This window comes from Phyllostomus discolor, chromosome 1, assembly GCF_004126475.2.
Source record: "Phyllostomus discolor isolate MPI-MPIP mPhyDis1 chromosome 1, mPhyDis1.pri.v3, whole genome shotgun sequence".
NCBI classification, from domain to species: Eukaryota; Metazoa; Chordata; class Mammalia; order Chiroptera; family Phyllostomidae; genus Phyllostomus; species Phyllostomus discolor.
Window position 1 is genome coordinate 15,060,541 of NC_040903.2, and position 530,604 is coordinate 15,591,144.

The window sequence follows — 530,604 nt, forward strand, 5'->3', positions numbered from 1 at the left end:
CGCGCTGACGTGGGCGATGGCAGGTACGGCTAGGCCTGGAGTCGGCAGAGGGCTGGCAGCAGATCTGTCCCTGGGGGTGGGTCTGAGACTTGCTCCCAGAAGACCTAACTTAATATCTGTTCCAAAGTTTCTGTCAGTCACTTACGCCCTGTCCGAAATCCCTCCCTGCTTACACCGACAGGAAGGGGTGCTCCATCTGTAACTAGGAACTCCCTCACTGCAAGACCACAGAAGCTCACTCTGAAGATAACCCCAGGCCAGCTTCCTTCAGGGCCCACGTCCCAGGTGTCCACTGATGCCAACAGGGCAGCCCGCTCAGACACCACCCGCCACCTTCATGCTGCTGTCAGAGAGAAGGTGGTCAGCCTGGCGTCTGGCCTTCGGACTCTCCCAGTGAGAGTCGGACAGCAGTCCCTGGGTCCCTGAGCTTCGGCAGACTCTCACCCATCTCTCCAAAAGCCCTCCTCCCCTGGCTCAACGTGACAGGAATACACTGCTTCCCCAACCCGCAGGAAGTGGGCACAGAAATGCCCAGAACCCCCATGATACTCCCCATGGAATTCTTTTTCTCTTGACCTTCTCACCTCTTTCTTCTTCCATAACCCAGGCATATGGCTCTTGGGCAAAAGCTGGCAGATCAAGCTTGGTCTTTTCTCAGTGTGTTTGGCCTGGGGGTCTGGCCCCTTGCTCCGATGAGGCCGTACTGGGCAATCGTTACACTGTTCTCAGCTTTTGAGGCTTCTGAAAAACTCCAGGATAGAGAGAGTCCCTTTTTAACATCCTGTTAAAGATAAACAGGCATGACGAATTTAATTTTTCAAAATAAAACCATACCAAAATTAGCCTTTAGTTCAAAATTCCAAAGTTTCATCAAGTTCTCATTTAGCAGAATTACAATCCAACATCTCTGGGTTGTGCTATCAGCACTGAAAACGCACATCCACTCGTGTCAACAGGCTCCCACAGACTGATTCGTGCGGCCTCATCGACAGGCTGCGCTGAGCCGACCGGTTGTCGAACCAATAAAAGGGCAGGGCTGATGTCGGAAGACTGGCCCACCATTGCTGCCTGCATCTTGTCCTCGTTATACGGAATGCCAGGTAGGCTGTGAACAGCTGGACCAAGAACACCTTGCCTGATCCTAATCTGTGTGGAAGCCAAGTCTCACAGGGAGCGCTGGCCTGAGGGAAGTATACTATTACACTATTACACTATTTCTGTAATTTTTTCCAACCTGTGATTGCAGGACCCTTTATCTTCAAAGGAGACTATGTTATTAACCTCCTCTATCTTTAAAGCACCCCCAGCAGTTTCTGGGAGTCCTTTGGAGGTGTCTGGTATGACTGTTTTCTCAGCTCCCCGGGGTGTGCACCGTTTTTCTCTCCATAACTCTGGATTCCTAGAAGGAACCACAGCAGAAGCTTCTCGTGTTTGAGAAGGCACAGCAAACAGTGCAAAGACAGGATCGGGCCACATGGGGTTCCAGACAGCCACTGTGTTATTGACCTCCTGCTTTACCAATGCCACGACCCATGGTGACTGCTGCCTGTGAAGTCACACACTGCCAAAGCTGCCCAGAAAGCCCAGAATGGATGAAAGTGCCCTATTTTCTTCCAGGGAGAGGCCTCTGTTCCTCCTGGGTGGCACTCTGCAAATACGGCTCCCAGTGCTCATATGACGCGGGCTTCCAGGTCTCACAGAGACTCTGCATAGGCCGGTCTTAGGTAAGACTTACTAGTACCCCTGGGCCTGAACCTGAAAGGATTCTGCGACACAGGCCCTGGGACACAGGCTGCTCCATTCAGACTCTAAGACACCTGCTGTGGACCACATCTGGGCCTTGGGTTCTCTTCTGTCAAGATGAGTTTGGTCCCAGGAGGTGCCCAGAGAATGCACTGCAAACGTGCCTTTGCATTAGCCAGACCCAGGTACACCCTGGGATGACAATAGCTTTGATTTTAACTGACAACTCCGACTTCCCACACATCGAAAGCCACAACCATTTTCCAGAAAAAAAAAATACTACATTTTCAGAGAAAAAGTCAAACAGTTAAAAATTAACTACTGGATGTGCAACTCCGGCTAAATGCCAATTGAGGCGGAAGCGTTGATCTCTTGAAGTGGAGGGCTGCTCGCATTGCTCCAGAGAGCAAGGTACTGCCTTCCAAGTGGGGAGAGCCCTCCGTGGGGTTCCCCCAGCACTCCCGCCCATGTGGCCGCCCCACTCCCCGTCTTGCCAACTGTCTTCCATGACCACAAAACAGTGCACGCAGTTTCCTGCAGCCCCACCGCCTCCCTCTGGTGTTTCTAACCCTGGATACCTTACTAGACCGCCCCGTGGAACCCCAAATTCTGACAATCCTCCCCAGTATTATCTCTCTATACCTACCAACATTAGACTCCTCTATAGTACATGTCATGTAAAATATAATGTGAAATATTATAGCACATGTTGGCCAAGTTGGGAATAGAGAATTCAACTCAATAGTACACACGTATACTAATCAATCACCTGCTAGGAGACGAGTATTACATACGAGAAACGAGTCAGGCTGACTTCACATTATAAGAAGAGTAATGCTTGACATTGCTGTGAAGGAGTAAAGGAACAATCTAATGCACACAAAACACTCAGAAAAGTGGCTGGTACTATTAGCATTTATGATAATTATTAGGGAAGACAGATATGGAAATGACTGCAATAACCTCATACTATAAACTATTTAGCCAAGTACTAAAAGTACAAACAACAACTATATACAATTCTATAGCCTGATTTAAGCCAAAGCTATGTCCACAGCTAAGACTTAATATGCACTTATCCATTTGTGTTTACTCATCGTCTCATTGGGACAGACCCTGTGCCGGACCTGGAAGATGGAATGATACGTAGGACCCAGCCCTGCCGTTAAAACATCGACTGTGTAGTCAGTAGTTAGACAGGTCTGGAGAATTAGAGACACGGTTCCACCAGATGTTGATCTGTGTGAAGAACTAAGGAACCTCTTTTGAAAGAAGCTCATCCTTCAGCATTAATCACCCATCAGGTGCGGCATAGATTATTGGTCAATCCATGATTTGGCTCCTCTCCAGCCACCTGTGGCCAAGTGGGTGGGAATCATGTGGAAACATGGCTGCCACCTCCTCCCTAGAGCTGTAGGCAGGGCTGTCTTCTAAAAGAGTGGGTAGCCTGGGCCCACAGCTTGACATGGTTCAATGCCAGCAGGCAGGTGTGGAAGATCAGTCAAGGCTGTAGGGTAATGTGGCCAAGGTACAGGGGGCAAACAGAGTGGTCACTCACACTAGTTGGAATGCAAGAAAAGAGATGGAGCAACTGACTGCCCCACTTCTGTCACGCCAAGTCTCCTGATCTCTCTGTCCACTACTTTCCACTGCTGTTTAGTGAGTCGTGTACTGTGCTTTAAAGTAAGGCCAAAATAAGCTCACAACCTTACTCATTTCCCAAAATGTCCTCTCAAACTCCCAACCCCCTAGAAAAAGATATTCCTTTATCTGACTTCTATCCACAGCACTGCCATGGTCCCCCCATCACCCACTCTTGAAAACTTGACATTCTCTTTGACACTGCCCTTCTTCTTTCCCCCTTCATGAAGTCAGTTGCCAATGACTTTGGGAAGCAGTCCGGAGTAGTCAGCACAACCTTTGCAGTCTTCCAGCCCTGGGGACAAATTCTAGCTCTAGCACTCACTAACACGGGGTCTTTAACAGGTTACCACCCTGGTGAGTCTCGGTGTCCCGATATGTGAAATAAGACTAATAACACCTACCTTATAATATCACCACTGGGTTAAATACAACATTGTTAAGAAATTCTCTAGCTGCACATAGTGAACTCTCAATAACCACAAGCTGTTATTTGCTACCTTGGAGAGGCATTTCACATCTATTATCTCATCTCATTTTCTGACACACCCTAGTGGGGCAATAATAACCTCCTTGTCTTCCATTGTTTCTCTCTCCAACCTATTATATGCCCAGCTGTCAGAAGACGGTTCCTAAAAACAGCTCCAACCCTTTCCCTGCCCAGACTAGAAACCTTTCGTGACTCCTCCAGTGTCGGGCCAATAAGTGAAGTTCAGACTCTCTAGCATGGAATTTCAAGTGTCGGGTTTAGATCCCCTCCTTTCTTCCCCACCTCCCATGGAAGCCTCCAACCTACTCAAACTGATGAGTTACCAGTGACCCCCAAACTTTTGCTGGTGCTTTTCTTCGCCTCATTGCTTATTTTCTATCAAAATGCTATCCCTGCTCCAGTGCTCCGTTTTGTTTTCACTTCACCCACGAAGACTCTGAATCACCAGTTTTAAATCACTGTTCTCCCTGAGTTTCCACAGAACACTTCAGCACCTCACACAGGGTCTACTCTACTGTCTATACACTACAGTGGCATTATTGGTGTAACAGCCTTAACTCTTTTGGGATGAAAGCAGAGATGAAATAAATATATTCATGTACTGGAGATGGTGTGAAGCCTTAAAACAGCTGAGAGTTATGTAGATAGACCCTTCTCTTCATAGCTTATACACAAGATACCATGCTTCAGATAATAAGACCCAACCACCCTGGCTACAAATGATTGATTAAGGCCTTGTGCCTAAGCCATAGACATCTGTTTTATGGGCAGATGCTCCTAGGGAAGTTTAAATTTGAGCCACACAGACAGAGAGTAGTTGGAAGGGCCAGCACTTAAGAGAACCTAAGAAGCCACCAGAGTTGCCAGTAAGCAGACGTCATGGGGCAGAAGCCATGAGTGAGCAAGAAGCATGAGCTTGGGCAGAAAGTAGAGGCAGCCAGATGTCAGCGAGCAAAGTAGACACAGACTCAGTTAAGCAGAAGCAACAAAGGGAAAGCTGAATCACCTGAGGGAAGAACCACTAGAGCTGCTGCTGGGACCTGGAATGGCCTGATGTCCTGAGCAACCTTCCACTGGGCGGGCTCTTCAGCTGCTGTTGACCTTCTGTGCTTTCTTATTAGCTAAGCACCCCTATAGTAAACCCCCTTGGGGCAACAGAGTAAATATTTGTTCTCCATGGTCCAGGAGAGCCTCCTATAGTACATCCAGACATGAAATAGCTCTCTCTCTCTGCCCAGTTTCTTCTCAACTACAGATTTCGTCCTCTCTGCCTTGCCCCAGAGCACTTCAGTGAAATGCGTAAATGCTTACGGCCTTTCATGCTGTCCAAACAGTAGGTGTCTTAAAGTTTCTGCAACCTGTTTGCCTGCATCCTGACCTTGGTACCTTATTGCTTGATACCATCTTGTCTGAAGGTTATGGTTCATCTCTTTGTGTCCTAACTGGCATAGGTCAGCTTCTTAAACCAGGAGGTTACACAAGAGCATCATCTCAACTTTGTAGATGAGACAGCTGAGGCACAGACAGATTGAAGTGTGGCATGGGTGGTGGTTTAGAAGCAAAAATGTAATTTAGAATTCTTGAGATGTCCTAGCTATTATCTTCCCCTGGTCCCTATGTGATTAGACTGAGATGAATGAACATGAGTTAAAAAAAAAGAAGAAGAAGAAACCATCTACCATCTTCCAAAGTGGGTAGTAACTGAAGCAGTAATTTAACATAATGATTGACTTCCTCCTGGGAGCCCTTTCAAAACCTACAGAAAATGATAGCTTCTAAGCACTCACCTGAAGCATCAAGCACCGCAGTCACGAGCAAAGATTTAATCCAGCAATGCCATGGATGTGAGGCCAGTTGGTTGTTCTGCTATTTCACCTCCAAATTTTACTTCATCAGCGAATTTTCTCTTGCCAAATGCTCTTCTGTGGGTTGTCAAGAACTTGAGAGCCAAATTGTGGAGACAAGTTTGCACCCAAATAATTGAAAGCCAACTGGCAGGGAAGAATTAATTCTCAAAATAATTATGAGAGAGCAAGCTCATCATCCTCATTTTGAAGAAAAGTAAACTGAGTCTCAACCCCCGCCCTCTGCCACTAAATAAGTTGTCACGACCACCCAAGAAGCAGATCGGAGCCTCAAATCCACGTTGCTAACTGCTTATACCACCCTTTGTCTCCTACTGCAGGATTCTGCCTTTTTACACCCTGCTGTTTAGAGAAAGCTGGCTGTTGCCTACATTGCAGTTTTCAATCAGGCATTTAGACTCTGTAAACTATAGTCTTGGCTAAAATGAGGGAAAAAAAGGGTGAGAGGGGTGTGATTCACAGTTCACATAGACTTTGTGATGTGCTGAGCTTGGTATAGTAATTTCAACCATAATCAATTGGCATCCAAATCAGACAATATAGATGTACAGTAACCTTTAAATAAATGTAACATCACACATCCAGAAGCAAACAAAACTATACACAAGAACCTGAAGCTGACTGGAGTGAGCATCTATCGTCTTTCGTTCATTTGTGTTGTTATGCTTTAATCTCCTGTGCTCCTCCCCCGCTCCACCTTTTTCCTTTCTAGGTAATAAAACCACTCTTTCCTAAGAGAAATCCATTCCGTGATGACCTTGAGCCTCATCACCAAACTGATCAAATCACTCCCTTCTCCTAAATACAAGGGTAGGTTCAAGCATAAACTTTGACTCAAGCAGGCCATGCAGAATTGCCTATGAAACTTGATATGTGAACACATTTATGGATTATTAGCCAGAAGGATGCAAGCTCCAGCCTTCCAGCAACCATATTTTCAGGGCACAAAGAACCCATTTAAGGAACAGATTATTAGAGATGAGCAGAGCCAAGAGATGGAGAGAAAGAGCCAATAAATTATCCCCATTAAGTTGAATTTTGGCTACAAGCAATCAAAGTTATCCTACCAGATACAACACAAGATCCAGCATTTTTGTCAGAGTTGGCGAGTGGCTCAAATGTTTCTGGCAGGGAAGAGAGTGACAATAAAAATGCGGGTATTGTAGGTTTATATAGGGTGGAATCTAGAGTAAATTGACCCATTTCGTGCAGAGACTTGTTTTTGTTTTGGAGAAAGATTGAGTGATCAAATGAGAGAAACATAAGGAGACAGAAAAATGTCCTGAGGTAACCATCATTAATATTTTGGTATAAATATAAATTCATTGAATAGAGCAGGAGCTGGCCAACTTTTGCTGTAAAGATCCAGATAGTAAATATTTTTGGCTTTGTGTGCCATATGGTCTCTATTACAACCTGCCATTATATCCACAGACAATACACAAATGAATGGGTATAGCTGAGTTCCAGTTAAACTGTATTTACAAAAAAGGGTGGTGGGCCAGCTTTGGCCTGCAAGTCATAGTTGACTGACCCTTGGGATATAGGATCAGTTGATCTAGCAGAAGCTGAAAACTACAGGGACATACACAAACTAGAAATGCAGTTCCCTTTTCAGGAACAGTTTCAGGGGCATAAAGAGTAAAGGGCTGCTACGACAACTCCCCTGCGTCAGAGGCCCAGACTCCTTCTGCCTTGTTGCTCCACCACTCCTGGGATGTTGCCCTTGTGCGCATGAGCTGAGATGATTTTGCGGACACAGGGAAACTTTCCTCTTTTCCTCTTAGTTCTTCTGGCTGGCCAAGTAATTAAAATGATGCAAGGCAGTGTAACAGGAGAAAATCAAGTTCTAATATAGGAACACGGGGAATTTACATAAACACACAACTTCCAAAGAGAGTAAAACAAAATTAGTCATATATGTCGCTGTAGACTAAGGAGGGGGAAGTAGTGTCTAAAGCTTCAAAGGGAAGTAGAGCAATTTCTAAGATGAAAACAGTTACTGTTTAGTCAACAAATGTTCGCTGGGCTATTTCGAAACAGAGAAGACTTAGATCAAATGGGCCTGGCTGGGCTCCCCCTGTCTCTCCCACACTGGTTGGGACTGAGCCCCAGTTACCTACGATGATGCCTCCCTTCCTGAAGCAGGTGCTCTATCTTAAATTCCTTTTGGGCACTAAGAGGGGAGATCAAAGATTTCTCCTGAGTCTTTTGTTTCTTAAAAATAACCACTTTAAATAATCAATATCTCAAAGACGCATATTTTGGGGGGCAAACTCTGCTCCCCCTCAGTGTACTACCATGTCCACTCTCCAGCCAGCGGGAAGGGAGGGTGAGGGGAGGGAATGGGGGAAAAGAAAAGCTCTGCCCTCCCCTTTAAGGATGTCGGCCAGGAATGGCACACATCACTCTCACTCACATCCATTGGACAGGATTTAGTCATGTGACCTAGCTGCACAGGAGGCTGGAAAATGCAGGCTATATTCTGGGCAGTATGCGGCTAGCTAAAAATTAAGGTGTGTTTTTACTATAGAAAAAGGGGAAATGTATTAGGAAACAGCTAGCTGCCTTTGCCACAATTTTCCTCCTGTCTTTCACTTGAATACACATGTGCATGTGAGGACAGCCTTCTCATCCCCCAGCACCCGTCCCACAGGCTGGGAAGAAACCCTGGGAAAGAAGTGCTAGCATAGAGGCCTTCACGGTCAGATTGATAGAACAGGTTTTGTAATCTAACTCAGAATTTGAAGGTGGATAAATGTCCTTTAAGGAGAGTAAATTAAAGCTATATCATCAGGGGTGACATGACTCTCTTGTCTAAACATGAGGTTTTTCAGCAGGACTTACAGCAGTGAGAGATATGTAGATTTTGGGTTAGATGCTTGGAACAAAGTCAAGTGTCATTAGGAGTGGGAAACACTCCCAACCTTTCTAGCTTTCGACTGCAAGTCCAAGTTTCTCCACTATCAGGAGAAATGGAAGCCTAGGTTATGCCTTTGACTCACAGGCAGGTTCCAGGACAAGGAAATCTAGAAGACACAAAAGAGGATATGAGACTTGGTGAATTCTGAGAAAAGCACAGTATGTCCCGGAATGGGGTGGAGTGAGCACACCAGGACTTATTTAGGAGGAAAGAGTTCAGGAGGGAGAGAATAAAGAAAGAGAAAGGAGAGGGAGCATTAGGACAAGACAGAGCATCTGTGGGCAGGGGTGTCGGGGGGCAGGATCTGGAGCCCCATGTGCCACATCCTGAGGTCTGGGCAGTGCACACCCCTCACCCACTTTGGTGGGGAGGAGAAGGAGCCAGCCCAGAAGCACAGTTGATTTTCTACAGTCCCAACTCGGGAAAGTGTTAATATATCCTTGCAACCTCTGAGTAATAGGCTGCTTAAACTTCCCCTGGAAGACGGGTTTTCGTGTGATTGCTCTAGAAAAGGCAACGAAAATGGTATCGGGAACCAGGGGAAAACGGTCCCTATTTTTTAGTTACCAGCAGGCACTTTCTTGGTGGATCACAGGATGACTGAGGATTCCACTCATGACAACAACACAACGAATGCAACAGAGCAACAGAAGTCCATGTGCCCACACTCAGAGCATGGATGGAGGCACACCTGTCCTCTGTGGTGTGCCTGTCACAGATGGTATATGCACACAGCCTATATGTCCCAGTCCCACTTCTAGATTTTAAAGCACTTAAGAATTGCTGCTTTATGTGTCCATCTTTGCATTCCTGAGGGGCAAGCACTGACCTTTCTATATGTATTGATTCCTTGAGTGAAGGAGATCATTTAATCTGTAATTTCTTAAAAAAAAAAACATTTATGAAGTGCCTATTGAAGCACCAGGCACCAGTCATTTGGAAGACAAGATGAAAGTTCATAATTCCTGCCCTAAAAGCTTTTAGCCTAGGAGGCAAATAGACACTGAAGTGGACATACATTGTTGTTTGGCTTCCAGACCTGGACCCCAATGTCCTTTTGGTAAATCACTCCCTCTTTTGAGAAATCACCCATACTGTGTGTTTGGGATGGGCAGTGCTGTCTCACAGCACAGAAGCCACATAGGCTAGATGATCCTCCCCCTCTCCTTTCTCTACACCTGGTGCCAGGTAGGCCCAGCCGGTCAGGTGCTCTCCTGGGACTTGGGGTCTCAACAGTGTGTGAGAACCTTGGTATGACTGGAGGTTATAGCCATCATGTGGGTGGCAGATGCTCTTGTTCTTGCCCAGTTTTCAACAGTCTTTGATTTTGGGAACCCCTCATGTCATTCCAGCAAATTTGTTCCTTTTCCTTAAGATTTCCAGAGTCTGGCTGCGGCCAACAAACAAATCCCTTGATGAGGCAGAAATGCTATCCTTTCAAATACAAAGATGAGAAATCTGCCCTAACCATCTCAAATAAGTGGAGAATTTATTGCAGGAATGCAGTGAGCAATATGGGAAGTGTAGATGCATAAATTTATGGCCAGACATCATCACAGGAGAATCTTCATGTAGCTTGAGCTCAACAGATAGGTCTGGGTCTAATCAATCATCAAATACACAGCAAATACTGTAGGCTCAGATAAATACACAATAATAAACTAATAAGCAAAGTATTGTAGTTCATGATAACAACTATGAAAGAATGAGCCTTGGCTGGTGTAGCTCAATGGATTGAGTGCTGGCCAGAGAACAAAGGGTGGCTGGTTTGATTCCCAGTCAGGGCACATGCCTGGGTTGTGAGCCAGGTCCCCAGTTGGGGGCACGTAAGAAGCAACCACACATTGATGTTTCTCTTCCAGTCTTTCTCCTTCCCTTCCTCTTTCTCTAAAAATAAATAGAATTTTGGGGAAGGAAGGAAGGAAGGAAGGAAGGAAAGAAAGAAAGAAAGAAGGAAGGAAGGAAGGAAGGAAGGAAGGAAGGAAGGAAGGAAGGAAGGAAGGAAGGAAGGAAAGAAGGAAAGAAAGAAAGAAAGAAAGAAGGAAAGAGAGAGAGAAAGAAAGAATCTATTTACTGGAGACCCGAGGTGATTCTGGAACTCTCAGCTCAGGAGCCCCTCTTGACATGAATACTGTCTCCGATGTGTCTGCTTCTTTCAGTCCCACCATTGAGTGAACTCTGGACTCCCTTTAACACTCCTTACAGTTCCTGCTCACTCAGAGTTTCTGATGCCTCACAACTTGTGCTTTCACATCACAGCTCCTGCCCTGTCACGTGCTGGGTCCCCTGGGAAGCAGGTCCTGAGGTGGAGATCAGCAGGCTGGAGGTTTATCAGGGCATGCCACTGGGGGAAGGGAAAGAAGGTGATAGAACTGGGTGGACAGAGAAGTTGAGCTGCAGTGCAGCCTGGCCTTGCATGACCAACTTGTCCGCGTTAGCCTGGGACTTCCGAGGGTGTAGTCCTGAAAGGTCCCTGGAACTCACTCTATCCCAGGCAAACCAGGATGGTTGGTGACCCCTAGTACTGACAAAGGCCCTGGCCAAATACACAAGGTTACTTGGAAGCTATGATGGCATTTCAAATTTTTCCTGAGGTTGACCCTGCTTTGGGGTCAACCATATCCCAGGATATGAGCTTCCTGGGAATCAGAGGTAGGGGGCGGGGGCTGTCTTCAATAGAGACATTCCCAAAGAGAGCTGGCACCTGAGGGCTGTCATAGGCACACTCCCAGCAGAAGGGGACATAAATCCTTCATTCCTGGATGGGACCCAGACAGCACATCACAGCATCTACTACATCGGGTTCTCTGTAGGTCATACTTTCAGCTTGAGTTCCTACTGCTCATTGCCGAAGTCCTTCCCAGTTCAGATGCCTGGCCGTGAGAATCTGACCTGACCTGACCCACACCACAGGTCACTCACCACCTGGAGACTGGCTCCCTTGTTTGCTCGGCTACGGCTGGAAGCGTCATCGCAGGGTAGAAACACGCCCTTCAAGATTCATCCCTCTGACAGGGTCCGTGGGCAGAGCTGGAGTGAATCCTATCGGTGGGCATCCTAAATGGCTTGACCATATACCGATAAACATTGGTAACGCGCCTTACTAGAAGGATCACATAAGGTAACAATACGTTAGCCCTTGAACAGCGCGGGGGTCACAAGCACCAAACTCCGTGCAGTTGAAAATTTGCAAAGAACTTTTGACTCCTCAAAAACTTAACCAGAAGTCTTGCTGATAACATAAAGTTAACTAACACATATTTTTTGTTATATGTATCAATATGATATACTGTATTCTTACAATATGATAAGCTAGAGGAGAGAAAAATGTTATTAAGAAAACCCAAGTATAAGTGAACCCACACAGTTCACATCTACGTTGTTCAAGGGTCAACTGTGTAGAAGATGGAGTATTTTAGTATCTGGTGGATAAAATACATGTTTATACAGTTTGTGTACTGTGAAAAGCACAAGTCTGCCAAATAGAGCCCAGAAAGCTTCCCCAGAGACCTGAATTAGGACAAGAAGGATGAGCTGGGGGCAGGGGTTTGCGGGGCAGGTCAGCGGAGAGAGACACTCCAGGCAGAGAGAGCCAAGTGCGCACAGGCACAGAGGAGAGGAGGGAACTGGAGCGGCCCCGGAGGAGCTGGCCTTCCAGCCACCCCTGCACTCCCTGCCTCTCAACCAGGTGCCTGGGAGGCACTTTTGGCAGCTGCTCCGAGGGAAACCTGCCACCCATTGAATCATCTGGGGCACTCCCTGTTCCCACCTTTCGTGAGCTAGTGCCAGTGAGCTCTCTGGGCCAAGTCTTGCCCCACCCTGATCCTGTTTGACTGTGTGCTCTGCCAGGATCCCCGCCAGGGGCCAGGGGCAGCATGGCCTGGGGCCCCTGCTGTTCTTCAGTCAACAGCAGCAGCCAGGTCAGTGCAAATGCTGATCCCTCCTCACAGTGTGGGGCTCCCGCTGATGTCAGTGAGGCCTTGGTGTTGGGGGGGGGGGGGGGGGGGCAGGGTAGGCAACAGGTGGGTTTAGCTGCCAATTTGGCTGCTGTTTCTATTTCAGCACTAAGAATGGAAGGATTCCCAGGAGACGTGTGGAAGCTCCATCTACAGTTTCCAGAGGCGCTCGAGTTTGCTGACTTTTAAAGCATCACACAACACAACCATGAAGAAGACGTCGCCATCCAGCAAGTTGGCAAGATATTAGCGAACAGTGATCAAGCATTATTATGTGCCAGACAGTAGTTTGTAGGAATTAGTTCATATAGTTCTCATAAAGACCCTGTAATATCGATACGATCATTACCATATTTCCTACGAGGAAATTGAAGCGCAAAGGGGGTGACGGAGCTGCGCCCGAAATCACACATCGCCAAATTGGTTTGCACCCAGGCGTCCCGTCCTCCTCCATCCCTACAGAGCCTGTGCGGCGATGACTTAACGGGCGCCTTCTGAGGTGATGCCTGAAAAATGAGCTTCCATTTATTGACCCTGAATTCTTTCTATTCCTCTACATATCAGTCCAATGAGGGAGCCAGGGAGTCATTGCTACCTCATCTTATAGACAAGGAAATGGAGGCTCAGGGAAAAGAGAGTGAATTAATAACCAGCGAGTGGCTGGAATAGGGACCTCAAACATGTGCTCTGCTTCCCAGTCCAGACTGGGGTGCGGCATTTCAAAGGGGCCTCCGAACATCTGTATTCCACAGTATGCGATGAAAAGAAGAGTAAACTCTGTTTGGCATACTCACAACTGTAAACCTACTTTTGCCCCACCCTACGTATTCCCCCACTGTTCTTGAATAAAATCTTGGACCTCACTGTCACCTTGAAAGCAGAAAAGAAACCCACTATAGGCAAGTCCATCCTATTTTTTAATCCAATTGCAATAATGACACCTACGGTTGCATATTCATCTTCATTGCTTACCATCATATTCTGAACTTTTCCTGGGCCATTAAAGATTCCTCCAAAACTGGGGGGGAACCCACAAAAATATGAAATGAATACATGGACCCTAAAAGTGCCTGAGAGTGACCACACATCGGTTTTGTGCTTGTATGTAACACAGTAGATATTTCCTAAGGCATAAACATTAAATAAAGTGAGAGTACTGTTGACACGGAAAGAAGTCCGAGCTGGAAGTCAGGACTCGGGGTTAGAGTCTCTGCTCCATGGTGGACGCCAGTGACCTTGACCAGGGCACTTACATTTTGGGACCTCATATTTCTCTTCCGAAAACCAAGAGGTTGGGTTTTAGTGAACTTCCTGTCCCTTCCAACACTTAGAGACGTGATAACGACGTTGGATTGAATATAACCAGGTTACCTAGCAACACTCCAGTCAGCGGAGCTGTGGGGGCCCCAGCAGCTGCGCGGAGCCGGCCGGTCTGCTCACCGACAGGTGCTCCCTACCTGGCCTCAGTGTGGTCACCTCGCATGGAGGGTTTCTACAGGCATCACACGAAGTTTTTAAAAATATGTGAGGCAGAGGAATCATGAAAAAGAATCAAAGCAAATCTAAACTTACACCCAACAGGTACATTAGGCCCCACATGGCTCACCTCAACAGACAGAGTACGCAGGTTGTGCGCTTGCTGCCCGTCCTTCTCACTAGGGGACGGTTAAATCTTCCAACTTCGAGTCCCCGGAGGTAAACTCTCCCTGTTGGTCCGTTTTTGCGCCATCCTCCCAGATGGACTACCAACTTGTCCCCTTCTGTTGGTAGGAACAGCTCTAGACATTCTAGAAACATGTGTGTTAGATCTGTTCCTCAGGTTTCCCTGCCTGGATTCAGTCCTTGTTTTTCAAGTTTAAGGTCTCTGTTGAAACAGCAGGAGCAGTAAGTCCTGTCGCTGTTCCTGTTCTTTTCCTCACCACCTTTGTCCTTGGGTTTTCCCACTCGTGTATCCCATTACACCCCCTGCAGTAGACAAGTGTTTCTGAAACTTAAATAATGTTTTACTCCCTTTACCAGAAGAAAAAAAATCCTTGCGGCTTTCCCACCACCATCACTCTGCTACGATTGACTTGAATTATTTTTCTTTTTATATCACCTGAATATGTGCAAGTATAAAGATAGGGTTTAAACATCCCTCAGGTTTACCACTCTCATATGTGTATATAGGACCAGAACAACCTCACAGGCGCAGTACACACAACACTACACAATATTGGTGTGCTGTCATAGGCAAGCCTGCCTTAAATCGCTGGTGTTACATGTCTGCACAGAGTGGGACTGGTACGGGCTGCCTCGGCGTGGGCTTCTAGAGTTGAGTGTGCCCGTGCCACCGTGTGTCACACGGGGACTCAACCCTCCCATCCTTTCTGCCAGCCCAACCACCGTCCAGTCTTCATTTGTTCGCCACACCAACTCACTTTTGCTTATGTGATAAACACATCATGTACATATTTTAAAGTAAAAGTTGTATATACTTTAGGTATACAGCATGATGGTTTGATATCATATCCGCAGTGAAATGATTACTACAGGCGAGCTAATTAACAAATTTTCCTTTCACCAAGCTACCACATTTCCAGTACTCAATACAGTATTATTAACCATAGTCATCATGCTGTAGGTTAGGTATCTAGACTTATTCATCCTACATAAGTCTAACTTTGTGCTCCGTGACCAAAGTTGCCCCATTTCCCACACCCTCCCACCCTTGGTAACCCTCATTCTATTTTCTGCTTCTGGGTTTCTGACTTTTAAAGTTTCCACCTGTAAGTGAGATCATGCAGGGTTTTTTTTTTCCCTTTCTGTGTGTGGCTTATTTCACTTGGTATTATGTCTCCCAGGTTCATCCACGTTGTTGCAAATGGCAGGATCTCATTTCTAAAGCCAAGTAATTTTCTATTGCATGTGTTACATCATAATATCCTCAATCATTAGTGGACACTTAGGTTGTTTCTTCATCTTGGCTATTGTGGACAATGCTGCAATAAACATGGGAACACAGATTCTCCTTGAGGTACTAATTTTACTTCCTTTGGGTATGTACTGAGAGGATCAATTGCTGGGTCATCTGGTGGTTTTTTGAGAAAATGTTGTACTGTTTTCAATAATGGCCGAACCAGTTTACAATCCCAACAGTGTACCAGGGCTACCTTTTCTTCACATCCTTGCCAACACTTGGTATATTTTAGGTTTTTTATAATAACCATCCCAACAGGTGTGAAGTGAAATCTCGTTATGGTTCTGTTTTGCATTTCCCTAATTATATTGAGTACCTTGTCATATACCCATTTGCCATTTTTATCTCTTTTGGAGGGAAAAAAATGTCTATTCCAGTGCTTTGCCCATTTTTTAATCAGGTTGGGTTTTTGTTGTTTTTGCTAATGAGTTGTATGAGTTTCTTATATATTTTAGATATATATTTTAGAATCCCTTATCAGATATGGTTTTCAAATATCCCCTCCCAATTTGTAAGCTACCCGTGCACTTTGTTGACGGTTTCCGTTGCTGTGCAGAAGTGTTTTAGTTTGATGTAGTCCCACTTATCTTTGCTTTTGTGGTCTGGGCCTTTGGTGTCATGTCCAAAAAAGTCTTCATGAAGGGCAGTGTTAAGGGGCTTTTTTTCTGTTTTATTCTAGAAGTTTTGTGGGTTTCAGTTTAGTCTTTATTCATTTTGAAATGATTTTTGTGCATGGTAGAAGATAAAGATTTAGTTTCATTCTTCTGCACTTAGATATCCAGTTTTCCCCTCACCGCTCACTGAATAGACCATCCTTTCTCCACTACACAGTCTTGGCACCCTTCTCAAAAATTAGTTGACCACATGGGCTTGGGCTTATTTCTGGGCTCTCTATTCTGTTCATTGGTCCCTATGTCCATTTTTAACCCAGTGCCATACTACACTATTTACATGTTAAAGCTTTCTCTTCTTTTCTCATTAGTCTGTGATCATTTAGGTTGAGTGCCATTGTGAGGAAAAGCACAGATACAAGCAGTGAAAGGTTGTGGCACTGCGGGGTTACGAGGTTTTAAGGCGAGTGTTTTTCAAACTGGAAGAACAAGCTAATAATGGCCATGAAATAAATGTAGTGAGTTGTGGCAAGCCCCCCCCCCCCGTCACTTTTTTAAAAAGTGATAAAGAAAATATCAAAGAGCACCACATGATGTCAAAGTAAGTACTGTGTACAGAAAACTGTTTCTCTCTCACACACACACAGACACAGGCCACCATCCACGGGGATGCTGGCGTGACCGCTAGAGCAGGGTCGTGCAAGCCCCCTGGAGTAGGTGGAATAATAGCTCCCAACAATATCAGATCCTAATCCTCGGAGCCTGTAATGTCACTTCATGAAGAAAAGCATTCTTTGCAGAAGTGATTAGATTAAGGACCTTGAGACGGCTAGGTTACCCTGGATTACCTGTGCAGGCCACACTAGTGCAAACACAAACGTTCTTATAAAAGAAAGGCCAAGGGCGGTTTGCCGCGGACAGAGGCACAGCTGTGTTTACACCTTGGTTTTGACCCCAGTGAAACTGATTTCAGACTTCTGGCACCCAGACTGTGAGAGAATAAATTTCTGATATTTTAAACCACCCGTTTGTGGTCATTTGTTACAGCCGTCGCAGGAAATGATACACTCTCCTCTCCTCTCACCTCTGATGGCTGTTACATCCTGGGGTGGTTGGGGGCGGCCCTTGGAAGACATCTCAAGACAGAGAGATGCAGGGTGGTGAAACTTAGAAGGCTCAGAGTTATTTACCAACCAGCTTGAATTATGTCCACATTTTCACGACTCGTGCAGCTGTCCTGGCCTCGACAGGCTTCCCATCAGCACTGTGATGTGAGCATAAATACCAGTGTATGGAAACCAGGTCACCATACACAGTGGGTTCCTTCTGTGAGTGGATGCCACAGAGAAGGGAAGGGTAGGATAGGGTAGGGTAGGGGAGGGGAGGGGAGGGGAGGGGAGGAAAAGAAAGGAAAGGAAAGGAAAGGAAAGGAAAGGAAAGGAAAGGAAAGGAAAGGAAAGGAAAGGAAAGGAAAGGAAAGGAAAGGAAAGGAAAGGAAAGGAAAGGAAAGGAAAGGAAAGGAAAGGAAAGGAAAGGAAAGAAAAGGAAAGGAAAGGAAGGAAAGGAAAGGAAAAGAAAAAATAGAAGGCCACAAATGCAGATGACCCAGAATATGCTTGTACTGACTAACTTCTATTTATTTTGGGGGGGTTTGCATCAATACAAAAACACAACATTAAATATCCTCATAGGAAATCTGTGGACTCCCGAGATTCACTGGCAAAGCTCAAGAACCCTTGGACCCCACTTTGAGAAACTCAGTGGATGCACTTCCCCCTAGTAGGAGGCACGGAGGAATCTCTTTTATATCTCTTCTACCTTGAGTATAATTTGTGTGGGCTCATCACCCACAGACCATGCCCAGCTGCACTCCTTTCTGAAGCTGCTTTTGGCCCCTGCTCCTCAACGAGGCGCTTTCACATGGGCCACCTGCCCAGCAGGGCAGGTCTCGGGCTTCTGGTGGACCAGCCCTGGGCAGTGCAGACTGGAGCCACGCTGACCACCTGTCCTCACCCTGTCCTCCGGCCTCTCTTGGCCTCAGGGCCTCACAATCTTTTTGTTCCTGGGAGCCCCGGGCTCTTTCCTGTCTATACTTTCAGAGGACTGACTTATCCTGATGGTTTTAGAAGCAAAGAGTTTCAGCAAAATGCTGTTTTAAACACAAAACAAAACAAAAAGCCTTTTTCTTAGGTATAAGAAACGTCTCTTTCTTGGGCCTGATTTCTGCTTCTCCTAGATTCTCCAACTGTTGTCGCCCATCCCTAGTTCTGATGCAAGGGGTGGGACTCTTACTTAACAACCAAAAACTGTGCATAATTATACCCCCAAACACCCTGATCTCAACTGAAGGCCTGTTTCTGCCCTTCTGAGTGTATGTGCTGTGTCCTGCCCCATTCTGGGCTGATTTCACTGTTATCACTGGTCGTTCTGCCTTCCTTTGCTGCAGAAAAGCTCTGAGCAACCAATGCCTGGAGCTCCAAGTCCTGTGGCACCCAAACCTCCCAACACTTTCCCCTCTCAGGTTACAGCCAAGCTCAGTTCCACCTTAGGGACACCAGAGGTGCTTGCCTGGGCTAAAGAGCTTTCTCTGCATGACCCAGGTGTCCTTTTCACCTGGCCAAGCCATTTCTTGACACATACATCAACCAGCCCTGCAGGTCACCCACATCAACAGAGCTGCAGAGCCCTTTACTTTCTGTGTTCACGTACATCTGACCCTCTGACCCTCTCACCACATCCGAGGGCACTGGTTATGTTCGCATCATCTCACCTTACAAGTGAAAAAACTGGGGCTCAGAGTTCAAGAGACCTGTTACCCACCATCTAGTAAGTGGTATTGCTGGCTTAGGATGCCCATATTCTGGCTCCGGGTCTGGTCCAGTTTCCATTCCACCTCGTTGCCTTATTATCTTAGTATAGTAATGCTAAAACGAGGAAAAGGAAAAGGGGAATTCTCTACCCTATTCCTCCAACAGGGGCTGTCAGCCTGGACTTACACAGACTCTTCCCCACCCTAAAGTTGAATGAGTTTATACATTAGCTTTATGTATAGTAGCTATACATTATAAGCAGTAGCATAGGTGAAAACCCTGGTGTAGTTTGAGGATGCCCAGGGAAGGCCCTCTCCTCACCCTAAAACCTGACTAAGTGTCTGAAATCAAAACCCGACTATTAGAGTCCATTTATTTTCAGTCTCAATGTCATGGGACAGCAGAGCTTTAGAATCAGACACATCAGAATTCAGATGTGTGGAGAAAGGTTGAAGGCATTCTCTAGGGTCTCTATAAGGGCATTAATCCAATTCATGAGGGCTCCAGCCTCGTGAACTAGTCACCTCCCAAGACCCCACCTCCAAAACTCTCATATTGGAATTAGCTTTCAACATAGGAATTTGGGGAGGTGGACACAAATGTGCGGTCTATAGCAGTCCTCTTCAGCAGAAACCTAGGAGACTCTGCTGGGTACTTAAGAAGGAGGAGCTGAGTTCAGCTGCAAGGAACTCAGCACAGTGAAGGCAAATGGCATTCTGATCTTCGCAGCTCATGCACAAAGGTTGCATCAACCTCTGGTGGAGAAGCACCTTGGCCAAGCTATGGGACCTGAGAAGGTTAGCTGGGACTCAAACCAATTATTTGGAAAATAAGGAAGAGATAAACATTCAACCAGAACAGAAGAAACAAGAATTCAAAAAAATGAGGAGAGGCTTAGGAACCTCTGGAACATCTCCAGATGTGCCAGAATCCAAAGCATAAAGATGCCAGAAGGAGAAGAGGAAGAGCAAGAAATTGAAAACTTACCTGAAAAAATAGTGAAAGAAAACTTCCTTAATTTGGTGAAGGAAATAGACATACAAGTACAGGAAGCACAAAGAGTTCCAAACAAGTTGGACCCAATGAAGACCACACTGAGACACATCATAATTAAAATGCCAATGGTTAATGATAAAGAGAGAATGTTAAAAGCATCAAGAGAAAAACAGAGAGTTACCTACAAAGGAGTTTCCATGAGACTATCAGTGCATTTCTCAAGAGAAACTTTGCAGGTAAGAAGGGACTGGCAAGAAATATTCAAAATGATGAAAAGCAAGGATCTACGACCTAGATTACACTATCCAGCAAAGCTATCATTTAGAATGGAAGGGCAGATGAGGTGCTTACCAGACGAGGTAAAGATAAAGAAGTTCATCACCACCAAGCCATTATTACAGGAAATGTTAAAAGTATTTATTTAAGAAAAAGAAGAAAATCGAAACCATGAACATTAAAAAGGCAACACCTATCAACAACTGAATATATATATATATATATATATATATATATCTCCAACAAACTAGCTAAGCAAACAACCAGAACAGGAACAGAATCATAGATATGGAGATCATTTGGAGGGTTATCAGCAGGGAGGCAGAAGGGGGAGAATGGGGAAATGGTGCAGAGAGAGAGAAGCATATTTTGTAGGAACAAAGTGGACATGGGGAAGTTAAGAATAGCCTAGGAAATGGATAAGCCAAAGAACTTACATGCACAACCCACAGACATGAACTAAAGGGGAGAATTGCTGGAGGGAAGTGGGGTGCCGGGGGAAAAGGGTAAAGATTAGGATAATTGTAATAGCATAATCAATAAAATTTTAAAAAGTAAGAAACATCATCAACATCATCATCATTATTAGTAGCTTTCTTTTTTACAATGCATCTTTTGCCAGGCACTACTCTAAGCACCTTTCACATGTTAATCTATCCACTGAGCACTTAGCATGTCTAACTTATTTGCCCTGTCCCAATGACTAAAGGGTCTTGGATTAGCATCCTCTCATTTTATAGGTGAGAAAGCTCAAACTCAGAAACCTAAAGTCATTTGCTCAAGTTCACTCAGCCAGTCAGTGGTGGACATCAAACTTAAATCTCTGTATCATTAAACATCATCATGAATCACTTCTTGAACTAGACAAACTGCTGGGGGGAAAAAAAAAAAAAAAAAAAAACCCAAGCCTGTCTGTCCAGCAGAAGGCTGACAGAAGGGAGATAAGAGAAGTGGGAGGGAGATCCATCCCCTGCCTTCAATGGCCTCACCGTTAGGTTACCAAGCCAGGGGTTCCCCACAAGAGCGGTTGGAGAAGCAGGTGGGAGGGAAGAGAGTGTCTGAGGGACTGGGGAGGCCAGAGGCCAGAGAAGGCACAGGCTTTGGGATTCCCCTGACGGTCTCTCTCTTTTCACAAGGCCCTGGATCTTTTCCCATGCTAGCTTTACCTTCTGCAGCAGAAGGAAACTGGGGCAGATTTTGTCCCTGTGACATTAGTGCATGTCTCCTGACACCTTGTGATGATTCATCCTAAGTATTGGCTTGACTGGGCTACAGGATGATAGATGGCTGGTAAAACATTATGCCACGGGACGTCTGTGAAGGTGTTTCTGAAAAAAATTAGCACGTGAATCTGAATCAGAGAGAACAATTTCATCAGTTGGGGTTGAGCATCATCCTATCCATAAGGGTCCAAATAGGACAAAAAAAGTAGAGGAAGAGCAAATACTGCCTCTCTTCTGGAGCACATACGCACCGTCTCCTGTCCTTGGACTTTGGAGCTCCTGGTTCTTGGGCTTTTGAACTCAGACCAGGACTTGTACCATTGGCCCCCAATTCTCAGGCCTTCAGAGACAGATTGAATTGTACCTCTGGCTTTTCCTGCTTCTCCAGCCTGCAGATGGCTTCTTGGACTCCATAACCATGTTGAGCCAATTCCTAAAATCAATCAATCAATCAATCAATCTCCTATTGGTCTGTTCCTCAGGAGAGCCCTGATTCCTAATACACACCCTCCCCATTTTAGGCCCTCTATTTGTCCTACCCCTTCCATCTAGTGACTTGTATCTGAACTAACGTGTGGTAGAGCCTGAACCCTTCTTTGCTCCAAGCAGATCCATCTCCAAGAATGCAGCTGTTGACACTGTTCAGTGAATTCACCCCATTCTGCCAGCTGCTAGCTTCCCATTGGAGAGAAAGAGCATGGGTTCAGGTTCAGGTTCAGGTCCTTCCAGGTATGGCTGGTGCCCTTGAGAAAGTCTCTGTACCTCTTCAAGACTCCTCGCTTTATCTGTGAAACAGAAAATCATGGATGCCCATTGCAGTTGACATACAGATTCTCCTGAGGACCTAATAAAGGATAAGAGGAAGAAGGGCTTCAGGGCTTTGGAAATTGTGTGCCCCATTTCATTGTCAGGCATAACTGTCACCACCTGGGTGCATCAGCATGGCCCATGGACCATCCAAGTATGATGAACATTGACCTGTTGTCTTCCTAGCATCCAGTCCCCTTCCTCCTCCCAATAGCAGCCTGACTTTCCTTTGGGGTATTCAGTCCATGCATGTTGAGTAAGATTGACCCTACCTCTCCTCCAGGGATGGGCTCAACTAGCTTAAGTCAATAAGAATAAACCCTCTGACTGGACACAATGATTGGTTTAAGGAAAAGCATGTAACTCAGTCTGAGCCAGTGAGAGGGTCATAGTCCTTGAACACGTGAAGGAGCTACCAGAAGGCATGGTATCTTCCCTCAGCAAGTGTGGGTCTGACGCGTCATAGCTATTTGCCAGCCTGAAGCAAGAGTCAGAAACTGTCGGGACCACCGTGCGAAACCTAAGGGTGAAGCACACACTGTGGGAGGTAGAAGGAGAGAAATAGGGCAGCTCTGGAACCTTGGGTCGTTGCTGGAGCAAACCTTAACTGATGCCATTCCAACCATCAGATTTTTGCTTATAAGTAAATAAATGGCTTCCACTATTTAAGTTTGAGTTGGGTTTTCTGTTATTTACCACACAGCACTGTGCTCCATCAGTCTCCTTGATGCTCCTCTATTTCCATGTCCAATGCTAGAAGGACTCTCACAGATAAAAATAAAATAAAATAAAATAAAATAAAATAAAATAAAATAAAGAGGAGGGAAGAAAAGCAGAGAGAATTTGAAAGCCAAGTTCACAGATAGGACTTCTTGGTAGCTTCCCTGGAAAGAGGTCCAACAGGAGACACTTGGAGCTGTTGGCCAGAGTCAGTTCCAGGGTTCCTTGGACATGTCAGTGCTGCATCCTCTCCCTTCTCCCACAGATAATCAAGAGTTGGCCCAGAGGCCTAATCCCCACCAAACACAGCCAAGTAAATATCACTGCTCTGGAATCCTGAGTCTTTCCAGGGGAACAAACCATCGTGTTCCGGGTAAGTTCCAGGGCTGGGGACAGAGACCACCTCGTGTTAGGGAGCCGTGTGGAGCACCACGAGCCATTTCACAGACCTAGAGGGGCAGCCCGTAGACAGTCCTGCCTGCTCCTGTCCCTCTAGGCCCCAATCTGACCCCAAAGGACGAGATGAGATGAAGCCCAAGTCCAGCAACCTGAGAGCAGCAGTAGGAATACACAGCACAGCCTGTGCTGGCAGCAGGATTTGAGACAAAGAGTGAGGCTGAGTGGTTCCTTGAAGTGCCAGGCAAGAAGCTGGAGGTGACCAGGACCTCCTGAGATTGTTCTGAACCCAAGATGGGGGAGGGAGGTGGGCCTGAGGGATGACAGAGTAAGAATCAATAAGCCAGGCTGTCCCAAGGGCTAGGCAAGCTCAGGGTTAACTCGGGCTACTGCCAGCACCTGCGGTTCCAAGAGAAGGGCACACATCACAGCAGCAGGGAGTCACTGAGGCTGCCGCTCCCCAAGGGGCCTGTCCACACCGGGTCGACCACCAACCCCAAGTCTCCGGCTCCAGTGCACACCAGTGATGTGCCTTCAAAGAATGTCTTGGAGATTCAGCTTCTCATCTGGAAAATGGGAATAATAATTCCTCCCTTACAAGGTTGTTTTGATGAATAAGTGCATGCTAAGCACTTAGGAGAGTGCCCGACCCACAGCTAAATTCAACGCAAGGCAGTTTTGGGTTACTGAGGAGACCGGGGGCTGGAATTCAGTGGGGAGGCTGGCATGGGCAAGGCTCTGTGAGCAAAGCGGGAGCCCACTGCTTGCCCCTCTCTGACCCTTCAACACCAAGCCTCTCCTGGCTGGAGACACAGGATGGGATGCAGTGAGGCAGGTCCCCCCGGACTGGGCGGAGGTCTCCCTGCAGCTGTGGAGGAGGCCACCTCTGACATCCAGGTAGGCAGGTCTTACTGGGTAGCGCTCATTAGGCTGCAGCCACAGAGCCTCGGGGCAGGGCGGGCGCAGAGACAAAAGCGCCCGGGGAGTAGTGGGGTAGCAGATAGTCAGCCTAGTGGGCACCAGTGTGCGGCCCCCCGTTTTCTGTTCCTCTCAGCGCCGTGGGCCGATCAACGAGCCTGAAAGAAAGCTGCAGGAGTGACCATCTTTGTCTCGACTTGAGTGGTTCAGAATTTCCTTAACCAGTTCCCTTGAATTTTCACTCATATTTCTGTATTTCATTTTAAAAAGTTAAGCACAACAATCTTTTAAAAATAGTGACTCTGTGGACCTGACCTGTGTGACTCATCGGGTTGGGCGTCACCCCGTAAAGCGAAAGGTCACTGGTTTGATTTCCCATCAAGGCACAGGCCTGCATCGCAGGTTCAGTCCCCAGCCTGGGTGTGTATGAGTGGCAACCGATTGGTGTCCCTCTCTCACATCCACGCTGCCTATGAACGAACCACTCCGCGCCTCCGCTCCCTGGTAGGGGACGTGAGAGCAGTGCGGCTGGATGCCCAGAACCAGTCGGCCGCACTCGGAGCCCCGCACCGCCACGCTCCCAGTTTGGGAGGTGTGTGACCTTGGATGTGTTCTCCAGCCTCTCTGTGCCTTCGGTTCCCATCTTTCACCAAAGTGGAAACAAGGGTAACTTAAATGAGCTAATATGGATAAAAGCACTTAACCCTGCGGGGGTTGCAGTCGAGAAAATTACAGCGTGGGTCGCTGGGTTTATCTCCCTCAGATCAGCCGCAACGTCTGCAGCGTGCTTGGTGAAGACCACACGAGTGTTTGCTGGTGTTGCCCTGGCCCAGCCCCAGCCCCGGCTGCTGCAGCTCTCCCCAGGCTCCTGAGTTCCCCGTGCAGACGCAAGAGCCTTAATTGCTCAGTTACACACCAGACTGTGGCACAAAGCACACATTTACTGAAGGCTTAATGTAGCCATTAGGATTCTTTTGGTTACAAGTAACAGTAAATCTGCCCCAAATGACATCACAACAATGAGATTTTATGAGTGCGCATAACTGGAGAGTACATGGCTTGGTTCGGATGCTCGCAGGATGAGGTCAGGCTCTGGGGCCACTCTCTCAGCCTGGCTCTATACTGCCCGTGTTAACTCCTTTCTCCAGCGGGCTTTCCTGCTCATGGCCGCAAAACGGCTGCCAATGGCCGCCAACGGCCCCGTCCTCCCTGGCTACCAACGTAATGAGAACAGAGGGGAAGACCAGTTCCCCATGGTCTCAAATGAAAGCCCTCATTCAACGCTCATCGGCTCTGCTTGGCGGGACTCGGCTGTGCAATAGTCACCCACGTTTCTCGAATAGTGAGGTCTGGGGTGTCACGTGTTGCCCCTGGAGCCAGAAATAAAGTCCAACGGGGCAGCGGATGTTCAAATGCAAATTGAGGTGCTATTCTGCTCCACAAAAAAAGTGTTTGCAATATTTGAGGATGGCAGAAAAGGTCATAATGCCGGGGCAGACAGCCCTGCCTTCTTTTTCCTTAAAGTCTCTAAGCAGTTTTTCTCCTCGTTCCACTCCAAAAATGGGCGCCGGGGCAGTTACAGCGTGACGGCGGGGCATCCACGTGTCGAGTAAGACTCCTGGCTCTGCCACCGGCTGCCTGGGTGACCCAGGGTAACTGACTTTCTGCCTTGGGCCCCCATCTTCTTGTCGGTAAAATGAGACCCAGAATCCCACCTACCTCAAGGGGTTGCTGGGAGGATCAGATAAAAAGATCAGGCCTAGAAGCGTGAGCCTGGCCCCCAGCAGATACTCCATTTGCTCTCAGAACCGTAGTGAACCAGGGAATGTTCCTTCCCCAACTCTGGTCTGTCTCACTCCGCCCTGGGCTCCGGGCCAAAAGCCTTCAGAAGAGAGAAGGTGAGGCAGACCAGGGGCAAGCAGGGCAGAAGGGGCAGCAGGGGCAAGCAGGGCACTCGGTGACTGACTGACCCCATCCTGAGAGTGGGGGAAGGGCCCAGAAGGCCAGGTGGCGACACAGGCCTGAGGACAGGAACTGGGCAAGGCCGAGTTCCTAAGAAGCGCTCTCCACCACCGCGTTCATGCGAAAACCACAGCATCTCTTTTTGCCTTCGTCGTCCTCTCTCCTGAGGAAAACACCACCCAAATAAGGCCCAGAGCTGCGCCAGAGTTTGCATGCCGAGTGTTTATACAGATTAGAACATCTCTGTTGACTTGCAGCTTAAGCCTCCCAGGCTTTGCAGTTCATCAAAGTTTAATGTTCTGTTTCATGTTGTTCCTTGCCATCGTTAAGTGGCTCTGTCAGCTCTTAGAAAGGAAACTTCCCCCTTCAGGGCACATTTCCCCTGCCCTGAGCTGGGGAGCCCCGTTGCTAAGGGCATCTGTTCTGTTTGCTTTTGGGAAGTACAGATGTGAATAGTCACCCAGTCGCAGCTTTTGTTCTGTTCCTCGGGCAGGGCAGCCGGGGCAGCAGGCTGATGCAACAGCTGCAGAACACTGGGGCTCCCCCAAGGGGGAGAAGGGAAGAGACAGCAGCCCCGGAGGATACGTGCCAGGCCTCCAGGAATTGGATCTGTTCTTAGGAATCTCACTTCACATCACTCCAACCAGCATGGAGGCTGATAGGATGCAACTCACTGGGCAGCTGTGAGGGGAAGGTCTCAGGAAGGTGTAGCTTCAGCCCGTTGCAGGCATACACTCTAGTCCGGGGTGGGAGGCTCTCGGCTGCAGAAGAGCTGGCGTTACCACGAAGGGAGCTAAATTGCCAAGTGCTCATTTGTGCCGCATCCCAACCAGAGGCCAGGACCAGGATCTCTGTTGGCAAGTACTCAGATCTTACCTGAGCTAAGTTAACTGTTCAGGTCAACAATACTGTTGGAGCCCCCAGTGGTTTTTCTGCACTGTGAAAGCAAGAGATGAAGAATCGGTGTTCCAGGAGTATTAGTGCAGTTGATAACTCCTCAAACCTTACAGCAAAACTCACTTCCTGCGTCCTAATAATGCCATAAAATAAGTAGAAGAAAGCATAGATGAAGATTAGTCCAAACATAATCCATCTTATCACCTGCTAAGGTTGCCACCATACCTCTCACCTGGGTCACGGCAGTGGCTTCCCAACGGGTGCCCTGCTCCCACTTGGACAGCCCGCCCATCTTTTACTTTATTCCTGGCACAGCAGCCCGGGTAAGCTCGTGAGCATGTAAGTTACACGTGCGCTCAGAGCCCTCCGGGGGCTTCCCATCTCACAAAGGGCGAAAGCCAAAGTCCTTCCATTGAATGACTTTCAGGGCCCCATGTGACTCGCGCCCCACGTGAGTGACGCCATCTTGGAAGTGGCTCTTACAGCCTCGGCTGAGCCACCACGTCCCACACCACGTGGAGCCAAGGTGAGCTCTTCCTCGCTGAGCCTGAAGAAACTGCCGACTCGTGAATGAACCAACCATTGCAATTTTTTGTAAGCTACTTAGTTTAACATGATTTGTTGCACAGCAATAGATAACCATTAAGATTTCAAATTTTTAAAAAATAGTTCACTTCTAAAAAGGTTCAAAAGCCACTACTGTAGAAAAATTGTTAATGGGAGAATAAACTTTTATTAGGCATTAAATTTCAAAAGGTTACAAAACAGTATGTATACAATTTTAAAAAACATTTTTTAGTTTAGAAGGCATCTATAAAGTTTTCCTGCAGTTTGAATTTTTCATAAATTTATTTTTGTGATAGGTAGAAACAAGTTGCAAAGTGCAACTCAAGATTTGACAAAATTGCCAATGATTTATTTGCTCTAGTTTCTTCATAGAGGGAAAGAGAGTGAGAGGAGGAGAAAAAAAATCTCTTGTTTATTTCTAACCACCTTACCTTTTCAAGTGTCCCTTGGGAAAGGGATAGCAACAGCTAACATGTAAAAAGAAATACAATAAATTCATTTTAGGCTGACTTACCAAAAGCTCAGAAAGCCCAGCTTCTGGTGACTTAGGAAATGTGGACAAGTTTTGGGTATTTTAAAATAAGTAATGTTGGGTTTGGTTGGTGGTGGTGGTCCCTACCTGCAGCGAAGGTGGTGGTGACTTTGACCTAGCCCCAAGTGAGACGCCTGCCCACTGCGTAGCCTGGGCGACCAGACTGAGGAAGCCTGGCCAGGGAGACGTTGCAATTGGTTCCCTGATTCCTTAACTCTTCTCACTGTTTCCTTGTCTAATGCATGCCACTGTCCCTTGCAAACAGGACAGGTCTAAGTCAACCCAACTGCACTGCGTTTCAGGCAACTCAAATGTCATTCTTTTTAATGGAGCCTCCTTAACACAGGCGTTCTTGGGACAAAATGAAGTGGTTTGTATTTTTCTGAGTTTCATTTCATCTTCTTGGTTTCAACGGTGTTTCACAGCCTCTCAAGACCAAAAGAAACTTAATGGGGTCACCTGTCATACAGCTGTACCCAAGCAAGTCTTGAGTGTCGTCACCGAAAAAAATGTTGAACTTTTAAACTCTGCTGGGGTGGGTGGAGCCTTCCCGTGGAATTTCATAGTCATTTGATGCTTAAAAACCCCATCGCCTCCACCAGAAGATTAAAATAGTGTCAGACAAATAGGTAGGAACAGTCTGAGCAGGGGCTGGGTGACTTTCAGATCAAGTGTCCACAGCCCCACCCAAAGCAAACACGAAACTCCCCTGAGAGGCCCTTCATCTCAGTTGCTGTCCCACAAACGCACGAGCCCTTGCTGAGGCCCAGTGCCAATGTCTCTGTTCTCTGTTTGTTATCCTAACATGTCAGTGTCCTCTTCCTACTTGTCCACCTAAGCTCTTTTGAGGCAGGGACAGTTTTTGTCATTTGGTTAAACAGAATGCTGATTTAGGGGCTTCTAGAGTGCTGGGTGGGGAAAAGTGGGACGAGTCTGAGTAGCTTAGAAGAGGTTCCTGTAAAAATGTCTTTTAACCACTTGACAAACAAATGAATCCATGAAGAAAAGGGTTATTGGATAAACAATGCCAGGATATTTGTTAGACATTTTGAGGGAGGAAAACTCAGAGGAACACACCAAGGCACATCATAATTACATTAGCCAAGATTAAAGATCAGGAGAGAATCTTAAAAGCAGCAAGAGAAGAGGAGACAGTTACCTACAAAGGAGCACCCATAAGACTGTCAGCTGATTTCTCAAAAGAAAGCTTGCAGGCAAGAAGGGGCTGGAAAGAAGTATTGGAAGTCATGAAAGGCAAAGATCTACATCCAATATTACTCTATCCAGCAAAGCTGTTGTTTAGAATGGAAGGACAGATAAAGTACTTCCCAGATAAGGTCAAGTTCAAGGTGCTCATCATCACCAAGCCCTTATTATATGAAGTGTTAAAGGGACTTATCTAAGGAAAAGAAGATAAAAAATGTGAACAATTAAATGACAACAAACTCACAGTTATTAACAACTACACCTAAAACAAAAACAAACAAACTAAGCAAACAACTAGAATGGGAACAGAATCACAGAAATGGAGATCACATGGAGGGTTATCAGTGGGAGAGTGGGAGGGAGACAGAATGGAGGGAAAGGTACAGAGAGTAAGAAGAATAAATGGTAGACAGAAGATAGACAGGGGGAGGTTAAGAACAGTATAGGAAATGTAGAAGCCAAAGAACTTATATGTATGACCCATGGACATGAACTAAAGGCAAGGAGTGTGGGTGGGAGGGGGTACGTAGGGTGGAGGGGAATAAAGGGGGGAAAATGGGACAACTGTAATAGCATAATCAATAAAATATATTTTTTAAAAACCCTCCATTTCAACCCTACACTCATACTGTGAATCAAAATAAATTCTAGAAAGATTTAAGAAGCAAATGACAGAAAAGTAAACCATTATTTTGAGCATATCATGCTAAGTGAAATAAGTCAGACAGAAAAAGTCAAGAACTATAGGATTTCACTTATATGTGGGCCGATAGCAATGAATAAACAAACAAGAAAAACAAAGAAACTCTCATAGAAACAGACAACGGTATGGTGGTTACCAGAGGGAAGAGGGGGGTCGGGCATAGGAAAGGGTAAAGGGGGTCAAATACATGATGACAAATGAAGATTTGACTTTGGGTGGTGGGCACACAATATATACATAGATGGTATGTCATAGAAATGTACACTTGAAACCTATAGAATTATTTTAACCAATGTCAATCCAATAATGTACATGAAAAACAAGTACATCATTAAATAGACATCTAGATCAATGGAACAGAGGAACAGAACTGAGGGTTCAGAAACAAATCCTTATATCTACTCTTACATTTATGGTCAATTGATTTTCAACCAAGGTGCCAATGCAATCCATGGGGAAAGGACAGCCTTGGCAACAGTGGTGTTGGGACAACTGGATAGTCACAGGCAACAAGATCAGCTTAGACCCTTACCTTACAGTATACATAAAATTTAACTCAAATTTGACCATAGGCTTAATTGTAAGAGCTAAAATAACAAAAACATTTAGAAGATAACATAGGAGGAAATCTTCAAGAGCTTGGGCTAAGCAAAGATTTTATAGATATGATGCCATAAATATGATCCATGAAAGAGCAAATTGATACATTGGACTTCATCAAACTTAAAAGCCTTTGTGCTTCACAAGACATCACTGAGTACACAAAAAAAGACAAACAACGGACCAGGAAAATGTATTGGCAAACACAACTGTTCTCACAGAGTTTATCTTCTTTAGAAGGCATAGGGGGTGTGCAATAAATAAATTAACGAATAAGAAAAATATCAAATAGCAGTTGGTGCTGTGCAGAAGAGAAAACCACTGAGATTTTAGCTGGCTACTGGCCACGTTGGACTGTGTAGTCAGGAAAGAGTTCTCTGGGAAGAGGTCATTTATACAGAGCAATTTGAGCTCTGAATAACAAATAAAAAGTCAGCCAAGGGAAGATCCAAAGGGAGCACCCACCAGGCAGAAGCCAGAGAATGTGCACAGTCCTTAAGAAGGGCACAAGCCTGGCAGGTTTGAAGGAGTGAACAGTGGTTGGTAGCATCGGGTCAAAGTGGACATGGAGGAGAGTGATACCAAAGGAGGCGGGAGCTGTAGGAGGATGCCCCTTCCCAGGGGGCTCTGCGAGCTAAGCTGAGGAGGTAGGCGGTCCTCACATGGGGTCGAACCAGATCACTGAGAGATCTCGCCTGAGCAGAGCGTGGACTCCAAACGGGTGTAGCACCCAGAGTTCCTCACTGCAAATAACAAAGCTGAGTCTGGCTGGTTTAGCAGAAATTTATTTAAATTTTATTTTCAAAGAATACTGAGCAGCTCATGGATTTTTTTTTTGAAGGCCCTGACAAATAAGATTCAGGGTCAAAGCTCCAAGAAAAAAAAAGGTTGCACAGACCCTCCTTTTTCAAGCTGCTTAACGCGGAACCAAAAATCTGTGAAGCATGCCAAACGACAGAGCCTGAGTCACCGCTTTGCTCCCCAGCTGTGAAAGAAGCAAGGCATTTGCATTTTCTAGGTTCTAACTTTAGGGAGTCAAACTTTCAAGGCTGGAATTTTCCCAAATAGAAGAAGGAAACTTTTTTTAAGTACTAGGAAGTCAGAAAACACCAAAAATGTCCATGAAATGGAATGAGAGGAAAACTCTGGATCCAAACTCGGAGACTGTTCCAGTATTTCAGGTGAAACACAATGGGGGACTTGATAGGCAGCTCATAATGTTATAGGATGGTGGTTCTCATAGTATGGCCTGGGACCAGCAGCATTTTCTGAGGACTTTGTTAGAAATGCAAATTTCGGCCCTGGCTGGCGTAGCTCAGTGGATTGAGCGCGGGCTGGGAACCAAAGTGTCCCAGGTTCGATTCCCAGCCAGGGTACATGCCTGGGTTGCAGGCCATAACCCCCAGCAACCACACATTGATGTTTCTCTCTCTCTGTCTCTCTATCTCCCTCCCTTCCCTCTCTAAAAATAAATAAATAAAATCTTTAAAAAAAAATAAATGCAAATTTCAGGCCCCACCCTGAACTTCCTGAATCTGAATCTCCAAGCAATTTGGTTTTAAGAAGTCAGCAGGTGATTCTGAGGCACACTGAAGTTTGAAGTTTGAGAACCACTGATGTACGTAGGGCATAGAGAGAGGAGGAACATTTAGCAGTAATCTGCAGAACTTCTTGATGGATTGGGTGTGAAATTTAAAGGAGAGAGTGGAACTGAGGCAAACCCTTAGATTTTCACTTGAGTGACTGGGAAGACCAGTCACTTTCACAGAGACGGAGAGACTGTGAGCCCGCCCCGCCTGAGGGAACGAAGACCGGGGAACCCGCTGTGCACTGTGGACATGCAGTTCGTGAGGCCTGCAGAAGGCAGAGTCGAGGAGGCAGCGGGCTAGGAGGCCAGACTATTTGGGGGAAGTCGGTGATGGAGAACTAGGCACGAAAAATCCAGATTGAGATAGAATTAGAGCAAATATTAGTGAGGTCACGAAGGAAGGATGACAATGAAAATGGGCTCTAAGACAGACTTTAAAAGACAAAGTCAAGTGTGAGGGGAAGATTCAGCCAAAGAGACTCAGAAGGGGAGGCCGTGGTGGACATGAGCGAGCATGGCGGACGTCGCTTACAGAATGGGTGTCAGAGGAAGCAAGGAAAGAGTGTTTTCGAGAAAACAGCATCATCTACTCTGTTAGATGCTGCTGAAAGGTCATGAAAGATAAGAGAGCGACTCCTGGATATGGCAACATGGAGTTTTGGGGAATCATATAGAAATTACTAGATGTTAAAAATGTATTAATATTATTACTGTTATCATTACTAATGCTACTACAATAATAATTATTATTATTCTTATAATAATTATTATAAGTTTGACTCATTTGATTAGTCGGCTTGGGCTGCCATACAAATGACCATTTATTGGGTGGTTTACAAGTGTGTTTTCTCACAGTCCCCAGGGCCGGGATTTGAACACAGGGTGCCAGCATGGTGAGTTCAGACGGGAGCTGTCCCTCTGGCTTGCAGAAGCTTAGCCACCTTCTCACTGTGTCTTCTCACGGCACAGAGAGCAAGTGAGGGCAAGCACTCTGGTGTCTCTTCTTTTTTTTTTTTTTTTTTCAAGAGATGGCAATTACATTCCATTATATTCCTGGTTTTTCAAAGTGATGAAAATCAAGGACCAACAACCAAGATTACCCAACCCAGCAAAGCTATCATTTAGAATCAGAGGACAAATCAAGTGCCTCCCAGACAAGAAAAAGCTAAAGGAGTGAGGGCCCTGGGCTGAGTGAACTAAATCAGACAAAGGAAGACAAATGCCCTATGATTTCACTTACATGTGGAATCTAAAAAACAAAATAAACAAAGAAGCAGAACAAAACAGACTCGTAGATACAGAGAACATTTTGATGGTTGCCAGATAGTGGGGGGACTGAAGGGATGGGTGAACAAGGCAAAGAGGTTAAGAATGACAAAATGGGTAGTCACTGAACAGCCACAGGCATGTAAAGCACAGCATAGGGAATACAGTCAACAATACTCCAAGAACTACATATGGTGTCAGGTGGGTGTGAGATTTATCTGGCGTCCCTTCTTAAAAGGGCACGAATCCCATCACGAGATTACCCCCTCCTTCTACATCTAATTACCTCCCAAAGGCCACATCTCCAAGTACCGACACATCGGGGGATTTGAGCGTCAGTGCCTGAATTCAGAGGGGAGACATGATTCCGTACATTCAGCTATGCGATATCAAGAAGATGCTTTGTCTCCACTCATGTGAGTGGGCAGTGCGTGAACCTGCAGCCTCCTGCAACACTGCTACGTTAGTGTTCCCCAGCCCTCTCCCCAGCCCCCATCCACTCCACCCCTCCTTTCGTTGGCCTCTCATCACCTCACACACAGACAGAGTCCACACCTGTCCACAGAACTCCAATGTTACCGCCCTTCCCCCGGTGCATCTTCCATACACCAGCCTGATTTCATGACAAGGCGACCCTGTCCATGCCACTCCTCTAGTCCAAACCCCATAGCTCAGCAGTGTTTCCCAAATGTGTCCAATTCTAAGAACCACTAGGGCGCTTATCAACTAGTCAGATCCCCCATGCAGCTCTGGGTTGAGTCTGGAGCCTCCATACTTTTGTCATCAGCCAAATGATGCTTGTCATCAGGGAGGTCTGGGAAGCGCTGCCGCAGATGATGGGGTTCAAGATCCCGAGCAGGGCACCAAAGGGCTTAATGGACTGATCCCATTCTTTCTCACCAGCTCCCTGGCACTCCACCTCCAGCTATGGGAAATGACTCATGGCTCCTGAGCCCCCATTTCCCCTTGTACATGCATCTCTGTCTGGAAGGGTGCCTTCTCTTCGCTTGGCCACCTGGCCAGTACCTCCTTATTCTTACCTCCCTGTTCCGAGTTGTCCCATGAAGGCGCCCGGCCTCCTCACTCTTTGTAACGCTCCTTTCACGCTTCTGCTGCACTCCCTGAGTCTCTGCTGCAGCCCGAATGTCAGAGTGTTACGTTTCTCATTTGCGCGTTTGTCCCCGGACCACACTGATAGGGCCTCCAGACAAGGGGATGGGTCTTTTCGTCTTTGCATCCCTGGCTCCTGGAACAGAACCAGGTGCAACTTGAGCACCCAATAGAACGGACTAAATAAACTAGTAAATTATCACAGGCAGGACAGAGAAATTGGATAAAATTGCATCTTCCTTAAGGACTACTATTAAACATTAACATGAAGATGGTCATCAAGGCCGCATGGGTGCACATGCGTGTGTGCGCACACACACACACACAGGTGTCCAAAGAGAAGAAGCATGCCCCCCCCCGCCCCCCGTGGAAGCTGAGGCACCTGCTGTTGTGGACGGTCATGGTTAACAATTAACCACAAGTTGGTCTGTGTTAACAGTCAAACAAACGAGAGACAGAGGAGACTGTCTGAAACAGTGAGAAAAGCAGCATTGTGTCTGGCAGGCAGGCTAGAGAATGTGGAGGCTTCTCTCCAAGACCCTCTTCGGATTCCAGATAGCTTCTCCGGATTGAAGACCTTAGGACAAACCACCTCCCAGAAGACGGAAGCAGAGCCCACAGGTCTGCTTCCACGGGGGAGCCGAGGGTGGCTGCTTCCTGGGGCCCGGCTGCTCCGAAGGACAGCAATGAGAAGGTTGCTGCAGCCCCGAGAGAAGACCCTTCCCCGATCTCGCCAGCCAGAGAAAGTCACTCCACGGCAGAAGAATGCAGAGTGGCAGATATGTTTCTCCCACCTGTGTCCCTCTGGGACTGGGATGGAGGCCCCCCTCTATGGAAATGGGGGGAGTGGGGCCCACATTTCCTGTACCACACCCCACCATAGAAATGCTTTTAGAAGGACTCATATTTGTAGAGTCAGGTTGAAGAAGGAAGTGAAAATGAGTTTTTCCAAAGTCAGAAGGGAAATGGAAAAGTTCACATCACGTGAATCTGTAGAGGGCTGAGAAGGATCTTGTATGAGCGTCTCCTACTCTGAAGTTCAAATACTCGCCAACTTCAAGGTTGTGACAATGTGGGCAAGTCACTTAACCCCTCTGAGACTCCCTTCATTCATCCCTCAGAGGATGGGGGCAGTTGACCTGTCACGCCCTGGCCAAAGGAGAAGATGGTAGAAGGGCTGGGTAGACTCACTCTTACCTATTGTCGTGGGTAATAGTAATAACGGAGGTCACACCCAAGAGATGGCTGATTGGGGAATCCACCCTGCTGCTCCCTCCCCCTTCTCCCTCACCAACACCCTTCCCCGCCAGGTGTGCCCGTCTCAGCAACCTCTTCCAGCAGCAGCTCTGTCCCAAGACCCCAAGAGGCAGAGTTTGTTTCCTGGCCCCTCAAATGCTATTGCAATTTAAGAACTTTTCCACACTTGCTCTGCTCTCAGTGCTATACCTCTGATGTTATCACCACCCCTGGTTATGAGGTTCCAGGGAATCACGTGTCCTAAAAATGAGTTTTGTATTATTGGATAGATTTCTGGATTCATTCTGGAGAAATCTTCCGTGGCACAAACAGACCTCCACTCCACCCCAGGGGATCTTCATAAAAACTGGAAGACGATGGTACATTCCTCAGCCACCTTCCCTAGCACTGCAGTTTCTGTCACGTGTTTCCCAGCCAGCAACAGTTTGACCTGGGGGCGCTTGACTCCATCAACAGGTGCATCCTACTCGGGGGAGCCACAGGCCCTACAGGGGAAGGAGCAACCAGGCCAAGACCCAAGACCGCACTGCAAGAGAGATGCGAAACCGAGGCCTCCAGCCCGATTCATTGAGACCATGCGCAGGCCCTGCAGCTGGCTTGGTCTGGACTCTGCAGATTTACTTAACAAGCGCTCACAGGGCCATTACCATTTGCCAGGCACTGTGTGAGGCACCTGACAGATGTTAACTCATTTCATCCTTATAACCTGTGAGAAGCAACTTAACCTCCCTGTCTCTTTCCCCTTCTGAAAAAAGAACTCTGAAAGTACGCACCCCGTAGGGACTGTCTCCTGAGTGAACACACTACAACCCGTAGAAGAGGCCGTGGTGTGGTATGAGCACAACGTGAACAAGCATTTGTGACCTAAATGACGGCGACAAGGACCATGATGGATACAGGAACGTGAAGGAGGGGCTCATGCCCCAGTCTCGGGGGGTGAGGCAAACACCCCTCGGAAGCCACCTACTCGGTGAAGAGCTGAACCACATCCACACCAGTGAATGAGCTTCTCACTCCGGTGCTCTGGTCAAATGGTCAATTGTGACACGCAGCCTCGGAGGAGGAGCGTGTACGGCCCCCTGCCCCGGAGACACCAAGATGCATTTGCTCGTCCTTATTTACAGATGGACTAACAATGAAAAACTCATGTTCCCCCTTCTGACCAACCCTGAGAACAATGCCAAAGATTTCCTGTAATGAAAGGAACTAAAAATACTTTTTGATGATGGAGGGAGTGGAAGTTGAGTGACGCTGACTGAGTGAAATGCGGAAATGATACCAAGTGGCACCCGAGCAGCAAAACAAGCAGCCCACCTGGCCTTTGATCTCTCAATCTTGCCCCAAGGCGCCCTACGTAATGTTTTGTTCCAGGAAGCCACGCTGCGTCTTTGTGTTTGCACGCTCCATCTAATTTTCTGGAGAAAAAATTTAGTCAGCCGTGACAATTGCTGAATTATAGCATAAGATGGGTGCCAGCAAAATGAACACCTAAATAACAAAACTCTCTCTTCGTTGCAACCCCACGAAGATCCTTAAGAACTGGGAATGTATTCTGTGCTTTTGGGACTCAACAACCACTTCCATATTTATTACCAAATTGCTGTTATCATCAGATATATTTTACACACTGTCATATCTGTGTTACATTTAAATGTTTCATTAACTTTAACCATTTTGTTAAACCACTGTGGAGTGGTTTGCATAGTTGGTAAAACTCGTCACATATTTGATTCCCTTTTACTCCGTCCCCACTCAGTGAGAGGTGGTCAGCATCCCCGCTGCCGCCACCCGCTTCTGCACATGAGGTCCCCGAGGCCCAGGGGTGGGAAGGAGCTTGCCTGAGATCACACTGCCGGCAGATGACAGCCTTTTGACAAGCCGCTCCTCGCTCCACCCCGCTCGTCCTCTGCAATTGCATTTCTCTCTCTGTTTGGGGTATCCTCGTCGTTATAAATCTGCTCTGTTTACCATGGCCCGTCTCCAAAAGAGGCCTCGGCCTGGCCAAGAGGAGTCGTTTCTATTTCTTTGCAAGTAAGTTTTTCCTCTTCTCCGGTCTGGAAAAGGTGGCTCGGCGGCCAACTCAGTAAGCAATTCAGTGATTTAGGAACAAATATGTGGTACAGCTGAGTCTCTCCAGATGTTGAGCTAAATAAGGCACAACTGGACTTTCTGGGCCTGACACCTCTTTAGGCCAAACTGGGAGGAGAAGGGGCCCCAAAGCACTTGAGAAAGTAATGATAATATGCTTCTCAAGAATGCCTACTATGCACCAGGCACTTTACAGAGAGCTGGGGCTCAGGGTAAATTGCTGGTAAATTATACAATTACATGATAAAAATCTTACAATTTTCTTCCCTTCAATTTCGCTCCGGGTAGGAGCATTTTCCACCCCTGTACTGTTGAACTTGGGAGTGGCTGTATGATTTGTGCTGGCCAGTGAAAAGTAGAGGTGACACATGTCTTCCAGCTCCTGGTTTGCCATCTCTCTTTTCCATCTGCCACACAGGCTGGCAATGTTCCAGACGGAGGCTGCCCTGGGCCCAGAGGCGGGTGGGGAAGTCAAGCCCCAGCGAATCCACAGGGGCCCTGAATGTCAGCAAGCACTATTTCTCCGCTGTGTGGTAAGTCACTGGCATTTTCAGACTGTTGTTATAGCAGCACAGTCTAGCCTCTCCTGACTGCTAACCATGTATGAGATCCCAAAGCCAGTATGTGCTTGAGCCAGAATAGTTCTTCTCCAGCATTTAATGAATACCTACTAAGTGCACTAACTCTGCTAAGTGCCTTCCATATATGACCTTAGTCCTCACAATGACCCCATCCCTTGTATGCATAGTGCTTATCCCAGTGTTTCAATCAAGAACAATTCAGTTCACACAGCTCTCAAGGAGCAGATCCAGCACTTGAACTGAGATTGCCCTTAACCCATATCCCAATCTCATCATAATCATTAATCCATGCTGTGTCCTTGTCCACTTATTGAGGACACAGAGCTTGAGAAATCAAAGAGGAGAGTGAATTTGCCAACTACTGTCAGACTGTCAGATGGCACTCAAGCACCATCTGTCAAGAGAATAATGTGAACTGCCCCAATTCGTGAACAATTACCTAACGAACACGCTGTGTGGACAAAGGAGGTGGAAGATTTGGAGCTTCCTGGACACTCCTCCATTCCTGCTTAACTCCTTCCTAGTTCAGAACTGCTCAGCTAGAGACCCAGAGTTCCCACACTGTCTATTATTAGAGGCCAAAGATACAAGCGCTGCCTCCCACTCCAAGGATGCAGTCAACAGCAGCATGGGGAACAGAAACAACAAAGACTTTGAAAGCAAACAGGTCTGAGTTCAAGTTCTGACTTTACCATTCAGGAATCCAAGACCTTAGGCAAGTTGCTTCCCTCTAGTATCTGTAAAATGGGATAAATAAGGTAAGGATGCCTACCTCACTGAACAACTGAGAAGAGAAGATAGGAACTTTTTGACAAGTGCGTTGGGCAGGGTGCAGCATATAATAGATCCCTGATGAATGGTAGTTCCTGTAGGAATTTAGCCCAAACACACTGTGTAGGGCCTTTGCTTTCCCACCCGCTCCTGCCCTTTCTCCTAATGTCCATGCTGAATCCAAAGGAGCCGCTGGTCGAGGATGGATGTGCTTTCTGATCTGATTTGCGCCTGAACATATATCTTTGCCCTGAGAATATGGTTTGGAAATAGAGACTGGGTGGCTTAAAAACTAGGCTGGCCTTAGAAACAGTAAGAGTTAACAACAACAACAACAAGCCACAGACCAGTCTTGAAAACTAATTATTTTTAGAAATATCATTTACAGGGGATAATGCAAACCAAGTTTCAAATACTCAACTCCCAGCAAACATGTGGATTACAGTCCTTTGGGAAGGAAAGGTAAAGACATATGCATGTATATATTTATACAAATCATTTCCTTATATGTATTTATTCCAGCCATTAACAAATGTATATTTTAACCATTTCCAGTTAACTCCTGCAGTTCTGAAAATGTTTTTAAGTGACTGGTAGAGCACCATTCCCATCTTCTTCTCAGTCCTTTGTAGGGGAACCAGTTTGTTTTAGGTCTGGCAAATGTGACTCAGCTCTGTATGGAAAACCTACAGAAGCGATGTGGTGGGCAGGAGCCAGGCCCTTAAACCAGGTTTTCCCGTGGGAATCAGGCCTAGAAAATTCACACAGACTGTTATGGCTTGCTCTTGCTAAAAGTCTGAGATAGTAGATGTGTATCTATAGTAGATGTGTATCAATAGTAGATGTCTATCTTCAAGGTAGTTTCCAAAGCCTGTGTAAATTTTCCCAAGGGCAGAGCTAATCAGCTCACCGCCTCTCCCTTCTGCATTTGCTATTCTCACTTCTTTGATTGTACCTAAAATGTAGACAACAATATTCTATGTAATAGATAATAAATCCTTCTTTGATGTAAAACCTGAGAAAAAGAATAAAAGCCTGTCCAGGCAAGGGCCGGCGCGCTCTCCTCTTGAGAGAGTGGCCGTGCCGTCCCCTTTCTCTCCACAGGACTGCCGTCTCCTGTGCACGTGTTCTCGTCTCCAGTCACAACAGGTGGACCCTGCTGGCCGGAGTCTGCCACAGTCCTTCAGCTCTCAAGCCAAAGCAGGGCACCCAAGAGTCAACCTCAGGCCCACGCCCTCCAGGTCACTGAGCCCCTTACCTTTTACCTAGCAGCCTCAGAGTAAGGAAGGCTTTCCGGACGTGGAACTCCTCCCCTAGTGGAAAGTTGAAGATCAGAGCTGGAAAACCTCTACGTTCTTCAAGGAACGTGCAGAGGAAAGAAATTCCACTTGCCCATCTGAACACCGAAATTTCCCCTCCATTCACAAAATTGACCAAGTTGAGAAGAATGCATGGCGTGTGTTTCTTTGCCTTGTTATCCATGTAATTAATGTGCCACCTGGAGAGAAACAAATATCACTAAGAAGCTGAGTGGACAGTGACCAAGCCCAAGGAGTCACACTGGCCTGGGTTCAAATTCTTTCTCTGATATAAACAACTTCTGCAAAGAGGGCAGGAAGTTTAACCTTGGACTGCAGGTCCTCAACCCAAAAATGGGAATAATAATTTCTATTTCACAGAGTATTACAATAATTAAAAATAGTGTACAAAGACACCTACTCAAGAAATGTAGGTACTCAAGAAATGACTCTTTTCATCATTAATGGAATCTAAAGTCAAATTGGCAATCTGGTATTACGAATATCTGCTGATCAAGGATTGCATTTCAAAAAGCAATCAGATTGAGTCTCAAGCATCAGGCTAAGGGTTTATTCAGTTCCTTTTATTATTCCTGCATTTCAGACCTACTCAGAAAAATATAGAGTTGTGATTTCGGGTTAAAGCTAAGTCTTCCTATAGATTATTTTATTATCGTAAGTAGCCTATTTATATTTCAAGAAAAAAATAAAAAGATTTTTAAAAAATTAATTATACTTCTTTAGGGAATATGTGGAAAATAAAGCCAATATAAGGTAGAGTAGATTTTTTTTAAATGGCCACAAATTTCTGCAACATCTGTATGCATTCTTCATTGTAATATGATTTTGCCCCTCCTTCCATCAGGAGACAGAGTTTATTTCTCAATCTCTTGACTCTAAGTTGGGCTGTGTGATTCACTTTGACCAATAGGTCGACAGCAAATGTGATAACAGACCGAGACACACTGGAGCCTGCCCTCTCCTGCTCCCCTGAGACCACCACGCAAAGAAGCTCAGGTTCGTCTACTAGAGGATGAGAAGTCACATGGAGTAGCAGCAGGATTTCTCAGGCGGTAACAAGCACCAACTTCTAGACACAAGATGAAACCATTTTGAACCATCCAACCTCACCTGAGCTACCAGATAGTTGCAGCCATAAGAATCACCCCAAGGGAAACCAAGAGATGAACCACCCAGCTGAGCCCAGCCCAAACTGCTGACCCACAGAATCATGAGCAAGTAAAATCGTTGATATCTTAAACCATTTTGGGGATGGTGTGTTATTCATAAAAGGTAACTTATGCACAAAGTCTTTAACAGACAGTTCTGTGGGTGGCTGCTCAGTTCCCAGTAAATTCCCATTCTGTAGGCATTATCCTCCAAGTCACGCATGTGGGCTCCCAGTAGCACTGCTCCCTGGACCACAGTTGCTTGGTCAAGGTGAACCCTGTCTGAGGCTGGACCAATCCTATTTCCCTTACATCATGACAGTGCTCTGAGTGGCTGGGCCAATAACTGTCATTGCTGAGGCCTCCAGGGCTGCCTGGAGTCTGCTGTTCTCAAAGCCTGGCTGTTCTACAGTTCCTTGGATCTGATGAACTCCCTTGGTATCTAAGATCAATTATAGTTCTCCTCAAGATAGCTAGAGTTGGTTCCTGTTGCTTGTACCCCCCAAAGTCTTAATAAATAAAAGTCCCCTTCAGCCTGGACCGGTATGGCTCAGTGGGTTGGGCACCATCCCACAAGCTAAAGGTCATCGGTTGGCTTCCCAGTCAGGGCACAGGCCTGGGTTGTGGGCTTGGTGTGCAGTCAGGATGTGTGCGAGAGGCAGCCGATCATTGTTTCTCTCCCTCTGTTTCTCCCTCCCTCTCCTATTCTCTAAAAATAAATAAATAAAGTCTTCTTTCTAAAAAAAAGTCCCCTTCAAAGCATTTGACCTTCCAGATGAGGAAAGGGTAGTTGGTGTGTGTGAAGGCTTCTTATGCACAGGCCACCAGGCTGGCATCCACAGAGGAAGAAAAAGTGAAGAGAAAGCACCCACCTTACCCTCGGGGAGTCTCCAGTGCAAGAGTCCTCCTGGCTCGATTTTCTGCCTGCCCTTTTCCCTGATTTGCAGACCTGGCTACTAAAGAGAGTTCTGTAAGGCTTTGACTTATTTCTAGTTAACTTGAATTTTAAGACCATGTGTCATCCTTGCCTCTGCTTGGAAAACCCACAAGCCAATATGATTCTTTATTACTTGCCTAAGGCCATTCAGATCCTTGAAAGATGAACTAAAAGCCGCTTCTCCTCCTGAGTAGCCTACAGTCCTGAAGGGATCTAATGCTTTTCCTTGTGATTCATCTAACCGATCTTGGCTTTTACTTTTACTAGGGAAGGGAGGGCTTAGAGGAGACCTGACAGTGAACTTCCTTAATAGAAGGATTGTGAGACTCGGACAGAAATTTCATGGAAAGGCAGAGAGAAACAGGAAGGAGGAAGGAGACACCTATGCCCAGCATTCATGTACCAGATCCAAACGACCCTGGGAAGTAGGCACCAGATTCTCACTCTACAAGTGAGGAACTGGAGGCCTGGAGAGGTGAAGAGGGATGCCCAAGGTCACAACTATCTTAACTGTGTTGTCACCCAAGCTCCTGCCTTTTCCATTATCTGCCTACGCTTCTGAGAAAAAAATAGTGGAAGCTGAGCTGGGGCTGTGGGTGGATCATGTCATGTTTTTAGCAGTCATTTTCAGCAATAACTCCACAGCCCTCTCCAGCCTCCACAGTGAGTCTATCCTAGTGCTTTCCAAAGAGCAAATTTATTTTAAGGCTCTCACCGTGATATCAATAAGTAGGTATCAACACATGTTCCACAAAAAGAGGGATTCCCTCAGAAAATAAGATATGAGCTAGTTTCTTTACTGCAGAACACCTTGGAGCCTTATTCTATTTAAGGGGCCTGCATGAATCTTCAAGGAAAACACAGTGTGATATCAGTTAGGGCATACCGTAGGCTGCCATAACAAAGTGACTCTAAAATTTGGTGGCCAAAAAAGAAATTAATTTCTCTTTCATGTATCAGTACAGAGATGAGTGGTCCAAGCTGGTCACGTGGTCCTTCCATTGATAACACACGGCTTCCTGGATGGCACTGGTGGTTACCACTCCTCCGGTGAGGGAAACCAACATATAGAGTCCTGGGCAGGAGGTTTTCTGTTTAAGGAGATGACATGAAAGGTACACCTGTCACTTGTGCTTATATCCCAGCAGCCTGAACTCAGCCACATGGACACAACCAGTTACACAGGAGGCTAAGCGATGTAATCTCTAGTTAGGCACCCAAGTGTCAGGCCAAAACTCAGAGGGTTCTATCACCACAATGCAGAACAGGGGAAAAACACCAAAGGAAAAGGAGTTTTAATCATCCCCAAATTTATTTACCCTCAGAGCTTTTTTTTATGCAATATATTTTCAGGACTAGTATTTCATTAAAGGCTGTATCAGTCAGGACAGCATAGTTGATGGTGCAATAACAAACAACCCCAAGACCCAGAGCCTTAAAGCAATGTAAGTTTAGTTCTCACTCATACTACATACCCAGAGTTGAGGGGAAATGGGAAGAGAGGGTCTGCTCTTCCCTCTGGGAAGGTGGTAGATGGAGAAGCCATTATCTAGAACAACGCCGATTTCCAGGGTGAAAGGGAAAAGAGTGTGGGTGAACCATGCACCACATGTAGTGACCAGGAAAGCTAAGTAGAGCTCCACAGCATTTCCCAGACTTCCTCACATGCACCCCCACAGACCAGGCCTCTGCTCACAGAACTGAGGCAGCTTCAACATCAACCTGGTTCCTCCACGGTGTTCCTGACTCTGTTGAGGAGAAAGGGGCCTCCTTTCATCTCCTTTGCCCTGATCTCCCACCACCATGTTGTACACATTATGGTACCAAACACAAGCTCCAGACGACTGTATAATTGGCAAAAATGTCTCCAGATCCTACTATCCCTATATCTACACTCACACTATCCAGAGGCAGAGTCTGTTTCTCCAGTCCTTGAATCTGAACTGGGTTTATGACTTGCTTGGACCTCTAGAATGGTCAGAAGTGACACTGTGCCGATTGTAAGTCTCCGGAGGCCTTGTACATCTCCCCTCTCTTTCCCACGGGAGGCTGCCGTTACTGCGTGGTCACTATATGATTACTGGGTGATCGAGTATGGGTTCATCTGCCGCAGGATGGTGAAGCCCATGGAGTAGAAATGAGCCGTCCCAGCTGAGGTCACCCCTGAGCAGCCAGCTGCAGCCAACCAGGCAGCTGACTGCCGGTCCACAGATGCGCTCAACTCAGTCAAGCCCAGACTGATGACCCACAGCTTAGAACAAAATGGTTATTGTTTAACACCACTAAGTTTTAGGTGCCATGGTACATGCAAAGACTAAGTGGCGTAGTTACTTTGAGCAGAAAGAAATATATTAAAAGGTTGTATCCTCTAAAAAGCCAGGGCACTGGGAGGCCTAGGGGCTCTGCCTAGAATGAGATCACAGAACCAGCCTGGCCCGGAACCACTGTATCTGCTGCTGTGGATACCAACACCATGCCCTCGGATGCTGGTGGCTGCCACTGGGACCTCTGTCCTCAGGAAACTGGATAGAGCTATTACTGCTGCCACCTGTCCCCAGAATTAGGTCACACACAGGCAAGATATTCTGCAAAATAAATAACAGACACAGAGGCAAGGGCATTGAGCCAATGAAGCAGGAGGCCTGCAGCCAGGGCCCAGGAAGCCCCCCATGCTGCCAGCTTTAACCCTTTAGTAGCTGAATGGGGGAGGTTTAGCGCAAGAATACTAAGGCAGGAGGCCAGGCACTTGGACAACACAACTTTACCAACCTTTACAGAGCATTTCAGCATTTTAACAACCAGTAATATAATGCCAGTGCCTACAGCTTTCCCCTAGGAGTTTAGTCCCTGAGAAGGAGACTAGAATTGCATGCTTGGCTTACATTGATCAAGAGCCATCCCCACCTTTGTGAACTAGGGTTACAGTCACTATTTCTGGGCACATGGTCACTCAGTGAATGAGCAAAAGAATAAAATCAGGACTCTGCCAGTAAGGAAGATGGTGAAGAAGAAAGAAGAATTAGCATGAACAATCAATAGTGTCTGCTATCTGTTTCCAGAATTAGGTCACATACCCTTCAATCGACTCCCCAGTGATAAGGGGGGGTGGGGGACACAGGACAGGGTACCTCAAGGCCCAAGTGGTTAATCATTAGTATACCCTGCACCAAGGGTCACAGAGCCCCAGGGTCACCACTGTTCTAGTCTACCCGCACCAGGTGTTTCCCAGGACATCTTGGTCACCCTGTGGCAGGGCCAATGAATCCCTAGTCGGCATGATGTAACTTAAGAGGAGCTAGAAAGAGCCAGAGAGACCGAGTGTGGCCCAAAATCACACTGCTAATTCATTCATCCCTTTACTTCAATTAGACACACATACGGTGTCAACTTCAGTTTTACTACTTTGTGACACTATTATTCTACAGGTGAAGATATAATCATAATACACATTAATAACAAGAATATCCACCTTTACCAAGCGTCTGTCATCTATCTAGCACAATTCTAGGTACTTCATGTGTACTAATCTAGTTAATCTCTACAGTCCTAAGAAAGACATACCACCATCATTCCCGTTTTACAGATGAACAAACTGAGCCACAAAAAAGTGAAGTAACTTGTCAAGGTCACACAGCTACTGAGTGACAGGACCAGGACATCCTGGGAAGTCAGGCTCCACTGCATGTGTCCTTGGTCATATACTCCCATCTAGTACCCATCGCAGGTGCACAGTCTGACTGCATTCCAGTCCAAGTCCACCTACTCCAAAGCCAGCAGGCCCGGCAGGCCCCTCACTCTAGAGGAAATACCCATTCAACTGATGTATGTCTCATTAAAGAAGGACAGATGGGGAGACTAAAAAGGCCACAGCTATGCTGCACCTGGGTTGAACCGCTGGTCCAGAGATGAACCTGGGGGTTATTGCACCATGGTGAGTGTGATGTTATGGGTTAGAAAGACCTGTGACCTCAGCTTTTGTAGCGACAAAACTGTGAATGTCGACCAAAGTGTGGCTGAGGTCCTGTCCGGGACTGGGAAATCCGGTTGGCCCAGCAATTTCCATTCAACAAAGCAAACTGAGGTCAGAAATATCAAGGCAGCCACGAAACATGAAAGAAAATCAATGAACCAAAAGCAGCTGTACCATCATTTCTCTCCTTTTTTCCTTTGGAAATTTGTTTCCAGGCTGCTCATGCATAAAAATCAGGCCCGAGATTTCAGGACAAGCCGAGGGAACACCAGAAATAAGAAAGGGTGTTTCTCATTTGCCTTTACAGATGTTCTCCACAATCAGAGCGTTTCTGACCCCTTCGCCCCACAATTTTTTTTTGTAAAAAAAGGGCTTGTGTCTGCATTTTTTCCCCTTAGAGGGAATGTTGACTTTCAAGTCCTCCTCATCTTGACACTTTCACTTCCTTTGTTGCAAGGTGAAGTAGCCGCCAGACCCAGCACAAGAGACTCTATAGCGCTTCACGACACTTGAACATCCAAGAAGAGCCCGTATCAGGAGTTTGTCTTCAAGATGATTGGACTGCTGTATCCAGCGTTGCTGAGGTGAGTGAGCCCACTTACACAGTCTCTGTGTCACAATGCCCATAACAAGATGGGCTGTTTAATTGATGATTTATGAGTAAGTAACCTGCTCTTTGCCTCTGCCACTTCGAGGTACAATGAGCTAACCATCTCCTGCGCCATGTCAGTGTCTGCCTGAGAGTGTTCTGGCCACACTGCCTCCTCTCTGCGAGGACCCGACTACTCAGCAGGAGGCTGAGGCAGATTTCCAAGGAGGAGGCTTCTAGTCCACTCTCGAGACGCTCTCCCTTTCTTAGGGCGAACAGCACTGCTTTTCCTTAGGAACTCTCACTTCTACTCGCTTTTCTCACTCCATACTTTCTTTGACTTACCCTTCCAGAGAAAGACAAGGAATTTTCTAGAGATGCCTTTGAAAGACAGGGCATCTCTATTCCCTTTAGATGTGTGGAATTTTCTAGAATCAAGGGTATCTCTATTCCCTTTAAATTCTAGATGTTTCCTTTTTCATACGCTCCTCCCAAGATGCATCTGCCCGTAGGTGATACTAATCGGGTTGGTTGTTTCCATGGAAGGAGGTTGCGTTTCTCAGCTGGGTTGTGAAGGTGATGCACCAGGCCCACAGTGGACCGTGCTGTCCTCAAAACTGTAATCTACTTGGGAGACAAAGTGGCATTCGTTCATTAATTCCTACATGCAGTGCACAATTATTGAGTGCCTACTGCATACTGGGTATTTGGGAAACCATACAAGTGGTTTCTAAGCTCTGAGCTCTGGCCCCCAGGGCAAGGGCTGGGGTATGGATCTGTGACAAAGGGTCACACATCCACATTTACCACAAGCATTGTCTGCGAATTTTCATTCTCTTGTTATTTGTGCTTTCATTCGACAAATATTTACGGAGTGTTGATAAAGCATGCCTGGTGGGAGAACGTGTCAGTCACGTCTGTGTATTTTCCCAAAGCATTCGGATGCAGTTGTGATTGACTAACTATGAGTCCATTTAAAAGCTTTACTGTTGGTAATATCCTTTTGTCGTGGGGCATTTTCTCAGTCAGTGGATGCCAGAAGTTCATTATCATCATGGAAGTGCACAAACAGATTAACATTAAAAAAATGTGCACTTCTACCAGACAATGTGGGGACTTCCCTAAGAAAAGGCTAATGCAGGGACCATCACAATAGCAGAAGGGGTGGGGTTTTGTAGGAGAGCAGCCAAGAAGTCGACAGGTGCAAAACCTCGTGCGGGAAAGCACCAACACTGTATTTAACCAACCCCAGCTATGGTATGCAAGTACTCTGAATGTAGCACCTAAATTCTTCCTCTTAAAATAAACTTAATGATGAATGAAATTATTTTATAATGATATATTATAAATAATAAATAAATCCAGAACATACAAATCTTAGCCCAACTGAACAATCCTGATTACTTAACTTCATTTCTATAGTTTAGGTTTTGCAAAAGCAATATATACTATAAATCTCTGTGTTGATGGTTCTTCCTACTTTTCCAAGTGCTTTCTCTATTCATCATTGGATCAAACATCACCAGAACTGTGAGGTGAGGACAGAACAGGGAATCACTATTCCCATTTCACAGATAAAGTTAGTGTGCTTAGGACTAGGGAGTGAGCCCTGGCTGGTGTGGCTCAGCTGGTTGGAGCGTAGTCCCAGAGAACAAAAGATCAAAGGTCCACTTTCTGGTCAGGGCATGTGCCTGGGTTGCGGGTTTGGTCCCCGGTGGGGGTGCATGCGAAAGGCAACCGATCAGTGTATCTTTCCCTCTCTCTCCCTCCCTTCCCCTCTTTCTAAAGTCAATAAGCATGTCCTTCAGTAAGGGTTAAAAATTATAATAATAATAAAATTAAAACTTTAAAAAAAGAATAGGCAATGAATTAGAGAGATACAAAATGGACAAGAGTTAACTAGGTAAAATGGCCAGGAAAATGGATTTTGAATAACCATAAAATGATCCTGGGACACACACCCTGGAATTTGGGAATAAGGAAGTAAGCTAGAATCCCATTCTACTATTGGCCGTCATTTGAGTTCTAACTAAGAATACCATGCTCACTTTTAAGAGGATCCAGAAAAAAAGCAACAAAAATATTTATGAAATACTGTGAAATAAAATTTTTAAAAAAGTCCATCAAGTAGAATAAAGCACAACAGGAAAATTTAAAGGCAACTGAGTGAGGTTCAAATTGGCCAGATAGGATTCAACCCATCGCTCTAATTTTTATTAACTGTACTTTCATGGAACAATAATTCACATGCTCTAAAAAATCCTAAAGATTAAACTATATTGTATTTTATTTTGGGTGACATGTATTTAAATGAAAGGCAGCACTGTCAAAAGAACAAGTTTAGGTTTGACTTTGCATTCAGCATACATTAGCCATCACACAACTACTTGATACTTAATCTCTCTGAACTTTGATTTGTTCCATTTCTAAACTGAGTGTGATGATACTTTCCCTGCACCACCGTTCCACCCATTTGAGACGTTGTATGCACTTAAGTGCCTGCTGAGGTACCCAGGACACAGCAGAAACTCAAACAAGGGGAGCTGATGTGTTGGCTGGTGGGGGGCAGGGGTTTCAGTTAATGGGTCCTCATGGCCTGACCACTAGACTTTGAGTGAAAAGACCTGGGTTTAGGTCCTGACTCTTCCGCTTATATAGTAACTGTGGGGTAAGATATTTGTTGAAGGTATTTAACTTTACTTATCCTGCATCTCTTCACGTATAAAATTGAGTCCAATTTCCCTTCCAGTTTCTAGTTTGAGGTTCAAATGAAACAGTGTATGTTCAATAGCTCTGAAATATGTAATCATATAAAACTAGAATATCATTGCTACTAAGTCTTTGAACACTCACCATCTAGGTAAAACAGACGTGCCACTGTGTGTGTATAAAAAAGTGTCACTGTGATAGGAACGCAGGGTAAAATTCTATTCATGTTTTTCAGAAGTCCTAATAACAATGACAACAAAAAATATCAAACTACAAGAAATTCTTAGTTACATAGGGGAGATTTCTCAGTTTTAAAGATGAGAAAACGTTTTAAAAGGCTGTCAAGGGTCATGATGGGCTGTCCCCACCCAGAGTAACATCGGCAGGGACAGACAGCCGTCCATCCCTCCAGAGCAGTTTATCAGAGCATCAGAGCCCGGAAGCTCCGGGGCAACCAGAAACAGTTTTGCCTACCCACCTTGTTTGCCGGGAGAGGAAACTGAGGCCCAGAGAAGTGAACTTACTGAACCACAAGGGTTCCACGGTGAGGAGCCTGAGCGACAAGCCCGCCACCTGCCTGTGCCTTGGCTTCTGCTCAGGGTTTTCCACGACTACACTGTTACTTCTGTTGAAATGCACACCCCACTGGCTTGAAAACCTCTGCATCTGGCAAGTGGGAAGGGCTGGAGAGCACATCCAAAGCTGTCTGCTAAACGAGGGGATCAATTGCCCGAGAGCGTTTCAGCACAAGGGCCGCAGGGCAGCGAGGGGCTGGAGAGCAACATCTTGAAGCTCCTCTCATCCTTATGCATTTATGATATCATCCAGGAAACATTTCAATAACATAGATGGAACTTAATGTCTTGCCAGGTGGTAGCCTGTGATATATACAGACGGCCCCTGACTCACAAAGAAAGACTACAGAGGGCCCATACACACAGACAGCTGCCGTGGTCCGCCCGGCCCCCACCCCCTTGCAGCTGCCATGGGCTGTGTGAAAAAATTAAAAAAGAAAGAAAGGGGCTAGAAAAAAACTTGGACCACTTGCAGATTTGGCACATTCAGAGGCAGAGGAAAGAGGGAAGCTATGGAAATAGGAATTGCTTAAGGGAATGGACTCTGAGGATAAATTTCAGCCCCAGGTGATCTGAAGCAGCGCCCTGAAAAAATCTCGTCCTGGAAACGACTGTCCTCTCCCATCCATGCTGCCAGAAATTTTTATCAATGTAGCATTTTGCTTCAAAGCCTTTTTTTTAGGGCAGGGAGTAAATAATGGGTAATTTACCATTAAAAATCTTCTAATAACAGTAATAAGAGTACCTGCCTCATGGGATTGTTGTGAAGATAAAGTGAATCAATAAATAAAAAGTCCTTAGAACTGTGCCCAACATGTGATATAACACTGATAGGTACACGATAAAACTATTAGTTCTCTTCGTAACTACTCATTCCCATTTCACAGATGAGAGAACTGAGGCTCACAGAAATTAATCTACCTAGGCCACATAACTTAGTGTTAGAACCAGGATTCAAATTGACCTCTGTCTCCAAACCTATAGTCTTAACTACTGTGCTATAAATAGTCATATGCTTGGCATTGGGGGGTCGGGGGGGAAAGGGAATAAAGGTGGAGGGACATTAGAGCAACCATTCACACACGAGTAAGAATTAATTCAATCAGACTTTTTTCCCTACTGAGAATCAACTGAGTTCAGCTGCACTTAGGAAATGAGAATTTTGACTAGGTAAGTAGGGCTGGTAGATTATTCAGGGTAAGAGCAGGGAAGGCCTGTGCAAGGGACCACTCCTGGATATTGAGTGGGGAGCTTGGAGACAATGATACCCATGGATGGAAGATGTAGGGAAAACAGGCAGTTTGGAGGGAGTCAAAGATGAACTCTGACCCATGTGAAATTTCATCTACATCTGACCCTACACCCACAGCTTCAAATAACTTAATGGTAGACTACAAGATAAGTTAAATAAACTTCTTCTGTGCTGGTTGGCAACATTACAATTCCACTTCCATTTGTGATACATTCTTTGGGGAAATGTGTGCTGAGTTCCAAACAAAGGGCTTATAATTTCATACAGCGAATGAATACTTTGTGCCTCCACGGACCGGGCACTGTGCTAGGTGCTGGGAATACCAAAGTAAATACATGGCGAAGTCCCTGCTGCTGAGCAGCCTGGAGCCCTGTGGGAGAGAGACGTGTAGGCAACTGAGAGACAATGTGCTGAGTGTAATAGGAGAGGTGTGTGCAAAGCGCCTTGGAGCACAGAGGAAGAGGATGGGGAAATTGCTTTTCAATCAGCTTTTGGAATCCAACCCCTGTGCAAGTTGGGAGCTGCGCGCGATGCCTTAGAAGTTACGGGAAGGACGTACTTAACGCTTAGTACTGAATGAACTCATTCTTCAACAGCACTGCTGTCTGCTTTTTTCCTGGCAAGTGGTGGTATCAGTACCTTTTTTTTTTTTTTCCTAAGAAGTTAAAGAGAGAGGTGATTGCATGGACTCTGAACTCAAGACTGTTCTGATTTGAATCTGACTTTCACTTGCTAGCGAGATGACCTTTTCTTGACTTCTCCCAGTCTCAGTTTCTTTATCTGTAAAGTGGGGGCAATGAAAATACCTTCTTTATAGAGTTCCTGGGAGGACAGGGGGCTCATGTGTGCAGAGTCCAGTGCCCAAAGTGGAGAAAACATCTCAGACCTGGCTGTAGATAGAAATCCCCGGCTTCCAACAACTCTGTGAGGTAGAGCTGTGTCTCTGGAAGATAGTGCTAGCAACACACAGATGAGCAGTGAACGATTTTAATAGCATGTCCTTGATGTTACATCTTCTCTTCCAAAATAGAAGTAACAAGCTGATGGTGATAACTTAAGTGGAGACTAAAACAGCGGAGGTGTCACTTTACATTATTTTTCTCTTCTTTTCCTTTCTTTTTTTTTTTTTTTGCGCCAGGCATGGCTTGAAATAGTTTTATTTTTCTTAATGTTAAATATATGTATGAAAAGAGATATTAAAGTGTTCTCTAATTTTAAAAAAGGGTGCGGCGGGGGGACATGGGGAAACACACAACAGATTGGGAAACGCAGCAAGCGATGTTTTGCCTTCGTGTTGTCTTCCCGCCGTAATGAAATTCAAAACTTTCCTCTGCGGCCGCGGGGAAAGGCACCATTTTCTAATGCCCAAAGTAAAGGGAAAGCGCAGCTGAATGGCAGGAAAAAAAATGCCTTCTGCATGCCCGCGCTTTCTTGGCCCCAGTTTCAGTCCTGCTGGAAAAAATTCCCTGATGCCGATGACAGCTGAGCTCCTCGCCTGGAATTCAGATGATCAGAAAAGGAAAATTATACCCTGAGCTTAGGTTCTGGGGGTGCCCGAGCAGCTTGTGAAATGCACAAAGGCCCGAGCGCGGGCCTGCCACCTGTCCACCTCCACCCCACGAGCTGGGTTGGGGGGGGGTGTCGTTGGAGAGGAGGCAGCGAAGAGGAGACATGAGGGGGGACAGGCCTGTGTCGGCGCATACCTCGGGTTTCCCCCCAGTTGCAGCGTGGTCTCTGGGGTGTCCGTCACCTTTACCCCTTGTTTGTAAAGGAAAAAAAAATCACCTCCAGGAAAGTCCCTCTAACACAATAGGTGGCCTTTGAAGCCCATGGAGGGGTGCAGCCTGTGGTCGGCACCCCCATCTGGGCTCCTTCCTGGGCCTGTGGTGTCACCCCCATTGAGAGGCTGACACAGAGCAGTGTGTTAAAGGCACAGGACCAGGGGCACTGTTTGCTAGGGTCCTGAAGGTGTCTGTGAAGCAGAGGTTCAGCTCCTACCAGCCTGCATGTCTTGGGCTCTCTTACTGCTCCTGTGGACATGTCCTCCCCCGAGCACCCTCACCTCCCTGCACAGTCGGGTCGCCCAGTCTTCCTTCCTCTGCCATGGAGCGGGGAAGCAACTAGTCATGTGTGGGACCCCCCCCCAACGCCGGGAGAGGAGGGTACAGCGGAAAGAGGACTCACCGAGCCATGGCCAGGGACTTTCAGGTAAAGCCCTTTATTTCTGCCTCAAGAGTAGGATTGTCAGGTACAAGGCCAGACACCCAGTTTCATTGGAATGGCAGATAAACAGTGACCGACATTTAGGTGTAAGTGTGTCCCATGGGATAGTTAGGACATACTTACACTTAAAAAATATTTTTGTTTGTCTGCTATTCCAATTTAACAAGACGGAGGGCACCTCTATTTTTATTTGCTAAATCCAACAACCTGAAATAACTACTCTGGAATAACTCCCTGAGGCTGGCATTATTATTCCTATTTTAAAGGTGGGGAGGGGAGGTTTCGAGAGATTAAGCAACTTGCCTGAAGCCACAGTGCTTGTAAATCAGAGCAGAGATAAGATTTTCAACCCAGACCCACTGATTTCAAGACCAGTGCCGGTTGTTCCCGGATACCATGAGGGAGATAGATCCCAGCCTTAAAGGGACAGGGTAAATGGGAAGCTAATGGAGGAAGCTAAGCATTCTAAAGAGTTTGGGGGAATTCTTAAATGCCTTGTTCAAAATGTAGATACTCACTCAATAGTTGCTGGATGTAATTGAATTATCACCGTGCTTGGGCACGAAAAAGCCTCTGCTCCTTTCTTATAAACATTCTTAAGACAAGTCATGTTCCTCACTCCCAGCTCAAGTCCCCCTTCAACACTACCCTTCAACACCCGGAGAGAACGTGTCACAACAGTGTGTACAGGCAGTGGTCGCGGTGGATGAGGTCACGGGACACCGCTCCAAGAGAAGCTTAGAGTCATGTTACATCCACTTAACACATGGAGGAAACCCGCAGGACTGAAGGAATTAGCTGGCCCGAGGAGTAAACCAGTCTTCTCTGGGCTGGCCACCATTCAAAGCTCAGTGTGAGTAGCCTTGTCACCTTGCTTGAACCAGGCGGCCTCACCAGAACTTGAAAATACGTATCTGCGTTTCGGTCAACAATGCCTTAGGGGAGCAGAGAAGGTGGGGGGAGGAAGAGGGAAGGGGTGCCCGCCACAACGCTTTCTTGCCCAAAGATGGGGTATAGTCTGTAGTAGTCAGTCCATGGATGCGAAGTGCCCTTCAGCCTGGCTGCCTTCTGCAGTTTGTGGAGCTCCGAGTCTGCACACGGCAACCCGGACGGAACGCGTGCGGCTCCTAGGTGCCCACACACCTCCGCGTGCCAGGAGAAATTGCTGCGGCTCTGGGCGTTGGGGAACATCTTAGGTCCCAGCCTTTTCCTCCAGATCCTTGCTGGAGAAGTCATGCGAGGATAGAGAGTAATGAGGGCTGAGGAAAATGGTAAAGAAAATGTGGACCCGAATCTGCCGCCACCAGGAAAGTTGGCTGCCTGACAGTCATTTTATTTTCTGACGATGAAAGCAATAAAAGCTCATGGTGGAAAAGTTTGAAAATGCTGAAAAGTATAAGGAAACAATAAAAACTACCCATAACCCCATGACGCAGAGATATAATCTCTCCTAAAATTGTGATGTTATTTCCTAAGGATTTCTGTCCGGAAAGATAATTGCCCTCCTACTTCGTATGTGACTTGGTATTCCACTTTTTTTTTTTTTTAACCTTACAAATCATCAACACTTCTCTCACACCATTAAAAACTCTCCGAAGAACCTCTAGGACTTTGATGAATCTTGAACGGGTGCATTGAAAATGGTCATCATTTATTTATTCTCCTCTTGCTAAACATTTAGAGAGTTTCCAATATTTTCCCTAATAGAAATAACAGCAATGACCATCTTCTTCACATACGTTTCTGTCAGGCCCTGGGCACCTGTTCCTTTATGTCTAGAATCGGATATAAAAGAGCATCCGATGTGACCCAGAGATACGTGTCCTTTGTCTCTGCTTCACCGTGCTCTGCAAGGAGCAGTATATCCTCCAGAGGCCCGCCGCAGGAAACTGGTTGGAGAATCACCAGGGTCAGTCATAGAACAAGGTCCCTTGTCAAATGAAGGGCGCTCCTGCTCGGCAAGAAGCCTGCCCCCCCCCGCCCCCTTAGACGCAGGCCCTGGTTTGCAGGGACAGAGCGGCAGAGATAAAACCCCAGAAACGGTTTTCAGAGAAACCAGCACACAATGTAATTCCGCCGGGAACACAACGATAAAAGTCCTCGGAACTATGCCGGTTGGTATTTTTACAGAACCATTGCTTGCTGATTTAGTTAATGATAATGTTGGGTTCCAAATTTCCTCTAAAAGGGAGTCTCAAGTGTTCTCAACTTGGACGGGGCTGGCTTAAAAATAAACAAATAAGTTATATAAGTCCAAATTTTGGAGGCTCGGGTTTTGGAAGCAAAGGCTCTGATGCAGGATTAAAGGGGCCGCCGCCCATCTCGTGGTCAGGCCTCACGTGCGGCCCTCAGGGTGGAGCCGCAGGGAGGGTTCCCGCTGTCCCTGAAATCCGGCCTCCAATTTAATCGCCAACGCCCACCAAGAATGCATGCACCCCATGGCGCCTAGAGCATACTCAAGAGGCTTAGGAGACAACTTCTCTTTGTTAAGAGAAACAAAAAAGCAAGCACATTTATACCTAATGCTCTACACAAAGTCAGGCCTCAGGCACCTGCTTAAGGAATCAATGAGCATTCCTGTGCTAGGGGTGGGGGCGTGCAGAGGGCACCACTGGAGTCCAAAGTAATTTCAGAAAGATACATTTGTTCAACCTAATTTTTTAAAAATGGACTTCACCAAACCGTTCCTCATGTATTTCTGAACCAGCTTTCAAAAAAGGTTCAAAATAAAAAATGCAATTTTAATGTTTTACACCCATTTTAAACGTCATAGGGCCCCTTGGCTACTTCAACAAAAATGCATTTACATTTGAGTTTTAATCTATAACTCGGAGTTAATAAACCTTTGTTGAGCCTCTGTAGTGTGGAACATGCTGGAGTAGATGAGTTTCCCAGATCTCATTTAATCCTCAGAACCACTCTGGTCTGGAACGTGGCTCAGGGCGGCCACGGCCACTGCCCGTTCTTCAGGGGGCGGGCCAAGGTGCAGGTTTGAACTCAGATTTTCTGGTATGATTCTCCTAGTCCATTCGGGCTGCTGTAACAAAATACTGTCACCTGGGTAGCTCACAAACAACAGCAGTGTATTTCCCATGGTTCTAGAGGCTGGAAGCCCAAGGTCAAGGCATCAGCAGATGTGGTATCTGGTGAGAGCCTGCTTCCTTCTCTTTTCACTGTTAACTTCACAGGGCAGAGGGGTGAGGGGGGGTTCTTGGGGTCTCTTTGACAAGGGCACTAATTCCATTCATGAGGGCTCCACCCTCGTGGCCTCATCAGCTCCTGAAGTCCCTGCCTCCTAAGATCATCACCTTGGGGGTTAGGATCAATTTAACATGACTTTTGGGGCATTACACTCAGACTGTAGCAATCATATTGTCTATTTTCTCTACAAAATCTATTTCTACTACAAAAATAGCCCAACATGAACCGTAACCATCACTGCTTAGGAACCCTGAAAACTCAGTGAAAAGCATGTTATTAATTATTGCTAAGATTTCCCTCCTGAATTCCCTGCCATTCCTAAACCCATCTGTCAGGTCCAGTGTCAGCACGAGGTCATATCCAAAGAGCCACAGTCCAAAGAGCCATTGGAGATTGTTTTTAAAAATATGTTGTTCCCTGATTTGCATCTTTGAAGACAAAAATTAAAGAGGGTGCAATGCATCGTTCCCCAGCAGCCCTTAGAACTCCAGATTCTCCCATACCCATGCAGCGGCGTCCGTCTTTCTCTCCACACCCCTAGGCCATAAAGCCTATCCTCTCTCCCCCTCTTCTCCTGCATATCCCAACCTTTTCTCATTTGATTTCTTTTTAACGGGCAGGAGAAGAGCCAGGGCCCAGGGTCACCCTGTTACCGTCTCCCTCATCGCATACAGACATGTCTCTCCAATGCCACCTACGGCACCCGACACGGCCGTAGCTCTTTTACACCAACGCTTGTCTTTCACTTCGGCTCTGTCTCCTGGTGCCTCCAACTATTCAGACAACTCAAAGGCAATTTCAGCTTTGGAAAGGGAAAAAATGAGGTTTTGGTAAGTTTTCCTAACAGACTGAAGGCTAGTTAGGGGCAGGGCGTGAACTGGCTGGTCCCTGCGTCCACCTTTCCAGGTCTCGTAGCCTATGATGCTGTGATCCCTACAACAGGCCAGAGTGGGGACTGGCTGACAGCTGTGAAGTGCTCTCGGTAATAGTAAAAACACTGAAATGTTCCAGATTTGTCCATATGTAATTTTAGCTTGCTAAAAAAACACGGTAATAGATATTAATCTGTAAACGCTGAACTCTTTTTGTATAGGTATGTTCTTTGGGGGAGGGTGGAAATTGGTTTTTCCGGGAGGGGATTGTATTTTTAAAGCAGTTTCCTTTTGCAAGGTGACACACTTCCTTTTTTCACCCTCAAAAGTTCTTGCAACCTTTTTTGACACCCTCTGCCTGTGTCCAATGGCAAACCCAATGGAAGTCTTTTAGAAAGCAGTGGCAAGAGATGGCAGAAAAATGGTTTCTCCCCTCAACTGTGCTGCCTGGGTAATTTGTTTTCCTCATTGCTGAAAAGGAAACCGTAAGAGCGTTTTGCCCACTCCAAACCTCTGGAACTGGAGTTATGAGGTTGTATGGAGGAGGCCAGGAAAAATATTTCTTGGGGTGGTTTGATGCTTTTGAGGCCTTTCACTAGAGACCTGCAATACTAATTACCCAGGCTTCCTATCTGAATAAGACATTTATATAATGATTCCTGGCTAGGGAAGCCAGTGTCAATAAACAGGCCACTCAGATTCAATTCTACTGCATCTCGAAACTAGATTCTTTGGATCCTCATGGGTAAATCCAGTCTCCCGGAGTCCAGGCCAGTGCTGGGTATAGAAAAAGGAGCGTGAAGCACGAGGCATGTTAGGGGGAAGGAGTCTGATGGTGGGCTACCTGGGCACAGAGACGAGAATCATTTCTTTCTGCTCCCTTAAAAAAAGAATGCCGATATATAAGAAGTCCTGCTTCCGTCATTTATTGGCTGTTTGACCTTTAAGCAAGTTACTTAATCTTTCTGTGCCTCAGTTTTCTCATCTGTAAAATGGGGGTGAAGACTATGTATATCACTGAGTTTTTTATGAGGCTTACATGAGTTCATAAGTGTAAAGCAATTATTAGAGCAGTGCCTGGTACAGAGTGACTGCAAATGCACAGGGGGAAAACAGTCATGTTTAATCAAATCAAGACATCTGAAGGGTGGCATTGGCTGCTGACTGTGCCCTGTGGGCCTGATGCATCCTTTCCTGCAGAGTGGGCCTGCGTGGGGCACACTGGTCAGGGCTGAGCAGCCCTGCAGATGCAAACCGGGAGGGTGGCAATGAGAAGCACTAGTCCAGGCCACTTGCTGTCACAGACCTGCTAATGTCCTCTGAGAACCTAGATCAGCAGACTTCAAAATCTGTCACTCTCATGCTCTCTAAAAATGAATTTTGAAAACTATACCTCGGCCCACGTTCTTAGTTTTCCTAAACTTGAATTTACCATTTCAAATTCAGATTCAATGATTGCAAAAGATTCCCTGTATGTTATAAAACTGGGCATTAAGACAGAACACCAGTTGGATCAGTATTGTAGACAAACTGCACGGCCCCCAGCAACACCCTAACGATTTGCCACCCACTGTCACCCATTTTAAAAATATGCAAGTGAGGATTTCTTTCACACCCAACTGTTTTTTCATCTAGCCACTAGTCTTCCACATTTAAGTATCACAAGTTATTAGCAGTACAAAATCCACCAGAACATTATCAATATATTTTAACTTTAGACATATGATTTTATTTAAAGTAATTTTTAACGTGTCTCAATGAGATGGGTGAGGATATTCTCCTGCAACTAGTTCATATGTTCAGGAACGACTATTACTATTAGAGAGTAACAGGGTTTATAATCATTTCTATTCCTGTACTTTTTCTTCATAGATGTGACCACTAGGAACTTTTATTCACATAACTATGTAGATGAGAAAGGAAGGAGTTTTCCCAAAATGCTGATATTTAATTCTTTGAACTTCTTCAGAATTGTATGCCCACAACACAATTTTTAAATGTCTATCACTTTGATTAGGTCTTCCTCCAATTTTGTTCAAAGTAAGTAACTGGAAATCATCTAACTTGAGAAAGTATTGCGTTGGTCAAAAAGTGCATATGTTTTTTCCATAAAATGAAAGACACGTGTTTCATTTTCACCAATAATTTTATTGATTGGATATTTTGAGTATAGTGGCTATCACCTACATGGTATAACATTGATTATTCTCAGTTAATGTCTCAATTTGATCACTACCAACTTCAACTGGTCTGCTGGGCTGTGGAGCATCGTCCAGCGAGAAACCTCCAGCACGAAACTTCACAAACCACTTTTGACACGTTCCATCAGTCACAGCTCCTTCTCCATACACTGCGTAAATCTTTTTTTGTATGTCAGTTGCATTTTTTACCTTTCTTGAGCTAATATGCAGAAAATGTCACTTATTTTCTTCCATCTTCAGTAGTAAAAGGGCTACACAAAAATTCACCAATTTTAATAAATTTTTTTAAATGTACTCTGATATGACAGCTGTCACAACACAATCTAATGAAATCGTTTCAAATGAAGTTACAGACAACTCAGTGCCATTAGAGCCATCTTATGGGAAAAAAACAAATGAACTTTTTGGCCAACCCAATATTTATGATTCAACCATTAATGTCTCATTCCACGAAGTAGACCAAAAAGGCCAAGAATTTTAAGTTACTTCCCTGTTACCCGTTCGCTCAGAGGTACTTTGTTAGATTTGTCTCCGTAAGAGTTGAGCAAACCAAAACATTTATTTTCATATATCTTTTAGAGTAAAACTCCTTTAATGCTCTTATCTTGTTACATGCCTTAAATAAAATTTTGTCAAAATCTTGGAGCTTCAGATTTGGCTCATGCAACTGATAAAAATGTTCCATCATATAATCTAATTGCCAAACCAATCAGCCCCAGTCAAATGCATTTCTCGTTATTAAAAGTTTGACTTTATTTTTCATCTAAAGTCAATACCTTAATACTCATTTTGAAGGATATTATAAAAACCATTGAGAAATAAATTATGAAAAATGTATCCTATAAAGTAGATTACTAGAAAGCAGTCAAGTTTCCATTGATGTAGATCTGGTATAATTAGTTATAAATCAGTGTAAAAACAGGATAATAATGCTGTTTCATATTACTTGATTTGCAGTAAAATGGCATACTACCTTGCTAAAATGACATTATTTATGGAGACAGAAATATGATAGAAGGTATGATATTCTTAAGCTGTATGAATGCGTGTATCTCACACTGATGTGTGGCTTTGGGAATAATTAAATAAAAATTATGTTTAAAAATCAGAGATAACTTCACAAACTTCTTTAGCCCTCATCCTCAAACATTTCTATCAAACAGGAAAGCAGATTGTGTCTGGATGCAACTAAAGGTGACCGGGCTAGCAGGCATCAAATAACTAAGTATTTACCCAGAAGAGGTAGAAAACATATGATTTTATAAAATCAGTGCTAAGTCCCCCATGAAATGGCACACACACTATTTGCAAAACACAACCTAAAATTTTTATTTGCAGGTGTTATCCAATGTATCATGAAAATCTTGGTGGCCCTAGAAAATATCCCAGTTACAGCTATTAAAAGTTAACATGATTAATTAGCCCGGACAACTCAGCTACTGTCAGGCCCTTTCCTTTCTAGATGATGACAAGTCCTAGGAATGAGGAATCAGACTTTTCTTACACACACAAATTCCCCCAACATACCCACAACACCCCCCCCACACACATATATACTACAGATGTTGCCAATAATAAATTCAACCACAGAAAAGAAAGGATTACAGGATACCCATCTATCAGATAATAACAGCCAGTATTTAACGAGCACTTGGGCCATGCCAGTCCCTGTTCAAAGTTACATGCATATACTAGCCCTTACTTGGTCCTTACAGCAATGCTGTGAGGCGGGTCAGATTAACGTGCCCATGACCAGATGAGGAAATGAATACTCAGAGGCCACGGGACTGGCAGTTGGTGGAGACAGTGTGCAAACCAGGGTACCTGGCCCCAGAGGGCGTCAGGTTTCACCATCACACACATCGTCGCACTGGCACGTGGGTCCATTTCTCATCACTTCCATTCCACAATATGCACTATGTTTCCATACTAACAACCATGGTGGTTGGCAGAACAACGCCCTGCACCCCAAAGATGCCCACGCCCTAATCTCCGGAACCTGTGAACACACAGCAGAGGGCCTCTGCAGATGCGATTCAGTATGGGTCTGGAGATGGAGAGAACACCCTGGGTTATTACCCAGGTGGGTGCAATGTCATCACAAGAGGACTCGTAAGGGAGGGGGGAGGCAGGAGAGCGAGAGCCAGGGAAGAAGATGGGATGGCAGAATCAGAGGTCGGAGTGACGTGACTGCTGGTGTTGACAATGAAGGGCCAGGAGCCAAGAAATGCAGGCAGCTGCTAGATGCTAGAAAAGGCAAGAAGAGAGATTCTGCCCTAGAGCACCCGGAAAGGAATACAGCCCTGCCGGCATTTCGATTTCAGCTACATAAGTATCCATGATGGACTCCTGACCTCTCAAACTGTAAAATAGTAAACCCATGTTGTTTTAAGCCACCAAGTTTGTGGCGAGTTATTACAGCTGCAACAGCAAACTAATACAATCATCAAAGCACTAATAAAAGGCATTGATCAGAGTAGGGGGTGAGCATTCACAAACCATGTTCTACAGGCTAATCACAGCAACATGCTTGCTGCCCATATAAAGTCAGGAAACATATGCGAGCAGCTAAGAAGCAACAAATAGATTCTTGCTTCCGTACTGAAAATGAAGGTGTCTCTTATCTCAGTTTTGGAATAAGTAAAATTTATCCACAGAGACTCTGTCTCGTTTTTACTTTTATAAAATTGACTTTGACGGTTTTTCTTATGAAATTTCCCTCTTCTGTGTTTTGGTGTCAATTTTTCACTTGAAGACATTTCAAAACATTCCCTTCTTGGACACTTTCTACTGGTGTGAGCCCTGCCCCTGCCACTTAACTTGCTCTAGAGAATTGGCATTAGTGTAATTGCTAGTATAATAAATCATGGAACGGCTGCCCCGTGTTCAAAGTATGCAGCTTCTCCGCTCTTACACAACTGCTGTTTCTGCTGTCAGATGGTCGTCCTGCAGCTCAAGCCCCACACAGCAGCCAGAGGGAGCTTTTTACCCCAGGAATCTGACACTGTCATTCCCGTCCTCAAACTCCTTCCCTGATCCGTGTTACATTCAGAATGAACAACAGACCACGAAGTCTGGTATTCAGAGTCCCCTGTGCTCTGCCCCCCGCCCCGCCCCTGCCTCCCGACCTCCCCGACCAAGCTGCTCGCTGTTCTGAGACGCGGCAGGGTCTCTCAGTGTGCCTGCACGTTTGCGTCCTTCACCTAGGGCAACAACAGCCACTCTCTTTTCCATTGGCCCAGTTCTGTCCCCCTCCTCCCTTGGCGCAATGGCAGGTCCAATTGTCCCAGCATCATCTGCCAAGATGCAGGTAACAGCACTTAATAGACACACAGATGTGGGTCCAGAACATCCATCCTGTTTACCTTTGCGCTGTGGTTTCCTGTGTCATCTATCTCTAATTTCCTGCCTGGATACAGACCTACCAACCTCTGTTTTCTGACTTTTTGACCTTGGCTTTTCCCACTGGACTATTGACACTGTGAAACTCATGTCCATGCACTTGGGATGAATAGCAGGCTCAGGTAGGAGATGCTCCCGGAGGTTCATTCTCAGCTCGTGACCACTCTTCCACTACAAATGCACACACACACACTGGGCACTAAGGAAGACAGATATAATAAGTGAAGCCTATTCAGTGCAAATAGCAAGGCAGGCATTGTGTTAAGTACTTTGTTGCTTTAGTTGAACAAAATCACCTGTAAAGCAAGTATTATTTAGTCCCCATTGACAGATAAGGAAACTAAATTCATTAAGACGAAACAACTCATCCAATGCCACACAGCCTTAGTGATGGCGCCACTAGGTCACGTGATGTCAGAAAGTTTGGTCAATCAATCATCTCCACTGCCTTTTTTTCTGATCCTTGTGGATCCCCACCCGCCACCACCACACTTCAAAGCGCTTCTCAAGCTACCAAAGTTATCTTTGCATTTATTTCCCTGGATTCTACTTGTGTGGACCTGTCTGTATCCCCAGGAGACATGAGCTTCTCAGGGTAAGGAACATATCTTTCAAACCTGAGCACACAAAAGAACCACAAAACAATGTCTTCCTAAATATGCAGCTACTACCACTGGTCCCAAAACACATCTATTGCCTAGGTTTGCACACCTTCCAAACTGCATTATGCAGGCACCTCCCAGGGAGCTAGGTATGAAACTTCAGTCTCCTACTGCCCCTCTGAGCTCAGGGTCCTGGTACAGTCATGAGTTTTCTTTCTGAACTGACTTTTAACTGTCCTATCAGGTCAGTATTGTCAGTTACCTCAAAATCTCTTGGGAAATAAATATGAGTTTTATTTATAAATCAATGCATGTGTATGTGACAGTTCAATAAAATCTGAAGAAAGCAAAGTTTTAAAGCTAAAATGATCCATGCGGGTCAGCTGCTTTACTTCTCCTTTTTTGCAGATGAAAGAACTAAGGTCTATTTCGAACTTGAAAACCAGTCCCTAGATGTTCTGTGTTTGGCCCACATAGTATTTTTTAAGTTGAGTCAATATTTTTAAATTGTGTGCTTATACCAGAAAGAGAGAAAGAGAGAGAGAGAGAGAGGAAGGCTCTACTGGTTCTGGTTCTGTTGAAATATTAAAATATTTGGCAGCCTCCAGATATATACACAAGAGAAAAAAATACACCTATCTACAGAAAATCTTATAGATGAATGGTCATAGCATCACTAGTCATAATAGCCCCGAAGTAGAAATAGTTCAATTGTCCATCAATTGATGGATAAATAAATTGTAACTGATCTATGAGGTCTTCCCAAAAAGTATCCAGCTAGGTACTATGTAGCATGAAAAATAGAGACATTTATTGAAGAGACAACAAACATTGTACATAGGACAATGACTCCTCAGTCCCCTTCAAAGTAGGCACCTCAGGACCTCACACAAGTCCTAATCGTCATCAGCTGCCCCATCAAATTTTCCTGAATCTCACTGATGGTCAGAAATCTCTTCCTTTTCAAAGGTGACTTTAATTTGGGGAGAAGCCAGGGGTCACAGGGCCCCAAATCTGAGCTGTAGGGCAACCAAGCCACCTGGGTGATTTGATATTTCACCAAAAACCATGCACAAGATATAATGCATTTGAGCAGGCATGTTGTTGTGATGAAGCTGCCAATCACCAGCTGCCCATCACCAGCTGCCCATAGCTACAGCCTTCTGAATCATTCAAACAGTTTCCATGGAGGAATTTTCAAGCTTAATGCAAAATTTGATGCAGATTTCTTGTTCTACTTGCTCGGTCATTTTGAATGCAACAGCCACATGGTACACATGGCTCCCTGAACAGCAGCTACCGCCCCAACTGACTAGTACAGTGAAGTCATCATCGCTCACACACGTGCATTCCAGTCCACTCTCCTTGGCTACCAGGTTACATCGATGTTGTGCAAACCATTCTCATTACATGAACAATGGTTGGACTTTTTCTGGACAGATCTTGGATACAATGGAGCATTATTCAGCAATAAAAAATGTAGTACGTGTTGCAACATGAATGAACCTTGAAAACATTGCACTAAGTGAAAAAGCAAGCCACTGAAGGCTCAATATTGTATGATTCCATTCATATGAAATGTCCAGAATGGGCAAATCCATAGACACGGGAAGCAGATGAGTAATTGGGTGGGGCTGAGGGAGATGGGAATGCGGAGTCACTGCTATTGGATGTGGGGTTTCTTTTTGGAGTGATGAAAATGTTCTAGAATGGATTGTGGCAATGGTTGCATGACCCCAAATATCCTAAAAAAAGACTGAATTGTTTAAAACATGTATATGTACATATATACATATATGTGTGATGCTGATACAGACATAAATATTGAGCAAGAGCGGCCCGCACGCCTGTGGAACTGCGGGAACTCTGGGCTGGCTCTCGGCAGCAGCTGCTCCCTCTAACTGAAGCGTGCTTCCTTCAGTTTTCCTCAGTCCGCTTCATGCCCCTTCCCCCAACTCCTAGTTTCGCCCACGTCACTCAACTCTATTTTCTGCCTGGCCTGGGTCTTTGCGTTTTCAGCTTTTGGTCAAGACCATCATGGAATCTCAAAGTTGGGAAAGACGGCACCCGCCTGACCTCCCCGCAAAGCGAGGCGACGGGAATCCTCATTCGTATCCCAGGGGTCCTCTCCTTGCATGCCATCCCCCCATCCCCTCTTTCAGTGAGGGGCACTGGCTACGCAGGGAGGCAAGCCATGATTACTGTTGCTGTCATCACTGCTAACAACACTAATGCAATAATTCAGAATTTGCAAAATGCTTTAAATGCTTTCCCTTGCCTCATCATCATAACAAACCTGTGAGCTACTTATTGTTACCCACATTTTACAGATAAGAGCACTGAGAAATTGGGTGACCTGTCCAAGGTGACACTCCATGAGACTGGCCCAATTGTTCTATTATCCTGGAGTAGAGCTGGGTGAGGTTGTGGGGAAACCAGAGGTTTGGTTGTGCTGGAAAACAGCACCTGGGAAAACAGTGTGACGTGGGTAGAAGAATCAGGAAAAGCTTCCCCGACTCTACCACTCATTGGCTGTCGCACACACAAGTGGTCAGCATCTCAGGCCTCCTTCCCATCATCTGTAAAATGGACACAAGAACACAGGCTGGACCCCTGCCACCCCTCCCCCAACCTGGTCTGGACCTGCTCTGCACCCAGCACAGCTAAGGAAGAATCACACTGTGCCTGGAAATTCAACTCATTTCATGAGCTGAATGCAATCGTGGGGCCTAGCAACCAGCTCAAGATGAGTCATCTGGCTCAAGAGATCATTGTCAGTGGTCCTAGCAGCACACACCACCGCCAATAGCCATTTCATTTGATCTCCACACCGATGCTCAAACCACAGATTTCCTGGGCCTGTAGCCTCCCAGGAAATGGGAGCCAAACAACAGATGATTCACATTTCCTCTGAAGCAGCAAGACAGAAACTGCCTGCCTCAGACACTGCCACCAGCCTTGCAGGGCCCTGGCCTGAGCTGCTCCTTCCACATCAGCTGGCGGGCATGATGTCCCTCGGCCCAGAGGCCGCCTGTCCCATCACCACTTTCTCTCCAAGGAGAGGGAGGGGAGAGAGAAAGGGAAAAGAGGGGAGAGGACAGGAGAGTTGAATAAGCGTTTATTAAGTGCCCATTACGAGTCCGGTTCCGACTCCATCAGCCACTTTGTAGATATTATCTCAGGTAATTTCTCTGTAATACTATAAAGCAGATATTAGATGCTATCTGCCATACTATATGTTTACGTTTTTCCTCACTCAGTGATAAGTTCCAGAAAGGCAAAGACTGATTCATTGCTCTATCTCCAGTTTCAAGAAGGAGGACATAATAACATATAATAATTATAGGTAACACTTATCTTCTACTATATGCTATTCTAAGTATTTTCATACATTAACTCAATCAAATAATAATAATAATAATAATAATAATAATAATACAGACATCCCCTGACTTACAATGATGGATCAACTTGTAATTTTTCAGCCTTACGATGGCACAAAAACAATGGGCATTCTGTAGAAACCGTGCTTTGAATGCTGATCTTTTCCTCAGCTAGCATATGCAGTGCCATGCTCTCCCATGATGCTGGGCACAGGCAACAAGGCGATCCTGCCCACCTGTAGGCTAAGCGTTCTGAGCGTGTGTAAGGTAGGCTGGGCTACGCTATGATGTTTGGTAGGTTAAGTGTACTATATGCATTTTTTACTTATAATATTTTCAATTTATGATATGGGTTTATTGGAATGTAACTCCCTTGTAACTCGAGGAGTTCTATAGTAATAATAATAATAATAATAATTAGCATTTATCTTGTGCCACACACCATTATAGTTTCATATATTAACTCAATTATTTTAACAACTCCATGATGTAAACACTTCTATCTCCACGTTCCAGATGATGCAACTGAGGCATACAGAAAACATTGGCTTGCCTAATTTCCCTGTAGCTAGAGAGCTGTGGAGTCAGGATTCAAATCCAGGACACCACTTTCATAAGTTATGGTGGAATATATATAACATAAAATTTTCCATTGTAACCATTTTAAACGTACAATTCTGTAGCATTAAGTATATTCACACTTCTGTGCAACCAGCACCACCATCTATCTCCAAAACTTTTTCAACTTCCCTAACTAAAATTCTGTATCCATTAAACACTAATTCCCCACTCCTATGAGATTCTTATTGAGGAGAGATGTGGCTAGGATTAGACCCTGGAGTGGGAAGTCAGCTATCTGGAATGATCTGGGGAGAACAATAAAGAATTCCTGCCCTTGAAATTGTCTCCTCTGTTAACAATCATGAATTCAAATCTTGTACGGTCAGGGAGTCATTCTTGTGGTTTTTAAAGATCTTGAGGTTTTCATGAGTCCAAGCAGAGGGTTAGGACATCAAGCTGCTGTCAACAAAGTATGCGGAGAGATGCAAGGACAGCTCAAAGGGAAGAGTGGAAGGCTGGTTCCCAGGAACCCGCTTCCTTCCTAGATTGTCTGCCACTGGGAGCAGCCTGCTTGCGTTCACTCGTCAGATACTGAGGAGCGACCACCCTGTTTTGGGGGCTGCTGAAGCCCTGGAGATAGGCTGAACAGTGCATGGAGACCTTGGAAGAGTAAATGGGGTGACCGTCCTTGCTGTGGGAGGAAAAGATCTCCAACTCTGAGAACACATAGGAGGAGTTCCCCAAAGGCTTCCCAGAAGAAGCAACATGTCAGCCAAGATCCGAAGTTTGAGTAGGGATTAGCTGGAGGGAAGAAGTGGGAGGAGGGCAGGAAGAGTGCACCAGGAAGAAGGAAACAGTATGAGGGTATGTGTAAGATACCTCAGTGAGAATCTGCACAGTGGTCTGTGGGGAGGGAGGCAGTGAGGCATGATGTGGGGAGAACAGAGAGAGAGAAGGCTCAAGTGGTGGGAGGGACCAGATCGGGCAGGACCTTGTAAACCCAATGAGGGACTACAGACTTTATCCTGGTGTAACCTGGAGCCACAGAAGGCTGGAAGGGAGTCTAATCAGATTTGCATGTTCAGAAAATGTGTAGGAAGAAAAGAAAGGAGAGCCAGAACTGGAAACGGGGAGACTGGGTAGGAATTGATCGTGTAGATCAGGCCACAGGTGAGGTTCTCTGGACCAGGAGTGGCCACTGCAGAGACGCAGAGGGGAGACAGGTTCAGGAGTGGTGACGGGCGCACCAGTGACAGGACTCTGTGGTTGCAGAGAGATGGGGAGAGGGAGGAGTGGCAAATGATTTCCGGTTTGGACAGCTGCATGGGTGGCAATTATAGTCACCCATTCCCTGAGATAAAGGACTCAGGGAGGAAAGCTGGTTTGGGTGGGAAGATAATCAGTTCCATATTGGACAAGTTCAACTGAGGGTCCTGTGAAACATCCAAGGGAAGATGCCAATGAGTATGGAGAGAATGAACCGGAAAATACTGCTGGTATGATTGTCTCCTCTTCTGTATGTGGGGGTTAGACAAGGTGATAAAAAGGTCGATAAGAGGAAAGGTAACTGGTAGATAACAGGCACCCACAAACACAAATACATATATATACACATATGTCAGATAGGAACACGGGACAGGTTCTCAGAGTGACAACTCTTCCGGGTCACTAGAGTTTGTAGGTTTAGAGTGAGCTTGCAGGGGAAGGGGAGGTGACAAGCAGAAAATCCCTGGAAATGAACTTCACAGTTCTGATCTGATGCTGTTTATAAATTTCTTGATCACAGATGCTTTATTTCTATGTCAGCAACCCTGGCACAAACTTGCAGCTTTAAAAAACCTGGCGAGTAGTTTTCTCTTGGGGGGGTGACGAAAAATGGTCTGGGATCAGATGGTGGTGGTGATTGCACAACGCTGTGAACACACTGAAAACCACTGAATGGCACACTTTTAAAGGGTAGGTTTTTATGGTATGTGAATTACATCTCAATGAAAATAATTCTTAATGAAAACACACTTCCAGTGGCGGAGGATGGTACCATCCACCCTCCAGCGGCTTTTCCAGGTCTAAGTCTGAGCGCTCTCACTTTCCCTTCTGCACTGCGAGGGCAGGGCCTGCAGACCTGGCCGTGGGTACGTTTGCTATTTAGGAACATAAACGTCGTAAAGAAAATAGGGTTTTGGATGAAGTTAGTGAAGCCCTTAGGGTATATTTTCACTTTCAAAGTCATGAACCAAAACTTTAAATGAAGAAAATACTGATAACATTTTACTTAGTTGTGTTTAGACGCTGTACTTAATGCTTACTGACTTTATTTAATCATCGTATCAACTCCTTGAGATAGGTAGTATTATTGTCCCATGGGGAAAGTGGGGTGTAGAAAGGTACACAGCTGGTGGCAGAGCCCAGCCCTAAACGCAAGCAATGGGACCTGGTGCCCACTCTACTATCACTCCTGCCATAGAATAGGTGACCAGAAATGATGTTATGTTCCTCAACCTCAGATCTTCGCTTGGACATTGTTTCATCTCAGAAGCCTCCTGGACCCCCTAAGTTTGATTAGATGCTCCTCCTCCATGACCCTCTAGTGCCTGTATTTCCCCTCTAACATCTTGAATCATGGTAGGTCATAATTGCCCATTCACTCACCTGTACCAATTGTAAGCACGTGAGGGCAGGGATCACATCCACCTCATTCTCCATTCTACCCTTAGGACTCGGTGTAGGGATTGCTCCCCAAAACAAAACTGCATGAATGAATGAATGAATGAATGAATGAATGAATTTCCATGAACCATACCTTACTCTCAAGAGATTTTTCAGGATCTTTCTACTCTGTAATTTCCAAAAACAGGTTTGGAAATTAATTTTGTTTTGTTGTAGATAAATGTGCATAATGTAAAGCTCCTCTCCCCCCCCGATGGATTCTTTTTCCAAACGTTTGTTGCTTTTCTAACTCTGTAACTCAGACTTGTTGACTGTGTTTTGCCTCTGGGGTCTACCCTCCTGGTTTTAATTGTGGTCCTAAACTTGCAGTGTAATTGAAATGTTGGCAATGGAAAAAGGATGGTGTAACTTTTACTTAACGATGACATAGCTGAGTAGATATTTCTTAATTCTCTCTGGTAATCAAAGCTAAAGAGCTTTAGCTCTGTTATGATAGCTTTGTGCCAAAAACATGTCAAGGAGCTCCCTTTAAAGATGCCTCTGTCCCCCTCCCCTAGAGGGCATCAATATGACTCCAAGAGCCAGATGGGCTTTGCCCTTATTTTCCACTATTACTCCCACAGCTTCATTGCAAAAGCCTTCACCAATCCCTTGCCTTTACTTCTGCCTCCCACTTCCACCCCCGACAGGCATCACCAACAATTCACACTCCGTGGAAACAAAGGTGCATTGAAGTGAATCTCAATGCAGCAGGTGTAGACTGTTCTGTGACACCCTGGAGTATTAAAAAGAAAGCTATGTTTATTTAATGTTCTAAACCAAATTAAATCTATAGCATGCCTTGCACTCAAAAGGATCTAGAGTTGTCAAACCCCAGAAGGCTCCCATGGTTTATTGTTGCTCCCTGCATTTGCACAAGAAACTCAGGGATTACACAGATCAGAAATTTGAGGAAGGTCCCTGGTCCTTTACCCATTGTTTCAATGATAACCATGAGCTATTGGTTGCAAAATCCCATGGTCATTTTCTCAGTCTTAATCTTACTCAAACTATCAGCAGCATTTGACACGGTTGATTTCTTCCTCTTAGAAAACTTTCTTTCCTTTACTCTGGCTTGTCTTTCTCCTTCTCAGTGATTTTACTGGTTCCTCCTCATATTCTCCTAAAAAATTGGGGTACCCTCAGCCTACGTCTTTAGACCTCTTTGCTCTTTGTCTAGATGAACTCATCTGGCTTCATGGCAACAAATACCTTTGATCTTCATTGATAATTTCCAAAATCATCTCCAGTTCCAAATTCTCCCTTCAACTCTAGACCGACCCCTACATCTGACTGTCTACTTGATACCTTTGCTTACCTGGCCATCTCAACAGACATCTCAAATTTAACATGTCAACACCCGATTTCCTCTCCCACCTTCCCAATTCAGCTCTATCCTCATTCCTTCCTATTTCCATACAGATAACTTCATTGAACTTTTTGCTCAAGCTAAACACCTTGGAACCATTCTCACCTCCTCCATATCTATCTACCTCTCTCTCTTTCTCCTGCTTTCAATCTCACATTCAATCCATCAGCCAATGTGATTGTCTCTTGCTTAGAAATACAATTTCTCACCTTCTACACTGCTACTACCCTAGTCCAAGTCACCAGCATATCTTTTTCTGGATTATTGGCATAAAGAGTATGCATGCTTCACTTCCATCATTATCCTGTAAATCTATTTTTCATACAGCAGCCTAAGTAATTTTTAAATCAAATATCAGATCATATCACTTCCATCCTTAAACTTTCCTATTATTGAGAAATAATTGGAAAGTAAGTAAATCCTCAATAAGTAAAATCCACAAACTTGACCATGATCTCCAAGTACTTACATGATTTGGTTCTGTCTGCCTGAACTACTCTTTACCAAATACTCACAGGGTTCATTCCCTCACCACATTATCTGTACTCAAATGCAACTTTCTCAGTGGATCCTTCCCTGACTCCTACCCCTACCCCATCTCTCTCTGTCCCCTTAATAGCTTTATTCTTCTTCATGGCCCTGAGCATGATTTCTCATAAATGTATTTATCTCTGTACTGTCTGTCTCCCTCCTCTAAAATGTAAGCTCAGTGAGAGATGGACTCTTGTCTGTTTGGTTCACTGCTCTATCCTCCAATCTGAAACAGGATTCTGGCTCAGACTGAATGCTCAGTTGGTTCAGTGAATGAATGACTGGCGACTTCTGCTGCCGCCTGTGGAACCCACTTGAAGGCAAGAGCTGCCAGCTGCCTCCCCCTCTCTGAGCATTGCCGGGTCCCCACACTCACTGCACTTCATTCTCAGCCCTCAAAGCTTCCCATACAGCCATCCTCATGTGCCTCAAGGTTTCAGCATTGACACAAGGCATAGTTCTCTGACACACAAATATTCTGCCCCTCCATACTGCCTCCCTGTTTTGCAGACTATAATAACTTCACCACCACCCCTCAAATGCACACAGAAACTGCTTACTTCTCTACTTCACTTCCATCATTATTTAAGGGAATGATTCTTAACAGACTAGATGTTGGAGGCCAACTTCGTGACTCCAAACCCTGGTCACTTAAACAGGTGTGTGGCTTGGGGCAACTTTGTTGACCTCTCTGTGTCTTAGTTTCCTTATCTACAAAATAGATAAGTGTCTCTTCCTTGTAGGTTTGTTGTAAGGGTTAAATTGGGTAATTTATGGTAAGTGCTTAGAATCAGGCTTAGCATAATGCATTCACTATTATTTCTGTGAAATGTTGGTCTCTTTCATAAGGGGGGGTGAGGTATGGAAGAAGAGATGGGTATTTTCGTCCCTTGGAATTCTACACCAGAAAAAGGGAGGAAGGAGGGAAGAGAGGGAGGCAAGGAGAGAGGAAGAGTGAGAGCTGGTGTTGCACAAGGAAGAAAGAGACAGATGCACGGAGTGTGTAATTTCTTGTTAGCCCCTCCCCCTGTTACCGGTAGAGTAAAGTTCACATCAAGGGAGCTCCTGACTGGAGAGAGATGGGCTGAACAGCCCCCAGCTGTGTCTCCTGTCACTTGAGGATGATTGTGGGGTTGCTGTGAGGCACGAATTCATTCCTTCATCAAATCCTCACTAAATGCTGATCATGTGCCAGGATGGTGAACACTAAATAACACAAAGTTAATACAACTAGCACAGCCTCAAACTGCAAGTCCATGTGTAATGAATGTACCTATTCTTGATCTAAAGTCATTTTAGCCTGGGAGCAGGTGAAAAGGAAGGGCACCTAAAATAATTAATATTAATTAAATTATTTCTTAAATCTGTGCACATTCTAACTTGCAAAGTTTTCTATACACAGTCCAACCTGGATGGCCTGCACCACCCCAGGTTGGCTAGCCAAGGGCCTCTGGGAGCCGGGGAAGGTAGCTGGACCAAGCAAGGGGCACCTGACACACACACACACACACACACACACACACACACAGGTGCCTTTGAGAGGGAGGGGTGCAGGTGCTAACAGGGCTCCACTTGAAACTGGGGGAAAAAATGGCACTCATGCTGCCTGTCATGTACCGAACCCAATAAGCAGAGACAGGGATTGAATCTTTATGGGCACTTTATTCAGATAGCTGGCCATCTGAGAAGATGGCAGGTTTAAAAACCCTAACAGACTGTCTTAAATTCCATTTTTAAATGGCCTTTGTATAAGAAGAACAAAGTGTAAGTAAGGGGTTTGGAATTCAGGGAAAAGTTAATTGGATTTTTAAAAAATCCACAGTATTTTCGCCCTGGGCGGTGGTCATCTCACCCTGGAGCACACTGGCTCAGATACCATCTTGCTGGCTTGCAGTCCCCCTGAGGCACAAGGGTGGAACTGCTTAAGGTTCCCTGGAGTCAGGGTGGATCATACCTTCAGTTCCTGGAACAAAGCTTTTACATACATTGATTACTAAGCTTATTAGCTATTACTTAAACTAAAATTTTTGAACTCTTATGTCCCCTATCACACTCAGCAGAGCTCGATGGGCATTCCTGCTCTGTGTTGCCTGCTGGCCCTAACACACAGGCGTGGCACACCTACTATCCAGGCTAAGTCAAGATATCCAGGACGCAAGGCCAGATGGGGAAGAGGCCAGCCCGGAACACACCCCAGGAGTGTAGAGTGGTTTCTACCCAGGAGTGTTTGGGAAAGCTGGGTCTGCCAACCAGTGGGAATCCACAGAGGGCTCCTCTGGCCAGGGCACACAAGGGGTTTGGAGAGGAGCTACGGGGAGACCCGAGGCTGGGTCAGGCCTGAGGCTGGGTCAGCCCCAAGGCTGTGTGCCTGCCAGGCCCTTTGGGACTCACCTCATCATGAAAAAGGCTTTGATTTCTTTTCTTCTAAGTCACAGACCAGCAATGCCTCTCCATCACAAGCTTCATTTACCACACACTTTGAGGGGTAGGTTGGGGTGCTGGGATGACACGCAGCAGGGATGATGAGATGGCGGAGGTTGGCCTTTCGGTAATTGCTGACCGCCTGTCTTCTCCTTCCTCACTGACAGTGGGAGATACCCTTTCTGTCTGGACATAGCAGTCCCCCTGATCCACGGTGCCACTTTCTGTGGTTTCAGGTACCAGTGGTCACCCGTTGTCAGGGGCAGTCTGAAAATATTAAGTGGAAAATTCCAGAAATAAGCACTTCAAAGGTTTTAAATTGCGCACAGATTTCTGATTAGCAGCAATAAAATCTCAAGACGTCTTGCTTTGTCCCGCCCAAGACGTCTGAGTTCTCCTCTCTTGTCAATCACCAAGGAGCTCTCTCCTTACCAGAGTGCGCTGCATCGTAGTGCTTGTGTTCAAGTCGCTTCTACTTACTAATGGCCCCAAAGCATGAGAGTAGTGATGCTTGCAACCCAGATAGGACAAAGATCAGCCGTAAAGTACTTCTTTACATGAAAAGGTGAAAGTTCTCAACTTAACCAGGAAAGAAAAAATCGATTGCTGAGGTTGCCAAGATCTATGGTAAGAACGAATTTTCTATCATGAAATTGTGAAGGAGAAAAAGAAAATCCATGCTACGTTTGCACCTTAAACTGCAACAGTGATGTCAGAGTGTGTGGTAAGTACTTAGTTAAGATGGAACAGGCATTACATTTACGGGTGGAATACACGAACAGAAAATATGCTTTGATAAACAGCAACACGTTGTTATAGAAAGATTTGAGCCTGTATTATGACTTCAGCATGGGATTCTTTTAAACCAGTGACACCAAGCCATTTCCTACATGTAAGAGACGGTTACAGACTCAGGAATAGGTGTGGACTGAGAAACATAGAAATTGCTGGAGAGGCTGCATCTGCCGATGAAGAGGCTGCAGCCCCCTTTCCTGCAGAGTTAAAGTTCGTTAGGATCTGGTACAATCTGAGGTTTCAGGCGTCCACTGGGGGTCTTGGAATGTATATCCTGAAGATACGGGGAGATTGCTGTAGATCAACGGAATGAGGATTTATTGCTGCTCACAGTCAGGAGAGGGAATTCTGGGCCTGACGCTGCCTCTCTCTTCCTGTGGGACCTCAGGCATGTTGTTTCACCTCACCGGGCCTCTGTTCCGTCTCTTTAAAATGACTAAATTGGGCAGCTGATCTTTAAGGACTCTTTCTAGCCTAAGAGGCAGTGATTTTATTTTATTATATTTTTTAATATGGAAGAAATAGAGGACACATTTCTTGCACTCAGGGAATACTGACTCTTACTTGAGGAATTCATCCTCATACCCATGAGAGAGGTGATGCCCTGTGAAGACAGGACATAAGGAAGAGTCTCTGGGTGCTCTGTCCAGCAAAGGCGGTATGAGTTCTGGAAATGACCCACGGGAGATAGCAGCCCGCCTGTTCCTTGGGGGCAGGTAGGTACCGCCCCACCCTCTGTGTAGTCATCCGATGTGTTTACAGGCATGGGCAGCTTGTTGGGAAGGGGACTACTGGTGGAGACACTGGCAGATGTGGCCTTGCAAAGAGTCAGCACAGGTGAGGTGAGAGGACCTGCATGTTAGTCCAAGTCGGAAGTGACACGGCCCTATGGCGGCGAGACCTACCAGGAAGGAAACCCAGCACGTTACTGGCTGTGAGATGCTCAGCCTCCCATGCTGCTCTTGTACAAATGGTTGTCAGGCTTCCGTAAACTAAAGCATGCAAAGTGCTTAGCACAGTGCAGGGTAGACAGTACGTGCTCAGTAACTGTAAGTAGTAGTCTTGCTGTGTTACTGTTAGTACGTGCCCTGGCTGGCACGTCCTTCCTGAGTTGGACTGGGAATAATCTGACCCCCTGCACTCACTTCACCCAAGACACAGATTAGAAAATTCTGTGAGAATCTGGCAAGTGCAGCGTTGGCCACTTTTCCAAAGGGACGTGCCAAGGTCCCGGCCTTGGCATCAGGGGCCAAGCAGTTAGGAGGAGATATCTCCAGTAGCAGTTACACGGGGAGGGACTTAGGGGAAGCGAGGGTGCCCACTGGCCACCAGGAGCACAGGGAGAGGTCAGCCAATAGGGCCTCGGAGGGGGCATGCAGGAGGGGCCACAGCTCTTGGCTCAGGCTTTCTCAGGCCGTGGCAGGTGTGCCCTTGTCTTTCTCAAGGAGAAGGGACACGGTGACAGCCTCAGCCCTGTGCCCTCTCTCCCAGGCCACTGTTAATGTAGAGGACATCACCCCATGCTCTTCACCGTGCAGACTGAGAAGGCCAGTGAGGCTGGGTTAGCAGCTATAGGCCTGGAGTCAGACTCAGGAGCGATGATGCGGGACTCATTCTCAGCTCTTCCGATCACTCCCATCTCGCAGTGGGCATCGCTCTAGTGGTTACACTGAAAGTGAAGATCCAGAACGAAGTCACAAAGGATGAGGATAAATAACCCAATTCAGTCTGCTGAGTTGAGTGAAGTTGAAATAATACATGCACATTTTCTTCATAAATGCATGCGTAAGTAAACATGTGGCATAGTCTTATGCCCAAAATAAATTGATAATGCGATACTCTAAAAAAAAAAACAGAAAGCTTCCCTACTCCCCTCCTTAAACACCCCAACTGCCACAGCTTCCCCGCCAAAATGGAAGGATTTAAGACGTTTTATTGTAGACAGCTCTATCATGGCTGCAATATGATTATTTTCTTTCAAAGCAATGGTTTTCACTTACCAACACTGATTTATTTTTATTTAGTTTGGTGTTTTTTTTCTCCCTCAGTGTGATGAGTCTCAGTGAAAAACCCAGCCGTGAGAGGGATCACGACCACCCTTGTGGAAGGAGAAGTTTTTTTCTTACTCGCTTTCTCCAAAAGGTCGAGGTTTCTTCCTCCATCCCTCCCAGGAGCTCACCGTGGCGGGCTGCTTTTCGAGAGTTTATGTGTAACTTCCTTTGCCGCTGAGGGCAGGCTCTAGGTTAACTTCTGGAAGTATCTTTGGAAACTAATTCTCAGGCAAAACTCCAAGGAAAAGAGGCACATGGTGAGGAACTGACATAATTTTTTAACACCACCACTAGCATATTTCTGCAGGCAACTGCAGCCAAAACGGGTGCCAAGACCAATATTGATCTAGTCCTTCATCCAATCAACAAATGCCATTGTTTATAAGATATAATTTTTCTTGGTTAAGGTTCAAAGTTAAACTCCAAGGATTTCCAAAACTATAAAAATGAGAGGCTTTCATAACCTCAAAAAAAAAATGCCTGGCCAGTTTTCCTCCTTCATGGATTTTCACAGTCACTATGAGAAACATAGCCAAGGAAACATTTTTTTGAGTCTTTTTTTCCCCCCTCTGAACGCTGGTAATTTTTTAAAGGAGGATTATCCATGTAAAAGTCCCTTAAATCTTTGCACCTCTCCTGCAAATCGTGGCATGTCAGTGGCACAGCGGGTAAGGTTTGCTGCTCTGTTTCAGGGCTGCCCACGTGCAGGATTCAAAAAGCCAATTCAGCTTTTTCCAGGTTCGGATTCAAGCATCGCTCTCCCTGCCCACCCCTCCTATGTAACGTGGAAATGACAGAGTCCTTTTCTAAGGCCTTTGGAGTGAGGCAAAGGGTTCTTTCTGGGTTCGTATCTGGTTCCCAAATGGAAAACCTTAGCAACTAAATGGCGAGCAGATGGTTGTTTGGAAACCAGTTCCTTGCGGTTCCTCTAGATCGAGATGAGCGCCCACTTCTGGGGGCCCGGGCCAGTGACGAGCAGGTCAGGGTCAGGATGTGGAACTGGGGCGAGATAATGAGATTTACCAGATCTCAAGTTAGGCAGCTTCTTTAAAAAAAAAAAAAGAAAAGAAAAGAAAAAATCTTGAAATGAACAGAGACCATACCTTCTCGTCTGCGCCCGCCTGTCGGCCAGAGGACCTGGCAGGGTGGCTCGTTCGCACATGGTGCTGAGTGTTGGCTGACCAATGGGCTGTCTGCCTCGTTTCGGGATGCCTACAGTACACTGATTCATTCCGATGGAGATGCCTCTCAGTCCGCTTTTCCAATGTGAAGGAGGTGTGAACCGAGGATAGTAGCAGCGCTTCTTGCCAGAAATGTGTATCCAGTACCTCTCACATACCAGGCTCCTGTCTAGACACTTGGGGCCCGGCCATGAATGAAACAGATAAGCAATATCTGCCCCGGGGAGCTGGTGCTCGGATGTGAAAGGAGCGGGGAGAATGCAAACAATGACCTAATCTCTTAGAGGAGATGCTTTGAGGACATTTATGTGATGTTCTCCCACAAAACGAAGGCAGAGGAAACAATCGCAAGGCACAGGAAGCCTCCCCGCTGTGCACTGGGAACACAGCAATGGAATTCTGGAAACCGCAGCAGCCCTCTGAACGCACGGAGCCATGGTGAGACCGAGAACCCAGGGGCTAATTCTGAGCACAGAAGTTCCGGGCCAGCCCTGACAGCTCGCATGTGTACAGGACTTTCCAGTTGGCCAAGAGCTTTCACAGGCACTCTCTCCTCCAGTCCTCGCACGAGCCCCACAGGGAAGCAGAGAGGATCGTTCCAGTCCCACAGCTGAGAAAACCCAGGTTTCCAGAGCGAGCGTGACTTGCACAAGGTCACGAAACCCACGTGGCAGGGCTGGGCGCGGGCTCTCGAACAATAACAGTAATAATGAATACGGTGCTTGCTACATGCTCAGCCCTGTTCAAAGTGCTTTGTATGAATGAACCCATCTCAGGCCAGTGAGACGGATGCGACTGTTTTCCTCCTCTTACAGAGGAGAGAGTTGAGACATGGAGAGCTGAATCACTTGCCTAAGGTCACATCACTAAAGAGTTGCAGAGCTTGGATGTGAACTCAGGTCATTCACACCAGAGCGGCCTCCTCAAATGGCTTCAGCTCTGGTGCCAAGGGCAGCGAACTCTTTCAAAAAGGGGCTGGTGCATTGCTCAAGTGGCCAGAAACAAGTGAATAGCCGCACAGCAGAGATGTCACCATCTATGACAAAGAACAATGGTGTCTCTGTGCTGATAGTATATTTCATGAGTGATAGTAACATTAAGTAAGAGGGAAAGAAACTCACAGGGTTTTTAAAAACTATCTGAAGATCCCTTTGCTGCAAACCAAACATCCCGCTAGGATGAAGCTGGTTTATCTGTGACTCTTTTAAAGGAACAGAGGATGAAGATTTGCACAATTTTCTTTAACCACCCTGTGTTCCCTGAACTCTGCTGCACTCAGTCTTTCCAAGACAATCTTACATGTAATTACACTGTGCTTCGTACTGTCCCATAATTATGGCGTGTGCGCCCAGCCTGTCTCCCCAAACGAGTTATAAGATCCTCAGTCTCCGGGATCCTGGGATCTCTCTCAGATGCCTTCATGGCCCTTCAGCCCTAACCTAGGTTCTCCATCAGTGTCTGTTGACTGCGTGAGTGATGGTCTCTACGACGAGTTCTAAGTTCCTTCTCCTGAAGCACCTGTGCTTATTCAATGTTGGTTGGCGGTAGGGTTGTGTTTTGCTTTGTATCATTGCAGTTAGAGTTGCAAATTCATATCTAAAGCCAGTGCTGACAAATGTTGCCCAACCAGCTGTGGCGGTGGTGGCGGGGAGCCTTGTTCTGTAGCGTTTCCTGTGGTGTAAATCCCCTCACCGTGGACTATTTCAAGCTACCAGCAGGACGTCAGCTGGCTTGCAAAATTCCTGAAAATTTAACAATCAGTTGTCTGAGGCTGGTACAGGTGGCTCCGAAACACTACAGTTTCTGCCCCTAAAATCCGATCTTTGCAGGATGTGGTGACTTTTGGCTCACAAAGATGTTCTAACCAAGAGACTGTATTTGGTTAGGGCATATGATGATTCGAAATACAAACCTTAGCAATGTGGCAGTTGCTCACCCAGTCATTCCATGGTCAAGTTGTAGAAAAGGTTTTGTATTTAAATTAATGGACATAAAAATGAAACAATGAAGCTACATTCTACCTTCTTTTCTGCTCCTTTCCTTCCTCTTTGCCTTCCTTCCTCCTGCCATCACCTCATCTCCTTTACTCTCATGCCATTTTTATTGCTAGTGGGAGGCTTTGCGCTTTCCTTGTAAGGATGTTGCTGGCATAAGAAAACGCTTTCTGGGCCAATGATCTTGCCCCCTTAAACACACGTGATAAACCACTGGAGAACTTACAACAGCCCTTCCCAGAAAGCCCTTCTTCTACTTCAGCTTTGTATGCAGGGTTCCTACAGCACCCTTAATGGGGTATGGATGGGGCCGAATCACTTTAAAAGGAAAGAGATCACCCTCAACGTGGTTCCCCCAGTTTCACGGGTTCTGCAGCTGAGAGTTGTCTCCTCTGCATGTACACAGATCCTAACTGTCCACCCCTCCCCCCTCCCCCATGAGGCCACCACCCTCTTGTCTTTATTAAACCTCTTGTTATCTGTGTGGGTCTGAGCTGAGGCACCTGTAGAACGCGGCTTCTCCACAGCTTGGCTAGTGGGGCCTGCCCGGGTGCAGAGAGCAGCAGAAGTGAATTGCATTGCTTCACAACCATTCCTATGGCATCAGAAACCATTGTGAGTATTTCTTTTTTAAAGAAGCTATCTGACACTAACAGGTTTTTAAAAGAAAGTAGTAAAAGTCATAAAGTAATAAAAGCTTTTATTTCAAATATTGATGAGACTCTTTATTCCATTGATTGTGGCAAATCCATTTTCTATTGGATTGAAATCACTGACTATTGATTATAGTCATTCTCAAACCCATTTTTTCATTAATTATACTAGTTCTCAAAGCTTGCATGTGCTCGCTCTCTCTCGCTCTCTCCCTTCCATACTTTCTTTCATCAGTAGCCAATGGAAAGCTTAGTCATGGGTACTTTCAACCCAAGAGCCTGCACGAAACCTTTCTCTGAATTGTTTGGACTTCTCCACCTGGTTTGTATTATTTGATTTTTTTTTTCTTTCCAAGTGGACTATAAGCTCCTAGTAGGCAAAGGCAAAGTATTTCACTTTCCCTGTGAAATGCTTCCCTAGGTCTCCTGTGCTTTGCAGGGCATGGATGTCTGGAATCCTATAATTTTCAGACCTAGAAGGGCGTTTTGCAAGATCTTCTAATGCGGACACTGGTACTTTGGTCTACAGAAGCAGCCTTGCTCGGGGTGTCTGAGTGATACAGAAAGTACCGCAGCAGGTGTGTGAGCACCAAGGCGTGTACCTATTGGCGTTTTACAGGAGAGAAATGTTCATCAGATTCTCAAAAAATGTGGACATCATTAAGCTTCTGGGGAGTTAGGATGCATTACAGAGAGAGGGACCAAGTCCCAGGAAAAATATTTATCCAACAAACGATCATTAATATATGCACTTGTGAAGGAATTGTTGACCACTGAGATATATTTCACATACTATTAGTCCCATACGTAGGCTGTGGAGTGTACAACCCAGCGGACTTTAGTGCATTCGCAAAGCTGTGCCACCGTCACCGCTGTCTGATGAGGACGACTGGCTGAGAGCCTTTGTGCCGAGCGCTGTCCTCAGTGCCGCGGATACAGCAGCGGGAACAAGGTGAATGACGGCTCTGTCCTCCAGAAACTCGCCGTCCACTGGGGCAGGCAATAAGTACAGAGCTCTGTTGTGGGTTGAACTATGTCGCCCCCAAATCATTGTTGAAGTCCTAGCCCCTGCCACCTCACAACAGGACCTCACTTGGGAACAGAGTTGTCGCAGGTGCCATTTGTTAAGATGCGGTCATTCCAGAGTGGGTGGGGTGGGGGAGAGGCACTTATTCAGCTTATAAAAAAGGGAAATTTGGAAACAGAATATACACACGGGGGTAAGACCATGTGAAGCTGAAGCCGAAGATCAGGGTGATGCAGCAGCAGCAAAGAAAACCAAAGCTTGCCTGCAAACCCCCAAGTGCTGGGGAGCAGGTTCTCCCTCACGTCCCTCGGATGGAACCAGTCCTGCTGGCACCCTGATCATGAACTTCCAGGCACCCAGCTTGTGGTACTTTGTTATGTCAGCTCTAGCAAACTCGTAACTTCATTTAGTTTGTAATCTGCCTACAAACGAAAGTAGAAGGGGGCCACAGCATAGACAGGAAAGGGGGGCTGTTTTTTATTTTGCACAGAGTGAGTGTTATCAGGGAAGGCTTCTCTGAGAAGTACGGTGAGGGATAATAAGGAGCCACCAACACGGACACATAAAAGAGCATTTTTGATAAAAGATACAGCAAATGCTAGTGCCCCGAGGCAGGAATGAGGTCAGACTGTTAGATGAGCAGAGGATGAAGGGGAGGATGAGGCCGTGGCCCTGTGGCCACATGTGAGTGGAACCAGATGAGAACAGAAAGGTAAGCAGGGCTAGATGCACCATGGCTTGGAAGGCGTGGTAACGGGTTTGGATTTCTTTTTCTAAATGCAGTGAAAAGCAATAGGAAGGTTTCAAATAGGGCACAGTCAAGATCATATTTCTATCTGAAAAGGGGATGCTGAGTGTCGGACGGAGACTGACTGTAAGAGAGCGAGAGAGGCAGCTGTGAGTCCGGCGGGGAGGCCACCATCAAGGTCCAGGAGCGAGGGGATGGTGAGTTGAACTGGAGGGGAAGCTTGGAGGTGGAGAGAGGCAGACCACCTGGAGATGTGTTGTAAAAAGAGTTAACAGGTCTTGCTGACCAGGGCGAGGGCAAGGAGGAAGATAAGGATGTCACTCAAGTCTTGGGCTTGCACAGCTGAGTGAATGTCGGTGCCATTTCCCAAGATGAAAAGGCTGGAAAAGGTACAGCTTCCAGGGGGGAAAGCAAGAGTCTACTCAACTCATATAAAGTCTGAAGGGACTCATAGATACCCAAATATATTTGCAAATTAACTGAAATGTGTTTTTATATACACACACACCTATTAAAAGTAAATTAAACTTAATTTTGCTGAAGGAACATTCCTGAGATTTCGCAACACCTCCTGGGTTGGAGGTGTTGGAGGACTGGGAAAGCCCGGTTGCAAACCACGCATTGCAGGGCCCCTCGGGGGAGGCTGTGGGAGGGGTCTCTGAAAATTGTTAACTTGTATCTACCCACTCCCACCCCACCCCCCCAACTAGAAATGGTGCCCGGTGAGGCCAGAGAGATTAGGCAGGGCTCAGAGCACTGTGGGATTGGTAAACTTCGGGAAAATGTTTGAGCTAAAAGGCATGGGGGGCCATGGAGATCATTACACCAGGAGAGAGCCACAGCCAGGTGAGCGTGCGGGAAAAATTAGACTTGTGTCTGGTGTGGGATGGACGCGAGCAGAAAACCTAGGGTAGACAATTCAGTGAAGCTGCTCCTTGGAAGTCTAGGCTAAACACGGCCATGGTTTGGACAAGAGGGATGGCGGAGACATTCCAGGGTAGAATGGATAGGTCACAACCAGCAAATGTTACTAGACTAACCAGAGATTTGATTAGTCATATTGAGAAAGGCAATATGTAAAAACCATGCCTTCCTTTGGCCTGGTAAAACCATTTAAAAAGGGGAGTCGACCTTTATAAATTATGTTGAAGGGCTTAAAGAGACATTTTTAGGAGGACAAATGGATGCTTAGAATGATTGGTGCTGAATTCACCCTGAAAATATCCCTTCCTTTTCCATTCAGCTGTGTGCTCTTGTGGCCTTGAAGAGCAACACTGGTGTAATTTGGAGGATTTAATAGCCTTTGCATGGAACATGTGGATGTGTGGTTGTTAGAAGTATTTTCGTTCTGGTATTTTTACGGCCTGAGCTATTTTAGCCAGCACTCCAGTGCCAAGAGGACCCAAGTAGACCCCAAAAGCCCAATTATCGTCTTGAGGAATCACAATGCCCAATGACTTGGAAGCCTGTGAGAAGCAGCTGTCCTGGCGTCCAGGGCCGTGCACCCTCCCTCCCCCCAGACCCGTAGAGTGGCCTCCTGCGTGAAGGTAGCACGTCCTCCCTTTCTTGGCAATGTCACCTGCGCTCAGTGTAAAACCAGAAGTGGATGGAAAATTTGCCCAGTTGGAAAAATCCAAGAAAAATGTGAACCAGCATTTGATATTCTCACCTAATTCCTTCCAGTATGACACAAAACTTCTAAATTCCCCCTCAAGATCCAGTCCACTCGGTGGCTGGGGCTGTCCTCGGAGTCAGACCTGGGTTTGGCCTGTCCCGGTCTCATGGGTCGGTCTGATCTGTCCCCATGGTTTTCCACGGAGACAGAGCCTGAGTCTCTGAGTCTTTGTAGCTCTTGCACTTACAGTCTCACAGGTGCTGGGTGCGTAGACATGCTCAGTAAACCCTCATGCAAGAGCAGATCTGTGTGGAAAGATTTGGGAAAGAGGGGAGGATGAAACAACAGGGCACTTCCGTCTTACTAAAAGGCAGGAAGATCATCTTAGTGGAAGCAATGTTGATTTACCACGGTCCCTGCCCAGGGAATCAGAAGATTCAAGGCCCACTTCGGGGTCTTTCTAGTTGTGTGACCTTGATCAAGCCCGGGGCCCCGTCTAGGCCTCAGTGGCATCTCCGCCCAAGCGGGGAGTTGGGCCGGGAGACCCCAGGCGTGGCCACAGCTCCCGCCCCAGTGTGGGCTGTGGCCTGTGCACACCAGGCTCTCGGCCGCTGAGAGGAAATAACTGCAGACAGATTTTCAGTGATGTAACCGAGACAGAACTGAGCAGCGGCTCTGATGACAGAAGTGAAAGTCCGTCTCAGAGCTGCACCGACCGAGGAAATTCCCCTCCAGGGACCCTATGGGGTTCCGAGGAGAGGAACGTGCAGCTTCGCTCGCCTCTTCTCCTCTTTCCCCTGGGGCCCTTCCTCTGAAAATCAGGACTATAAAAACCCTCCTACTGGGGTGTTCCTGTGGGCTGAAACAGGGCCAGGGCTCTGGGGCCTGGCCGACCCACTGGTGCCCAAATGGCCCTCTGACCACGCCTTTCCCGTCGCCCTTGCTGTCGTGGTTGCTGTCCGCACCAGGAGTGCGGTGTCCTGTGGCCTTCCGCCACAGCCCTTCTCCCTCCCCCGCTGGGGTCTCCATCCCGACCTCTGCACACAGCAGTCACTCGTGAAAAGCTTGTGGATTAGCCCCTGAAAATAGGCCAAGTCAGAGTGCCCAGAGCCTGGAAGAGTGGGATGGCACGGGGTGGGGAGGGCGCGGAGCCGCACGGAGTCGCGGGAAGCCATAGCTCTCAGGAGAAATGGGTGTCAGCACTGAGAATGCGATTACCCTGGCTCTACTCTCCAGCCCCTCTGCCCGAAAGCCAGCCACCTCCAGGGCTGAGGCAGAAGCCTGGTCTAGGTCTCCGCCCCCCCCTCAGGGCTATCTGACCCCAACCCCCAGCTCAAAAGGTAATCGATGTATTCATAGCCCACACTGCCCCAGAAACAGGGTTTCAAACTTTTTTCAAAGATGGAAGTGATATCATTAGATGAAGTCAATTTAAATGAAAAATGAGTCCAGGAAAATAAAGAATAGGATTATCTAAGGCAAAAATTCAGGTTTGGGGGCCAGGCTGAGGGAGGGCTGGCTTTTAAGAAGTGGACCCGGCAAGGTCTGCCCACTTAGGCTGCAAGCCCCGGGCACCCTAAGGAGGGAAGCGAGACATCCGGGGAAGAGGACACTTGCTTTCTTGGCTGCAGACACAGTGGCTATGAGACGAATCAGGGCAGAGCACTCAGAAAACATGGGTCGGTACAAAACCACGTGGTGAGTCGAGGAGAACATGGGGGCCCTACTTGTTGTCCCCGGGGAGTGAGACAGGTAAGCTCACAGGCCCCAGGGCAGGCAAATGAGGGCTGCAGTCCCGGTTCTCGAGCTGCCTGGCCTCTCCTGGCCTTTGCTCTTTACCTTCCCTAAACTTCAGCCCTTGCAGAGCCTCCAAAGTCCCCACAAATAAAAAAAATGACCGTGTACCTGACTGTCTAGCAGGTACCACTCTACACATCTGCATATATATATGAATCCCTTCAATGCCCTTGGCAACAGTGCGAGGCAGGTGCTGTTATCATCTGTATCCTGTAGGCAGGGAAGAGGAAGGGGTAGATAACCTATGAAGGTCACCCTGGCTGGTTTCTGATAGAGCCAGGCTTTAAATCCAGGCCCTCTGCTTCAAGGTGTACCCTCAGCCCCAGCTTCACACTGGTGACGTGCTCAGTGAGTGACGGTGACCACTCTGCATGCAGGCCTACAGAACATGCAGATGCATTGCAAAAGTATCTCATGGAATAGTTGGAGGGTAGACATTTACGTCTCACCTGCAAAGGTGTATGAGTGTGTTTTAAACTTGCATAGATTTGGCCTGGTTGCCCCTGCCAGGGCTGGACCACCCTCAGCAACGGTATTTGAGACCTAGGTTTCAAAGGCACTGACATACATCTTTACACTGCTACATGAACTTTCCTATTTTAATCCAACAAATATTTAGTGAGCTCTTACAACGGGCCAGGCACTGTCATAGGCATGCGGGATATAGCAGTGAGCAGGAGACACGAACCTCTTCCCTGACAGTTTATATGCTGGAAGGTTTAGATTATTTGTTGTTTCAAACCCTGGACTCTGGTTCCTGGATTTCTTACCTTTCACTGAGTCTCACATATTAAAGAATTTAGAACCCAAAGATTCAGACTGCACAACCGTTTCCTGAGCTCTGACAGACAGACAGACCTCCGTATGTCATTAGGACTCCGGGTGTCTTTGAGAGAGAGATTGCTGGTGTAAACATTCCCCCTCTTGGACATGCAGACATACAGGTGCAAAGAGTAAAGCGCTGGGCCCAGAGAGCCCTCTCAGTGCTGAGGGGCAGAGCTGGCGCTGAGCTCCCCGCGCCCAGGGCCCACTGCTGGCTTCACTGCACTGCCACAGTTGGATCACTGGGAGGAGACTCACGTGGGGCCCACACACGTATTTTGGCCCTTTTTCTAGAGCATCTCTTGATTGCATTATTCATTTGGAACTCAGAATGTATGCACTTTAATCTTCACTTTTTGCCAGAGAAGAGGAGAAAAAGAGCGGAATTGTTCTTAGGAATGTAGCAAGGATGGCGTCAGAGGACAGACTGGGGCCGGGAGAGACGCGGCACTGAGAAACCATCTTCAGTCCCCTGCCTCGGCCCAGTACTGGGGGCTGCTGTTCAAGTCGGAATCCAAACTCTACAATCCACCAACTCTCTGACCTTGGGGCAGTGACTCGATTTCTCTGTGCTGTAGTTTCCTCCTGTGAATAATAGTCCCCGCCTCAGAGAGCCGTCATGAGAATTAAATGAGACAACAGAGCTTTGAAGACTCTCCGCCATTCTCAATAGATGTTAATGGTTAGTGTTGGTTGGTTGCCTTGAATCGATCTCTACAGGTTCTGACTCAGAGAGCAGGCTTAGACACCAATTACCAGCATCCTGTGCCTTCTGCCCTAGTCTCCCATCCACACCAGTGGAAACAGAACATTCCTGGTGGCAGAACTCAAGTGACATCTGCTTCTCTTGAAGCACCATGTTAGCGTGTTGCAATTGCATAATACAGGCTTGCTAAATTTATGCCGAGCGGGGCGGTCCAGTGTTTCAGAGGCAGCCCCAAGAGTGGTGAAGCTAGACGTCTGGCTGCCTCTCAGTGGAACTCCAAGAGTTAAGGGAGTTCCTATTCCATCCAGTCGACCTCTGCTCATCCAGCCCTAAAGAGGACCCTAGAAATTAGAAGTCAAAGAATCTAATAAAGGGGAAGATGTGGTATACAAGAAACAGTGAGGAGTGAAATAACAGTGACACATTGAGTTAAATCTAAACAATTGATGACAATAGAATGGTAAGACTTCATATATTAAGTAAAGAGTTGTCCAGCCCTGGCTGGTGTAGCTCAGTACAATGAGCACTGGCCAGTGAACCAAATGATCACTGGTTTGATTCCCAGTCAGGGCACATGTCTGGGTTGCAGGCCAGGTCCTCAGTAGGAGGCACATGGGAGGCAATCACACACTGATGTTTCTCCCCTTATCTTTCTCCCTCCCTTCTCCTCTATAAAAAGAAATAAATAAAATGGTGGTTTTTTTAGTGAAAGGCAATGAAAAGACAAGGAGAAAACTTAGTCGCATATAAATAAGTGTAGGAAACCAGTCTAAAGACTACACACCGTCTGACTACAGCGGCATGGCATTCTGGGCAAGGCGAAAATAGAGACAGCAGAAAGCTCAGTGGTTGCCCAGGACAGAGAGGAGGGAGGAATGGTTAGGTGGAGCACAGAGGACTTTTATGACAGTGAGCCCAGTATTCTGCACGATACTGCAATAGTGGGTGATATGGGAGGAAGACTGGTACCAAGGCAGGTCTGCTGGGAAGGTCTGGAAATAGTTTCTTCAACAGTGTCCCAGGAAAGGAATTCAGGGACACTCTGAAAGGGAGATTTGAGTGATAGAAGCAGGAGTTATGAGAGCGCCCTTCAAAGGCTGCCACACTCACTGAGGCGCTTCCCTGGCGGGTCCAGCAGCAGAAGCTGGTGGACGTTGTCGACCTGACCCCAGGTGCACTATGCCCAGTGTCTTATCCACAACCAAGTGGTTCAGCTCTGTTTTGCCTCAAGAGAGGTCCAGCTTCCAGGGCTGCAGGCCTGCGCTTGGTCCCAGCAGGCCCAGGAGGATCAACAGGACCCAGAGCTGCATCACTCAGCCCCTGAGGTCATCCTTGGTCAAGTTACTGAACTTCTCTGTGCCTCATTCCACCTGCACTTCCGCCTCCAAGGCTTGATGGTGCGTGGGCTGCGATCAACACTCTGGTCTGCGTGACTGCTACAGAGAGACTGGGGGCTTCATTCAGTTTCTCTGTATTTTCTTGGGCTTGGCGGGGAGCAGGCTTTCTTTCAAACTGTCTAATCTCTTTCCTGGCTTTTCCCGGCTTGTGTCCTCATCTTATCAGATCATTTCCCCAGATTTTCCCAGGTTTTTCTCGTCCCCTTTCCGATGGCCACTTTGGCTTCTACAGGGCATGTACTTAGTGAAGAACTGCCCCTGCACTCTCTTCTTCCTCCCCTATTAATAGGGAGCATGCCAGCTGTTCCCTGGGGTGATTGGAAAGCCAGTCTTTCCTGCCCCGCCCCCGAAACATCAATCTGTTTGGTGGAGCAACATGGGCTATTATTCCCTGGACTGTCTGTGAAACTGTAGTTTCCTGACCTAATCGGGCTCAGCCAGGGTTCTCCCTTCTCTCTGCTAATACCTAACGAGGTGCCTGCACTAACAGATACGTGTCATTACACATTTGTCAAAACCCACAGAACACACAGCACCGAGAGTAAACCCTGTGTAAACCATGGACTTTAGTTACCAATGATGTATCATGTAGGTTCACGCCGTGTACCACACCATCACAGCGTGCTAGTAATAAGAGACACTGAGGGGATGCGGAGAGAACGTTGTCGTTTCTGCTCAGAAAGGTTGTAAAAAACAAAATCTATTCTTTTAAAAAAAAATCAAGGACCAACACTAGTAAAATAGAAAAAGGATATTTTCAACTGTCCTGCCACTACATGGAGGGAGGGGAATAAAAATTCTGGAGCCATCTGACAAACGTCAGGGGCAGAGGAACAATTAGAAGAGCTAACCAGCCAATGCCTGCAATTCTGAGAGCGGGAAACCAGGGCTCAGATTGGCCCTGTGACAGTTGTCAATCCAAGCGCGGTCACAAAGGAAACAATCTGACACTTTCTTGCATCTTATAGGCATAGAATTTGCAAAATTGCTTGAAAAGAGTGCCAACATGACTCTGTCTGTGGTTAACTCCATTTAGCTAGAATGTCAGAGGCACAGAGTAGTCTGGTTAATTTCATAGTCTATTTAAGTAAAGGTTGCCATGGATACCATACATAGTCGTCCAATTTTCTCCGAATTAGAATGCACGCAATAAAACTGGTTAACAGAAAACTAGGCCAAACATAATTTAAATTTATTCAATGATGAGTCCTTAGTGATGAGGAAGGCACTCCCAGATTCAGCAGAGCCTCAGTGTATCATTCCCAATGTCACTTCTCCTTGTTCAGAACTGCAGAGGCGTTGGGGGTGAGTGAGGTGGATAAATTCACTCTGACCACGAGGGACAGCCCTGGGCCCCCAGCTATCCACCGGTGTCTCAAAAAAGCAGAGTAGAGCATGTTTATACAGCAACATTAGAAGAATAATAAACTTTTTCATTTGAGTCATCAAATAGTTAGATCCTGTGTGATTGGCAGCCATGTAATTAGATTTGAATCCTTTCCTGTATCCCTTGCCACTACAAAGACCTGGGTAATCTCTTAGCTAACTGAGTTCAGGACCTCAGTGCTTTGGGCAGGGTGCTTGGCTGGCTGGGACCTGCTGTTAGTGAGCAGGGCCTGCTGTTGAGATCCAACCTCTGCCTGGTCCGGGCCGCAGTCAGTTGGCTGGTTACCCAACAGCTATGCACAATGGAAAAGGATGGTAATAATGGGGAGCTGTGCGGTATCATAAGAAAATGCAAATAATGAGCTTGGCATATAGGAGGCAATAATAAATGTTAGCAGTTGATCATTATTAAGATTCCCCTTACCATGGCTGGGGTGGCTCAGTTGGTTGGGAGTCGTCCTGCGAACCAAAAGTTCACGTTTGATTCCCGGTCAGGGCACATGCCTGAGCTACAGGTTGTCTCTGGTCAGGGCTAGTACAGAAGGCAACCAATTCGTGTTTCTCACATCAGTGTGAGGGGTCTCTATAAGTAAAGTTTATTTATTTATTTTTTTAAGATTCCTCTTATCCATGAGAAGGGCCCGAGATTGAACTCTATGACTAGGGATCTATGTGGTTGAATTAATGAATTAATCCCATCCCCACCCAGAGCAGAGTGGAGTTTGGCACAGTCTTGAGTTGCTGCTGTCTCAGAATATCCGAGGCAGCAGGCGCAGGATACATCGCCATATGTCCACCTGATTCCGAGAACGCTCTCCCGGAATCTGCCGCTGTGATGTGGAAATCCATAAACGCCGAGCAGCCTTCGTTTTAGTCACGGAGCATCTGGGTGCTGCTAATACATGTCAGATGTCAGCACGTTTGCTCCCCGTCTCCCTGCTGGCCTAGCCTTCCCCGGCTGGCTTTTACATTCTCATTCGCAAGCATCCCAAGAGAACGCGCCTCAGCATCTCTGGTTTCTCTGTTTCCTGAACTGCTACTGGTTTCCGGGCCTCACCGGCGGTCCTCGCCTGTGTCACTCCGCCCGTGATGAGCAGGCCTCTCGGGGACCTCGGGGCCTCCCCGCTCCTGCGGTCACTGAACACGCCACCACCCCCTCCCTCCTCTCAGCCATTCGCCTTTCATCTGGAAGGAGGGGTCTGGACATTGTCTTGCAGGTAGGCTTATGAAAGCTAATCTGCCACAGGGGTTTATTTGTTCAAGTTTATTTGCTTTTCAGAGGCAATCTGGTTGTAATTTCAGCAGCAGACTCTTGGTTCGGCTACTTTATCCATCACTCCTCATTTTGCCCTTTTCCCCAGTTGGGGCTGCCTCTTTCTCTTTGGGTGATTCCTCTTAAAACACACACACATGCATGCACACACACACATGCACACACTCCCACGCACACCACGTATGGGCACATGAGGAGTCTCTCCTGTGTGAGGAATCGAGTGAGCTGCAAATCCAGATTTCACTGCCACAAGGATGTGTCATTAATAGTGATGTTTTGTTCTGATAGCCATGATTTATAACGCTTTCAGTTCCCCTTCCAATTCGTATTTTGTTCCACATTTCGCAAGGTTCTTAATTTGAACCTTTATTTTCTGATGTGTATCTTGTTTTCAAGTCTCTACAATCCTCCTTTTTTTTTTGGAAAAGGTGGAGGAGAAGCAAACCAACACCCAAGAACGCAACATGTTATTAACAACACAATTCTAGGTGAGACTCAGATTTTAAAATGAAATTGGACAAAATGCAAGGAACTCTCCTAGGGAATAACTTTGAGCTGGCTGGGCATGGAGGCCATGAGTAATAGGTCTTTTCCCTCGTGCTCGGTCTCCAGTCTCCGTGAATAGCTCCACTGGGTGGATGCGGAACCTCCGTGCCCCCTTCATTCATACAGAACTTGGCCCCACAGGGCTCGGTACAGAAACGCTCTGTTACCTTGATGTTTTGAGTACTACATCTGAATGGTTCCTTGTGTTGGCCCTGACTTTTTTCCCCCATCTCCATTAACTCAGCTCCACAGGAGGAATCAGCACTTAATAAAGCAACCATTGGCTGAGGGTGCAAGTCACGGGAGCCTTAGAGTTCTCCTTGGCTTTGTTTTTCTAAAAAGTGACTGTAGCCAAGCAAATCAGCACATACCCATGGGCTTCCTTGGGAGAAATTAAAACGAGTTAGGCAGCAGGAGAGAGAATCAGGCAGGGAGCCTGAAAGAAAGTTAATAAACTCTGTGCCTCTCTTCTCTTTTGGGGGGAGGGGTGGGGTGGGGTAGGTTTTCCCTACTGTGGTAGAAAGTTCTGTGGGTGTTTGTGGCAGGCCTAATCCCTTCCTCGGTTGAGATGGGGCACAGCGCAGCTGAGTGAAATGAGAGAAATCTGTCATAAGTGGGTTGATGTGCTTTACTCTGTAGGGCTGAACCCTGGTGCAGTTAAGGAAAGGGTGAAGATTTCTAAAGCTGGCCTCCATTTTTGTGTCTTTCTCCTTCCGTTGGGCACCTGCTGGCCAGTGCTGCTCTTACCTTGGCTATTTGGAGAAACTGGCCCCGTCCCCAGTGTCCACTTTTTTCCAGCAGTTCTTGCTCCCTTAACTTTTCCATCCTACTTCACTGCATCAGAAGTCTCCCCTCACTGTGAGGCAGAATCAAGTATAACAAAGGGCACAGACTTAGGTGTAACTAGACCTGGGTTCAAATCCTGCCTCTGCCACTTACTAGCTGTGTGTCCTTGAGCAAGGAACCTCACCTCTCATCTGTAAAACATGGGTTAATAATGGTGCCAGTACTATATGGGCTTTATTCTAGGATAATAACAGCAAGGTAAAAACAGTAGGATAATAGTAAGAAAAAAATGAGATAATAAATGTAAAGCACCAAGCCGGGATTAGAACCCGGGTAGTCTGCTTGAGAAGACCACATGCTTGATGACTGTGCTGTACGTACCGTGGATTATAAATGAATCTTGAAAAGCCACCTTGACGCATGCTCATTGCAGCACCATTCACGGTAGCTGAAGGTGGAAACTACCTATTGACTGGTTTTTCGCCTTTCTCATCCCTATATTATTAGGTACCATAATTCAGGCAAACTTATGTTTTTGTTATAACTCCTACAAGTCTACCGATAACACTAACAATAGCAACATTGAACACTTTTGTGGCATCTAGCAAGTAAGTGGCAGAGCTGGAGTCTGAATCTGAAAGACTCAATCAAATAACCCCTTCTTCTAACCGCTAGCTACATGGTCCACACACAATTAGTCTGCTATACAAGTTCTCTTGTTTCATGAAATCCGCTTTATTCCTGATTCAACCAATGGTTTATTTTTATTTCCTTACAAATAAGTTCAGTTTTTGTTTTCTTCTTTTCTCTCTTCACATAGTCATTAGCTTTTCACACCTTTGTCCTAGCATCAAAATGGCCCACAAAAACATGAAAATGAGATCATAGCTTTTGCATTCTGGCTTCTAGTAATGAAGTATGATCAAATATCTTTACTGATATATTTTGACACCTTCAGTAAAGTGCTCTACTTGACTGTCATTTTTATCACCTCCTGCTGACATTGTGGCGAGAATAAAGCCCTCCCCTGACTCTCTCTCTGACAATATCCAACAAGGAAACATATAAGTGGGTTTTATATGCAACAGCAAAAGTGACAGATTCTGAGCATAAAAATGTGTAGGTAAAAATGGCCACTTCTACGATGTGACCTGTTTACAAAGTCCATTTATTGATCAAAGAAACAAAATCAATATTTTGACTCCATCCTATACCCCAAAGAGCCACAAAACCATTGGAGGGAAGCTGGAGCCTCACGGAATTGATAGCTTGATTATTTTAAATGGAACGGAACAACTGATTTAGCCAAGAAATTAACTTGAAACTGCTACCTTCATTTAACAGAGCACTTTTCTTTTTAATTGAGTTGACCAGCTAGTTGAGTCCAATTGTAAATCTAGGACATGGGGTCCAAAAGGAAATGTTGTGCTTGATAACAATTCTTTTTAAAGTCTCCGTTCTATCAATTCTGATTCTCTTCCCACCTGAATGGGTTTGGGAATTCCCAGACACAGTCACCTGAATCTGCTGAAGTAAGAAATGTATCTCCTCTCTGTAACAACAGCAACACTAATCACCATTAAGTGAGCGCTGACTTGGTGCATACTGTCCGTCACTGGAGAAACACTTTAGAGCGGAAGTTGGGTCCGTGGTCCTTGCAGCCTGTCCCACCACAACGTGCCTGCGAGCACACGGCCTGGATTTCTGTGGGCTTCTCTCCCTCATCTGTAAGCCATGACACCTGTGTTATAGGGCTGTTATTAGGATTAAGTACATGGAAACATGTAAAGGGTTTTAAACACTGCCTGGAGTCTAGCTAATATAAGTTGGCCATTTTCTTTATGTCCCTAAGTATCATCTAAGTTTTGTATTATTATCCCTGTATTACAGGGAAAGGAAGTGAAGTTCAGGATGGTGAAGACTTTGCCAAAGGTCTCACGTACAGAGTGAGCAGCTGCTTTTCCTTCTCCAGATGCTCAAGTAGTACTACACGCACTGTAGAAAGAATTAGGGCAATCCCTTTTACTCTATCTGACATCCTGAAATGATTAAGAGGCAGGAGAGCTGGTGTGTGACTGAACTTTCCTTTCCCGTATGGTAAGTAAAGCATTAATGAATACATTTGAGGACTGGCTGTGAGACCGTGTGGAGCTATGCACTGACATACTGCAAGAAAAAAAAAATGATGACCAAGGACCTCCCTGTTATCCTAATATTCGTTCTCAAAGGTGCTTACATGCCCATGGGTGTCAAAGCGGCAAGCTCTTCTGTTTCTCTTACAATGAATTTTTCTTCCCCATTTGGGCTGAATTCAGTTATTCTTTAGAGAATTATATGCCCTAACGCCCCAGCCCCTCCAGTTCATTGAGACGTTGCCTTGTCTCTGTTCTGTAGGTATGATGTGAACTCATCACTCAACCACGGACGGTCCTCTGACTTTGACATCCTGTTGCATTTCCCCCAACAGCATTATCCGCATTATCGTTGGGGTCATTATGATATTCACCATTGTTGTCATTCTTTTTCATTTTCAGTCTGCCTCTTCAAAACAAAATTCAGAGCAGATCAAATAAGCACAGCCCATACATCTGTATGAACAGCACCGCACCGAACAAAGCCGGGGTCTCAGTGATAGGAAAACTGAGAACCCTGTTCAACGGGAAACGGGAAAGTGTTTCTGTGAAGTGTAACTGTTTGCAAAAATCAAAGAGGAACGAGTTATTGGCTGAGAACGGTTCTGTCCTTGTGAATTCAAGACACCTTACTATTTAGGCGGCATAGAATATTAAGAATAACAGGATGTCTTTAGCTTAGGCAGGAAACCATTTTCAAAAAGTGTCAGAACTCATTTTACAGAAAGATTATAATTACAGAACAGTCGCGGTGGGTTCCGCGTTGAGGTTTGGAGGTGGATAAAGGCAGCTCGGAGACTATAGGGGCTTCCTGTTTTGAATTTTGGAGAAGCCAAGACTTTCGCAAATATTTTTAGATGCAATGTTTATGGAAGGCAAAAATACTAACCCAGAATGTTGGATAGTACAGCTAACTGTTGGTTTGTACATTTTAAGCAATTTAGACTATTGGACCGAGTACTGAACTACTGTAGATTTTCCCCTTCGTTTCTTGCCTAAAAAGGGCAATGGTGAGAAAATGACTTTAACCAAAATATTCAATAAGCATTTATTAAAATCCTGTGGTACAAATAACATTCTTCAGAAGGCACTTACATTAGACCCAAAGAAAGCAGATGAAATAGCCACTCCTGAGCATTTACTAGGCGACAGAAGAATAAAACTGCAAGTGTGAAAGGGCCGGAGAATAATCCCCCAGTAATATGTACGTTAGTGGTATGCTCTCCCCGGGATAACCACAGGGCTTGCTCCCTCCCCCCTTCAAGTGCTGCTCAGTTGCCACCTCTTCAGTAGAACGTTCCCGAGCATTCCGCGTGTAAATCGCACCTACCACCCCTCAAACCCTGTCTCTAGCCCCTGCCCTTTTTGGCTTGTCTCCATCACCTTCCAGCTTATTATATAATTGTATCATCGCTCCTACAGTGCACCCCCACCCCCCCATACACACACACCTCTAAATGCAACCTTCAAAAAAGCGGAGGAGTTTTGCATTTTGCTTGTTTCCAAACCCCTAGCCTGGCACATAGCAGGTGTTTAAATTTTTTTTCTTAATAAAGTGATATGGTATGTCAAACTACCTTTGGTAACGTTAATGAGGAAAAGCTTCTTGGGAGAAATGACGTGCACTTTTCAACCCCAGACAAGTTGGTTCGATCAAACGTAGTGATCACAGCGTACGTTTTTGCATCCTCGCCCAAACGCAACCTCCGTTTAGCTATGCGACCTAACCCAAGACATTTGACTTTGGTTTTTGTGGCTCTCTAAAGATATTTACATCTGGGGCTAAGGACTTTTGCCTCTAAATTAATTTTTAAAAACCAACTTTGTAGAGAATTACTGTGCTCCCTTTTTCAGTTCCTGGCTGGAACTGAAGCCAGAGTTATTCGAGGTGACACTTTACGTAACAGCCATCTCTGTGATGGAACTGTGGTATTTCGGGCCTTAGGTGAGTCTGGGAAGAAAAGTTCCTTCCCACTTGCAATGGCCGGGCCCCACCCCTGCCTTCTCCGGGTTCCCACGATGCCCTCTAGCTGTCCCAAAAACCCTCTGGGGCACCCGTCCAAGCCTGCCTGCTCCCGAAGCAACCCACACTCGAGAATTATGTCTTCCTGTCTTCTGCTCTCCTCCTGTCTCCTGCCAGTTAGGACTGGATCCCGATGAGCTAATTCCCTCTAGGGGGGGAATGACAGATTGCTGGCAGCGCTAACCTTCTGTGTTCCTCCCCACCCAAGCGCGACGGCCTGATGCTGAAGCAGGGATCCAGTGCCTAGAATCTGCTTGACCTTTTGATATATTAAATTGTTTCGGCCACAGCCAGGTAGCTGATATTACTCTCAGAGGAACTGAAGTTCATGAGAGGTAAAGAATGGAGTCCAGAACTTGCCATATTATCACATCCCCGCACTAAATAAATGAGCCTAGAAATAACTTTCTGGATTCTGAACCATACTTCTGGGGCAGCAGTTTGGGATGTAAGGAAGAGAATCCTTTGTGACTGCCTACCTCCACCACATAAACTCTGGCTGTGGCTTTGAATAATACCTTAACTTCTCTAATAGCTTCCATTGCTTTGATTGAAAAATGGGCAGTGAGGAGGGGCAGGGGTCTCAGTAGTATCTCAGAATTTCAAATCACTCCCGAACTTGGTTTGCTTAAAACAACAGTAGTTATCTCTGTGGGTCAGGAATTTGGGGGTTGCTTGGGGTCTCTCATGAGGTTGCAGTCAGGTGTCAGCAGGGGTCCGCAGTCATCTGAAAGTGTGACTGGGGCCGAGGGTCCCTCTGCCAATACCGCTGACACACGTGGCCAGCAAGTTGGCCCTTCTCCCTAGGGACCTCTCCAGTGTGGCTTGAGTGTGTTCACAAAACGGCAGCTGGCTTCACCCAGAGCAAGCAACCCAAGAGACCGGGATGCAAACCACAGTGGCTTTATGACAGCTCTTGGAAGTCACACACCATCACCACTGCTGTATTCTGTAGGCCACCCAGGGTGGCCCCTAATTCAGTGTGGGAAGGGACCACGGAGGGGCCACTATGGAGGCTTCTACAACAGTATCCGCACTGCAGGTTGTGGGGTGGACTGAGTGAAAAACCTGTGTTAAACCCGGTACGTACTAAACCCTGAATTAATCATAGCTCTTATTTCAAAGAGTCCAATACGCTAGGTGCCAGCCTATACTAAGGGTGGTGCTGACTCTAAAGTTGGCCCTGACTTTTCCTTTCTTGGGCTTCAGCAAGAAGCTACCTTGGGAAACACTTGAGCCCACATTAGAGTCTAGCAGCGGGGACCCCGCAAGCCACAGAGCTCAGGAGAGACAGCAGCAATGACCCACGGGAGGGAGCAGAGGACATCTGGGGGTCAGGGCCCTGAGGCCAACAGCCGCTCCCGCAGCCCAGGTAGCACCTGGGGCACTTTGTTATTTCCTCCTAGCCAGCAACAGCAACAACAAATATATCCCTATCGCGCTTCTTATCTGGCAGGTGCTACTACTTAAACGGTGTCGTGTTTTCCAAACCTGTGTTCCCGGAAACCCTGCTGCGCAAGAGTGTCAGTCGGTGGGTCTCAAAAAAAGGCTTTGTGGTCCAATACATTTGAAAGGCTGCCCATCGAATCCAGGAGACCCCCGGGACACCTCTGGTATGATGTTCAAGACCCTAGGACAGCCTATGGTTAGACAATATCAAAATGAGAAGGAAGAACAATCGTGTTTAGACTGGACCCAGCATTTTGCAAACTTGTTGGAGCACAACACTCGCTTCCTGCCCCCTCCCTCCTCCCCCCCAACCTGGAAGCATTGCCTACTTCCTAGAGGCATGATCATGGATAAGCCACTCAGACTTCTTGGAACCCTAGCCATCTCATCAGTACAATGTGGATAACACACACTTCACCGGGCTGTTGAGAAAACTAAATAGCAAAGGCGCCTCATTTGGTATTTGGGTCACCATAAGAGCTTGGTTTCAACAGTAAGAGTTTGACCCTTTGGGTTCCGCTCCCCGCTGCACCGGGAAGAGTTATTTGACCTTGACCAAGTTCTTTTAGCTCTCCTTAAGTGTTCTTGCCTGTGAAACAAGGAGAATACTTGCACCCATCTCATAACTTTAACATGGGGATACAATAAAAGGACACGTGTGAACTGTGGGCCGCATGCTGGGCACACACTATGAGAGACTTGGAGTTGTCAGGCGTCTTTGTGACTGCTGTGGCCAGAGGCCCCAAAGCTCGGAAGTGACACAGTCCACGAATGAACCCCAGCCCCCCTGCCTCACGGCACATGTGCTCTCCCCTCTGTGTGACGGACAATCCTCAAAAATGAGATGTGATCGTTTTCAGAATGACTCTGGGAGAGGATTGTGTCAGCAGTTGGAGAAAAGTGGGTGGCAACCATCCCGGAGAGCTTCCAGAAGTGGTGGGGTTGCAAGAAGATATTTAAAGACAAGGAGGCAGGTGGCGGGGCAGATGGGGCAGCAGGGTTTACGCACTCTGGACAGCCGGGACAACGGCCTGGAAGAGTGAGTGGCAGCGGCTGCAAGACGCCAGCTTTGTCAGAACAAAGCAGCAGGTGAGGGCCACACAGAGTCCACGCTCCAGGCACCCAGGGAGGGAGGAGGCAACAAAAAAAAAAAAAAAAAAAAAAAAAAACCCTTGGCAGGAAGACAGGGGTCCCATTTGCCTTTTTCAATCAATTAGCTCGCCAGCAATCGAGGGGCCTTGCAGCAAAGCCCCGCTTCCAAAGCCTGGTTTCCCTCCCTCCCTGCCACTTCCCTCCAGCAAAGGCTGCACCGATAATAATTTATCTTCTAAGATCTCCTCCTCCCTCCCGAAGCCACGAGTAGAGCAGTCACACAGAATTTGTTTTTATTATTGAGCTCCTATTTCTGCTTTTGCCATCACCGCAGATCAGTTTGGGTTTTGTCTCTCGGCCAAGTGCTTTTCATATTTTCCAGATCACTCAAAAGTCTGTATGTGCTGCCCAGAGCAGGTTTAAGGAACAATCAGAGATTTCTTTCTGAATAAGCAGTTATTTGTACTTTGTCTTGCTTTTCTTAGTTACTAAAGAAAAACAGACATAAAGAAAGCACTGGTAACACTTAGATTGGAGCAGCACAAATGTCAATGGTAGTGACTTTGCAAATAAATAGTTACATTGTCAGGAGCATAAGAGTCTCATTGAGGAAATCTGCGGCTGTGACTGCTCGCGGGGTTAACGCTTTCGGCACAATGTCATCAAGGAAAGACTGTACACTTTGCACCAAGTGGCCTCGGATTGGGCTGAAAGCAAATGCCGACCCAGGGTCCCAGGATGTTTCCAGACCAGTCTCAGCACACTGGGGAGGGCTGGGGGACAGGGAATGGGACAGAAACTGTGAGGAAACGGGAATGGTTCCTGAATTATTTCAGTAATTTGGTGAATCTAGTTACACTCTGTTTCATTCTCTGTTTTCATCATGGTTTTACTCAAAGTGGAGATATTTTTAATTATTTTTAAAATTTACTTTTAGAGAGAGGGGAAGGGAGGGAGAAAGAGAGCGAGAGAAGTATCCATGTGAGAGGGAAACATGGATCGGTTGCCTCTAGTACATGTCCCAAGTGGGGACCAAACCTGCAGCCTGGGCATGTGCCCTGACCACAGACTGGCTGGTGACCTTCTGCTTTGCAGGCCGACGCCCAACCAACTGAGCATACCGGTCAGGACCCAAGAGATTTTTTTAAATGAGGTGTAAAATGCAGTTTACCACTTTGCAATATTTTTCTTGTAGAAGGTGTTATTGTAAGGAAAATAGAATCTGTTTTAGCAGAAATTTAAGCGACTAATTACCTAAGACCCCACCACCCCTTTTCCTGGAGCCCTGGCAGATGGCGATGTGGGCCAAGCTTGTGTGCCCTGCCTCCCGGTCTGGGGCTGCCAGATTTAGCAAATCAAAACGCAGGCTACCCGATTAAATTCGGATGTCAGGTAAACTGCCAGTGATTTTTGTAAGTATGAACATTGTACAGGGCATACTAAAATGCCGTTTGTCCTGTATCTGATTTAGCCGGATAGCCTATATTTCCTTTGACCCCCACTGTTCCAAGTGACTACAGGTTTCTGTCTCCGCCCTCAATTCTGTCCTTCAGGGTGTGTGTCCATCTTCACACTTACGCAACGTCGTCCTGATTGCCGTGGCTTTGTAGTACGTTTTGAAATAGGAAAGTCTGGGTCCTTCCAACTCTGTGTTTCCTATCCACATTGTTTTGGCTGTTCTGGACCTCTTCTCTTTTCACATGAATTTTAGAACCGGCTTATCAATCTCTGCCAGAAAGCCAGCTGTGGTTTTGATAGAAATTGCTTTCGATCTGCAGACCGGTTTGGAGAGAATTGCCATCTTCACTGGACTGTCTCCGGTTCATGAACAAGGGATGTCTTTCCGTTTACTTCGGTCTGGGCTTATTCACTTTAACGGTGCCTTTTCGTCTTCAGTTTGTAAGCCTTGTACTCCTTTCGTTCATCTTATAACTATTTTATTGTTTTCGTGCAATCCTAAGTAACATTGTGTTATTAATTTCAGGTTCAGATTGCTTGTTGCTAGAAGATAGAAGTAAAATTGGTTTTGGTATATTGGTTGCTATAATATTTAGAAGTGTGAGTTTGAGAAAAAATGCTCTTCTCATGAGATATAATTCACATGCTAATTGCCTGCTACAGGACATGAACTTTTCTGGGGATTTCATTAGCATGGCTCTTCGGGAAAGCGCCACTGGCATTGGCTGAGGGACCACCAACACATAACCTGTTGGACCGTGGGCTCTAGTAACGCGTGGAAGTGGGGAGAAGAGAGATCCCCACAGACCAACGTGCTGTCCTTCAGTCTTGTAACTGCCAGTTTCCCTCCCTCGACTTCACATCCTGGGCGCAGTCATGGGGTCTGGTGCACAGCCAGCTCTCTGAAGCCGGTCGGGTGCCTGCTCTAAGGGTGCCGCCCGGCTGTCTGACTACATGGGGGGGGGAAGAAGCGGACTCTCAGAGAAGCGGAGCTCAGTGGGGTGTTCTCTTCCTGAGGGGCCTGGCATGGAAGACCAGTCTCTAGGGCTGTGATGGCATTGTCTACCGTCTCCGCGACATGCTATTTTCACTGCAGTCACTCTATACAACATTTTAAAAACATGAGTGTGTGGTGCAGCAAGTTGTCCTGTATTATTCTTATTCCAGATTCTCCTGACAATTTTTGCATTTTTATTTTTCATATCCTTTTTATTACTGGGTCGTTTAGTGGGATTTTGATGGAATTCAATAACATTTTTCTATTAATTTTGGAAAGGATTTTATTTTCATAATTTTTTTTCCTATGCCAAGATTTTGGTGTGTCTCTCCATTTATTCAAGACATGCTTTGTTTTCTTCAATAAAATTTTACTGTTTTATTCATATAAATTCTAACTTCCCTTGTTAAATTTGTTCGTGACACCATCTTTAAAAGATTTATTTTATAATTTTATATATACTTTATTATTAATATGAAGAGAAGGTACTGAATTTTTAAAAATATCTTCTGCTCCATCGCTATACCAATTCTCATATTGATTTATTATTTTGATTGAGTCATTTGGGGTTTCTAGACATGGAAGTGTAGTATATGAGTTCTGGCCAGAAGGTATTCAGCCATGTAACATGAAAAATAGAGACATTTATTGAAGACGATACAAGATTCAAGAAACATTGTACATAGGACAATGACACCTCAGTCCCCCTCAAAGTAGGCACCTTGGGACCTCACACAGTTCTCCCACTCACCATCAGCTGCCCCATTATATTTTCCTGAATCTCATCAATGGTATGAAATATCTTCCCTTTCAAAGATGATTTTAGTTTTGGGAAAAGCCGGAAGTCACAGGGCGCCAAATGTGGGCTGTAGTGAGCCTGAGTCACCTGGGCGATTTGATGTTTTGCCAAAAAACTCTGCACGAGATGTGATGCATGAGCAGGCACATTTTTTGTGATGAAGCTGACAATCACCGGTTGCTCGTAGCCATGGCCTTCTGAATCATCCGAATAGTTTCTATGGAGAAATGTCCAAGCTTAACGCAAACTTCGATACAGATTTGTTGTTCTACTCAGTCAGTTTGAATGTGACGGCCACACAGCACGCATGCTCACTCAATGGCGTCTACTGCCCCCACTGACTAGTGCAGTGAAGCTGTCACTGTTCACACATGCATATTCCAGTCCACCCTCCTGGGCTGTCAGGTTACAACGATGTCACGCAAACCGTTCTCATTATATTAACAGCAGCTGAAATTTTCCCAGACAGACCTCACATATAAACAAAAATAACTTTGCCATCTCTTTCTTAATATTTGAAATTTTCATTTGCTTTTCTAATCTTATTACACAGTTAGAGCCTCCCAAATAATGCTAAATAATAGCGGTGACATTTGCTTACCTGTTCTTAAAGTCAAGAGTATTTGCTCTTGGAAATTTTGTAGCCAGTACAAACTTTAATAGCAAACAGGAAAGCAAACTCTATCCCTGTGGGATAGCAACAATTATACTTTCGATATTTAATAGTGAATAATGCTCCGAGAAGAGGATAAGTCTGAGTCTCCACAGGACAGAAATAGGGACTTGAAGGAATTTTTTTCTTCTTTAAATTCTTTAAGAAATGATGGGAGAGAGGGCCCAGGAAGAATCTGATACATTCAAGATAGCAGATTAAAAGTTTAAATATTAGGAACAGCTGGGGAAAGCAAGCGAGCAGAGATCAGAAAGCAGGATTTTCCTGGGCAAAAGCCAAAAACACCAGCTGGGAGGTGGCCACTGTGTCAGAGCAGTTTTATGCAGAAGTCAAAGAGGGAATAGGAGCCTCTGCTAGGAAAGAACCTTGAAGATGAAGAGAAAGTCTTGACAAGCATCTTTGAGAACAGAGTGTTTCAAACTTCCAAACATGTCTGACCTTCCTGTTGGTGCGGTCGAGTTCTTTGTGTGGCGCAGTACCTTACATACAGTTGATCACTAAAAAAAATTTTTTTGTTGAATTAATAAACAAGGAGAAAAACAATAACATCTCAAAAGCCAAAGAAAAAGTGGCAAAATCTAATGCTGAAAAAGAAAAGACTTTTTAAAGTCATTTTAAAGTTAGGATTTTACTGAACGGTAGCATGCGTACAGAAATGACAATGAATTACAGAGTTCAATAAATTGCCACCCCCGTCTCACCACAGGCGACAACAAAAATCAGAATGCACTAGTTCCCTAGAAGTTCCCCTTGAGCCTCCTCCCAACCACGGCCCCCACGAGAGCCACACAAGCAACGAAGGTCGGTTTTAGCTCCTTTATCACTTTGTATAAATAAAATCAGACAGTGCAGACTTTTTTTTTGTACCTGACTTCTTTTGCTCCAACACTGTGTTTTTGAGATACCTCCATGTTGTTGCATGCAGCAATAATTTACTTATTCTCACAGCTGTATACTATTCTACTGTATGAATATATTATCATTTATATATTCATTCCATTGTTAATGGGCATTTATGATGCTTCCAGGTTGGAACTCATAGGAATGGTGCTTCTGTGAACATTTTAAGTACATCTTTGGATGGACATGGCTCAGTTTCTGTAGGATATACATCCAGGAGGGGAATTGCTGGGTCACAGGTATTTGTATTTTCAGCTTTAAGAAATACTATGAAAGGGTTTTCCTACTCTTTATAGCAATGTATGTTTCCACTAACAATATTTAGGAGTTCCAGTGGCTCTACAGCCTCCCCAACCCTGGGTTGTCTATTACATCTTGGACATTGTGGTGGTGGAAGTGTCACGGCATCACAGTGTGGTCTTGATTTGCATTTTCTTGATGACTATATGGTTACGTGAATATTTGTTGGCTGTAAAATTAAATCATGTTCACAGTAACATATCTAACAATGCTAAAGTATAAAAAGTAAAGCCCATGGTATCGTTTCCTAGGGCTGCCAAAACAAAGCGCCACAAACTCAGTAGTTTACAATAGAAATTGTAAACTAATTAAATTAAATAGAAATAGAAATAGAAATTAAATAGAAATTTATTTTCTCACAGTTCTGGAAGTCAGAAATCTGAAATCAGGTTGTTAGCAGAGCCATACTTCCACTGACGCCTGTGAGGGAATCCTTCGCTTCCTCGCCCTCGCTGCTGGTGGTCTGCCAGCGATCTCCGGCATTGCCTGTCTTGCAGAGGCATCATTCCGGTCCTCAGGGATCACGTGGGTTCTCCCTGGGCTTCTGTCTTCATGGGGCCGTCTTCACATAAGGACAAAAGTCGTGCTGGATTAGACGCTCTCTCTACTTTGCCTTCACCTTCACTACATCTGCAACTATTTGCAGATATGGTCATATTCAGAGCTTCTAGGGGTTAGAATTTCAACATGTCTTGCTGAGGGAACGCAATTCAGCTCATAACACATTCCTTCATTCTTCATTCTTAACAATTTGGCATGTATTTTAGAGAAACTTTTCTATGCGTTTCCAAACTCATGTGTATGAGATGTGTGTGTCAACATGCACACAAACATACATAATATATAACCACACCATACATGTTATTTGACATATTATTCTTTAAAACATTTTATTGTGATGAAATATACTTAACATCAAATTTATTATTTTAACTATTTTTAAATGTACCATTCAGTGGCATTAAGTACATTCACAATGTTGTGCGACCATCACCACTATCTATTTTAGGAACTTTTTCATCATTCCAAATAGAAACTCTGCCCATTAAACATTAACTCCTTATTCTCCCCTTCCCCAGCCCCTAATAATGTCTATTCTGTTTTCTGTTGCTATATATTTGACAGGTCTAGATGTCTCAAAAAAGTGAAATCACACAATACTTGTCCTCTTCTGTCTGGCTTATTTTACTTAGAGTAATGTTTTCAAGGTTCATCCATGTTGTAGTGTATGTCAGAACTTCATTCCTTTTTTTTTTAAGAAATAGTTTCATATATGTTTTTTAAAAAAGATTATTTATTTGTTTCTTTTTAGATGGGGGGGAAGGGAGGGAGAAAGAGGGAGAGAAACATCAATGTGTGGTTGCCTTTCACGCACCCCCTACTGGGGACCTGGCCCACAACCCAGGCATGTGCCCTGACTGTGAATCAACCAGTGACCCTGTGGCTCACAGGCCGGCACTCAATCAATCCATGAGCCACACCAGCCAGGACAGAACCTCATTCCTTTTTATGGCTGAATAGTATATCCTACATATTTATAGACAGCTTTTTTGTTTATCTATTCATCTGTGGATGGACGCTCGGGTTCTTTCCACGCTTTGGCTATTATGAATAATGCTGCTTTGAATATTGGTGTACAAGCATCTGCTGGAGTCCCTGCTTTCAATTCTGACATCTTGTTTTTGCCACTCGATAATTGTGGACATCTCTTGAAGTCAGTACAGATATTTACCTCATTCTTTCCTCCAATTACTTTGTACTCCATAGTGTGATGTGAGGATGATGCGGAATGAAAGTAAACATTCCCTTCCCCGGCCTTTTCCCCCTTGCATGGTGAAAATTAAGAGAACCTGAGACTGTATGATGTAAACACACATTTTCTTAAACTGCAGTTTGTGGAACACTAGGTATTCACAGGCATACTCTTCTAGGTTCACATATTTCCTTTATAAAATAAAATGTTGTGCCTTCTCTTTTGAGATAATCTAAGTACAGTTGTAAGCACTACTCGGATCATCTGAATCACTAGCTTCCAACCAACTCTTGCCGACCAGTGTCGGTACGCTCCTCTCCCGCTGTGTTTGATTGCGATGACTGCCGAGACAAGGAGTGACACAAACAACAGTGGCAATCCTGACAAGTTCACTGCAAATGCAGAACGAATGACTCCGTGTGCACTGCAGAAATGCAGGTGGCTGAGTAGTCTGAGCAGAGAAAGATGCTGGAAGAAAGGGGTCATCACGGTGCTGAGAAGCCAAATAAAAAAGAACCTGCGAAGGAGTAGTCTACACTGTTCTCGCAGTGAGCGGGGAAAGGCTGCAAGGATGCAGACCATGGAATTGCTATAGGTTTTGATAGTTTTGTTTGAATATAATTGTGAAATTTGCTTTGGCTTCTATCATTGCATATGTGAAGAACTGTAAGTACAAAGAATTTACAAGTAGTTTTCTATTTATATATTTTAGAGATGCATTCTTTGAAAGCTAGTTTAAATCAATGATAAATTTTTATTCCTTATCACAGAGCTCCAAACATTGCTCAAATCAGAAACACTAACCTAGTGGTTAACTCAATGCAGAATTTCCAGACCAGGGCCATTGCGATGGAAAATGGTCCACACAAACAGCCAAATACGCCTTTGGCTGGAGAACATCCATTTTTCAATGTGAATGTAAATTTATATAAATGTTTTTCCGCTCCAAAGCCAGAATAACTAATTCATGCAAATGGGCCTGTCAGATGGACTTGGCCTAGGATCCAGGCTAGTTTTTCTTCTTGACCTGGCTCTACCACATCTAAACCCCGACCGTCTCTTCTCTACTACACTGGAGATTGACCATGAAACTTGCATGTTTGCCATCAGCGTTGGTTATACTTAACATACTTGAAGCATCTGGGGAACATTAAGGGTGTTCGGCGACAGCCACTGACACGACAGGAGCACTGGAGCTGCAGGTCCGGGACATGTTCCATGAGCTTTAGGTCGTGCGTAAGCCTTTTCCATACTCGGGAAAATATTCCAAACTGGAGAATCCGATAGTACACATACACTCAAAGTAGTATTTACCAAAGCTATTATAGGATGCAAAAATACAAACAAAATGAAATAAAACTCTTAACATTAGGTTCTAATTAATTGAACTCTTGTCAACTATTCCTGGTTAGTTAAATTTTTTTAATTTTGTTTTAATTGTTGTTCAAATACAATTTTCTATCTTTTACTCCCAGCCCTCCCCACCTCCCTCCCATTTCCACCCGCCCCTAGTTTTTGTCCTTGTGTCCTTTATACTTGTTCCTGTAAACCCTTCCTCTTTTCCCCTGAAATTCCCTGGAAATTCCCTCCCCTCTCCCATCTGGACACTGTCAGCTTGTTCTCTATTTCAGTGTCTTTGGTTATATTTTGCTTGTTTCTTTGTTTTGTTGTTTAGGTTCCTGTTAAAGGTGAGATCATATGGTATTTGTCTTTCACTGCCTGGCTTATTTCGCTTAGCATAATGCTCTCCAGTTCCATCCATGCTGTTAAATTTTCTAAAGCAGATATTTCAGTACTGAATATTGCAAATATTTCTAAAGTGTGTCAGTCCACTTATATACAGTATATGTGGTAGATTTGCCTCAGCATTCCTAGTCGTGACTAAAGTTACCGAAACATGAATGTCTGCAGGTAGAGGTGCACAAGGTGTGTATGATATTGATCCACATCTATATTGACTTCAGCTTATAACCTGGAAGCTTATTTTTGTATTTTGTGAAAAATCCTGGCATCTGCTTTCTTTCTTGTAGATGATTTTTTAAAATTATTATTTCTAAAGTTGAAGTATAAGAAGGGTGGAGATTCTGGTCCCTCTGAGTTTATAAATAGTAATCATATTTAAATAGTTACATGGCCGAAAACCGCATCGGTGCAAAATGATGATAGTCGTGTTTAAAGTTTTGGAACTTTACTTCATCTGTAAGTCCCATCCCCGCTTTAGTGAGAAAACACTGAGGAACAAGACTGGGGGCCTGCCTCCCTGCGTTTCCCTGAGCACCGGAGTCCGTCCGCTTTCCCCCACCTCTGCTGTAGCCCGTCCGACCCGCACAAGCCTGACCTAGACAGGCCCGCCGGCATCCTAGCTGCTCTCCTTGCTTCCATTCTTGTCCCTTCCGATCCATTCTCCATACAGCGTGTCAGATGGGCCTTCCTTAACTGTAAATCAAATCATGCCACTGTCCGCAGAAGACTGTCCAATGGTTTCTATTGCACATAGCATAAAATCCAGTCCCTGACTGTAGTGCAGACCGCTCTACCTAATCTGACCCGTGCCTCCCTCTCCCACTCCGCTTACACCACCATGCATGCCCTTGACCTCTGTGCTGCAGCCTCACAGACATCCCCTCTTCAATCACCCCAAAGGCATTCTCTCTGTAGGGCCTTAGCGCTTGCCATGCCTCTGCCTACAACACTGTTCCACAGCCTTGGCCTGGCTGCCTCCTTCAGGTCAGGGCTTCTCTGACTCCTCAGGGAAGCCACCCCTCCACACTGGTGACGTTCCTTGGTGTCCAACAACAAGTTTGATTTTCTTTTAAGCACTCAGTACTCTGATATCCACCTTACCATTTGTTGGGTAATAGGCTTATGCTATAGCATCTCTCCCCCTAGGACATAAACTGCAGGAGTGTCTTATCATTCAATGTCTACTATTATACCTACAAAGAAGTCTTTCAATGGGGTTGCTTGAATGAATGAATGAATGAGTGAGTGAGTGAATGAATATACAACTTCAGTCATCACCTACATTTTATTCCTAAATTCACTACCATGTAATGAAGTAACCTCTGACAAACACTGAACTTCTTTAGGCCTCTAATTCCCCTATGAATAATTAGTAAACTGGACTAGATGTTTGTTAAGTGTTCTTTTATATCTCCATACTTCAAGTATTATTTCACCCTTTTCCTCTATTTCTCCTCTTCCTCCCCCCTCCTCCACTTCCTCCTCCTTCCTCTTTTCTCCTTCTCTACCTGCTTTCTCCCTCTTCCTCTCTCCCTCTCCCTCTCTCCCTCTCTCTCTCTCCCTCTCCCTCCTCTCTCTCCCTCTCTCTCTCCCTCTCTCTCTCTGTCAGCAGCACTTCCTTAAACTCACGAATAGTTCTAAACCAGCTGAAGATATTTTATGCATAAACACAGGCCTCTCAAGGCTGCACGATCTCTAGATACCGAATTGTCATCACAACCACATGTTGTAGTGTTTACTATCCCTTGCCCAGCCAACCCCATCAAAACCACACCCTTTACTGCCAAGCCACAGCCCCACCCTGCCTTTGGAAATAAAAATGGAATAGAAGGATCCGTGGCTTCTGGAAAAAAATGCTGTACAACGTTTAACCCGTATAATGTTTCTGAAGAAATCAGGGTGCAACTGAAAGGACTGATAACACCTTTATAACATTTGTTAGTATAATGAAGTCCATGAAGATAATAAGAGACAGTGATATGAAATTTTAGATGCCACCAAAGACAATTTCTAAATTATTTTTTCATCTCCATAACTAATTGCAATGACTGTTCTTGTATATGCTTAATTTTTAGCCATTTAGTTTGTAATAGGCCAGAAATATACATTAAAAATGATACAATGATGATTAGATAGCAATGCTACACAGTAGAACTTACACTATTCCTTATTTCAGATCCTGTAAAAAATGGTCTCAGGAAATGAAAAAAGGAAATTTCTTCCAGGTCTAGAAGAATTGAAGTAATATCAGCTACAAGGACAGACTTTGATTTTCTTGTAAATACTTACCTACAAACCAAGTTTTAAAACCACATGAAGACTGGAACTAGAAGAACATCATGGCCTTCACTAACAAATGAAGAAACTGAAATGCAGATGAAATGACGAGGCCAAGGGCATAGACCCCGTTAGTGCTGAAGGTAGAACTAAACTTCTGGTCTCCTGGACGGTAACTTTCTCATCACATCAAGCTGCCTTCCTGATCCCCTACAGTTACTTGCAACTTTCGATCATATATACCAACCTGGTAGATTAGATTGTAAAATGACCAGTCCATTAGCTGAGAAACTACTCGAGGAATTACAGTATTAGTTGTAATGTTGTTACAGTACAATACTTGCTAATATCGCTTCAGTTTATACCTCGGGGACTCTACTATGTATGTTACTCTTATTAGCTTGTTTAATCCCCAACAAGTCCTAGGGGGTAGGTAATAATGATCATTATCATTACTAACAATTACGTTACTATTGTCAGGCTCTTTTCTAAGCCTTTTATATCTAATAAGCTTTTTAATTCCCAAAATGGTCCTATAAAGTAGTATTATTACTCCTATTTTACAGGCAAAGAAACTGATTCATAGAGAGCTTGAGTCATGCTCAAGTCCAAACTCAAATGCATACCTTTAAACCAATGTACATGCTGCTTCTCTGTGCTATACCACGTACTTATTAGTTTCTACTTGGCATTGCCAAACTGTTAGGAGAAATAGTAAGTAGCCACTTGAGCTTCTGCTCCCTGCCTTTACTTATATGCTCAGTACTAACTGGCAGTAGAAACATTTAAAGATAGAGGAACCAAAAAGAAAAGGCCATCTGCAACCTGAATTACTTGGACAATCAGGATGTAATCATATCAGCAGCGTTTAAACTTCAACAGCTTGTAACTATGACCCATGGAAGTATGTTTTCTGCCCGTGGTGGCCTGATGTGAAAACAAAATCTATAACTTACTATGTGAGCTGGATTCTTTCTGCAAGAAGGAGGAGAAATATCTCATGTTCTGTCAGTTAATGGGGAAATTTGTTTTAGGAATACCGGGAGAGCCCTGGTTGGTGTAGCTCAGTGGATTGAGCACAGGCCTGCAAACCAAAAGGTTGCTGGTTCGATTCCCAGTCAGGGCACATGCCTGGGTTGTAGGCCAGGTCCCAGAAGGGGGCACACAAGAGGCAACCACACATGGACATTTCTCTCCCTCTCTTTCTCCCTCACTTCCCCTCACTCTAAAAATAAATAAATAACATCTTTAAAAAAAGAATACATGGAGAAGTGAGGAAACACAGAAAATGATCTCAGTGGCTGCACAGCCAGGTCTCATGGAGCATCATTCATTTTTCTTGCAGTACTAGCTCTAGTCATTCAACGGCAGCTCTAATTGTCCACTATAGTCATCACCCGGCTTCTCTGCTGATCTCCTGTCTCTCACCCTGCTCACTACTAATTGCCATTTCTCTGTTGTCTTCTCCTACCTCTCTCTCTCTCTCTCCTGCCTCTGCTCTGTGTCTCTCTTCTTCTGCCTCTATTTATCATCTTTTTTTTTTAAATTTCTGTAGGGCTCACATCCAACTCCATGAGAAAGAGAGGACCTGGTTGGGTGCATGGGTAAATTTACTGCTGCACTGAGTAGACGGTGCTGCCACTGGGCAGAGCCCTCACATAAGGCGTCTCAAAGTCTGTAGACGGTCGTCTCACCCAGCCCCCTAGGGAAGTGCCTCTGGGGCCATTAGTTGCTGCCGAGGTGGCAGAGTCATGTAGAACACAGCATGAATCTATATGTTTGGAAAGGAGCTTGGAGCACGGCAGTTACTTTGTGTGGCTTGTCTGTGACACATACAAATCTTTCACCTCCTAATAGTGCTAATCAGGACAAAAGCTCTTGGCTCAAAAAAAATTATTAAACTTAAGGGTAGAAACCAAAATAAATGAATAAATAAATAGTCCTTGCTAACTGTTCTCTCATTAGAGACTTTGGCTAGAGCTCTATTTTAGCTGTGGCATACTCAGAATTGGGCATCACAAACTTTTTTAAATTCTTTTTAAGATTTTATTTATTTTTTAGAGAGGGAAGGGAGGGAGAAAGAGAGAGTGAGAAACATCAATGTGTGGTTGCTGGGGGCCGTGGTTTTGTTGGCGCTATTGACTTACAGGCAGATGGAAATAACAGTGACCTTGCCCTTGCAGACCGTTCTGTGATTTTGAAGTGCTCCTCACTGAAATGTCACTGTCTGACTCCTTCATACTTCCCTGGGGCCCTGATTCTGCCCTCCTTTTCCCTGATGCCATCTTGGTTTCCTGAATCCACCTCAATCCCCATTTTCTCTGAGCTCACCACCTGCTCACCGCCTATGATGTTCGTGCGTGACACCTCTTGCTATCATTACTTTGGGGAAACTATACATTTTTACTTATTGCTGGTCAACTCCTCATGGACAGAGAAATTGACCAATGCCTTCTTCCCTAAACCACTTAAAACAGTATCTTGCATGAAAATATATGAAAATATATGTGAAAATATATGAAAATATATATGAAAATATAACAGAGGAAATGCATGAGAAAAAGCATGATGGTGTCCATTTTTTAGAGGAAGAAATTAAAACACACCATTTGGGAACTGAGGAAAATGTTGCATTGATGGTGGCCCTTAAGCAAGGTCCAGAAGCAAAGAGAGAAACTATTTCAAGGTGCCAGGACACTAGCAAAGAGTGAGATGAGCAGGAAAAGAGTGAGAAGGGGTCAGAAAGGAGGAGGGCTGAGATCATGGATAGGCAGAAAAGAGGAGGCGATTTTTTCTTAAGAGGGAGAAGGTAGGAAATAAAGGCCGAAGAAAAAGCCAAAACAGTATTTTTACAATCTCCTAAAGAATGTGCTTTATGTCGACCAGAAGAGCTAATTTGGGCTTTGGGAAGTAGAGGAGAAATGAGGAAGGCTCTATCCCTTGCTCAAAGGTACGAGAACTGAAAAAGTAAATAGAAGATAAAGGGGAAGAAGAAAGGGAAGTAGCTGGTCCTTTTTTGGTTATTAAAATTATTCCAAACACAATCAGTTTTTAACAACTTTGCAAAATCAAGGGGAAAAAAGAAAACCACAATGACAGGAACTGAAGAATCCAGCTTGTCCTTTTTTTTTGTTACAATGGAATATATTACTAGACTTTTGAAGTGACTTCCACCTTCTGCTTTGTTTTAATGATAATGTAGCCCCCAAAGAGCACGCTGAAATATCAGACGTTCTGTCAGGACCACAGATGTGACGAGGGAGGTGATGCTTTGAATCAAAATGTCTGTGCAGTTTGGATAACTGTAGGCAAAAACTTCTAATGCATGAGCTTAAATTTTTTTATCATCGTGTAAAAACTTTTCGACCATTTTAAACCAGAACTTTCCAATGACTGTCTAATTAACAACATCCTATGACCATCCTACATTGATTCCTATCATGCCAAATTACCAGAGGAAAAACATGGTTCTAATTTTATTTAAATTGGATTCAAAAGATAGATCTGTGCTATTGTTTTCCGTAGCTTATAGGATCCCTTTCTTATCCAGTCTCCTCTTACCGTTCTGACTGCTACTCTCAAGGGGGTTTGTGGTTTTGTCGGAAGACTCCTTCTAGACTCTTTCCCGTGTTAGTACTCCTTGGGAGTCCGTCCTTAACTCTGTTTTCTGACCTTACACTATCTCATTGGGTCATCTGTTCTATTTGTCTTACTTCAATAATTCTTCAGAGGCCGATCTGTCTACACTCTGTCTGCCTCCTAGTGCCTGCAGAGCTTTCGAACCATAGTTCCAACAGCCTGGGAATCTCTAGTGTGGTGCTCAGGCACCATGAACTTCATATGTCCAACATTGACCTTATCTTCCCCCCAAAACTTGTTCTTCTTCCTGTATGCTCTTGTGCCACTATTATCATCCATGACGTTTCCAGAAGCATAGTCCTGGATATTATCTTTAATTTCTCCTTCAGCTATACACCCGGTTATCTGGTCCCATGAGGTCCACCTGTTGTATATTCCTTGAATCATCTACATCTATCCATCTCAGTTAACTCCTTACTCATCCTCAGAGCTTAAGGAAATCTTCCTGACTGGCTTCCCCCATTATGTCAGATGCCCCAATTTTAATCCTTCAGTTTACTCTGTGCCTCTCTTTTACAAATATATTGGTTTATGATGCGCTAAGCTGATGTAACAAACGGGACCGAATATGTAATAATTCAACCCTTAGGAGCTATCCCCTGCTAACATAACACTCTGGACCACCGTCCAGGTTGTCAATGCTATGGTCTCCTCCCACTTGGGGGGCTGAGCTTCTCTTGGTTTCTTTCTCTGCCGTGCCCATCACTTCTGCTTGGATGTCATTGGACAGATGGTCCTGCCACATCCCATTCCCTGTAGTGCTCCCAGCACTTACCACATGACTTAGCACAAAGTCTACATCCTGGAAAGAGAGGATGCCACTGGCGACATCCGGCGAGAAAGCTTCAGTGGTAGAAACACCACAATCTCCAGGTAAAACTATGCTCAAGTTAGAAGTGCTCATTATCAAACATTTTCCAAATTTCTTTCCGTAATCCGAACCTCCTAATTGTCACTTTATTGCAAAAGTTCCAAAGAGATGCTTTACTCCTCTTCCATAATATTAACTTTTAAAACCCAGATAGCCTTAAACTGGCACTTCCTGATGATGAAAATAGTTGATAACTCTCTCTTTTGATTTCAAAGCAGAGCAAGAGAAGGGGTTACACAGAAGCCCAACATTTACTTCATGTGTTTTTACTGGGGCTCATGGAGCTTGATAGATCTCTAAATCCAAGCTGTAAAATATAAGGGGACCTGGTTTCCACCAAGTTATATTTGCTGGTGTGTGCTACATAGTTTTGGCGTCCGAAGTGGGTGGGGCTTGGAGAGGGGACAAAGCTTGTCCTGGGTCCAGCCTCCCAGAGTAAGTACAATTCAGCAGCCAGAATAGCAGACTCCCATTTGAAGAATGTGCCGTGGACACTGCCCAAGGATCGTTCCTGGGTTCCTCCGAGTGCACTGGACTGACTGAAACAGAGAAGCAGCTTGTATTCATATGTAAATGTCAGTGTTCCATCATCACCTGAGCAAGAACAATAGTTTTCCAAGTGCCAGAGGCAAAGGAATGAATTTAATTAGGCATTTTCATGACAGGAAACTTTACAATGTCAATAGCAGAGTAACAGCTACTTGCAACAGTCAGAATAAAAAGATCTTCCGACTTAACTTCTCTGCCCAATTACATTGGACATTCGTATAATAATAAATAATTTTTTAGGTGTAAGCTTCTAAACCAATGCTTCCTCCATTCCAAGAACCTGACTGAATCTGAATTTCTTAAAACTTAGTTGACTTAAGTTTATGCGGCTTTGATTTTTACTTGGAGGGAAGAAGTTACCATCCACACCGTGACTTAGCTTCCGTTTCCCTCTCTGCTTTATTTTCAGCCTCGTCAGAAAACCACCCTCTCTACTTGCCTCACTCCTTTATTTTTCTAAAAAAGTATCCTCTTTGGTATAAGGTCCTGGTCCAAAATAATCAGTATTGGAAGTTGAGCTGTTTTTGCTTCATTTCTGTGGCCTGAGTCATTCTCTCCAATACCAGGATGCCCTTAGGGAAGATACAGAGGAAATGATGTAATTCTCTTTGGTCTCTTCGACTCTTTGGGCTTTTTCTTTGGGCCTGCGCCTTAGTAAATCTGTTTTCTAATCAGCCAGCAAGGCTTGCTCTGAAATGCAGTGTAGGTCTTCTCCGCCCTGCTCTTCCCTGAAGGTACACAGGTGATTTTGCCAGAATTCCTGAGTAAATCTTCCCGGCGTCACTGTCAAACAGCTGGAAGCCAAAGGATTCTCAATTCCTACTTTACGAGTGGGAACCCCAAAAGTAGAAAGTGCCTTGTCCGAGGTCAAGCAGGACTGAGAGGAGAGGGAGCAGCATGGAGCGGGGCTGGAAATGCTGGCGGGAAGGTTTGTGGGAAATGTGTGTCTCCCAGTTTCTCCGCTCCTTCTCCACAGCAGTGCCCTTTCCAGGCAAAGAAGGACAGCCCAAGTCTAAATTTAGAAGATCGGTTTAGACCAGATATCATATATTAATTGATAAACGTGTGTTCAATCCCTGGACATTTGGATACCATATCATTTTATAATTATGACTTAGAGTCAACCCTGCTCCTTTTCTCTGATATTAGGCATCCTGGGCTGTTCTCTGAATGAATTGGCAACTTCGGGTGCCTTAGTTTGGGGGGGGCTGCAGGGGACCGGGCTGCTCAGACCAGGGTTTGTCAGTGTCCCCTACTTCAGCTTCAGCCAACAGGGAAAGCAGAGCAGTTGGCACTGTTCAAAGCATTGTCTCAAGGACGCTTTCCTCTGAGCCCCCCCCATCCCCCACTCCCGCTCGCTTTAGGGGGCCGAGGGGGCCCACAGTTACAGCCGTGTTAATGTGTGGCTCTCCCTGTTGAAATGATCTTTTTAGTCCGCCGGTCTCCTCAAACTGACATCAGCTTCTTCAAGAAAGGAGCTACATCTTAAATCATTTTAAAATCCCAGAACCTTCGGTTTTTTGAACTGAACTCAGGAAAAGGAGGACCGGGTAAGGAATCAGGGAGAAGTCGAAGGAGAAAAATGAAGGGGTTAGAGAGAGGAGGGGAATCCCCGAGGGAAGAAAAGAAGAGCCAGTTTCAATAGGCACCCCAACTTGCTTTCTGAGCATGAGTATTTACGTTTACGAAGGACCCAGGCCCTCCTCAGGGAGCAACATACTTAGTGAAGAGCTAAGGAAAGACTGAAGGGCAGTAGACAGACTCTGGCTCAGAGAGGAACTGGTGTTCCCCAGCATGCAACATTGCTGGTGTGGTGGGTAAACGGCCAGTTCCTGGCTCCCCCCTGGACTAGGCAGGACTCAGAGTCTTTGGAAATGGGAGCTCAGAGATTTTCCAACAAGCATCTCGGGTCCTAGAGTTTGGTCAGCACTGGGTGTAATCTTTCCTGAGTGCACTTCGTCCTCCTCCATCCGACCCAAGTCCAGTTGGTGCAGAACGTTTTCTACTGAAGCCCAGGCTTTCTAGGTGAAAGGCAGGTGTGTCGATTTGGAAAGACCTGTGAGACACCAACAGATAAGCTATGATGTCCTTTTATTCATTCAGCACGGGTCCGTGTTTCATGCCACACATGTGTGTGCATGCACACATGCATACATGCATGCACAGGCATGCACACGGGCGGGCACACACATGCACATGTGCTGGCTGTGGATCACAGGTCTCTGCAGGACCAGTGCCTTGGGTCACTTGCCTTGTCCCTCAGAATGCTGTCTGACCAGGGCAGCCCTCATCAAGACTGCGTATACAAATTCCAAAAAGGGGAGGGGAGCTGCATAGGGCAAAAACTCTTGGGAGAAAATTCCTCATATTCCTGACTTCTGTGTCTAGATCACACCAAGAGATATTTGCAGGGAACACAAAATGAAAGGTTACTTCTTTTTTTTCTAAGACTCGCTACAGATTTGGTGACAGATGAACTTGCATTTTGCCTTCCTTTTTTTCCCAAGTGATTCATTCTTGGTTCCCGAACACCTGCTTTACAATAGGACTTTCTCCTCTCTCTGTCCTCAGGGCATGCCAGGCGTGTTTGAAACCGTGAGGTAGGCCTAGTACTGGGGAAGGGGTGGGGGGGTGGAGGCGAGTCCTGTTTGATCTAGATAATGTATTCATTGTTTAAAGCCATAGGTTGCACAGAAAGCTGCGGTTAGGCTTGCGGTGTGAAACGGGGAACTCGTGCAGACTCTGAGAGCGAGCGTTTCCATGCCCGAGCTGAGCGTTCACGTTCCAGAGCCTGGGACCCCTGCTAATGCCCTTGGGCTTCCCTTCTGTGAAGGCAGCATTGAGTTCGGGATTCCCTCTGTCTCCAAGCTTTCCACAGCGACCCACCACGAAAAGGAAGGCTCAACCAGCAGAACTCTCTTGCAGTGAAAACTGGCCTGGGTTTCCCAAGTTTAGTCACATGGAGGGCTGCGTTTTGCTCTCTCCCACTTCCCTTCTGGGTTGCCTCAGTCTCTTTTTTTTTTCAGCTCCTAGTCAGTTAATTCACATTTCCTGATTTGGCAAACAGCCCCCTGGCCCCCACCTCCTTTTTCTTGGGTAAAACTTCCTGAGTTGACATGAAAGCAACTGTTACCTCACCCGAGAGCTTTAGGAGGAAAGTGGCATTTAAGTTTAATTACATAGAGCCCCCCAGTAGTTACCACTTTATAAAATTCAAGTGACTTTTTTTTTCCAAGCTCCCTGTTTTGCAGAGCCCACTGGCTGGTGACCTCCAGCAGGGCGAGCTGCCGCCCAGCGCCCAGCGTGGCTCCTGGCCTTGGCAGGCTGCGAGGGGGAAGGCCCTTCCAGCTCCAGCTGGCTGGAAAAAAGCGGGCAGCCGAGAGAGTGCAGATGTCCAAGACCATTCTGGAATCTCAGGGAAGGAGGGCGGGTACAGCAAGCCCAGCGACTGACCCTTTCTGTGGACCCTTTTTACCCAGCGATGTACACGCTCCTTCAGAAAAGCCTGGGGGAACTAGACCGGGGAGCTGTTCACACATCTACCCTCGTCAGCTCGCAGGGAGAAGTGGGGAAGTGGGCAGTAGTTTTCATCAGTGGCGACCACAGCCTCTCCTGGGGCCTCTTGCAGACGCTCTCAGAGCTTGTGTGGGGCTCCAACCACCTTTTCAAACTCTTCTTGAAAGCCACACGCAGGCCAGGCTCAGCCAGCTCCATGGACACCTCCCTGGGAATCAGTTTAGGACCGCGTTGTCTTCATATGGCAATGTCTCTGGCATCTCTGGTTTGCGGGGAGAGAGTTTACTGACCCACTCCCCTGCCACCTCTGGGTCTCTGTTGAGATGTTACTTCTCAGAGAGGACTTAACACGGATGTCGTTCCCACCCGATGAAGCCAATCCCACCCTCTTCTCTGCTTGGTTTTCCTCCATAACATTGTCGCCTCCTCACATGCTGTGCCGTGCATCACAATTCACCTCTTCGTTTTCTCTTATCTTCTGCCGCCTACCCCACCCCACAGGCTCCTCTGGCCTACAGTATAGAACATGTGTAGCTCAGGAATTTGGGCTCCTGTGTCCAGGGCTGCACACCTAACGCCTAGAACAGCTCCTGGTGCACACCAGGTGTACAGTAACTATTTGTTCAATAATGAAGGACCCTGAGAAATTTCTGAAAGTGAATATGGGGAGGACTGGAGGTGGCAGATTGGAAGGCATGGAGGAAGAGAACACTCAAGTGACAGGGAGCTGGCTCGTTTGCCGCTTAATGTTTACCATAAACTAGCGAATTCGTTGTTGATATTGCATAAATGAAGAAACAGAGGCATGGAAAGTTCACATGCTGACCCAAGGTCATATGCAAGGTCCCACAGAGAGAAAGCGGCAGACTCAGGGATGTCTGACCCTTTAGGTGTGTTCTTTCCACTGTGCTGTCATGGGTGCCCTGACTCCGGTTTGGGACACAGCCCGGAAACTTGGCTCCCTAGCCTGATTCAGTTAACACGCACAGACCCGGAATCAAATCCCTGCTCTGCTATTCACTGACTCGACCTTGGGGCCAGCCTCTGAATCCCTGGGGGTCCCTGTTTCCTTAGGAAGCAAATGAAAAGATATTGGTAGGACCTGGCAATCTATGATGCTACTTACTCCTCCCAACGGCTGGGTGGGGTAGGAAGGGAATAAGTATCAATAACTCCGGAAGAAGAAATTAAAACCCAGAAAGGCTACATGACTCACATGTGGTTAAGTAACATGTTAAGTCAGCGGTCCAGAGAAAAACCACCCGGGCAGGAGGTATTTTAACATATCACAATTGTCAACTCTTCTCCAAAACCACATAGTTTTTATGGCTCAAAAGAGATACTAAGATAGCATGCTAACTTTGAGCTGTTATAAATATAAAGTGTCTCCTTGTAACGTCTCTGATTTAAACCCTGTCTGAAAGGGGACTGAAACAAGGCGTTAGAAACTGTGGCGTGTGTGGATGAGCTCGGTGGGGCTAGGGCTGTGCCGGGCCAGGTTGGTGGGGCGAGGGTTAAGGCTACATGTTCTGGAGACACCGCATCCGTGAAATGCCACAGTCCACAGAAGTCTGTTCAAACACAATCTACAGAAAACCCGAAGTCGCCTTGGGCTCTAGGCTTGCACTTGCTTTGTTGTTACACATTGAAGCGCTGTCTCTTATGATTAGTTTTCTTTTTATTGGTTTGCCAGTTAAATGCTATATGTGAAACCCTTAGAGTCATTTAAATGGGAGAAATGACATCAGACCCACAGTGGTGGCTTTGAGTAATGTTTAATTGAGCACATACTGTGTTAAGGAAAATCTTTAAATAAGCAAACTTGAAGTTAGTTTTCATGTCCCTATATTTTCAGAGAAATGTTATTTTAGGGGGAAAAAAGAGAAAAACCCTTCTCTCTGTTGCCCTCGTAGCAATGGCAGTTAAATAATATCTTCCTTCTTCAGCCTATAAAATTGGTTTTGAAAATCTGTTTCCCTTTGGCTAGATAGTATTCTAACTTTGCTGGCACAGAATCCTCAGGCCACATAGTTTTCTATAAGTTAAAAAACCAAACGTTAAAATTGGGCTCTGATCCCTTTCTGTAAAACTAGCCCTCATGAGAAATCCAGCATTGATGGAATTCCTTAGTTTACGAGTTGGGAATCTCAGCTCCTCCTCCCGCACTACCAGACAGGAGCCTTCCTCCCGCCGTGGCTCTGCGACTCGGCTGCAAGCCTGAGGGCTGTGGAGTTTGGGTTCTCCGGCGCATGGCCCTTAAGGGCCGGCCTGCACGAGCCTAGGGCCCCAAGAAAGTTGGCAGCGCCATGGAAAACTTGATTTGTGTGCAGGGCGGTGTGAGGGGCACACAGACGTGCAGGGCTGGAGGGGGCTCTTCATCCCTTTGGCAGGATTTAAAACTGTCTAGGACAGCAGCGACGGGGGGAAAGATGCCAAATGTTAGCAGAAGGGAGAGACTTAGTCTGTACTTGTGAGCTCACATTTTTCCCTGAGAGAAGTGCCTTCCTGACCTCCTTTAGCCCCAAAAGCCCAGAGGAAGAGTTTTGCTAGCACGAGCCGTGTTTCAAATGTATTACTTTTCCCCATAGGTTTTCATCATGCTTTTAAAAATTGGGCTCGGTATCTTCACAAGTTATTTGTACATGATAGCTTCATGCTCTTTTTTTTTTTTAGTTGCTGGTTATTTCATCTATCTATCTATCTGCCTATATGTTGTTTTCCAAGCTACTGGCTCCTAGTTCGAATATTTTTTGAGTGCCTACTGTGTGCTAAGCACTGTATAAGATGCCGTGACTGGGAGGCGTTGACATTCTCATTAGGAGACCTTCAGTGATTCTGCCCCTCACGCTCTCTCTGCCACCGCCTTTGCTTTCTGGTTACTTTATCACAGGTTGTCCATGTTCCCCTTCAAGTTTCCATCTAAAGATAAGGCGCTGAGATGTAATTTTCAGAAAGGTACAATCATGACTCTTGTACAAACATAAAATAAACACACGCACTCAAGGCTTGAACTCATTAATTCCTCAGGGAACCAGAAAGATGTTCAAACCAGTTCAAAGGACAATGCAAAGCACCCATGTATATGTAGGCAATGTGGAATGCTGAAAGAATTTACTAATAAGTAGATATGACATTGCCCAGCACATAGTTGGTACTCAATACATGTTAGCTATTTGTTCATGTAAATGTCTGTCATACCCAGCAGTTCTTCATAAATGTCACTAAACTAAGTGTGATGGAACAGAAGGGTGGGTGGCCCCGGGGGGGCATGGGGATCCAAGCATGGAGGGGCCCCTTACAGAAGAAGACAGGCTTTGCATAGCAGGCTGTTCTGCAAATGATATTTGAAATGTTTACACCAATTCCTGTAGTTGCTTAGACTTGCTTTTAATTTAGGGTGATTCTAAGACCAGACTAGACAAGCGGTGATGAATTTTAGTAAAACCTCCCAAGAAGGTAGCAGGTTTTTGCATGCCGCACTTGAACTTCTCATTTTCTGGTAGCGAGAGGTGAAACGGTTTTTGTGAGTGAAGTTGAAATTGCCTTTAAGGATTAGAATCATAAAGCGATGTTGCTACTCGGATGGCAGCATCAAAAAGAAAAAGCACAGTGTGGTGGCCAGGAGAGTCCCGGGTCTTTCCTGGTCTAACCGCCAACAGTGACACTGGTCAGGGTCAGTTAATTCTCTGTGCCTCAGATATGCAAGTCAGCCATGCTTTTTCAGCGGTTCTATGGGGTGCTTCAGGAACTTTGCAAGCATTCGATTCAAATTTCACTTTTCCTTTACTGTTTTAAAATTGGTTATTAAAAGCAAGTGATTTGATTGATGCCAGACAAGGCCTTCATCAGAGGCCCCGCTCCAGGGGTCATCTTCTCTCCAGTTAGAAGAGAGCGCGGTGAGAGTGGCCCCCGCAGGCAGGGTGGCGTCTCCCTGGGGATCCTGCTCTGGATGAGCTGTCGCACACGGGTGTGGGTGGGCAGGGGTGCGATGAAGAACCCATGTCATGCGTTCGTGGTCCGAATATTTCCAAAACCCTGCCAACAGCTATTTCTCATTCATAATATAAATTAGGCAGCTGATAATTCACCCGTCTTTCTCATGTGAACCTTTCCAAAGGAGGGCAATGAAATAAATTAATTTTAAGGTGGACTGGAAAACCTGTCTTTTAAATAAAGCAAGTAGTTTGGGGCAATGAAACATTTCTGGACCTGGATACTGGTCATTGTCTCACAAACTTCTGAATGTGTTTAATGCCATTGAATTGCACACTTAATGATTAAAATGATAAATTATATCTTGTGCATATTTTACCACCATGGAAAAATTTAAGCAGACGTACACTCTGTTTAAAAAGAGTTATATATCAATTTTTATAAATTGGAGGTTTCCCATGTGCTATCCAGTTTCTATGTAGATTTTTAATAAAACATTTCCTCCCATCTTTATTTATTTGAAGAATATCTTATGATTGAAAGGTTACTTTTTAAGAAATTGTTACCATATGCAACTACATTTATATCCAAATCAGAATTTTCTTAATATTTACTTAGTAACCAAAACAAAATATAAAAACTCATTAGATGATGAAGCTGTCACTGTTTTTATTAGGTCCTCCTTCTAAATGTTTGTGTTAAGCAAAAACAGCCACTCAGAATGACATTATAATAAGGAGCTGTTTTAGTTTTAACATATAAAAACAATTTATGCTAAAAATGCCACTTTGTTATATTTTACGATACTGTTGAGAGTCTCACTGCTTAGGAAAAAAAGCCCGAAACCACTCTATTACATCAGCTTAAAATTCTCTCAGACTTGTTTATTATAATTTTAAAATATTTAGTGTTTGAAAAAGATTTATATTCTGTGGGTTGCTTTCACCAGCCAATGAAAAAATAATGTAAGAAAATGTACATTTATCTTCAGAATAAGCAAAGCAAAAAGATGGCGTTATTCGACACGCCGATCCCCTTCCTTCACCTGGTCCACGTGGAAGTAATCCACGACACGGGAGTTCTAATTTCTTGATGCCTGAGCAGAGTTACACTCATTGAACAGTTCTTGGCCTTGTAAAGCCATTTCTTAACCCTCTTTTGTTCTCACTTCATCCTCCTTTTCTATCCGAGTTGCACAGACAGTTTCTCTTTCAAAGACAGCGCTTCACCCTTCCCGGTCATCTAGGTCAGGAAGGACCTCCCGACACAAACGGTCACGCAGGGGCTGTGTGTGCGCATCTACCCGGGGAGCCGATCCCAGTTTTGAGAAGTTCTCGAGGGATTCTGCAACATGTAAATAATTGCCGTTATCCTTAATCCTCCCTTTGCTTTTGCCAATGTAAATTTTGCCTGTGAATCATCTAAGAGGGAGTTTCACTATGAACGGTAGGGTCAGGTCGCCAACAGAAAGAAATGAACATGTCCATATCTGGTGCGTGTATTTCTTCTGGGATAAACTGCTGATACAGCTTAGAATTCCCACGTCACTATGAGATGGCACTTACATGTTAACTTCTAGTTTAGTGTTAGATATGGGAACACAGGGAAAATCATCGGAGGAAAAGAAGAGTTTCCTCCGGTGCAAGAGAGTTTAATGATACATTTCATATTCAAATAAACATTTAAGAAATTTAAATGATGACATATCAAATGATCTTGATATATTTCATAATAGTTTAATATTATAATAGAAGGAAATATTTAGTTGAGACCAGGAAAATATTGCCCTTTTATTTTTCAAGCGTAGACTCTAATTTTTTTAAGGTTTTATTTATTTATTTAGAGAGAGGGGAAGGGAGGGATAAGAAGAGGGACAGAAATATAGATCCGAGAGAGAAACGCCCATCGAGAAATGCTTCTTGTACGTGCCCTGACCTGGACCAAACCTGCAACCCAGGCATGAGCCCTGATCAGGAATCGAACCAGCAGCCTTCCGCCTTGCTGGGTGACACCCGACCAGCTGAGCCACACGGGCTAGGGCAACTCCTATTTTTCAGTTAAAGATATCTTATAAGATTTTCTAAAGCAAAAAGGGTCAGAAGCTACCGATTTTCTCTTCTTTCCTACTGAGCACCTTTGAATAAGCTTTCAACTCGGTGATTGTTGTGGTTTGGAGTCCCGAAGGTTAAGTTAGAGGTAACAGGTCGTGGGCAGATCATTTAACCCCCAAGCCTCTGTTTTCTCATAATATTCAAATCAACCCACAGGTCCAAATCAACCCACAGGTCCAAATCCATATTTACAGGATTAAGTATGATCATGATTATTGAGAGCACCTCTTGAACTCAGGAGTTCTTTTTCATCTCATTTATTTTACCATTTTGTGTTACGTTACCTATAAAATCCAAAAGCGAGAAACAAGGGGTGAAGAGGACAAGGGCCACAAGACACAAGGCTACTCACCTCCTCCTCATTCGTCAGAACAAGCTCCATGTCGTTCCTGAACAGCTGTGTCGGCACGTTTTTAGAGGTGGTCTTCTGCTTACTAACCTCTTGTTATAATTAACACTCTTCAGCCCTGGACTTCATGCTTAGTGGAAATGAATTTTGGTTTTACCAACTAACAATTGTTTGGTTAGAAAACCGACATTACCAAGTTGAAAGTAGCTCAAAACACTTTATCTGGTCCGTATCAACTCTATTGTTCCCTCTTTTGTTTGGGATGAGGCAGCCAGTTGTGTGGTCTCCATCCCTAGAACCGGTTAAGCTTAAATGTTCCTTCAAACATTCATCTCAGAGTCCAGAGTCTGGAAAGGCATTCCTGCGTTTCTGCAGAGCATCCCCACACTCCCACCACCACCACCACAGTGGTACCCAGACTCCGGGGATCTGGAACTAATAGCATCTGCCCCCTCCTTTCAGTTTTCTATTGCTTCCTACAGAGTTATCCCTAGCATAGCCATTTAAACAATAAACATGTATTACCCCTCCCCCACTGCATGCCACCCATACCAAGTATAGGAACAGCTGTATCTACATCAGCACTGGTTAAATTAAAAAAAAAAAAAAAAAAAAAAACCCTCACAGTCATTTCACAGAGCCTGCTCCAAGATTCCTCTGCCTTGAAATTTTAGCAAATAAATATTACAGCCTGGTTCTGTCCACAGTTTGAAATGCAAGGGAAGGACCAGGGGTATGACTTGGTGCTGAAGACAAGCCCTGTTCCCATTTTTAACACAGATACAGTAGTGGCTCCAGGGGTCATGACTGCCACCAACCCCGAATCCCTCACCAAAACCTCTGTGTAAAAATGGCACGTTAGCAAGCGCAGATTCCAGATAAGTCCTCACTACCAACTTACAACCCGAGTGCTATCTTCCTAATCCTGTCTTGCATGGACATTCTCAGGCCAGCTCTGTCTGCATGCCAAGTATTATGTGCACCTGGAGTCTAGCACAGCATCTGGTGCTCACGAGTAGTTTGTTGAATACGTGGATAAAATTACCCACTAAAAGTGTGTAAAGGAGTTTCACCTACAATTCTTTAAAATAGTTTTTTTTTATTCTAGCTTATTAATTTCAAAGATGGGCTTTCGATATCACTCTGGCAGAGTGACTGTAGAACATACACTGTGGGCCCTCGGCCAAATATATTTTTCTATCCTGCATGTGATCTCACTGCCCTTCTGTATCCCATAAGTCATTGTTCAGACTTCCTTATAACATCCTGTCTCTACCAGATTGTGAGAACTTTAAGGGCTGGAATTTGGACTTAGCTAATCTTCTTGGATTCTGTACAGCATCTTACAAACGGCAGGTGTTCACATCAAGGTTTATTCACTGTGTGCAATTTTCTTATCTGAAGAACACCCCTTCTTTTGTAAAATGATATAAACTAAAAGCTATTGGTTGGCATGATTTCAGATGAAAAAAGAAAAGGAAAGATAGCATGGCAAGGTAGAAAGAAGGCATCGCCCTGGCCGGCGTGGCTCAGCTGGTTGGGCATCACCCTGCAAACCAAAAGGCAGCCAGTTTGAGATACAGGCCAACTGATGGATGTTTCTTTCACACCGTTCCCCTCTCTCTAGAATGAATAAAAGAAAAAAGTTTTAAGTTAAAAAAAATAAAGTGAGTATCAACTTTGAACCATCCTACTGTTAGATTGATGTTCCAAAAATAACAGAGCTTTTAGATAATTTTTTAAAATTGTGTTTATTTATTTTTAGAGAGAGGGGAAGGGAAGGAGAAAGAGAGGGAGAGAACTATCAATGTGTGGATGCCTCTCGTGTGCCCCGCACTGGGGACCTGGCCCACAACCCAGGTATGTGCCCTGACTGGGAATCAAACCTACAACTCTTTGGTTTGCTGCCCACACTCAATCCATTGAGCTACACCAGCCAGGGCACAGATCATTTAAAAAAGAAGAAATGAAAGATGACAACAAATAGAATACAGTCAGGGGAGGGTCTAGACCAAACTTTGTTATTCATTCAAGTTTCCTTGAGCATCTCATGCAACCTCTCTGCATCTCAGTCTTCCCACCCTTAACAGGAGGTAACTGCCACCATACCACTGAGGTGATTTTCAATGCAATGATCTAAGCTACTTGGCACCTCAATTTCTTTTAATTAGCACATCTGGAAAGAGTAAGTTTTGCTATTTGTCCTTAGCAGTGTTCTCCAAGAGGATGCATAGGTAACCATGGATATTTTACATGTTGTCTATGTAAACCATTACCTCCAAATTTAGGTGCTGTCAGCAAGAATATGCATTTATTCTCTTATAGAGTTTCTGCGGGTCAGGAATCCAGGAGTGGCTTTGCCAGGTAGTTCTGGCGTGGGTGTCTCAGAAGTTAGCAGTCAGGAAGTTGGCTGAGGGCATGGTCTTCTGAAAACTTGCTGGGGACAAAGAGTCTGCTTGCAGGAGGATGCACTCATGGGGACTATGTGCAAGACGCTCCAGTTGTTCATCACGTGGACCTCCTGTAGGGCTGCTCGGGTGGCCTCACAACATGGCAGGTGGCTTCACCGACAAGAGTGATCTAAGAGCGAGAGCAAGAAGCCACAATGCTTCTAGCGACCCAGTCTCACAAGTCACACACACTGTCACTGCTGCCACGTTCTATTTGCTAGAAACAAGTTACTAAATGCATCCCACACTCTAGGGAAGAGAAATTAGGCTCCATCTCATGAGTGTCAAAGAATTTGAGGACGTATTTGTGAATTCGTCACCTTATTGAAAAAGCCCCACAGACATCATGCGTTGTTTGAAACAGAACGGACCAGCACTGCAAGACGGAGTGTGGAAGTTACCGCAGCGAACATTGCCACAGTGACTCACCGTTTAGAAAGCATCTCCCCGTATTTTTGTATTTGGTTGCCACAACAACCCAGTGGGTCAACAGCACTAATGTCCCTCCTTAGAAATGAGGAAGTGAAGGCTAGGTGACTTTTGCAACATTATTCAGCAAGTGCAGCTGGGAATTCAGCCCAGATTTTCTGCCACAGAACACAAGATCTCTTCGCTGCACTAGGAACGGAAACATTGCAGAGAGGCCCCCGCACGGGCAAGTGGCAGCGGCAGGTCTGACTCTTCTTTACAGCCCACCAATGGTTCCCTGTATTTTATTCATTTAAAGTTCTGTTGTCAGCTCGTACACACTTCTACAATTGTTTTAGGCAGCTCAGAAATAACATATTTAGGAAGAAAGCAGGAGAAGTAAATACATGTAGGCAGCAGAGTCGATCCGATTTCAACACTTGGCAATAAATTTGGTTCCTATTTTTCTGGCAGCGAAGGTAAGAAGAGAAACTCGATAGGGCTGCAGGGGGTTCACTTCCTGACCGGAGGGAGCGCACACGCTATCATGGCCGGAAACGAAATTCAAGAAGGAATTTATCGCGTAGATCTCTGTCGCAGTAATACCACTTGACACCACTTGACACTGTGGTATCTTTATTCATGCTTGTGTGAAAGATATTCTCATACCAACCCTGTATGTAGGCAGAGGGCATGTCTTACCTTCAGCTTAGTGAATATATTTGAGCAAGAGGCTAAGGAAAATGTGGGCCAGGCGTATTGCTCTCTAATTTCTTTACCCAGTTAAGGATGCAACTTGGAGAATAGACATGAATGAATGGTTAATCTGTCTGCTGGACTCTCTTAAATGTCAGAGGTTGTCTGTGGGAGCCCTTGGAGGAGCTGCTAAATTTCTTTGTCTTCACATTGTGTAGCAGGCACCTATAGCACACATGTTCCAGATTGTTCATTAAATTAGGGGCCTTGGATATTTGCTATAAGGGAGTCACAAATGCTAACATAATGTGATAGAAAAATGTCAAATTTTAAGTTGGACCACAGGAACTCTAAAATTGCGGTCAAAATTGCAATGCAGTGATTCTGTGACTTTCAGGGTGAAATGCCAATATGCATTCTTGCTCCCATGGACAGCCAGCCCACTTTGGCCGGGCTGTGAGAAGCTATACTGTCAAAAGCCTTGGCCAATTTTTTTTTCCCCTGGAAGGAATTTCAAATCTATCCAAGCTACTGTGTCAGTGACTGATTGAAACCAAAGCTTTACACTGCATGATATAGGATCCTGGAACAGATAACTTTAGCCTGGAACAAAGTCAAGGCAGGTGCAAGCAGCTGTCCGGTGCTGCCATTACAGAGCTCAAGCCCGCCCAGCTCTGGTGGTGATGGGCCTCTTTCTGAGTCCTGTGGTTCTATCAGGATTCCCCTGCAGAGCTGAAAACTATAGCCTCCCTATGCTCACAAAAGTAGGTGACTCAGCGTACTTTTATTTAAGTATTACAGTACTCATTAATGTTTACATTTATTAACTGGAATCCTCCTTCCAGAACAGAATTGTAAATAAGATAAGTAAAAGTTAATGACCTTTTTTCTGCTTTAAATCAGTTTGTCTCCCTCCCAGGAAGTAGATAGATAATAAAGTAAATAATCTCTCATTTTGAAAAGGTAAGGTATTCTCCTTGCACAGTATTTATGTGCCCTGAGCAAATAGGCATTCCCTTACCGGTTTGTTACCTACATATACTTGTGTAACACCTGGTTGAAAAGCATGACAGAGAGACAAAGCTGATTTGCACATTCAAAGTAGAGAGAAATGAGTGCCAGTCTCTGTGCAGCAACCCAGAGTGGAAAAAGGAGGCAATTGGAGCAGAGACACTGCCAGTCGAGGGTTAACATCTGCACCAGTGGCGTCTGGTTGCCTTTCCAATTCAACAAGACATGGTTCAGTATAATTTTTTTTTACATCCAACATAGTTATAAATATTAATGTTCATGGTATATAGAAAACTTCAGAATTTGGAAAACTACTGAAAGACATTATTACAAAGCTGTCATGAGAGTAAAAGAATAGGCTTACAACTGTACAAACTTCAGTGCAAGTGAGGGAAATTAAGAAATCAAGTTGGACTGAGGGAAACCTCCTCTGGGGAACTGGGTGACGTGACTAAATATTTGCCAGGAAGAAAAGCTGGTGACGGCCCTTCTGAGCAGAGAAAATGAATGGCAAGGTGCGTCAGTATTCCTGCACTCAAGAATGAAAGACATCTGAATACAGCTGAGTGCAGACCTGGGGAGAGCAGTGAGCGAGCAGAAGCCACATCCTGTAGGGCTTTGTGGGCCAGTCAGAGGTCCTCCTACCGCTCAGCCCAGGCCCCCGCTCGGGCCCAGGTCAGCTCTCAGCATTCTCCCATCCTCCTCGACTGCGGGCCCCCAGAGCTTGCTAGCTTTCCCCTCTTCGAGAGCTGTCGCCACCCACCTTCTCTCCTGCATCTGGAAGGTGGTGCCCTCAAGCTGCCAGCTGCTGTGTTTCCTGTAAGACAGCATGCAGCCTTTTTGGTAAAGAATTCTCAAAATTAATTATCATGGCAAAAAATACATAATAGTCATGTAAAGGGAAAGCTTTCATCTAAGAGTAACACAATCTGATTTATATTTTTAAGAGATCACTCCGGGATATTCTGTGGAGAATAGACTGTCGGAGGTAGAGGTAGGGTAGAAGTAGGAAGAGGATGGGAAGGCTGGGTGGGTACCTAGAGAGAGCGGATGGTGCCCTGGACTAGGATTTAGAGGGGAGATGGTAAAAATTGTTAGCTGTGGAGAATAGAACCAACAGGGCTTGTCGATGGATTGGATAGGGTTGATGATGGAAAGAGGGATCTAGGATGGACCACTGTGACCCTGAGTGAGTGTTGCCCTGTTTGCCAGGCTTTGCCATCCGTACAAATGATCTCTTCTAGACACGTCCTCTGAATTGACTAGTTTTGGCCTTTGGGCTGAATCACTGTAAATAACTGAACACATTTAAGTAGGAAAATGACAGATAATTTTTCCCCTCTCCCGTTAGGCTTACATTTCCTGCATCAGAATGGCTGTGTTGTGTGATGACAAGAATAGCCGCTGTCCAGGAAGAAAGGGCGTGTGTGTGTGTGTGTGTGTGTGTGTGTGTGAAAAGGAGTGCTTCTCTCCCATTCACAGTATGAATCGCTTCATCTGGTTGGTAGTTGTCTTTTTAGAAAGCAGAAAGTTGGGCTTTGATGTGATGGTGTGCAGGCCCGGAACATTGGTGAGAGGGGAGAGGAAAATGCTGACGTCAACTATAATTGAAAAAAAAAATTTTAGAAAAAGATAAAATTGAAAAAACAAACAAACCAACAAGAATGTTGCTAGTGGTAGAAGAGGTAAAAGAATGCGCAGGGATCCCTAAGCACACTCCACCCTGCGTCACCCCGTTCTCTCTCCCAGAGAACTGGTCTGAGAAGAAAGCAAGGCTGCTGCAGGCCCCTCCCACCCCCGCTGGCCACACTGCCCCAGGGACCAGTCACCGAGCTGATGTGGGGCTTGAAAGAGAAGCGACGGCTGTGGATCTTCGGCCGCTGGTCCCTGCCTGTCCTATACTCATGTGATTTGAGGAAGCTTGAAGGGAAAGAAGGAGCCTCCTGAGGGACTCCCTCCCTCCGCAGCATCACTGAGCCCCTCTGTGATGCTGTGGACTTACCCCAGGGGGGAATGAAAGGAGTTGTACAACTACAGTAAATCCCTTCACTCCTGCAACATTCGTGTGATATCGGTCATTGAGAAAACAGATTCTCCCCATTTAGAACTGCGGTGATGGCTTCTGAATTAATGAGCCCAAATGAGCCATGAGTGTGCGATGGAGAGACAGTATTCTCTCTGCCTCCACGGAAGAGGTTCCCTTTGGATCTGTCTTAAGTGGCGTTGAGAGGGACTAATTTGACTCCTTGAATTAGCAGTTTCCGTAATTACCAGTAATAGTAGCACAGTTTCCCAATGCCGTCGCTTCTGTAGAATAGAAAAGTTGCTACTATTTAGCACAGCGACTCCCACTGTAATTACAAGGACACAAGGCCATCAGTCACATCCCCCTATCCACTCCACCTCTAACAATGCCGTCCTTTCCCCACAGCTCTGGGTGGCTGAGAGGAGACTTGAGCCTAAGACCCTGCTGTTGAATACAGCTGCTAAACCTAAAGCTGGGCACGGTGTCACTGTTTGGGGGCCATATTAATGAGGCTCGACACCAGTCAGGTGGCTTAGTGTAGAAAGGCGGTCCTCAGGGCATTTATTTACTCATTTCTTCTTCTTCACTGCATTTCAAAAAAGTTTTAACGAAGCGGCCATATATTACCTATGAACATCTCATTCTTTACCTTAGTGAATAATAAATGATTTTACTTTAACCAGCGACATTATTTCATACTGCATTTTTTCTAAGTACAATATTTCCCTTTGTGTCTAACATAAGGTTTGCATGTACAGTGAGCTACCTACCACGCCCTCTCTGAAGATCAATATCAACAATCAAAGAAAGAGCTTAGCGCAGAAGCCGTAATTCATTGTGCATTCTGTTAACAAGCAACATCCTTTTAAATAGCAATCGTGCTTTCAAGGTCCTGTTATTATTCAGGCAGGGACCCAAAGCGATAGCTTTTGGATCACTTTCTTGGCATACGTAGAAGCCCAAATGTAAGATGTGTTCTGTGGGCAACTGTCTGCTTATTTTCTTTCCTAGACAAGTGGTTAACCCGTGTTTCATATCCTGTGTTTATAGAATTCCAGAAAGGTTATGTCATAGAAATCACTGGTGTGCGTGCGTGCATGTGTGTGTGATTTATAGAGAGAATGTAAACTGAAACATTTTGAGGAGAAATCCTTCAGTTTAAGGTGACCGGAAATATCGATGGAGGAAGCTGGCCTTAGCTTACCTGTGTTGTCTGTTGTACTCACGGTTTTCTGTTTTATACGCAGTGGAGAGCAGAAGGGTCCATCCAAGTGGAATCAGGCAAAAGAGCCAGAGCATGCAACAACTAAAATCAGACACACTGGTTTATTGAGTCTACCATTAAGTCTTTCATTTTGTCCTAAAATCTAAAAGGGTTCTTTAATTAGCATCAGTTTTAAAACAATCAAAGAGAATGAGAGGGGAAAAAAAAAACCCTAGAATTTCTTAGAAGGAAAAAGTCCCAAGGGAGCTTTTTATATTTTAATGTTGCCTTTTTAAAAAGTTGCTATAACCGTGTTTATCCCCAGGAATTTAAATACTTTTCGGGTGGAGTGAGGGGGCTATTTAAGTACAAGGTTTGGTTTCTGATTTTAAAACCACAATTAGCACATTCACTAATAGTCTTCTTGATATCCACAATACAGCTTAATGTTTTCCTTCACCTAAACCACTCCCTGAATGCTATAGGCCATTTTGAAAACGTTCCCTAATTCCTGGAAAAGGCATGTTTTCTCTTATATTCTTCCAAACACTAATTCTTGGGGGGGAAAACATATACCTTTTCTATTCAATGTTTGCTATTGTAATCAAAGTAGGGCCTCTTTGAAAAAATGCAAATTATGTTTAACCCACAATTGAGTCGTACATCCTGTGGTCTTGGAATTTTTAAATTTCGTTCAAAACACACATTATAAACAAAGTCTCCCAAATGACCATCTAGAGAGGAATGTGGCAAAAATCCAGAAACTATTGTAATATTTGGAACTAGCATAAGTATAATAATCAGTGTGTTTTTTCAGGAGGGGATTTGAGTTGCAGTTTTACAAACCCTGTGGGATTCGCACGAGATGGACAAAGCTAAATTCCATATGAGTTGTGTGTCTCCAAAAGAAACCCAACCTTTATAGTGAATAAAGAGAAAGAAGAGGGATTAAAGCATCTTCTTAATAACTAATATTTGTTCAATATAACCGTAATTTGAAGAAACATTCTGGCTTAGCAATTCCTATAAAACTCGAGTTCAAAGCAGTATGCTTGACAAGACTGTTCTTTAACACGCCTGTTCTTTAACGCATGGGTTTGGTATTAACAGTGCAGAGTGATTCAGGGTAGGAGGGGGCTGTGGAGAGGCCAGCAACGGACAACACCAAAAATGACATCACCAAGTCAGGAAAGTCCACATTTTAGAGGCAGGAAGACCATTGTGGTTACTGAAATACAAAGAAATAGTCTGATAAAGCACTCTTAAGGAGAACTAACTCTGCAAAATGAATTTCAGTAGAATTAAGGCTACTTTAGAGGCATCTGAAGTCTATACACCCAAGAGCAAATGCAGGACAGAGAAAGCTGTCTTAGTATCTCGAAACATGCACGTTTCCCTTAAGCGCAAAAAAAAAGTGAAAGAGGAGAACTCCAAAAAGAAATGAGGCATGAAATAAATACTTTATACCTCAAAGAGAACAAATTTAGGGGTAGGACAGGGAGGGAGAGTCAACGAAGAAGCTGCCAACTGGTGGCATTTCAGAATGATTCTTCTGAGCAAAGTTTAATATTAGTAGATCTTAGGTGTTTCTCATGTTAAACCTCAGTTCATTTGAAGGGTCTGCTTAGTCCATCACTCTTCTAAACCTGGCTAGAAGAACATCCTTATCTAGAGGGTTCGCCCTAAATTTCACACTTATTTTTTAATACTGAGACATTATTAACACATTGTGTAGGTCTGCAGACACCGATGTTATCTAACTTTTTCTGCCCATAAATAATCGAATGTGAGTAGATGTTACCACCTCCGTGATGTTTCAGTTTCAGTTTTAATACACCATTCTGAGAATTTTTTTTTGAACGCATATAGCATTTTGGGCTGTTTTGCTCTTAATCATCATGAAAAATGCAACATTTCACTGAGTGGAACAAGGGAAAAAAGACTTTCTTCATATAAATTGTAGTAAATGTATAATAACACAAACAGGAATTGCATTATCCGAGCAAACAACAAGCAGCTTCTCAGAAAAGATAGTTAAGACTACTTTTAAAAGAATTTAGTATTCCCGTGACAAATAGATAATTACCCTCTGAAATTAGTTTCTTGACAATATGTGACTTCCAGGCAAAATGAAGTGGGAAGTTACAGATTTATTAACATGCTGAAAACATTCATGCCAAAACTTCTGATATACCCCCCACTCCCTTCACAGTCATTTTTGAAAAACTGAAACCTCTTAATGAAGAAGCAAGGTGCCTGAAGGAGTGGGCACGGCATGAAATTATAGGTTCACGGGTGGTGTAAGTAAAAGGCTCTGGACTTGGAGGCAAAAAGATGCCTGGCTTCAAATCTGGTTTGTTCATTTCTGACCTCAGTGTTGATAGGCAAACCACTTGACTTTGGGAGCCTCACCTCCATCACCTACGAAATAGGGTAGCCCTGCCCTGTGAGGCTCAGTTGGTTGAGCCTTGTCCATCAAAGCAAAAGGTCACTGGTTCGATTCCCAGTCAGGGCACATGCCTGGGTTGTGGGTTTGGTCCTCAGTTCGGGGTGCCTACAACCGGTAACTGATCACATTGATGTTCTTTCCCTTTCTTTCTCCCTCCCTTCCCCTATCTCTAAAAATAAATAAATAACATCGTAAAAAATGAAATAGGGATAAACACCCAACTCCCAATGCTGGGTGTGCATGAGGGTCTGGGGTGGGGGTTGGGGATTATACACATGAATAGCTGGTGTGTGGTTTTGCCCATTTATGTAATTGGTACTCAGAGTTTGAATGCTCATAGCTTTCCTTTCCCATGTGGACTTGACCAAAGGAAACGCAGAAATACCCAAGTCCATACTTTTGAAACACCTTGGTATCTCCGTTGCTGTTAGTCTAAGGAATGAATTTAAAATGGTCAACATTGTTATTCTCTCTAAAAACCTTTTTAAAGGAATTACACAATTAAAGTACTTGGAGCATCTTAAGTACAATGAAAGGAATTTACCGTCAAGAGGGCCGTGTATCTAAATAAAGTCAGCTTCCTTCACCCACCGGCATTTTTCACTCCTGTTACACTTTTACTCTCTTTGTTTCCATCCCTGAGCACAAGCCTCCTGAAGGCAGCGATCTTGTCTTACGGGCTCCAACCTGCCTCCTCAGTGCCTAGAACAGTGTCTGGCTCCTCAAGGGCGGTCCATAAATATTCCATTTCGAATCAGTGGATGACAGAGGAACAGATTCAGTAAGGTGAAAGTAGGAGAGGGTAAACTGAGGCATCAGGGCCCTGACTGGTGTAAGCATAGGGTGGTGCAGAGGCTATAAATGACCTGATAGCAAATTCAGGTGGTTATGCTGAGACAGACTCAGTTGATCCCATCTGGACTTCCAGACAGGGGCCTTCACTTGCTGATGGAATTTACCCTGCGGCCCTGCAGGTGGTATTTCAATTATGTACCCTAGGGGAAGATTAAGTCTGGAGAGGAAGAAATAGTCATTTGAGTTCTAAGGTACCTTCAGCTCCTTTGAGACAGAGCCTTACACTGATCAAACTTTAGACCAGAAAGGTACTTTGGGGTTTTCTTTTCAGTTTCTTCATCTTATCTTCCCACATTTGAAAATAAGGAAGATCTATTTCCAACCCCCATTACCAGCTCTCTAGAGTGCTGCCCTGATCCTTAGGTTCTCCAAGTAACATTTGCATACCCTTTATGTATTCCCCTTACAAATCCTGAGGTCTTTGTGTTTCTTAATTCCACCAATGGTAACGGAGGGGGAAGGTGACTCAGCAGGCCAGCACCAGCATGTCGTAGGGAAAGGTTAGAAGGGCCCTAGCATTCACTTTCCTCGCTATGCCTGTAACTTCCAGTATGAGCTGGGGAAAGCCACTTAACCCGGCCATCGCTTCCCCTGGCTGTTAAAAGGGGAGTAGGCGTGGGAGGGTCAGATAAGATCACGTATTTGAAGTCCCTCGGATTAAGTCGATACTCAGTAGTTCCACTATTCTTTTTTATATTAAAATAAGACCAGTTCACTTGGGGTGGGGAATGCAATACAATATACAGATGAATGATTATGGAGTCATACACCTGAAAAACCCATTCAATTTTATTTAACCAGTGTCACCCCAATACATCAATAAAATAGAAACAAAAAAAAAACAAACATTCTTAAGTTTAGCTAGAAGATGCAGTTTACTTACCTTGTTTTTTGGACTATAAGATGCACTCCCCCCCCCCCAAATTTGGGAAAAAAGGGGGAGGTTGCGCCTTCTAGTCTGAATGTAGCTTACATTTTCATTGGTGAAATATTATGTTATTTATGTTATTAAATATTCTACCACATTTTTTGCTTCAAATTTTTTCCTATTTTCCTCTAAAACCTAGGTGCGTCTTATGGTCCAAAAATATGGTACTTATGAATTAAAGATCCTTTATTCAGGCTCTTAAATTATGGCTTTTATGTAGTAAGGATGATTCGTATTTTCAGAGAAAAGTTTTCTTTTCAAATCAGACCTTTTAAAACAGAACGATTACCTTTTTATTTGACACCTTTCCTGTTTCTAACCTTATGAAGTCCAGAATAGTGTTTGACAAAAACCATTTGTCTTTTACATCTGTTCCACTCCCTTTTGCTTTGAGACTTCTTCATTTGACAATAAATTACCTTTAAAAAAAAAAACAGTTCACTCTGAAGTGTTAAGAAGGTTTATCCCTGTAAGAAATATAATCTCAAACTTACTATGAAGCTAGAGGGTAAATCAACTATGCCCTGACTTTTTATGGAGTTTAATATTTATTTACCCTCACTTAACCATTTACATCAGCCTATAACTAAGATAAAGTCTGTGATCACAGGAATTTTACAGCAGTTAATTGAATAAAGTTAAATTTATTTTTTTTCTGCTGTTTAGAAAAAAGCTGTATTGGGATATACTTTACATACTATACGATCCATCCATTTAATGTGTACATTCACTAGTTTTTAGTATGTTCACAGAGTTGCACATCACCACCACAGTCATTTTGGAACATGTTCATCCTTCTGAAGAGAAGTCCTGTACCCTTCACCAGCTGCAACACCCTCTAGTCCTCCCACACTCCCTAGGTAACCATTAATCTACTTTCTATAGGTTTGTCGATTCGGGACATTTCTTATAAATAGAATCATACAATTTGGGATCTTTTGTGACTCACTTCTTTCATTTAGCATATTTTAAACATTCATCTTGAAACATATTAGTATTTCATTTCTTTTTGTGGCCTAACATCCCATTGTATAGATATGCCACAGTTTATTTATCCATTCTTCAGTTGATGGATATTGGGGCTGTTTCTACTTTTTGGCTATTATGATTAATGCTGCCATGAATCTTCATGTACAAGTTTTTGTGCGGACACACGTTTTTAGTTCTCTTGGGTATATATTGAGGAGTGGGATTCCTGCATCATATGGTAACTCTTATCTTTAACCTTTTCAGGTTACATTCCAACCAGCAATGTATGAGTGCTTCAGTTTTCTACATCCTTGCCAACACTTGTCATTAGCTGTGTTTTTGATTACTGCCATCCAAGTGGGTGGTGAAATGACACCTCATTGTGGGTTTGCTTTACATTCTCACATGGCTAATGATGATGAATATTTTCCATGTGCTTATTGGCCATTTGCATATCTTCTTTGGAGAAACATCTATTAGATCCTTGCCCACTTTTAATTGAATTATGTGTCTTTCAATTATTCCATCTTAAGATTTCTTTATATATCTACATATTCTGGAGATTAGATCTTTATCAGATATATATTTGCAAAATACTCCTCCCATTCTATGGTATATTCTTTTCCTTCACTTTCTGAGAGTGTCCTTGATGGCACAAAGGTTTTAGTTTTGATGAGTCAAATTTATCTTGTTTTTTTCTTTTGTTGCGTGCAATTTTGGTGTAGATCTAAGGAATCATTGCTAGGCACGTTATGAGATTTACCCTGATGCTTCTTCTAAGAATTTTATAGTTTTAGTTTTTACATTTGGGTCTAATCCAGTTTAAGGGTCATTTTTTTTTTTTTTAGTCTTTTTTATTTTTTTTATATATGCTTGAAGTTCTGGCCCAACTTCATTCTTTTGCATGTGGATATCCGTTGTCCTAGCACCATTCCTTGAAGACTATTTTTTCCCCATTGAATCGTTTTGGGGCTCTTGTTGAAAATCAGTTGACCATAAAAGTGAGGGTTTATGTCTGGACTCTCAATTCTATTCCACTGATCTGTATGTCTACCGTATACCAGTACTGCATGGTCTTGATTACCACAGCTTTGTAGTAATTTATTAATCTTCCACCTTTGTTCTTTTCATGACTGTTTTGGCTATCCTGAATTCCTTGAATTTTTAGTGAATTTTAGGAAGTTGGTTAATTTCTACAAAGTGGGCAGTTGGAATTCTGATAGTGATTGATTATGTTGAATCTGTAGATCAATTTGAAGAATGTTGTGATCTTAATAACAGTATCTTTCAATTCATGAAAATGCAAAATCTCTCCGTTTATTCAGAGCTTTCAAAATTTCTTTCAAGACTGTTTTTTTTAATGTTATTTATTTATTTTTACACAGAGGGGAAGGGTGGGAGAAACAAAGAGAGAGAGAAACATCAATGCATGATTGCTTCTCCACATGCCCCCTTCTGGGGACCTGGCCTACAACCCAGGCATGTGTCCTGACTAGGAATCAGACTAGTGACTCTTTGGTTCACAGGCCGGCGCTCAGTCCACTGAGCCACACCTGCCAGGGCTCAAGACTGTTTTATAGTTTCCAGAGTATAAGAATTACACTTTTTGTGTGTTTAATTTATTTTCAAGTATTTTATTGTTTTTTTATTGTAATGGGATTGTTTTTCTTAATTTCATTTCTGAATTACCCATTGCAAACATATAGAAACACAGTTGCTTTTTGTATATTGACTTTGTATCATGCAGCCTTGCTGAATTTGGATCTCAGCTCTAATAATTTTTAGTAAAGTCCTTATAATTTTCTATTTGTAAGATCATTCTGTGCAAATAGAGATAGTTTTACCTTTTCTTTTCCAATCTAGATGTCTTTGTTTCATTTTGTTGCTAAATTGCCAGGTGAAAATCTCCAATATAGTGTGAAACAGAAGTGATATGAAAGGAAATTCTTGTATTTTTCCTGATGTTAGTTGGAAAACATCAGACTTTTACCTTTAAATGAAGCTGATACTGAATTTCATAAATACCCTTTAGCAGGCTGAGGGAGTTGCCTTCTATTCCTAGTTTGATGTTTGCCAGTATTTTGTTGAAGATTTTTGTGTCTGTACTAATGGGTCTGCAGTTTTCTTTTCTTGAGATGTCTTTGGTGAATTATTTTTTTAAAATAATAAACATGGCAAAAATCCACAACAGTATTAGGTCTTTTACTGTCTTGACCACCCATCCTTAGCCACTCACTGTTACTAGTTCATAAGATGTATGTGTGTATGTGTGTGTAGAGAGAGAGAGGGTGTTACCAGCTATTTAATTTTTTTTTTTGCATTTCTTAGCAATTTTTGTAAATAAGTATTAAAATTATAATTTGGTAGTCTGCATATTTGACACAAGATATTCTCTCTCAGGTTGTGATAATAAAATAATTAAATTTCTATAGGAAAAAATAAAGAACACAGTGGCAATCGTGAATTCTACTTCTAAAAGTGTAACTTGTGCAAGTCATACTCTCTGAGCCTCATCTGTAAAAACAGGGATAAAGTTATTTACCTGCAGCTTTGTCCCGAGGACTGATTGAATGTTTGTAGGAAGTCTTAGATTAGTGCAGTTAGTCATGTTATTGTCACTTTGCAAATTATATATATCACAGTATCCCTTTAAATAGAAAGCTGATCTGCTGTGTTGCATTGGCACACCACTTTTTGAAAACCCTCTATTGCACAAAACCAGATACTTTTGCTGTAATCTGTTTTCCGAAGTTATCTCTCAGTTCTTAAGTCCTTTGTTTTTGCCTAGATTTTGTGATTTGGTGACTATTTCAGACACTTGGAAAGTACCATGCAAATACAGATATAGCTGTGCTATTTAAAATAAAATACTTAGCGTTTGCTGGTGAAGGAAAATATGATGCTATGTAGGTAAAAGTATGTGATGAAAATCAGATTCAGATTCACATTCATAAGAACATTTCTGGAGAACTTTAGACTTGAAAAGTAGAAGCCAAATGCTTCTCCCAGATGACAGTTTATAACTCTCACTGAAGTCAAAAGTAATTCTGAGGGTAGTGTTTAAGCCAAGTGTTTGGAAAGCTGGGAGAGAAGAAAAGAAAAAAAAAAAAGAAGCATGCATAAATTTCCAAATTTTTCCAAAGTACTTAATGGGAGGTGACTTGTAGTTGAGATCTTGAGAAATATTTTTCCACTACTGGGATATTTATAACACCTTAATATAATTTATTTCACCTTCGACAGGATGCTAATCATGACAGAATCTAGTTAAATAATCATTGAAGTAAGAAAAAGTACAAATAGGAACTATACCAGTTATAATTCCTAACACAGAGTCTTGAAAGCTTCTCTAATGCTTTTCACAAATTAAATACATTATGATTGAGATGAAACTTTTCAGCCATATCTACTACATAAAACCAAGTCTGTCCTCAATATTTAATATAGCTTCATTAGAAATTATTTTTTTCCTGCAGTAATTTCACATTTTTACATTTCCCCATGTTGACATGACTTTAAAAATTAATTGAAAACTTTCTAATTACACTTTAAAAATTCATTAAAATAATAAATTTTGATGCACTGACATAATAGTGATAGTAAAAGTTTAAAATGCACAAGCCGATTATAATGTTCAAGGGGATTCTTGCTGGCTGCCTTTGACAGAGTGAAGTATTTTACAAGATGGGAATTGTTTATTCTCTCTCAGTATTTGTCAGTGCTTAAATGGAATGGTTCCACATTTTACCTTTTAGTCTATTTTGGCCGAGGGTGCTAGCCACAAACATCACCTACGATGCATGCTTATCATGACACTATCTGTGACACAGAATAATACAGATGCAGAGTGAAACATCTCTGGCCGGCTTTCTTTGAAAAACTGACAATTGGCCATTGGTGCCAAGGTTAATAGTAACCGGGCCTAACTGGGGCCAGACAAGAAAATGTGGGGATTTTTTTGTTCCATTGATTTACTATAAAACCATAGTCAAATTTTTACAAATAAATGTACCAAACAAAAATAAAGAATAAACTTATTCAAAGACAATTTAGTTCATTATTTACATAAATATCTTATTTGATCTGTGCAACAAATCTCTAAGGCAGGTAGTATTAGTCCATCAAATAGAAAAGGATACTGAACATTGTATGGATGGGAGAATTTCCTAAGTATTGAGTACTTACTATGTCCCCAGTTATTTCCTTTAATTTCTCGAGTAATTCTCAAAATGACACTAAGCAATAACTCTTACGTTCCCCATTTGCAGATGAGGAAAAATTAGGTAGCCCACAATTAGCCAGCTGCCTAGTGGGGAAGGCTGGACTCAATAGTCATTGAGTCCAATGCTCTTTCCTTCACACCCCAGCTGTTTCATGAACTATGGGTATGCAACATTGCCTCAATACAGAACCCCAAACCACTGTCATCCATGATACATGGCGAAGGGGAACATTTAGGAAATCAAAGTTTATTTGTAGTCTTTCATAAACAGATCACTGGAATTTTATGATTCATATGATGCTGTCATTTTTGTATAGTTAGTGTCAACTGGCTTTATTTTGTTCATGCCATACAAAGAACAAGATATATCAATCACACATGGTAACATTTTCTTCCAATTATACTAGCTATGAAAGCTTCTAACAAATTGTTAGATGTGCAGACATTATTCTTACAAAATGTGCATTTGATTCTATTCTTGTCCACATCACTAAATGGCTCATGCTTTTTCTTGCTACGCTTTTTAAATATATTTTACTTATTATGCTATTACAGTTCTCCCATTTTTTTCTCCCCCTTATTCTCCTCCACCCTGTACTACCCCCACCAGTATCGTACCCTCCCACTTGGTTTGTGTCCATGGGTCATACATATAAGTTCTTTGGCTTCTACATTTCCTATGCTGTTCTTAACCTCCCCCTGTCTATTTTGTATCTATACCATTTATGCTTCTTATTCCCTGTACCTTTTCCCCCATCCTCCCCTTCTCCCCTCCCCACTGATAACCCCCCATGTGATCTCTATTTCTGTGAATCTGTTCCTGTTCTAGTTGTTTGCTTAGTTTGTTTTTGTTTTAGGTTCAGTTGCTGATAGTTGTGAGTTTATTGTCATCTTACTGTTCATAGTTTTGATCTTCTTTTTCTTAGATAACTCCCTTTAACATTTCATATCATAAGGCCTTGGTGATGATGAACTCCTTGAACTTGACCTTATCTGGGAAGCACTTTATCTGCCCTTCCATTCTAAATGATAGCTTTGCTGGATAGAGTAATCTTGGATGTGGGTCTTGCCGTTCATGACTTCCAATACTACTTTCCAGCCCTTCTTGCCTGCAAGATTTCTTTTGAAAAATCAGCTGATTGTCTTATGGGAACTCCTTTGTAGGTAACTGTCTCCTTTCCTTCTGCTGCTTTTAAGATTCTCTCATCTTTAATCTTGGGTAATGTAATTATGATGTACATTGGTGTGTTCCTCCTTGGGCCCAACTTTTGGGACTCACTGGCTTCCTTGAAGTCTATTTCCTTTGCCAGATTGGGGAAGTTCTCTCGTTATTTCTTCAAATAAGTTTTCAATTTCTTGCTCTTCTTCTCCTTCTGGTACCCCTATAATTTGGATGTCAGAACACTTAAAGCTGTCCCAGAAGTTCCTAAACTGCTCATTTTTAAAATCTTGTTTCTTCATTCTGTTCTGGTTGAATGTCTATTTTTTCCTTCTGCTCTAAATCGGTGATTTGAGTCCCATTTTTCTCCCATCACTGTTAGTTCTTTGTATATTCTCCTTTATTTCACTTTTCATAGCCTTCACTTCTTCCTCTATCTTGTGACCATACTCAATCATTTCTGTGAGCATCCTGATTACCAGTGTTTTGAACTCTGTATCTGATAGGTTGGCTGCCTCTTCACCTCTTGGTTCTTTTTCAGGACCTCTGATCTGTTCTTTCATTTGTGATATATATTTATTACAATGAAATATATATTATTATATAATTATATATATATAAATATATGTATATATATTAATCTCAGTATGCTTGTTATGTAGTAAGGGGCAGAGCCTTAGGTATTCACCAGGACAGGACAACCTACCTCCATGTTTGTGATTCTGCATGTGGGGAGAGGTTAGAGAGGGAACAATGTTCCTTGCTCAGCTCTTGGCTGGCTTTCTGTCACTTCCCCCACTTCCCACAAGCAAATGGGGCCCTTCTTGTGCTCATTCCCAGGTGGGTGGGTTTGTGTACATTCTAGGACCCTGTGGGCCTCTCCAATGAACTCTCCTGTGTGGCTGGGAGTTTTTCCTGCCACCTCAACCTCCACCTTAACCTCCAGCCAGAAGTTGTGAGGCTTTATTTCACTGTGCTGGAACCCTGGGTTGAGTGGTATGTCTTGCTCTCCAGTTGTTTCCTCCAGTTTATCTGCATGCCTGTGGGACTGCCTAATCCACCAGCCACCACCTCGCCCACCCGGTCCTCCAGCTGCCACCTTGCCCCGCATCCTCTCCTACCAGTCTAGACGAATGTTTCTTCTTAAGCAAAGCTTAACTTGGGGGGGGGGGGGGAGAGAGAGAGAGAAAAAAGAAAGACAAAAAGAAGAATAAAGAAAATTCTCAGGGTCAAAGAATCCTGTGAAAATCAAACACCACTGGGAAAAAAACACGAACATTTGTTTTTATGTTTCAAGTTCTCCTGAAGCCCACTCCATGACCCATTTTCAGTATTCTCTTCATTTCTTGCAATCCTAGCATTAGAGCTTATTTTCCTTACAGAATTGCATAGTTTGATGAAATCCTTCTTGCCACTCTTTCAATCTTCTGTACATTTTATTAACCTTGATTAACACAGTAAAAAAACAATAGGGATACTCTTATTTTTAAAAAGGAGACATAAAGAGGAAGGAAAACCATTAGTTAATGAACGTCTGTGGCGTGAACAGCTCCTGGTTTCTAACGTTAGTGACAAGGTGGCTTTCTTAGGCTTGCAGCCACCTCAACATCTGGTCACATCTTCCCACCCTCAGAGGCCGTCACTGGCCATCTTCAACATGTTTCTCAACCTTTTTGAGCATGTGAACCTCTTAGAAATTAAATAACAATAATAATGATATTGACCTTTTTTGTAGGATATGACAAAGAAATGAACGAACACCAATCTGGATAAAATTATCACTATATTGGCCAGTTTAACATTGATTTTTGAAGTTTTAAAGGTATTTTGACAGGTTTGCAACAATTTTCATGAGATGAATGCAACGTATGGATTTATTAAATAATATAGTGGTAAAAACTAATATTACTATAACAATTAATTTACAGGTATCATTCTATGTGCTTTATACCAGCGTCCCCAACCTTTTTGGCACCAGGGACTGGTTTCGTGGAAGACAATTTCCCACGGACAGGGTGGGGAGGATGGTTTTGGGATGATTCCAATGCATTACATTTAAGCTCCCTTCCTCTGTGTGGCCCGGTTCCTAAAGGACTGGACTGCAACCAGTCCAAGCTCTGGAGGTTGGGGACCACTGCTTTGGACATAATAAGCATTTGAATCCTCACGACAGTCCTATGACTTAGGTGCTTTTCTCTCCATTTCACAGGTGAGAAAACTGAGGCACTCACTGACAGGTTAAATAAGTTATCTAAGTGTTATAGCCAGCAGCATGCGGTGTGGCACAGGAGCCCATCGTGTTCTCCATCATGAGGCTGCTTAGTAAAATTTCCAGTGCTTTAATGTGTCTCATTGATACGAGATGGCATAACTTAACCTTAGAATGACAGCAATGTTGAAATGTGTCACTGTGTTTAGACAACCACAGCCAAACGTGACCCCTTCCAGAATGTTTATCTCACCGCCATTAACTGCTTCATATGCCCATTGGATATACACTCAGTGGCTCACAAATTCATTCCTTTTAATATGTACATATTTCATTTGTTGTTTAACAAATAAACTATATACCATTACTCCCTTTAATGAAATTCCTGAAGAAATATTGCACCTAACTCCTACAACAAAGAATCCATGACCAGCCTGTTAGAAATAAATGCCTGTTCCTGGTTTCAGCCCAGATTTGCTCATTTAGTTTTAGAGAGTGGGACCCAGGTGATTCTCATGCCTGCCCCACCACCTCAAGGTCTTGAGAACCATGCTTAGGATGCCTACCCACCTTCCCCTGTCCCAGCTTCTATTGCACCAACCTCACACCTGGAGTTCCCCTGAACACAAGATGCTCTTTCACACCTCGGAGCCTGAACAAGCTGTTTCCTGTGCTTCTCACACTTCCTCCTCCTATTGCCTTTGGAATTCCCACTCCACTAAGAGTTCAAAAATCACCTCTGCAAAGTTTCCCTGGGCCCACCAGGCAACAGTTATGTGCTTCTTCCAGTGTGCCCCAGCGCCATTAAACTCAGTTCTCTATCCTGGAGTTGTACTGCGACTAGTCTGTGTACTCTGTTAGCCAGGAAGTCCCCTGAGGTCCCTGCATTATCCATACTCGTAAACCACCAAAGATTATGCCTGATGTAAACCACCACAAATCATGACTGAACTTGCTGTTTGAAAAGACAGTGAATTCAGTGTTACCAAATGCCTGGGGCAAAGAGCTGACGGTTCTACTTCTTAATTCTACTGAGATGGTATACCATGTTCATAACTCCTATTAGAAAATAGTTTTATAGCAAGTGGAAGAAAGGAAATAATTTTATTTGGTCAATTATTCCTTCTTGCACATTTATTCCTTTTCCTTCTTTTCTCCCCTTTTTATTTTTATATTTTGAATAGGCGGTACATGCACTTGGTACAAAATTCAAGGATCTGAGATAGCTGGCTGTGAGACAAGCCACCTCCTCACCTGCGTCCTCCAGCCTTTGAGTCCCTTAGAGCTAAGTGGTCATGTTACAGTTTTTATGTGTCCTTCCAGAGCCATTTTAGATACATGTAGGCAAATAAGTGTATATTTATCTATCAGTATTTTGTACATTGTTTTTTAAAGGTTGTAATCCTTCTACATATATACATAAAAAGCAGCCTTGGCTTATTAACAAATGCATACCTATTAAAATCTATAAATATATCATGTTAAAAAAATAAGATATCTCTTGATTGACAATTAGGTAACATATTTTCTCCCATCAATCATGCTGCAATATCAGTAATTTCACATCTGTGAGTACAGTTATAAAACAGGTTTCTAGAAATGGAACTGTAGGATTAACAGGTAGTGGTAAATTTAATCAAAATGGTTGTCATAAAGATTACAGCCATTTTCACTCCCACTAGCAACACATGAGAAGACCTGTTTTTTTAAAAAAATATCCTTCTGATAATGCTTTCTCTGCTGAGGTTCTAAAATGGAGAGTCTCAGAAAACCTTTGAGTAAGTCTAGGCTCATCTACTGGTCTAATCCAGGAATAAGAACTTTCTGGCAAAAAGTCAACACAGGGAGTTGCCCTATGGTCTCCTTTTTCCTCTGCAGGCAGGCTGGCACTGGGGGGATCACTGCTGGTCTAACTCCAACACTGGTTTGCATCCTAGAAGGCTTACTGAGCCCCCAGAATCATTTTCGTTCCACTCTAAAATGCAAGACATCCATTCATTCTACGGATGCTTACTGAGTGTCCATCGCACCACCAGGCATTGTTCTTGTGGCTGAGGCTTGAATAATGAAAAAATCAGAGAAAAGTCCCTGCACTTAAGATTGCATTATAATGGGAAGAGGCAGAGAGTAAACGCAACACACAAGCATGATACATAGTATATTAGCTTATGGTAAGTGCTGTAGGACAGATGAAGGAGGGAGTATGAGAAGTCACTTTTGTGAAGGGGGTCACAGAGGGCCTCACTGAGGTGACATTTAAGCAGAGACCTGAAAACGGTGGAGGAATGAGCCATAAGGCATCTGAGGGAAAGAGCAAAAGCAGGAGTGATTACGTTTTAGGAACAGCAAGGAAGGCTGCTGGTTAGGTAGAACTCAGTGAACAAGGGGAAGAGGAAGAAGAGGTGAATGATGAGGTCAGGGAGGCAGAGTGGGTGGGTGGCATGCAGGTGGCTGGTTTGTCGGAGTGGCAGGCCAGATTGTGTAGGTCCTCAAAGTGAAATGGAAAAACCAGCGAGAAGTTTTAGAGGGCTACTCTGAATGCTCTATTGAGAACAGACTGGAGGAAGGCAGGAATGAAAGGAGAACCAGTTAGGAGAATTCCTATAAACTGTGTGAGAAATGAGATGGATTAAACTGGGCTGGTAGGGACGGAGGTGTGGGACTGTTTGGATTGTGGGTATATTTTGAAAGTAGAGCCAGTGTGGATTTGTTACATTGGATGTTGGATGTGAGAGGAAAAGATGGCAAGAACGACTCCAAAGTCTTGCCTTAAGTAAGTGGAAAGATGGAGTTGCCATTTACGGGAATGCAAGAGGAACATGTTTTAGGGTAAAGATGAGTTGTGATTTAATTCGTGGTTCCTATGGTTTCTCATGGCTGGGGTTCTCAGATGGCCATCGTTCCAAAAGTAGATTAATGTCCTGTACTAAACCTGGGTTGAAATGCCTTTTTGGGATGGAGTCTCCAAGGAATGTGTGCCCTTGGGCATTGTTCTCCTCCTGAGCTATCTTGTTCCAAATCAGACCTGCACTGATATATTGCATTAAATGTCCTTATATCTTTTTTTTTTTGCTGTGTGAAATACTTAATTGAAGGAATAAATGCACACACAACTAACAACCTTGAAAAACAACTCAAAAAGTAGATTTCTTGTCCACTACACAACCAGCAGAATGGGACTCACTGTCCGCCAAAATTCAAAAGTGAACTAAATTCTACTTGTATGGGTCTATGATGTCACTAGGACACCAGTTCCCCGGCAATGATAGGCTAGGCTGGTACGCTAGGGCAACCTGAAATGTGTCTGATTAGAGAATGTAACCAGGAATTCATTGGACAAGTAAATAATCCAAACAGAAGGGACGCATTTTTAAAATAATTGTCAGCAAAGCTGCTGATGAAACAATACTTACAATGGAATGAATATTTCGTCAAACACAAAAGTGAAGGAAAGCAAATCCAGTATTTTAAGTCATTTAGTAAGAGAAAAAAATAGAAAAGGGCAAATGGCTATATAAGGATCATTTTAAAAGGCTAGGAAGAGATTAGTTGAGGTGAGGGGTGAGATTTAAAAAAACTGCCCATGAATGGAAGGCAGAATCTATACAAGGCAACAAAGCAAGAGTGCAGTGAGCAGCTTGCTTACCTGTCCTCCACCCGGCGACCCAATCATGAGGCCAGCGGGTAGAGTAGAAAGAAAATAACCAATTGCTAGAAGAGAGTAGCTAAGAGAATCCTAACTTGTTTCAAAGCAAGAAAGTGGCCAGACTAGGCGACTCCGGGCATGACTCAAACCCGACTCTGGGGCCGCCAGCTTCCGGAGGCGGAGGGGCGGGGAGGGGGCGGCGAGTAGTCTAACACATTTTAGGAAAGTACCAAGCTTGTGAAGGGCGACAGGAAACCTCCCCAAGGTAATTAGCCTGGGCTCCTCTGCCCCAGCATTTGACCTCTTACCATCAGCACCAGGAGGTGTTTTTCATCTCCAAACTTCTCCCCCTTCGTTTAGAGCCGTCCCCACCCCGACCCGGCAACGACCCACTTCCACAAAGTGTCAGGCGGCAAGAGTGTTGAAGACGTCGAGCCCCCTCCGGGCTTCCCCGCCCTGCGCTCCCCGCCACGCGCCCACCCGCTCCGCCTCCGCGGCGAGCTGCTCGTCTCCCACCCCGCTGGCGCTGACCGCCCGCCGTCCGGACACGCGCGGCACAAATAGTGCCCGTAGCTGTACTAGACAAACACCTGTCCCGCTTGCGCTCCGCGAGATTTGGGAGAAACCATAGACAACAGTGGGCGCGTTCTCGCGAGGTTTATAAATTTCCCACGGCCCGTGTTGTGTCTGAGTCGAGTAGTGGAAGGCGGTAGGAAGGGTTAGCGTGAGACTAGGCTGCCCGCATTGGGCACATGCGCAGTGCCGCGCCAATCCTGCTGCGCGTTCAGCAGGTTTCGGGCATCGGATTCCAGTTCTCCGGGTTTTGGGGGCTCCCTGCGGAGGCTGTGCTGATTCTGGGAATCTCTAGGGAATTGAAAAGGGCACGGGCTGCGGGGCGGGGGGTACGGGGGAGGGCGGGGACCGGGGGACGGGATAGTAGAAAAAGGGATGTTGCAGGTAGGGGGTAGGAGAAAAGGGTGTGTGCAGGTGGGGGCGGAGCTCACGCCCTGCTCCTTGTTGTTAAATGCCTAGTAGGGTCCAAGTTTGCTCCGGGGTTGGGGCGGGTTTTCAAGCTTAGGTTGCCTTAAGTACTTTCGGCGTCGTCCACTGTGCCGGGGCCACGGGAGAGCCTAGGCAGAGTCTCTCCCATAATACACAGGGGTCACACGGCTGGGGGCTGCGAGAGGTCCTAGGGAGGCTCTCGCAGCCGGCAACTCTCTGCCCAAGCGGGACCTTTGGTTGGAGCGCAGGACTGGGAGTGGTTGCTCTCTCAAATCCAACGCATTGTTCACCACCGAGTAAAATACGCGGCGCTCTGGAGGGTGTCTGCGAGGTGGACGTTAGGGATGCCTTTGCCAGAGGCCTTGCCTGACCTCGCTTCACACCCAAGGAGCAGAAAGCTAAGGCGACAGAGCTCAACTGCAAAAGTTTTCCATTTATAGAGTTCTGGAGGGTCGAACCATGTTGGACACTTGTCCTTCTCCCCTCTAGCACAGGCGGGGGGGTGCAAGAATAAAGATAGTTCCTGGTTTGTCGCTCGCCCGAACTCCAGGCATCTGTAGCTCCAGCACCCAAAGCTGATATTTGCATATAAGGAGGCGTCCAATGAATATTTGAATGAATGAAAAGGGCTGGGAACCAGAGTGAGCGGGAAGCCACTTGGAAAACACCCATTGAGGAGGTGTTTCTTCTAGGCCTGTGAGACGCGGGCAGATTTTCCCAGGACCTTCCCCTCGGCCCCGCCTCCTGACACCCCTCCATTCCCCGTCCCCATTGTAATCCCCTCCGGTTTTCCTCAGGTCTCCACGTACGTCCCTTAGGGCGCGACTCAAAACCCGGATAACCGGAGCACTCCCCATGGACACACGGAGGGCTCGCCCGCGGAGGAGCCGCGTGCGGCATGCTCCATCGCTTGGGTAGGTTTCAAGGGAAGGCAGTGGACCGGATCCCCTACTTCGCGGGCGGGCGCGAGGCGTCGGCTGTTCGCATCGGCTGCGAGGGGAAAGGAGCACGGGGGGCTGGTTTAGAATCAGGAGTGAGGAAAAAGGGAAGGGGCGGGGGAGAGGGACTAGGGAAGGCGTCGGGGAATCTCGCGGAGGGTTGGAGTTTTGGCGAGAGTTTGTGGAAGATGGCGCCTGTTGTGACAGGTAAGTCTGGGGGAATCGGAGCGCTGAGAACAGGGAAGTTGCGGGCGTCTCGCAGCCCGTGGCTGTCGGCACGTTCCGAGACCGCGGCGCGCTCGGCGTCTGGGGGCCGCGGGGGCGGTGACGCGTGCGCCGAGCGCGGCGGCGTGTGGCGGTGCGCTGCTCGCGCTGCGCCGCGGTGGCTGGGGCTCCGGCGCGTGAGGGCGGGCGGCGGCGGCGGCGGCGGCTGGGCGGGCGGTGCAGGCGTGAGTGTGGCAGGGCGCACGGGGCCCGCGGGTACGGTGCCCACCGCGCGCCTCCCGCCCCCCGCCCCTGGGCCCTGCCTCCCAGCCCCGCGTAGCTTTGTTCCTCCGGTGGTCGTCGCCTTCTCGCCCGGCCGGTGCCCCCGCCCCCGGGCGCTTTGTCTTCCCTGTTGCCCCCCGGCTACTCTCTACCCCCGGCCCTTTGTTTCACCGCCTTGGGCGCTTTGTCCGACCCGTGGCGCCCCGCATCCCTTCTCTATCACCTCCGCTCAGCTGTTCTTTCTCCCGTGCCCCTTTGTTGTTTCTCTCACTGTTTGGTACCCCGGTGACCTGCCACAGCTCAGACACCAGATTTGGCTTTCTTTTAATTTTTCTTCCATTATTTTTCTCATGTGTTACCCTCTCACCTTTCTGTTTGGTCCTTGATCACCCCCAGAGGCTTTGTCTGCCCCACTCAGTGGCTTTTTCGCTGGGCACCCCCCCCCCCATTCCCCTCCCATCATCAGTTGATTTATCCACTACCCACTGTGTTTGTCAACTGAACTGTCTCAGCCCAGGGGACTCCATCTGGTGCTTGTACGTGCGGTAGACTCCAGGGTTAGTTGCTTTTGTGGGTCTGAAAGATGCGTTAGGATACTTACTTTCCTCTGCGCTCCGCTCCGCACTCCTTTCTCTCGGGATTACGTGCAACCCCCCCCCCCCCCGCCCCCCCAACACACACACAAGGTTTCTCTCAGGATTACAGTGTCTCCAGTTTTCTTCGCCGTCTCTCTTTGGGCCTGTGGCTGTTTTGCTTGGAAACAGTAACCCTGGAAAAAGATCGGGTCTTTGGTTCTGGCCCCCCACCCCGGGTCCTTGGTTTCTGACGTCCTAGGCCAAGGGCAACTGTCCTAGCTTTGCTTTTGGCTTACCTGAGGGTATTGTAGGACGGTTAGAAGAGACGCAAGGCACTTATTTTTCTGTTGGTGTGTGAGAATCATTTCACATATCCACGTTGGTTATTCATTTGGTATGTGAATAGCAGTTAAGTCCACTTTGGTGTTAAAAACTTGTGAATATTGGGGTGGAGAATGTCAGCATTTTCTAGACTAGAGGTATGGAGTGCAGTTATTTTACGAGTAACTCCTGTTTCGTAAGGAAAAAAGAGGCATCCTTCTTTATAAATTGTTTTAGTTTTTCTTAATCATTAGATCGTTTACAATTAAGTGTTTTTGCTCTGTAGATTAATGACAACTCCTCCGCTCCATCTTTGGAGTTCAAATGAGGAAAACACTTGAAGACTGCAGTTTCTGATTGGTGAATACTGCTTCTAGAACCTTTGTAAAATTCGTTAATGAAATACATTGAAAGACATTTAAGTAATAGTTTTAAGGTAGTGGCACTTATAATGTTAAAGGAGGTTTAAATGTTCAGAGTGCTTATTGTTATGGTAGTATTAAAAGCTTGGAGTTGTGTGGGGGGTGTGGGTGGAGGGTGGTGTGGTGTATTTAAAGGACCTGAATATTCTGATGTTGGGAATAAGAGGTAATAATTAGATTTACCAGGATTTCCGCCCAACTAGTTGGTCACTACTTTTAGAAGACATGTCACCCATAAAATCATCTGGAGTGTCATTTCATTTATAAACTAAAGTTCCACATAAAGTGCTACTAGTAGAGGAGATACAGGATTTAGTGTGAGGAATGTTGGTGTAGTGGAAAGCATTTTATTTGAAGGCAGTGATTAGAATTAGTTGTGTGAATTTTAATCATGTTTTATAAGTGATACATGAGGCTTTTGTGAAAATTTGCAGTCTGGGTTCTATGAGTGGATTTTTACCGATATTCATTTGTCTCCCTTATGTGTTTTTAGTGTATAATCACTCTTTTGAAGGTAAAATCTTGAGCACACTGTTTCGCACTATAAGCAAATGTTAAGTATTGTAGTAATAGAAGGACTTGTGCATATAAGAATGATCACACCAATATCATAAAAGCAACTTTTACAAAATAAGTTGTGTTTTTTGTCTCCAGAATGTGTGTAAGACCTGTATGTCATGACCGAATAATACGGTGCTTTTACTAGATTATATCAAACAATCACATATTTAGAAACATGGCATGAGCTGTGGTTGGGAGACTTTCTGATTATTGATGATTAAATCTTTGAATTTATTGGTTATGCACATTGCAGATGTGTCTATAGAGAGTATATTTTCAGGAAAAAATATAAGGTTCACTTGCGGTATTTTCAAATGTATTCTAATATATGCTCCATGTGTTAAATTTTAAAAAGTTACCTCTTGTCCTATACTAACAGATTTCTATCAGTGTCTTTTAAGTGGCTAAGAAAAAAAATGGTTTGGGAGAAAAGCCACTCTTGCCAGCTGTAATTCATTAAGTCATTTTTGGCACTCTAGATAGATAAGGTATTAGGGGAAAATATGGTGTGTTTGAAAGTTCTTGCAAATTGTCTTAATGCTAGTATTTGGTCATTTTTTAAAAATAAAGTTTAAAACCCTGGGACCTGGCTTAATACATTATTTTGCATTTTGCTTTCTCCTAGTACTGAATTTCATTTTATTTCAACTAGGGGCAGTATTTTCTCATGGATTGACTAAAAGTTGTTATTTTTGGCGCCAGGCTTTGTGATTATTTCCAAGTTACTCTACTTCCCCTGGGCCAATTTCCCAACTGTGTAGTAAAATGGGAATTGAAACAACTTGCCACATCTGCACAGGATTGCTGTGCTTTAGGATTTGCAGAGAGCATCCTTTGGTGAAAAGTGTGGTTAAAGTCTAGGAATTGTTACTGAATTAAGCTGATGTGAAGTAGGTCATATTTTATAGGAAGTCAAATAGGAGGTTATGAACTAAGTTCTTGGCAAGTCACAGTGGTGATAGTGGGATGAAAAAAACCCCAAATATGTATTATAGTTTGGGTAATAAAACAGATAGTTTCCCCCCCTATAAGCTTGGGGGGGAGTAAAATAAATTACAGGGTATGGTGTGTGTGTGTGTGTATGTGTGTGTGTGTTGTGTAAGAGACTGAAGGTCTGTCAAACTCAAATGTAATAACATTGTAAAATTATGGGATGCTTTTCTTCTAGTGACTTGTTTTCTGCATGTGGCAATATTTTAAAAAATAGTAGCACAAAATGCTTTCATTAGACTCTAGGCTAAGTCTGTTAATAAAATGATTAACTTTAAATACTCCTTATATTTTGGATGCTTCGCCTTGTTCTCAGTATTTTTTAGCAACCAGGCTTGCGCCTTGGCTTAGGAGAGTATTTTGCGCACACACACACACACACACACACACACGACAAAACCTGTTGCATTTCTATTCCTGGTAGATGATATCACGTCCTATGTAGTTCTCCAAGTCAGGTTTCTGGGTTCCTCTCACACACTAACCCTTTACATTTAATCACTGAGAACAGATCATTTTTTTTTTCTTCTGAAAAATTGCTTGAATCTGTCTCCTTCATCCTCACTGCCACAGTTCATACTCATAATTTCTCACCTGGATTACTGTAGACACGGGCAGTTTCTGCTTCTAGACTCACCCCCTTTATCCACCTTCTACAGTCTTTCTAAAGAGCAAATCTGATCACTTCACTCCTGCATTACAAATCCTCTCAATGGCTCCCCCTAGCAGCCTTCATTAAGAGAGGCAGCAGAGTGGATAGTTTATGAGCTCACATTTACAATTTAATCTGAACTGGGTTCCAGTTCTGTCTGACACTTAAAACCTCTGTAACATTGGCTGGTGATCTAACCTCTCCTTGCCTCTTACATCAATTGCAAAATAATTCTTAGCTCTGAGGGTTGTTGTGAGGATTAAATTTTTGAGTACATAGCAAGTGCTCAAAAAAAAAAATGTTAGCATGGCATATAGGGTTCTCTATTTCATTTACCTTTCTCCAGATGTACTGTTTGCCTTTCTCTCCCTTCATATTTGGTGCTGCAGCCATATTTAAGAAGTTGGAGTTCCCTGCATGGAATTAACTGCACACAGTTAAACTCCCTGTGTGCGAAAAGTGCTGATGTTAGTTGGTTATTATGCAAGACTTGGGTCTGAGGTGGTTCTAACCCAATCCACCAGGCTAGGTTTAATGTCCCATCTGTGTGTTTTTAAAGGGCCCAGTATAATTCTGTTAGAAGTGTCATACTAAATTGTAATTTTCACGGGCAAAGGCTGTTAGTTACTTAGTGGCAGTTAACATTTTCTTCTAATTATTTGTGTATTCTTAGGCTCAAAAGAGTATTTAGTATATGGTAAAGATTCAGTAAAGGGTTTTTAAATGGGGCACTCAGAATACTTTGTAACCTTGCAGTATTATTCATATAGGCAGAATTTGATATGTACGGGGACTATACTGATTCTATAGGGAGTTTAATTGCTAATGTACCCAAAGGAATGGATGTTTCCAGCTATATATAGTCTTGTAGCCCCCGAGAACATTACAGTAACACTCTCAGGCAAAAGTTCCTTTTGGATTATTAGAAAATACTATATTGCTTGTATGAAACAGACAAGCTTAAATTTCACATTTTTTTTAAATGGTTGACTGTCAAGTCTTTCTCAGAAGTCTATTATTTTGCAGTGTTTCAAGTACTTCTTAGATGCGTAAGTTTAAGATATTATAGATAGCTTTTGGGGGGGATTCATGCCATTGAACCAAATAATAAGTTGATAATCTTAAGAGAGACTCAGGTGTTGTGGGCAGGTTACAGATAATTTCCCCAAGCTTCAAGTTCTACCTCTATAACGTATAGAGTGATAATTTTGTTGTGTTTATCTGCCAGGCACTTGTGACTATCAAGTAAGGTAAGCTGTTGATTAATATGTGAAATTATAATTGTCAAGTAAAACCATGTATAAGTTATTTGTAAATAGTAAAATTCTCTCTATGTTTTAGTTATAACAATTGGTTTCTCCTAGTAACCTTTCACAGGCAGGGTTTAAGATGGGCTTTTTATATGTAACCTGTGGTTTGTGGGCCATGTTTTAGGAAGGCAGCAGTGTATTTAGTGCAGAGGACCGCAACCCTTCAAATATGTGCCTTGGCGTTTTGAGCAGACATACTTGGTAAATTACTGCTTGACCACAGATGTTGTCATTGAGTCACCCCCAACTTTTTAGGGTCTGCCCCCTTACTGTTTACTTCTCTGCCTGAACAGCCGTAATACTGTAGGAATGTTGAATGCCCATCTCTCAGACACCCTGCCCACAGTTCTGGATGTCCCATAGGCCTGGCACACCCTCGTGGTGTCACGTAGGCCTCATTAGGCCTGCTTCTGCTCCAGGGAACTAAATGACGTCCTAATGAGGTGAAAAGGGCAATGTATTTCCTGAACATGCTACTGGGGAGGAGCAAGCGTCGACGGTACTATGGTTTGGCTTGTATAATTGGTACTACAGTAGTTATCTATATAAATATTTGTGTAGGTTTGTTATATTGAGACAATGCACAGCGGTAAGCATAACAGCTTTTCAGTCAGATTGGTAAAGTTCATGGCAGTCTTGGGAATATTCACAGTTTTAAGCTTACACAAAAAGAGGAGATAGAAACCACTGTTCCGTAGGTATCTTAGGTGGCAAAGTCTTGCAGTGAAAATGCTGCACCTGTTGGATCTGATATGAAATACAGGGTCCTGCAGAAGTATCACCATTAAGTGTGGTTGGTGGGATATGTGAATGTCTCGCAGGAGATGGTCAGCAATTTGAACATTTCACTTAAAATGTCATATTGTGTGCTTGAGTGTGATATTGTTATTACAGAATTACATGCTTATCATTTTGTAATAAAAGGTTTGGTATAGATAACCAGCTCATAAAAAGGGGCGTTATTAGTGCCGGACCCTATATACTAGAAAATCAAATTGACCCATTTAATTCCTCTCCCATGCTTCCTTTTAAATGCTCACTAGTTTTCATTTGGTTTTAGAGCTAATTTTTTTTTGTGCATTGTGCATCAGTTAGGTTATGAAACTGTAAATAGGAAATCTCATGAAAATTTTATACAACCAGGAAAATGGCTATCACTTTATAAAACCCTATTTTTTTTTTATTAGTGTGGTAAGGATTGTGTTAAATAACTACAATGTTGGTTGCCTTATAAAGTATAGAACCAATGTTATGGACTTTTAAGTATATTTTATTCATTATGCTATTATAGTCCCAATTTTTGTCTCCCCTTTATTCCCCTCCTCCTTGCACTGCCCCCCCCCATCCAGCATCCTCCCCCCACCCTTGGTTCATGTCCATGGGTTGCACATATAAGTTCTTCAGCTTCTGCATTTCCTATACTATTCTTAACCTCCCCCTGTCTATTTTGTGCCTACCTATTAGGCTTCTTATTCCCTGTACCTTTTCCCCCCCCCCGTTCTCCCCCTCCCCATTGATAATCATTCATGTGATCTCCTTTGTTGTGATTCTGTTCTAGTTGTTTGCTTAGTTTTTGTTTTCTAGGTTCAGTTGTTGTTGGTTATAAGTTTGTTGTCATTTTACTGTTCATAGTTTTTGATCCTCTATTTCTTAGATAAGTCCCTTCATCATTTCATATAATAAGGTCTTGGTGATTATGAACTCCTTGAATTTGACCTTATCTGGGAAGCACTTTATCTGCCCTTCCATTCTAAATGATAACTTTGCTGGATAGAGAGTAATCTTGGATGTAGGTCTTTGCCTTTCATGACTTGGAATACTTCTTTCCAGCTTCTTTTTGAAGCTGGAAAGAAGTCTCCTTTTCTCTTGCTGCTTTTAAATTTCTCTCATCTTTAATCTTGGGTAATGTAATTATGATGTACATTGGTATGTTCCTCCTTGGGCCCAACTACTTTGGGACTCACTGGGCTTTCTGGACTTCTTGGAAGTCAGTTTCCTTTTCCAGATTGGGTAAGTTTTCCTTCATTATTTGTTCAAGTAAGTTTTCAATATCTTTCTCTTCCTCTTCTCCTTCTGGCACCCCTATGATTCAGATGTTGGATCGCTTAAAGTTGCCTCAGAGGTTCCTAAGTCTCTCTTCATTTTTTTGTACTCTTGTTTCTTCATTCTGTTCTGGTTGGATACTTATTTCTTCCTTTTGTTCCAAATTGTTGATACAAGTCCCGGTTTCCTTCCCTTCAGTGTTGTTTCCCTGTGTGTTTTCCTTTATTTCACTTTGTGTAGCCTTCATTTCTTTCCTCATTTTGCAACCAAGCTCAACCAATTCTGTGAGCACCCTGATAACCAGTGTTTTAAACTCTGCGCTAGATAGGTTGTCTCTCTCTTTGTTGCTTAGTTCATTTTCTGGAGTTTTGATCTGTTCTTTCATTTGAGCCATTTTTCTTTGTCTAGGCACATCAGTCTAGATGAATGTTTCTTTAAGTCATTGGTTGTTGAACTTCCACACAATGATTTTTCTGGCAGTTCTGGTTGTTCTTTGTTTTTAGATTGGTTGTTACCCTTTTAGTTGTGCGAAGAAGCAAAACATTTCTGCCTCTGCCTCCATCTTGTTTTTAGAATCCTGATTTTTAAAATATTATAATTGACATAATTTGGAACTTGTCTTGCTCCAGATAGAACATACTAGTTTTAAACTGGTTTGCAGTGTCCCAGGTTCGATTCCCAGCCAGGGTACATTCCTGGGTTGCAGGCCATAACCCCTCAGCAACTGCACATTGATGTTTCTCTCTCTCTCCTTCTCCCTCTCCCTCCCTCCCTCCCTTCCCTCTCTAAAAATAAATAAATAAAATCTTTAAAAAAAAAAACTGGTTTGCATGTTTGAAACTAGTATTTGTTTGCTTTTTGGAAAACCACAGACACACTAAGATGTTGCTTTATTTTGCCAGCATAATTTTTAAGTGACTTTATATTGTGGAGCAGTTCTAGGTTTAGAGCAATTGAGGAGAAGGTACAGAGATTTCCCATGTACTCCCTCCCCCCACACATAAATAGTCTCAGCGTTCCCCGGCAGAGTGGTGCATTTGTTATAATTCATGAACGTACATTGACACATTATTATCTCCCAAGTCCATAGTTTATATTAGAGTTCACTGTTGGTGTACATTCTTTGGGTTTAGACAGATGTATAGTGTAGCTACAGATACGTCTGCAATGCAGAGTAGTTTCTTGCCGTAAACACCTCCTGTACTCTGCCTATCCATCTCCCCCTCCTCCCTAATTCCTGGCAACCACTGAACTTTGTATTGTCTCCATAGTTGCCACCGTACGTTTTCAAGTCATTTAACTTTTGGTTTGAGAACGTTTTTCACACAAAAATTCATATAGTTCTATACTACCCTCCTGATCCATATAGCAAATGAAGCAAGCAGAAACATTGAGCTTCCCAGACATGAAGGGTTACAGTATAGCCGTGCTTTAGCAGTCTCCTTTATAATTGTTTTTAGTAACATTATATTAAAGAAATAGTTGTTGAGTACTTACTAGGTATAAGGCACTTGTATGTACTGGTGTTATAAAGATGGCTAAGAAATGGCTTGGAGAATCTCATGATTTAGTGGAAAGTACACAGATAATTATAATGGGAGAGGTTATAAGTACTGTACCAGATGTGTAATGTTGGTGAGAATATAGGTATGAATGATTATCTCTTAATTGGAGGGAAGCTCTTAGAAAACATGAGAGTTGATAAGGAGAGGTAGGAAATAAAACTGGAAAAGTGGTTGGGGCCTCTTATAGAAAACCTTGAGTATTAAGCTAAAGATTTGAATATCAATCATTGATTTGGGGTGGGAGCAGGGAACTTACTGAGTGTTTTTGAAGAGGTGAGGCTGGATGTAAACAGTATAGTAAAATAAAATTGGAATTGATGGACACCATAGGACAGGGGTGTCAAACTCATTTTCACCGAGGGCCATGTCATCCTCGCAGTTGCCTTCAAAGGGCCGAGTGTAATTTTAGGACTGTTTTAGTGTAACTACTCCTTCCCAGTTAAGCGAGAGCTTGGCGCTGCCGCCATGTAGAAACAAGGTGCCGGCGGATAAAGCAAGGTGGAGGGCCGGATTCAGCCCAGGGGCCTTGTGTTTGTCCTGTGCCATAGGAGAAATATGATCACGGTCGGGTTTTGGTAGTCCCAGGAATGGAAAAACAAAGCAGTTAATTGTGAGGCATAGTGGCGTAGGGAGCTTTGGAATCAGTACACCATCTCTAAAATAGACACGTGGCTATGAGCGCCTCACTTACTCTAAGTCTTGCCCTTGTCTAAACAGTTGTAGAAAATACTAAATGGCAGTGATGTGAGGATTAAACGACATAGGGAAATAAAATGGCTAGCTCAGTTCTGGAAGTTTGCAGGTCCTTCACCTTCCCATTTCTGGAGTAGAATGTAAAGGATAATTTGGATTGAGGAAAAACAGCTGAACAATTGAAACCTTAGTGATGAAGTAATTAGAGATGGGAAAGTCTGAGTGAAGTGAACAGGCATGATATAAGACAACCACCTATCAGTGTTTTGTTTCTTTTAACTTTTAAATAAATGCTGAATACTTAGCATACTTCTATAACATTTAACATATTTCTGCAATTTATAGATCTATCTATATTATCTGTCTGTCTAATCTTTCAGTGAGCTCCAAAAAGACAGGATCAATATTTTACTTACCTTGCATGATTACAGAGCAACTGCTGTAGGCCAGAATGTTACCTGCTGTATGAATATGACTTGTATGGATTTAATAATGTACACCACTTGCCACTAGGTGGCATTTAGTTTAAGTGATAAATCTTACATTCAGCAAAGATTGGTTTTTCTGCATAGAACTCCTAGAGAAAGTCGCCCCTGGATTTTATTCAGTTTTCTGCCGTTTCTGGACTATACTTTTTGAAGTTAAACATGAAGCATACAGCAAAAAGAACTCAAAGTGTTAAAACATGGAAAAGCACAACGGCATTAGAATATGTCCTGTGGAAAGTAGCTGAAGGGAGGCTCAGTGAAATTCACAAGTGACTAAATTTTCCATCTCTAAATGTATTTAAAGTGAAGCTTGATGGATAAATTTTAAGCTATGGTTTTTCTTAAGACCGTGGATTGCTTTAATGGAGGAGACTGGGAATTTGTGTCTTACCAAATTTAATGAAGGATGGTGAAGTGTCCTCTGTAGGACTGCTGGGCTATGACGCTATGTTCTCTTATTTATATTCGGTATATTGTACCCTGCCTATTGTGGAGTAACGTAGCATAAAATGTAACTACATCCTTTGTGACAAATGTAGATGTTTTCAATCCATTGGATTCAGTAAGCTTCAGAGCTGGAAAAGACTTTTCTAATCATATGTTCTAAAGTAGCCACTCATTTAAACATAGGCATGGACAGATTAAATAATTTACAGTTAGCTAATGGCCGAGACACTTGAAATAACTGAGCTGGTACTAGTTCCTGGTTTAATTTTGGGGGGAGACTTATGCTGGTCTTTTAATCTTGCCTACTTACACCACTCAGTTACCTTTTATGATATATTTACTTTGCTTTGTTTTTAAAAAGTCTTTCCCCCACCTGTGTGTGGGGACTCAAAGGAAGACTACAAACCTCTTAGCCCCAAGCCTGGCTGGTGGAGTGCTGCTGCCAGTGCTGCTTATTAACCAGTCAGCTCTGAGCCTGCCTGTTCTTTCCTCTGCTGTTTCCCTTGTTCTTGATGCTGCTTGTGTTCTTTATCTTGTGTTCCTGACTGACCAAGGTGGCCTGTTGGAGAACACACTTGTTCTCACTGCATCCCTTCGCACCCACTCTGCTTTAGTTAGCCCTGTTCAAGAACTGCCTGGGTCCAATTATCCCTGGCTTCCTCCGATCTCTCTCGTGCCTCCCTGGGCAAGAGTTTTACCACCTGCACTAAATTCCAGCTGTCTTGAGTTTCTAAAGCATCTGAAATGGAACTACAGAAGAGACTGAGAAAAAAGAAGACTGTCACATAGGGAAGGAGGCCACAACTTGAAATTTTATACTGAAAGACGGGCTCATTTATGAACCTGATGATTTTCATGCTGTCATTTTTTTTAGTGTATATGTCAGTATTTCAAGACAGTATTACTCTCTTGACTATGGGATTCATTAAATCTGTCGTATCTGTCACCTCTGCTTATCCAAATGTCAAGGAAGTGAATTAAATCCATTTCAGCATTCAAAGATAGTAGCGATAGTTCTGGTAATTTACAGCTTATAACGAGTGTCATTATTTTATTAAATGGATAGTACTACTGAATTAGTGGGAGTTGCCGCTTCACTATTTTAATTTTTCTTTAAGCTATAGCTTTCAAAGTTTATTTCATAGTTATTGGTAAACCAGCCATTCTTCATCCTGGCCTTCCTCCGTGATATATACAGTGTGATGCGTACATTTTCCATACAGGATTTAGTGGCATGTCATTCACTTAACCTAGTTTTTTAGTTGAAAGCTGTAAGTTGGTAATTAAATATCTTTTAAATTATATTAGAATTTAAACTCATGCAGTTGCTTAGATGGGCAGTTGATTTGTTTTCTCATTTCATTTTTAGCTTATTTCTATATTTTAGGGAAGTGACTATTTTGTGGAAGTTTTTCTTAATGGTTAATTAATTTCACCTGGTTATTTTCCTGATCGGAAAAATGTTACAGAAACTCACAAGTTATTTAAATATATCTTGTAAAGCGAGCCACTGTAGTCTCCCACCAGAAAATTCACCACTGTTAACAATTGGGAATATATTCTTCAATTTTTTTTCTAATGGAAATGCTAACATTCTCTTTTATATTAGAAATATGAAAAATAATTTAGCAGACATGTATTAAGGGGATTGGGGAACTGACATTTGGTTGAGTATCTGCTGAATCCTCAATTATACAATGAGGGGGATGATAGCTTCATTTTATAGATAAGAAGTCTGGAATTTAATGCAAGTTCACACGGCTTTGTTTCTGCCTTTGCCATTTGCACTGCCCTGTACCTATTGATACAGCAAGCTTCCAAGCTTTCGACTAGGCGGCAAGACAGTCCCAGATAGAAGTCTAATACAAGGCTTTCAGGAAAAGGAGATTATATTCTTCTCTATTGGATTACTTTAAACATAAATCTGTGTTCTAGAAACGCTTTCAAAATTAGACTTGACTAATCGTTGAATTTAATAGGCTCTCTGAAGTAGAATCATTTATCTGAAAGAAATTTTACTATCTAATTTTTTAAATTTGTCAGGCATTCCTGCAGCGTTGTTCTATCAGTTAATCCTTCTTCGAGTGTATTTTCAGTTTTTTTCTATTATCTTCTTTTTTTGCCTGATAACCAGTTCTATGGTCTGGTCTGTAGGAATTGCTTAATGTCAATTTTCATTCTTAGGCTCGCTCTCATTCAACCCACTGCCATATCTTTTCCTTATCACTTGTCTCTTATTTGTATTCCCATTGTGTCACATGTTAAAATCTGGGTTTTGGGGTTTTGTTTTTTTATCTTCAAACCTCAATTCAGTCATCAGCCTGTTTCAATTTTCTGCATCCTTTGTTTTTGTTGACTTTGATGTTTTTATTCTTGTTGACCTTGCCTTTATTCTTGATTAGCGAGACACTATCTTTGTCACCTGAACATTCTGTCTTTTCTTTGCTACCTACTCTTCTTCCACTCTGAATTATGTGGTTTGTGATCTTTGTCTTTCTCTTACATATTTTCGACTTTATACTTGTATCGTCAGCTCAGCTGTTTAGATCCATATTTCTAAAGCTCTTACTGGTTGTTTTGTAGGTCCACAAAACTTGATTTTTCCAATGAAACTTGTTTTTTCCATCACCTAGGCCTGTTACGTCATCTTTTAAAGTAGGCTTGATATATATTATTAGTGCTATTGTCCATCTAGCTGCCACAGGAAAAAAAATAACCATTTTTCATTTCTTCCTACTCTTTTCTTATTTTATTGATGACCAAATCTTTCCCTTTCTGCTTCCAGATTTCTTGTCTCATATTCTGGGCTCTCCTCGCTCAGTGCCGTTGCTTTATCCTCAAGGCCTGCTTCATCTCATGGTTGGACTATTGTCACAGCCTCGTCAGCTTCTTCCCCCCCCCCCCCACCCCTCTCCATTGCTTCCTTCCTTAATTGATGTCTGTTGGTGGTTTGTGGGAGCTACTTGGTAACCTAATTTTGTTGTAAACAGTATATATAGATTTTGATTTTGCTGTCTAGTTGCTCCTTCTTTCATGTGGGATAGATTAAAAAACTATGCTGCTGATACAGTCATCCTCAATTCCCATCTGAGTTTTTAAAAAGTCATTAGTAAAATACATGTTAATTGTAAACAATATCAATAGAAAGTGAGTAAGGTAGTTTTCTCTGCACACTAATTCCCAGTCCCCAGAGACGAGCACTGTTTATTTACAGTGAGGTCAGTATCCTTCCAAACTCAAAATTAATTCTTTTGCGATGGCCATCTTTGTTTCTTATGCATTAAGAAAGTAAAAGTCATGGTTACTATTTTTATGAAAGATTCTTTAAAAATCTAAACTTGTTTTGGCTCACTCTAAAGGATAGAATCAACATCTTTAGTCTTGGCTATGGATAGTTCAAATGCTGCCTGCATTTTTTTTCCTTCTCATAACAAAAATAACAAAATAGATGAAGGAATGAAAATCTTAATCATATTGAACACAATATTTTAACATACAATCTTTGAAGCTTTTCTTTTTAAAAATGTTTATTATGCCCCAAAGTAACATGGATATGCTGTTTAAGAAGCTCAAAGAGTAAATGTAGAGCAGAAGAGCATAAGGAGTGGTTCGTTTTTGCTTCTGACTGGAGGTGGTCTTCCATACTTCCATAGGATGCATTTCCATGCATGTGATTTTTTTTGAAAAATTTTTAAATTTTTTAAAAATGTATTTTGATTATGCTATTACAGTTGTCCCATTTCCCCCCTTTATATCCTTCCACTCTGCACACCCCCTCCCATCTACATCCCCCCCCCTTTAGTTCATGCCCATGAGTCATACATGTAAGTTCTTTGGCTTCTCCATTTCCTATTCTTACCCTCCCCCTATTTTCTACCTACCATCTATGCTACTTATTCTCTGTGCCTTTCCTCCCTCTCTCCCCCTCCCTGTTGATAACCCTCCAGGTGATCTCCATTTCTATGGTTCTGTTCCTGTTCCAGTTGTTTGCTTAGCTTGCTTTTGTTTTTGTTTTAGGTGTGGTTGTTAATAACTGTGAGTCTGTTGTCATTTTACTATTCATATTTTTTTATCTTCTTTTTCTTAGATAAATCCCTTTAACATTTCATATAATAAGGTCTTGGTGATGAACTCCTTGAACTTGACCTTATCTGAGAAGCACTTTATCTGCCCTTCATTCTAAATGAAAGCTTTGCTGGATAGAGCAATCTTGGATGTAGGTCCTTGCCTTTCATGACTTGGAATACTTCTTTCCAGCCCCTTCTTGCCTGTAAGGTCTCTTTTGAGAAATCAGCTGACAGTCTTATGGGAACTCCTTTGTAGGTAATTATCTCCTTTTCTCTTGCTGTTTTTAAGATTCTCTCCTTATTTTTAATCTTGGGTAATGTAATTATGACGTGCCTCGGTGTGTTCACCCTTGGGTCCAACTTCTTTGGGACTCTCTGAGCTTCCTGGACTTCCTAGAAGTCTATTTCCTTTGCCAGATTGGGGAAGTTCTTCATTATTTGTTCAAATAAGTTTTCAATTTGTTGTACTTCCTCTTCTCTTTCTGTTATCCCTATAATTCAGATGTTGGAGCGTTTAAAGATGTCCTGGAGGTTCCTAAGCCTCTCCTCATTTTTTCTTTTTTTTTTTGAATTCTTGTTTCTTCTTTTCTGGTTGAATGTTTCTTTCTTCCTTCTGGTCCACACTGTTGATCTGAGTCCTGGTTTCCTTCCTGTCACTGTTGGTTCCCTGTACATTTTCCTTTATTTCACAAAGCATAGCCTTTATTTTTTCATCTAATTTGTGACCAAATTCAACCATTTCTGTGAGCATCCTGATTACCAGTGTTTTGAACTGTGCATCTGATAGAGTGGCTATCTCTTCGTCACTTAGTTGTATTTTTTCTGGAGCTTTGATCCGATCTTTCATTTGGGCATTTTTTTTTTTTGTCTCAGTGCACCTGTTACATCTATGGGACGGAGCCTTAGGTGTTCCTCAGGGTAGGGCAACCCACTTAGCTGTGTTGTGACACTGTAAGTGGGGAAGGGGTCTAAGAGGGAACAGTGCCACTTGTTCTGCCCTCTGCCAGATTTCAGTCACTTTCCCCACTTCCCACAAGCAAATTGCTGATTCCGTGTGGGTGGGCTTGTGTTCCTTCAAGGACCCTGTGGGTCTCTCCAGTGAACTCTCCTGTGAGGATGGGAGTTTCTCCTTCTGCTGCCTCAACCCCTACAGGTGTTTTCAATGAGTGGTTTGAGGCTTTATTTCCCTGAACTGGAGCTCTGGGCTGCACGGTCCGTCTCGCTCCCCAGTAGTTTTTCCCCGTGTATCTGTGCACGAATATGGGACCACCAACTCCACCAGTTGCTGCCTCAGGCTCCCTGTTCCACAATCCGCCTCCTTGTGCACCCAGGTCCGCTAGCTGCCACCTTGACATGAGTCCTCTCCGCCATGGCTGCCCAATTCCTCCCAATTCTGCCCCTCCTACCGATCTGGATGAATGTTTTCTTCTTTAACTCCTTGGTTGTCAGACTTACATACAGTTCAATTTTCTGTCAGTTCTGGTTGTTTTTTGTTTTTAAATTGTTGTTGTCCTTCTTTTGGTTGTGCGAAGAGGCATAGTGTGTCTACCTACACCTCCATCTTGGCTGGAAGTCCATATGTGATTTTTAAAAGATACTTTGTTCTTTAGTCTGTCCTTCACATAAACTGGATCATACCAATTATAAACAGCATACTGCTCTTTAACTACTTGGGAACAGTACTTCTGGGTAGTTGTGGGCAGCAGTAGGTGTGACTCTCCATTTTTTTTTTTTTAATTCTTACTCAAGGACATGTTTATTGATTTTATACAGAGGGAAAGGTGGAATGGGGAGAAGAGAGAGACAGACAGACACCTGCGACATTTTGGTGTAAGGGACGATTCTTCAGCCAACTGACCCACAGGACCAGGGCCCCACTGTTCTAAATGGCTGCTTGAGGAAGTAGATGTTCTCATTTTTTACATTACTTCCAGGAACACATCTGTACATGTGTGGAGATAACTAAAATCTGGATTCTTTTAAGTGGAACCACCTTTTTTTCATCTGTTTATTGGGCATTTGTATTTTTCTTGTGAACTGTGTATTTATAACTATCCATTTTCTGATGAAATGCCTTTTTCTCATGTGTAGGAACTTTTTATTTTCTAGATAACACCTTTTATCAATTTTATATTATTTTCTCTTTATTAATCATTCAGTTTTATTGTCTTAGGAGTTTAAAGTTTTTATGCAGTCAAATTTGTAGCTTTTCCTTTGGTGTATTTTACTTATCTTTCTCACCCTAAGATTATAAAAGCACTCTTGTATGTATTTTTATTGAATATGTTCTTTTACAATTAAAAAATAATTTATCCCTTACCCCTGATAGGAATTTTTCTTCCTGTGTATTATGTAATGTAGACTCTATTTTTCCAAATGTATAACCAAGTGTACAGCGTCTGTTCTCACACACCCAATTTTTTTTGTCTTCCCTTCTGTTGAGAATAGAGCTGTGGTTCTTAAAGTGAGGTCCTTGGACCAGCAGCAGTGGAATAATCTGGGCACTTGTTAGAAATGCAAATCATTTCACTCCACCCAACTTCCTGTATCAGAAGCTCTGGGGAGGCGGGGTGCACTCCAACAGTGTGTTTCACCAGGTGATTCTGATGCCTGCTGAAGTTTGCAAATCCGTGCATGCGAGAACGTTTTTGTAAGGGGAGGAACTCCCCTTCAAGGGCAAGCTCCTTACTTGCACGCTAGACCTCATCTCTTTGCTACTGTAAGATGTGGTACTAGCCAGCTAGCTTTCCCTCTCTGTGGTTTCAGTTTTTACCTTGGTACTGAAGCATTCTTGACAATATACAAACATGCTGTTACTTCTCTCTCTGGACTCCACACCCCTGTGTGCCCTGTTTCTCTTTTCTTTGCTATAAACTTCCTGTGAAGAGTTCTATCTCCAGTTACTCTCACTTCGTTCTCCCTAAAGCTGCTTCAGCCAGGTTTTTGTCCCTACCATCCCAACAAAACCAGCTCCCCTCCACACAGGCGAATATAGTGGCCATTTTTTTCAAATGTTATCTGACTTGACTTCATCAGCAGCATTTGAAATTTTGGACCACCCCCTTTTTATTCAAACATTTTGTTCCCTTGCCTTGTGGAATACCATCTCCTGGTTTTCCACCTCACTGGCACCTTTTCTTGGTTTCCTTTCTGGTGCTTTCACATTTTATCACATTTACCCTGCTTTTTAAAAATTATTTATTTATTTTAGGGAGAGAGAGGAAGGAGGGTAGAGAGAGAGACAGAGACGGATAGAGAAACACGAATCTGTTGTTTCTCCATGCGAGCATGCGAGCAGTCACCGGTGATTCCCACATGTGCCCCGACGGGGGATTGAACAGCAATGCTGGCGTATGGGGACAGCGCTCTAACCAGTGTAGCTGCCTGGCCAAGGCTGCCCTGATGTTTACTCCCACATTCTGTGCTCCTTCCCTGTTTTATTTTTCTCATTTGCATTTGTCAACTTTTAACAATATGTTTCATTTGCCTTTTTATTTTCTCTTTCTCCAACTAGAAACATAGTACATGGCGTGTAGTGGGTGCTCAGTCTTTGTTGAATGAATGAGTGAAGTGTTCTTAAACAACATCACTTTCTGAAAGCTCTGATTTTCTCACTGATTTGAAATCCTACTTTTACTACTATTTGTTATACTTGACAAAGTTTTATGAGCCCCCTGGTATTAATGCAGATTCAACTAATGTGTTTTAAATATAATCTGTTAACTGAACGTGGTGTTCAGTAGCCTTGAGGTGTGTTGCTGTATTTAGCATTTGCCATGTATGGTGAAGAAGGTAGTATTTTCTCTTTTATAGAACTTAACCAAGTTCACCTGCTAGTTGGTGGGAGCGTTGGAATTCACTCATGTCTCTGGATTCCCATTCAGTTGCCATGAACATCTTCTAGAGAGGGTGTAATGTAGTATGTAATATGCTGCTGGGCGTTCCTGCTCTTCCCCTCTCTACCCCCTAGTTTTGTGGTTAACTCTTAAGTCATCTATAGACACATGATTGGCTTTACTACTACCCAGAGTAGTACCTTCCTCAATCCAGGTAGAATCTGAGGCAGGAGAGTAGAGTTGAAAAGGAAATTGGTTTATGTGAGGTTTTTAAAAATTGACTTTAGTTTTAGAACAGTTTTGTTTGGGTTTTTGTCTCAGCATTTCATTACACAACTTTGTAAGAAACTTGTAGAAAGAACACAGGCTGGTGGTCATGATACAGATTTTATTCAGCACTGACTAATTTGGTGATATCTTTGCTTCACCTTTTTTCAGTGTAAATGATATATATCTCTTTGATCTAAACTTTAAGTTAAACATGATGGTATACTTGTCAGAGAGCTTAGAAAGTAATTCTCACACCATGTAAATGAAAGGTATTACTATTCAGAATGACTCGAGTCTCATGTTTCTATTCTTTCTATTATACTAGAGGACTTTTAATATTATTTTATGTAAAAGTGTTATATAAATGTCATTTTAAAGTTTTGACTGTCAAATTTTGTTTATCTAAGCAGCTGTAGATGTGGCTTAAAAACTGATGAGCATCTTCAATGATGAGCCTTTTGGAGCAGTGAAAGGCTGCTTACAAATGGTAACCACAGTTGCAAAGAATTCTGTGTTTGTTATTTGTGAATCCCTAAGTGTGAATGTGTTTTGAGGGGGGTGAGTTAGGATAGTACAAACTTGAGAAAGTTTCTATTCTCATAATCTTTGGAGCAGTGATTCTGCTACTGCTCTTTTTTGTGACCTTGAAGGAATTTGAAATACTTTGCTCTTTTGGTGATTCTTTTCTTAAACAATATTCAGGTTTATGCAGAGGTAAATTGCAATGTTAAGATGTTATGGACAAGGTTTCTGTCATCAGGTATTTTTTGCTCTCAGCAACTACTGTGTGTGATAGGACTTGTGGATGATGCCTGGCTTATGTCTCGTGTGTAGAGCTGCAAATGTTGGGTTGTTTGGAACTAAATATTTTATACTGGTATGATTAGCTCATATATATAAATAGTTTTAGGCATAGTGCCTGCACTCATTTTTATTTCAGAAGTAATATGGTTTCAATATGAGTTGAGTAGTTCCAAATTGTTAATTATAAATTATTAAAAGTTGCTTTACGCTGAGATAGTAAAGACCATGCCTGGAGATGAGCTACAAGAAATGAAGGAGCTGTGGTATGTTCAATTAAAAAAAAGCTAGGAGATAAATTTCTGATACTAGAAAATGTTTATCCCGCCTCCCCCCTGCTCCACCTCCCCCTTGGCCCCACCCATGAAAAGATTGGGAAATGGTAAGAAGAGAAATAGTTGAAATAAATGAGGATCTCTGAACAAAAATACCCACTCTTGTATATGTGCTATTATGGTCAGTATTTCTGAATGTCTTAGAGTATATGTATACGTATATGTTTGCAGATCTCTGAATTATTTTTATATTTAAATTATCCTAATAGATTCACTTTATTTTTGTAAAGGTAGTGCTTAACATGCTTCCTGATCATAAATTGTTGAGCATTGAAGATGTTCAAAAAGTACAGATTAAATATGCTGTTAAAATTGACTTTGTTGTTGTTAAATTGGTCCCATTCTTCCTAGTGGTTGAAAGAGTTTAAACTTTTACAGTCACATCCGTTCTTTTATTTTGTGGGACATGTTTTCAGGAGGATTCTTATGTACATTAAAAATAACATTTTTTGTGAATTTAGTGATTACCCATAGTCACTTTTAGATATAAAAACATTCCCAGTGAGTTACTTCTGATTCATAACCAAATTTTAGCAGAGCAGATGTAGACTACCAATGGAATAATTAGTCAAAAAATATTAAGGGGTTAGGGAGCCATTTGTATAACATTTAACTTTAATTTCTTGGCCAGTTGATATGAATAATTAAAGTTTTAAGGCTGTTAAAATTTCTTCTCTTGGGATTTCACAGTTGCTGCTGATAGCTGTAATCACTAGGGAAGTGGAAATATTACTTTCATCAAACAGATGGCTTTTCTAGCACTGGTTCCTAACAGTGTCTACTGAGGTTCATATTTATGTTGGATGATTTCCTGATCATACCGACGTGGTATACTTTTGAAAGATCACACCTGGTAGTAGACTATGATGTAGATATTAAAATGACCTAGTGAACTTAATTAAGACTTCCAAAAGTCGGAAGTGAAATATATAGTTCCTGTGCTCCTGGGGAAGGTAGTCTGTTCTTGTGAAAGGAATCACCTAGTAGTGGATACTAATGCCTGTGCTGTCATCTCAAGGATTCCTTAGCTACCAGTTTCACTTCTTGACTTGCATTGGCTCTGGTGTCACTGTGCTGTTTCATCCCTGCTTCAGTCAAATGGCCAGTGCTTTGAGGCACGGGCGGATGTTTGCTAGGGTTAAGGATAGGTTTCTGCTGTGTATGAGGAAGGTTTGCAGAGAATTCGATGTGGAGGGCCTTCAACAAAATCACACTTTTTTTCAGTCTGATGTGGAGATTTTCCTTTTCCTGTTGAAGATATAAAAACATGCACACACACATTGGGTACACATGTATACTTTACTCCTGAAATTTCAAAAACACAGCTAACTATTAAGATTCTGAAAACTTTGCATTTGTAGACTATATTCTATAGCAAGAAATATTTTTTTAAGTCATTTCTTAAGGACATCAGAAAGAAGCTCAGTGACATTCTGGAGATACGTGAAAACAGGTTGTGTTTTGGAAAGGTAACATGGGGCTCTGTTTCTTTAATACTATAACTGGTTGGAGCAAGTTTAAATATGAATTTAGCCATGGTGGATATCTTAGATAGACCTACTAAAAATTATCAGGAAGGAAAAAAATTCTGGTGTTGCACACGTGTTGGAGTGGGAACGCTGGTGCCATTTGTGGAGATGAGACATCACTGAGATAAATTGCATGGAGAGGAGAGCTCAGTTAGTGTTGCGGAGAGGTGTTTGGTTTTGAGCATGTGGAATTTGAGGCCTTTGTGAGAGGGCTAGGTGAAGAGACCCAGTGGCCAATTATGTATATTTATTATGTCTGTGGTTCCTGGGGCTCAGGAGAGAGGTCAAGGTTGGAAATACATGCTTGAAGACTGTTAGGTGGTAATTGAAACATCCGGAGTGGGCAAAATATCCTGAGGAGAGTTGGAGTTAAGCAGAGACAAGCTACTGGTGAGCATCAACATTTAAGGAATGTGTAGAGGTATAGAAACCAGTAAAACTAATAACAAAAGAGGTGGGACAAAAAACCCTGGACAGTGTAGTGTCACAAAAATGAAGAGACTAATTTTTAGAAGAAAGGAAACTGCTCAGTTGTGTCAGATGTCATGAAGAGGACAAAATGAGATAAATCCAAATGCGTAGAAGATTTAGGACTTCAGAGACCTTGGCAAGAACAATTTCGTTGAACTGGTGGGAGCTGTAATGGAGTTTGTCATGGGTTGAGGAAGTAAAGACAACTCTTTGCAGAGTAATTGCTCGGAACTCGGTGGGGGTGGAGCCACAGGTGCCATGATACTGCTTTTTATGGTGGAATAGGCTTGACTTGTTTAGATGCTGATTGGAAAGGAAAGAACATATCAAGAGATAGGGGAACGAAACTGAGATGGAAACTGCTATTCTCATGTATAAATGGAAAACCTGCATGAAAAGGGGCTTTGTTGGGGAGGGCGATACATATTCAATGATGCAGTGACTGTGAGGACATTCATGAATTTGATTTCACTGTTCAGAGTCTTTTCACAATGACTACCTTATTTTAATGAGAAAAAATACTCTGTATTGTTTTTCTCCTGGAGAGGGAATGTTTATGCTCTGACTTGTGCAAAACTTTTGCTTGGTGTCTAGTGATTAACTGAGGTGGTGAATTTAGTTAATTCCTGTGAAACCAAAGTTAGTTGCCTGTGTTTGGGGTCTTATCAGGGTACTGTAAGAGCTATGTGGCATTCACAGCAGTTTGTTTCACTTTTGTGCTGTATCATCGTCTCTTGACTTCTGGTTGCTGACCCATAGCACACCTACAGCATATGTGATTGTGTAGTAATAAATTATAATGAAGTGTTATACTTATACACATTGAACTATGTACAGAAATTTGAACTGGTAAAAAATACTTCAATACAAATGAGGTAAAGCTTTAAAGATACTGTTAATAGAATGGTAGAAACCTTTTTCACCTTCACAAGTTTTTTTTTTTTTCTAGTGAGACAAGTGTTTTTAGATATCACTATTATTTTTCAAATTGTGATAGTTACATAATACACTTCATTACTTTTTTAAAATCTTGGTTAATTAAGACTTTATGATGGAGTCATTCAAAGAGCTAGTTCTAAGTTCATTTTATCTCTATACAAATCAAGTGATTTTCATAGCTGAGAAGCCATTGTTTAAATTCCAGACTTACCTGAAATGTTTTTACAAAAATAACTGCTAGGTAGCAATTCCAGGAAGTTGCTTGTCTTCAAGGGGAAAGTAGTCAATTTTAGGACATTTCTGTATAAGAAAAATGAGTAACTTGTCAAGTTTCACAACCTTTCTAAGTGCTTTGTCAGGCAATAAAGAGCAAATGTTTGCACAGTACAAAAGATTTTTATGGTTACTCCTTATCTTATGAAGATATTTTATAAAACTAACTATCCATAACATCTTGTAGTAACTTATGTCATTCTGTGGTCATTTTCTTTGCTTGCTAATAACAGACGAAATGAATGAATTTGTGTGGTAGATCCTCAGTAAGCTTTCTGCAGAAATCTTGTTTTGTTTTGGTAAAAACAGGTAATGATCTCACTGATTTTACTTTTATTAAAGAAGTCAGCCCTGGCCAGCGTGGCTTAGTTGGTTGGGCGTCGTCCTGCCAACTGAAAGGTCACCAGTTCCATTCCCAGTCAGGGCACATCCTGGCATGTGGGCTTTGTGCTCTGCCGCTGTAGGGGCGCTTCAGAAGGCAGCTGGTCAGTGTTTCTCCTTCACATTGATGTTTCTTTTTCTCCCTCCCTTCCCCCCTCTAAAATAAAATAAAAATTAAAATGAATAATTAAATAAAAAGAAGTCTGAGAAGCTTTCTCCTGAAAATGCCCCCGTGTCTTATTCCGTGCCCTAGCCCTTGCACCCAGTGGAGTGCTTGTCGTGCGGCAGGCACTCAGCGAGCAGCACGCTGCAGAATTAATTTACGGTCGGCAGTGTTTTCCTGTAGGTGTTTTCTTAGAAGTTTTTGCATTTTGTTAACAAGCCAGCAAGTACTATAAACTGAGGCATACTAGAAAAACCATCTATACTACTTACTAACTATGGCAAATTTCCCACACTATGTAATGATTTTCAACAATATTTTCTGTAAAAATTTATACAATAACTTATTTATTGACAGAAAAATACACTTTGGTTTATGTCTGTGTTAGCTCCCAAGTCATAATTCGGCCCTTTCTACCAGGACAGGAAGAACAAGTCTTTCCTTGTGGTATGTGGCTTCTTAATCTTACACTATTTTATAAGAAACTGCTAAAGAGGCATCTACACACACATAAAATCAGTGAAATTTTTCAAAGTACTGGATTGAATACCATGACTTTATACCTTACACAAGAGAAGAAAGTCCATACAGAAATGTGGTATGTATTTTAGGTACTTAGTTTTTTAAAGTATCTTACTAATTGTGATTGCTTTCCACTGTCATTTGCCAACATTTCAAGGCAAAATTTACATGTGGGGAGAGGTTATTGTTGATAGTAGGTGTGAATCTGTATTTTAAAAAGTTATCTTGGTTATTTCTATCTTCTCTTTGTCTTGTTATAGTCATTTTTATTACTTAATCATTATTTTTATTTGGTAAAGAAGGAATACCAGGAAGAAGAGGTACCCCTCTGCCATTTATTTAAGATCTTCACCTGTTTTCTGAGTGCTCAGTCATTAAACTAGGCCACTGTGATCATGTGGAAACAGATCAGCCAGTGAGAGCACCATTGTCAGCCTCGCCACATTTTGGAATACCTGCTCTTCCCTCCAGTGGGAATTACCTGACGTGGACTGACTGAGACCTAGTGCCGTATTCTGATTCGTGAGCACCAGCTGTGTGCCAGGCACTAAAACATACAAGTGGACAAAACAGACACACACACCACACACACAATTCCCTGCAGTGTATAGAGATTACATTTTAGTGAAAGATATAAAACATATGAGTCAAATATTTTATTTGAGTTAAGGGCTTTAGAAGAAAAAGAAAGTTGGGTATAGGATAGGGAGTGTGAGGGAGAGGTTGCAAGAAGATAAAGTGCTCAGGAAGGTCTCCCTGACCTGGTGATGCTTGGGAAAAGGACCATAAGGATAAGATGAGAATGTGAGGCACGTATGCCTGTGGGGGAAGAATGTTCCAGCCGGAAGGAGCAGCAGATGTGAAGACCCCAAGGCAGAGTGTGCCTAGATTAGATATAGTGCATGAAGTGAAGATAGGAGTCACAGATAACTGACTCCCTGGGTTTGGCTGGAACAATGGTAATTACAGGGTTGTCCTCATTTGATATGGGAAACTGGTTTGGGGTGGGAGATTGGGAGGTTAGGATATGTGCAATGGAAAAATTTGAGGGTATTGATTCTGGAATTTGCATGGTGACAGATTAAAAAAAGTCAGGCAGGCTATTTCTTGGTAGGAAACACGATTTTGAGTCCTGGCTGGTGTAGCTCAGTGAATTAAGCATGGGCCTGTGAACCAAAGGGTCACTGGTTCAATTCCCAGTCTGGGCACATGCCTGGGATGCCGGCCAGTTCCCCAGCGGGTGGGGCGGGGAGGGGAGGGTAGGAGAGGCAGCCACACATTGATGTTTAGTTCCTTCTGTCTCTCCTTTCCTTTCCCTCTCTCTAAAAATAAATAAAATCTTAAAACAAGAAACATGATTTTGAGTATCTGTTTTGCTGTAAATTGATAATATTTAGGAGAGAAGACCTAATTTATTTGCCCAAGCCAAATGTAATTGTAAAGGAAGGGAACTATTCTGTAGTGAACAAATTATTTTATATTAATTTTAATATAAAATTAATATAATTTTTTATTTTAATTGTTGTTCAAGTAGTTTTCTGCCCTTTATCCCCATCCTAGTGCACCCCCCAGCCTCCCCACCTCCCTCCCATCTCCACCCCCCCCCCGCTTGTTATTGTCCATGTGTCCTTTATACTAATTCCTTATTTTATATTAATTTTAAATTATCTAAATAATGGCTTGAAAAATTTTGCTGTATTAAAATTGCATAACTGTTCTCCCAACCCTGTTGATTTTAACAATAAATATGATAGTACTGTACAGACGAGAATGTAATCTCTGACATAAAGAATGTAAATCCTGAGGCTAGTTAGATAGAAACAGAAATTGGGAGGCATAAAGGTCTATTGTTAAAACCTATGGGAAGAAGATAAATATTTTTTACCACTATAGTACTGTGATTTATAAGGATTATATATTTGAAGACATTTTCTCTGGTATATTTGATCTTCATCAGTTCCTGGCTCACAGCTCCTAAACCCCTTGGAATTTTGTGAGCCCAGAGCGATCCAGGTGTCTTTTCTTGTGTTAATGAAGCGACTTTTGGGAAGTGCCTGAGGATGAGGACTGGTTGCCAGTGGGGCCAGCCCTGTGATTGGAGGGTTGGAACTTTCAGTCCTACCCCTAACCTCCAGAGAGGGGAAAGGGGGGGGCTGTATGTTGAATCAGTGCCCAGTGACCAAAGATTTAATCAGTTCTTATGAAGCTTTCCTGAAAACCCAAATGACACAATTTGGAAAGCTTCTAGGTTGGTGAACGTGTGGAAGATATGGGGGAGTGGTATGCCTGGAGGGCATGGAAGCTCTCTTCCATTTGGTAATAAACCAGTAATCTAGTAAGTAAAATGTTCCCCTGAATTTGTGAACTGCTTTAGCAAATTAACTGAACCCAAGGAGGGGTCATGGGAACCTCTGTTCTATAGCTGGTTTGTGAAAAACACCTGGGCTTGCCACAGGCTTCTGAGCGGGGAGGGCAGTCTTGTAGGACGGAGCCCTTGATGCATAGGACCCGACTATCTCCGGTTAGATTGTGCAGAATGAATTGAAGTGTAGGATGCCTTACCAGTGTGCAGAGAATTGCTTGTTGGTGTGGGAAACACCCTTCCCACATTGAGATAGATACCAGAACCCATTTAACCAAGCATCACTTGAAAGAATTCTTCCAGGAATGCTTTATGTTATGAACAGTCTATCAAAATATCTGTTTATATGACCCGTTTCTATACAGATTATCTTTATATGAGCTTTCTGTTTTGATAGTGTGTTTAACCTATTGACTATAAAACATAATATTTGGAAATATATACATGCTGGATAGGAACCATTGCCTTAGTTTTTACAGTCGATTCTCAGTGGGGTCACTCTCCATAGTGTCAGCTTCTCTAGTAGTTAAGTTAAAAAGGGATGTATCCAAAGAGCTGCTTTGGTGTTTGTGTTTTTCTAATGGCTACTTTGTCTGGGATCACAATGAGTTGACATTACGTTGATCTTTGTTTAAAAGTCAATAAAAAACATTTAAACTGTTTTGAAATGAAAGTAGCATTAATCTCCACTTCTGCATTTTTGTCCTAATAGTCTTAGTTTAACACAAATTCATTATTTCTCTGTAGGATTGGAGTTTACCTCACATCTTTTAAAAACTACAAGCAAAACCAAACAAAAAACTATCATGGTGTTTTACTAAGTCCACGTGCACTGACAGTTCATAGGGATTGTTTTGTCTAATGCGTACAGGATCTTCTGCCATGATACCTACCATATATGTATCTTGTCAAACTTTGAGTTCTGCAAAACAGTGCTGTGAAAGTAATAAGGCTTATGAGGGAAAAAGGGTTGGGACAGACTACTAAAAAATCCATGGAACTTTTTATTGCTTTTACTTAGTATTCTGAGGGGGGAGGGCAGTCTCGTAGGACAGAGCTCTTAGTATTCTCAGTAAAAGCAATAAAAATTCTAATAAAAAGAAACAAAGGACTAGCATTTGTACTTTGTATTACCAGCAATCTTTGGAGTTTTAAACTTTAACCGGGGTCTAGCCTTCTTCTTGTAGTTAATAGGTCCTGGAAGGGCATTGCTTCTAAGAGAAAATTTTTATTAAAACCAGAACTCTAATCCAGTGTGTAGTCTTCTTCATTAATTCATTGTTTTTAATACAGGGGGATATTTATTTATTTATTTATTTTGCAGCTTCTTCATCTGCACAGGCAATTTTGTCAAATGTTAACCCACCTGAAAGAATAACAATTCCTGAAGCCACTAAATCAACTACTACTTACAAAAAGGGAAAGTTTCTTTGTAGATTTGCTTTTTTTTTTTCCTTAAATTATTCATCTGTTGCTATGGGTTTATCTTTAATTGTAAAAAAAAAAAAAGCTTGTTCCTAGCTGCCTCAAAACAGTATGCTAGGCCCTGACCAGTGTGGCTCGGTTGGTTGGGTGTCATCCCACAAACCTAAAGGTCATGGGTTCATTCAGTTGCTGGTCAGGGCCTATGCGTGGGTTTTCCAGTTCAGTCCCCAGGTAGGGTGTATAACAAGAGGCAACTGATATATGTTTCTCTCACATACCAATGTTTCTCTCCCTTTTTTGCTCCCTCCCTTCCCCTCTCTCTAAAAATAAATAAATAAAGCCTTTAAAAAAAATTTAAAAAAAGAACCTAGTATGCTAGGAAAAGCCATTCATGAAACAACGTGACTTACTCTGTTTTTGTTTCTAGTATCCTAAGAAGTAGTTCATAGAAAAGAAACATGCCTTGTAGCAGAACAGATTTATTTATTTATTTAAAAGGTTTTGTTTATTTATTTTTAGAGAGAGGGGAAGGGAGAGAGAAAGAGGGGAAGTGAAACATCAATGTGTGGTTGCCTCTTGCACACCCTTTGCTGGGGACATGACCTGCAACCCAGGTATGTGCCCTGACTGGGAATCAAACTGGCAATGCTTTGGTTTGCAGGCCCGTGCTCAATCCATTGAGCTACACCATCCGGGGTACAACAGATTTATTTTTTATTTGATCTGCTAAATATATAGGGTGAAGTCAGAAAGACTAGTCTTTGAATTCTGGCTCTGTCACTTATATGTCACTTCCTGCAAGTTACGTGACCTCTTTATGCTTCAGTTTGTGTGTCTAAAAAATAGAATATTAATTACTATACCTACTCATAGAGTTTGGTAGTAAATAAATGGGATAGCGCCAATCTTCTTTATACACTGAATTTACTAATAAATGTTAGTTCTTATTTGCAGTTGTCATAATTTGCAATACTCCTCAGAACATGACATAGTATATACTGCCACCAAGAAACATTGTCCAGCAAGTTTTACATTTAAAATAATTTTTACATTCTTATCAATTTTATTTAACATAAAATATTTACGAGAAGTCAGGATTTTGTTTTTGACATCATATATCAGTCACAAGGATCATATACAGAAAATGAGGTAAATGATAGTTGTATTTTTGTTATTTGGCAAAGATTTACATAGGAAACTGACCAAATAATCAGAATATGCAGAATTATGTGCTATAATTGTATTTAGACTCATGATGTAAAGGGGATGCAAAAAGTGTTTTCCTCCCTTAGATTACAAAAGAGATGAACTTTTTTTCTATTTAAATGCTATTAAAAGTCTTATACTTTTCTACTTATGCCTGTGACATATCTTGGTTTTTGAGGTTTATTCTCTCTTCCAACTCAAAGCTTTCATTTAACCAAATAGTTGAAATGGAAGTCTATTTAAAACTTCTTATTTATCCTTTTTACTGATTTGATACTGCCTGGTGACATTTTTTAAAAGATTTTCTTTCTTTTTAGAGAGAAGGGAAGGAGAAAGAGGGAGTGAAATAATCAATGTGTGGTTGCCTCCTGTGCACCCCCTACTGGGGACCTGGCTTGAAATTCAGGCATGTGCCCTGACTGGTAATCAAACCAACTACCCACTGAGCCACCCCAGCCAGGGCTGCCTGTTGACATTTTTATTGGAAAGTTAAACACATCCCATCTGTGAACTGTCTGGTATCATGCACTAAACCGTCACCAACAAATTCTATTCAGCAGTCCTTTCTTGAAAACCTGTTACAACCAAGGACCTTGAATGCCTCAAGTTTTTGTAAAAGATGAGTTAAGACAGGTTGGTCCTGGGTGGTTTGTGTTTTAGTGGGGATTGCAGCTAATGCTCATAATTAACTGTATGTAAGGAAGAACACAAAGCTCCCTTCTATAATGGAAATATTTCTCAAAAGAACGTTGAGGTACAGAAAAAGAAATAAAAGAAGTAATTAATGCAGACTGGGGGTTTCAGCAAATAATTCATGAAGGATTTCTTCTTCCTCTTCTTCCTCCTCTTCCTCCTACTGCTCCTTTTAAATTAGGCTAGAGAAAGATGAGTTTTGGCAATCTGCAGGCAGGAAATTTTGTCAGGAATACCCAAGTACTGACTCTGTCCTCTGCCCTGCCCAGTCAGGATGTGGTTCTTGTTGGAGACAGTCTTGAGTTTGTCGGTAGAAAGGTAAGCCTGAGTAGTGACCGAGTAAGAATGTGGCTTTCTCAGCTCTGCTCCAGTTAGACCTGAGGAATGTGGTACTGACAGCTGTGAGTGCCCTTCGTGAGCTTGGGCCCAGATAGGCAGCATGTGCTTCTGCTCTGTGTAACCACCTTGATTCTGTTCAGTCCTGGCTGAATAGAGTAGGAAGGAGGAGGTCAGGCTACATAGGTCAGGAGTGAGATTGTCTTGTCTTTCTTGTTTATCTGTAGGCTCTTCCTGTCTGTTTGTAACACATTAGAAATTTTACACAGTTAGTACAGGAATACATTTCTGCATCATCATTATGATAGTTTTAGAAAACTCCAGTTTGCCTTCCCTAGAGGTAACCACTGTTAAAAACTTGGGATAATTCTTTCAGACAATTTACCATGTATGGAAGTATACATAAAAGTACATAGCTTGGGTTTTCTTCAGGGCAGATGGGCTCGTATTATTGAATTCTTATATTACTCTGTTTACTTTCAAAATGTAATCCATTTTTTAAAGAAATTCTCACCTGAGGACATGCTTATTGATTGTAGAGAGGGGGAAGGGAGGGAGGAAGAGAGGGAGAGAAACATCGATGTGAGAAGCATCAGTTGGCTGCGTTTTTATATGCATCCCAACCCCAGGGATCAAACCTGTGACCTTTCCGTTTGTGGGAAGACAGACACCCCCACCAATTGATCCACACCCGCCAGGGCTAAAATTTAATAATCCTTGAATTCCTTTTCTTTTCTTTTCTTTTCTTTTCTTTTCTTTTCTTTTCTTTTCTTTCTTTTTTAAAATTATGCACGTAGGATTACCTCTGTCTTTAAATCTGTGTAGTATTCCATATCTATAATATACTTGTAACAGAACTTAGTTTCCATTTTGCATACAACTAAATATAATTCTCTTAGGAACAACGCTGTAGTAAATATCTTTGCGTACCTCATATGCAGGAGTATTTTTGTAGGACATATACTTAGAAATGGAATTGCTGGTTGCAAGGATATACACATTTATAGTTTTGATAGATGATGCCAAATGTTCTCCAAAGGTTATATTAACTTATACCCACATATATAGCAGCATGAAGTTAATGAAAGATTTCAGTAGGAAAAGCATGGAGGCAGGAGAGCCTAGTAGCCTGCTGCCATGAAAACCAAACTCATGAGGCAGATGCTGGAGCAAAAGGAAAGAGGTTTCATTAAGGTGCTGCACAACTTGGGAGAATGGTGGACTCTTGTCTCAAAGGCTGTCTCCTCTTTTCTGCCACGGAAAAGTCCCACTGTGTCCTCAGGAAGGCCAGGATGAAAGCCAGTGTCCAGAGTTCCTGCTCCATTTTAAAGTATGGTCCTTTGGACCCCACAGGCAGCTGTTAAGCCCTCATAGTCCCCATCCAGGTAGTTTAGCTTGTTCCCAGCTGCAGTTCATCTCAGGCAGCCACTTACAGGCCAGGCAGCTGCCACGGTCACATGGTCACAGGCTCCCCTGCTAGTGTATCACCAGTTGGGCAAGAGAGGTAGGGAGAGGGAGACAGACCCCCACCAGGAGTGCCTTTGTGAGTGAACCTGATGAAATAATTTAAGCAATACGGGTATCATAAAATAGGGACAACTGAGTTGCTATCAAGTAGGTGTTACCTGTTCATTGTGAAACTATCTCCAAAAGCTTGATAATTCCGTGGCAATAATTTTATAATTTAAGGTAAAATGAGAATATCTAGGGGAGAATAAGTGTATCAGGGTGGTTCCTTTCTCTTTTTATTCATTGCTCTCCAGAAAATACATGTTCACTTTCCAAATTCTCTGCAGTCCATTTCTATTAGCACAGTTGTATTTGTAGGCCTATAGCCTAAAACTGTAACTACTATTAATACATTTCTGCACAAGTCTATCTCAGGAAAATGTGTTATGTTTTTGAATTCATTAACATACAATTTTCCTTCATGTTCCTTTCCTATTAAGACATACACCCACACAAATTGCTACATATCAAGCTGTCATAAAGTTTTCATAACAGTTGGCATTGGAAAATTGGAAGCATGAAGAGAATACAAAATATAGATGGTAATAGAAAACAACAGAGCAAAAGAATTTCCTGCATACTCTTAAACTAGTTCTTTTTAGGATGGCTAAAGTTACAGAATAATTCCTTAGCTTAATTAATTTTTTCAACCTATTGTAAAAGATAAACTAATAAAAGGTAGTTGGTATTTAAATGAGATACTTAATTAGCATGTGGAAAGCACTTCATAAATGTAGTCTGTTAATTTTATTATTTCTAAGCTATGTGTTTGAGACTGAGGCATTTTGGTAGCTGGAGAGCATCAGATAATAGGTTACTCTTCTTAGCTGTAATTGCCTTTATTGTTTGAATATGGACTATCTCCCTTAAATTAGTCTCTAATTAGAAATTTTCCTAATATTCTTATCGCATTATTTTTTATTTAACACTCACGGGTGCATATGGCAGAGGATGTATAATTAAAAAGCTGATTATTAAATTACTTGTTTAATACATAATACTTACATCTCATTGGTTCTTTGAAAAATCTGGATGTGAGCAAAAACTAAACAGACTACATTTACTTGTCACATCTTCCTGCCCTTTGCAGAAAGTTCTGATAACCTGTAATAAATACTATTAGATTATTTAAGCGTATTCAACTTATTATGTCTAAGTCTAACTACAGAAATCCCCCTTTAAATCTCCTGAAGTCTTCCCCATCCTAATAAGAACGCCATGCTTCAGGTTGCTTAGGTTAGAAGCCTCTGAGTCAACACTGCAGATGGTATTAGTTTTGTCTTTAAAATATGCCCATCATTTCATCGCCTATGACACTTCCACTGCTTCCACCATGGTGTAAGACACTGTCATCTTGAACCTGCATAGTCACGGCAGCCTCCTGACTGATTTCTACTGCTGCTTCTCTGATGCCTTATCGTCTTTTTCCTCTTAGCTCTTGATCTGCCTCCACTCAAAATGTGGAGTAAAATGCTCATGTTTTATTTTGACTTTATAGTTGTGGCATTAGCAGTAACTGATTACCAAAATGTGCCTTCAGAGTCAATAAATGCTTATGCCTGCTCTGGCAGGCAGTGTGTTAGGGGTTTCCACAGCAAGCATTAGTTAAGCATTACTACTGCAGTTGTGCACTGGTGTTACCTACAGGTAAGGTGTGACTGCTCAGAAGTTACCTATCCAAGTAATTTTCTAACGCATAGCACCTGACTTCAACTTCAGAACTCAATTAGCACATTCTTTATCACTCAACTCGCTACCACATAATCTTTTAAGCCACCAAAATTTATATTTTATTTTAACAAAAAGAAACCTAAGCAATTAAGTGAAAGGAGAAAGAGAATGATAGGGAGAAACTCAGTTTACCCATAAACATTTTGATAAACATATACATAATAATTAAAAAGGAAGTGGAGGTAAGTTTGATTTGTGCTCTTTAGTATTTTTTCCCCTCATTCTAGAAAGGAAAGAAGTTTCTCTTGATTTGCGTGTTTGGAATAAATGCACAGTAGTGTTTATGAATGAACTGATTTACTTTATTACTTTTCCTTCCCTAACATTCTTTATTCAGCACTTTTGGACTGCTGCTCTTCCTCTTCTTCTCTGTCCCCATCCCCCTGTCTTTGGTCACCAAGCAGATACATTAATCCATTTGAAAGAGGATGGGTGGGGGGTTGTGTGTGGGTGTGCACTTATGCATGGGTGTATTTATGTTTAAATCATACCTGTCCATGCTGTGCCACTTAGAATTAGAACAAAAAATGCAGGCGTCTCCCAGTTGAACCTTGGGTGTTGGCCATTTTAAGAGCAGGCACTTTAATAGAAGTTTTTTCAATGTTACTGAAAATTAGGATATACGTTAGAAGCTCTTAAGAAAAGAGCTTCTCCAGTTAGGAGTTCCTCAAAGTGAAATTAGATTCCAGAGTTGCTTGGTTGTGAGTATCTTTTAGTTACTGGTTCTCATTGATATTGAGGTCAGTCTCTCAGCTGTAGGTGCTTGGCATTCCCTTACCCCCAGAGTTTCTTAGGGGAAGGAATTGCTATCCTTGATAGTAATAGTTTTACTATGAAGAGGGGAATTTGAGTAACTTATGATTCTTGGAAAGTTTCTTTGAAAGTTAATCAAAACCAGGTTTAGCTTTATATTTGAAATCCTTATTAGCATTGGCACAAACTAGTTTAGAGTTGGAATCCTAGAATGTCATTTTTATACTTTTGATAATTGCAATAGTTAATTTTCTGTCATTATATAACAAGACTGTTTCCAAGTCCTTGGTTGACAAAACTTGTTTAAAATTCAAGTGTCTGTAGTAGGACACATCCCCTAAATTATAATATCTAATTTAAAGGCTGCCTCATCAACTTAATGTCAGTGTTGTTTTCTCTTCAGAAATTTCTTACATACATACAGTAGGTCTGAGATTTGTGTAAAAACACCAACTTGGCTTAGCTTGTAGTATGTAGTAATACAGTGTAGGCGCTGAAAACATTAAAAGTGTTTGTTCTTCTACTCTTAGTCTCACCCGTTTATTTTTCTCCTTAATACTTTTTATATTTTTATTATTTAGATTATTCTTTTAAACATTATGTGATGTTCAATTCTACTTTACCCACTGCTCTTGAAGTAGCATGTGTAGAGGTCCAGAGATCTGAAACACTGTGCCGTATTCTGAGAAATGGACAAAGTCCAGTGTGCCAGAACACCTGTCGTGTCTGTATGGGTAGGAGGAAACTAGAAGCCGGATCAGGGAAGACCCTGTGAAAATACAGTTGCCCTTTGAAACCAAACCCAGAAACCTATATTCTTTTGTGCTTGTTCATTTTGTGTTCATCCCTTATCAAAACTTAATTTCTTCAGGAGTAAGTTCACCTGGGTATATTTTAAAAGCTGGAAAATTTCTGTATCACCTCACCTGTGAATCTGTTTGGGTATTAATGTTTGTAAAGTGAGTTATGCAGAAGAGTTATGCTGTTACAGATGAAGACATTTTTAATTATTTATTTTAAAGATTTTTATTTATTTATTTTTAGAGAAGAGATGAGAGAAAGAGAGGGAAACATCAATGTGTGGTTGCCTCTCATGTGCCCCCCGCACTGGGGACCTGGCCCACATCCCAGGCATGTGCCCTAGACTGGGAATCAAACCAGGGACCCTTTGGTTTGCAGGCTGGTGTGCAATCCACTGAGCCACACCAGCCAGGGCTGATGAAGATATTTTTAAATGACCAGTTAATTTGTTTTACTGTAGTAGCTTTGAACCCTTGAATATAATTCTGCAGTATTTTGTTTCAGAAATATAAAATGGTTTCTTTGATTCATCTAACATGTTTCGGTACATTGGTATAGTTCTGTTGATCCCTTCTTCAGTTAGTTTTGGAATGCAGTATGAGCACGTGGTTTCTCATTTAAATCTTGAAGTTGCTTAGGAGTTTCCTGTCTTCAATTTTAGGGATTGTTTTTTTTTAGTGCTTTTGCATATTACTCTTAGTTTAGCCATGTTTTAAAGCATTGTAGAGAGCTGTCCATCTACTTTTTAAATTTTTATTTTTGATTCTAGAGGGAAGGGAAGGGGTGGGGGAGAGGCAGAAACATTGATGTGAGAGAAAAACATCAGTTGGTTGTTCCCCATAAGTGCCCCAACCTGGACAAACCTGCAGCCCAGGCATGTGCTTGACCGTGAATTGAACTGGGGAACCTTTGGTTTATAGGACGATGCCCAACCAACTGAGCCACACTGGCTGGGGCTACTGTTTTTGGTCATTTTTATTACCGACAATCTGACTGAATGGCCTCACCTCCCTCATCTAATAAATGACTTCTCTTCCCACTAGGCTAAGACTGGTAGCAGTCCATGGGATAAGGCCAACCAAATTGGGAAATTTGGCAGTACTGTGAATTCCAAGTCAATTTTAAAAGATTTTCAAGTCCATAGCTTTATGAAAAGACTGGATTTCGTTTTTAGGAATCAAATGAAGTTTCTGATTTGAGTGATTAAATATAATTCTGATTCTTCTTATAGACTTTTGTAAATGTGTATATAGTCTGTTGCTAAACCAGAGCTAAAAGTTTGTTTATATGCAGTTTATATGGGTTTTGAGTAAGAAGTGTTATAAAATTAGATTATTGCTATATGTCCAGGTTGAAAATAAACTTAAGTGTTGGACTTTTTTTTTCCTGATTGCTTCTGGAGGGTAGGTTGGCATTAGCAACGTGAGTGTGAGTTTTAGAGTGGACATGTGAGATCAACAGTCTGGCCCATCATTTTCGGCCTCTGATGTGTGATGTTGAGCAGACCACTTAAATCTCTCCGTGTGGGCCTCAGTCTATCCACCTGTAAAAGGAGGAGGCTTATGAGTGGTAGGTCAGGACGAAATAAAATAGCATCAGGTGGTTACCATGGTACTTGGCATGTTGTCAACAAATGTTAGTTTAGCCCCAGTGCCACCCCTTTCCCCTAAGGGTGCTCTTCAACAATATTGTAGTAGAAAAGTGTTGTAATTCCAGCTAGAAGATCTAGATTGAAGTTCCAGTTTTTTCCCCTTACTGCATATGTTCTTGGGTCCAATCACTTAACCAGAGAACTTCAGTTTTCTCCTCTGTAAACTGGGCTTCTGAAAGTTAAATGAGGTAATGAGTATGTCATACTTAGACTTTCGTTCTCTATTATCTGACATGTTTATATCCCACCTGATTTCCCAGTGGTTAACATTCTTATTTGAAACTGCACTCCAAGAACATTAACCCGATGGTAGTGTGTAGGATGCATTTATTTGGGGGCACAGAGTATAGGAAATAATGTGAATGTCCTTCCAGGAAGTTGTGTACGTAATACAGAGCCATGAAGTGGTTTAGAGCTGTAGTGGGAACTCAGGGCATTGCACTAATGTGGTAAAATGATCAGTTTAAAAAGAGGCTGTGGCTGCAGTGATTTCATTGGACTAGGGCCCATGTTTCTGTTCGCTAGCTTCTCCCCACCTGCTCTCATAGAGTTCTTACCTATATGCAATCTGCCATTATCAGCTTTTGAAGGGTGACCCACATTTTGTAACCTGCATTCTCCACAACCTCCAATAGATCCAAATCTCTGGAATATGTAATTTTTCTGACAGTGAACTTTCAAACACAGAATAGCTTAACTTTCTCCTTAGCACATACTTTTTAGCTTCTAGCTGGGCTTTTGTCATCTTCTGTTTCCTGTCTAGTAATCTTTATATGAGCTGTTCCCAAACCCTGGGTGTGACAGAACTTCTCCGTGCTTTCTCTTTTCTTGAAAACCCTTTTTATAGTTTGCTTTTATTAAAAATTTCCTGATCAGCCATCCTAAAGTAGTTTTAATTGCTTTATGACACAAATATATGTGTATTATTGATAATTTAAATTAGTTTTATTTTTATATAGCTTGAATATTCTTTTAACTATAGAATGCCAAACTTGAAGCAAAAGTGAATGCTTAGGTTTAAAATGTGATACAAAAATTTCTTACTGCATCATTTTAAAAATAAAATGTTTTTAATGTTTTTATATAAGAAAGGTGGGTGGGGTGAGGAGGAAACTGCCAAGACAATTGCTGTGTAGAAGTAAAACTTGATAGTGAGCCACCTATCTGTTCATTCATATATTCATGCTCGGCATAGAGGTATACTTCAGAAATGGGAGCGCTAATTAATTTAACGACTTCCATGTAATTAAAATGATTCAGTGATATGAATGCCAGGAGGGTCATTGTTTGAAGGAACCCCTGATGTATCTATTAGCAAATTCCATTTTATACAGGTGTGCGGGTAATTGCCAGCTCCCATTCAACACAGAATAGAATAATTGGTTAATCAGAGCTGGACCTGGCGTCTACCTGTCCTTTAGGTTATTTTTCATTCCTTGAAAAGAAAACTGAAGAATGAGTTGGGTCAGAGATTTGTGGGGTTTGGTAGATCTCAACAAAGCAAAGGGCTGTCACTGACTGCTGAGCATTGTACTTCTCATTCATACAGGGTTCACATGTAATGAGTGTCACATGATAATGGCCGCAGTTAACACAGTGTACTAGTGGCTTAACATACCTACATTTAAGTCCTTATTTTTTGTTTTTGTTTTTAAGTCATTGAAATTATGAGACTGTCATTCAAATGGAAGCATTGTAGTTCTTCGGAACCATTATGATCTCAAAAGGAAAAGAGAATCATACAGATGCACTGGCTGAGGTGTTTTGAGGTGCATCGAAGTGTTCCGGGCTGTGACTTACCTTAACATGTTCTTGAAGTGCCATGGCATGGATTAAAAGGTATGCTTTAGAAATCTCCCAGTGGCCCAAAGGTCATGGATAGAATGAGCATTCGTGATTCTGTATTTAAACATATCATATTTTAAGATATTTTCGTATTTAGATTGCAAATGTGGTTATGGATTTATAGCACTAGTATTTGTGTTAGGAAAAAGCTATGTGTCATAAGATTGATTGAATATTTTTTTTGTTTTTGAAATATGGTTAGAGAAGACACTGGTATAGATATTTTCCCTAGATTTTAATAGTAATGAGCTATAAGTTCTTCAGCCAAATAATTTAGCGATTATTCCTGTGTGAGTCTGTAGTCATCTTTCTGGTTTAGGTCACAGACTCACTTCTCTGCAGTGCCGTCAAGTCGTGGTGGCCCGAATAGGGAATAGTTGGATAAATCCTTCAGTTAGGGCATTAATTTTACCAAACAGAATGGTCAGTTTTACTTGACCATTTGAAGTTTGTGATTGCTTTGTCTTTTACAAAAAGTTTTTCTAAATATATTTTATTGATTATGCTATTATAGTTGTCCCGTATTTTTCCTCCCCTTTATTCCTCTCTGCCCTGTGCCCCGCCTCCCACCAGCATTCCCCCACCTTAGTTCATGCCCATGGGTCATACATTTAAGTTCCTTTGCTTCTCCATTTCCCACACTGTTCTTCACCTCCACTTGTCGATTTGTACCTACCCTTTATGCTTCTTATTCCCTGTACCTTTTCCCTCATTCTCTGCCCTCCTTCCCACTCCAGCCGTCCATGTGATCTCCATTTCTATGATTCTGTTCCTGTTCTAGTTGTTTGCTTAGTTTGTTTTTGTGGGGGTTTTTTTCTTTTTAGGTTCAGTTGTTGATAGTTGATAAAGTGACAACAGTTTGTTGTCACTTTACTGTTCATATTTTTGATCTCTTTTTCTTAGACAGGTCCCTTTAACATTTCATATAATAAGGGCTTGGTGATGATGAACTCCTTGAACTTGACCTTATCTGGGAAGCACTTTATCTGCCCTTCCATTCTAAATGAGAGCTTTGCTGGATAGAGCAATCTTGGATGTAGGTCCTGCCTTTCATGACTTGGAATACTTCTTGCCAGCCCCTCCTTGCCTGCAAGATTTCTTTTGAGAAATCAACTGATAGTCTTTTGGGAACTGCTTTGTAGGTAACTGTCTCCTTTTCTCTTGCTTGTAAAATTCTCTCCTTATCTTTCATCTTGGGAAATGTAATTATGATGTGCCTTGGTGTGTTCCCCCTTGGGTCGAACTTTTTTGGGACTCTCTGAGCTTCCTGGACTTCCTAGAAGTCTATTTCCTTGGCCAGATTGGAGAAATTCTCCTTCATTTTTTCAAATAAATTTTCGATTTCTTGCTCTTCCTCTTCTCTTTCTGGCACCCCTATGATTAGGATGTTGGAATGTTTAAAGTTGTCCCAGAGATTCCTAAGCTTCTCCTCATTTTTTGAATTCTTAAATTTCTTCATTCTGTTCTGGTTGAATGTTTTTCTTCCTTCTGCTCCAAATCGTTGATTTGAGTCCCAGTTTCTTTCCCTTCATTGTTGGTTCCCTGTACATTTTCCTTTATTTCACTTTTCATAGCCTTCACTTCTTTTTGTATTTTGCAAACATACTCAACCATTTCTGTGAGCATCCTGATTACCAGTGTTTTGGACTCTACATCTGATAGGTTGGCTTTCTCTTCACTGTTGAGTTCTTTTTCTGGAGTCCTGACCTGTTTTTTTCATTTGGGCCATTTTTTTTGGTCTTTGCACTCCTGTTACATGTAAGGGGCAGAGCCTTAGGTATTCACCAGGGCGGGGTAACCCACGTTGCTGTGTTGCATGTGGGGGAGGGGTCCGAGAGGAAACAGTACTGCTGTTCAGCTGTCGACTTTCATTCCCTTCCCCCCGCTACCCACAAGCAAATTGGGTCCTTCCTGTGCTGATTCCTAGGTGGGTGGGCTTGTGTATGGTCTAGGACCCTGTGGGTCTCTCCAACGAACTGTCCTGTGAGGCTGGGAGTTTCTCCCACCACCTCAACCCCCACAGTTGTTTTCAGTCACAGGTTTGAGCCTTTATTTCCCCCGAGCTGGAACCCTGGGTTGTGTGGCTTGTCTCACCCACTAGTTGTTCCTCCTGGTTTGTCTGCATGCAAATGTGGAACCTCCTGGTCCTCCTTCGCTGCCCTGCCACCTCCCTACCCTGCCACCTCCCTGCATGCATCCTCTCCACCCACACCCCTCCATGAATGTTTAACTCCTTGTTGAACTTCCCTACAGTTCAATTTTCTGGCATTTCTGGTTGTTTTTGTTTTTAAAGTTGTCCTTTTGGTTGTGTGAGGAGGCACAGTGTATCTGCCCACACCTCTGTCTTGGATGGAAGCCTTTTACAAAGAATTTTTACTGAGAGGAAAATGAGTAATTCATTATTAATAGTGGGATTGTATGTATTGAGCTAATTAACATGTGTTTGTGGTATGTAGTCCTGCTGTTATTTGTGGTTGCTAGTAGTGGTAATTCCTGGCTTTGTATTACCCACTTTAACCATCAAAAATCTTTTAGTTTTTTATGTTAATAACATTTTATTTGAATAATGTAAGCAAAATCATTTCTTAATTATTTGAAACCTAGAAAACTTAATTTTGTATTGTGTGCTTGCTACTAAGTGATTTCTTAAGGTTGGTAGAAATGAATCAACCCAGGGAGAATGCTGAATTCATTGTTACATCAGGTTGAGAATTCTTTATCTTTTAGGTAATGAAGGAAAATATTTGGGGAAGATAGAGGTTTAATCATGAATAGATAGATTTAATAGAATACGCTGGTGCAGTCCAAAAGCTGTATCATTTAGGCTACGTTATATTAAGATCCTTTTTGACATGTCAGCAGTTAAATTGTTAATGGAATTTAGTTATTAAACCTAAGATAAAACTGCTTTATATTACATTGTAGTGTATAATGAGAAATCTAATTAAGTTTTCAAGGTAAAGTCAGTTGTGTATTAACCAAAGCAATCATCCATTTGAACAAGATATTTTAAGTCTGATAGCACACAGTAGTATCTGCTGTCTAAAAAGATCTTTCCTGATGTAATGTATGGTATTTGATACATTCTTTACAAAATGTATTTCTCTATAATATTTGCTAATTCAACTTTAAAAATCTCTTTTGGGGGTAGCACTTGATAATTTGCTTGTTTTAACTCCACAGAGGATTTTTTTTAAAGATTTTATTTATTTATTTTAGAGAGGAGAAGGGAGGGAAGAAGAGAGAGAGAGGAAGATGTGTGGTTGCCTCTTGCCCCCTACTGGGGATCTGGCCTGCAACCCAGGCATGCGCCCTAGACTGGGAATCAAAAGGATGACCCTTTGATTCTCAGGGCGGCACCCAGTCCACTGTAGCCGCAGCAGCTAGGGCTCTACAGAGTATTCTTGATGCACAGCTAGAGTTGGAAACTCCTGTCCTTTTAGAAGAGTTTATAAATTAGACTCTGGGGCCAGCTGACCTGTGTTTTACATCTAACACCTTTTTATTTTGACAGGCTGTAAGAATGACCTGGAAAAAATATAAATTTATGTATTAAAAATGTAACAAGTATATAATTATACATATGTATGTTGCATTTTATGTGCATATATGTATATAAATTATATGCACTTACGCAGAGTTGTGTATGTAGGGAGCTAGTGATTAACAGCAGTGATGATTATTAGCTGCCAGAACAAGAACCTCTTTTGGTGGGTAGAGCACTGTTACATTTTTTCATATCCCGAGTCTTAAACTTTCTCCTGTGGTCTTCCTAGAGTTAAATAAACAATCACTATTCAACTGATGTTTTCAGTTCTTTGGGCTTTTCCTCTTCAGTGAAAGATGACTGATTTGTGCATCTTCTAAAGCTGTGATTTTCAAATTGCAGGTTTCAGTCCCAAAGTGAAGAGGACTGACGCAGGACAAGGAGCATTCCTCTTTCACAGCAAATGACCCGACCTCTAGTATTAATTCTTGAGAAATAGAACCAACCAAAACATTGATGGATAGCCAGGAAAAAACATCAACCATTAGAATGACAAGCTAAAATTTATACTTAGCTTTGAGAATTTCTTAAACTTTGGAGCTACTACCATTTTAAAAGCTCAGAAGTTAATTTGTTAACCACATCATTATTAGCAGCTTACATATAATGGGTCTTACATTAGCATTTGATTATCGTTATCATAGTAAAAAAAAATTGCCTAGGTGAAATTGCTGGAGACCCGCACATGGTGTATGCAGGTTTTCCTATATTAAACTTTAAAATCGTGGGTTTCACTGAGCCAGAAACATTAGCCCAAAGCCTGGCCTTGGAGCATGGAACCTAAACTACCAGGGGGTGGGGGAAGAAGGAAGAAAGAGGTGGTCTGAAAGAATTTACTTGAGCTATAGGCAAAAGGTGGGAGAAGGTGAAGCAGGGCCGGCAGAGTCCGAATAAAGGAATTGCTGCTCCTGTGGAGTGGCTGGGAGGTAAGCAGTCCGGAAAACCCATGTGTAAACAACGTGGGGCTCATGGATTTAAATCACAGGTGGCAAACACAAGGCCTGCAGGCCCAATCCGGCCCTCCGCCTTGTTTTATTTGTTTTATCGGGCCGGCACCTTGCTTCTACCCAGCGGCAGTGCCGAGCTCTCCCTTAACTGTTAAGGAGTAGTTACACAGCCCTAAAATTACATTCGGCCTTTTGAAGGCAGCTATGAGGCTGATGTGGTCCCCCAATGAAAATGAGTTTGACACCCCTAAGTTAGATGATGCCTGGCTAAATAATCTGTGGAAATAGCCACCTGGAAATCAGTCCTAATTTCCAACAGGCAAAACAGGAATGTGAGAAGCCTTTTGTTACAGTTCTGTCGCTTTCTTTCACTCTCAGGCCACTGTAAATTAATTTAGAACAAGATTTTTTTCTTATCATTTTCCCCTCTTTCATTTAGATCTTTCAAAGAAAGCATCCCTATAGAATGTTTGCATAATTTGAATTATGGTCAAATGGCCCTTTTTATAGCAATTCAGGGCATGATAGTATTCAGGGCATGGTCCCACGTTGCTGTTGTGAAGGCTTATTATTCCAAGGGGTCGTGTTTCACGGAGGGAAATCTAAGGCTTACAGTGAGGTGATGAGAGAGGTTTTCGTGTTACTAGCCACTGATGGGGTTTCAATTTTTTTGAAGAGTAACTTGTTCTGGAAAGGTATAGGTGGCTAGTTCAGTCTGTTAAGCAAGCATGAATGTTAGTTGAGAGAAGCAACAAGTATTTTTAAAAAGGCAAGGTATTGAACCAACTTGTAATAGTTTCCTAAATACTGAGCTTATCCATGCTGGCAACCAACTAAAAGGTTACTTACTGTAAGCAGGTAGACATCTAAATAATATGTATTCTGTGGAAACAAAAGAGAAAAGTTAATGATTAATGTGAATTCTAAATGCAGTTCCTGGGTCTGTAAGGTTGTCAGTCAAGATTTCTAGATGTCAGGCACAAAGGTGCTGTTGCTGGGTGACGGCAGGCGGCGACAGCTGGGCTCCCCGGGTCTGCAGAGTGAGTGCCTCCGGTGGTGGCATCGCATGCTTAGGCCTACCTGGCATCGTGTCCTGAGACTGGTCAATCATGATCTGCTGGGGCGACTTCTCTGAAGTGTACATACCGTCACTGTCATCTGGCTGCATTTTAGTTACAAGCCAGAGGGTGTTAGAAAAATGGAAATTAGTTTGGAGGGTTATAGCCAAATATTTAAGAAAATTAAAAGAGTTCAGTCCAGTTTACAGTTGAAAAAAGAAAACTTTAAAGACAATTATCTGAACCATAAATACATATTTATGGATCTAACATGGGTATTAGATCCATAAATATGTATTATAGTTTCTAGTGAAAGAGTTTTTCTCTAAAACCATCATTTTTATCAAATATTACCAAATTAAGACTTGTTTATTGCATAAGCCTGGTTTCAATAATTTGACCTGATTGATTGTATAAATGTAACAAGAATAGCAATAGATCGTATAAGCTCTTGTAAAATTGCTCTAACATGACATTGTCGTCATAGCCTTGGTATTAAAGCCAGTTTTCACTTGTGTCCTATTACGAAGAGAACAGATTCTTATTGAATTTTTGTAAATAAACATATTGCCATGAAAATAATATTAAATTCTGGAGGGATCAGGTGAGGAGAAAAATATAAATGACAAAGGGATAATTTACCAAATTGCTCTAGATTATTAAGTAACAAGATTAGCAATGTGTCAAACAAAAAAGCATAAAATTAATTATCCTCAGTCATTTGGTCCCATAATTATCTTGAACATTTGCCAGTATTTCATGATTCCAGCTCTTTAGAGTGCTATAAATCTTCATCCAGTTTAAAATATGATCTAAAACTTTATTCTCTGAAAAACCTGTATTTTAGACTTAAGTCAGTCATCTCCATGGATCTTTCTGAAGATGAAACATACTTGCAAAAGCATCAGAGTAAAACAATGACTGCGAATGACAAAAAGAAAAACTTAAAATGATGTTATAGATCTGATTATATAATGCGGTTGACAAAGAAATTTGCTTTTCTCTAACATAACATGTTGAGATGATTAGAATTACAAATGATGAAAATACTGTGTATAAAATACAATATAATTCTTTATTTGACAAAGCTTCCCATATAATTTTAATATATCAAATAGACCTAATTAGTTTAAATTTTCTGTTTTATAAGGAGAGAACAAATCTTTGAGGCATTCCAGGGGCCCACTGAAATAAACCAAAGCCATTTCCAGGTTAAGAAGGTCTCCTTTTAAAACTTGAACCCTGGGAAGTTTGAAACAATATAAAATTATCCATTTACCCGAAGTGACAATAAAAGATAAAGAAAAATACAGGTTACCTATTGTTGTTAGTAAAACCTTAGTTCTTAGAATTGAGAGTTGTTTTCTTGAGTAAATCAAGTACCTGATTAAGACACTATAAAACACAACTATTTTTTTTTAAGATTTTATTTCTAGAGAGGGGGAGGGGAGGGCGAAAGGGGGAGAGAAAACATCAGTGTGTGGTTACATCTTGTACGCTCCCTCCCTGCACACTCCTTGTACTGGGGACCTGGTCTACAATCTAGGCATGTGCCCCAATTGGGAATAGAACTGGCAACACTTTGGTTGGCAGGCCGGCGTTCAATCCATTGAACCACACCAGCCAGGGCAAAACACAACTATTTTAATAAAACATAGCATCTGCTTTCTAGGTAGAAAACTTTTTCCTAATATTTGGAGCAAAGCAATTAATACAGGAAAAAAAACTTTTATTTTTTTAACATAGTGAAAAATAACAAAACTGGTTTTGCATTAGCTTACTTTTAATATTTAAATATGTTTAAATAAATTCTAATCTTATTCAGCTTTACCATATATAAAATTTCCCTTTTTTAAAAATTTTCTTTATAAATCTATAACTTTATCCAATTTAGGGTGTTTTTTCTTATTTATTCAGAAATAACCAGCTTAGGACAAATAACTCAAAATATATCCATCCATACCTTAGGCCAAGAAACAAGCTTCACAGATATTTTCTCCTGCCAATCTAAATTTAGAAGAGAGAACAAGATTCTGAGCAATTCTAACTTGCCATTCATTTTTAGTGGTAAAAGGTTAGGCCATTTAGACAAAAAATGTGTACAAATCAAGCTTGTTTATTTTTAAATCCTCCAGTGTTTGTGGGGAGTGGCAGGAGAAGGTTTGGAATTTTGATTCTTTTCATTTAAATTGCTTTCAACCAGTCAAGGCTAGGAAAGCTGTTTTTGAGTCGGTAGAGTGTTGCTTCATGCCATGACTACTCTTCCAAGCATGGAAAAGCCCATTCTCAGAGTTTCCAAAGCTAAGCTTAATAGCATTGGTTGGGGAAGGGGGGGAGACCAAACAGTAATAACATGCAGTGCCCACAAGATGTCACCATGAGCTCAGTTTTCTTGACTAAACTACAAAGACAGTTAAGGACATCCCCTCAAACCCACCTGTGTCCTTAACATTCGCGATACGGGCAGGGACCCCACTCCAAAGGGACGCTGAGGGAACAATCCCTCCACACATTTTGGGCGCCACTTACAGTCGCTTTCTGGAGGGAATACCCCTCCCAGTCGAACTATGGGTTTGTACAATCCTGGGTGTCAGAGGGGCAGAAAAATGGAGTACACCTGGGGTGCAATGAGCATCAAAGGGATGCTGTGGATGTCACACCGTGACTTGGAAGAACAAAGTTCCTTTCTGCGTCTTCAAAGCTTGGCCCCTCTTTTGGGTACCAAAATATTAAACTAAAAATCTTTAACTTCCATAGCTGATAGTCTTTTTGTAAGGAAGGTTTTGTTGAACCAAAAATGCTACCCAAAAGACCAGTCTTGAGGCTTGGAATTAAACCCCCAGCAGTGTGGCTAGGTAGAAAAGAATAGAATGTTCGCCATACCAGAGTTTTGCAGGGCTTCTTATACATCAAGTGGGGGGAGGGAGAAGAAGGAGATGGTCTGAAAGAATTTACATGAACTGTAGGCAGAGGGCTGGGGGAAGTTGAAGCAGGGCCTGTGGAAGAAGCTGGCTGCTTTTATAGATTGGCTGGAGGTAGCAATCCAGAAAGCCCATTTGTAAACAGGGGGGATTAGGGTTAGGTGGTGCCTGGCTGAGATAATCTTCTGAAATAGCCACCTGTAAATTAATCCAAAATTCCAACAGGCCAAAAGGGAATGTGAGAAGTACTTTGTTGTAATTCTTTCTTTTTGCACTTCAGCCACTGTAATTTGTTAGAACATCTCAGAATTTTTTCCTTATCACCCATCAGTTAGTTTTAGATTCAACAAAAGTACAAGAAGTAATATAAACTGCTAAGGGCTCCTTTTCAGGTGTATTGTTTGTAGCCCCATTTAGGACTTGACACCAGTTATTCATAGAATTTGTTAGAAGCTGGATTATCACTTTTTTGGAGTGTCAACATGCTTCACTAACAAACATCTCTACTGTTGAGCAGGTAATGAATGGTAACTTATGGCATTGTAGCATTTCAAGGCATTTTTCATAAGAGACTGTGACTGTAAGAAATGTTTAAACCTGCTTAGAATTTTTATGACTTTGAGCCAAATTGACAACAATTGCTGGGAAGCAAAATCTCAGTGGATTGAGAAAATGCTCAAGAGAACAGCAATTTTGCACCTTATTTTAAACATTACAATCAAAGGAGGCATAAAGGGTTCCATGACATCCATTGGTGATTAATTAGGGAGGCAGGACAAGGCAAAACTGGAAATCTCTGGGACTGGATAAAAAGTAAAACAGGTAGACAGACACACATATCTTTTACATTTGTTGGGTATAGGATAGTTTGCAGTTAACAATTCACACGATAACAGCCCTGGCCAGGTAACTCAGTTAGAGCGTCCTCCTGATTTTCCCAGGTTTCTGGGTCTGATCCCTGGTCTGGACACACACAAGACTCAACCAATGAATGCATAAATAAGTAGAACAACACATAGATCTACTTCTCCCTCTTCCCTCCCCCTGAAAATCAATAAAAAAAAAAAAAAACGTTAACAGGATAATAATAACAGTGAGGGGTTTTGTGGTCCCTGCTCTGGTGCTACCTCACATTCCAAATGTATGCTATGAAGATGCAAAAAAGACAACAGAGAGGCTCAGTTAAGGAGAAGACTGACCTTTGTCTGGGAAGGAAGGGGCCTAGGGCATGCCTATCCACCCCCACTGGTTTTTAGTAGTCTGACTGTTCTAATTTCAGACCATCCTGCATGATTCCTTCAGGTCTCTAAATTTGTACGGCCCACCATGCTGGCCTTCCTAAGCTTGTCAGGTTTGTTATGTGCTTTGTTTTTGTCCACAGATAATTTCATGGATGAAGAAATTAGTCATCATTGTAGCTCTTTGAGCTTAGTGAAATTGTTCCTTTTTCTCAATGTAACATTTGTAAAGTTAATACCAGCTGTGATTCCATGATAATTTTTGTTTTTGTCACTTATTAAATTTTTTAACAGATAACTTATTATGGTTCATTCTTTAGTGACTACGTACTGTGTACAGACTTCTATATGAAAACTTGATGTTAATATTGTATGTACCCAAGTTAAGTTTAATAAGAATAATACAAGGCTATAGCTTTGGCCATGTTTCTGTAGTGTGTGCTTATGCCACTGGATAAAAGTGTTGTCCAGCACACAAGTGATGGCCTAAAAGTGCACTGTTCAGCCCTGGCCCAGTGCTCAGTTGGTCAGTTGATCCTGGGAGGCAACACATTGATGTTTCTCTCATTCATGTTTTTCTCCCCACCCCCCTCTCCCCCCGCCCCCAAATCAATTAACGTATTCTTGGCTAAAGATTTAAAAAAAAAATTCACTGTGCATCTCCAATTTATTGTGCTAACAGGCTGGCCGCTCTTCATTACTGGGATACTTACAGTTTTGAAAGACTCTGTATTTGACTGTTCCCTAGACCTGTTAACAAAATCCGATTTTCTTGGTTTATCTAACCTCATGGCATTGTTTTATATTTTCTGGTTAGATTACTACAGTTTTTCATCCTTGGGAGTAAACAGTCTTGATTTGTTGAGGAATAGTTTGCAGAGTAAGAAATACTTTTTCTGAAATATAAAATATTTTCTTCACATAGTAGATGGTTCAATGGAAAAACATATTGGCATTAATTTATCAGTGAGTTAGGAATAATAATTATAAAAAACAAAGTCATTAGTTTGGAAAGGCACAGAAAATAAATGGCTTGAGGATCAGAGTATGGATTCCTTATATTTATATGTAGTTCTTATTATCTTCAACCTCAGCATGGTCAGTGTGTAGTCAGAAGTAGGGGGAAGTCCTCCTAGCTTGTGACATTCTGTGCTTCATGTCTTTAAGTTTGAAATGATGCCTACCTTTTAGAGATTAATGAGAATCAAGTAAGAGCACATATAAGGAGGTATATTCTGTTTGCTGCATTCTGCTTGTCTATTCTTTGTAAAAGAAAAAATTTGACTTCCTGGCTCAAAGTCTTTTTATTAAAAGAAAAGGTTTATTAGGCCACTGCTAGCAAAAAAGTCTTGAGGCTAAACCCCCAGTGGCATGGCTAGGTAGGAATGACAATGTGTCCCTCATCTGGAGTTTTGCAAGGCTTCTTTATACAATGACTAGGGAGAGAAAGATGTAAGCAGTCCTGAAAGACTTTACCTTTACATTAGTTAAACAAAGGGTACATGAATAGGAGAATCTGGGCTAGGGAACAGGCAAAGCCCAAGAGTAAAGAAAAACTCCTGGGGTTCTGGGGTCCTATGCCTGGGTATTTATTCTTGTTTAGATAATCTTTGATAATAGCCACCTGGAAGTTAATTTAGTAATTCCAACATACTCTAAGGAGTGTGAGCACTCTTGTTGGTTGTTCTCTGCAGTTGTTAACTGCTTAACCCTCTTTTCCTTTCATCCTCTGGCCTGCTGTAATTTAGTTCAGGACATCTCGGAATTTTTTCCTTGCCTTTTGGTACACAGGCACGTCCTGGAGATTTTGCTGGTGGAGGGTCTTGCCTTAAATTTGGCGGGGGCAGGGCCAGGAATTAGCATCTGTCAAGCGCATTAAAAAGATACACCTTTATATGAGGCCAGTTTAACAAGCTATGAATGTAAGTAGTAATGAGAACTTCATCTAACTTTGTGGAATCAGGGAGTAGAAATATAGGAGATCATTTGGGAATACAGTTGTTGGTGGCATTTGTCAATGAATTGTTACAGAAGGCAAGAATGAGGGAAATGTCAGTGATACTAACGATGTAGAAAAGAGACTACATGTAGTAAAGGAGCATGCACCATGCACGTGTAGAAATTGGTGAAATTGAAACATTAAGAAATAAGTTGCTACAAGGAAGCTTATCTTGAAAGAAAAGCTGTTTTCTAGTTGCAGAATTTGATGTAGGGCAGTTAACTCTGTGTAACACAACAGCTTGGCAGTTTGTATAATTTAAAATAGCACAGACAAATACCAAGTAAATACATAGTATGCATGACCCAAACTGAAAGTTAAGTCTACACCTACCAGTGTAGACTTTACCTTTGTGTTCCTCATGGCTACCCTCAAACTGCCATGGCTTTTGTTGCTGTACTGCTGTTTTACCACCATAAATTATTGGTGATCTGTACTTTTAATCACTTCATAGTGATTCTCAATTCAGAACCTTTCCTTTGCCTATGCTGAGCAGAGCCTCCTCAAATGATGATTGAAGTACTAGGCTTCCTGTAGTATACCACCCAAGGCAAAGCAGTTTGGTGTCACATTTTGCCCTGTCCACCCCTGTGCCCTGTGTTGTGCATTCCTCTTTCAGCATCCCAGGCCCTCCTGTGAGGCTAGCTGCTGGGACTGCTTTTCAGGTCCTAGGAGGTCCGCCTAGAGAGGCAGCAAGACAGGTTAGCGGCTCGGAAACACTTCGGCAAGCTTTGAATTGCGGTTAAGACCGCTTCAGATTGGTTTTGAGCTTTACTACAAATGTAGGTTTGATTATTATAATATGCCATGTGATAACAGAAAACTAAATTATAATTCAAAAGAAATGTTTTGGATATTAATACTCAAGCAGAAAGGCATTTGCTTATTCATGCGGTGGTGTTACTAGAAACATTTTAGAAAGCTCTTCTCCTTTCCAAATATATGAATTTTGATCATTTTACCATTTTTGCTTATTGAATATCCTCCCTTTTAACTCAGTGTCCTATCTTACATGTTTTAAAATGATCATTGTTATTTTTAATTTTTTCTCCCGTGGGGTCAGGCTTCTTTGAGACAGCCTAACTCCTTATGAACTTCAATCATAGCCTTTCCTTTATACATTAGACCTTATTTGGGCTATCCCCTTCGTAAATGTTCTGATCTATAGTGATTAGAAGGAAAATGAACGGCAGATGCCCTGCTAAATTCTAATACTTTAGAATACCAAGCTGTGTGTTAGAGGTTTGTCTGTTGTAGAGATCAGACAAACACAGTGTGGTACAGTTTGGGCTGGACCTGTCTCTGTGTAAGCTCCACCAATAGAAAAATGAAGATTGCAGAACTTCTTTGTCTCGGTCACCGACCAGCAGTGACCGCAGAACGCTGCAGATGGCTCGTCGAAACACGAGAAAAACATACACAGAGACAACCAGGTCCTGTGGGGAAATAGGGACTAAAAAGCCACTCTGTAGTGGAGAATGCCTAGGCCACCCTCCCTAGGGGAGAGCGCCCCGTCCCCCCGCCTGAGCAGGCTTTTTATTGGGTTCGTTTGCATAAGAATTCAGGTAAAGCTCATTACTCATTGCCAGGAAGTAAGGATCAAACAATAGGTAACAAGGAAGTCTGAGGCCCTATTTTGAGTCAGGGTCAAAGAGCTGTAAAACTTTGAGGAACAAACTTACTTCTTCCTTGGACCCTTATCATTCAACTGAGAGCATTCTAAACCAAGCAGGTTTCACAGGAATTTACATATTCTTTCTTAGGCCTGATCACCCGGGGAACCCGCCCTTTTCAGCACAGAGCGGCACCACCCTGTCATTGTTTCAGGCTTAGGTGGAGCAAGGGAAGTAAGGCAGCCAAAAGATAAGGAGATTTTCTCCCAGACGTTGAGGACTCAGGCTATGTCAAAGCCGAGAGGCAAGGGTCCTTCACCCCCTTTTGCTGTAGCCCCCAAAGTCCTTCCTTGGGGGCCCCCCACGTGATTGTGCCTGTCTTAGGTCGTTCCCCCCATGGGGAATCTTACCCATCATTGGCTAACCGACCAAGCATTGTGGGGCCAGGCAGGGTGAAGTAAAAGGGGAAGAAGTGGTGCTCCTGCCAGGGAGATAAGCTTCTGTCTCCTTGCTGACCTATGGTCCAAGGTCATTCCCTCAGCCTTAGCTTTGGCGGGGGTTACAGCTTCTGATACCAGGCAGGGAAGTTCCCGACACTTCTTTGTTAAACTGAAGATGTGTGTGTAGATTCCTGATCCTTCTCAACTTAGAAAACAAATGGACTTTGTGGTAGTACAAATACTCAAGTCGTGAGACTTTCGTAGTTCCCACTGCAATTGTAGCCTGTTTGTCCCCCTGGTTCAGGGAAAGTGCCAGAGTAGTTGGCAAAGTTAGGACATGCATATGTGTGGTCGCACTGGGGTCCGTATGCTTATGTGTATGCAGTAGCCAAAGTGTGGCTCTCCTGGTAGTTGCCTTTAGAGTTCCTGAATTTTATGTGCTTATAACTTTAGAAAACATTTTCTCACTTTTTAGTAATCAAAGAAAAATTTACCCGTTGCCCTTATAAAATTTAGTCAGTAGTGGAAGATGTTAGGAGGATAATGAAAGAAGGTTTCTTTTCAGGTTTACTCACATGAGCAAACTAAATTTATGCTGTAGCATAGAAATTTTTAGGATCAATTAGTGCATTTCATAATTCTGTCATAAAAGTTTAGTCTCTGAGCACCCTCTTCACATGCAATTAAATTCTATCTCAATGTAGAATATATGGGAAACAAGAACACTGTACTCTGGTTACACTTTGAAACAAATCCACCATTTTGTGAACTTGGGCAAGGTCGTTTCTAAGCTGATTTCTTCATCCATGTATTGAGAACAGCACCTGCCTTGTGAGAGTCGGATGTGTATGAAGCGAGATGCGTGCCCAGTGTGGAGCTGCCAGGGCCGTGTGTTTCTTATCTGCTGCCCTGAGTCCCCAGCATCTGGTGCCGTGTCCAACACACGACGGGCACTTAAATGTGCGTTAAGTGGTTAATGAGAGAAGAAGATTCCAAGAATCTAGGAAAACAGTTACACCATTTTCTCCTTCCTGTTCATCTCAGTTTAAGTGAGCTAGGCAAAGGAAGCTAGTTTTAACATTAACAACAGGAGCATTCTAATCCTCGTATATATTCAGTACTTTTCCATGACATTGCATAATTAATAATTTTTTAAAAATGTGTGCTCTTGTGATAGATGGTTTGCCAAACAGGACCATAGTCAATCCTAGTCTTGTGCTTACTAAGTAGCAGAGAAGATTGTTGGAACAGCTTCTCTGAAATCTGGGTGGAAAGGGAAGAAGACCAGTTTTGTCAGAACTTACATCCTCATTGACTTAATATCTAAATTTTCTTCATATGAAATATATACATCCTGTATTGGTGTAGCTGAGGACAAGAAATCATCACCTTGTAAAATGTTGGTGTTAAAATAGAATTTGAAGACATCAGAATAAAGTCCAGGAAAGAACATTTTTCAACCAGGAAAGAACTTTCCCAAAACCAGTCATTCACTCCAAAAACTTTAAAATACGTGTATAAGAAATATATTTCTAAATTAAAGTAGTATACCTACAGAAGAGCAGAACACACAACTCACAAATGTACAATAAAGTGAATTTTCACAAAGTGCGTATGCATGGGTGATCGCCACACAAATGAAGACCTAGAATATTACCAGCTCCCCAGAAGCCCTCCTTGTGGCCCCTCCCAGTCTCTGTGTGTCCCTGTCAAAACGGTAACTATTCTGTCAAACACCATACAGTTTTGTGCTTTGGGTTCTGACTTTTGTTTGCTAGTAATCATGCAGTAATAGTTTGCATGCGTAGAACAGTTTGTTCGCTTTCATTGCCAAATAGCGCTCTGTTGTATGGTTATTCCGTAATTTATCTGATCCTCGGACAGTGGTCATTGGGTTGTTTCTAGTTTTGAGTTTTTATGTCTGATGATGCTACAGCCATTCTTGTACATGTATTTCGGTACTTATTTGTACACATTTGGTGGCACTGCATTTTTACTACTTTTGAACTTGATCAGCAGTAATATGCTCAAGTTAATTTGGGGGTGGGTAAACTCTTATATGCCATTCTCTGTTTTTATTTGGAGCCACGTTATTCTAGACTTGCTGTGTGAAAATCCTTTTGATGTCTAGAGACTGTGATTGTATTTTGCTATTTACCTAAGCCAGACAATTAGTAAAGAATAAAATGTCTGTCAACTTATGTAATGCATTCTAGAGCAAAACAGGATTTTATTGCTGACTACCCATCATCACTAATAATTGTGTGAAGAGTATGTGTGTGTGTTGTTTTATATATGCATTTGGGAGGGGGTGGAACTGTAGGTCTTATTTTCTCTTCAAAGTTAATGCTACTGACCAGATAGATTTTTGTATGTGTACGTAGGCCTGACTGGGGGGTGTTGTGTATGTAACCAGCAGTCTATTCCTAATTGCTCACGTGGGGTTTTGTGTCATTAATAAATACAAGTGGTGCTTTTTTGAATACCTCTGTAGTTGTATTTTTGCACAGCCACAAATTGTCTACCTATAATAAATTTCCACAATTGAAATGGTTAGGAATTCAAAGCAGTGTACATCTTGACTTGTAATACACATTTCCACAATGTTTTCCCAAAAGATTGCACAAATTTAAACTCCCAACAGGCAGTTGTGCACCAGTACTGGGTATTATCATACTTTAAATCTATAGCAAGCGATTTTTAAATAATATTCATAAGAACATATAAGCTGTGCCAGGGAGTTGGTCACAGAGTCTCTTCTGTGTCACCTTCCACTAATGTTCTTTGATAGGTTTTTCAGCACCATGTTTCGTGGCAAGCAGGGTCATGCCAGCTCCTTGATCTGGAGCTTAGTGCTTTTCTCTGAGTGCGACCTTTTTATTCTTACATGATTTCAGTTCATAGGAAAATTGCAAGAATATTACAGAAGTTCACCCAGGTACCACATGTTAACCTTCTTTACTTTATTTGCTGTATTCCTCTCTAGATTTGCACACCACACAATATCCTAACCTGGCCCATTTTAACGTAAGAAGTAGACATTATAAACTTAACATTGAAGCTATTGTTTATAAAAATAAGGATATTGCCTTAATAACCTCTGTACAGTTATTAAAACCAGAAAATTAAAATTGATATAATTCCATTTTCTAATCTGTTAGTTTCATTCAGATTTTGTCAGTTGTCTAAATAATATTCTTTGTAGCAGAAGTAAATTCTGGATAGAATGTTGCATTCAGTTATCATGTATCTTCAGTATCTTTTAACCTGGGCCAGTCCCTTGGTGTTTTGTTTGCCTTTCATAACTTTGATGCTCTTAAATGTATAGTTCAGTTATTTTCTTAACTATTTCACAATTTAGATTTATGTTTCCTTATGTTTAGATTCAGGTTCTGCATTTTTAGAACAGTTATAACATATACTTTGCTCTTCTTGATCCATCGTATTAGGGGGCATTTGGTATCAGTTTGTCCCAATCAGTTTCTTGATACATGAAACTGGAGTAGTTTGCTCATAGTCTCTTTGCCACCTTTTGCGGAAGCCATCCATAGGTTTTAAGATGCATAATTTTCATATGAGATTTTCATATGTGATGTTAATGGACATCATTGTTCTCACAACTCAGTTGTGCCATCTGGGTAATGGGCCTGTGGCTATTGCAGATTTAATGGGGGGAAATCCAGGTATGGATTTTTGGAAAGGTACCCTTAACCTGGTAATGATATCAGATAGACCCAAAAAGCCAGATAGTGAAACTAGCTGGAGATGATGGTCTCAGTCATTTTGCATTTTTATATCTTTCCACTCTTCCCGATTCATTACACAAATGGCTGGTAGTCAGTTATAAAGTTAAGTTTGTTGTTGCTGTTTTTCATTGAAAACTAAAAGGTGGAATAAATGAACTTTAAAAACTAAGGACACAGTACTTTTTACATGTTCTACCAAGTACGGGAAAGAGAAAAGGGGGCATGTTTACCTGATGGGACCAGCTGCAAGCATGGCATTTCTTTGAAATCTACCCTGTATGCTATTTGTTCTGTTAATGAAACATGTGACATACATGTAACATGTCCAGGTGATGGTCCTGGAGAACACAGCTTTGGTCATCTTTGTTGGCAGTAGCCAAGGCCCATTGGTTACACCCGGAAGCCACATTGCTATTTAAAGTGGTTCTTACCGTAAGAGCAGGTTCAAAACTAGTAACTGAAGTACGGTGAAGGCCGACATGTTTTGCTCAAAGTTGTGTGACTTAATAGGCTGTTTTCTGACATGGATAGAGAATGAATAAGCTTTTCAAAGTACAGATAAACTACATATTTACTCTAAATACATTTCAATTAACCTCTTCAATCATATGCAATAGGCAGAATACTTCAGTCTTTTCTAAAATTTTTGCTTTTATAAATCATATAGATGAACATCTTGAACATAAATCATCATCCCATTTGTCCTAATAGCATGTAAGTTTCATTAGGGCATAGATTTGCAATCTCTTGTTCCCTGATGAAACCAAGTGCCTGTGCTCATGCCTGCCAGGTGAAATAATGAATCTGGAATCAGGGACAGAACGTTTTACAGCCCTTTCCAGTTGACTTCTTGTATTTTTTTTTTGTGAGCAAATTACTGAATCTTCCTAGTACCATTTGTTTTGCTTTTCATACTATGTTTTCACAGAATATAGTAATAATGTGTATCACCTGCTTGTTTCCCTCTACCAGTAGATTGATCAGGTATGGCTCCTTGAAGGCATAAATCAGGTTTCCTAATTTTTGCCCAATTAAGTGCTATTTGATTTCACTGTCTGAAGTCATCGTTCAAAAATCTAAGTGCTTTTGAATTGTATAACATTTACCTACCGTTTACAGCAGATTTTGTTTAAAGTTTGCCTTAATTATGAGTTTGGGTTGTTCATACTTTCTTTTTGACTTTTTTCCCCTGCAAATACTGCATCATTGTTTCTTGCCTTAATTTATTTTAATCTCATTTCTTCATTAAACAGCAAATTTTTAAAATGCGGAAAAATAGAGGAAATTACTTTTAGTTCTGCAATCCAAAGGCAGAAGAGTTTCCCACATGACTGGAGGTTGCTTCTCCAGCCAGCTCTGTTTTTAAAATACAAGTTCTATTATTGTTATGAGGTTTTATTTTGTTTTATAGCAGTACAATTACTAAATTGTTGTATATTTTTAAAAAAAGTTTTTTCTTGTCTCCTCCCCAACATTGATTTTTGACCTGGTTTTCTCGTGTGAAACATCTGTTAGCCAGAAAAGGTGTTAAGATGGTGAGGATTTGATAACATTTATTCTGTTTGTTTTCAATACGTTTGTGGTCATATACTTCCTTAACAGATGGGTAAATATAGAAGCAACTGTATCTGTTATGGGAGAAAACAATATTGTATCTCCATGGTGAGCAGAAAGGAAGTGTGTAATATAATGTAATGTTTACACAGGTTTTTAATTTGAAAATTCTAATGGATTGGAGGATATGTGGGAACCTGAATACTCTTTACAGGTAGGAAGTACTATGTTTAATGACTAAAGAAATTTTTTTTTAAATCTTCACACTTCCAGGATGTGAAAATAGGTTTATTTATGTAATTAACATTTCCCCCAGCTCTTCTTATTTTGAATAAAAGAATATTGTTATTTTAGAAGTGGAAGCTAGCGAAGTAAAATGAATTTGCTAGCTTCTTAAAATTATGCTTATGACAATAATATATTTTGGATAATATAAATTACCTTGAGCCATGGTATAATATGAACATTACTAAGTAATGATGGCATATAGATTTTTGTATTCCGTTTGCCCGCCCCAACCTGAGGGAAAAGTGTACAGAACAGAACAAGAAGGAATGGGCGTGGATATAATTAATGTTATGTAAGCTAACTGTTGCTTGTCACTTAAAAAAAACAGGCTAGAATCATAACTTTAAATACATAACAAAATTGATTATTACGCTTAATTAAAACATTTTATTATGCATAAAATGTCAGAAACCTATTCATGCAAATGAGATAGTAACTACTTCTAATATCAAAAAAAGATAAGTCAGATAGCAGTGAATCTTTGTTACAATTAGGAATTAACTCAGTATCTCATGAAATTAAAATTTCCCTAGGATGCGGAATACTTTAGTGTTTTGTTGTTGTTGTTTTTCTCTGTTAAATGCACCAACACTTATTATGAAAAGAATCTTAAAGGGTGGTCAAAATTTGGTTGGTACAACTTATTTCTGGTTTAGTTGTCAACACAGATCATGTCAGTGGACACTTTCACTGTTTTATTTTTTTAATCTTTTAAAAAAGATTTTTATTATTAAGAGAGAGGGGAAGGGAATGAGAAAGACAGGGAGAGGAACATCAGTGTGTGGTTGCCTCTCATGTGCCCCCAAGTGGGGACCTGGCCTGCAACCCAGGCATGTGTCCTGACTGGGAAATTGAATCAGCAGCCCTTTGGTTCGCAGGCTGCTGCTCAGTCCACAGAGCTATACCAGCCAGGGCTTTTGCCCGATTTTTTTAGGGAAAAGTAAGGGTGCGAGTTATATAGGGTAGTACTAATTCCATATCTATATAAATGTTTTTCATTTCTGTTATTTATGTTTATCTGTTAAAAGTGTAACTCTAGAAAGCAATAAAGATATCTGTATGCAAAATACCCTGGGATACAATAATCAATTTTGTTTCCAAATATAAATAAACCAAAAAATGAATTAAAAAATTGAAAGTGAAATATTTTTTCCCCTGAAAATTTGGGCCAAAAACATGGGTGCACATTATACATGGGAGTGCACTAGACACGACACAACACTGTAGTTACTGCAATACTATTGACTGTATTTCCTGTGTTGTACCTTACACCCCGTGAAATAGAAACTTGTTTTTAAAGAGATTTCAAATAAAGATAAATTTGTATCTGCCCATTTCATCATTCCCTTGCAAGAGAAACAGACAGAACTTAATCTTTACATTTTAATCAGTCTCTGAGTAATTGATAGCTGCTTTTATTTATCTGAAAAGTGAAATGTTTTATTGCACAATATAAATACTAAATTATGACTTTTCTTAAGTCTCATTTAAAGATGTATGTTCTTTTTACAGTAGATAATTCTTTTTTTTTAAGGTTTTATTTAATTTTTAGAGAGAGGGGAAAGGAGGGAGAAAGAGGGAAAAAAACTTCAATGTGTGAGAGAAGGGTCATTGGCTGCCTCTTGCATGCACACACTCCAACCAGGGACCAGCCTGCAACCCAGGCAGGGGCCCTGACTGAGAATCTAACCCAGTGACCCTTTGCCTTGTGGGAAGATGCCTGATGGCCAGCCATCTGAGGCCATGCCAGCCAGTCAGGACTGCAATATATAATTCTTGAAGTTTTTGTGTTAGTTATACATTAAATTAGTAGTGGAAAATGGATCTTGATAAATGCAGGATGCATATAGTACCTTGATATAACTTCACAGGTTTTAATATGTAGGCCTATGAACTTTATTAAGTAATTAGGATTGAGTTCAATTACCACTTTCAGAATTATGCATTGTGAACATACTAAATACTTGGATGAATTTTCTTGGGAAACCTATTTTTCTTCTTCCTCCATTCTAATAGATCCAGTAACCATTAGTTTTAGTTAGATAATAGGCATGTGATGGAATATGCATTAAAAAGAGGACTGGGATTTAAACTGTTGGCACACAACAGTTTTTAGAGATGCTTTATTATATACTGAAGAAGCAGTTTAATCTTATTAATGTTTAAAAGATTCCTAGCCTGAGGATGGTACCTCAATAGAATGGTGCATCATTTTGAAATGCTGTTCAAGCTCAGCAGGCAAACAATTGAGTTCTCTTGCTCACATTTCCTATGGGGGAAGGAGTAATGTTGTACACACACACACACACACACACACACACACTGTGTAATTGCTGACTTCATGTAATGGGTATTCCAAAGAAGACCATAGTTAACATTAAGTTGATAATCTCATTTTGAAAGCATTTCAGAGCAGTAGAAAAGAACATTTACATTTGAATATTGAGTGTAATAAACTAGTCAAGTAATAAACCTGTATTCGATCCCAGAGGTTGCTTGATGGTTGGAGTATTGTTGCAGAACAAACTGTGTGGAGAGATACCGTTACCAAATGGATCCCCCATCTTCCGGGGTCCCCCTGTACTAGGTTTGCCTTGCTTGCATCTCTTAGGAATTACAACTCTCAACGTCAGAGTTTGGTGAAAAGGAAAGGGACTATTTATTCAAAAGTTATACAGACTTAGAGTGATGACTTAATATCTTCGTTAAAATCCCAAAGTCCTTTAAAACACCACAAAGAAATACAGTCCTTCCTTCCCCTTTGCCCTGGCAGGCCAGTCTGGGGTACCATGTCTCAGGAAAAATAGAAGTCCGTGGCTCAGCTAGAAGCTCTCCCACAGTCCCCAGAACTATCAGCTGTGTTGTTGTGATCTCTAGTTCTTAATCCATAACCACGTGGTACCTTCTCATGGCCCACCAGTGAGAGTCCTTTCACCCCTTTTCCTTCCCACAACATCTGCATTCTTCCAAACTGCTGAGAGAGAGCTCTGCATGGTTGCTACATCTTGCTTTCCTGCTTCCTAAGTAAGCCCTGTGCTTAAGAGAGCCCCACAACTGCAGTTCCAACCCAAACCACATGTTCTGTGTGGCATGGCTGCCCAGCCTGGGTTTAAATCCCAGCGGGGATCTTCCTCTACATCCCCATTGGACTCCTCCCACAATCAGCTACACCTGCCAGCATTCCCATGTATTTCCAGCCTTTCTGGGCTGCCACAGTAAGTCCGTGCAGGTGTGGCCCCGAGGCATGGAGCAGACCTTTTCCAAGCTCTCATGCAGGCACTGCAACCAGGGGGAACTTCTTCCCAGGTAGGTCATGGGTCAAAGTCACTCCCATCTCCCTGGTTCAGAACATGGCCACAGTTACTTAACATATCTGTGAAACTAACCAGTTGTTATAGATATGTTAAATAACCAATTTTGCATATTAGGTATAAAGCTGGCCAACTGTTGACATACAAAATAACCAATAACCCTGCTCCATGTGTTCCACCCCCCCAGTTCAGACTTGTGGGGGTAACGATATCCTATATTTTATAATTCCTGGACACCCCGAGTTCTGGACCCCATTTCAAATTCTTTGTTTGAGGGTGAGGGCCCTGGCTGCACCACGTTACAGCATTAGTAGCTAGTACAAACGGTAGTGGCATCATTGAAAAGCTTTGTCTCATTTGTTACCTGTCTCTAAAATGCTCAGCATTTAATCCCATAGGTGGATTCTGGCCACACCCCACTTTGTTTTTCTTTATCAAGTTAATTCTACTCTTAAAATATATATGCAAAGCGTGTTGCTTTTTTAAAATCCTTGTTCAAGGATACATTATTGCCTTAGAGAGAGTGAAAGGGAGAGAAAAGGGGAGAGAGAGAAACATCGATAGGTTGCCTCCTGCACACGCCCTGACTAGGGATGGAACCCGCAACATAGGTATCAGACCTGACTGTGGATCAGCCTGCAGCCTTCTGGTGCTTGGGGCTACACTCCAGCCAGTGGAGCCACACAGGCCAGGGCAAAGAAGTGTTTTAAAGATGTCTTAAACTTCTTGGGTTTTGTAAAATATCCTACATCTAAGCTAGTGAGGCAGTTTTATTTTAATCATATGCTATAATGCTACATTTAATCAGTTTCAAAGGTTCAGAAAAGTATTTCCTATGAAAAAAAGATTCAGGAATAGATTTTTGCCTGTAATTCCATAACTGCAGTTCACGGGCTAGCGAACAGTTCAGTGTTTTAAAACCTGTTGTCTTAAGCTTTGATGATGTGACTACGAAAACATTGTGAGGCTTGTTTTTTGTTTGTTTGTTTTTTAATTTTAAAAACTGTGTATCCTGTAGGATAACATCAAAGAGAATAATAGTTAATTCTTAAAGAAATGAATTATTTGCTCATTTTTTGGTGCTACCTCAGTTAAAGTCACTTTTCAATATTTCAGGGTTAATGAAAACACCAGAATATTTAAAGTCACAGACACCTATTTTTATAAATTAGGGGTTCATAGACAATGTCATATAGCATTAAATTAGGGAACAAACTGAACTGCGTGGGGTTCTAAGACTTCTATCAAAGTTAGTAATTTTGTGGAACATCATAAATATAGAGGAATCTTAAGTGAAATTAGGCTCCAGAGCCTATAACTGTAATTATGAACAAGCTACTTACTTAACCTGTTTATTTTGTTAACACTATTTATTTTTTTCCAAGTGCTGTGCTTCAACCACCTCTTTCAAAAAGACCTTATTTCCTATTCAAAGGAAATCAGTTATCTTAAACTTATTTATCTTTGTTAACATCATACTTAATTCCTTTATTTACTTATTTTGGCTTAACCAGTTATAACTAAAAAAAAAAAAAAACCAGTAATACAGTTCACCTTTGAGTAGCATGGGGATTCGGGTGCCAACCTCCTGCATAGTCAAAAACCCAAGTATAAACTTCTGACTCCCCAAATCTTCACTAATACTTAATGTGGGCTGGACGACTTACCAATAACATAAATAACCGATTAACACGTATTTTGCATGTCATATATGTATGATATACTATAGTCTGAAACTAAAGTAAGCTAGAAAAAAGAAAATGTTATGGAGAAAATGGTAAAAGAGAAAATACATTTATGTCACGAACACCAACTGGCAGTGACCTTGGAATGCTGTGGATGGCTTGTCAACATGCAAGAAAAACATACACAGAGACAACCAGGTCCTGTGGGGAAATAGGGACGAAACGGCCATTTTCTCTAGGGGAGAGCACCCCATTCCCCTGCCCGAGCAGGCTTTTTATTCGGTTCGTTTGCATAAGAATTCAGATAAAGCTTATTACTCATTGCCAGGAAGTAAGGATCAAACAATAGGTAACAAGGAAGTCTGAGGCCCTATTTTGAGTCAGGGTCAAAGAGCTGTAAAACTTGAAGGAACAAACTTACTTCTTCCTTGGACCCTTATCATTCAACTGAGAGCATTCTAAACAAAGCAGGTTTCACAGGAATTTACATATTCTTTCTTAGGCCTGATCACCCGGGGAACCTGCCCTTTTCACCACAGGGCGGTACCACCCTGTCATTGTTTCAGGCTTAGGTGGAGCAAGGGAAGTAAGACAACCAAGAGATAAGGAGATTTTCTCTAAGATAATGGGACTCAGGCTATGTCAAAGCTGAGGGGCAAGGGTCCTTCACCCCCTTTTGCTGTAGCTCCCAAAGTCCTTCGTTGGGGGCCTCCCATGTGATCATGCCTGTCTTAGGTTGTTCCCCCCTTGGGGAATCTTACCTGTCATTGGCTAACCGACCAAGGACTGGGGGCCAGGCAGGGTGAAGTAAAAGGAGCAGAAGTGGTGCTCCTGCCAGAGAGATAAGCTTTTGTCTCCTTGCTGACTTACGGTCCAAGGTCACTCCCTCAGCCTTAGCCTTGGCAGGGGTTACAGCTTCTGATACCAGGCAGGGTGGTTCCCAACATATTTACAGTATTTATTGAAAAAACCTATTAAGTTCAAACTCATGTTGTTCAAGGGCCAGCTATAATTACTAACATTTATTGAGTACTTCCTGCATTCCAAATACTATTATATATGTTTTATATGTAATAATCAACATTTAATTCCTTCAGCAACCCCTGCGGTAGTGCAGTCACTGCCCTTTTGCAGAGGGAGAAGCTAAGGCCTAGAAAGGCAAATGACTTCAAGGTTATACAGCAAGTAAACACCAAGTCGTGGATTTGAACTCAGCCTGTGTTACTCTAGAGCACAGGTGGCAAACACAAGGCCCTCGGGCCACATCTGGCCCTCCATCTTGTTTTATTGGGCCTGGCACCTTGTTTCTACCTGGTGGCAGCGCCAAGCTCTTGCTTAACTGTTAAGGAGTAGTTACACTACACAGTCCTAAAATTACATTCGGCCCTTTGAAGGCAACTGCGAAGCTGATGTGGCCCTTAGTGAAAATGAGTTTGACACCCCTGCTCTAGAGCCTTTCTCTTAACCTCCATGCTGCATTCTAATTCCAGCCTAAATTGTCATTTCTTATCCTTGTTTATGCTTTTGTCTTTGCCCTTGGCCAACCAGTTGAAATGCTTCTGCGTTAGCCCACTTAGCTCATTTCTTTATGAAGGGGCGCATATCATAAGCTAGTTAGGTCATCAACATGTGGATTCAAATCTCAACTCTGCCTGCCATTTATTTACTTTGTGACATTGGAGAAATTGCCTTCTACAACTTTAAAATGGGCCAATATGATCAAAGGGGATACTGTACAAAAAATGTATACGTGATTGTTGGCATGTGATAAACACTTGTGAGCTCTATATCTTGGGCTGTGAGGGTTGTTCTGGGTGCTGTAGATTGTGTGAGATGTGAGTCTTTGGGTAGGGGTTTTTTCAGGGTATCTCTGGAAGGTACCCCAAGTCCTCATCTAATCAGTGTGCTACCTGCTCAGAGCCTACAGTGAGGCCGACTTAGAATGTGTTGTTTTTGTTCAGGAGCCATTTTTGTGTTTTGCTATTTCTGGGTGTAGAGGTTTGTTTATTAGAGGATTTCTCTTTACACTGGTCAGTGGGGTTGAAGTATACGTTACAAAGGAGATTTCATGGTTTCTAAAAAGCTTTTTATGGAATGTGTCATACAGCCTATTCAATTATTTTTCTTATTTTTTTCCAGAAAATTTGGTGAGCGGCCTCCACCTAAACGACTTACTAGGTAAGCATTCTGTTGGTCAGCCTTTCACCCAAACTTTTCATAAAAGTGTTAGGTCCTGTCGTTTTCGAAACTGTATTAGGTGCTCTTGAAAAGAAGTTATTAAGGTACTGGTATCTAGGTTATAAGCTTATTCCCATCCTTCTTAACCCACACTTCCCCTTCCGAACCCACCTCCCTCATGACAATAACATGATAAGAGGATATATTTCAAAGGGGAAATGAAACCTTTGAATAATTACTTTTGTGTAATATAGTTAGTATAACAAGGGCAATAATTTAAAAGTAGTTTCCTGTATCTGACTGCATTTAGCCAGTCAGTTTGGTGATAATAGGTGGGACTTGAAAGATATTTAATAAATGCTTTTAGAAAATAATTTTATAGAAAATACAAAATTTTTACACATTTTAATGAGTCTGTAAGTATACTGTTTTAATTATATAAATTAATTTTATAATACTTTAACTATAAATGTCAAATTTAAAAGTATTCATCTTGAAAATGATTTTAAAAATTTCTAACAGTCAGTGTTTGTAAAATAAAAAGGAAGATACCAGGTTCCACCGTTTCAGTTCTAGAGTTAATGCTAAGCCTGCGTTGTTAGTGTCTTTCAGGAAATTGTAGGCATATATAAACATATGCCTGTCTTTTTTTCTTTTTTTTAAGTCTGACATTATACTTGACCATTGCTCTCTACCACTTCTACCTCATTCTCTTCATTGTCTTCACATTGCTTTTGTTTAGTGTTCACATTAATGGCCATTTGGGTAATTGCTACAATATTGTTGTTATTAAAAAGCGATTGCACTCAAAGAATGACGGGGACATGCCAGAAAGATTCAAAGGGGGCCAGCTTGAGGAGGAGGCTTCCTTTTAGCTAAATCATGGGCACACTTAGATCATCAAAATAAATAATGATAGTAATGGATTAGAATCCATAAAGTAAAATAGCAGTTTAGAATTTTACACTGAGTTAAAAAGTGATGCAATGAATGAAGCAGAGGAAATAGCTTTTCCTTAGAGAAGAAATGTGCCTAATAAACGTAAAGGGAATGAAGGGACTAGGAAATCACACTTTGGTAATCATTACAATGCTAATCATTTCAGGCAAGAAAAAAATCATCAGTGAATGCTTAAACTATTGGTTTAAAAATCTGTTGGGACACAAGATATTTACATAGTATCTAAGCATGTCCTCACAAAGTATTTATTAGTTAAAAGTGAAAAATAGTAGCATGACAGTGAAGAAACTTGGCAAACCACCCTAATTAAATGATCTAAGTTAATACCACCAGTGATGGACAAATAAGTGTTATTTTCCTCCTGAGAGGGACACAATATTACTTTTGTGGTGTTCTTGCAAAAAATATGTAAGTGAAATGTAAACATAAGGAAACATCAGACAGAGATAAATGAGGGGCATTCTATAAAATAAATGGCATTTACTCTTCAAAATTTTCAAGATCGTGATAAGCAAAGACCGAGCGAGGAACACCAACAAGACCAACAAGACTCGACAATTACATTCAACTAAATCCTGGCCAAGGAAAAAAATTTTCTTTTGATCTAAAGCTGGAGTCAGCCAACATTTTCTGCAAAAAGCCAGTTAACAAACAGGATGTGCTTTTTGAGCCACACCAAGTTTGTTGTGACTTATCAACCCTTTTCTTATATCCCCAAATTAACTATAGAAAACATGTAAATGAATGGCATTTCTGTTCCAGTTCAACTTAATTTAGAAAAACTGGCGACCATCCTGATTTAGCCTGAGGGCAGTAGCTTCTCAACACTACTCCCCTTTCCCCCAATAAAGGACAGTAGTGGGACGATGGCAACACATTAATAACATCCTATAGATACAAATAGTGTGTCAATGGTAATTGCATTGTGATTAAAGTATTTTGGGTAAAGGGATTTTATGTCTACAGGTGCTCTTAAATGGTTTAAAAACATAGTATGCAAATATGGTAAAATGTTAATATTTGAGGATTCTGGGAAAAGGGAAACTCTTTGAACTACTTTTTCAACTTTTCTGTATGTCTGTAATTACTTCAATATATATATATTTTTAAATTCTTTTTAAAAAGTCATTATATAAATATTCCAGATGAAGTAGGCTGGGAAAATTAACTTGTCTCACAGGTTTATGTAAATATATTTTCAATTACTTATTTTTATACAAGATATCTTGAAGAAATGCTAAGTGGAATTGCTTAATTCTCTTATATAGGCAATTTAAAATTTATAAATATTTCTATTTCATTATCAGCTGCAGTAGGTTAGAGTGACTTATAATAAAATACATTTTAATGAATAAATCAGTTATTTCAGTGGATACCTCTGTAAAAATAGCAATCAATACAATGATAATAAACATAAGGAAAAATTCCTTTCCTTAAATATATACAATAATATAGTTAGGTCCCATCTACTTTATCATGATTTGTCATTTACCCTTTAAGCAATTATTCCTGTTTGGAAAATTTTAGTAGCTTTTAGGACTTCTGCTTCTGGCCAAGATGAACTAACAGGGACTGGAGTTACTACTCTCCAGCCTGAAAGAACTAAAAACCTGGACAAAATATGCAAAACAGCAGTTTTCAAGATGTGGGACAGCAGGCACAAAAGGACAGTGATCCTTGAGAGGCAGGAGACAAATGAGATGAGCCCTGCAATTGCTCCAGCTTAGTGCCTGGTGACAGTGCTAGGACGTGACCTAGGGAGGGGAAAGCCTAGTGAGCACCTAGAGTTGAGAAGATGGAGCTGGGGATCTAGGGAGGCCAAGGGGGCTAGAATTCCCAGGGCAGAGAACTGGAGGGGAAGGTGCTGTGCAGAGTTCCAGACGTCTGCAGAGGGTTCCCTCTATCCAGCTGAACACTGACCAGCACATGTGTGTGAGGAAGCTACCCATGTTTGGGGGGGGTGGGGGAGGAACCAGGCTAAAAAATTCCTAAAGCTCACTTAGTACTGCAGATTGTGCCTATTCCCGAAACATCTTACAACGCACAGTGCGTTGACTAGAGTGCACAGAGGGGTTTTCCTTCAGCAGTGGTGCAAAGTGAGGCTTAGACTAAATGTTGCTCTGGTCACCTAACAACTTCAAAGCAAGGTTGAAAGGATCAAACTCTTTCCAAGTAACTTAACTGTGTACCAGAAGAATGCACAAGAATCGAAAAATATTCAGCACTCAAAAAAGTAAAATTTATTGAGTCTTTTGTTTTACGAGAGAGAAACATCGATTTGTTGTTCCACTTATTTATACATTCATTGGTTGCTTCTTGTATTTGCCATGACCGGGGATTGAATCCACTATCTTGGCATATTGGGACAGTGCTCTAACCAACTGAAGCTACTCTGCCAGGGCTGTTTAGTCTTAGTATTTAATCAAAACATACCAGTCTTACAAAGAAGCAGGAAAATTTCCATAATGAGGAAGAAAAATTAGTCAAAACCCACCCACAAATGAAACAGATGATAGACAAAAACATTAAAACAGTTATATTTGTCTTCTATATGTTCAAGAGGCTTAGATCTGAAGTTCACAAAATTTTTCTTTAAAGGATCAGATGGTAAATGGTTTATTTTTCTGTGGCCCATATAGCCTCCGTTGTAACTCCTCAGTTCTGTTGTAGCACAGAAGGAGCCGTATAGGTGCTATGTAAACCAAAGGATGTATGTGTATACTGGAGTGCAACTTCATTTCTAAAACAGGCAGTGCGTCGGATTTGGCTTACAGGTTTCAGATGTACATCCCTGGACTAGAGGAGAGATCGGAAAAGCTAAATGGAGAACATGGAAGATTAAAAAAGGGAAGATCTAAAGTTTTAGAAAAGGAAACCACTGTACTACAGATGAAAAGATACACGTTATGGGATTAATTGCAGGTGTGTACTGCTGACCATGGGATTAGTCACCCTGAAGACAACCATAGAAACTATCCAAAATGGAAAGAAAGTCTGAAGAAAAAAGATCCTTAGTGAGTTGTGGTGTATGTTCAAGTGGACTATAATATATATGTAATTCAAGTCACGGGAAAGGAGAGGTTATGACTGAAAGAGTATGTGAAATAATGGCTGAAAGTTTTCTAAATTAAATAAACTCTAAAACCACAGTTTCAAGAAATTCAGTGAGCCCCAAATACAAACTATGGAAGCACATCATAATCCAGAAAATGTTAAAAGCAAAAAGATAAAAATTAAATTACATACAGAGGAACCAAAGATAGAGGTGATGGGATTTTTCACCTGAAACTTTGCTAGGTTGAAAGAAGACAGCGGAGCAAGAACTTTAAAGTGTCCAAAGGGAAAAAAGATAGTAACCTAGGATTCTATACCTAGAAGGAGCAAAATTAAGATCTTTTTAGACACCCCCCCCAAAAAAAAACCTGAATAAAAATTAACCACAAATAGACATGAGCTGCAAGAAACATTAAAGAACTCTTTTGAGTAGGAAAATCATACCAGATTTCTATCATACCAGATAGAAACTGGTAGAAACATACTATCTGGTATGATAGAAATCTGATTCTGAACAAATGACTATCAAAAATGAGAAAGATGGTATCATTGCAAATTGTACACACAGTTAAAAGATAACAAGCGTATATTATGAATAATTTTCTGCCAGTAAATTCAACTTTTGAAAAAATGTACAAATTCCTTGAAACCAGCAAACTACTAAAGTTTACTCAAAAAGAAACATAATCTGAATAGCCCTATAGCTTAAAAAGTTGAATTTGTAATTCTGTGTCTTCCCACAAAGAAAACTACAGGCTCAGGTGATTTCATTGTTAGCCTGTGTTCAAAGGTACTTTAGTTAGATAAAGGGTCTTTAACAAAGGGTTGTGGAACAAACAGCTAGCTCTCGGATGCTGCTACTTAAGTGCACACACACACACACAAAATAACTACGATCCATACCTAGAACCAAATACAAAAAGTAGCTCAAAATAGACCTAAATGTGAAACCTTAAATTATACAACTTTTAGGAAAAAACATAGGAGAAAATCTTTGTGACCTTGGCTTGGGCAAAAATGTCTTAGCTATAACACCAAAAGCACTATCAGTGGAAGGAAGAAATTGATTTTCTTAATATTAGGAGGAAAGCATTTGTATTCAGATTATTAAAGGAACTCTCAAAGTTAATAATAAGGAAGTAACTCATTTTTAAAATAAGTAGTAAAATGGTTTATTTCCACAATAAACTTTTAAAATAATAGAACACGAGTGATGGTGACCCAGCCCTTAACAGGCTGTGGTTATTCGGGAGGGAGAATAAAAACCATGAAGAGTATCAGAGCTTGGAAGGATTTGTCCGTAGCTGTGTGGCAGGCTGTGAAGCAGTTTGCCTGCACATCCACTTGCCTGCAGCTATGGGAGATCTTTCTTTTCATGCAGAGGGAGTGGAATGGGAATTTCTGCCACTCCCCTAGGAACGGGCCTGCACTGTTGACTGGCCTTGCTCACGCTCAAATGTAGAAAGCTAGTTTGGCGGCCTTCGTGTTTCATTAGTATTGTGAGGGACTTTGTTGACACTGTCTCTAGATTATCATTTTCAAAACTGGCACTTGGGGAAACAAACAGCCTCCTTGTGGGGGAAACATGGAGATCTTGGCTTGGTCTAACAGTTGGGAAAAGACTGCATACAGATAATTCCTTTCTGGAAGATTTAAGACTGCATAGTCCTGCAGTGAAAGAATTGGTTTCACTTTATTTGATCTAGTTTCTCTAAAGCCTCTTAGAGTGGGACACTCTCCACTGCAAATCGTAACTGTTGTTCAACTCAGTTTGAAAAGTGCTGTCTGGGATAGTATAGAAGACTTTTAACTGCCAGAATGTGGCACATAGGGCAGCTCCATGAGGATTTGGGGGTGTGGGGGGAGAAGGATGGGGCAGTGGTCTGTGTCTGAATGCCGCTTGGCCCCTTTTTGAAGCAGAAATGAGAAAAGTCTACCTGAACCTTCTGAACTCTCAACTGTTCCCAGGTCCAGTTTTTCAGGAAGAGTTTTTTGTTTGTTTGTTTTTTAAAAAACAACTAGTAAATGTCAATCATTTGATATACTTAATTGATGAAAAATTCAGGGTATCATTATTCATTCTATTTTGCAGCTTTTAAAAGCTTTTCATTTTTTTATTGCCTATGCAGGGGTCAGCAAAAGTTTTCTGTAAGGAGCCAAGCACTACATATTTTAGGCTTTGAGGTCCACATACTGTTCTCCAGTACAAAGATTTCTTTTCTTTTTTACAATGCTTTACAAACGGAAAAGGCATTCTTGGCTCCTAGGGAGTACAAAAAAGGGTTGCTGGCATGGTCTGCTGACCCTTGGCCTGTGGTAGTGTTTCTCAAAGTAAACTCTGCAGGTCTGAAATATTTGCAGGTGACGTGTGTGTAATTAGTATGGAAAGACTTGCTAAAACAAAAATGGGTTTCTTTACTAGAAGACAGTTTTATTTGGATTTCACAAGTGACAAAAATCCAGTTTGAGAAGTTTAGGGACTCAGCCTGTTGGTTCAGGTGACTGGGCCACTTTGTAGGCCACGGTCTCTTAGAGTGATTGTGGTTGGCTGCGGTTAGCTCCCAGCAGTGGTGAAATTGAAACACTGTTCTGTTTGCATGAAAAGCACGTGTGCTAGCCTTCCATGGGCTTCACTATTTAACTGTGTTCCTTTAGAGTGTACTCTTTTTTTATGGCTCCTTAAGTTGCAGAAATAAATTACGAACCTAATTGCCAGACAATGTAATTGTTTAATATTCTATTAAGAGAGCACATTTTTTTTTTCCTGTTGAATGAAGCTATTTGACAAATTACTGTTACAGGACAGCTATTATTAATGATTACCTTAAGGTTCTAGTTGCTTTTGGGGGGCTTTGTACTATAAATACGAAAGGAAAAGACAGGAAACTGGAGGCTGTTACCTTGCATTCATCATAAACACCTTGAGATTTGAAATAATTTGTCATGATCATAATTGTGGGCATTTATTTCCAGTACAGGCAGCTAGCACAGTAACCAGTGCCTGGGATATAACAGACTCTCAGTAAAGCTTTAATGGAAAGTTAGATAAATGTTTAGCTTACCTTATGAGCTTGCCAAATTCATGCCTTGCAAATCAGGTGAGATTCGTGATCACACCTCCAGGTTCTTTTCAGATTTGCTCCCAGACTTTAGTGGAAGTTCCCCATGCCCTTCCTAACAAAATAATAATAGGTAGAGACTGCTGACACTTGGTATTTGTTCATTATACCTTGGTATTTAAGGTATTGGGTTGACCAAGAAGTCTGTTACAGGGTTTTTTTCCTCCTCATAAAACAACACATTTTTCATTTTCACCCTTAACTTTGTTGATTTGGATATTTTGAGTACGCCAGCTGTCCCCCACTATTGGCTTCTAGTGAGCAGAGGCCAGGGGTGCTGCTAAACACCTTCTCATGTATAAGACAGCCCCACGGCAAAGAATTATTTGGCCAAAATGTCAATAGTACTGGGAAACTTTGCAAACTACTTTTGACATGTTTGATCAGTCACAGCACCTTCTCCATACACTGCACAAATCTTTTTTTTTTTTATGTTTCAGTTGATTTTCTACCTTTCTTGAAATACTGAAGCATACTATACCGAAAATGTTGCATATTTTCTTCCATCTTCAGTATTAAAATGACTATACAAAAATTCACCAATTTTGATGTGTTTTTTAAATGCGCACTGATATGACAGCTGTCACAATGCAGTCCAACAAAATTATCTTGAATTAAGCTAAATCCAACTAAGCACTACTAGAACCATCATGCAGAAAACGTAACAGACTTTTTGGCCAACCCAGTATTACTGTTTTTTTTAACAGGTGAGAAAACCCAGGCTTAGTAAATAACAAGAATTAAGATTCAGATCCCTGTCTGGAAGTACATCACAACTTTTCTTTTTTTAATTTATTTTATTGATTATGCTATTACAATTACCCCAGTTCTTCCCCTTCTCCCCCCTCCACCCAGCACCCCCCACTCTTCAGACAATCCCTACACCATTGTTTATGTCCACGGGTCATGCATAAATATACATTACTCCCTTTCTTATACTGTACTTTACATCCCCTTGGCTATTCCTTAACCACCTATTTGTACTTCTTAATCCCCTCACCTCTTTACCCATTCCTCCACCCATCTGGCAACCATGAAAACACTCTTTGTATCCATTGTTCTGTCTCTGTTCTTCTTGCCTTTTTTACAATCAGTTGTTGATAGATAGGTATTTATTGCCATTTTATTGTTCACAGTTCTGTTTAAGTCCTGTGCTAGGGGCTGGACATCTGTGCCAGGTTTGTCAAGACAATGGCCTTCTCCTGGCTTTTCTTTTGTGCTCTTATTCATCCTGAACTCTATTTAGTTACCAGACTGTGCAGCACTTCACCTCCTTGTCACTGTTACCCTTTCCAGCTGCACCTTTTGTCCAGTACTCGACAGGTTCGAGAGTATGCTCCCTCTGTTCCCTTTGCAGTCGTAGTGGGAACTGGCACCAGTATTTGTGGATTTCAACATTAGCTGGTCCTTTGATACTGACATTCATTTGTTTTACTTTCCATGGTCAGTTTCTTCATTCCTTAGAGGGCATTTCCAAATAGAAATAACTTGTAAGGCTTTCTGTTAGCTGGCATTTTGTTAGATGTCTTGCCATCAGTGACTGACCTCTGCAGCATCTCACCTTTTGATTGTTCCCCTCTTTCTTTCCAGATTGTCTCCTTCCAACACATCTAATAAATAGTCTCAGTTCTGCCCCTTACCAGGTATTCTCTATTCATTTTGTACACTTTGTTCTTGACTCTCCTGTCACTGCGTTTTCTTTCTGGGAGATTTCCCTCACTTCTGTGGCTTCATTTGCCAACTCTATACCAGTGAACCCCACTTTTGCAACCCAGCCTCCTCTCTCAAACTACAGATGGTTACTTTCAACGACATACAGAATACTTCCAGCATGGACATTTATCAGACAAAACCTATTAATACATTTCCACTTCTCCCAGAACAAAAGATACAAAGAGTTAAGTCTTCTCCATCTTACTCTGTCATCTTCTGTTGCCTCTTTCTTAGTGTAGTAGCCTTTTTTTCAGATTTGTCTTATCTTTCTGCTAATCCTTTCTCTGTTCCACCAGAATTAACTTACTAAAAAGGAAAATTGATTGTTTTAAAAGCCTCAAGATCTCTTAGTGCTTTTTGTGTATAATGAAAATCCAAGTTTCATGCTTTATGACCCAATGATTCCACTTCTGAGAATTTATCTGAAGAAACCTGAACCACTAATTCAAAAGAGTACATGCATCCCTATGTTCATTGCAGCATTATTACAATAATCAAGATTTGGAAGCAGCCCAAGTGCCTGTCAATAGATGAGTGAATTAAAAAAGCTGTGTTACATTTATACAATGAAATACCCAGCCATAAAAAGAAGGAACTCTTATCTTTTGCCACAGCATGGATGAACCTGGAGAACATTATGCTAAGTGAAATAAGCCAGTCAGAGAAAGACAAATACCATCTATTTCACTTATGTGGAATCTAATGAACAAAATAAACTAACAAGCAAAGTAGAAACAGAATCATAGCTGTCAGAGGGGAAAAGGGTTATGGACTGGGTGAAAAGGGTGAAAGGATTAGGAGGAGAAAAACCCTCATAGACAACAGACAACATTATGGAAATGGGGGTGGGATGAGGCAGGAGAGGGCAAATGGTGATAGAAAGAGACCTGACTTGGGGTGTGAACATACAGTACAATGTACATATGATGTGTTGTAAAATCGTATACCTTAAACCTCTATAATTTTATTAACCAATGCAACCCCAGTAAATTCAGTAAAATAAAATAAGATCCAAGTTCCACTCATGGTGTTTTTCTATAATGGAGTAAAGAAAATTAAATGATCTTTTCTCAAAGAGATGGATTTTTTTTTACTTTTTAAGTTTTTCTCTAGGTGTCTTAAAAATGTTATTAACTATCACCATTTTGATTCTCATCTATCAGAATGATATTTGAATTAGCTTAAACTTTCATACTCAGTATTAAAGTTTACAAATGTCAGATTTTCACGGGATGTGATAGGCCTTTCGCAGTTTGATTCTACCCGACTTGTCCGCTTCATTCACCGACATGGTTTACTTTGGAAGCTTAAGAGAATCTGAGCTTCTGATTCCTAACTGCCACTTATTAATTGCAAGATATTGGGCAAGACATTCAAAATGGTACTAATAATACTACCTTTTTGGATTTTGAGGATTAAATGAAATAATGCATTTAAAGTGCATAGTTCAGTGCCTGGCACATAGTACTGAAGAAATGTCAGCTACTGTTTTGCTGTTTTGGCTGCCTTACTCCTCAGCTTGATTATCTCGCTCTACCCGAACGTGCGGGGCCACCCTGGATGCCTTATTTGTTGTGCCTGCCCCTTTTACTTCAGAATTCACCCCTTCTGTGAGGTTTTTCCTAGCATGGAGCCCTTTATCGACCCTCCCCACCTTTCCACAGGCACCCCTAATTGGTGCTCTTGTCCGTACCTCTGCTTGGGTCATGTATGTTATTACAATCTGTTTTCCGAGGTGTTGTCTTTTTTTTTTTCTTTTTACATTGTACTTTTTATTTTTAAATTTATTTTTTATTGTTTATGCTGTTACAGTTGTCCTGTTTTTCCCCTTTCACCTCCCATCACCCAGCCTCAAGAAACGTTGCCCCCCCCACTTCCATAATCAGCCCCCTCACTCTTATCCGTGTCCATGGGTCCTTCGTGTGTGTTCTTTGACTAATCCTTCACCAATACGTCAGTCTCCCCTCCTCCCTCCCTTCTTACAGCTGCCAGTCTGTTCCAGGATTCTATGCCCCTGGTCCTGTTTTGTTCATTAGATGATTCTTATAAGTTGAGAACATACAGTGTTTGTCTTTCACTGACTAGCCTGTTTCACTTAGCCAGTTCCATCTATGCTGTTGCAAAAGGTAGGACAGAATTCCTTTTCTTTCTGCTTCGTAGTATTTATTCTACTATGTAAATTTACCAGTTTTTTTATCCACTCATTTTTTGATGGGCACTCGGGCTGTTTCCAACCTTGGCTATTGTAAATAACACTGCCGTGAACGTGGGGAAGTACCAATTCTGTCTGATTGGTGTTTGGGGATTCTTCGGGTATATTCCCAGCAGTGGAATTGCTGGGTCAAAAGGCAGTTCCATTTTTAGTTCTTTTGTTACCAGTCAGCAAGTGAGGTCCCACTAGCTACCCACCACCCTCTAGACAAAATTCCAGAGGCAAAGGTTTGGTGAGAAGGGAGTCTTTATTCAAAGGCTTCACAGTTTTGGAATAAGAACTCCCCACATGCATTAGTTACTTAAGCCTATCCATTAATGCTAGAGTCTTTAAAACCTGACTACTATCATTCCCCCTGTTAGTTTTAATTACCTTATTTCTATAGGGTTATTTACAAACCAAAACAACGTAAGATACAAAAGCTATGTGGTTTTGGAAGAATGGCAGGCTTCTGCCTCATAGCTCATCCAGTCTAGAACATCCAAGGAATAACCCTGCCACCCTCAGCCAGGCCAGCCCCATCCTCGGCTGTGCCCAGCCAGAATCCCTTCCCATCCAAAATACCGTCCGTTGGGAAACGCAGGGAACTGCAGCAGGATCATCGAGGTGTCCTCCAGGAAAAGGAGAGCCCCAGAGCCAGGCCGTCTGGGAGCCCGAGAGCCCTTTATTTCATATATTCCAACCCATAATTCCATGTGGTCTGGAAGCATTCCGTCTCCCAGCCAGTCCCACCCTAGACCATTACCGTGGCCACCTCCTACTTCTCCCCAGTGATCTGATCATATGTCTCTGCATCACTTTGAGGAAATTCCAGACAGTTTTCCACAGTGACTGCACCAGTCTGCTTTCCCACCAACTGTGCACTAGGGTTCCCTCTTCTCCACGTCCTCAGAAGTACTTGTTTGTTGATTTATTAATGATGGCCAGTTTGGCAGATGTCCAAGCTGTTGTCTTACCTGAACTTTTTAACCCCTTTTAAAGGGCTAGGGATTAATTCTCAATGTATTGGATCCCAATGTTACCTACCCTTCCTTGCGGCTAATGGGTTTTCAGTTGGTAAACATAAATGCTGTCTTCTAGATTATCTCATTTAATCCCCTCAACCACTTTGTGTTAGGTCAGCATTATCTTCAGTTGTTATCAGATAAGAAACTGAGGGTGGATTTGAGGTTAAATGAGGTTCATTTTCCCCAGTGTACTTAGTTTCTCCAAATGCCACAAGTGTAGAATTACCCACATTTAATAACTTACTACAGTTGTGTGGCTATCCTCGTACATTTGTCTTATTTGTGATATAAGTAAAACAGCATTTAACTTATTAAAAGTGTTTTTTGATGATTGTCTTTGAAACAGCTTTGCTTTAATTCTGCGATGTGTGAAATGCCTCCAGAAGTGAGATTCATTCTACTAATTCAGAATTATAGAATTTGATCTGTATAGACCTTGTGTTCTTAATACTCTATAGTATTGCTTAGCAAAATAGTTGGGTGAGTAAATACATAGAACACATTAAAGTTTTTATATAACTTGGATGCAATAGATAGTTGGAGTACTTTGTATTTGAAAGAATTATTATTGTATGTTTTTCCAAAATTTAACTCAGTAATTGTGTGTTTGTATATAAATGATAACCCTTTCTTAGTCCTTATGTAAAGTTGTTAAAACATAATAAATTTGAATGGCCTGATGATTTGTTATGGCTGTGTATTCAATGAAAAACCACTCGTTCTAGTAGCTGGGAAAGGGGGGCTGGTGGTGGTAGGGAGGTAAATCATTAAATTCAAAGTGTTGCATGTCATTAATTTTATAAACCGGTGAAAAGCCACATTAGCAGTGTACATAGTGAATCTAGGTGTTTTAATTGTGGTTTAATTCAGTTCCATCATAAATTCCAGGAATGAGGGGCAGTTTCTTCCTTTAAGGAACAAAGTAGATGGTCATTGTTTATTCCCCTGTTGTATAACACTCTTTGAATTTAGTTCATGGGTTTGTTTTTGCCTTACTATTTTCATTTTTAGATTTGCTTGTTTAAAAAATACTCATAAGTATTTTACTCATCACAGAGCATAGTGATATTGTAAATGTCACCCTTGTAATAGTAATACTTACGTTCTATTTTAGGGAAGCGATGCGAAATTATTTAAAAGAGCGAGGGGATCAAACAGTACTTATTCTTCATGCAAAAGTTGCACAGAAGTCATATGGAAATGAAAAAAGGTAAGATTATTATTTTTCTGGTGGATAGTTTATTGTAGCTGTCACATGAATTTGCAAATGGTGTGTTAATATGCAGTAAGGGGTTGGTTTCTCTTGCGTTATTTGCAAGTACAAAATGAGAAATAGGGGATTTGTCTCTTGAAGGAGAAACAAAGTGAATTGTGGCAGATTTAGTAAAGATCACATGGCTGAGTCCCTGATACTGCAAAATGTAATAATCTATATAATTTTTCTTTTGAGCTGCATGATGTTCTGTAAGTATTTCTGTGATATATTAGCTTGTACAAAAAATAGCTTTCCTTTTGGTGGAAAATGTAGGTTTATAAACGGATATGACCCAAAGTAAAGGAACTCTGGGCTGAACAGTGGAGTGATTGCAAAGGAAAGCGCTCACGGCCTTCTCCGCCTTGATTGGCCTAGTGCCTCTTCAGATTAAGAAAGAACAGAAAAGCTAAATTAGTACCCCATGTGAATGTGGTACTGAAACCGGAAAAGACATCAAAGTTTGGGCTGCTTGCCACTCTACCAAACCCAGTAAGCAGAGACAGGGATTGAATCTTTATGGGCTCTTGACTCAGATGGCCAGTGATCTGAGAAGATGGCAGGTTCATAACCTAACAGACCACTTTGTCTTCTCTTTGCAGGCCAGGCTTTTTATAGCAGGGAATAAACAAGGCGTGGTGAGGGGTTTTGAAATTCAGGGAGGAGTTAATTGGATTAAAAACAACTTCAGTATTCACCTGGGCAGTGGTCTTAAAATGTGCCCCCAGCGGTGATCTTTGGCTGTGTCCTGTGGGCGGTGGTCATCTCACCCTGGAGCACACTGGCTCAGATACCATCTCGCTGGCTTGCAGTCCTCCTGGGGCACAAAGGTGGAACTGCTTATGGTCCCCTGGAGTCAGGGTGGGTCACACTTCAGTTCCTGGAACAAAGCTTTTACATACATTGATTACTAAGCTTATTAGCTATCACTTAAACTAAAATTTTCTAACTCTCAAGTCCCCTATCAGTACTGCAGAATATAAATAAGACTGGCCAAAATTAAATTATAACACAGGATCTTTGTGATTAGTATTTGTCACAGTATCGTTAAATTTTAGCATTTTTGGTATGTAATCATAGACTTCCATTGTTTATTTTTCCGCTTGGTTCCCAGAATTTTCTTGTTAATAGTCTCTAGCCTTTGTCTTTCTGACAGCATTTTTGTTTAAGCATTTCATGGCTTGCTTGTGGGGGAAGATGAAAGATTTTTTGGATTGGCTAGGAAGGCACCAAACTAAAGTGGGAAGGGGAAAGAAAACTCAGGTTTGGGTTTTAGGTTGAAAGGAATGGGTAGGATCTCAGAATTTGTGAGATAAAGGAAATCTTAACGTATGTGAGAGAAGTGAAATGTAAGTATATAATTAAATTAATTTACATGCTAGAAGAAAATTAAGGAGTCTCTTCAAGTTTTCTAAATCTGAGCTGAAAGGAAGATGAAGCTATGTAATGATAATTCTGTCCTCAAAGAGAATGAACAAGTAAAAATAGAATTTAGGACTCATTGTCAAGAGTTCTTTTTATCTATATTCAAGCTTACTAATTTCTGATTATCTTACTTTACTAGTAGAATTTAATCATCTCATTTAGAGTTAAATATTGGAAGAAGTTGATACTGCCGTTTGGGACAGAAACCAAATCAAGAGAGTGGCCCCCTTTTCCATAGAGTTGATTCTTGAAATTCTGTGTGTGTTTGTACATATTTTTTTAAATAATAAAACTGAATAAAGTATACATAGCTGATCATCTGTTATTTTTGTTTGTTTTGTTTTTTGTTTTCCAAAGCAAAACAACAAGGCAGCACCTTCATTGCTTGAGATGTCTCAAATTAGGCAGGCCTTGCGCCTCATAGTGAATCTGAAGAAGAAGCAGTTTTCCAGTCATCAGTGGGGCATTGTTTGGGAAATGCCTTTACCAATGTTTTTAATCCTGAGAATAATCTTGTAAATAGGGACATTATAACCCGATTCTGCGTGTGAGGAAACTGAAAATCAGAGACTTTATGTATGCCTAGGTCCACTTTAATTAGAAATTGATACAGCCAACATTGAACTTCTGGTCTATAATTCCAAATTTCGTATTCCTTTTATTGCCCTTATCTTCATAGCCTTCTGTTTTGTGTTTGAGTGTTGGTTATCTACAGAAGGGCTATTGGTTATCTACAGAAGGGCTTGAGGATGAGTAGGTTAAGATATTTAAAGAATACAGACTTTGTAAGGAAACTTAACTTTGCCTAGGATTATTCCTACTACCATCCTCTGAGTGAGACGGGGCTGGGTTTAAAGGAAATAGCATTAGACATGTGTTTATTATATTGTTGCCAGTTGGGGCAGTGCTGCTTTTCTTTCTGGGTTTTTGAAGATGCATTTTAGTACAATTGGATTCATTTATTAATTCAGTTATTCTTTATTTCTGATGACCTGTTAGATAGATGCCAGGCACTATGCAAAAAGATCTTCACTGGGATTTTTTTAAGTTATGATATCATTTAAATGCTATGATGATTCATAACAGAAGAGAAGAGCTACTAAAAAAAAAAATCACATCTAAGTCCACATAAGGTTCCTGTTTGTCACTGCTAAAAGTATTTTAGAGTGGACATGAATTAGTTTTATAGTAGTAAAACTTTTTTGCCTGATAACCAAATTTGTCTGCTTAGCACATCCAGTATCCTGTTTATATCAGTGGTTAGTTTTACCTTTTCCTTAAAGAAAGTCTTCACAGGCTAAAAAATAAACTTTAAAAAAGACTATTTTTGTCTAGAAGAAATTTTCCATTAAAGAAATGGGAATGCCATTTAATGTTAACATTCTTTCAACTTCGCCAAGGGAAGTGATTCAGCAGCAATGAAGGTGATGGCTATGCTGTTGAGACAACAGTAAAGCCCTTTAGATAATTAGACTGATTCTGAAGTCGGACTGAGCCCCTGTGTTAATTGAGATAACCGTGGTGTGTGCAGACAGTTCCTGGTTTTTTGTTTTGCTTTTGAATTGAATCATCATCAAAGGGTAATGATTCTGCAAAGGTAGTCAGATAATGTATATGATGTGCTTGGATTTCATCTAACTGAACTCATTTTATATATTGGGTCGAATAAAAAGGCTTCTTTGAAGCTGCAAGGTATTTTTCAGGTCTCATCTTTGAGGGGAAAGTTTTTGAATTATTCTCTGAAAATAAAGACCGATTGAGTAAAATCATAAATGTGTGCATATCGCCACCAAGTGGCAGAAAAGAACATTGTCACAGTTGCTTAAATACAGCTACTGGGAAATACTAGAAAATAAAAGTCACACTGTTTCAAAGGATATCCTTTTATAGCAACTGTTAAACTCTGTAAGCTGGCCTCTTGATGTTCGAACTTTTCCCTCACCAAGTGGTACATATTAACAACCTGTTCAAATCCAAAAAATCTTCTATTTCACACCTTATAAGTGTGTGTTTTAACTTTTACTGTTAATTAGGGGGTCTTTTTTTCCTATCTCTACTGTTTTAATTTCCTGTCGTGTGTATTCTTTCTTTTTTTTGTATACATATTTCCTATTTTATTATATTATTACTAAAGTCTGAGGAAATGAAAATTTGATTAATTTGGTGTTTTTAGGGGGATAGCAATATTGGGACGTTTAAAAATTTTTCAATGACTTGACATGTTATAGAACTAAGATTACATTGGATTTGCTGGGGGGGGGGTTGCATCACAGCTTTTTAAAAAAATAGTTATACAATTGATTTAAAAAACAAGACTAGGTCAGTAGCTCAGCCGCAGGTGGAGAGTCTTTTTTGTTTGCTTATTCCATGATTGTAAAAGCACTTTTAGTAAAGAACCTTGATCAGTGTGCTTTGAGTGATGAAGAATTTCTTGCCTCCTGTGTAATATTATTGCTGTTACTTTCATGCCATTTTTATCATAGTGCTTTTGAGGGAATTAGCACTGCCCAGCCTTTTACAGTTTTTGCCCTCTTTATATTTTCCAGATGTGAAAAAGGTACTTTTTGTTAAAAATTTGTTGGGATTGGACTACTGTAGTTGGTACACAGTACTATAGCACAGCTTTTTGAAGTTTATAGCTGGTATACCAATTTACTAAGGAGTGTTAATATCAGTGTACAATACAGCACTGATAGACAAGTTTCCAAAACTGATGTCTCCTCAACCTCCTGAGAGTATGCCAGCTAGGTGTTTGAGTCTGTGCCATGGTTAAGCATTGAGTAGCTGTCAGCCTTAGAGGCCAGAAAGATCCCTGGTGTAGACTGGAGTCCAGCCAACTCCAGGAGTAGCCCACTGCCTCGGCTGTGACCTCTGTGACTGGGCCACGGTGAGAACACGTGTGCAGGCTTGAAAGCTGCTCTGGTGGTTTAGGTATATGTGAGAGGACTCCTGAGGCCCCCTCCTTACTCAGCTTGACCCCTACGGGCCTGCTTGGTCTACTTGCCCCTTCTGGCTTCATCTGTCATTCTCCCCTCCTCCTCTCTATGCCCGTCCCGTAGTCTGTCGTTTCCCCACCATTCGTTGTATCCTCCCCACTTCAGAGCCTTGCACTTGCTCTTCTCTCCGCTGCCGTACTCTCAGGTGCCCATGGCTCCAGGTTGTGGCTCAGGGCCACCTTCCTGCAGAAGCCTTCCCTGGCCTCTGGGTCTTCAACATTGAAGTGTCCCCTCCGCTTCTTTATTGCTTTTCTTTTCTTTTTGCTTTCTCCCTTCTCAGTACTTATCACCAGCTAACAGACTATTACTTTCCTCATTTATCTTTTTGTTTTAATTCTCTCTTTTTCTCTCTTTTTTTTTAACCTCTGTATTTCCAGTGCCTAATGCAGACTAGGGGTGTAATAAATCATTGGGTGGATTAATAATGTCCGATAAACCTGGCTCACTTCTTTTAAATTATATGTAGATTGCCTCTAAAGTAGTCTTTAAAAGTTAAGCAAAAAGTGGATGCCAGGGTGTATTTTGATTCACTTCAGTCAGTATGGTAGTGGGCGTTGAGGGGGAATCACGCAAGAACCACTCTTTGGTGCGGGAGGAAGGGCGGCGCGCCCAGTCCTGTCTGAGGTGTCAGTGTGCGCATGCGTACACACGCACGCACGCGCGCGCGCGCGCGTTTAGTTCTTTGCTAAGTCAGCACATTGTTGGCTTGCAAAGCGTTAAAAAGCGTACATCAGTGGCCAAGTTTTAAAATTAGGAATTACATAAAAATTTGTCTTCAGGCACCTACTGAACAATTGAAGGATGTGACCAACACTGTAGGTCCCCATACCTGCCTGGAGTTCAGCAGTGTGGGCGGGTGTGTGCTCACAGGCTTGCCGTTCCCTATTGTTTTCTTATCATCAAAGCCACACACCGGTGGCTAATTATCATTGTATTTAAGCGCTTGTTTTTCTTACAGTGGGTTTAAAAGAATTAAGAGAAATTTCCCTATCCTCATAACTATACAAAAAGTGGAAATTACCATGAGGTGTATGGCTTAAGAAAGGAGGGAACCTTTTTCTTTGGGTAATTAAAGGCTATTCTTATTTATTATACACCTGGTTCACCATTTATATACTTACTTGGCTACTATTTGAGTAGGTATTTGAGTTTTTAGGCCTCTTGATGAGACATTGCATAAATGTTTTAAAGTAGATACCAGTCAGCATGTTTAATTGAGCAAAAGCAAATTATAACCAACTGAAGGACTGGACTGATGGTCCGAACTATGTAAAATATGGGGCTCGAGCTAGGCTGTGAAATAGATATTTTTTAATTACTAAAGAGAAGATTATAAGGAAGTTATTCTAGGGGGGGCAGGTTTTTGCAGTTAGCAAAACAAAGCTATTGGTAGTTTATGAGTTGAAAGGATACAGTGTGTTAGTTCTTTTTCAGTCATCCACAAGCATCCAGTGTTGAGAGTGTAAAATACATGAAGCATAGTAATCAGTAATCATCCATTTTGCTCTTATTTTACCTAGATTTACTACTGTTTTGAAAGTTTCTACTTTGGGCATTGGTCAAATTCTATTTTCTAGGCTGATTATCAAATAAAGTTAAGTGTAATATAACAGTAATGTCATTAATTAATACTACATCAATTTGAGTAGACTTCAGTAATTGAAGGTTCCGTGGTGGTGTATCATGGTTTGTGATATGTCAGTGTACATTGGATTTGCTGGACTCCACTAGTTCCAAATTCTGAGCTGTTTTGAAAATTTTAAAGAGTGATCCCCTGCTCTAAAAAAAGTATCTAGTCTAACTGAATGCCAACTGAACTGTATGCTAACTGATGCTAACTGAACTGTAACTCCAATACAGATGAACCTTAACGGAACAGGAGTAGTCATAGTGGACGTATTGGTTTCTGTGCCGTGGGTCTGCTTATTTGCATTATAAAAGGCTTCATTAGTGCATTTCAATATGATTTTGTATTCTTATGTTTAAGACAAGGAAATGCTTTTTTGAATCTTAATGCATTGTTTTTGTTTTAATTGATGTTCCAGGTTTTTTTGCCCACCTCCTTGTGTGTATCTTATGGGCAGCGGATGGAAGAAAAAAAAAGAACAAATGGAGCGAGATGGTTGTTCCGAACAAGAGTCTCAACCGTGTGCATTTATTGGGATAGGAAATAGTGACCAAGAAATGCAGCAGCTGAACTTGGAAGGAAAGGTAAATGAAGGCTCTGTCGGTTTCCTCATAAAGGGCACCATGGTACCACGGTGTAGCTTTCTTACTTGCACTTATGGTGATTTTTTTTCTCTCCTATGGCTATTGGTAGCAACTTTTTGAATACATAAATCAGAACCAGAAATAAACTTCTCAAATGGCTTTGGTCTAGTCATGATTCATGGAGCTACAGCTGTTGACATCTCACAGTGGCGCACAGTAAGCCTCCTCCAGCTCGCTAGCAGTTTTAACAGGCTGCGAATCAGATTTCCATCGGAAGTAATAAATTAAGGAGGCTGACTGCTCATCTCACAAGGGTGTGATGCTCCAATAATGATAAATACATAGCTCAATAATATTTTACTCTCAATCCTGGTCTGATGCTAGAAGCAGAGTGATACAGATACATTCTTAGGAGCATTTACCTGGGTTATAAAGACCCCGAATGTTCTCCCTACCCTCTGTGTGGAGCAGAATTGTGCTGTAGGGAAGCACAGCCACAGCCAACCTTACTCAAAACTTTTAGGGATTTTCTTTGATTAATTTTCCAGGGAATGAAATTTATCAATTAGTTTTACTAGGTGTACTTTATAAATTTAGAAAGCATTTATTTCAATCTGTACCTTTGTTATTCAAAAAGTTCTTTATCAACTTAACATTTAATATTTGTTTTCCCTTGATATTAAAGTTTGAGAAATGAAATGGTTAGTTCTGATCTCAGTGACCACATAAATGTCTTAGAATAGTGCATAAAAAGCCACTTTCCATTCAGGACATCTTTGTTGAATGTCTTAGTGTTTGCTGTGTTTCAGTTGACACTGGGGATGGGGTTGGAGGTCAGTATTTGAGGGTAGTGAGCTGGGGGACCTGTACTCTTCTTAATTTTAGTCGTTTTATAGCTAATGAGCACTAAGAAGCCTTAGTACCAACCTTTTTTCAAATTTGAGTATTTTTTTTAAGATTTTATTTGTTCATTTCTAGAGGGGGGGAAAGAGAGGGAGAGAAACATTGATATGTTGTTGACTCTTTCCCGCCCCCAACCAGGGACCTGGCCCACAACCCAGGCATGTGTTCTGACTGGGCCTGGAACTAGCAGCTTCTCAGTTCACAGGCCAGCACTCAACTCACTGCTTCAACTTCTACTATTATATCTTTTCCCTAAGCCCTAGAAATTTGCAGAAGAGGAAAAAGAGTACCTGAGAGCTCAAGCGTTAAAAGTATTTTAAAAACCTATTTAGGGTAGCACAATGCCTGTAAGCCAAAGTTATATGGTAATACTTAGTTTGAATGAAAAATGCTACTAGAGAAGTAAGGCTTCTTGAGAGTCAGCAGATGGCATTCCAGACAGAAAGAACATAATCATGTGCTTGGGGCATAGAGGCATAAGAACGTGGTATGTTTGGGCCCGGGGAGGAAAGATGGCCCGAGCAGTGGGATGCTGAGCTTCAGAAAGAGACACTTGGCTTCTGTCTGTCTCACATAACCTCCATTCATTTAAGGTAATACTGCTTTGTTCAACAGTCTATTCATTGAATTGTACGATTTGTCATTATTGAAAAAGAAGGAATATTTTACATTATCGAGTATTTGTATTTTATATTCATTATAACAAAGCTCTAGTATATGTAGCCTTTTTTATTTTTTTAAGATTTTATTTATTTTTAGAAAGAGGGAGAGAGAAAAGGGGATAGAAACATCACTGCGTGGTTGTCTCTTGTGTGTCCCCCACTGGGGACCTGGCCTGCGACCCAGGCATGTGCCCCAGCTGAGAATTGAACCAGCTACTCTTTGGTTCACAGGCCTGTGCTCAGTCCACTGAGCCATACCAGCTAGGGCCATAGCCTTTATTTTTAAAAAGGTTATGACATTTGACCATATTTTAGATCTGAGAGTTCGTTTAATGATATTATTAATTTGTTAAATATTCATTGCATTAATTTCACATCTTGCATAGTTTGAGCTAGGTACGCTATACAACATATACAATAAATTACTTACCTAATTAGCACGCTTGTGGTTTTCCTAAGTTTAAAAATTATATTCCCCTATGCTTCTCAGTAGCTTTGTTTTATTTCTATAATTCAAATTTTATAATTTAAATACTTCCATAGATCTGGTTTCTTGGAATTTTCCCCCTACCCCCATTTCAGGGCAGATATTTGAGTTGTTTTTAATTAAGTTAAACTGTTTGTTGTTTATAGAAAAGTTTATTATGTGCCCTCTTCTAGAATTTTGTTACCTATAAATTTAGCCTTTTGGTGTGATGGAATAGCTGTAACTTTTGTTTTTATTTACTCACTTTCTTAAAGCCATAGTACTTTTTTGAGTCAGTGACTTCTTTTTTCTCTTACAGAATTTAACTAGTTTGTAGTCAGTGGACTTATATTTCTTTTCATAATAATAGTTCTAATAAAATTATCTCAGGTATGATTTGTGTGTGTATGTGGATTCAGACTGCTTACTTTGGTAATTAGGGATATATTTCCTTTCTTTCCAAGGAAACACATTGTCTGTTAGCTTTTTCAAAACAAAATAAAGTCCTTTGTGTGTCGGTCCATCCGTCTCTATTCTTTTTTCTTTTCCTGTTAGCCAGTCTGTCTTATCATTTTTGCTAAGTTTCATTATTTTCTCTTTTCTGATATTGATCATGTCCATTAAGGTTAACACTCAAATTAGTGATCTTAACATTAAAAATGTTCCCATTCGAATGTAATTGTCTTCATTTAGATACATATTTCATTTTTGTTCCCTGTGACTGCTTTAGTATGTTGATACCTATTTTCCTAAGCTTTGTCCTATATTGCAGAACAATTCTGTAAGTCTGGGCATAATTCAACCTTCAGTGATTTTTGACCCATTTACCCAGGACTCCTGTCACAGTACCTGTGAATGCTTGGAGATCCTGGGTGAGAAGATCTGTGTGAATCAGTGTACTCTTGTTTTTATTTATTTATTATTCTATGATTAGCTTTATTTTAATTTTGTCTTTGGCAGAACAGAGTCTCTCGAAACTTTTACCACACTTTTTGGATTTTTGAAAACTTAATTGAGCGTAAAATATTCAAGATGGCATCTAAATTTTCTTATGTAACTTTGCTATTGAGAAATAAAAGAAACTATGGCATTATTTTTGTTCTACTACTAAAATTGCCTGTGAGTAAAATTTAAAGATTAAAGAGCATATTAGCTTATTTCTTAAATGAGTACCATTTGCCCAGCTTTTTAAAAGACACACAAAAGTAGTCAAAGCATCTAATTTTAAAGTAGAGCATTGATCTTTGAAAAAATATAATTCAGATATTTTAAATACTTAAGCTGGGTTTGAGCATCTTTTATCCAATCTGGGAAAGGAGATTAATAATTTACTCCTCTAACTCACAGAGATTGGGGGAAGAGAAAGGATCTTAGAATTCTCACGTATGCTTGGAATAGTAGCATTTTCAAGTGTTTTCGCTGTTTTGCAAATGCTATAACTCTTTAATACTATATTTTTAATTACCAGAGTTTTCTGGTGAACTGACATAATATCTTGTTATGTTATGTTTAATTTTTTTAGTATCTTTTTAAAAAAGATTTTATTTATTTATTTTTAGAGAGAGGTGAAGGGAAGGAGAAAAAGAGGGAGAGAAACATCAATGTGTGGTTGCCTCTCATGTGCCCCCTACTGGGACCTGGCCTGAAACCCAGGCATGTGCACTAACTAGGAATCGAACCAGCAACTCTTTGATTCTCAGTCCCATGCATAATCCACTGAGCTACACCAGCCAGAGCCAGTATCTTTAAATTCAGTTCTTTTGTTGATACAATATGAATTATCCCACTGTGCAAGGTTAACAATTTTTAAAGAAGAGTCCTTTAAAATACACTCATATAAGCCCTTTCTGGCTAGATAATTTATAATCATCCAGTTGGTACTGACATTCTTTTCCTTAGTCTTATATATAGGTGGGTTACTCTGGTGTTCACATTGTATGTACTGTTTTTGGGAAGGACTGCTGCTAAAATTATTTACGTACTTTCATTGAATTTTTATAGCCTTATTTATATGTTTCTTTATAGAAAGTCATAGGTGGTTTTAGCTATAAAATTCTATTTTTAAAAATTACCACTAATATTGATAATTCTGTGATATAGACATATGAGGGAGAGAATGGAATTATCTTCTGGAGGGAGGGCCCCTTGTAATACAGGCTTCCCCCGCTGGGTGAGTGTTCTAGGAACCCATCTGTATCAGTGTGCCAGCTGGAGTTGTTGTGAGAGGCTGCATTTAGCTTCAGTGAATTTTTTTTTTTTTTTGAAGACTCTTTCAGTGCGTTTGCCTATTTCACGGTGGGTGATTTACAAGTGCACCTGCCCACACCACACTGAGTGTTCAGCAGTTTTTTACCTCCTTGTTCACCCAGTCTCACCCCAAGTGACTTTTTTTTTGTTTGTTTCCGGAGATGAAAAAGCCCTCAAAGGGAAATGTTTTGCCAATGTGAAAGAGGTAAAACAAAAAAATGGCGAGAGCACTAAAAGGCATCAAAATTGACAAGTTCAACAACTGTTGTGAGCAGTGGGAAAAAAATATCAGCCTCAAGTGGAGAGTATTTTGAAGGTGACTGAAGTTTAAGTATGTGAGAATAAATACACTTTTTTATAAATAAATTTTGTTTTGGGGGGGTGTCCCCCCTCGTAGAGCAGTATAAAATAAAAGGTATGAAAAATATAAAAAGAAGGGGTAAAATGATTCACAAAGTTAGTATTTTGTACACTTGATTAGGGAGATTATGCTTTGTCTTCAGAGATTAATTTCAATAACTTTTGTGATTGGTTTTATTCAGCTTGTTGAAATTATTGCATTTAAGCTTGATCAAACCTAGCCATGGCCATAAAGTTAGTTGTAGGTACATACAAGGTTTTGGTGCTATTATATCTTTCCTTTTCTTTCACAGAACTATTGCACAGCCAAAACATTGTACATATCTGATTCGGACAAAAGAAAGCATTTCATGTTGTCTGTAAAGATGTTCTACGGCAACAGTGATGACATTGGTGTGTTCCTCAGCAAGCGGATAAAGGTCATCTCCAAACCATCCAAAAAAAAGCAGTCATTGAAAAATGCTGACTGTACGTATATTTCAGTTTTCTTTTTGTCTCCAACTCCCACCATAGGTTAAGATAAATTTAACAATTTTTAAGTTAAAAATTGCTTTCTGATAGCCAGTTCTTTCTTTACTAATATTTTGTGGTCCTCACTTTATCTGAAAAATGTCACATTCATTAATTATTGCCGCTTTATTGTCTTTTTTTTAAATTGAAAATGGACAGGTAATACCAGGTCTGGGAAGTGGTTCTCAACTAGCATTTGTTCCTCACTGCTCCCCGGAGGCATTTTAGAAACATAGTTTTTTGTTTGTTTGTTTGTTTCCTTTTGTTGTCACAGAGATTGGAGGGAGTGATGTTAGCATTGGGTGTCTTGGGCCAAAATAGTCCCCATTCCACAAAGAATTGCTTTACTGAGAATGTAAAAAGCTCCGTTTTGAGAAACACTTGTTATATATCAAATGGGCTTTGGAAGACAGTCCTGAGAACATGCACAAAATTTTTAATGTGGTTGCTGCGGCCGAGACTGCTGTCTCATCAGCAGATTTGTAGATTCTCAAAGATAAATGCTGTCTGTTTGAATTAAACATTTCAACCCCCCCACCCCGTTTTTCTTTTTTTATTCCAACTTTTTATTATGGAAACTTTCAAACTTCGTAAAGGGAAGGAAGTAAGGACAGGCGACCATCCACCGGCTGGAATATTTTAATGTATATCTCAGGCATTCTGTCCTTTCAACTACCATTTTTTGCAGTAGTGACTTTCTAACAAGTTTCTTTTTAAATGTTGTTACACTGTAACAGAGTTGACAGTTTTTTGATGTCATCTAAAAGCTTAGCCGGTACATGCAGATTTATCACATTGTATCAGAAATGGTTTTATAGTTTTTTGTTGTTGTTGGTTTTTATCAACTGAGTTATTCAAAACTGGATCCAAACAAGGATCATGCATTTTAACCTGTCATAGTTTCTTTTCTCCCCTTCTAGCCTTTTATTTCTTATCATTTATTTGTTGAAAAACAGTTTATTTTCTCCTGTGGAATTTGCATAGTCTGAATCTGGCTGATTACATGTTTCTCTGTCTCGTGTTTTACATAAACCGGTGGTTGGACCTCAAGACTTTATTTTAGATTTACCTGGTCCTGTATATTTTATTCCTTTTGAAGCACAAGTCGTATAGCATCCGATCATCCCACTTCTCGTCATGTTAAGATTGATCAGATCGTGTTGTTAGCCCAGTCCACCCATTACAAAGTTCCTGAGCCATCATTAATCTAATGGTTGTAGTAGCCATCAGTGAGCAAGTATTTCCTCAAGGGCTGCAAAGTGATGATTTTTCTAAGTTTTGTATTAATCATTTCTGTATTTGTTAGCTGTTTGCTTCAAATACAGTAAAGACAAGATAAATGCTTATTTCATAATTTGTAGAATAACAATAATATTCTTCGAAAGTGACCAGTGAGGTTTTAGAATTGTTGTTTTGTTTGCTTGCTCTTGTTTTGTTTTGTTTTATTATGAACTTACATGTTTTTATGTACTATTGGGTAGTTTTTATTTCATTCAATCATTGTTATCATTTATTTTACAGAAATGTTCAAACATGCTAAAGTAGACAGAATTGCATAATGAAATGAAACCTCCTGTGTTCTAACTTCAACAGTAATCTTTACTTCATTGTATACCCTTGCAACACCCCAACTTTTCTCTGCCCTCATTTTAGTTTGATGCAAATCCAAGACATCATATCATCTGTAAATATTTCTACCTCTGAAACATAGGGTCTCTTATTCTTAATGTAATCTCAATAACATGATCACATGAAAACAAGCATGTTATAAAATAACTATAAAAGAAATAAATTCAAATATCTAGTCAGTGTGAAAAAATTTTAAATTGTCTGAAATGTCATCGTTTAGCCCTTCGTTTGAATATAAATGTAAATAAGATCCATGTTTTGACATGCCCTTGAGTGTTTTTAATCGGTGGATTCCCTTTCCATCCCTCTGCATCTCTCGCTCTCTCTGTTCTCTCTTTGTAATTTGTTTATTCAACAGACCGTGTCATTTGGCCATGGGAGCTTTCCACAGACGGGATTTTGCTAATTTCATTTCCTTGGTGTAGTTTAATGTATATTCTGTAAATGGGTGGTGTTAAAGAGAAACAGAGCTTGGCACTAGTTAAAGGTGGTAATAACAGATTTTATTCAGTACTGTTGCAGCAGGAAAGAGAGACTTCAGTGCACAATTGAGCTCAATTCCAAATACAACGAGGACAAATGGAGATCTGTAGGCAAGGAGCAGAGTCCGGGATGGCCGGGCAGTAGGTGGAAGTTACTGAGAGGAGACAGCAGAGGGTGGTGGATTTGACAAACCAGTCTAACAGAATGCTTGCTAAGGGCAGGCCTAGGATATCAGATATAAAGCTTAGGGGGGCGGGGGGGTGAGGAACTTGATGAGATATAAGAGTGGCATGACGGCTCAGCAGGATTCCTGCAGTAACTGGGCCAGTGACACGGCTCAGCCCGTGGAAGAGACCTAGTGGAAAGGGCTCGGAGCGGCCTGTCTGACGTTTGGTCCAGGAAAGGAGTGTTGTCAGCAGTGGTTGATCACAGTTAGGTTTTTGTTCTTCGGTTCTTTTATTGTTGCTGGAGGTCTAGGCTCTCCTTGCAGTGGTGAAGTGTTCTTGCTTCAGGAAGTATATGATGTCACATGTTCAGGCCATTTCTAATTAAAATTACAGGGTTTTATTTAACCTCTTCAACTTTGTATTTCTATTGACCGTACGTTTCTTGGTGTCAGAGAACATATTTTACTTTCAGTATATTTCCTGTTTACATAGATGAGGCTTTTTTAAAATTCATGCAATGCTATATGCTTTAAAGTATTTAGAAGAAATCAGAATCTCTAAAAATCACAATATCCAGAGGCAGTTGCCATCAACTTTGGGAAGCACCCTTCTACACACCTCCATGTATTTCCCACAGGACTGGATATGAGCACATGGAGACACACGTGCAGTTCCATGAAAAATATATACACACACTTAGACCTAGTGGAACCACACCTGCCAAGTATTTTATAGTCTGCTTTTCCATTCAGTGATGTTCCAGAAGATAAATATTATCAGTGCATTTAGATACGATATTTAGATAGGTAATAGATACTGTAATTTATTTAATCAATTTCCACTGTTGGACATTTATTACTTTTGAAACAGCTTCCCTTTAATGAATAGCACTATTTAAACATGCTGTGAGTTTTCACTTAAAAATTATTTTTATGGGCATATTTTCTATCTTTGCCTTGACTTTGGGGAGGGATATCATCTGTATTCTTTGGAGGGTTAAAAATGTGTTAAAAGAATGTTAAATTATAATACTAATTTAAAGTAATATAAATATTAAATTATAATGAAGGACAGTCTAACTTGCCGGCTACTATTTTTTCTCTGCAGTATGCATTGCCTCAGGAACAAAGGTGGCCCTGTTTAATCGACTCCGATCCCAGACAGTCAGCACCAGATACTTGCATGTAGAAGGAGGTAATTTCCATGCCAGTTCTCAGCAGTGGGGAGCATTTTACATTCATCTCTGTGAGTATCAAAATGTGCATTTGATGTTACTTATGTGAAATTGTTAAATTCTTTTTGACAATAAGACATGTGGATACATTAAGTTTTGTTATTTTCCTAAGCAGATTAATGAATTCTAAAAGATAATTTGATCTCTTTTTCCACTCCACCGCAGTGGATGATGATGAATCAGAAGGAGAAGAATTCACAGTTCGTGATGGCTACATCCATTATGGACAGACAGTCAAACTTGTGTGTTCAGTCACTGGCATGGCACTCCCGAGATTGGTATGGCTCCACTTTTGCTTTGGTAATATTATAGTAAAAATTAAGAAATCAGAAAAGCCACAACATTCAAATGAAGAATAAACCTGAAGCTCATGCTTTTCATTTTAAAAAGAGATATCAATAATCACTGCTATTTGTAATTAATAGGTATGCCCCATTGTATGTTTAAAATGCTTTAAGGCAATTAGCCAGTTTTCAGGAATGCATTCTTCTTTTTCTTTTTCAAATTACAACAAAGTATATTTAGAAAGTCAGAGAGGTAGAAGAGATGAACCACATGGGCCCGTGGGCTTGGGAAACCAGGTACAGAGGTGAAAGAGGGGCCTTGGAGCTTAGAGAAAAGAAAGGCAGAGAGAATATCCTGGGGCAAGGAGAGGAGGAAAGGTGCAGGCGGGATCCAGAGAGAGGGAGGTCGCCAAGAATGAGTTCTTAATCACTTCCTCTTATCCTATTTCCAGTAAGTTTTTGGTGGCATTTTTTCCTTTTTGGTTGTGTATCTGAACTTGTTCAATAGAGAGGGCGCTATAAAATTACACTGTGATTTCTTTTTCTTTTCAGATTTTATTTTTATTTTTAGAGGAGAAGAGAGGGAGAGAAACACCAGTGTGTGGTTGCCTCTTGCACGCCCCCTACTGGGGACCTGGCCTGCAACCCAGACATGTGCCCTGACTGGAGATTGAACCCATGAACCTTTGGTTCACAGGCCTGCTCTCAGTCCTCTGAGCCACACCAGCCAGGGCACATTGTGATTTCTTAACGCAGATGACACTGTATTCATTTTTTGTCTTACCTGCTGCATCCCAATGTAGGACCAAGTTTGTTTTCAAAAACAGAAATTCTTATTTCTTTAGGGATATAAGTATAATTTTTACCCATTTTCTCTCACAAAAAGATTTATTTAAAATAAAATAAAATTGATATTTCTTACTCTGGGAGAAAGGCATATTGTTTAGGGCTTTTTGTTACTAGGGAGATCATGAAATTGTAAAAACTGCTTTTCTTACTAAAATGAAAACAAAGGCCCCTTATCCTCCCTCCCACATACCCTCTTTTTCTGAAACAGAATGCAGTTTAGGTACAGTGAAGATGAAGGGGACTTTCAAGCAAATTGGATTCATGGTCAAGTTCTGGGGTTGGGTGGTGGAAGACCTTTAGTAATACTATTCCTGAATATGTTTATATTTATCTCTGGTGAAATAGTTCATTGGTTTATATTTTGGGGGACTATTTCAGCAGTGCTGGATCTATAATTATCTAAGTAAATGCTACATTTCTTTTGGTTGTTTTGTAAAAATTTTTCTATGTCATGGTTTTACTAGGTGGTTTTATTTCCCATTCCAACTTAACAAACTAAAAGAAGTACTAATATTAATTTATAAAACCTTAAAACTGAGGCAGATTATAATAAAAAGGGTAAAGGTGGGGAGAGAAGGGTGTAAAAAATTGGAAAGACACAGAAAAACAAACGAAGTCAACATGTACAGAAGTTCTTTTCATTTACTATGTGTCACCGTATTTCAAGGATAATGTTTATTTGCTTTGTCATTTAAATGCCAAGTGATGCATTTACTTAGACAAGTAGCAGTGGACATTCTTGGTTTCTTTGTTGGTGAGAGCTAGCTCATTCAGCAGTGTCCGTGTTCAGAGAATTAGAGTGAGGAATAAACTGAACCAAACGTGGCCCGTGTCCTGACTGTGCCTCTTAGTCCTGGCTGGCAGGGAGGCAGTGGAGTGCGCGGACGACGGCACTGCAGATGAGTCCCGTCGCCTGGTGGGGGGCGCGTGAGTGAGTGAGCGCTTGTGGACTAACAGGGAGCTTGAGACTCACATCATTCAGAAATCAGTTCTTTAAAATCCTTGTTTAATTAAAATGCAGCTTTAACACTTTAATGTTCAATTGATACACTTTCCTTAAATTTAATTAATCTTATGGACTTGGAAGCTTTAATTACTAAAAATGTACTTACTCTCTTGTAATCTCAAAAATTACTGGTGCTGTAAGTAGAACGACAAATATTCTGATTAATAAACTGCAAAGCTAAAAATGTAATATGGAGGATGTTAACTTAAAGATTGGGACATTTTAACAATTGTGGCTTAGCTGAAGAGAAATTTTTTGACATAAGTGAGGTGTGAATCTAATGATGAAAGTCATCCTGGCTGGTGTGGCTCAGTGGATTGAGCAGTGGCCTGCAAACAAAAGGGTTGCCAGTTCGATTCCCAGTCAGGGCATGTGCCTGGGTTATGGGCCAGGCACCCCAGAGGGCGCATAAGAGGCAACCACACATTGATGTTTCTCTCCCTGCCTTCCCCTCTGTCTAAAAATAAATAAAATCTTTTTTAAAAATGATGAATGTCAGCAATGTTACATAATAGTAGTAGTACTGTTCTAACCAATTATACATATATTGATTCATTTAATACTCAAAAACTCTGTGAGAAGTTACTATTAAGGATGTTCATTGTGTAGCAAAGTATTACAGTCCTACATGAAGACATGCATTATACAAGTAATCCTGAACCTTCTGTGTGCCAGGTGAACAAGACAGCCTTCCTGTCCTCATGGAGCTTGCATTTCGATAGGGAGATAGAAAAAAGTCAGCTGAAGAATACCCACATAAAAGGTTAATGTAAGTGACATAAAGGCAGATTTTAAAAAGGATAAAGGGCTAGGAATTGGAAAAGTGTTTTCGAGTAATCAGAGAAGTCTTTTTGAAATGGGGATGTTTGAACAGAGACCAGTAATGAGTTGGGAACCCACGAACTGGCAGGGAGCATTTCAGGCAGACAGAGCCCAGGCACAAGGAACCGAAGAAGCCAGAAATGCGTGTGGGCCAGTAAGGGAGCCATTGCAGCTGGAGCAGAAGAGGGATGGGGGCAGCCCGTGCCAGGAGCCGAGGCTCTGAGGTGAGCCACGGGCAGCGTCTTGTCAGCTCCTCTCTGTATCTAGCGAAGGACTTTATGTCATCTGTGTGCAAGAGGAGGCCACTGGAGAGTTGGAAGCGGGGAATGGTGGCTGCTTTAGGTACAGAAGGCTAGCTGATTGCTCTGTGGAGGGAGTGTAGGGGTGTAACAGTGGAAGCGGAGATGCAAGCGGTTGGGCCTTTGTTGTGATTCAGACAAGCGTTAATGATGGCGTACCTGGGACTAGGATTGCAATGCTCAGGTGACGAGTGGTGACTGATTCATTTGAAAGTAGACCTATCAGAACTGGTTGGCAGATTGGATGATTGGGTGTGAGAGAAAGCAAGAAGTCAAGTATGACTTCGGGGTTTTTGCATTGCGTGAATGAATGGTGATGTGTCATTTATTGAGCTGGGTGGGGGTTTGGGGAGATTTATGTTTAGAAGAAAATAAAAAATTCTGGTTTTGATTAAGATTAGATAGCCTACTAGACATCTTAAGCAGAACTGTTGACTAGGTAGTTAAATGTACAAGTTGAGTGCTGGAGAGAGAGTAGGGCTGGAGATGTAAACTTAGGAGTTGCCAACCTCAAAGTAGTTTAGACACTCTGAAGTATGGGGAGGGGAGGGGAGCGGAGGTGTGAGGGCTCTGCTCCGGGCGCAAAGGCCAGTTAGAGCAGCAGCCTCTGAAAGGAGACTGTCGGCGTCCGGTGCTTCTGGGAGCTATAGTGAGACGTGCCCGTGGGATTTGTGGCTGGAGTCCTCCGCAGCCTTGACATGAGCCATTGTAGTGGAGGCTTCGAGACAATAGTCTGGAAGGGTTTCAGGGGGTTGGGTGCTGAGGAAAAAGTTTTCTATAAAGGGGGAAAGTGTAAGGGGGGGGTAGTGAGAGGGGCACACAGGGACATGTAGGTCAGGGAAGGACTTACTTTTGATTTTAAATGAGAAATAGTTCTGACCTGTCTGTGTACTGTTGAGAGTAATCTTCATAATCATCAGACACTTAGCGATTCCTTCTACGTGACAAGTGACATCTAAGGTTTGATAGGGCTATCTTTCAGATATCCATAAGTGTTTTGTGTGTGTTTGGATTATAATCTTGTGGAGCGTAATGGAAAGAGTTCAGGCTGGACAGACAGCCAGCTTTGGAATCACATTCTGATTCTTCAGCTACTAAGCAGCTGATTTTGAGGAACTTACTTGACCTTTCTGAGCCCATTTCTAATCTGTAAAAGGATAAATATATTTATACTACACTGACTACTACACCCATGGAGCCTTTAGAGATAGTTTTTTCTTTGATGTTAGACTATTTTTTATTTTATTTTTAGTTTTTTATCTGTCATTGTATTTTATTGGAAAGATCAGAGAACCCTAGATGAAGGGCGAGCCCATTGAAGTTTGAAAAGCAGTGGCCTAGGAAACAGGCGCTTGCCCTGCATCTCAGGTGTGCGTGGGAGAAGGTGATGGGCTCGCAGTCTGAAAGTTTTCTTTACACCTACCCTTACTGTTTGTAAGTGTGTGACTAGGTTTGTGACCAATAACAGTATTATTGTGTGGCTTATTCTCCCTGTGTACTCTGGAAAGTATACCTAATGAAAACCCTCCGTATGTGATGACTTTTTCTGTTCGATCGTTGAAACACAGATCATTAGGAAAGTCGATAAGCAGACCGCATTACTGGATGCCGATGATCCTGTGTCACAACTCCACAAATGTGCATTTTACCTTAAGGATACGGAAAGAATGTACTTGTGCCTTTCTCAAGAAAGAATAATCCAGTTTCAGGTAAGTTTTTAAATTACCAGCGAAATCTAAAATGTATATTAGCTTAATGGCAAGCAAAAACATGAAACTCTTGTTTAATGTTAATTGTATCTAAGTGCATGAGGCTGTGTTCAGATATGTTCAAGGGTCCTTAACCCACATAGTCTTCAGACGTGGTGGTCATCCTACTTCAGGAAATAACTCAGAACTCTTGGAAATGTTCTCAGAGAAACAATTAATGTCCAATTGTGGGGGAAACCAAGCCCCTCAGATTACCCAAAAGTAGGTGCTGGGTATTCAGTGAATCCCTGAAGTTTCGCACACACTTTTTGTATGGGTGCATGCATGTTTAGGGGGAGGGCCCCTCATTCTCATCAGCTATATATTGGGGTCTCCAGGATAGTAATGATGACATGTTTCAAGAGCTAATTTTTTACTACGCTTACTCAGAAGTCTTTCTTGAGGACATCTATGACATGGGCAACTTGTTATTAATAGGAGAGTGACACTTTCCCATGAAACTTGTCTGTAAGCATCTGGGGACCTGCCGCAGAAATGTGGCTGCACACGGCCGTCTCCTCAGCCCGACACTGATGGGCTGGTCTGGGGGTTTCAAGGTAGGGGTAGGGGATTGTTAGTTCACATCTGGGTCACTTGTGCAGAAAGTTCCTAAAATTCTAGCTGTTTTCTAAGTAGGAGAGTCTCCTAGTTTCACTCTTTCTTAGGGATCCTTGAAGTTTTAAACAATGATTTGTATCACAGGTACTGACCTTTTATTTTTTTATTCATTTGGGGCAGTGGGTAGATCTCTTTCTTTTGTTTCTAAGAAGTCAAGCTCCAACTTGAAGAGAAACTTTTGCTTTAAACTTGGATTGAATTTTTCCAGTAAATGGATTCTTCTTCAGGATCATACAACAATTGCTCGTTGAATAGCAACATTACAAAACCACAATTGTAGAAAAATTGCAACAAAACAGTAAAGAGGAGTGAGGAGAGGGAAGCCCTGATGCCAGGGTGGTTCATGGGAGAGAGAGTCTGGCAGAGGCTCGCCAAGAATAAAACCCGTGTCGTCTAGACTATGTTCATCTACGTTTTCAAATTTCTTGGCATATAGTTCTTCGTAGTAATTTCTTACACTCCTTTGTATTTCTGTGGTATGTTATAATCTCTCCTCTCCCATTTCTGATTGTGTTTATTTGGGTCCTCTCTCTTCTTGATGAGCCTGCATAAAGGCTTATTGATTTTGTTTATCTTTTCACAGAACCAGCTCCTGGATTTACTGATCCTTAGAGTTGTGCTTTTAGTCTCTATGTTGTTTAATTCTGCTCTGATCTTGGTTATTTCCTTCCTTCTGCTTGCTCTGGGCTGTCTTTGTTATTGTTCGTTGAGTTCTTGTGGGTGTAGTATTAGGTTGTTTATTTGAAATGTTTTTATCTTTTTTAGGTAGGCTTGTATTGCTATGAACTTCCCTCTCAGGACTGCCTTCACAGTGTCCCATAAATTTGGGGTTGTTATGAGTTCATTTTTATTTCTTTCCAGAAACTTTTTGATTTCCTCATTGATCTCCTTGACCCAGTCATTGTTTAATAGCATTCTATTCAATCTCCATGAGTTTGAGTGTTTGAGTTTTTTCTTTGAGGTTGGTTTCTAGTTTCAGCCCCTTGTGGTCAGAGAAAATGCTTGGTATGATTTCAATTTTCTTGAATTTGTTGAGGCTTGTTTTGTGTCCTGTCATGTGGTCTATCTTTGAAAATGTTCCGTGTGTGTTTGAAAAGAATGTGTATTTTGCTTCTTTGGAATAAGGCTCTGTATATATCAGTTAAGTTCATTTGATCTAGGGCATTGTTCGATGCCTCAATATCTTTGTTGATATTTTGTTTGGAAGATCTGTCCATTTTTGATAGTGGGGTGTTGAAATCCCCTACTATAATTGTGTTGCTATCAATATCTTTCTTGAAGTTTTCCAAGATTTTCCTTATATATTTGGGTGCTCCTGTGTTGGGTGCATATATGTTTATAATGTTTATGTCTTCTTGATGTATTCTTCCCTTGAGTATTATGAAATGACCTTCTGGGTCTCTTTTTGTGGCTCATTTTTTGAAGTCAAGTTTATTTTGTCTGATATGAGTATTGCTACCTCAGCTTTTTTTTTTTCCTATCCATTTGGTTGGAATATTTGTTTCGAGCCCTTCACTTTCAGTCTGTGTAGGTCTTTTTTCTGAGGTGGGTCTCTTGTGGGCAGCATATGTGTGGGTCATGCTTTCTTATCCATTTGACTACTCTGTGTCTTTTGGAGCATTTAATCCATTTACATTTAAAATTATTATTGATAGGTAATTATTCATTGCCATTTTTTCGTACCTGTGTTCCTCATTCTTTTCCTTCCTTTTCTTAAAGCAGTCTCTTTAGCATCTGTTGCAGAGCTGGTTTGGTGGAGGTGTATTCTTTTAAACTTATTTTGTCTGGGAAGCTCCTTATTTGGCCTGCCATTTAATTGAGAGCCTTGCTGGGTAGAGTAATCTTGGTTGCAGGCCTCTGGGTTTCATTACTTGGAATATTTCTTGACATTCCATTCTCTTCTGTCTTGGAGCGTTTCCATAGAGAAGTCAGCTGCTAGTCTTATTGAGGTTCCCTTGTATGTTACTTCCTATTTCTCCCTTGCTGCCCTTAAGATTCTCTCTTTGTCTTGGAATTTTGCCATTTTAATTATGATGTGTCTTGAAGTGGGCCTGTTTGGGTTCCTCTTGATTGGGACTCTATTTCCTGGATTTGTGTGACTTTTTCTCTCATCAAATTAAGGAAGTTTTCCAGCGTTATTTTTTCAAACAGGTTTTCTTAAAGATTTTATTTATGTATTTTTAGAGAGAGGGAAAGGGAGGGAGAAAGAGAGGGAGAGAAACATCAATGTGTGGTTGCCTCTCATGCGACCCACACCAGGGACCTGGCCCACAACCCAGGCATGTGCCCTTCCATTCCTTTTGATTGCAGGTTCTTTTTCGGTCTCCCCATTTTAGGTGACTCTTGTTTGTTTCTGTGCTTCCTGATGTCTCACTTTGCTGGCTGTCTTTGTAGGGCGAACTTCTGTGGTAGGAATTCTGTGAGGTTCAGCGGTGTGGTCTCTGATCCCCTTGTCTGGACACCCTAGGTTTGCCCTTTCTTCTGTTTGTGTGGGCTCTCTTGTTGTACTTGGGTTTTTACCTTTTGGTGGTTCCTTAGTTGGTGGTTTTCTCCTCCAGCAGGTATCTTTTTATTTAAAAAATTAAGCAGGCACTGGTGTACTTTACAGTGGTTATTCTGAAGGGTTATCCGTTATTTAATATGACACCGAAATGTTTCATATTATAATAACTATATGTCATTTTCATGTTAATATTCTGTTTGTGTTTATTTGGGGATTGGCAAAGGACCATGCTTGGGAATGTTATACATTTTTACTACATTCTTCCCATGTTATAACTCTAGTCTATAAATGTTACTTGTTAAAATTGTCCTATACTGCAATGCACATAAAAATGTCTAAACTTTCTTCATAAGGCCACTCCATGCCCAAAGGAACCAAACAAAGAGATGATAAATGATGGAGCTTCCTGGACAATCATCAGTACGGATAAGGCAGAGTATACATTTTACGAGGGGATGGGCCCTGTCCTTGCCCCTGTCACACCTGTGCCTGTTGTAGAAAGTCTTCAGGTGAGGCCACTTCCTGACAGGTTGACTCTTCGACTTCTCTCAGCCATGACTTAGCATGATTTTATTGCATAATAATTTTGATTTTTCTCCAAATGTTGTGGTTTGGGTGTTTTGTCATACATTATTTGTCAATAGAAAAAAACTAAGACCCTACTTTTATGCAAGAAAATTTAAATTCAAAACCAAGTTGTATGTTACCTTGATATTTTAGCTCACTTTGTCTTTATAATCATGTCATTTAAAAGAAGCATTTTAATTATTAATTTTTCACAAATGATAACTATTGAGAAACTAATCTGTGTACTTTAATGAGAAATGAAAAGTTTTCTCAATGTTCTTATTTTTCTGTGAATTTCAGTTGAATGGCGGTGGGGACGTAGCAATGCTTGAACTTACAGGACAGAATTTCACTCCAAATTTACGAGTGTGGTTTGGGGATGTAGAAGCTGAAACCATGTACAGGTACTTGGTAAAATTTTTTATATCATCTGGAGTTTTTGGTGGGGGTGGGTCTGTGAGACTCTTTCCTGATGCTGATTGTGATATACTGAGCAACCTAGTTTTAAGTTTCAGTTCTGAAATTTGCTTTGCACTTAAGTGACTTGTGTTTCCTCCGCAGATGTGGAGAGAGTATGCTCTGTGTCGTCCCAGACATTTCTGCATTCCGAGAAGGCTGGCGATGGGTCCGGCAGCCAGTCCAGGTTCCAGTAACTTTGGTCCGAAATGATGGGATCATTTATTCCACGAGCCTTACCTTCACCTACACGCCAGAACCAGGGCCTCGGCCGCACTGCAGTGCAGCGGGAGCGATCCTGCGAGCCAACTCCAGCCAAGTGCCCCCCAGTGAGTCAAACACAAACAGCGAGGGCAGTTACACGAGCGTCAGCACAAATTCAACCAACGTCACATCGTCTACAGCGACAGTGGTGTCCTAACCACCGTCTTGTTGCTGGGACTCAAACTGACTTGAGTGCGACAAAACGTTGACAGAAAAAGAAGAAAAAGAGGGAAAAGTGAACAATCTTTTGTGGTTTCTTGGGAAAACTTTTCATACCAGGTGATATTACTCAAAAACCCCATTACCTGCAAGTGCTGATTTGATGTGCAGAAGCCACAGTAAAACAAACAAACAAATCAACATATATAAACTATTGGAAATCAGTTTTCTTCAGCTGTTATTTTTGATTGGTTTTTGTTTGGTTTTGTTTAAATGGGCAAGAAATAGATGTGGCTGGTATAAAAGTTAAACTAGAAGACACAAATCTAACATAGTTTTTATGGACCAAGGAACTTGTATAAGCTTTAGTAAAAGGTACATTTTCACCATACCTTTTTTATATCACCGTATATAGTACACCTTTGTTACCTACTAGGTAGCCTGGCGCCCTTGGAGCTTTTGCTCTTGAGTACTTTCGCGTTCCGAGCCTGACCACGCTCCTCCCGGGGTGTTTGGTCTAAGGCTGGAACTGGTCCGTTTTTGGTTTTGTTTTTTAATAGCTGAACTCTTATGACTTTTCATGAGTTGAAATTGTTTTGATTTCAGCAAGTCAGATCTTGTAAAGTCCTGCATATTTTTTTAAGATTATATGAAGTCTGTGCAAAAGCTTTAAAAAAATGCCTCTGCCTTGCCTGCAATACATGCAATGTATGTTAACTCAGTCTCTATTCTCAGACACTTGGCAGTTTCCGTGTCTTCTTTTTAAAAACATGTATTTATAGAGGTGATCCAGGTGGCGCTAACATTTACATGGAATTCAATGTGGCCATTTAGTCGTTGATGAGGTAATGGCACAGAACATGTTGGTATTTGAAGTGTCCTCTCCCCTTTCCCCATGCATAAATATGTCTCCATATTTCAGGATTTGTTCCCCTCCTAATCTTGTACATAACTTGTATTATGTGTAAGTTAAACATTTTATTTTGAACTTGTAATGTTCCCGGTGATTTTATTCAGTAGGGTGTTTTCTGCCGTGTTGGCAAATGACAGAAAAAAATCATAGAAGTATTTGCTACCAGTTGGTAGATGGTGCCCTTATTGTATAATGAGGAAAATCTCAGCAAAAGCATGTTTTTATTTACTTTTTTTTTTTTTTTGGTAGCCTAGGCCAAGACGTCATTGTAACCTTAAAACAAGATGCTCTTATTAGATGGTCAACTGAAATAGCTGGAAGACAGTACTTTAGAAGCAGATAGTTGTAAGATTATAAAAATGCAAATGTAACTTATCTTTCCATTACTTTCTCTTCCTTTTGGGGGGGGGGTATCTTTTTCAGTACTGAGTGTCTCCACAAATGTCTCCTACTAAGAAAACATTTCTTTGCCCTTCCGTTAGGATTTGCTTGCGTGCAGGGTTGTGTGTGGACCTTGCGTGCCCAGCAACCCCTGTTCACACCGCTCCCGTTTCTGCACTGTGGCGATGCCTTTGTTCAGCCTCTCAGAAACTGCAGCGGACTCATTGCGCTGCAGGTAGTGCAGGAACCGTGTGTGTGATGTTAATGCAGTCATCCTTCTTAGAGGAAAAACTACCTCTAGATCGTGGTAAGATTTTCACTGTCCCATAAAACAGGAGCCACAAGTACCTTATGAATGCAATACTAAGTTCCTACACAGCATTTCCATGCAGAACATTGTCTTTCTGTTGTCCTGGGCTATTTTGAAAATTTCCATCAGTAGGCTTTTTCAACATCATTGTTAGCAGCATTTTTTTTCAGCTGTGCAGTCTTCACCACTCATCTTTTGCTCAGACTGTCATTGTAAATACAATTCCTAACATCTTAAAAGCGTTTTTCCTCGGTTTTCAGGGGGGAAGTCATTTGTAAAACATGTTAGTGATTAAATCAAAGTTACTGTGGTTTCCTCTTAGTGCAAGCCTTTTAAGTGCTCACAGGCTGCATTATACTATATATAGCCTTCTCTCCAAATCTGCTCCAGTCACTAGCTTCTCTCTTGTAAGCTAATCCTGCCTCACACTTTAAACCTGTTCCAGTGATCAAGGGCAGAATTCATTGTGGCCTTATCTTTCTTTGTTTTAACTGTTTACCGGCTTTTTCTTATAAACTTGCTTATTTTTTGAGTAGTATTTATTCTCTCTGTTGAGTCATGCAGGCAGCCTTGACACAGTGCTTTCTGTTCAGAGTTGGAAATGTCTCCAGTGCTGCTGTATTTGCCATGGGTCCCAGGTCTCCTCCACTTCCCAGGTTTGGTGTTCAGTTATAAAACTATATTAAATCAACTGATAACAGATGAGATGCTTTTGAAGAACAAACTATTTCTTATCCAGCTTTGCAGCACAAAATAATTTTTCAAGTTTATGGCTTTATTAAAATGAACTGCTTTTTATTATTTAAATAGTATCTTATTTTGGCTCTTTGTTTCTTGTAATAAGATAATTGAAATATTAGACTGTAAACTCCTCCTGATTGTTTTTCTGGAAAATCCAAGAATGTACTTATATAGGCATTTCCCCCCACTATTTTTTGGGGGGGGTCATTCTACACACCACAAACTAAAGACTGAAATGATTTGTCGGTTGTAGGTTACTGTTACTGGTTCTTTTGTCAGCTGCTTAAAAAATCTTCTTCATGGATTTGTAAATCACTTTTAGTGTATAATTTATAGGAGCCTTTTCCTGTGTTTATAGCAGACGCCCTACCTGCAACACCCTCTCCCCACGGGGGCATTGTTAGAGATACGGTCATTTCCCCTCACAAAGACTCTCTTACAGTGGTAACCACTTCAGTTTAAAGTACAGTACATTTGAGCAGTTCTTTTTCTTTTAAATTCTGATTTAGAAGCGTGTCCTACACTGTCATGGGTCTGTGCAGTCTCTAAAGATACGCAAAGACGTGCGAGTCTGTGGTCCAGTGTGGTGGCGGTAGTCCCGCTGAGTGGGGCGCACAGACCAGGGAGGCCAGCCGAGGGCTCGCAACGTGAACTGCCCTTTTGCTCTGAGTGACTTCAGAGTTGAACACTAGTGTGCTGTTTACCCTGCTGCTGACTCTTCTTACACTGTGGCAACTGAAGGCATCCTCCTCTGTATAGGAATCAGTGAAATCTTCGTCACTCTTACTGCACAGACTGGTTTGTGATCGCCACTGGTTGGGTTTTTGGGGGGGGGTTTTTTTTTTGTTTTTTTTTTTTATCTATTCTTCTTATGAAACTGGTACCATCTGTGCCCTCGCAGAAAATTTCCAGTGCCCGATACGGTTTTTGAGAACTAAACGAACTGGTCATATTTAACCAAATAATCCCTGGGGGGAGGGGGCATCCCTTTTTGAAACAAAATGCTATTCAATTATTCACCAGGTTACTTACTTTTGATTTCAAAAGCAGCTGTTTCTGATGAGTACTGAACAAATGTGTGTAATTTTCTTTGCCAGACTTTTGACTCTGTTTTCAAGCACTGTAACGTGGGCTGAATGGTTAGAAACAATAATATATTAGGGTTTCTATTTAACCCTTTCAGGACTGAACTGTATCTCCTTTTATTAATTTTCCCCGTGTTGTGATCAATGTTTCCCGGCATTCAGTACTGTGTTGGTCCAAATGTAGGTTTATATGCTCATTTTAGCTTATTTCTTGTACCTTGCAGCATGCTCTACACATTCAGTCCTTAAGGGGTTTATTTTACAAACTGTGCGCCTGTAAGGTTTGTTAGCAATAAGATAGAAAATTGAGCAAGTTTATACCATAATTTTGTAGAAAACAAAAGAATCTGCTCGGTTCCATATCCCACCCGTGAGAAACCTGCAACACGGGCAGTTTCGAGGAATAAATAAAAAGGAAATGTAAACCATTGTAAAAGTCCTCTGTCGGATGTGCCTGATGCATGTACTATCACCGTTGATTTCAGAACACTTCCTGAAGGTAACATTAAGTTCCATAGTACAGTTCGTGTACTTACGGTGTACTTACGGTTGAGGTGTCCAGGCGATAGCTGCGCCAGTTTCCTTCCCAGGTCTCGACCGCACGCTGCCTTCAGCAGGCCCTGCCCCTCCCTCCTGAATGCGGAACGGGCTTTGTCACTGGGGGGGCCTGTCTCCCCCACTCAGGAACACCGTGGGGTACTCTCAGCAAAATCGGAGGATGTTACTTCATAGTAAGCAGCGTGTTCAGTGCGAGGCTGTCGTTCAGTCAGGTGCGCTGAAGAACGTGCAGCTAGCAGTCTGTGCTTTTCGACGGGGCTCCTGCTGGAAGAGGGACCGCCCACTCTGTGGAACAGGGAAACAGTGAAAGGGAGGAGGTACGTATTTTTTAAATCGTCGTTTATTTCTTAGCTGACCTCCCCCCAAAGAAAAAAGCATTAAAGTTATCTAGCTCTACCCAGCATCTTGCTCTAAAAATAGTATTTGTTCAATAAATAAGGAACAATTTATTTGGATTTTGAATGGTGAGGCCTTTACAGGCTAAGGTTGATAGTGGTTACATGGCTTAGGATTTAGAGGAGGATGACAAGCCTGTACACGTGCAGGACACAGTACGTGACCACTGTTGAAGTGGCCTTAGGAAGAGACCCTGTGTGCGCACAGTGTGTCCTTGGACCCCTAGATGGTCATCCGTTCCAGGATGGAGAGGGCAAGCTACGTAAGATTCTAGTGCTGAGTGACCACAGAAGGCCATCTTCTCATGTTTAAAAATAGATAAAATAATAAAAGTAAAATAATAAAAGACAATTTTATTTTTATCAACATAATTTTAAGTACTTAGAAAGGGACACTAAGTAGAAACCCTAAAAAATGTTTAGTGCTAGAAAACACGGAAAGAGACAGACCGAGCTGACGTGTGTAAGGTACAAATGACACGATCCATCTTGACCCAGAAGTCAGATCCTGTAGCTTAAGGCCAAGGGTACACAACTGGGTGCCGCAGGCCCCGTCAGGACCTGCGCCGCTGGACAGCCACTCGCCTGGCTGTGTGCTGAGGCCGGGCTGGCTGTGTGCCTGGCACCTGGGTGTTGAGTGGTTTAGTGGAAGGTGCTGAGTCCCACGTGTCGGATTGTGTGTGACTCATCTCGGTTTCTGGGACAGGCAGGCGAGTGTTCCCTACGACAGAAAAGGGCGGGCTTCACTGAGAGAAACACGCTGGACAGGTAGGTTCTTTTGTAACTGTTGGAATTTATAGGGTGTTTTTTGTGGGGAGTGGCACTTTAAATATGCTCTTCTGTGGAAAAAATATTAAACGTTAAGTATTGGGTTGGCCAAAAAGTTTGGGTTTTTTCCATTCGATGGCTCTAGTAGTGCTTAGTTGTCTTCAACTTCATCCGAAACAGTTTTGTTAGATCATATTGTGACAGCTGTCATATCAGCGTGCATTTTAAAACAAAATTGGTGGATTTTTGTGTGGCCATGTTAACTGAGGATGGAAGAACATGGAAGAAAATACGCAGCATTTTCTGCATATTACGCGTTATTTCAAAAAAGGTAAAAATGCAACTGAAACACAAAGGATTGTGCAGTGTGTGGAGAAGGTGCTGTGACTGGTGGAGCACGTCACAAGTGGTTTGCAGTGTTTCATGCTGGAGATTTCTCCCTGGACGGTGCTCCGCGGCGGGGAGACCAGTGGAAGTTGGTAAGGATCCAGTCGAGACAGTAACTGAAAACAACCGGCATTAGACCCCTCAGGAGACAGCTGACGTACTCAAAATACCCAAGTCAATAAAGTTACTGGTGAAAATGAAAAACGTGTCTTCTTATTTTACAGGAAAAACCAAATGAAGTTTTTGGCCAACCCAATATGAAATTTGGGTGTATGTCAGGTTCTCCCCAGCACAATGCATGTAGTCCCTGTTTTTAATCCCCTTCTGTTAACTTGAAAGTGCTATCCAGATGCCAGGTGTTTGAGAGAACCACCCTGGACACTTCAGACATTTTTTCATTTTCCAGATGAAGATAATGGATCTTAATTTCTTACTCGTAGCCTAGTCTACCGAGGTATGTTTCTGGACCACATATGCTGCCTTTAGAGAGACCGGAGTATGAAATAATGGCCCTACCTGGGGCGGTGCCCAGGTCCTGGACGCCGCTGTGCTGTTAATAGATCATCTAGGTGGCTGATTCTGCAGCCCGCCAGTACTCGCTGGTCTCCCTCGTATTTCGGGGCGGTGGGGGTGACGCAGCGTTGCCGGGAGGGAGCCCAAACTGAAAGCCCTCTGCTGCGGGGCCAAGGGCCTGCCCAGTGCAGCCGAGGCCTGGACAGCTGTGTCGGGGCTGCCCTCTGTCTGTCAGGGTTCATGTGGCTCGGGTCTTCCAGGTCTTCCAGGATCGGCATGAGCTTAGTTCTCAGGCCTGCTTTTCGCTTATTTGTTCCAGAAAACAGGCATAGGGTAGTTTTGCTTTTAATACTTCAAAGATTTGGAAATGTACACCTTCAATATAATAGCTGTTACTGGAGTTCTAAAAATCAGAAACCAACACTGGTTAACTTAAGGGAGTGGGATTTTGTAAGAAGTGCAGAAACACGCAGAATTGAAGGGAAGCCTGAATTATGCTTAGAAATATCCCAGTGCCAGGAGGGCCCTGCTTGCTTAGGAGAGGCCTGTGGGTGTCTGGACAGGGCCCCTCAGAGAAGAGCCAGCCCGTCTGCAGGCAGGGATGGGGGAGCGAGGCCGAGGGCAGGTGGGGGCTCTGTAGGGCCTGGTGCAGCTCAGCACGTGGTTTGATGCAGGCAGGCCTCTGGGCACCTGGCATCCAGCTACACGGATGAGGTGCCGTCGGCCAAGACCAGGGAAACAAGGTGGGGATGAAATGGGGAGAGGAGCAAGTCGGGGATGGGGAAGAAATCAAGAGCTTTAGATACGTATTAGGCTTCAAGTTAAAATGTCCAGTAAGCAGACCAGGTCTCGAGCTCACGGGGAACCTGCAGGGAATCGGTCACATACAGGTGGTGGTGAAACCCGTGAGCCAAATCGGCTCGCCGGGGAAGGCGGAAAGGTAGAAGAGAGGTCCCAGGCTGAGCCCTGGGGAGTCCCGGCCTTAAAGAGCACTTCTGAGACCCGTGTGTGCAGGATCCCGGGCAAGCTGTCTGCAGCTGCGGGCTCCACGCCCTGCATCTCCAAAAGCTCCCAGGTGACACAGTGCCGTGGGTCGAGAGACCCCACTCTGAGTAGCGAGGGCCTCGTGTGTGCCCAAACAGCAGTAATAGACAAAACAAGTGCTGCTTCAGTCCATAAACCATCATTTCCAAGTCACTATGAACTCGGGAGTAATGGTTCTAGAGTTAACCTCCCTGGTTTTTAAGCACAGAATTAAAATTTCTCTTTACACTTGAGAAAGCCTTACATACCAAACCACAGGTGGGCGAGTCAGGTTCTCGTTACAAGCTGACAATGCGGCCTGTCAGGAAGCTGCAGTGCTCATGAGCTGCCGTGGTCACGGTGAGCCAAACCCAGGGCCTTCCAGCGTCCAAGACAGCATCGCTATACCCAGAAATGCGAGGGGCACTGAATGGCTCCTAAGTTTTTAAACTGGTTTGGTTTGGGGGTGGGGGGGGACCCAAAACCCTCATTTGTAATTGAGTTCCCTTACAAATTCAGACTAAATTATCACCAAACCCTACATGAGTGCCGCCTGCAGTGGAACTTGCTGTCCCTCCCACTGGCCTGCCTCTGGGAAGGCCGTGGGCTCTTCCCTTTCCCTGGGGTTTTAGACCCAAGTGAAACCACGCAGGTTCCTTCTAGGGGGTGGGACTGTCTACGCAAGGTGAGCAGAGAAGCAGTATAAAGGGAGAGATCCCCTGAAATATTACAGACAACCCCCATCCCCGCCCCTCCCCCATACTCCTATGCTCTGCACAGCAGCGACAGGCTGAAGTAGTGCTGGTAATGCAGCCAAGGTCAAGGGCATAGAACCCGAAGAGCCTGTGAGTCGGGGGACCAGGAGGTGGAGGCTGGATCAGGGCTCACTGGTCAGCAGTGGGAGCCGTCTCACCGGCAGGGTGGGGAGCAGCCTTCCCTGGGGAACAGGTGAGGTCCACAGCCAGCCGCGTTTCTAAATGACATCATTGGCCCTTTCATCCCGGGAGTTTGAAGGTGTCCTGGTCCCATGAGATAAGCCGGGGTGGGAGGGTCACACAGGTGGCAGGATCTCACAGTTGCAATCAGCCAGAGCGACGGGCCCCAGTGTCTGGCTGTTCTCACACCTGGCAAGGACAAGCAGAAGTAAATAATGAAAAAAAAAAAGATTCAAAAGCAAATGTTGACATTAAACTGAAGACTTTCGAACCAGCGGGACAACATGTGTAGCCAAATGCAAGCCAGGCTCAGCGCAGGGGAGGGCGTGGGAATTAGCAATAATGGATTGTTCCTTCCTTTTTTGAGATAACCAGATTACAGGTTGATTATCAAATTGCATCTCAGCAGGTCTCCCACCAGGCTGCCTGGGCCAGCCCGGCTGTGATCCCAGAGCGGGCTGGCAGGGGCATGCACCCCAGCAGACCCATCAATCTGTGGCTTCCCGAGGCCATCGTGGACTCAGGAGCCAGGGCCTGTGACAGAAACTGCCCCATCTGATCCTGGCAGCAGGCCTCAGGAAACGAGATTTGGTAGCCACTCCCTGCCCAGGCACTTCTTCAACTCTCCCAGTGCAGGGGTGTCAGGCCGGGAGGAGGCAGCAGCAGCCACAGGGCAGGGTGACCAGACCTGGGCTAGCCTAAAGCAGGGGCAGAGCAGACGTAGGGGGAGGGGGGGAACAGAGGTCCCGGGCCCAGCCACTCAGAGACAGACAGAGAGGGGTGGGCCGCTTCCATTTCTTGAAGGACCTAGAATGTTGCCAAGGAGTGGCCTCCAGTTCCACAGCCTGGGGAGACGGAAGCGGAGGCCTGTGCAAGGTCCTGTGGGCGTTTCACGCAGCTGATTTATAATGTCCACAAACTAGAAACAATGGAAATGTTCTTCAACTGACTGAAGAATAAACACGTTGTGGTCTACCCGTAGGTAATGGCTTGAGTCGTGGCCCCCCCAAAAGTATATCCGCATGCTAGTCCTGAGATGATGTGACTGACTTTTCTTGGAAAAGGGCCTTTGTAGATGTGATTCAAGTTAAGGATCTCCAGATAAATCATCCTGAGTTATCCAGGTGGGATCAAGATCCAATGGCAAGTGTCCTTGTAAGAGACTCGAGGGAGAAGATCAGGCCACGTGAGGGCCGAGGCAGAGACCGGAGCGATTCAGCCACAGGCCATGCTTGGAACCACCTCATAGGTTAGATTTTCTCCTGTGGCTAGAATTTTTGGTATGCCTGGTGATTGCCAGGAAACTGTGACCATTGGCCAATTACGTGTAGTAGATACACCTGTAGCTAAATAATTTGAAAGGCAAAATCATGAAAATCTTTTCAAAAAAATTTTTTTTCTCTACCATGATGCCATGTTTAATGTGGGATGTGGATATTTTGTATGAATGGGGGAGCAGTCTCCAAGAAAAACCAGTGCCTAGGGCTTATGAAGCCTTAAAATTGTCCCGAGTGGAATGGGGGTGAGTTCTAACCCATTTCTGAGTCTGCTCAGGTCCCATAGTCTTGTTTTCGTGTCTGGAACCTTTCTCGACTCTATCCGTGGCTGCCCTTTCCCAAGGCCCCTTCTCCCGTCCAAACCTTCATCATCTCTTGTGTGGACTTCTCCACTGGCCTCTTCACGATTCCCTCCTTGTCCACTCTGGTTTTTCAGACCGTCTAAAATAGAAGTGGGGTCACATCTCTTTTCCCTTAACCCATTCGCCATAACTGGGTTGTAGTGTCCTCGCGTAAAAGACAAAATTCCCAGCAAACTAAATAAAATGCTTCAGGGTCCTGCCTCTTGGTCCAGCCTCATCTCTTCACCCCCTCCCCGCCTCTGTACCGCCCACCCCGCCTCTGTCAATCTCCCTGTGGCACCTTTGTCCCTCTCTTCCTTCGGCCTGAATGCCTTCTCCCTCAACACATTTCACCTTGACCCCTTACTCTGCCCAGCTCGGTCTGGGAGCTGTTCCCTGTCACCCTCACACCCACGGCCAGCCCTCCCTCTCCCAGCTTCCTGTCCCTCTGGGAGATTATGTGGGTAATGCCTATTTCCCAAGAGAGTCTCAGCTCCATAGGAGAATGAGCAGGTGTCTTATTGCCACAAAGGTATGGGGAAGGAGGGGGTGGGTAGGGAGAATCTTTGTCTCTTCACGTAGCAAGCCCCTGAAAGAGTGACTAGCACTTGGTAATTGCTCAAGGAAGTGTCAGTGAAATGACAGGTAAAGGAATGGGCGAGTGAGTGAGTGAGTGAATGCTGTGTGCATCATTCTCACTCCTGGGTCCAGCCCAGACCCAAGCACAGAACTTAGAGGAGACGCCTCACCCAGCAGAGCGGCTCATTTCAAGCTTGGGAAACGCCCACCTGGTGCCCAGCAGACACCCTGGCCAGGGGAGGGCCTCAGTCCAGACCAGCGGCTTTCCCTGTCCCACACCCCTCAAAATCCGGATGCTCACCTGCACTCCGCCAGCAGGTGCCTGCAGAGGCCTGCCAGCCTGCGCCCGTGGGACCTGGCAGCCCCGCCTGCCATTGGCAGGGGGCGCAGATGCTGCCTCTGAAGAAAGCTTTCTCAGAAGAGCAGATCTGGGACACGTTACCAAGATCACCCAGAGAAGTTTCTAGAATTACTGCCCAGAGTGAAAACCTGAGGTGCATGAAAGAGGTGAGGAGAGGGTACTTCTTCCAAATGCACTCACTTATCATTTCCTCCTAAAAGTAAAAATGGCAGAACTCACTCCGAACCTCCAGCCTGGAAGGACACAGACGTGGTACAAAGTGTTTTCCTAGAAATCAAGTGGCTTGCAGTCTGAAGAATTATTAAATGCATGTAGGTGAAAAGTCACGGAACACCTACTACGTGTCAGGGTTCTGCTTAGCATGGGGTGTCAGCCGCCATGCCGCCCCCTAACGGGCCCCCCCTTTCTGGGCTTTCGCAGCAGTTTTCACATATGCTGTGCTTAAGTGTACGGACTTACAATACAGAACGGACTTTGCAGTTGGAGGCCTGGGTCTGATTCCTGGTGCTGTCATTTTGGGGCTGTGTGAACCTGGGCCAGGTAGCTGACCCCTCTGTGCCTCCTCGTCTGCCAAGGGAGGGCTAAGAATGAGAGCCGTCCGCAGGCTTGTCCCCCGGGCTGCGCGAACACTCGCAAAGGGCTTAGGGCGGCACCCAGTAGACGTCAGCCCTGCATAAACCTTTGCCTTCGTTGCCGTGGTCACACCTCCCTGAGCCCGACGGCACAGGCCATTTGTGTTTTCTCCCCATCATCCTCCCTGCTTCTCGTCAATAGCAGAAGAGATTTTTAGAGGTCTCCCCTCCTCTGCTCACCCTCGCGGTCAGTGTGGGAAAGTATTTCAGAGATTTGGGGCAGAGCACGCGACCCAGATATAAGCCAATCAGAACACTGCCTTTTCCCACCTACGGAGATTGGCTCGGGGTTGGCGAGGTGCGGTGAGCTGGTCCAACCAGAGTGATTCCCAGGAACCAGGCGACAGCCTGGCGTTCTCCTCTCCGATCCGTGTGAACTTGGGGGGTTGGGTGGAGGCTGGACTGCTGCCGCCCCCTTACCCGAGAATGGAACAAATGCAGGGGAAGCCCGAGCTCCCGCACGGAGAGCGCGGGGAATTCTGGGTTCGTCATAGGAGCCGCAGGTCCACGGGGTGGGAACCCCAATCGGGTTCCCAGTTCTCCCATTGCTAGGGCGAGGCATTTTCTTCTGGCGTAAACTAGAAATGTTCTCCTTGCAACAGAAGCTCCCACTGAACGCATCGCATATCGACGCGACGCACCTACTGAGTGCGTGCTGCCTGCCAGGCCCTGCGAGGAGCACTGGGGAGGTTAACGTGTGAGACAGACTATGCACCGATCTCAGAAACCGTGATTTCTAAGACGAGACGACCGGAAGACGCGGGCGCTGTCTCGGGCGTCTGGAAAGGAAAGCCGGGGTGCTCTGTCTGCTCACCCGCTGGAAGCCCCAGCCACGCCCCTCTTCATCTGTGCCGCCAGGTTCTCTCCTGCTCCGGGCAGACGAGGGGGCGGGGCGCGCTCTGCTTCCCCACGGCAATGACCCACACACGGGCAGGTCCCTGGGACAGGGTCTCCGCTGAGAGGAAATGACCATGATACACTGTTTCCCCACCGTCATGCGAGAGAAAACACACATGTCAGGGGCACACCGTCTAGGCCCTTGTTTTTCTTTCGTGGCAGTGGGTACAACCTCTTAGGAAAATTCTCTTCTACAAATCTTCCCTATGGGAGGGAAAAGCCATCCTTTACCCATAAGTGTTTTAAGCCTCACCTGGGCTAAGTTAACATTTAAATCAATGGAGGTAAAGTTAATGCTAAGTGCTGGCCAGGAGAGGGCAGCAAGTTTGAGCTTGGCCTGGGGAACAGTTTGAATGACAGGGCAGGACAGCCAGCCAAAGGCTGGCAGGCTAGCAGCTCCGGAGAAAAAAAACATGAACTGTAGGTGGCCTCCAGCCCTCACTTTATGAGCGTCTTTGGAGAGTCATTTCCATCTTTCTGCTTTACGGCATTTATTGAGACACATACACCGAACGCCAGCTTTGTGCCTGGTGGGGCAGTTGAGGCCATGGCAGACAGGGTCCCCGCTCTTACGAGGGTGTGCTTTGGTCCTCATCCCACCTAAAGGCAGGTGCACTGAGCTGCAAAACAAAGGTGTTACAGGTGCCGAGGCGAGGCATTCCTCTTTCAGCTTGCCTGGCAACCTCAAATGAGTGCAAGAAGGAAAAGCGGGCTCCACAACTCACTCAAGTGAGTTCTACGCCAAGGAGAAAAATTCATTTCTGGAAGGTCTGATTATATCTTAGAAGTGAAAAAATAAAGTTTCGTGACACTTGGGCTTAGAGCTGATTAATGAGCCACGAGCACAGACAGACCCAGAATGTGTGGGATAGGCCGGTCAGAATCTGTCCCCTCCCGGGCTTCTATTCTGGGGTTTGTTTGCGTGGGTGACGGTTCAGAAATGAGGCCGCCTCCCACAGTCAGTCAGAATCCTGCTCCCTCACGCTGTCTCGGTCCGGCAGGTGAGGTAGGAGGACGGCCAAGGAGAGAAGACGCCTTTCCTGGGAACTGTGATGCTGCTCCTCCAGCCAGCCAGGCTCGGCATCCTGCTGTGTGTGATGCTACTGGACCCTCCCATGCTCAGCTGCCTGGTCCAGCATGGACACCTAGGGGGCTGGCCAGTTCACCAGGGGCTGGCCAGCTGCACTGGGGGCGCAGCTAGTGGCAGGTGTCCAAGCCACGGCAGCTGGAAAACAGGTTCACAGGGGTGTGCAGAGGCCAAGGCCATAAGCACCAGAGGTAGGGTCGGGGTCCATGCATCTGGAACAGTCTACAATAGATGGTGCCCCGACCTGGAGCGGGCTCAGCCTACCTTAACTCTCTCTTCGAGGATGGGAGCCACTGAAGGTGGCTGAGCTTTTTAAATCACCAGGACCCCTCTACAGAAATTCTGGCTCAGTGGAGTGGAGTCTGAGTTCCTTTATTTCTAAGCAGCTCCCATGCAATACCATTGGGCTGGTCCCTAGATGACACCTCGAGGAACGAGGGCACAGAGTGCCGCTGATCTCTAGGTTCTACAACGGGTTCATGTCACTGGGACAACTGTGGTTTGTACAATACGTAGTGGGGAGAGGAGTCAGACACCAACATTTCTGTGGGACCTAGGCTATGGCGACCTTACCTTTTTTTAAAAAAAGATTTTATTTATTTAATTTTAGAGATAGGAGAAGGGAGGGAGAAAGAGAGGGAGAGAAACATTGACTAGTTGCGTGCTGGGGACCTGGCCTGCAACCATGCATGTGCCCTGACTGGGAATCGAACCGGTGACCCTTTGGTTTGCAGACCTCAGTCCACGGAGCCACACCCACCAAGGCACAACCTTACTTTTTTACAAAAAGATATCTCATTGAATTCTTTCCACACTCAACCCTGTGGTTGTCTCATTATCCCCGTCGCACAGGAAATCGATGTGAGGCTCAGAGAGGTTTCGTAACTTGCCCGAGGTTGAATAATTATCAGGTGGAGGATCTGGGACCCAAGCCAACACCAGACTGGTCCAATGCATATTAATAAGTTAACTAACTCATTAGCCCTTACAAGAACTATTAAATATGTCTATGAATGAAGCACCATCCGAGGCATCAGGGCATAGGTGAGTGATAAAGGTGAGGTGCTGGCCCCCATGGAGCTTGTGGTTTAACAGAAAACGTGCCACTTGAAAGAGGAATCACGCCCCAGAGGGAAAGCAGCCCCCAGCGCTATCGGGTCTCACTGGACCCCTCTGGCCCACGCCTCCCTCATCTCTGGCCTGGAGGACTGCAGTGATCTTCTCGTCCCCTTGGCTGGGACTCTCGTACCCAGATCTTCACGTGACTGGCCCCTTCTCACTACTCAGGCTTCAGCTCCCACGTGACCTGCTGCAGGAGGCAGCGGTCTGCATAGCAGGTAAGAGTGTGGACTATGGAGCCAGTGCCTGGGCCTGCCTTCCAGCTCTTCCTCCCGTCCGCTGCGGGATGCAGGGCAAGTTGCTTTCCTCCTCTGTGGCTCCGCTTCCCCATCAGTGTAAGGGCCACAGCAGTGCCCGCCCCGTGGGATGGCTGTGAGGATAGATGAGCTGATATGCATGGAACACCCAGAAGAGCAGCCACCGCAGCATGGAAGCTTCCATTCCTGTCATTCCCCGACCGCCCTACCTACTTGTGGCGCACCTCTTCTCAGTCACATGTATCACACCCCCCCCCCCCACGTTTTATTTTCTTTGTGGTCCTTGTCGCCAAAGCACTCAGGTGTTCACTTGTTTGTTGCCTGTCTCTCTGCCTCTGGAAGCTAACCAGGGCACCTGAGCACTATCTGTACTCCACGTGTCCCCAGGTCCCGGCGCTGAGCCTGGCACCCAGCAGGTTCTCAATGGCTCCTTAGTGAGGGGAAGAATAAACCCCCTGAGGCTGGGTTCTGTGGGAGAACACAGTCGTGGCCTCTGGCCCAGGCCAGACCGTCAGGAGTGGTTGCCTTCCACCGAGAATAAATGTGACCCAGCTATGGACTAGACCCCCACGTGAAAGCCGCAGCCTCTGCCATTAAGAACAGACGATGGAGGGAAAAAGGTGGCCCTTGTCGGCCTCCATTAGCCCCTTCCGTGAGCAGGAGGAGCCTTCTCAGAAAATCTCCAGGGGCTCTGAGCCCAGGAGTCACGACTTGAAGAACATCTAGCTACTGAAGGTGAGCCAGCGGCCTGTCTTGGATCGTGTTGGCCTGTCATACCTTTGACATTATACTTAAACATGGGCTTTTATATTTAATAAACACAAGGGCCCCGAGAGATTCTCTGGGACCTTCTGCCAACATTAATCATCTTCCTGAACACATGCTGCTATTGGGACTGGGGCTTCGGCCAAACCTTACGGAAGGGGTGGGGAGGAGGAGAAGTCCTTATGCCCCCAATTAGAACTGCTCACCCCCTCTTCCACTTTTTCACAGAAAATGATAGAATGAAACAGAAGCATAGCTTTTGCTGAGCTCTTCTTTCACAGTCTGTCAGAAAGTTGAGTTTTCCTAAAAAATCAGCTACATGTCGGGGTCTGCCTCACCCTTGGCTGCCAGGAATGTGACGTCGGGAGAGCCAAGAACAATGTCCCTGGTCTGCAAATGCCTTTCTCACCCGCTTGCGGATTCCTGAAACCCTACCAGCAACGCGACTGGGAAAAAGCACACATGTTTGGAAGGGAAAAGCCCGTAACTGAAATTCGGTCTAAGAGGTAAGAAGCTGGCCTCAGACCTTTTGGGGTGAAAGCACTGACAGGGAGAAGGCAGCAGGTAAAGGATGGGAGACACGTGGAGAGAGGGCCTGGGAAACGAGGAAGAGGCAGTGCACCGGTCAGCTATCACTACGGTAATGCTGTGCAACAAATCGTGCAAAACTCAGTGACATTAGGTTGAGCATTTGTTTCCTGCTCAAGTGTCGATTGGGATCGGCTGCCCTGTGCTGGGTGGGCTCTGCGGGTCTGGGTTCTAAGTGGGGGGTAAGGTCCCCAATCTGCTCCATGCGTCTCTCATCCTTTTGGGGCCAGCTGTAAAGTGAGGAGTGATTGGAAACATTTAACGCCTCTTCCGTCCTGGGCTCACAACTGGCTCCCTATCACATCCACCCCCCCCCCCCCCCGCCCCTCTAAATTATTTTGGCCAAAGAAGTCACAGTCCATCTCATTATCTCTGGAGCAGAAAGCACATGATTCCCACAGGGAGGCGCTGGCGTCCAGGGGAAGGGTGCTCGGTGAGTGATGATGGAATCTTCCACAGGCAGCCGTGGTATCAAAGGCCCTCTTCACCAACCTCAAGAGGTCCCTCCCATTGAGCTACTCCCTTTCAGCTTTATTGGGTCCTCACAGAATTAGGACAACGAATCGGAAATGGGACTGGCGTCTGTAGGCCACGTTACCCTCTCATCACCGTAATTTTATTCTGTGAAGGATTTCCCATCACATGTCCTACATTTCAGGGCTCCAGGCCCTACTCTTTTTCTTTGAGCCCAAATCAATCAGATTCCACTTCCCTCCCTGCACCTTTATATTCTTGGTTCAGATACTGCAGGGCCAGCGTCCCCCTTGGGGTAAAAACCCAGCCTTGTGCAGGGTACCTGAGTTTCTCAAAATTCCCCTTGTAAAAACAAGCGGGCGGGGAGCTCGAGTTTCAGGCTCACCTTAACGGGATTATCTTTCCCACAGGAAATTCAGTATCAGCGGTTATTTTCATAGTTAATCAGTGTACTTTGTCATGGCCCAGCTAAAAATAAGAAATTGACAGATCAGAGCTGACAAGGGCAGACCTAAACACATTTCCCTGTTTGCTCTGCAGCGGGCATGCGCAGAGCCTCCCACCTTTGGCTTTGATCTTGAAGTTTGCTGGCAGCCGGGCACCCGCCTAGGGAAACAAAGGAACAGGGCCGGCAAGGGCTGCGGGACAGCAGCGCCGTTCTTCCTCTGGTCGTGCTGTTTCCTGATTACAGTGGGCAGGAGCGGAGAGCCCGCTGCCCGGCTCGGAGGCCAGTGAGCCAGCAGGACCCCCTTCACAAGATGAAAAACTCGCCCCGGGAAACGTGCTCTGCGGTGCCTGCCAGGGGTGGGGCTGCCAGCCTGACCTCCTCGCGCCCCAGGGCAGCTGGGCAGCTGCTGCCTGGACCCCTCCACTCGTGCACCACGTGGGCACCGGCTGAGAAAGGAGGGAGAAGCCCACAAGTGTTTACCACTAAGGCATGAGCATAGCCAAGGAGCCTCAGAATGAAGAATTAGCAACATGGCCTTCCCAGTAAAATGGGCAATGAAGCCCAGGTGAATCCACTTTTAAAGGATGAGGGAGGGGCTTTTGTTTAAGTGACTTGGGGGCTGGTCTGTGCCACGGGCACCTGCCTTGGGCAAACCCTGGGCGGAGGACCCTGGGGAAGATCAAGAAAGAGCACCAGCCCCCTCCCACCCCCCGGTGCTTTGCCCCTCTGGCTGAAGACAGGAGCAGCGCCAGAGCAAGGCTGACAAACACAAAGCAATGTGGTCAGGTGGGGTTGGGTACACGTGTCGTTGAAGCCAACAAATATATATTGAGCATCTACTACGTGCACTTTCCTCTTCATGGAGCTTGCCAGAAGCTAAAGTAATGATTCCAACCGAGACTCGCTGGTGAACAAGGTTAGCTGACCCCTTTGAGCGCCTTTGATGGGGTAAGGACCTCCTTTACTCTTCACTTCCCTCGGAGGTGGACACTGGCCTCCCGGCCCCCACCCCCGGTCTCATAGACAAGAGGACTGAGGCGCAGACAGGGGCGGTTCACTTGCCCAAGGACTCACAGCTAGCCCGCGGAAGGATCTGAAACGAACCCGGCTGGTTTTGCTTGCAGCTGCCCCATAACACTGCGCCACCTTCCTGCTTGTTCGCACGGAAGTGTGCCCCAAATTAGCTAGGACGTGCTAAATTAGCCAGCGTAGCTCTCCCTGGTAATGCCACGATTCCTTCATGTATCCCATGAAGTCTGTGGAAAATTCTTTTCCCTGCCTGGACCCCTTTACTCTTGTTCAGTCCAGCCTGTGACTCGGTCGCCCCCTAATGGCTCACAGATAGGGGGCTGGGGTAGGAGCGGCTGCCCCATAAGTTTTTGTCTTGGGAAACAAGGAGTCAAACCTTCTACAGTACAGAAAGTTCCAGAACAGATTCTGAAAGTGCATCCCACGAGCCACCTGCGGAAATACCACCTGCAGAGTTTGTTAGTGCTGCGTGGTCCTGAGACCCACACCAGGCTGCAGGGATGAGGCGCGGACCTGTATTCAAGTCTTCCCACGTCCTCCTGCAAGCTGGTGTTTGAGAGCAAGGTTTCACTTCCTTTTACTTCGTACCAGGAAATCCCTGGGGGAGTTGGCCTGTTTATCTAGTTGTAAGAACCTACACTTTCAAAGGGCAGGGTGGAGTGGTATCTGGGAGCTTTGAATGGCAAATGTCAAGTCCTTGTGTACGCGTGAGCGTGGCCCGAGACCGTGTTGTCCTTCTATAGGCACAGCCGGAGCTTCCTCGGTTGCTGGAAGCTGGCCTCCCCGCTGGCTTGCGCTTCCCACGTGCCCATGCGCGGTGACCTGTCCCCTGGCTGGCAGCACCTCTCGCCCCAAACTCAGAGAATGTGACGCAAGAGTCCGGACTCAAGCACCTACTTGATTCCCTACAGGGGACTCGTTTCCCCACTGGCGACATTCCTTGGTGAGCCCCCTTCCTGAGCCTTACTGACTTGTCCCTGGTCTGCAGGCTCCAGTGGACACAGAGGCACTGGGCCTTCGGGAGAGACGCGGCTCTGGGCAGCTCCCTCACACTCTGCGAGTCCGGACTGTAAAGTGAGGTTAAGGAAACCTGCCTTCAGGAGCCGTGAGGACAGGGAAGAGACCCGCACGTGTGAAAGTGCATGGTGACAGGGCCGAGGACCGGAGGGGCGGTGCATTTTATGAGCACCCTGAGAGAGACGGGCCACTTCTTCATGGGCACGGTTGTCTGTGCCCGTTTCACAGAGCAGTGGAATCAGGCGGTTGAAAACCCTATGTTGTCGTTACGGGTGGAACTGTGTACCCCCCAAATTCATAGGTGAAGTCATAACCCCCTTGTACCTCGGAATGTGGCCTTGTTTGGAGATGGGGTCACTGCAGACATAATCAGTTCAAACCAGGTCACATGAAGATACGCGCAGAGATGCGGCGTGAATCTATGGGCCACGGGACCAATGCCAGCGACTGGCGGCAAAGCGCCAGGAGCCCGGGGAGGCCTGGAGCACACCCTCCTCACAGCCCTCCGGAGGAGCCACCCAACCCTGCAGACATGCTCACCTGGGGCTTCCAGCCTCCCGAGCTGTAAGCAAATCAACTTCTGTTGTTTAAGGCTCTGAGTTTGCGGTGTGTTGTCACCGATGAACACAGTCACTGCTCTAGCGCACCAGTCTCTGTCCCCGGGGTCTGCCAGTGCAGCTGGGGCGGAGACGGCGCAGGGCCCGAGGCGACCCCGGACACAGGGCGTTGTGCTCTCTCCGCCCAAACCAAGTAGAGGCTGGTTGAAAGCAGCATTTCAGGCGACATTAGGGTAACAGAAATGTCTCCACAGGGTAGGCTGGGCAGCGTGTTCAGGAGAGACAGGCCTGAGTGTGGACAGTTACAGTGTTTTAGCTTCAGGCCCGTCGTACATTCGTCCTGCCGGGACCACCGCTTTCCCATCAGCCTTCCACGTCTGTGCCCGAGTCCCAGCCCCCAGCACCTTGATTGCCAGCACTGTCCTCGTGAACCCCCAGAGCCACGGAGCCTGGTCACACCCTGTGTGCCCCTCACAGCAGCCTTGGCAGGGTGGCAGCTGTTGTAGGGGAGAAGCACTGCGGTGGACAGAATGGCCCGTGAGGACGTCCACATCCTAATCCCCAGCACCTGTGGGTGCTTTACCATTACCCAGGTGGAACGACCAGCGTAATCACAGGGGCCTTACAGGCGGACACAGGAGGGTCAGAGAAAGAGTTGAGGTGGTGCAAGCAGAGGGACAGGGGTGGGTAAGGGAGAGAAAGAAGGAGCAAGAAAGAGAAAGGAGGGGCCAGGGAGAGCAGGAGGAGAGGAGACTGACTTGAAGATGCTGCACTGCTCTCCTTGAAGACGAAAAGGACAGGAGGCCTCAAGGAGGTGGAAAAGGTAAGAAATGGGGTCTCCCCTAAAATGCCCAGCATGAACTCAGTCTCCCTAACGCCTTGATTTTAGCTCAGGGAGACACATTTCAGACTCCTGGCTCCCAGAACTGTGAGATAACACATTCGTGTTGTTTTAAGCAACAGAAACAAACACAGCCGGGATCCTGTGACTCGACTCTGAGTGGGGGCCAGCAGGGACGGTGGCAGTCTCTCCCGGCCAGAGACACACACACACGCACACGCAGTCAGTCCTTTCCTTCTTCCCAAAGCGGCCCCGGGCCTGCTCTGAGCCGGCCCCGCCATCCTGTGTGGGCTGCTCTGGATCATACTGGCTTCCTCGCCTCTCAGTCCGCTTCCTCAGTCCCTTCCTTCCCTGCCCCAGCCCTGCCCCCTGAGCAGACTCAGGATTCGGCTGTCAGACCCAGTAAATAATATGACATCGCACAGGACATGCTCTGCGAAAGCATTACTCATTGCTCCCCGGAAATGTGAACCTCAGGGGCATCTTGCCCTTGATCTGGCAACCCTGTGCCGGGAAGGCTCCCAGGGAAACCCCTGCAGAATTAGGCCTTGGGACCTGCTGGCCCCACTCCGGGGCATTTTTCAGCCGAAACTCCCTTAGTGTTCTCACCTGCCCGTCTCTCGTGTATTTGCTCCCTGATTGTTTTCTAATTGAGGGACAGAACTAGAGGGAAAGACAGGGCAGCTGAGGGGCACGAGATGGAGGAGCAGGTGGGAGGGCTCCGTGAGTGTTTTCTGACCCTGCGGGTGCTGTGGAAGGGCGGGGGCGGTTCCTGAGGGCGGTTCCTGAGGTTCCGTCTTCCCTGACCAGCTGGGCTTGACTTCAGGTGGCCTTCTGAGCCCTGCACCCTTCTGGGAGGGGAGGTGTCAGCTGGGGCTGCGAAATAAAGTATCCCAGACTAGGGGGCTTCAACAGCACATGGGTTTTCCACAGTTCTGCAGGCTGCAGGTTCAGGGTCAAGGTGCCGGCGGGGCTGGTTTCCTCTGAGGCTTCTCCTAGGCCTGCTGATGGTCACCCTCTTGCTGTCTCTTCCCACGGTCATCTCGCTGTGCGTCCAGTTTCCTCCTCTTATGAAGATACCCACCGTACTGGGTCAGGGCCCACCCGAAGGCCCCATCTTAACTTAGTCACCTCTTTGGAGGACCTGTCTCCTAATGCAGTCACGTTCTGAAGTACTGGGGATTAGAATGTCAACACACGAATTTTAGGGAGACACAATTCGTAACATGAGCCACGTTGGACCTACTGTCCCAGGGGCTCCTCCCAGCCAGTTGCTGTGGTCCCTGGAGAAGGTTCGTGTGTGCCTCCCCAGGGCCTCCACCAGCCCACGGGGCTCCTTCCTGTCCTCGCAAAAAACGTGGGCTGTATAAACTAGTGGTATGAACTGAGGCCCTGGCTGCACGGAATCTGGGAAGGGCCCCCTGGGTGTTGCTGACCGGCTGAGCTGCTGTCGTCAGATCAGGGCTGAGGACCCGGAATGGTGGGAGTCGGGGGTCAGACCCTGTTGCGGTGGTTTATCCTTGGGGCGGGGCTTGGCGTTAGGACACCACAGACCTTTAGTGCAGAGGTGGAGCCTAGCTGGGGTCTTTTATTTCGTTCAGCTGGAAATACTGGGAAACTCCAGTCATCCCAGACTGTTCTACGGTCCCCGCCGTGACTGCTGGGACAGGCCAGTCTGGAAGAGGCTGCCTGTCCGGGTGGGGCAGGGAGCGAGTGATTCGGGTTGTGGGAGAGGCCACCCCCAGCTCCCGCCGGCCCTCGCCGGGCTGCTGCGGTGCTGGCTGCCGCCCACACCGGGGGAGTCTGGCGGGATGCGCCTGCGTGATGCATGAGGGTGCTTGTAATTGAGAGCCTGACGGACGCTGATCAAAACCAAGGGCACAGCAAGCCTGGAAATGAAGGTCCTGCACTCGTGAGGCCAAGCTTAATTGAAGTTCCTCGTTAGTCCTGATGGAAAACAGGCTGATACTGCAGGCCCCAGGATCACAGATTCTGGGTCCTGGAAGGGAGCTAATCAGTAAGTGGTTTCTAAGCCATGTTCTGGAGAACCCAAGGGATTCCACGAAGACATCAAGGAACTGTCTCATAGCCCCCCTTCCTTCCACTTGACAGCTCTGCTATTATCTCTTTCCTGTTTTGGGGCTTCCATACAAAACTGCTTGGGGGGTGGGGAAGAGGTTTCTCTGTGTTAAAATTTGAAAACAATCTAGTTTAAATACTTTATTTTATAGATAGATAAGGGAATCATGCATCAAACATGTTTTGAAAGCCTTCGTATATGATGCTCTGCTACGTTTTGGGGTTATTTCTCATTGAATGTAGCAAAACTGGCCCATAAACCCAGAAACCCTGAGCAGACTTCCTACATTTCATTGGTGTCTTAGTCCATTTGGGCTGCTGTAACAAACATACCATGGGCTAGGGCACAGGGGGCAAACACAAGGCCCGTGGGCCAAATCCGGCCCTCCACCTTGTTTTATCCAACCCGGCACCTTGTTTCTACCCGGCAGCAGCGCCGAGCTCCTTGCCCCTAGTTAAGGAGTAGTTACAGTTAATACAGCCCTAAAATTCCATTCGGCCCTTTGAAGGCAACTATGAGGTGACAACGAGTGAGTTTGTCACCCCTTGGCCAGGTGGGTAAAACAACAACTATTTACTTCTCACAGTTCTGGAGACTGAGAAGTCCTCCAGGATCAGGGCACCGACAGATCTGGCGTCTGCTCTGAACCTGCTTCCTGGGTCATCACGATGGCCGTCTTCCCACTGCGTCCTCACATGGGGAAATAGGTGCAGGGGCTCTGTGGGGTCTCTTTTATAAGGTCACTAGCCCCATTCACGAGGGCTCTGCTCTCATAATGCAATGACCCCTCAAAGACCCCATCGACAATCGCATTGGGGGTTAGATTTCAACGCATGAATTTGAGGGGGAGAAACAAATGATCTGTCTATAGCAACTGACTAGAACCAGTGGTATGTTAGCCTTGGCTTTTATTGGCTTGCAAGGGTCAATTGTTAAATTTTCAGGGAATTGGTAATAAATGCTCAAAATGCATTACTCACTATTTATTTTATGCTCTCAATGTTAATTGCATCGGCATGGTGGAATTACTATAAAGCGGTGTGCAGCTGTGCATCTCGTCCAAGCTCCCCATTCAGTAATGTCCCACTGGTAACTTGAAATTGGCCATGGAGTAATTATACCATGGAAATCAACACACTGCTACAGATGAAGGCTTTTTAAAAAAAAATTGGAAGGTACATTGTTCGACATCACTGGCTAGAACTGGGATATAAACTTATCCCTAAACCAAAAAATTAACAAAAGGGAATGAGATTATTATGTCTAGCACAGATTCACCTCGATTTATTCCTGGGCACTGGACTCCCCCCAGTTCTTCCCCTCCCCACCCCCTGCTGGCTTAAGCAGGCCTGTATTGTCTGCTCTCTGATGAGTCTGAGAAATGAGATCTACCTTAATCATGTTGACAGTTTGCCAAAGAGGTGAAAGCTTGTTGACTGATAGTATCTCCTGGCTTCCCGGTGAGGTGGCAAAGTGTGCTTTCTAAAAATAAACCCAGGGATGGCAGCATCCAGGGCACCAGTGCAGAGAGCCAGCTCTGAAATGCTCCTAAGCCAAGGAGCTCAGGGTGGGACCAACTGTCTGTAGCAGGGAGGGAGGATGAGGAGACAGATCCCACTTCCTTGGGGTCTTTATGGGAAGGGAAATCAGCACCTATGGAGTACTTAGAGCACTGACTGTGCTCTAAGTCACCTAACCCTGACGGCAGGCTGCAGGCATTAGAAGGGGCCCGATCCTGTCTCCGTCATTTACCACCTACCTGACCTTGGACATGTTACCAGTTCCTCTGAACCTTTATTTACCTGTGAGATGTGGAAAATGATGCCTCATTTGGAGGGTGAAATTGGAAACCATATATGGTAGACATTCGTTCATCCCTCCTGTGGCTGTCCATGGTCACCTGCTGTCACTCGTGACCGCACAGCGCATAAAGCAGGCGTTAGCGAGCGTTCATACCCTCACCTAGGTGACTCTGTTGCAGGTGTGGGTTCTATCCCTGCCTTTGAGCAGGGATGCAGCTGGTGTCCCGGGGCCCAGACTCCCTGGGGTTCCTCGTGGAGGACAGGAAATGAGGAGGCTGCCCAGTGAGCCCTGCCCTTAACGCTAGGGCACTCCCAGCGATGGAGGCCTGCGGTTAGGATGGCGTGCCCTCCCCAAGAGCCCAGGGAAGGCCTGGCCTTGAGGAGTGAGTCCACTCAATTGTTTTCCTTTATCCCCCCTCCCCCATCCCCTCACACTCACTGTGTCCCTGTCATGTGCCGTGACCAGTGCTGGGCGCTCAACGATTTATACTTGCCTGACCCCCCTTCCTGCGCAAGAAGGAGGACCCGAGAGTTCCGCAGGCTGGGCTTCTAAGAGCTGGGGTGGGGTGTGGACCTGTGGGACTGGCCCCCCGCTGCAGGGGCTGGTTCAGGACAACTGGAATCTGTGTTCCACTTGGAGAGCGGTCAGGCAAAGAGAGGGTCAGAGACATCCCATTGGAAAAAGCAGAGGGACCTCCCCGAGGAAGGAGATGAGAGGCCGCCAGAGCAAGGCAGCAACGGATGGGGGGGTGGGGTGGGGGGAGGGTCGGGACAGCGAATGGCCAGGTGGGCTTCGATAATATCCACCAGCATCATGAGTGGGTGGGTACTTGAGCACGGATTAGGGGCAGGGTCATGGTGTCTTACTGTTCCCCTAAAGGGAAAGGGGGCAGGGAGGAGCAAAGCAGAGAGCTGCTATACACCAGTGATCCCCAACCCTCTATCCCCCATCTTTTATTGTTAAAAAGAATGTGAACATTTACCCTCTTAACCATTTTTAAGTGTACAGTCAGTAGTGTTAAGTACCTTCACGTTGCTGTGCACCAGGTCTCTAGAATTTTTCTCTCACAACAGGGAAACTACCCTCGTTAAATACTAGCCCCCCTCCTGCCGCCTCCGGACCGCAGCAGCTGCCTCTCCACTCCGTTACACTGATCTTGACGACTTCGGAGGTTTCATATGGGTGGAATTGTGCAGTGTCTGTCCTTTTCCCTAACACCTTTTTATCTGTGCCTTACACCGTCCCATTAGTAACATCTCCAGTTGTGCATGCACACACACACACACACATACACACACGGAGAGAAAAAGCAGAGGCAGAGGCGGCTGCAGATGCTCACGCAGCGGAGTCTTCCGTGGGGACACACAGAGTTGGAAAGAGCCCTCCAGAAATTCTGACACAGCCCCCTTCTCCCGAGAACGTGTCCTCCCCGCCGAGAATCACCGCTGTGGATGGAAAGAGGGTCCCCCCAAAGCACAGGAGGCAGAGCAGAAGTCAGGCACAAGATTTATTGAGCACTCACGGTGCGCAGACTGCTGGGCACACCCCGGAGGGAAATACAGTGGAGGTTTCAGAGCTACCGTCCCCGGCCTCACGAGGACTACGGGGTAACGGAATGAGGGCACACGCGTTAAGTGTGCACAGACACGCGAGCCCAGCCACACAGCTGTGTGCACAGTGCACTCATACCGCTGCAAGTCTGTAGTGAGCGATGACACAGTGACCGGGGCGCGAGCAGCCACGGGGACACATGGTTTAAAAAGATCAAAGATGCACTCTAGTCATCACTTACCCACTCTGCTGACGAGCGGGAGCTACCAGAAGACACTAGAGAACATCAGAAACTTGGTGAATCTATTTTCTTAACTCTACTGGTCATTTTATTTCACATTCAAACTGGTAATCCACTTTGGCATGAAATAAAGGCAGCTAACTCAACAAAATACTTCAATGTTTTAGTACATGTTAAGATACTGGAATACTTTGTTTTAAAAAAATTTTGAGTAAAATTAGCCTGTTGTTAGTACCATTCCCAAAGGTCAGGCATAGATTCCAAAAGTTAATTTCAGTTTTGTTTTGTTTTTTAAAGCTTCCATTATGTAGAAGACTTTCCAAGAAATTTAGTGAAGAGAGGTGTTTTATTGGTCTATATCTTGGAAATCTTGTTCATATTTTTATGTGATTCAAAAATTATAGGAATGTATTTACTGCATGGGACATTAGTACTCATACTAAAAATTAATTTGTTGTTTATCTGAAGTTAGAATTTAACCAGATACCTTGTATTTTTATCTGCTAAATCCGACAACTTGTTCTTAGGTTATTACACCTTTACAGCTTGGGAGCTCACGGAAGTTCCCAAGAATGTGGTGGGGAGGGCAGCTCATTTATCTTCGTTTATATGCTAACACTGTCAGAAGGGAGAGCTCCTTCTTTTAGCAGAAAAATTGTAGATTTTATAAGACTTGCTCAACTATTGGAGACATTTTCAATTTCTCTTACCTTTTATCATTGCCCTTTAGCAGTGCATATCTTAGTCAGTTGAATTTTTACTTTGAAATCTTCAAGATGACTGATTATAAGAACCAACACTGTATTGCAGTCTGAGGAACAGACTGACATCGGACTTGAAGAGTCTCCTACAATAAATAGTCACGTCCTCCAATTTCTCGTCCGTCCATTAGTATGAGACCATCCTCCCCGAAAAAGCAAATGGCAATGCTCTTATCTTCTTAAGTTATGCAGCGTCCCTTCCCCCATTCATCATCGCCTCTCACCAGCTTTCTCCCCTTTCTCTCTTCCGAGTTGGTTTTTTTCCCCTCTAACTGAGACCACTGGCCAGGCCTGGGTCATGGATGGTTCCAGCCTCACGGAAACAAGAACAAGCAAAGCTCAACTGTCAGATGCTCGGAGCCATGGAAGCTAGAACTTACTTTGTGGGGTTCTTGTTTATAAGTTAGTTAGTTAACTTCCTGCACTGGCACGCAAACCTGTTCATGTCTGTGTCAATTTACTTAAGCACACAGGACAATGTTGCCCACCCCCCCGGGGCCCAAGAGAGAAGCACTGTGATAGGCTGGACTGACGCATTCTATTCCAGAAGTGCATTTCTTGTTATCTACATGTGTAGCTTACATCTCATTTTAAATGGAGATTTCTCATTGGAGGAGAGAGACTTCAACACTAATTTTGCAAAGAAGAGTTCACATGAAACTTCAACTGTTGTAAAGGAACATAAAAGTGTAACACTTGCTGAATTCCAACAACCACTCTTTTTTTTTTAACACACCAAACAATATATGTTTATATATGAAGGATATATACATTCGGTTTACACATGCACATAAAATCAATACAATTGTTGGCAAGAACACAGATTATATTTAAAGGCATAGACACCTTTGACGTTCAAAAGCTGTTCTGTTGGGCCCAGATATGCCAGTTTCTATTCCGGCCCGACTACGCATGCTCCTACCCTTAGCAGCCAGACACACATGGGTTACAACTCTCCTTTGTACCTGGAGGTCTTTCTGGAAAAGAGGAAGTGCCAGATGAGTCTGAAAAATTAATGTGAGGCAAAGAAGCCGTGGGGCTTAATATCACCACGTAAAAGTGGAGTCAAGCAACAGATATCATTAAAGTAGAAAAAACATTTCCGTGCCCCTTCTGGCATTTACTGTTCCTTATATAGTAGTAGGGTACCATTTGATCTGGCTACTTGCCTTATATTCTCTGTAATTTTTAGAAATACAAATTCCAAATTCTGTCCTTGAGACAGTTTCTTATGCTGTTCTGATGCCGGCATACACGTCTGTCTCTGAAGGCCCTTGACCGATCTCAAGAAGATAAAAGTCAAGCTGTTCTCTCACTACAGAAAGAACCAGAAGAGGGTCTGCTTCCTCTTCCCGTTTGTGGGCATGGTGAGGGGGGGACCACAGAACCTACATGAGTGACAGACTCCCCTGGGGCAAAGCAGCGCACAGCTCGGCAGGGGCAGCGCGTGAAAGTGCATCACTATGGAGTGATGGCCCCTTGGAGAGTCTAGAACCCGCTGGAGCTCAGGAAGTTCCACGTCCCCAGTGGGACGTGCGCTTGCCAATTACCTCTGCAGCGTGAACCCCGCTGAACTCCTGTCACAGGCCTGCGGAGGTCTGCCTGATGGTGGATGTTACTGAAAATGTCCTACCTTGGATAGCCTGGACACCAAGTCATGGCCCCATCGCGGCAGCGCTGCCTTGGACCCAGATGAAGGATGAGAAGCAGACAGCGGAGCGTTCGCACTGCAAATGGAACCTTTCCTCTCGCTCACGTCGCACCTCTGGTTCTTCCTCCTCCTACCTCCCGCCCCTGAAGGGCGGCGTCAGCTCACGGGGCCGGGGTGGAGGCCCCCACGTGGCTGTAAGAGTACCTGGACAGCGAGGCCTCCGTGGTCCGGCCCTCCTCCTCCTCCCCCGCCTCTGCTCTGGTGCCTGGCCGGCCCGGGTGGGGGCAGCAGGGGAAGGTGGCCAAGAAGCCGAGGCGGAACCGTTTGTTCATGAAGCAGTAGATGATGGGGTTGACGCAGGACGAGGTGTAGGACAGCAAGAGGATGAAGGAAATGGGAGTCCCCGACAGGTGGCGCTCGGCGGAGGCGGTGTCGTAGGCGCGCCAGGCGTTGGCGCTGAAGATGGGCATCCAACACAGGAAGAAGAGGACCACGATGACCATGAGCATGCGGATCACCCGCTTCTTGGCCATCAGGTTGGCCGCGGAGCTGCTGCTCCGGATGCGGCCTACTCGGCCGCTACCGCCACCGCCACCGCCACCGCCACCGCCGGAAAGCCGCTGCAGCTCCAGTGTCCGCGCCCGCGCAGGCCTGGCCTTCTGCAGGTAACACCCGTCGCTGTCCTCGTATCGGCCACTGCTGCCGGTGCTCGCTTTCCTCTCTGCGTGGGCAAGTGACATCACTTCCTGTTCAGCGTGGGCGGGGCCAGACCAGGTCCGGAGCACCACCCCCTCCCTCAAGGGGGCCAATCCAAACTGGATCAGAAGAATGGGGCGGGCATCCTTGGGCCTACAATGCGGGATTCTGACCTACACCTTTCCCGATTAGTGAAAAGCTACTTATGGAGAGCATTATGTTAAGTGAAATAAGCCACACGGTGAAAGATAAATACCATACGATCTCACCTATAAGTGGAACCTAATCAACAAAACGAACAAGCAAGCAAAATAGAATTAGAGACATTGAAATAAAGAACAAATTGACAGTAACCAGACGGGAGGGGGGAGGGGATAACGGGGAAAGAGGAAGGGTCATCCAGGGACGTGTATAAAGAACCCATGGACAAAGCTAAAGCGGGGGTAGGATCGAGGGTGGGAGATGGGGGAAATGGAGACAATTGTACTCAAACGATAAAAAAAAACTACTTAAAACTAACAAAATGGCAGATATCAATATGCCATATGCCATACATCCTATGCTACATAGCACTTTCTATCTGTGTAGATTATAAGGATAAAAAGTGATTAAGGAATGTTCACACTTGTTTCCTTCCCCCCTCCCCTCCCCGACTTCCCAGTGGAAAGTTTGCTGCTGCCTTGGTACGCCTCCAGACCGCCTTGCCTGTGAGGAACTAGGTAATGCACCAAAGTCAGTTCAAAACGAAGGAGCTGGGGAGGCTAAGCTATGTGCCCGCGGAGAGTGAAGTGAGAGGTGGAGTGAGGAAGGGAAGAAGTTACGTTGGCAGTGGTGGTGGGGTAAATTTTAGTGGGCAGTGGACAGTGGCCTGGGATGAACAGGGCTGAGGTCAGGCTTTGTGACAACTGCAGTGCGACAGTGGAGGGAGGAGACCGGCTGGGGGATGGGAGTTAACAATTAGCCTGGGCTGCCCAAGGGGGTCCATTTGAATAGGACACCACAGAAAGTCTGGGCCACACGGGCCCTCGCTTCCATCTGGGGGTCTGTGGGTAGCATCTCATTTTATTCCACCGGGCACCCTTTTGAGAGGTGTGATTGCTGCATTGCACAGATGCAGAAATAGAGGCGCTTGGTCTCATGACTGTGCCTTATGACATAGCCTGACAGTCCCTTTGAAAATCCCAATATACCGTGGGTGTGTATCTAGTTAAGCTGCAGAAAACAAGCTGTTTGATCTTTTGGCATAAAGAGACTGCTAAAAGATAGTTACCTCTAGCAGACTTCTGGCTAGCATCAAATTTTATTCCTTGGTAAAGTTCCAGAGAGATTAATCCATACGCCACCATCATCACGATTCCAGGAATAAGAAAGAGGATGAGTAACAGGAACGTGTGCCTAATAAAATAAAGAGAAATCCAATAACCAGCAATCTACGATTTCAAACTCAGATGGGATGGAAGACATAAGGTTCATCTCCATTGTAACGGGTCTGAGCAAACAGTGATCACTAGCATTTAATATCCTTGGAAATTTCATGTCATTCATTAGAAGTTATTTACTTTTTTTCCAGATAAAATTTCTTACAAAGGACTAGTTAAATTAGAAAAGTTCAGTATGATTCTGTGCCCGAAACAAGTCTATATATAAAACTAATGTGAGCTTAAAAAAAGGGTATGTGAAATTTCATCTTAATAAAGCTGTCATGGAAAAAAAAAACACACACACACAAAAAAACAAGAATTTACATTCATTGAGGACTTAATGTGTTACACACTAGGGCAAGAATTTTATATAGATAGTACTACAGTTAAATCCCATTATAACCTTTGAGGTAGGCAGTATTATCAAAATGCCTCCTTTACAGTTAAGAAAACAGACTGAGAGAGACTTAAATAACTCGTCCAAAGTCCCACAGCTGTAGCGAAGGTGGGCTTCCAACCCAAGCACTATGATTCTTGAAGCCGTGCTCTTAAGCACATCACTATGCCCTTTGCTGATTTCGTGGCAGCAGAATAATCAAAAGCACAGGCAGGAATGGTGGCAGCCTCCTTGGGTTTGCACAAGATGGCATCTGGCTGTTTCTAACACGTGGGCACCGTGGCGGGCTTGCTCTCGTGCCTGGGGGGCAGGGCAGAGCCTTGCGGTCTCTAGACATCTGAATCCTGAAGCATCCCAGCCTCCTCTTTTATGAGTCTGGCCCCTAAATCACGTCTGTGGTCTGGCATGTGTTAAGGTTACACAGTGAGGCCATAAAATTGTCAGAGGCTCACGGTGGCTGGGCCATTTCTCATTTCAATTGGACATGTTTTGATAAGATTCCTTTCCAAGTCCCTTTCATTTGCAACATCATTCTTTGTGGGTGTGCATGTGTGTATGTGTGTTACTGGGTTGAAATGAAGAAGAAAAAAGGAAGGCAAAGAAAGATTATCTCAGCTTTGAGCCATTTTAAAATATCTGGTTTCCTGCTTCTGAAACATGCGTACAATTTAGTGACATAATATCCTGCATTTGTGCAGCCCTTTAAAAGATATTTAATGACATTTTTATACACACACTCTCATTTTAATCTTACAGCCACATAATGAGGTAGATAAAAATATCTATATTATTAAACCCTTGTAGAGATAACCTCTACCTCAGAGAGCTTATGTGAACTTGTCCAATGTCACCCAGCAAAGAAACAGGTATTAGACTCTTGCCTTCGTGTTTCTAGTAAAGTGCTCTGTGCAAGTGCTACCACTGCAGCTCTAAGAAAACCCACATGGGATCTAGGACACACCCTCCACTTTCAATTCTTAGAGAATTACAGCCCCCCCCCAAATCATCCAGCCTGAACCCCTACTGGATCACCCAGAGACACACTGCATAGTGGGTAAGCACAGAAGCTCTGTCTCTTCTAGGTTTCTGACTTTGAACACTTACTTACTTCCCATGTCCCACTTTTCCTCATCTCTAAAATGGGCACGATAATAGTATCTACATTTTGAGAGGGTTCATTGAGTGAACAGGTGTATGGCATTGAAAACAGAGCACTCTCAAGTGTCTGCTACTACTGTTATCCTAGAAAGAGGTTAAAATGATTCTCTAAGTGTTTTCAGGAAACCGATCTCCCAGCCACTTCAGAGAGTACATTCCAGTTTTTAATGAAAACTGCAAAGCTGTATCAACTTGTATCAAAGGAATGAACACCGGGCAGCCTTACCAGGATTGCTGCATAACATCATTCGGCAGTAGGAAGCGGCACTTGTTTGCCGTCTGGTTGTTATTTTTGGTGAAAGGCACCAAGTTGCTGTAAATTGGGTACGGAGTCATGATGGTAAAGGAGAGGCACCAGGTAGCGGCAATCACCTTCAAAGCGTGGGACTTGGTCTGCCAGACCCGGGACTGTAAGGGCTTGCAGATCGCGCCGTATCTCTCCAGGGATATGGCGACCAGATTAAAAGTGGATACACTCACAGAGGTGCCTGGGAAGGAACAAAGGAGTCGGTTTTGTAGGCTCTGAAACCCCAAGTTTATTTGCACATAAGCTTAAGCATATCTGATCGGCACAGGTTTGATATCAAAAGGAAATTGCTCAGAGGGTAAGGCGATTTCATGTATGTATATTTTTAAAAAAATGGTTTATTCCCCGCTTTGTTCTGAAAAGCGTTTAAGAAAGCAGTTAAAGGAATGTATTTGCCAATTTTCAGATAAGTATATTGAACTTGGATTACAACCTAACTTCTTCTTGCGCTGACTCTTTCATTAATAAATAACCAAGTGGGTGAAATATATTCCTGCCCCACAGAAGAGACTTTGGAGTAACCCCCAGAAAAGCTCTGGTTGAGCATGATCTGCATAGTTCAGTTGACCTCGTCACCCAGATTCCTAAGGACTGTGACCCCAAAAGGTCACTGGGGTCTGTCTGAGCTAAGGGCATTAACACTCTTTCTGAAAATTTCTAGTACATACTGTTTGTAGGAGTGAAACATTCCAAATTTAAAAGGTAGTTTGTTGAAAAAACACGTAATAAACAAGGTTGAAGAAAAAAACTCCACACTATAACTAAAGGTTTTTCTCTGGGCGGAAAACCAGGGTCTTCCTCTTATTCGTCTTGCTTCTCTGTGTTTGTAGAATGAGCATGCATCAGCAGTGAGCAAGGCATCAAAGCATCTCATTTAAAACGAGGGACTGGGGTATAGGCAAAAAACTTAATTTCCCTTAATTTTTGTATTCCAAGTGTGTCCGCTTATTATAGGGTCTTATCCCCTTAAAACTCCTTTCACTTCTTCATCCATGAATTCTGTCAATTCTTCAGATTCTATCTTACGATAATATGTTAAACCTAAGACTTCATCGGAGTTTGGGAGCAGAAGTTCTTAGCCTGGGGCCTCACATGGATAGAAACTAATTCTCTGAGACTATGTATAAAAACATTCCTTTTCTAGGGAGAATATCCATAGCACCTCTTAGAGACTCAAAGAACATTGTAATCCCCCAAATCATTAAATATTGGGTTGGCTAAAAAGTTCACTTAGTTTTTTTTCCATATGATGGCTCTAGTAGTGCTTAGTTGTCTTTCATTGGAAACAGCTTCGTTAGATTGTATCGTCACAGCTGCCATATCCGGGTGCACTTAAAAAATGATCATCATTGGTGAATTTTTGTGCACCCACTTTCCTTTTGAAGATGGAAGGAAACACACAACGTTTTAGGCGTATTTTGCTTCATTATTTCAAGAAAGGTAAAAATGCAACTGCAATGCAAAATAAGATTTGTGCTGTGACTGACTGAATCTGCCAGAAGTGGTGTGTGAAGTTTCTTGGTGCTATTGACATTTTGGCCAATTAATTCTTCGCCGTGGGGCTGGCTGTCTTATACACGGGAAGGTGTTTAGCAGCACCCCTGGCCTCTGCTCACTAGAAGCCAATAGTGGGGGACAGCTAACGTACTAAAAATATCCAAATTGGTAAAGTTATTGGTAAAAATGAAAAAAAATGTGTCTTTTATTTTATGGAAAAAACAGTAACACTTTTTGGCCAGCCCAACTAAAACTCATGCTCTGAGACAGGATTTGCTGTGTTTCCCTGGACCTAAGGAGGTGATGACGTTGAGACTGGAGAATAGAGCCCCTAATTCCTCAGAGGCAAATCCGTATGGTGGGTCCACAGTAATGATAAACCCACCATCAGGCAAGCATTCCTAGCATGACTACATGCTAGGAGTTTAATGAATGTTAAGTGCCAGCAATGGCATTGAAAAGAACCCAAAATTAAGAACTGGAATCGCTGAAATCGGACGTCCCACAAAACCATCACACCATAGCAAGCACTTTCAGGGTCATCGTGCTTTTCATTTTAGCTCTTTTTAAAACCGTTTTTTATTGAGGTGAAATTCACATAAAATGAACTGTTTTACCAAGAACAATTGTATGGCATTCAGCAAGTTTTAAATTTCCTTCCGTTTATCCTGGCTTAAGGTTCTTAAATAATATTATTGCAAGGTATGGAGGGACCCCTCTTAAAACCCACAGCGCTCTGTAAATGCCACTTATGACTGCCTCATTGTGGGCCAGCGAACCTTTTCCTTTGCAGTCTGTTTTTATTTTCAGAGGGCTGCGACACAGAGTGACACTTTCTTGGTTATTTGTCCGTGGCACGCAGGTCAAGAATTCATCATCGTTTTGTCAGTCTGGCTCCCACTTCCTCAACAGGGAGGAATAAGGCTTTTAAGGCTTTCTGGTCCGTGAAGACCGGCCCAGCCCGACTCAGCTCTGCGTGTTTTGCAAGGCTCAGTCAGAACAAATACCAGTCCCTCCCATCTCCCACCTCCCCTGCTCCCCACTCTCATCCTCAGAACAGGCAGGGGACCAGGTGATTTAGCGGGGGGGGGGGGGGGGGGGGGGGGGGGGGGCGATGTCTTTGTTCAGCCATGGGAGCCCCGCCGCAGCTGGCAGACTACAGAAATGTATTCATTCGCTGCAGTGTGCCTAGTGACCTGGGTTCAAATCCCAGCTCTGCAGCTTCCCACCTGTGGGTCCTTGGGCACATTATGAGCCTCTCTGTGCTTCTGTTCCCTCCTCAGGGAGACAGTGAAAAATAACTGTACTTAGGGTGTTTAGTCTATAAAATAAGATCGTGGAAGCACAATCAGCATAACATTGGGGGCATAAAACATACTAAAAATATTAGCTCTTATGATTTTTATCATCATCATCATCAAAATCACCACCATTTTGATTGGCATAGGCAGAGAGCCACATAGCCAATCAGGGTCAACTTGGTGACCCCAACACCCCCATGAGCAAATTTGACTCCCCTTCTCGGGGCCAAGGCCTGGAAAGTGAACCCGCAGCTGGGAGTCTAGAGCTGGGGTGACCACACTTTGCAAACAGCCCCTGTTCCCCGGGAAAGTAAGGGCAACACCAGAAAGAACCCCCCTCTACCCACCTCCCCACCCCAAAGCCATGGCTCGGGTTGGGTAGAGCTCAGGATATAATCACCAGCTTTCAGAAGGCGACAGAGCAGCCTGCATCTGTCTTTTTCTAACAGAAACGGGCCAAACGAACCTCTTCTGTGGTTTATTATCAGCATATTCTACTCTGAGAAACTGACCTGTGAAACGCAGCCCTGGGGACCGGCTGCTGGGGACGGGCGAGGACTGAGCTGCCCTGCAGCCAGCACCTGTGACCTTACCCACAGCCAGCCCCGCACGGCCTGACGTTTTGTCTCTTACACTCAGCGGGGCTCCCTCCACTGAGGCTGTCGGGGGTTCAGGAAGGTCTGGGACTGAGCGGGGTCTAGGACTGAGCTCCGGAAATAGTCACCTGTGGCAACTCACCCATGAAGTAGGTGGTGGTTTTACAAACCGCGCTGCTGAAGATGAAATCCTTGAGCAGGTTGGGGATGAGGTTGAATGGCATGCAGAAGAGGCAGAGCATGAGGTCGCTGACGGCCAGGGAGAGCAGGAAGATGTTGGTGACAGTCCTCATCCTCTTGTTCCGGATCAGCACCGTGATGACCAGTGTGTTCCCCAGCACGCTCAGCAGGAATATCAAGGAATACAAGAGGATCTGCACAGCTGGCTGCCACTCTGCAAAGAGGAACAGGGACAGGACAGAGGGATGGAGGTTATGAGAGCAGAATGTTAAAGCCTTCGCACGTGAAACTAACAGCTGTTTCCTCCCGATCCCCCCCACACCCCACCACACAGGGATGTAACCCTTGAAGCCAGTTATCCTGCTCAGACAACATCCTGCAGAAACAGCCTGGGGGGAGCAGTGACTGTATTGCTTCTAAAAGGTTGGTTGGTTAAAGGACCACTCAGGGAACCACTTTCTTAAGAACAAAGCTTCTCCAGTGAATAGGGTGTGCTTTCTTTCCTAGCTGCTAATCATTTAACCACTTCTTCATGCCCGGATTGAGAAAAGGTGACTGCTAGATAGTGACGGCACCGTCTCTGCAGTGCTTGTAAGTTGGAGCTTCCACACTTGCTTGTCCTGCCTTCTTGCTACACTTCAGGGTCCCCTCCCACTGCTTTTGTTCCCCCAAGTCCTGGACACTAATCCCCACGTTCCCGAGGGGGCCATGAGAATATTGACTCCATTCTGCTTGTTGCTCTCTTACCCAAACTTCTGAGCAGACGACTTTATCCAGCCGTGTCTCACGAGGACATGGTTATATTTTCTCTACCAGCCTTGCTTTTGCTGATTTCTCCCTCCACTTAATAGTTTTCTGAAATAAAATAACAGTCTCTGCCGCCTACCTTTGGACGGAGGGGGCCGATCCAAGCAGAAAAGCGTCTCATTTTCGATGCCTAGTTCACAGGGAGGAGTGAAGTTGCTTCCATTCACAAGAAGGCTGTCGGCCACATCCATCCTTGCCGGCAGCTTTCCACCCAGTGCCGGCGAGCTGGCAGATTACTCACTGTCACTCATTCCTCTAATGACCAGAGCGTCTCCCAGATGCGACCTGCGGCGGAGGGGCGGGGAGGCAGGGGTCTCCAGGTGTGGGCATTTGCAGCCATTCCTAAATGAGACTTGAGTTCACTGCCCTCCGTCCAGCTGGGCAAGCATTTGCACTCCTGTCTTGGAAAAGGCAGCCGATGCAAGCCAAGCCCGCTCCACCTTCCAGGCCCACCCCTCCCGTTCCTGGGCCAGCGGAGGGCCCTGAGCACAGCCTGACTGTGTTAACCCTTCCCAATGTGTTGCTGCTTTTATATGCACATGCACACACACGTAGACACACACAGGCAGGGGCACAGGCACGCACGCTGCCCCAGTCCCTCTCGTCTCTGCATAGGAAGCTGTGACCCTCCCAGACACAGGCAGAATGAGGCCCTAACTGGCCGCGTGAGACAGGAACAATTAACACGGTAACAGATATGATAATGCAGACCATCAGGACTAAAGGACACAGAGGGACTGCGTTTCCACCTCCTTATATAAAAGCAATTAGTGCCTTTTTAGCCTTGGAAACATGCCCAGCGATGTGTGTGCATCTAACCGCCAGCTGGTGGTTAAGTGTTACCAACCACGCTGTTATTTCTCGTGGTCTCTGCCCTTGTTAACTGAAAGGAAGGGGTCCTTTTCAATACAGGTTCCTGGGTCCTCATTACAAAAAAAGTTTGCAAGATTTCCCATTCATTTAATTCGTGGATTTTTTGGTTGATTCATTCAGCACGTATTCATTGAGAATCAACCATTTGTCAGGCATTTTTCTGGGCACATAAGCAGATACGAACAAGATTACTTCAGGTAGTGTTAAGCACCGGAAAGGAAGTAAAGCAGGAAGGTATGGTGGAGAGGAATGGGTGGAGGGTGCTAATTTAGATGCAGTGGTCAGGAAAGGCCTCTTGGAGGTGGGGGACCACGGCCTGAGACCTGGGTGACAAGGAGGAGGCTTGTGAAGGCCTGGGGAACACGCCTTCTGGGCAGGAGGAATATTTTTTGGGCAGCGGTCACAGTAAGTGCAAAGGCCCTGAGGCGGGGATGGGCTTGGCCTGTCTGCGGAAGGAATAGAGGCAGGAGTCCATGAGCGGCAAGTGGTGGCAGGTGAGGTTAGAGAGGGGGATGGGGCCTGGGGCCGGTATGGTGTTCGAAAGCCCCTAAATTCCCCATCATGCACGGGGGCTCCTCAGTTCAGACCTTGGGGAAAGCAGACAGCGGCAGAACCCCTGTTTTTGACATCTGCTTGGCCGGGCTGAAACTTGGCCTATTCGATGGATCGCTCTGGGTCCACTTATGTACTAACAACTCTTCCAGCCCACAGAGCTACACACTCTGTCTTTGCTGGGTCCCTGCTGGACACGGGTGAACTAACAGACATTTTCCCCATCAAGGCTCAGACGTGGGGCTGGGAAGACAGGGTGGTGCCCTCTTTTCTTTGACACCATGAACTCCTCCTATTTGAGGCACGTAGTCCTGGAAGCAGAAGTGGAAGGAACACTGGAGAAGAAACCGGTCGTTATGAAGCGGACAGGCTTTGCTGTTAGACCTGTGAGCAGATCCTGGTCCCCCTGGTTACCTGCTGGGAACTGCCGGGCGAGTGTCTTAACCTCTCTACGACTCACTTCCTTCTGTCAAATGGGGACGAAGTGACTTTGAAGATATTTGGTACAGAGATTGGCTGATCGCCTCAGGGCAGTGCCTGATCCACAAAAAGTGTCCAATAAATCACAGACAATATTAACAGTCATCTAGTATTATTGCTGTTTTATGCAAACTGAGACTTGAGCAACCATGTGATTTGCTGGTGAGAACCAGCCGTGGACACCCCACCCCCTCCCCTTGTGGACTCGCAAGGCCATCCACACACCGCTTCCCGCACACGGAGCCGTCTTCATTATTCCAGCATCGCGCGGCCTGTCTGGAGCCAGGGTTCCTGTCTCCGCGCCGCCTCCCAGCCACGGTCCTGCTGGCTGAATCTTCGCAGTGTGCACAGACGGACACGGACCCCGCCCACTCGGAGGGGCCGCAGGGCAGTGCCGTCCTCATCTGCGGAGGGGTAAACATGGGGGTGCAACTAAATTTCACCCCACTGCTGTTCCCACGGGCTGGCTGCTTCAAGTCCTTCACCTGGGCAGCCATCGCCACCTGTAGAGGGTGACTCCTACAGAGGGTCCCCAAGCCATCAGCAGCTGCTCCGACATCGTGGGGAGCCTGCTGCTGCGGATCCCAGAGCAGAGGTGCAGAGGGCCCTGGGTCGACCCGCCCTGACCTGAAACAGCTCAGTTTGGGACAAGTTCCTTCCTTCCTCACTTTCCCCCTCTCTTCCTTCCCTCCCCCCGCAGTACTAGTCCGTTCTGTTTATCGGTGGGCAGGAATCCGGGGTGGAATGTAGGAGGGCAGGCCCTAGTTTTGTAAACTCACAAGGAGTGCCTGTGGCCCACCTGAGGGCCGTGCTTTGCGAACGTTAGTGCACATCTGAGTCACCCAGGTGAGCAGTTAAAGAATGTGGATTTCCAGGCTCCCCTCCCAGAGGCCTGGCGGTCTGCACTTTTATCCTGCATCCCTGGTGATCCGAAGACCAGTCATCGCAAGATCACCTTTCGGGAAGCTCCCTGGGAGTCACGGAAAGTTGTGAGCACAGGGGCCAGGCTGCTGGGACCCAGGCCTGGTCTTCACCACCAGCTGTGGGACGTGAACAATCACTTCCCCTTTCCGAGTCTCAGCTTGCTCACCCGCAAAACGTGCACAACAAAGCCCGGCGCTTCCTATAAAGACTGCAACATGGGAAAAGCACCCAGAGCAATTCTGGGAGCACAGCACCAGATACTAGTTGTTACTATTAATGGATTAAGATGAATTCTGAGGATGCTGTGTTTATGCCCTGGATCATCCGAGTGATTAAGGGTCTTTATCTCCAGTACCCTAGCACAGCAGCTGGCATATAGTATGTGTCTGGACTTTATAAAGGAATAAAGAGCAAGAAATTAGGAGTGCCAGTACTGCATGGCTTATCATACCCTTTTGTAACTCAGTTGCGTTGGCTTTTTTCCTGGCCAAACTTGGGTTTTTTATGCTGAGTTTCTGAGCCAAGGTTATCATAGATATAAACGGAAAAAATTCCAAGGAGAGACGTGAGAGCTTTTAAGGGAAGAGGTGATGCATTTTCTGGGATGAGAGTCCTTATTGCATTCCTCAACGCCCTTGGAATATCTTCTAAGTGCCAGGCGCTGCGCCAGGTGCTGAGGATAAGCCATGAGCAAAGTCAATGGAAATTCTCCCTCCACGGTGGGAGACAGGTGATAAATCGATGGGGCAAATGCAAGTGCCCCTCTCGCCTCACAGCCCTATTTGCTGATTTTGGCACTGTGCCAGGCAAATGGATTAGAAGTTACTAAACTGAAGTGAAAAACTGTAAGCGCCACCTCTCTCCCCGAGACACACAGCACTGGGCGGAGCGTAAGCGTGGGTGTCGCCACGCCCCTCGGGGGGCGGGGCCTCTGCCCTGCCCACTACTGCCCTGAAAGACCCAACACAAGCGATCCTAATGGGCTCCTGGCTAAGGAACTTTGTAGTCACTCCCCAAACCATTCTCCGTCTTAAGAAACTACTCTTCAAAGACACCGAAAAGGTCTCATCATAGCATGCAAATTTTTTTTGAAATGAAGAAAAATATGTAAGCACAAATATAACAATAGATTTCAGGGCTTCACCTGACTTTTTTTTTTTTTAATTTTGTTTTTCAGTTACAATTGACGTTCAGTGTAATTTTGTATTCGTTTCAGGGGCACAGCGTAGCGGCGAGGCAATCAGATGTTTACAAAGCGTTCGCCCTGGTATTTGCAGCACTCACCTGGCAGCGCACACAGCGATCACAGCGCTACTGACTGCATTCCCTACGCTGTGCTCTGCATCCCCCTGACCAGTTTGTGACCGCCAATGTGTGCTTTTAGTCCTTTCGCCTTTTCACCCAGCCCTGCCCACTCCTCCTTCCGTCCAGCATCCATCAGTCTGTTCTCTGTATCTGTGAGTCTATTTCAATTTTGGGGTTTTTTTTTTTTTTTCATGAGATTTCACATATAAGTGAAGTCATGTGGTACTTGTCTTTCTCTGTCTGAGTTATTTCACTCAGCATAACAGCCTCTAGGTCCATCCTTACTGCCCGTGACTGATTCTTAACGTGATGTTGCTTTCAGAGAAACACAGTGCAGAAGCCAGAGGTAGTTACCAGGTAATTGCATATGCGGGGCAGCCTGACATTTTAAAAAATTCTCCTCGGCAATTTCCCCCCTCGGCAGCTCAGTGTGTCTCTAAGTTCCTCATTTCTCATTCTCATCCCAGACTGTGGCTTGCTAGCCTTTCTCTCTTTTCCTTCCTCTAACCATCTCAGACCTCTGGAAGTGACGGACCAGCCTTCGCCTCCTCCTCACCCTGCCCCGGCACGCCGGGCTGCTCTGGAGCGGGGCCATGCTGAGGTTCTGGGGCGCCCTGTCCCCCACAGAGGGCTGTGTGCAGCTGTCCACCCCCAGACCTCTTCTCCCACTGGCTGCCCTTTCTGGAGGAATTATAACGGATCATTTCTGATGAATGAAAAACTCCTTGCTACAGAGGAAAGCAAGCTCCCTGTCTGCCAGAGGAGGCCGTCCCTGAGCAGGCCATGACTCCGTTTGAGCAAGTAGCTTTGACTCTCGCTGTCTCCATTTCCTCACCTGGGAAATAGCTTAACAGAGGCAACACCTACCTAAGAGGGCTGCTGGGACAGTCCACGTCACAGCGTGTGTGAAGCACCCAGCAGAGGTCTGGCATGTCACGAGGGCTCGGTGGGTGGTGGTGATGATGCTGCTGATGATTTGCCTTCTTTCATGTTGATAAGAACATTGAAATCATCCTCAAAACCACTGCTTTAAAAATAGTGTTTATTAATGCTTTTGGGAATGTTCTGCCAGCCTTTCCCTCTAAACACATTTGTACAAAAGCAAACTTGGAATCATACTGTACGAATGATATTCCTCTTACAAGGTTTTGAAAATGTATTTGTAAGATTAATTTTTTCCCTCCAAATAAGAAGTATAGCTTTAGTGACATTCCGAAAAAATAGTGTATAGTTTTAAAAGTTGGAATAAAGTTAAAAAAATCTATAAACCCATCATCCAGAGAATTAAAACGCATTTCACATGCATACACTTTTGCATATGCATTTTTCACACATAGCATTATTTCATTATCACATTTCTGTACTTTGCTGCTGTGCTAGTGGTACCTGTTATTCCATGAAGACTGTGTGCTTTAATTGACTAAAATACTTCCATACACTTGGGTATTTAGTTATTTTTAGACTTCTGCTTTTATAAGTGACACTATAGCAAATACTTGTACACATTTTCAATTTTTTTTATTTTTCAATTACAGTTGTCAAAAAATACTATATTTGTTCCAGGTGTACAACCCAGTGATTTTTTTTTAAATACACTTCCAAAGTGATTGAGGAGGTAAACCCAGTACACATCCGACACCGTGCATAGTGATCATGACACCGTGGACTGTGTTCCCCATGCTGTCCTTCACAGGCCTGTGACTGACCCGTCACCACCGATTCGTGTTTCTTAACCCCTTCGCCTCCTCACCCAACCCCCCCGATTCCCTCCCGTCTGGCAACCATCAGAGTATTCTCTGTATCTATGAGCCTGTTTCTGTTCTGCTGGCTTGTTCGTTGTGTTATTTTAGGTTCCACATACAAGTGAAATCATATGGTGTTTGTGTGTCTTGGCTGATTTCACTCAGCACGGTACCCTGCAGGTCCCTCCGTGTTGTGGCAGGCGACAAGATTCCATTCTTACAGCTGAGTCACATTCCCTCGTACGGATGCACCATTATCTCGTCATCCACTCGTCTACTGATGGACACTTACACTGTTTCTGTGTCTCAGCTGCTGTGTGTAACGCTGCAATGAATGAATGTACAGCTACATTTGCTGTTCAGCGTTTCTCTGGATAAACATCCAGAAGTGGCATTGCCGAGTCCTTCTTTGTCTCTTGTTATAGGCTTTATTTTAAAGTCTATTTTGTCTGGTATAGGCATTGTTACCCCAGCTTTTTTTTTTGTTATTTCTATTTTCATGAAATATTTTCCCATTCCTTTGCTTTCTGTCTGTGTGTGTGTGTTTGATCTGGTCAGTCTCTTGTAGGCAGCATTTGGGAGGGTCTGGTTCCGTCATCCGTTCAGCCACTGTGTGTCTTTGGATTGCAGCACCCAATCCGGTTGCATTTAAACTAATTTTGACAAATATGTATTTCTTGCCATTTTACTACTCATATTTTTTATCTTTTATCTTTTTTTAAAAGATTTTATTTATTTATTTTTAGAGAGGGAAGGGAAGGAGAAAGAGAGAGAGAGAAACATCAATGTGCAGTTGCTGGGGGTCATGGCCTGCAACCCAGGCGTGTACCCTGGCTGGGAATCGAACCTGTGATGCTTTGGTTCACAGCCCGCACTCAATCCACTGAGCTACACCAGCCAGAGCTTCTCTTTTATCTTTTTTTTTTAAAGAACACCTTTTAAAATTTCATAAAGTACTGGTATGGTGGTGATGAACCCCTTGAGCTTTTTTTTTTCTTTGTCCAGGAAAACTTTATCCTTCAATTCTAAATGATAGCTTTGCAGGGTGATCTTGATTGTAGCTCCTTGTTTTTCATTACTTTGAATACTTCTCGCCGATCCCTTCTGGCCTGCAAAGTTTTGAGTGCCTGTTGCTACTCTTGAAGTTGTCCCAAAGTCTCCTTATACTATCCTCATTTAAAATGGATGTTTTTTCCCTTCTGCAGTCCAGATTGGGTGATTTCCTCTCCCTTGTCTCCCAAATTCCTGATCTGATCCTCTGCCTCATCTGCTCCACTGCTGATTCCCGGCAATGCGTTCTTTATTTTAGTTAGTGTGTTCTTCATTTCTGACTGGTTCTTTTCTTATGTTTTCTGTCTCCATTTTTATGTTTCCTATTTCTTTGTTGAATTTCTCACTTCATCTGCTCTTTCCCTAAGTTCATTAGCATTCCTATAACCAGTATTTTGAACTCTGTGTCTGGTAGATTGCTTGTCTCCATTTCGTTGAGTTCTTTTTCTGGAGTTTTGTTCTGTTCTTTTATTCAAGACGTGTTTCTTTGTCTCCTCATTTTGGCAGCCTCCCTGTGTTTGTTTCTAGGATTAGGCAGAGCTGCTGTGTCTCTCAGGCTTGGCAGAGTGGCCTTATGCAGTACGTGTCCTGTAGGGCCCCCTGCTGCGGCCTCCCAGGTCACTTGAGCTGTGTGGGCTGTGTGCACCCTCCTGTTGCAGTTGAGCTGCGATTGCTGCTGGCACATCAATGGGAGGGATTTACCCCCAGGCTGATAGGCTGGGAGGACTGGCCATGACTACTGTGTTGTGCAGATCTGCTGTGCAGGGGCTCACCCCACAGAACAGAACTCACTTCCGTGGGGCTCAGGTACCCTCCAGGTCCACCCCTGAGTGTGCCACTTATGAAGGGGGTGGGGTGGTGCTACAGTGTCAATCTGAAGCTATCTACTGGCTGTGCTGGCTCTGGGGCCTCCTGGAAGGTACAGACCAAGATCAGTTGCTACCTGGACTGTGCCCAGGGCTGTGTGGCATGAGCTACTCAGGATCTGCAGATGACTACTACTTCTGCCAGGACTGGTGGTGCCAGGGACAGTCCAAGCTGTGAACTGAGGCCAGTTGCCACCAGTGCTAGACCTGGGGCCACTTAGTGAGAGGGATGGGGCATGCTGAGGCCAGATGCGGCTTGTTAGAGATTTTAGGAGGGTTTGCAGCATGAGCCAAGGCAGGCTGTTTGTATGAAAAAGCCACTAGAAATGGCTTGGGTGGGCTCAGAAGTTCAGTGAAGTGACGTGGGGTTTTAGGGAACCCCCAGGGCAGGGCTAACAATGTCAGCCAGGTTGATGGTGACTCAGATATGGCACCCATCTGCTGGCTTTCTTGGGGGAAGGTCTCAGCAAACAATGGCCTCTGCCGGCACCTCTGACCAGGAGAAAGCTGGCCCCCCCCAGCTCCTGTCCTGATGCCAGACAACTTAGTTCCTCCTTGTACATCCCTGGTGCTTTTAAAGCTGCTGTACCAGTGATGGAGCTCAGAGTGAGTGAGTCCCAGTAAGTCTGTGTGTGGACCCTTTATGAGGAACTGCCTGAGATCCAGAGTCCTCCATTTCCCTCAGCCTCAATTCCTGATGGTTTTTATAGCCAGAAGTTATGGGGACTTCTGTCCCCAGCACCCTGAGACTGGGGGGCTTTGTGTGGGGCTGAGATCCCTGCTTCTCAGGGGGGACTTGTGCAGCCCAATTATCCATCCAGATTTTTAATCCGCCACCTGTGGGTTGGGACCAGCCCATTCAACATCTCCACTCCTCCTTTCCTCTCTGTGGCCTCTTCGTTATATTTCCTTAGTTTAAGGACTTCTGCTAGATTTCAGGTGGTGGTTCTGGATTATGGTTGTTTTGTAGTTTAGTTGTAATTCTGATGTGGCTGTGGGAGATTCTGAGTACCGCATTTACCTACGCGGCCATCTCGGCCAGGTGTCCCTCGTGCACACACGTGTGTGGCAGCTGCTGCGCCTCAGTGATATCGGGGCTGCAATCAGCACAACTCCAAGGTCAGCACTCACTGCCCTTGCCCAGCGTTCACCTCTCCTGTGTGGCAGAAACGGATGATGTTTTTTTCTTGGGGTAAAGATAAATATCTGTCCAAGTTTTCTACTTCCTCTCCACGGCTGTACCCCAAGTCCACGTGACCCTCATCTCTCAATGGAGAAATGTTGTGACCCCCCCATAACCGAACTCCCTACTTTCCCTTTGACTCCTCCAATCTCTTCTCCAGGCAGTAGCCCAAGCAGTGTTCTCAAACACAGGCCAGAATGTCACTGCCTCCCGAAACTCTCCAGCCCAACCCAGCGAGACGCCGCGTGCGTGACCCTTGCCTCCCTTCACGGCCTCATCGCGCACTCTTCTCCACCCACTCCCCCACTCCGTGTGTTCCCGACATGCTTTCTCCTCCCTCTGGTGCTGCGCTCCTGGCCTAGCCCCTGCCCTGGCCCCCTGAGCCTTCGAACACATCCTCTCAGCCTGGGCTGTTCTGCTTGCATCCTCACTCTCACTAACCTCGGCCTTGCTGATGCCGCCTTCCCAGGGAACGCTCCCCTGGACCCACGCTAAAACGGGTTCCCCTGTTGGATGTTCACAGGGCTCCCCGGTCTCTTCTTTCTCCAACCCTGCACTTACAAAGCTCTTACTGGGGTTTGTAATACTGCATTTGTGTCATTGCCACGTCATCATCTGTCTCCCCACTGGCCCGAAGCTTCATGAAAACAAGAGCCGAGTCTGTTTTGTGTATCACCGTGGTAACTCCTCCTTGCAAGTGGCCAGCACCATTCCCTTAAAACATCTATGTTTATAGTTATTTATTATTATAACTTCCTTTGTAAATGCACTGTCAGTATTTAGACCCAAGATGGACTGGTGCCAGCATCTGTGCTTACTTCATTACAAGCCACGGCGTAACTAGCGCCGTGACTGTTCTCAGGGCCTGGTGAGAACAGAGGCCGACAGCGGACTGACTCCCGCTCCGTCTGGTCCTGAGCGCAGTGCGGGGTGTTTGTGAGTCTCAGAGAGGAATTTCCTAATGTGCGGCAGACACTGGGAGAGACATTTGGAGGCAGAGGCTCTGGTCACTTGAGCGTCAGCAGGAAGCCGAAATAAAATTAGCTCAGAATTTTCCTGCTCTTCCTTAGGGTCTCCAAGGACCACACAGAGCATGATACCAGGGAGCAGCTGCTGTGAGCTGAACACGCAGAGACCCTGGTGTGTGTCCTTAGGTGCCATCGCCATGCTCTGGTCTGGCCCTTGACCGTCATCCCTCCGACTCCCCAGTTCCTCCTCCATAAAGTACAGATCATCAGGTGAACCTCACAGGGTCATGTGATGGGGCGCCTGTGTGAAAGCTCTGTCTGAACTCTGGGCAGATGTGGGAGTGATGAAAGCACCATTTACTGAGCACAAACACTCCCTTTGGTACTTTATTCTGCTGTTTCTATTCTTCACGAACCTCATGAGGTGGCTTTCACGATCCCCCGTTACCCATGAGGAAACTGAGAGTGTCCACGGAGCTTCCTCGGTGGTGGGTGGGTGGGAGTGCTCGGTCAGGCCTCAGTGCGCCCACACGCCGTCCCCAGCAGGACAGCTTCCCTCGCCACACCCATCACTGTGACTCCTGCCGTGGATCTCTCCAGGACATGTGCTACCCCTGCAACCACTGGAATTCCATCATGAGAAGGTCACAGTTCATAGAAAAGACACTGTTTCCGTGTAAATGGCCAGTTTGTGGGCACCCGTGTGCAGAGGCGGGAACTGAGCGCCCAGATGACTCCCCTGGGGCCGGAATCGCAGAAAGCCTCCCGTGAAAAGTCCCATCAGCACTGGTCCTCAAACCCCCTCCAAAGGCCCGCCCTGCTCTCCACCTCCCGGCTGTCCTGCTGTGCACCCCCATCTGATGCCATTCTCCTTTCTGGGTTAAAAGGCAACATTCCCCAGGAGCATCAGTGGATGCAAAGAGCGGGTGTGCCTCTCTGGGGGTGGTGGAGAGACCTGCGTCTCACCTCCGCCAGCCAGTGCGTCCCACCCCATCGTCATTATCATCGTTCAGTAATGCGTTCCGATTAGTCCAGGACGAGGCTGCTTCTCACTGTTAGGTCACTAAAAACCTGAGGTTCACATGCCAGGAGGTGTGGGGAGCCAGCGACACGGCTCTTACAGGAAACCAGTAGAGAGTTGTGCCCGGCTGGCATCTGATCCACCCCCCACGTGCGCACTTGCTATTTTGGGATAGTAACAGCTACTGAATCCATTAACTGGACCAAAAGTGAGAGCAGTTAGAAGCACAAGTGCTTTGAAATGTGTAAGCACCATGACACTGATCTGGACTAATTACTGGCAAAAGGAGGGTCAGGATGAAACTCTTGATCTCGGCCCACTTCATGGCCAGAACAATGGAGGAGAAAGGTCAGAGTTGAGGGTTAAAAGTCATAATTTCTATGCTTGTCCATAATAAAACCCTCTCGTTTGAAATTCACTTATCTGAGGAAGGCACTAACAGGTCACGGAGTACTGAGAGCCCCTATGCGCCCAGCCTCAGAGCTTGCTCTGCGATGATGGGATTCATGGTCGGTCTGTGGCCACAGTGAGCACAAATTCCTGGAGGGCAGGGCACTGTCAGCCATGGTTTTTTTTAAGTTTTTTTTTTTTTTTTTTAATTTTTAGAGAGGGGGAAGGGAGGGAGACAAAAGAGAGAGAGAAACGTCAATGTGTGGTTGCCTCTCACTGGGGACCTGGCCTGCAACCCAGCCATGTGACCTGACTGGGAATCAAACTGGCGACCCTCTTGTTCACAGGCCGGTGCTCAATCCACTGAGCCACACCAGCCAGGGCCACTGTCAGTCATGTTTGCTGCAATTCTGTCTCCAGCTGTTCCTCCAATGTCTAGTGCATTAGAAACACTCACTAAATGTGTGTCGGGTAAAAAAGGGCTGAACAAATGGGAGGATTGATGTCATTTAATGTCATTTTATGTCATTATATCATTCTTAGGGATGGAAGAAAATTTAGAAGTCTGAAATGTGGGATTTTCCAGACAGGAGGAATCATCTCCCTTATTTTACTTGTGATTTAACTGTTTTGAGAACTCGGTGTCTTGAATTGAATGCACTTTCCAAGCCCTGGATAATAGCAGCAACAATGAAAGGAACAGTAATCACTAGCCTTATTGGCTTCTGTTTCGAGAGCTTTGTACACGTTGACTCACGTAACCCCCACATCAACCCCATGAAGTGGAACTACTCTGACCCCCATTTCCTGGAGAGGTCAAATAACTTTGCCCAGGCACAACAGAACACATATTCCACTAAAGTTGTTCTTGACCTTCTTTGGGTCTTGAATCTCTCTTAGGCATCCGATACTATGAGTGTCCACCTAAGAAGAAATGGACACTCCTCAAAACACACACGGTTGCTTTTCTTCACTTAAGAATCATCTTGGAGGTTGTTCGGCCCATAGACCTGCCATGTCCTTTTAAATTGCTGTATAGTATTTCATGTTACAGATAGGCCACACTACCACTGTTTTCTTACTAAGTGACGTTAGCTTGTTTCTCGGTGTTTGATCCTGCCGACAGAGACACAGTGGGCACTTTCACATACGCTTCTCACGCACAGGAGCAGGTGTGTTTGTCTAGAACACTGAGACTCTGGGGCCGCTGGGGCACAGAGCGTGTGCGTTGTTTAGCAGATAAAAGATGCCACCGAATTTTCCTGGGAGGGGAGCTGCCATTTTTTTCTTCCCACAATGTACAAGATCCATATTGATCCCCACTCAACCATCACTTTTATTCATCTTCAATTTTCCCTGATATGATGAATGAAATATGGTATTGTTTTATTTTGCATTTTTGATTACTAGTCATGTTAAGCATCTTTTTGTATTTTATTGATCATCTGTATTTTTTCTTCCATGAATTACCCACTCATTTATTTTTGCTAATTTTTCCATGAATTTTTTTTGTCATTGGCTTATGAGCTATTACATTCTGATGCTAAACATTTATTAACTATGCGAAATATGTTTTTCTCATAATCTACCTTTGTGCTTGTAATTTACACACCTGGACTGGAATCCTGGCACCAACATTGACTTTCTGGAAGACATAAATGCCCCTCTGAACTTTAGAATCCTCACCTGCAAAATGGAAGTAAGCATTTACCTTTAGGCTTGTTGATAATGAGATAATGACTATAAAATACTGAGCCCAGTGCCTGGCATATAATAAGTGCTCAAGAGCAATTATTATTCATTCTAATCTTTAAACGATTCCATGTATCAGGCAAAACGATGTCCACCTTCAACTTTTACCCATTGGCTATAGATCTACTTTCTACAAGAAAACAAAAATGAGAGTCTGAAAGATCTTTTATGATGAAGAGTAGAAAAAAACATCACATTTGATTTTAGTTTATAATTTTTACAATAGGTCTATTTTATTTTCACTTCCAGCCAGTTTTGTAGAAGTCAAATTGTTAGCACAGCAGGGGAGAGCCTGAATAGAAATCAAATTCAGTTTTCGTTGAAAAAACTTTTACAGCAAATTTGTTAAAACGTTTTTCAGAATAGCCTGGGGAAGACGCAGAGACTCCTTGTCTCCCTCTCCTCCCCCCGCCCCCCCGCCCCGGGACATCACTCACAAAATCATCATTCTTAAAACCACCTACATATTCTGAGCGACCAAACGGCTCCTCTGAATCTGAAAGGTCATGAGACTCTCTGTGTGACCGTGCTCTGCAGATCACAGACCTGTTTATGGACTTGACTCCCCACAGAGCCCCTCACATAGTTGGGGCAGGAAGACCTGTTGCCTCCAGACTTCAGATGAGGAAACAGAGGTGCCCAGGGCAGAGCCACCTGTGGTCTCCCCAGTCCTCCCAGTCACTTCCATCCCACCCGCATACACCTCTGTCAAACCATGTTTGGATCATGCCTATACGTCTCGGCCTTCTCCACTGGCCAAGCTCCTGAGAGCAGAAGCTCTGCCTTCCGAATGTGCGTCCTGAGTACCCGCCCAGCATGAATGCCTGGGAGGGAGGGAGGGATGGGGGGGGCGTCATACCGGCTAAGAAGTGCTCAGGTCTATAGTGGTGCTCACAAGCTATATCAAGCACTCTTTTTTAGATTTTTTTTTTTTTAGTTTAATGTCTTAAAAGATCGTATAGTATAATTGACTTTCGGGGATGTGTATATAGAGTTTTATGAGTTTTGGGGCGTGTATAGATGTGTGTATTCACTGCCCAGTCAGGGGACAGAACTCTTCTACCACCACACACAGAGACCTCCCTCACGTTGCTCTTTACTGTCAGCTCCTCCCCGACCCCAAGCCCTCGCAACCGCGGTCTGCTCTCCAGCACTGTCGTGTCTTCTTTGGAGAATGCCGTACAAACAGAGTCTTTCATTCAGTAGAATGCACCTGAGGTCCACTCGTGTCGCTGTGCACATCCATAGGTGGTTCATCTTTTTTTATGGCTGAGCTGTATTCCTTTGTGTGGCTGTACTAGAGAATGTTTATCCATTCACCCATAGAAAAAATTGAGGTTATTTCCAGTTTAGGGCAATTATAAGTAATAATTGAATACTTGTGCACAGGTTTTTATGGGGTCTAAGTTTTGAATTCTGTATGGAAAATTCTCAGGAATAATATTGCTGAGTCTTATGGTAAGTGTAGCTTACCTTCTTAAGAAATTGCCAAACTGCTATTCAGAGTGGTTATATTAGGCATTCTCATATTGGTACTATACAACCTTTAAAAAGGAAAACCTCTCCTTCCTCTCCTCTCTTGGGATGGGATGTGGTCCCAGACTTCCAGTCCCCCGACTTGCCCTCCCTGCACCCTTCAAAAGCCAGGCCTCTCCCTGTACTCCAGGGCCTAAGGAGACAAGCACCCATCGATTGGGTGTGGTACAGTGCATTGGGAGGTGCACCCTCTCCAAACCTCTCCCCCTTGGCTTTCGAATGCCAGCACCAGTCTACCTTTCATCCTTGTTGAAAAGCAAGTGGTCAGGATTGGGACCACACTGGGCACTTACCAGCCACATTCTTCTTGGCACAAACCACATTCAGGGCTTTCCAGAGTATGGGCTTGGAACTGGACATGCAGCCATCGGGAGGGGCTGTGCCTTCGGGAGGACTTGGGGGAAGGCAGAGGTGCCCAACCCTGTTTGTCTGTCCCGAGACAGCTTTGCTGCCTTACACGCTGACTCTCAGTAACGGGCCGGGGGACCACACCCCACCCCTTCTCATCCCCGTGCGCACGTTTCCATCAGTTCTCTCCTCTCGCGCTGCCGCAATGAACGCAGCCCCACTGGTTGCTTTCACCCAACCTGTCACACCGTTGTGACCAGGACAGAGGACCAACTGAAAAGAGCTGCTTGTAGGTTCATTGATTACCAAGTCCCCAGTACAATGGCACCTCACGTCCAGCTTCTTTCTTTGCCACTAATTATGCATCCCTCCTAGTTTGGCACCAGGTTGGTGGTGGGGGGAGGGCCCAGAAATCCTTATATAACATGGGCTATGAGATGGGAGGTGTTCCTGCCCCTTAAAACTTTGGAAGAGGCGCGCTGGCTGGCGTAGCTCAGTGGATCGAGCACGGGCTGGGAACCAAAGTGTCCCAGGTTCGATTCCCAGCTAGGGTACATTCCTGGGTTGTAGGCCATAACCCCCAGCAGCCGCACATTGATGTCTGTCTGTCTGTCTGTCTCTCTCTCTCTCCCCCCACTTCCCTCCCTAAAAATATAAATAAATAAAATCTTAAGAAAATGTTACTAAAAACTTTGGAAGAGGCCCCGCCACCTCTTGAAATGATCCACATGTAATATTCCAAGCCTACGCTCTCTATTTTATCTGTGATTTGAACACGGCCCCCGCAGTACAGAATGACGATGTCAGGCCTCACCGCCACAGATCACAATGTTATTTGAGTGGCTTCAGGCCTGACAAACTTCACAAACACAGGGGGATGGAAAGAGGAGGCTCTTTTGGTCTTCTCCTCCTCGTGAAATTTCGACACAGTGCAGATCCACATTCTTCCATCGGGCCCTGGGCCAGCCCCGGGGTGGTGTGGTCTGTCCGTGAAGCCGCGAGAGAGCGCTGTCTCTCTGAAGCCATCGGTTTCCATCAGTTCTCTCCCCTCCGTGGGCCTGGGTCTGCTGGCGCCTGCCCCGTGGGGGAGCTGTTTCGGGTGGACCCCCCTGCGGGTCTGCGACCCTTCTCCTTCACTGGCCTGCTGGGGTTTCCTCCCTTCCAGAAGCAAATTCTTCACGGGATTCAGAGTTCAGAGCGTCCTCCACCCTGGGGTCCTGGCGACAATGACTGGGCAGCAAGCACGCCAGAAACCCTTCGCACCCGCCCCCCAAACGGGGCCTCCCTGCCTTGCCGCCGGGGCTCACACACTAGAGAGCAGTGAGGAGGGAGGACCGGGGTGTGGGGTGAGGGTGTTCCTGGGGACGGTGAGTCTGGTGGGGTCACAACGCAAAAATCCCATTATAGGAGGATGGGAAGAAAGGGCGTGGGGCTACGGAATCCATTGTGTGCTGTGAATCCCAAGCCTTCTGAATGACATTGACTCTGAGAACCAGGGAGATGGCCCCGATTCTCTCTGTTGGGCCTTTCCTGCTTCAGTGAAGCTGACTGCTTACCAGGGCAAAGGTGACACTAAAATGAGTTCTCCAAACACTGACGTAAAGCAAGGATCCGTTCTCAATAAAGGGCCACCTAGTAAATACGTTTGGTTTTGCAGGCTGTGTGGGCCCTGCCACAATGATTCAGCTCTACCTGGAGCATAAAGGCAGCCAAAACAACATGTAAACACATGGGCATGGCTGTGTTCCAATAAAACTTTATTGACAAAGACAGACAGTGGACCAAGTTTTCCGACCCCTACTCTAGGGCATGGCAGATAAGCTCCCTGTTATATCAGCTCTGAATTATATTTAGTCTGTAGGCAAGAGAAAAATAAATGTTGATCTTGTCTAGGAAGCTGTGTTGTGGGGTCTGTTTGTCATAGCAGCCTATCCTGTCCTTGCTCGGCTCGTGCCCTTGTTTTATCTAAAACTTTACTTAAATGCCACCTTCTCAGAGAGGAAATGCCACCACCTCAGCTGAAGTACCACCCCCCATCATCTCTAGCTGACCTGCTTAATTTTTAAATTGTACCTATTACTGTATATTATTAAATATTTAAATATCTTTTTACTGTCTATATCTCCCAGTAAGTTCTACAAGGGCAAGAAAGTTTTCCATCCTAGTGCTGTATCCCCACACACAGATCCGGGCAGCCCGTAGTAGGCACTGGATGAGTGCACGGTGAGTGAAAGACTGAGAAATGAATAATCATCAGGGTCCGGATCATTCCAAATACGGGAGGTTAAAACCAGTGTCCAAACTTTTTTCATCATCCCCCCCATCAGCCAAACTTTCTTTTTCAAAGATTTCATTTAATTTATTTATAAATTATGTAGGAATTTCTAAAGGATATGATGAATATAAGAAAGAAAACTTCTAGTCATCAGTGAATTGTCGCCCGTACCCACCTTGGACTCTAGTGCATTCGAGGTGGGGGTAAGAGAAGACCCAATAAAAGTTGACCTTGGGGATGGAGAGAAAACCTAGTGCCATCCAGCAGTGGTTTATGGAACCGCCCGGAAGCTCTCTGAGAGCACTGTCTTGCCTCACATCTTCGCTGGTGCTGCCTCTCATGCAGCTGAATGGTTCAAGGCGCCGGCTCCTCTCAACAACCGACGTAGAATCTGGGGATGACCTCAGCCAGGCAAATACAATGGCATACACACAGGTTTTCGGACCAACTGAAACATTTCCTCCTTCTCTGTATTGGGCGAGCTTGGAGTGGGGGTGGTTGGTTCCCTCCTCTCATTTTCCAATTGTCTAGAGTACACACGCTATTGTATTTTAAATAGACTAGCTCTCACTCATTTCTTAAACACAGTCCACATGCCAGGCCCCGTACTAAGCTCATTGGAGGGGGTGAATTTAAAAAACAAGGCTTTCAAAAACTGGGAAGCACTACCTCCCTTTCAAATGAGAAAAAAATAACACAGGAGGAGAGCACAGACATGGGACGGTCCCTGTCGCTTGCAGAGCACAGAGAACATTGTACGGAGCATTGCGTCTTCTAGGGCCTGACCTTGGTGTGTTCCTAGTGCTGCTAGGAACCTCACAGCTGCTCCCTCGAGTGTTTACCTTACCTCCCCCTACCTCCTCTCCTGTCTTATTGGCAAGTTGCTTCCTTTGCAGGAACTGGCTACTCAGACCATCGAGTCTGCTCTTGCTTCTGGCCACATTGAGAGCGGCTTTCTTTGTGATTAACATTTTCCACACTGTGACCATGCTTCTGGATGTCTTTTATCTTTGCTTTATTAGAACTTGATGTGCTAACACTGGCTGTTACTAATATGCTTAAAAAAACAGCGTGTTATTAGAATTCCTTCTCCCCAGGACCCTGATGTGATTCCCTGGGGCCTGGGTCAGAGGGCAGATGGTGGAAGTGACTCTGGACTCTCAGGCGGGGCTCCAACCCCTCTGCCACGCCAATCCTCCGGGCCTGGGATCACACCTGCGCACTTGACTCTAGCCTGGGATGAGTGTTTTCCCAGGCAGATCCTCGGTTCTTGATGCAAATAGGGTCTTGATGTGATTCTCCCCACCAGCGTTCCAGGTGCATCTGACCCTAGAGTAAATGCCTGCGGGAATCTCCACAAACAAACGTGGACGCACACAGCATACACAGCGTGGTTGAAGCATCGTAGCTCTGGCTGTGCGGTCCGCAAGATCTGGTGCTGAAAGCGATTTCCTCACGTGCCGTGTGTGACCTTGGCCAAGTTACTCAGTCTTTCTGAGCCTTGGGTCCCTTATCTTCACGTGACAGAGAAAAAAGAAAAGCTCTTAGATTGTGAACATTTGCACTTGTCTACACACACCCAGCCCCATGACACAACCCACCTGAAATGAGCAAGGGCTCTTTGTCTGCCTAATTAGTTGCTGTTCTTTAGCCGGGTCCCATCAAGGGGAGAAGCAGAGCGGAGAACTGAAGAAACCAAGAGGGACAGATCACATTATTTAAGAAAAGCACAAAGAGACAGTGGGAGCCAGAAAGGGGCCAACGGGAGCCCTTTTCCTGACTACCTACAAGGACACAGGAGCTCTGGAGCTGGGCCTTAGGTGTTTCGTTTTTGACCTTCCAGGAAGCAGAGGCCAGGATGGAATGAGAAGCACAGAGGTTTATTGGGAGAAGTACCTGTGCGATGAGAGAGAGGAATCAGGAGGAGCAGGAGGAACGTCCGTCTGACCTGTGAAGCAGGAGTGGGAAGGAGGGAGGGTAGGAGAAGAAGAGTATCAGTCCGTAGTGCCGCTCCGAGGGAGTCGTGGCCAGGCTGATGGGGAGCCCGGATCGAAGATTTCCCATTAGAGGAGGCCCCTGCCAGGTAGGAATGGGCGGGCGCTGGTGGTCTCACCATCCCCACTGGCTGGGGCAGCCCAGGGAGAGGGCGTTGAGGATTCTGGGACGGATCCCAAAGGTGCACCAGCTCAAGGCTGTCGGCCACCACACCCCTCAGAGCGGCTTCTCTCCTGAAGGGAGATTGGGGAGATGCTCCCGGGCCTGCCCCAGACAACCTGTGGACATGGCTCCACCCCGTGTACCTCATGACTGCTTTGGATGCGTTAGCATTATCGCTGTTATCGCTGCTGTGATGTTATTGCAAACGCGAGGGCTTTAAAACAACACAAATGTTTTATCTTGCAGCTCTGGAGGTCAGCAGCCTGACATGGCTGAAGGTGAATATTGCAGGGCTGTGCTTCTTTCTGGAGGCTCTCAGAGGGAATCTGTCTCTTTGTCTTTCTCCCGCTCTAGAGGCTCATGGCTCCCTTCCCCCATCTTCAAAGCCAGTAGATGGTCCTCCTACATCTCCTCACTGGCCTTTCTTCTGTAGTCACATCTCCCTCCCTCTCCTGCCTCCCTCCTCCACTTTTAAGGGCCCTTGTGATTACATTGGGCCCACCCAGATAATTCAGGAACCTTTCTATTGCAAGGACCTCAACCTAGTCACAGCTGCCAAATCCTGTTGGCTGTGAAAAGTAGCATGCATGGGCTCCAGGGACGAGGACACGGACACCTCTGGGGAGCCCTTGTTTGCCTGTCATAGTGGCTGTGATTACTGTCCCACCAGAAACATCCCACAGAGCCAGCCATCAGCAGAGAGGGAAGCAGTGTAATTGTGAGCAGAGAAGTGAACTCCAAAGCTGGCTTTTTACCAACAATTACATAGAAAGTTAATGACAGAAAAGTCCTAGAAGCCACATCCTAGAGATGTTTTTTTGCTAGCAGGAATGGGAAGGGCACGATCGATCTGAGGACAGAGGTAGCTATAACGAAGTCCCTCCTGCAGACAAAGAAAACCAAATGTAACAAGTTTGGGGGGTGTTTTCATCTGAAGTTAGTTTTTATTTGTTGTTTGTTTTTGTCAACGGCCCTTTCTCACAAGAAGACGTAAGTACCACACACATGGTGAGTTTGAAAAGGATTTAATTCTTTTGCTTAAGAGCAGTAATTTAGTTCTGAGGACATTTGTTGAGAGTAAGGGTTATGGCATTGCCTCCATCAATGTTCAAAGTATTGTCAACATCACAGAATTCATAATGGAGTGAACACCTGTCACTGTCGTAAATGTAGGGAGGCCTTTTGCCGTGGCTCTCGTGGTACTCCACATCGAGGAGGATGTGCTGGAGAAAGGATGCGGTGGATACAATAAGCGTGGGAAGGCTTTTTTAGCCATTGCTCAGTGTTGACTCTGTCGGAGAACCCAGAACGTGGATAAAGCCTACCCATGTCATGAGCACAGGGCCTGTGGCAAATGTGCAGACCTTACTAGGTACCAAAGGATTAATAATAAGCATGAACCCTACGAAGAGAACGACTGTGAGAGGCCAGGCCTTCAGCCAGGACTCCAGCCTCGCTGTAGTGAGAGCCTCGGTAGGAGAGGGGAGTCCTGTGGGCGGGGCCCTTGGAGGCGGTCCTTCAGGCAGAGCTCAAGGAACTCCCAACCTGGCAGAGTTCACACAGGAGAAAAAGCCCCTGGGAGCAGTGAGTGTAGCGAAGCCTGTAATAGACATTGGCAATTCATACGTGGAATAAACCCTATAAATACAGAGAATGTGAGAATGCCTTTAGCCAGTATCACTCCTTACCCATCTCAGAGAATTCATCCTGGGGAAACGAGAGGAGAACTTACCGTCGTTATAAATGTCACTGATTGAATGTCAGAAAATTTACAGCAGTGGGAAAGCTAGGAACCTGGCAATGGCTTTTGTGGCAGCTCACGTTTGCTGATGAGCAGAAAATTGTTCCTGAGAGGAGACCTAAATCATCCAGCAAGTGTGTCCTCTGAGTGCACGGGGAAAGCGCGAGAAGGGCGAAGAAATCCATTTGTCTGTGCAAATACATGGTCTTCAGGACCCGCTTACACAAAGCATGGGCGAATCAAGCCTCACAGCGAGGGATCTGGGGTTTTGTTTTGTTTTGTTTTGTTTGTCTTGGAGCCGAAGTCCATCGACTCTGTGGTTAAAACCAGGCCTCTGCTCCTCCGGCAAGGAAAGCTTGTTACATTTAGTTTTAAAGGGCTTGTCTTTTAATAATGTTTATCATAGGAACCATAAATGAGTTCATTTTGAATGGACAAAGTTAGGAATCCATTCTAAATGGCCATGAGAGGACACTGAAAAATGAATTACTCTAGAATCAAAAATTCCCAGATGAGCGCCGTCCTGGTACCAGCGCGCAGCCACTGTTTTCATAAGACGAGAGAGAACCGGGAGCCGCAGGGCGGGGGCGGGGGGCAGCTGGAGGGGCCGGGGTTTTCGGGGAGGTGGTGGTAGAGTCTGGGTGGTGATGAGGATTGACTCTGGGGAGGAAAAGCAAACGCAAGGGTCAAGACAGGGATCTGTGGCATCTAAGGAAGATGTTTCCTTTAGCGGCAGAAACTGAGCAGGGAAACGAGTGTGACCGAAGCATGTAGGAGGAAGGCAGGGCCCGCGACCCCCAGGAGGACGCCCCCTAGGAGTTGTATTTAATCCGCACTGAATGTAGGGATTTGGGGTTATGCTATTGCTTCCCTGGAAACCAATTTAATAGGTTGTATAAATAAAAATATTCTTTGGGGGGAAAAGAAAAACATATTGGACTACCAGAAGGAGAAATGGCGTGAGAGAGGAAGGAGAGGGCTGGGGACGCTGGGTGGCTAAGAGGGTCGCCGGCAGAAGACGCGAGCCAGCGGCTGCTGGGGTGGGGGCGCTCTGAGTTCTGCGCCATGCGGTTTCTTCTTCACCTCCTGGGTCCTGCTCCACCGCCGTGCAACCTTCAGAGTGCTGCTGCTTCCATTGCGGTCAGGCTAGATTAGTGCTTTCTGGAAGGTGGTCTTGTTCTATTCGGGTTTATGTGCAAAATGGCGAGTCACCTCTGCTTTTTAATACAAGGATAAATAAAGCAATTCAAATGAAATTGTTTGCCACTGCGCATCCCGAGCACCTAATATGCACCTGTCGGCGTTCCACATAGTAGAAACGAGGTAATCAACAGGACAGATGAGGTCCTGGCTGTTCGGATCTTAACAAGTGGTTTTCTTGTCTTCCTTTGCTCAGTCTCCAGGGGGCTTTAGGACATAATGCAACCAAAAGGGAACTTTTGATTTCATGGCAATCCTGATTTCACAGTGTAGATGAGCAATCCCCTTTGTGGATGTGATGTTGGTGGGTTATGATAAAAATAATCTTCGCTCATATTTAGCTTTTTGTACTTTCAGGAGTTCTTGTGTGTGAACGCATTGAATCCTTACATCATACAGATGATGTAAATGTCTGTGTTAGCCCCAGTCTAAAGACAAGGGAAATATAGCACAGAAATCTTGGAAGCACTTTACAACGTCTGGGCAGGGGTGCGATTTAAACCAGATGTCAGCCTGCAAAGCTGCTCGTCCACCGAGGCCCCATCCTCCCTCTGGGGGGAGACGGCCCATTCCCTCCGGAGAAATAAGCACTATCTAATGACCCTGCCCACGCAGCTCTGACCAAGTTAAATGTTGGACAAATGTTTGCCTTTCATAAAACAAACCTTAATGCCTTTATCTTTCCAAATGTGTGTAGTGCCGACCCAAGGCCATCCAGGGAGCCAGGGAACAGAGTCGGGGCTGAGGGAGCCTTTATTTACACTTGGAGAGGGGAGCTCAGCATTTTTCGTGTCTACAGAAGAATGCTAACATCTGTCTTTGGAGGTTCTTTCGGGTTCCCCCTACTGTTGGCTACTGCTGTTTCCAGTCCCCCCGGCTGCCAAGACTGAGCGCTCGCCTTCATCCTCAGGATGCTCAGACTCGCCTTGCTCCCAGGTCCAGCTGGAGCTCAGGAATCATTCCCTGTGCACCGCCATGCTCCTCCTTTCTTTTTAAATCGTGGCCTAGGTAAATTTTCTCTGCTGCCATAGGCACTTCTCTTGGGAATGACATAGCTTTTTATGAATTCATTTCTGTCTACTCTTTTTCTTTGCTCATTTAGTTTTTTTCTTTCTATTACTTAAAGTCATTAATGATACTCCTTTCCTATATTTGAATCGTGCTCTCTCTAAATTACAAATGCTTTTGTTTACATTACGTTAATCCTCTCTATAGTTTCGTGAGATGGGTATTTTCCACCCATTATACAGATGAGAAAACTGACACTCCGGTATTTTTGGTGGTCTGTCCCATGTGATTATAGGATAGTTATTGTTCGCACAGCATCCGTTCCCCTTTTTCTCATTACCATCCCAGTTTTTGTTGGAGTCAGCTTCCTGCATCTCAGGGTGTCACGTCCTTGAGAAGCCGAGTCACACAATGGTTCCACTGTGAGAGCCACACACCACCCGAAACACTGCGAGTTGGCCAGGGACCTCCTCAGAGCCGACCCAAGCTCATCCTGAGAGTGGAGAGCCTCTTTTTACTAGACACGAAGCTCGAGGAGGGGCCCCAGGAGAAAAGAGGTGACCGGAAATGGAGGTGACCCAGAAGAATGAGGAGCTGAAGACAGTCAGCTTCTTTATAAATTGGATCTAGCTGGTTGAGAGAGAACAGACACCCCCCTTCTAACTCACACCGGGTGAGCTGGGTTTCTGTGGCACAGGCGATGTGACCCAGCTCGCCTGGTTCCAGACCGGTGTGGGTGCCCGGCTCAGAGACCCCTTCAGAGGGCAGGCAGTCGCTCCCATCCGAGTGTGACAGGAAAGCCCCAGGGGCCACTTTATTGTGAGGCTGTCTCTTCCCCTGCCCCTCAGAACTTGGTTTATCTCAGCGGCTGCATTTCTACTTAAGGAGCAGCTCCAGTATCTTCCCAGTGACAAAAACAGAGTTAAAAATGTCCAGCCTGTACACCTAAGGTCATCCTTTTTTTTCCTTTTGAGCAGAAGGGTGACCTTTTCTCATTTTCTGAGAGCTTCCTTTATCCTTCCGAAGAACTAAGAAATAATGGTTAATGGCTTTGCAGTAGGAGCCCCCGAGCCCCTGAGTGCCTGGGGATAAAGGCCTTCCAGCCCCATTGATTGGCGCATGTTCAGCTCCCAAGTAATCTCAGCCACTCTGTTGGTTGGCGGGAGAGAGAGATGAAAGAGAAAACAGTAAAAGCTGCCGACCGACTGCAGTGACAGTAGTTTTTTTCATTTTGTTTTGTTTTCCTCTGATTTTTATTACAAGATTAATGCATGCTTGCTGTAAAAACGTCAAGCACAGAACATAAAATGAGAAACAATACTCCCAGCCCTCATTAAGCCACCCTCCCCAGTCCAGCTCTCCAGAAATAATTACTGTTAACAAATTATACTCGGATCTTTCCAGGCAATTTTCATGCATTTCAAACATTCTTTGAAAAAAAAATGAAAAGCGCATAAAGGTAAAACAAAAGACTTCCTTTTCCCAGTCTCCGTTTTCACTGCCTTAGAGTAGTGATTGGGGCTGTTTTATGTGGCTCTGCAATGATTTTTGCTTTTGCTTAATGCATGATGGACATGTTCCAGATCAGCACAGATAGTTCTATTTTATTCTTTACAAAAGCTACATAATGCTTCATAGTCTCTTTATACCATAATGTATTTAATCATTCTCCAGTTGATACTTAAATTATATCTATTTTCTGTGATTATAGATAATAAGGCAAAAAGAAAAAACCCCACATACCCACATACACATATCTTTACACAGTGGTATAAGTGTTTCTGAAAGTTGAATTCCCAAAAGTGGAATTTATGTGTCATATAGTAAACACATGTCTATATTTTTGATAGAGATTATTAAATAACACTCCAAAAAGTCTTTATTGATTTATGTTGCCATCAAGGTAAATGGAAGTTTCTGCTTAACATGCTTGCAACGCTGGAGGAAATCAACATGTAACATTTTTGCCAGGAAACAGGTGGAGAATGAAATCTTGGCACTATTTTAATACCTACTTCTTTCTACAAGGGGTGCAGCCGTGTACCCCTTGTTAGTACTTACTAACCATAAATATATCTTCAGTGCATTTCCTTTATCCTGTAAATCATTCGACCATATTTCTATTGAGTTGTTGGGCTTTTCTTATTGATCTGTAGGAAGTCTTTATATTAGGGTCTAAGTTAACTCATTTCACCCTAATTTGCCAAAGGGAAAATTTCCCCCTCTTTTTATGTGGTCAGATATGTCAGTTTTTCCTAGCCTAGCGGTCTTCTTGGTTTCATTCCATCAGTAGGAAAACTTACCTCCATCAATAACTGATTTTTCTCCAATATATAGTTATCACTTTTTAGTTTAGTTTTAATCTATGCAGTGTGAAGGAAGAACTCAATTTTAATTTACCATGTTGGCCACCAATTATCCCCAAACACTCTAATGGATTAGAAGGCAGTTCAGCCTTTTTCTTCAGAGTTTGAAATGCCCCCTTTATCGTGGTTTCCCAAACCCGTTTTCATTCAATTTCTGGATTCGCTGTTCTGCTGCAGCAACAACATATTTGTGTATTCTGAACCAGCATTGTGGAATATCTCTGCTCGAAGTTATCCTTTATACGTACAGGGTAGTTAAAAGCGCAGGCTCTGAAATAGGACTGCCTGGGTTCAAACCCTGGCTGCACCACTTACTAGCTGTGTGACGCAGGGCAAGGTGCTAAGTCTTTCCTGACTTCGCCTCCTTCACCACCTGTTCCATCTGCACAATGACGACGAAGAGTTCTTTTCATGATCCAAATTTTTATTTGCTAGTCCCGACAGCTCCGGAGCACAATTCTGTAATTGCCATTAGGATGCTTGCGTGGCGCAAGATGGGGAGGGTTAAGACATCTCCACGGCTGGCTTTGTTGAAGGAAAAAAAATTAGAGTGGTGACTCAGAATGTAAAAATCATATTACTTTAAATGATATGAATAACAGTCTAGGCAAGAGCGCAATTATCTGGAGGTGGAATCAGAAAACAGAGATGCACTGTCACAGCCCAGAGCGAGGTCTGTGGTTGTCTGCTTCCCTTCCTTTCCCAGACAATTCCACTGACAGCTGATCAATCAAACACAGAAAACAACCCCAGTGTATTTAAGAAAATAAGATGGTATCTTGGTCTGTTTGGGCTCCTGTGGCACAATACTATAAGCTGGGAGGCCTGTAAACAATAGCAATTCATTTCTCACTGTTCTGGAGGCTGCGAAGGCCAAGATCAAGGGGACGGCAGATTCCGTGTCTGGCGAGGGCCCGCTCCCTCGCCCTTAGACAGCCATCTGCCCTGCCCCCTACCCCCTGCATCCTCACCTGGCGGAAGGGGCAGGGAGCTCCCTGAGGTCTCCTTTCCAAGTTCAGTCATCCCACTCATGAAGGCTTCTTCCTCGTGGCCTAACCCCCTCCCACAGGGGCCATCTCGTAAGTGCTAGGGGTCAGGATTTCAACATCCGACTCTGGAGGAATCACATTCAGCCTATAGCAGGTGCCATTTCAACGTAGTCGGGGTGCAATAGATCATTATTATATGCAACAGTTGATATAGAAGCAATCGATTATGTATTTGAAGAAGCTTAAGTTTTATTCTCACTTCACAGCATACTTGAGTTACTGTTCTTGGTAGCAAACAAGAAACACTTCTCTGGTGGGCTTAAGCGGAAAAAGAAATTATTAAAGGATATTGAGTGACCCTGAGACTCTTTAAGAAGGCCAGGAGTGAGGCTGCATCACAGTACAGGCCAGCTCTGCCGAGGACCCTGCTGCTGCCCTGCCGACCCCCAGCCTCCACACCGCACTGCCGCAGCCGGAGAAAGCTGGTCCTGCCCGAACCCCGCCTTCCGTGGCTCCGAGGTCGGGGTGCCTGTGCCACTCCCTCCCCACACGGCTTTCTGGAGGCCTTTACTCTGCTTGTTACTGGTGTCTCCATTGACATTTCCCACTGATGTGTGGGGCCTTGATCCTGTGCCCCATTTTCAAAGGCAGCTGGGACACTGAGTTTCTAGCTTCTATCATGAGGGAAGTCCAAGTTGAAAGGCGGGAACACCCCCCACCACCACCAACACACATGCACACGTGCAGGGGGTGTGCAAGCTGCCGGTCGGCCCCCAACGCCATAAACGTTCACTACAATACAGTAAAGTGAATTCTAGGAATTAAGGAGTTAACTATAAAAATGCGGACCCTCAAAGAACTGGAGGCAGATAAAAGCGAATATTGAACTGATCTTGGGAAGAGGAAGGATTTGCTGAGCATAAAAGCGATAGAAGAAATCACAAAAAAAACAGATCGATAAGTTCAACTGCCTAAAAATCCAATCATGTTCACATCAAGGAAACCGCAAACAGTCCCACGGATCCACCCCAGGGGGGTGTTGGCCCCCTTTAAAATAGCCACATGCACACGGGCAAAGTCAACTGAACAAAATGTGCTCGGAGGGTCTTCGGAGACCAAGCAGCCTGAGTCCAAATGAAACTGTTTCGGTCCTCTCAGAACTGTCTGCACGCCAGCTCTGCTCCGCTCCAGGCGATCATGTATATTTCTAAGGAAGAGGCTTTTGTTTTCCCCAGTCTCTTAAAAAATTGCTCTTACATATTTGGAAAGTTTAATTATCTTGATTGTCCAAATTACTTTTTGTCTTTTAGAGGAATTTAAGTTAATCCACGTCTAGACCTAGGAGATCCTTTTAATTAGAAAGAAGAATGACTCGGGTCACAGCATAGCTCGTCCCTCCGGTTCCCTCGGCTCCGTGCACAAGGTTATTGCTGAAGGTTTTATCACTGAAGCGGAGGCCGACGCGGGGCAGTAAAAAGAGTCCTCTTTATTCTTTCTCGCTACAGCCGCTGGAGAAGGTTTGGGCTTGGCTCTCAGGGCTAGCGAGGGCCTGACAATTGCTTTTTTACTGGCAACATGAAATACATTGCTTTTTGATTTACTGTCAGATTCAAAATGTGTCATTCAGATGATAATAAACAATCTGCAAAGAAAATGAAAAAAAGGAAGAGGAGCAATTTAGGGTCTCGGCCCAGAGGTGTGCCGATGGATGTTCTGAGGCCGAGAGCCGCGCGGATGTAGGGCACGCCCCCCCCCCCCCCCCACTCCAGCCCACTCTAGGGTGAGGGCAGGGTGCCTCACAGGTGGGGGGAGGGGATAAAGAAAGGCTGTCTGATCAACGTGAGCTTAATTATCTTGAAGTTTGAAATCTAAGATTAAGCAGAAGGGGGGACTTGTGTGCAGGTATAGAAATTGGGGTCTATTGCTAGCCAGCATTTCCCACCCTCTGCTTTCCTGCCCCTGCAAACCTACCAGGGCCCCCATTTCATTGCAGGAAACAGGAAAAGTCAAAAAACGTTCTTCTGGCATTTTTATGCCAAGTATTTTGAATAGGTAACAAAAAACAGTTCTGCTATTGGCGACCCTTTTATAAGATGTCGGGTGTGGTGGATTAAAGATGGTGCGAATTCTTTGCCCCGCCTCCTCTTCACCTGAGCCAGCTTTGGTTTTGACCAATAGAAAGTGGTGGGTGTTTTGACTGTAGAACTTCAAAGGCTGTGCCTTAAGGGAGCTACAGCTTCTGCTTCCAAGTGCTTGGAATGCTCCCTCTTGGAACCCGGTTTTCATGCTGTGAGAAGCCCAAGCCAGTGGACAGGCCATGTGCAGGAGAACTGGGTTTGTCCAGTTCAGCCCTCAGCGGAGAGCCAGCACCAGCTGCCCACCACATAAGCACACCGCCTTGCACATCGCAGCCTCCTGATGGCTGTCACAGCAGCTGACACCATGTGGAGCCAAGGAACCACCAGGCTCAGCCCAGGCTACCATGAGAAAGATGATAAATGCTGTTGTTATGTTAAGCAGTAAGTTTGGGGGGTGGCTTTTTTATGCAGCAATAAAAAATCCAAAATAATGGGTCAGGATAAAAACAAAACGAAACAAGACCCTTTGCTGAGCAGTGGATCAAGTGTGCAGGTGTTAGTGTAGCATTCACGGCTGGCTGACAGCCAAAGTCATGTGGTAGTAAAACTATGATGGAGTTGCTTGGGGTAAAAGGTCTTGGAGGGGAGGGAGTCTAAAAGCTGGGAGTGTATGAAGAGAAAAAGGAAGGGAAAGGTAGATGATGATGGATGATTGATAGACAGATGATAGATAGATGATAGATACATAGATAGATAGATAGAGAAAGAGAGAGAGAGAGAAGCTAAACCACCACTTCCCCTACCCACCCTCTCTTGTGGCAGGTTAGCAGAGAAGGGAGCTGGAGAAAGAAACACTAAGTCATTTGCTATGGCGGGTGATAGGTAAAGCTCCTGTTCGTGGCCCCTACACAATCTCCAGTAAAGTCTACGTTACTCACAAATGCTCCTGTGCAAGTGTATTCTTTGGGGAAAGCTCAAGTGATCTGAGGCCGGCCTGTGAGTCGGGGAGCCATCAGACACAGTGGCGGCCCACGGTTACTCAGAAGTCCGAGGACGAGGAGGCACAGCGCAGGGCACAGGCATCACACGGCATCTCCTCTTGTCTGCAGCCCTGTGAGGTGTCATTGAACTTATGGGCAGGGGAGCTCACTGAAGCCTGGAGATGGGAAGTTCTGTTTTGAAAGCTGTGCAGCGGAGAAGCGGCAGCCACAGGGCTCCCACCCAGTTCCCTCTGACACCACTGCTTGAATTCTTTCCGCTTCATCTTGCTTTCTGTGCCTCTTCTCATTTTTCACTGTCCAGATAAGCAATGAAACAAGGATTTAATATGCTTTTTACACCTTGTTTCGGAAGCCTTTTATTCTCTATAAATGCAATGGCCAAATAGTACTTAAATGCTTCCCGAGAGGCTATGAACCTCACGGAGGCATGCATAGATACTGAAGTCAGATTACCTCGGTTCAAGGCTGAGTTCTGTCATTGACTGGTTGTGTCACGTTGGGCAAGTTCCTTAACAGTTCTGTGCCTCTGTTTTCTCATCTGTAAAACAGGGATGATGCTTTCTGCCACTTGAGTTGGTTGGGAACGTTCAACGAGTTAATGCCTCAAGTTCTTTGGCAGTACCTAGCACATGATAAGTACTATGCAACTCTTAGCTACTGTGATTATGCTGCCCTCACTGTTTCAGTGCCTTTCTGAAGATGGGAAATTCTTTTTTTTCCAGTTATTCTGGGATTTGTTGCTCTCTCCTTGAAGTGAGCCTGCACTGCCTGCCCCCTAAAGTGGCCAGGTTGTCAGCTGGAAGTGGAAAGGGAATTCGGTCCTGACATACCAGCTGTAGTTCACGCACACTTTTTTCCTTTATTTGGGAATAAAAGAAATAAGCTCTTCTGCAATTTAAGGAGACAAATATATATCAGAAGAACAAACAAACAAGCTTGTTAAACAGGAACTATTAATTAGGGATTTCTGGATGACACTAATTTTCCTTCGTGAAAAGAAAAGATCAGTGACTTTGGTTGACAAACTTGGCCTGTTTCCACGTGGAAAAAAAAACCAAACAGTATTCCAATATCATACCAAAGGTTTCAGGTGCAATCTAGGGATTTGCCACATAAAAGGAAATGGACAGAAAAAAGTTTGGGAAGACTATCAAAATATTAATGGTGAGAAATTGGAAGCTTTCTCACCAAGGTCATGTACAAGGCAAGGATGTCACCTTTCACTACTCTTTCTCAACATTCTACTGGAAGTTCTAGCTAATAAGACAAGAAAATGAAATAAATGATACACAGTTTGGGGATGAAGAAATAAAACTATCTTTGTTTCCAGATGACATAGTCATCTATATATGAAATTTTTTTTAAGATTTTATTTATTTTTAGGGAGGGAAGGAAGGGGGGGAGAGAGAGAGAGACAGAGAGAGAAACATCAATGTGCAGTTGCTGGGGGTCATGGCCTGCAACCCAGGAATGTACCCTAGCTGGGAATCGAACCTGGGACACTTTGGTTCCCAGCCCGTGCTCAATCCACTGAGCTATGCCAGCCAGGGCTTATATGAAATTTTTTAAATTTGACAAAAACCTCCTGGAACTAATAAGCCATTATAGCAAGGTCACAGGATACAAGGTTAATACACAAAAGTCCATTGTTTTTCTATGTAACAGCAACAAGCAAGTGACATTTGAAATTAAAGATACAATGCCATTTATATCAGCACCCTCCAAAACTAATTTCAATTTAGGCATAAATCTAATAAAATATGTACAAACTCCATGTGAGGAAAACCAGAAAACTCTAATAAATAAAATCAAGAAGGACTAAATGGAGATAAGCTCCATCTTTGTGGATAGGAAGACAAAATATTATCCAGATGTGAGTACTTTCCTACTTAATCTACAGATTGAACGCAATCTAAGTCAAAATTCCAGCAAGCTGTCTCATGGATATCCACAGATTGGTTCTAAAGGTTATGTGAAGAAGCAAACGTCCCAGAACAACCAACACAATATTGAAGGAGAAGAACAAACTTGGTGGACTGATACCACCTGACTTCAAGACTTATAACAAGATTACTGTAAGATCAAGATTACTGTAACATATAATGCTGCAGTAATCAAGACAGTATGGTATTGGTGAAAGAACAGACGAAGAGATATATGGAATTGGAATAGCGTTTCCAAAAATAGACCCTCATATATAGCCAACAGGTCTTTGACAAAATGGGTCAGAGACATAACTACAAATCACAAAGCTGTAAAGTCACTAAAATATAACACAGGAGAAAAATCTCAAAAAATTTAGGTGTCATGATTCCTGTTTAGCTACAACACCAAGGACATGATCCATGAAAGAAGTACTCGATAAATTGGACTTCATTAAAATTAAAAACTTGTGCTCTGCAAAAGACAATGCCAAGAGAATGAGAAGACAAGTCACAGACTGAGAGAAAATATTTCCAAAAGACACATCTGATAAAGGACTGTTACCAAAATATACAAAGAGCTCTTAAAACTAAACAGTAAGAAAACAACCCAATTAAAACGTGGGCCAAAGACCTGAATAGACACATCATCAAGGAAGACATAAACGTGGCAAATAAACAAACAAAAAGATGCTACAGATCATATGGCATTAGGGAAATGCAAATGAAAACAATATTGAGATACCACTATGCACCTATTAAAATGGCCAAAATCTAGAATACCAACAACACCAAATGCTGACAGGGATGTGGAGTAACAGGCACTCTTATGCATTGCTAGTGGAAATGCAAAATGGAACAGCCTCTTAGGAAAACAGTTTGGTGGTTTCTCACAAAACTAAACATCCTCAATACAATATACAGATGATGTAATCGTGTGCCTTAAACCTATATAATTTTATTGATGAATGTAACCCCAATACATTTAAAAAATTCTCTTACTACCCAATCAAGCAATCACTCTCCTTGGTATTTAACCCAAAGGAGTTGAAAATTTAATGTCCACCCAAAAACCTACATGTAGATGTTCATAGCAAGTTTATTCTTCATTCTCAAAACTTGAAGGCAACCAAGATATCTTTCAGTAGGTAAATGGATAAATGACGGTACCTCCAGCCAATGGGATATCATTCAGTACTAAAAAGAAATGTGCTGTTGAGTCATGGAAAGGTGTGCAGGACACTTAAATGCATACTACTAAAGGAATGAAGTCAATCCGAAAGGTTATACACTGTGTGATTGCAATCACACGGCACCTGGGAAAAGCACAGCTGTGGGGATGACGAAAGGTCAGTGGTTGCCAGAAGCTGGTTTGGGGGCAGGGAATGAAGAGACAGAGCACAGAGGATTTTTAGGGCAGTGAAAATACGCTGTACGATATTATAAAGATGGATCTGTGTCCAAACCCATAGACTGTACAATACCAAGAGTGAAACGTAAGGTAAACTATGGACTTCGGCTGGTTCTGATGTGTCAGTGGAGGTTGGCCCTCAGCAAGCAATGCTGACAGCGGGGGATGCTGACAGCGGGGGAGCCGGTGCCCGTGTGGGCAGGGGTGGATGGGAAATCTCTGTGCCTGCCTCTCAGCTTTGCTGAGAACCTAAAACTGCTCTAAACATTCTTGAATAATTAACAGTGGTCACTCTTGTTGATGAGATTTCAGGAAGTCTTTTAACTTTTTTCATTGAACGCATTTGATGTTTTTTAAATATTGACAATAGAAAAAAGAAAGCCATTACAAAGGAAAAAAACAAAGCTCAGAACTCATTATTAACTTGGGATGTATGGCTTCACCAAGAAGTCTCAATTCCACTAACAAACTTGGCTCCGCTCGCAGCCCAGCCCAGCTGCCCTTAGTTGACAGAAAGAATACCGACTCCTAGCCCTTAATGATGGTCTCTCCACTTAGGATGTTTCTTCCTCTTTTCTTGAGGAAAATGACCCCGAGTCTGCTAGTCTTTTCCCAACCCTTTCATCTTGTTAACACCTCCAATTGGTAACCCCACCAACTGTGAAAGAAATTACACTTCACTGACCTCCATCAAAGCAGGTCTACCGCATCCTGCAACAGACATTTGGAGAGTTGGAAATAAAAGCTTACCAGATCCCTTGCATCTGAGAAAGGGCTAAATAAGGCACAGTGGCTAAATGGGCCCTGGTGGCCTCCAGCAATGCCCACATCACTACAGTAGTTACTGCAAATCTTACCCAGGGAGAGGCTTTCGTTCCTGTTTTCATGAGACATCGGGACCAGAATGCTCCATGGCTAAGTGTTCTGTCTTAATAATAACAGTTCTAATTATCATATCATTAAAAATAACAAAATGACCACATTGGTATATTATTATTATTATTATTATTGCTATTATTACAGTTGATTCTGATTATTTGCAGTAATGTTCTATAGAGTCACCATTACGTTATATTAGTTGACACTGAACCATTGTTCCTGGGGAAATACATGGCTAGGCATCTGCCGGCCCTGTTTACAACATGTTTCTCAGTCGAGCAACGTGCACCCTATTTCACCTGTGTTTCTGCTTAAAAACACCTGCATTAGCACATTGTTGATTCATTAACATTTAACTCACGGCCAACAGTACAGCTCTATAACTTAAGCCTGAACGGAGCTGATCGGACTTGTATCTTCTCTACAGGGCGTGCACAGCCTCCTGGCACTCGGGAACACTGGACAGCCCTTCAGCATTACGCCGGGGGCTGTTTTACACAGAGCAGTCACCAACAAAAGGCATGAAAATGCAGCAAACATGACACTAAGTAGACTGCAAAAAGGACATTTGTTTATAGTTTGGGAGCTGAAACAAAAGGCAGAGCATTGTCTCTTTCGACCTCAGCTGGGGACTGTGTTGAGTTCCCCTCCAATTTAAAGGGACATATACATAGCAGAAGAGCAAATACACGTGCTTTCCAGAAAAGAAACCCTTTATCTTATTTCTCAATTATTTCAGAACTGATTGGGCCCTGGCAGGTACCCCAATATGTGGTAGGAGCTTGGTCAAGGCCCCTGGGATCTGAGACAGCTGAAATTTTCATCTCTGGCTCCTGAAATTATCTGAGCTTCCACTTTTTCGAACACATCTGGTTTCCCAGAACAAGGAGACGCTTTATACAGCCAACCGTGAGAGAGACACCCAGCAGGTTACAGGAACCCTTGGGGGGAGGGGTGTTTGTACTGTGTGGTATTAACTGCATATGCCAGGGGTTGACAACACACCAGGGCCACCCGTGTCACTGTCGACCTGTGTGCAGACTCGCCAGGGCTCCCTGATGATGTCAGGGCTACATGTTAACCAAACCCGAGCAGGAACCTGATTGCCTGTTGCAAGCCAGATCTGTCCTTTCTTTGTTTGGTTTCACAGCATATTATCAGTCTTCTCAGGGCTGATACATTCAGCAAAGAGCTTCCCAGTGAGCGGGAGGTAGTTTTTGCAACTTAGCAATATTTATTTGGGGGTGGCTGAAATGAAGTAAAATCTAAAGTTTACCATAAATAAGTGGCACACTGCCTATCAGAGAAGAACATATAACCCAGAGGAATGAGAAAGGCAAAGTTCAGGTTAGCTTTCTAGGGAATCTGTCCTCTTGTTAGGGTTCCCCTTCAAAGCCACCTGTTAATTACAAATATAAGCTAAAACCTTTATTTATTTACGGTTTAGAACTTGTTTGCACTATGCACATCTCTGTTGTAAACTGGAATGAAGGCAGATCCTTCTGGTTGAACATTTAGTCTCTCTGAGCACAGGGTTAGATGCTGTCACAGGTATGACCTCCGCAATGACTCTGTGAATTGTATGTCATCACTCCATTTTACTGGCAAAGAAACCCAGGTTTGAACCTGAAACGTTAACTGTCCCACAGCAGCTCAGTTAATAATGGGAGAACTGAAGGAAAATCAAAGTTTCTTTTCTTTTTTTTAATCCTCGCCCTAGGACATTCTTTTTCATTGCTTTTAGAAAGAGAAAGGGTTAGGATTACAGGAAGCAAGAGAGAGAAACATAGATGTGAGAGAGAAACCTCAGTCAGCTGCCTCTGTTCGCCCCTGGAGGGGATCCCATGTCCTGGGGCTGGGAATTGAACCTGCAGCCTGGGCCTGTTCCCCCACCAGGAATCAAACACAACCCTTTGGTTACAGGATGACGCTCCAACCCATTGCACCACACCAGCTGGGGCTCAAGGTTTCTAAGACCGGAAGGCTAACACATTTTTTTTGACCCAGGGTCTAAAGAAGGGCAAGTTTGATTACACTGAACAAATGCACAAACAGCAACGAAGAGCTTCTGCGTGGCAAAAACACCTCAAGCAAAACAAGAGGCCAAGAGCTTCCACTTTCCAGAAGGACATACTAGACCCTCTGTGCAGGGCTTGCCAAAGAAACGTTGCACCCCACCAGTGACCCCCAGATGAGTAATCTGGAGAGGGCGGTGAGGAGAGAGAGTTGCGTGTGCCCTGTGCCCTGTGTTCTTCGATGCCAGCAGGGAGGAGAACACTGCTTTCCCTCCTGAAGCCAAATTCTGCAGGTCACAGGAGAGCTTGTCACGTGTCCCCCGGAGTTGAAGTAGCGCTGGGATTTGACCCACTTAGGAAAAATGCTACAGGCAGGTTACTGGGCGGCGCAGCCTCGGCTGGCTGAGTGGGAGCAAATTGTGGCTCGCGGAGTGGGGCACCGATGCTTCCTGCAGGACCCGCCTGTGACAGATCGGAAGGATTCCACCTGGAGTTCTACTGGGCTCCATCCACGAGAATTTCTCTGGAGGGGCAATGGGACCACAGCAGAGGGAGGGGACAGCAGACACCCCAGGCTTAGCAGGGACGCTAAGCAGCCAATGAGAGAGGAGGTCCTCCGAGGGACGGCGGAAGCTGCCATCTTCTGGGGCATCTCTGGGGAATCCTGGGAAGCATCCGGAAAAGAAAGAATCCGCTTTGGGAACCTCCAAGCAGCGGATGCAGTGCTACGCAAGCCAACTCCTGGGCACATGGAGCATATTTCCCAGCTGCCCTTGCGATTTGGTGGTGTCACATGACTGAGTGACAGCCAATGGAGTGTGGGCAGGAGTGGTTTGACAGACACCTTCCCAAGTGCAGTACACCCCAGGGACCCTCTGCCTTTTCTCTCTCCCACCCACAGCGAGCAGGATGAGGCTCTGGAAAATAGAGAAGCCACAGACTGGAAGAATTGGGGGCTTTGGATAACCAGTGGTCAGGGCTCCGCCTCCCAACCCGGCTCAAATGCTGATTCATGCTGCCCGTGACATGGGTGAGAGAGAGCTGTCCCTATCAAGTCACTCAAATTTGGGATGGTTTGTTGTTACAGCTGATGTAAGTCTAACTACTACACATCGACACCTAAGGACACCATTGTCAGATTGTATCCACGGCAAAAACGATGGCTTTTTCTGACCCTAACCTCCCCACCCCCCCCCAGCCCAGCCCCCTCCAACCTTGGAGAAACCAGATGCTGACTCAGTGTGGGGCTGGAGGGGAGGGCCAGAAGGAAAAGGGAGCAGCCAGCCCTTCCCCCAGTGGCAGACTGGCAACCTGTGGTTGTGGGGAGGGGACATCCTTAAACAGGTTGAAAATCTGACAGTTTTAATATTGTCCTGGGCTGGATATTCAGGCTAATACAATAGGGCCAATTTTGTAGTTAAAATTACCAAAGGCATTTTTATTCTCTTCTTTTATGGGAAATAAAAATATGAGAATAGCTTGCAATTTCATCCGGGGGCAGAAAAGAGCCAGCCTCACAATGAGAAAAAAAAATAAGGTTATGTTTTTATTGTAGCCTATAGAATCAAGCTCCTTTGACACAAAGGCCCAACACGTTTAGATTGTTTCCACTTTATTGCTACAAGCAAGGCTTCAGTAAATAACCTTGCACATACGTAATTTTATAAGCACAGGAGTATGGCTGTGTAATAGATTTCTGGACTTGGAATTGTTGGTGCAAATGGTGTGTGTGTTTGAAATCTTGGTGTTCCCAGCTGCTCCCCGTGAAGGTTGCCCTCTCGTTTATGGCCCCTCCATCATGTGGGGGAGAACTGGTTTCCCCACGCCCTCCCTTCTGGAGTTTTGCATTCATTCTCTGAAGCTGCTATATAACAAATCACCACAAACTTGGTGCCTTAAAATGACACAACAGAAATGTATCCTCTCCTAGCTCTGGAGGCCGGAAGTTGGCAGGTGTCAGCAGGACCACGCTCCCCCGAGATTCTTCCTGGGAGATTCTTTGCTCGTCTCTCCCAGCTTCTGGTGACTCCCAGCGCCCACTGGCTCCCTTGGCTTGTGGCTGCATCACTCCAGGCTTTGCACCCGTCTTCGTGTGGCCTGGTCCTCTTCTGGCCGTGTGCTCTGTCCCCACCCCACTCCTAGGAGGACATTCGTCATTGGAGTTGGGGCCCACCCGGATAACTCATGGTGATCCCCTCATCTCAAGGTTCTCAACTGGTCACATCTGCAAAGATGTGACTTTTCCCAAATATTGGTAACAATCACAGTTTGTGGGGATGAGGGTGTGGACATATCTCTTGGGGAGCCTCTGTTCAACCCACTACAAGCTTATGAAAACTTAAAAAAACCTTGACCTCTCTTAGCGATGAAAGCATAGTATCTCTGTATATTTTATACTCCTTCCTCCCTAAAATGCTCTTGGTCCTTGATCTCTGCACCCTCGCTCTCGAGTCCTCTCCTAGACACCCCTTTCCAGCCACGTTTGCTGGTCTCCCCTCACCTCCGCCCAACCCTCCCCAGGGTGCACTCTGCAGGCCTCTCACCGCCTCAGTCCTCATGTTTTTCCTCCATCTGACTCAGCCGGTCCTGCGGACCTAAATACCACAGGCCCTACATCTGTGTCTCCTGCCCCAGCTTTTCTCGTGCACTCCAGCTCTGCGTCCAGACTCAACATTTCCTCCTGCACGCAGTGCTGTGCTGAGTGTATTGGAGCCTGAGGCAAAAGCGAACACAGGAGCCCCTATGAATGCTTATCAGAATGGACTCCAGTATTCTGACCCAGTGGGAAAAGGCAGTACAAATTTTACATTAAAAATGACTCTGTGTGAGCCCTGTGTGCCTAGCCTGTTCCAAGGCCACTGTCAACTCTCCTAAAGGGAGCAGGGGGTTCCCTCAGGAACCACAAGCCAATGCCAGTGACCATCACTCCTGTTGCCCATGCAGGGTCGGAAACCAAACAAACAACAAGGCCCTGTCTGTATTTAAAATTCCAATATTTTCCTCAATGTCATTTTTGCAATAATTTTGATTTAAAACCTATTGTATTGAGATGCCTTCATTAGTAAGTGTTTTGGTGCCCTTTTAAATTTTCTGACCAGGGCAGGGATGATGCTCACTTTACTCTGCCCTTAGCCCTACTTGATATGCCGAAACCAGACCTTTAGCCCCCACCCCACCCCAACCCTGAGCCTGTTCCTTGCTCCTCTCAGTACTTGTTAGCTCACTTTCCCGGCTGCTCAGCCTCCAACCCTGGATTCCCAGCTCTCTCCTGCCCTCCATGTCTCATCTATCAGTAAACACTGTTAGTTCCACCGCTGAAAGGACCCGTGGTCTGACCATTTCTCCCCACTTCCAGCCCTGCCCGCAGCGTCTCAGCCCCCACTGTCTCTCAGCTGCGGCACGGCCAAAGCCTGCCACGGGGCCTGGGGCTGGTCCCACAGCAGCCCTCTCGTCACTCAGAACGAGACCCAAGGACATTCTTGGTCGTCCAAGACCCTGTGGGATCCAGGCACCCGCATCTTACCTCACCCTCCCTCTGACGTGTTCCTCCTCCTCCCTGTGCCCCTCCCAAGCCACCGAGCTCCGGCCACACTGTCCTTCTCGCTGCTCCTCCAATATGGCAAGCCATTCCTGCGTCGGGGCCTTTGCACGCCTGTCCCCCTGCCTGAGAAGTGTCCCCACAGACCGCCGAGTGGCCACCTCTCTCACTCCATTAAGATGTCTGCTCAAATGTCACTTCTTAAAAAAAAAAAGCCTTCTTGAGCATTGTTTTAAAAATAATAGAATCCCCCCACCTCCCTCCATCATTTGTCTTTACCCAATCATCTGGTTTTATTTCCTTCATAATTACCCCTGACCACCTAAGGTCATTTATCATCTACACATGTATCTGCTGTCTCGCTAGGTTACCAATCCCAAGTTCCCAGAACAGGATCTGACTTGGGGTAGAGTCTGAGAGCTACTGCACCCAAACCTGGCTCCCAGCCCTAAAATGCAGCACAATACACCAGCCTTTGTTCTGTGTCTAGGGACCGCGTGCCCTGTCTGAGTTCTGTATTCCATGTATTCTGGGGGTCTCTCTTTTTCTCTGAGCAAGATCGGACAGATCTTTTTGGTGTTTCTTCCTCTGTCTGTCTCCCTCTCTCCCCTTAACCCTGCTTCAGGCAGTTAATGAAAATGTGATGGTAATGATTTTCCTCATTAAATCAGGAAGAGGTGGAACAAGTAGGCTGACAGGTGGCCGGGAGTCGCCGTGGAGACTCACGCTGATGGGTACCCCAGGAGACAGAGGTCAAAATGATCGAGTTCTTGTTACGTGGATGAAAACATTGTAAGGCTTGTTTACACCGCTGTTGATTACTCCACTGAACCTTGTGGTTAACACGTTGGGGAAAATAAGTATAATTCAAAGTCCCCTTTACCAAGGAGAAAATGAGCCATTGGGAATAAAAATAAACTTCAGGAGGAACAGGTGAGGTAGTTTGGGGGGAGCACAATCGGCAGTGGCTCGGGTTAGGAAAGACCCGGCCGTCCACAGGGCGGGGAGAGAATGGGCATCTCCATGCAGCTCGCGCAGGACCTAACAAGACAGAGGCAGCAGGTGACATTCCTCGGATTCTTTCAAAGGGGCAGGCACGGCGGAGGCCTACAAGACAGGTAACATCATCACCCCCGTTTAACTGATAAGCAAACTGAAGTACACGCAGTTCGTTTACTTGCTCCCGGTCACATGGGCTCCAAGGGGCTCACACTTGACCTGCCGCTGAGTCTGGGGCCTGGGAAACCGTAAACCAACCAAGGAAGCTCCTTTTGCCTCCAAATTAGAGCTCGGGGTCCCAATTCATTCTCTGTATTTTAGACAGAATTTGACACCACCCGAGAAGGAGCCAAGTCAAATGGTTTAAAGGAACAGAAATGTGTGAAGAAAGCACAAAAGCCAATCTATTCATGGTAAAGGAGGGTGAAATGTTTCCCAAGCCTCCCACTCAAAACTGATTCCTCACTTTGCAACTGAGAAAAAGCCATGGTGATGGGCTCCTCCTGGTTTAAACTTATGGGTGGGCGTCCGGTGCCATAGGGAAGGGTAACTGTAAGATTCTGGAAACTGCATTGCATTTTTAAATACATTGTTGCCTGACACATTTTGGGTAGTCAGAGGACAGGGGCTCTATCATTTAAATATCAGTCCCCCATACGTTTTAAATGACAAGCTGCAATTGGAGTGATAAGGAAGTAGTCGGATTGCTGCTTCCCGTGTATAGTGTGTCACTGCTCTTGCCGCACCGGATTGTACCCTTCGGTGAGTGTGTCCCCCATCAGCTGGACCATCGCAGTGGCATCCACTTCTGTGTCATCTCTGTGGTCCCGGGGTCATATGGTTTGTTGATTTTGCATAAAGTAAATAATGGCCACGAAGTTTTATATTAATTAGAGACAAGTTAGACCCCCTGGAATCTGTGTGTGAGTTGGAGTTAGGCCAGTGGGTGTGAGTCAGGGTGCCGTCAGCTGTAAGGGGCACAACTGTCACTGGACACGGCTGACAGTAAGTGTGGCTCTTGCAGCGAGTGAGCCGACAAACTTCACAAGGTTAAAGCCAGCCCTGCAGAAGTCACGGCAGCTCCAGGGGCACCTGGGGCTGGAACGGGGCCCCAGGACTCCAGAATGGGACATCTCCCTGTCACATGTTGTGGTCCCTCTTAGTTTAGTCTCTGCTGTTAAAGATGAGCTGTCTCCGTGGGGTGGGGAAGAGGGCCGCCAGTTTCACTTTCTTTTTCTCCCCGTCCCTTCGACTCCAGATGGAAAAATCCCAGAAAAGGCTGTGCTTGTCGCAGCCTGGTCACTTTGTCACCCTGGGACCCTTTTCCGAGGCCAGTGGAATGGGACACTGTGGCCTTCCCGAGACAGTGGCTGAAGGTCTGTCTGGGCACAGGGGCTGGAAAGAGCAGTCACTCCATCGGAGGAGAATCCATTTCTCTACCTGGGCAAAAACAACAGAGTCACCTCAGAAATATTTTGCTATTCGGAATAAACCTTACGTCAATAGCCATGGACTGAGCTTCTGAAGCTTGACACTGAAGGTTGGGTACAGCAAGAGTTTGACACCCAGAGTTTCTTGAAGGCACTCCCAAATGGGGAGACTCAAGGCCACTGAACATGCTGGTCTCACCTTCTCATCACTCAGCTCCCAGCCCAAGTGCCCATTTCCCTAACCTCTAGAACTAGGGCATCCCTTTCTGTCCAGCTCTGTCCCTTTCTCAAGGCAGCTTGCATTTACAGACCTGCTTGCATGCCTCACTCAGTAGCTCTGCTCCCACTCGAGTGTAAGCCCTAGGAGGCAAGCCCATGCTGATAGAAGCTCTCCATTGTATCCCCAGCCCCGAGCACAAACTCTGAATGAAGGGTGGATGTCGTTGCTGTAGACATCATCACAGATCACTTATTCCAGGAAGTGTGAAGAGCAAGCAAAGCTGAGCGCTGCCAGGAACAGAGCTTTGGGGAGGGCCTCCATTCAACTGAGTCAGAGGAAGACCTAGAAGGAGGCTGAACCGAACAGAGATGAGCCCCCGGAGAGAAATTTGGCTGATCAGGCTTTGTTCCAGCCAAGATTACATCAGGTTTCCTTGCAAATGGAGAAAGGGCAGTGTTTCCTGAAGCAGAAGAGCATAGCCATTTCAAAAGAGCCAGAGCCCCCTAGGTGTGATCTAGAAGAGAGACTGAGGCCCAGCTCACGCCCACAGTGGCTCCCAGTCGGAGCTGGCCTCCCCAGGGGCAGGGAAAGCTCTGGGGCTCAGAAAAAGTCTGAGTGAGAGGCCTTGTGACCAGCCTACCAATTCGATCTGGAGGACCTTTGAATTCTTGAGGGGAAATAAACAAGGTCAAAGCCTCCGCTTGTTATTTATGTTGTTAAAAGTCACTTTTCATCAGAAAAAGGAGTGATTAGGCCTTTAGTCATGCGAAAAAGCCTGCGGACTCTTACACTGGCGCGGGGCAGCTGACACAGTCAGCAGGGCAGCCGGGACTTCTTTCCCCTGGCTGTGCGCTGAACCGCACGGGAGCTTTAAAGCGTGACCCTACCCGGGCTCCAGTTCAGAACACATGAATCCAAATTTTGCAGGTGCAGTCCAATCCCTGGGATTTTTTCAAGGCTCCCCAGGTGACTCTAATGTGTAGCCAGGATTGAGAACCACCGAATTAAACTATTTCATATGATAAGGTGAAAGCGTGGTCTTCCCTGGGGGCAGAAAACGAGTGAGGCTTTTGGAAATTGAGCTTTTTCTGCATAGTGCTGGAGACGGGGAGCTGGGAGAGACAGAACAAGGGGGTGGGGGCTTTCGTCTGAACCAGGAGTGGACCCTCTGCAACGTGGTGGCTGGCCTATGGCTACGGAGGTGGTCGCCAATATGGGCTGACCCCTTGGTCCCATTTCTGCCCCGCCCCCTGCAAGGGCACAGTGCATAAACGCTAGCATTTGTGGTACCTGCTTTATGACTGGTATCCCATTTAATGATTTTTATACCATGTGATGATTTCTCCCAGTAAGCTTGTATTTGCAGGCCCATGGAGAGCGAGGAGAAGGCCGTGTCCACACGGGGGCGAGAGTGGCAAGACAGCACGAGGTGCCCGGTGGAGCAGCCGGGTACAACTACCTTGAGAAAGGCGACACGCATCCCCCACCCAGTAATGTTCAACTGTAGCTGGTAAGACACAGCACTGCCTGCAATGAGGGCAGAGGTTTTCATTTGAATCAAGTTTTTTTAAAAATAGCAAGAAAGGGCAATCAATTTGACTAGGGACGAGCAGGTCCAGGACCAAAGCAAGACTTTCAGATTTGAAGCTAAGGCCTGGGGCAAGTCAGAACCGCCAGCATCAGATGCGTGGCCTCGTGTTTATAGGGCCTGTGTGCGCATGTGCGTGCTGAGGGTGGTGGTTGAGGACCCAATAAGCGAGGGAGATGCAATTATTCAACATTGGCCCCGTTGACAACCTCTTAGTGCAGAAACTTGGCAATAAAAAGAAGAGAATAGAGCCTCAGCTAGAAGAGGCTGAAGGATCCAATGAGGATGCTCTTACGTGTTTTACTTCAGCACAGAATGGAGGTGCGCATGCCTGACTAGAGGGGAAGGGGCGCCAAGTGGAACTGAAGGCGTCAGGGCAGGAGGGCGTAGGTGTGAGCCCACAGTTTCCTAACAGGATCTTTTCACTGTGTGTTCGAGATTGGGTCCTACTGTCAGAGAAGCCACCGAAGAGACCGGCCGGCCTGTCTCTGTCTCTGTCTCTCTCTCTCTCGACTCCGGTATAGCCGTGGGTCTCCCCATGCTGGCGTCTTCCAGGGAGTTGACATAGTTTCAGTCCCATTCTCAGGGCTGAGAGTTTCCTTCTCTTTCTTTCTCTTGGTGACCTAGTTTATACAGTTTAGAAATCTCTTGGTTTCAGTGTTTGGCTAAATTCTGTGCCTTTGGAAATGGGCTATGACTCCGTTGTTGATGGTAGATCTATTAATTTTGCCACAGTCAGCTTTGGCAATGTTGAGACAGTCATTTCAAATTAGAGCCCTTTTCCCCCCTTCCTGAGATTAACAGGTATCTGTTTACACAGAAACAGAACAAGGATCTTTGCATTTCCAGAAAACAGGAAAAACCAAGAGACGGCAAATAGTGGTCCCGGACAACGCAGTGGCTACGAGAATTTCATGCCTTTCACAAAATAGGGAAGCAACACCAGCAAGGTAAAGATCAAATTATGAATGGATTTCTTTTTCAAACAAAGTGTCCGCAGAATGAGAAAGGGAACATTAAGACTCGCAAGAAGAATAAAGAATAATTGGATTTGTTGAAAGAGCAGACTCTGAATCACAGGGAAATGAGCAAGTTTATTATCTTTAGCCAGCCAGCCTCTCCCCGTGATTAATAACAACTTCTGATATTTTTACAGCAGTTTGTAATTTACATAGAGTGCGTCGTGTTGGTGGCACCCCCCTCCCTGTGTTCTCCCCTGGCCCCCTTGGGCTTTCACCAAATCTGATCTCAACTCATGCCCCATGAGCAGCTTCAAACCTTTGTGGAACCAGACAAGGTCAGACTGAAAAAAAAATTCTTTCAAAGCTAAAATGACTGATAACGTTTAATGTGTGACCTTTGCAGAGGCATTTGTATTTTACCAGAAGATAAGGTCTGAAGTTAAACACACGAATATGTAATTCTACCGCTCACGCAACAGGAGAGGGTTTCCGGGCAAAGGGAAGGCATATGACTTGGAGTGTCCTCTTTGGTATTCCTGAAATGAAGTCACACAGGAAGCTGCTTTGTCTTCTGGTCATGCAGTCCTCTCTCTAGCTGAACCTCGATTGCTGTTGGCACACCGATGGGAGAGATTTACCCCCAGGCTGATAGGCTGGGAGGACTGGCCGTGACCCTGGTGGCAGATCTGCTGTGTGGGGGGGTTCACCCCATGGAGCAGAACTCACTTCAGTGGGGCTCAGGCACCCTCCAAGTCCACCCCTGAGTGTGGCTCATAGAGGTGGTGGAGCGGGGCTACAGCATAGGTCTGAAGCTGTCCACTCAGTGTGCTGGCTCTGGGGCCCCCCTGGGAGGTGCAGACCAAGGTCAGCTGCCACCTGTGTCCTGTCCAGGGCCACCCAGCGTGAGCCACACAGGGATCTGCAGGTGACTGCTACTTGTGCTGGGCTTATAGTTGCCTGGGAGAGGCCAAGCTGTGAACCAAGGCTGGCTGTCACTAGTGCTGGACCTGGGGCCACTTAGCAAGAGGTACAGGGCACACTGAGGCCAGATGCTACTTGGTAGAGAGATTTTAGGAAACTTTGCAGCATGAGCCCAGACAGGCTGTTTGTAGGGAAAAGCCACTGGAGCCAGCTTGGGTTGGGCCTGAAAGTTGGGTGGGGCAGGGTCTCAGGGAGTCCCCATGGCAGGGCTAACAGTGTTAGCCAGGTTGGTGCAGACTCAGATTTGGTGCCCACCTGCTGGCCGCATTGAGGGAGGTCTCAGTAAAGGAACAATGTCCTCTGTCAACACTTCCGACCAGGAGAAAGCTGCCCCTTTAGCTCCTGTCCTGATGCCGGACAGCTTAGTGCCTCCGTGTATGTCCCTGGTGCTGTTTGAGCTGCTGCACCAGTGACGGAGCTCAGAGCGAGTGAGTCCAGGGCTCACTCAATGTGCGTGGGCTCATTAAGAAGAACTGCCAGGCCTCCGGAAGCCTCTGTCTCAATCAGCCACAATCCCTTCTGGTTTTTACATCCAGAAGCTACGGGGACTTGTCTTCTTGGCACTGGAACCCTAAGCTGGGTGGCCTTGTGTGGGTCCCCCTTGCTCCTCAGGGGGACCTCTGCGGCCGGGATAGTCCTCCTGATCTTTCACCACCACCCACAGCTGTGGGGCCAGCCTGTCCCGTGCCTCTAGCAGTCTCAGTGTGGCTTCTTCTTTAGGGCCTTGGTTGTAGGACTTCTGTACAGCTGGATTTCACAAAAATGATCGTTGTTTTGTAGTTTAGTTATAATATTGATGTCCAAAATGCTCTAATAATTAAGGAAGCTACTAATGAGAGAAGCAAACGTTGAATTAATCAAGAAAGTTTCTTCACACACATTGTTGTTTAGACAAAGGCCAGGCATAGTGTGTCGGCTTTGTTGTTGTTGTTGCTGCCGCTGTTGTTGCTATTATTTGCTTGGTCCAGCTGGGCTCCATCAGAGCGGTGAGAGACGCCGCTCTCCCAGTGCCCACCAATGTGCTGTGTGATCTACTGTAATCATTACCCTTGGTCCCTAGGTGAAGCATTATTACCTGAATGAACCTTTTATAATTCTCTGTATGTTTATGAAATTTAATATTTAGCAAATACTAGAAAATTCAATAGATTCCCTTTAATACCGTGTTCTTTCATCACCTTACCAAAGATGTCTTTCCTTAAAATACAGTATCATTGAACTGGTAGACTCCTTGTGAGCTTTACACCATCATGTTACAGGGTGCAGCCAAGAAAGGGGACCCCAAATAGGCATTTGAAATGGGGTCCAGAACTCAAGGTGTCCAGGAGATTTTAAGGTGTCTTCACCCCTTCCCCCACAGGTGTGAGTTGGGGGAAGGGGCACACAGAGCAAGAACATGCAGGGCAGCTTTGCAGCTAATCCATGGCATGGTCATTTAGCATACCTATAGCCTTTGGCTGGTCACTTAGATATACTAAATAGCTATGGCCATGCTCAAGGCTAGGGGGATGGAAAAGGACCTTCCCCCCAGGATGGGACCTGGGAGGCAGGTCCCCTGAGTTACAGTGCCTGCATGGGAGCTGGGAGAAGATTGGCTCCATGACATGGGGTGACACCTGCCCAGACCCACGATGGCGACCAGAAAAGCTGGAGAAGACAGCAGATTGAGGGCAAGTGTGCCCAAGTGTAGGAGGAGTCGGAAATGGGGCTGCAGAAGAAGATTGGTGCGGGGGATTTAAATCCAGACATGGCAGCCATTGGGGGAGAACCCTGTGCGGCCTTGACGGAGTGGAGACTCCTGCAGCCTTGAGAGAGGGAGAACCACGCGGCAGCCCTGGAGGAGAGAACCACGCAGTTTTGGCAGAGTGGGGACTCTCCCTTCCTGCAGCCCTGAGAGAGAGAACCATGTGGCCTGGCAGAGTGGGGACTCCCGTGGCCCTGAGAGAGAGGACCACGTGCCTGTGCCAGAGTGGGGACCCCCACAGCTTTAGAAGGGGGAACCACCACCTGGTTTTAGCAGAGATCCTGGCGACTCAGCCGAGGGTGCTGGGAACCCAGGGAGGTCTCCCAGTCGAGAGGGATTACTAACTGGGAAGAACCAGAGGGCTACCTAAGCCATGGACTTCTATTTCCTTTCCTGAGATACGGTACTCTGGACTGGGCAAAGGGGGAAGGAAGGAAGGACTGTGTGTTTGTGGGTGTTTTTAGAGACTTTAGGATTTTTTTGATAAAGACATTAGGTCACTACTTTAAGTTAGTATAGCATTAAATAAACATTTTCTTTCCTTTTCACGAATCTCTGGCATTGAGAGATATCTTTCCTAGGGCGGTGGACATAATGGCCCCGGGGTCTTCTTTCAATAATAGTATATCGTCCCAGGCCCCCCTTGTTGTGTTCTGTAACAATCATAGATTTTTTATTTTGTAGTTTTTTTGTTTATTTTATTTTGAGAGAGAGGAAGGGAGGGAGAAAGAGAGGGAGAGAAATATTGATGTGAGAGAGACACATCAATCCACCTGTCACACACACGCCCCCAAACAGGGACCTGGCCTGCAACCCAGGGATGTGTCCTGACCAGGAATCAAACTGGCTACCTTTTGGTTTGCAGGACGACACCCAATCCACTGAACCACACCAGTCAGGGCCACCGTTATGGATTGTTGATGAAGAATATTTAGAGAGCATGTTTTCAGATGACATACTGACACTCAAAGAGCCTCACACCTAATTTGTAGGAGAACCAGAATGAGAACCCAGGTCCTGTGAATCCAGGCTCAGGTCTCTGTGCCCCGTACCCCATGGCACTGTTTCACAAGCCCAGAAAGCCTCTGGGGGGCTCCAGAAAGCCACGTATCCCACCAACCCCCAACCGAGAGAATATTATCTGGCCTTTGGAGTAGGTCCAGTCCTGGACCAGAAGAGGTTACTCTGTTCCCGGGCTTCATGAGGTCACCAAAACTGTTCTCAGATGATCTGATTGTCTCCAAGAACTTGATATCTCCATCCCGCATGCTTTTGTTCTGTTTCGTCTTACAAGGAAGAATGTTACTTAACTGAGTGATCAAGCCAAAAAGAAATTTGAATTGTTTTATGTCATCAAGTTGTCTTCATTTGGTGTTTAAAATCCAGGAGCTCACCTTAAAGAGCAAAGGTTGCGTTCAAGATTAACGTCAAAGAATTCCTCAGAAGACTGACTAGTCCTTGGAGAAGCTGTTCTCTCTGAGAAAAGCCTAATGACTTATGCTGGTACATTCCTAATCTGCCACGAAAATTGAGCACTTACAATTCCTTGGCTGCACGTACACAGAATCATCTCAAGCAAAACTGGGGGAGATACCGAAAAACAGAACCAAATAGTCAATGGTCTTGGTATTTTGGCTACCTAATCACAAACATATAGCTGTTTGCAAGGATCTGTGACTGCCTATATTTTTTATCATCCAGATTTACAGTTATGAACACAATCCAGTTCAAACCTGCATTATTGTCAAAGGACAATGTGTTTCTACCTGGGGTGTAATTGAAAAGTTAAGGTACAGATTTTGATGATTACTAGCTTAATGAACCAATATAACATAGTTGGATATGAAATAGCACAACTCATACAATCAAAAATTACTTGAAAGGAAAATATCACATAGGAGAAAGAAGCGAAGCAATCCATCTGCAATTTGTAATCAGAAGCCAGCTCACCGTTGGCATAATGAGGTGCATTTTAGATGTAAGTGCTCATTAAGACAATGATTTGAGAAATTTCAGTGTAATGGCCAGGTCTCTGGAAGGCTCAACCCTGAGTTCTACTGATTACTAACAGGAAAGACCATTAACACATCATTTGCAGCTTCAAGGATTCACACTCATCTGCCTGAGAGTTCAGCAAAGAAATTCCTGGTGCCCAGAAAAAGGCAGGTGGGGGGACCACACCAAAGCAGGAGTTCACCCTAAACGGGAGAGGTGTGCTCTCAGCCGCATCTGTTTATCAGTCTCCAGAAGCCTCGCTGCTCCTAGCAGCAGGCTCTTTCCTTTGATTTTCATTTGTTCACATAAGCAATAATTAATTACCCTTCCATCTGTACGAATTATTGGACAATGAGCATAAACTGATGTCAATGACTAAGGTAGCCGGGCCAGCCTTATCGAATGTTAGAGGTGCCTTTCCTGACCTCCCAATCTAGGGACACCTCCACCCATCGCAATGCTTCAGTTATTTAAAAGTATCCTTTTTGAAAAAGGAATTCGGTTTGCTCTTCACCACACATTTCCTCCAAGGGGTGCAAGTGCAGTGAGGCCAGGCTCCTTGGTGACCCACTTCATTGCTGGATCTCCGGTGTGGGGGGCGGAGCCTGGCTCATGGGGGACACTGAGCACATATTCGTGAAATGAATATCTGAACGCCTAAGACATGTGGCCTTAACTAGATCTGTCTGTTTTCTTCAGAATAAAAACCAAGTTCCAAGTTGCCATGCAAAAGAGAAAGTCCTTGAAGACAGGCTGAGAAACTGGAAAAAGTTAGGAGTAACTGTTACAGAACACAACAAGGGGGGGGGCCTGGGACGATATACTATTATTGAAAGAAGGCCCCGGGTCCGTCATGTCTGCCGCCCTAGGAAAGACGTCTCTCAATGCCAGAGATTCGTGAAAAGGAAAGAAAATGTTTATTTAATGCTATATACAAACTTAAAGTAGTGACCTAATGTCTTCACCCAAATCCCAAAGTCTCTTAAAACACCCACAAACAGACACAGTCCTTCCTTCCTTCCCCCTTTGCCCAGTCCAGAGTACCGTATCTCAGGAAAGGAAACAGAAGTCCATGGCTTAGGTAGTCTTCTGGTTCTTCCCAGTTAGAACTCCATCTCGACTGGGAGACCTCCCTGGGTTCCCAGCACCCTTGGCTGAGTCGCCAGGATCTCTGCTAAAACCAGGTGGTGGTTCCCCCTTCTAAAGCTGTGGGGGTCCCCACTCTGCCAGGCATGTGGTTCTCTCTCTCAGGGCTGCAGGAAGGGAGAGTCCCCACTCTGCCAAAACTGCATGGTTCTCTCCTTCAGGGCTGCCGCGTGGTTCTCCCTCTCTTGGGGTTGCAGGAGTCTCCACTCCGTCAAGGCCGAGTGGTTTCCCCAATGGCTGCCGTGTCTGGGTTTAAATCCCCTGGCCAATCTTCCTCTGCAGCCCCATTTCCGACTCCTCCTACACTTGGGCACACTTGCCCTCAATCTGCTGTCTTCTCCAGCTTTTCTGGTCGCCATCGTGGGTCTGGGCAGGTGTCACCCCATGTCATGGAGCCAATCTTCTCCCAGCTCCCACGCAGGCGCTGTAACTCAGGGGACCTGCCTCCCAGGTCCCATCCTGGGGGGAAGGTCCCTTTCCATCCCCCTGGCCTTGAGCATGGCCATAGCTATTTAGCATATCTAAGTGACCAGCCAAAGGCTATAGGTATGCTAAATGACCATGCCATGGATTAGCTGCAAAGCTGCCCTGCATGTTCTTGCTCTGTGTGCCCCTTCCCCCAACTCACACCTGTGGGGGAAGGGGTGAAGACACCTTAAAATCTCCTGGACACCTTGAGTTCTGGACCCCATTTCAAATGCCTATTTGGGGTCCCCCCTCTTGGCTGCACCCTGTAACATAACTACTGGGTTGGCCAAAAAGTTCTTTTGCTTTTTTTCTCAGTTATCTTTAACTTCATCCAAAACAGTTTTGCTAGATTGTGACAGCTGTAATTTCAGCGTGCACTTAAAAATACTTATCAGAATCAGTGAATTTTTGTGTAGCTATTTTAATATTGAAGATGGAAGAAAATACCCAACATTTTCACCATATTATGCTTTATTATTTTAAGAAAGGTAAAAATGCGATTGAAATGCAAAAAAAAAAAAAAAAAAAAAAGATCTGCGCAGTGTATGGTGAAGGTGCTGTGACTGATTGAATGTGTCAAAAATTCCAGTAGCCAATCCCTAGCACCAAGGGGGCCCACACTGTGAGCCCCAGCCAAGTTCACTATCACTACAGTCTTCCACTTAGATGACCTTCTCTCTTTGCAGAGTCTAAGGATGGATCTTACTTAAAGTTAAATCAGAATCCTCCAGATAAGTCTTTTTAAATGTAACAGCATCCCAGTATCTCTGATCAGGTGCTTTAGTTATTAAAGAAAAACATTGCATTAACACAAATCTTTTGAGTGAAACAATAGACTCTTGGGTAAATGCCAGCATACTTCAAAGTCTAATAAAACCTATTTAAACCAAGGAATAGCTCAGAGGAATAATTGCTTTCAGATACAAAACTAATACTTCCCTGAATTCTGTCATTATCTTTGAAGTGATGAATAGCAAAAATAACCTATAGGTCCATCCATTTATTAGAGGAAACATTATACATTTTCAAGAAGAATAGATCAAAATAGTATTACTTAGCTGCAGACCCCCGCACTACTTTTTTCTTACTAATAACGTTTCTTCCATTTTCAAGATTGCATCTCTAAGATTTAATAAAATCTTATTATTCTTCTAATGTCTAGAAATTAATAATGTAGAGAACAATATTAGATATCCAGTGGAACTTCTCATAGAGATATGCAGAAATTCTCCTGTTTTATACTTTGTAACCTGTTTGGCTGATGGAATTTCTCAAATTTAAATCATCATGGTGAAGAGAGAGGGTTTCTGAAAACTGGAGTTAATCGTTTTTATCTCTAGCTGGATTTGTAAGGCTGAACTGGGACCTGAATGCTTCTGAGGCAAAAAATCACCCTCATTTGTCCCAGAGAGGAAACAGGGAGCCAAACGAGGTAGGTTCAAATCCCAGCCCTGTTACTACAAACTGTACTGTGACTGTTGACAAGTTATAGAATGTTTGCTAGTCTGTAAAATTTAGAAAAAACAGCTCCTATCTCATAAGGTGTTACCAGGGCTAAATGAACTCTTTTGTCCCCTCCATGTTGAATGTCTGCATCTCTAGACTGAAAGAAAGAATGAAAGAGAGAGAGAAAGAGAAAGGAAAGGGAAAGAAAGATAATACACAATGGCAACAACAAACCCCACACAGCAAAAACAAGCATTCTGGAATCGTGGGAATGCGTGGGGCAAATCCACGAAAACTCGGGTGTGGACTTGGAGATCTGTCTTCCTCTTCTTGTGAGAACTGGAAACAACTCTCTTTGTTTTACTACTAGAAAGAGCACATTTCACGCTTGTGGGAAAAAAGGAATGTTTGACTTCCCAGATTTGTTTGAATTCCGACTTTCCAAGTTACAGGAACTCAAAAAGCAATTCTTGAAATTTACTTAAAAATTGCACACCTTTATTCATATCTTGAAAACCTTAACGTGTGCTTTTCAATCATCCACATTTCCTGTCCCCTTTCTTTATTTACACTCTCAAGTTGTTACAGCAAACAAGTCGGTTGAGATGGAAACGTGTCACTCTGATGTAGTGTGTCGTCAATACTCTTTTAAAGTCTTTCCAGTGTGTTTTGATATTAAATAACATCACATATGCACCCCGTCTGACTAAAGTACTAGTGGTGACTCAGTCACCTCTCCCCTCATCTCCCCCAGAGGCTGTGGTTTGATTCTGTCACCCTCCATTTCCCTTAACGAAAGTGCTATCCGACATGAGTATTTCTTGTTTAGTTCCATGAATCAAACGTTTTGTTTGGGGAATCTGGAGAGAGCATCACACCTGGTTTGGGGCCCAGTACAATGGACTGGTGGACATAGATGCCTGACAAGTGGCACCTGGAAAGGGCTCTGGACCCGGCTCAGCAGTCTAGTCCCAAGAGTGGAGGGCAGTTTAACAGGGACAAACTAGTAACGTAAGGACAGCACAGCAGTGGGAGGGGCCAAAGAGCCCCGTAAACAGAAAATCAGAACTGAAGTACTATAGAGAAAGAATGTTAGGGAGGCAAAGAGGGGTCAAAGGAGAATGGGATTCTGTCGAGCGAGGTGTGACCAGGACAAGGCTGTTAAAGAACTGTGTTAAGAAGACAGACAGCTCTCGTGATGGTTAATTTTGTACGTTAACAAGGTTGGACTGCAGCGTCCAGTGGTTTGGTCCAACGCTGTTCTGGGTGCTGCCATGAAGACCTGTGGTGGAGCTGGTTAGCATCGCCATAGTTGTTTCGAAGCACAGCAGATGGCTCTCCACAGTGTGCGTGGGCCTCATCCGAGAGGCTGAAGGTTGTGAAAGCAAAAATTAAGGTTTCTTGGAGAAGAAAGGATTCTGCTTCAAGTCTGTAACATAGTCCTGCCTGAGTTTTCAACTTGCTGCCCTGTGGATTTTGGGTGTAAGGCTGCAACGGCAACTCTTCTTACCTGAATTTCAAGCCTGCCGACCCGGCCCAGAGATTTCAGATTTTCCACTCCCCACAACCATGTAAGCCAATTTCTTGCAGCGAATCTGTCTATATCTGTATATCTACATCTGCCTCTACGTCTATCTCTATCTCTGTATTTATATCTATCATCTATCATCTGTCTCCTGTTGGTTCTTTTCCTCTCGAGGACCCACAAGCTATTCTTCTCCTTTACCTGTCGACCAGGATGGAGGATAAAATGCCAGATCATTTCTGGCCTCTCTTTCAGCTAGTAATGGCCATGGGACACGGCTTTGGGAAGGAAGGTGCATGGGTAAGTCTTCTTGGGGGAACAGTCTTTCCTCAAAAAAGAGACACAGACAGCCATCGAGAACTCTTTTATTGGGCCGCCTTCACGCCTGCCTGTGCAGGCGGTGGAAGGAGAAGGTGGTGTTTGGAACTGTGGTCATCTTAAGGCGGAGGCAATAAACTAGAGGGTGACAGCCAACGTGAAAAAGATGGCAGAATGGACAAGAAAGGAAAGTGTTGTTGAGTTATTGAGCCAACCCTGGACACTGCTACAGACTTGTTGGCAATAGTAAATACTCTATGGTTTAAATCACTGTGGCTTGGATTTTCTTCAGTGGGTTTTATATTTTGCATGGGTTCAGCCCAGTCCTGAGCTTGCTCACAGAACCAATGGCCCAGTTGCCCCCATTCACACACCAGCGCCCAGGGCTGGAGGCAGGAAAGATGGGGACGTGGAGGAGGGCTCAGCCTGGTACTCAGCCTGGACTCAGAAACAGGGTACGGCCACTTCTGTTGTGACGGGACATAGCTGGACAGTGGCCATTGTTAGGTAGGAGCTGACCAGCAGCTGTTCCCAGACAGCAGCCTTTCCCCGATTAGCAGTTGTCTCAAGGCCAAAACACTGACCTTCGCTTCTGCTTCTGTATGCTTGCTTTTAGCAGTTTTTCCCCCCTCCCTTTTTGCCTTGTAACGAGCATATAAAGGAAACTCCAGCTTGAGCTCATGGCCCAGAATTTGGATTTTTTATCTCCTCTGGGCCCACATGCGTGAATAAACCCCACTTGGCAAACTCCGAGGCCGTCTGAGTTGTCTTTTCCGTAACACTGTAAAGAGAAGTGGCCAGCAGAACCGGAAGGGGCTTTTTTCCAGAGGGCTTTTGTGAGCCTTGGGATTTAAGCACCTCTGGGGTTTTGCAATTTGGGGAGCACCAATAAGCAGCACCCCAGACATTGGCTTTGGGGTATCAGACATCACTGAGGCAGGCAGAGCAGATCACAAGCAGGCTTTTTCTCAACCACGTAAGTGCTCCTTCTTGAGGACTCCCAGAAGTAACAGGAAGACACTTCGAAACGGGGACCCTGGTCCTGTTCCAGCATTCAGTGACAGCTAGTTCAACACTCTGAGCTCATTTGTCCCCCAAAGACAGGGATGCCTCTGACATTCATGATGCAACACACATAACCCTTTTCATTTAAATACATTTCTGAGAGCACACAGTTCAGTCTATTCTGTAGACTCACGTGAGGCCACTGGTCAGTGGTTTTCAAAGGCCTTCCCCCAGCCTGTCGCTCACAGCGAAGTATGACACATCACCTGTAGACGGATCAAAGCAGAGCAGGCCTGAGAGAGGAGGGCCTTCCTTCCGCTAGGGCCTGGAAGTGCCCCTCCACTGAATCTGAGGGAATTTTGAGCTTCTCTCTACCTCTAGTTTACTTTTTTCTCTATTTATATAGTTTTAACTACTCAGACTTGAGTAGTTAAAGTAGCTGAGATTTGATCCCTTTTTCTATTCATCCATTAGGCTGAGTCAGGTTCCGTTTCCAAATGCCAGGAATAGAATGTGTTCCCAATCCCTACCTGCTCTGGGTAGAATAAGGGTTTGCAAGTCACAGTTCCCCCTTGTGGGATGGAGATGGGAACCTACACCTTCTATTTGTTATGCAACGATGACTTCAAGGTAGTGCGATTCCCAGATGCACAAGTGGGAGATTAAGGGGGTTGTTTTACGATTGCAGCTCTTTGTGTATGGCTTCATCATCCATTTGAGATATGGAATTCCTTGAGATAAGGGACCATTTCTTTCTCTTCATTGTATTCCTGCCCTTTCGAGCACAGACCACTTGTTCTGAAAGGTTTGCTAAATTGAATGGGAAAGAGAGAACAGAGGTCATTCTAGAATTGTATTACACTCCAACACATCTGCTCCTATTTATGTAAGAAACAATTTTTTAATCTTGGAATTAAGATTTTTTTTTTTTGCTTGGGTATGTCTTCAGAACCAGATCCAAACTTCCTAGTCGTTGCTTTATGACTGTAAACCGTTCTCTCCTTAAAAAAACCTTGTAAGGCCTCCATCTGTGCGGGGCACTTTCGTATACATTGCTACATTGATTTACTTTCCATTGTTCCTTTTCAGTAGTACAGGGCATTCATTTTATTTACTTTTCTCAATTTTAACAATTTATTAATATTTATTGATGTTTTAATGCTAAGTACATTCGTTCCTCATAATATCTCCTTAGGTGGGCGCTCTACCTTCTTGTTACAGATGAGAAAGCTGAAACTTTTGGGGGAGGGGACTCATGAAGTCCTGAGGGGACTCAGCGAGAGGGGAGTTCGGCTGTTTCCTCACTCCAAGCACCAGGCCTTTTCTCCCGCTCCACAGTGTCATCTTTCCCCTCTGGGACTTCCAGTCTCCTGAACATAAGCATCTTTATCTTTCTAGCTATTAATCACCTCACCCCTTTTAATCTCACAGTAACTGTCTTCATAGTTTTTTTGTTTAAATTGAGGTTTGTGCTGCGAGAGTCATGAATGAGTGGTGTGTTGGAATGAAGAGATGGAAGAGAATTAAGGAAATTTAGGCCCTGGCCAGGTAGCTCATTTGGTTAGGGCATCATCTCAACACACCAAGGTTGTGGGTTTGATCCCTGGTCAGGGCAAATACCAGAATCAACCAGTGAATGGATAAATACGTGGATCAACAAATTGATCTCTCTCTTTCTCTCTCAATTAAAAAAAAAAAGAGTAGAAGAGATTTTTCTCATCTGTAAGTTTGAGAAATTCTGAGTTGTGGGAAACGGTTTTGTAGAGAAAATACATGTTTTCTAGAGTGTCATTAATTGCTGTTTGGTCTTTTCCTTTTTTCCTACCTTCCTCTTTCCAAAATCGTTTTAATAAACAAACCTGACCGTGTAGGTTATTTGGAATCTGTGATTACCATCATACTATTTGGAACAGTGGTGTTATGTGTCACGGACCCCCGCGCGTGGGGTCCACAGCGTTGTAGCTGGTACAAAAGAAATTCACACGGACTACCGAATCCTGTGGAAGGAAAGGGGCTAGCGGCTTTTCTCTCAAGGGGAGCAAAAGCTTCCACCCTTGCTCCACTGAGCTGTTATTATCTTACTGGGTAATCACATCACAGAAGAGGGATATTTGCAAATGAAAAGGCACAAGTGGTTGAACCAGTTACACTGGTCCTTGGAAGGTTTAGGATGGTTTTTAGGAAGTTTCTCTGCAGTAAATGTTTGCCACTGGGGACTGGGCCCACGCCACGCAGGATGGTCCACTACAGTTATGAATGTCAGGTTGTTGGTATAGGTGCCAGAGATCCAGTCCCTTTGAGTGTCTATTGCTTACTTGCCCTAGTCCTTTGCTATTGAGAATGTAGACCTTGGAACGACAGGGTCACAGTCTCCTAGGAGTTTCCAGGGATTTGGATTAGCAGATTCTCACTAGAGGCCTATTGAACTAGAAACTATCTTGTGACTCCTAAGCGCATTCAAGTTTAAGGTAGTTAGGCTTGAGTTTTTGTAGCAATCTTGGTCTGTTCTCTTGGAATCCTACCGTGGCTTTGCTTAAAATATATGTATAAACACAATTGAAATAAATTCTTGATCATTTTAGCAAGGTTATTCTCGTGTGTATTATTCCATAGGCCTTTTTCTAGTTGCCTTTGGGAATGTCATTCAATCAGTTAAATCCATTACTTCCAGTTCTCCTAAAAATCTTTAATGTTTCCTTGAAGGCAAGGGCCATGTTTCATTCACCTTTGTGCGTCTGTAGTTTCCTGTATGTGAATGCTCAATCAATTTAAAGCTGAGTGAATTCTGAGTAAGTGACTGAATAAATACATGGAAGAAGAGGAATCTAAATGGTACATTCCTTGAAGACTGGTACACTGTCTTAGTTATCCTTGAATTGCCAATGCTTCCCAGAAAAATGATAAATAAATACTTCGTCTAACAACTTGGTTAAATTGTTAGATGAGAAGACCTTGTTTGTTTATTCCTGGCACAAACCCACAGAGAGTAGAAACAGGAGAAATGCAAACCAAATGGAGTGTTAAGTACAGTGCTAGGCACCTTTATATTTGTTACCTTAGCTAATCGTCACCACATTTTGTGAACTGGGTATTATTTTAGAGACAGAAACTGAGTTCTGAAGTTTAAGTGCCTCAGCCAAGTTCACACAGCTAGTGTCAGAGCCTGATTATTTTTGCAAATAATTGGCAGTGCCATTGTATCCACAGCCCTGTTTCTGCAGAGATTGAAAAGTGGAAGATGACGGATCCTATATAATACAACACAAAAACAAACATCTCTCTGAGTTCCCCTTCTGCATTGGAGGTGGTGTTGCTCTGGAGGAAAGAGCTCCTCTTCTTGCCTTTCAACCACAGACTGACTATGCAGGAACAATGCAAAGGAAAATCGACTCCCTCTCAGGTCATTTTCTGCTGTCGGAACGCAGGTGCTGGGACCGTCAGGCGCGGGGGGACCAGAGAGGAGCGGACACACGGCCGGCAGTTGCCTGGTAACGCCCACTGAAGGAGTCCCAGCATAATAGAGTCCGGGAGAAGTGTCTCTAGCCCTACGTGGGACCCCGTAGTCGTTCTCTCGGTGCCGGCGGCCTGTCCCCGCCGCTTGGCGGGCTAGGGCAGGGGAAATGTTGCAGGAGGAGTCGGATCTGTCTCTCATTATTGCTCAGATAGTCCAAAAACTCAAGGGCTCCAATTTGTACTCTCAGTTGGAACGGCAGGCCTGGGTAAGTGAGGCCGAGTGGAAGCGGGTGGGGACGGGCTGCGGCGATGCCTCCGGTCTCCTCTGGCACCCCGCTGGCGTAAGCTAGAGCCCGCCTCTGGCCTCTCTCGCTCCGCTCCTGTGCACGGAACACCCCCTCTTCCAGCTCCACTTGCTCAGCCTCGCACGCGGGGTGATAGATTTTTGAAGAAGGGTGGGGCGCGTCATGCCTTTTTTGAGGCCAGAGAAACGCTACATCTGTTTATTCATATTGTAGCCCTTTGCAGGGTCTACATTTTTAAGCTGCTGGAATCAGTGGAAGTAGTTCGGACCACGCTTTTCCCCTCACTTTTTCTGTTCTGTTCATGGGTTTGGAATCCCAGGTGCCTCTTTGCTTTAGCATCAACCGCCTTGCATTCTAGTCTCCCTGCAATGATTCACCCTCTATACGTTCACCCTGCATTTTTTGAGTATTTTCTAATGTGCTAGGTTCTTCAATGCAGAGATTCGTCAAGAGATATTTTCTTTTTGTGTGTATGGGTGAATGTCATGGAAATAGAATTACACAGTATGTACATTTAAATTTTTTTGTCAGTGACAGTTGACATACAATGTTATATTAGTATCAAATGTACAACATAGTGATTAGATATTTGTATTGTTCAATATATCTTACCAAGTGGTGACCACCCGGTAAGTCTAGTTCCCATATGAGTTCTGTTCCTTTTTATTGCTGAGTAATACTTCATTATTTGGGTAGACTGTGAACTTTTCATCCATTCCTTGGATGCTGGGAGTTTTTGGTTATAAAGTTACCAGTTTCCAGTTATGGAGATTATGAGTAAGGCTGATACGTACATTCTGGTATAGGTTTTTGTTTGAATATTTGTTTTTCTCTCTCTGGGATAAAAACCTAGGATTAGAATTACTGAGTTGTACAACAAGTGTATGTCTAATTATGTAAGATCTGACAAACTTTTCCCAAGTGTCTGAAGCATTTTGCATTTCCACCAGCAATTATGAAAGTTTCAGTTGCTTTGCATCTTTCCTAGTACTTGATGGCAGTTTATTTATTTTCTTTATGTGTTTCTTTTTAAAACTTACATTATATTGCATTGCTTATGCTCTTACCATTGTCCCGGTTTTTTCCGCTTTGCTACCCTCCACCCCCACTCTCTCATGGGCCACGCATGTATGTTCTTTGGCTATTGTGTTCCCTGTGCTGTACTTTACATCCCCATGACTATTCTGTAACTATGAATTTTCATAATCCCCTCACCTTTATCACCCATCCCTCCGACCTCCTTTTCCATATGGCAACTGTCAAAATATTCTCTGTATTTGTTTCTACTAATTGCTTGGTAATTTTGTTTTTTAGATTCAATTATTGATAGATATGCATTCATTGCTATGTTATTGTTCATATTTTTGATATTCTTCTTCTTAAAGAAGACCCTTTAGCATTTTATGTATATTGGTTTAGTGATGCCGAACTCCTACATAACATTTTCTTGTCTGGGGAGCTCTTTATCTCTCCTTTGATTCTAAATGATAGTTTCTCTGGGTAGAATAATCTTGGTTGTACCTCCTTGCTTTTCATCACTTTGAATATTTCTTGCCAGTCCCTTCTATCCTAGCAGACAGTCTTATTGGAACTCCCTTGTAGGTAACTAACTGCTTTTCTCTCGGCTTTTAAGATTCTCTTATCTTTAATTATGGTGTATCTTGGTGTGGCCCTCTTTGAGTTTATCTTGTTTGGGATTCCTGGGATTCCTGGACTTGTGTGTCCATTTCCTTTAACAGATTACAAAGTTGTTTTTTTTTTTTTTTTTTTTTTGTCATTAGTTTTCCAAATAGGTTTTCAATATCTTGCTCTTTCTCTTCTCTTTCTGGCACCACTACGATGTGAATATTGCTGTGCTTGAAGTTGTGCCAGAGGTGGTTGCACTGTGATTTTATCTTGTGTTCTTTTTTTCTTTTTCTGTTCTGATTGTGTGGTTTTTGGTTCCTATCCTCCAAATCCCTTAATTGATCCTCTGCTTCATCTGTAACTTCTTTTCGGTCATTATAGTTTTAATTTCTGATCGGTTCTTCTTTATGGTTTCCATGTCCTTTTTGGATGTGGTTGAAGTTTTCGCTAAGTTCATCTAAGTTTATTGAGCATCCTTATAACCAGTATTTTCAACTAAGCATCTAGTAGATTGTTTTGAACTCTGATCTAGTAGACTGTCTGCCTCCATTTAGTTTGGTTCTTTTTCTGGAGTTTTGTTATGTTCTTTCATCTGGGACATGCTCTTTGTCTCCTCATTTTGGCCTCCTCCCTGTTTTTGTTTCTATGTATTAGATACAGTTTCTATGACTTGCTGGCTTGGAAGAGTGGCCCAATGTAGTAATTGTCCTGTAGAGTCCAGTGGCAGTACCCAAGCTGGATATTTGAGGTGTGCCCACCATGTAGGCTGTGTACACCTTCCTTTTGTATTTGAGCCGTGATTGCTGTTGACAGGTCAATGGAGGAGATTTACCCAGGCTGATCAGCTGCAAGGACTGGCTGTGACCACTGACCACCAACCTCTGACCACTGTAGAGGATCGGCTGTTCAGGGGCCCAGTCCACAGCGCAGGACTGACTTCAGCAGGGCTCTGGTGCCCACTGAGTCTGCCTTGTGAGTGAGTCACTTGTGGAGGTGGTGGGGCGGTAGCGCTTCAACATGGTCTGTAGCTGTCCACTAGGTGTCAGGCGCTGGGGCCTCCCAGAAGGTGTAGGCCAAGATCAGCCACTACCTGTGTTATGACTGGGGCCACCCTGCGTAAGGCGCAAAGGTATCTGCAGTTGGCCGCTACTTGTGCTGGGTTTGGAGGTGCCCAAGTGAGTCCAAGCTGTGAACCAAGGCTATTCACTGCTAGTGCCAGGCCTGGGGCCTGGCCATAGGCACAGGGCACATTGAGGACACATGCTACATGTTTGAGAGAATTTAGGAAAATCTGACGCATGAACCAAGAGAAGCCATTCGTATGGAAAAGCCTCTGGAAACATGTTGGGTGGGTCCATAGGTTGGATGGGGCAAACAGTGTGAGCCGAGTTGATAGAGTCTCAGATATGGCACCCACCTGGCCACTCCACTGGGCAAGGGCCAAGGAAAGGGAAAATGGTGTCTGTCAGCACTTCTCTCTGGGAGAAAGCTGCCCCCCAGCTCTTGCCCTGACGCCGGACACTTCAGTTCTTCCCGGTATGCCTCCGGTGCCTTTCAGTCTGCTCCCCTGCTGGGGCTCAGGGGGAGTGAGTCCAGGTCAGTCTGTGCGTGGGCCCTTTAACAGGAGCTGGTGGGACTCTAGGAGTTTGTCTTTCACAGCCCCAGTCCCCTCTGGTTTTCATAGCCAGAAGTTATGGGCACTTAGCTTCAAGGCACTGGAGCCCTGGCTAGGGGGCCCTGCCGTGGGTGTGGGCCCCCTCACTCTCCATATACCCTCCCAATTTCTAACCGCCACACGTGGGTATGGCACCAGCTGGTTCTGTGCCCCTGCCCCTCCTACCAGTCTCAGTGTGGTTTCTGCTCTCATTCCGTAGCTGTAGAACTCCTGTTCACTCTGTGTCTGGCAGTTCTGAACAACAGGTGTTCTGCAGCTTAGTTCTGATGCTGATGTGGTTGTGCAAGGAGGCGAGCCATGTCTACCTGTGCTGCCATCTTGAAGTCTCTGCTGTCATTTTATTAATAATTAGTTTTTATCTGTTGTAGTGTTCTGGTCGGAGAGTAATGATAGCCCATTGTGATTTTAATTGCATTTCCCTAATGACTAATGATATTGAGTATCTTACCATGTTTATATTTTCTTTGGTAAAGCAGTCTGTTCAAATTCTTTGCCCGTTTAAGAAAATTATGTTACTCTCTTGTTGCCAAATTGTAAGGATTTTTTATATAAAAGACACAGGTCCTTTATCAGATATTCATCTTGCAGGTATTTTCTCCCAGTCTGTGGCTTATCTTTCCATTTTCTTAACTGGGTCTTTCAAGTAGCAAAAAAATTTAATTTCGATGACACATTTTTTATCAATTTTTTCTTTTATGACTTGTGCTTTTTTATGTCCTATCTAAGAATCTTTTCCTAACCGTTTTGTTCTGGAATTTTTATAGTTTTAGCTTCTACATTTGGATCTGCGACCCATCTTCAGTTAACTTTTGTGTGTTCCCCTCCCTCACGGGAGAGGAGAGTCTGGGTGGGCCCTGTGGCTTATGCTCCCCCGCAGCGGCAGCTTGTCCCTTGAACACCTGTGCCTCGGACGAGCCCCTGCGGCCCCTGCTCTGCCCCAGTCTCTTGCGTGGACACCTTTTGTTAGGAGCTGACAACTTGTTTTCCGGTGTGGCCGCATCAGTGTGCGTTCCCGCCAGCAAGGAGAGTGCTGCTGCTGCACCACATCCGCACCAGCGTTTGGTTGGTGTTTTAGGTGTTAGCCACGCTACCGGGTGTGTTGTAACATCTCACTGTTGCTTTGATTTGTCGTTGCTTAATGGCATATGACACTGAGCATCTTTTCATATGTTTATTTGCCACCTATATGTCTTTTTGGTGAGATATCTGTTCGAGTCTTTCGCCCCTTTTTCATTTGGGTGTTTTCTTATTGTTGAGTTTTGAGAGTATTTATTTTGTATCAGGCACAACCCTAGGCCCAGGGCACACAGCACTGACTGGGATGAAGTAGTTCCCTCCTGAAGAGATGATACATTGCAGATAAATACAGGTCCACAATCCCTTATCCAAAACCTGGGGCCAGATATGTTTTGATTTCAGATTTTCCCCCAAACTTTAGAAACGTAATTTCTGCATATTCTGTATGGTATTTAATGTCCCTACTGTGATCTTGTCACACCCAGTAATTTTACACATTAACATACATGTAGCAAAATATGAATTTTCACACTCACAGTGTAATAAATAAGGACTGTAAATAGTCTCATGTCAATTCAGGTCAGATCAGATCTTGCCTTAAAAAGAGTTCAAGTCAGGACAGATTTTGCCACCAATTCAGTTACACAAAACTTTGGTTTTCAAACTTTTGGGGTTTTGGGATTTCAAGTAAAGGATTATGTATCTGTACCTGTAACATCCAACAGTTTATTGCCTTGCTGTAGGAAAGAGTAGGGCAAGGAAATAGAAAGATAAAGCAGGGGAAGGGGGCGATTACCTGGGACACTCTAAGGCATATATTTGATTGGTTCTTTAGACAAATAAAGTAACAGACCTATAATGTTACAGATTCATAAAAATGTTACTATAGGTTTTTTTTAAAGTAATGCAATCTTGGACTTGAAAAAAATGTGATAACTTTGCCTTAGTTTATATCCATTAGCTCAGACATTCAATAGAAATAGGCTAACTCTTAAAAGGCAACTTTACAATCAGCTTTGATAATGTACTTTTAAACAACTGGCTGTATTTGTTACGTGCCTTTAAAATTTTAATCTAGAGGGTATTCTCCTGTACCAGCATTTTCTGGACTGCCTGCATTTCATCTGTTTGAGTTTACGCAGAGAGCGCTAGAGGGCTGTGGTCCCACCGAATTAGAAAGATGAAACCACACAGAACATTTCTAAGCCAATGTAAATGAGTTTTAGACTTCTTCCCTGCTAGTGATTCTCTTTTAGTATTACGATTAAACATGGACTCTTTTAATGTATCCTTTTATATATTGACGTTTAATTATTTAAGATATTAATGTGATAACATGGAATTTTGTGTTTCTAGAAAGGGGTTCTTTCTAAGTTTCCTGAGTTACTTTGTTATGAAGTCACCCTGCATCTTCAAATTGCATTTGCTCACTCATCCTCTGGACATTAGAATAATAGCCTAAATCCAAATTTGGTGTCTAGCACCGACTCAACATCATTACTTTTTTTTTTAAAATCATGCATTATTTGTATTAAAAATGGATGTTGTGGTAAAACCTCAAATGTGATTTCCATTCCATTAAGTATTTAATAAGTCTTGGTGCTCAGATTGTTATTGTAAATAACAGAATTGTGAAAGGAAGGAACCCGAAAGAAGATAGGCTTCGGAGAGAGAAGTAACATAAACGACGGCATGTCGTCCAAGTCTGGAACCCAGAGCGTCTCGGGCTGCTGCTCTTTGCTGACAGACTTGGAGCGCTGTGTCTCCAATGTTGTTTCGTAGTCATCACTACCAGAAGTATGTACCGCATAGAGAGAATTTAGAGAGCATAAAAAGGAGAAAAGAAACTGACCTTCATTTATTATTTCTTCTAGGAAAAATAAAATTCAGTGACTTTAATTAAAGAGATTTTAATTGAATACATTTTGTGCAAGGCATGGATAGATAGAACATATATTTGTATTGAAAAGCCTGTGCCATGATTAGAGCTTAGTATTGTCTGGGTGTCTCCCCCTCTTTCTGTCTCTCCGGGGTGGGATGTGGCATGCATTGGGGGACGCTCCTGATTGGACTACTGCAGCTGATACGTAGATGAGTAACTCAGGGACTCCGACTGAGTTCGGTGTGAACCAGGGAGTGATTATTCTTACTCATACCTACCTTGGCTGTGGTCATGCCCTTTCATCCTGGGAAGTAAGACACTGAAGAAGCGGAAAAGGGTGCATAGGATTTCAAAATAAGTAACCTCTTGTCTTCATAGAATATATAGACTGGAGGGATAAGACACCTATTAAAATGTGGGTTTGCTTTGTGTAAGCATATCTCTTCATACTTTATTTCAGCACTGAGTTACTTAGAGAAGGTCATGTAAGATTCTTGTTGAAATAGTTAGGTAAGGCCAAGTTAAAATGAGAGGGAAAAACTTGATTAGTAAATGTGAACTGAAGACTGTTCAGGCGTAAAGTATGTTATGAAAAGAGGCTAAGACACACAGATGTGGAGTAAGGGGGGTAAGACAGCCAGTGCTCCAGAGAAGTGGGTCAGCTTGGGACGTCAGCACAAGAAAACCAGCGAGGGATTGTCTTCAGGTGAGAGAAACCGGAGCAGGGGTCCTATCTCACCACACAGATGGAGGAGAAGGCCTGGTCAGCTTGCACAGAGCCAGAATTTCCAGCTGGAAACGAAAACTCATTCTTGGCTGCAGTGCATGTCTACAGGACTGCTAGGATTACAGAAACGGATCTAGCCAACGGTTTTAGGAAGAACCAAGCGTACTCGGAAGAAATGGGGATACCCAACTCAACACGTTCTAATGAGCCTCTCTTCTGTGGTGGTGAGAGGTGCTCGGCGGAAAATAGACCAAGTCCAAAGCAATGATATGAATGATAAAGAATGTTTGGGGATTCATGTGACAAAGGGTGTTATATCTTTTTGAAAAATCACACGTATCTCTTAGCTTTTTGTGTGTATGTTTCTCAATACATTGTGAGTTCCTTGAGAGTAAGGGGGGATGCTGCCTTCTTTTTCTTTCTATATCCAATAGCTGACACATAGGAGGTGTTCAGTTAATTATCGAAAGAGGAAAGCAAATGAAAAGGCATATACTAAGGTATAAATATACTGAAAGGAAATGGCAGGGGGTGGGGAAGGCTTGGGTAGCGTTCAAGGTGGGGAGATGGGAGTGAATTCCCAATGTAGGAACAGCGGGAAGGCTGAGCAGGTTTCAGGTGCAGGGCACTTCTAGAGCGAGATTACACAGGCTGTGCCGGACTAGAGTTTTACAGGATTGGAAGTGCCAGGATGAACTTGCCTTTGTTCTGTAAGCAGTGAGTGAGTGGGGTTGCTGAGGTATTTTGAGGAGGGTGGAGACATGAAGGAGGTGGTTTTCAGGAATAAGAGACTCTTTGTCTTCTTCTCTCAATCCCTCCCTCACGCTCGTGCCTTTCCGCACACACCGCTGGTACGCGGACCGCCCCCTGCCTTTGTGCACCGAGCTGTCAGCCTGTGCTCCCTTTTCCCGTTTCTTCAGTTAGAACTGATTGTCCCTTTCTCTACGGATCATACCTCTGTTGTGACATTTTCTTTTTTATAGTGGAATTGGCTGTTCGTATTGGCTGTTTTCCAGACTAAAAATTCTAGAGAACAAGGACAATGTCTCAGTCGTTCTGTGTTCCCCAAGGGATTTTGCAGGTATAGATCTGAGGAATCTGTAGTGCAGATGTGTTCGCTGAAGACATGTTTGTGAAGAACTTACCATGGGCTAGCTTTTGTGCTGGCTCTGGGGGTACAGAGACGAAGGACACTTGTTCTCAGGAAGGCACTTGTCCTATAGTCTGGCGCAGTGCTTCTCGAAGCATGATCTGTGGATCACTGGTGTGCAGGTTAAAGCTATTTTATATAATGCAATAAATAATGTATATGGTGTATAACACAACAATGCCGTTTTAAAGATGAAATGTTATTGTGCTGACATTTGTGCTCATGGGAAAGGCAGTGGCAGTGGGTTCAACCGCAGGGGCCCCGGCGCACACCGGGGAACGGGCACCAGACCGCGCCGGCAGGCGCTGCCCTGGGCCCCACCCACACGTGCGGTGACGGAGCCAGCTTCGCTCCGGGGCTCTCGGTGGAACAGCAACCGTTATTTACTTAAGTCTGATTTCTTGAAGACACATCTTTTTAGTATTCTGTTTGAGGAAGTGGAAGTATGCAGGAGGCATTTCTGCTGTATATTGAAATGAGACGATTATCAAGAGGAAAAGCCCTCTTGTAATTAATTGACTGAATTACAAGTGGAATTGTTTTTTTTTTTTAATGAAATGCCATTTTTACTCAAAAGAGTGATTGACAAACTGTTGTTTAGGTATTTGGTAGATATTTTCCCTAAAATGAGCAAAGTGAGCCTCACTTCAAGGAAAACCATTCTGTATTGCCAATGATAAAATTTGAACTTTAAATAAAAATTAGATTCTGTAAAACTGTGTCCACCACTGTGGACTTGATGGCTTTCCAATACTTAAAAAAAAGACTTTTTGATGCTCTTGGTGGGGATGCTACCGAATGTTACTTTCTCATATTGTTTAATGAGATGTGTCCACCGCATCACTTAGTTAATACATTTGAAATGATCATCATTTAATGTTACAAAACCATGTAGAGATAAAAGATTGATTCAAAAAGGAAGGCAGATAAATACATGTTTATGTAATACAATATTAAAAAATTTATTGACATTCAGATTCAACTTTGCAACAGATCTTTAGGAAGCAACTGCTTGCCCAGTTTTGGTGTGCTATCAGAGGGGGATGTCAACATTATTACAAAAATATATTACAGTACCCTTCTCTTTTCCAGTGACACATCTGTGTGACCCCGATTTTTTTCACATGCGTCAAACAGCGTTAATGGAATGTTACAGCAGGTTGAAGAACCCAACTGTTTTTCATTCAACCAAACATCAAGTTTTCAAACAATTAAGACAGTGTCTCTTTTTCTCATTAATTTTTAATTTCTGAAAATTCAGTGCTTTTAAATAAAAATATTTATACTAATAATAAATGGGTTTGTATTGTTACTTTTAAAGAGTTAAATCTTTATTGTGGTAAAATATACATAAGATTTATTTTGTTAACCACTTTCATGTGTGTGGTTCTGTGGCATTAAGTATAATACATGCACATTGTCGCACAGCCCCCACCACCACCCAACTCCAGGACTTTTTCATCGTCCCAGACGGAAACTCTGCACCCACTAAGCAGTAACGCCCCACTCCCCGTCCCCACAGGCCCCGCCACCCGCCATCTGCTCCCTGCCTCTCTGAGTTGGACTCTTCTAGGTGCCTCACTGTGAGTGGAATCACACAGTACAGTCAGTCCTCACTTACCTCATGGACTAGGCTCTGTGACTTCAAGTGAAATGACGTATAATGAAACCAACTGTAGCCTAATTGACATAAACAAGTCTTGTGGCATCTCATCTATGTTATAATGAAATGGGTAGAACGACGATATTTTTTGATGACCTGCTATGTTTGTTTTTCTTTGATTGGCTTATTTTACTTACAGTGTTCTCAGCGTTCATTCATGTTTTAGATGTGTCAGAATTTCCTTCCTTTTTAAAGGCTGAATAGTATTCCGCTGTATGTACATACTAGTTTTGTTTACCCATTCATTGGTCTGTGGACATTTGGGTTGCTTCCATATGCTAGCGATTGTGAATAATGCTGTTACGAAGTTGAGTATACAAATATATGTTCAAGTCCCTGCTTTCAGTTCTTTAGAGTATGTACCCAGAATTAGAATTGCTGAGTCACATGATAATTCAATTTTTATTTTTTTGAGGGACTGCTATACTAATGAGCAAACAGCTTTAATTGTTCTGTTTTAATTTCTAATGCTGTAAAGATCAATGGGTGTAATCCACATAAACAAAAGAACTCTTAGATTCTTAATCATGTTTAAGAGGATCCTGGGACTGAAACGTTTGAAGATCAGTGGTGTAGTGGAGTGAGTGAGGCACAGAGCTCAGCAGGGGTGACTGCAGCGGGGGACAAGTTGGACTGGACTTTGCTCAGGGAAGAATGGCCGGAGTGGTAAGGAGACTCTGTCACATGAAGAGAACTTGGAGAACCCGGAAATATAGGTGACCTTGGGAAGGGAAGCTTTTAGGGAAGCCATGTTGGAATATTTATCATTGTCTCACAGAGAAGGAATTAGGCTTATTTTCTGTGACCTTGGAGCAGGGTTGGGGTGATGGTGGCTGACTTTAAGGGGAGTCCATTTTAGCTTGAGGGAGAGAGAAACAGAGAAACATCAGCAGGTTGCCTCCTGTACGAGCCCTGGTTGGGGATCGCACCTGCGGCCTAGGTATGTGCCCTGACTGTGGAGGGACCCCACAGGCAGGTGGCCTTTGATGTATGGGACAGTGGCTCCAACCGACTGAGACACCTGTGCAAGGCAAGAATTTTCTTACAGAGTAGTGCGAGGATGGAATTGGCTAAGGTAGAGATGGAGTGAGTTTGCAAGCTGGAAAGGTAGCTTAGAGTGTCTAGGTCAGAGCTAGAAAGCCACATGGAGAGGAGAGTCAATCAGTAAGTAATTGACTTAGAAGAACTCCGTAGTCTCTTCTGACCCTGAAATTCTGTGACTCTTCAGGCAGAGAGCGAGGAAGTCCAGGATTAGTGTAGCGGCACATAGGAAGAAATGGAGAGGATGGGACCTCCTTAGAGGGAATTAAAGGACCCTTAGAACCTTTCTTGTAGACCTTCGTATGTCCCGGTTTGTACTTCATGGAATATTTAGCCTCAGTTTACCTCTCAGCTTCTTTGACCCAGCTGTGATTTCAGCCACTTTGCTTCTCTGGTTTCCCTTGCTTGATAAGTGTAGAGATTTAAGATGGCCAGTGGCCAGTGCTTTGGATTAAGACTGTTCTGCTGGAGGTAGAAAGAAACTGGAAAGATTCGTGTGTGTGCATGTGTGGAAGGGGCAGGGGTGAAGATGGCCCTGTGTTTTTAGAGTGTAGAGTGGTGGGGGATGTCAGGCACATCAACAGAAGTCAGTGGGTGGAGGATGGGTGCTCACGGGGCCGTGGCTAGGAATGTGTGGTATGCCCCTCGCTAGGTTGTGTTTCTGACCCTATTCTGTGCCAGCTCTTACAATGAGCTACAGGCAGTTGGTTTAAAAGAAGGCGTCACTGTTGTAGATACTTTAAAAACTTCCACCTCCAATCACCCCTTCCCTCCCAGTCTTTTGCGTTAGTCCATGGCCATCCAGGCACATCTTGTTTTTATAACACAACTTTAACTTACACTGGATTTCACAGCCTAAAAATAACGTAGAAACATTTTCTATCTGAGTCTCAAAATAACCTGTTCAGTTGTGAGTTTCCCTATAAGATAAAAAAAGAAAACTGAGATACAGCGAGTTTAAATGACTGGACTAAGACATAATACATAAGACTGAGAGATGGTTCCAGGTCTCCCACTACGAAAACCCACTCTCCTTTAGTTCCAAGTGGTTTATAAACTATGCTCTGTTATATGAAGGAGTCTGAAAATGTTCTCTTCATTTAAAGATACTTGATAAGAAGCAACACTCTTTCAAATGCATTGTTATATCAAATTCTTCATAATCCACTGAGGTGCTTCCAAATTAACTTGTTTCTGGGTAGACCCTAGGGGGTGGGGAACACTTTTCTTCCATATTTCTTTATATTTGTAAGTGATGGCACACTTACAAATGTGCCATCAGTGAGACAGGATGTGATTCTGCACTGGTCTTTCAAAGCATTTGAGCTTGTGCCTGTCCCTTCATGGCACACCGTGCGAGGGAGGGGACTGCTGCAGCGCGCATGTGGTGCTGGGTGCAGGCCAAGCAGAGCGCAGGCGCGGCTGCCCTCACGACCCCCCATCGTGGTGTGCCGCTGCGGCGTGGGACCAGTGAGCCGGTAACCTGTCGTGTTCTAGGAATGCCATGGAATGCACAGTTTTAGTGGTTACAACTATCAGAAACTCTGTCTGATTTTTGTATATATCATAAATAATTTTTGTGACTTGTTTTCAAAATAAAATTTTTCAACCACTCTCTTTCGATTTCCCACAATACTTCAATTGTGGGGTGCGCTGAGACCGCCAGGGAGGCTATTAAACGTGCAAACACTTATCTCTGGGAATCAGGATTTTTCTTTATATTAAGCAATCAAAACAAAATACAAAAAAATTGTATATTGAGGCTATATAAGAATAAAGCTATGTCTTTTTAATGTTAATCGTACCCTACTTGATGAGAAAAGACTCGCTGTTGTCATTGTCTAGAAATGTCACTTTCCGTGTGTTTTATATGCTGGGCTGCCTAGGAGGGCTCAGATTCTGTTGGAAAACAGTGTTGAGCTGCTGAAGCAGTTTGAGGACTGCTGTGCCTACCATGTTGTCCTCCTCTCACTGTCCTGTTCCTATTTTCAAGTTTCTCAAGATTTTTATAATTAGCTGAGATGATTAGTTCATGTGGTTTGCCTTTGATATATTAAAGTATATGGAGCCCTGACTGGCGTGGCTCAGTGTGTTGGGCGTCGTACTGCAGAGTGAAGTGTGGCCATTTCGATTCCAGGTCGGGGCACAAGCCTGGGCTGGGGATGTGGTCCCTGGGTGGGGTGCACGAGAGGCAGCTGATCATGGTTTCTCTCCCTCTCTTTCTCCTTCCCTTCCCCTCACTCTAAAAATAAATAAATAAAATCTTTTAAAAATTTTTAAAAAGTATATCTGGGAGGTGTAGCAACTTGGAAGGATTGAAAATGTTTAGAAGTAATGACCGATTTCTCTCTTAAAGCTCTTTAAATTGTGCTAAAGTCAGCCATTTCCAAATACAGGATTAGTGAAAGAAAACCCACTTCCTTTTGCCATGGTGCTTTTGCATAGTAAATAAGATGTTGCAGTTTTTAAAATCCTAGGAATTATAGACTAGAAAACAGTCTCTCTAGTTACAAGTAATTTTTATAGAGTCCTTGTTTATTTGGGAGGAAATCTGTTAAAAAGGATATACCATGGTTTGGTCAATATAATTTTGTCAAGCAACAATTCAGTCCAAGAAATGAAGAAGACATGGTCTTTGCCTTTGAATTTAACAGTCAGAAAGATAAATAGGCAAGTTGAAGGTGACAGTCTAACCTGGTGAGCACTACAGAGGAGCTGAGTGCGCCATCTTTGCAGGCGAGGCGCGGGGGTAGGGAAAGCAGGTGACATCTGAAGGATGACTCGGAAGCCAGCAGCAGGTGCCTGTGAAGGTGGCGAGGGAGCATTCACATCTGAGGAAACAACATGAACAAAAGCCTGGACCCTCAACATACTTGACGGTTGGGGAATAATTAGGGAATAGAGTTCACTGTGACTAACGGGTAGGGTGTGGGTAGGGAGGAGGTGTGGGAAAAGAGAGGGTGTCATTAGCTTGGTGGAGGAACACCCGATGCATCTGGAGAGAGAAGCTGGGACACACGGCGAAGGGCCGGATGTGCCTGCCCTGCTGAAGTCTAGGCTGCTTCTACATGCTGTGGAGACCCGAAGCCAGGAAAGACTTGTGGTTTGGGAAGAGCCACTGGAGGATGGACTGAAAAAATAGAAATGGGTGCATTTCTTTAATAAGCTTTTGTTGAGCACCTGCTTGTGAAAGTAACTATTCTAGGCACTTAGGATACAACAGTGAACAGAGAGACAAGGATATCTGCCCCAGTGGAGCTTCCCGCTACTAGAGCAGCGAGCTAGACTGATAAACATAGCAGATAAATTAATCCTGTAGCACGTTAGGAGGGAATAAGTGCTAAGTAGGAAGAACCAGTAGAGCAAGGGGGGTGAGAATGGGAGTGCTTGGCAGCTGCGATTTCAATGAGGTGGCAACAGGTCCAGTTCAGAGGCCGTTGCCCTGATCCAAGCGAGAAGTGGTGAGGGCTTGGACCTAGGTGTGGGACTTGAGAATGGGGAGAGGGAATAGATTGGGGGACATATTTTTCTTTTTCTCTTTTACACTTTTTATCATAAAATAAAACACAAATGGAACCACACAAAACAAATCTGTAATGTAGCAAATTATTATTAGATAAACAACCTTGTAAAATTTACCTTGGTAAAAAAATGAAATTTCGCCAGCCGCTCCAGGAACCCCTTCATTTGCCCCGTCCCAATCACAGGCCCCTCCCTCCCCCCCAGAGCCTGATTTTGGTAACCACTTTCCTGCATTTCTTGATAGTTTTATTAACCAAATGTGTATCCCTAGACACTCTAGCTTAGTATTGCCAATTAAAAAAGGTTTTGATGTACCTTTAAAATCTTTTAAAATCTACAGGTTTTTGTGAACATGGATGACAGTGTGCTGATTGCTGGCGATAGGGGGTTATAAAGGGCATAAATGGTAATGGGAAAAATACAATAAAGATTAAAGAAAATATATAAAATTTAAAAAATCGACTGGTTTCCCCTTCTTCCTTTTTTTTTTCCTTATAATTTATCCACTGAAGAACTGGGTAGTTTGACCTTTATAATGTCCACATCCTGGATTTTTCTGATTGCGCACTCGCAGGGAAGTTGAACGTGTTCCGCTGTCCCGTGTAACTCGAGGGCTGACAGCAGACTCGTGTCCCAGCAGACAACTTGCGTATCGGCTGCCCGTGTTCTTTCATCGAGAAGCGAATGACGCCCGCTTGTCTTTTGCAATGTCAGTAGCTGTTTGTGCTTAATGCCTAGAATTAGTAATTCGTTAGGGGTCGCACAATAGTGATATTCTAATTATAGCATATCTGTTTTAGTTGTTAGCTAGAATACTTTAATAAGAAGACATTTCTTCTTTTCTACCCCGTGGTACAGTTTCCATAGGAAAGGCAAGATAAATGACTTTTCTTTTATTTACCAGTTTTCAGGACGATAAGTTGGTTTCCCGTCATCCTCCATTTTTATTACTTTGCCTGTATTTCCTCCTTGACGTCTGGAAAGGGTGCCTGATCGGTCATTTTCAAGGATTCATAGGTGCTGGACTGCTCTGGCCTCTTCCGACCTTATCTGCTGCCCTGGATTAGGCAAAAACCCTCTCACTTTCAGCCCCTGTTCTAAAATTGGCTTTTCCTATGTTCTGGCAAACACTTGTTGGCTGTTTTGGAGTTCTTCTGTTTTGCGTATATCAGATACCTCACTGCTTCGCTCTGCTTCCCTTCACAGACACTAGTACCATCCACTGTGGATCTTGTGCCTGTCGGTTTGTCCCAGCTGCTTGTGGTTTAGGTTTGTGGGGGATAGCTTATCACCAAGTTTTGTACATGTTTTTCATGGTATTTTGGTCTTGCGGTCTAATTGCTTGGCCTGTTTTTATGTGGAAATTAGGGAGATTAAAAAAAAAAAAGCAGCTGACTGCTGCTAATGCCGTCTTCCCAGAAATGGGTTGAATGGTGGAAGAGTTAGAGTGGAACTGAGAATACTGGAGTTTATGGTGCGGAAGATCTGGTGGGTAGAATTGCATGGTTGAGGGTTAAAACAGAGAAGAGAAGGAGCAACATAATCAGTGGAACATAAGACCAGTGTTTCTATTTCGTAGGTTTGAAATGCTTATGAGATACTCTAATAGAAATGCCTTCTTAAGAAATAGGCGTCTAGAGTTTGATAGGGTAAGTGATGAAAGATCACCTGAAAATAATTGAAGCCATTATAAATCGGAGAATTACTATTTTTGGTAAGAATTACAGTATGAAAATCTGTAGAATAAAAAGCTTGCACATGAAGGAGAAAGAGACACTAATAAGCATTTGGGAAATACTAGCTTTATGTATTTTCTGTAAATATGCACAACACGTGCTGGTTCGAGCTCAGCAGCCATCCAAAGAGAAAGATGCTGTTCAAAAATCCATTTTATGGATGCAACTGGTTTTTTGGTCATTAGGTGTAGGTAGATGCTGTATACTTTGAGTATAATATTAAAAGAATGAGCTTATGAAATCTCAGTATTTTTTCTACTAGAAAAATAGATGTTAAATATGCATAAAGATGAAAGTCCTCAGTGATGTTAAATATTCATAAGCTGCAAGGTTTTGAATTTTGACTATAGTGTACTATGTACTATCACAGATCCTCTATTTAAGAGTAGGTGAAAAAATCTTCTTTCTTGTGAGCTTGCCCAGTTAATCCTAGGGTGCTCTGACCTCAAAGGGGAGTTTTTAGATAGTTTTTAAATATGTACATTTGGACACTCCTTTTAAAATTTCTATTAGCATTAAATATCAACCCAAATGAATTACTTTTGACTTCTGTCTTTTTCTTCTTCTTAAATTAGGCCAGTCTTCAGAGACCTGAGATTAAACTTGAATCACTAAAGGAGGATATTAAGAGATTCTTTAAAACATCAGGTTTGTAAGTTGCTTTTTTTTTCCTCTAATTCTGTAAGGCAAAAATAAGGAAATACTTTTATTTGAAGGGAGTATTTTATCCCCAGCCATCTAATTACTCATTCAAAATTGTGAAACTGTGGCTAGATAGGTTTCTATTTGGTAAGAATTAGAACTTCCAGACATTTCGATAAAATGCTATAAAAATTTAGGGGCACTGGGGGAATGGCTACTTTACATTAATTAGTTTTAAGTACTATTTATCTTCCAGATCAGAATACATCCTGAATATATGAAAAAATATCCCTAGTTACTATGCATCTTGTCTTTTATTTTTTTTGTGGCTTTTGCTTTTTATACTTCTTTTCTCTACTCTTTCTACTCTTTCAATGAACAAAAGAAAATCTTACTTTTTTTTAGAGCTAAGAGAGATCCCCTTTCTAACCTTTGCACATGGAAACTGAGATGTTAAGTGATTTAATTACCCAGAAAAGTTCAAGTGCTTAGCAGCCAACATAACCGCTGTGACTAGTGGTACCTTATAATCCACCCCTGTCATTCAGGAGTTTGCAGTGAGCTGGTTACCTGTGGTCTGTGTTTGCCACGTCCCTCCTGTTTCCTGCCCTGCCCTTGGAACAGCCCTCATAGCCCTAGTATAATACAATAGCTAAAGATTTCGGCATTTGTTGAGCTACTTAATGGTAGAAGAAGCAACTTTTCCTTCCATCTTGAGAAAATGGTGCAATAGTTTTCCCTAACAAATAATGTGATGTTGACAGCTTGGCCCCTCAGCATCTGCCAAGGGACGTGGTGAATGCACAGGAACCAGATCCTTAGTAACACTTCACACAGCAATTGGGAGTTGATAAAGTTCTTTCACAAATGAATATAATGTCACAGTTTTAGTGAGGTACATTTAACTATAATGTGTATCTATTTTTGAAACTAATATGTATCTATATTGTATTTTTTTAAAAACAGGTTGGGAGAAGAAACTTCAGAATGCTGTTTACAGTGAACTGAGTGTGTGAGTTTTTCCTATCCCTGTTGAAATACTGTTTGTTGTGTTTAGCTATTATTTACTTTGTAAGTACTGAGTACAGTATTGCTGTATGTACTCATAATATTTCTCATTAATATTTATATGGCATTTAATATTAATACTTTTAAAAATTATAGTTTTACCTGAGAAATAATAATGAATAAGTAGAGTTTTTATAGAGTTTTTGTAGAGTTTTAAGTATCAAGAATTTTATATTAAAAATTCATTTATTCAGTATAATTAGGGAATGAGATAATTCTCGTAAATTATTATTTCAGAAAACTGAAGTTTACCAACGTTCTTTTTACTGTTGTCACTTTGGATATCACCCCTCCCCCGCTTTTTGGATATTTCTCTTTATGAATGACCATTCTAAACATAATTTAACTTCTTCAATGATACCGATATTATTAAGAACATCAAACAACAAAGTTAACTTTTTTGTTCATGTGGACTTGCCCTCAGCATCTGTTGAGGTGTGTAGAACTATTTGTCATCCCCCAAAATGTCGCTCTAGAATGTTAGCTTTGTAGCTGTTGACTGTCTGCCATGCGCCAGCCCTGCACGCGGCGCCAGGAATCCGGGGTGGAGCAAGAAGCGCGGTGCCTGGGCAGAAGGGAGCAGCGACTCAGAGACTCAGAGGTGGGGATGCGGCACACTGGGGGGACGGAAGTTGAATGGCTGGATGGTGCCAGGCACAAGGGCGTGGTAGAGGGCGATGTTAGATACGTAGGCAGGAATGTGCTCCATACCGAGGCTGTGTAGACTGGGTCCTAATAGGATTTGGGTGTCAGTTTGGAATTTTAAGCAGTGTAGTGCCGTGATCATATTTGTGTTTCATTCATTCAGCCGTGTACCGGTTATCTGGTGTGCCTCAGGCATTGTGCTGGGCACTGGCGTTGCCATCACAGGTGAAGAAGGAAGACATTGCTCCTGGCCAACAGCCAGGCTGTTTGGCATGTAGGCTGAAAGTAGTGTGCAAGCTGGGGACCCTGGTGAAGTGTCTGACAGATGAGTGCAGACGAGAGATGCTGGTTGTGTAAAACAGTGTCAGTGGGGAGGAGAAGCTGAGCAGTGTTCTGAGGGATTTAGGGACAGGGGAAGGAGTCGAGCAGGGTGCGAAGTTCCAGCGCTGTCTTCCTGTCTGATGGCCCTCACCTCTCGTGTAGCGTGCTCAAGTTTCCACCCGAAGTTTATGCTTTATTAATTTGGAAATGATTACTGTGCAAATAGAAGGACTTTAGAGTGATACTTAACTCTAAACCACATGTCCCTTTGCAAATGATACACTTGAGCAGTATGAAACATAGCGTTTTTAAAACTATCTTGCACCTACGAAATACTGAGGTCTGTAGAGATTATCATTTAGTCCCTTTGAGAAAGGTGATTTATTTAGGTACATAGAATGTGGATTTCAATGGGAAGAGCAATTAGCTAGAAATAAGAAGTGAAACTGTCTTTAAAATTGGGTAGGATAGGTTGCTTCTTTCTACTCTAGACATGTCTGTATGGACATTGGAGCCTTTAACACATAGTTCTGGGACAGGTTCAAGTAGCTTGGTATGTCATTAATTAATGCTTCATTTGCTAATGTCCCACTTCGAACGAGGAGTTTCTTGAGGACTCAGTGTGTGCTTCTTGGTTATTGGAACACGGTTGGTTTGCTGTAGGTACAGGTCCTATGACTGACTTCAATAGGAGGTCTGTGTTTTTCTGTGAAAGAGATTGGAACCTCTAAGTAAATGTTGAACTATCATGCTTTTCTATCACCTTATTTGTGATTTCCTGTCACTCTGTGCCTCGATCATTATATTTCAACCATTCTGGTTTTTTCTGATTGTTAGACATTCCAAATGTTTACACCTCAGGGTCTTATGCTTGCTTTCTCTTTGCCAGGGATATTCTCCCCAGATCTTTGTATGGCGGGCTTCTTCCTCTCACTAAGGTCTTAGCTCGGATCTCAGCTCCCCCGGACGCCTTCCCTGCCCTTCCAGGTCACTGCCCTCTCACCACCCTGCTCTCGGGTTCTCACGGCACTTATTGCTGTCTGACGCTATTCCATGTATTTATTTGTTTGTGTAATTATTGACTTCCTTTCTTTACTAGACTGTCAGGTATTTGAGAATAGGGGATATTGTCTTAATCGTCACCATGTACTTTGTCCCTTGAATGGCCCCAAAATTTGTTGAATAAATAAATGTCTTCTTAATAAAAACAATACATTTTGAATATAAAATGTAAAGTTACTTAGAAAATAAAGAATTCATAAGACATTAAAATTTTTTAATTTTATTAAATTTGTGAATGTGTTAAATATTAAAATATGGCTATTTCAGTAAATATTTGTATTATTTCAAGTAAGTGAAATATATAATCATAGGGAAAAGGAAATTGTGGGAAATGAAAATGGTTGCTATGTTGGTAAGTCAGTGGATTTTTTCAACCTTATAAAATTTCTCTAAATGTTATATTTCTGTATTAAAATTAAGTTATGATAATTTCACAAGCATTTACAGAGCCAAATCATTTTAAAATTACTTTAATTATGAAATCAGATTATTATGCAGTTTAACAATTAAATTGCTAATCTAAAACTGTAGTACTAGTAGGATAAGAATTACAGTTTTGTGAGGCTGTTGCACCTTGTGTGAATACATATAACTGTTAATAAGTATTCTATTCAATATTTCACTTATAACATGGGCTACAGAGGTAAGTAATCTCTAACCAAGAGAATGAATTCATTATCAAGGTGATGTACAACATTTAGCTGCCTCTTTTTGTCCCTAGGTTTCCTTCACCTCGTCACCCTGCAGCGCCCCCTGAGCATCTTAAAGAACCTCTGGCATACATGAGGAAAGCACAGGTTGGCTATTGTTCATTTTTAACTTTATTTTTCCATTCCGAGTTATGTACTGCAGAATAAAAGGTCCTTATTGATGTCAGAGTATGTATTATTTATTATATGAAAAACTGGGTAAGAACTCATAAAGTGCTGTGACTAATATTTACACAATTTTTACTTTCAGTAACCAGGGGTCACACCTAGTTAAAGTGATCCTGAAAATGTTGAATAGCAAGAACACACTGTGTACCACACTGGCCTGAAGTTTAAAATATGATGGAAATGTTGCACAGCCGTTGCTGTCATGCTCTGTGGTGTTAGAGGGATGAAATGGGAATGAACCGACTCACTCTTCCCTTAAAGTTTTGGCTTTTGAGGCCAGTGTTGCTGCAGGCGTGTGTGAAATATATTCGTTCTCACAGCAGCTGTGATGTGCTAACTATGTTTTGTTGCAGAACTCAAATGAACCTGCTATTTAAAATGGGCTGAAAATAACTAAAAATAACTTTAAGAGGATAACACAAAATAACATAAACAGAAAAACTGTACAAAGCTCTTAAAAAAAAAAACTAACCCCTGTCCTTGCTCTGAACTGTCCTTTGCCTTGGCTCAGCCAAGTCCACCTGCCCACCAGGTGACATTGTTTGAACCCCACGGCGCCCGGTTGGACTCTGACTGCTGCTGCCAAAGTGTTTAGTGGTCACGATCGAGCCGGTCTTCCTTCTCCATGACCGTCTCAGACATTATTGGGAATCTCAGACGTTCACCGAAGACCTCCTGCCAGCCTGTCTCAGCGGTCGGCAGGGTGGCTCCGCTGCCCCTAAGGAACGTTGTGGTGCCTGGTGTTTCCACAGTCCCCAGCAGTGGATGGTCGACAGGTTTTTATTTTTTCCCAGCTTTGTTTCCATTTAAAAACCCTCAAAATTAGATTATGAAAGGAAGCAATATAAAAAAACGAGATATTTGAGGAGGTACGTCATATATTTTTATCTCTAGGTTGTACCTTTAAGGCTAGCAGGCAGACAGTATATTTACTATTGCTGTGTCGTAAAGCATATTCATTAAATGATACACGTGTGAAAGAATTGCTTCATCTTTTGTTGTATAGATGTAAACTCAAACAATAAAAATAGAAAGGTTAGGTCTGAATATCTCTTGGTGAAATTTGAAAATTTCCAAAAGGTTTGGAGAAAGTGTTAGTTGTAGCGTATTAGGTATAGGACACAAAACACAAAACTCAGCCTCCTACTGTGACCGGAAAGAGGAGACAGGTGAGCAGTAGGCCACTCTCGCAGCCTGCTGCCAGCTGCTGAGGATGCCCAGGACCGGGAGTGTACGTGTGGCGTGGATGGATGGTGCTTCTCTCCCTCCTTTCCAGACCAACCGGCCAAATCAGGGCCAGCACACTGCAGCCCGGGGGCCAAATGTGCCCTGCCACCTCTTTCTATACGGCTGCAAGCTGGGCATATTTTTTCAACATTTTCAGCTGATTGGAAAATCAAAAGAAGAATAATATCTTGTGACCCATGAAAATCATATGAATTAATAAAATGTTTCATTGGAAATAGTCTTGCTCGCATATTTGCATGTTGTTTCTGTGTGCTTTTGCACTACAGTGCTGGAGTTACGTAGTTGCAGTGGAGACGTGATGACCTGCGAAGTCTAAAATATTCGCTGTCTGCCCTGTTACAGAAAGTTCGCCAGGCCCTCCCTGCACTGAATAATTCATTTTTTTAAAAGCAGAGACTTAACTTTTTTTATCCTCAGCATCTGGCACAATGTTTTCCGCACACAACACTGTCAACAGATATTTGTTGAAATAATCAGCTCTTTAACCACGGTCACACTAAATACCTCCCCTGCCAGTTCAGTGTCCGCCTGTCTTCCTGTATTTGGTCTCCAGTCAGCTGGTATTCAGCTTTCTGTTTTATGGGGCAGCTCTCTCATCTTTGCATCAGAGCTACCTAGTCTGATGGCAACTCCCATCCCATCCTGTTCTCCCCTGCACCGCGTGATCTCGTGCCCCTGTAGACTTCCGTTCTGTCTGCCATTCCCTCGTCAGCCTGAGGCCACCTCTGCTGTCTACTTTTTCTCTTCTCCTAAACTGTTGAATGCTTAGGAGGAAAACCATGTAAGTTTTATGCTTATCATTAATTTGTACTAAATCCATTTATTTGTCTTTCTGTGGACTTCTTTTGCTGCCCGTCAGCCCTTTTATGATTCATTGTCTATTACCTGGTTTACAGTTAGGTTTTCCCAAAGTTTCTCCATGCTGGCGTAGCCTGAAATGCTCCCTCTGCCTCACTCATTTGAAACATTTGCCACTTATGAAGGATATTCAGGTCATCTCACTTGAGTTTCCATAGCGTGCCTCTTTGCTGCTGCATCTGTTTTTGGCCTCCTCTGTGATCATCTGTCCACTGTGCATTTCTTCTGTAGATCAAGCTCAGCATGCCTAAAACCGAGTTTATGGTGGCATTCCTAAAATGAGTATCTCCTCCTGACTTTCCTATTCTGTTGATTGGTTTCCACTATTATTATTATAGTAATTTATAGTAATTTAGACATGAAATATCTTTTATCTCAGTTTTCCATATCCAAATAGTCGCTAAGCTCTATAAACTAGAAATTATTCCTTCCCATATTCTTTTTTTTTCCACTTATATGTGGAATCCTTTTTTTCCTTTGTGCATTGTTTCCTTTCAATTGTGATTGGTTAGATATCCAAGCACAATTTTTAAAGTTTTATTTTATCGGTTATGCTATTACAATGATCTCATTTTTCCCCTGTATCCCCCTCCACCTTGCATCTCCTCTCCTACCCGCACCCCCCCCCGCCACTTCACTTAGTTCATGTCAGTGGGTTGTACAATGGGTTGTTCTTTGGCTTCTCCCTTTCCTGTACTATTCTTAACCTCTCTCTGTCTATTTTGTTCCTGCCATTTATGCTTCTTATTCCCTGTACCTTCCCCCCATCATCTCCCTTCCTCCTCCCAGCTGATAACCTTCCATGATCTCCATAGATCTCCATTTCTGTGATTCTGTTCCTGTTATAGATGTTTGTTTAGTTTGTTTTTGTTTTTTGGGTTTGGTTATTGATAGTTGTGAGTTTGTTGTTATTTTACTGCTCATAGTTTTGATCTTCTTTTTCTTAGATAAGTCCCTTTAACATTTCACATAATAAGGGCTTGGTGATGATGAACTCCTTTAACTTGACCTTATCTGGGAAGCACTTTATCTGCCCTTCCATTCTAAATGAGAGCTTTGCTGGATAGAGTAATCTGGGGTGTAGGTCCTTGCCTTCCCTGACTTTGAATACTTCTTTCCAGCCCCTTCTTGCCTGCAAGGTTTCTTTTGAGAAATCAGCTGATAGTCTTATGAGAACTCCTTTGTAGGTATCCTTCTCCTTTTTTCTTGCTGCTTTTAAGATTCTCTCCTTATCTTTAATCTTGGGTAATGTAATTATGATGTGTGTTGGTGTGTTTCTGCTTTGGTCCAACTTCTTTGGGACTCTCTGAGCTTTCTGGAATTCCTGGAAGTCTGTTTCCTTCACCAGATTGGGCAAGTTTTCCTTCATTATTTTTTCAAATAAATTTTCAATTTCTTACTCTTCCTCTTCTCTTTCTGGCACCCCTATGATTCAGATGTTGAAACATTTAAAATTGTCTCAGAGGTTCCTGTGCCTCTCCTCATTTTTTTTTGAATTTTTGTTTCTTGATTGTGTTGAATGTTTATTTCTTCCTTTTGTTCCAAATTGTTGATTTGAATCTCAGTTTCCTTCCCTTCACTGTTGGTTCTGTGTATATTTTTCTTTATTTCACTTTGTATAGCCTTCACTTTTTCTTCTATTTTGCATCCATACTCAATCATTTCTGTGAGCATCCTGATTACCAGTGTTTTGAACTGTGCATCTAATAGGTTGGCTATCTCCTCCTTGTGTAGTTCTTTCTCTGGAGTTTTGATCTGTTCTTTTGTTTGAGCCATATTTCTTTGTCTCGGTACACCTGTAACGTAGTAAGGGGTGTAGCCTTAGGTATTCACCAGGGCAGGGCAACCACATTGCTGCGTTGTGATGCTATATGTTGGGGAGGGGTCCAAGAGGGAACAGTGCCACTTGCTGGGCTCTCACTCTGCTTTCAGTGACTTCCCCCACTACCCACAAGCATAGGGCCCTTCTGGTGCTGATTCCTGGGCAGGTGGGTTTCTGTACGTTCTAGGACCCTTTGGGTCTCTCCAACGAACTCTCCTGTGAGTCTAGGAGTTTCTCCTGCTGCCATAACCCCCACAGATTTTTACAGTTAGAGGTTCTGATGCTTTGGTTTCCCACACTGAAACCCTGGGTAGTGTGGTCTGTCTCACTCCCCAGTTTTTCTTCCTGGCTTATCAGTAGGTGAATATGGGACCGCCCCAGTCCTCCAGCCACTGCCTTGTCGCATCCCCCCCCCCCCCCCCCACCTGGCTGCCCATGTCCGCCCCTCCTACTGGTCTGGATGAATGTTTCTTTAACTCTTTGGTTGTCAGACTTCCATACAGATCAATTTTCTGGCAGTTCTGTTGTTGTTGTTGTTGTCCTTCTTTTGGTTGTACAAGGAAGCAAAGCTATTTACCTATGCCTCCCTCTTGGCTGGAATATGGGCTTTCCCATATTCTTAAAACCTTCTGTTTGTTTTCATTATGAAGGTCATAGTGGTCACAGTGACCATGATGATGATAATGATGACTCTCTTATTGAGTGCTTCCTTTGTTTCAGACATTAATTAGCATCCTCTCCTTATTCTTATGCCTCATTACTCTTAATGAGTCTCTTTCCCTATCGCCTTCTGTAATCTCAATACAATTAACTTTACCTTCAAGCACAGGAACCTTCATAATGCATCTCACTGCCTTCTGAGAAGCTTTTAGTGATTCCCAGTAGTCTAAAATGAAGTTGCTAGTCTAAAACCCAGCATTTAAGGATTTTTACTATTCGTCCCCAGCTTCCCCTGTCACTTTACCAGTCTCCCCTGTCTTATAGCTGTCCTGTGCACCCATCCAAGTGAGTCATTTTGCCTCACTTGCATCTCCCCTCTTGCATCTTTGACACTTTCCTTATTTTATTTTCTTATCATGGAAAGCCCTTTCTGCCTGATTTGCTTTGTGAAAACCATGTTTATTTTGTAAGGATCAGCTCAGGTGACATTTCTTCTCTGGGGTTAGTACCCCCACTGAGAAGTATCGCTCCCTCTTTGAACTCTTGTAGCACGCAGTCATTTTACGGCCCTTATAACAAATTGCATTTCCTTATAGTAATTTCTGTACATATATCTTTCTGAAACTTGTTCTGTCTTTTGAAAGCACTAAGAATTTTAAAATATTTCTGTATACCCATTACACCTAGTATCGTAGGAGCTTAGTAAGTTTATGTTGAATGACTAGTAAAGGTATTTGCTATCCCTTCTACCAGCAATGACAATATTCACTTAAAAGATACTTACTGAATGCCTACTAAGAGAAGACACTCTGCTCTGTGCTATGGAGATTCAGAAATAACCTGGAGTCTGCCTTTAGATTATTTCATGGTTTAATTATTGAAAGAAGACTTGGACACAGGCAGTTGTAATGCAAGGTGGGGAGTGCTGTGCACTGTAGGGGAGGTGGCTAGGAAGTTTTGTAGGAGGGGACTTTGTAGAAGTCTTTTAGTGCAGGAACGAGTTGGGGGCAGGTGGTTACTGATCAGGTGGTTCTTTAAAATGAAAAAGAACTTAAAAATTTCAGTAGTGCTTTCTTCCCCATTTACTCAGTAAAATATGTGGGCAGAAAACATTTTGGAACTGTACTCTGGAAAATTTGTATTCATTTTTTTTCCTATTTAAGTTTTAGGAGTTATTTTAACTTTGCTTAGTTGTAGCTTGTGTCTTCAGAGTTGGAGTGCAAATCAGCTCTCAGCAGTTTTTGGCAAACTGGACTGGTGTTTAATTTTCTGGGCCTTCTTACATTGCGTCAGCATTTCCGTGAGTACTTTCTGCTGAATACCAGCCCTGAGGGGTGCCCTATGACAAATGGTTCCAGGGACAGATACGTTTCGGAACAGAGGCACTTGCTGCCTTCCTCTTGGTGAATCATGGTCTATTTTGTTATTTTTAACAGACTTGATTTTTTTTAAAGATTTTATTTTATTTTTAGAGAGGGAAGGGAGGGAGAAAGAGAGAGAGAGAGAAACATCAATGTGCGGTTGCTGGGGGTCATGGCCTGCAACCTAGGCATGTGCCCCGCCTGGGAATTGAACCTGCGACGCTTTGGTTCGCAGCCCGTGCTCAATCCACTGAGCTACGCCAGCCAGGGCCAGACTTGATTTTTTACAAGAGATTTAGATATACAAAAAAATTGAGAGCTTCCATAGATCCCACATCAATTTACCTATTACTAACATTTTATGTTTGTAAGGTACATTTGTTGTAATCTGTGAACCAATATTAATATATTATTATTAAGTTCCTACTTGATTCAGATTTCCTTAGTTTTCACCCGATGTCCTTTTTCCATTCTGGAATCCCACCCAGGGCACCACACTGCATTTGGTTGCCCTGTCTCCTCAGGCTTCTCCTCTTGGCTGCGACAGCTCCTCAGACTTTCCTTGTTTTTGATGGCTTTGACAGTCTTGAGAAGTACTGGTCGGGCATTTTGTAGAGTATCCCTCTGCTGACATTTGTCTGGTGTTTCTTTTTTTGTGATTAGACTGGGGTTGCGGGTTTTTTTGGAGGAAGACCATAGGCAAATGCTGTTTATCAACACATTCAGCACCCCATGTCAGAGTGCACACACTGTCACCATGGTTTGTCACTGTTAATGTTGACCTTGATCACCGGGATCAGGTAGTATTGGTGAGGTTCCTCCACCATCAAGTCTCTCCTGCCCCTGTCTGTGTGCTGTGCTCTTTGGAAGCAGTTGCTGTGCGTAGGCCACATGTCAGGAGGGGTCGTTCTGCTCCACCTCCTTGAGGAGGGGGTGTCAGCAGGTTGTTTGGATGAGTTTTTCTTCTTGGAAAAGTTGTCTCTGTCCCTTGCCCCCATTTATTCATTTATTCGACCTCTTATTTATACCAGTGTAGGCTTGTGGATATTTATTTTATACTTCAAGTTTTAATCTAAAACTCCTTAATTTTGTTGCTTACAGTCTATTCTGACAGGTTAAAGGCTCAGAGAAGTTCTGCAGTGTAGGAACTGTGTACTTTTATTTAATCCAGCGTTGTTCAAACTTACATGACCATGAAACCTATTTCCATGTAAAATACCTCGGGAACTACTTTTTCTGCTACACCTTTCAGAGAGAGCAGTATTTGAGGAAACTGATATACAGCATGATAGAAATAAGTTTATGAATTTTCTTGCGAAATGATACTGGTAAGCACATAGAGCTCTAATTATGTGCCAGGTACCCTTATTAGTGCTTTGCAAGTATTCACTAGCTTAATATCCATGACAAGCTTATGAGGTGAGTCACTCTTAGGGTCTTTCATTCAGCCTCACAGAGCTAGTAAGTGGAAGAGCTGGGATTTGAACCTGGGAGTCTGGCTATGGATGGTATTCATCCTATTTCTCTACCTAGTCCAGAAATCCCCAGGCAAACTCAAGATATCCTATGTGGTTGAATTTACTCTGTTCTTTCAATCCAGTAACCTAAGCAGAAACGAGAAATTTGTTAGTTCTATATGATTTTAGTTCTCATCCCCTTCCCAGTTGGTCTTTCTGCCTTCTGTATTATCGCTCCATTTCTTAAAACTTCCATGACTTTCAGAATACAATCCCAACCCTTTACTTTTGCTTACGAGGCTGTGGATGGTCTTGCCCCTTTTTATGGTTCAAGTCTCATCCCTTGCCTTCTACTGTCCCTCCCTGTCCTGCCACTCCCCAGTTCCACACCCATGTACGTTCTCTCTGTCTATTCACACTTGACCTCTTTCTGTTGTTCCAGCCGGACAACCACTGCTCAAGCTGTTGCTTCTCCCTGAAACTGTCTTCCCACAAATCCCAGGTATTTCTGGCCAACTTATGCGCATTCCACAGGTACCCAGTCAGATGGCGGGTCCTTTAGCACAGCTCTCTGTCCCCCTGATCTCAGATTCTCAGGTGCTTCCCCTGGGTCTCCAGGCCTCCATATGGGAAGCACCCTGTACTTCTTCCTACCACAAGGCTGGGGTTGTTTGTATTGCTACCTGGAGTCTGTGGTTTCTGTGAAACGGGCTGAGTGTCCCTCTCTCTGCAACGGTAACTCCACCGTGTGGCACGGTACCTGGCCCATGGCAGATGCCCAAAAGATACTACTTAAAATGATGAATGAATTGAATAAGAAAAGAAATAGAAAATGTTCCCTTTTAAAAAATAGTTGTACCCCTTTTTCTAGTATAATTACACATCTAGTACCTTATCTGAGGAAAACATTTTAAAGAATCTAAATAAATAGCAAGCAATAGGGTTTGCTTAAATATGACATGACATCTCCAAAAGACAGTGTTTTTTACAGGCAACAAAAATATAATTTTTGAAGAAATATTATAAAATAGAAAAGTGCATACAGTGTAATCTTAAATGGAAAAAGCACACTGTATAGCAATGTAATCCCACTTTAAATGCATACATTAATGTGTGTATGTACACACACACATCTCAATTGAATATATGCAGAGAAAAAATAAAAAATAAAGCCAAATATTAATAGTGCTTATTTTGGGTTGATAGAAATTTGTGGATGCTTATTTATTATTTTATTCTTACATATTCCGTTTTCCAAATTATCTTAAATAAATGTGTTACATTTTTAACAAAGAAGAATTATGATTATTTTGTTTTACCTTATTTTTTGTCAGGGTGAGGAAAATAATTTTATAATTTCATGGTTTCTTTTACATGCTATGTATTTGTTACACAGTTTTTAAAGACTTCTTATTTACTTCCATTGTTACAAAAATGCAGCAAGGTGATAGCTAATCCCCATTTAAAGATTTCTATACAGTTGTGTTTCTTTTATAAATTTTTTTGCCTCTCATGGCTTAGAAATTACCTTATTTAGAAAATTCTTGAAATCCTTTGAGTTAATATCATTCATTTCAATTATTAGGGAAACTGACTTGAAGGCAACGATAATTTCATTTTGCAAGGATATGAGTTTGGTAAAAGGTAATGTCTTCCTATGTAAACATTTTAAATGTAAAAGGCCATTTATTTTCCTTTTACATGACATTTCAGAGCTTTATTTTGTTAGTCTTTTGGGTAGGAAACGTTACTTTTCTTTTTGTTTTGTATTGCATTGTTATTTTTCTTTTTTTGCATTTATTTATTTTTATTGTTCAATTACAGTTGTCCCCGTTTTTCCCCCATTTCTCTCCCCTGCCCTACCCACCCCCCACCTTCCAAACTCAATCCTCTCTCCTCTAGTAACCTTTGTCCAGGGGTCCTTTATACACGTTCCTTGGTGACCCTTCCCCTTCTTGCACTGTCATTCTTCAAGAACTTAGTTGCTATTTCCACACTCTTTTTTGGTGCTAAGTATATATTGACATTTTAATTTAAATAATAGCACACAAATAACTGTAATTTTTTTTGACATTTATTTTTGAGACTTAGGGCTTGTTTAGTCACTTTTACAAATAGAGCCTGAGAAAGATGACGCATCTGTAAAACTGGAGCCAAAGTGGACTTTCACGTTGATGCATTCGAACCTCTGGAGGTGAACTGCTTTTGCTCAAGTACTGCTGGCAACAGGGAGTGCACAATGTCACTGACTTAAATAGCCATGGGCTCCTTATAACGTTTACCCACTCATCCTAGTTTCGTGTGTGGCATATAGAAAGTATTCAATACATGTTTAGTCAGGGAGTCAGCAAGTAAGCAAGGGAATGAATGAAACCACTTAATTAAGATTAGAGTTCTTGAGGGAACCTTAAGGAGGGCCCAGCTTGGAAGCAGCCACTTTTTTTTGTCTTGGATTTCTCCTCATTGTGGGGATACTCTATTTCTGTTTCTGATGTCTATGGAAATGACTCCTCTAACCATTTGACTGAAGTTCTTGCCAGGGGTAGCTTGGAGAAGTCTTGCCAACCTTGTCATGGTGTCGTGAATATGGAACAGGGGGTGGAGAGGACATGGTGGACCACTAGGACCACTTTTCTTTTATGATTTTTAGGGTTCTAAGGGAAGTAGCATGTGTTGTCTTGACAACCAGAAGTTTTGTTGTGTCTTTCTTTGCTCATTTTATGTTCTTTCTGGGGTTGTGACATGTGGACTGATACAGCCCTTAGAACTTTTTGAACCTGTCTCATATTATTTGTGTGTCTGCCTTATGCTCTCAACCCCTCCACAGAAGTGACGTGTTTCTTCGGGGCAGGGATGTCATTTTTATTCATCCCCAGTGGCATGTGTTTTATAGATGCTTGGTAAATGTTTGTTGAATCACTCATTGTCTTTAATATTTGAAAACTCAGCTACTACACCTCATTTTCCCTTGATCTAGCCACAAAAATCCTGTTTTTTGAACTGATCATACTTTTCCTCTTTCCTTCGTTCAATTTTTAGTCATGTTTTTTCTCCTCTTCTGGGTTATTTCTAAGATTTTGCTTTAGTTGTGGAGCCCAGAAAAAAATAATTGAATAAAGATTTGCTTAACATTGCTTCAGTTCTTAATATTTTTTATTCTACTCTTCTGTGTTCTTTCTGAAAGTTTCCTTACTCATAAAATGAAGGTAATGACAACATATTTCATAAGAATAATAAAATAATGTATGTAAACCATATAAATTACATCTGATTTCTAAACTCTTTTCATTCAGATTGCTTTCTTCTGGTGTCTGCTTTCTTTTCTGTGTAACTTTTAAAAACAATGTTCTCTAAGAAGACAAACATCCCGCAAGAATTAAAAAATGGCCAAAGATCTTAAACAGACACTTCTCCAAGGAGGACATTCAGAGGATCCAGAGACACATGAAAAGATGCTCAATATTGCTAGCTATCAGAGAGATGCAAATTAAAACCACAATGAGATACCACTTCACACTAGTCAGAATGGCCATCATAAACAAAGCAACAAACAACAAGTGTTGGAGAGGTTGTGGAGAAAAGGGGACCCTAGTGCACTGTTGGTGGGACTGCAGACTGGTACAACCACTATGGAAAGCAGTATGGAATTTCCTCAGAAAACTAAAAATGGATCTGCCTTTTGACCCAGCAATTCCACTGCTAGGATTATATCCTAAGAACCCTGAAACACCAACCCAAAAGAACCTAGTGCAGCCCAGTGTTCATAGCAGCACAATTTACAGTAGCCAAGTGTTGGAAGCAACCTGGGTGTCCATCAGTAAATAAGTGGATCAAAAAACTATGGTACATTTAAGCCCTGGCTGGCATAGCTCAGTGGATTGAGCATGGGCTGCGAACCAAAGTGTTACAGGTTTGATTCCAAGTTAGGGCACATGCCTGGGTTGCAGGCCATGGCCCCCAGCAACCACACATTGATGTTTCTCTCTCTCTCTTTTTCCCTCCCTTCCCTCTCTAAAAATAAATAAATAAAATCTTAAAACCAAAAAAACTATGGTACATTTACACAATAGAATTCTATGCAGCAGAAAGAAAGAAGGAGCTCCTACCCTTTGTGACAGCATGGATGGAACTGGAAAGCATTATGCTAAGCAAAATAGGCCAGATGGTGAAAGACAAATAGCATATGATCTCACCTTTAACAGGAACCCAATCAACAAAATAAAAAATGAGCAAAATATAACCAAAGACACTAAAATTGAGAACAGGTTGACAGCGTTCAGAGGGGGAGGGGAGGGAATTTCAGGGGAAAAGGGGAAGGGTTTGCAGGAACAAGTATAAAGGACACATGGACAGTAACGAGGGGGAGGTGGAAACAGGAGGGAGGTGGAAAGGGCTGGGGTGGTGCACTAAAATGTAGAAAACAGTACTTGAACAACAATTAAAATTTAAAAAATACTAAGAAACAAAACAAAAAAAAACAATGTTCTCACCCTGGCTGGTGTTGCTCAGTGGGTTGAGTGCCAGCCTGTGAACCAAAGGGTTGCTAGTTCGAGTCCCAGTAAGGGCACATGCTTGAGTTGTGGGTCAGGTCTCTAGTAGTGGGTGCATGAGAGGCAACAACACATTGATGTTTCTCTCCCTCTCTTTCTCCCCCCTTTTCCCTCTATTTAAAAATAAATAAATAAAGTCTTTAAAAAATAAAAATAAAAGCTATGTTCCCTGTGTATCTAACATCTAATGTTAAATTTAAAGATAAATTGAAATACTTGGAACAGTGGGATATTCATTTAGGAAAACTATGGTTAGTCATTTTAAAATGGCACTTTGTAGAAAACACCTGAATGAGATGTTTTTGCCAAAATAATTTTTCAAAGGATAAGTTAAAAATATGTTTAGAGTATCTTGTTCAGGTGTCATACCAGAAGGTGCCATTCTATTTGGAATGGATTTTATGTTTGAGATTTTAGTAGACTTTATGCTGTATTAAAATTGTATTTTGTGGTCTTGAAAATATATACAGTATATATTATGAGTCACATATTGCTGTCTAATGTTACTTTAATTTTGTTTGTATATCTGAGAGCTATCTTTATCAATTTAAGAGCCTTTTTTATGAGTGTTCAATAGATAGCACTTGGTTCTTTATATAATGAGATAAATAATATAAATTTAGGGAATGGATTTTTAATCTTTAGGCAAATTTTTATAGTAATGATTAAATTAAAATTACTTTAAAAAAATAAGCTTTCTTAGACTATAGGAGACCATTCTGCATGGTGTGGGTTCAGCTCCCACTTGGAAAGGCCAGTGGAAAGCAAGGTCCATTGCACAGGACCCATGCCCACAGATAGGTTCTCCCGTGGGGAATCAGGCCTGCATTGTGCCTAGGCCTCTTTGAGACTTGCTTTTTGCTAAAATTCCCTCACCCTGAATTGAGGCAGCAAACGTTTACTGCGCGTCTTTGGAGTAACTTCCTGAAGTCTGTGCTAAACCTTCCAGGGATGGGTGTAACCAGTTCAATCACTTTTCCTTTTGCATTTGCAAATATCCTTCTTCAGGAGTGTGGTTGGCAACATCCTCTCGTTTGTTTTCTGTGAAGGGGTAGCCACCTGGGGCAAACCTGTGCATAGTAAATGAGGACCATCTTCAATGTAATGTGCCCAAAGAAGCAACAAAAGCCTGTGAAGGCAGGGGTCAGGGCGCTCTCCTCTTGAGACAGTGGCCGTGCCGTCCCTTATCCCCCACAGGACTCGGTAGTCCATGTGAATTTGTCTAGTCTCAGCCACAACGCTGTGGAACCCACAAGCTGAGGTCCACATCGTTAGACAAAAGCCATATAATTTTACTTACATGTGGAATCTAGATAACAAAATAAATGAACAGAGAACAGATTGGTAGTTGCCAGAGATGTGTGGTGTTGCGGGTGCTGGGTGAAAAACAAAGGCCTTAAGAAGTACAGTCGTCCCTCACTATATCGCGGTTCACTTATTGCGGCCTCACTGTATCATAGGTTTTTTGAAACAATACGTGAGTATCCATATAGAATTCACTGGTGAGTACCCATTATAGAATTTTATATGTAGTTAAAATTACGTAGGTTTAAGAGTGTAGAAAGTGTTTAAGAGCATATGAAGTGTTTATAAGAGTGTGGGAAAGGTTAATAAGAGAGTGGGAAAGGTTTATAGGAGTGTGGGAAGGGTTTATAAAGCCTTAAAATATATATAAATAATAAAATAAATATAACGCCGCTATTTTGTGGATTTTCACCTATTCTGGGGTCTCTGGAATGTGACTCCTGTGATAGGTGAGGGATCACTGTACAGGTGTAGTTACAAGGAGGTCATTGGGATGTAAAGTACAGAGTAGGGAGTATAGCCGTGGTATTATAACTGCATGTGGTGCCAGAGGGGCACTGGAAATATAGGAGGGATCAGTGTAAAGTGTACGACTGTCTAATCACTATGCTGCATACTGGAAACTAATACAAAATAATATTGAACGTAGACTGTAGTTGAAAATTAAGTTAAAAAAATTAAGCTTCTGCCACAGTCTGGAGTCAGGGTGGGGGTGTAACAGAACAGAAGGCTTAGTAGAAAAAATGATATTTAAGCTGATATCTGAAAGTCGAATAAGATTTGTCGGCATAAATTGTGAATAAGGATGTTCGAGGTGAAAGTGAGCTGTATTGTAATTAATGTTTGATGGTGAATAAGGTACTTAAATGTATTTTAAGTCTTGGACCTAAGAGAATTATCTACAGTACAAAAAAAAAAAAGGAAAATAAGCCAGTGGACTTAGTTTTGGGGGCGTTTTATGCTGTTTATTGAGTATTTTATTCTTGAAAATCTATTTCTACATATTTCATAGAGCAAGACTTACACATTTCACACAGCTCTGTATTTCTCCTACAGATGATTGCTTTTGTTGGTGGTGGTGTTCATTCATTGCTTAGGTCATTGTCTCAAAAATGTTAAAATGCAGTGTCGCAGGTTCTATTCCCAGTCAGGGTACATGCCTGGGTTGCAGGCCATGACCCCCAGCAACTGCACATTGATGTTTCTCTCTCTCTCTCTCTCTCCCTCCCTTCCCTCTCTAAAAATAAATAAATAAAATCTTTAAAAAATGTTAAAATGCTTACAACATTGCTTGGAGTTGAAGTCTGCTCAGATATTGCACATCTGTTATGTGCTGGACCAAGTGTGAGGATGTGCCATGGGGGTGAAGCTGGGGTGCTGGGAGGGCCGTCAGCAGTAGGCACCTGGTACCAGTGGGGGTGGGGCCCCAGGGAAGAGAAGCCAAGACCTGGGAGGTGAGTAAGATTTGTCCAGAAAACTTAGGAGTAAGTATGGTGGGGATGGGAGTACAGCATGGAGAGCGTATTCCAGATAAGGATAGCGGTGGATTTAAATACGTGTGTTAGAGAAGCAGCTATGAATAATGATGGCTATAGGAAAAGCCACCACTTATTGAAAGATTATTATCATTACTATGTCACCGTTCAAAGTACTTTACATATTTAATCTTTATAATGACTGCATAAAGGAGCTATTATTCTACTTTTATTGACTGGTTATAACTGTTCATGATGAATAATGTAGTGTATAGTTCTCTCCTTTTTTCCTTACTTGGTCTAAATTTTGGAACTTTGGTATTATTTTATTTTGGATTCTGTAAGTCATCTTTAGGAATATTTTAGTATAAAATTGTGACATTTTAGTTTAACATTAGAAAGAATAGTGTACTAAAATATCATATATATCAATAATCAATGACCATTGAAATTAACTTATTTCAAGTTTATAAGAAATGTAGGGGATAGAGAAGAAGGTAGTCAGTACTGTGAAAAGCAGTAAAACAAATCCAGTTGTGACACATTCTAACATATAACTGCCTTGACTGCCCCCAAAAAGTCAGTATCGAGGGAAAAAATGGCAAAGAGTCTCTAGGCCAGGGGTGTCAAACTCACTTTCACCGGGGGCCACATCAGCTTCATGGTTGCCTTCGAAGGGCCGAAATAATTTTAGGACTGTATACATGTAACTACTCCTTAATTATTAAGGAGTTGAAATTACATTTGGCCCTTTGAAGGCAACCATGCTAAAGTATGTAGGGGTGAAAACTCATGTCTGGAAAAATGACAGTATAATAATTTCTATAAAGTTTTACAGGTCATTAATGTTTCTGCATATTAATCACTTATAAAATGCTTTAATTTACTGTTTTATTATCTGCTATTTTTTTTCATAGTGTTTATTACCATATGACATTGATTTTTGTTAATCCACTCTCATTCCTGTTCTTCACTAGAATGTCAGTTCTGTGAGGCCTGAGACTTTCTGTTACTCCTGGCTTAATGCACTGCACTGAGGGTAGTGTCTGGCCCGCAGTAGGCAGTGGTCAGTGTTTGCTGACTGAGCTCAAGTATGACGATAACCCGTCTTAACCAGCCTCACCATTTGTGGATAGCTCATAATATCTTTAATTTTTAACCAGTTTTTTAAATCAGTTTCAGTATCGTTAATCAGAAATGATAATAAATTGTTCTTTATGTTTCAGGGAAGTTGGGAAAAAAGAATTTTGAAGAGTTTAAATAGTATGTGCACTGAGCTGAGTATCCCATTGGCACGAAAGGTACTTTTAATATTTAAATATTTTATTGTAAATCAAGTACTAGGAGGTATCATGAAGTTATAACTTAGGCAGATTTATCTTATTTTTATTAGCATTTCAGTTTGGTTTGAAACAAAATTCTGTAAAAGACTAATTATGTGGGTGTATTCTATATAGACTTCTATTATGCATGCTGTAATGTATTTTGTAGTAAACCTATATATAACTTGAGAATAAATAGAAATAAAGTATAGAATCTGTAGTATAGATTATTTAAGGATTTGGCTGTAAAGGTTATAAGTGCACTTTGAAGAGTTGAATTACCTTCAGACTCCGTGCTTTTTGGCTAATTAGCACAATTGCCGTATTTTTTAATTAGAGCTGGAGTTCAGGCATACTATCATGCTGGAACAGCCAACGTGGTACCATCTTTCAGGATTGACACAGGGAATGGAAAGAATGATTTGTTATCTCTGCAGAACTATTAAGTTTGAATATGATTAGTGTTAGTTAGGTCTAATACTCAACATTTATCCCCCATTCTGGGCTGTGTGGGGCAGGGAGATGAAAAAGGAGAGAAAAATCACTTGAGGAATGTTCTGGATTCTTTATAGCTGCTCGCAAGTAGGACAGAACAAGTTTCTCTTCACTTCATTACTTCATTTTCCCTACCTGCTATTTTTTCCCTGCTGTTGAACAGAACATAATGGATGTACTTTGGATAATATCCAAGGACAAGTCACTGAAGACACAGGAAGGATGGTGTTAAAAAAGGATACATTTATATTAAAAACTGTCTGAATATTTAGTACTGGATAACATGCTGCTTTTCATGTAGGGAGATGCTGCTGCTGACTCACGGCCACACTCTCCCGGCCCGTCTCCTTTGCGGTGCATTTCGGAGATGGCTGGGTGGGGTGGAGGGGCAGTGTGTGGCTGAGGAGCAGTTTTGTGTGTGAAATTTCACTGGCCAGTATAGATCATCTGCCGTCTTTTCTTGGGCTCATTAGCTGAGCCACTGAAATTGGATATAATATTTAACTAATAATAATTTAAGTGTGATTCCAAAAAAGTTTATGTGTAATGAAATTATTTTTCCATCTGTTATATTAGCTTACTTAAACTTTTAGCGAAGTTAATTGATTCTTATTTTTCAGCTGTATTGCTAAACTGTGCAAAATGAAACCACTTTTTAAATTACCTGTTTTAGCGGCCTGTTGGAGAACAGAAAGAACTCCTCAGTAAATGGAATGAAATGGGAACTGATGAACCAGGTATATGAAGAACTTTTTGAAAAATGTGGTAGTGGGGAAAAAATTGTCTCCGTAATTGTATGTCCAAAATAACAATATTAACAGTTCTTTTGGACAGAGAACGACTTTCCCTTCCACTAATTTCCTGTTTACTGTCATCTGTCTTGTTTGCTCTGCTGTTTGAAAACTCCTCACTTCGGTCAGTGTTCTCCGTTATTTTGAGAACATTTAACTCAATTACCCTGTTTTTTAAAGCAGCATTTGAAAATGTTTTTATAAAAGGGTAAATTAAATACTTCTTGGATTTCTTAGACTCATAGTTAAGGTAACTATCTTTCAAGCTTTAATTCCATTGAGATGTCAAAGATAGGTTAAATGGTGAAAAGTTTTAAAACTACTGAAATGTTTTTAAGAACTTATTTTTGGATCATTGTAATGTTTAAAACTGGATCAATTTTATGAATATATAATGACTGATGACTATATGTAATTTACATATATGTGTATGTATACATATACATATATATACGTGTGTGTGTGTGTGTAGCATAGGTAGACATGTACATGATTGCCCACTACCCCTCTACAAATAAGTGTAGGGGACTGGGCAAGAAATAAGTGCCATTGCGGAGAAAGCCCTTACAGACGTTCAAAAGGGAGAACAATTCAGTACAACTAGAGGAATTCACTGAGGATCCATTGTTTGTATTTTATGTACTTTGAGAATTCTCATATAGAACTTTTATATTGACATTATATTTTCAATTCAGTTATAAATAATCTATTACAAATTTTTGAAAGGGAGACTCTTAATTTCTTTCAGAATATGTCGCCTAGGCTCTCCACGGGAGGGACTTTTTATTTTTGTGTTTCCAATACTTAATACAATACATGTCAAAAAACCAGTACTCTGGACATGTTTGAAATAATCTAGCTGCACAGTAGCATATGAAAGAATCATTAACATTTATTATTAATAAACATTAATATAATATGTTAACTGAAATTTTTAATCTATCTTCTTAATTCTAGATTTAAGCCTTTTCAGACCTGTTTATGCACCTAAGGATTTTCTTGAGGTAGGTTCTATTGGTTAAATATATGCATGTTAATGAGGGGAAAATGTGAATGAAACGATGATGTGAGATGATCTCCAGGCGGATGAATCTCCGTGTACACAGCCCTTGAGCCAGTGAAGCAGGGGAATGACGTGATCAAATTTGTGTTTGGAAATTGCTCTTGGAAAATGCATCGGAAAGTGGAAAGATTAGAGGCAAGTAAATCAATTAGAAAGATTTTATTTAAAAATAGTGACTGCAAATCATGTAGCCTGCTGCCTGGAACATACAGGTGCTCAGAGAATCTTTTCCCTCCTTGTTCTAGTCGTCCAGGCAATAAGCAATGTACATACAGGCATCATTAAATAGCTCTTTGTAAGCGACTGGTTCGTACGTTCTGTCCCATCTCGACCAAGGGTCACTGCCAGACTTCCAGGTGTCCCTGGGGATAGGCATGGGCGGAAACTCAGCTGCACGTTAATCCTGTCTTTAACTGCTCTAGCCCCAACAGGTAGAGCAATGCTTAGCATATACTTGCTCAATAAATAGTTGTCGAATGAATGAATTACTCTTTCACATTTCATTTTTATTTCTTTTCTGAACCTGTTTTCTCTGATACCAGTTTGCCAGGATCAAACATTGTTAGAAAGTTTTTTCAGGCCGTTTGGAATTGAAAATAGTCTTCTTTTAACTTGAAAGAGAAGTTAGGTGGGTCAGAAGCTGCCTTCATAGTGATGGCATTATTTCTCTTAGCTTATTAAAGTTTCTTCCAAACCCTTTCCTTTCAAGCACGATGACTGAAATTTCATGCAGTTTTTATATGGTTGTCTTTAACTGTGTTTTCTCCGTAATAGTCATACATTCTATTTCCTTAGGAACAGTTGCTGAATTGATCCTTTTATTATTCATGCTAAGATCCTTCTTTAATTCAAGAACATTTTACGTAATTATTTCCTTGTTATAGTTTCTGCACTTCTAATAGTTCCTCTGTTCTGTTACCCACGTATTCACAGACTCTTCTCCTTTTCTAGTCGGTGCTCATGAGTCCCTCTCACCGCAGGTCCCTGATTTGTGTGATTAGGCTGAAGTTGTGCTGTTGTGAGTTAGTCTGTACTTAACACTGTTGATTCCTTGCTAAATCTTTTATTTTTAAAAACAAATACCACTGATATTTTCAGTTACAATTTAGTGTTTGCAATTTTAGGAAACTTAGCATTATAGCACATTGCATTTTATGAGCCATTAATTAATCAGTTCTCCAGCAGATATGATAGTGATTCTGTCATCATGATCTCTTTCCATGAATTCTTGATGGTTTTGTTCCCTCAACAGTTTCAATTTAAAAATATTTTCTAAATGTACTATTCTTCTTCTCCTAAAATGAATCATAATTGATGGAAAAAAAGAAAAGACACCATAAGAAGAAAATTTAAACAAAAATTATTCATAAGACCATCATACAACAATAAACACTACAATGATCATAATTTTTAAAATCTAATTTATTGTGAACATTTTTAATGTTATTACCTACATTACTTATTACACTGTATTTTATTTTATGACCTGATCATAATTTGTTTAAGTAATTCCCTCTAGTGGGATGTCTAAGTTGTATATGTTTTTCCATTATAAACAGCACTTCATTAACATTCTTTCCACACTATTCTTGCAAACATCTTTAATTTTTTTCCATAACTGTACTCATAGAAATGAAACTCCTAGATTAAAGGATATGCAAATTTCAAAGACTTTTTTATCTGCTTAATTTTGAAAAGTATATAAATTGTCTTTTTTGTTAGCTTGACTTCTGAAATTTTCTTTCATTTTCCCATGTGCATTTGGTTTAGAGGTGATAACCTCCAATATTACTTCACTGTCTTTTGAAAACACTGCAATATTTTTTTAAAAGGAAAGACTATTCATAAAGATTTACTCAGGATATATTGGGATAAGTTAAAATTTTAATATTTTACATTATGTATTAATGGTTTGACATTTAAAATGCAGTGTGTATGTTATCTGTAATAAAAATAAAGATACGTATCAAAACATAATGGCAGATTATTTCTTTTTTTAATTAATTTTTAATGTTTAATAACATTTGACATATCAGTTTTGGGCATACACCACAGTGATTAGAAATTACATAGTTTAATATGTGATCATTCCCATAAATCTGGCACCCATCTAATAGTTATTAGACTATTTTTAACTATATTCCCTATGCTATACTTTACATCCCCATGACTGTTCTGTAACAAACAATTTGTACTTCTTAATCACTTTACCATTTTCATCCTCTTCTAATCCCCCTCCCATCTGGCAACTGTGAAAACATTCTCTATATCTGTGTTTCTGTTTCTGTCCTCACGTTCATTTATTTGTCTTTTAGATTCAATTGTTGATAGGTATGTATTTATTGCCATTGTATTGTTCATATGTTTGATCTTCTTAAAGAAGGCCCTTTAACATTTCATATAATACCGGTTAGGTGGTCATGAACTCTTTTAGCTTTTTCTTGTCTGGGAAACTCTTTATCTGTCCTTCATTTTAAATAATAGCTTTGCTAGGTAGAGTAATCTTGGATGTAGTTTCTTGCATTTCATCACTTTGAATATTTCTTGACAATCCCCTTTGGCCTGCAAAGTTTCTGTTGAGAAATCAGCTGACAGTCTTATGGGAGCTCCCTTGTAGGTAACTGACTGTTTTTCTCTTGCTGCTTTTAATTTTCTCTTTTCATCTTTAACCTTTGGCATTTTAATTATGATGTATTTGGGTATGGGCCTCTTTGGGTTCATCTTATTTGGTACTCTTTGTGCTTCCTGAACTTGTATGTCTATTTCCTTCACCAAGTTAGGGAAGTTTTCTGTCATTATTTTTTCAAATAGGTTTTCAGTATCTTGCTCTGTCCTCCTTCTGGGATCCCTATGGTGCAAATGTTAGAATATTTGAAGTTGTCCCATAGGTTCCTTACACATCCTGATTTTTTGGATTCTTTGTTCTTTTTGCTGTTTTGATTGGGTGGTTTTTTTGCTTCCTTATATTCCAAATTGCTGATTTGATTTTCGGCTTCATCCACTCATCAGTTGATCCCTATAAATTATTCTTTATTTCAATTAGTGCATCCTTTATTTCTGACTGGTTCTTTTTTATGCTCTTGAGGTTTTCACTAAGTTCATTGAGCATCCTTATAACCAGTGTTTTGAACTCTGCATGTAGTAGATTGCTTGTCTCCATTTTGTTTGTTTATTTTTTTTTTTCCTGAAATTTTGTTCTGTTCTTTCATTTGGGATGCATTTCTTTGTCTTCTCATTTTGGCAGCCTCCCTATGTTTCTTTCTATGTATTAGGTAGAGTTGCTACATCTTCCAGGCTTTGAAGAGTGACCTAATGTAGTATGTGTTCTGTAGAGTCCAGTGGCACAGCCTCCCCTTTCACCCAAGCTGGGTACTCAAGGCTGTGCACAACCTCCTCTCGTAATTGAGCCTTGATTGCTCAATTGGTATGTCAGTAGGAGGGATTTACTAGGCCAGTCAGCTGCAAGGACTGGCTGTGACCACTGCCCACTGCCCATTGAGCCTGACCCTTGAGCATGTCATTGTGGAGGTGGTTGGGTGGTGGTGCTTTGGTGTGGTTTGAAGCTGTCCACTGGGTATACTGGCTCTGGGGCCTCCTGGGAGGTGCAAGCCAAGGTCAGCCACCACCTGTGATCCGCTTGGGGCCACCTGGCATAAGCCACCAAGAGATCTGCAGATAGATGCTACTTTCTGGGCTTAGAGGTGCCTAGGCGAGACCAAGCTGTTAACCAAGGCCAGCTGTTGCTAGTGATGGGTCCGGGCCACTTAGTGAGAGGTACAGGGTTCACTCAGCTAGACGTTGCTTGTTCAATAGAATTTAGGAGAATGCTAGAATTTAGGAGAATGCCAATCAATATTTGTTTTTAAAAGAGGGTTGGTTCTAAAATTTTTCCTGGTAAATATTACAATCAAGTGATTTTTACTTTTCTATCACCTTCCCTGGTAAATTACTATAATCAATTTTTCTTTATCATCAGAAAGCTTTTCTTTATTATTAAATTCTTTTTAGTTTTATATGGTAGATCATCAGATGCAATATTAAGCCATCCTAATTAAAGTCATGTCTCTAGTAATATCACATTTTAGTACAAATTGATAGTATTTTAGGATGTTGTTAAAGTATATGCATAATCCCAAATAGCTTTTAATTTTGTGATGATACACTAAGAATATCACTGCCCATTTTATAAGTGTAGACATCCTATTAAAAACTAATCAATTTTGTTGGATTTGTTTTTTAAGGTATTAATTAATCTTCGCAACCCAAATTATGAAAATGGTGATTATCTTAGTTTCAGGACTCATTTGGGTTTAATTCAAGTTCCACTGAAAGTAAAAGACATCCCTGAATTGGTAAGTATAGGCATCTAAAAATAAGTTAACGTAGTTTAGAAGACAGCCATTAGAAAAATATTTTAGTGTAGCATATATCCAAACAATAGGACAATCTACTCATTAAATAAATAAAATGAAGCTTTCTTTTATATTGTAAATATGTTACATAGAGAAAAAGTTACTCTTCTAGTAGGACTGAAGATGAACTTGCATTGAGCTATAAATGGTTTTGCTTATTCCCCATCTTAGTAAACAGCATAGATTTACAAGACAGCTTGTTGGGATTTGGGTGCCTGATATATGTCTGTAAGACAGGTTGAAACAAATTGTGAATTTCCTAAATTTTTTTTTTTTAGATTTTATTTATTTATTTTTAGAGAGGGAAGGGAGGGAGAAAGAGAGAGAGAGAAACATCAATGTGCAGTTGCTGGGGGCTGTGGCCTGTAACCCAGGCATGTGCCCTAACTGGGAATCGAACCTGCGACATTTTGGTTCGCAGCCCGCGCTCAATCCACTGAGCTATGCCAGCCAGGGCAAATTTCCTAAAATTTTTAAACGAAAGTACATTTCATTTACTTCAACCAGCATTTACTGAACTTCTAACACGGTGAGGCACTGAAGGAGATGAGGGAAAGTAAGGAGAAGACTGTCTTTGCCCTGGAGACTTTCACGTTGGGCAAGGAATCTCATTTTAAACTAGAATCATTACAGAAAAATGAGATTTACCAATGGTGGATTTGAGAAGTTATCGCTGCAAAACAATAAGGAGCACAGAAATGTAAATACTGTGTGTGTTGAAGCAAACAATTTGTAACTCAGAGGTTTCATGTATGAAGATAGAGAGCTGATGGGAGAATGATAAATGACTTCAACGTGGAAGCGGAAGTTCAAGCCTAACTGGGAGAAAACGGGAGGTATGGATGAGAAGTGTGCCGGTAATCACTTGATTATCCTCCAGCTCCAGATCTATCTTTTTCTGTTCTGCTCTGTTATCCTGGAGCTGGGCCTTGTAAACATTTCTTTCTTGCCAACTGGCTTGATGTTAGGCTTTGTTAGTAGAGGCTTCTGGAGGAAACAGCAAGCCCAGTGTGGCAGGAGAATGAGCCTTCCTTTCCAGGTTCCCTGGTGTGGGAGACCGCAGGCCAGCATGCGGAAGGCCTGCTAACGCCCACTGCGGCAGCCCATGACCACTCCGCTCCAGCCTGTGTCCTCGGGCAAGTGTCTTTACCGCCCCTGGTCCGCGCATGCCTAAGGCACACACTCCCTCTTCATAGAGGCCTGAATCTCTGTTTTGAGGGCGGGGGTCCCTTTCCTGAGTTTTTAGTCCTTTCTCGGTTCACTTTCTTTCAGCCTGGAAGTCAGAGTTGCTTTCTGCCTTTGCTAATTCTGTTTTTCTGTGTCCACATATGGGCTATGGTTTCTGTTTCCTTATTGAACACTTGACTGATACAAGAAGCCGGATAATTTTCTATGCAGAAGTTTGGAAAGGCTCAAGAATTAGAGAAACTGCGTGTTATAGAAGGCCATAGTGAATCAGAGGGCTGAAAATGGAGATTGTGTGACTGTTTGTATTAGGCCAGGTTAGACCCCCAGGCTCCTACCACCCTGCACAGTCAGGTGACTCCTCCTCCCCCACCAGAGACCAGAGAAATGAATCGGAAAGGCTGTGAACTCGGAGACCTCAGGCAAAGAGCAGGGCAGGAATGAGGTGCTGCATTGAAAACAGAGGAGTTAAATGGAAGTTGGCTGAATGGTGAGATTATCTCCAGTCACTACCGCTACGCCTACCCAGTTCTCTCCTTCCTCATTCCCCACCAACTCTAGAACACCAGAGAAAAGACTGCCAGAGCTTTGGAGAACCCTTATGAAAAGATAGCTGGCTGGCTACAGCCTGGGATCTCCAGGAACTTGAAATCCTCCCATTTGAAAGGCAGAGAAACTAAACTAAAACTAAAACAGAGAAATAAAAAAATAATAGTTAAAGTAGTCAATTTATAGTATAAACGCTTATCATGACCACCAGTACTTGTTTCAGGTTTGAATTTACATTCACACTCACAAGGTACAGTAGGCCATAAGCTGACACCATCTTCACTTAAATTTGTAGAGTGATACAGGACAAAACACAGCATGTCAGTATATCAGCAAGCTACTAGCAGGTAGCTCTTTGCTGGGAGTCTACAGCCAACCAGATGGTCCTTCTGAGTCCCACAAGGAGTACATGCAGTTGGAAGTGATGAATCATATAGGTGTAACACAGGAAAGTCTCTTACACAATAGGAGGAGGTTATACTCACATTCGAACCTAAGTATACGAACATTATACGAATGTGAGTATAACTTCCAAGTCCCCTCCAGGGACACCACATGTGGCATGAGGCATGTGTTTTCCAATGGATTTTTATAGTTGATTCATAGTGTTCCATTTCAGATGTAACTTACCAGCCAAGGGTCATATTTTTTCCCAGTAACATTGCTTATTAATACAGCTGGCATTCCTTTTCACATTTGTTATGTGTATTTGTGTGAGTCAATACATTTTCAGGGTGGCAGTGCACAAGAAGGTAAACCCAAGGTCATCTTTATGCAGGGGTGTTCAACCCACAGGTCGCATGCGGCCCAGGATGACTATGAATGAGGCCCAACACAAAATCGTCAGTTTACTTAAAACCTTTTCTTTACTTATCAGTTTTCGGTAGTGTTGGAGTATTTAATATGTGACCCAAGACAACTCTTCTAGTGTGTCCCAGAGACACCAAAAGGTTGGACACCCCTGTTAGAGCCTTTTGTTAACTACATCTTTACAATTGACAACTTAAAGAAACCATTAATGTTCTCGGGGATAAGATACTACTCATGAAACAAGAACAGAATTTTATTAAACTAACAAAACAAACAGTAGAGTATGAAAAAGAGCATTTAGGAATCAAAAAGATCAAAAGAATAGTTAAAAACAAAGCTGAGGAAATCTATCAGAAGGCAGAGCAAAAGCAAGAAGCCAGAGATAAAAAATAAGGGGGGAAAATTTAAATTAGAGGATCAATCCAGAAGGCTAACATCTGGCCAGTAGGAGTTCCAAGAAAGAGAAAACAGAGGTAAGGGTCCCCAAACTGAGAGACAGGAATCTCCAGTATGGAAAGGCCCACCTAGTACCCGATGCCATGAACGAATGAAGAGCCATAGCAAGGCGCCTGGAAAGAAGACTGGAAACTTTTCGTGGGAGAAAAACAGTGCAGATAAAATGTCAGGAGTCAGAGAGTGGCATCTGACTTCTCAGCAGCAAGACTGGAAGCCAGAAGAGTTTGCAATAATGCCTTTAAAAATTCCAATGATTTTAGCCTAGACTTCTGTATGTAACCAACAGTCAATCAAATGTGAAGTTGGAGTGGACGTTTTCAGATGTATGTAATCCACAATAAAATTTTTACTTTTATTCAGGGAGCTATTGGTACAAGTGCTTCAAAATAAGGTCATAAATAAAAAGAACAAATAGGGCACTTAGGGAATGGGATTTCAACTACGAGAAGAAGAATTTCCAGAATGACGATGAGGAGCTCTAGGATAGAGGCGGTATAACAGGATCAGAGTGGAGCGATTCCAGAGGGGAGCAGGAGGCTGGAGGGTTCGGAGATGAGTGCCTACAAGAAAACACCGAAAGCATAGATGAGCTGACACATTTGACCACATGCAGGATTATATCAAGGAGGGTCTTTTCAGACTTGTTACAGGGTGTAGGAAGAGGTCAATGATTAGAGAAAATTCTGTAAGTGACAAAGTAGTTTAATTAGGAATTGAATGAAAGAAAGTATACGAAAGGGAACACATCTATAACATTATGTGGCTCAGCAGTGAATAATATTTAAATAGTTATAATAATGCAAGCTCTTTATAGATTTCATCGAGGATTGATATATATATTTGAAATGATGGAAAGAAGTACATGAGCTGAACACCTCATTTACCACAAAAAAAATCAATAGATATCTGAAACTGGTACATTAAAAATAGCAATATACACTTGTTACTTGAAATATGCAGATACATACCAGAAGATAAGCTGAATGTGGTCGTCCCTGGATAGTGGGCCAAGTGTGTGTGTGTGTGTGTGTGTGTGTGTGTGTGTCCGTCCTGGGAAGGAGTATAAGATAGAAGACTGCTATATTGTTGTAAAAAAAGTCTTTTAGCTGATTTGACTTATTTGCTGCATGCAGAGACAGTATAGGTGATTAGATTCTGAAGCCAACTAACCTGGGTTGAAATTCTTGCTCTGCCACTTATTGGCTATGTGACTTTGAGCAAATCTTTTTGCCTTTGAGCTTTAGTTTTCTTACTTGTGAAATAGGGATAATAATAGGGGGGTTGTGCAGATCAACAACTTAAGATGAAAGTTATGGGTTGAATAGTGCCCCCCCCAACAGGTATGTTGAAGTCCTAACCCCCAGTACCTGCCTATCAATGTGACCTCATTTGGAAATAGGGCCTTCACAGATGCAGTCAAGACAATGATTATTGCGGTTGGGTGGGCCCTAAATACAATATGACTGGTGTCCTTGTAAGAAGAGAAGAGACACAGAAGGAGAGTCCCAAGGAGAATGTCCTGTGACAATGAAGGCAGAGGTTGGAGTGACACATCTATAAGCCAAGGGACACCTGAGATTGCTAGTAGCACCAGATGCCAGGAGAAATGCATGCACCGGATTCTCCCCCTGAGAGCCTTCAGGAGAGCACGGCCCTGGACACACCTTGATTTTGAACTTCTTGCCTTCTGAACTGTGACAATAAGTTTCGGTTGTTTAAAGCCACCCAGTTAGTGGAACATAGTAAGCAGTTTATAACTTAACCGTGACTGCTACAACTTTGATAAAAAGTTAATTTTTGAGAAGTAATTTTTAAAAAGTGTTAAAAGCCCAGTATTAGTAGCAGTTTGTACAAAATGCCATGGCTGTACAGAAAAAGTGCAGATTCTTCCCCTGGAGGTGGTGGGAAGTCTTCTCAGAGAGACTGCCATTTGAATGGGTTGGAAGGGGTTTGCTGATAAAGAAGCAGCGTGAGTGGATCATGTATGTAGAGGCTCAGCATATGTGTGAGCGGGACGGATTACATCATGTGTCTGTCCACAGGGACCTGGAGCTGACGTGAATTCGTTCTTAGCTGTTGAAGAACGAACACCTGTGACTAATTTTCAAGAAATTGTGGCTATACCCACTAAGAATATAGTTCATCCTTCTCTTCCTGTGGTCAGTAGGGATGGTTGTCCCTACCTTCCCTGCTTTACATGGCCTGAGTATTTAATGACACTGACTGCAGGACGCATGGTTTGTCTGTGACCCTGGTCTGTCTGTATGAGCATTGAACTTGGTGAGGCTCAGTGAGTCTTGTGTTCTTATACTGGATGGCCCTTAAATCTAGTTCACAGTGTTATGTAGACTCATCCATGGTAAAAGGAAATTCCTTGAAATGGAAATGTATTATCTCTAACATGAAGTTTCTGATGAATTTGTTTACCCATTCAGTCATATTGAGACAGCTGGGTGGAACTGAAGCTCAGTAGTGTGGTCTAATATTATGGAGACCCTGCTGTGTGTCACTTAGCCCCACACTAGGTTCTGATGTGTCTGAGATGGTCCCTGTGTCCCGAGAACCTCAGGGTAGTGGGGAGATGGACGGTAGCAAGATCATTTTGATGTGATGTGAGTCTATGGGCTTATAGAGCCTGACAAACGGTAACACATGCATAGCGAGCTGCCTAAATCAGCCTGAAATATCAACGAAGGGGTCCTAGAAGGCATGACATCTTGGGAATTTTGAAGGAAATCTGGCCAGGTCTACTGATGCGGAGTAAACAGCAGCCCAGAGCAGTGAAGTAGAAAGTGGATATTCAGAGCTTCTTATGCTCCTAACATGTCTTAGCGTAAGTACAATTCTCCACAGTGGTTATAGAACCTAATACTGAAATGTTTGTTGGACTTAAGTCCCTCTCAAATATGAAGATCAAAGTTATTTAAAAAAATCAAATACATTGTCATTAAATCTAATGATTTCAATGAAGAGAGAGTTTAAAAATAAATGGAAGACAGTGGTTGAAAACGGAAGAACAACATTAAGTGTTTACCTCTTTAATATTGGTAACATATGATGCAGTGCTTTTTTAAAGTATAGGTAAAAATCGAGTTTAGTTAAAAATTGAAATATAACGAACAAACTGACAGCACGGGGGTAGGGGATCACAGGGGAAAGGCCATCAAGGAACACATACACAGGACACATGGACAAAGCCGAAGGGGTGGGTTCGAGGGTGGGAGGCAGGGATGGGTGGGGCGGAGGGCATGGGGGGGTGAAAATGGAGACAACTGTGCTTGAGCAACAACTAAAAAAAGAAATGGTAGTTATTTAAAATCAATACAAAAATGAAATGTGTGTACATATTAGGCTTAAAAACTATCTTGTGAGGGACATTAATAAATTACTAACTTAAATAATACTGGGTAATTGGGAAGGATTAAAACTAATTTTATTTTGTAAAGGAGAAGGAAGTTTGGTTTTAGCAATTAAATAGTAACAAAACACTGAGGCAAATATTAATAGAAATATTTAATTACTTAGGGAAGAAAAATAATGCAAATAACATGGGGTTGTTATATATTTTAAAAATAACAGACAAACATTATTACTTTCCCTGGACATTACTGGGTAAGTAGAGGAAGTCTGGAGAATAAATCTAATTTATTCTTATTTTAGCAGAGTACTTGATAGTCTAATTTTACTTAAAAATTAATTTAAGTTGTTTGGGATATTTGCAGTGTATAGCTAATTAAGAGCTGAGTGAAGTACAGAACCATAGAAAGCACAGATGCAGAATCACACTGGCAATTTAGACAATGATGTTAGAAGACAAAGTTGACTGTTGCTGCACATAGAGAGTGTGTGTGTGTGTGTGTGTGTGTGTTTTCCAGAGATTTGAATGTTAGGAGATCTTTCCTCAAAGGATAATTCATTTCTTACTTTACTGATTAGCTTATTACCTAAAAGAGGGAAACAATCAAGAACTATATTAAAAACAGTTTTTAAAAAATATATACTGCATCACTCCTATTGGTCATAAGGCATCAAAGTAAAAATTTTTCTCAGGCAGAAGAAATGAGGAGAAGGAAAAATACTACTAAAGGTTCTACAGTTGGAGAACTATTATGTTTAAGTTTCTTTTCCTGTTATACATTAATTTTTCCTAAAAGTGTTTTTCTTTTCTACTCATGTTTGTTTCACATGGAAATAAATGTGTTACATAGTAATACATGTAGTAAAAAATTATGGTTATTCTGCTCCTTAATTTCAAATTAATGTATTACTATTTAAGGGTTCCATAATGTCCTCTTCTTTAGATTTTTGAAGGAAGCAAAAATTCCTCTTATATTGTGATTTTTATTTATGCTGATGTTTAGGTGAAGGTGATTTTTTTTTTACAGTAGCAAAGTCTGAAATGTACATTAATTCTGTGTGTGTTATTTTTTCAGAAAGAATTATTTGTAGAACTCGGCTTAACTACAGGACAACTAGGTATAGATGATGCTACACAAGTGCCTCCTGGTGAGTATCTCTCCCGTGTGGCATGTAAGTACTGATGAATGAGAGTGAGGTTAGGTTTCATCTTGTCATTTCCAAATCTAGTGACTTTTTTATGTCTGAAAACAAAGCATGCTTTTGCCTCTCTTGGGTTACTATTAATTATTGAATGGAGCCCTGTATATTGTAGATCGTGTCTTTATTTGAAGGTCTTACAATAGTTTTGAGAAGTCATTAGACATACGTAAGTTATTTCATTGGCAAAATCTTCATTGACAGCATTCATATTTCCCTTTACGGGCCATCACTATTTATTTTGATTATTTTTCATATCATCAAATTAAGCAAACACAGCATTCCACGTAAAATAAACTTAGGCTTTAAAATGAGTATCTTTTAAACCTTGCTCAGAAAATTTCCCTAACTCTTCTCTTTTTGTGCAAAAGCACAATGTGTTTTTTATAAAAGATGAGATTGATGTTTAGTTATAATAAAGAGGAAGTAAAAACTGACTTAAAACACGGAGGCCTGCAGTGGATGGAGATAGTACTGGACGGTGTCGGCCAGCCGTTCGGGCCTCTCGCCTGTGGCTGGTCCGCTGCCTGGTGGGCGGGTTGCTTCAGGGCTCTGGGCTTGTTTCCTCCTTCATCAGATAAGGACGTTGGCTACTTACTAATAATAATAGCAAATCTGGTAATAAAGTTATTGAGCATATACCATGTGTTATATGTGTATTATCTCATTTTAATTTCTCAGCAATCTAGAAGGTATGTTTGTTATTGCTGTTAAAACTTTACTAGTTTTTAATGTTTTGGGGAAAGAATATATCATAAGGGAATGGCTCAATGAATTTTTGTTAATTGGACACATACAGATTGATAAATTGAAGCCCTCTCTTAACCTCTTTCAATCTTTATCCCCCCATGTAAAAAAATAACCACTATTCTGATTCCTCCCAGCATAGATGAGTTTTACCAGTTCTTGTAATTTGTATGAATTAGAACACACAGTGTGTCCTCTTTGATGTTTGACTCCTTTTTGTTCAGTGTTGTGTTTGTGAGATTTAGCAATATTGTTGTGTGTATTTATAAATCTTTTGGGGGTTTTTGCATTATAATGTCTGTTATATCAACATACCAGACACTTTTATTTATCCATTCTACCATTGGGTATTGGGAATCTTCAATTGTGGGGCTGTTACAAATACGGCTGCCATGAACATTCTAATATGTGTCTTTTGGTAAATAATGTGGAATATACATACATCTGGGAATACAATTTCTCGGACCTCGGGTTTGCATAAGTGCAGCTTCAGTAGATGACTAACTGCCACAGAATTTTCAAAGTGGGAGTACCAGCTTCCCCTTCCACTGACGGTGAGCAAGAGCGTGGTGGCTCCGTGCACCTCCGGTGCGCTCCGTCTTCTGTTCGGTCATGCCAGTGGTGAACAGTGGTAAGCAATGGCGTTGTGTTAGGGCTTTAATTTTCCTGTATGACGTGAGTTAGAAGTAATGCCACCATTTTAAAGTTGTAGAAGCGTGGATGTTAAATAACTTGCCCAAAGTCACAAACTTAGTAAGTGGTGGAACCAAGATTCAAAACTAAGCAGTCTGCCCTCATGGATGGGAATTGGTGTTTTTATAAAAGGTGCCCAGCAGAGCTCCCCAGCCTCTTCCCAGCAAAAAGTTGGTAGTGCAGCGTGGAAGAGGGCCCTCGCCAGAATCGGACTGTGCTGGCACCCTGTTCTTGGATGTCCAGCCTCCAGAACTGGGAGGAATAATTTTCTGTTAGTTGTAAACTATCCAGTTTGTGGTGGTTTTCTTATAGTAGCTTGAACAGGCTAAGACAGCTGGTATCTTACCTTATACTTCTTTTCATGGTCCGTGACAGCCATATAGAACTAACAAAAGGGAAAAGAATAGTAATATAACCTTGAATGATATTTATGTTTTTCACTTTTGAAATTAATCCTTAAGCATTATTTTATATTATTCTAGACCTTATAATAGTTCTGCTTTAGAAAACCTAATTTTTTTCCCTTAATCTAGAGTATACCATATTTTGCCATGCATAATGTGCACTTTTTTGCCCAAATTTTTGAGGGAAAAATAAGGATGCACAATATACATGGGTAGTACTAATTCTGTATCTGTATAAATGTTTTTAATTCTTTTATTTATGCTTATATCATATGTGTAATGATATGTGTATGCAAAATAATACCCAGGAATATGATGGTTTTGTTTCTAAATATAAATAAATAAATTTAATTAAAAAATTAAAACAAAAAATTAAAAATTTGGGGGGGAAATATGAGTGTGCATTATACAGGGGAGTGCATTATACACAGCAAAATATGGTAGTTCTTCTTTGGTTCACTCATACTACCTACAGCAAATGTGTGTGAGGTCCTGATAAGGGCCAGAGATTAGAGAATCCACAGATACGACATAATTTTTGCTTTGAGGGAGCATATAGTATAAGATTCAGATAAGAATCACGTGGCATTGGCTATGATTGCATACAAGGGGCATTTGGCGTAGAGGAGAGAGCACTAAGCCTGCCTGGAGGAAGTTGTAAATCTCTTCAGTTGATGCATTTATTTTTGCTCTCTTGACTTCTCAAAGCAAGACTTAAAAATTGGGGTGAATTCATGTTCATCAATGAGATTGTTTTTAGTAGTGTAGTACCGAGATTTTTGCCTGACTTGAGATTGCTAGGCAACAGTATTACTTGGAAAGAATGGGGTTTGGTAAAATTGGAAATGTAATGCTAAATGTTTTGAAAATGGTGCTAATACTTGTTTTGGCTAGAGACAAGTTTTATATTTAGGATTAAGTATGACTTAAAGGAACTAGATCCTTCCTACTCATCTTTTCAAAAATATATTTTATTTATTTTTTTTATTATGTATTGGTTTCAGGTGTATAGCTTAGTGGTTAGACATCGTATAATTTACATAATGTTCCCCTCACTTCCTAATCATCTTTAAAACCCTGTACCACCTATGTTTTATCAACGCTGTTGTTCAGTTTTTATATTTGAAGTGCATTTCTCACTTACTAACTTGTCAGCTTTTATATAAGAGTCAGGAGAAGAGTCCTTATCTTTGTAATATAGAATCACTATTTTACAGTGATTTAAAAAATCAGGCATATTTGTTATTCCTATAAACTTATGAATACATATTTGTTTTAAACACGCACACATACACTTATTATGGAAACCATTTATAAGACCCATGCTGAGAGGGAGAGGCTGAGCAGAATCGGCATTCTTTCATGAGAAAGGAGGATGGTCATATTTCTGATATTATTGTCTGAATACACATAGTAATGAATCTTATTAGATGGGAGTTCTGCTAAAGAGACATTCTCTCAGCTTGTTATTTCTGAAAGAAAAATGCATCTTCATCTGGAGCAGCATTTCCTGAAGTGCACTCCACGAAGCGTTCATCGTATGCCCTGTGACACAGAGGATCTTGTTCCCAAAGAAGGTTTGGGGATGGCTGTGCTATGCCTGTTTAAGATATACCGTTATAGTGTGTGTTCCTATCCTAAAGACTATGAGAAGTCCTAAGAAAACTTTTCGCTTAGCCTCTCCTAGTCACATTTTACCAGAGAACCTTTTTTCCTGCACAAGATCTACTGATATAATGTGTCTGTTAACATACTGGTTCTCAGAGCATTTTTTGAGAAACATAGATTACAGATTGGAAATTCTGATTCTGACTTGTTTGGGTTTCTTATTCTTGGACTAGAGAATTGTACTGGAAAGCAAAATTATTGTACTTCACATAATCAAATAGTTAAATTCAGTAGTCTTTTTTTGTTTTCATTTCACACCACTTCCAGTGATCAAACACTGTTACCACCTGGAAGTATCATCCACTTTTATAAGAAAGAACTGGCTGATAACTTTTGATTCTTTGATTACTAAGACTCAGCAGTCATAGCTAATTAAAATGAAACTTTTATTCTTTTATATGCAGCCTTTGAAATAAATATGTTCAAATACTTTAGCATTAGACAATGATTGTATGTTCTGAGGGACCCCAAACATTTCACTTGATCATTGTATGATCTGCTCAGATATTTACTTCAGAGCCAAAATAAGCTAAAAGAGTAGGGACTCTGGTTTACATATTCCATTTTGTAAAACCAGCTTTATGAAAAATGATCTAACAATGAAAATGTTAGCAAATGGAAAATGCAAGTGCAGTGCCATTTAATATTTAACTGGGCTAAACCTGGACATCACAGAACAGACTTTCTAGAAAATCCGAGCCCAGGACAGGTTTCCTTCTCCCTCTCTGCCCAGACCTCACTTGAGAAGCAGCTCCTAAGTGCCTGCGCATGAGCTTTCTGCCCAGTGGAGAGTCAGGTGTCCAGGTGGCCACCGGATTGCCAGGGAGTCCAGGCCCTGTGTGTCAGAGAGTCACACATAAGGTCGTGACCTTTAGTGATCCCGTTTATTAGAAAAAGGTTAAGAAGAACATTTTAATGTAAGAACCAAAGAAGGCTTTAAGCAAGAAAATGCAGAAACAAGAAGTAAAACTTGAAGACCAAATAAAAATATGTATTAGATTAGGCCTCCATTATAGTTTTTTTCTTTTTTCCCTTTCCTTAGTTGTTTTTTACTCTCTTCTGCTTATTTAACTTATTCTCATTTGTGATTATTTAAATTTTAAAATCAAACTTTCTCCTTCCCCCCTTATTATTGAATGTTTAAGGTGAAGCTGGTTGACAAAATGATACCGTTTTCAGGGGCACAGTTCTACAGCACATCATCTGTTCACTGCATCGTGTGTTCACCACCCCAAGTCAAGTCTCCGTCCATCCCCATTTATCCCCCCTACCCTCAGACTCCTCTCCCCACCCCCTGCCCCCCAGCAGTCCTCACACTGTAGTCTGTGCCCATGGTTTTTTCTCTCCTTTTTTCTTTTTTGCTCAATCCCTCCACCCCTTACTACCCAGAGCTCCCGCATCCGCCACCCAGCCCTGCCACCTGTGAGCCCACTCTCCATCTATGAGTCTGTCATTATTTCGCTTGTTAGTTCAGTTTGTTCGTTAGATTCCACATATGAGTGAAATCATCTGCTACTTGTCTTTCTCTGACTGGCTTATTTCACTTAGCATAATGTTCCCTAGGTCCATCCATGCTATTGCAAAAGGTTAAGATTTCCTTCTTTTTATGGCTGAGTAGTATTCCATTGTATAAACATACAGTAGCTTTTTTAACTCTTTCTTTTTATGGGAAGGAAAGGAATTTATTGTTTATTGAGCACCAACTTTGAACCAGGGAGCTTAGTATTTCCCATACAAATCTTGTTTTTCAGGATAGGTATTATTTTTTATTTTTTTTAAATAATTATTTTAATGTTCAATTACAGTTGTCTGCATTTTCCCTCACCACCACCACCCCTCCCCCCACCCCAGCCAAACCCACTTCCCTCCCTTGCTTCCACCCTCCCCCTTGGTTTTGTCCATTTGTCCTTTATAGTAGTTCCTGAAAACCCTTTCCCTCATTATCCCCCCACCACTGCCCCTCTGGTTACTGTCAGATTGTTCTTAATTTCTATTTTGCTTGCCTTTTTCTTTTGTTGATTATGTTCCAGTTAAAGGTGATATCATATGGTATTTATCCCTTACCTCCTGGCTTATTTCACTTAGCATAATGCTCTCCAGTTCCATCCACACTGTCGCAAAGGGTAGGAGCTCTTTCTTTCTCTCTGCTATGTAGTATTCCGTTGTGTAAATGTACCACAGTTTTTTTGATCCACTTATTTAATGATGGGCACTTAGGTTGCTTCTAGCACTTGGCTATTGTAAATTGTGCTGCTAAGAACATTGGGATACATAGGTTCTTTTGGATTCGTGTTTCAGGGCTCTTAGGATATAATCCCAACAGTGGAATTGATGGTCAAAAGGCAGTTCTATTCTTAGTTTTTAGAGGAAATTCCATACCGTTTTCCATAGTGGCTATACCAGTCTGCATTCCCAGCTTTTTAAACTCTTGATATAATAATCCTAAAGGATAATAAATTGAAAATATGATTAATAAAAATAGAGAAGGAATGATATAGCCAGAGAAGTTTTCCTCTAATGTAGCACAAAAGGGCTCTGTTGCTGCTGCCACCTCCAGGGCTTGAAAACAAACAGGCAAGCACAGGAAGTGCAGGGCAGGGGCACGCAAGGCTGCCAGCAGCAGGAAGGGCCAACCTAGAAGGGGAGCCGTGGGGGACACGGGGAATTGCATGGGCACACGAGCGCACATGCACTGTCACAGCAGTTGGAGCCATTCTGATCCTGGTGGACCGTTTCCTTTCTCTGTGGTCCTCTCTGACTCTTCGTTTCCTCATCCGTTCCATGGGAATACTAGTGTTCTTTCCATAGGATTATTAACTTATATCATCATCATCATCATCATCAATGCTGACAACAGTAGCAACACCAGCCCTTGTTTATTGAGTCCTAATGTTCAACGAAGAAAGCATCTTACATAACCACCCTATATTAAAGGGCACCCTCCACGGTGGGCAGAAACTAAGTGCTTATTCCCAGTGTCACAGCTAGCAAGTGGCAAAGCTGAGACTTGAATTCCAGCAGCAGGCTCCCTCTAAACCTGGCGCACCTGACCACCACAGACACCGCCACCTGTAAATTCAGATGGTGGCAGTAGGGGTACCACAAGCAGACAGACATCCTTCACCCAGAGAGACAAAAGCCCACGCCAACAGGGAGTGAGGCTTCTCCGGGTCTAGGTTCAGGGCTGAGGGTGAGGACTCTGGAAATGGTTCAGGATAGGCTGTTCTGGTTCTGGGGTGTGGAGCTCATGTCCGTGGGAAGGCACAGAGCCCTGGAATCCCATGGGGGCAGGGGACCCAGCATTCCTGCTGGATTGCAGTTTCTGAGCTTAAAACTGAACTTGAATCTGAAGCTCAGTCGGAGAGGCCTTAAGCTTGCTCTGGGAGGAGCAGTTCCAAAGCTGAGTTTGGGGGCTGTGTTTTGGAGTTCACTGGAGCTGGAAGGTTCTTGAGCCGCATGTTGGGCAAGAGTTTTGGACCTGTGGGCATGTGAAACCAGGGGTGTGGGTGCGGCGGAGGCACTGAGCCGGACTGAAGGGAGCAGTGAAGTCCCTGGAGCTGTTTGAAATGACAGTTCTAGAACTGGGGGGAGCGGGGGGGGGGGGTAGCACAAAAGAAAATATCAGTGAGCTTAAAGTAATTCATTACTACTGCACTTAAAGTGCAGTGAGATGTATGAGATCTACATTTGGAAAACTGAAATAATGTACAAAAATTTGAAAATAGCTGATGTGTTAAATGACTATGTTGTTTGGCACATAAAAAAACTAATGGCTCGTAGAATTATTTATTAGACGGTTTTAGTTTTACTGTTTATAAAGTGTTTCATGCTGGCCCACCCATATCATTTCAGTCAGTTATAAATTTCTTGTTTTTATATCCAGATAACTTGGATTCTATTTTTGCTACATATTCAGGAGCTTATTATTTGTTATTTGTATGAGCATACCATAAATATTAAATTCTGATATGAATTTAATTGAATGGGTGCCTTTTATTGAAATAGTTTTAAATTTGGCCAATTGATTTTAAAGCGTAGGTTAAATATTCTTCATGTGCCTCTTTAATACAAGGGGATTTTTCAGTATTCTTCATTTGAATCAAATGTTGTAAGTGGTGTTTAAGGAGAGTTTTATATCAATATTTTGGTTGATTTTATCACTATACTTTTACAACCATTAATTACTTGGCTGTTTCTTCACTAAATCACCATTTGACTTAGGTGAACTTAGGTTTACTTCTATTTTTAACTAAAGTACGTCTGAAATTATGTTCAGAAATTAAACCAATATATTTTTGCAGTTTGCCAATTATGTTAAATAATGTCAGACTATTACCAAAAAGGTTAACTAGTTGCTGTTGTAGAATCTAACAAATCCAATTAACAGCTCCTCTGTTCTCAGGTGGTGGGGGGAAGGAGGAGGAGGGCAGGAAGTTGAGAGACTGAGCTTCTCTGGGGTGGGGAGAAGAGCTAAAAGTTCTCCCCCTCTCGATTTTATAATTCTTTTTTGTTTGTTTTGACCTAACTTTTAAAATACCTTTTATAGAGATATGACACACATACTGAAAGGGACACAAATCATAAGTAAACAGATTAAAGGATTTTTACAAAGTGAACACACTTGTGTGACCTCCAACCAGATCAAGAATAAAATGTTGTCAGCATCCCAAAAGCTCTTTAGGCACGCTTTCAGACTCTGCCTCCCCCACCCCTGCGCACCATGGGAAACAACTCCCCTGGCTCCTGACGTCACAAGTTAGTTTTGCCTCATTTTGTATTTTATAGACGTGAAATCGTACAGTGCGTACTCTTTTGTATTGTGTGCAGTTACATCATTGCTGTATGCATCATGAATATACCACCTTCATTCATTCTATTCTGGATCATCTGAGTTGTTTCCACTTTTTGGTTATTATCAGTAGTGTTGCTATGAAGAGTTTTGCGTATGTCTCTTGACATATATGTGTGTATGTATTAGTTTTATACCTGAGAACGAATTGCTAATTTGTCATAGGATATGCCTGTATCCAGTGGTAGTAAGCCAAATAGTCTTCCAAAGTGGTTGTACTGGTTTACACCCCCACTACCTTTGTATGAGAAGTTCGTGTGCATTTCATTTGCATTTAGCATTGTCGGTCTTTTTCATGTTAGCCGTTGTAGCAGCTGTGTATTTCACACAGTTTTAATCGCACATCTCTGTGACTAATACAGTCAAGCACCTTTTCATGTTTACTGGTCTTTTGGATATCCTCTTTGGTAAAATAAAAAAAACCTGTTTGAATCTTTTGCCTATTTGTGTCCATTGTTTTTGTCTTACTGACTTACCAGGAGTTCTTTATGTATTTCAGATACAAGTCCTTTGCTGGATATTTGTATTGTAAAGATGTTTCCCATGGTGTGACTTACCTTTTCACTTTCAGTGGTTTCTTTTGGTGAATAAAAGTTTTTAAATTTTCATTTGGTCTAGTTTATGAGTCTTTTTTCATTGATTTGGTATTTTAGAAACAAATCTTTGCTTTTTTTCCATATAATCTTTTAAAATGGCATTGTAGAGTGGAACTTTAACCAATGTAATATTAAGGCTTTTAAAATTAGATTTGCTTTATTGGTAGATTAGAGTAGAAGTGGGACTTTGCAAATGAAGCTGTCAACTTGGTATTTTAATTGGGGTGTAACTGACATGCAATGTTGTATAAGTTTCAGGTGCACAGCCTACTGACCCAGTATTAGGGTACCCTGCAGCCTGACCGCTGCACCCTTCACCGCACATTCCTACAGTCTTCCTCCTTGAGATAGGAGCTTTCGAGATTTACTCTCTTAGCAGCTTTCAAACGTGCAATACAGTGGTAACCACAGTCACCATGCTTTACATGACATGCCCGGGATTTATTTATTTTATAACTGGAAATTTTTACCCTTCGACTCCCTTCACCCGTTTTGCACCCCCCACCTCTACCCTGACATCTACTAGTCATCCAAAGCTTTGCCTTTTTTTTTTTTTTTTAGGAAAAAAAAGATGAATGGGCAGAAAGATTTTTGTGTTTTGAGAAGATACTCTTTTATTTTAACAAAGGAAAATTAGTTTGTCAGTTATTTTCTTCTGACTAAATGTACTTAACTTTTTAAATCTGTACAAACTTTAAACAACTTAGAAAAAGGATTTTATGCATATAAATACAAATATTGTAGTTTTGTATAGAGCCATTCAGCTTAAAATGTAATTAAAATGTATCAATATCAGAAAAATTATACCCATTAATATTCTAAATGTGGCTGTCATATTTATGTTTAATAATTTTATTTTCTTTGATCCTTTCTAGAACTTTTTGAAAATGAGCATGTACGTATTGGGCAGAAAGGTAAGCTTTTGATTATATTTATCATAATTTCTGAAAACGAGGCAGCCCTAAGTAAATGTCTGTGTTGTATGCCCCCAGCTGAAATGTAATCTTTGAAAACCTCAAACCTAAGAAGGGAGTAATATTTAACTACATAAATACTTCAATGGGAATCTTTCAGGAGAGGGGAAATGCATCATTCCGCTCATCAGTGAATGTTAGATAAAGAGGCACACAGATGGTTCACTAAAAGGAAATAAATGCAGACACACATTCTTCAAGGACGTTAGCTTAATCCATGCAGCAGTAGAATTTAATTTTAAAATCAGAGAGGCAGGTTCTCTCTCCGATGCGCCCACACACTTCTCATTAGTGTTAATGGAAATATGCTCCGGCCTGAGGAGAAAATGTAACCGTCGCGCTGTTCGTAATGGAAGACTTAATAACTGAAGCGGCTCCTAGTGTTCTGGGAGGTAATTATTCCCCGTCTTCAGGAGACCTTTTCTTTGTTTTTGTAAATGCTGTTTCATCTCTGGAATGGGAAGTACAAATAAGTCAGTGTCAGAATGAACCTTCTGTGGCAATTATATTGTCATATTCTAAACTCCCTGATACACTTTTTCAGTCATACGTAGTTTAAAAACTTCATTTGTATGGTTTGGTATCTTTGTTAAACACAGTTGCAAATTAGCATGTTTTCTTTTTAAAATGTCATATCTCTTTGTTTGGCTTGGTTTTATCATTTTCACTTAGTATAAGATTTTTCCCTTTGCTTTTAAGACGAAAGTATGAGAAAACAGTGCTGTTAGACAAATGTCAGCAGTTGTCTTGTATGTCTGTTTTTGTTTGTTTGTTTGTTTGTTTGTTTTTGGAAGAAGGGGCTTTATTTCCAGACTTAACTGGTATTTTCATCGAAGAAAACAAAAGCAAAAATGAGAGCCAAAGTATAATATATTGATTTTGTGAACCTGACTGCTTATGAATAAGTTTTGGCCTTCTTAAAATGTTAGCCGATCTTTTTTGTTTTCTTTTAAAAATCCCTGTTTTCTGTTTTTGGCAGATTAACTAAAAAGTCATCTTAGGGATTTCACATCTTACATCTTTTATAATTCTTAGCCAAATAAACATTTCAAACACCATAGTAGTTCCAACGTTCTACAACATTCATGACTTACTAGAACATGCACAAGAAAGTTAGGGTTTCTGTAGATATGACTTCACTTGATCATGGAATCCAGACATTATTACGTACGTGCAGCCCCGGTTTCAGGTCCACGCACCTGCGGTTGAAGCGGAGCTGTCGCCAGGTCAGCAGCCCCCACTGTCACCAGGCCGCACCTCGCAGGGCAGGCTTGTCAGTAGGGCCCCTCAAAATGCAGAGCGTGAAAGGAGGCTGTCATGGCAGAAGAAAATACATTAGATAGAAAGACAGAATGTTAGCTTCCCCAAGGCCTTTTATTAATTAAAGGCTCCAGTGTTACTCCTTAAATTGTGATGTTTCTAATGAGATGTTAACATACTGTTGTCAGTTCTTGCAGAACAAGACAGTGCGGCCGCTCAGCAGTACGTCCGGCAGGGCAGCCCCACGGCCCTGAGAGCGGAGCTGTGGGCCCTCATTTTGAACATCTCCAGCCAGCCCGAGGTGAGACGAAAACAGGATTAGCCAGAGTTGACCTGTTGGTATTTCTTTTTCAAAGACAAATTATTTAAAATGGAAATACTTTGGGGTTTTAGTCTAATATTTACTCTCTTTTTTGTTTTTAAAATCACTACAGTTTTGAGTCGAAAACAAGATTAACATAATTCAATCACCATGCTTAACATGGAAGTTTTGTTATGAATAGCTAGTGTGAACTTCTATACAACAAGAAAACGATAAGCAAAATTTTAAGAAATGGAGTCTGCCGATTTAGATCGTGAAGGCGTGTGGTAGCAATGGGATGTTAGAATTGGGAGAAATAAGGGCGGGTGGCTCAGTGTAAGCAAATGAGCACTGTGTCACTGCACTGGCTTTTCATCTGTAATCCCCACCTGCGGACGTGTGCAGTGATTTGAGAGAGGGAGAGACGTCAGTGTGAGGAGGGAGCGTGGATCTGGTTGCCTCCCATACACGCCCCCACCAGGGATCAAACCCACAGACTTTTGGGGTATGGGACGATGCTCCAACCAACTGAGCAACCTGGCCAGGGCTGCAGTTACTTTTGAAATGTGTACTATTTTTTCAGTTCTAAAAGTTGACAGACTATGTGGGAATATTATTTAAGTATAAGAAGATTTTATTTTAGGAAACATAATGAATATGAAGAGAAATCACCAACAAAAGGGTAATAGATTTGATAAAGAAAAATTACAGAAGACATTGTTTTGAAGTATTTTCAGTGGGGACTTTTTTCTTGTAAGTCATCTATTTAAATATTTTAATAAATGCAAACTAATGGTTCCCTAGCCCAGTGGTTAAAAGTGTGGGTGTTAGAATTATATAGTTCTGGTTTCAACTCCTAGCTCTCCTGCTTACTTGAAATATGTAACTGAGTGAGTTACTTAATTTTTTTTCAAACCTCAATTTACCCATACTTAAATCTAAGTAATACTATTTATACCGCAGGGTGGTTAGGAGAATTAAATGAAATAATGCTTTTGAGTCTTTTAACATACTGCCTGACATTAATGGTAGTAATAATAATAATTACATATTGCATGTAATTATGTTACAAATTAATTATAATCTATAATCAGTTTTTAAGAAGTCAAACATTATCATTATAAAAACTACACATCTAACCTTTATAAGTTATGCATGCACACATGCGCGTGTGTGTTTTAAATCTACCTCTGTGAACAGCACTGCCAAAAATAACCTGCTGCTTTTTTAAAAGAATAAAGCTTGTGATTCATTTCATAGTTGTTTTAGACCAAATGATATATTGTCAGTTTTGTGTGGTGATGCTTAGAAGTAACAGTTCACAAAATAGGTTTGAGTGTTGTTGGGCAGTTTTTGTAAATGCATCAGCTCTTGTAGAAGTGGTTATAGCTCTCATCCTGATCTCCTTGGGTAGATGACCTGCCCCTTCCTAGATCAGGGGTGAGGTTGCAGCGGAATTAACTACTGCCGTTTCAAAACAACTTTCCAGAAATGTCACCTTAGAATAAAAGTAATAATCCTAGATAAAGATTGTTTATATAATGATATAAGCACTTTTTTACACTTGCATCCTGGGAGTTAATAGTCATCTTAATTTACTTAATGCAGAATGACAAGTCTGAAAATAGAAATTCATATTTTCAGAAAAGTGATAGTGATTTTGTTGAATAAAACAATTTCCATCACTTACACTTATTTTTGGCTGTAATAGTGTGACCTCAGTGAACTATATAGCAATTCCAAAATAACTGTAGGTGGAATTAGGTGAGGGGGAGAATACTTCTTATCAAGAATACTAAATCAGAATTTTTTGTTCATTTACTTTTAAATCACTTAAAATGAGCTGCACATACAAGTGCAGTCATAGTTGAGGTGTCAAAGAGATAAATGGAATATTTTACACCCATAAAACTATTTTTTAAAATTTTACCTCAATAAAAAGACTTTAGATCTAATGCTTTAAGTTCCTGGTAGTTAATTTATTTAGTACTTTCACTAAAACATTATCTAACTTTGATTTTTTTCTCCTATGTATGTGTCGATATATGTACATTTAGTAATTATTATTCTTCATATTTTAAAATATTTTGCTTAATTTAAGCTTGGTAATTCAAAAGAAGACAGAAGAATTTTTATACTTTTCTAGGCTACTTGCTTAGTGATGAAATAGCCAAGACTAGTGTTAACATTTAAGATTTTCTTTAGTGATTCCTTTATGAGATTCTTCATTTTACCTGGGTCCACAACAATACCTGACCTTGATTTTGCCAATTACCTCACCTGATCTTCAGAGTGCCTGGTTTTGACCTTCCTTCTTCTCAGCCATACTGAAAGACCTCACCTCCTCCTGCCAAGAGAAAACAGAAGTCATCATAAGAAACTAATTCAAATTCCTCCCGCCAGACCTGTAAACTAATTACATCAACACTTGTTCTTGCTTTCTCTACTTTTACAGCTAAACTTTCAAAAGAAAAGTCTGTGATGGATGCTCTTACTTCCTTAATCCCATTAATTACTCACTCTATCATAGTCTGGCAAACGCCCCCTCTGACTGGAGCAGCCCGAGCCAAGGCAGCTATGCAATAGATACCCAGACGACCCTGTGCAACAACTCTTGCTTGTTTGAGGAACTGTCTTCAGGAAGAGTCACACATATTGGTGTGCGCTAGTGGAGCCAAGCAGTTTCTGGATTTGGGAGAAATCAGGGCTAAAGCACCTGAGACATGAATGGAAGGATTTGGAGGAACACAAGGGTCAGCTAAAGCAATGAGATGATATTTCCATCTCTCTTTAACACAACTGCTACCCACTGGATTCATTTTCTTTAACCTTTATTTTGAGGGCCCTAACCTGATGCTTGACTGGACTATATTCTCAAGACCCTCCTCTCTCTTTCCTTCCCTTCCTCCTTCCACTTTTTTCATTTCTTCCCTTTTTCTTTCTGTCTTCCCTCTCTTCTTTATATTTCTTATTCTCGATTAGATTAAGCAGCTGAATTTTATCACTGTAGAAAATTAATCAGATTTTACAGGATTATGGGACCATATTCTAATACAAAAAACTGATATCTTTCATATGCTATATGACTACTTTTACTACGAGGGATAATTATGTTTAAGCTTTTTATTTTATAATAATTTGTGGATAAAACAACAATGGATATATATCTACAATGGGATATGGGATATATGAGATATATCTACAATGGAATACTATTCAGCTATAAAAAAGGAGAAAATTTTACCCTTTGCAACAGCATGGAGGGACCTGGAGAACATTACGCTAAGTGAAATAAGCCAGTCAGAGAAAGAAGTAGCATATGATTTCCCTCATATGTGGAATCTAATGAACAAACTGAACTAACAAGCAAAATAGAGACAGACTCATAGATAGAGAGCAGGGTGACAGCTGTGAGGGCAGTGTTTAGGGGGAGGGATCTAGGGAGAAGGACTATGGGCACGGACGACAGGGTGGGGGACGATGGATATAAGGGGGATAGATGTAATAGAAAAAATAAAATGCTCGAGTCTTTTTTTTTAAGATTTTATTTATTTATTTTTAGAGAGGGAAGGGAGAGAGAGAGAGAGAGAGAGGGAGAGAGGGAGAAACATCAATGTGTGGTTGCTGGGGTCATGGCCTGCAACCCAGGTATGTACCCTGACTGGGAATCGAACCTGGGACACTTTGGTCCCCAGCCCGTGCTCAATCCACTGAGCTACGCCAGCCAGGGCTTCGAGTCTTTAAAAATGTCAAAATAAAGTTAGCTGTGTATTTGTTTCTTGATTAAAAATCATGTTTAAAGAAAAAAAAGAAAGGCAGTAGAATAGTCCTTCTGTCTTTGGCATGGGTTCTAGGGCCTGGTTTCCTGGAATCAGACCTTACTACCTTGTGGCCTGGAACAGCAACTTACTTTTTTCTCTGGGACTCAGTTTCTCAAATGTAAATGGGAATAATAGTCACTGAACCATTGTATGTTGTTGGTATGGAATTAAATGAGTTAACCCATGTATATCAGGTAAATCAGTTCCTGGCACCTAGTTATTACTGAATAATTATTGCATTTGCTATGAAAGTTAAATTATAGTTAATCAAATTAACAAACATTGATTGAATACCCATCAGGAGCCAGATCTTATCCTGAGTAACAGGATTGGGTATAATTTATTGAGCATCTAGTGTTGGCCAGGCATAGAAAATGTAGTTTTGAATATAACGAAGTCCCTATCCTCTTAGTGTTTATAATACTGTTAGTGATTCTTATTCAGTAAAGTTTGAGCTGACTCTGACTTGATAAATGTGATTGACCTTTAATTTTTTTGTTTTACTTTTTACTCCAGGATATCTTATACTATGAGCAGCTTAAGACCAACGTGATACAACATGACCTTTTGGTGGACAGTCTAATTTATAAAGTAAGTAAAAGTTCTCGTAGTTTTTTCATCTCAACATTATTATCATTAAAATATTTTTGAGAGTGTGTAACATGCAGGGCCTGCACTGTGTATGATGATATGTATCAACCTTGAAAAATAAGTGTAAGTGATCATTATGCTTACCCAGGTGAGGTTGACCTTCGGGTTCCGCAGGCTCCACCAGTGCTGTCCCCTTTCCCTTTGAAACTGTCCTCATGACTCTTTCTAGGTGCTCCCAGTGTTTGATCAAGAGAACGAGAAGCATTTCTTGTCCTTATAAATTCAAGTTGACCCCACAAACTAACAAAGTGGCTAAAGAAATATCAGACTATAATATTTTTTCTTATTTATCTCATTCTTTAGGATCTACTTGTTTGTTCTCTGGTATTAAAGTCATTTTTGTTTTTAGTTTAATTTCTAGACACATTGGCTAAGCACGTCTCGAGTGTCATGACAGGGATACATTGAGTTTTTGACTTTAGGTATCTGATATGAAGTTAAGATGTAGGTGCCGTAAGCATGGTATAGGATATCAGTGATTCAGGATTAATAATTAGGCTATTTAAAACGCTTGGATTTTAAATTTAGAATTTGTATGGTAGAGGAGGAGGGTATGGTATTCCAAGTCTCAGAAACGGGGAAGAGAAGGTCATGCGTTGAGGACCTGAAGACGTGTCTGGGAGACATGACGACAGCTGGCGTGTGACGGCCGCTCCCTGTGCGCCATGCAGTGTGCCAGCTCTACACAGGGTGCCATTTGACCCTGACCGCTGCCCTAAGAGTAGCAGATACCAGCATTTAGGCTATAAATGATAAATGTATTTTTTCCTGGGAGAAAAACTTGCATTCTACAAAATCATGCATTAAGTATAATAGAGCTTATAGGAAGAATAGGGTGGGGTAGCTTTTGCAATTTGTAATCAGCACTAACAAAGACAATAATTGGTAGCTTGGGAGATGAATTGGTTAGCTCAGGCAGGCTGTTCCTGCAGAAGCGGTTAAAATGTACAAAAATACTAAAGTAGAAGTGCTAAAATAATGCAGATGGAGGTGGTCGGCTGTGCTCCTGAGGCTGCTGCTAAGGCGGGCAGGGGAGGAGACGTGCAGGGCTGGGGCGCGCCTTTCTGGAGAGGGGCGCCCCGTGCAGTCATTCATTCTGAATTTTCTTAAATGCAGTTAGGGCAAGCGTGTTCGTGCAGCAGCCGAGCTGAAGGCTCTTTCCGTTCCTGGTTGTAATTCCTGCTGTTTTGGCTCTCCTTTTTAAAGAAAAATTGCATATGAACTGATACAATCCCACCTGATACTGACATCATTCCCTTGCTCACTGGCCTTATGTTGACATGTGTTGTAACAACAGAGGAAGTACTGTTATTTTAGCATTTTACACATGAGGGAACTGAGGTAAAGAAAGATTAAAGATATTTGTTTAAATTTACATATTAAGCAGCAAGTCAAGATTTGAATCTAGACAGTGATTTCTCAACCGCACTTTTAACAACTGTGCTGTACAGAAAGCAAAGATTAAGAGAGTTAAGAGGATATAGTCTCTTTTTTTGTTGTTTTAAAAACTTGTAAATTTAGTTTTTAGAGAGAGGAGAAGGATAGGAGAAAGAGAGGGAGAGAAACATCAATTGGTTGGCTCTCACATGCCACTAGACAGGGGGCTGGCCCACAACCCAGGCCTGTGCCCTGACTGGGAGTTGAACCAAGGACCTTTTGGTTTGTAAGACAGCACTCAGCCCACTGAGCCACACCAGTCAGTGCAAGAAGAGCATATGGGCTTCTGGTGAAAAGTTTTGACTCTCACAGGGTTTCACGTAGATTTGGATCATTGGTACAACTATCAGCTTTGCAGTCGTGGTTGTGCTCAGGCCGTTATGTGAGCCACAGCATGACAGAGCTTTTGGCTCGAAGACCTGCAGCTCCTTTCCTATTCAGATGAGGGAAGATGCACCAGAGAAACTCAGAAAACCACGGAGCGCTAGCGTGAGAGCTCTCCTTACTGCCAGTACGCATTTCAGTTTGAATCAGTAAAGAAAATCTGCTGTGAGGAAGAGGTGAGCAGTTTGTGTCTGCCGAATTAAATATAAGCTTTGATAGAGTCAATCCAGACTGCCCACAACATGAGTTTTTTAGGAAGAAATCTGTCTCTGATTGTTCCTAATTCATGTTAGTTGAGCTCTGCGGGTCTTGTTGAAACAACCCCAAACGTTATTAAAGTCAGTCCTTCAGGGAATGAACATTTTAAAAAATTATTTGAAGTTTCATTACAGCTCCCTTTGGCAAAGACTCATTTTTAATTTAACTGAAAAAAAAAAGTCAGTTATTTCAGTAGTTAAAGGAATAAATGGAACAGGCAATATTAAATATAGAATATCACCAAACGTCCCCTAAGCTAAATTATTAAATGGTTTTCTCTGGACTATAAATTTTGAAAGATTTTATTTATTTATTTTTAGAGAGGGAAGGGAGGGAGAAAGAGAGAGAGAGAGAAACATCAAAGTGCGGTTGCTGGGGGTCATGGCCTGCAACCCAGGCATGTGCCCTGACTGGGAATCGACCCACGACACTTTGGTTCGCAGCCCGAGCTCAATCCACTGAGCTACACCAGCCAGGGCTATTTTTAAAGATTTTATTTATTTATCATTTTTAGAGAGAGGGAAAGGGAGGGAGAGAAACATCAGTATGTGGTTGCTTCTCACATGCCCCACACCAAGGACCTGGCCCACAACCCAGGCATGTGCCTTGGGAATTGAGTCAGTGACCCTTTGGTTTGTAGGCCAGTACTCAATCCACTGAGCCACACCAGCCAGGGCCCTTTTATTACCCCCTAAAGGTAACTAATTTTTCTCTAATATAAAAATTAAATACCAAAGAAAGGATTTTGTTGGATAGGGGTAAGCTTGGAGATAAACAAACCATTCTAATAGGCAAAAGTTTTGGTCCCCAAGAACCAGTTGTCACCCTCTCAGAGGCAGTGTCATCCCCGTTGAGAATGCGTGGTCTCCACCTCTGCCCATGTTGTTTCTGGCGTAGAAAACTCTCCCCTTCCTTTTCTCTGAATCTGTGTCTAAGTTTTGCCAGACGTAACACACATTCAAGTATCTCCAGCGTCATCCAATTTTACCTTCTCCTTTTTTGCTGCTTTGCCTAACAGCACAGTTGAATTTTGTAGACTGAGCAATATTAGCAGAGTTTTCTTCAATATTTCTTTGGAATCGTTCCCATATTTCTACTCTGTATATTTTTTTGCTGATGTGATTGCACTTCTTAAAGATAAACATTGTCTCATTTTTTGTTTGGAAATAAGTGATGACTTGTAAGTGAATAACTACAAAGTCATGGGAGATGTTTGATGTTCCGAGGGTATGGCAACAAGGTGGACCTGTGTAGTAGAAGAGGAGGCTGGAACAGTAATTTGGAGCCAGGTTGTTATGGTTGTTTCTGGATGTTATGATTACATCTGCTTTTTCAGTTTTAAGATACCTAAGTATTAGGTTAAAAGCAGAAGAAATTGAAATAAATACTAAGGTATTACTAATGAAACCTAAAAAAGTGCCAACGATTTGATGTAAAATAATGTGTCACATACTGTATTAGTCAAGTAAATTTAGAGCAGTGATTAAAATATAATTGAGAATTTTATAACTATAATAAATTAGTGAAACTAGTTTAGTATTCTTTCTAGGAATCGCATTTGTGTGTTAGTAGTATAGACATATTTATATAGGTTCTTTTCAGTAGTCTCTACTTTTAATTATAGGATGTGAAGTTGACAGCAAGCAATGATGATTATTACTTTGTCTTTGAAGATTATTTATATCAGGTAAGTTAAAAAATTAACGTATATAATGTTCTTGTTTTAAGTGCTCTGGCTCACAATGCTTTGGCAAGTCATTCTCACATTATGAACTGAATCCTCCTGAAATGCAAGCCACGTTTATTTTTTCTCAAATTAAATCGGCTAAGTTTGGGGTAAGGTTAACTTCTGTTCTTGTATGCGACTGGGGTGCAGAACAGGAGCTCCCAAATGAGAGTTCGGACCGTCCCTTCCGGTCATGTCCGCTACAGCAGGAGATGTGCAGGCACAGATTTCCAACTGGGTGTAGAGTTCGTGTTTAAGCCATAGCAAGGTGTTTAGAGAACACACTTTACATAGTAGTTTTCTGTTTAAGGTGTTACATAGATGATTAAACGATTTGGTATTTGCTGGATGTCATGATTGCCCTTAGACTGTTTCACACCCTGATCCTGTGGATGTTGGGTACTCACTGAGGTCTTTTTGTTGTCTACTGAAATAAAAATATCTTGTCATAAAGAGAACATATACATACAGAATTGCCTGGATGATTTTTTAAAGATATACTTTGATTTTGTGTGATGTCAATATAAATGTCACGGAGAGAATATCTAGGTGCCACTTAGCATTTTTACTGGATTAGATGTAAATAAGCTCATCCGGATTATCGGGTTTCTGCCTGGCAGTAGTTCTGGGGGTACGCGTCTATTTAAGAAAGAAGACAGTTGAATAAGAATCTCTCAAGAAGGCTTAATTAATCATACATTTCAATAACTGAAGTCCAAAGACTTTACAAAATTTATCTATAAATTAAAATTTGAAAGTACCCTAGAAACATTTGAAGAGAATTTCAACAATTTCAAATATGTAATTAATTTTTTTTTACTTTAAAAAATAGTAAAGATGTAAAATCCCATTCTTTTATATAAATTTAGTTTATTAAAAGTTAGAAAAAAGAACACTAAGCCACTTAAGTTTTAATTGAAATAGTTTTAATTTAAAGCAATTGAATATATATTTTTAATAACCTGATTGATTTGTTTTTCTAGGAAACAATCTGGATGATTTGGTTTCTGTTGGGTTTTAATCACTGGAGGTCTTAGAAAATAATATCATTATTTTGCAATAGTTTAATATCTAGAAGCAGATGTGCTCTGAAAATGGAGATAAAATTGTTTCAGAAATAAAAAAAAACAAATAAACTTTGGGAAGTACAAAAATCTAAGTTTATTTACTTACGTAGCTAATACATAGCTGGGTGCCAACTTGTCTCTGAGAAAAAAACTTATTCACATATGTGTGCATGTGTGTGCATGTGTGCGTAAGACAAACAAAGCCTTTTTGTCATTAATTACAGACTTTCCTTTGGCTGAGCGGCCTAGCGGTGTAGCTGCTCTGTGGGGAGAGGGCTGGTGATAATGGGGGTGCTCCGTGTTTCTGGCCATGTTCTGGGTCTGACCCAGTTGTTAGTTTGTGACTAGGCTGCACAACTAGATGACGTGCGGCAGTGCCGTGCCCACACACAGCTGAGGAAAACACAGCAGTCCCTCTTTAAGGAAAAGCTGGGCCTGTGTTTGCTCCTGAACGAGTCGTGGTAGTTACCTAAATTTTATAGGCAGCAACACTGAATATTATAGAAGTTGTGTTTTGAATAATGGGTCAACTTTTTATCATTCCAAAATTTAGCTAGTTTTTATTTTGCGTGAAATTCTTAAAAAAAAAACTTGGGGGTGTTGAAAGTCTTAAATTATGTGAGAGTTTTAAAATATGTTCAAACAGAAGACTCCCCCTACTCCATGGAAGAAAGCTGGGTAGTGTGAGTATCATTTTCAGGTTCCAGTATTTAATGTCATCATGACAAACTACCACCTAACTTGTCCAAATTTCGTAAAATATTCACGGGGAAGAATTCCGATACAGTGAAGGGAAAGCATGGGGATTCACTCTTTCTGGTGTGTGATAAGTTCTGTATCGTACACTTGGCTTAGGTGGTGTGTGCTTAGCAGGGGTACTGACGCATTAGAGCGTGCCGTAGTTATAGTTAGTTTAGTGCCATTGAGTGGAGTCGAAGAAAGACCCAGATGCAATCGCATATCTTTTATTCATGTATCCGTTTAGTCAAATTAGTTTCTGTTTTGATAAAGGCACTGTAGTAGGTGCTGCATAAGATGATGTTATTAAGCTCACATTTCAGTGGAAATGAGGGGAAATGCAAATGCATAGTTATAATTTGATAATTGTCCTGATGGCTCTGTAATTTGTAATGTTCCACACAAATATAGTTACAGGAGAAATAAATTCTGGAAGTGGTGCAGTTTAGTGGGGGCTTCAGAATAGAAATGTTGTAAGAAATGTCTGGTTCTTGAAGGCAGGGAATTAGGAGGAGAATGGGAAAAACGAAAACCATGCATGAGCCATGTGTGTGCTGTGACAGGTGGAGAGATTAGCTCAGCATGGCAGTGCCTGCTAAGTGGTTCAGGTTAGCGTCACTGTGCCCTTGATGGAGAGCAAGGTCTGTGTGGATAAACCAGAGAGAACGAATGTGAAAGACTTACCAATCACATGGTCTATCATTAGATCACTTCCACGTAAGTGCATGTTCAACGGCCTGGCCCCTCTCCCACTTTCTACTAGTGATTACTAGGCAAAACCTTAACCTTGCTTAAGTACAACTCTGCACTAATTCTGTGGCCGTAGCATGTATTTGCAAGTGGCTGGAGAAAAACATGCAGCCATAATAATTATAGCTTTACTTTAAATTCATGACCACAAACCTCAAGAGTTCTTAGTTCTGCCCAGCAATTCTGCATTTCCTAGTCCAGTTTCATTCATTCCCCTAGATGACTTCTAGCACCTCCTCTTTCCTCAAACCGTTGTCTTTTCTCTCTCAGCTTATGACTTTGAGTCCTGTTTCTGAAAAATAAACCAATAAATAAATCTCTGCATAGGGACCCCTCACACTTGCACCACGACGTGCGCCCCAGCTCGACGCATGTGCACCGTACACTCAGCTTTCCCCGTTACCACAGATGAACTGCCCTTGCTTTCATTTGTGATGGAGCCAGTCCCTGCATTTGGCCCTCATCTGCCCTGGGAACTCAAAGGCAGTGCAAGCATAGTCTTTCCACTGTCAGTTTCTTCATTGCTTGGATTACTCCTGTCAGTCTACAGGTATGCTCTTACTCCTCTCATCTGAAAGTCAAAGCTAAGTAAAATGAAACAAAAATTGTTCTTGGTCCTATATTGGATATAGTATGTCCTTTCCAGCCACTGCCCCACCCTGTTTCCTTATTCAGCAAAACTCTTTAAAAATCATAGATATTCTTTCCGATCCCATCCTCTTATTCTCTCTTAAAGCAGACTTTTTTTTTTTTTTTTGGCTCAACTGCTCTGACAAAGGTCCTGAGTGACCTCAAACTGCAGAATCCAGTGGGCCGTTCCCACTTCTCATCTGACTTGATCTATTTGGTCCTTCTCTCTGCTTGATTCCCCTTGATTTCTTCGCTCAGCTTCGAGGACATCACGGTTTCTGGTTTCCTTCTTATTCACAATCACCTTCGCCACTTTCTCCTCGCTTCTCTCTCTTGCCTTGGAGCACCCCAAGGACAAGTCCTTGGACCTTTGCTGTTTTTCGTGTTCTTGCCCTTAGTGATCTCACCTATTCTCATGGCTCTAGATACCATTTATGCACTGACAATTCTTACTTCTCTATCTCTTTTTGGACCTCTCCCTTCAACTCCAGGCTTACCTGTCTGCTCCCAGGGAGCTGTCCTTGTGCGAAAAATCTTATCACACTGAGCTCATTTCCTGACCACTCTCAGGTCCCTAATTAATATAGCAGACTTCTGCCTATATGTACATGTGGTGTATGCGTGCCTTATCCCTCCTGTCTGCATTATCTTTCCCCGTAGCATGTAACACCACATGACATGCAATATATATTTTGGTTGTTTTTCCTGAATCCCTTCATAAAAACAATCACTATGAAGATGGGGACTTGGGTTTTCTGTTGTTGTTGTTGTTGTTGTTGTTGTTTACAGCCATATTTTAAGTTCCTAGAAGAGTGGATGCCACATACTGAGAGTTCAATACATACTTGTTGGAAGGAAGGAGCTATCAAAGGTAGAACCAGGAGGATTTTGGTGACTGGATAAATACACAAGCTGAGAGAGACTGAAGAATCCAGAATGAATGGTTTTTCAGGCTTCGGGTAGGTCCAAGCATGGTGTTACTGGGAGTTAAGATTAGAAACAGGAAGGTTGTATAGGTTGGAGGTTAGGAGGACAGAAAAGGGAAAGATTTTACAAGTGTATTTTTCTTGATAAGAATGTCCTAAGAGCTCTGATTGGCGTGGCTCAGTGGGTTGGGTGTCATCTCACAAACTGAAGGGTTGTTGGTTCGATTCCCACTCAGAAAGGTTCTACCTTTACATTGTATTTAGAATTTGACCACTTCCCCCAACGTTTACTATGTTGAGAGATGGGTTCCCAGGGAAGTAGACTCAGACGGGGACTTGCACGCCTGAAAAGCTAAGCTGACATTTGTTCCCAAAGGGGAATAACCAGGAGTATCTGAGGAACAGCACCAATGACTTTCATAATTTGGGTGAAGATATAGAGAGTCTTATAAATTATAAATGTGGGGAGGGGCTTTTTACACATGAAAGAAAATATTGGTGGATTTGAGCATATAAACATTAAAAGTATCTCTGTCAAAAATAATTAACAGATTATTTGAGCAAAGCTATTTGTAACATGTAATTAGACCAAAGATGAGAATCATTAAAATACAAATAATTTAAACAAATCAATAGAATTTCAAACATTCATTTTTATTTTTTTTAAGTCTTCCAACAGTTTAATAGAAAGAATACAGACATTAAAAAAAATCCCCACTGTCATGAACATAAATTGAGCTTTTCAGCCCTGGTACAAGCTGGATCAAAAAAGAAAAAGAAAAAGAAAAGAAAGAAAAAATCCAATTGTGTATTAACTTTTTTTTTACTCATTTGCCATACTGACAGTGCAAATACAAATTTGGTCTAAATGTACAGACTCTTAAGCAACAATGTGTAGCCCTTCTTTGTCCTCTATGCTAAGAGATGCAAAAGTTCAAGGGCCAAACAATACCAAATGTACAGGCTTCAAAAGCCATCTCAGTCAGGGCATTTACTAGTTTTAGCTGAGATACATGTGGAATACTGACAGGTTATCACTATGTACAGTAATGTGAAGTAAATATTTTGAAAAATGTAACTTTAGTGGGACAATCCTGAAGAATATACCAGAGGAACAGATGACCAGTTTAAGGTATCAACCAATTTGTTTCAGCCAGTTTGAGCCCATATACTAAAATCTGGAACTACCTTTCCATTATCCAGAGCTCCCTTATCATGTCAGTATCTATGTTACAAAGTAAAGGAGACTTAGGTAAAATGTTTTTATTTATCACAACAGCGGTATCAATTGCTTAGGACCTCAGCAGCGTCATTGGAAGTCTGGGAAATGCTCATGCATAAGGTGATGGATGGCCTTAGCTGACTTAAAAGTGCCCCCTACAATGGGACCTATCAGCCTTAGTGAAGCCTTGAAGAAAACAAACAGGTTGGAAAACGGGTTAAAGGAGGCAAATGCAGCATCTGCCTTTAGAGCAATCAACTCAGAAATCCAGTGATGAAGTCTTGCAGAGAAGTTATTTTCTTTCTCAAGATCCAGTGACGACAACATTCCTTACTCCAGACCTGGTATTTTTTATCGTCATCGCCTTGTGAATCATTATCTGCTCCATCTACTTCTGGTAAATCTACATCCTCATCACCACCGTGGTGTTCCTCGTCTCCGAGAAACAATAAAATTAGACATGTCTTCATCTGAATCATCTTCCCAGTCTTGGCACTTTTGAAACCCACGCAATGCCAATTAAGTTTTGCCCTTTCTATAGTTAATCTTGGCCATAAGTTAATTATAGTTAATCCGGCCAGATTCTCCTTTTTGTAAACAGCATAAAATTGATCTGTCTATTCTTTTATGCTTGGAATCATTGGATCAATACAGTGAAAAAGATCAGTTTCATTTAAATGTTTAAAATGATCACTTCCTCCAAGACAACTGAATGTAAGTTTGGAGTTTTCAAAATTTATATTAACATCTTTACTGTCTTCAACACAAAATTCAATGGAGACATCGCCCCTGTGGTTGTACCACTTTGCAAAAGCAGGCTGCCTTGTGACCGGGGCAGGGTGAACAGGTGGGTGGGCCTCTCCGGTGGCAGCTGCTGGACAGTGGACTAAACTCCGGTGGCGACTCGGGCATTTTCTCCCTGGTGCAGCCTCTTCTCCAGCCTCTTCTGGCTGCTTCCCTCAGTGGTCGGCTGCAGCAGCTGGCCCCCCCTGGCTCCCTAGAATGCCAAAACATTCATTTTTAAAATAGGCATGATGATAAACAGAAGGATAAAAGAAATGCAAATGAGTGAGTGTTCAACCTCATTAGTAATTAGAGCAAGAGGCCATTTTTTTAACCTGTAAGGTGATGATAACTCATTTCGATGCGAATAGGAGAGACTGTGTACGGCCTTATTGCTGGATATGTTTAAATAAAAGAAACCCTTTCTGGTGGCAGTTTGGCAATGTGTATCAAAGAGTTTGATTTAAAATGCCCACCACTTGACGTGTAGTCCAGTTTTAGGGATTTAATTAACTAAAGGTGTACATAACTGTTGGCTATGAGGAAGTTCACTGCAATATTGTTTCTAGTTTGGGAAAAGTGGAAATAATTAAATGACCAACAAAAAGACAAGTTTAATAAGCTATTGTTCATCCATGTAGTGGAATATTCTGCATGTTAAAAAATGTGGGTAGGGAATATTTATTTTATAATATTGAGAGAAAATAGATTATAGAATAGTATGCATATAATCTTATTTTGTTTGAAAAATTTCCATGTGTGTGTCTAAGAAGAGCCTGAAAGGATATATACATCAAAAGACTAACACTGGTGGGACTATTGGTGTTTTTCTTATTTTGAGGGTCTGTATTTCTAATTTTTATCATAAATATGTATTGCTTGGTGTAGAGTTTTAAAATACAATAAAAATAAATGAGTGGCAGTGGTTGGTACACTTTCCGCCCTTAGGCCTGACTGACATGCGGTCCTCACACCTGTCCTAAATTGGCCCTGGTCCTGTGTCTTGGACGCACAGTTCCCCTGTTCATTCACTTTGGCTGCCAGCCCAGCCCTGACTTTGTGTCCCTGTTCTGTTAACTGGGCTTCTGCCTTTTCCAGTCATTCCCAACGTCTTTTCCTAGTAACATCTTTGAATCCCAGGCCCAATAGCAAGACCCAGATTTCCTGTCACTACTTGCCTTCCCAGGGATTGGCCCCCTCCCTAAAATTCGAGGCTGGTGTCAGCAATCCAGTCCCTCCTAATGGACATCCTTGATTCAGGTGGACTGGCTGCATTCCACCTGCTGGTAGACTGACCAGCTTCTAACTTGTATCAGTGGGCTCCACTCATTCTGCTGTGGCTGCCATCCCTTCTCAGTATCTTGAGCTGCCTTCCCTCCCACCGTGCCATGCCTCGCTGCCTGCAGCTGCTTCCCAGCGATGAGCCTCCTTCCAGTTTGCTGCATTACCAAATTGCTCCAGGCCACTGTAGTTCCCAAGGGCCCCACTTATTCTCATCCATGAAAAATTTTCCAGGTTTTTCTCCTCTCACCTATAAAACACAATGAAGAACCAACTGGTAGTTAGCAACTTGCATTTTCTGCTGTTGTTCAAGGTTTCAGTGGCTAACAGCAAGAATTCTTCAGATGAACATTGGCCATCACACCTGACATTCACTGTTACACTTACACAGGCGTACCCATAGAGGGCGCTCTTCCCATTGAGAGGCACAGTACTGAACTTGCAAGCGCCTCCATCAGTGCCTCCCAAGCAGGAAATAGCCATGAGTTAAACAGTGCTTAATTGTTTGTGTTTTTTTCCAATGTTATACCCAGGTTTTACTTTGTTTTTCCCGGGATACATCTGTGTTGGGTCACTTTGCATACAACAGTGCTTCACCACCGAAATCATACATACGAGGTAAAATTTTAGTAACATAAAGGAAGTATTTTTAACACATTATCATACCAAGACTGTTTGCTCTGTTGCTGTTTTTCTTATCTGTTGACTTATTTTCCCTTTTATGAGTTTATCACAAGTTTGCTTTTTCTAATTTTTTTTTTACATTCTGTATTTCTTCTCTCAATCTACACTTAAAATTTTGGTATAATTTATATGCTAATAGTTCTCTAATTCCTATTTTAGTGCTTTCTTCTCCTCTTTATCACTAGATGCCTACGATATATCACTATTTCAATACCCTGCCATCCCCTGGCAACTGAACTAATTTCAGCTGGAACCCCTTCCCAACGCCCAGCACTAAAAGCTAACCCTCTGCTGTTCCCGTAAAGAAAGAGTTTCTCCTGTATCTCCTAGTTCAGACTGCCTGCCTGGTTCCGCCTGCCAGGCCCGAGGACAAGCCCACATCACCTGGTGCTGGGATCAGGCTCCACCCCCCTCCCCCAGCTTGGGGGCTCTTTCTGTACCATTGCTTCTAAATTGAGCCTCTTGTTTGATTCTTCAACACCATCTGCTAAAGGCCTGGCTGTATAGCTTAATTGTCTAATGGAATCACCTCTAGACTCAGCCAAGATTTAAGGCCGTCCATCAGTTGCTCATGTCTTAACCTCACTAACTTCACTTTCTGCATTACTCCGAATTGCCCCATAGTCATTCTAGCCTCCTCCCCCAAAACCCTCAGTCCTCGAGGAACTAGCCTATCTCTCACCAAGTCCATCAGTCCATCATCAATTTCCTTCTCCTCTGAACCTCTAAGACACTTCAAGCCAGAAAATTTAGCAACTATGTCCTAAATGTTTCATGTTTTAGTCTGGATTGTAAGCCACATGGTAGTGAAGGGACCAGGTCTTACATATTTGTTCTGCTTGCTGCTTGACCTCTAGCCCAGTATCAAGTACCCACCTGCATCTCTCTCTCTCTCTCTATTTTTCATTCTTTCATTCTTCTCCAACACACAAAATCAGTTCTGTTGTCTCCATCTTAACTTAAATATCATGGTTCTTATTCTTCCTCTCTTCTCTGCCACCACCCCCAGTAAGAATAACACATTTTTTTAATTTAACTAAAAATATTGCCTTAAAACTCAGGGCAAAATTGCATGTGACTTTTCAATAGACTAAAGGCATTAGAAAAACTATCAATATAAAAATAAAAACTTCCTGGAGATATTAAGTGGAATGTGGGGAAAAAACTCAGAGCCTTAAAAGTTTTGAGGAAAAGCTATTTTAAAAAACTCTTTCAAACATTTAAGTGTGAGGAATATACTTTAATTTTTTGAGACAATTCTGATTGAAATATTTAGCCTCATTCTTGAAACACATAAACTGTTTTGGGATTCAGAAAATATTACCACCATATAGTTAAGGACATTTAATTTGTAACTTTTCGGCACTTTCTATAAAAATACAAACTAATAAGGCATTGCAAAGCTGAGGACTTGCTTGTAATGAACACGTTAGAATTGTTGATAGTTAGCAAAACAATTCTAAGCTTATAAATAGATGCTTCTCTTCTTAAGAAGCTTGAAAGCATTTGTTCTTTTAATTATTTTGTATTGCTTACCTTGTACTTAAGTTTATACTATTGATTTTAATTGAAGAAAAGATTTGGTAACATCAAAAGTTTGGCTCTGGCTGGTATGGCTCACTAGGTTGGACCTCGTCCTGCCATCCGCATGTTTGCCGGTTCGAGTCCCAGTCAGGGCAGGTTTGGAAGGCAGCTGTTAGATACTTCTCTCCCATCAATGTTTCTCTTCCTGTCTTTCTCCCTCCCTTCCCTTCTCTCTAAAATAAAAAATAAAAGTAAAATAAAGAGATTGGCTGGCATATTTTCCAATTAATTCCATATGATAAAATGAAATGAGGTTTTACTATTGTAGTTTTTAAAAATTCCATTAATTATTAGTACATTTACAAAATTAGTTAATTTTTCAGGTTTTGTCTGTTTAATCACACTGAAACCCTCTTTGGCTTTCTCTTATAGGAAAACTAGGAATAGAAGAATATGCCGTCTTTTATCCACCAAATGGTAAGAGCAATGCTGTTACTTCCTCTAGTGGGAAATAGGAAAATTACAACCCTAATAATAGGAATAATTTTCTTTCTCTATCTTTAAAAAAGATAGTAATTTATTATTTGAAATAAATCTTCTGCAGAATACCTATTTTAATTAACTTTTTCATGTGCTGGGTTTGTGCTAAACTGTGCATAGCCTCTCTGGTTTTCCATGAGACCGATAGTAACATTTGTGGGAAAAATAAGCGGACAGGTGTCTGGGCCCAGGGCACTCAGTTTCTCCCTGAAGAGCGCTAGTCCATTCAGGACCTTTCTGCTGGCTTCACTGGAGCAGAGCTCAAAGGAGTGGATCATCTTGTGCTGTATTTTGTTGTTCTACAATTTGGTGAGTGTAGTGTTTATGAAATAAAAAGATTGTTAAAGAATATATCACTGAAATAATCTCATTATACAAAGTGATCAAATGTATAATGACCTTCTTAAGTATTAAATAATCCTTTGAGAACATTAGATGGTTTTTAACTTATACTTGTTGTAAAGCCAAATGTAGAAGTTCTTATTACAACGTTAAGTTGCACCCTGAAGAAGTTCTTTTACTCTGAAGTTAAGAACATGGGCTTTGTAAGCCATCAGACCTGGGTTCTGATCCCAGTTCTGCCAGTGCACCCCATGACCTTGGGTGAGTTTCGTGACTTTGCTGATCTTCAGATTTGTCATCGATCGCATACGGATAATAGATTAGTTGAGGTACAGTGTATATTATAAGACAGCACAGCGCCTGATGTGTATGTAGTCAGTACTCAGAAAACACAGCGGTTGCAGTTGTATCGAGCGCCTGTGTTGCCCAGTCCATCAGAGACTCAGTGCTCCTCAGCGTGGCGTCCCAGGTCCTCCCCCCGCCGTCCTCCTGCGCCCCTCCGTCAGCGCCGGCCTTCTCCCGTTTCCCACCCTGCCCTTGCCCTGCGGCTCTCCTTTCCGCGTGTTTTCCTGGGGCTTTTCACCTGCTCTCTCGGCTCTGTTTGTTAGTTACTCTGAAGTTTACACAATACAAACGTGTCATGTCTCAACCTAAACTCATTAATTGATCTTCTGATGCCCACTATTCAAAAAGAAAAAAAACTAAATTAAATTTTAAAACAAGCAAAAAACCCCACTGTTTCTCTTTTAGCTAACTGTTCTCTTATCCAACCAGTAATTCAAGGCCTAAGACCTGGCCGTCATCCTCGAGTCCTTTCCGTCGTGGACTCTAATCGTCTCACAGCCACCGGCAGTGCCCAATTCCACCTTCAGAACACACGCGGGACACTCCCTTCCTCGTCCCACCTGCTGCACTGTCCTCGCTGCGGCTTTCCTACCTCTGCTGCTTCGTCACTGCTAAGACACTCAATTGGTCTCTCTTCTTCCAGTCTTCTCTAGCTTTGCTCTACCTTTCACCATGCTGTCTGAGTTAGACATATAAAAGGGAAATATGAAAATTCCTATTTTTTCCTTAAAAATATCTTAATGGCCCCTCATCTCCTGATAATTAATGTCCAGACCTCTTGGCATGGCACATGAGGACATATTTTTTATCACATTAATATCAAACTATTAATTACTCGCACACACCCACCTACTCCCACAAAAGCACTAGACTGCTTCCATTACCTCTGTGGTCCCAGCCTTGGATGGGCCCGTTCGGCCCTCCGTCACTGGGCCGACCATCTCTGTCCAGGCACCACCCCCTCGGGAAGCCTGCCCTGCACCCCAGGTTCATTGGGGGCCCCTTCTGTGGGCGCCCAGAGAGAGCTCCGGTGTGAAAGGGCTGGGTCTCTGGCTGCATGAGCTGCACGGGGTTTACAGATGCTTCGTCTCCCTGTCTAGACTGCAAAGTTCTTGAGGTTCAGCACCGTATCGATCATTTTTGTTCCCCCAGCATCCGGCTCTAGAAGGAGTTTAATGATTACTTATTTAAACTAGTTAGAGGCTTTTTAATTTTAACATGTATGTATAGCCATAGTTATGTCTGTCCCCAGAAACTCAATTTTCAGGTAAGTACTCATACTGATCTATGGGTCAGGGAATGAAATACCTCTGAAGAGCCGAAAGGGATGTCTGTGGGATCAGGCTCCGTCTCTCTGTTCACAGGAGAGCTTTTTCAACCTGGCTTAGCGCATACTAGCTCCTGCTAACACACGTGTCTGACAGGCTGGGCTGACCGTTTTACGCCCCGTATAAACACGGGAGCGTGGAAGGAGACAGATAGGGACAGGAAAAACGACTGACAACAGAAGTGGAAAATCAGAGACCTTACAGAGGAGAATAGAAAAACCATACAACCGCATGTCAGAGCGCTCTGCAAGTCTGTCCAGGACTGTTGTACGTGAGAGCCAGCAACCCTGTGCCTTTAAACCAGAATCCCTGGGCTGTAGCATATTATAATAATGCAAGACACTTAGAACAGGCACAAGGTACCAAGAAAATATGTTGTTATAATAGTAATAGTAGTCACCGCAGCAGTAGCTAACATTTTTCAAGACTACTATACACCAGGCTGCATGCTACATACACTTATTAATTCATCTAATCCTGATAAGAAGCCTCTGAGGGAGCTACTAATATTATCTGTTACCCCTGTGTATCGATAAAGACCCTGAGGCCCAGAGCGTGAACTTGCCCAGCTCGTCCATGGCCGCGCCTGGCTGTGACCCAGGCCCTGTGCCTTTCGAAGCGAGGCTCGCCGTCGTCATGCCCTGTTGCCTCAGCAAACATCACTGAGTTTATCGTAGTGTCTTCTGGAAGAAAAGAAAGCAGTTAACACATTGAAAAAGTAAAAAATACATACAGTGGGTTCTAGAAAGATTTTCACCCAGAGTAAAAATGGTTAAACGCCTAGTGGGGTAATCCCACAGCTGTTCATAAACTTAATTCGTCAGAGTTGTTCCTTCTCTCCGGTTGTTTTAGCCCCTCACCAGGACTGGGGAGGACTCTCTGCTCTGGGCCCCGAGCCTACAGCGGCAGCGCAGGAGGAGACGGAGCCCGCTGCTCGGCCTGCTCTCCGTTTGCTTTTTGCTCAAGGCAGTACTCAGCAACATTTCTGTATCGCCCACCCTGTGTTTTAGCCCCTGCCCAAGTCAGGGTTACTTGGAACGCTGCAGGGTGCCTCTCGCACCAAACTGGTCTTCAGTGGCCACACAGAGAGGTCTGTGGCCAGTGGCCACACGGAGAGGTTTGCCGGCCGCACACTGACTCCCTCCTGTCCCTGGCCAGACAGGTGCGTCCAAAGGGGCACAGGTTGGCTCTCTCAGCCGCCCACCTGTGACCCCCTGTCTAGGGTGGACGTGACAGGTCACGGTGTGTCAGACGTTAGCGTCTCACCTCGTCCGAGACCCTGTCTGCGGACAGGTTGCTCCAATAGGTTCATCGCACAACTCGTGAGCAAAATTTCTGAGCTGAGGGAGATTCCTCACAGGAACTTTATACGCTTTTCTTGTTTCTAATTGTTCAACAGGCATTGCTTGTCTCTTATTTATCCATTTAACAAATACTGACTTAGCCCTGCTCCAGCGCCCTCTTCTCGGGGAACGATCCACATAAAAGCATGTGCTGCTCAGGAGCTGACACCAGCCAGGGAGACGTGTGAAAAACATGTAAACAAAAGCTAGTGAGAACAACTTCAGGGAGTGGTGAAGTGAACAAGAAAAGGAAAAAGAAACTGATTATAGATAGGGTGCGGAGGTGGAGGGCATGGGTGTTTTAGACAAGGTGGCCTGCACAGAGGCCTCTCCTGTAAGCTGCACGAGAACAAGGACCCTAAAAGGCTGATGACCAACACACGTATCTAGTACTTGGAATCACGCATGGTGCAAAGCCACAGACTAGTAAAGATTACCCCACAGATGAGGGAATGAATGTGGAAGAAAACAAAAGACAAAAACAGAAACAAAGACACAAGACTTACACATAGTCTGACTGAGACTTAAACAAGCATCACAGTTTGCTAATATCATTTGTTTCTTGCAGGACAAGGGAGGTGATTAATTGCCAGTGAACACTACGTAGAGGAGTGTTAGGACTCTAGAGCAGGGAGTGGTCCCGAACCAAGGGCAAATCTGTCTCCACCCCCACCCTCAGAGGACAGCTGTCCGAAGATGCTTTCACCGTCACAAACGGGGAGGAGGGCACTGCTCGTCAGCATCCCAGTGGTGTTGCCACCGAACACCCTACAGTGCACGGGACAGCTCCCCGCAAGGCAGTTAGGAAAGGCTCTTGCGAGAAATAACGAAATAGGTCATTTTACATCTGCCTTCAGGCATCAAGTTGATGAATAGCAATGTACTTTGAAATCTGTATTAAATAAATAAATTCAAAACATCTCATAATCTAAAATTCATTTGATGTGTAACTTTACACATAAATTGAAAACCTAATTAAAATTTTATTTAAAGCATGACTTTAGATTGATATGTTTTAATTTTCTATCTCAGATTTCAATGTACAATAATAGATATTTTAAGTATATTTTATTGAGTATGCTATTATAATTGTCCCATTTTCCCCCCTGTATCCCCCTCTGCCCTGCAACCCCCTTCCACTAGCAATCCTCCCCTCAAATTAGTTCATGTCAATGGGTCGTACATATAAGTTCTTTGGTTTCTCCATTTCCTATACTAGTCTTAACCTCTGCCTGTCTATTTTGTACCTACCATTTATGCTTTTTATTCCCTGTACCTTCCCCCCACTCTTCCCTCACCCCTCCCCGCTGATAACCCTCCATGTGATGTCCATTTCTGTGATTCTGTTCCTGTTCTAGTTGTTTGTTTTTGTTTTTTAAGTTTGGTTGTTGATAGTTGTGAGTTTGTTGTCATTTTACTGCTCATAGTTTTGATTTTCTTCTTTTTCTTAGATAAGTCCCTTTAATATTTCATATAATAAGGGCTTGGTGATGATGAACTCCTTTAACTTGACCTTATCTGGGAAGCACTTTATCTGCCCTTCCATTCTAAATGATAGCTTTGATGGATAGAGTATTCTTGGATGTAGGTCCTTCCTTGCCTGTCATGAATTGGAATACTTCTTTCCAGCCCCTTCTTGCCTGCAAGGTTTCTTTTGAGAAATCACCTGATAGTCTTATGGGAACTTCTTTGTAGGTAACTGTCTCCTTTTCTCTTGCTGCTTTTAGGATTCTGTTCTTATCTTTAATCTTGGGTAATGTAATTGTTATGTGTCTTGGTATGTTCCTCCTTAGGTCCAACTTCTTTGGGACTCTGAGCTTCCTGGACTTCCTGGAAGTCTATTTCCTTTGCCAGAGTAGGGAAGTTTCCTTCATTATTTGTTCAAACAAGTTTTAAATTTCTTGCTGTTCCTCTTCTCCTTCTGGCATCTCTATGATTTGGATGTTGGAACATTTAAAGTTGTCCCAGAGACTCCTATGCCTCTTCTCATTTTTTTTTGAATTCTTGTTTCTTAATTCTGTTCCAGTTGAATGTTTATTTCTTCCTTTTGTTTTTGAGTCCCAGTTTCCTTCCCTTCAGTATTGGTTCCCTGTATATTTTTCTTTATTTCACTTTGCATAACCTTCACTTCTTCCTCTGTTTTGCTTCCATACTCAGTCATTTCTGTGAGCATCCTGATTACCAGTGTTTTGAACTGTGCATCTGATAGATTAGCTATGTCCTCATCACTTAGTTCTTTTTCTGGGGTTTCATATGGATATGTTCTGATGTTTTGGGAAATTTTAGCTACTAAAAAGTGACAAAGTCATATTCTGAAGTTCTAATTTAGAAAGATAATGGAAATACTTAGAAAATGATTTATCCATTGTCCTAATCCCTATTCTTCCTGACCAGTAGGCTCATGTGGAATGAGAATAAACAGAGGAAATGATTATTTCAACAAACGAATTAAATAAACTGTACTAAGTAATCTCAAATGAAAAAGTGTAAAAATTTGCTTTCAGCTGGAGTGATGTTAAAGTGAATCAGAAGTAAGAGTTATGGTACAACTGTAAATGTTAAATATTAATAGAGACAGTGAGGAAAGGAAGGGAAAATATTTAGTAAGTACAAAGCATGTTGATATTTGATGTATTTTCTGAGTCACATTTCCTATTTATATCTCATCTAGTTCAAGATTTATTTTTGTTGACAATAATCATCATTCTGAGCTTTGTCAAAGACTCATTAAATCATTACTCTATGAAGTTATTCCCATTGAATACAGTTAATATTTTAGGCACTTAATATTTTAGACTTTCTTCAAATTGATAAGGGGAGGCTAGGATCTTAAAATAATCACTCACAGCAGACTTGTAGAACTCTTGGGCCAAATAAGAGACGGTGTCCCAAGCGTCCTGAAGGCTGCCAGAAGTAGCACTCTTGGAAGACGGCCAGGAGGGTGAAATTCGACCCTTGAAAAACCGAAGTGATGAGAGCCAAAGGAAAGGATTTTAAAGAAGTGGCCAAGAACATGACCGCCTCTAAGATCAAAGACTCGTTCTAGGTGGTATGTGCCCTCGAGTGCTAATGGATTCTTCAGTGCCTCTGACGCCTCCTACTTTTGTTTGCCAGAATTTTGAATTTGCCCGTCTTCCACCGAGTAAACTGTGTACCTTTTCTCGGAGTCTTAAGCTCCGGCTAATCTTGATTAAGCTGAAGTGAATCCTTATCTAACACTGACAAAAAAAAGATTTTGTTAGGTTTAAGCTGATACTGAAATGTGGCCGTCCTCCTTCTGAGAGCCTGAAACGGCTACACTTATGGAAGCACCTGCTCCTTACTAAATAATATCCTGATCCCGGTGCCCTTTGGATACATGAACTCATTGGTGCATTGTGCAGCCCAGTGGAGATGGTCTTGTTGCTTGCGGTTTTCAGAAATAAAAATGGAGACTGGGAGTGCTGGTAGTTTGCCCAGAGTCACACGGAATTCAAATCCAATGTCTGTGTGACTGTGTCGGCCACGTACGTGTCAGCACTGCGTTCTTCAGAGCTTCCTATCCCATGAGGTGATTACTTATTCATAAATGACTTCTATACTTTAATATTTTATTTATAAGCCTTGATTATATTCCTAATTGCTCATTAACAACGTATATGGAGCATCTCACATGCAGAAGACACTGCACTGCACAGTAAAGATAATGCAGAGCATGAATCGTAGCCCTTGCCTCGTATAGCTTATGCCTCGGCTGCTCAGAGAACAGCTACAGAGTTCAGAGCTCGGGGAAACGCAGTGCAAGTGTGACTAACCGTGGGTCATCTCAGTGCACACACCCTTTCGCGCTGCTTGGCAGTTCGCTCTCTCATTTACTGTGGGCTTCCTAAGGAAAAGGGCCTTGTCCTGACTAAGGCATTCTTACACTTAGTAGACTCTTAATAAATATTTGTAGAGCATGAAAATCATAATAATAAGATACTCATTTCTGACTACCTTAATCTTTTACTTGTGCTTTTACTTTTTACTCAACATTTGCTTGTGCAAATGTTTCTGCAGTAACTGAACAGCAAAACGAAAAATGTTTTTGCAGTCTGATTATAGGAGTTTTGTATAATAGCAATCTGCTTTGAGACTTAGTGTTTAGAAAGTTATAATATATACTTATATTTCTGCAAGATGTCAAAATATGCCTTCTATTTTTTAAATGATGTTTCTCATACTTAGTTTTTCTTTCACATGTCAACATGATTATTGTAGAAAGTTAGGAAAGACAGATTTTTGTTTGTTAAAAGTTTATAGTCATTAAAGGAAATAAATGAAGCAGCAGAGAGGACGGGCAGAGAAAAGTGGGTGTTCATAGGAAGAAAAAGCGATGCAGCCGGAGACGTAAACAGAGAGGGGTTTGGAGAAGAGGTGCAGTTTGGGGGGCCTCCTCCTAAGCCCTGCGGGACTGGAGCTGGTCGCTGAGGTGTCACTGGGAATATTGGCCTTTAATATGAATCTAGTGTGGCTTGGAATTCTTTTAGTTTCTAGAAAGGAAAGACCTTTAAGTTGATAAGGAATCTTAACCATTGGAAAATCATCATACATCTCGTTTTCTTCAGCTCTCACAATTTTGTTTGCATTCACTTTGGTCGTGATTGTTAGACACAGAATCCCAGGTTAGATAATGTTGCAGAGACGGCCTCGCTGGCCCCGGCAGGGCCAGTGACTTTCCTACGGGACGCAGCTGGTTTGCGGTGAGCTCGCCGTGGAGTCCTGATCTGCGGACGAGACACCGGTGCTCGTCCTGCCGCCTCTCTGTTCATCACACATCGCGCATCCCACCCATCGTTCGGCCACTCGGCACACGTGTACTCGTCATCAGTTGTGCTCATGGCATCGTGCAGTGCGTACAAGGAAGAATAAAACATACTTCCTGTCCTCTGGAGCAATCTGTTAAACAGCTAGTTGTAATATAAAATATAATGAAATTATAGTGATGGAAATAGGAGCAAAATGCTGTGAGAACGTAGAAGAGTAAGCATTTAATTATGACTAAGTGATCAGGATATGTTTCCCTGAGCCAGTACCTGACATTAGTAAGGTTTCGACAGGCTGAGTAGGAAACAAAAGCATGGTAGGGTTTAGTATTACCAAAGTATGAAAATGCACGATGAGTTCTGGGGTGATAAATAACCTGGCGTGGCTATGCCACAGTGGGTATGTGTGACAAAGGGGAGGCAGGCAGGTGGCGCGGGCAGACGGGCGATGGGAATCAAGAGGGACTAACTTCTACTTATACGAGAAGTCACAGGGACGCAGCATGCAGCATTTGGAGTTACCAGTTTTCTCTTACCTTTCTGTGGTGATACATGGTAACTGCACTCACTGTGGCGATCATTTCACAATGTATAAAAACAGCAAACCATTACATTGAACACCTGAACTAACATAATATTGTATGTCAATAAAAGTGGGGGTGGGGGATGTGTCTCGGGTTGCCATCGTGAATGATTAAAACCAGATTAAAGTTTTTGAATTTTGGTCTGTAGACACTTAGCCTATCTCATAAGGTTAACATGTAAATTCCATAAATATAGGTGAAATATATTTAATATCTCCAGAGGCTACATAGTAGGTTTTTAAACATCCATTAATTGGATGAGTAGGAGCTCAGCAAATATTTAGTGGATGAAGGAGTGGTCGGTGGAAAGCCCTCCATGGGTGTGACATAGAGGCCTTTTCCACAGTCTGTCCAACATTCAGGGAAGATAACCTGAACCATACAAAAGCTGGTTAGAGGGCTGAGAGTTTGGGGGAAGGGACATCGTTCAGCAGGACCATAGGCGACAGTCCATCCGAGCCTGCATTCAGGCCCTGGCAGTAGGAAGGAAAGGAATGGGTGGGAAATGGTGGGGGTAGATCCTCTGGGGTTTCATATCTTTAGCCCACCAACACTTAGCAGGTACCTGTTAAATTCCAGGTACTGTGCTAATCTCTGGGAATAAAGATAAGTAAGGCACAGTTTCTGTACTGGGGGTTTATTCTATTGGGAGAGAGAAAAACAAAAAATGGTTACAACCCACTGTGGTAAGGGAAGAAAACATTAGTTGTTGAGTACAGGTTTTGCATCAGGTGTCATGCCAGGCGCATTACATAGATATTTAATCCTCACAGCCTCACCAGTATTGTCCTGATTTTATACGTGAAGACAGGTCTATCCCTAACTTTTTCAGGGCCCACAGCAGGAGTACAAATGGAGGCCCACCTACCACAGTGTGGATATTTAAATGTCATAAATGAGACTAGTAAACTGATAACGTCTACTGTGTTTTCTTGTCTTGACAAATACGAGGTGGGTAAAAGTAGGTTTATAGTTGTGAGTATGTGAAACACGGAGTTTATCCTTGTAGTATTATTCTTTAATTATTGGATTGTTTATTTGTGTTACAACTGTAAACCTACTGTTGCCCATCTCTGTATACTTTTATAACAATCTGAAAGGCCAGGTTCAAATTCAGAATTCTCAGACTTCCCAGCAGTCCCAGCTTGTGCTGTCTCTGCCCCTTCTCACGCATGGCTGCGTCCCACACTTCCACAAAGGGACACCCTTAGGCCACCACCCTGATGGAGAGGTGACCCCATCAGGGTGGTGGCCCCACCACAGGGGCCATGCAGACCCTGGAAGCTGGCGGGGGGGTCTTGGGCTTGGAATTTCAGCCTTGGGTACCTGGGTTGTGGTCTAAAAGGAGGGCCAGAGCAGGGCCCTTACTCCAAGACCCCTTCCTGCTCCTGCCGTGGTCTAAACAGGTGAGTGACCTGGCCCAAGTGTCCTCTGGTAGAACGTGGTAGAGTCCAAATTGTGCAGCGTAGTCTAGGCGCAGAGAGGAGAAAGGGGATCTCAGTCAGTCAGGGTGAGTCAGCTGATAGAAGAGTGCTGACTGGGGAATCGATGGGGGTAAGCGGTAGGGGGCTGTTGGGGAGACCTTTTGAGGAGGAGTGTTGTTAAAATCTTGAAGGGGTGGGGCCGGGACAGGGCTGGAGGTGGAAGAGAGCATTACAGTCCTGGTCCTAAGCCTGAGTGGCAATGAACGTGACAGGACTGGAGTTGTGCTTATGGGTAGGGAAGAGAAAGAAGCTGCTGATTTAGGATGTGGCCAGATCCTGAACAGCTAAGTGTCCTTTACCCCAGGGCCTAAAGGGACAGAAAGGAACCAGCCGCACTGAGGGCTGAGGGCTGAGGCAGAACTGGAGAGCAGGGGTGACGCACAGCTTTCTTCCCTGAAGACAGGGGAGGCAGGGAGTCCTCCACCAGAAACAGGGAATGTGGAAGGAGGCACAACATACCCAGCTTTCCCGGTTTGAGTCACAGGTTAATAGAGAGATACCGGTGGAAGGAGAGAGGAAGCAAATATGACCGAGTATCTAGGGCAGTAGCCACAGTTAAGGAGTGGGCCGCAGAGAGAACTAGCCAGAAACACAGCACAACAACAACGAGGATGAGCCTGGCTGGCTCACATCTGAGGAGGGACTTTCAGGTGCTCAGGGGCCAGGACACCCAGAAAAGAGATCCTGGATTTCCCAATCAGAAGTTGGGGTCGTAGGGAATTGGTGGTGCAGGATTCCAAAGCAGAGGACGGCAAGTTTTTTCTGAAAAAAGGCCAGGTGGTAAAAATCTTAAGTTTTGCAGGCCACAGACAGTCCCTGTCACCCATTCTTCTTTGTTGAATTTTTAAAAAATAATTCTTTAAAAATGTAAAAGCCATTCGTAGCTCACAGGCTGCACAAAAACAAGCCACAGACCTGCTTCTAGCTTCGAGGAAATGGGATTAAAGACTCAGACAAAGGTGTTCCGCTCTGGAAGAGAAAAAGGAAACCTGTTCATTGGAAACCCTCCCTGACAGGAAATGAAAGGACACGTGCAACATGTGAGGAGCGCTCGGGATGAAGAACAGACACGTGAGGGAGTTCACGGCAGCAGCCCCCTGGCAAGGAGGAGAGTGGGTCTGTGGTTGTGTGTCAGGCATGTGAGGAGAACAGGGCGGCTGATAACACAGAGACGAACAAGGAAATGGGTAGGCACCACAGGATCCGGCCAGAGATGGACAGCGTGAATGCGGATGCTCTGGAAGATGGGGGGAGTAGGGGAGCCGATCCTGAGGGTTCCAGCCAGTGAGGCTGTGCAGAATTCTAAAGATCGTTGGCCTGGCACACTGTGTATAGAGTGCAGAATGATACTGGATTTTTCTCATACTCTTTTTTGATAAAATTACTTCTGGAAACAACAGAAATAGGAGCTAATTTGCAAGTGATAATATTAATAATTAACTGTTATTAAGGACCTAAGTATTTATTTATTAATGGCTAAGGTACAGCCATATCTCATTTAATCCTGTCATGTAGGTTCTAGCATTATCTCTGATTGACAGGTGAGGAGACTGAAGCTTGGAGAGGTTAAACTCATCCAAGGGCACCAAGTTCTTAAGTGATAGAGCTAGACGAATCCAGTCGAGTCTGCCTGTGCTTTTAATAAAGCCTCAATAAGGTGCTGATTAATAAATTACTGTCAGAGTGGGGGAAGGTCTGTAGTGACAGGTCCTTTCCTCACTCCGTCCTGTTCGGCATTTTTACATGCTTCATGAGAGGATGTAGACAGTGTACCTAGGAGGATACAGATAGTGTACTTGGGAGTCGCTCAGTTCTGCGGGACCAGGAAGAGTGGGGAACACATTACTGGACTGGTTCACCAGAAGACAGATGCAGTAGCGAGGAGAATGTAATCCTTCCTGTAGGTCCCAGGCAAGCACGAGCGTGCCGAGCCGCAGCTGTACGGTGTATAGGCAGGAAGGGGCTCAGAGGTTTCGGTCACCGCCCTGTAAGGACCGCGCGGACCTGCAGCCCGTCCCCGGGAACCCAGGGTGAGGAGGCTGTCCAGGGCTCTGTCTGAGGGACAGCTGCAGGAACCCGTGAAGTCCCCTGTCACTGAAAAATAACTTCACAGAAAAGAAACTCGTGAAGTCTTAGAGAAAAAGAAATACTGGTGGTGATGGGGGCGGGGGGAGAGAAAAATGCCCTTGAATATTTTTGAAAGTTTTCAAAGAAGACAAGTTAGACTCATTCTGTGTGACCTTTGTGGCCAGAACCAGGAATAATAAGCGAGGCTCACACGGAGCCAGAGTTTGACTCAGTGTGAGAAACATCTCCTCCCAAATTAAACCTGTTCAAAATAGTAACTGGTCACACTGGGAATTAATGCATCCCCTAGTGCTGGGCGCATTTAAATGGAGACTGAACAGCCATTTGTTACAACTGACTCTAGATGACCTCTAAAGTGCCTGCCTCTGAACGTGTCGGATGAAGAAAGTTCTGTGCTATTTTTCAAACGGGAAACGTCTCAGCTTTCGTCTGTAGTGTGTTCGCACCTGATTTGGTACAGTGATAGATGTACCGTGGTGCGCACGTTACAGAATTCGTGCTTTGAACCTAGGCTGTCCAGGTCTGAGTTTTCACTTGCCGTGCGGCAAGCTGTGTAGCGCACTGAGTTGGGCTTCGAGTATTTCCGTGGGTCAGATGTGTACTTCACTTGTGTATAATTCTTGCCGAAGGTTACACTGTGTTTGTACCATACTCCTGCCACTACTTTCTCTAAACCACATTGTGATATAATTTTCGGTAAGTTTACAGAGAAATACATCTCTACAAGAGGTACCTTGACACGCTCACTTACCGTTTAAACAAGTTGGATTAAGATGGACAGGACGAATTTGTTTCGGGAAGGACATAATCTGGTGTCTTTCTGAGAACATTATAGTTAGTTCTTTAACTTAGTTCTGTGAACTGCCTTGTTCTGTTTTTTTTCTGTTTTTGTAATATATATTCAAAGTTTGGTTTCAACATCATCAGTAGAAAACGAACTGGCTAGATAGTGCTGATCTCTATGTGCTTTTCTAAAGGCATCGAAGGCCTAGCTCTGTGTCGCTGCCATCGCCAAGTCTGTGTGGCTGTCCCGAAGGACGCTGAAACAAAGATAGGGAGGCTTTCTGTTTTCATTTTAATCCTGAAGTTCACCTACTAGTTCAGTGGGCATGCTAATCGAAAGGAAATGCTCTTATTTTTTTTTTAGGTGTCATCCCCTTTCATGGATTTTCAATGTATGGTAAGTTGGGCTTGAAAATAATTCACTGTTTTGTTACACTTAGAAAATGAAACATGAAGATCACACTGTCAGCACATCACCCACACACTGAAGTTGTTGTGAACGTCTTTGAACACTGAGTTTGGTATTTGTTTATGTGTCCAGAGGAAGAAAGTGTCACCGTAATTGCTCAGATGGTGCTCCCTTGACAAATGAGAACTGAAGTATCCTGGGGGAGTGGTTCAGTGCCTTACCGTTTTCTAGTCCAGTGGAAACCGGGGATACGTGTTAATAGTTAGTTCTAATAGATACAAAATGAAGTGGCTTAAATTCCTGAACTAATTCTCGTAAGTCTTTTGAGAAACTAATAGGGCAGAAAGAATGCAAAGTGAGAAACCACACTGAGTTTGAGTCCATGATTTCTCCAGAGGAGTGCTGTGCAAAGCCTGGTCATCCCGAGTGCCTGTGAGACACACACGTGCAGGCAGGGGAGCCCTGAGTGCTCAAGGGGTTCAGAACATGGGGGTTGTTTTGAGCTAAAGGCAATTAAGACCCTGCTGCAAGGCTCAAGAGTGACTTCTACCTCTCCCCTGAAGAGGTAGAAGAGGTAGAATTTAACTTGGGGCCTTGTTCATAAAAGAGTTACTACCAGAAAGGATGTGACCTATCTGTGTGTCAGGGCAAACATCTACAGAGGTGGGCAAAAGTCGGTTAACACTAATACATGACATAAGAATTAATAAATGATAACACAAGAACGAACTTTGTGTTTCGTTCACTCACAACTGTAAACCTACATTTGCCACCCCTGTATTTACTGAACGTGTGCTCTTACTGGCCTGCGCCCTCTTCCCCTGTGGGGCCTCAGGGCGCCCTCCCTTTCCGTAGCGCAGGGGCCGTACCACTGTTTTCCCTTCCTGTCCCTGAGCCTCTCGTGCATGTGGGGTCTCTGACTCTCTCATGTGTGGGGGATTCCCATATGTACAAAACTTAATTTGATTTTCTCCTGTATGTATGCCTCCTGCTTGTCTGGTTATTAGACCGCCCAAACGAACCTTTGTAGGGCAGAGGAAAATTCCCCCTCCCCTGCGGTGCCTTGCAAGTCATTGAATGAGGACTGCAGGAGGCTTACGGAAGACTATCAGAGAAGGAATGCTCTACACTTTAATATTACTTCATTTGTAAATACTCGCATATTACACATGAATTTGCTGAAGGTGGTTGTCCCCACTGTTGCTGCCCCTCCACCTTTAGGCTCAACAGAAAGACACTGATGCTTTACTTTTATAAAAAGTCAGTGAGCCCGGCTGGTGTGACCCAGTGGCTGAGTGCTGACCTGTGAGCCAAGGGGCCTCCGGTTGATTCCCAGTCGGGGCACGTGCCTGGTTTGCAGGGCAGGTCCCCAGTGTGGGGCACTCGAGAGGCAACCACACGTTGACCTTTCTGTCCCTCTCTTCCTCTCTCCCTTCCCATCTCTCTAAAAATAAATGAATCAAATCTTTTAAAAAATGAAAAATAAAAAGTAAATGAAATGATGCAAAGGACCCGGGAACTTTGCTTGTGTTGTCCTTGTCGGTGTTGATTACGGTGACTGAGCACTGCGGTGTGACCTCGCTGTGCACCCAGTCATCTGGAGAAATTGTGAACCACAGAGTACTCTGCTCTCTTCTCTTGTGTAAACATGTGAGGAATTTAAAATAGGGAACCTAAAAAGGTTAAGACATATATTTTCACCTCTAATAATAAATGCTAACCTTTTTATCCTATTGTAATAATTGCACCTGCAAGAATTTTTCAAGTAAGTAGTTTTTTAAAGGTGAACTTGAATGATTGGAGGACAGTTAATGATGTCAGAAAGTGTAAACCTCCAATTCTTAAGTTACAGAATACATCAGCTTCTGCCTATTCACATTTCTGGTCATTTAAATAGTCTAAAGTTTACATGCCCAAGGAGAAAATGTTCACTGAAGAAGTAGATGATGCAAAATGTTTGATGCAAAGTTTATACGTTACAGTTTTAGTCATCCTGCAGTATTATAGATGGATTCTTTATTCTTTCAGTTGCACCGCTGTGTTTCCTGTACCACGAGCCTTCCAAACTGTACCAGATATTCCGTGAGATGTATGTGCGCTTTTTCTTCAGACTCCACTCCATCTCCTCTCACCCCTCCGTAAGTTCATGGAAAACTGGATCGGAGCAGACTCTAAATCTGTTTTTATTTCTCTTACTCAAGAGAAATGAAAAGTCTCTCAATGAAATGATAAAGCAACTAATTTTAATTTGTGGTGTCACCAGTGTGTTTCTATAGAATAAATGAAAGAGAATAAGCAATTGATATTTGAAAATTTTGGTAATAATTAGAGGGAAAAGTCCTTCATCAGTTGCATTGAAATGATCTTCTATGTGTTGAAAGAAAAACACAGAAATTTCTGTACTATTCCCTTTGGCAAAAACGCCCACGTTCTTTGAACACCGATCTCCGCACCTACGCAGCGAGGTTGGAAGCCGGTTCTGTGGTGCTCTGGAGACGGCTGCGGAGCGCCTGGGCAGGACTTGGCTCGCGGCGGGGGTCCAGTGAACGGCTGCTGTTTTTATTGTTCTTGTTACTATCATCATCGTCACCATCATCTGCTCTTCTTTGTTGTAAGGAAAACCAAATATGTACTTGTCAGTTACTTTTCAGTTTCCTGTTGGCTAGTTATCAGTTATCATACTCGATATTTTCTTTGTGTTTATTCAATAGGTAGCTCCTTTGGCCTCAATATGAAAGTCAAGGAGAGACATATTGGGAGTTGAACATTTTTATCTGTTTTGTTTTGGCTGGTCCTTTCCAAAACCTCTTCCCCACTAATGAGCCTGAGTACAAGCAGTGTTCACTTTATTTCAGTTCTACTTGTTCCACCTTTGGGCCTGCTCTGGTCTACTTGTGAGTAACTCAGCTGACTGAAACATTGAATCGGACTGTGTCCGGGCTACCAAATTGCCCCAAAGAGGAGACTAAAGGAGACAGCTGCCCTTCATCCGCCCCCACCCCCGCTGACTGTGGACCCCTAGCCCACCTTCCTCCATCTCCGTTTTGCTCTGGCGCGTTGCTAGTGAAAGCTGACCAGCGGCAGAAACCAGGATGTCACCGACGAGCAAATGGAGCACCGCCCGCTATTTTGGGTTCCTTCTCTCTGAGACAGCTTGACTTAGTGCTCATCTTACACTAATGTCTAATCTAGAATAATCAGGAATATATTAATAATTCTTTTGTCTAATACCCCCTTCTTAGCATCAGATTTCTTACACTCATATCCTATACCATTTTATGCTTCAGAGTAAAAAAGTTGTTTTCAGCTGACTGCTGAGTACACACCCGCGGTGTTTTCCCTGCACAGAGAGCACTGAAGCCGGACGCCGAGCAATGCTGGGTATTCCTTCTCTGTCTCCACACTGACCCTGAGGTGCCCTTTTTCGGCTAAGTGACTGGGCCAGCCCTGCCTCCGCCCGTTCTCTATTCAGTGGACTGAGGCCTTACAGGCGGCCTCTCCGTTTCTGGCTCTGGCGTGTGGCCACGTGAACTGTTTGGAAGCATTACAGCCCTTCTTCTTTAGAAATTCAGAAAGAGGATTAAAACTTCCTTACCAAAATCAACCCTGAGGAATGCCGAGCTGCAAGAAAGACTTTATTCAGAGTTGTCAAGTAATAAATGCACTTGAAAAACCATCTGCTTAATTTGGTTATTTCCTGTACTCTACAAATAATGCCCTTTTAAGAAAGTAGATTTCAGTAAAAAAAAATTAATTAATTAACCATTATACAAAATAATCAAAATTCTTATTTGATCACTTTCTGATGCAAGTTTCAAGCAGTCAGCAGTCAGTCTTTCCCTGTGAATGGATTTCAAAGAAAGTGTGGGGTGGGGGAGCAGGAAATTCTTTCCCTGGAGGGTGAGGTAGTTGGCAGGGAAGGGAGATACGGGGAGAGAAAGTAAAGGGTGTGGCTATAGTGCCAGAGAAATACCTGGAAACTGGAATGCATCCAGAAAAAACTAATTTTGCTGGGCCTAAGTGATAATGCATAGCTTACAAACTAGCAGCTTTTCTATAAAATGATGTTTTCTTTGGACTCTCTGAAAATTACATACTAAGTTATGCAGAGAGCCCATTGTGTTAAAAAGGAGGCTCCGTTGCGTATCTGTTAACAGTAGGTTTCCATAAAGAAGGATGAACTGTGTCCTAAACAAAATGTTGGAGGTCATTAGTGCATTTCCTGTTTTTGACTCTTAAAAATGCTAGAAAAATATGTTGAAAAATATTTATGTTGATAATCATTTTCTCATTTTCACTTGAATAATTTATCTACAGAGTTAACGTTTACATACTAAAATATGCACTTCTCCTGTGATGTGTCATTGTACGCAGGGCATCGTGTCACTGTGTTTGCTGTTTGAAACGCTCCTTCAGACCCACCTCCCCCAGCTCTTCTACCATCTCCGAGAAATCGGGGCTCAGCCGTGAGTATCTCTCTCTCCTGAGGGACCGATTGTTTGACATTAAGAGGCTCTTTCATCACTGTAGATCACTTCAAAGAGGCAGTGATTTTTCCAAGATACTAAACTAACAATTTTTCCAACAAAGCAATTATCAAGTAGTAAATTGTAACCATGCATTGTGCCAAAAATTCTTGGGAGGATTATTTGCAGGATTTTTGTGCCTGGTATAAAAGTCACCAAAATGAATTAATTTCTATTTATCATGAAAGGTTTTGGCCAAAACGGAAGCAAAAGTTTGTGGAAACAAATATTGTGTGAGAAATGTGATAATACTAAAATTAAGTCAGCTTAGGCTAAATTGATTAGAGAACAAGTTATGAAAGCAATATAAGTTAAAGTTTGCTATCTTGGTGAAGGAAACTGTATCAATTACCTGTCAGTGGTTGTACACTGTGATTTTTTCTTCCAGAAGTTTGAATACTTACTCATACTTCTCAGTATGAGTTATCAGTGAATATGCAGGGCGCCTCTGGACTTCAATTTTATTGGACCTCTTCTCTCTTTTTTAAAACAATGTCTAAGGCAACTGAAGTTTCCAAATGATTTATCAGTGTTTTGCTACTCTGTGCAGCCATTTTCTCCTACTCAGGAGGGCATTTGAAAGGAGCATTAACTCTTTGAGGCCAAAAGGAGTTAATGAGAAATAGAACAGTTTAGTGTTTGTCTTCTGTGTACTTGAATCCACAGCAGATGGGTGGATGAGTGGGTGGATTTTACAGTCAGACCCAGATTTAAATTCTATCTCTACGAAGTTGTATAATTCTGGCAAGTTATTTAATTTATCTAAGCCTCGATTTCTTTCTTTAAATCAAGATAATTAATTTCCTCATTTTTTAAATCAAGAGAAGTTTTACCACATGGAGTTGTTCATTTGAATGGATGGATAGATAGATGTACAATATATAGATTTATATATGCCTCTAACATATAGATCTCTCTCTCTCTATTTCTTTTTCTTTGTGTGTGTGTATATATATAATATTTTATATATAATTTTTTCTATAAAGCACCATGAATTTCAGACATCTTAGATCTTAGAACTGCCTTTTATAAAACAATACCTCATATTATCCATTGATAATACTAAGCTGGTACTCTTTCCCTTAGAGCCATTGAAAATCAGGAATCTGTTCATTAGAATTATAAAACAAGAATGTGGCAAAAATATTTTATATTGACTAGAACCAGACTTTACTAGGATGAAGACTGTTTATTGCTAGAAACTAAAATTCTGAGCAATGGCTCTGGCGTGTGGCCAAGCCAATTTATACACTTTAATCATTAAAAGTAACAAATTTATTTTAATGACATGATAAACATTAAAATTCTAATGTAGGAGAAAGTATAAAACTCAATTGTCAAGATAGAAATCAGTTTTTAAAAGACTTTCGTAAATTAAAACTGATACTGTTGGAAGGTTTTTAATTCAGAATTTAATTTTTTAAATAGATATAGAACTATTCAACTTATCTGCTCTTGAGTAAGCTTGGTACTTCATTTTATCTAAGTTATCACATTTATAGACAGATTTATTTACAGTATTTTCTAATTATTCTCAATCAGCCTTTTAATATGTGTAGACTCACAGTGACTTCACCTGTGTCATTCCTGAGAGTGATACGTGTATCTTCTTCTGTCTCTTTTTTCTTTCCTTATTATTCTGGCTGGAGGTTTATTCATTTTATTCTTTTTTGAAACAGCCAGTTTTTGGTTTCAATGATTTCCTCTGTTTTTCTGGCTTAAATTTCATAGCCTAAGCCCTTGGACGTATTATTTCCTCTGCCCTGCTTGCTCTAGGTGGACCTGTGGTGTGGGACCGTTCTTTTCTCACGGTGGTACTCACTGCCCTCAAAGCGCTGCTTTCCCTCTGCCCGATACGTGTTGACCTTGTGTTCTCATTGTCATTTAATTCAAAATAGTTCTTGACTTCTCTTGTGACTTTCTCTTCGACCATGGGCTATATAGAGCATGTTGCTTGATTTCCAAATATTTATAAAAATCTGTTACCTTTCTGTCATTGATTTATATTTTAATTCTGTTACAGTTAGACACCATCCTTTATGAGATTGCAGTTCTTCCAGATTAGGTGAGATTTGTTATGTGACCCAGAAGATGATCTATCTTGGCAACTGTTCTATGTTCACTTGAAAAGAATTTATATCGTGTTAGTGCTGGGCAGAACATCCTATAAATGGCAGTGAAATCAAGTTTGTTGATAATGTTTAAGCCATCTACACACTTGTTAGTTTTCTGTCTACTTTTTCTGTTTGTTGATTAAGAAATGTTGGAGTCACCAATTATAACTGTGCAACTATCTGTTTCTTTCTTTAGTGGTATATGAATTTTTATTTCCTGTATCAAAGGTCTGTTTTTAAGAGAATTGATACCATTATCAGTATGTACTGTCTATATTCCTGGTAACAAATCTACTGTGTTTGATGGAGCTAGTCCAGCTATCTTTTCATTAAAGTTTAGGTCATGTAGTCTTTTCTGTCCTGTTAATACATTTTTGTCATCTTTATTTTTCATGTGACTTTCTTGTCAAAGTAAGGTTGGGTCTTTGAATGTGGCAGTTTGTTTTTTAATTGGTGTATTTATTCCATTTACACTTAATGTAATTGGCATCATTAGATTTAAGTATTATTGATATCATCTACTATCTTGCTAGGCATATTTTATTTGTTTTATGTGTTCTCTGTTTTTTCTGCCTACTTTTAAATTATTTTTATTCCATTTATCTTAACTACTGAATTACTATTTATACATATTTTAAATTATTTAATTGTATACTAATTTATTTTTTATTGTTCAGTTATAGTTGTCCCACCTTTTTCCTGATTGCTCACCCTACCCTGTCCCCCATCCCCACAGTCCATCCCCGCATTGTCCGTGAGCACGAGTCCTCTATTCATGCTCCTTTGCTTGCTGCCCTTTCTCCTTCTTTCCTTCACTATCCCCCTCCCCCTCTTCCCTCTAAAAAGAACTGTCAGCTTGTTCTTTGTTTCCACGTCTCTGGTTATATTTTGCTCATTTGTTTGTTTTGTTGATTAGTGCCACTTATAGGTGAGATCATACGGTATTTGTCCCTCACCGCCTGGCTTATTTCACTTAGCATAATGCTCTCCAGATCTATCCATACTGACACAAAGGGTAGGAGCTCCCTCTTTCTTTCTGCTGCATAGTATTCCCTTGTGTAAATGTACCACAGTTTTTTGATCCATTCAGTTACTAATGGGCACTTAGACTGTTTCCAGCACTTGGCTATTGTAAATAATGCTGCTATGAACATTGGGGTGCATAGGTTCTTTTGAATTGGTGTTTCAGGATTCTTAGAATATAATTCCAGCAGTAGGATCACTGGATCGAAAGGCAGTTCCATTTTTAGTTTTTTGAGGATAAAAAGCATTCTTTTCATAGGTGCCTTTCTTAGTTCAGTCTGCTGTAACAAATTACCATAAACTGCATGGCCTATAAACAACAGAAGTATACTTCTGACGGTTCGGAGACTGGAAGCCCAAGGTTAGGGTGGTGGCACAGCCATTCCAGGGAGGACCCCATTGTAGGGTGCAGCCTGCCGGCTTCTCTTTGCATCCTCATGCCGTGGAGAGCAGAGAGGAGGACAGGCTCTCTCCTGGCTCTTGTGAGGATGTTAGTCCTGCTCACGAGGACCTTACTCTCATGCCTTTAGCTACTCTGAATTCCCTCCCAGAGGTCCCCTCTTTTCCAGTCATGTGACATTGGGGGTAGTGTGTCAGCATATACATTGTTGCTTGGGGGAATGCAGACATTCAGTCTCTAATAGTGCCCCACGGCTTATAATATATATCTTTAATTAGTCACATTCTACCTCCAAATAAATTCCAGTCCTGGACGACTTAACTATTCAAATTCTACCAAACATTTAAAAGGAATAAATAATATCAATTCTCACTTTCTCTGGCTTCTATCATGGTCATTGTCTTTAGTTCTCAGAAGTTCGAGTAGGATGTATCTGGGCATGGATTTCTTTGGCTTTATCTTGTTTGGGGTTTGCTGAGCTTCTTGAATCTGTAGGTTTATTTATGTCTTTTGCCAAATTTAGGAAGTTGTCAACCATTACTTCTTTAAATACTTTCTTTCCCCTGTCCCACCACATTCATTCTCCTTTTCTTCTGGGATTCTAATGATACAAATGTTAACTTTTAGCCTTATGTCACAGGTTCCTGAAGCTCTGTTCCCTGTACTTTCAGTACTTTCCACTCTGGTTCAGATTGGATTCTTTCTACTGATGGAGATTCAGATTCACTGGCTCTTTCATTAGTCGTTTTCATTTTGCTGTTGTATCCATCCAGTGAGGAGTTGTTTTTGTTGTTATTGTATTTTTCAGCTCCAAAGTTTCCATTGGTTCTTAACAAAACTCATAGAGCTGTGCATCGATAAGGGTAAATTCTACCATCCATAAATTACGTCTCACAAAACTGTATTTCTGAGAAACTGCCTCCGTGCTGCGCATGGGGAGAGCGCAGGGTGTGGTACTGTGGTTCTAATCAGGTGCTCTGAAAGATCCAGTGAAGCGCAACTACTTGAAATTAATAATTTAGACTTAAAAATCAAATGAATTTAAAAATTTTAAATATCTAGTGACCAAAAGTTTTTTTTGGCATCCTAAAAATAATTTAAAACCAACCAAAACACTTCATTTTTCAATATTATTTTTTTAGAACAATAGTTACCTCTCTTATATCTAGGAATTTCTAGAACTTCAGGGTCGTCTTCAGTCTTAAGGAAATTAATATGGCACCAAAAAACACAATCTCTGGGTCCCTATCTCTTGCTTTAAGAAAATAGCACAGGTATTTACCTACATAATATTATACCATTCCCAGCAAAGAGTTTGGCTAGCACCTCTTGGGCAGAAAAATGACGTTCACACACTAAAGGATAGTACAGAAATGTGAGGAACTGGTTTATCTTTTAAGGCACCGAAGCCAAGGAATTGATTCCCTGGTTCCAGAGATAAATAGTTATTGTAACATAACCTACTTCTAAATGGTGGGATCTTGTACCTCTTAGAGTTTGGGGGCAGGGGCCAATGGAATTTAATTGCATTTTCTAGTTGATCTTGCAGAGTTCTGATAACCTCCTCTTTAAAAGTGTTTGAAATTAGAAATTATTTCTAAGTTCCCTTATAACTTGAGAAGTATTTTTCTTGGTCTTCAAGAACTTGCATTTATCCTATGTGGCCATTTAACTGTGAAATGTAGGAGTATAATTTATTCACGAGGAAAAATATGCAGCAATCTTGCACTCTTTCAAGTATTTCAGAAAAAGTTCCAATGATGGTGGCTCGCCTGAAACAGTTCAGGCGATAAGATCACCTCATTGGTCGCTAACCAGCGTTCACCCTGAAGACAGAAGGCAGAAGCGAGTCTGCTCAAGGCTGAGCTGTAGCTCGAAGGAGGGCCAGGTGGGCCTAGTCATCCCTTCGGTACTTGGAGAGCACTAATTCGAGCACTCATGGCTTCTCATCATTGTCCTTCTGCAGCTCTTAAGCGAGTGCTGGAGTTGTGAGTGCCCAGGTCATTTCTAAGACTCAGCAGTAGAATTGGTCCCAACCTTTTGTGAGATGATTGCCTTTTGAAAGAAAAAAGAAACCACTAGTAAAATATATTTTCTTTTCCCTTTGCTTACAGACTTCGCATATCATTTAAATGGATGGTTCGAGCTTTCTCTGGATACTTAGCTACAGATCAGCTCCTGCTTTTGTGGGATAGAATCCTAGGGTACAACTCTCTGGAACTTCTTGCTGGTAAGAGTAAGTGCTTCTTTATAAAACACATGTGGTTTCTGTAGTAAAGCCCTTTTCCTTCCTAACATTCAGCATCTGTGATTGGAGTTTAAGTCTACGGTTACCTATCATTGCTAATTCATGACCATTTAGTGGGCTTATCTGCCTTAGAAGACACGTACTGAGATGCTGTGATGTGGATTCTGTACTTCTATGTTACTGCCCTACAGTCTTTTCCGAGTCTTTCTTTTCCACCCCCCGAAAGAGCCCTTCCTCCCCCTCCCCCACCTTTAGTGCAGCCCGGGCTCACTGCCCCTCAGCGCCCGGGAGGTCTGTGCCCCAGTGCGTGGGTGTGTGTAGTTCCACTTGGGACTCCTCTGACTGCCTTCGTGTTTGTTCTGTGCCCTTCGGGGCTTCCACCCGGAGTCCGGTCTGACACCGAGCCCTGCTGCACGACTGACGTCTCGGCTCTGGGCACTGCACGTTGTCCTGAATTCAGCACCCTTGCCTAGTTCTGCCCCCGGGCTGCCCTCATGGCTGCACTTACTCTTTTAGGTATTCTCTTAAGCCAAAAATAGTCCATGTTTTTTTCTGGAAGCCACAGATTCACCTCTTATTTAGTAATTAAGCAGTTCTTACAAGAGATGTCATGCAAAGCAGCTGCATGGTAACACATAGGGCACAGATTTCTTCTTGATTATATGATTTTGCTTCTATAGTACAAAGTACACAGTTATTTTTATCATTGGGATTATCTGAAAAATTAAAATAAACATCGCATGGTTTTCACAACAGTGGATGGAAAGCAGGAAACTTGGCAGAATGCTGGGTCCGACCTTCTCCAGTTGTGTGGTATTGAATAAATTTTTTAACCTGTGCGAGCCTTTGTTTCCCTACCATAGATTGGTATTATTATAAAGACACTTTTCTGGGGTATTGTGGAAGTAATGCTGAAATGAAGAAGACATTTTTCTTGTAGAAGATTCTCTAGGTACCATGTTAATACATTATCGAACATCGAGGGGTCTGGAGTAATTGGGTGGCATTTTGAAAAGGAAATTTGGAATTATAATAAAACGCCATGCAGATAAGTGTCCGTCCGTGCCCCCCCCCCTCCCCCGTGTAATCAGCAGTGTCACACCCTGAAGTCTTCCATCTCAGTTGTTTGTAACGCCCATCCAAATGTGAGTTAGGAAAGAGTGACCTGCCCTGTCTCTTTGGGCCGAATGGCAGTGATGTGCACAAGCTAGAGATAGGAGGAACCTTAGGAGTCATCGGGTTTAACCCCTTGGGCGTGTGTCTGGCCCGCAGTGCTCACCCGCGGCTTGAACACTCTGGTGCGGAGTAACTCCTGCCTCCGCAGGTCGCCGGTTCCCTTCCCCTTCCGGGCGGCAGGACTTGCTGAAACACACGCGTCTGAGACCAGCATCGGCCTCACGTTATTTTCTGCTCACACAGATCCCTCCTTCCCCCAGAGTCCTCCGTCTTCCCGGCTGAACAGATTTGTTTGCCGCTACCATTTCCCAGGCAGCAGGATTTTAGACATTCCACTGAATACCTCTCCTCAGGGTGTGTTCTAAGTTTTGAAAGTATTGTGTGTAGCTTTTTGTCTCATTCCAAAAAGATACTAGAGTATGTTAAAGAAAGGGGTTCAGTATAGGAAGGTACTTTCCAATAACCAGGACTTTTCCAAAGTAGAATGGGCCTTCTGATTGTTACCTGAAGGATTAAGAGGTTTTCTACCATGAAAGAAATGTTGAATTAGAAGACCTTCAAGACCTCTTCCAATTTAAATTCTTTCATTCTGTGACTTTTCACCCCTCGGCAAACTGAATTGAACAGAAATAAATAAATATTGAATACTGCATTTGCTCTAAGCAGGCACAGTGCTGTGAACTCAGTACCTTAGTGACAACGTTACTGATGCCTGGGCAGAGATTCAGTCCGCAGCGCTGCATCCGTCCACTCTCCTTGTATGATGTTTAAAAATCAGCAGGGAAGAATTTTAGAACATCTAGAAATGCAACTCAGATACATTCAAATAAAGAGCCACAGGGATTTGATTATTTAAGATACGCTGTTATTTTTTGGCCTAAATATTTTGGGCTCACTTTTCTTACTCAATTGAGTTATTATGTATAGTCCTTAGAAATATTTTAGTAAATATTACTGGCTTAATTTTGAATTAATTAGAGCCTTTTGAAGAACAGTTTAAAGCAGGGGTGTCAAACTCAAATTTTCACTGGGGGCCACATCAGCCTTGAGGTTGCCTCCAGTGGGCCAGATGTAGTTTCAACTCCTTAACAGTTAAGGAGTTGTTACGTTTATACAGTCCTAAAATTATTTCAGCCCTTTGAAGACAACTGTGAGGCTTATGAGGCCCCTGGTGAAAATGAGTTTGATACCCCTGGTTTAAAGCAAAGATGCCTTAATGTTCATGATAGAGTTGCTTAAAATAAAAATAATAAGAATGGTTTAAAAGACCAAAGTAAATACTAGCATTTCTGTATTTCGTGTGAAACATGATTTCAGTCGAGAAGATGCCCAAGTGTAGACCTTTCCCCTTGGCACAGCAGCCTGTTCTGAGGGGAGGGAAGGGCCCAGCCAGCGCGCGACAGTCGGGGAGGAGCTCCTGTGATGTGGCACCAAGATAAGCGGAGGTCGCGAGCACAGGAGCCTTTGGATGCCGAGGTCAATCAGTGAGCTGCTCCCTTTTCCTCCTCTTATCTGCACTTGGAAAAGCAGTTTCCCGCCACGTAAAACCCTTTCCTGCCACAGCAGAAAATGTGACCGTCCTGCCAGGCGTTCACCAGCTCCGTTCAGTTACACACAGAAAGGAAGCAGTGCTCAGGCTCCTCAGCCCCTGGAGTGCCTCCGTTGTCAAGTGCAGTTCCGCGTGTTAGGAAGCTGTAAAGAAGCGGCTGGTCCCCGTAAATGGTTTTCGTTGATGTTCTGGCAACCAGAGAAGCCCAGTGACTTCAAACTACTGAAGTTTCCTCTTTTTCAGTCAAAGAGTAGATTCTTCACCCCAGATCTCTTGAATGCCTTGTTACATATTAAATAACCCCAGCTGATTAACTTTAAAACTTTTGTTTTATCACTACTATTTTTCCCCCAGAATTTTTCTAATTATAATTTTTTTTTGCCAAGCTCTCCAAAATCTGTCGTCCCCTAGAAAAACGCCTGCGCTTCCCGGTCGCTGGCTGCACTCTGCCTGTGCAGGGGAAACCAGGAGGCCTGGGTCCTGCCTTCTCCTCCTCAGGCACAGCAAACCCCCGTGAGAGCCCGGCCACCGGGGCGCCACCCGCATGCCATCCCCAGCAGACCACTCTGAGGGGCAGCCGAGGAGACCGGTCTTGGGAAGGCACACAGATTTCCGTGTCAGGAATAAGCCGTGGCCGCTCACCTTCGATCTCAGCAGTGTCACCACGTAGTGGTTGGGTGCTCGGTCCAGAGCCAGGTGTGTTAGGTCCACTGTTTTCAACCTGTGTGACTTCACACACGCCACCCAAACTCACTGTGCCTCAGTGAGTGTCCACGTTAGTAAAATGGTGCTGAGAGCAGTATTTAACTCATAGAGTTGGTGTAAAGGTTAACTGCTATGATCAGTATTCCCATAGTAAAAGTATGTGTGTATGCATATGCTCATGTGCTTGCATTAGCTTTGCAGCATGTTGGGAACCAGTCTTCTAGAGAATGGAGTAGATTTCACTTCCTAAAACTCACTACTCGTTGGGCAGTCGTGCATCGCCACCACTGGTGAGGAAATGGAAGGTGGGGGAGAAGGCCAGTCATCCCGGGGAGGACCGGCTCCTTGTCAGGGCTGCCGGCCCCTCATGTGGGTCCTTCCGTTGTTCGTGCTGGCGCGTTCCCTCACGTGTTAGCATTGCTTTGTTCAAATGCACATGTTTAATGGAAACAAAAATCCAAGTGTTGTCTTCCACTCCAACTAGAATGTTCATCTCTACTGTTTTTTCCAAAGTGTCAACTAGTCCCTATAGCCAACATGCAAACAAGCACCAGGTCGGACTGACAGCAGCCCTCCCCGCAGATGCATCCATTTGTGACACCTCAAGAAGGCTCGATGCCAGGGATAAAAAGAGAAATATGACATATTATAAGGATATTTTTAAGAAAAGGTGTCATTGCCACGTTTTTATCAGGATGCCACCTCAATACATGGGAAACATGATGTGCTGTGTTTATACATTCAGTCTCCATGTAACCTTCTCCATTGCATGAATAAGAAACACCTGCATCAAAATAAACTAATTTATAAGACGGTCATCAGAGCTTCATGCCATTTAAAAACAGTTACAGTTTAACCTGCAAGTATGAAAGGAACAGTTTCTCAAATGGCTTTTTTCAGGTCAGCGCATTGCCCTTTCCCCCCACCCTGTGAGATCCGGTTCACTCAGCCACCAGGTGCTGTTCTCCAGAGGACAGACTCGCCATTCGTGGCCAGACCGGCACTCCCCGCGCGGGCATGTGGCCGGGCGAAGCACCAGTCCTCAGCTCGCGCAGGGCGTGTGGGCGCAGCCGTGACTTTGTCGGCCCGATGCGTGCGGGCCAGCAGTCAAACCAGTGTGCGTTCTTTTCCAGTCCTGGCAGCTGCGGTGTTTGCCTTCCGCGCGGTCAACCTGATGGAGGTGACATCACTGGCTGCAGCCGAAGTAAGGATAAGTTTCACTCCCGTGGATGGAAATAGCTCCCGAGACTCTGCCAGCCCGGGCACTTCGGCCCAGGCGCACAGGGCACACTTCACTCGTAGCCTGATTTTTAGCTTGGGTGAAACCTGCGAGTTCAGAGCTAAGTAATACTAAGTATTCAAAGCTCCTTAATGATTTGAAAGTAATCTTCTTGTGAGGGAGTCGTAAACAAGGCTATTATAGAAAACCATTACAACCATTATGGGAAACAACAAACCTAGTAGTTTTAACAGAAACCACTGGGTCTTAGGTTGTGCTTTCGTATTAAGTGTGCCAATCCACGTGTTAAGCTCATACAACAAGGAAAAAACGGCTGAGAAAGTGGGAGGGCATGCATTTGGATGATGCAGTAAAGACACATGAGCTTTTCCGGTTATTTTTAATTGTGAGTTAATTATTTAAAGCTGCTTTCTTTTTAATAGTAAAAGTTAGACCTGAAATGTGGGTAAATTAAGTAGTGGCTTACTGTATTACTTAGTTATCTCTCAAAGAAACCTAAATTTTATCCTTAAAATAGCTGCCTACATTCTTTGTTTAAAGGGAAGAGGATGTTTATGCATCTTGCAACTGAATAAACATCAGTTCCATCTCAGAATGATTTCCTGACGTCAGCTCCTCCTCATACTACTACAACAGAGCTAGGACTCATAGCGTGCGTTTATTTATAGAAGCAAGTTGAAATGTTAGACCTCTTATAAACTCATGCTACCTTGTATATTTGAAGAAGGCTCAAGGCTACAGTCCTTGTTAGCATTCTGAACGTGTTCTAACATTAAGATACTCAGAAAGGAGAAAGAAAGGTGTAGCTTTATTACGGAGGGTTAGGACAAACCTGAAGAGCTCCGAGTGTGTGCCGATGCCAGGATTACACCATAATGGTGTTTCTGCTGTACCTTATTGTGTAGGCTTCACTTTGCTGATCAGAATACTGACATTAATAATTCTTTGTTTGTTTTTGTTTCAGGCAGTTCTTGCTGACCTTTCTACTTTAAAAGTTATGCCTCTTCTTCAAATTTTTTTGTTTGCCACTGTTACCTGATCTTCTTCAAGGTCACTGAGAACACATCTAGTTTTTCAATAGAAACTAATCATGAACTATGCAAAGTCTGCATAAAACCAAAATTAAACTTCACATATATGCCAATGTAAGATCATGTTCCCTCCTTAAACCTAGGTAGTTTTTCACTTTTTGAGAAAATAACTCAGCGCACCAAATATTGCACTGCATGCTGCTGATTTTTCAAGAGAGAAGCAATAGACTAAACTTCTGCTGAAGTGAGCATACTTTGTATATAATCCTGACTTGGAAAAAGCATGTAACAATATATGCAATAAGAACTAAAGATACTGTAATAAACTTGAAGAGGTAATGTAGCCTCTGGGACAACTCTCTTATGTCACTTTGTAAATTTATCTCTACATACTGTATTGTTTTGTCTTATAAATTGCTCTTCCTCGGAACCAGGGGTGGGGTAGGATGTGGGAAGACTTGAAAAAGATAATGCTTTTAAGTAGAGATTCAAATGTGCTTTGGTGTCTTTAACAATGTTTTTCTCATCAGAGATCTTCTGTCCATTTATTTTCTCCCTTAATGTTTTGTACTGGGGAGCGTCAGATACAGTTGGGTCCCTCTGACAATAGTACACTCGTTATTTTCTGAAAAAGAAGTCAAAATGATGGAGTGATCTGTTCGAACTTCTCCACCTTCCATCTCTTGGTTACAAGACTTGACGTTGCCGAGGCCAGTTGCCGGAGTCTGTTACTTTGCAAGTTGTACAAAGAGGACACCTAAGGAGGCAAAGAAGGGAGTGAAAAACCCAAACCGTATTCGCTTTTGCAGACAGTTGGCTTAATGAGATTTACTTCTAGGGAAGAGCATCTCAGAGAGACTAGAAGTAGATGCTAGATGCTCGTTCCAGAACTGAAGACATTATGCAAGGCATTGCTCTTATTTGGTCTTTATTGTAAGTGAATATTATTGCTTATTAGTTCCTAAAGGCCTACCATTTATGTAATATGGAGTAGTAGTAGAGGAAAAGAAAAAAGTCCAAAAACCATTGTCTTGATTTTGGGCTCAAATTCCAAATGCTGATCATTTTAACAAAACTCTAAATCAATAGATTGATACTCTTACTGAATGCTTAGAATTGTATGGTTTTATCTGAATGTATTCATGAGTCATTTATTTATGGAGTGTGTATTAAGAATGATGTGAGGGTTAGCATAATATTGCAAGTGTGGTAGAGTTTGATATAACTAGGTATTAATTTGAAAATATACATTTTTATTCATCAAGCACTTGTTGACTTATTAAGGACTAAATAATTTATTCAGCAATAGATTCCTAATAAACTCCATTTCATTGTGTTTGCAGGCCACGCACTTAGATCGTATGCTGTGCTGTTCTGTGTGTGCAGATGCACACTTGTCACGAGGCTGCTTATGTGCGCGTCTGTGACTGTAATCTCCCTCCTTCCCTCTCTCTGAGAAAATGAGGAGACAAATGTGTCAGGAAGAGAGAGTTTTAAGTGATCAGGGCCAAATTTGTGCAGACACGCCCATCTGTGGCCTCTTTCTTTAGGAGAACATTCATACGCCTGTTAACAGCCGCAGCCTAGTGACCCAGCGGACAGGCGCGCTGGATGGGCGGGTCTGCTTCCAGCTGTGAGTCCAGAGAGCATTCTTGCTCTTGCCCTTGCAGCGGGGCAGGGCGGACAGGCGGCAGGAAATTATTTATCTGCTCTGTTTACCTCACAGGACTCAGTAAGACCAAATGGGGAAACATATTTGAAAGGGACTTTTTTTTTAACTGCAAAGCACCAAGCAAATAAAAGCATTGGGCATTGGCTTTAAGTGTGGCGTTGTGAGGTCCAGTGGCAGAAGAGAACACATGAAGACTATCTGTCCTCACTGGCGTCCGCATGACTTGATTTGGTAATTTGAGGCTGTATCTATTAAAAAAAAGAATGTAGCTTGGCACAGCAGATGCTCACATTTGGAACAAGTGGCTCCAGCCAGTAGTTCGGGATCTGAGTCCCAAAGCCAAGCCTGGAGGCTGCCACACATTTTGCTGCCCCTCTCACAAACCCCCGCTTACAAACCACGCTGGGCCGTGTGCTGCCCTGGGCTGCCTGTGGAGACGCTGCATCGAGGGCAGTCAGCTGTCTTGCCCTCTTCATCTTTAACTCTAACCGTGCCTCCTCACACTGCCTCTGTCGGCTTCCTTTCTCCTGCATTCTCCTCACTGTGCCCAGCCATCCTCCGACACCTCCCCTGTGCTCTACCAGTGCTCACACGGACCCGGGTGACCATGGATGCTCGTGCCATTATTCTGCCTGTGGCATTGGCACTGATGGTGACATAGACTAAAAGACAAATTGAAATCTTACGGATTTCAGTTCATCCACCAATGTCATGTGCATGACCTTTTAGAAGAGTTCATTGAACCAGTCTTTTTGATCAGAATGCTTTGGTAATGCAGCACGCAGGCTGATTGACATTTCCAGCTCTTCTCGCTGCATGGCACCCCTTACACTCAGCAGGCACTCTCCGCATTTCATAGGGAAGAGAGGCCATTAGCCTTGAACTCCCTCTCTACCTTCCACTTCGAAACTTAGCTTTATCCCCTGTATACATCTCTTCTTCCTTCTTACCTCAGGAAATGTCTAATCAACTCCTACAGCTCTCTCTACAGATTCAGTTGGGTCACTCACAAGCTTAAAACGTTATGCAGCTCCCCACTGCGTAAGGGATAAAGTGCAGGCTCTGTGGCAAAGGGGCGGGGAAGCTGGGTCTTCCCGTTGCTGTGCTGCCACACCACGCCCGTGTCCCGAACTTCAGCCTCCCCAGTCACATGCTGGTCCGTGACCAGCTCTGCCATTCTCTTCGTCTCTGCCAGAAGGACCTCCTTTTCCAAGGCCCCACTAAAAAAGACCTCTTTCGTGACGATACCCTAGAGCTGTAAATCAGAAGTATGCCCTTGTCTTTGTTCTCACGCAGCTGTTCGTCCACTGGTGTGGTGCTGAGAATGTTGAGTGGTAGCCTTCTGTATGCATGTTCTGGGTCTCACATTACTTCACCCCAGTCCATCTTCAATGGCAAGTCCTGATACGGAAGATGAAAAAAGGAGTTTGTCCATATGTATGCATTTGTAGCCCCTGACTTAACTCAAAGTGGTCGGGATCTGTTTTTCTTAACACATGATTTCTCCTCAGTATCTAGTCCCCTTCTTCCACAAAGGCTCAGTTTCTTATCTGGTAATCTGCTCCGCACCCACGAACTCCAGGTGAGGCTGACTCCCAACGCCAGGATGTCTGAGTCCTGGCCAGGCCAGTCTCTGTATGCCGGCCTCCTGGCCAGAGGGGTCACTTCAGCGTCAGTACGCAGTCCGAGACCAAAGATGGCCAGTGCAGCTGGATTGCGAGGCTTCATTTCATCTTCAGGGAAGCTGGATGTGAAAAGGAGAGGGTGTGGGGCCTGGAGCCTCGGAGGCCTAGGGATGGAGAGAATGGAAAGCTGTTCTGTTGGCCTTGTTGATCCCCAAGTCACCCCCGGACTGTTCATCACATGAGCCCAAAGATTCTCTTTGCAACAGGAAGGACCCTCACTGAAGGTAGAGCTGTTACACCGTTTAGGTGGTCCACTGCATCATGGGTATCACTATCTGGTAGGACCCCTGTCTGTATAGTTTAAACAAAAGAAATCTTTTTTAACTTTTGAAATAAGATACACCTTGACCTTACAAGCATGAATTCTATGTTCCAGACCTACTCAGCTACCTGAAATACCATGAACACATAGTATGCCTCTCTCCTTTGGTCCTGTACCCATACAGTGCCCTCGGTTTAGAATGCCTTCTCTTCCCTCTCAGCCTGACTCGTACTTGTAACCTCAAAACCCAACTCAGGTGTTGCATCATCCGGGAAGGCTGCTTCTCTTAGGAATGCTCCTCAAACCCTAAGTATGCATAAGTTGTACCATAGTCGTATTGTAGTGTATCCTCTTCTACTAGACTGTGACTCCTTAAGGGCAAAAATGGTTTCTCAGCTTTGTGAGGTAGCACCTGGTGTAGCGCTTGCCCCACAGTGGGCTTTCATAACTGATTATTGAATGGATGAATGAATGAATGAATGAAGTCATTTAATAGTATAATCCACTCATTCCACCAATGAGGAAACTTGCTCAGCTCAGAAGGATAACTTATTTGTCCAGTGTCACACAACTATTTTACCCACTCAGTTGATTTGTGGAGTTGCCCAGAGAAGTCCAAAAGGGAAGAATATTTTGGGAAAGAAGACAATGTCAATGCTTCAGCTCACTCAGTATGTTTTATTTATATCAACTTTATGAGGGTATAATTTACATAAAATAAAATATATGCATTTTAAGCATACCATTCTCTAAGGTTTGACAAATGTATGTACCCACATCACCACTGTCACAGTGAGATACAGGACATTTCCATTTCCACCACCTAAATTAATTCCCTTTATGCCCCGTCCTTTTCAGTCTCCCATGAACACACTCACGCCAGACAACCACCGATACGCTTGTCCCTAACGATGAGATTGGTCTTCTCTGGAGTTTCATGTAATGGAATTGTTTACATACACTAGTTTGTTTCTGGCTTCCTTTGCTCAGCATGTTTTGAGATTCATCCATGTTGTGTGATTAGTAGTCCATTTCTTTTTATCACTGAATATTCTAGTGTATGATGATTTCACAAATTGTTTATGTGTTATTGTTAATAGATGCCCATGTTGTTCCCATGTTTTGGTGCATTATGGGCACAGCTACTATAAACGTGTGTACAAGCCTTCATGTGGACATATATCTTCATTCATTTGGGTAAATACCTAGGAGTAGAATTGCTGGTCTCGTGAAAGCATCAGTTTGACCTTCTATGAGAGCTCCACGCTCTTTCCGAAGGGGTTAGTCGGACCATCTCACGCCCGCACTGGCAGGTGTGAGCTCTAGTTGCTCTGAGTCCTCACCAACTCTAGCTGTTGACGTGTTAGTCATTCTGATGCACTATTTTAATTTGCATTTCCCTAATTACCAATGATGTTGAGCATCTTTTTGTACTTGTTTGCCATTTGTATTCTTTTGGAAAGTGTTCAAATCTTTTGCATATCTTTAGTCAGTATCTTAAGTTGTTAATTCTTTATTCTGGGAACACGTAGAGTTTGTAAGTTAGGTTAGGGTTAGGGCTCGTCTCTTAATTTTCTTAACTATTTTTAAAGAGCAGAAGTTCTCATTTCGTTGAGTTCAGTTGGTCCACTCTTACGATTCATATTGTATATCCTAGCTAAGAAGTCATTGCATAAATCAAAGTCACAGATTTTTTTTCCTGTTTTCTTCTAGAAACTTTTTCATTTAGCTTTTACTTTTAGGCCTGTGATCCTTTTATTTTTAGTTAATTTTTGTGTACAAGTCAAGGTAAAGGCTGAGGATCATGTTTTTGCATGTAGATATACAATTGCTTAAAACCGTTTGCTGAGCAAACTAACCTTTCCTCTTTACGCCAGCACCTCTGTATAAAGTCGGCTGATCATACGTGTGTGTGCGTGGGCTTGTTTCTGGACTCTGCTCTGTCTCGTGTGCCGATGTCTGTGCTGACTTCAGCGCCACGCTTCCTTGACTTTTACAGCGTTAGGGGCAGTCTGGGAATCAGGCAGTGTAAGTCCCCAAGTTTTCTTTGCCTGTGTCTAAAGGATTCTGGCTTTTCTCAGTTCTTTGTATTTGTAAATCACTTTTAAAATCAGATTTTCTATTTGCACTTAAAAAAAGCTGCTGTGATTCTTACTGAGCTAGCATTGAATCTCAACATCAGTTTGAGGACCATTGACACCTTAACAATATCGAGTCTTCTAATCTATAAATATGGTATCTCTCCCTGTTTCTTTAGGTCTTTTTAAATTTCATTCAGCAATACTTTATGGTTCTCCATATACAGGTCTTGCACATATTTTGTTAAAACTATTCCTAGTTATTTTACATTTTTATGTTATTATAAATGGTATTCTTAGTTTCAGTTTTTAATGGTTTGTTAATATGTAGAAATACAGTTGATTTTTTATATTAATCTTGTATTCTGAGGTCTTGCTAAACTTACCATTTCTAGTATCTTTTTTTGTAGCTTCCCTAGGATATCTACATATACAATGTCGTCTGTAAATAAAGACAATTTCACTTCTTTTAAAATCTATATGCCTTTTATTTCTTTTTTCCCTTTTATTCACTGACTAGAACCTGCAATAGATTATGCGGAAGTGTTACAGCTCACCTAATTTTAAATTAAATAGACTTCTTTTTTGAATAGGTACAACAAATACTTTAAATATGTATCAACTTAAAAGTCTGGCCAAGTTAGGGATGAAACAGTGGGAGGAAAGGACACAAGCAGAAGGAGGGGCAGGGAGATGTTGATATGCAAGATAAATTGTGTCATTTTTTTTGTGGCTAATCATCCAAATGGCTTCTTCAAGTTAACCTTTATTTTTAAGATTTTATTTATTTATTTTTAGAAAGGGAAGGGAGGGAGATAGAGAGACAGAGAGAAACATCAATGTGCGGTTGCTGGGGGTCATGGCCTGCAACCCAGGCATGTGCCCTGACTGGGAATCGAACCTGCGACACTTTGGTTTGCAGCCCAAGCTCAATCCACTGAGCTACGCCAGCCAGGGCCAAATTAACCTTTTAACCATTTGGCTTCAGGTATTATCAATGCCTTTATCATGTTAAGTAATGTGACAAAGGCACTGATAATTTGTTATCAATGACAGGTCTGTATCTTTACAACTTTTTAAAAAGGTGTGTGGTGTGCATATATTCAACAAACATCAAATGCTTGCTCTGAGGAAGGTACTGTGCTCTGAATTCAGTGTTTATATAAGTATATTTGTATGTTTGCTCTGTCGGCACCAGCTGTTTGAGAGGACAGTATTTTTTTATGGCAATGGAATACTAACACCTCTCTTGAAGTCATGGTGTTACCTGTCCTCTGGTAAGAAACTTAATGGTCCCCCACTGACACTCATGCCCCCACTCCTGCATCCTGTGAATATGTTACCTGACCTGACACAGGTGCTATGCTGTAATTAACCTCCTCTCAGATAAATTGGGTTTAGCATATCACCTGTAACATATGACAGCAAATTCGCCTTGTTCCCATTCTCTTACCTATAAAAATAGGTGGTTCTCCCTCTCTCCTGTGGTTTTTATAATGATCAAATAAGACAGAATGTGTGGAAGTATTTTGAACACTACCTTCTACTGCTCTGGTGCTGATAGGGAACAGACCCCAGAAAGTTGGGTTGTTTATGAGACAAGTGGAGCGGAGGAAGAGGAGTGGGGGAAACGTGTCACCAAGTCGTGACGTTCCTTTCCACGGAGAATTCACTGGGGTAATGTTCCTCCTTCCTCTGGTGGAGAGGAGTGACTGATACTACTGGTAAGGTTGGGATCAGGGAGGGGGCACGTAACGCCAGCCCCTTTCTCTCACCTTTCTCCTGGGGTCCAGCCGCCCATGGCGGTCCCATTTTGTGCCGCTCCTCCGTGCCCTGAGCTCCAGGAAGTACAGACCCCACGGACCCCACGGCGTGGGAGGCAGCAGTGGGGACGGGGGATGATGGCTGAGTGCGTACATCCACAACTTGGTTTTGAAAAGCCCATTCTTGCTGTAAAAACTAAGTCAGATTCCCTAGGATTAACTTTATTCATAGGAAAGGTGACATCTTCATCTGCCTAGATTTTAATTTTTCCTCTCAAGAACTCAGAACTCAGGCAGGAATGAGGATGCTGTTTGTTGGGCCTGTAAACCTCATTCGACAAGGCAAAGATGTTAGGGGCTGCAAGGAGCTAACTGTTGCCGTGGGTCATGGGATATAAGACAGAAAAGGAGAAATGAAGGGTAACGAGGGGTGGCGATAGATAAGAGTAAAGGGGGAAGGGGGGGTTGAAAGTGACAACAAAAATGTAAAAGCACTTTTGAAGGGAGGATACTTGTGGCAGCAACGTGGAAGGGTAGTATTTGTGGTCAGAATGGGTCACCTGCGGTTGAAATTCTGGTGCCGTTCTTGTCGATGCCGAGATCCACAGCATGGTGGGTAGCTGAGCTGAAGCGGAAGAACGCATCACTGAAAACGTGAGGAAGAAGCCGGGAGCCCATGGTGTCGGACGGATCATCAGCGTACACATTGAAGTCACCAAGAAGGACAGGAGCGGAGATAAGGAAGAAAACCGAGTGGCTTATAAAAGTCAGCTGTACTGAAAATGAGGAGGGAAGACCCAGAAGCTGCTCGTAGGTGACTGCAACTTGGAGGAGGAGGAAGAGTGTTATCACCAGATGGGGTGAGCCTCCAAGGAGCAGAAGGGGGTTGCAAGAGGGAAGGGGGGATGGCACTCTAAAGCTGGCATTGAGGACAGAGGCTGCCGAGGCTCTCTGGGTGCAAGAGCAAATAGGTCATCCGTTTGAGAGGGCTGCAGAGGAGCCCAGCCCCCGGATACACCCTGCTTTTAGATGAGTGAGGAGGTGACGGGAGCCTTCAGAGAAGAGATGGAAAAATATAGGTGTTTATTGACCTCGCACTGGGAACTGGGAATTCCAGAGGCAGAAGGGAATGGTTTACTAGAGTGGAGAGGAGGAAGTGTGGGTGGGAATAGGTCAGGTTGTAGGTGGCTGGGAAGCAGGGCGAGCTGATGCAGTGTGGGGTAAACGGGTGTGCGGGTGGCTGATCACATGGGGCCTGAGGTTCCGTCTTTTCACACTTGGCCCTCTCTATGTCCTCTTTGGAGAAGTGTCTATTCAGGTCCTTTGCCCATTTTTTAATTGGATCGTTTGTTGTTTTTTTTTTTTGGTATTGAGTAGTACGAGTCCTTTATAAATTTTGGATATTAACCTATTGTCAGATGTATCCATGTTGGCCAATATGCTCTCCCATTTACGAGGTTGTCTTTTTGTTTTGTTGATGGTGTCCTGTGCTGTGAAAAAGCTGTTTAGTTTGATGTAGTCCCATTTGTTTTTCTTTTGTTTCCCTTGCCTGAGGAGATGTAGCAGAAAAAATATTACCAAGAGAAGTGTCGGAGATCTTACTGCCTATGTTTTCTTCTAGGGGGTTCACAGTTAGAGTCTTACGTGTAAGTCTTTAATACAGTTTATTCCTGGTGTATGAAGGTGGATAGTTTCATTTTTTGTATGTATCCATCCTATTTTCCCCACACCATTTATTGAATAGATCATCTTTACCCCATTGTATGTTCTCGCCTCCTTTGTCATATATTAATTGACCACATAAACATGGGTTTATTTCTGGGCTCTCTATTCTGTTCCAGGGATCTATATGTCTGTTTTTATGCTAGTGCCATGCTGCTTTGATTATTGTGGCCTTGTAGTATAGTTTAGCATTGAGTAGCATGATACTTCCAGCTTTATTCTTGTTTTTCAATATTGCTTGTAATATAGTTTTTAATGTTTGTTTTTACTTGCTTGTTTTGGTCTTCCCTAGGCAACCCTGGAATGGTAGGTCACCTTATATCTTTACATAGTTCTACTAGATAGGCCTTCTTACCCCTGTTTTTCAGGTAATGAAACTGGTGACCAGAAGGACTATGTAATGGAAGCTTCCGCAGCTGGTGGGGGGAAGACTAGAACTCTGGTCTGCTTGACTCCGAGTCCGAGGTCTTTTCTCCCACACCACCCTGCTGCCTCTGTTGATTTCCCTGCATGTCCTTCCAGATGGTCACTCTGAGATGTCTCAGAATCGTGCTTCTCAAAGCAAAGTGCCTGGACCAGCAGCACTGGTGTCTCCTGGGAGGCACTGGTCTAGGAGGAAAGTCCACAGGCAGTTCAGGCATCGGTTCTCCAGTTTTATAGCACGTTAGAATCCCCGTGGAATCATTAAAAAATCCTTGTACCCAGGCCACAACCCCCATCAATTAAGTCAGACCCTGTGGAGATGGAGCCCAGGCATCAGTACATTTTAAAACTTCCCAGAAGTACAGCCAAGTTGGGAACCGATGATTAAGGCACTGGTTCAATTCTTAATGTTCACAGGAGTCACCTGAGAGCATCTTAAACTGCAGAAGGTGACTCATGGATCCAGGGTGGGGCCCAAGGTTCTGTGTTCCTGCCAGGTCCCCAGATGACAGACGCTGCTGGTCTGAGGACTTTCTGAAGTGAAGTGAAATTACTTGGGGTAGTTTTAATACCAATAAGTACAAATAGTAATGAGTCCAGCTTCCCCCAGGCACAGTCCTGGAGGCGAGGGGGTGCTGCAGGCTCTTCTGGGGTTTCCAGGTGAGTTCGTACCTGGTGCTGGGCTGAGAGGGCCTGTGGTTCCTGGGGCCAAAAGGCTACCCAGCAGGACTGCTCTCTTGCAGCCCTGGGAAACGCTTTTGCAAGGACGCACTTCCCTCTGGGTGTCTGTGCCCCGTCTGTCCCTAGCCTGCCCTCCCTTCCCTTGGCTCTGGAGTGTTGTGTCTGGGCATCCTGGCAGTCCCTGGAGCACTTGCTCGGTCCCCTGGGTGCTTACTCGGGCTCTGGACTCAATCAAAACTGCAAAAGCTCAAGCCCCAACACTGAGGGACCGCAGCCAGGACATCAAGGCCACGGGGTGAGTGCCTAAGAGACACGGCATGACGGGACTCGATTTGTTTTCACCCTGGCTCCATCTGTGACATGCAAGATTCGGTCTGACAACTGTGGCTTGACAGGACTTAACACGCATCGTTCTCACTTGAGCTTATAATTTACATAGTTCTCTCCCGTGGCAAGCGCCCAGCCACTGTCATCAGCAGGGTGTGTGGACCCATCCGCATGCGACGCAGGCTTGTATTAGGTTCAGCTGTAGCTCAGAAGGTTTTGTTTTTTTTTTAACTTTATTAATTTGAGAGAGAGAGGGAGCAAGAGAGACATCGATTTTGTGGTTCCATTTATTTATGCATTCATTGGCTGTTTCTTGTACATGCCCTGACTGGGGATCAAACCAATAACCACGATGCTCTAATCATGGTTACACAGCCAGGAGCTACACAGCCAGGGCCTGGTGCCCAGAGTTGTGACTCAAATCCCTTGGCCTGCAGCTGAGTGGGGGTGGGGTGGAGCGGGGCGGCGGGGGTGGGAGGGGGTTGGTTGTGGTTTGTGAAGCAGAGGCTGAGTAAGGGCTTCCCTCTGGATGCCTGGAGGCCGAGGGGTCCCCAAGAGCCTTACCCAGCCCTGTTTCTGAGATGGTGTGGGGCTTACCCAGAATCCCTATGGGCCGGAAGGTAACCTCCACAACACAGAAAACTAATTCACCTTTTTTCAGGTTTGACAGAAAACAAACCATGGGAAGGGAAGGGGACAGCTGAGACCCTAGGACAGAGGTGTCAAACTCATTTTCACCGGGGGCCACATCAGCCTTGTGGTTGCCTTCAAAGGGCCGAATGCAATTTTAGGACAGCATAAATGTAACCACCCCTTAACAGTTGAGTGAGCTCAGCACTGCCGCAGGGCACAAACAAGGTGCTGGGCCGGATAAAACAAGGTGGAGGGCCGACAGCCCGAGGGCCTTGTGTTTGCCACCTGTGCCTCATGACACCTCATGCAAAAGCAGTGAAAGAGGGGTTCTTCAAATCTCAGTTCCACATTAGAGTCACTGGTACTTTTTCATTTGGGGCTTGTGCATGGATATTTTTCTAAGCACTACTTACAAGGCATTTTATCGCATGCCAGGTAAAACTGGGCATCAGAACACAGCCTGTTTATCCTACAGAATAACACCTCTTTCTCCACTCCCCAGATTCTTGGGACTCTTTCATTTCTTGCCAGTTACTAAGGACTCCGAGAAAGCGACCCCGGGTCCTCGAAGAGTCAATTCAGCTCAAAATCTGAGCCAGTTCCTCCTCTCTGCTGGTAGCATAACCAATCCTCATTGTTCCCCAAAGGACAGACGAGGGAGTTCAGCCATCTCCCCGAGACTTTGGTCCCAGCTACTAAGTGCACAAGTCCCCCCAGTGCTTGTGGGTTGGGCCCCGCCTCTCAGGATCAGCCCCTGGTCTCCCGTGACTAGATTGAGTAGACGTGACATTCCTCTCTCTTCTTCCCCAAGTCCCATGACACCCCACGGGGGCACTATTTAAATGTAGGCATTTGAGGACTGAAATAAAAGACATCTTCTAGCCCCTGTGTGGGCAATTGGCCTAGGGAAACCCCACAGCGGGGAGGAGCTATTGGACCAATAGAGAGCGGAGGCTAAGCAATTCCGCAGGAAGGCCCCGCAAGGGAGACAGCCCACTGTGTGAGGCTTGGCCACTTTCAAGACAGCAGGGCCACTCAGGCCGTCCGGCAGCCGGAAGCGTCCCATAAATCAGAGGAACACCGCAAGGGTTCTGGTGTGCAGGCCGCAACCCTCCACCTCGGGCAGCCCTAGAACTCGGGTCCGGCTCTCACCCGCTAGTCGCCGGGAAGCAGCCTCAGCGCCAGCCTGGATCGGGTTAGAGAGGCACGTTCTCAGGCACCATCCCACACCTGCCGAGTCCAGGTGTCCGAAGGCGGGACCCAGCAATCTGTCTCAACGAGTCTACCAGGTGATTCTGGTGCAGGCTCGAGAAAAACAACTCGATTTGTGCAGTCCCTTTAAATCAGGCTGAATTGGGACTGGCTGGAGGTAAGGGGAAGGGGGTTGGGTCACAAAGTGGGACTTTCACGTCAGATTGCTGGTTCTGATCCTTAGCGCTGCACCTTCCCAGTCACGTGACCTGTGCATCCACGCCCTCGGCTTTAAGATGGAGAGGAACTCACGCCCCCATAGGGGGTCATGAGTGTGCTTCCCCACCCCAATCTTCCTTTTTCTTAAAAGATTATTTTTAGAGAGGGGGGAAGAGAGAAAGAAAGAGAGAAACATCAACCTGTGGTTGCCTCCCATGCGCCCTGTACTGGGGACCTGGCCTGCAACCCAGGCATGAGCCCTGACCGGGAATCGATCCCACGACTCCGGTTTGCAGGCCAACACGCAATCCACCGAGCGACACCAGCCAGGGCCACCACAATCTTTCTAAGGAAATGTACAGAACAGGACCTACTGTCCTTAGAGTGAAAATCGGAGAGACAGAATGGCCACACACATACAGGATGATGATGTTAATACATTTTTAATTAACATTCTCAAGTGATTTCAGGTTTACAAGAATTCAGTTCAGCCTTTGAGTCCCAGGATAAGGGTGCTTTTTTGTTTTCAGCAGAAATATGTTTCACCGTGCTGACTTCCAACCACATAGTTTCGAAGATTAAATGAAAACTTTCCTAAAAAGTGAAACTTCGTGCAATGATGCTTTTTTTTTTCTTTTTAAGAGACTGGAGGAACTGATCGCATGAGGCTTGATTTGCTTTTTCTGTGTATGTACTTCAGAATTTGGTCAAGTAACAAAACGAATCAAAATGATTTGAGCATTTTCCTTTCTCTTCAGGCAGAATGTTTTTGACTATTTATTGCACGCTATTGCTTTTTCTTATATAAAAAGAAGTATATGTTCATAGCAGGAATTTTAGAAAAAAACAGAAATGTAAAGAGGAAAGAGAAGGCCCATATCCTGCTGCTCAGAGGTCATCGCTCGCAGCGTTTCAGTCCGTTGCTCTGTGGTTTTGTGTTCTGCTCACTGGTGTAATTACTATGTGCACAGATATAAACCTTTTAAATAGGATCATGCTGTATGTTTGCCCTTTAGAGACAGGACGGCCCGCGCCCCCCCCCCCCCCCCCCCGCGCAAAAAAAAATTTAGCTCAGTTGTCAAAACTGGTGATGCTGCGCACACACCGACAGGATATGAGCAGGTTCGTTACACATTAGGAGGCTTTCCGGGGAGGGCAAGGCAGGCTTCCCCAGAGGCCCGTAAATGTCTCGAAAGAGCAGGGAAAGGAGACTGGCTGGGGTTTTACTGTGGAAGGGGGTGGGGCTGGGTGAGCGTCGCTGCGCAGCTGCGCACTGCCGGGCCCCTCGTGGTTCTGAACGTGCAGCGGAGCCCAGAGGACGTGCCTGGCCTCCCTCAGCAGCTTGTCCAGAGGCGGGGCCGACAGGGCCAGGGGAGCAGTGGGCGTTGTCAACAGCCAGACATCAGAACCAGAGTTAGACTCTTCATTACTTGCCCAATTTTGCATCTTTGTCTTAAATCTCGCATTGAAAGTTCTATGCTTAAGGGTGGCGAAAAGCTTTATTGTCAAATGTGTTTGCACAATGGCATCTTGTGGCAATGCCAGTTTCCCCTGTAGCCGGTCATTTATTTATTTATAAGGATGTGTGGATTAAAAACAAAATTTTTCTTACAAAACAACAACAAAAAGTTCATGGAAGAATAAAACATAGCGTATATTCTGAAAGCAAAGCATCAATAAATTTACTCTGATAATAAATACAGCTTGCTCAGAGGACAGAATGCAGCCAGTTTTCTTGTTTGTGAGTAGATTTGCATTTTCTGTGATCACACACGACTCTCACTGTTCTGCAAAATATGACTGCAGACGTGTGAGTCACATACCTAATCTACTTTTAAATATTGGTCCTAAATAACAGAGGTGCTTGTAATCCTACAGTGAGAGCCCACACCTTACGACAACAGAAGACAACTCGAGTCAGATTCAAACAGGAATCTTAACTAGCCGCGGGGCTATTTTTTTCCATCTGCAATGAAGAATGTTCCAGCATCTTTAATGACCGAAGATAATCCTCTGTCGTCATCTCGTGCATCTAGATTACACAAATATAGACAGAGCTTTGAAGGAAGGTTCTGGTCCACCGATGTCAAGTCAAGGTCAGATGACGGAAAACTGGCATTGTGACAATAAGAAACGAAGCCTGCTTATGTTTTCTCCTGGTATTTTGAATAGAGGATCTCACCGCATAGTTTCCAACTCGAAGATTTAATTAAGGAGATGAGGAGTGATTGATTCTGGATGCTGATCACTGAAGAGGACTGGCTGTGCGCTGGAGCAACCACTTCTACTGAAATGTGTGAGTGGCAACAATCTGGTGTCAGGGTGAAGGCCCACTGGAAAACAGCTTGAATGAACCAGGAAGATCAGAACAAATTGGAATGTTATATTCTGAAATTAAAAACAAAAAAAACCCTAAAAAACCCCACCCCCCTCTTTTTTTAAAGCTATTTGGTAGAAACATTAGCCAATCCTATTTTTTTCCCCTTAGTGCAAAAGAACTTGTCATCCCTGAGAAATTGAGTGGGTATGCCTTTTGAACTGAAGTGTAAAGATTGACAATACAATGTCAAAATAATAGCTAGATGGGTGAGAATGAGGACGGGAAGGAGGGTGGAGGCAGGGTGACTAAACAGAAGGAATGCTCCTCGCCGTTTTTTTAATTTAGAGACCTTGGTGCTCCTGGTACTTCCCCCGGGAGGGATGGCTCATCTGCCTTGGCAGCATGGCGCCTGGAGCCAGCCCTTCTGGTGGCTGCCCTCTCCAGGAAGTCCCAGCCCCGACCCCCCCCCCCCCCCCCCAGTACAACATCAGAGCACAGTTATGCTCCTCCTTCCGGAAGGTCCTGGCTGCTAACCTCACTAAGATTTTTAGTTGCTCTATGGCTTTGGCTTCAGATCGCCTGTCCTGTGTTCTGCCCTCAATAAGAACTCCAAACTCCTTACCAGGTATAGCAAACAACCTGCATAAACCTGTTCACCCTAAGCTGGGGGCAGGGAGACTAACCTTGCCCCTTCTCCCCTGCCCGCGCGTCAAGACAAAGGCTTGGTGACCGACAGCAGCAGAGCAAGGACCCCCAAGAATCCCAGGGGTCCTGTAGTCCCAAGTGGTTCCCCCAGTAAAGAATCTTGGGGGCTGTGACTTTGCGAGTGCTCCCTAAATCTTGTGGGGAGGCCAGGGAGGGATTAAAGACCTTTGTCTAAGCCTCTTATCTCTCAGACCCAAAGTCATCTTGTGACTTACCCAAGGCAGCTGGCAGGGGCTCATGGCCCCAGTCTGGAATCCTAGGCTGGGGCCGGCTTCATCGTCACCTCACCTCTGCAGGCTACGGGCACCTGCCTGGGCTACTGAACAACCAGGCAGACCACCAGATGCAGCCCCAAACACAACAGAAATGACTGTTTGTGAGCATTCCCAAAGTTGGTCTGTGGCTGTACCCAGGAGACATTCCCAAGGGCTCTCAGTCTGCCCCGGCTCCCCCCACCCCGTTCCACCCAGCCTATGGCCACTGCGGAGCCAGGCTCAGTGTGGCTGTGCAACTCCTGACCCGGCGCAGGCGCATGCGAGGCCACTCTAGTCTGAAACAGGTCCCGTGAATCCTCTGAAGATGTAAAAGATCATAGCCCTAGACCACAACAAACAGCGTCTTCAAGTACCCTCATGTCTCTAGTATGGCAAGTTCATGTTCTAATGCCAAGCAATTTCTGAATTTATGAGGGGAGAAATAGTTCTCTGCCTTAGGGAACATGGCTAATTATTTGTGGAGAACTAACACTGGCCTTGGTGTGAGTTCAGGCTAAATGCCAGCTTGTATTACTCTCTAACGGTCAAGGGTGAGTGCTTGAAAATAATGTTAATAATAATCACAATGTACTAAACACCTACTGTGGGTCACGCACCATGCTACACTATGCCTACACTATCCCTAGTTTTCCCAACACCACAGAACAGGTATTATCACCCCACTTCGCATTTGTTAAAACTGAGGTTCATTGTGGTGAGTGAACTGGCCCAAGGTCATGGATATGGTGTGAGAGGGAGGTTCCCATCTAGGTCTGCCTGTCTTTTATCTCCCCACACCCCCTAGTTGTTATTTTGTCATTGCCCTGGAGATCTTTCTTTTCTGAATGCTTACCCAAGGTTATGTTTTTATCGATTTTAGAGAGAGAGGAAGGGGGCAGAGAAAGAGAAACATAGATCGATTGCCTCCTGTATGTGCCCTGACCAGGGATCGAACCCACAGCCTGGGCATGTGTCCTGACTGGAGATCACACGTGCAACTTTTGGGTGTAAGGGAAGGCACTCCAACCAACTCGGCCACCTGGCCAGGGCTGCACTGGAGGTCTTTAATATTTCTGTTCAAAAAGTTTCTGTCTCAGAAATGACAAGCTCTTCTGCCAAAGGGGAGCTATTTCTCCTCAATAGCTTTTTTTAAAAGAGCTTTTACATTGAGACAGACCTTGCTGAACCTGCATGTGGGGACTGCGGAGAGCCGCACGGCCCCAGGGACCTCTAAGAGCACCTGCCTGGCAGGATTGTCTTGGCTGGATTCCAATAATACACATGGGGCCCTAACACGATGCCTATTAAACAATTAGCACTGAAGAATGCTATCACCAGGATGATGATGACCATGGCCATGCAGTGACCGCTCGCAAGGAGTTCACAGTCTGGTGGAGGTAGCAGTCGATCCTAGGAAAGCAAGGTAAGGATAACGCACAGTGTGACCAGGACTGGAGAGAGGAGACCCCAACCTAGAGCGGGGCAGGCGGGCCGCCCGGTGGGACCACAGCCTGCAGTCAACACGCAGGTGTCCAGTGTGTGCGAGGGTGCACGACTGCAGTGACCACCGGCCCGCCCCTCTGCCTGCATCAGGAGGAGCAGAATGAGCTTCAGACCACTGCTGCTTGGGTCGTTTCCTTTCCCTTGTGCTACAGAGGGCCAGGGTCTCCAGGAGCTTGTTTAAAAAACTGCATTGGATGCTGCTGAAGACTGTTCTGAATTTGCATTCCGGTTGTCAGAGCTCCCACTGTAATTCGGAGGGACAGGCAGGGTGGAAAGAACAACAATTTGGTTGCTTAGGAAACTAAGTACTACGTTTCCTGTGCTTGCATTCCCAAGGCTGAAGTTCCCCGCTCACTGCAGGATTTTCTTGATAGCGGTGTGCACCTGTCAAAAGGTTTTGAAAGACATAAAACGGGTTCTTCTGGGTTCCCGGAGACTCTGGCTGGAGAATCTGAAAAGAGGCCCTTCATCTGTTGATTTTTTTTTTTTTTTGAAAGGCCTTCCCTGGGCTTGGTCACCTGAAGACATGGCAGCCTGGCTCCTGGTCATCCAGGGTCCATGGCGGGTACCTTCCCAGCCTGCCCACAGGCTTAGGGTGAGCCTGGGTGGTTTTGAAGGCAATTGGATGCGAGCTGCCGTTCTGTCTTTTACTAGCTGCATCACCTTAGGATATGTAGTTAACCCCTTCAAACCCAACTTCCTCACCTGTAAAACACCGACGACAATAGCTGCCTTGCAAGCTTGAAGGAATGAAGTGTGGTAAGCCTCGTGAAGCACCTGGCACAGGGCAGGCACTCCATAAAGAGCGATTACTCTCACTTGTGTTAGTAACGGTCTGGAAGAGCTGCCAGGTGGACTCGGAGCCAGAAGCGGGCCTGGAGACGGGGTGGGAGGGAAGCAGATGGAGAGGAGGAAGAGGGCAATCTGACAGAACAGCGAGACGAGAGCACGTGCCTGGGAAAGCTGGCGGCACGTTTGGGGGCCCTCGGGGGGCCAACTGGAGCCTGAGGTCTGTGGGGTTGGAAAGGCCAGTCGGAGGCTGGGGTTTGAGGATCTGAACTGTTAGGGAGTTCTGGCTTTTCCTCGGAGGTCAGGAGGGAATACTAAAGGTTCAGAAGGAAGCAGAAAGTTTCCCTCGGGTGCCTCTCTTCCTCAGCCTGAACTTGACAACATCCGGATTTCCTCTGAACTTGGAGGCGCTCATTTCTTACAGTATTTATAGTTCCCCTTCCCCTTGACAATAGCGGCTGGACTTCCTGTGCCTGGGGCAGCTGCGGGCCAGTCCGGGCCAGCCTCAACTCCCTCTCCGGCGGGGCAGCCGAAAGGCAGCTGCCCCTGCACAGAAAGTCTCCCCTGACCGTTCAGAAGCAAATGATTTTTAAAGATTAGCTGGCACAAAGGGAAACAAGGTCCTTAAAACCTCCCTCCTCAAATAAAAGCTTCCTCTGAATCAGAAGAGCGATCTGCCATGACTCATGCTTTCACAAGGCTCCGTGCGGCAGGCCATCTGCCAGCGATCGGGGGTGCGGTTCCAGGCAACCGGAGGAGGCCTCGGGCTCGCGGGGAGGGGCTGTGCAGACCTCCCGGAGGCTGACACGGGGACCTACCTAGCTGCTGCCTGGAAGGTTTTCTTCCACAGGAGGCAGCCGAGTGCAAGGAAGCCGTTCTTTCCTCACTGCTCCTGGGGAACACAAAAGCATTAGAGCTAAGAGTGCCTGTAGTCTGGCTGATCTAAACTAGTAGTCCACAGCGACCCTTCAGGGAGTCTGCAGACTCCTGGAAAATTGGGTGGGTATTTGCATTTTGTGGGGAGAGGACCCATAGTTTTAATCAGAGAATTTTGGTTCTAAGACCCCCCTACATGTCCCCCTATTTTGCCCCGAAAACATAATTGGGTGGTTTGCCTAGAGTCAGTCCACCACTGGGGAGTAAAGAAGGCAGCGGAAGTTGAGTCTCTGGGGCCCTTTCTGCTGCCCTGGCCCAACGAGAGAGCTAAAATAAGGTGACGTTCTGCAGGATCCTGAACATGGCCCCCTAGACAGAAACTAAATGTGCTAAGAAGGATTACTTTGAAGTCCTTTTTGCCACCAGCCCCTCTCCTCCCTGCAGTTGACCCCTCTGCCTTGGCCCCAGCCACCTGTCAGGCTGGCTTTCCACTAAGAGGACAACACAACACTTGCTAGGGAACAGGCACTGGCGATGGGGGGAATCCTGAGGCTGATGATCACGTACCTGGGGATGGAGCGGGGAGGGATTGTGGCTGAGTTTCCAGCCCTGTTGGCTCTCTACTCGGGGGCAACAGCAGATTGAGAGAGAGCAGGAAAATGGGAGCATTGTGGGGCCTGGGAGTCATTGCTGCTCTTTTTCACTAATGTGGATGATCAGTTGTCACTTCAATCTGGCTTCCGTGGCACAGCGTCACAGGTGTAGCAATAAAGAGCACCTACCCCGGAGGCTGACAGCTTGGGTTTGAATCCTGGCTCCCTCACTGATTAGTGATACAACTTTTTGGCAAGCTTCTTAACCTTTCTGACCTCGGTGACCTTGGTTTTCCTGTGTGTAAAACAGCATATAAGTACCCACGTTTGGCAAAGACAGATATATGCCAACTCTTCACACACTGGGCTGTTCTCTCCTTGTTCTCGGGTCTGCTGGGTGATTGAATTCTCTAGCAAACAGAATGCGAGGGGAAGTGACGTGCACTAATTCTGGGCCTGGACATAAGAACTTCCCAGGGGATCCTCCACATTCTTTCTTATCCCATCCCCTGGTGAAGGGTCCCTAAGAGGACCCTGCAGTCTTGGGGGTTGATGGAACCACCCAAAAGGAAGGAAGGAGGCCAGGGCCCTGAGTCACCATGCGGAAAGCTGCCTGCCAAAGGCCTGCACTGAGCTATTGCTGGGATGGGTTTCCAGCAGTCAGCCTACTTCATATGGTTGTTGGGAGAGTTAAATGAATTAACATATGCAAAGCTCCTTCAACAGGGCCTAGAATATATATATATATATATATATATATATATATATATATACATATACATATATGTATGTATGAGCTGTATACATGATTGCTGTTGTCATGACAGATGGGCAGGTGGGAAGACAAGTAGATACTGAGAGAGAGTCTGTGAGAATCATCTTTAAGGATGGTGAAGGTCGTTGGCCCAGAAGGCTTTCCCCCAGTTCTGTTGAGCAATAATTGACATGCAGCGCCGTGTAAGTTTAAGTGTGTGACATCGTAATGTCACTCACGTGTACTGTGACACGATTACCACAATGGGGCTAGTTAATGTCTGTCATCATGCAGAAATAGAAAAAAAGAAAAAAATGTGTGCCTCTTTTCTTGTGATGAGAACTCGTGGGATCTCCTCTCTTAACTCTCAAATATATTGTACAGTGGTGTTAATGGTAATCATCATGCCGTATATTGCATCCCTAGTACTTAGTACTTATTTACCTAATAAGTAAATAACTAAATAAGTTGATAGTTTTTGACCACCTCGATCCGGTTCTGCCTCCCCCACAACTCCACCACTGGTAACCACAAATCTGATTTCTTTTTCTATGAGTTTTGTGTTTTAGACTCCACACATAAGTGAAATCATACAGGGTATGTCTTTCTCTGAGTTATCTCACTTAGGCCAGGGTCTTGTTCCTTAGATCACCACCAAGATAACATTAAAACTCACTCTTACTGTACAGCTGCAGGGTTTGCATTCGGGGGGGCCTAAGATGGCATTGCAGAAAAATACATGGGAGCATTTTTAGTACATTCCTGTTTTTTGAAAAACAAAAGACTATCCCTTTCTCCAGAGATAAGTCTGGACAAGACAGACAGATTTTTTTTTTCAAACAAATATAGTGTTGATACAAAAATAAGACTTTCACTTTTCTACTCAAATAATTATTAAAATCATTTGTTTATATGGGGAGTAAGAAGGAAGGGTGGAGGGAGGGAGGGAGGGAGGGAGGGAGGGAGGGAAAGGAAAGTCATAATTGGTCCTGCCTCCGACGTACCTCCCTCTGCACATGTTTGTATTTCTCTCTTTGTGCCAATTGCAAAGGCTTAAACTCCAAGGCCAGCACTGGTTCTTTCCTTGATTATTAAAATGTTCTCCTGCTGGCCAACCTGCCCCCAGTTTCTTCCCCATGCCTCCCTACCCACACTCCAATCCACCCAGCACACTTTCCAGAACAGTTGCCTGAACCCTGCTTTGTCACCTTTCTGTCTCTCTTGCTCCAATCCTGCATCGCCCTTGCTGCTTCCTGCAGAAAACCTCACACTTTTCTGGAGAAGAGCCACTGTGGTAGAGAAGGATGAACTGGTGTCATTCATTCTTTAATCATTGACTCATTGCATTCAAATAACATTTTTGAGTACCTACTGTGAACCAGGGGAGGCCACAGTGAGCAAAACGGGCAAAAACATGTCTCCCCCCCATGGAGTTTCGTGTACAGTGTAGGAAGATAGAAACTAAATGAATAAGTTAAATCATGGTGCATTAAATGGTGATAAGCATTATGAAAAAAAAGCCAGGGATGAATAAATCATAGGTACCAGGAGTGAGAGTGGAAGAATGCAGTTTTAAATAAGATAATCAGGGAAGGGCTCATGAAAAAGTGATATTTAAGCCAGGAACTAAGAAGGTGAGGGAGCAAGATATGTGCAAAGCTGAGGAAGACTGTTGTAGAAGGAAGGATTTGGGCCAGGGCAGGCCTGTGGGGTTGGAGGGGCAGCAAGGAATCCAGCATGGCTGAAGTAGAGTGTGTCGGGAGAAAGAAGTGGCTAGATGAAGGGCAGAGCTGAGGACCGTCAGAGGGAGTTTGGCTTTTACCCTGAGTGAACTGGGAAGCCACTGTAAGGTTCCAAAGAGAGGAACAGCATGATCTGACTGATGTACTGAAATGATTGCTCCAGTTGCGAGGTAGAGAATCGCCTAGAGTGGGCAGAGAAGGAAGCCAGGAGACTGGTAAGGAACCTAAGATAGTGTATGAGCAAGAGATGGTGGATGCCGGCAACTTAGACCAGGGTGGGACTAGTGAAAATTCTGGACCCAGAACTACGATGTTTTCTGATTGATCATATGTGGGGTGTAAAAGAGAAATCAATAGTGACTCCATAGTACAAAGCCTAAAAGCATAAAAGGTAGAATTGTCACTCAATGAGATGGGAGACGGGCAGGATGGTTGTGGAAAGATTAAGAGTTTCTTTTTTAAGTGTGTTAAGTCTGAGATGCATATTGGATATCCAAGTGGGGATGGCAAGTATGCAGCTGGAATCCAGGGGAAAGGTCCGGGCCAGAGACATGAATTTGGCAGTTGTCAGCATGTAGACGGTATATAAAGCCGTGAGACTGGATGAGATCACCCCGTCAGAACACATGCAGAGGGCAGGCGGTAAAGGGCTGAGACCTGGGAGCTCCCCGCCCCACACCAAGTGGTCTGGGGAGTGAAAAGAACCAGCAAAGGAGGCTGGAAAGGAGTGGCCACTGTGGGAGATGAGAGCCGAGCAGAATGTGTGTCCTGGAAGCCACGTGAAGAGTGCTCTCAGCAAGAGAGGCTGATAAACTGCATTTGGTTCTGGAGGAGCCAAATAAGCCGAGGGCAGATAATTGCCCGTTGGATTTAGCCACGTGGAAGCTACTAGGGACTTGGCAAGTGCAACGTGGGAGCCAGAGGGGTAGGTTCAGGAGAGACAAGGGTGAAGAGAAGTAGAGACAATAAATTTAGACACAACTCTTGGGATTCGTGGTCATACAGGAAGTCAATTAACGGGGCCATCGCTGAATATGAGTCAGGGGAGAATATGAGTCAGGGGAGGGTTTTCCTTAAACTGGGAGCCATCACTTCATAAGTGTATGTCACCAGAAAACTGAGGGTGCACTGGAGAAAGCCACCTGCCGTAAGCATAACATTTCTTTGAAATCTTAAAGATTGACATCAGTTTTCCTTTTGTTTTGAAGTATATCTGTTTTAATTTATAAGTAATCTCTCCTCCCTAAATCTTTCAGTAGAATTAACTGCCACCCCTCAACCCCACGCCCAAAATGCTGTATTCGTTCTATTGCCCTGCAAATACCACAGAGGATATGCATGCTCCATTCAGAGAAGCCGGGTTCAACAGCCAACCAGACTTGGAGAATCAAATCATGTGGGAGTTACATGCTGAAGGGCCCAAGGGAGTGAGCGTTTCCAAGAAGGAGGGGCCAGGAACAGTGAGGGGTGCAGCTAAGAAAGCCAGAGATTCGTGGCCTACAGTGGGTAGAGTAACTGCCCCTGGTAACCTGACCTCACTCTGCCAAGAGACACGCAGGAGCCTGCTTCTGGTGGAAAATAGCCTGACATGGTCTGTGTCTACCAGGATTCCTCCTGTGCCGTGTGGCATCAGCCCCATTCAAACACAAGCAACAAACGTGGGAATTTACTCATGTGACTGGAATGTTCAAAGGGGGCGACTCAGCTCCAGACATGACAATCCAGGGTCCAGCTGTTATCATCAAGGATCCATCTCTGTCTCTCTGTTCTTCCCCCGTGTTGACTTCATTCTCTGGCAGGCTCTTTCCAGTGCCAATAGAGGCAGCTTCTAGCCCCTCCAGACCTTGCTTCGTAGCACCTAAAATCTCAGAAGGAAAGAGAGTGCCTTTACTAATAGTTTTAGCAAACCTTGGAAAGAGATTTAATTGGCCCATCTTGAGTCATGTGCCCATTCGTGGACCAATCACTGTGGTCAGGAAGATGCAGAACTCCAATGAGCTAGGCCTGAGTCACATGCCTTCACCTTGAGCTCGGATCTTGGATCCTGTAGACCGAGGATGAGAGATTGTCCCCAGAGGGAAATTAATGTTTTGTTGCAAAGAAAAAGAGAGATGCATATTACAGGAATCACAATAAATATCAATGTCTATTTTACACAACTAATTTCAATTTACTTTTGGGAAAAAAATTCTTATTTTAGTCAAGAATTATTGTTGCTTGGCTATTCATATTTTGAGGGCTTATTTTTTTAATTCTTTGGAACTTGAAATTAACTTTGTAAAAATTTAAAAAAATCAAACTAAGAAGGTGAAAATTAATGAAGACAAGAATCTAACATTATTGAAATACAAATCAACAAAGCAATGATGGGGTAAATAAATCCAACATTGAATTATTTGGAAAGACTAATAAACAAATTGAGCTTTATTAAGAATAGAAGAGAACAAAACACGTGAGTTTATAAGTAAAAGTGGAGACACACCACATATACAGAAGATTAAAAATCAAACAAATGGATGCACAACTGAAAACAAAGGACATGTATAACTTTTAAACAAAATACAAAATGTCCAAATTAGCTATAAGATAACTAGAAAAATCAAATGAACGTTAGTTATCATAGAGGAGATGGAAAAGGTGACTTTAAAACCACCGTTGAAACAGATACTAGCGCTAGATGGTACTGCAGTTGAGTTTTAAGTTTAAAAATGGCGAGTTAGTATAAACCAACACTGTTGTGGCCGATTGACCCACTGTGCGCCTTAAGCTCACAGAATGTTTCATGTTAATTATATCACAATAAAAATAATTTTGAAAAAAGAACATTTAAATGTTAATTCTAGGCCAGAAGCATGTAAATGTTCTATCATTCAGTATCTTAAAAACTCAATGAATCAATTTGGCATGCAAAATATTTTTAAAAATCAGCCAATAGACTCCAGCAATGAGTCAAAAGCCTAACTTCATGATCAAGTGGAGTTTTTTCTAATAATCTGGTTCATAGAAAAGCAATTCCAGGTGATGAGCACATGTATGAAAAGAGGTTCAAACTCGTGTGCAGTCGGGGAGATACGAAGTAGTCAGCATGAGACATCAGTTTACAGGGAGTGACCAGACGGGAAGATGAGAGCGTGGCAGGCTCCATCGCCAAAGGGGATGCGAGGACCTTCGTAAATTTCTGGTTAGAAATACTTATTAATGAAAATTTTGGGAAAGCAATATGGCAACATTTGTTATGAATAAAAATACATACATTTTTGACCCCAAAATCCCACTCCCAGGAATCTATTCCTTAGGGATAAAACCTAAGGATGTATTTACACAGAAGTGGACTAAATTGTAAGCAGTGGTAAACAAACAAAACTGGAAACAGAGGGAATGTCATGTATATGAGGATGGCTAAATAAATTACAGTGCCGCTATGCCGTAACCTCATATGTGACCCTTGAAAAGAATAAGTGAAGGCTCAATTGGGTGAATTAAGGGGGATTCAGTCCATTAGCTATTGGAGGAAAAAATCAGTACAGAAAAATATAAAAATAATAAAATGAAGGTAAACATCTTATTATGTATCTGCATGGATGTCCATGTGCATTGACGTTTATAGGTGGTTATATGAACGTAGAGAAAAAATGGTGGAAGGATAATGCTGTAGTCTGTTCTGGCTGCTGTAACAAAACATCAGAGATGGGGTGTCTTAATCACAGGCATTTATGTCCCGCAGTCTGGAGACCGAAGTCCAAGACCTAGGTGTCCACAGATTTGGCTCTTGGTGAGGTCCCTCTTCTTGGCTTGTGGATGGCTGCCTTCTGGCCTCACATGGCCGGGAGAAGAAGCTCCGATGTCTCTTCCTCTTCTTACAGGGACACTAATTCCATCTTGGGGACTCCACCTGCATTCCCTCGGGTAGTCCCGATCCACTCCCAAAGGCCCCACGTCCTCATAGCGTCACATTCAGAGTGGGGACTTCCACATGGGAATTCGGGGGACAGAATCATCCAGTCCATAACAGATAAGCACTAATTGTCTGTAGAGGTGCTGGGGTATCCAGGATACATGGGGGTGCTACAGCACAACTAAAAAAAAAACAGGGAAAAGAAGAAGAAAATAAAGCATGAGATTTATCTGTTCAAATGAAGATTTATCTTTTATCAGCAGATTCCAGTGCACCTGACAAAGAGCTGCCGCATGGGAGATTTCTCCCCGTTTTCAAAATGCAGGCTTGCAGAGGACTGGTCCCTGGGCCAGGACCCCACAACAAGGCACTTACTGAACCATAAATACCACCCCGGCCTCCCGACTTTCCCATGGCTTGAACCGAAACCATTCCCATGTAAATATAACTGAGTCACCAGCATGAAATTGATGAACACAAACAGGCATGAGGAAGGCTTGGCTGAGCAGCCTGAGAATTGGGAACTGGCCCCGTGACGAAAGAGAGTCATCCAGTGTCACCTAGCTGGGTGGAGTGAAGGTGGCCTCCTCTCTGTTTCTGAAGGAAACAGGACAAATGCAAGTGTGGCTGGGGCCCTGTGAATCAGCGCCATGCTCTGGCTCCCAGTCGTCTCCAGCGCAGAAGAGCGCACTTGGAGGGATTAGCAGGGAGTGGGAGTGGGTGAACAGATGCTACAGATTAGAGAGGAAATCTGCTCCTGGGTGGCTCTTGGCAAACTGGTGGGGGTTCTGGCAGAACAGAGGAGAGAGAGGACATCTGAGGAAGGGTGGAGAGGAAAAGGTCTCTTTCATTTTTGGTTTTGCAGCACCTTCTGGGCAAGAATCTTTACTGCTTGCACGTCTTAGTGAACTGCAGCTTCATTATGAATAAAGGGAAGGCATGAGTTGAGGTAGGAAAGATGGAATCTTCTGGAATCCAACGGGCTGAAATGAATTCAAATGGAATTCAATGGGCAGTGCCAATTTCTCATTCAGTCACTTTGTGTCCGAGGGAGAGCCCAGGAAATCCAACTCCTAAAAAACAGAACAAACAAGAAACCAAGCAAGCAGCTGCCTTTTTCTGTGTTACTAAAACGTTTACAACCTGTGCTCTCTGACAGAGACTGTGGGCCTTCACCCCGGTGTCTGGAAGCCAGTGCGGAACATGACACCCCCCGCCCAGGTTTCCACCTGGGGGCAGCTGGCAGACCTCAGCTACATTAAAGCTTGTGGGAGAGCTGAGGAGCAACCTTGCTTTCCTAAAAGGGGCTCTGGCCCTGGTGGCCCCTGAGACCAGGCAGCCCTGAGGCCCAGCTCTGCCTGAGCAGCTGCAGGAGGAGCCCACCCGGGTTTGCGGGGCTTTCCTCCCGCGCCCGAGACTATGGCCCTCCGCCATGGCCGGTGCTCCACTTCGCCGGCACTCGAGGCTGTGTGACAAAGGGCGCTCTTAAATAAACGGGAAGCTGCAGACACAGTCCAGAGGGCAAGATTTATTTTTATTTAGAAAGGTTAAAGAGGAAAAATTTAAATCCATTTTAAATATTTACTCCAAGAGGAGATGGAGCTGAAAGATTTTAACCTCAACTCAGGACGAGAAGCTGAAGGTTGCTTTTCTGGGCAGTCCATAGGGAACCCCTGGGTGGAAGAAAAGAAAGGGGACTTAAAGGTTCAGGAGATTCACAAAGTCAGCTTATGGTCTGAGAGCATGTGGCCCAGCTCCTTGACCCACACATGCTTTGTCGGACTTGCTCTGAGATTTTGGACAAATTATATACTTAGCTGTTCTATGCCTTCTTCGTGTTTTTCATCTGTTACAGATGGAGGGGAAAGCATCCATCTCATAGAATTCTCTTTTTTTAAAAGATGATATTTATTCATTTTTAGAGAGGGGAAGGGAGGGAGGAAGAAAGGGAAACATCAATGTGTGGTTGCCTCTTGAGCATCCCCTCTTAGGGATCTGGCTCATAATCCAGGAATGTGGTCTGACTGGGAATCGAACCAGCGACCCTTTGGTTCACAGGTGGGCACTCAATCCACTGAGCCACACCAGCCAGGGCAGAATTCTTATGAGATTAAAAAACAAAACAAGGAATGTCAAGTGCACACAGGAAGTGGTTAATAAAAGTAAGCTATTACTACTTAAGTCTACAGTAGGTCTATTGTAAGTACAGATCCTTGGACCCTCTTATGTTTAGACTCAATGATTGTGAGAGCCCAGGAGTCTGTAGTTTGAACGTGGTCTCTGAGGCTTTCTGCTGGGCAGCCAGGCTTGGAAACTAGACACAAATGACCCCTCACGCAAGTGGCCCAATCCCTACAGGGGACACAGGCAGGATTCTCAAGGTGGGGTCCTCATTCTGATGCGGTCCCACGGTTTCAAAGACAAATGGATCTCTCACAGACGTACAGTACTGAACTCAGCACTTGCTCACCTACCACTCCAGCCCATCACCATCTTGCCTGTGTGCCTGCAGCCTCATCATTCACCCAGGGCCTCAGGCTGCAAATGAATGATTCTCCTTCCCTTTTCCCTTCATATCCATCAGCAGGGCCTGGCAGCAGCCTTCCTTCCCGGCTTCCTCTGCTGGACTCAGGGCCTTGGCATGGCTCTTCTTTCTGCCTGGAACGCTTGTCTGCACCCCCTCCACCCCTAGCCTTCCTGTGGCTGCTGCTCTCTCCTCATCCAAGTTTCTACTTGCGTGCCAACTCCTCAGAGAGACGTGCCCTGACTTCCACAGCCAAAGGGACTTGCTCTGTGACCTTCGGCAGGCTACTCAGCTTTTCTGGAATTCAGCTCTCTCATCTGTAAAATGGGGATAATAATAGTACCTGCCTCTTAGGCTCACTGTGAGGATTACATGGGTTTAAATGCACATTAAATATTTTCATTTAACTTTTTGCAGTGTTATTGAGATATTGACAAATTACATTAAACTTGTACAACAGAAACATTTGATATATGTATATATTGCAAAATGGTCACTGCAATAAGTTTAGTTAACATTCATCACCTCATATAGTTAAAAAATTTTTTCTAGCCCCAGCTGGCATAGCTCAGTGGATTGAGCTCAGGCTGCGAACCAAAGTGTCGCAGGTTCGATTCCCAGTCAGGGTACATGCCTGGGTTGCAGGCCACGGCCCCCAGCAACTGCACATTGATGTTTCTCTCTCTCTCTCTCTCTCTCTCTCCCTCCCTTCCCTCTCTAAAAATAAATAAATAAAATCTTAAAAAATTTTTTTTTCTTAAAAAATCATAAGAGGACTTTTAAGATGTACTCACTTAGCAACTTTCAAATACACCGTGTTGTACACTGTGCAATAGTCATCATGTATTGTGGTCATCATGCTCTGCGTCACACCCCCGGAACTTACGTATCTTATAACTGGAAGTTTGTACATTTTGACCTCCTTCTCCCCGCCCCCAGATACCCCCACCCCTCACCTCTAGCAACCCCCAAGCTGTTCTCTGAATCTAGTTCTTTTTTTTTTCAGATTCCACATATAAGTGAGATCATTTAATATTTTACTTTTTCTGACCTATTATATTATTTCAAGTTCCATTCATGTTTTCACCCAGGGAAGAATTTTCTTCTTTTTTATGGCTGAGTAATATTCCATTGTATATGTACCACATTTCTGTTGTCCATTCATCCGTTGACTGAAAATGCACATTGTTTAAAACAGTGCCAGGCAGTTTGTAGGTGCTCAGTCAATGTAAAATATCAGCTCATATTTATCTCATGGAGTTACAATAATTTACAGTGCTCATGTGCCTACCTCATCTCTATACCCAGGCCAACCAGCAGGGTATCTTGGCATAAAGAAGACACCTGTACTGGGTTGAACAGTGTTCCCCCCAAATTCGTGTCCGCACAGAACCTCAGAATGTGGCCTTATTTGGAGTTAGAGCCCTTGCAGGCGCAGTTAGTGAAGGTGAGGCCATAGCGGATCAGTGCAGGCCCAGTGACCCGTGTCCTCATAAATGACAGTGAATACACACGGAGACACAGACACAGAGGGAAGACCCAGATGACAGAGGCGGAGATCGGACTGATGTGACTACAAGCCAAAGAGCATCAGAGATCGCCAGAAGATGCCAGAAGCTAGGGAGACACAAGGAAGGATCATTCCCCAAGGTCTTCAGAGACCTGGTGGCCCTGCTGACCCCTTGATTTCAGACCTCTATCTCTCCCAACTGTGAGACAAAGAATTTCCACTGCTTCAGGCCACCCAGTTCATGGCACTTTGTTTTGGCAGCCCCAGGGAGCTAATGCAACACCCAACAACCAGAGGGTGGGGGAGGGAGGGAGGGAGGGAGTGTTCAGACACCGCCTCCCCTCTGCACTCTGACCCTCATGAGAAGGCAAAGGCTTCCCTTCTCTTTTTCCCTGGAACATTACAGGGCACTGTTAGGGGTGTTGGCAGACACGGTTCCCTCGAGGGACACAGTGGCAATCCACAGTCCTTCCTACTCTTGGCTAACCACCCCGCCTCAGTCAAGGCCAGCCCAACACAAACAGAGCTGCAACCTGCCATCAAAACCATGGCCTCTGTCCAGCAGGGAGGAAGGTCTTCCACAACAAAAGTCATTTAAACCCATCCTTTGGTTCTGTAATACTGACCGAGGACCCACATGGGCCAGGTGCTGGGCCCGGCTCTGAGCTCCCACAGCCACTGCGCTGCCTCTCTTGGGAAACCTCTCACTTCCTCTCTCCAATCTGGGCTATTTATATATAAGGAGCTGCCTCGTTTTCCCAAGGGGGTCATTTTGCAAAGATAAAAATGGCTCAGAGAAACCACAGACCAAAATACGTTTTTGACAAGAACCGCCCGCCCTTCCATGTGCCACTTGCTTGGAGAGTTCATGCTTTTCCACCCACGGGGGGACATCATCGGTCTGCCCCGGACACAAGAGCATCTAATCCCTGTGGGTTTCTCCTCTGGGTCCCAGGATTCCTGGCCTTTTCAGATCAACCCTTCCCGTCTGTGGGACAGGTCAGAGAGGGAAGACAGCAGTGGTCACGGCTGATCTCACTGCTTGCTCTACACCAGGCACCACGGGCTCATTTCATGTTCATTCCACCCGAGGGGGAAGGACTGTTGTTAAGCCTACTTTGGTGAGGGGAAACTGAGGCACAGGGCGGTTACACAGGGACTGAGGAATACGTGACCAGATGGAGTGTGGTGATGGAGGTCTGGCTCCAGGGCTCTGGCGCTCAGCCACTGCTCACAGTGCTGCTGCAGGACGAGTGCCACATCCTGTCGTCACTGAGGACCGAGCATGCGGAGCTTGTTTGTTGTGTTTCCAAAAATAACTCGTGTCAATTTTCTTAGCAATAATCCACGAGAAGCCTCAACGGCAGCACAGAAGAATATGGACTTTGGAGTCAGCAAGACCAGACTCCATTCCCACTAGATGAGAACCCTTGAGCAAGTTACTCAGCCTCTCCGGGCCCTGGTCTCTCCATCTGTGCAGTGATGGTAGTTACAAGTTGTCTGGCACACGGCCGGCTTTCACCACGTTTAGTTCTGTTGGCCTCCACCGGCCTAAGTTGATTTTGCATGAAACTCCAGAGGAAGGGCGCTACTAAAAGAAAGGGCACTAATCCCGTTCTTGAGGGCTCCCTCCCCATGATGTAATCACTTCCTGAGGCCCCACCTCCAGATGCAGTCACATGGGGCGTGGGGATTTCAGCACGTGAGTTTGGGGAGGGGGTACGAAACCATTGTCCATAGTGCCACACTAGCTCACCTCTAACTGAAGTCAGATCACTGTGAAAGGAGGAAATTTGAAGCTAAATGGGACCTTCAGAAGTCGAAAGCGTTGGTTACTGACTCTTACATGACAGAGATGGACGGTAACACTTAGAATACACTCACTGCTGAGCACCAGAGGTGTTCTTTTCTGGGAAGATCTAGTACACTGGACTGAATGATGGACTTGAAAAAAAAGGTAAGACATGGATTCCTGGCTCAATAGGGAACCGATATGAACACCTGCTCACCCAGCAGACCCCGTTGTTTTGAAGCCAAAGCAGTACAGGGTCAATGACAAGTAATCATAGTCATACGGAGCTCACAAACAGAAGGCATTGCTGGAAAGAGCCGTGGGTGCTGTGGAATGGTGAGCGTGCCGGCAGCCTGGCGTCGAACCTGAACGGTGCAGGTGGAAAGCTACCATTCAGGTCTCAAGTATTGAGACCGCCGAGGCCTGCTCTCGGCACCTGCCTTCCCTTCTGGCTGCTCGCCTCTGTCACTCACCCCTTCTTCCAACTCGTTTCACTCACCCCTTGCGTGGGCCATCTCTTTCCTGCCCTGACTCCATCACCTGGGATGTTTATCCAAATTATCCTATCGGAATAACCAGATGTAGCAGATGCTCATGGCCCACCCCATCCCCTGTCACTCGATGGTCCTTGTTCATGCACCTGCGTATTTTCTCTGGCTGGAGGCTCCCATGGCCCTTTCTAGGTGCAGACCACAGTGCTGGGGAGTTCAAGCCCCTGTGATCAGCCCTTGAGTAAAGACTGAGAGGAACTGGCCATACTACCCAGCCTCCTCCCCCTTACATGGAATGACTCCGAAACTTGTTCTACAGTCTTCCAGATGCCTGAGCGAGATGCTCACGGTGATAACCTGCTGTCAGAGCTCCTGCAGCAGCTGCCTTCCCTTTTCTGATGCACTTCCCCATCCCCCTAACAGTCCCTGGGATCTCCTCCCAATGAGCCCTCTCTCATTTGACTCTTGATCTCGGAATCTGCTTCTGGGGGAACCAACCTAAGATCGCAGGTAATCTTACCTTGTCCTGGGGTACCACTGACTGTCTCATCTGCACGGGTCAGTTACAGCCACCCTGAGCTAAACAAGTTCCATCGCAAGGTTGATAAGATCACGATTGGGCTGCTGATCACTATCCAGATTCACCTTTCCCCAATACCTTCTCCTCCACACCCTCCTGCTTGATGTCCATACACCAGTTTTACTCAACTGTTTGCAGTTCTTGGGATGTACTCCAATCTCCAAGCCTCTGGCCCCATGCCATGCTGTTCTCCTTGCTAGGAACATCCTTCCCCACTCTTCATTCGTTCATTCCCCACCTGACTTTGAGATCTCAGCCTTCCCTGACCACCCTGCACCAGCACACTCACCAGCCGGGTGACGCAGCCCTCTGACGTTCTCCAGGCCACTGATATTGCCCACTTTCTCTGCTAGACCAAGTGAGCTCTGTGGCACAAGAAACCTATCCTATTTATCTTAAAACTCCGAGCCTAGCGCCATACACACACAGACTAGGTTTTGAATAAATGCTTGATGAATTAATGAAAAAAAAGTAGTAAATAAACAAAGCTTTTAACTGGGGAGAGGGAATAAGGCAATTCCTCTAACATAAGGAGAAATGCAGTGAGAATCATGAGGAAAGGCTAAAGCACCCCATGGGCTGCCAGAGTGGAGAGAACGCAGTGGTTCCTTCCTTGTAAAGAGGTGAGCTTTGGCTCTGAAGGTCAGGGAGGACCGTGGGAACTGGGCAAGTAGAAACGAAGAGGATGAGGAGCCAGGGGTGGACACGTTCCAGAGAGATCCCCGAGGCTGAGTATTTCTGCGTGAGGCATGACCCCAGCCCGCCCAGGGCAGGGCACCCAGGAGTGTGCTGGGGGCAGCAGGGAAGGCGTGGGCAGGGGTGTTTCCTCTGACCACACAGACACATCCCAAGGCCTGTGACTTCACTTATTGTTTAATTACTGGCCCTCCCCCAGCACTGCCATCTTTCCTTCCTTCCTCAGCTTCCTCTGTTCGTGGGTGAGGCTTCCTGTTAAGTCGTTCTGAGAACTGTGGTTTCAGAGCCTTAGCGACCAGGAGTGCCTGCCGGCAAAATCACCACCCGAGGTCCCCACTGAATTCTAAGAAACCGTTCCTCGTCCTGCTCACCTGGGCATTCCCGAGAGCGCCAATGCCCAGGCAGATGGAGACCAGGAGAGGTCTGCTTCCCCTTCAGGCTCCATGTCCTTGACCCGGCTTCCACTGCCACGCGGGAAAAGTAGCCCGTCCCTCTTGTCCGCAAGGCCAATCATCTGTAACCCCCTGGATGCTTGCTGCTTAGAGGTGAATCCCGCTGTGAATGGCCATGCTCTTTTGTTGTTTAATATTTTTAAAAACCCGTATACAACAATTTCCCATTTTTCTAGAATCCACAGAAATACAGATAAACAACTAGATAATAAAAGAAAGACTGTACAAGGACAATCAGCATTCGTAATGATGACAACAAAATGCCACCAAATCCTAGGCTGCCTTCTGAAAAGTGAACTGCTGGTCAGTAATCGCTTATCCTCCATCCCCGCATTCACGTGGTAGCAGAAGACTACCTGAACTAATGCGAAGTGGTTTATCTTTATTTATCTCAAGTAGCGTGAATAGTCAAACCCTTTGCTGCCCTCGAGCCGGCTGTATATAAACTATATAGCTTATGCACACTATTATCTTTCCAGAATTCCAAACATTCTGAATTACAGAACACATCTTGCCCAGAGGGCTTCAAATAAGGGACCGTGGACCTGAGTCTGTACACATCATGTTCAGTTTTATTTTAGTGTTACATTTGTTTTAGGGCATTACAACTCTGTGCGGTTGGAACATGGGCTGTTATTCTCATTTTATTGCCTGTGCCCTCCCCACCCCCTCCTGATCCGGCCTTTGCTGCCCTGCTCTGCCAGGAGGCCGCTCACATGTTTGGCCTCGTTCTGGCTGGGCCCCCTAATGGCCAGTGGCAGGGACTGGCCTGAGAACCACTGAGGGCCGAGGGAGAGGGAGGTCAGGTGCTTCTTCCCTGCTTCAGCAGCTATCACTGGCACTCCCTGCCTCTCTCTCTGGTCTGCACCTGCTGGGGCAGCTCTGTGAGCTGGGGACCATACACCCTCCCCTTCCTCCTTCAGTTCTTGGAGAAGTGACTTCTCCCCAGGATTGCTGCGGGTGAGTGCACCCACCTTCCTGCTGGCTCTTGGTGCCCTGCCCTGCCCCTGCCTCATTAGCAGCCCCTTTTTGGAGTCTCTCCACTTGTACCGTCCGGAGTGAGCCCTCTCTCCTGCAGCACACCAACCAACCAATATGTTGACAAATCAGAGTGTCTGCAGTGTCCAGTAAAACGCACTGGTCTCAGATCAGGGGGCCCGCGTTTGAGGGTTGGTGAACTCAGGGTGAATCACTTCACCTTTTGGATCCTCCTGCTTTTCTCTTTGTAAAATGGGCTTGCTGATGCCTCCTTCAGAACGTGCTGTGATAATACAAACAAGTCAGCTGTATGTGAAAATGTCTAGGAAACACGAAAGAAAGGTAAAAGAATTGAAAATCTCTTAGGAAACTAGAACATGCCATTATTTCTAATCTTCTCACCCTTCAACTCCTCCTGGTAACAGAGTGTTCGCTCTGTGTCTTGGTCCGTGAGGAGTGCCACACAACAGGGGCACAGCCTCGGTGCCGGTGCCGTGAACAGCAAACATCTCACCATCCTACAGGCTGGGAGCTCCGTGATTGAGGCTCAGGTGGATCATGTTTCTGGTGAGAACCTGCTTCCTGGTGTGCAGGGGCCGCCTCTCCTCGCGCCCGCCCTCCCATGGCAGAGAGCAGAGCCAGATCCCGCGTCCCCTCCTCGTGTTGGAAAAGCTTCACCCCCATCTCCAGAGCCCCACTTTCGTGACCTCATCTAACCACGAGCACCTCCTCGTGCCCCGCTGCCTGCTACCATCCCACTGGGGGTAGGGTTTCAACATAGGAATTTTGTGGGGGGACACAATCATTCAGTCCATAACACGATGATTAAAGCAAAGCATACTGTGCCCCGTGCTGAGACCAGAGCTGGCTCCTACAAGGAAGCCCCATGGTCTCCCCTCCCTCCTTCCTAAATGTCCATTTTCATTCCTCTGTGGCCTGAGCTTATTGTCTGTCGTCCACCCTCAGTGAGTACCCGGGGCAGAAACTTCTGGGCTGTGGTCTCATACGAATCCATCTACTTTTTTGTTGTTGTTTTCCATCTTCTGCCCTTCTGTCATCACTCGGAACTGCATTTTTATGTTCTGCCAAATCTTCCAACTTCATTCCAGTGTTTGGTTGCCTCATTTGTTTTAAAGTCATGTGCTTCCCTAGAATGAAAAGCAATCATTTTTAATAAAAACCTCATCCCTCACTGAAATGCTCTCCCGGTCCCTGTACCAGCACCATCTCAAACCAACACCATCTCAAACATAGATCTCCTATGTCTACTTTTTATCAGTAAGAAATGGTTGCTTTGGCTTTACAAACACTTATATTGATTTTTTTTTTTTGGTGGCCAAAATTTACCAAAAATACATTTGACTCTCTATTGTACTTGAATCCTATATAGACACAGCCTGAAACCCTGATCTCTTCCTGGAGCCGGCCATCCCAGCGCCGCGTGGGTGTTCCCCATTAGAGGGAACAGTCAACAAGATTAAGTTACTCCGAGTTCTTAATTGATTTTCCAGAACTTCCTCTTCCTATCGCAAAACATATCCTTCTGAACAACACATTCAAGTTAGCCTAATCCTGCCCAGAGCTTTAGTGAATGAGATACATTCTGGGAATAAAAACGATTTCGCATACAAGATGATTAGTGGATACTTTCACCCTCCCCATAACCCTTACTATTTATCTTTGTCCAAGCGAGTGCCAGAACGGAGTCTGATTTCAGGTTGCACACTTTGGGAGTTGTTCGAGTTCTTCTGATCCCTGGAGTTCTGTTGTGCCACATATTTGCTAGAAGTAAAGAGGACATTCTCACAGGGCTTGGGGAGGCTTTGACGAGCAAAGATTTTGGGCAAGCTAGTTATGGGGATTGTATTTCATTGCTATGACAATGTAAGTTTCCTTCTTTTTGATAATCTATGCAGGGGTGTCAAACTCATTTTCACCGGGGGCCATATCAGCCTTGCAGTTGCCTTCAAAGGGCTGAATGTGATTTTAGAACTGTATAAATCTAACTACTCTTTAACAGTTAAGCGAGAGCTGGGCACTGCTGCTGGGTAGAAACAAGGTGCCGGGCTGGATAACACAAGGTGGAGGGGCAGATTCAGCCCAAGGGCCTTTTGTTTGCCACCTGTGCTCTACAGTTATATTTTATAAAGAGCGAAGGCAATCTCTTGCAAGACACGGCACCTATGTAGTGTGTGTGGTGGCCTAATGGGGAAGCCTGACCCGGGACTAGGCCCCGGGGCAGGAGCACCAACGGGCTGTAGCCCTCGGGGCCTGCAGAGCAGATGAACAGGTGAACGCTCCCCGTGTGCCACCCACGGACCCAGAACTCCAGTTCATTCCGGCAGGGCTCTCCCCACAGGCCTGTGTCAGCAAACTTTTCCTGGGAGGCCCAGGTAGTCAGTATGTTAAAGCTCCATGGGCCATGGTCTCTTTTGCGATGTTTCACTGATAATAACATTGCAGTTTGGAAGCAGTCACAAACAATAGGTAAACCGCCAGCCATGCTTTGTAAATAAAACTTTATTTACAGAAATAGGTGGTGTGCCAGATTTGACCCAGATGCTTGTAGCTTGCTACCCCCTGCCTTACCTTATTACCCAGCAATCACTACGTTGTACTATAATTATTTCTAACTTGTCTTTCTCCTCCATAAAGCCATGTACTTCTAATGAAGATTCTCCACTGTTAAACATTTTTGGAAATAAAGTCCAATCATTGTGCTACTGGACAGGGCCGGGCCCAGAGCAGGTCTGCCTCTGGCTGGCCTGCAGTGTGTGGGTTCTTGACTTCATGCAGGACAGGTTCCAGTGCGCAGGTCCAGGTGGTTTTGAAATTCTGTTTGTTAAAGCTGAGGACAGTGAAAGGAAGGAAGGACTTAGGGTAGAAGAAGCAACAGGAGAGAGCCCAGGCGGTGCTCTGCTCTGGCTCCCTAGAAGGGTTATGGGAAAGAAATGAGCCACCCTGGCTGGTGTGGCTTAGTGGATTGAGCGCAGGCTGCGAACCAAAGTGTTGCAGGTTCGATTCCCAGTCAGGGCACATGCCTGGGTTGCAGGCCATGACCCCCAGCAACTGCACATTGATGTTTCTCTCTCTCTTTCTCCTTCCCATCCCTCTCTAAAAATAAATAAATAAAATCTTTAAAGAAAAAAAAAGAAAAGAAGTGAGCCAAGGCTGGGCTGTTGTTAGCTCGCTGGGAAGTCTGAGAAAAGGGAGGCCTGGGAGGCAGGATCAGGGTAAATCTGGGCGAGCTGCCACTGCCCACTACTCCCCTGGTTGCAAGTCTCATGGGGCCCCTTAGAGTTTAGGAGGAAGTAAAAAGTTCATGCCCCACAGGTGCTTGGGCATGCTCTAGAGTGAGCCTGCACTGGGTTTTATATTTTTCTTCTGAAGATGAGAATCTTAGGGGAGAGTTTTGGTAAAATATATCCATCAGCCTTCCAGGTGTTAACTATGCTGATGCACCAAAATGAGCATATAGGGGTGTTTGGGATTATTCTTCGGTCTACTTTACTGTTTTACCTACATCTTGGGTCTGTCTGGCTCTAACTGGGTCTTTGTTACACTCGTGTATTTGTTCCCCTGACTTCATCCATCCTTGGGTTGAGCCGGCACAAAAGGCATTAACTGGTTCTCTGTTCTCTGTCTCCCTGACCAAGCAGATGGAAGCTGTGCATTCTCCGGTCTGAGGAGAGAGGTATAAACCATTCATTCTTAAGTGTCCTTCGTTAGGGAAGATAAGGTCTTGTGATTCACTAGCTGGCAGCAAGTTGTTCAAATTGTTTGGCCCTGTTTCATTTTCTTGCCTCAGTTTCCCCATTCCACCTGCCCTGGAAATTTCCTAGCTTCTCACTAGCCTGACTCAACTGGCAGCCCTCATAAAAATAATTGATTCAGGTAAGAGTCACAATGGACACTAAAGTGGGAGAGTCAAATGAGAAGCGAGACCTTCAGACAGTCTCCCCGTATCCCCCCACAATACGCCTCTCCACTGCACAGGGGAAAAGAGTGAATCCACAGACTGCAGTGGGAGAAACCTGGCGAAACCCCCTCAGCCAAGTGATCACAGACGCTACACCTGCGTGTGGTGCCTCCGTTCTGTGACTCTGCCAAAATCAAATAACCTGAATTCAGTCGTGTAAAAACATCAAACGAACCCATATTGAGGGACATTCTATGTCATATTTGGTCTGTACTCTTCACAAATATCAGGGTCACAGAAGTCTGAGACCGAGGAGCTGGTCCAGATGAAAGAGCAGAAAGAAACATGGCAAGGGAACACGGCAAGGGAACACAACGTGCGATCCTGGGATGTTCTTTTGACAAAGGGCACTACTGGGAAGGTTGGCACAGTCTGAAGAAAGGTCTGGGTATTTTGTATCAAAGGTCATTTCCAGATGTTGATCATTATACAGTGGTCATGTCCTTGTTTTTAGTGCATACACATTCAAGTATTTATATGTAAATGGGCATCACAGCTGCAACGAAGGTGAGCAGCCATCCTGGTCTGCCTGGGCCTGAAGCGGCTCCCAAATGCAGAAGTTTTCATGTTAAAATCAGGAAAGTCCCAGCAAGCTGGGAGGAGCCGCTCACCCCGGCTGCTGCATCTGACGCTACAAAGTTCAGGACAGAGTGTGTGTGTGTGTGTGTGTGTGTGTAACAAATGTGATAAGTGTTAATATTTGGGGGATACACGTGATGAATCTTTGTACCCTTCTTGTCACTTTTCTGTGTCTGAAATTACAGCAAAACAAAAAGTTGAAAGGAACAAAATCCAACCCAGTTTGAAGAAATGTGCCCTGAAACAGGTTTGATGTGTCCTGTGCCCTGGCTCAGAGGAGAGCCACATGGACCTGAGTCTCTGTGTGTGGGGCGTGGCTCCGGGAGCGCCCCCTGGACAGCGCCCCCTGGACCCCGAGCTGCAGCCCTTGCGCTCTCCGGGCTGGGAGAGCCTGGAGGCCGTCTCAGAACAACGCCGCAGCATTTCCCGATCCCGGAGTGCGGGGACGGTCAGAAAACGACTGACGGTCAGGTGTTTCATCACCGCTTCCTTGTCGGGCACTGTGTCGCGCACTTTCCTTCGGGGAAGCTCTGTCAATCCTCACGGCCATCTTAGGAAGACTGGTAATAACTTTGTTTAAAAATGAAAGAAAAAAGTGAGCTGTAAGGCAGTTAAATCCTTGACCAACATCACACAGCTACGAAGTGGCCACGGAGGGTCCAAAATAACGGTGTCCATCCCGACGATGGAAGAGGGAGAGATTGTTTGAAAATATGAGATGTTGCTGCATATACTACTGACATAGAAGGTGATCAGTGATATTCTGTTGAGTCAAATCTGCCCAGCTTCAAAGTAGTAAACCTTCAGTTTGCGTTGCATGAATCGCTTTGTAGAGAGGAGCACGTGTAATCTGTGTGTGTGTAAAACTGTATGTGCACATACACATCTTGTGTTAATGGAAAGGTCAAGGACAAGGGGCCTCTCAAATTTAATAGGCCTCTCAAACTTAAGAGTCCATGAGAGAGACCTGGGGAACTTGTTCAAATGCATATTAATACAACACTCTGCTCCACTAGAGAAGTAGTTTGGGAGGGGATCCATGAGTTTGCATTTCCAACATGCACTTAGAATCTGGAAGGCCATAGCATAGATCAGGCTATTTCCAAAGGTATCGTGTAGAGAGTAGGAGTTTTTACTTTTCACTTTTAAAATATTTTGTATCCTATGAATATTTTAAAACAGGCATGTCCCATTGTTATACCATTAAAGTCTATTTCTAACCCTTGCCCTGATACCAGACCGCCCACCGCAAACCCACAGCTGCCCGTCAGCTCCTGGACTCCACCTGCCCACAGCTGCAGCTGAGACCTGGGCCTCTGTGGAAGGCGAGCGCTGTAAGACCATCCTGCAAAAGTGCGTCCTTCCTGATGTCAGGCTTAAGATAAAGCCCAGGGCTCACCTCATGTGTAGAAAAATCATCTGAGCTCCTGGAAACAATGTCTGTGGCATCTCCAAGGAAATGGATGCTCAGGAGACCAACACTCAACAAAGCGGGTTGTGACCTCCCGGGGCAGCTGCGGGAAGGAACGACAAAAGCAATCACTAGTGACGGCCTCCTCAAACAAGAGTGTGTTTGTGAGCTGCTTGCTCTCACCTCAGGAGTCTGTTTCCTCTCCCAGGACAGTGGCCCACAGGGGGCTCTGGGAACCAGACATGGTACACAGAGATCAAGGTGGCTAGGATTGAACCTTTGCAGCTGGGAATCCTGACAGGTGTGCTGATGCTTCTGGGGTCCTAGAACACCCATTCTTGCTCTGGTTAGCATCTGTGTCCTCAGAGCAGCATGGGGGCAATAGTGGAGAGAGGAGGGAAACACCCACACAGAAAAAAAGTAAGAGTTTAACATTGAAATGGACCCAGCATCTGTCTTATCACTCCTCATCACTCCCGTCACACACACACCAGTCCAGGTGCCATGTCTCTCACCCACAGGATGGCCACAGCCAGAGACAGGGCCGCCGCCGCAGCAAAACCTGCGATCACCTGCTTCTTCTCTTGTCGCTCTCAGCCTGTGCCCAATACTGCTGCCATAGTCATCATATACGAACCGGCTGATGTAGCACTGTTGCTTCCACTGGCTTCCTATCTAACTCAGAATAAAGTTCAAATTACTTACAGTGGCTCCTGAGGCCCTACCCAGCCTGATTCGCAGTCATGCCTCTGACCTTGTTGAATACTAATCGTAGCCTTGATTCCTCCTCTATGCCAGCGCTGGCTACTTGCTCTCCCTCAAACGATCCGAACATGCCATGCCTCTGGGCATCTGTACTTGCCCTTCCCTCATCTTGGAATGCTTTTCCCTCAGATACATGCCTGGTTTTCTTCACCAGTGTCAATTCTTTGCTTATATAACCCCTTCTCGATGTGACCATCTCTTGGCACTGCCTCTAAAACTGCAACCTTCCATCCACTCTCTCTGCTTTACTTTTCTCCTTAGCACTTGCTACCACCTAACTTCTTAGACAGACACTTAACCTGTTTGGTGGCAGTCTTTGGTCGTACTAGACTGAAAGCTCCAACTATGCAGGGTTGTTTTTTGGTTGTTTTTTTTCCCCCATGGCTGTATTCTTAGTGCCCAGAACATCTCCTGGACACAGAGTGGCACATAGATGTCTGTCGAGCAGGTACTACGTGAACGGGGATCACTCTGCCCAGCTCTCTGCGGGCCCTAGGCCCCGTGCTGCACTCAGTGTAGGGGTGCCTGGGCCCCAATGCAAGGCCTGGGAAGAGAGGACTTATGGACCTCAAACATGGTGTGAATAAATACTGAGAAGTTCCCAGACTGTTTTAAAAACAGTCTGGGAACTAGAAAAATTTATTGGGGTAACACTGGTTAACAAAATTATAGAGGTTTTCGGGTCCTGTATAATTTTGGAAATTTTACAATTCCACAACACATCCTCTGTACACTGTATTGTGTGTTCACCACCCCAAGTCAAGTCTCCTTCTATTACCCTTTATCTCCCCTTTACCTTTCTCCCCTTTCCTTCTCCCCCCGCCAGCAATCACCACACTGTTGTCCATGTCTGTGAGTGTTTTCTTTTTCCTTTTTAAAAAATTTTATTTATTTATTTTTAGAGAGGGAAGGGAGGGAGAAAGAGAGAGAGAGACAGAAACATCAATGTGCAGTTGCTGGGGGCCATGGCCTGCAACCCAGGCATGTACCCTGACTGGGAATCGAACCTGCAACACTTTGGCTCGCAGCCCGGGCTCAATCCACCGAGCTACGCCAGCCAGAGCTTTTTTTTTTAATTTTTGCTCAATCCCTCTACTCACCCATCCCCCACCTCTAGACCATTTGAAAGAACTGTGAGTCCTAGCCACCCTTTCCCTTGAAGGTCCCACCTTTACATGTTAGCCATATATTTAAATGCACCAGCCTCACACTTTAACCCTGATCTTGGCTGAGAAAAGGACTATTATACTTTTGCTTTTGGAACCATTTGGCAATGGGTGACGCAGTCAGTTTGCACTTGGCTCTGGCTTTCAGCAGTCATCATGCACACTAGGGAGTGTTTTTGAAGTGAAATCCAATGTAACCATAAAATAATTTTCAAATGTTATGAAATTTTTATGAATAATCAATCTGACAGTTAATGAAATTTGGGATAATTCTGTGCTTTGTGGGCCTGGATGGGAGCCCTCGTTAACGGAGGTCTTGCAGTGTGCCTAGTGTCTGTTAGAGCTGGTAGCTGTTTCTTTGGAGACTCGGCCATGTATCTGGACCTTTGGAATCTCAAAGGACCGAGGCTCAGGTCCAACGGATGACATAGTCAGGGCAAGAATCAGAGGCTTGAAAAAGAGGTCTCCTTTCACCGCCCACTCACATGGGTCCTTGAATAGCAGCTGATGCCCTGTGAGCAGGAGGGGAGCTGGGAAGCTATGGCAGGACTCACCGTGGTTGCGCTGGACGTCTCTGTCCCACCGTGCTGTCAGGCACAAGCCAGCTGGGGACCCATTTTTTACATGTGGCAGACCACTAGTGGCCAGATGGACCACTCCTGTCCATGACCGCCTCTCCCCACGTCCATCATCTCCTGGGCTCTGATGGAAAAAACAGCTTCACTGACATTTTATGACACTTTTGCAGAATTCTGTTGACTCATGTGAAACAAGATGGGGGATTTTTCTGCAGCAGTTGCCACACGGGAAAACAGATCACTTCGTCCCACCGTCTGCCAAGCCCTGCTGTTGTCTGTGCGGGGCGTTTGAAGTCATGTCACCTTCAAAACCGTCACTTGTTTGCAATGGCATTCGCCTTGATGATTTTTTTCCCTCCCTCTTAAGCCCTCTGCTGCTGAGCCCTCAGCAATGCTTTCTTGTTTCTGTCTGCAGCAGAGGCTCGTTCATTTATCACGGGAGAGGTTGGCTCTGAAAGGAGTCAGCACACTTCCTTCTGGAGAGAAAAAGAAAGCATCTCCTTCCTCGCCTGTGCCACCTCCTGCAAACCTTTTGAAACCCAGAGCTAGCGACGGTCCTCGTGGACAGATGTCATCCGAAGCAGAAGCAGGCATGGCTCATTTTGTTTGTTTTTCTTGCTAAGCCTGCACGACTTTGAACCCGCTCTGCAGATAAGACCCAGGAGCTCAAAACTCTCTCCACTTCCTGCTTTCCTCCCAGTGTGCTGACATTTCAAAGGCCCATATGTTCCCTAAACAAAGTCGCATGAAAATGTGTATTTCAAAAAAAACAACAACTGTTTTCAGGTCATTACAACCAGAGAGAAGAGAGGCTGGCGGCAGCTGAGCAGGACAGTTCACAGAATGCTGGGGTTGTCCCCACCCCTCTGATCACAGCAGTGCTCTCGAAAGGGTCCAAGTGGAGCTGTGGCTGAAGACCTGCCGTGAATGTAGGGTTCCTCCTTTAGCCATGGAAGCGATTAGCAATATTCTGCAACTAAGCCACAAGCAGGATGTAGTTTTGATAAGTATTCCCTATTCAAAAGTAAATAAGGAACTAGAGTTTAAAGCATGTCGGACTCCACTGAAGAGTTGTGACGGACCTTTGCTAATCACCTCTCCAGTGTGGATTCTTCCTTCCCCACTTTGACTCTCCTTGGGAATGCACACCTCTTCCATCTGCATTGGCAGTCTAGATGTGGTCGACTCTCCCCCTCAGCTCCCCAAAATGCACTAGAAGGGGCTCGGGCTGAACAACGCACCCCAGTCCTCAAGCCACCTAGATTGGCCGGGGATGAGCACATGATCCAATGTGGGCCAATGATTCAAAATGATAAACACCTACGTTAAGGAAAAAGAAAGCTCAGATAAGCAATCTAACATTATATCTCAAGGAACTAGAGAAAGAAGAACAAACTAAGCCCAACGTTTTTATAGAAGGAAGAAAATAACAAGGAGCAGAGTGGAGATGATAAATGAAATAGACTACAAAGACAACAGAAAAGATAAATGAAACTGAGAGCTGGATTTTTGAAAAGGTAAAGACAACAGACCAACCCTGGGGCGGAAGGAAGCCCAGTGTTGCCAGGGGCCCATGTGTGGGATCCACAGCCGAAACCCTCATCATTGGAGAAAGTGCAAAAGCCCCATCCTTTGCCGGCTTACACTCCCCTGGAGCCAGCCCTACCTCTGGGCTTTTCAGAGCAAGCCAATAGATTCTCTCTGTTGTTTAAGCCAGGTCTAACTGAATTCTCTGTCACTTGCAACCACAAGAAAACTCAGTGATTCACGGCTGCTTATGCAATTCCTAGCCATGCACAGTCACCACTTAAAGAAACTCTGAAATCTGTGGTGAATATGGTGAATGTGTCTTTGTTTCTTTGTTGTCTGGTTTTAACCTCACCAGCTTTCTACACTGTTGTTGTTGTTGTTGTTGTTGTTTTTCATGGAACCCCATTGTCTCTTAGGAAACTACCCTTCCCCCACTTACTCCATGCCACCCTAGCTGAACCCAACTCCTGGCTCCAGCTGTGGACATGTGACCCAGGCATAACCAATCAGGGCATTCCATTCTAGGGACCATTTGATTGGATCAGGGATGAGAACTGGATCCCAAGATGGCCAATAAAAATAAGATCCAGGGCTTTTATTTTAAGTCCTATTGAAATGGAAATTAGAGGGTTTGTTGAGGGTTATGAACATCTTCATAGGCATGTCGTCAGAAGGCAGAGGGAACATTTCTGAAAGTAGAGCAGTAGACAGGAAAGAGAGACAAGAGACATGAAGACAGTGACAGAAGGGCCAAGTCCTCACCACCTTGTCTGAGGCCTGGAGCCAGCCATGCCTGAAGCATGTACAGCAGTATCTTCTTTCATGTTAAGACGGTTTGATCCGGGGTTTCTGCCACTTGCAGTTTAGAATCTTTGTTAATACAACCCTGAACATGTTTTCACACTAAAATGAATATTTCTTTCTATTTATAATAATGGCCTTATTCCTCCCCAGTACAAAAGTAATACATGCTTAATGCAGAAAGCCTGGGAAATAGAAAACAAAGCAAAATTTACTGTTAATACTACCGCTCTGACATTATGACTGCAAACCTCTTACTGTATATTCTTTGTCTTTTTAATATGCATCTTTACGGACTCCTACGACATAATTGCCAAGCTCTGTAGGGGCACTGCACTTAATTCTTTCCTTTGAACAGCTGAAGCCGTTTCCTCGTTTTCTCCTCTCGCCGCCACTCGCTCTGTACTACCCTGAACGTCTGGGTGGAGCGTCTTTGCACACATCCGCGGCCACGTCCCTGGGACAAATTCACACTGCCTTCAGCATTCAAGTCATCAGGTTGTTTCCATTGTTCCGTCTAAATAACGTTGACATGAACATGTTTCTGCACTCCTTTGTATGGAAAAAGCCCCTAGAAGCAGGAGTGCAGGGTAGAAGGCTGCCTGCTGGAGAGGCTCTCGACAGACCACCCGGAGAGCCCCGCAGACAGGGGCCTGAGCCTGTGGCTCTGCGGCTCCTCCACCGCCATGCACACCCGCTGCCGCTCTCACCTCCGGTGCTCAGCAACGGGAGCCTTCTCTTCATGTGCTGACTGGATATTTGTACTGACGTTTCCTTGATTTGCCTCTTCACACCCAAAAATCTGGAATTCTTTTCCTTTCCCTTCAGGAGTGACTGGGTACTCACAATCTGCCGTTTCAGTGGTTTTTTTCCCCCCAAAGACATTTTCTGTATGCACAGGCCCGACTGGGTGCATTTTGGTTGGAAACATCCATTGTCCATCGCTTTGAATTCCTGCTGACAGTGATCTGTGTCCCTGACCGGCCATGAGCTCCGGACGATGACCTGAGAGGCACTATCGTGTAGTTAGTTATATGAGTTAAGTCGACAGTATGAAGAGCTAGACTTTCTGGGTTCAAAACTCCCCTCTATCACTTAGCAGTTGCGTGACATTAGAACAATTGCTGAAAATCTCAATTCCTCATTTTTCTTCTCTGTAAAATGGGGACAATAGTGCCTACTCCATAGGGTTGTTACGGTAACGTTAAAATGAGACAAGTGCTTGTAACAGGACTCCTGGTACAAGCTAAAACCTCAGTAAACTCTAACTGTTAGTAATAGAACAAAATTACCATATTGATTTTTGGCTGTGATACAATAATATAAACATCCCTTTTGATCTTCACCCACTCTCTGAATCAATTTCTTTTGCCCTATTCGTTTTTGTAAATGAAGAAACGAAGGCACAAAGGGGTTAACTAACTTAGGCAAAGTCTCATTGGTATGTGGGGCTGGGACTCCAGCCCCGCCCCCCCAACCCCAGACTGCTTCTGGGAGAGAATATAGGGGGAGAAACCGTTTGCATCTAAAATCTTTTTTTTTTCTTATTTAAAGACCATAATTTTGTTATAAGAGGAAAATTTTATCCCTACTGCAGGTAGAACTTCACGTTGTACCTGTCTGTCACTCAATTCTAGCATCAGAACATTTTGCCCAGCAACCTAGTACATATTTAAGAGTGATGAGTGGCACTAATCATGAAAAGCAGGATATTTAAAACGATTTAAAGTTTATGTGCATGAGTGCCCTCTCTGTGTGCTTAGAGCAGGTGAATGTTATTTAGAAAAAAAAATATACAGAATGGCATTACTACTAACCATGTTAGAGACCATCGTTACGAAGCCATTAGGGCTGTTACGATCGATCGTAGATGTTTCTTTTTTCTCTTTCCCACAATATACCTTCCTAAAGGCTCACTTGGAGAGTCATTGACAGTTGACGTCCACATGTAGTTTGTTAGTCTGGATTCAGCTGGGTATACAACAGCCCACCCAGATCCAGCAAAGCTTGGCATAATGACTGTTCAAGGTTTGGAACCCTGCTGGTAAGCAGAAAAAGACTATTTTACTTAATAACCATTAGTGCCCCGGTGTTGGGTGGATGTTTATAATGGCTCTGAGTGTGGGTGGTGACGTCGATTGGGAGGACCAGGCAGAGAAAGTGGAGAATAAGTGTTATTAGCCATAAAAGATAAGTAAGCCCTTCTAGAGAAATAATAATCGTTATGAAACAGGAACGAGCCTCCCAGCCATGTAATTCAACCCCCTACTGAGATGTGGGGCGAGGCAAGTCTCTCTCTGCTAAACTGGTTACATAATATTTTTTTTTCTCCTTAGGAGGTTTCACAGCCTCTTTTATAAGCTGCAAATGTGCTTATTCAATTGTATCATGGGGAAAGCTAAGTAATTTTTAACTTTGACCAGGGTGGCCTGACCTTCTCACGGTAACTTTGCGGAACCTATGCAGACGGCTGTTCCACAGTCTTTCCTTTACTCCTAACAAAGCATTTCACCCCCAAACATGGCAAATAGAAAGATCGAACACTCTTTATTTTCACTTTCGCTTGGCTGAAATACGCAGCTTTCAGTGTATTTCTGTTCAAATGATCTCTCATCCTCGTCCCCAGCTCCATCATTTGGGTCAAAACACGAGGCTGTCACCCGCCCACCGAGCCTTAAACCCAAGCAAATGTCTTTGAGGACAGGACCATTTCCTGGGCTTGGAGGTGAACTGAGGCCACCCGCCAAACAAATCCATATCTGAAGATTCTTACTAGGAGAGAACTTGGAAACAGTTCCTCCAAGATCTGCTTTGGCAGATGCTTGGACAGCTGTGGGTATACAGGGTAGGAGAGAAACTGCCCCGGACGGCAAGCCAGAATTCCTCTGCTCCAGCTGTCGTTAAGTGTGTGTGTGTGGGCCCCAGGAGAATTATCAAGTATGCCGAGCCTCAGTTTTCTCTTCTATAAAATGGGCTCAGCAGAGGATCAGCAGGCTATGTGTTTGAACTCAGGGGAAGCCCCTTGTGATGATTGCTCCCGAACAGACTTGATGCATGCCGACTGGGCAATGAATCTCCACCTCCTAGGCTGTAGCCTCAACTGTCTCATGGATGCAGCCTGACATGTGAGCTCTGCCTTAACCTAAAGGAAACAAGTAAACTCTTCTGGCTGTTTTTTTTCCCCCATAAATTCATCATGGGAGCAGAGATCAAAAAAAAAAAAAGTACTGAAACACCTGCTCCATATAATCTTGGGGCTGTTGCTTTTGTGCTGAAAGATTATTCAATGGAAACCATGCTGTCATTTCAAATCATCTTCCGATAAACCTTTGCTAGGAGGGTAAACCCTTGATAAAATGACATCTGAAAACGTCTGTTATAAACCATTGCTTCTCGAAGCCATGAGCGCTGCAGCACCATGCGCTGCGGGAGAGTAGTCAGGGATATGACCTCTGGAGCCCGCCCTCCTTCAACTCCTGCTTTTGTCACTTACCAGCTGAGGGACCTTGGGCGAGTTGTTTAAATTCTCTCTGCTTTCCGTGTCCTCGTGGGTAAATAGGGACAATAAAAATACCTGCCTTAAAGGATTGCAGGGAGAATTAGCTCAATTAACGGGTTTAAAGGACTTAGAATGGTGCCTGGAATGTTTAAGTGCTGTGTTGAGTGTTAGCCTTTAAAACAGAGTTTGGCAATAGAAAGGCACTGAGTAAAACGTTGGCTTTTACATCCTGTTTTAAATAATAGAGGCTGGGATGCAGGAGAGTGGGAAGGGAGATTTGGACAAATCCGTTCAGTTTATACCTATTAGTCACTGTATCTACGACCTTTATCAAACCAATTATCTTTCTTGAAAGCTACAGCTTTGCCTGGGCATCCATAGATGCCTGGGATTCCATATTAAAGGAAACATGAAGCTCAAATAGCAGGTAATTAGAAGGAGCTCACTTTGAACACTATGTTTGCTTTTTAATGGAGCTTTAAATGAGCTCATGGGAAGTTTATTATTAAATGCCTGCCTGTACCAAATGCCTTAATGGGAAAAGCCTTATTGCAACTCTGTTGTTTTAATAGTACCCAAGCCGTGTTCCTCCTGAGGCTCCGATCCCGCTACGAGAGCCGAAGATTCTTTGATTGTCCCAAGGCATCCCAAAGCAATCATAAAAAGCACATTTTAGAGGTAGGAGGGAATTTAGAAATCATCTCCTAAGCTCTCTTTTTATAGCTGAAGAAACAAACCTAAAGGAGTTAAAAGATTTGTTCGAGGCCGCGCAGCAACCGCGGAGCTAACACCAACACCTGCTTCTTTTACCTCCTTGTCCAGTGCCTCCCCACCAGCGCGTGTCCAAACCCACAGAAACAGGGAGAGGGAGCTGCTACACGTGGATGGGAATTCTCCATTCTTTTCCCTTACAGAGAAAGAAAGATACACTGATCACATGGTGGTAAAAACAATTAGGATTTTTCAGAGGAAGTATGCAGGCTAAGCCATGCACCACCAAGCGTTCAAGGTGAACGTTTATTACAGGCAGATAAGATGTTTTTGTTGTCCGTGGTGGTTCATTTTGACTTGATGGGGACTAAAACCTGTTGCTACGTTGCGTCCAGGCCGTCGTGACACTTGTGGGCAAGGAGCACAGTGGACTGCCCAGTGGGTCTAGCCTGCCATGTCACCTGACCCAGGGCCAGTCCAGAGTTTCCCCGTATGCCAGGGTGGGAAGGGGGGGAGAATTGTAGCTCATCTTTCCACAATTCCCGCTGCCTCCCTGCATACCCGTAACACGCTACAGGAGCCAGCCAGGACTGGATTTGAGGAACAGGGCCCCTGAGGCCTAGCCATTCCAGCCCACTGTGGCCATCCGTGGTCCACAGAGACGTTTCTGTGAGCCGCCGACTCTGCCAGAGGAGCACTCCATGTCACACTGAATGTGGCAGGGAGCTTACGTGACCGTCCACTCACTGGACATGTGCTGCTGCCTCTTCACCAACACGGATTTGAACGGCACGGCTCCACTTACATGCAGATTTTTTTCCAATAAAGGCAGTAAATGGATTTTCTCTTCCTTATGATGTTCTTTAGCTTACTTTATTATAATACAGTATGTAACACATTTATTACAAATGTGTTCATCGGCTATTTATGTTGTCAGGAAGGCTTCCTGTTAACAGTGGGCTATCAGCAGTTAAGGTTTTGTGGAGCCAGAAGTTATACAGGGCTTGTTGGCTGTGGGGAAGTCAGCCAGTGCCTCTCATCCCGACGTCGTTCAAGGGTCAGCAGCCCTTGCAAATCATCGCTCTGTTCTCTCCATGGACAGACTGTGCTTATATGCAAATGGTAGGCCTCCTGTTTGGCCGGGACTCCTGAGCACTGAGGGGCAGCATGCCAGTGGAGACTCCACCGGAGCGCTCCTGGCTCCCATCTTCAAATGGCTGGGTTGTCTCTCAGTTATTTTTCGTTACTTTAAGTGTGTGCGACATCCTACCTCTTCAGAGTAGACGTTCTGCAAAAGTGACTTCCGCTATACACTAATGGGCAGATGAAACTGAAAGAGACAGGAGATGGGTCATTGCAGTTCTGTGGGAGATGGGAGACTCTCAGAGCTGTGCAGTGTTTGCATATTTCGGGACACTTACCACTTCTGAATTCTACACTCATCTTCTATGACTGGGGCTCCCCTAACCACCAGATTGCTACTTCTGCAATTCAGAGGCACACAAAGGTTTTTGTTTGTACCTAAGATCACACAGAACCAGGATCCAAACTCAGACATCTACAACCTAAAAACCTTTAAGGCTTCAGTTTTAGAAAATGAAGTGATTGCCTATGAGGTGTGATTTTTCATGAATACTGGGACCGCCCTGATACCCTCCTCATTGCCTTCCTCAAACTGGCTTACGCCAGGAGTTCTGCCTGTTGGTAATTCTACACTCACAAGCTGGTAAAGGAGTAATTCACCCGACATGTACGAGGTGGGCTTCAGACCTCTGGGAACCTTTGAAAACACACATAGAGTTTGAGTGTATTTGTCCATTTTTAGCCCCCAAGAGAGAATATTGAGAGATTTTGCTGGTACCCAAAACTGTCAGTACCCCACCAAAAATTTAAGAATAACTCCTTTTCTGATAAGGTGTTTTAAGTTATTTACTACTGAAGGTACATGGAAACACATAGATATATAACCATAAATTTGATATATCACAAAGAAGGCCAGCGGGAAACTTTGCCTGAAATATTTTCTAAAAACAAACAAACAAAAAACCACCCAAGAGTTTTATTAAACTTTTCCCTATTTTTTTATTCAAATGAAGTGCCTGCATTAGCAAGAGAGATTACCAGAACATAGAGGCTATTTTTCCATCCTTAACTTCCTAAGTGAGGCCTCACCGGGGATAGGTCTGATGGGGATTCAATGAGTGCAGAAAATTTTATTTTCTTGGAGGAGGCCAAACTTCTTCTGTAAAGGATCAAAGAGTAAATATTTTCACCTTTTCAGGCCACAAGGTTCCTGCCACAACGTTACAACTCTGCTGGGTGGAAAGCAACCGCAGATAATATGTGAACAAACTAGAGTGGTGGTGTTTCAATAAAACTTTATTTGCAAAAAACAGGTAGTGGGCCAGATTTGGCCCATGGAAGCAGTTTGGTGACCACTTAAAGGTTCAAAGATGCTATTAAGCGAAAATAATAAAGGTCACATATTTGCCAGGGTTATGTCATATACCAACTTTGAAGCTACTTTGCAACAACCAAGTGCCTGATCATATTATTCTGTTAGTTGTTGTGCTGAAATGAAAGTATTTTCAACAAGTATTTCTTCATGCAGGGCAGGCTATGAGTGATGTTAAACCCCTAACAGTGAAAATCTAAAGCCTCCACATGCCCGAGTTTTCCAGGACATAAAGCAAAAATACAACTGGATTCTTTAAACAGCCATTTGTCTTTCCAAACAACTCAAGAAAATCTGATTTTCGGCAAATAATTATGGTAAAATAATCCTTTTACCCTGAGGCCTCACTCTGGGTGGGAAATCCCTCCCTGCTCCTCCACAGGTAGAATTCTGTGTTTTCTAGAAACCTGATCTCTTCTGGAATCACAGGCTTCTGGCACTGCCAACGCACGCAGGCGGAGCCCCGCAGGCTTGAGGCTGCTGCCCGTCCCTTTCGGGAGGAAAGAAATCCCTGCGACGCTCCAGAAGTCCGCAGTGTCTTCCATTTCCAGGGCGGAATGGTAGACACCTGGTCCTCTCTTTACTTTCCACACTAGCGATATCAGTCATTACATCTTCCCATTTACTGTTTAGTTGTGCATGCTGCCTGGTTAGCAATGTTCATTCCTGGAGAGGAGCAGATAGTGGGGTTTGACCAAATGAACTAAGAGGAAAGGGAACGGGCTGGGATGGACCCTCAACGAGCCAGAGGGGAGGTGAACCAAAGGCAGAGTCCATCCAAACTGAAGTCACTCCTCTGCATCAAAATGTCCCCGCGGAATTAGCAAGTGCTGAGTTACCTGCAGGAAAAACAAAATGGAAGTAAGCTCTGCCCACTGTCCTCCAGGAGTGCCAGGCAGAGCTGCAGACACACAGTCTGACAAGCCAGGCGAGACTTCACAACGCTGGGGAACACTTACACAGACGGCAGTAATCAGACTTCACAGGGGCAATGCATGCGCACGGGTCAGTAAGGAAGAAGGATGCCTTTTTTCTTTTAAGTCAGGGTTATTCAGCATAATTTTACAAGCAGTAAAATCCCCCCCCCCCCTTTGTTTAGTATATAGTTCTGCGGGTTGTGACCAACACAATGGTGAAAACATATTTCCGTCATCACAGACTATTCCCTTTTGTCCCTTGGCAGGCAGCCTCTCTGGCCACTCCCAGTCTTTGGCAATCACTGATTTGGTTTCTGTCTTTATAGTTTTGCATTTTTCAGAGTGCCAGATAAATAGAATCATATAGTCAGTAACAGAAACGGTGAGATTTTAATCTCCAACAGAGAGGAGTTTTTTAGAGACCAAATGTTTCTGAGGCATTAGAAGACAGATGGGCCAGCTTGTGCTATAGACTCAGCATGGATAACAGAACTTGGGCAGGGCTATTATTTGCACACAAACTTCCTAAAATGAACACCTGATCCCGTCACATCCCTGTCATGCACCGTTGTGGTTTTCCGTTGTCCTCAGGATAAAGTCCAGAGTCTACACTGCTGCCTCAATTGCCCCTGCTGCCCCCATCTTTCTCTTTCCCCTTCTCCACTTAAAAGTCTATGTGCTGGCCTCCCTGCTCTGGTTCTTCCAGGGGAGGTACACTCTCTCTTATCGCTGGGCCCCGGGCAGGGCTTTGCTTCTCTCACCAGCGGTTCACCCCGACCTCTCCCGCTTTGGCTTCTGACCAATGGCTCCCCCGGGAGCACTTCCTGACCCTCCCAGCTTGGCTTACACATCATTCCTGGGGACTCCAGCACACGCACTTCCCGTCCTGGTGCTCATCAAGCCACACAGCAATGGCATTGCCACACAGCAATGGCATATTTAAGTGTGTCTCCCCAGCTAGACTTTAAAGTCCGTGAAGGTCTAAGGGGACAGAACCAAGTCTGTCTTCCTCACTGTTGTATGTTCCGCATCCAGCACAGTGGTTTCTCACTAGTAATACTTTACATTGAGTCAGAGGCGATCCCAGCTCACAGAAAATTCAGAAGAGGGAGAAGCTTCTTTTAGCCGGGGATGGTCGAGGGGCAGGGAAGGGCAAAGAACCAGGAAATACTTTAGGAAACACATGGTGTTTGAATCAGGCCCTTGTCGAGTTATTCGCCTGTTATCTGGTAGCCCCATCTGGCCTTCAGTATTTGGCTTCATAGGGGAAACGGCTCAGTGTCTGAAAACTACGTTTCCCAGGCTCCCTGGCCAGCTGGGCCCAGATGGAAACCAAAGGCGCCTGAAAGAAAAGGGTCCTGCTCTGGCCGTTACCTCCTGCGAGGTTTAAGGAGAATAAACATGGGGAAAGGAAATCCCAGGAGATTGCAGATATCAGTTTCAATGATGTAGTGGGACAGAATCTAGCCTTCCAGTGGCTCAGAGTGGTTGCATGATGAAGAAGTAAGAATGAAAATAGCCTATTTTACAATCCTCTTGGCCCCTTTTGCATCCATTTCCTCTGCCTACCACAAAGCCCTTTCCTCTCACACCCTCAGCTGTGCACTCAGGAGCTCCCCGAACCGTCTCTACCAAAGCCTTGGGCGGGCCAGTTGTTGGGATTGTGTGTGCAGAGCTGGCTCACCGACTTGCAGGTCTGGACTTCATGTAGACCCCATATCAGCTTACTGGGGAGACCGAAGTTACTGATAGTGTCAAAGAATAGTGTTTAAGATTGTAGGGTTTATCTTAAAGACGTCTAGAAATTTTTCAAATACAGGCTCATTGCCCTCTATAACTTCATTAAACAAACATGAAAAACTTACATAATCCCCTCCTTTTTAAGTAAGTGTAGCTTGTCTTATGAACTTGACATCCACTCCAAGTCACAAAATCACATGAACACACACCATAAGTGTTTAAATCTTTGTCTTTCACAGGACCCTGGTGAACTGAGCAGACCACACTCTAAACAGTTGGCGAGAGCAGGCCACAGAGGGAGTGTGTGGGCTTCCTGTACTTTGATAGACTAGCGAAAGACAAGGTCAAAATCTGATTGCTTCCCAAGGAATCCAAACTTTGACCTAAATTACGTCACAGAGATTTGTTAACAAATCAGAGCATCTTGAGTAATGCCAAGCAAGAGGCATTCCGTCCTCACAATTCTTGTAAATTCCACTTTGAAGACAGGATATACCTGGCCACGTTAGACCTCTCATGAAATGCAGAGCCCGCCGAACCCGGACCTACCCGTGTTCATGGTAAAATACCAACCTTGTAAATTACATTCTTTATGAACGAAGAAACCTGTAAAACAGCCAACAACAGTGTGGTCAGTAGAAACAGATGTCATCATTCTTTTAAAATTAGTTTATTCAACCATGGAAAGGGGAAATATTACTTATTTTGCACAGCAGCTTAGGGTCCGAGTAGTTTACCTGTTATTAAAAAGAAAAAAAACAATCAGGCTGTCGAAGAGTTTTCTAAGCAGTGCCTACTGTGTGGCTCTGTGCCCTGACGCGTAAACAACACAGATTTTCCCTAAAACCTTCCATGAAAACTATGTTGTCACAGAATAAAATAGCTTAAAATAAATAAAATAATAAGTAAATAAATGAGTAATATTAAATAAAATAAAACAGAAAAAAGTGGCTTAATCCCCCCCAAATCAACCTCTGAACAGCCTAAATTTCTTTTTTCAAATCACCAATTACTGACAGCCATAAATACTCATGATTGGTATCTCTGAGTATGGAAGATCCTGGTGAATTTCGACTTCTGGTCTTGAGTTGTTTTTTTTTTCCTCAAGTGTAAAATTTCAAACAGACATCTTACTGTATGTCATGTTACTTCTCCTATATTTAGTTGTAGAGAGTGTGTGGGAAGGAGGATGTGGGAGGAGCAGGGATCGCTGGGTGGCTTCAAACTACTTTTGCATCACCCTTCTAGGTGACAAAAAAAAAAGCCTGAAATATTAGTCTCTGCCCTCGCCGTCTGAACTTCGTCCCCTCCCATTCACTTCGCAGCCCACTGCCATCTGGCTTCCCTCCCATCACTCCCATCGCTCCATTCAGACTGTTCTGATTAAGATCCTACCAGTGTTTCCCCACCTGCCAAATCCAATGACCTATTTTTCAGGCCCCTCTTCCTTCCTTGACCTTTCTGCAGCGTGGGACATGCGGTGCAGGCCCGAGTTTCTGAACTCAGGTGTCCACGGTAACCTGCATGAGCGAAGCTGGTCCCACGTAGCTGCCCGTGTGGCCACAGAGAGAGTCCCAGGGGCCTGTCAAATAGGGGCCCTGTGCCCCTCGAGGGGACCTGCCGCTGCTCATCTCTGGCTTGTACTTTGGCCGTAGAGGAATATAGACACGGCGTTGTTAAACTTTTTAATTTTTTTCTTTACAGAATAGCTTGGTGTTTATGAGAATACTTTCAATTTTTAAATATTTTTCAAACTTTTAAATGCTAATAGGACACGGAAACATGCCTGTAGACCCCCCAGGAGAAGCCTCTAGCCTCGACGACCCTCCCCTTCCCTGGGCGTTGGGGCCCACCTCTCTCGCTCTTCTGCCTGTTCCTCTCTGCCTGGTGTTCACTCTTTTTTTTTTCTTCCTCACCTACCTCTCTCTTGCAGGGGTTCCCTACTCTTCCTCCTTGGTCTTCTTCTATTTTCTGAGCCTCGTGGGCAATGTCACAGGTCTAGGGCTGGCCCCATGGTTTGTGGCAGTTGCACAGGGCCCCATATTCAGGAGGCTCCATGCTTGGGGGTTAATGCTATGCACCTAAATTTTTTGTGGTATCTTTGAACTTGGGTTTTGTGAGTGAAGTTTGATGGGCAATGGGACTGTGTCCTGGGGGCTTGGTGTCTCATTTTAAGAGCGATCCCTCCTCCCCTGCCTCCCTGGCAAGGGTTCTTGTCACCGGCTTCCTGAGCCTTGACCCTCGCACCCTGAGTCCTGCCTGTCTTCCCTATAGATCCCCATCCTCCAACCTGCTGCTGTCCTCTGCCCTGGCAGGCATCTGAGTGCAGGTTTCTGGAGGGCTGGGGTCACAACCAACAGCATCTAGGGTCAAGGCCTGGCAGTGATGACTGTCCTTACCCCAGGCAGGCAGTACTGCATCTTGTTCCCTGGGCAAGTCGGCCGAGGCCAACCTCTGGCCACACTTGAACCACATATCTAGTGAGTTTTGGCGCAGAGGTTGCAAAACCCTTGGAGTCGCCCATCTGCTGTGGGTTTGGACAGCTGGCCCGTGGAAAGGAGAAATGCTTGACTTGACTCCCCAGCTCCCAGCAGAGGTGTGATTCATCGGTCTGGGGGCCGGTTGGAGAGGGAACATCGCAGTCCAAGTGCATCAGACTTTGCCAATCCCAGGCTCTGAACAGACTCTACAACTGTGCTCAGAACCTCTGAGCCCACACTGTGCCTAGGGGATCCGTTTCTTCCTCCTTCTGACTTCTCTAGTCTGGCTTGTGTTCATTTCTTCTGACCAGCTCAAGACACCCTGCAGGACCAAGCCATGAAATATGAATTGCATAATTTTAGTGATTCCACATACAAGTTAATGTGCTGATATATACAATTCGAACAGGCATTGCACAATATAAAGATAAATGGTAACAATCATGCCAATTATTTAAAATGTTCATTTCTTTTGAACCACATTAAATAGCTAATAAAACCCATCATGATATATTTATTGTGAGACTATGAAAGAAAGGAACATACTTTTTATTTCAGTAACTTAGTGGATTCAAAAACTTGAATGGCACCTTTTCCTGCTTTTGGAACATGGAGGCCTATGTTTTCATTTTTCACCAGTCCTCGCACATCGTGTGTCTGGTCCTGCCCAGTTCCGCATGTGCGGATGGCTCCACGCCTTCATCTTCCGCTTGGACCCTGCTCTTCCTCTCAGACCCGTATTTCCGAGGGCGGAGGTGTCGCAGGCGACTCCAACTCAGCGTGTTCTCATCTGATCTCATCTCCAAGTCTGTTTCCTCCTTTATATTTCCTTTCTCTCTTAAAGAAAATATTACCCAGTCACTTCCTTGCAACAGAGTAGGTACTAATGATTGAAATCTTAGAAGTATTATTATCTCAGTCCTTCCGCTCAAGTTCCCATACCCAATTGGTCAACACGCTCTATTAGTTCTACCAAATACTCCAAGCCCTCTTGGATCTTCATGCCTAAGTATGATACATGCTGCCTGAAACGCATGTTCAATATTTATTTGACCGAGATCATATAGGACCTCCTCCAGGAAGACTTTTTCTAATTGCCCAGGCAGAATTAGTCTTTTTTCCCCCTTGCAATCCAATTGCCTGCTGTCTTGTAATTATTTGTTTGTATGTCTGTCTCCCCCATTGGCCTGTGAGAAATCAAAGACAGAATGTATTTTTTATCATTTTTTTATCTCTAGCATAGTATATTGGAGACTCTCAATGAATGATTACCTAGTACAGGAAAAATAAGACAGAATTTATGGGTACCAGAAAAAAAAGCAGATTCTTGTAGAGGGTAAACCTATTTTCTAGGGATACCTCAGCACAGGGGGACAGAGAATGGAGGCAGACCCCTTATCTGGATTGTTAGAGGTTCATTTCAAGTACAGAATTGTCATGAAGGAAAAAAGAGGAAGAAGCAAGGAAAAATTCTTTGCTACTGGCAGAAACATGATAGAGTGGAAATTAATGCATTATAAAATAATTTCTGTATGAAACTTTTTGGACAGTGTTAACATAACACTTTATTTTAAAAATGACATATTTAACAAAGTGTGAGTCCATACTGAAGCTGTAAATAATTAATGTATATTACTTGACGGGCGTGGGGCTAAGCCCACACACCTGAAACTGTCGTCATGATCGGTGCCGTAAACTGATCATTACCTCCGAGCCTTCTCCTGCCCTCTCATTTATTATTATAACTACTTGATAAGGACACTTAACATAAGATCTGCCTTCTTAGCAAATTTTCAGTACACAATATAGTATTGTTAACCACAGGCACCATGCTGCACAAGAGATCTCCAGGCCTTGCGTAACCAAAAATTTTTACCTTTATCCGATACCTCCCCATTTCCCCTTCCCCCCTGTGCCTGGACACCATCATTCTCCCCTCTCTGCTTCTAAGAGTTTGACTATTTAATATTCATCATATGAAGGGTATCATGGCACTTTGCAAAGCTTCGTTCTTATTTAGTTAAAATCCACTCAGGGGAAAAAATATCAATGCCATGTCCAGGTAAATTCATTCATGATTCCTTAAACTTTTTAGTAATACCATGCATTTGATTAAGACTTCCCTATATTCACTACATGTTACTCCTGGTGTCTTACAAACAACCCACCCTCCACTCAGGTATCAGACATGGGGACAAAACACCTCGAGAAGTCAGAGAAAGGAGATATGGTGTGAAAACATTCTGCAAAAAGGTAGTGGTAAAATGGTGCTGACACCAGAGAGCACTAATATGCTATACTATATTACATTTTTATCAACACTAAATATGCAATCTGGGATTGGGTCTATTGTTGACTTAAACATTAAACATTAGTACTAGCAGAACAGGAGTTCTTTAAAGTTAAAAACAGAACCATAAACTCTTAACTAAAGTCAGCACAGGTATAACTTGCAACTGTCTTCATAATGCAGCAAGTTATTTTAGGTCAGTCAGTGCTTCCGTTTAATCTAAGAAGTGAGGCTATCTACCTCTTTTCATGCAGAATAGCAAGCATTAAAATGTTTTGGGCTGGAGGCTTGGTAAAGCTTAGAACTCACTAGCAATTCCTGAACGAAGTCTTCATAACTTGATTCCACTATTTCAGAGTGTCTAGAACAAATCCTCTGGTGACTGTTAACAACGCCAGGATCCCAATGGCCCCATCCCATAATGGCTGTTACAGAATAGAAATCAATGAATAATAGATCTTGGCATCACGAGGCATCAAACTCATGATGTATGTGTGCATCTCTCTGTGTGTGAGCACTTTAATGGTGAACCACTTGGAAAGTTCTCAGAATGCTACATTTTAATTGGAAAGATCTAGAGCTAAAAGCTTATTTCTGCCTAATAAACAATGTGGTTGGACAGATGGAAGAAAGCCACAGTAATGTACACCCACAGGAGCAGATACGGGTGGGAGATATTCTTTGGGAAAGCTGGTGGTTTATTATTGCAAAGTAGGAGAAAACAGTAACAATGGAAACAAGGCTTCTGAGAATTTGATAAGCGGTATTCGTTCTGTGGCTGCCAGGAAGCTCAAAGCTAAATACACTGCGAGATTTTAGTTCTCATATAGGGACACAAACCTATACAACCACTTACTTTTTCACTTTAGTTTTTATTTCTCTGTCCTATCAAAGCGGCGGTTCTATACATAGAAGTGGAGAATAAAACAGGAGCATCAGTTCTGAATTCGTGATATAGTTAGTTTGAAATGTTTTGGTATATGCAGGTGCAAAATACAGCAAGCAATTATACGAGTGTTTATGACAGAGTGAGTCAGAGCACTCTGCTGTTCTCCATTACACTGACTCTTTGATAATGTCATCCAATCACGTGGCTTTAAATGCCATCGTACCTTATTGATTTCAAAATTCATTTCTCCAGATCAGAGCTATTTTGTGGATCCCAGACTTACACTGTGATATCTCCACTTGGTTACCTGATTAGCATCTCCAATTCACATGATTAAAAACCAAGTTCCTGTTACTCTCCCCAAAACCCGCTTCTCTCTACAGTCCCCATCTATCATGAGAAAGGGAGTATCCTTGAAAGGAGTCACTGAGGCATGTGTGTGTCTTTCCACAATGCCAGGTTTATCAGGGGAGGCCTCCCCAATAAGCCAATAGAGTCACAGGCAGGTTACACACAGAGAAGGGGAGCTTAGCCAATAGAAACAGAGCGAACACCCCGGCCAAAAGTCCTGGTCACTGCTTGCATCCACAGGTGGAGAGGCAGGGGAGGGTCTCAAGCCAGGCAGCTGCAATGGCGGCCCACGCCCAGTGGGGTGGAAGGCTGGTAGGACTGAGAGCATGTCTCATGGTACAGCCAGGCTCCAGCGTTGGGTGCTTGGAGCTCTGAGTTCTGAGAGTCCACGAAATGGCAAAGTTTCCACTCATATCCATGTTCAGATGGAGTCCTTATCCAACTGTCCAGACTTGTGGTTCTGGGTGTTCCATGCCCCTCCTAAGGGCCTTCTCATTGTGCCCCATCACCTCAGTCTTGACTTAGCACTTGACATAACCGCCATGGCTGACAGTGACTCCATACTGGATTGTCAAAGGTGTCCAAAACATGCGTGCTGCCCGCGCCCTGTGTGCTGTCTTCAATGACCGAGACTCTTCCTTGCATTCTTACATCTAATCACTCAGCAGATCCTGCTGACCCTGCCATTTCTCACCACTTCTACAGCTACCGCTCTGGTCCAAGCAACCATTAACTCTTGCCGGGCTTGCTACAATTGCCTCTTACCTGGTTTCCCTGCTTTTCCCAGGCACTCTAAAGTTTATTCTTGAAACATCTGCAAGAGATCATATAAATTCTCTCCTTAAAAACCCTCAAACAGCCCATCTTTCTAGGAGTGAAAGCCATATAATGACCAACAGGGTCCTGCCTGATCTCCATCACCTCTCTGACCTCTTTTCCTAGTGTTTTCTTCATTCCATCTGCAGAAGCCTCCGCACTCCTACTGCCTTAGGCTTTAGCATTTGTGTTGTCTTCTGCTCGGAATGTTGCCCCAGGCACTGGCTTTTGCTCTTCCTTCTGCCCGGAATGTTCTTTCAACAAATACCTGCAATGGTTGCTTCCTACTCTCATCCCCTTCAGCTCTTTGGACAGTCCTCTTCTCTGTGGGGCCTTCCCTGACCACGCGACTTAAAATTGCAGCCCTTGCACCTATCCGCAGACACATTTTAACTTCTTTGCCTGCATCGATTTTCTCCACAGCCCTTATGACTACCTGAAATACTACATACTGCCTGTACTTACAGCATTGTCGGTCTCGCCCACAATATTGCAAGTAGCACAGTGACTGGCATTGGCAACCAATGGATAACATATATGCTAAGCAAAATAATGCCCTTTGTGAATAAAAGAGCCTTATTACCACACAGAAAAATTATGATGTGCTTGTTTGTTGGACTGACTTTGAGTCCATATCACATCAAGTTTCAATTCTAAACCCCTTTTCACGTTTTAGGGTCACTCAACACACTTATAGCCTCAACTTTTAATTGGTTTTAAGGGAGAGTGAAATTTTCATTATTTGAATAGCCAAGGTTGATTGGTTCCAGATACTTCTTTTTTGTGTGAAATATCAATGACATTTCAAACTTTGTGTAAGGTGTATAAGATTGTAAACCTAAGATACTGAATTTTCTGTAACTGACATACTTTAGATCATCCAACCACTCATTTAACTAATTCTTCTTTGCAATTATATGAATATTTATTTTGTACCACTTGTATGGGTGGTGAAGTCTATACATTTGTTTCTTGTTATGGTAAGTCCTATATCTTTTATTTGTACCTGTTTAGTAAGTGAAGAAAAGCCGGGAAGGGTACATTCAGGGAATGTGTGAATAACTTCATGACTTGAAATTCAATCCACGTGCTGATGACTCCTAAATTCACGTCTCCAGCCTAGGCGTCTCCTCTGAACTCAAGAAGCGTATACGCAACTGCTCGCTGATGCTTCCACTTGGATGCCTAATTGAATCTCAAATTAAGTCTATCCAAAACTGACCCTCTTATCTTGTCCCTATCCATTCCCAACCTGTCTTCTCATACCTCTCCCACCGTGGTTGATAACAACTCCATTCTTCTAGTTGCTTAAGGCAAAAATTTCAGTGTTCTCCTTGACTTTCTTCTCACACACTGTGTTGGGTTGGGCCATAAAGCCTGTTGATTCTACTTTCAAAATTTACCAAGAATTCCACTTTTTACCATCACTTCTGCCACTATTCTGGCCCAAACTGCCATCATTTCTTATCTGGATTGTTTCAGAAGCCTCCCAACTGTTGTCACTTCTCCGGCTGTGAGGCAGCTAGAATGATCCTATGGAAACATGTGTCATATGACATCAGAGTACTCAAAACCTGCCACTGGCTTCTAAACACATTCAGAAGAAAAAGCTAAACTTCTTACTATGACCTGATAGACCCTGCATTTTCTGGCCCCTATCACTTCTCATCCATCTTCTACTGTTCTCTCCCTTAGTCTATTCTAGCCAGGCTTTTACCTCTTTGCTATTCCTGGAACCAGCCACACACACACAGCATTTCTCCAAACCTTTCTGCAGGCTGAGCTCCTCTTTCCCCAGTTATCCATATGATTATCTCCCTTTGTTCAATACTTTACTCAAAAGCCCCCTTCCTCCTCCTTGCTTCCCCCCCCCACTACCAATCTAGCACATGATTTATTTTACTTACTTACCCCAAAGGGTGTAATTTCATGAGGTATCTTTTCTTTTTCTTTATTGTCACACAGTCGACTTTGGCCGAATAGCACTAATTTGTCTTGGTCAGAGAGATAACTTTAAACTCTCTTCTTCTTCCTTTTGGATTTGCAATAATACTATGTAAATGTGCTCCTTTATAATCTGAACCTCCACGTTGCCAGGCTGTCTGTTTTCCTTCCTTTTCTCTTCTTCTGACAGAAGGCTTGTTTCCAAACTCTCCTGTATTCATTTCATTCACCTAACTGCAAACACATTCCGGAATACCTTTGTGTAAATATTAAAACATTTAGACAGACAACACACCTCATTTCACCAGTTCCTGGCAGCTGCATTATGTGAAGTATGAGCTCATTCATAGACTTACTTGATAATTTTTTTAGGCAACAACTTCTTGAATCAAACTGTTTTCTTAGAATGAGCTAACCCCATTTGATGGTGACAGATATTAATAAGTGACAAATCAATCCTGGACAGAGAGATCATTTTATTCATCTTGGATCCTAGCACCTAATATGGTATCTGCCCCCTGAAAGGCATTTATTATTTGGAAGCACTAAGGGCTTCTCTTAGCTTACAATGCCTTTCAAGTGTTGGTCCTCCTATGCCTCTGCCATTACTGTTGTGTTGAGCCTACTTTACTTACCTTCCCGAGTTTGCCTGGCCATGGTTTTTTGTTTGATGCTAGTGTTACCGTCCAGGAACATTACTGCAGTGCAATAACATCCCGCCAGATCGCAGAAGGGTTGTTTCAGTCTTTGTTGGAGGGAGGTTTGTTGAACTCTGTGGCTGCCCTGTGTGGCAGTGGCTGAGATGTCGTGACTCGTTCCAGATCCCTTAGGTTGTTTTTGGGCATGACTTAATAATACCTTGCTTAATGCCTTGAATCCCTAGCTTTTTAAAAAAATCTTTCTGGGGCTTCCCTGTTTCCACAGAGGTGGTAGACACTGCTGGAAGCTGCAGGCTGCAGGTGGACAGTTGGGAAGTGCTGTTGGCTCCCTTTCACTTGCTGGCTCAGCTCATGCGTGCTTAATGCCACTGCTGTTGAGGGATCTGGCTTCCCTGGCAGCTGCCTGGAAAGGCAGGTGGCATGATTCAAAACTCTGGGGGAGTTCATGTCTCCTGCAGTAACCTTTCACTGATGGGAGCCAGGTCTCCTACCTTTCTCTGTTCCCAATCTCGTTCCCAAATGCCACAATCTCCCAAGTCCTTTATGGAGACATCAGCTGAGACTGAGCAGCCAGTACTCTTTGTTGCAAGCGGTGGCCAGCTCAATAATTCATCTCCTTGATTTTTTTCTACCTCTTTCCCTCCCTCATTTCTCCTTTCCCCTCACTCTTGCTTCCCTGGGGTTTTACTTTCTAAGGAATTGTTGTTATATAAGCCTTTAATCTCGGGTCCCGTTTTCTTGCGAACCTAGAGTAAAATATCACCATTGACTGTCCCCTTGGACATACAGCTCTGTGAAGATTTTTATATCCTTATTTTTGTTGTATGGGCTCTTATATATTTTTCTTGTCTTCTTTCTTTCCACTTTCATCTTGTGTACTATGTGACTGAAAAAAGATCTTGTACTTAACACCATCAAGGGCTTAGATAATAATTGATAACTATGCACTGGGAACTTCTATAATTGTTTTTACCTCACAATAACCCTGTCTAGGTATTGATACTACTGCCTTTTACAGAATGGGAAACTGAGGTTAATGTGTTTAGTAACTTGGCCAAAGTCACACAGTTAGTGAATGAGTGTATGAACTCCAGAATCCACATTACTTTTTAAAAAATGTATTAAGTTTATTGTTGTGGCATTGGTTAATAAGTAACATAGTTTCAAGTGTATAATTTTATAATACTTCATCTCTATATTGCATTGTGTGTTCACCACCAAAAGTCAAGTCTCCTTCCATCACCATATATTTGACCTCCTTCACTCTCTTCTGCTCCCCACCTGCTTTTCCTTCGGGTAACCACCATACTGTTCTCTGTGTATGAGTTTTCTTGTTTGTGTTCTTTACTGCTGTCTGTTTTATATCCCACATATGAGTGAAATCACATGGTTCTTGACTTTTTCCACTTATTTTGCTTAGCATGATCTTATCAAGATCCATCTATGTTGTCATAAATGACATTATTTCACCTTTTCTTATGGCTTAGTAGTATTTGATTGTATATATGTACCACATCTTCTTTATCCCATCATCTATGGAAGGACACTTAGGTTGTTTTCATGTCTTGGTCATTGTGAATAATGTTGCAATGAACATAGGAGTGCATCTATATATTTATCTTTAAAAATAAAAGTTTACAGCTGTATCAATTTATAATACATTCCCACTAGAGGTGTATGAGGGTCCCTTTTTCTCTACAACCTCTCCAACACTTGTTACTTCTTGTCTTTGTTGATAATAGCCATTCTAACAGGTATGAGGTGGTACCTTATTGTGGTTTTGATATGCATTTTCCTAATAGCTAGTGAAGTCGAACAACTTTTTATATAGCTGTTGGCCATTTGTATCTCTTCTTGGGAGATGTGTCTCCACCCATTTTTTAATTGGATTTTTTTTTTGCTGTTGTTGAATTGTATGAGTTCTTCATATATTTTTGATATTGGACCCTTATTGAAGGAATTGTTAGCAAATTATCTCCCCCATTCAGTCAGTTGTCTTTTCATTTTGTTGATGTTTTCTTTTGCTGTGCAGAAGCTTTTTAGTTTGACATAGGTCCATTTGTTTACTTTTGTTTTTACTTCCTTTGCTTCCTTTGAATTTGAGGTCAAATTCATAAAATCTTCTCTAAGACCAAGATCCGTTAAGGTTAGTACCTAAATTTTCTTCTATGTATTGTATTGCTTCAGGTCTTGTATTTACATCTTTGATCCATTTTGAGTTAGTTCTTGTGTATGATGACAAATAGCAGTCCAGTCTAGTTTCATTCTTTTGCATGTGACGTTCCAATTTTCTCAGCCCCATTTATTGAAGATTTCTTTTCTTTTTTGTATGTTTTTGGCTCCTTTGTTGAAAATTATTTGCCTGTATATAGTAGGTTTATTTCTGGGATCCCAGTTCTTTTCCATTGGTCTATGTGTGTGTTCTTTTGCCAACACCATGTTGTTTGATTACTGTCGCATGTAATAATTTCAAGTCAGGGAGTGTGATACCTCCAAACTTGTTCTTTTTTTTTTCTTCAGGATTCCTTTGGCTTTTCAGGGTCTCTTGTGGTTCCATACAAATTTGATAGTATCTTGTTCTCTTTCTTTAAAAAATGCCACTGGAATTTTGATGGGGATTGCATTAAATCTGTATATTGCTTTGCGTAATATGGCCATTTTAACTATGCTGAGAATCCATGTTCTTAAAGACATCATTCCTCATATAAGAGTCCAGTAAAGACCTGGCTTTCCTGGAACCAAGAGAGAGGAGCTCCTCTTTTTATGCAGAGTTTAGATTCCAAATGGCTGTACTTAGGGCCATTTTTCGTTTAGACTTAACAAGAAGGGGTTTCAACTTGCAGTCTCTGGATGAATTTTCCACAAAAGGAGAGGGAGGTGGGCAACCCTTTGACACTTTGAAACAGGTCTACTTTTCTCCTCCTTGCTCACGTATGTTCTATGCCACCTTTTTTTAAAATACATGTTTTGTATACTTTGAAATTGAGGGTAATTCCCTCCTAGGTAATTTCTTCAAGTGTTGTAAGGAACCTGTTAGCGACTTTGTGCCCCATAGCTCACAGACATCATGAACATTTGGTGCTTGTGGTGCATGGAACTGCACTTCTCCGGAAACATGTATTTTACATGTATTTGTTCTAGAAGGAAGGCCATGCTCGCCTTCCTAGCCTTCCTTCTAGAACAAACATCTGGTCTTATGTGACTTAAGATTAGGTTTAATAGGCATCTGACTTAGCAACTTGGTCTCTTTCATCATACTTAAAAACTTTTTCATTCCATCAATCACATTTTCAATCTCTTGTTGTCAAGGGCATAGGCGTACCATATCACGTTTTACCTGTTTGCCGTTTGTGCTCACAACTGTCATTACTCTCCAAGGAGTCATCTTTGTGCAGATGAGCAGTTCTCATTTTCCTGTGATTTTCAAAAGTGAGTATCTCTCTCCTTTTGTTTCCATCACAATGTTACTCAGCTCACAGAAACTGTCAGTACTCCTACT

General features: G+C 43.5%; 3 protein-coding genes, 2 long non-coding RNA genes and 1 pseudogene across 14 annotated transcripts; 2 read left to right on the top strand and 4 right to left on the bottom strand.

The window, feature by feature from the left end:
• The first annotated feature begins 47,400 nt into the window (after positions 1 to 47,400).
• Positions 47,401 to 257,301, top strand: RBPJ (recombination signal binding protein for immunoglobulin kappa J region). Of its 6 annotated transcripts, XM_036019533.1 has the most exons (13): positions 152,930 to 153,153; positions 191,209 to 191,392; positions 210,614 to 210,675; positions 217,885 to 217,923; positions 231,103 to 231,198; positions 237,707 to 237,872; positions 242,804 to 242,978; positions 246,407 to 246,544; positions 246,699 to 246,811; positions 251,362 to 251,502; positions 255,016 to 255,171; positions 255,530 to 255,633; positions 255,791 to 257,301. In XM_036019533.1, the coding sequence occupies exons 3-13, from the start codon at positions 210,635 to 210,637 to the stop codon at positions 256,104 to 256,106; spliced, it is 1,485 nt and encodes a 494-aa protein (XP_035875426.1). In that variant the 5' UTR covers positions 152,930 to 153,153; positions 191,209 to 191,392; positions 210,614 to 210,634; the 3' UTR covers positions 256,107 to 257,301. The 6 variants fall into 6 exon arrangements, with proteins under 6 accessions (XP_035875430.1, XP_028361574.1, XP_035875426.1 ...); XM_036019537.1 differs by lacking the exons at positions 152,930 to 153,153; positions 191,209 to 191,392; positions 210,614 to 210,675 and adding an exon at positions 47,401 to 47,420; XM_028505773.2 differs by lacking the exons at positions 152,930 to 153,153; positions 191,209 to 191,392; positions 210,614 to 210,675 and adding an exon at positions 152,903 to 152,922.
• Positions 257,302 to 272,101: 14,800 nt separating this feature from the next.
• Positions 272,102 to 274,488, bottom strand: LOC118499184. Its single transcript, XR_004901712.1, has 3 exons — positions 274,404 to 274,488; positions 272,880 to 272,962; positions 272,102 to 272,250 (listed from the first exon to the last, which is right to left on the bottom strand). It is a non-coding gene; the product is annotated as an uncharacterized LOC118499184 (long non-coding RNA).
• Positions 274,489 to 282,131: 7,643 nt separating this feature from the next.
• On the bottom strand, positions 282,132 to 293,202 carry CCKAR (cholecystokinin A receptor). The gene is made up of 5 exons (XM_028507853.2): positions 292,913 to 293,202; positions 291,989 to 292,240; positions 288,372 to 288,633; positions 286,440 to 286,564; positions 282,132 to 285,194 (listed from the first exon to the last, which is right to left on the bottom strand). Exons 1-5 carry the CDS (start codon positions 293,022 to 293,024, stop codon positions 284,635 to 284,637), a joined length of 1,311 nt encoding a protein of 436 aa, XP_028363654.1. The 5' UTR covers positions 293,025 to 293,202; the 3' UTR covers positions 282,132 to 284,634.
• A 58,511-nt stretch (positions 293,203 to 351,713) lies between these two features.
• TBC1D19 (TBC1 domain family member 19) lies at positions 351,714 to 463,166 on the top strand. Of its 5 annotated transcripts, none has more exons than XM_028507522.2 (21): positions 351,715 to 351,949; positions 368,603 to 368,675; positions 369,636 to 369,681; positions 372,487 to 372,562; positions 388,606 to 388,680; positions 389,870 to 389,933; positions 390,945 to 390,991; positions 395,292 to 395,402; positions 402,896 to 402,968; positions 412,852 to 412,890; positions 414,399 to 414,511; positions 418,849 to 418,923; positions 422,687 to 422,749; positions 430,719 to 430,803; positions 432,826 to 432,870; positions 446,379 to 446,411; positions 448,452 to 448,561; positions 450,798 to 450,889; positions 456,601 to 456,716; positions 461,298 to 461,368; positions 462,369 to 463,166. In XM_028507522.2, the coding sequence occupies exons 1-21, from the start codon at positions 351,851 to 351,853 to the stop codon at positions 462,441 to 462,443; spliced, it is 1,581 nt and encodes a 526-aa protein (XP_028363323.1). In that variant the 5' UTR covers positions 351,715 to 351,850; the 3' UTR covers positions 462,444 to 463,166. The 5 variants fall into 5 exon arrangements, with proteins under 5 accessions (XP_035875467.1, XP_028363324.1, XP_028363323.1 ...); XM_036019583.1 differs by having other exon boundaries at positions 351,853 to 351,949; positions 368,603 to 368,679; XM_036019574.1 differs by lacking the exon at positions 446,379 to 446,411 and having other exon boundaries at positions 351,714 to 351,949.
• LOC118496659 lies at positions 427,919 to 430,401 on the bottom strand (annotated as a pseudogene).
• A 12,447-nt stretch (positions 463,167 to 475,613) lies between the features above and the next one.
• LOC118499183 lies at positions 475,614 to 478,806 on the bottom strand. Its single transcript, XR_004901710.1, has 2 exons — positions 478,332 to 478,806; positions 475,614 to 477,424 (listed from the first exon to the last, which is right to left on the bottom strand). It is a non-coding gene; the product is annotated as an uncharacterized LOC118499183 (long non-coding RNA).
• Between the last annotated feature and the right edge of the window lie 51,798 nt (positions 478,807 to 530,604).

Excerpts from the sequence above, each read along its gene's own strand:
- CCKAR (XM_028507853.2), bottom strand. The coding sequence starts at position 293,024 with ATGGATGTGGCCGACAGCCTTCTTGTGAATGGAAGCAACTTCACTCCT. Across the intron at positions 292,241-292,912 it reads TCGGCCCCCTCCGTCCAAAG|AGTGGCAGCCAGCTGTGCAG; the intron begins GTAGGCGGCAGA and ends TCCTCTTTGCAG. Across the intron at positions 286,565-288,371 it reads GATGTTATGCAGCAATCCTG|GCACACGTTCCTGTTACTCA; the intron begins GTAAGGCTGCCC and ends TTATTTTATTAG.
- RBPJ (XM_036019526.1), top strand. The coding sequence starts at position 210,602 with ATGTTTACACAGGTTTTTAATTTGAAAATTCTAATGGATTGGAGGATA. Across the intron at positions 237,873-242,803 it reads AGCTGAACTTGGAAGGAAAG|AACTATTGCACAGCCAAAAC; the intron begins GTAAATGAAGGC and ends TTTCTTTCACAG. Across the intron at positions 255,634-255,790 it reads GAAGCTGAAACCATGTACAG|ATGTGGAGAGAGTATGCTCT; the intron begins GTACTTGGTAAA and ends TTTCCTCCGCAG.
- TBC1D19 (XM_028507522.2), top strand. The coding sequence starts at position 351,851 with ATGTTGCAGGAGGAGTCGGATCTGTCTCTCATTATTGCTCAGATAGTC. Across the intron at positions 418,924-422,686 it reads TGGACAGTCTAATTTATAAA|GATGTGAAGTTGACAGCAAG; the intron begins GTAAGTAAAAGT and ends TTTTAATTATAG. Across the intron at positions 446,412-448,451 it reads TCATGGATTTTCAATGTATG|TTGCACCGCTGTGTTTCCTG; the intron begins GTAAGTTGGGCT and ends TTATTCTTTCAG.